The sequence below is a fragment of the Asterias amurensis genome, chromosome 2, assembly GCF_032118995.1.
Source record: "Asterias amurensis chromosome 2, ASM3211899v1".
Lineage (NCBI taxonomy): Eukaryota > Metazoa > Echinodermata > Asteroidea > Forcipulatida > Asteriidae > Asterias > Asterias amurensis.
In genome coordinates, this window is record NC_092649.1 from 6,365,005 (window position 1) to 6,884,749 (window position 519,745).

Here is a 519,745-nt window from a genome sequence, read left to right on the forward strand (position 1 = left end):
TTAAAGTCACCTGGAAGTGGTATTTTTTCAAAATAAAGCTTTTGTCACTAACATATGTTTTGATGAGTGGAATGTGAATAAACAGTTAACTAAGGTTTTAAAAAATCAGTTCTTATGTTATTTACAAATTTAAGAGTAGACCCCGACCCGAGAGGGCGCTGTTCGTGACGTCAATCGAGGCAGACTTTGCCTGTAATGCGTAGAGTAAATACAATTGCAAAGTACATGTACGGACCAAGTCGTGAGTTTGTACGTTAAAAAAAAAAAAAATGTTTTTTTTCCGGCAATGCCGACCAGGTGTATTGCTGCTGAATGCAGAAAAACACTTTTTGAAATGTACCAACTCACGACTTGGACGTACATGTACTTTGCACGTGTGTTTACTATACGCATTCAGGGGCGTCAATCCGTCTTGAAGTGTGGGGGGGGGGGACATAACATTTACGGCGTGGGGTTCGGGGCCCGCTTTAGGGCCCGGGATTTTTTTGCCCGTAGATGCTCTCTGGTGCAATCTAGTGAATCTGAGGGGTGATGTTCCCCCCTTTCAGATGTTGGAATTTGATGCCTATTTCAAGCTATGATGCACCTATTCTTGCTATCATGGTTATTGTACCTAAAAAGCAACTAAATTATAGCTTCGTTATATCAGTATTGTTTCTGCATTCTAATGCTCAGACGGCGTTTCATCCCTATCATCACCAGACCTAAGACACAAGTTTTATGGGGCAAATCTGTCGGAATGGAACAGAACATCTGTAAAATGTGAGCAGCAGTATAGAACCTTTTGGGTTGACAGCATCTTCAAGTGCGGACATATGAACCAAGTTTATGGGGAAAATCTGTCGAAGAGTGAGCACGCGGCATGGGTCCGGGCCCGCTCAAGGGCCCGAAAATTTTTTGCATTCTAGATGCTCTGTGGTGCAATCTAATAGGCCAATAAGAGGCATACAGAACGCAACAGAACATCTGTAAAATGTGAGCAGCAGTAGAAACTTTTGGGTTGACAGCATCTTCAAGTGCGGATCTATGATTCAAGTTTTAGGGGAAAATACTGTCAAAGAGTGAGCACGCGAGTGTAGAACCTTTACGGCATGGGTCCGGGCCCGCTGAAGGGCCCGGGAAAATTTTGCATTCTAGATGCTCTGTGGTGCAATCTTAGGCCAATAAGAGGCATACAGAATAAAACAGAACATCTGTAAAAATGTGAGCAGCAGTAGAAACTTTTGGGTTGACAGCATCTTCAAGTGCGGATTTATGATTCAATTTTTAGGGGAAAATACTGTCAAAGAGTGAACACGCGAGTGTAGAACCTTTACGGCATGGGTCCGGGCCCGCTCAAGGGCCCGGGAAAATTTTGCATTGTAGATGCTCTGTGGTGCAACTTTAGGCCAATAAGAGGCGTACAGAACGGAACAGAACATCTGTAAAAATGTGAGCAGCAGTAGAACCTTTTGGGTTGACAGCATCTTCAAGTGCGGCTCTATGAACCAAGTTTTTGGGGTAAATACTGTCAAATAGTGAGCACGTGAGTGTAGAACCTTTACGGCATGGGTCCGACAGAATTTTGTATTTTTAGATGCTCTGTGGTGCAATCTTTAGAGCATGCGTGTGAGAAGCCTTTACGGCTCGGGGTGCGGGCCCGATTAAGGGCCCGGGAAAATTTTGCATTTTAGATGCTCTGTGATGCAATTTAGGGCCAATTTAGAGAGGGGATATTGTGTCATCCTTTGCCCACAGAATTAATGCCCATAATATAGGGACACAGGGTTTCGTCTTACACAGTGCAAAACTTGGGCTTCATGATAAAGGTGGTCAAAAAGGTGGGGGACATTTGATATTGTGTCCCCCACCCTCCAAAAAGTGGGGGGGGGGGACATGTCCCCCTGCCACCCCCCCCCTGATTGACGCCCATGTACGCATTGCAGGCAAAGTCTGCCTCGATTGACGTCACAAAAGGGGTAGGCGGAGTCAGCCCCAAAACAACTTTATATAATATTTAAACATATAAATCGTGACAAACAATTACTAAAAAGATTGTTTTATTGTTCGTAAGCATATACTCTTATGTTTGAAAGAAAAACAATTATATTTCCAGGTGACTTTAAACTTATAGGGTTTGAAGATAATGATAGTGGAAAGCTTCCCTTCAAATATTACTTACTGAGGTGCTGTAGTTTTTGAGAAATGAGTAAAACAATGTCATGAAAATACGTTTGTTGAGAAGAAAAACAAGAAGAATCACAAACGATCTTCTATTCGTGTCGGTTAATTGTAAATCTGTTCTTTAAAATTAAGAACATTTTATAAGTTTAAAGATAATGAAAAACAGGCGTTCAATGGTGAATAAGAACAGCCCATAAGGTTTTTAGTCCTAAAGCTTTCATTTAAAAAAGAAGGTATACAGTAAACTCTTGAACTTATTTTGTGGAACTGGAAAACAAATTCGACAATGTTATTATTCAGACTCCAATATAAAGCGAGACCTTCTAAATGAGACAGAAGTAGGTTGAAGCGTGGAGGTAACGTCAAACTATTACTGTGAAATTTGTTTACCCTGCCTGGGGATTTTACAGACATATTTTAGTGACAAAGCCCTTTATATTAGAAAATAATACGCCGTGAGCCCCTAACAATAAAACAATTTTAGGCAATAGTTGGTGGGGGTCTGTAGGGGAAATCCAAATGCAGTGAAATTGACTAGGCATGTTTGTGTAGTGTCCTTGAGTTTTGCATTCATAAACACCTACCATTCTGGTTGGTCGAGAGTGCATCGTGAGGGGTTGTTTGAACGGCTGATATAACACCAGTAAAAAGTGTTGAAACATGGGCTTGACACGCGAGCTGCACCTGAGTCATTCCATGTCAGACCAACACACTTTTTTACCTCATGTCTTCCGATTTTGATAAAAAATAGGGTAAAATACCACCTTTTTGGTAAAAATATGTCATTACCTTGTCAATTTTTATCACATATATGCAAATTGGTATCAAAATGATGAGAATTGCATGCTCAAATCGATTCTTTTGTCAAAAATAAATTTTCTGAAATGTAGGTCACTGTAATCTTTAATATGTTATCGTGAAAATCACTTGATAGAGCATGTCATCCTCTATCAGAACCCACTAAGAAACAGTTGGGCTCTTCAAAATTTACAACTTTATGACTATTTTTGTACAAGTCACTGTGATCTTTAATATGTTATCGTGACCGTTGACCCAATTTTTAAAATAACGCATCATTCCAAAAATCAATGAAATGAAAATCAATTGATAGAGCATGTCATCCTCTATCAGAATCCACTAAGAAACAACTGGGCTATTCAAAATTTACTTGTACAAAAATAGTCATAAAGTTGTAAATTTTGAAGAGCCCAACTGTTTCTTAGTGGATTCTGATAGAGGAAGACATGCACCATCAAGAGATTTTTATTTCATTGATTTTTGGAATGATACATTATTTCAAAAACGGGGTCAAAGGTCACGATAACATATTAAAGATTACAGTGACCTTCATTTCAGAAAATTTATTTTTGACAAAAGAATTGATCTGAGCATGCAATTTTCATCATTTTGATACCAAATTTGCATATATGTGATGAGAATTGACATGGTTATGACATATTTTTACCAAAAAGGTGGTATTTTACCCTAAAAATGTCAGATTTTAGTGGTTTCTGCCCTGACCACACGGTAAGTCCGATCGGGCTAAAAATTGCTGTGCATTCATTGGTCATAAGGACCTACAAGCACAGTAATTTTTATCAAAATCGGAAGACATGAGGTAAAAAAGTGAGTTGGTCTGACATGGAATGACCCACCTGCGCTTATAAGACAGTTTCTTCTTTCCTATAGGCCTCTCTTAAAGGGACACGTTGCCTGGGATCGGTCGAGTTGGTCTTTGAAAAGAGTTTTTAACCGTTTGTTATAAAATGCATCTGGTTAGAAAGATGTTTCAAAAGTAGAATACAATGATCCACACACATTGCCTCGAAATTGCGTGGTTTTCCTTTTACTTTGCGAACTAACACGGTCGGCCATTTATGGGAGTCAAAAATTTGACTCCCATAAATGGCCGACCGTGTTTGTCAACGAGGTAAAAAGAAAACCACGCAATTTCGAGTGATACAGTCATTTGACCAGTTCGGGATCATTGACCAGTTCGGGATCACTTCAACTTTGCAATAACCAAATAATTATATCACTTCTCATTATTACCAATTTCTGTTGATAAATGTGAAGATTAACACCCATTAAACCAACAAACCCCAAAATAAGGTGCCAAATATCATCAGAAAATAAATTATGGCCGTTTTCCTGAAGGTTGTCTGCGAAATTTATAATTTTTTTGTTTAAAAATGTTGGTTGAAAAACACTGTTAAAACTTCTTACCTGTAGAATTGATATGCCGGGGCAAAAAATATTTATGTAAAGTGATAAGAATGTGTAAAAAGAGACATTCCTGTAAATACTGTGCAGTCATCTTGTTTTTTTGAGGTGACGAAGATCCCAAAATCTTCTTTGGGCGGGCAGCTTACCCTTGACCAGTTCGGGATCACTCAACATCTCATTGCGTCAAATTGTGCCGCACTAACTTACGAAGTCAGTAGGTATGGTAAAATCATACTACTGTAATAGAAAGTTTATTTAGTTGATTTTGAGAAACATTACTTCAACAAATTCTTGTAGATTTTTTATTTTGTGAGGAAATTAAACTTGGAGGGGTCAATATTGCTTTTTAGGTTCGCTTCACTTTTTCATTTGCCTTTGCTGTTGTTTTGTGGTTTTGTCGCCGGGTTTTTGCGCTGCTATTGAGGACACTTGCATGACATTCACTAAAGAAAGGAAGTCCAAGTCCATGCCAACACACCTCTGAAGTTTCGTGTCCTTGAGAGACAGTTTTATGAATGGGAGTATGGGTTTGCAATAAAGGGCACTCTACTGATTCAGAATAGATTCAACTGATCCTGAACTGGTCAAACAGGTGACGATACTTTTCTCAAAGCCTCTTCAAAAGAACTAATATTTTTTCGTCAGTGAATACTTGGTGAGTTTTATGACATGTTTAGGTAAACTGATAAACTTTTTTGTTTAAGATATCAAAGAGATTGCAACAAAAAACAATGTGAATTCAAAAAGTGATCCCGAACTGGTCAAACGACTGTACTTGTGTGGATCATTATATTCTACTTTTAAAATATCTTTCCAATCATATGGTTTTTATAACAAACGGTTACAAACGCTTTTCAAAGACCAACTCGACCGATCTAAGGCAACGTGTTCCTTTAATACTTATGCATGACGTCATAATTCTTACCCAAAATGAGGCTATGGGCGCACTTCCCCCATCCCTTGCAGTGTCTGCGCCCATCGCCTCGTTTTGAGTTAGCATTGTGACTTACCCCATGCATTAGCCCTATATAGGACTCTTTCTCTGTACACAGGAACAGAGTCCTATGTATTGAGGCCCGTTTCTGGGGCGGAAAAATTTCACAGCTTCATAACTTAAATCTTACCTGCAACAAGCCACTAATTTCAACAGATTCACATTCCATGACGGCATACATTTTTCTGCGGTGGGTTTTGGTCCTCATATTTTCCTCACAAATCCGTCATTCTCGTGAAATAATGCAGCTTCCAACGTTAAAAAATTCCCGTTTCGATCGTTTTCTCACAGTGTTGTCTGTTGTCGTGCGTACGCGTATACATTCGCGTGCAAGACGCATGATGCAAGCGTAGACGCATGAATTCTTGGTCACCGTATCTTGACTGCACACAGCGTTAACAACACAATTCAAAATGTGCGCGTCGCGCGTCTTGCGTACACACGGCAGACTGTGAGAGTACGGACAAAAATGGGAATTCCTTAACGTTGGGAGCTGCATTATTTCATGAAAATGACGGATTTGTGAAGAATATATGACGATCAAAACCCACCGCAGAAAAACATATGCTGCCATGGAATGTGAATCTGTTGAAATTGGTGCTTTCTTGCAGGTAAGATTTGAGTTATGAAGCTGTGAAAATTTTCCGCCCCAGAAATTTACCCTGATGTCCAGGACGTCAATGTAGTACAAAACGAAAGTTTAAGGCCGCCAGGGCTACCCATGCATAAACAAATTAATATTAAGAGAGGCGTATAGGTCGAGAGCAACGGCTGAAACAGTTGTTCCACATCACGCGATACGCGCGACGCGCACAGAATTCCCTTATAAGGAGTTGTTTACCCGGGGCCTTACCATTTCATAGCTGGAAGGGTGTTGTGTTCAAAGAAATCATTGAACAATTATAATTTTTGCATTTATTTTACCTTTTGACCAAAAAGTGTTGATGTTTTTTGACTGAAAAGGTATTTATGACTGGTATTCAAAGTGTGTTGAATCGTTTTTCAACTAGTGGTTTAAACCCGTCGAGGCCTGGTTCTTGATCATTTACCTCGACTTCGTCTCGGTAAAATTATCAAGTCCAGGCCTCGGCGCGGGTTTAAACCACTAGTTGAAAATCTCTTCTTCGCCACACATTGATTCCCTTATTTATACCAGATCATTCAAACCAATCTGTCTTCACGTTGATTCTTTGTTACCTCTCCCCCATGTCCCCGTAATATTCCCGTAGATTTGTCCTTAATTTTGAAGTAGAATAACAAAGGCCTAGTATTAAAGTTTTAATGCGGCTGTCACTCGCTTTTATAATACCTATATATTTATGTCAAAGGGACTTTCCGAAAAAAAAATCCCCGTCTGCCCGCAAACAAATTAAATTGATTGTTCCTTAGGTCTATGAAGGTTGGAAGTACATTCACTCCCTCAAACAAAATTAACAAAGCGTGGAACTTCCATTAAATCAGAATAAATAATAGGCACTGTGAGCTACATCATGTCCATCAACACAACATGGTTCAAGGAACATCGCCTTTCTCTGGCGTTGATCTTTTGTGCCTTTTGTGCCGTGTATGCGTTTCCATAGCGTTTCCATAGCGTTTCCATGGCGTTTCCACGCACTCTGCTGGTTTTCGGTGTGGGTTAGTTTGAGGTTGGGGTGGATTAGGCAGGTACACATTGGTGTTGGTGAAGTCGTTTTGTTGGAGGCTGTTCTGATGTCATGTTAGGACCCCAAGTATGACGGTTCACGCGCAGACGACTCAATTAGGGAAAAATAAGAAAGATGAAACTTGGAGGAATTATAGGGCTACTTGTATTACTTCTTCTTTATCGGACTTCAAACCGGTGCTTCAACTTTGTAAACACTTTTGAAAAAAACTTCACTCAAAAACAGTGCCTAATAACTCAACAACCCCTGCCTGCCCCAATTATAGCTTTCATTGCCATTTAAAAATGCGCACTGCGCTGCTTGACACACGTGAACATTGAAGAGAAATCTTAACTTTTTGGGTTTGTCATAAACCAAAATTAAAGAACAATTTACTAGAGTGGGACCCGAACCAACGACCTCCAGATTAACTAGCCAGAACTTTACCAACTGAGCTATCTAGCCCTAGTTTGCGGTCTCATAGGTTTGTTATTTTAAAGGAACATGTTGCCTTGGAACACGTTGCCTTGGATCGGTCGAGTTGGTCTTTGAAAAGCGTATTTAACCGTTTGTTATAGAATGCATATGATTAGAAAGATATTTTAAAAGTAGAACATAGTGATCCACACAAGTATCACTCGAAATTACGTGGTTTTCCTTTTACCTCGTCGACAAACACGCAATTTCGAGGCAAATGTGTGTGGATCATTGTATTCTATTTGTCAAACATATTTCTACCCATATATGCATTTCATAACAAACGGTTACAAACGCTTTTCAAAGACGCGTTCCTTTATAAGCATAATGCTGAGATACACCAAGTGAGAAGATGGTCTTTGACAAAATACCAAAGGTGTCCACCTTTAAGTAAAGTGCACGTATAGACCCTCTAAAATATATATAGATTTGTAATTTAAAAAGACATTACAAGGGGCACCAAGGCATCACCCAGGGTATGGAGGTGGTTGGCTTTGTTGCCTCTACGAAGTTAAAGTGCATGGCAGGCCTGTGTGCTTCATTTTTTTAAAGGCAACGAACACCAAGGCATTTTCTCTCTAGTAAAGGGCACTCAATGAGGAAATTGTAAATTTCTACCGGAGCATTTCAAGGGCACCATGGCAATGACCCAGGGGGCATGGAGGCAGTGAAGTATACGGCCTGAAGTTATATACAACAAGTATCGGACATAACAACCGAAAATTCCGAGTATACAGTGCTAACACACATCGGTGTGAGGGGACAAAAGTATTAATTTGTTATTGAATGTGGTCATTCTTGTTTTAAATTTAATGATTATAAATTGTTATATGTTTTTCAAATTGTTTTCAATAGGTGCGTGAGTATTATGGAAATAACCATGTTTATTTTGACTAGTTTGCGATAATGTCTCTATCATGTTTGTCAATAACTTCCGTCTATTTATAGTACCTGTCGTCATCACACCTTCATTAGAATATAAACATGAAAGTGAACCTAGTGGCCAATCAACGTGATGCTGCAGCAATTTCTATAGAGGGCACAGAACGGGGTTAACCAATCAACGTGATGCTGTCCCAGCCAGGCAGTTACGCCTGTCACGGTTTTGCTGAGGCAGGCAGATGGAGCCAATAGGCCTATATCAGCATATGCAAAATCTAACTGGTAATTCACTTGCTGCAATTCTACCGACCGAAGGGGTCTGGTTTTAGGTGGCGATCTTTGATATTGCAATTAGGCCCCTAGGCCTGACAGTCACGGTCCAAAATGTTTCTTTCCAGGATTCTGGTTGCCGTTTTTATAGCCGTACTCGTCTTTTCCTCTCCTGCGGGTAAGATTGCTTTTTGAAACTCTAAAACACTTGTTCGTGGCAAATCATTTGACGCATTAATTTATGTTTCATTCTCACTATTGATGTCGTAATGTACTTCTTATGCCAGGTAATCCGTTCTTTAACTCCACCAATAAACAATGTTTTATGATGCCTTGGAAACAAACGTTTTCAAGTTGTTTTGCAATCGTTTTAATTATTTTCATCATATAAAAATGTCTATATTTATTTATTAATTTATTTGTTTATTTATTTATTTATTTGCAATGAAACAATAATTCAAACCTCACGTAGGCCTGAAGATCACCCGTACAGAGAAAATGATGACTATAGAGCAAGCTAGTCGAAACATTGAGACTAATAATAAGAAATCCTCCGCGGCTGCGGTAGAAGCGAAGTTATTCGATACACTGAGCAAATGTTGTATAGTCCCATATTCGACCTTCCGCCCATACAGGTATAGGATAATAAAGCAGGACAGTTCTCTGACCATTTAATCTAATCCGTTCAAGTAGATGGTGTTTTTCCAGTAAAAGGTTATTTATAGAGATTTGGGCAAATTCTCATGCCTGATCTTAAACTTATCGAAATGTGTTAATGCTGCATGGCCTTTATAAATACGGCCCAGTATTTTGTGAAACTATACAGGTATTAGTAAAATGTCGGTTTTATTTATATCTCAATAAGAAGGGTCCCTCAAGCTTTGCTTTTACCTACTAGTTCGACCAATTACTACTAGCAATATTAAGGCATACTTTTATTTATAAGGATTTAAAGGAACACGTTGCCTTGGATCGGACGAGTTGGTCAAAACAAAAGCGTTTGTAACCGTTTTTTATAATGCATATGGTTGGAAAGATGTTTTTAAAGTAGAGTACAATGATCCACACAAGTTGCCTCGAAATTGCGTGGTTTTCCTTTTACTGTGCGAACTAACATGGTCGGCCATTTATGGGAGTCAAAATTTTGACCCCCATAAATGGCCGACGTGTTAGTCGACGAGGTAAAAGGAAAACCACGCAATTTCGAGACATGTTTGTATGGATCATTGTATTCTACTTTTACAACATCTTTCTACCCATATGCATTTTATAAAAAACGGTTACAAACGCTTTTCAAAGACCAACTCGACCGATCCAAGGCAACGTGTTACTTTAAGTAAAAGGCTAGTAAAAGCAAATGCTAGTTTTTATTTATTCGGCCCATTATCCCAGCATAGATATACAACATGGTGTTATACTGTAAACCAAATTATGTTTTAGATGTGGAAGGACAACCCGTGTAGTCAGGTTTCGGACAATAAAAGCCCGATCCACTTACAAGGCTCCGGTTCGGGATTGGAACCGGCGACACGGTCAAGAGGGGTGAGCCTCTAACCCTAATAGCGGCCATGTCGTTTTATACATACAGTGACAGTTAAAGAGTCATGAATAGGGCTGGATGAGCCTGAATGCCGCGATGCTTTTATTGTACATGAAATTTTAAACTTATCAATGCGTAGTTGTGTGTGTGTTGTTGGTGTTTGTTTGGGGTTTTGTTGGTGTTTTTTTTCTTTCTTTTTTTTAGTTTTCTCTAGATGTTTTTTTTTACTTTTGGTTGATTTGAAGTACTGAAATCAATTAAACTTTGCATAATAAGTCACTAATGATGTATTAGTAACCCTTTTTCAAATTTAGGTTGTTTTGAAACAAGGTTTGTTTTTTTCAAAGAGAGAAAATATTTTAATTTAAAGATAGATTTCCATGAACGAATTTTAAACGAAACGTTGAGACCAATTTTAAGAACTCATTCCGCGGTAGAACGACCCTTTAAGCTGAAGTATTAGTCCCTGCAAATGTCCTATAATATACCTTCCGTCCAGGTAGCAGCACAGTTCTTTTCAGAACTGAGAAGTCTCCCGAACAATCCGATAAATCGACTCCGTGGTAGTAGAGTATATAGAAATAATTTTTAAGTACAAACTCTACCTGGCAAGTAGATACACACATGGTGTTACTGCAAACCAAAAATGTGATTAAACTCAAATAATAGAATACTGAATTTGTTTAGGTATCTGAAAGCAAACCAATTATGCAAAAAGTCCTGTAGTGCCCAGTGTCTTTAAGGCAATGGACACTATTTGTATATTCACTCAAAATAGTTATTAGCATAAAACCTTACTTGGTAGTAACGAGTATTGGGGAGCTGCTGAGAGTATAAAACATTCCGAGAAACGGCCCCCTCTGAAGTAACGTAGTTTTCGAGAAAGAAGTAATTTTCCACGGATTTGATTTCGAGACCTCAGAAATAGATTTTGAGGTTTCGAAATCAAGCATCTGAAAGCACACAACTTCATGTGACAATGGTGGTTTTTTTTTCTTTCATTATAGACTGTGCAAGTCTCGCGCGCACCGGAGCGAGAAAACACGACAACTGAAGAACTTTATTTTTGTGTGAATCAAATCTTTGCTTTACTTTATTCTTAATGCCGAATCTGAACAACAAAAATACCCATTAGAGCTTGTTTAAATAAGTTTTAGCTTTTTAAACAAATACACAATTATCGGTTAAAGTCTATGTATAGACACAAGTAAAACTCTGGGACAAGGATGTTTGTTTGATTTTAAATGTTTTGAAACCCCTTTTGTAAATCTACGCCCGCGTCTGCCTATTCTTCAACACTGGTAGACGCGCTGATCTAGACGTAGCTGTAGCCGAAGTCGTCGTTTCGGACACGGCCTTAATCTACGCCCGAATGTGAAACTACTACAAGCTGGTTTATACGCGGACGCACGATGGTCGCAAGGGCGTTAGATAAACGCGTGACGCATTTTAAAAAGGAAGCCGACGCCCAAGCGACCAATGAAAAGGCTTTCCAACCCGCGCGGCCAAAACAAGCGTCTGCGTAAGTTTCTTGATCGGAGATGGGCACAAATTCTTAATTTTTTACAACTAACCTGACCTGAGGTCAAGTTTAAATATCGGTTTTTCTTCGTTATTATGTTGACTTTATTTTTACTTTTATGTATGTTGTTAATTAGTATTACATTTTTAACAACATATGTAATTTTTATGGTCATAAACTACATTAGACTAAAGTAATGGACGAAACAAAATCTCCCCAACGTAAAACTCCATAAGGTTGGGACCACAATGGTCCCGGAAGTTCAAATCTATTATCTCGCAACTTCGACGACCAATTGAGTTCAAATTTTCACATATTTGTTATTTTATGCATATGCACCAAGTGAGAAGCCTGCCTGGTCTTTGACAATTACCAATAGTGAACAGTGTCTTTAAAACTTGTCAATCTGAGAAACTGCATGAAGTTTTTCTCATTTGTGTAGGCCTAGCCTACCCCCGCATTCCATTACGGATTAATCTTCATGCCCTGCGTGGACATAACAACTCCAGATTTGTTGGCAATATCTCAAAAACGCTACCACCCTTCGAACTGAAATTTTCACAGATTAGTCTTGTTGTATATAACTATAACAGGTTTAAAACAAGCTATTTAAATAATTGTTGTATAAAATCGGCAACAAAGGTCGCCGTGGAGATTGAAAATCGAAATGTGTCAAAACTGAGGAGACTCTTGCAATGATTTGATAAACCTAATAGTAGTATATGTAAGGCGTATATGACCCCGTTTTTATAAGGTGGATCATGATCCACAAGTTGTGTGGATCATGGCTCGGGTGGGTCGTTGTATGTAGGATGCTTGATGGGGGTGTGTCGAAGACCCCCCCCCCTTTTTTCCCCTTCTTTTTACCAGCACAGACAGCAAGCGGGGATTCAAAGTGTAAGGAATCACAGTAAGACGATACGTTGTTGAACTTTGATATATTATTATTATTATTTTTTTTTTATTTTTTTTTTATTTATTACGACCATGTATGACTTTCACTATTTTCGACCCAAAGAACTAGCGTAAATAACACCCCTCGACCAAGAGTGTACGAGTCCAGTAGTTCTGTTGTCTGCTACGTTTTCAACGCGTTCGAACTTGCCCTTAGTTGTCGGACCGGCCAACAAAGACCCAAGCGGAAAACCCAATTATGTGTACGTACCATATTATGCTCTGTACGGACTAATTAAATTGCCGCGTACATCCTAGTCTTGGCCCAAGACGATGGTGCTTGATTCTGGATAGTGTACTACGCGCTTTGGCGATTCAACCGCGCGTAGTACACTATCCAGAATCAAGCACCATCGTCTTGGGCCAAGACTACGTATATCCTAGGTTTCTGAAAATGGTCATACCCCCCCCCCCCCCGTTTTATGTGAAGATTAAACGTTAAGTTAATAGAAATGGAGTAAAGTGTGACAATAGAATCTAATATTATCATAATCTGTAACCATTATTGCCCGTGGCCTTGTAGTCAATATATGACGTCAAAACTGATTGGTCTACCAGCCAAACGTGTCAGTTCTTGTTCCCCATACCGTGGAGCTATCTTTGTTTTCTATAACTCCATGCCCACATCATGTACCACCATCGCTCGGATAGGGTCTGTTTACCTTTGCCAAAATGGACTGCAGAGAAAACAAGTATACACAAAAAACAAACACAAAGGTTATCACTTTTTGGACCAAAAAACAACAACACATTTATTCGGTATATAACACTCCATTAACATCTGCTTATAACCGCCACAATACTTAAATTAATTGTACATGATGACCCCCCCCCCCCCCATTTATGACAAGAACTTTGAAATCTGTCGACTGAACTTCGTTCGCATGGAGGTGATTGATTGGACCCCAGCGACCCGCGACTGCCTATTTTGAAAACTTAAGGAAAGACATTAACAGTATATTTATTTTGTTATTTGTTTTAAATTTTGTTTATTAATTTATTTAGTTTAATATGTTTTTACTCATCATGTTTTGTTTTTTTTGTATGTGTGACGAGTTCACTTATTCAAGCCCTCATAGTATTTACAGTTGATAGAATATTATGCTTTAACAAACTTCCGTTGATAATACTGTTCTGTATTGTTATTCAAACAATACAATCTTGGGCGTGTAGGATTAAAACAAAAAAAACCTTTCATCATTTAAAGGAACACGTTGCCTTGGATCGGACGAGTTGGTCTTTGAAAAGCGTTTGTAACCGTTTGTCATAAAATGCATATAATTAGAAATATATTTTAAAAGTAGAATATAATGATCCACACAAGTGTCACTCGAAATTGCGTGGTTTTCCTTTCCCCTCGTCGACAAACACGGTCGGCCATTTATGGGAGTCAAGTTTTTGACTCTCATAAATGGCCGACCGTGTTAGTTCGCAAAGTAAAAGGAAAACCACGCAATTTCGAGGCAAATGTGTGTGGATCATTGTATTCTACTTTTAAAACATCTTTCTAACCGTGTGCATTTTATAACAAACGGTTACAAACGCTTTTAAGGCCCAACTCGACCGATCCAAGGCAACGTGTTCCTTTAAACATAATAAGTTTAGCATTCTTTATCGAAAAATTCAGTTTTTTCGTTGGACGTCTCCCGCTGTCCTCCTCTTCATTTTCATAAGCACTATCGTCTGTTGATAAATCACTATCGTCATCTTCCTTCTCCGACTCCTCTTCATCTTCTAAATCGTCATCATCCGTTGATTCGTCACTATCGTCTTAGCCTTGCTCAAGGCAGTCGAATTATTCACTCCGAAAACAGACCGCCACTGTATAAAAACCCACCCGTATTCACTCTGCGTTACATCGCACGACACGGTGCCCCCGTACACTATCCGCGTGCGGAGGCCGTCAGGCCGACAGCCTTGTAGGGTCTGTGTTGAAGCCACTGACCTCATTACTATAATAAGTGAAGAGTTCCCACGGTCAGCTCATTACCATAATGCCCGCGAAAGACGAGACATGTCTACATCATCACACACCACTACCACGGACGCTCAGCGAGCATGATAGGCGTGCGTGATTGGACGTCAAAATGAATAATTCATTTGCCTCACATCCTGTGTTGTCTGATAGGTCTGACGAACGATATACATATTCATGAGCTGCATACTAGCATATCCGAGAGCCCCCCCCCCCCCAATTTTTTCCACTAGTGGAATTTTTTCAATACAACACATTAAACCCGGAAGATACAGACCCGACAAAGCTGTCGGCCTTACGGCCTCCGCATGCGGTTAGTGGTACGAGTGCGATGACTTGTGTGAACAGTATTCGTACGATCTGACAGTGTTGTATACGGGTGGGTCATGCGGTGTGATCGCACGCACCACGAACAGGGTATACGGGTGGGTTTACAGCGGCGTCTTGAGCAAGGCTACTATCGTCTTCACATAATTCCTCCTCCTCCTCCTCCTCCTCCTCCTCAACTTCTTCGCTTTCATAAATGTTACCATCTGTTGATTCATCACTATCGTCTTCAAGAAACTCCTCCTCCTCATCTCCTTCATTTTCATGGCCATCATCATCTGTTAGTCCATCACTATCATCATTTTCACGGTCGTCCCCCTCCTCCATCACGTCTTCATTTTCAAAATCATCATCATCATCTAATGATTCATCACCATCGTCTTCATGAAGCTCCTCCCATTATACCCACTCCACGTCCTCGTCTTCAGAATCCTCCTCTTCTGTGGATTCGCCACTAGCATCTTCGTGGAGGTCTCCCTCCTCCTCCTCCTCCTCCTTATGATTTTGAAGGTGTTTCTTCAAATTGTTTGAAGTGGAAAACACCTTATCACAACTAGGACAAGCTTTCGATTGGCTTCCGATACTGGGGTGCTTGTGTGTCTGTCGGTGTCGTTTCATATTGTTGCTACGCGAAAAGCTCTTCCCACAAATCGGACACGAGACCTTTACCTGTACGGGTCTAAGCAAAGGGTTTAGACGCTTCGACTCCATGTTAATATCAGTGAGACGATCCAAGACGAATGATATAGTCTTCAAAGTGTACACCGACCACCAGAAAACTTTAAATAAGTCGAACCTGTATGGGTCTTACAACTTAAGATTATAAGGTAGCATTGGGCTCAGGTCGTTGTCAAGTTCGTTTGTCGATTGTTTCGATTGATTGACAACGACCTCACCCCATGTTACCTTTTAATCTAGGTTTGAAAGACCCATACAGGTTCGACTTATTTAAAGTTTTCTGGTGGTCGGTGTACACTTTGAAGACTATATCATTCGTCTTGGATCGTCTCACTGATATTAACATGGAGTCAAAGCGTCTAAACACTTTGCTTAGACCCGTACAGGTAAAGGTCTCGTGTCCGATTTGTGGGAAGAGCTTTTCGCGTAGCGACAATATGAAACGAGACCGACAGACACACAAGCACCCCAGTATCGGAAGCCAATCGAAAGCTTGTCCTAGTTGTGATAAGGTGTTTTCCACTTCAAACAATTTGAAGAAACACCTTCAAAATCATGAGGAGGAGGAGGAGGAGGAGGAGGAGGAGGGAGACCTCCTCGAAGATGCTAGTGGCGAATCCACAGAAGAGGATTATGAAGACAAGGACGTGGAGTGGGTATGGGAGGAGCTTCATGAAGACGATGGTGATGAATCATTAGATGATGATGATGATGATTTTGAAAATGAAGACGTGATGGAGGAGGGGGACGACCGTGAAGATGATGATAGTGATGGACTAACAGATGATGATGGCCATGAAAATGAAGGAGATGAGGAGGGGGAGGAGTTATTTGAAGACGATAGTGATGAATCAACAGATGATAACATTTATGAAAGCGAAGAGGAGGAGGAGGAGGAGGAGGAGGAATTATGGGAAGACGATAGCGACGAATCAACGGATGATGACGATTTAGAAGATGAAGAGGAGTCGGAAAAGGAAGATGACGATAGTGATTTATCAACAGACGATAGTGCTTATGAAAATGAAGAGGAGGACAGCGGGAGACGTCCAACGAAAATACTGAATTTTTGCGATAAAGAATGCTAAACTTATTATGTTTAAATGATGAAAGTTTTTTTTTTTTTTTAAATCCTACACGCCCAAGATTGTATTGTTTGAATAACAATACAGAACAGTATTATCAACGGAAGTTTGTTAAAGCATATATTCTATCAACTGTAAATACTATGAGGGCTTGAATAAGTGAACTCGTCACACATACAAAAAAAAACATGATGAGTAAAAACATATTAATTAACTAAATAAATAAAAAAATAAAAAATTAAAACAAATAACAAAATAAATATACTGTTAATGTCTTTCCTTAAGTTTTCAAAATAGGCAGGCGCGGGTCGCTTGGGTCCAATCAATCACCTCCATGCGAACGAAGTTCAGTCGACAGATTTCAAAGTTCTTGTCATAAATGGGGGGGGAGGTCATCATGTACAATTAATTTAAGTATTGTGGCGGTTATAAGCAGATGTTAATGGAGTGTTATATACCGAATAAATGTGTTGTTGTTTTTTGGTCCAAAAAGTGATAACCTTTGTGTTTGTTTTTGTGTATACTTGTTTTCTCTGCAGTCCCTTTTGGCAAAGGTAAACAGACCCTATCCGAGCGATGGTGGTACATGATGTGGGCATGGAGTTATAGAAAACAAAGATAGCTCCACGGTATGGGGAACAAGAACTGACACGTTTGGCTGGTAGACCAATCAGTTTTGACGTCATATATTGACTACAAGGCCACGGGCAATAATGGTTACAGATTATGATAATATTAGATTCTATTGTCACACTTTACTCCATTTCTATTAACTTAACGTTTAATCATCACATAAAACGGGGGGGGGGGGGTATGACCATTTTCAGAAACCTAGGATATACGCGGCAATTTAATTAGTCCGTACAGAGCATAATATGGTACGTACACATAATTGGGTTTTCCGCTCGGGTCTTTGTTGGCCGGTCCGACAACTGAGGGCAAGTTCGAACACGATGAAAACGTAGCAGACGACAACAGAACTACTGGACTCGTACACTCTTGGTCGAGGGGTGTTATTTACGCTAGTTCTTTGGGTCGAAAATAGTGAAATTACATGGTCGTAATAAAAATAAAAAAAATAATAATATATCAAAGGTCAACAACGTATCGTCTTTCTGTGATGTCTTACACTTTGACCTCCCCGCTTGCTGTCTGTGCTGGTAAAAAGAAGGGGGAAAAAAGGGGGGTCTTCGACACACCCCCATCAAGCATCCTACATACAACGACCCACCCGAGCCATGATCCACACAACTTGTGGATCATGATCCACCTTATAAAAACGGGGTCATATACGCCTTACATACTACTCCTAATCTACCTCTTAAGGGGGGGGGGTATGGCTACATCCGTCAATTTTGTTTCCCCGCGGGCCGTCCCCCTTTCTTAAGTCCCTCTTATTTTTAATAGTGTCCTTTTCCTCTTTCTTTTTTATCGTTCCTTTCTTCTTTATCGTTCCTTTCTTTTCCCATTTTCTTTTTCTATAAGAATTCGAATAGGCAATCAGCACAAAGTTGTTGTGAAAACGTCACATTTCACACCAATATGGGTAATAGTCTGGTGTGCACTTCATTCCCAGCAGAAAGTACACATGGGGGCACACATTTTTCTAGGGGGCACTTCAGAACCCAAGGGTGGATCGACCCATTTTTGGAGGGGATTGTTTGTTTCACGATCTGCCATTGGGGCCAATGTTGGCCAATGTGGAGGTATAAATTATTTTTGGCTGTAGGAGGTCCCCAGCGGTACGTTGTGAACTTGGCACGTCATGTTGTGGAGTCGAAACAAAATGGCCAACCGTGTTCGTTCTCAAAATAAAAGAAAACCGTGCAGTTTCGAGGCATGGCCTATTATTGTGTGGATCATTATGATCTACTTTAGAAAACATCTTAATTCCAACCATATAAGTTGTGCATTTTATAACAAACGGTTTCAAACGCTTTTCATAGACCAACACTCGCCCGATCCAATGCAACGTGGCTCTTGTGTTTTTAGTATAATAATTGACGCTCGGGTTGAGCATGGAGGACCTCCATGTGGGTTGAGATGATGGAGGTTTTCCTCACCCTCGATCTCAGTAGGTGTGTGGGTGTGTGTGTGTGTGTGTGAGAGTCAGTCGCCACGCGCACTGTGTCTGTTGCATGAACGGTGGACAAATAGCTAGGCAGCGCCTAACGACTTGTCATCAAGTCTACTACAGAGTGCGATCAAGTTGGGCCGGGTGCCATATCGATGATGTCGGTGTGGTAGACAGTTCCAGTCTCTGATTGTGACTGGTATGCTACACATTTCTGCTTGCAGAAAAATGTTGAGTAACATGTTTTGCTGTAATACAGCTCTATGAAATTGGGCCCTTGCGAAGAAAACAAAGACATTAATTGCCACAGCGCCCTCTTTTGAGCAAATTTCATACAAATGCCCTTCAACCAGTCAGCCACACTTTTGCCGAAGTGAGGTACCAACTTTAAGGAAATTTAAATTTAATATCTTGTATCAAATAATCCAGATCTTACGAAAAAATAATAATAATTCTTCCCAAATAATTAGATTACTACCAATTTTGAAGAAAAAAATCGCAGTAAAATCTGTAAAGCTCTTAGCCTCTTTCGTTATTACTAAGCCAACGGCTGTTCAGATGGTTAATGTTTTTGAGGCCAATGTTTGTTGCACCATGCACGAAGTGAGCATTTGACTTGTGCATACTCAAACAGCCGTTACATTTGTCAGTTGCTTCTCTTGTCACAGGCAGTACGTGCTGTATTAGCCCTGGCGGCCTTACACTTTCGTTTTGTACTACAGTGACGTCCTTAGACTTGACTCAAGTCCCAATCCCGTGCCATCCCCAGGAAACTACTGTTTTGAGATGCTCTGCATTCCCAAACCTGTTCCGCATGCGGGACAGGGACTTGACGATGTCGCAGTCGCCTGATATGTAAATGTATTCACTTATGAATATGTAACATTGTTACGTGATACGTTTTGACCAATCAAACGCACCCAAAATGAAGACTAGTTCATTTGTCATTTGTGGGTTAAGTACTTAGTTGATGATTGAAATAATTTTTTTTAATAACCAATTAATTATAAAAAAGAAAACACTAAATGTTCATTTGAATTTAAGTAACATGTTGTAACATACATTGGGGTCGTTTTTTTTCTTAAAATTTGAATTTTGGGAAGTGCAATAAAACGACTTATGACACCGACACCCCCTTGCCTGCTAATGAGTTTACCCGCCCCACGCGCGTGCCGCGTATAGACGCGTGCCTTACAACGTCTTCTACTGTGATGTCACAGAGTATAATGAATATTTTACCGGCGGGCAGCGCTTCCACACTCCCATTGGTTTTGTACATCTCCCCATTTGGGGAGATTTTCCTATAACAACGTGCAGAGTAAGAAACGACATCGTCAAGTCCCATTCTCGGGAACACATTTTGACGGCGAGCGCGCACTGTACTGTGTATGCTACGTGTTGTTATAGTAAGTTTGGGTATATGCTTAGGGACCTCTCACACGAGAATGGGACTTGAATCAAGTCTATGACGTCCTGGACATCAGGGTACATTTCTGGGGCGGAAAATTTTCACAGCTTCATAGCTCAGTCAAATCTTACCTGCAAGAAAGCACACATTTCAACAGGTTCACATTCCATGGCAGCATATGTTTTTCTGCGGTGGGTTTTGATCGTCATATATTCTTCACATTTCCGTCATTTTCATGAAATAATGCAGATGCCAACGTTAAGGAATTCCCATTTTTGTTCGTACTCTCACAGTCTGCCGTGTGTACGCAAGACGCACGACGCGCAAATTTTGAATTGTGTTGTTAACGCTGTGCAGTCAAGATACGGTGACCAAGAATTCATGCGTCTAAGCTTGCATCGTGCGTCTTGCACGCGAATGTGTACGCGTACGCACGACAACAGACAACACTGTGAGAAAACGATCGAAACGGGAATTTTTTAACGTTGGAAGCTGCATTATTTCACGAAAATGACGGATTTGTGAGGAAAATATGAGGACCAAAACCCACCGCAGAAAAATGTATGCCGCAATGGAATGTGAATCTGTTGAAATTAGTGGCTTGTTGCAGGTAAGATTTAAGTAATGAAGCTGTGAAATTTTTCCGCCCCAGAAACGGGCCTCAATAGTTAGGACTCTGTTCCTGTGTACAGAGAAAGAGTCCTTTATAGGGCTAGTGCTGTATATGCAGTGTGCAGTATTTTTTCCATAGAAAGTCATCATATCAAGGGACATGAGGGAAGAGGGGTATTTGTTGACAAATGCCTTTGTAATATCAGTTGTTTGTAAAGTTTAGAGAAGGAGATGGTTGAGACTCTGGCATAAGGTCCTAGGCTAATGGTTATTGGTAAGTAAGTGTAGGTGACAATTTCCTGGGGGTCCTTTTTATTACTATTAGGCTTTTTATAGATACTACAAAAAAATTACCAGTAATACTATTAAGTTATCACACAAGCGCGAGTGGAATATGGAAAAATATAGCGCTTCTGCGTCCCATATCCAACGGGACGCAGACGCGCTATATTTTTCCGTATTTCCACGAGCGCGCGTGTGATAACGTAATTATCTTCAAGCAAATTTTGCGCGTGACATAGAACACACGAGACGCATGGTAGTGATATAGCCGTGCAATATAGGTATTATCACCACTCCATTCTGCGAATGTGATTGGAGGATTAGCGCGTACTTGAAGATAATATAAGTTATCACACAAGCGCGAGTGGAATACGGAAAAATATAGCGCTTCTGCGTCCCATATCCAACGAGGCCGAAGGCCGAGGTGGATATGGGACGCAGACGCGCTATATTTTCCGTATTCCCACGAGCGCGCGTGTGATAACGTATTTATCTTCAAGCAAACTTGGCGCGTGACATAGAACACACAAGACGCATGGTAGTGATGTTAGCCGTGCAATATAGGTTTTTATCACCACTCCATTCTGCCAATCTGATTGGAGGATTAGCGCGTACTTGAAGATAAAGGCCTATACTATAGTATTACTAGATAGGCCTACCACCACTCAGACAAGCTATGCTTTTAATGATGAGGGCCATCTAGCCCCACTTGTGTGGCCAAGGCTAGCTGAATCCTAGCCTTGGCCACACAAGTGGGGCTACGATCCATCCACATGACCAGGATGACACGCTGCATGTAATTGTTTACCATATTTTTCTTTTACCTTGGTATTGATTGGCTTGCTATCCAACCATGTGATTGCTATTGTTATTGTATCCTCCTCTGCTTAGTCTTAGTCCTACCATTTTTCACGGTATTATGCCTTTTTCTTTGAATTGGGAAAAAAAAATAATGATGCAGTATCAAGTGATACCCTAATTATCTTCATTTGTTTATATTAAAGACAGTGGACACTATTGGTAATTGTCAAAGACCAGTTTTTTGTCACTTTGTGTATCTCAACATATGCATGACATAAACAAACCTGTGAAAATTTTAGCTCAATCGGTCGTCGAAGTTGCGAGATAATAATGAAAGAAAAAACATCCTTGTCACACGAAGTTGTGTGCATTTAGATGGTTGATTTCGAGACCTCAACTTCTAAACTTGACGTCTCGAAATCAAATTCGTGGAAAATTACATCTTTCTCGAACACTACGTCACTTCAGAGGGAGCCGTTTCTCACAATGTTTTATACTATTAACCTCTCCCCATTACTCGAAGTGAGGTTTTTATGCTGATAATGATTTTGAGTAATTACCAATATAGTGTCCACTGCCTTTAAGTATGCAAACATAAATTAAAACTTGATGAACATTGAAATTTTCACACCACACACCGATCTTCAATTACTTCAACTGGTCCCATTTGTTTTGAGTTTTTCCTGTTTTCAAGGAAAACGAGAAAGAGTGGTTTCCCGGTAAAGCCATACGTGGAAGAAATATCTGCAGTGACTGCAATTTGTTCTGTGAGACTCTGTGTATGACTCTATAGCCAGCAGTTGTCTTCATTTTGTTCATAATAAATGGTGAGAGGCCAGCTCTTTACGCACAAGCCAACCATGCCACCCAAAAGAACAGAAACAAAAGTGGCATGTCATTTTTGGCAGGTACATGTAGTAGTTTGAGGTCATTCCATGTCAAATCACCCAAAAAAAAGACATTTTTAAACCCTACCCTCTTCAAATTTGCTCAATTTTTTTTATGGGGTAATAATGGCTCAACAAGCTCAAATTTCAATTTTTAGCTCTATCCGATAAACGGTTTTCGTGCAACGGCATGCTCTTTCTCGTTGATTTCGGTCAAAATGCGCCTGACCTCTGACATTCAAACAACCATAAATCGGTAACCATTGGGTCAAATTTGTTGAAATTGGTATCTTTGGAAAGGAAATTGCATAAGCTTTCCAAATCTGCCATTACTTTTTTTTGTAGGAACATCTTTAGGTTTAGTAACCTTTGACCTTTACTTTGACCTTGGATTTGACCTTGTGGATCACGTGATCTGGAGATGAACTTCGGTGAAAATTTACTCCCATATGTTTTCTTCGAAATATAAAAAAATTAGAGATATAATATTTTTGGCTTGCCGTCAAGCTCCACTCAAAGTTGCCCTACTTGCCTATTCCTATTCAAAGTACATGTACATGTACATTAGATACATGTCCATACATATGTATATCATGATGTTGCTAAGGACCATAGCCTCACTTGATATACATACGTATGGACATGTATGTTATGTACATGTACTTTGCGTAGGAATAGGCAAGTAGGGCAACTTTGAATGGAGCTTGAAGGCAAGCCAAAAATATTATATCTCTAATTTTTTGATATTGTGGAGAAAACATGGGAGTAAATTTTCACCGAAGTTCATCTCCAGATCACGTGATCCACAAGGTCAAATCCAAGGTCAAAGTAGAGTCAAAAGGTTATCAAACCTAAACATGTTCTTACAAAAAAAGATTTGGAAAGCTTACACAATTTCCTTTCCAAAGACACCAATTTCAACCAATTTGACCCAAAGGTTACCGATTTGAATGTCAGAGGTCAGGCGCATTTTGAACGAAATCAACAAGAAAGAGCATGCCGTAGCGCGAAAACCGTTTATTGGATGGAGCTGAAATTTGAAATTTGAGCTTGTTGAGCCATTATTACCCTATAAAAAAATTTGAGCAAATTTGAAGAGGGTAGGGTTTAACCCATTGGGTGATTTGACACGGAATGACCCTTTAGAGCAGTTAGCTCATTATAACAAAAGTGTTTTTGTTGTTTATTCCAGAGGGTTGTCGACGACGTCGGCGGAGAACAGATGTACCACCACCAGCACCAGGTAATCAAAATTGGAACAGGATTACTACAAATGAGTATGACAAAAATGTGAATGACCCAAACATTCTTCCATCACTGACCCCAAAACAAGGCAGAAAGACTATAGAACAGTGCTCACCCTGGACTTTAAAGCACTCTAGATTTTATTGTCAAACCATGCTGATGATTTTAGAGCTTCCATCAGCTAGCTCTCTCTTTCTCAGTTAGTAATTAGATGGCACTAGATGTGCTGCCCTACTGCACTGCTCCCCTCTCTTTTTTAAAAACCAGTCACAAATTTCATAGTGCTGCCTGGCTGTATGTAATAAGTGTTGCATATTTTACAGGTAGCGGTAAACAAAAAAGTTAAGTAGCCAGTTTGTGGCACAGTTATTGTAGATTTGAACGGTTGCATCATTTATTTTGCTTGCAGTAAGCACCGAAAAGTTAGCATACCTTTTCAAGCATTATGTTCAAGTATGTCTAGCACTGTGAAGAAACCATAGGGGTTGTTGGACTAAAAAGTGCTTGGCTAGTGACATGATCATCTCGCATCAATCATATTTTACTGATTGCATGATCTACTTTATGAGCTGATCTTTGCAGTCTGTTGACTGCTGTTGGGCTACCTCTGTTAGTCCCTGCTCTGTCCATGTGTAATGTCCTGTTGAGAGGTAAATTTTTCTCTTGTCTTTAAGCAAGTCGCCAGACACACACGAAACCTGAAGGCCACTTCAAGGTGTGGACTAGCTCCTGCTAGATAATCCAATCCCAATCCCTGGCACCATAAAATCCTTATAATCCATACATTCACTTCTAATGTAGGATTTAATATAATGATTATGCACTCATGATTGTCATTATGGAGGTTTAGAGATCAGGGTATTCTATCATGATTGTACGTCGCAGATCCTCAATCTTCAAACTGAAACTGAAAATTACAGAAGCCAGTGATAACTTTTTTAATTTTCAGATTATCCACCGACATTCACAAATTGCAGCAATTATTATATCACTTCAACTCAGGCTTCGGGGCAAAGAGTCTTATATACGATACCTCCAGCAGCTGATGACAAATGCTGCTGGGTGGTCAGGTACGTGTACATGTATCAAAAACAAACATTGTATTTAAAATAATAGAAGTTAGGTCCTTAAAGGTAATTGAACAGGATTGGTAATTTAAAAAACCATCACTGTTTATTTTAGCCTTCAAGCTTGCTGATTATGAAATTATGTGTAAGGCATCTGTTTTCATTAGGTTTCAAGTTAACCGTCGGCCTGCTGTTTCAGAGTTTACTGTAAGAAGAAAATATGCCTAGACAAACTGCAATTCTTCAATTTTTTCTGTGAAAAATTTTCTTCTGAAATGGACACACGGTCTGTGTCTTTAAACCTTAAAACGCAACAGCTGATTTTGATTGTTCAACAACAGATAATGGTTTTTACTTTTTCCTCCTGACTTACTCAATGTTTAATGAAATAAGCCCAAGTCATAACTGGTTTGTAAAGTTTTTTGATAAACATTTTACTTCGAAGTAATGCGGTTTTGCAAAACAAAATAAGTTTTAGTGCCCCCAAAATTGAATATAAGAAGCGTCACTGCAGAAACTCTATTCAGATTGTGTATTCTTTAGGGATTATTCTTCCTGCTGCAATATATTCAATCCAGGTTTTCAGTGATATCTCAAAAATGCGACCACCTTTTGACCTGTTAGTTTTGTTGTAATTTTTACTTAGAATAGACTGTGCAAGTCTCGCGCACATTTGAACTTCCGGGACCATTGTGGTCCCAACCTTATGGAGTTTTACGTTGGGGAGATTTTGTTTCGTCCATTACTTTAGTTTAATATAGTTTATGACCATAAAAATGACATATGTTGTTAAAAATGTAATACTAATTAACAACATATATAAAAGTAAAAATAAAGTCAACATAATAACGAAGAAAAACCGATATTTTTAAACTTGACCTCAGGTCAGGTTATTTGTAAAAAATTAAGAATTTGTGCCCATCTCTGATCACGAAACTTACGCAGACGCTTGTTTTGGCCGCGCGGGGTGGAAAGCCTTTTCATTGGCCGCTTAGGCGTCGGCTTCCTCTTTAAACTGCGTCACGCGTTTATCTAACGCCCTTGCGGACCATCGTGCGTCCGCGTATAAACCAGCTTTCAGTAGTTTCACATTCGGGCGTAGATTTACAAATGGGGTTTCAAAACATTTAAGATCAAACAAACATCCTTGTCCCAGAGTTTTACTTTTGTCTATATATAGACTTTAACCGATAATTGTGTATTAGTTTAAAAAGCTAAAACTAATTTAAACAAGCTCTAATGGGTATTTTTTTGTTCAGATTTGGCATTAAGAAAAAATTAAAGCAAAGATTTGATTCATAAAAAAATTAAGTTCTTCAGTTGTCGTGTTTTCTCGCTCCGGTGCGCGCGAGACTTGCACAGTCTATTACAACGATCAAACGATTCCAAAAACCAAAGGTATACTTTGCCTTTAATGACGTTTTCCTTTTGCTTGTTCTTTTTTCTGTTTTGCTTTTGCTTGATTTTCAGATGTGCTGTTTAAATTATACCTCATACATATTCATGACGGAGAGTCGAGTTCTTACTGGTCCATTTAACATCATGTGCCAGGTGTTATCTTTGCCATTTACATTCAGCCCAGGTGTTATAGTCTACTTGTCATGTGCATTTACCATGTGCATGGCTGGGCAGCACGCCCGGGCGAATTAGTCTACTTGTCATGCCCTTTATGATCGTGGACCTGTTCCTCGGGTGTTGCACACAAGCAAGTCATCGCTCTAGTGACCTCCAACACATGAAAAACTTATCATGGTGCATTTTATTTCACAGATGTCATATTGTTCCGTTAACTGAATATGTATGAAGTATAGTAAAACAAATATTAGCAGTTTATTTCGGGTTAACAGTCGATATGATCCCCTAGGTATTAGAATTAGTTGACAAACTAGTTCCTGAGGTTTGTTCGGGAACTAGTTGGTCAACTTCCAATACCGCGGGGAGCTAATATCAACAATTCACCCACCCTCAAACCAGGTTATATTTGTATAACTTACAATTTGTTATAAAACTTTGTTGCTAACAGCCGGATATGGGGGTTACCCTCAGGAAGCTATTTCCCTGAAGGGAATAGTTCAGTGTCCTTTCAAGTGAGAGACACCATAGGACAAAAAGCCCACTGCAGCTTTACGATCACTGTGAAAGGTAAAAAAAAAGCTGGTTTGTAAATATGAACTCTTGTCTACTCAATTGGTTAAAAAGGTTTGAAGTTTTAAAATCTTTGATGGATGTCAGGCTCATCGCAACAAATATCAACGAGCATATTTTACTGAGAAGGGCAATTATTCAACTCAATTTAAAAATGGTTTGTGAAAACATGTATCGTAAATTAAAAACTGAATTGCACTGGCAAACTTCAAATAATTATGTTTTAAAGAAATACATCAAAAGAAATACAGAAATACATTTTGGAAAATCAGAAGGCACAAGTATATAACATACATCAAAAGTGAGCGCTGGCAGTCTGACAGCTGCTCGCACCTCTCTCTGATGTTATCTGCTTTTTTCCGAGTTTTCAATGCTCTCTATATTACATAAATTCTACCAGCTAAATTGTAATGTACGTGTAGCACTGGTACCACTGGACAAGTTCTTCGTCATATTTCACTTCATATTTTACTGTGATTGAATCGCCGATTTTTGATCAACATCAACCAGATCTACATGTAGCCTAGTAGCCATTACTACCCTCACCATATCTACATGTTACACATTGTTGAGTGCCTTTAAAGACCCGGCTACTTGACAATGAGGATAACACAATGGCTTACTATGTCCTGTGTGCTTCTGTTGGGATGTGCTCAACTCGACAATGAAGGATTTCCAAGAACCACTCAATGGATTAAACCCTTTTCAAGCAGACGCATTGTCTATTCTTTCTATATTGTCAATCTCCTTTAGGAGTTTTTACCAGAGGGCCTTACCATTTCATAGCTGGAGGGGTGTTTTGTTGAAAGAATTTATGAACAATTTTAATTTTTGCATTTTGTTTTTAACTTTTGGACCAAAAAGTGTTGATGTTTTTTGACCGAAAAGGTATTTATGAATGGGAATAAAAAATGTGCTTGGCCGGTATTAAACACTCTGTTTAAAACCAGTGCAGTCTGGATGCTGATAATTAACCTGGCCTCCGGCTCGGTATTAAACAGAGTGTTAAATACCGGCCAAGCACATGTTTATTCCCTTATTTAAAAGACTGACAATTTCAGATTTATCCCCTTTCCACAATCACCTCCGCTGTTGGTGGAAAGTCATTTGATTGTCATTCCCTCATTATTTGAACACGAATCATGCTTGCAGGAATCATGTTTTAATGGCTGCCCCACCTTTAAACATTTTGCCTCATATTTTGCATCCAGTCTTGTCTCACTCTTAGACATTATACATGTAGGTGAACAGTAAATAAATATAACATGGTTTGAGTGTGAACAGTCGAAATTTGCTCCCTTAGTTATTGGAAGGTGACAAACTAGTTCTCGAGGTGAAGCTTAGGGAACTAGTTTTTCAACTTCCAATACAGAGGGGGTCTAAGTATCGACTGTTCACCCAAAATAAACCATGTTACATGAAATTGTTGTTTTGAAAATACTCCATATATTCAGTTACTTTTTACCGGTACAATATTATTAGGGGCATGGGGGATCGGGAAATGACAATTGTGAAAAAAAAATGCAGCCAGAATAAGTTTTTACATGAACTTTTGTTGTTATTTCTACACTTAAACACAAAAGCGTACTAAAGATGAAGGAGCATGCATACAACACTCGGGGAACGATTCCAGGATTGTAAAGCGCATGACAATTACACCGTAGCCCAGGCTGCCCCCAGCCGATTGTTTAAGCCTAAACACAGCAAAATGCATATTTTGTAAGCTCCTTTGAACTTGAAGCTAACCTTTTTCTTAAACTTATAACTTTTTATTTTTTGTTAGTTTACCGCTGTCCTGCTGTTTCACACAGCCCTTATCGTTGGCATCGCTGTACCAACAACAACTTTATCGGCTCGTCGTGTCACTTTCACTGTTCCTTAGGATACAGTATCAGTGGATCATCGACCTCAATATGCTATGGTTATGGCTACTGGTCTCCCAAATTTCCAACATGCCAAGGTACCATTTAATAATAGTAAAGGTTTTCCAGGCCAATTTGAGCAAAAAATAATTTAATTTCATTTACACGCATTTAAATTCACTCATTTCCCCCAAATCCACTCAGACTAGGGTTTCTAATAGCTATGGATGCATTCAATTTCGTTGACATTTTTTTGTCGTTCTCTATTAGATTAGCTTCAGTCATTCTATTTCATTTATAGGCATTTAATACTGCAAATCTTAAGTTGGATTTTTACAACCTATCGCACCTAAGACTGCAATAGTTGGATTTTTACTACCTATTTACATTTGATGGAATGGAATGGTTTTTCTGTGCTCCTGCTGCTGGCTTTTATGAAAGGGAATGAATTTTGCAGCCAAGTGAAATTAAATGATCTAATATTTGACCAGTGAATGCTAAACTTATGAAATTGAATTACTCCATTTGGCTGTTGAGTGCTGATTAAACAATGAGCCAGGTGTTAAAATGAAAGGATTTTTGTTGAAATTGGTTTGGAAAACCTATAATAACTCGTTCTTTTGTAGCACATTTTACAATTATGTATCAATGTACTTTACATTAGTGTCCTAGTCATTGGGCTTGATCACAGATCATACTTAAGTTGTTTAAACTTTCCGAAACCTGTCTAAAAAGGTTGTTTGTTTCCTCCCACTTTTTTAGTGAAAACCTGTAGTCCAGCTCTCCAAAATATTCCCCATGGGGGAGTTACATGCACCAACTCTAACCACTACAACAGCATCTGCACGTACCAATGCAGCACCGGCTATGGATTTCCTTCTGGGTCAACTACATGGCGAGTATGTGGAGAGACTTGGTCTGGAACAACTCCAACATGTGTTGGTCAGTAACATTTCAAACTGTTGAACCATACCCTACTGTCGTTAACTGTGATTGAGAATGATCGATTAACTACTCCAGCCCTAGGTCCCCCTGTGTCATTGAAGTAGCTTCCCTGAGTCAGTCGATATGCCTCATTTCTCATTTGAGTAGCATACATTGTCTTGTTGGTGATTGGTTCGAGCCAGCCCTTACTATAACCCTGTGTTTGAATTGGCTGCTGTAGACAGACCCAACTAAATTACATCACAAAAGATGGCTGACAGCAGCGTTCACAAATTTGTTGTAAGAGGTACATAATAAACACCTTGTGTAAACAGTAGGCATCTGTCAGTTTCAAACCCAAAGTAATTGGCGCCTAATTATGAAATTAAATTGCCAGGTAAACACATTTTTTAGTAAACATTTTTGTTAATAACCGGTGAACATTGATCAATAAAATTTCTGCTGTCTACCTGAATCAAACCAGAATGTTCATGGTCGATTGTTTACAGCCTTTGTTAGGGCTCACTCTAACCCATGTAAATTCAGAGAAGCTAGTTCAATTAGTCAACATTGGTCTTAGCCAATGAGATGGGTATCATTATGAGTTTGTTACCACATATTTTTAAATGCCACTTATTGTATAGCTAAATTTTAAAGCAGATTATTTCAAAAGATTAAGTCCTACTGAGAGCCAGTGTGACACTGCTATTTTGTTTCAGATATCCAAGCACCAACTTTCAGCTTTTGCCCAGTCAGTTTCTCAAGAACGGCAGATGATGTACAGACCAGTGCAATCGTCGCTTGGTCAACACCTACAGCTACTGATAATGTCCCTGGTGGTCTAACGGTATCTCAGATTTTAGGGTCACCATCTGGGAGCCAACTGAGTCAAGGGCTCTATAGTATCAAATATCAAGCAACTGACGGACGGGGAAATGTTGGATATTGCAGCTTCACTGTCACTGTCATAGGTTTGTTTTCAAGTTTTTATTAGGTGTTCGGGCAACAGCCCGAACAACTCTTTGATTTTGTTCGTTTTTTTAGGTGTTCGGGCAATAGCCCGAACAACTCTTTGTTATTGTTCGGTTTTTTTTTTTTTTTTTAGTTTTTCTTCTTCCTCTCAGAGTCGATTGTCCGCAAGAAAAAGCATAGATGCGAAGCTTGCATTAAGTTGAAACTTTGCACACGGGTAGACAATAACCAGTAGATGATGCAAAAGTTGTTACGTCACGATGACGTCATCAGTTGACGAGATACACTAATTCAAAGTTTATTATTTCAAAAAATCATAACTTTTGATCTACATGAGGAATTCTTACAATCAATACAACATCGGAAAGGTCAATAAAAACTCCGTAAACGCCTCGCAGACATGACCCCTTATTGACCTCGTCTTCTGGTTCAAATCGAATTTATTGTATATTTTCTTCAAAAGTAAATTGGAGATTTATCTACGACCGTACTGCGTTGATAACACCGGTTCCCGTCCGCTCACTGATGTTAAGCAAAATCGGGCCCGGTCAGTACTTGGATGGGAGACCATTTGGCGACTAAATGTTTTATTATTATTATTATTTTTTTTTTCCTATAAATTGCTTCGTTTTTAGTCTGTTTTCAAGGCGTTTTCAACAAACATTTCTCTTCCGGTTAGTTAGTCTCTTCTCCAGTCGTCATTATGCATAAGCTCCTATGTCCTCAACCACAAAAGCTATTTTGACAATCTATACATCTTATAAAAGGGCTTTACGTACGTAGTCTGTTTTCAAGGCGTTTCAACAAAAAATTCCCTTCCGGTTAGTTAGTCTCTTCTCCAGTCGTCATTATTCATCAGTTCACATTTCCTTAACCACAAAAGCTATTTTGACAATCTATACATCATATGAAAGGGCCTCACGTACTTCACAAAAATGGGTATGTTGGTGACTTTCTCTTGTCCTTTTGACCTTTTTAAACCGGAAGTGCCTGTAAAATGCTTTGAAAGGGCATTATTTAAAGGCTTTTAGGTTGAAATGTACACTTTTTGATGCTTTACCATAAAATTATTACACATCGAGAAAACTGTTTGGTTTTGATTTCTTTGCAATTTGATGAGCTATTAACAACACTTTTTTAATTGCAAACACTGACCCAACAATAGCCGAACACCTAGTGTTTGTTTCTACAAACACTATATCTAGTTCTTCTTCTTCTTCTTCTATACATCATATGAAAGGGCTCTACGTACGTAGTCTGTTTTCAAGGCGTTTTCAACCAACATTTCCCTTCCGGTTAGTTAGTCTCTTCTCCAGTCGTCATTACTCATCAGTTCACATTTCCTCAACCACAAAAGCTATTTTGACAATCTATACATCATATAAAAGGGCTTTACATACGTAGTCTGTTTTCAAGGCGTTTTCAACAAACATTTCCCTTCTGGTTAGTTAGTCTCTTCTCCAGTCGCCATTATTCATCAGTTCACGTTTCCTCAAACACAAAAGCTATTCTGACAGTCTATACATCATATGAAGGGCCTCACGTATTCCACAAAAATGGGTATGTTGGTGACCTTCTCTTGACTTTTTGACCTTTTTAAACTGGAAGAGCCTGTAAAATGCTTTGAAAAGGCAGTATTTAAAGGCTTTTAGGTTGAAATGTACACTTTTTGATGCTTTTTCCATAAAATTATTACACATCGAGAAAACTGTTTGGTTTTGATTTCTTTGTAATTTGACGAGCTATTAACAATACTTGTTTCATTTATTCAAACACTGACCCAACAATAGCCGAACACCTAGTGTTTGTTTCTACAAACACTATATTTAGTTATAACTGTTTTGTTTTAATTGTATCTCAAAACGGTTATTAACTTGACAGCTGTCATTTTTTGAAAAATGTTTCTGAAATTGTAAAATGCTTCAGGATATTATTGTTGTTACTGTTTAAAGGAACACGTTGCCTTGGATCGGTCGAGTTGGTCTTTGAAAAGCGTTCTATAACCGTTTGTTATAAAATTGGTATGGTTAGAAAGATGTTGTAATAGTAGAATACAATGATCTACACAAATATGCCTCGAAGTTGCGTGGTTTTCGTGTTACCTCGTCGACAAACACGGTCGGCCACTTTATGGGGGTCAAAAACTTGACTCCCATAAATGGCCGACCGTGTTAGTCCGCGACGTAAAATGAAAACCATACAATGTTGAGTGCTACTTGTGTGGATCATTGTATTTTACTTTTACAACATCATTCTAACCATATGCATTTCATAACAAACGGTTTCAAACGCTTTTCATATAGACCAACTCGTCCGATCCAAGGCAACGTGTTCCTTTAAAGCCAGTGGACACTATTGGTAATTGTCAAAGACCAGTCTTCTCACTTGCTGTATCTCAACATATGCATAAAATAACAAACCTGTGAAAATTGAGCAAAAAAAAAAACCGAGAATCCTGAGCAAATATGTCCAGGGAGGTAGAATAATTCCAACAGGAATACACAATGCTCAGATTCAAGTTTTAGGGAATATAAACTTATATCCTTTGGTTCAAATTGACTCAGGCTAAACATTTAACCACTCGGAAAGCAAGGGGTCGCTTTCCAGTAACTGACTGTTCAAAAAGCCATTGAGGAAAAAACTAGACTGGAAAACGAGGGAGTAACAGTAAGAGTGTAAATCATTCAATAACCTTTAATTTGTAGTTATCCTCTTGTGATTATTTTGTTTTCTTACAGTGATAACTTGCGGTGGTTTAACTCATTCAGAAGGATTGTTGATCACATGCCCCAATAATCACATCAAGGGAGCATCATGCACATTTGTGTGTGCTTTAGGGTACCAGTTAGTTGGCATTGGTAACACCATAACGTGTCAGTCTGATCGTACATGGAGCCCATCCCAACCCTCTTGCCAAAGTAAGAAAGTCATTTTGATTTCAGGGTACAGCAAAAATATTATGTGTGTTTGTCTAAAGGCACTGGGCACATTTGGTAATTGTCAAAGACCAGTATTATCATTTGGTTTATCCAATCCCATTTATGCATAAATAAAACAAATCTGTGAAAATTTGGGCTCAATGGTTCAACAAACTTGCAAGAAAATATTGAAAGAAAAAAACACCCCTGTTGCACAAATTTGTATGGTTTCGAATGACTGATCTCAGATTCAAACAATTTATTGAGAAATTGCCTCTTTCTCACATTGTTTTGTACTATCGATAGCTCACCATTGCTCGTTACCAAGTAAGTTTTTATGCTAGTATATATTTTGAGTAATTACCAATAGTGTCCATCATGCCTTTAAGGGATGTGAATAACATTACTAAAGACTCAAAATTGAAATGTTCACAGATTTGACACATTACTTTTTCCTCCATGCTTATATAATGTAATGGTTATCCGGGTGTAAAACTTATCTTGAAATATTTTGCCTGATTTATGTGCTATTATTTTTCAAAAATGAGGAACACGATTAGTTTTCATCTGGCGAGGCCCAAAGCTGATGTTTGAAATTCATTTTGAAAACGGTGATTATTATTATTATTATTATTATTTATTCAGCTATTTCAACAATACATGACAATACAAAAAATACTTCCAGATGGGCTAGGAGAAACAAAAGCAAAATAATTACGGTGGTCCATAGACCTGCCTCCCCACATCTGGTTGTAATACAAGTAATAAAACGAGTAATAAAATATGTATAAAGCAATTCATGTAAAAGATAGGAAAGTTAACTATAAATAAAACATGTCTATGTACATCAAAATTTGGCAACTGAAACAAAAAATAATATAAAGCATGGACTATTTGAGATAGAACCAGTTTTAGGAGTGAAACATTTGAGAAACTTGCACAGTGTTAAAACAAACTAACAACAAACAAAAACAGAAAAATTCCTAAACACTTAAATAATGTAAGTAGAATGCAAATTAAATTTAAGTGACCAAATCTATAAAGAGAAAAGAAAAAATCCATCAAAAATAATATGTAAATAAATAATTTTATGAGTAAATAAACAAATAAATTAATAAATAGAAAAACACAAAAATAAGTAAACAAATAAATAAACAAACAAATAAATAAATAAAAATACATAAATATTTAACTCCTCAAAAGGAGTTTTATTTGTTTAAATTCAATAGAATATTATTATATTATTATACAGAGTACAGGATCGGTAATTATAAAATTTAAACACTTTGAAAGCTCACTGAGTATATAATTTTTACCAAATGTTTTTGTCGTAAGTGAGTGTAAAGTCAAGAATTTTAGCATTTGAAGACTTCAATTTGCATTGCTGCAATTGAAATAAGCCCCAAACGACTTAATATTGGTATTGATTTTTTTTTTTTTTTCCTCACCCACCTAGTTTTGACATGTCCAACCCTTGACCCGCCTACCAATGGTAACTTCCAAAATGGCGGCTCTTGTAGCAACACCTATGCCTCGTTGTGTTATTTTGAGTGTGATACCGGCTTTAGCATCACTGGTAGTTCCGCTAGACATTGTATGGTGCAGGGTGTGGATCAGAGTGATGCAACCTGGAGTGGAACTTCAACCGGATGCCAACGTAAGCATGCTATATAAAATGTTATCTTCCAGTGCTCGCTAATACACCAATCAGATGCTCGAACTGGAGGGTGGTATAATGTAACCTACTCCCAGTTTTTTTTATTGCACACTGCGTATTGTCAGTGTCAAAGCGTCACACTCCGAATACGGACAGTGCAAAAATTACACGCGCAAGTCCACGGAACACATAAAAATACAGTCCGTCTGCGTCCCATATCCAACTCGGCCTCGTTGGATATGGGACACAGAAGTGCTATAATTTATTTTTCCGTATTCCACGTGCCCTTGTGTGATAACTTAAAGTATATTCTAAAAGCAAATCCAGGTTGGTTGCTTACTTCCCCATGATCCTCATATTTTCTTGGAATAGGTTAACTTTTTGTCCCAGATGTAAGAAGTCAACCCTTGTTGAAACCAACTCCTTATGTTAAACTAATACTGGGTCACCTGTTTGTGTTTTAGCCTCTACCTGTCCGATACCCTCAAGCACTATGTTATACCCGGAGGAGTCCAACACCTGCCCTGCAGTGAACCCATTACCCTACAACAGCATATGTAGCTTCAATTGCCCTGAGGGCTACGCTATTCAAGGCGGATCATCTTCAACCTGTGGGGTTGAGAATCAGTGGGAGCAAACCTTACCCCAATGTCAAGGTGGGTCGAATATTATCAAATAAATCATAATAATTATTGCTTAGAGCGCTCATATCCGTCACTCAGAGGCTTCAACATTCTGTATTTTTTGCAAGGTACATGTATGTGGGACTCATAGAGCTATATATATTGACTAGAGTGCTAACTTGCTCTGCAGTTTGAAGCCACCCTGTGCGCAGACATGTTTGATGTGTTGCGTGAATTTTGGAATTTTAAGAGAACATACATTGTTGCGATTATTTTACATTTGGCGTGTGCGCTTACGTACGCAACTGTCCACTCGCGTAACTTTGACTTGATTGCCGTACTATAAAAAAAAGTAAATGCGCCTTTTAATCACGACGCACATGACGCTTGCAGTTTGTGTGCTGATCAGCAGATTGTGAGTTCACATTTACTGCATTTTTGCTTCGATGGCACATAAAAAAGAACAAACGCACTATCATGCAAATAGCTGTACAATTGCCGTACAAAATTTCAAGCTTTTGTATTGCTCTGTACATAAACATGGATGCGCCCACACGGCTTCAAAACCTTAGTGCGTGTATAACGGGGTGTTAGCGCTCTAGTCAGTATATATATAGCTCTATGGTGGAACTACGTTTCAAATATGAGACCCTCTTTTGTAGCTGTGGCACAATATGCGGACAGTCGAACCAGGAACACCGAGCCAAACCCCTTCTCTTTTTAGTGCGTGCATTACACAACACACGGGACCAACGGATTTACGTCCCATCTAAAGGGCATATGTAGCATCATAAAAAAGTGTCTTAAAGGTAACGTCCGTCGATATATCGAAAATACTCAAAAACTCGATATTTTTTTGACATCGAAATCGCCGATATCACTTTTATAATCATATCGTAATATCGGATTTTCGATATATCGAAAATAATTTCGATGTTTTGAAAATTTCGATGTTCCTAAATGATATCGAAAATACCAAAAGAGTGTCCGATTATTTAAAAGAAATCTGTGTTTGAGTATTAGAAAAGCCGTCGTCGTTATGTAGTTTCATCATTTTGAGTTGCCCTATTACATAAAATACGTTTTACAACCAAGTATGTCTGCTTGTTCTTTGTGTTTTCGCCATCAGCCGCCGGCCCGCCGCAGAAGTTCACGACCCCGCGGCGAGCGCTCGGTAAACCCTCAAAAGAAACCGCCGCTGCTGCCCCATAGGCTGTTTAAGATGCAACTTCCCATTGCGCATGTGATCAAAATCAATGCGTCTTCACCCCGCAAAAACTTCCCCGAATCAACAAGACAAAACAAAACAAGGAAGAAAACAATCTTACGTTATACAGTAAAATAATCTTTCTAACAATCCAAGGTATCGTAATGGCGTCATTTTGGTCAAATAAAGCCTACACGTTGTGTTGTTTTCGGTAAACAAGCTAACATTTCCGAGGAACTTTATGCTTCGTAGCACAGACCACGCTGTCGGCGGCTATTGCGTGCGTACCAGCGAAGACTATGCTTTTGTACGGTTTAAGCGTGCACACCAGCGTGTATGGTTATTGCAATTCGGGGGGAAAACCCGTTTGCCCAAGCATGCAAAGACACGTGCAGTCTTTGGTCAAGGCGGTAACGCGTGATGCACTGCGTTATTTCGACAATAGAGGGCGTTCTAGCATTCAATGTTTCTTGCCTTTGTTATAGAATGCAAAGTAAAAAGACTACGAGCCTTTATTGGAGACTATGTGACTGCATGCTGCGTGCGTTGTATATTGTGATCGCGGAGTGGCAGGTCTGTGTTTTGCGGGACTTTCTAGTGATTTTTTTTCGATGATTATCTCAACCATTTTCAACCGTAAAGGTAGTCCGGGCGCCCGTCGGACAACTTGATTGACACTTCTACATCAATGCATCGGCAACTGACACCTTAATGTCGGCGAGTCACGCAACTCACAAAGGCTCTGTGTCATTTTGAGACGGCCAATCATGGCCAATCACGAATCGAGAATTGTGGTGAGCGTTCACCAAATGGCCAAGCCAGCGGTAGCGGCGATCATACTTTGTTGTAAAACCAGAAATAATCGGGGCGGGACTACGCAATTTGAAATTGTTTGAACTACAAACAAGTTCGGGGGATCAGACAAAAACAGGTTGAAATGTAACCCTATTAAACTGTCAGTCTACGGTATATATCTTTCTACCTCCATGAGTATACCAAGTGCTGTTTTTAGGCTTCCATCTTGCGCGCGGGAAATACTCGATATATCGAGTATACTCGATATTAAATTTTCGATATATCGGTTATGGGAAAAAACCGACATCGACGGACGTTACTTAAAGGTACACAGGTGTTAGGTGTTACAGACTCGACTCCCATTCTGCTGATCAAAAACACGAGAGCTTGAGTCCAGTGCTCTTAAGCGCTAGGCTATGACACGCCAGAGGCCATGACACGCCACATAAAATGTGTTGATTGTCTATCGTTGTCATTGATGATGATTTCTTTAGTTGTGCTCATCATTATGCAATTGTTGCACACTATGACTGGGGTCCATGGCGTTTTGTACACTCGAGGGGGAAAATGGCACCCGAGGCGAACGTTTTGTACACTCGAGGGGGAAAATGGCACCCGAGGCGAAGCCGAGGGTGCCATTTCCCCTCGAGGGTGTACAAAACCCATGTACCCCAGTCCCAGCGTGCCACAATTGATTTGTTATACCTTTGTACAATTGTTATTCCTCTTCTCGAAGTTCTGTTGTTATCTTCAAACATTATTACGACGGACTATTCATTGTTTAGTTAGCAGACGAACAAGAAACAATGTCCTCGAACCGGCGGTTGTTTCGTACACAGCGCTGGTAACCGACCAACGCCGGGAACGATCAAGGTGATGTACACAAGTGTACATCACTTTTCATGTTACCCGGCACGTCGAGCCATGTAACATGCGTATTTGTTGCACGGCACGTAATTGGTTCTCGACCAATCAAACTTCACAGTTTGTTACCGAGGTATAACAATTATGTATGTTGTGTGCAAATGACTATAGATTTCAGGTCTAAAACAACTAGAGGTAACAGTACGGAACTGCCCTGCATGACGATCTGCCGATGAAATGGCTGCTGCTCTCGTGGCTCGGGCAGACAAACAATTTATTGAACTCATAATTTTGTTTTCATCATCTTCACTTTGGTTTCCTCATAAGCCTTAGGCCACAGTTAAGATATGTGTGTCTTTTTTCAGGTATTTTCATTCTGCAGAGTATTGTGCTGATCTTCAGGTTTTATTACAAGAAATTGTACTGATACTGATACTGATACTGATACTGATACTGATACTGAGACTGAGACTGAGACTGAGACTGAGACTGAGACTGAGACTGAGACTGAGACTGAGACTGAGACTGAGACTGAGACTGAGACTGAGACTGAGACTGAGACATGTAATGCGCACGTATCCACCCTGCTGGGTGTTCAAGGCGCAGTAAAACCAACAACAAACAAAACAAAACAAATAAAAACAGACACAACATAAATTAGTCCTTGAAAATCTGTGACATAAGATACGTTTTGAGAAGAGATTTGAATGTTGTGGTACAAAGACAGGTTCTAAGATTGAGTGGTAGAGAGTTCCAGATGCGTGGTGCAGCTGAAGAAAAAGACCTGTCTCCCCATGAGTGTTGAGACTTGGGTTCAATGAGAAGAAGCATGGAACTTGATCGAAGATTTCTTGATGGAGTGTAAACTTGAAGAAGTTCAGAAATATGAGGGGAGCCTTGCCAATTAAAGCAATAACGTACAGACAAATTTATTGGGATTCCCAGCAACGATTTTAATTGGATCCTGTCGGGATTTGGGCAGGATCCTGGTGGGAATGACCTAAACAGAGATCCCGGTAAAGAAACCATGATGGTGGGATTCCTGTGGCATAGATAACTGCTAAACTATGTAACAATGAAAACAAATTGTAAAACCTAGCAAAGGATAGACATTGTTCTTTGAAATGTGTGCTTTTCCTACAGCTGGCATGGATTGTTCCAGGTTAAACAATGCAATGCTAAAAAATTGATCAATGCTTTTACTTTAGACTCAAGCAGTTTCTTTGAAATCAGTTGATTTTTTATTGTTTTTGCAGAGATCACGTGTTACAACAGTGATTTGCCAGTCCCAAATAATGGTATGAAGAGCGGCTGTTCTGGAGATTATGAATTGTATGGTACCATGTGTACACTGTCTTGCAATCGTGGTTACTCTCCAACATCAGAAGTACAGAGAACGTGTCAGAGTAATGGGGTCAGCGGAGTCTGGTCGGGTGGAACCATTTCGTGCACAGGTGAGTTGCAATAGTTAGCCTTTCAACATCAAGACTCAGTCTTACTCAAAAACGATATTTTGAAGAAAAGTAAGTACCAAGATCAATTGTTTTGCTGTACATACGGATGAAAGTGTAAAAAGAGGCCGAGATAGGATTTGATTCACATTCATACATTGTCACATATCCACCCGCCAACAGAGGGCGGTGTTATTCAACATGGCTGATTAAACAGTTGTAACAGCTCAGAAGTCTCCTCGTTCCTCAATCCTTATTTAGGCCACATGCCAACATGGTGGCAGCGGTAAACTACTATACATGAAAATACATAGTAAAGACAGTACTTTTAGACACTTTCTGGCGAAATTCTCTGTCAGGAAATTGAAGTTTGACATCGTTTTTGTGCACCAAATCATACGGAGCCAACACAGCGTTTTGTGTACATCACTACACGTACACACACAGTCACAGACAACGTGCATCACCCGTTCAGTGGCGACCTCAACCCGATCCCGAGCTCCTGCTAACTTGGTAAGCCGTGCAATCTCCTTCATATTTTAACCACAGTGTCTCAACTAAAGTACCGCCATGTCAGAGAACGCAGGATTAAGCCCCAGAATGAACTGGGAAGATGCTGACCAAGCCAACTCAATACAGTTATTTCAGCAGCAGTGTGCCTTATATTTTTCTGTCAAAGATATACCTGTTGACAAGCAAGTTGATCACATTCTATTGTTCATGGGAGCCACAGGCATAAAGATCTACAACTCATGGAGCCTCACAGAGCCCGAGAAAAAAGACCCTACAGTTGTGTGGTCCAAATTCATGGCACAAATTCAGCCCAAAGAGAATTTTCGTGTGGCTAGGCTGTACCTACAGAAGTTTGCTCAACGTGATAGTGAAACAATAGATGATTTTCTCTCTCGACTCAAACTTCATGCCCAAAAGTGTGAGTTCAAGGATGATGCTGAGTTCCAGGACCGGTTCATAGCGGGTGTGAAGTACACTGAAGTCCAGAAAGATTTCCTCGGCAAGGACAAAACGCTTACAATACAGCAAACCCTTGACCTAGGACGAACACATGAAGCTTCGATCAACCACATGCGTCAGCTTGCCCAAGTCCAACCGACAGCACCACCTGATGCTGCAACAGTTGATGCCATCCGCTCCAAGCGAACATGCCGTAACTGTGGAGGCACACACCCCTTCCGCCCGAGAGACTGTTGCCCGGCATACAACTCAACTTGCCATAAGTGTGGCAAGAAGAACCACTGGCAAAACGTCTGCCGTTCCACTGGTTCCAATGATAGGCAGCCCAGAACACGTGATAGACCACCCTCTCGTCGTAAGCCCCGTACTCCCTCTAGAGGGCGCAAGAGGCCTAATCCAAAAGTACACTACATCTCTGAGCAAGATTACGAGAGTGAGTTTGAAGATGACTTTAATGAGATGGTCATAAGCCCAATCCTTGTCTCAAACATCAGTGCCATACACAATGCTGAGCAGCATGACAGCCCTGACACACGAGATGAGGTTTTCACTTTCATCGAGGTGAAACGTGACCGGAAAATGCTGGTGAAGCTCCGCGTCAAAGTCGATACAGGAGCCCAGGGCAACACAATACCCCTGAGAATGTACCGCCGCATGTTTCCAGACAGACTTGACTCTGGTGGATTTCCAAGTTCTGACTCTACATCCAACCATAAAGCCATACTGACTGCTTACAACAACACAAGAATAAAACAATATGGTTCTACTTCCCTTCCCTGCCGGTATGATGGAAGTGCCTGGGTGACAGCAGATTTCTTCGTCGTGGACTCTGACGGCCCAGCAATCCTTGGTTTGCCCACTTCTCGCAAACTGCAGCTTGTGACTCTGCACTGTGCAATAACGACACCACAGTGCCCCTCTATCAGCTGCACTCAGGATCTACAACGCCAATACCCTGACCAGTTTGACAGGATTGGTAACTTCCCTGGCAAATACCACATCGTCCTGGATGAAAATGCCCACCCTACAATCAGTGCTCCCCGCAAATGCCCCATAAAGATCAAAGATGAATTGAAGTCTGAGCTAGAGAACATGGAGCAACAAGGAGTGATCAGACGCGTCACTGAGCCGACTGATTGGGTAAGCAGTTTGACAGTCTCCAGACGAGAGAATGGGAAACTGCGTGTCTGCCTCGATCCGAAAGATCTTAACAACGCAATCAAAAGATGTCACCACAAAACTCCGACCATAGAAGAAATCACCCATAAGTTCTCAGGTGCCAAATTCTTCAGCAAGCTAGATGCCAAGAATGGCTACTGGTCGGTGAAACTGGATGACGAAAGCGCTCTACTCACAACATTCAACAGCCCCTTCGGTCGCTATTGCTACTTGAGACTACCCTTTGGCCTAGTGATGAGCCAAGACGTGTTCCAGCTACGCATGGACCAATTTCTCGAGAGCTGTCCTGGTGCAATTGGCATTGCAGATGACATTGTAGTTTTTGGCGCGACTGAGGCAGAACATGACAAAAATCTTCATCATCTGATGAAAGCCGCCAACCAGTACGGACTGATGTTCAATAGCTCAAAGTGTGCGATCAAGACCCCACAGATAAAGTTCTTTGGTATGATCTACGATAAGCATGGTGTACACCCCGACCCAGCGAAGGTTACAGCCATCAAACAGATCAATCCACCTCAGGATAAGACAGGACTCCAGGAATTCCTTGGCATGGTGACCTATCTCAGTCCCTTCATCCCGAACCTGTCCGACCATACATCTGACCTAAGGGCTCTCCTAAAGAAAGACATTGACTTCATCTGGTCTCCTTCACATCAGAGGGCTTTCGAGAAAGTCAAAGACCTCATCTGTGCTGAGACGATCCTCACTTACTTTGACCCCTCCAAAAAGACGACCATCCAAGTAGATGCCTCCATGAAAGGCCTGGGTGCAGCTCTAACCCAAGACGGCAAACCGGTCGCCTTTGCTCAAAATCCCTCAGTCCGGCAGAACAACGGTATGCCAACATAGAGCGTGAACTCCTTGCAGTTGTCTTTGGATGTGAACGTTTTCACACATACATATATGGCGATCATTTCACTGTAGAAAGTGACCACAAGCCCCTGGAGATGATTCAGCGCAAATCACTAAAAGCCGCTCCTCCGAGACTGCAGCGAATGCTTCTCCGTCTCCAACCCTACGATGTCACAGTAACCTACAGACCAGGGAATGAAATGCTCCTGCCTGATGGCTTATATCGTCTCCCTGTACCAGACGCCAATCACATAGACCTTGACCTGCATGTGACCTTTGTCCAGTTCACACAACCGCGCATTCGCTCTCTCCAACATGAAACAGCCTTGGATACCACCCTCATGACACTCAAAGATGTAATCATAAAAGGATGGCCAGAGCGACATCATGACGTCCCCAAAGCTCTCTATCAGTATTGGCCCTTTCGTGACGAGCTTGCAGGTGAAGATGGACTTATTGTTAAGGGTGAGTGCATTATCATCCCCGCTTCACAGCAACAACATGTCCTCCTCCAGCTCCATGAAGGCCACCAGGGTAGCGAAAAAACCAAGCTGAGAGCCAAAGAGTGTGTCTTTTGGGTAGGCATAACCAAAGACATCGACACACTTGTGAAAAACTGCCCAACTTGCCAGCGGTTCCAGACAGCACAACCACGAGAAACTCTTCTTCAACACACTGTCCCCACTCGCCCGTGGCAAGTTGTCGGTACTGACCTGTTCTTGTTCGAAGGTGATAATTTTCTCATCGTGGCTGACTACTACTCAAAGTTTCCATTCATCCGGAAGCTACCAGTGCCATGCACAAGCCAAGCAGTTGTAAACGCCACCAAACAAATCTTCGCCGAACAAGGTATCCCCGAGAGAGTTGTCAGTGACAATGCCAGACACTACGACTCAAAACAGTACAAAGATTTCTCCGTCTCATGGTGTTTTGACCATATCACTTCTTCACCCCACTACCCCAGATCCAATGGTTTCATCGAGCGCACAATCCAAACAGTCAAGAAAACCATACGAAAGGCTCGATCCAGTGACAGTGATGTAAATGGCACTCCTCTGTCTTCGAACGACCCCAGTTGACCATACTATTCCCAGCCCAGCTCAAATCCTCTACAACAGAAAACTCAGAGGCAACTTACCTGCGAAAATCCGCAACTCCCTCGCAGCTCGTGACAAGATCCAAGAGCGTTTGTATGAGCGTCAGAGTACCCAGAAACAATACCATGACAGACAAGCCAGAGATCTCCCTCCCCTACGGTCCGGTCAAACCATCTCCATTCTTGACCCCAACAGTGGCCGTTGGACACCAGCCACTGTAGCGGAGAAATGTCATGAACCGAGGTCATACATAGTCCGCACCCCCAATGGAAGTATCCTCCGTCGCAACCGCAGACACATTCGTGACTTGGAACCAGTCAAGAAGCGAGTGACCTTTGACATTGACCCTCAGACACCCTCACAGTCATCGCCCCAACCTCCAGTCACCACTCCCCCACGTGTCAACACACCAACCCCACCACCTCTCCATCAACCAACGGTTCAACATCCAGAGTACAAAACTCGCTCTGGAAGACTTGTGCGGAAACCTGAGAAACTCTCATTGTGAACATTGAACATTGAACACTCCATCATGATGCCACCCATGATATACTCAAACTTTTACTAAAAAAGATTTTCTTGCAAAAACTGATACTCAGTTTCTTACAAAAAATTCTTCTTTTTGACAAAACCAAAGTTTCTTTTATTTAAACCACACCAGACTCCTCTAGCAACCAAAGACCACAATGCTTCAAACTTTTGCGTTCATTCGCAGAAAACTTTTTATTTTATTTCTAAACCTCATGTGATAGACTGGAAAAAACCTCCAGTGGAATCCTAAAATACAGGATCATTAACCAACCATTTTTCTACGGATGAATGCAGTTGATTCATCATTAATTTGATCAAAGAGCACAAAAACCTGTGTTCAACATTATAATTTTGTTGTATTTAAAATCTGTGATTTTACACTGTTCTTGGATTCAAATTTTTTTTTAAAAGGGGGATGTCACATATCCACCCGCCAACAGAGGGCGGTGTTATTCAACATGGCTGATTAAACAGTTGTAACAGCTCAGAAGTCTCCTCGTTCCTCAATCCTTATTTAGGCCACATGCCAACATACATAGTAAGCCAGCAGCCAATTTCATGAAACGCCAGGATTAATCCTAGCTCATCCTAACTTAAGGTGGGTTCAATGTGGCCTATACGGAACCTAACTCGTCCTAAGTCCTAAGTTAAGAGGATTTTGGTGAAATCAACGGCAGGAATCATTGAAATGGAAAAAAACGCCCTCATTTTACCCAGAAATGATCTTATATAATAAACAAGAATTTTTGAGTTCGGCTGTTGTCATAGATAACATGCGTCAGATTATTCATTACTTTTTGTAGTTTGTGACTTAGTTCTTTATAAGGGTGCATGGCAATCTATGCTCAAAAAAGAGATGTGACTTTACAGTTTGAAAATCTTTAGCCTTCCAGAAGGCAAACACTACGTTTAGACATATGCAAAGGGCGCAGCGCACTTGTACGCATGACTCTCCTGTCGGCTGCTAGCATGCACAATAAAGGATGGCTGGTCGCGCAATAGTGCGTTCACACTTGTACCATCCTTGTGTGAACATTTTGAATGTCAAAAATGGAAGCGTGTGCAAGTGCGTTGCGCGTTGTGCAGTGGGTCCGATATACAGTACTTCAACGATTGGGCAAAAAAGTATGTGAAAGTGTTCTTTATTTCATTCATAGGCCTATTGGGTTTACCTTTAATATTTTTTATAATTTTCCAAGGCAAGGCTCATCGTGATTTGATTCAATTGTGTTCAATATGATGTAAACTTTTAACTGTCTTTTTGTTTTGTTATAGCTGTGGTTTGCCCGCCACTTTCCATGCCTGCCAATGGTATTGTTTCTCACTGTGTACGTAATGGACAAGATAGACTTACAACTGGAACCCAATTGTTTGACACAACATGTACTTTTGTGTGCAATGAAGGCTACACTATCTTTGGTACAGGGAGTCGCAATTGTCTTGTGTCAGGAATTTGGGATGGTAGTAGTGTACAATGCAATGGTAAGCTGAAATGAACAACTTGGAAGTGAAATTAGTTTTGCAACAAGTAAAATTAGTATCTGAAGAAACAAGGGGCCTTTCTCAAACCAGGGCTTGGGCTCTGGCTCCGCGTGCTGATATCCGTGCAATACGTGCTGCTCCAAAATGCAGGTTAAATGCAAGCTGCGTACACAGCACGCGGAGCCTAAGCCGGAGCCGGAGCCCAAGCCGTGGTTTGAGAAAGGCCCCAGGTGTGTTGTGTTACACTAACTACCTTAGGAAGAATAATCCCTTTTGGAATACACAATCTGAGAAGTCTTACCACTTTGAAGGATTGGGTACTTTAATCACAAAACACAATGTTGCAGATTTCTATTCTAATTACACAGTTTGAAGATAACAAAGCTTCCCTTAAATATTACTTCTTGAGGTGCTGTAGTTTTTGAGAAATGAGTGGAATATGTCACTATAATAATGTTTGTCTCAGTTTTAGCATGTAAAACGTATGTACCATTTATGGTATATTTTATCATAAAACGTATTGGTATATAATTACCATCACTGGTAAATACATTTTACACACTAAAACTGAGACAAAAATTACTCTTGTGACATAATTTTCTGCTATCACTATCTTCAAACAGTGTTAGTTCGATGAAAATCTGTGGACATTGTGTTATGTGTAACAAAAAGTACCCCAATTCCTAACGCTTTATTTATTCAAATTTTGGGGAAAGAAAAGTGATATATTTTTCTATATCAGCAATAGTTCAAAGTGAAATGTTTCTCAAAATGCATTATACAATCCAAATCTGCTATACTTTTTACCACTTCTTACCACGTGAGTTTTTATTGCTGTTAACTTTCAGAGTCATTACCAAATGTATACATACCTTTTAGGTAAAGACAAACTTTTTCTGTTAATTTCTCTTTAGATGAGACACCTCCCTTAGTGCAGTGCCCAGTGAACCAAGTCATCTTTGCTGGGATTGGTCAGATCATGGTGTCATTGTCATGGTCATGGGAACCTGTGACGGTAACTTTATTTAATTTTCCTTCATGATAGTCTGGGTTCAAGTGGAAGAAAATATCATTGTGTTTTAATTTGTTATTTGCATAGTCTTTACTTTATAAAATATTAATGAAAATCATAGCATATGTGACCAGGCACTTTAAGTGACTGCCCCCTCTTAAGTTAACTAATGGTTGACTTAGCAGCAGCCCACCTGCTGAGGGTCTTATTTCCCAGGGTATGGTCAGTGTGGTCAGCCCCAGCTCTACACCAGGTATAGTGTAGCTATTGTGCAACTTAGTCATTCCATTGCAAGTTATCATCGTGTGAACAAGTCCTTTTCCAAGAGTCTCAGAGCTATTCCAGTTTTCAGAGTTATTCCCATCCTTGTTATGTAAGTACCAAATCTTTCTTTGTTTCTTATCACTGCTAGACTACAATCCATAATTGTGTTTATAATTATTGCCATTTCTGAGGAGATTCACTGTATTTTAAGTGGGTTGGTTAAGTTTCCTTTGTCTATACAATTGTAGTTCTTTGCATTTGTTGTTACTTTTGTTTTAGTTTGGAAGCACTAATTAAGCCAGTGTTTTGCCCAAACTTGTCCTTTTTGGATTGTCTTTACTCTGGTTATATTTGAAACAGTTGAGGATAATGTTTCCTTGGATTAATTTACCTTGCTATATGGAGGAAGGAAAAGAGTTCTCTTACAAGTTTCCTTGAGAAATAGTTTGGTTTATTATAATTAACTTTACATTTCATTGAAGATGGAGTGTATAGTTATTTGTTGTTTTAGACTCTTCCATGTCCATACTTTTATTGTTCATGTCACAGAGAAGTTTAAAATAGTTGTATGGATTTCATTTCATTATTGGGTTTTCTTGTTATTTGATTTACCTAGTTCATTGCAAAGTTCTTGCTAGGATAACTTTGATTGAGTCACTTTTGATAATTGTTATTGTTCCTTATTTTGCTCATTTTGCCATTAAGGTTTTTCAGTCATGATTAAGTTATTGTTTCTTTTGTACATTAGATTTCTGTGTTTCTATTCCATGAAACTTCAGAGATTTACAGTTTCTTGTGTAAGGTTCTTGCATAGACCCCACATGAGATTCCTACTTGTTTATTGCAGAGATGTAGAGATTAAGTAATTGAGTACACCAGCTGTGGAATGTCTTAGGAACTTCCAAGGTTCATGGCTGTGTGTTTGGTTTATTGACAAAGGTTTAGCTACATCACACAACTCTGTGTTGTGTGTGTGAGGGCATGGTATAGCTAATTGCTATGTGATCGATGCACAGGTGGCTTACATCCAGAACCACTATCTAGATTGTTTATGTTACAGCCATGTTGCTAGCTCATTAGTATGTATTTGTCTTTCTGGACAGCAGTGTCTATTGTGTATAGCAGTGTTAAAACTTAGTGTTCTTTACTGGACTCTAGAGTTTTCGTGAATATTTAATAAGGTGGACTGAGGAACTATTTTATCTTTGGCTAAAGGGTATAATAATAAATGTGTTTCTCTATTGTAAAAGTTTATCCTCTTAAGCTTGAGACATTTGCTCTTTGCCATAGAATTTAATGTTTCAGGTTTACTTTGGTTATTTTGATTTAATGTTTGTATTTTCTACATTTCTATTGTATAATCTTATGTTTGCTTATAATCTTTTTCTTTTCTGTTCTTTTATAGACTTACGCATCAACCCTTTTTTGTTTTAATCTTTTGTGCTTGTGAATAAAATACTTGTATAAAGAACCAATCTTGTCGGGTCACACATAAATAACACTAGTGATAATATTAAAGTCATATATATCCACTACAGGTGCTCAAGGGAAGCAAAGGAAACAAGAAAACAAAAGTGAAAATAAACAAAAGAAAATCAATCAAGAAAGACAAAATGCACACAGAATAATCAACCTGCGCATGAATATATGCATAGACACATCATGGTGAATTGACCAATGGGAATTAGGCTCTCAATCATGAATATGTAAGAGGTAGTTTTATCCATCCAATGCCTTCATTTGCACTTTGTGTCTTTGTTGTGTGCATAAGTTGAGATTAGTTGAACACACTGGAAATGGTCAAGTCTATTAAGGTGCTCTTTCAATCTTTTTTCTAGGGGACTGACGCTGGTCAAACTATCTTTGCCAGCCTGCACACCTTCAACTCAGATCCTGTCAATGGGACAAGGCCTACTACATTGATTGAAGGCACACATTCATTGGTCTATGTAGCCACAGACAGTGCAGGCAATTCAGGGTTTTGCTCTATGCAAGTTGAGGCTAAAGGTTAGGCGTGTATTTTTTTCCACACAGACTACACCGGCTCTTCTTAGAGCCAACACTCCCACAAAAGAGATATACACATGGTTGTACCCCCACAAGTTCTTCAACGGCAATTAAAAACCGGCAGGGTTGTGGGCGTGTGATAAGGCCCTCGCTTCGGCCCGGGCCTTTATAGCATGGCCACAACCCTGCACAGTTTTACATGGCGGTTTAAGAACTACTCTTTTATTATATATAGAAAGGTTTGCGGTAACACCATATAATGACTATCTCTAATGAGTTGGGGTGGTTCTGAAAAGAACCGTTGGTTTCAACTCGACGTTTCGATCAGTATGCTCTGATCATCTTCTGGAGAAAGCTAGGCTCTGATGCACCACCCAAGACTCCAGAGCAGGTTACACCATGCATCACTGAGCTTCATTTCCCGCCTCTATTTCCCGCCATTGTGCATCACCAAGCTAATCCGCCTCAACAGTACTTTAGCAGCATGCAGCATCAGAATCCAGCTTTCTCCAGAAGACAATTAGAGCATACTGATCGAAACGTCGAGTTGAAACCAACGGTTCTTTTCAGAACCACCCCAACTCATTAGAGATAGTCATTACATAGTGTTACCGCAAACCTTTTTATATCGTATTTCCACCATGCAAAGTTTCAAATCCTTCTTACTCTTTTATTCCCATTCGTAAATGCTATTTTGGTTTAAAGGCATCAACAGTTTTTGGCATGTTCGAATAGTTTGTGTGCGTATTCCTCGCATCCATGCGCTAAGCCGCACAAATGCTATCCAAAAAACCCCAGTTATAAACAGATCCAGCTGGTCATTATCAACTATTTAAACCACTAGTTGAAATCCGATTCAACACACTTTGATTCCCATTCATAAATACCTTTTTGGTTAAAAGGCGTAATACTCTGTGTGTTTTCTGATTCCGTCCGTGCGCAAGCGCGTACAGTCTTGGTGCATATTCGCTGGTTTTCCTTTCACACACAGCGCAGCCAACTCACCGACAGCGCCTGCATCGCCCGTAACAAGAAACGTCTTGCATCAAGACTAGTGCGGAGTTTCACAATCAGTAATACAAACACTGGTTATTATCAACGGTTTAAACACCCCCACGTGACGTACTCTCCACCAGTAGGAATAGCGAAACTGTCTGAGGTATTTATGAATTAAGGTTTAAATGTTTCATTCAATACAGTGACCAGATGTTATGGTTTAAGTGCTCCAGAAAATGGCATGATTGATCTTGTGTCAGGAAATGGTTCTTGTATTGAGAGCGCTGTTTACGGCTCAAGGTGTGCGGTCAGTTGTGAGGCTGGCCACACTTTGTCAACAGAGGGCACTACATTGGTTAGACAGTGCGACCGTCTGAGTGAGCAGAGTACTGTGGGTTTTTGGACCCAGAATCCACCATCATGTAATGGTATGTTTAGAATTACAACAACTAAAACTTATTCATTCTTATTGTATATGCTATTTCAGAGGAGATTGGTTTAAAGGTCAACATTTATCGTTTAAGCTTCCAATTTCTCATGGGGAATATTTACAACAAATAAAGTAAAGTACAACCATTTTTTTTATGTTTGACGCTATTTTACTTTTTATGTTTTAAATACAACCCTTGGTGGCTGACAAAAAACTGTTCTTGTTTTTTGGTAGAAAAAATGAATTTCTATTCATTTGCTTAGTTTAAGTTAAATTATGCATTTTTGATCTTTTTATGAAGATCTCTTTTAGAGATCTTTTAGATTTGTAAGCTTTGCTTTTCTTCCTACAGTAAACTTATGCAGCTTTCCGAATATATCCAATGGCTACATTGCGGGTTGCAATGGTGATAGTGCTTCATATGAAGACTCCTGTGAGTTTCGTTGTGGCCAGGGTCAAAGGACACCTAGCGGTCAAACCTTCCGAGTCCGTCAGTGTCAAGCAGACACCTCTTGGAATGGGTCGGACTTTCAATGTACAGGTAAGCATTTGGAAATGATTGCTGTCATGTTATACACTTTGTAGGACTACATCAAGGAGTATTTTACCAGATTGTCTATCACACAAATTTACTAAAGAAGAGTCCAGCTAAGCAGAAACGGGTTTCTAGCCAAACACACAGAAATGTTCTGCCATTGGTTTTTTTGGCAGATGCATTTCATACGCAATAATTTCTGTTAAGTGCCACTATGAAATTGGGACTAGGTTGTCAGATTCAGGGTATAACTGCAGTAAGAACTCTTAGTAGAAGTTTTGACAGGGCTTTTCTTCCTGCAGCTGTGAAGATCTGGAACAGCCTACCATCATGCATCGGTTATCTCAGACATTACTACCCAGGGCATGCAGTCATTCAAATGTAGAGTAAACAAATACCTTTGTAATTATGATTGCAGTTGATAATAGTTGTTGTGTCTCTCAACACTTTACAGTGAGTGAGGCATAGTCCAATAACCATTATCTCCTTTCTTTTCTTCTTGCTTTTTATCATGGAATGGTCTGTTGAAACAAGCACTTATGTAGCTATCCCTATGGGATATTATGCTTGTTTTTTTAGGGGGCACTCCTTAATTTGTTTTTTTTTTAAGTCAGCTGTTCTGTCTTGTATGTAGGAGGTCATATGTGTCCAAGTCTCACCCAAAGTAGCCATAAAACTTGGTTTCCTGGGCCAACATAAAGCCTTCTCACTACTCTATTCCAGCTGGTGTTGCCCCTGGGAATAACGGCAAGCCTTTTCAAACTATGATTGCTTTAACTGCCCCATCAAATGGGCTACTCCGGGAATAGCCACCCCTGCTCAACAGGAATGGGGTTAAACCCCCTGGTATTTATGAAACAAAAAACCGGAACCCGAAGGAATAGGGTGTTTAAGTGCGTTGGGGTAATCAGGGGGTGAGAAAAGTCCTGGAGCCTCCCCTAGGCAGTATTCCATGGGGATAAAAGATACAGTGCGAAAATGGGTCCAGTATCATTGACTGGAGTCAGTGGTCAGTAATTGGATGGAAGTAGACCATGATTTGTTGTTTGTGTGAGAAATGATATTAATATCGACGTATTACTTTATCATGACAGTGACAGTGACATGTCCAGGTCCCTTCTCGATCACCCATGGATCCATAGAGCCAGCTACCTGCAGCCAGGCCTCGATGCTACCATACAACACTGAGTGTGTCTTCAGCTGTAATAATGGCTTCATTCAACAGGGTCCTTCAAGCAAGACATGCACAGATGATGGATCATGGGATAACCCTCAGACCACGCTGTGTATCGGTAAGACTCTCCACATCTTTTCTTTCTTGCCTCGTTGTCACCAATTGCATCAGTACTAACTAAACTGCATTCATAAATACCTAAGACAGTTTATCCATTCTGATTGATCGAGAGGGCATCACGAAGGGTTGTTTGAACGGATGAAACATGGGCGTGACACCTGTGCTTATAAGACAGTTTCTTCATTCCTATTGGTCGAAAGCAACAGCTGAAACAGTTGTGCAACATCTCGCAATACGCGCGTTTATACCATTAGTTGAAAACCTCTTCACCACACATTGATTCCCTTATTGGCTCCCAGTTATGTTTCGTACAGTTTACAAATTTTTGTTTGCTAACTTTTGAAGCTTAAACATGTCCATCTCCTGCTTATTTATCTGAACTTGTTCACCATTATTTCCAGGCTAGTTCTTTACATTGTTTTAAGTCTCTGTTTAAAACTACTAAGAACTGTTTAAAGCTGCTTATTTTTATTTAATCTGCTTATTCGTAATTGTACCTTTTCTCTTATTGTATATTTTATTGTTCTCTTTATGCGTGTTTTGTATATAGGCACTCTAAAACTATCTTTATAATTATTATAACTATTGTTTTTTAAAAACCTTTCTATCTATAACAATATCGCACAGCTATTTAAAAATAGTGTTGAACTTGTTGAAAGCAAAGCAACCAATCATTATTGATAGCTTGATGCACTTTATTTGGCAGCAAAAAGGAAGATGGTTTAGGTCTAAAATAACTGCCATTATGATTAGAGTGATTAATGTTGGTGTGCCAAAAGTTTCACACGTGGTGGATAAACATCAGTATGTATTCTTATTAAAATAAACAGCGCCACCAAATGACTGGTGGTGTCTCTTTCTGAGGATGACTAGTGAAACTTGCCGAAACGTAAATGAAAATTATGTGAGTATTTGGCTGTGTTTCTTAGAAAATTTATTGATTAAGTTGATATTTTACCAGCCTGATGAACTTCTTTCACGTTATTAATTATTATTGGGTTATTTTGTGGCATAGTTTTGCATTAGTTCAACTGATTTTTTGTTCATCTTTATCTGTGTTCATTACACTTAGTCAAACTGAATTGGAGTAGTTTTTGCTAATAATTCCTTTTCGATCACACTCTTGCAGACCAACAGAAACCCAGTTTTGAAGACAGTTGTCCGAAGTGGATCACAGTAACAAGTGCCTTTGGCTCAACATTTCAAGTGGTTGATTTTGATGTGCCGACTTCCACTGATAACTCTGGCAATGTTACTGTCCGAAGGTGAGTTGGTTTAAAAGCACAAGAGACTCTGTTTAAAGCCGTTGGACACTTTCAGTAAACAGTATTGTCCAAGGGCCCACACTTTGTGTATCACAACTTATAGATAAAATAACAAACCTCTATCAGTCATCTAAGTCAGGAGAAAATAACTGAAAAACCCACCCTTGTTTTCTGCACATTCCGCCGTATCATGACATGTCTTTAAAACAAATCCGTAATTCTCAATATCGAGAATTGATAATTGTTTTAATGTTTTCTCAAAAATTAAAGCATTTCATGGAATAATATTTCAAGAGAAGTCTCTTTCACCATTACCTCCTGTGAACCCTGTAAGTTATTTGTAAATCTGTGAACTTTTCTTTTTTTTCTGTTCGGAAAGTGTATAATGGCTTTAAAGGCACTGCTGTTGATTTCACCAAACTCTAACTTAGGACTTATCTTAGGACTTAGGACGAGTTCAGTTCTGTATCAGAAGACATTTAAGACGCATTGAACCCATCCTAAGTAAGGATGGGTTATACTTGTTCTAACTCGAGATAGGATTAGCTCAGCGTTTTGTGAAATTGGCTGCTGGACACATTTTGGCAAGTGTCAAAGACCAGTATTCTCACTTGGTGCATCCCAACATATGCATAAAATAACAAACCCTATCTTTACATGTAATGTGGGTTTGTCCTGTCAGCCTCTCACCAGCCCCTTCTATTTTTTTATCTCTTTTTATTCAAAGTGCTTTAGAAATGATCTGTTTATTGTAATTATTAAACTTGACTTACTGTATATTTCTGATGATTCCTGGCAGGCAAAGCGGACATATGGCACCAGGAAGTGTGTTCCCTGAAGGAAGAACAACTGTTACTTACATCGCTACAGACCCGACTGGTAACTCTCAACTCTGTGATGTCTTCATTACGGTTGAAGGTAAAGTTTTGTATTTCCTTTTTGTCACGGCTCTATGTTCAATTTTGTTTATATCATTATCAAAGATGGCCTTAAAATAAAACTGATAAACAAAACTTCAAACAAATACTTTCATGTCATTTTTTGAGTATTTTTGTTTTGTTAAGAGGCACTTTAGGCATGAAAGCTTTTGTTTAGCATCTAGAAGCACACAAATTTGTGCATCAAGGGTATTTGTTCTTTCATAATATTCTTTTGCAATCAATGACCAATTGAGTCCAAGCTTTCACAGATTTTTTATTTTAAGCATATTTTGGGATACACCATGGAGGTACACCAAGTAAGAAAACTGGTCTTTAACAATTTTCAAAGGTGTCCAGCGCATTTAAACAGATATTCATAAATACCTCAGACAGTTTCGCTATTCCTATTGGTGGAGAGCGCGTCACGCGGGTGTGTATAAACCTTTGTTTATGACCAGTAAAAAGTGTTGAAACATGGGCGTGACACGCGAGCTTGCACCTGTGCTTATAAGACAGTTTCTTCATTCCTATATTGGTCGAGCAATGGCCGGGACAGTTGTGCCACATCACGCGATACGCGTGACGTGCACGGAATTCCCTTACAAGGAGTTGTTTACCCGAGGGCGGCGGAGGGCCTTACCATTTCATAGCTGGAGGGGTGTTGTGTTGAAAGAAATCATTGAACAATTATAATTTTTGCATTTATTTTACTTTTTGACCAAAAGTTTTGATGTTTTTTGACCGAAAAGGTATTTATGAATGGGAATCAAAGTGTGTTGAATCGGTTTCCAACTAGTGGTTTAAACCCGCTGTGGCCTGGTTCTTGATAATTTACCTCAACTTCTTCTCGCTAAAATTATCAAGAACCAGGCCTCGTTGGGATTAAACCACTAGTTGAAAACCTCTTCACCACACATTGATTCCCTTACTTATGTAAAGACATATCACCCCAAAACTTGTTGAATTTTTTGTTTTTCACACTTTTCAGTTTATCGTTGTGGAAGACTAGAGGCCCCAGGATCAGGCAGTGTGTTATGCAACCATACAGCTCACATCGTTGGCACTCAGTGTGTGCTGGAATGTAACACTGGCTACACCATGGGTGGATCAGATATTAGAACATGTCAACTTAATGGTGACAACACTCCGTATTGGGATGGACAAAGTACAGTATGCACAAGTGAGTTGGGCATTCTGAATTCCTTTATAATTTGCTCATCAGCTCATGAAACAAGTTCAAGTGTGCACCATGCATGGTTAACTAAAGGTTGACTCTTTTGACTCAAACCCAGGCTGGTTGACTACTGTTGTGTTGTGGACCATTTGGAACCAGCCTCAGGACCAGGGGTGGATTTCAAAAAGAGTTAAGACTAGTCTTATCCCGAGTTAAGACAAGTTACTTGTTCTAACTTAGGACTATAGGGTCATTCCGTGTCAAATCATGCGCTTTTGGACCTGACTCTCACAGATTTAAATGAAATTCGGTGTGCTGATTGGACTCCTTGAGAAATGCCCAAATCCCAAATTGTATGAAATTCGGATCATTATTTTGGGAGATACGGCTTAACGAACTTTTGACTAATTAGCATGACCTGCTACGTTTGGACAATCATATCTCAAAAAGTAAAACACCTACCAAGATAATATTTACATCATTTTGAAGCTCTTGACATGGCCCACATTTGATAAAATAAAATTAAAACCTTTCCACGCACCACCGAAAAAATACGCAAAAATTTGACCTTTGACCTTGATTTGCGAAAATGAGTATTTTTCAAAACGCGTAATTTTTTTTTTAATGCAAGTTTAAAATGTAAGCAACAATATTCTGAAAAATTGTGATGGGCACTTTTACATTTTTTTTTTTATGATTTTTTGAACATTGGCTATCAAGGCCAAAACCATAAAAACGCATTGTACATACATGTACATATACAGTGTAATGTGTAGTAATGTGTACATGATACATGTACATTAGAAATTCAAAGATAATCATTCACATTTTGAGTTTCACATTTTGATGTATAGTACAAACACAAACTAAATGCTTTCCACTAGATCCGGCAAGGATGCACTGCTTCAGCCCAAGTTCAGCAAATTTTCAGCAAAACTTTCAGGAGGATGTTCCTTGAAAAGTTCAAACACTTCTTTCAGATACAATTAGATCAAAATGTTTCTAGAGATGTTTCTTCTCACCATCAACAGTAACCGATACAAAGTCTTTCATCCCTGGCATTTGTCTGCTGACGGACTCGAACAAGTAAAAGTCTCTCACAGTTTGCACCATTTTTAATGAAAGAGATTTTCCAGCCTTAAGATTTGGAATGGAAAGCATTCCCTGCTAATTCACCAGTTTCTTTGATTTTCTTGGCATGTAGTTTGATGCTCCAAATTCATCTGCTATTCTTTTGATACTCCAACTCACTGGTAAGACGCTCAAGACATGAACTTTTTCACTTTTCTTTTTCAAGGAATGAAACTTTTGTTTCAACTGAGTTATCATCTCACTTTCATCATCACCGAACTGTTTTCCCGCAGCAGTTTCAAGTTTCTGCTTTATTGTTGTCTCTATTCTCTTAACTTTGTTTTCCATGTAACTTCCATGAGCTTTCTTATTACTTATGATGGGAGATACACCAATAATTGTCATAGCCTCATTGATAATGTTAATGTCGGTATTTGGCTGCACAAAAACATCCTGATGTGCAGATGGCATTGATGGTCCCTGAACTTCTGGATCACTGCTAAAACTTTCAGTTGTTGAGAGTATTTTCTCAGGCGACAGTTCAGATATCTTCTTGTGACAGCCAGTGCATAAACTGTGTGCTCAAGTGAAATAAAGACTTGGATGCTCCAGTATAAACCTTTATGATACCTGCCTTAAGCCTGCTTCTTTTTTTTCTTGCTGTGTGATTTAAATGGGTCACAACACATTTTTCTCTATGACCATGACTTGACTTTTAAAGCACTAAATAAAGCTTTTAAAGCACTAAATGTGAATACTGTGTACACTGCACATTGTATAACATGTATACAGTATGTCGGATACACAGTGTCTCCTATATTAAATTAAGGGGATGAAATGAATTAGCTCATTAAGTCATGTCATGAAATAGACTTGTGAACTCCATACTATTACCAGGGTAACATGGTTTTTAATGTGCGTGTACACACTCCCACACAATACTCTGTACACTACATTGTGTATATTGTACAATGCGTTTTTATGGTTTTGGTCTTGATAGCCAATGTTCAAAAAATCATTAAAAAAAACTGTAAGAGTGCCTATCACAATTTTTCAGAATATTGTTGCTTACATCTTAAACTTGCATTTAAAAAAAAATTACGCATTTTGAAAAATACTCATTTTCGCAAATCAAGGTCAAAGGTCAAATTTTTGCGTATTTTTTCGGTGGTGCGTGGAAATTTTTTGATTTTATGTTATCAAATGTGGGCCATGTCAAGAGCTTCAAAATGATGTAAATATTATCTCGGTAGGTGTTTTACTTTTGGAGATATGATTGTCCAAACGTAGCAGGTCGTGCTAATTAGTCAAAAGTTCGTTAAGCCGTATCTCCCAAAATAATGATCCGAATTACATACAATTTGGGATTTGGGCATTTCTCAGGGAGTCCAATCAGCTAACCGAATTTCATTTAAATCCGTGAGGGTCAGGTCCAAAAGCGTGTTGAATTGACACGGAATGACCCTATAGCCATACATTTTTTACATCTCCTAGGACTAGCCCTAAAGTTAGGACTAGTCCTAACTCTTTGTGAAATCGACCCAAGGGTATTGTCCGTGGTCCGATAGCCTGTTCCATCCTAATATGTGTAAACTGCAGAGGGGAACCAGTGACTCTGTACATGTATAGTGAAAAGGCAGAAGGCAATGGATCAGTGCTGAATACTGTGGTACCGATGGTTGACTCTTCTAAACGAGTCACTTGAGTGAGTGCATCACTGCGCATGTATGTTGCTGGTCAGTAGGCGACTAAATGTGCCCACTTCAACTTGCTCTTGGTTGCACCGTTCTGAAGTTTTAAGAAGACCTCCCATCATCCTCCTTTGAAAAATCTTTACTTTGTATCAAATAGTTGGCGGAGAACAGATGCAAAACTTAGGTTGCAGTTTATCAACGTGTACATGCTTGCCTGCCACCAGGGAGTTTAGCCTAGATTGTTTGCTTAGTCCACCCTTTTTATAGTCTGCTTTAGCCCATTCACTTGTGCAATATTTTAAGTCGTTTTAATTTATCTACAAGTTTACTTTTATTTATTTATTTATTTCCTTTTATTGTTTATCCTTCCCTTATCTGCTATTTTTACTTATTTATTTTTTATTCTTATTAGATATTTATGATTTACTATTGGTTGTATAACTATCTCCTTTAGTATTGCTTTGTGTATCTTACTGTGTTAAATTTATATTAATTTTATTGTGTACCTCAGATGTGATTTGTTTGTTTCTTTTTGCACAGTTTCGTCCTGTCCATCACAATCCATTCCTGCCAACGCCTTTAAGTCTGGCTGTAGCAACTCTCCTGATGCTTTTGAGACTTACGGCACCGAGTGTTCCTTCTACTGCATGATAGGTTACCAGGAGGAAACCAGCGACGGTGGTCGATCACGCTGCCTGGAAGATGGCACATGGTCAGGAACAGATCTTGTGTGCACCGGTAATTTTAATATTTTTTTTAGAGACACTCATTTTAAGTATAATTGCACAGCCACAATCATAGGTACATCTTTTGTTAAAAAAAACAATTGACATAACTATATATGTGTATATTTTTGCAGATCTTGTTTTCAACAAACTCATCATCAATCACTGTTTGTTCCTTACAATGGGTGACTAAAGTCAACTGCACTCATACCCCTCTTCCTTACCATAGGTGACTTCTCGACTTACTGTGACTTAAGTCGATTCATTACCAGAATTTACTAGGGTCCTTTATAGACGATTCCAAAGCTATAAGTTGTATCCAGACCAAACCGGTTGACCAATTTTTCTTAGGACGTGTTCAGACATTTTGAGAACTAGTTTGGTGTGACCCAGCTTTAAGTAATGAACCAGTGTTTTGAGATAATTCACAACTTTCTGATTGTTGAATTCTGTTTTCAGAGACTCAGTGTCCGATTCTTAGTCCATCTTCAGGAGTGACTCTGATTCCCACGTCCTGCTTCAGTCAGGCAGTGTATGGAGATAATTGCCTCTTGTCATGCGTTAAGTCTGGGTTCAAGGTTGTGTCTCCTGGCTCTGACCATGTGACGTGTTTTGGCAATGGACAGTGGTCACAGAATATCTCAAGCGTCCAGTGTGTTGGTAAGTTATGCATCTCAGAAACAATTAAAAAAAAAAGAAAAACAGTACTTCTTATTTTAAGTTAAGTTAGGCCAGTGGTGTATACAAATATTTTCATTTGGAGGGGAGGGGGAGACATCATTTAAAGGCAGTGGACATCACTATTGGTAATTACTCAAAATAATTATTAGCATAAAACCTCTCTTGATTACGAGTAATGGGAAGAGGTTGACAGTAATTGTGAGAAACTGCTCCCTCTGAAATAATGTATTTTTCGAGAAAGAAGTAATTTTCTATGAATTTGATTTCGAGATCTCAGATTTAGAATTTGAGGTCTCGAAATCAAGCATCTGATGAAAGCACCCAACTTCAACCGACTCAGCCCCAAGTGCCCTGCTTGTGGAGTGGGTAACTATGGGGCTAGCCCCAGGTGCATGAATTCGCATCGCATTCGCAGTTGAAACAAGTTCACAGCACTTTATTGATTGTTCATCAGTGTAGGGAAACAACTTAAATAAACTTTGTCTTTAATCCCTGCGGCAACAGTATTTAAGTTCCGCTATGTGTTCATTTTATTGTTGGCAGATGACCAAGACCCTCAGTTTACAAATTGTCCTGCGCCACAGACTTTCTATGCCTTGAATGGCTCCTCCTCGGCTGAGGTGACCTGGTTCATCTCTGCTACGGACAACGATGACCTGCCTCCTACAATTACCTGTGACGCAGTGTCAGGGGACCAGTTTGTTATTGGTCTCCACTGGGTGGTGTGTACAGCACAAGATGCTGCTGGTAACACCGCAGGATGTAACTTCAACTTTGATGTCCAGCGTGAGTGCACTTTTTGATTAATTTTCAAATGAGCACAAAATAACTGGATGATAACAACTCATACTTTGCGCTTAATTTAAACACTTAATTATACCACTTCGCGCTCTCTTTTTATTGCAGTCAGTCATACAGCTGATGTAAATATTTACCCTGGCATTACATATTATTGTGTACCATGCTTCATTTTGTCTGTGCAAATTAGACAGATGGTACTGGAAATCATCCTTGTAATCTCCCTTTTTCGCGAGGTGATTGCGTAGTAACCCCCAATTCCAGACCTTTGCCCTTCTTTTATACAAATGTGGCATTCAATAATAGACAGGCTGCCTATATTGCCTATGCACAAGGTTTTGCAATTCATACTGTTCCAAAAGAGAACAACAAATCCAAGTGCTTATTATGAGAACCTTTGTTGCGTGAACTAAGTTAAAGACAGTGGACACTATTGGTAATTGTCAAGACCAGTCTTCTCACTTGGTGTATCTCAACATATGTGATGCGATCAAGCAAAATGAGTCGTTTGTCGACCCTTGTCTTTTTTTACTTTACTATACATCTGAAAAGTGCAAAAGCTATGCTTTACTTCTTTGAAAACTCTATGTTTATACAACCTTTTGTTCAAAAGTTGTGAAAGGAGAAACACCAAGAGTTATGAGTGACTGAAACAAAGAGTAAGGGGTTAAAAACCTTTTTTTTAGCGCACATTACATCCGACAGGCGCCTTGCGTATACACTTTGAATATTGCGCCAAACTTTGACGGCGTTCTAAGTAAAATATTCCGCCGAGTAAGCAATTATTTATTGTATAATCTGTTGTTGAGTATGAAAAGAAATAAGAAATCAGAATGTTTGTGTTTCTTGAATGTTCATTCAAGTAATAAACCACAATGGAAACTGACTTGTTCAATTTGAAATAAACTAACTTCATGAATTCAATTTTTTTTAACAAGGGGAGGAAAGTTTAGTGAAGGTTTTCTCAATCAATTTTGGGAAAATGAGCAGCCAATTTAATTTTCAGGCGTTCGAATTAAAGCTATTATGCCTCTCCGGTTTTTACTGCATTTCAAATTCAGAATTCGGTTAGTCAATTTCGTTTTGAGGCATTCAAATTCCTAGCACACTCATTCTTTTTATGACACACAATCATCATTCAATTTAGCAAAGCTGGTTCGACTAGAGATTTTGCTGATTTAATCATTTTCAATTTCGTAAAGAGGCAATCAATTTCGCTAAACGAGGGTTCAAATAAGTATACGACTAAAGAAATACGAATAAACAGATAAACTGTAAAAGGCAACTGTTTCTTCTTAATTTTTTTCGGGAGAGATTTAATGGTTAACTGAGCAAGACCTGATTCAAATGTGCTTGAATGTTGTTGTTTTTTGTAATGTTTTTTTTGTGTGTAAATTATCGCCAACCATTAATTTGTTGGCGTGCCAGACATCTTGGCATATTATGTTCAAGAGTGCCAAAATAATGAACAACCTGCCTATATTATTCGTAAGGAAGTTAACCAAGCGTTTTAAGAATGCAAAATTTCCAGAGTTAACTGCCCCAGAATGAAATTGAATGACTTAATGCACGCCTCACAAAAAATCCTGCGAATTTGAATGCAGCTGCAATGAATTGTTAAATTGAATGATTATTTTGTTAAATTGAATGACGTAAAAGTACATTTGACTAGTCTCAAAATGAAATCGAATGACCCTTTTCAGAAGCATTCGATTTCGTGCAAAATAGAAAAGAATGGTGGTTAAATTGGCTGCTCATTTTATGAAATTGACCGAGAAAACCTATACTAGGATCAGTAGATATCTAAAGTATTCTTCAGGTAATTTTTATAAATCTAGGGCTCTAAGATCAGACTTTTTTGGATTATTTACTTTAATATTTCTTTCTTCTGATTAAAAAAAAAAAACAGTCATCACACGTAGAAGCACCAATTACAGAATGTTGAATAGGAAACGTAGAAAAGTTCAGTTTAAAGATGTGGAAGGAAAGCCAACAAATGAGGAAACCCACCCAATCACTCGGGGACTAAAAACCCAATCCTCTTGAAAAGCACCAGAGTGTGGGTTCAAATCCGTTTTGTGACACTTTTGTCCCGGAGCAAGACACTAAACTACAATTGCTTTGCTCCACCCAGGGGTCCTGTGAGGGCAGAGATGGTTCTTGTGATCGATTTAGCTGAACAGTGCATATTTGTTGCACAGGCTGTATAATCCCCAGGGAGCTGAGATGGTTTAAGGCCCAGTGACCAGGGGTTATAATGTCGGAAGCAATGTGAGAAGCTCTCTGATGTGAAAACCGCTTTAATAATAAAAACTGGTTGTTATTATTATTATTATTTGGATGGTCCTCAATTTGAGAGACTGTGTCTCCTCCGATTTGGTTGATGTAGTTGAGGGCAGAGCTGATTCTTGTGATTGGTTTAGCTGAGTAGTGCATATAATTGTTGCACAGGCTGTATAATCCCCAGTGAGTTGAGATGGTTTAGGGAATGATTTAAGGCCCAGTGACCAGCCGTCGATTTCACGCAACGCTAGGATTGATCCTATCTCGAGTTAGGACGAGTAACTCATCCTAACTTAGGTTTAATCTTAAGGTCTGCATGCTACAGTGCAGGGTTGGGACTCGTCCTAAGACCTAAGATTAATCTTAAGTTAGGAAGAGTTTGGTGAAATCGACGGCTGGGGTAAAAATGTTGGAAGCGCTTTGAGACCCCCTTCAGATGGGAAAAGCGCTGTATAAAAACTGGTTATTATTATTATTAATATTATTATTGGTATTATTATTAATAGCCAAAATGATTACTGAAATTTTCTTACAGAGCGTAGATGTCCGTTTCTTTCCCCTCCACATTTTGGTGATTTTGTGGTGGATTGTAGCATCGTCCATGGCAGTGTGTGTCAGATCCATTGCCTTGATGGATATGTACTCCAAGGTTCGGATCAAGCTACTTGCGAATTCGACGGTTCAAATACCTACTGGCAAAGAGACGAAACACCAAGCTGTAACTGTAAGTCGCTAAAGACGTTGACTTTATGAAGTTGTCTGAAGTTGTGTGAAAGAGTTGGTCTGTGGGACAAGGTCCTTAAGACATTGGGCTTATAAAATTGTGTGAAAGAGTTGCCGCGTGGGACAAGACCTTGAAACATTGAGTTTATGAAGTTTTGTGAAAGAGTTGCCCATGGGACAAGGCCTTGAAAACATTGAGTTTATGAATTTTGTGAAAGAGTTGCCCGTGGGACAAGACCTTGAAAACATTGAGTTTATGAAGTTGTGTGAGAGAGTTGCCCGTGGGACAAGGCCTTGAAAACATTGAGTTTATGAAGTTGTGTGAAAGAGTTGCCCCGTGGGACAAGGCCTTGAAAACATTGAGTTTATGAAGTTGTGTGAGAGAGTTGCCCCGTGGGACAAGGCCTTGAAAACATTGAGTTTATGAAGTTGTGTGAGAGAGTTGCCCATGGGACAATACCTTGAATACATTGAGTTTATGAAGTTGTGTGAAAGAGTTGCCCTGTGGGACAGGGCCTTGAAAACATTGAGTTTATGAAGTTTTGTGAAAGAGTTGCCCGTGGGACAAGACCTTGAAAACATTGAGTTTATAAAGTTGTGTGAGAGAGTTGCCCGTGGGACAAGGCCTTGAAAACATTGAGTTTATGAAGTTGTGTGAAAGAGTTGCCCTGTGGGACAAGGCGTTGAAAACATTGAGTTTATGAAGTTGTGTGAAAGAGTTGCCCCGTGGGACAAGGCCTTGAAAACATTGAGTTTATGAAATGGTGTGAGAGAGTTGCCCCGTGGGACAAGACCTACAAAACATTGAGTTTATGAAGTTGTGTGAAAGAGTTGCTCTGTGGGACAAGGTCCTTAAGACATTTTGGCTCATAAAATTGTGTGAAAGAGTTGCCCCGTGGGACAAGACCTTGAAAACATTGAGATTATGAAGTTGTGTGAAAGAGTTGCCCCGTGGGACAAGGCCTTGAAAACATTGAGAATATGAAGTTGTGTGAGAGAATTGCCTCGTGGTGCAAGGCCTTGAAAACATTGAGTTTATGAAGTTGTGTGAGAGAGTTGCCCGTGGGACAAGACCTTGAAAACATTGAGTTTATGAAGTTTTGTGAAAGAGTTGCCCGTGGGACAAGACCTTGAAAACATTGAGTTTATGAAGTTGTGTGAGAGAGTTGCCTCGTGGGACAAGGCCTTGAAAACATTGAGTTTATGAAGTTTTGTGAAAGAGTTGCCACGTGGGACAAGGCCTTGAAAACATTGAGTTTATGAAGTTGTATGAAAGAGTTGCCCGTGGGACAAGACCTTGAAAACATTGAGTTTTTGAAGTTGTGTGAGAGAGTTGCCCGTGGGACAAGACCTTGAAAACATTGAGTTTATGAAGTTGTTGAAAGAGTTGCCCGTGGGACAAGGCCTTGAAAACATTGAGTTTATGAAGTTGTTTGAAAGAGTTGGCCCATGGGACAAGACCTTGAAAACATTGAGTTTATGAAGTTTTGTGAAAGAGTTGCCCCGTGGGACAAGGCCTTGAAAACATTGAGTTTATGAAGTTGTATGAAAGAGTTGCCCGTGGGACAAGACCTTGAAAACATTGAGTTTATGAAGTTGTGTGAGAGAGTTGCCCGTGGGACAAGACCTTGAAAACATTGAGTTTATGAAGTTGTTTGAAAGAGTTGCCCGTGGGACAAGGCTTTGAAAACATTGAGTTTTTGAAGTTGTGTGAAAGAGTTGCCCCATGGGACAAGGCCTTGAAAACATTAAGTTCATGAAGTTGTGTGAGAGAGTTGCCCCGTGGGACAAGGCCTTGAAAACATTGAGTTGATGGAGTTGTGTGAGAGAGTTTCCCCATGGGACAAGGCCTTGAAAACATTGAGTTTATGAACTTGTGTGAGAAAGTTGCCCCGTGGGACAAGGCCTTGAAAACATTGAGTTTATGAAGTTTTGTGAAAGAGTTGCCCCGTGGGACAAGGCCTTGAAAACATTGAGTTTATGAAGTTGTATGAAAGAGTTGCCCGTGGGACAAGACCTTGAAAACATTGAGTTTATGAAGTTTTGTGAAAGAGTTGCCCCGTGGGACAAGGCCTTGAAAACATTGAGTTTATGAAGTTGTATGAAAGAGTTGCCCGTGGGACAAGACCTTGAAAACATTGAGTTTATGAAGTTGTGTGAGAGAGTTGCCCGTGGGACAAGACCTTGAAAACATTGAGTTTATGAAGTTGTTTGAAAGAGTTGCCCGTGGGACAAGGCTTTGAAAACATTGAGTTTTTGAAGTTGTGTGAAAGAGTTGCCCCATGGGACAAGGCCTTGAAAACATTAAGTTTATGAAGTTGTGTGAGAGAGTTGCCCCGTGGGACAAGGCCTTGAAAACATTGAGTTGATGGAGTTGTGTGAGAGAGTTTCCCCATGGGACAAGGCCTTGAAAACATTGAGTTTATGAACTTGTGTGAGAAAGTTGCCCCGTGGGACAAGGCCTTGAAAACATTGAGTTTATATAGGTTGTGTGAAAGAGTTGCCCCGTGGGACAAGGCCTTGAAAACATTGAGTTTACGAAGTTGTGTGAGAGAGTTGCCCCGTGGGACAAGGCCTTGAAAACATTGAGTTTATGAAGTTGTGTGAGAGAGTTGCCCCGTGGGACAAGGCCTTGAAAACATTGAGTTTATGAAGTTGTGTGAAAGAGTTGCCCGTGGGACAATACCTTGAATACATTGAGTTTATGAAGTTGTGTGAAAGAGTTGCCGCGTGGGACAAGGCCTTGAAAACATTGAGTTGATGAAGTTGTGTGAGAGAGTTGCCCCAAGGGACAAGGCCTTGAAAACATTGAGTTTATGAAGTTGTGTGAAAGAGTTGCTCTGTGGGACAAGGTCCTTAAGACATTTTGGCTCATAAAATTGTGTGAAAGAGTTGCCCCGTGGGACAAGACCTTGAAAACATTGAAATTATGAAGTTGTGTGAAAGAGTTGCCCGTGGGACAAGGCCTTGAAAACATTGAGTTTATGAAGTTGTGTAAGAGAGTTGCCCGTGGGACAAGACCTTGAAAACATTGAGTTTACGAAGTTGTGTGAGAGAGTTGCCCGTGGGACAAGACCTTGAAAACATTGAGTTTACGAAGTTGTGTGAGAGAGTTGCCCCGTGGGACAAGGCCTTGAAAACATTGAGTTTATGAAGTTGTGTGAGAGAGTTGCCCGTGGGACAAGACCTTGAAAACATTGAGTTTATGAAGTTGTGTGAGAGAGTTGCCTCGTGGGACAAGGCCTTGAAAACATTGAGTTTACAAAGTTGCGTGAGAGAGTTGCCCCGTGGGACAAGGCCTTGAAAACATTGAGTTTATGAAGTTGTGTGAAAGAGTTGCCTGTGGGACAATACCTTGAAAACATTGAGTTTATGAAGTTGTGTGAAAGAGTTGCCCGTGGGACAAGGCCTTGAAAACATTGAGTTTATGAAGTTGTGTGAGAGAGTTGCCCCGTGGGACAAGGCCTTGAAAATATTGAGTTCATGAAGTTGTGTGAAAGAGTTGCTCTGTGGGACAAGGTCCTTAAGACATTTTGGCTCATAAAATTGTGTGAAAGAGTTGCCCGTGGGACAAGACCTTGAAAACATTGAGTTTATGAGGTTGTGTGAGAGAGTTGCCCGTGGGACAAGACCTTGAAAACATTGAGTTTACGAAGTTGTGTGAGAGAGTTGCCCGTGGGACAAGACCTTGAAAACATTGAGTTTACGAAGTTGTGTGAGAGAGTTGCCCGTGGGACAAGACCTTGAAAACATTGAGTTTACGAAGTTGTGTGAGAGAGTTGCCCCGTGGGACAAGGCCTTGAAAACATTGAGTTTATGAAGGTGCGTGAGAGAGTTGCCTGTGGGACAAGACCTTGAAAACATTGAGTTTATGAAGTTGTGTGAGAGAGTTGCCTCGTGGGACAAAGCCTTGAAAACATTGAGTTTATGAAGTTGTGTGAGAGAGTTGCCCGTGGGACAAGACCTTGAAAACATTGAGTTTACGAAGTTGTGTGAGAGAGTTGCCCCGTGGGACAAGGCCTTGAAAACATTGAGATTATGAAGTTGTGTGAGAGAGTTGCCTCGTGGGACAAGGCCTTGAAAACATTGAGTTGATGAAGTTGTATGAAAGAGTTGCCCGTGGGACAAGACCTTAAAAACATTGAGTTTATGAAGTTGTGTGAGAGAGTCACCCGTGGGACAAGACCTTGAAAACATTGAGTTTATGAAGTTGTGTGAGAGAGTTGCCCCATGGGACAAGGCCTTGAAAACATTGAGTTTATGAAGTTTTGTGAAAGAGTTGCCCGTGGGACAAGGCCTTGAAAACATTGAGTTTATGAGGTTTTGTGAAAGAGTTGCCCCGTGGGACAAGGCCTTGAAAACATTGAGTTAATAAAGTTGTCTGAGAGAGTTGCCCCGTGGGACAAGACCTTGAAAACATTGAGTTTATGAAGTTTTGTGAGAGAGTTGCCCGTGGGACAAGGCCTTGAAAACATTGAGTTTATGAAGTTGTTTGAAAGATTTGCCCCGAGGGACAAGGCCTTGAAAACATTGAGTTTATAAAGTTGTTTGAAAGAGTTGCCCCGTGGGACAAGGCCTTGAAAACATTGAGTTTATGAAGTTTTGTGAGAGAGTTGCCCGTGGGACAAGGCCTTGAAAACATTGAGTTTATGAAGTTGTTTGAAAGATTTGCCCCGAGGGACAAGGCCTTGAAAACATTGAGTTTATAAAGTTGTTTGAAAGAGTTGCCCCGTGGGACAAGACCTTGAAAACATTGAGTTTATGAAGTTGTGTGAGAGAGTTGCCTCGTGGGACAAAGCCTTGAAAACATTGAGTTTATGAAGTTGTGTGAGAGAGTTGCCCGTGGGACAAGACCTTGAAAACATTGAGTTTACGAAGTTGTGTGAGAGAGTTGCCCCGTGGGACAAGGCCTTGAAAACATTGAGATTATGAAGTTGTGTGAGAGAGTTGCCTCGTGGGACAAGGCCTTGAAAACATTGAGTTGATGAAGTTGTATGAAAGAGTTGCCCGTGGGACAAGACCTTAAAAACATTGAGTTTATGAAGTTGTGTGAGAGAGTCACCCGTGGGACAAGACCTTGAAAACATTGAGTTTATGAAGTTGTGTGAGAGAGTTGCCCCATGGGACAAGGCCTTGAAAACATTGAGTTTATGAAGTTTTGTGAAAGAGTTGCCCGTGGGACAAGGCCTTGAAAACATTGAGTTTATGAGGTTTTGTGAAAGAGTTGCCCCGTGGGACAAGGCCTTGAAAACATTGAGTTAATAAAGTTGTCTGAGAGAGTTGCCCCGTGGGACAAGGCCTTGAAAACATTGAGTTTATGAAGTTTTGTGAGAGAGTTGCCCGTGGGACAAGGCCTTGAAAACATTGAGTTTATGAAGTTGTTTGAAAGATTTGCCCCGAGGGACAAGGCCTTGAAAACATTGAGTTTATAAAGTTGTTTGAAAGAGTTGCCCCGTGGGACAAGGCCTTGAAAACATTGAGTTTATGAAGTTGTGTGAAAGAGTTGCTCTGTGGGACAAGGTCCTTAAGACATTTTGGCTCATAAAATTGTGTGAAAGAGTTGCCCTGTGGAACAAGACCTTGAAAACATTGAGATTATGAAGTTGTGTGAAAGAGTTGCCCGTGGGACAAGGCCTTGAAAACATTGAGTTTATGAAGTTGTGTGAGAGAGTTGCCCGTGGGACAAGACCTTGAAAACATTGAGTTTACGAAGTTGTGTGAGAGAGTTGCCCGTGGGACAAGACCTTGAAAACATTGAGTTTACGAAGTTGTGTGAGAGAGTTGCCCGTGGGACAAGGCCTTGAAAACATTGAGTTTATGAAGTTGTGTGAGAGAGTTGCCTGTGGGACAAGACCTTGAAAACATTGAGTTTATGAAGTTGTGTGAGAGAGTTGCCCGTGGGACAAGACCTTGAAAACATTGAGTTTATGAAGTTGTGTGAGAGAGTTGCCTCGTGGGACAAGGCCTTGAAAACATTGAGTTTACAAAGTTGCGTGAGAGAGTTGCCCCGTGGGACAAGGCCTTGAAAACATTGAGTTTATGAAGTTGTGTGAGAGAGTTGCCCCATGGGACAAGGCCTTGAAAACATTGAGTTTATGAAGTTGTGTGAAAGAGTTGCTCTGTGGGACAAGGTGCTTAAGACATTTTGGCTCATAAAATTGTGTGAAAGAGTTGCCCGTGGGACAAGACCTTGAAAACATTGAGTTTATGAGGTTGTGTGATAGAGTTGCCCGTGGGACAAGACCTTGAAAACATTGAGTTTACGAAGTTGTGTGAGAGAGTTGCCCGTGGGACAAGACCTTGAAAACATTGAGTTTACGAAGTTGTGTGAGAGAGTTGCCCGTGGGACAAGACCTTGAAAACATTGAGTTTACGAAGTTGTGTGAGAGAGTTGCCCTGTGGGACAAGGCCTTGAAAACATTGAGTTTATGAAGTTGCGTGAGAGAGTTGCCTGTGGGACAAGACCTTGAAAACATTGAGTTTATGAAGTTGTGTGAGAGAGTTGCCTCGTGGGACAAAGCCTTGAAAACATTGAGTTTACGAAGTTGTGTGAGAGAGTTGCCCCGTGGGACAAGGCCTTGAAAACATTGAGATTATGAAGTTGTGTGAGAGAGTTGCCTCGTGGGACAAGGCCTTGAAAACATTGAGTTGATGAAGTTGTATGAAAGAGTTGCCCGTGGGACAAGACCTTAAAAACATTGAGTTTATGAAGTTGTGTGAGAGAGTCACCCGTGGGACAAGACCTTGAAAACATTGAGTTTATGAAGTTGTGTGAGAGAGTTGCCCCATGGGACAAGGCCTTGAAAACATTGAGTTTATGAAGTTGTGTGAAAGAGTTGCCCGTGGGACAAGGCCTTGAAAACATTGAGTTTATGAGGTTTTTGTGAAAGAGTTGCCCCGTGGGACAAGGCCTTGAAAACATTGAGTTAATAAAGTTGTCTGAGAGAGTTGCCCCGTGGGACAAGACCTTGAAAACATTGAGTTTATGAAGTTTTGTGAGAGAGTTGCCCGTGGGACAAGGCCTTGAAAACATTGAGTTTATGAAGTTGTTTGAAAGAGTTGCCCCGAGGGACAAGGCCTTGAAAACATTGAGTTTATAAAGTTGTTTGAAAGAGTTGCCCCGTGGGACAAGGCCTTGAAAACATTGAGTTTATGAAGTTGTGTGAAAGAGTTGCTCTGTGGGACAAGGTCCTTAAGACATTTTGGCTCATAAAATTGTGTGAAAGAGTTGCCCTGTGGAACAAGACCTTGAAAACATTGAGATTATGAAGTTGTGTGAAAGAGTTGCCCGTGGGACAAGGCCTTGAAAACATTGAGTTTATGAAGTTGTGTGAGAGAGTTGCCCGTGGGACAAGACCTTGAAAACATTGAGTTTACGAAGTTGTGTGAGAGAGTTGCCCGTGGGACAAGACCTTGAAAACATTGAGTTTACGAAGTTGTGTGAGAGAGTTGCCCGTGGGACAAGGCCTTGAAAACATTGAGTTTATGAAGTTGTGTGAGAGAGTTGCCTGTGGGACAAGACCTTGAAAACATTGAGTTTATGAAGTTGTGTGAGAGAGTTGCCTCGTGGGACAAAGCCTTGAAAACATTGAGTTTATGAAGTTGTGTGAGAGAGTTGCCCGTGGGACAAGACCTTGAAAACATTGAGTTTACGAAGTTGTGTGAGAGAGTTGCCTCGTGGGACAAGACCTTGAAAACATTGAGTTTATGAAGTTGTGTGAGAGAGTTGCCCCGTGGGACAAGGCCTTGAAAACATTGAGTTTATGAAGTTGTGTGAGAGAGTTGCCCGTGGGACAAGACCTTGAAAACATTGAGTTTACGAAGTTGTGTGAGAGAGTTGCCCCGTGGGGCAAGGCCTTGAAAACATTGAGTTTATGAAGTTGTGTGAGAGAGTTGCCCGTGGGACAAGACCTTGAAAACATTGAGTTTATGAAGTTGTGTGAGAGAGTTGCCCCGTGGGACAAGGCCTTGAAAACATTGAGTTGATGAAGTTGCGTGAGAGAGTTGCCCCGTGGGACAAGGCCTTGAAAACATTGAGTTTATGAAGTTGTATGAAAGAGTTGCCCGTGGGACAAGGCCTTGAAAACATTGAGTTTACGAAGTTTTGTGAAAGAGTTGCCCGTGGGACAAGGCCTTGAAAACATTGAGTTTATGAAGTTGTATGAAAGAGTTGCCCGTGGGACAAGACCTTAAAAACATTGAGTTTATGAAGTTGTGTGAGAGAGTCACCCGTGGGACAAGACCTTGAAAACATTGAGTTTATGAAGTTGTGTGAGAGAGTTGCCCCATGGGACAAGGCCTTGAAAACATTGAGTTTATGAAGTTTTGTGAAAGAGTTGCCCGTGGGACAAGGCCTTGAAAACATTGAGTTTATGAGGTTTTGTGAAAGAGTTGCCCCGTGGGACAAGGCCTTGAAAACATTGAGTTAATAAAGTTGTCTGAGAGAGTTGCCCCGTGGGACAAGACCCTGAAAACATTGAGTTTATGAAGTTTTGTGAGAGAGTTGCCCGTGGGACAAGGCCTTGAAAACATTGAGTTTATGAAGTTGTTTGAAAGAGTTGCCCCGAGGGACAAGGCCTTGAAAACATTGAGTTTATAAAGTTGTTTGAAAGAGTTGCCCCGTGGGACAAGGCCTTGAAAACATTGAGTTTATGAAGTTGTGTGAAAGAGTTGCTCTGTGGGACAAGGTCCTTAAGACATTTTGGCTCATAAAATTGTGTGAAAGAGTTGCCCTGTGGGACAAGACCTTGAAAACATTGAGTTTATGAAGTTTTGTGAAAGAGTTGCCCGTGGGACAAGGCCTTGAAAACATTGAGTTTATGAGGTTTTGTGAAAGAGTTGCCCCGTGGGACAAGGCCTTGAAAACATTGAGTTAATAAAGTTGTCTGAGAGAGTTGCCCCGTGGGACAAGACCTTGAAAACATTGAGTTTATGAAGTTTTGTGAGAGAGTTGCCCGTGGGACAAGGCCTTGAAAACATTGAGTTTATGAAGTTGTTTGAAAGATTTGCCCCGAGGGACAAGGCCTTGAAAACATTGAGTTTATAAAGTTGTTTGAAAGAGTTGCCCCGTGGGACAAGGCCTTGAAAACATTGAGTTTATGAAGTTGTGTGAAAGAGTTGCTCTGTGGGACAAGGTCCTTAAGACATTTTGGCTCATAAAATTGTGTGAAAGAGTTGCCCTGTGGAACAAGACCTTGAAAACATTGAGATTATGAAGTTGTGTGAAAGAGTTGCCCGTGGGACAAGGCCTTGAAAACATTGAGTTTATGAAGTTGTGTGAGAGAGTTGCCCGTGGGACAAGACCTTGAAAACATTGAGTTTACGAAGTTGTGTGAGAGAGTTGCCCGTGGGACAAGACCTTGAAAACATTGAGTTTACGAAGTTGTGTGAGAGAGTTGCCCGTGGGACAAGGCCTTGAAAACATTGAGTTTATGAAGTTGTGTGAGAGAGTTGCCTGTGGGACAAGACCTTGAAAACATTGAGTTTATGAAGTTGTGTGAGAGAGTTGCCCGTGGGACAAGACCTTGAAAACATTGAGTTTATGAAGTTGTGTGAGAGAGTTGCCTCGTGGGACAAGGCCTTGAAAACATTGAGTTTACAAAGTTGCGTGAGAGAGTTGCCCCGTGGGACAAGGCCTTGAAAACATTGAGTTTATGAAGTTGTGTGAGAGAGTTGCCCCATGGGACAAGGCCTTGAAAACATTGAGTTGATGAAGTTGTGTGAAAGAGTTGCTCTGTGGGACAAGGTGCTTAAGACATTTTGGCTCATAAAAATGTGTGAAAGAGTTGCCCGTGGGACAAGACCTTGAAAACATTGAGTTTATGAGGTTGTGTGATAGAGTTGCCCGTGGGACAAGACCTTGAAAACATTGAGTTTACGAAGTTGTGTGAGAGAGTTGCCCGTGGGACAAGACCTTGAAAACATTGAGTTTACGAAGTTGTGTGAGAGAGTTGCCCGTGGGACAAGACCTTGAAAACATTGAGTTTACGAAGTTGTGTGAGAGAGTTGCCCTGTGGGACAAGGCCTTGAAAACATTGAGTTTATGAAGTTGCGTGAGAGAGTTGCCTGTGGGACAAGACCTTGAAAACATTGAGTTTATGAAGTTGTGTGAGAGAGTTGCCTCGTGGGACAAAGCCTTGAAAACATTGAGTTTACGAAGTTGTGTGAGAGAGTTGCCCCGTGGGACAAGGCCTTGAAAACATTGAGATTATGAAGTTGTGTGAGAGAGTTGCCTCGTGGGACAAGGCCTTGAAAACATTGAGTTGATGAAGTTGTATGAAAGAGTTGCCCGTGGGACAAGACCTTAAAAACATTGAGTTTATGAAGTTGTGTGAGAGAGTCACCCGTGGGACAAGACCTTGAAAACATTGAGTTTATGAAGTTGTGTGAGAGAGTTGCCCCATGGGACAAGGCCTTGAAAACATTGAGTTTATGAAGTTGTGTGAAAGAGTTGCCCGTGGGACAAGGCCTTGAAAACATTGAGTTTATGAGGTTTTTGTGAAAGAGTTGCCCCGTGGGACAAGGCCTTGAAAACATTGAGTTAATAAAGTTGTCTGAGAGAGTTGCCCCGTGGGACAAGACCTTGAAAACATTGAGTTTATGAAGTTTTGTGAGAGAGTTGCCGTGGGACAAGGCCTTGAAAACATTGAGTTTATGAAGTTGTTTGAAAGAGTTGCCCCGAGGGACAAGGCCTTGAAAACATTGAGTTTATAAAGTTGTTTGAAAGAGTTGCCCCGTGGGACAAGGCCTTGAAAACATTGAGTTTATGAAGTTGTGTGAAAGAGTTGCTCTGTGGGACAAGGTCCTTAAGACATTTTGGCTCATAAAATTGTGTGAAAGAGTTGCCCTGTGGAACAAGACCTTGAAAACATTGAGATTATGAAGTTGTGTGAAAGAGTTGCCCGTGGGACAAGGCCTTGAAAACATTGAGTTTATGAAGTTGTGTGAGAGAGTTGCCCGTGGGACAAGACCTTGAAAACATTGAGTTTACGAAGTTGTGTGAGAGAGTTGCCCGTGGGACAAGACCTTGAAAACATTGAGTTTACGAAGTTGTGTGAGAGAGTTGCCCGTGGGACAAGGCCTTGAAAACATTGAGTTTATGAAGTTGTGTGAGAGAGTTGCCTGTGGGACAAGACCTTGAAAACATTGAGTTTATGAAGTTGTGTGAGAGAGTTGCCTCGTGGGACAAAGCCTTGAAAACATTGAGTTTATGAAGTTGTGTGAGAGAGTTGCCCGTGGGACAAGACCTTGAAAACATTGAGTTTACGAAGTTGTGTGAGAGAGTTGCCCCGTGGGACAAGGCCTTGAAAACATTGAGATTATGAAGTTGTGTGAGAGAGTTGCCTCGTGGGACAAGGCCTTGAAAACATTGAGTTTATGAAGTTGTATGAAAGAGTAGCCCGTGGGACAAGACCTTGAAAACATTGAGTTTATGAAGTTGTGTGAGAGAGTTGCCTCGTGGGACAAGACCTTGAAAACATTGAGTTTATGAAGTTGTGTGAGAGAGTTGCCCCGTGGGACAAGGCCTTGAAAACATTGAGTTTATGAAGTTGTGTGAGAGAGTTGCCCGTGGGACAAGACCTTGAAAACATTGAGTTTACGAAGTTGTGTGAGAGAGTTGCCCCGTGGGACAAGGCCTTGAAAACATTGAGTTTATGAAGTTGTGTGAGAGAGTTGCCCGTGGGACAAGACCTTGAAAACATTGAGTTTATGAAGTTGTGTGAGAGAGTTGCCCCGTGGGACAAGGCCTTGAAAACATTGAGTTGATGAAGTTGCGTGAGAGAGTTGCCCCGTGGGACAAGGCCTTGAAAACATTGAGTTTATGAAGTTGTATGAAAGAGTTGCCCGTGGGACAAGGCCTTGAAAACATTGAGTTTACGAAGTTTTGTGAAAGAGTTGCCCGTGGGACAAGGCCTTGAAAACATTGAGTTTATGAAGTTGTATGAAAGAGTTGCCCGTGGGACAAGACCTTAAAAACATTGAGTTTATGAAGTTGTGTGAGAGAGTCACCCGTGGGACAAGACCTTGAAAACATTGAGTTTATGAAGTTGTGTGAGAGAGTTGCCCCATGGGACAAGGCCTTGAAAACATTGAGTTTATGAAGTTTTGTGAAAGAGTTGCCCGTGGGACAAGGCCTTGAAAACATTGAGTTTATGAGGTTTTGTGAAAGAGTTGCCCCGTGGGACAAGGCCTTGAAAACATTGAGTTAATAAAGTTGTCTGAGAGAGTTGCCCCGTGGGACAAGACCCTGAAAACATTGAGTTTATGAAGTTTTGTGAGAGAGTTGCCCGTGGGACAAGGCCTTGAAAACATTGAGTTTATGAAGTTGTTTGAAAGAGTTGCCCCGAGGGACAAGGCCTTGAAAACATTGAGTTTATAAAGTTGTTTGAAAGAGTTGCCCCGTGGGACAAGGCCTTGAAAACATTGAGTTCATGAAGTTGTGTGAAAGAGTTGCTCTGTGGGACAAGGTCCTTAAGACATTTTGGCTCATAAAATTGTGTGAAAGAGTTGCCCTGTGGGACAAGACCTTGAAAACATTGAGATTATGAAGTTGTGTGAAAGAGTTGCCCGTGGGACAAGGCCTTGAAAACATTGAGTTTATGAAGTTGTGTGAGAGAGTTGCCCGTGGGACAAGACCTTGAAAACATTGAGTTTACGAAGTTGTGTGAGAGAGTTGCCCGTGGGACAAGACCTTGAAAACATTGAGTTTACGAAGTTGTGTGAGAGAGTTGCCCGTGGGACAAGGCCTTGAAAACATTGAGTTTATGAAGTTGTGTGAGAGAGTTGCCTGTGGGACAAGACCTTGAAAACATTGAGTTTATGAAGTTGTGTGAGAGAGTTGCCTCGTGGGACAAAGCCTTGAAAACATTGAGTTTATGAAGTTGTGTGAGAGAGTTGCCCGTGGGACAAGACCTTGAAAACATTGAGTTTACGAAGTTGTGTGAGAGAGTTGCCCCGTGGGACAAGGCCTTGAAAACATTGAGATTATGAAGTTGTGTGAGAGAGTTGCCTCGTGGGACAAGGCCTTGAAAACATTGAGTTTATGAAGTTGTATGAAAGAGTTGCCCGTGGGACAAGACCTTGAAAACATTGAGTTTATGAAGTTGTGTGAGAGAGTTGCCTCGTGGGACAAAGCCTTGAAAACATTGAGTTTATGAAGTTGTGTGAGAGAGTTGCCCGTGGGACAAGACCTTGAAAACATTGAGTTTACGAAGTTGTGTGAGAGAGTTGCCCCGTGGGACAAGGCCTTGAAAACATTGAGATTATGAAGTTGTGTGAGAGAGTTGCCTCGTGGGACAAGGCCTTGAAAACATTGAGTTTATGAAGTTGTATGAAAGAGTTGCCCGTGGGACAAGACCTTGAAAACATTGAGTTTATGAAGTTGTGTGAGAGAGTTGCCTCGTGGGACAAGACCTTGAAAACATTGAGTTGATGAAGTTGTGTGAGAGAGTTGCCCCGTGGGACAAGGCCTTGAAAACATTGAGTTTATGAAGTTGTGTGAGAGAGTTGCCCGTGGGACAAGACCTTGAAAACATTGAGTTTACGAAGTTGTGTGAGAGAGTTGCCCCGTGGGACAAGGCCTTGAAAACATTGAGTTTATGAAGTTGTGTGAGAGAGTTGCCTGTGGGACAAGACCTTGAAAACATTGAGTTTATGAAGTTGTGTGAGAGAGTTGCCTCGTGGGACAAGGCCTTGAAAACATTGAGTTGATGAAGTTGCGTGAGAGAGTTGCCCCGTGGGACAAGGCCTTGAAAACATTGAGTTTATGAAGTTGTATGAAAGAGTTGCCCGTGGGACAAGGCCTTGAAAACATTGAGTTTACGAAGTTGTGTGAAAGAGTTGCCGGTGGGACAAGGCCTTGAAAACATTGAGTTTATGAAGTTGTATGAAAGAGTTGCCCGTGGGACAAGACCTTAAAAACATTGAGTTTATGAAGTTGTGTGAGAGAGTCACCCGTGGGACAAGACCTTGAAAACATTGAGTTTATGAAGTTGTGTGAGAGAGTTGCCCCATGGGACAAGGCCTTGAAAACATTGAGTTTATGAAGTTTTGTGAAAGAGTTGCCCGTGGGACAAGGCCTTGAAAACATTGAGTTTATGAGGTTTTGTGAAAGAGTTGCCCCGTGGGACAAGGCCTTGAAAACATTGAGTTAATAAAGTTGTCTGAGAGAGTTGCCCCGTGGGACAAGACCTTGAAAACATTGAGTTTATGAAGTTTTGTGAGAGAGTTGCCCGTGGGACAAGGCCTTGAAAACATTGAGTTTATGAAGTTGTTTGAAAGAGTTGCCCCGAGGGACAAGGCCTTGAAAACATTGAGTTTATAAAGTTGTTTGAAAGAGTTGCCCCGTGGGACAAGGCCTTGAAAACATTGAGTTTATGAAGTTGTGTGAAAGAGTTGCTCTGTGGGACAAGGTCCTTAAGACATTTTGGCTCATAAAATTGTGTGAAAGAGTTGCCCTGTGGGACAAGACCTTGAAAACATTGAGATTATGAAGTTGTGTGAAAGAGTTGCCCGTGGGACAAGGCCTTGAAAACATTGAGTTTATGAAGTTGTGTGAGAGAGTTGCCCGTGGGACAAGACCTTGAAAACATTGAGTTTACGAAGTTGTGTGAGAGAGTTGCCCGTGGGACAAGACCTTGAAAACATTGAGTTTACGAAGTTGTGTGAGAGAGTTGCCCGTGGGACAAGGGCTTGAAAACATTGAGTTTATGAAGTTGTGTGAGAGAGTTGCCTGTGGGACAAGACCTTGAAAACATTGAGTTTATGAAGTTGTGTGAGAGAGTTGCCTCGTGGGACAAAGCCTTGAAAACATTGAGTTTATGAAGTTGTGTGAGAGAGTTGCCCGTGGGACAAGACCTTGAAAACATTGAGTTTACGAAGTTGTGTGAGAGAGTTGCCCCGTGGGACAAGGCCTTGAAAACATTGAGATTATGAAGTTGTGTGAGAGAGTTGCCTCGTGGGACAAGGCCTTGAAAACATTGAGTTTATGAAGTTGTATGAAAGAGTTGCCCGTGGGACAAGACCTTGAAAACATTGAGTTTATGAAGTTGTGTGAGAGAGTTGCCTCGTGGGACAAGACCTTGAAAACATTGAGTTGATGAAGTTGTGTGAGAGAGTTGCCCCGTGGGACAAGGCCTTGAAAACATTGAGTTTATGAAGTTGTGTGAGAGAGTTGCCCGTGGGACAAGACCTTGAAAACATTGAGTTTACGAAGTTGTGTGAGAGAGTTGCCCCGTGGGACAAGGCCTTGAAAACATTGAGTTTATGAAGTTGTGTGAGAGAGTTGCCCGTGGGACAAGACCTTGAAAACATTGAGTTTATGAAGTTGTGTGAGAGAGTTGCCCCGTGGGACAAGGCCTTGAAAACATTGAGTTTATGAAGTTGCGTGAGAGAGTTGCCCCGTGGGACAAGGCCTTGAAAACATTGAGTTTATGAAGTTGTATGAAAGAGTTGCCCGTGGGACAAGGCCTTGAAAACATTGAGTTTACGAAGTTGTGTGAAAGAGTTGCCCGTGGGACAAGGCCTTGAAAACATTGAGTTTATGAAGTTGTATGAAAGAGTTGCCGCGTGGGACAAGGCCTTGAAAACATTGAGTTTACGAAGTTGTGTGAGAGAGTTGCCCCGTGGGACAAGTCCTTAAAAAAATTGAGTTTATGAAGTTGTGTGAAAGAGTTGCCCCGTGGGACAAAGCCTTGAAAACATTGAGTTTATGAAGTTGTGTGAGAGAGTTGCCCTGTGGCACCAGGCCTAAAGAATTTGGGTTTATAAAATTGTCAGGAAGAGTTACTGTGTGGGACTTTAGCTAGCTACAATCAAGGCCATATCTCGTTGGGCCCCCCTGCCCCCTTTTAATGTTGGTTCTGATTGCACGGTCTTCTGCATTCCAGTCAACATTGAGCACGGGGACAGGGGAGAGAATGAAGACATTGAGTTCATGAAGTTGTCTGAAAGAGTTGCACTGTAGGGCAAGGCCCTCAACACAGTGAGTTCCTAAAGCAGTTTCATTTCTATGACATTTTCAGTTGTCACATGTGATGCCTTGTCACTTCCGTCTGATGTTCAAGTCAATCCAGCATATTGTGCGTATAGCCGTCTGACGATCGGTTCCAGGTGTAGCTTCTCTTGCTTGAACGGTCTCAGCCTCTCTAACGATGTTTCATCGGTAGTTTGTGAGGACGACGGGACATGGAGTGCTGAGATGAGTGACTTGCCAACACACTGTGAAGGTAAATGTAGGCCATCATATCTGAATAGACGGCATCGACCGCTATCTTTGATGAATTGTGCTAGCTATCATTGGCTGAGAGTCGTGCATAGCGTGAACACGCTTGCACTTTTCCATTGCTTTACATCAAAGATGGCGGTCAGTGACACGTATTGCAATCCATCTACTGGTGGACCCGGATTCGACTAGGGCTAAATCATTGTCGTCAACATAACTGCTAGGGTCCCAAGTCCCATTTCTGCTTCGTGTTCCTTTGTTTTGCTGTCCTCTTATATAACATCGTTTCTGTTATAATTAAAGAAGTAATTTGTCTGTGTCTTGGTTGGTAATAGTTCTCTTTGCTTGGACCTTTTTGAAACCCAATAAACATAAATTGGTTTCGGGTTCGAGGTGGGATTTTAACCGGGGTCCACAGAGGTGAAAGATTGGGAAAGAAACAACTGAGTCAACCTGACACCCAAAAGGTCAGCCCCCCCCCCAAAAAAAAAAAAAAAAATCAGTGCAAAGAATCGATTTGTGACTTTTTCTTACTGGAGAGTGTAGGAGAGTGTAATAGCAGATTTCCATTCACCAACATAAAAGGCTGGTATAGTAGCTCAGTGGGAGAGCACTTGCACAGCCTTTGAGAGGGCACAGGTTCAAGTCTAGCATCAGCTAGTTTGTTTAGTATTATTTCCTTCCCATAAAAAGTTTTTGTTTTTCCTCATAGATGGTATTGCTCCTACCTTATCAGTCTGCCCGGGTCCCACTCAGGCTACTCTAGAAAATGAAAATACAGTGTCTGTGACTTTTGACGTCCCAACTGCAACTGACAACCTCCCATCTAGTGCCCTGACTCTGGTGACATACCCTGCTGATGTAACTTCCCCTTACCTGTTTAACGAAACAACAGATGTGACTTATACCTTCACTGACCAGGCTGGTAACTCCGCTACATGTGTTTTTAGAGTTAGTATATTCGGTAAGTAGAAATAAAAGTTATGATTATTTAGTTTTATATACATTTATGTTTGTTGAGGCATACATTTCTTACATTTCTTGTATGGACAAGTGGAAGGGACATTGAGAGGGGGAAAAGGAAGTCATAAATATTACATATTGTGCAATTATTATTTTATTTAGTATTGAAGCATTATGGTGCGACAAGGGTGTTTTTTCTTTCATTAATATCTCGCAATGACATTGGGCCCTGTGCACTATACTGTTCAGCCACTACTCAAAGTCAATGAGCAACTGTTACAAATGGAAGTACACTCTAGTTTTTTTTGTCCATCAATTTGATGTGGAAAAAAATATGACAGAAATCTCAAAATACTTCTTTGATTTCAGATGAGTTGAAACCGAGGATAGTTTTCTGCCCATCAGCTGGTTACGACATCACTGGCCCACAGCAGACTGAGGTCACATGGCAGACGCCAGTCTTTGAGGATTTAAGAGGGGATCATTTACAAATCACACAATCCCGGGGGACCGGGAACTCGGACAGGTTCTCTTGGGGGACGCATAATGTGGTGTATACAGCAAGTGATATCGACAACGGTCAGATCGCGGTCTGTGAATTCACCATTACTCTCAACCGTAAGTACATCCTCTCCCACAGTGCCTAACTTTGCCACTCATACATTCACTTTATAAACACTATTGCAAATAGATGAAAGAAATCACCATAAACGGAGACTGACTGAAGACAAAAGGTCATATTAATAATAAAAGTCAGTTTTTATACGGATTTTTCAAACTCGAAGGGGTTCTCAAAGCACTCCAACATCACTACCCTGTAACTGCGCCATTTAGACTTAAAACACCCCTTACAAATATATTCTGCCTTTTCATTGGTTTAGAGCACGTCACATGATATGTCTTAGTTTTACTAGACGGCAGCCGTGTGGTAGTGCATCGTTTGCTGTGTGATAGTCCGACGACCATCATACGGCATGCAGTACCCAGACGTCTTTTTTTACCCACCTCGAACCCAATCAGTTGTGCATCTGTGTATCTGAAACGCGCGTACGAACGTTACGTGTACGAAGATGATAAATAGTCTGGTGGAGTGTTATAAAACAAATATTGACTGCTTTAACTCGTGCTATGGTTGAAACTATGACTCCCTCTTTGATCCCTGGACCAGTCCATAAGAACGCTCCGGGGATCACCTCGGGAGTCGTAGTTTTAACCATAACAAGCAGTCAATATTTGTATAATTTGTCTTTTAAATTTAGGATTGCTCTTTTAGATAGTGATTAAGTTCACTTTTAGCTTTTGGGCAATCCCTACACAGCTGTTTGTTTTATACTTCATATTCCTCTTTTGGGGTATTTTTTTTTTTTCTCAGTCTTCTGTTTATTGTATTTTGTTGTTTTTAAAGACAGTGGACACTTTTGGTAATTGTCAAAAACCAGTCTTCTCACTTGGTGTATCTAAACAAACTGCGTAAAACAACAAACCTGTGAAAATTTGAGCTCAATTGGTCGTCGAAGTTGCGAGATATAAATGAAATAAAAAACACCCTTGTCACACGAAGTTGTGTGCTTTCAGATGCTGGATTTCGAGGTTTGAGGTCTCGAAAAAACTACGTCACTTCAGAGGGCAACAATGCAACATCTCGGCAGTTACGTGGCAAAATATAGGATGAAATGTAATTCAATTCCATGTTCAGCCAATCAAATGAAAAGGATGTATTATATTATTTATATTATTATTTGGTTTTATCCACATATACTGATGTGTGTTACCACTGTGTATACTCGATGCTTTAGTCCAAAACCCACAGGCATATTACCCGGGACTTATTTTGAACAAACTTTGCCATATTTTAAATGGTGTTTGAAGCTTTGCATGGTCTTCTCCTGAAGACGAGCAGAGTATACTGAAACGTCGAGACCAAACCGGCTCTTTTCAGAGCCACCACTCCCTCAAAAGAGTTTTTACCCATGGTTGTACCCGCAAGTTTACTATTAACATTTATATTATAGTTGCTCTTTTGCCATATTTTGTTTTGTTACCATCTGCTTTAACATTTTAATAAACAAATGTTTAACGTGAACAACATGTGTAATATATTTGTTGGAGATGTGTTTGTTGCCTCAGAATTAAAATTACCTGCGGCAAATGTTCCTGCCCTCCACAGATATCGTTTGAATGCAAAATAGGTTTTCAAAAGAAACCATTTCTTTTAAAAATTATCAAATACCTAGAGGATGTACAGATAGATTCTGTTTAAACTTTCAGAAAGGAAAGATCTATCCTTAAAGCCATTGGACACTTTCGGAACAGAAAAAAAAAAAATTCACAGATTTACAAATAACTTACAAAGTTTACAGAAGGTAATGGTGAAAGACTTTCTCTTGAAATATTTTTTCATGAAATGCTTTACTTTTTGAGAAAACATTAAAACAATTATCAATTCTCGATATCGAGAATAACGGATTTACAGAAAACACATGTCATGACATGGCGAAACGTGCGAAAACAAGGGTGGGTTTTCCCGTTATTTTCTCCCGACTCCGATGACCGATTGAGCTTAAATTTTCACATGTTTGTTATTTTATATCTTAGTTGTAAGTTGTGATACACGAAGTGTAGGCCTTTGGACAATACTGTTTACTGAAAGTGTCCAATGGCTTTAAATATTAATGTTCAGCGAAAAATATCAGAGCTTAAAAAAAAAAATTCTCCACATTATGTTGATATTTGCAGCCAGTTTAGGGGAGATGTTTTGTAATGAAATTCCCATCTGGACCCATTCAAGTAAACCAGTGGAAAATTGTGGGTAATATTTTTAGAAATTTTAATCAAAACTAAGCACCTCATCAATTGGGGACTTTCAGGACGCTTGGTGGCAGCAGACTTACTAGGTAAACCCATTGTTCTCTGAATCGCTGCTCAGAACTACGTAAACAATGGACATTTACCTGGTAAGTCTGCCGCCACCTACATTGTAGAGTTCCAAAGTCTCCTGTTGAAAAGGCTCTTACAATATACACTGTTATGTTTTCGGAGCTGTTGAAGATGGAAAATTAACGGTAGGTCTATACGTGGATTTGTGGTGTGGAGTTGCAAAAAGGGCTATAATGTCGAATGACCCAATGACTGCCTGTAAGGGTTTAGACTAAGAGCAAACGCCAAGTACATTTTGTTATGTATGATGATTTTTAATTTGATTGTACAATTTTCTTCTCTTCTTTGTGAAGCTGTGGAGTGTTCCTCACTGGATGTACCTGGGAATGGGACCTTGGCTTGTGATCTTTGGCAAAATGGTAAATTCTGCACAATGTTCTGTAATGCCAAATTTGACATACCTAGGCGTCAAAATGGCGAAGAAGTGAGAACACAATATGTTTGTGGTTTATCTGGGATGTGGACACCTAGCTCAAAAGTTCCAGATTGTTCAGGTAAAAATGTAATTGTGTAATACTTACTTATTGATATTTTTCTGTCTGTCTGTCTATATGTCTGTCTGTCTGTCTGTCTGTCTGTCTGTCTGTCTGTCTGTCTGTCTGTCTGTCTGTCTGTCTGTCTGTCTGTCTGTCTGTCTGTCTGTCTGTCTGTCTGTCTGTCTGTGTATATGTATGTCTGTCTGTCTGTCTGTCTGTCTGTCTGTCAGTCTGTCTGTCTGTCTGTCTGTTTGTCTGTCTGTCTGTCTGTCTGTCTGTCTGGCAGGCAGGCAGGCAGTTAGAGCACACAAGACGCAGGGTGTGATTTTGACACCCTGTGTCTTGTGTGTTCTAACCGCGCGCTAAGTTTGCTTGAAGAATATGTTTCCACAGGTGTGCTCATGGAATACTAAAAACACATATTCTCAGTTTTATCAGGACTAGCAGGAAGCCCGTGCTACGGGTCCCGTTAGAGTTCTGCGCTGTTCCACGAGGTTTAAAATAACGGATCAATCTGTGATGAAGAGGTTTTCAACTAGTAGTTTAATCCCAATGAGGCCTGGTTCTTGATAATTTTACCAAGACGAAGTCGAGGTAAATTATCAAGAACCAGGCCTCGGCGGGTTTAAACCACTAGTTGAAAACCGATTCAACATACTTTGATTCCCATTCATCAAAAAACATCAACACTTTTGGTCAAAAAGTAAAATAAATGCAAAAATTATAATTGTTAAATGATTTCTTTCAACACAACACCCCTCCAGCTATGAAATGGTAAGGCTCTCTGCCGGTCCTCGGGTAAACAACTCCTTCTATACTGTGCGCGTCGCGCGTAACGCGTGATGTGGCACAACTGTCCAGGCTGTTGCTCTCGACCAATAGGAATGAAGAAACTGTCCTATAAGCACAGGTGCAAGCTCGCGTGTCACGCCCATGTTTCAACACTTTTTACTGGTCATAAACAAAGGTTTATACACACCCACTTGATGCGCTCTCCACCAATAGGAATAGTGAAACTGTCTGAGGTATTTATCAATAAAAAATATTGTCCCCATGTGCGTGTTTTATATTATTCAGTTTGTCATTTACTCAGTGTAGTAGGCCTGGGCAAATAATTCAAATATCCGGTTAATGGTGAATAGTTTTTCCTAATCGTAACCCCAAATACCGTTTTTGACCTAACTGGATATCCGCAAAGGGCGCGGATAACTTTTAATAAATCGGATAGTCCTCTAATTACAAACAAGAAACCGAATTCCTATTATCTGCGATCGTCAGGGCGAAGACCGAATGGAATGTTTTGCCTGTATCCTTATGAAACTTCTCTGAAGACAGCATAAAACAGCACAAAATAAGTATTTAACTATTATCTGCGATCGTCGGGGCGACGACCGATAGGAATGTTTTGCCTGATTCCTTATGAAACTTCTATTGAGACAGCATAAAACAGCATAAAACAGCATTTCACCTTTGTAAAGAGTTAAAACAATGACATTTCCAACGTATTTTGTTGAAAGATTACAAAAGTTTTCCTTCTAAACGACAACGTTAAGTCAATCACGATATCAAAAGAAAAAGCAAATCGCCGTCTTTAAATTAGATCTGGGTATTTTTATGAATGAACCGAGTGACACTGTCTAAAACTAATATCAATCCGCCCATACGTCACACGTTCACAAGATCTCATTCACAAACGAACGACCACAAACGAACAGCACCCTCTAGTGGCTAAAAAACACGGGAAAAAAAGCACCCTCTAGCGGTCGTGGTGCTCACTATAGCACGTATGTACTGGGGGAAAATATTTGAATATCCGGTTAATTTCTAGGAGTTGGCCAGTGGTGGACTGAATACCAAATTTAACTATTCGCCCAGCACTACAGTGTAGCACCTTGGGTATTCCACAAGTATATATTATGTTAGTACTGAATTTGCCACTTAATAAAACAATCTTTTTATGATCATTTAAGTAAACTTGTAAATTCCTTAAATTCTGTAACAGTGCATTTTACATGAGGATTTGATGAAAGATAAGTGTCAAATCCTTTTTTAATATTTAGATAAACACAGAATCAGACAAATTATTGAAACAATCTAACATGGCTTTTAAATGATTGTAGCAGCATAGCCCTGGCGGCCTTACACTTTCGTTTTGTACTACAGTGACGTCCTGGACATCAGGGTACATTTCTGGGTCGGAAAATTTTTACAGCTTCATAACTCAAATCTTACCTGCAAGAAAGCACCAATTTCAACAGATTCACATTCTATGGCAGCATATATTTTTCTGCAGTGGGTTTTAATCGTCATATATTCTTCACAAATCCGTCGTTTTCATGAAATAATGCAGCTCCCAACGTTAAGGATTCCCATTTTTTTCCGTACTCTCACAGTCTGTCGTGTGTACGCAAGAGGCACGACGCGTAAATTTTGAATTGTGTTAACGCTGTGCAGTCAAGATACGGTGACCAAGAATTCATGCGTCTAAGCTTGCATCGTGCGTCTTGCACGCGAATGTATACGCGTACGCATGACAACAGACAACACTGTGAGAAAACGATCAAAACGGGAATTTTTTAACGCTGGAAGCTGCATTATTTCACGAAAATGACGGATTTGTGAGGAAAATATGAGGACCAAAACCCACCGCAGAAAAATGTATGCCGCCATGAAATGTGAATCTGGTGAAATTAGTGGCTTGTTTCAGGTAAGATTTAAGTTATGAAGCTGTGAAATTTTTCCGCCCTAGAATTGGGCCTCAATAGTTAGGACTCTGTTCCTGTGTACATCCAGAGAAAGAGTCCTATATAGGGCTAGTAGCAGCAGTACCCTATTTTTAGTTTGCTCTCCTGTCATTTGGTAGACTGAACTTTATTGAATCAATTGTTTTAAGAATTGCCAAATTAACAGTTTCTAATGTTCTTTGTTTTGTTTTTTTTGCATTCACCAGAGACAAAGAGATCCACGACAGGAAGATTACCCTCTGAGTTAATGTATTTTTCAGGCGATTGTTCAAATCAATCAACACAGGATAGCATAGCACAGGCTTTTATTGACCTCTTACGGAAAGCTAACTTTACTGAGTTATGTGTACCCATTGAAAAGTGCACTATAGATAACGTTGAAGTCACATGTGGTGAATCAAGCCGACGGAGGCGCAGTTACCAGGAAGATGGGTACCAACAACAGAGACGTCTTCAGCGGTCAGAGGCCAAGGGGTCAACGTTGAGGTCAATGGAGTTGCAACTCAGCAAGCCAGATGAACAAGCTCATAATAAGCAGCGCCGAGAAGCTCTTACCTCTAAAGTTTTCATCTATTTTGATGTCGGTATTAACATCCAGCATTCTGAAGGAGTGGACAGTTTTGATGCAACGATTGATGCCGAAGATAAGATGATAGTGATTGTAGACGGTTTGTCCACTAAGCTAGGCGACGGCACACTACCTCTTGTGGTACCTGAGGTAGAGATGCAATATGATGAGACTTCTTACGGCTACGCAGAGATTGACTGTGAACCAGGTTACATTGCAGACAATGACAACTATGTGTGCGGTGAGTATCAATCTTAGTTGCAAAGCAAAGTGTGATGTCACAATGCAAATCACTATGGAAATAATCACAAACTGTCTTAAGGTGAATCTAACTGTTTTGTAAAAGTGAGCCCTATATAGTCCCCTAGTTGAAGTCTCTACTTATAAAGATGCATCATTTACAATAACTTGGGCTCAATTTCATTACTCTGCTCAGTGCATTTTTTCTTCACTTACAGTCCCCTGTTAGTTGTGCTTTTCTAAAGGCTGTAAGCGTAAATTCTGTAGTAAGCAGTGCCATGAGCTCTGAACCGGACAAGAGAGGATACAGAAGGAGAATGATAAGCCTATGGCAAGATAAAGGAATGTTTGAGATTAGTGAGCAGCGTCTTGCAGACCAGATAAGTACTATCAAACGGAACCAGTGGTTAACCAATGTGGAAATTGAGGAGATGAGGAGGATAGTACAAGCTGAAAGTGATGGAACAGATATTGTTAACCACCAAATACCGGAGGAGGCGGCTGCTGCTAGCTCACAGAGTGGAGATGAGGTGAACCAGCCAGGGTTGCGAAATGGTCAGGATGATGATGGCATCGACGATGAGGAGGGCGTAGAGTTCACGGATGAGGAGGAGGTGCAGATTAAGGCTAAGCTTCAAGAGGTCATGGAAGCGGCGAAGGGGTCAAACGGGTGGAGTATTCCAGCTTTGCGCCGGGTCCCAAGGAAAAGGCTGACAGAAATGTCAGCCGTAGTAAAAGTCCTTGGGTCGGTAAGTACGGATATTCTATCGGAAACTAACCGTCTTATTTTTGCAGGGGCAGTTGTAGTAGGGGAAAAGTTAGGGGTAAAGGTGTCTCAACAAGGGAACAGTACACCATGGTGGAAACGTCGGCTGGAGGGTCAAATTAAAGATTTGCGAAGAGATCTCAGTAGAATAGAACAAATGAATAAGGGTTTATTGAATAGTTCAGACTTAAGGAATACAATTATGACAAAGTACAACGTCAAACGTAAGGGTGTGAGTGTTGTTATAGAGGAGATTAAGCAAAGGGTTAAGGCTAAGGCTGCAAAAGTGAAGAGGTATGACGACAGGGTTAGGCAATTTCACCAGAATAGATTATTTAACACCAATCAGCGTCAGTTGTTAAAGGAATTGGATGGGAAGGCTGACAGCACGCAAGCGGGCCCGAGACCAACAGAGGCAAAAACTTTCTTGGGTGGTATTTGGGACAAACCAGTAAAACACAACCGACAAGCGGAATGGCTAACAGATGTGAAAGATGAGTTGAGAGGGGTACAACAGCAAGAAGGGTTCCAGATTGACGTGGACAAGGTTAAGAGACAGATAAAGAAGGTGCCAAATTGGAAGCCCCGGGTCTGGACCATGTGCATGGGTACTGGTTGAAGAACTTCCGTAGTTTGCATGAGCGAATGGCCCTACAATTGCAAGACTGTCTAGTAGAGGGTAAGGTCCCATCTTGGATGACTGAGGCAAAAACAGTGCTGATCATGAAGGATGTCAAGAAAGGTAACATTGCCAGTAATTATAGACCAATCACGTGCTTACCTGTGATGCATAAACTCTTGACCAGTATGATTGCAGAAGATCTATATCGCCATATGGATGACCAGCAGTTGTTTCCGGAGGAGCAGATAGGCTGTAAGAAGCGGTCCAGAGGTACGAAGGATCAACTTATCATCGATAAGGCTGTACTGAAGGACTGCAGGAGCAAAAAGACTAATTTGGCAATGGCGTGGATCGACTACAAGAAGGCGTATGACATGGTATCGCACACATGGATAATGGAATGTCTGGATATGGTTGGAGTGGCTGATGCAGTAAAACGTCTTTTAGGTGAGAGCATGAAGACGTGGCTAACAAATCTGACAGCCAACGATGATAATCTGGGCAAGGTATGCATAAGAAGAGGTATTTTCCAAGGTGACTCTCTGTCTCCACTGCTGTTTGTTCTTGCACATGATGCCTCTGTTGATGATTCTAAGGAAGGTGAGTGCAGGTTATGTAATGAAGAAGGACGGATGTAAGATCAACCATCTGCTTTTTATGGACGATTTGAAGTTGTTTGCGAAGAATGAGGCCGAGATCGACTCTTTGGTGCAGACCGTCAGGATTTTCAGTGATGAAATCGGGATGAAGTTCGGTCTGGAGAAATGTGCTTCAATGACCATGAAGAGGGGGAAGAGGGTACATTCCGATGGCATTGCTCTGCCAGATGGTGCACAGTTGAGGGCTTTGGGTGAGGAGGAGAGTTATCGGTATCTTGGTGTACTTGAATCGGACCATGTCCTTCACAAGGAATCAAAAGTAAGGCTGAAGGCAGAATACATCAGGCGGGTAAAGATGAGGTACAGTGCGGGTATTGTCGAGTGGACTAAGGAAGATCTAGATGTCACTGACAGGAGAACAAGAAAACTAATGACCATGCATGGCATGCTACACCCGCGGTCAAATGTTAGTAGACTCTATCTTCCGAGGTCAGAGGGCGGAAGGGGTTGCTTAGCGTGGCGGACAGTGTTGGCATCGAGCGCAGAAGCTTGCATTGTCATGTCAGGAGGACCGAGGAGAGCTTGTTGAAAGTTGCACAAAGGTACACGAGGGCAGACGAAGTTGGGCCGAAGGAGTACAAAAGGGAAAGGAAGGAGGAAAGACATCAAGATTGGAGGACAATCCACTTCATGGCCGGTTCTTGAGGTGTACTGAGGAAGTGGCCAGCAGCAAGTCATGGAATTGGTTAAAGAGTGGAGAAATAAAGAAGGAAACAGAGGGCTTGATTACTGTGGCGCAAGACCAGTCTCTAAGGACAAATGTAATGAAGGCAAGGATAGAGAAAGCAAATGTCTCTCCTATGTGTAGAATGTGCAATAAAGCAGAGGAGACTGTATTTTATATTGTTAGCGAATGCAGTAAGATGGCCCAGACGGAGTGCAAAGGAAGACATGACAAGCTGGCCAAGGTGATTCACTGGGATCTGTGTAAGACGTACATGTATGGTGTCAAAGTGCTTGCGAAATGGTACGACCATGTTCCGGAGAAAGTTGTAGAGACCGACCAGGTCAAGATCCTATGGGACTTTACATTCAGACCGATCATGTTATACAACATAGGCGTCCGGATGTTGTACTACATGTATTAGATAAGACGAAGAAGATGTGTCATCTCATTGACATAGCTGTGCCAGGTGATATAAGGGTAGCTTCGAAGGAGATGGAAAAGATCGAGAAGTACCAGGACCTGGCCAGGGAACTTCGTAAGATTTGGCAGGTAAAGGTAAAAGTAGTCCCCGTGGTGGTTGGAGCACTTGGCACCATTCCCAAAGCACTGGGGAAACATCTAGATGAAATAGGGACAAATGTGAGGGTAGATCTGTTACAGAAGGCAGTGCTTTTGGGAACAGCGAGAACAGCGAGGATCCTGAGAAAGACCCTTGAGATCTAAGGCTACGGGACGTAGCCCGACTCGAGGAGTTACTGGCACAAAGGAAAATGAGATCTTTCTTTTTGCATGCTGTGATAAAATGACATAATTCAAAGCATTTATATGGCGCTATACAAAGAACAGAGCGTCTAACAAAGGAAGGGCAACAAGAGCACAAAATAAAAAATGGACCAAGGACAAGCCAAGAATATTAAACAAAAAGAGGAGAAGTTAGGATGGTTCTGGAAACAGAAGTTTCTTGAGGAGGCCTTTAATCACAGCCAAAGGCGCAGCTTCTCTCAGACGTGTTAATTGGTAGCATGTTCCACAAGCGCAGTGCAGCAACTCCGAAGGCTATGTCCTCGGCTTTCCTTTTGGATCTAGAAATGGAGAGCCGGGTCAAGTCTGATGAGGTGTGGAGTCGATAACTGTGTGCATCAGAAATAAAAAGTTGGTTTGATAGAATATCAACAATAAACAGCTTTCATTCATTCATTTTTAAAGCAACTTCTGTAACACTTTCAATTTGTTTCTCATTTTAAAGAAGTCTACTTTTAACTCTTGTTTTATGTTAAGCTGGTACACCGCAAAGACAAGTCTTATCCTAAAGGCTTTATTCCCATATTTATTCACATTGATTTTTCATCCTTGACAATATCTAGTTGCGTGTACCACTGGTTACATGTTCAACAACTTGACCAACGATTGCCAGTCCTGTCCCAGAGGGTGTTATCAGGATCAGCAGGCTCAGCTTTCATGCTTTGATTGCCCCCCTGGTACTACAACAGCCACTTCTGGAGCCAACAATAAGACATTGTGTAAAGGTGAAGAACTAACATTACTTCTTACTTAGGGTGAAAGGGAGTCATTAGGCAGAGGTTGTTTTGCGCCATGTATCACCTGCATTTGACCTGCTTTGGTCGCTATCTTTGAACTTAAATATCATAATAATAATAATAATAATAATAATAATAACAAATTCTTATATAGCGCATTTCACAACAAACCGTATCAATGCGCTTTACATTAGTGCCCTGGTCATTGGGCCAATAAACATCCCTTTTTAATCTTTCTCAGCTCCCATTAGGGAGTATACAGCCCCAAGCTGCCGTGGCGCTCTGAAATTTTCATTCACAATATCAACCTCTACCCTCGCAGGTACCCATTTATACCCCTGGGTGAAGAGATGCAATTATAGAAAAGTATCTTGCTCAAGGACACAAGTGTCACGACTGGGATTCGAACCCACACTCTGGTGAATTAGCACCAGAACTTGAATTCGGTGCTCTTAACCACTCGGCCGTGACACTCATAAGATCTAATATTTAACTCGTTTTCACCTTTAGCAGTGTCAGCTTGTCGGGACATAATGCACTGCTGTCGAAATTCATAATAGAAGTCAGAGCCTCTTTAACAGGAGTTTGACCCTAAATAATGGACGAAATTACTCAGGAAGACCAGATAAGCTGAGCGCGTTGAAGCGTTACACAAACGATCCTAGACTTGACAAATGCTGTCGAACTGGTTTAACCTGCAACAATTTGACAACTGTTCAGCAGTCCAATAAGCCATTTGCGTGTAAGATTTTCATATTGTCTGGTACAATGACGTGCTTGATCAATAGTTACCGCTTGAGCTTGAATTCCTCAGACTGTCGAGACAGTTGCTATGTCACATGATAAGAAGCAAGCTTTTGCTTAATAGTTACATAAAACAGTGAACACCCATACATGATTCTGAATGGATGTGTATGGCACAATGGTACCAGGGTTTGCTCATCTGGAGGTTGCTATAATATACAAAAGCTTGCCCTGTACCATGTGACATACTGTCTGTGTACATGTAGTCTAAGGAATTCAAATGTAAGCTGAACATTGTGACTAAAAAACTCATTGTACTAGACATTATTCAAATCTAACTCGCAAATAGCTTATTGTTCCTTTTTGAACCGTGCAGTTCATTCGGAGAGCGGTATACTAAAATAATCAATATCCTTTAGATGCTCGGAGAAATCTTAAGAATATCAGTGTAAATTTATTAAAAGAGAAGTTCTTGGGCAGATTGATCTATAGTTTCACAGTCATGAACAGAAACAAAATAATAATAATTCTTCAGAAATAGTTAATGGTCTTTGTGCAATTTCTTTGAACAGAGTCGTGCCCAGTTGGTCAGTACTCTGACACTGGTACCATCCCTTGCTTCAAATGTGCTTTCGGAGAATTCCAACCGGAGCCTGGCCAGACGTCATGTCTACCATGCCCAGATGGCACAACCTGTCAGGACTATGGTTCTCAGTCCATGGATCAGTGTCTAGGTAGGTACATGTATGTTGAAAGTCTGATCGATAGATCAGCCAGTCCACAGCCAGACATCATGTCTACCATGCCCTGATGATACAACCTGTTAGGACTATGGTTCTCAGTCCATGGATCAGTGTCTAGGTAGGTATGTTGTAAGTCTGATCGATAGATCAGCCAGTCCAGAGCCACGTCATGTCTACCATGCCCTGATGGCACAACCTGTCAGGGCTATGGTTCTCAGTCCATGGATCAGTGTCTAGGTAGGTATGTTGTAAAGTTTGATAGATAGATCAGCCAGTCCAGAGCCACGTCATGTCTACCATGCCCTGATGGCACAACCTGTCAGGGCTATGGTTCTCAGTCCATGGATCAGTGTCTAGGTAGGTATGTTGTAAAGTCAGGTAGATAGATCAGCCAGTCCAGAGCCACGTAATGTCTACCATGCCCTGATGATACAACCTGTCAGGACTATGGTTCTCAGTCCATGGATCAGTGTCTAGGTAGGTATGTTGTAAGTCTGATCGATAGATCAGCCAGTCCAGAGCCACGTCATGTCTACCATGCCCTGATGATACAACCTGTCAGGACTATGGTTCTCAGTCCATGGATCAGTGTCTAGGTAGGTATGTTGTAAAGTCAGATAGATAGATCAGCCAGTCCAGAGCCACGTCATGTCTACCATGCCCTGATGATACAACCTGTCAGGACTATGGTTCTCAGTCCATGGATCAGTGTCTAGGTAGGTATGTTGTAAAGTCTGATAGATAGATCAGCCAGTCCAGAGCCACGTCATGTCTACCATGCCCTGATGGCACAACCTGTCAGGGCTATGGTTCTCAGTCCATGGATCAGTGTCTAGGTAGGTATCTGATAGATAGATCAGCCAGTCCAGAGCCACGTCATGTCTACCATGCCCTGATGATACAACCTGTCATGACTATGGTTCTCAGTCCATGGATCAGTGTCTAGGTAGGTATGTTGTAAAGTCTGATAGATAGATCAGCCAGTCCAGAGCCACGTCATGTCTACCATGCCCTGATGGCACAACCTGTCAGGACTATATGGTTCTCAGTCCATGGATCAGTGTCTAGGTAGGTATGTTGTAAAGTCTGATAGATAGATCAGCCAGTCCAGAGCCACGTCATGTCTACCATGCCCTGATGGCACAACCTGTCAGGACTATATGGTTCTCAGTCCATGGATCAGTGTCTAGGTAGGTATGTTGTAAAGTCTGATAGATAGATCAGCCAGTCCAGAGCCACGTCATGTCTACCATGCCCTGATGGCACAACCTGTCAGGACTATGGTTCTCAGTCCATGGATCAGTGTCTAGGTAGGTATGTTGTAAAGTCTGATAGATAGATCAGCCAGTCCACAGCCACGTCATGTCTACCATGCCCTGATGGCACAACCTGTCAGGACTATGGTTCTTAGTCCATGGATCAGTGTCTAGGTAGGTATGTTGTAAAGTCTGATAGATAGATCAGCCAGTCCACAGCCAGACTTCATGTCTGCCATGCCCTGATGGAATGCTCCAGTATAAATTTACAATCTCATAGGGTACTGGTGCCCTTTACCAAGGAGAAAATGCCTTAGTGCCCTTCCCTTTCAACAACCGCAAGCATACAGGGCTGAAACAGGTTTAGTTATTTAACCTTACTTTAGTAATCATCTGCGTGTGTTTGTAGCTTGATTTATCAGGATGTGTTTTTGTTTTACAGAAATATGCAGCCCAGGCAGTGTGTCCGACACAGGCCTTTTTCCATGTACCCTGTGTGATCGTCGTAGCTACCAGCCTAACAGCCAGCAACGACACTGCTTACTGTGCCCAGGAAGCAACACAACAATCAATAATGGATCTACCAGCTTGGAGCAATGTGTTTGTAAGTACATGATAACATTTTATAGTTTGTGACATAATCTATACTTCACAATGTAGTGGTATTAAAGTCTGTAAAATTATGCTCGAAACAGTTATGGACAAATATTGGATTGATGGATATGAGTAAATTGCAGGTAGCTGATTATGCTAAGCAAAGTGTCATGTCACAGAGTTAGCTTGTCTCCTACTGGTACCAGAATGTTCAACAGCATCACCCCCATACTCTATAAACTACATGCATACACTGGCTACCTGTCAATCAGCGAATTCAATTCAAACTAGACATTAGGTGTTTGTGAACAAACACAAAGCTGTTCCGTGTTCTTTTGCTTGGATTATGTGCTAAAATGACCAAGGAGCCTATAACTGAAAAAAAAGTTTGAAATTGTTGAATAGTGTCTTGAGTTATGGTGCCACTTGCGGTTGACCCCAAAGTAGAGGTCGACATGGGGTCACGGTAACCTAAGGCTAATCTCCAATGCCCAAGGGGTCTAAAACTGAAAAAAAGTTTTAAAATCGGTTGAATAGTACTTGAGATGGTCCCACTTCCAGTTGACACGGAAGAAGAGGTCAAAATGAGGTCACGGTTTTTCCCAACAAATTTTAAGTCCTAAGGAGTCTATAACTGAAGAATTTTTTTTTAATCGGTTGTGTAACTCTTGAGATATGGTCCCACTTCCGGTTGACCCGGAAGTAGAGGTCAACTTGATGTCACAGTTTTTCAAAATTAATGTCCATGCCCCACGGAGTCTTCACTACAGTGTAAAAATTGGTCCTGCACTCCTTGAGATATGGTGTTGCAAGGATTTTCAGTCACTCGTCAATAGAGGGCGGTATATAAGATAAGTGGTCCCTAGTTGAATAATGTAAAAACTTGCATTTGACTCAGGATTGTTTAATTTGGTTGGTTTCTTGAGTTCATGCTAGTATCTTTAGAGTCCATTGCCATGTGACAAACTACTTAAGGATAAAATCCTTGTATTTGGTTGGTGGTTTGATGTTTGATCTTGTTCGAGTGGATTTTACTGAACTCGTAACCACCAAACTCTGCACCTACGATCACCATTTTCGGCTTAATGTGCATGCGCGGAATAAAATGTGCGAGCTTGGAAGCACACAAACAAAAGAAATCCCTGCTAAGCAGTGTATTTTGCTTGACGTAAGCGCAGAATTCACTGCTTCTGCTAAGCACTGAATCTTTGCTTCCAGAGCAGAGCACGCCATTGGGCCCATTTGCACAAGATTTTTCATAAGGTTTATTGCGATTCAGAACCGCAATGCATTTTGGGAAGGAATATGGGGCGGTTACTATGCAGTTTGTACGACTCGCGCTCGCAACGCCCTCTCTTGAATTTTTGCAATTCGCAATAAAACCTTAATAGGCAAGTTCCCATCATGATAGGCCTGGGTGACTAGTGAAATTTACAAACTCGACTAATCGCCCCTCAAACCCAACTTGGACGCTTGTCGCGATAAATTACGGATTCTCAAGACTTGTGCCGCAAAGTGTTGCAAGCGCACGTTATATTATATGTTGCGAATAGTAAGAAGCAACACAACCAGTGTTTCACTGGACAGGTAGTCGGGACAATTTTTGTAGTCAACGTTTGAGCACGATTGTAACAGAGTAGAGAAAAATAGTAGTCGCGACTCAAATAATAATTTGTAGTCGTAACTCAAATAATAATTTGTAGTCGCGACTTTAACACTAAAGCACACTAGTCGCCCCGGCCTACTTTTGCACGTAAGTAAACCACGGGTATTATCCTGAGATTGCAAATCAAATTTTTAAGTCACTGTTGTTTTCAGTTTTACAGGACTTGAGCACAATTAGTCAACTGTAGCTTTTTTTATTGCGAATTGTGACGCTCAAGAACACATTCCCTGCTAAGCTGTTAAATACACTTAGCGTAAGCACAATTCCATGATTACGCAAGCGCTGCGATTCTATCCTTTAAAAGCCATTGGCCCTGGACCAAACTACACTAAAGATTTTTACACACAAAAAGCAGCTAAACACAGCAAATACAAGTACAAGTTGTGAATCAAGGTATTCTGCTGATCTGCAATTTGTTTTAAAGCAAAATATTTTGCCTATTGATTATATAAGCAGCTCTATAACATTAAGCCACTATTCTGCTCAATTTATGCATTTTTATAAAGCAAAATGTTTTGCCTATTATAAGCAGCTTTATACAAATGACCCACTCAACCACAAGAGAAACGTCAGCATAATAAAATTGCTGCTTTTGTATTCCTGCCAAAGAGTTTTTGTATGTCATGGTATAATTTCCGAAAAGAAAGCGAAATACTTGAATTAGTTTAGACAAATGGTCCCCGGCGCAAACAAGGTGACTTCACCCGTAAATGATTCAAAATCCCTGGCGTTCTATTTTCGTCGTCGCCTGAACCGAAGCCGGTCAACTCGGTCCCAAACCAACTCGGTCCCAGTCATACGTTGACAGTTTTTTCACTAATTTCTCAAAAACTACAACACCACAGCAAGTAATATGTTAAGGGAAGCTTTCAACTATCATTATCTTCAAACTGTTTAAGTTTAGTGTAAACATGGAGGTAGAATGTGTGGACACGATGGTGTGTCGTCGTCGTCAAAAACCCCTATTCAATTGCGCACGTTCGTTAAACGAAAACCCTATGCCTTCGTGTACGTCCAGAACTCGGTTAGGAAACGAATAAAAAGAGAATTCGCTGTGGTCCAGAACGTAAGTAGAAAAACAACAAAAGGAGACTTGAGTAGACTTCTCTCAAGAAGTCACAACTCATGATAGGTACATACTGAATTGCATTTACCATAGAGAATGTTTAACAATAACATGGAAGCGACTGCATCCAGTTATATTCAAATGCGTATACTCATCTCAAGAAGTTACAACTCATGATAGGTACATACTGTATGGCATTTACACAGGTTATGTTGGGCTAACAATTGAGAAAAAGAAAAGGCAACACTATCAATATAAAGATAAGAATCTAACTTAAATATCACAAAAAGAAATATTTTTTTAGTTTTGGGGGATAAACAAAATTTAATGATGTATGGAGAATCGAACTCGCATCTATTAGATACGAATTCACGACTAATGACCATTACGCTACAAGGGCCGATAAATATCAATTTGTTTACATGTGTGTATATATCAACAGAGGGGATTATGATCCGGCGAAATAATTCTCGTCTCATGATTTTGGGAACATTGTCAGTAAATATGAACTGCCAACGCCTATAACTATTAGGTAGGGTTGAAATGTAGTATTATAGGCCTTTAGGGGTTTTTGACGACGACGTTGTCGTCGTCAAAAACCCATATCTAAATTACACACGTTTGTCTCGGACGTAAGCCACCTCAGAGTCTAAATGTGACATTTTTTCACTCATTTCTCAAAAACTACAACACCACAGCAAGTAATATTTTAAGAGAAGCTTTCAACTGTCATTATCTTTAAGTTTAGTGTAATTCTGTGGACACCATGGTATGTCGTCGTCGTAAAAAAAAAACCTATTCAATTACGCACGTTCGTTTGAACGAAATCCCTAAATCTTCGTACTTTGTCGCGTGCAAAGTATATGGGCCCGGAAGCCGGTTAGATTGCTATGGGTCCTGAACGATGGTAGGAAAACAGAATGAGTAGACTCCTCTCAAGAAGTCACAACTCATGATAGGTACATACTGCATGGCATTTGCCATAGAGAATGTTTAACAATAACATGGAAGTGACTGCATCCAGTTATATTCAAACACGTAGACTCATCTCAAGAAGTCACAACTCATGATAGGTACATACTGTATGGCATTTACCAAAGAGAATATTTAACAATAACATGGAAGCGACTGCATCCAGTTATATTCAAATGAAGATTACGTGGTTAATTAATTAAGATTTTCAATTTTTTTTACATTTAGAGTAAAGCTTATGTTCTAAGCTACAATTTGGTATAATAAACTCACTCTTTCATATTATAGTTTGGGAGATTAGGCTTAAAGAAAAAAAAGTGTACAAATGCAATGGGGTTTTGGCGAGAAACAAAGAATAATAATAATAATAATAAAAATAACTAGACATTAGGTGTTTGTGAACAAACACAAAGCTGTTCCGTGTTCTTTTGCTTGGATTATGTGATAAAATTACCAAGGAGTCTATAATTAAAAAAAGTTTGAAAATGTTGAATAGTGTCTTGAGTTATGGTGCCACTTCTGGTTAACCCGGAAGTAGATGTCGACATGGGTCACGGTAACCTAAGGCTACTCTCCAATGCCCAAGGAGTCAATGCCCAACTTGAGGTCACGGTTTTTCAAAGTTTATTTGTAACGCCTAAGGGGTCTAAAACTAAAGCAAGTTTGAAAATCAGTTGTATAGTACTTGAGATATGGTCCCACTTCCGGTTGACCCGGAAGTAGAGGTCAACTTTAGATCACGGTTTTTCAAAGTTTATTTATAACGCCTAAGGGGTCTAAAACTAAAGAAAGTTTGAAAATCAGTTGTATAGTACTTGAGATATGGTCCCACTTCTGGTTGACCTGGAAGTAGAGGTCAACTTGAGGTCACGGTTTTTCCAAATTAATCTCCAATCCCCAAGGAGTCTTTAACTACAAGCAGGGTAGGAATCGACCGAGTACTTCTTGAGATATGGTGCTACAAAGATTTCCCAATTAAATATGCAAATGAGGGTCACGTGGTTAATTAATTAAGAAATTTAACATTTTTTACATTTTAAGTAAAGCTTATATTCTAAGCTTCAATTTGGTATAATAAACTCACTCTTTCGTATTATAGTTTAAAGATTAGGCATAAAGAAAAAACGTGCACAAATGCAATGGGGTTTTGGCGAGATACAAAGAATAATAATAATAAACATAATAAAAATCTCGACAAAAAAAATAGCTGTTCCGACTGGATCGGAACAGCTAATAATTAGACATTAAGTGTTTGTGAACAAACACGAAGCTGTTCCGTGTTGTTTTGCTTGGATTATGTGCTTCATTGCCCAAGGAATCTATGACTGAAAAAAAACGTTTCAAAAAAGTTTTGTATAGCTCTTGATATAAGGTCACACTTCCCGGTTGACCCGTAAGTAAAGGTCAACATGGGCTCACAGCTACCAAAGACTAATCTGCAATGACCCGGAGGTAAAGGTCAACATGGGGTCAAAGTTGTTTCAAACTAATCTTGAATGCCCAAGGAGTCTATAACTGAAAAAAGTTTGATAATCGGTTGTGTAGTTGTTGAGATGGTCCCACTTCCGGTTGACCCGGAAGTAGAGGTCAACTTGGGGTCATGGTTTTTCATAGTTTATTTTTAATGCATAGGAGTCTTACACTGAAAAAAGTTGAAAATCTGTTGTATAGTACTTGAGATATGGTCCCACTTCCGGTTGACCAGGAAGTAGGGGTCAACTTGGGGTCACGGTGTTTCAAAGTTTATTTTAACGCCTAAGGGGGTCTAAAACTGAAAAAAAGGTTGAAAATCGGTTGTATAGTACTTGAGATATGGTCCCACTTCCGGTTGACCCGGAAGTAGAGGTCAACTTTAGATCACGGTTTTCAAAGTTTATTTTTAATGCCTAAGGGGTCTAAAACTAAAGAAAGTTTGAAAATCGGTTGTATAGTACTTGAGATATGGTCCCTTTTCCGGTTGACCCGGAAGTAGAGGTCAACTTGAGGTCACGGTTTTTCCAAATTAATCTCCAATCCCCAAGGTGTCTTTAACTACAAACACGGTAAGAATCGGCCCTGTACTTCTTGAGATATTGTGCTACAAAGATTTTCCAATTAAATATGCAAATGAGGGTCACGTGGTTAACTAATTAAGAATAAAAAAAAATACATTTTCAGTAAAGCTTATGTTCTAAGCTTCAATTTGGTATAATAAACGCACTCTTTCGCATAATGGTTTGGGAGATAAGGCTTAAACAAAAAACGTTTACAAACTAATGCTTTGATTTTCTTCCATTAAATATTTTTACTGGTCAATAGAGGGCGGTATGTAAGATGAGTGGTCTTACTATCAACATCTCTTTTTTTCTAGTCAAATGTTCAGTTTAAAAACAGGTTAAAAATCGGCCCGGTACTTCTTGAGATATGGTGTTACAAAGATTTCCCAATTAAATATGCAATCGAGGGTCACGTGGTTAATTAATCAAGAATTTAAAAACAAAATTACATGAGGAATTAAGCTTAGGTCCTAGTCTTTAATTTGATATATGATATAACTCTTTTCAAGTTATGGTTTAGGAGAATAGGCTGAAACAAAAAGCGTTTGTTTGCTATTGTTGTCTTCCATTAAATATTTGTTACTGTCACTAGAGGGCGGTATGTAATATGAGTGGTCTGTATACTAGAGGAGATGTTATTACTAGTCAAATGTTCAGTTGAAATGTTTATCTCAAAAAGTTCAATTAAAAAGTTTAATAAATGTAAATAAAACTAATATTTGACTCAGGATTGTTTGATTTGTTGGTTTCTTGAGTTTAATGCAGTAATTTAAAAGTCCAATGTCATGTCACAAAAAAACTACATTAAGGATAAAATCCTTGTATTTGGTCAGTGGTATGATGTTTGATTTAGCACGAGTGGATTTCGCTTAACTCTTAACGTCCACCAAACTCTGCGCTTACGATCACCATTTTCTGCTTACTGTGCAAGCACGGAATACAAAGTGCGAGCTTGGAAGCACACAAACAAAATAAATCCCTGCTTAGTAGTCTATTTCGCTTGACGTAAGCGCAGAAAACACTGCTTCTGCTTAGCACTGAATATTTGCTTCCAGAGCAGAGCATATTGGGCCCATTCGCACAGGATTTTTCAGTATGCAAGTTCCCATCATGATAGGCCTAGGTGACTAGTGAAATTTACTACTCGACTAGTCGGCCCTCAAACCCAACTACGACACTTGTCGAGATAAATTACGGATTCTCAAGATTTGTGCCGCAATGTGCTGCAAGCGCAACATTAATTATGTTGCGATTAGTAGTAAGCAACACAACTGTTTCACCAAACAGGTAGTCGGGACTAGTTTTGTAGTCAACGTGTGGGCATGATTATAATGGAGTAGAGAAAAACAGTAGTCGCGACTCAAATAATAGAGAGTTTTCGCAAGTGTACAGATAAACATACAGATACCAATACGTCGACACTTTGTGTGTTCAAGTGACGCGTATCCGCGACTATCGTATTTTGCATATACGTTCGTACAAGATACGGGAGCTTATACACGTCGTAGATAAATGGATACTGTTTTGCAGATTTTTAGTTGTATTTTTGTCCTCGATCAAATATATTTCCCACGGAATAGCTTTCACATCGTGCTTGATATAGATAGAATTTGTTTAGTCATTTGTAAGCAAAAAGATGAGAAAATGTAGTGTATAAAACACGGGGTCTCTAATCGGTCATACGTATGTCAGAAAAACACTCATGATGAATGCGAGCGCACTCAAGTGAAACATACCTATAGTTTGCGAAACAAAATTCAACACATGGCGGAACAGTTACGGTTATCATATCCGTATCTGTATCTGTATCCGCACGCTTGCGAAACCTCTCTAATAATTTGTAGTCGCGACTTTAACACTTAAGCACACTAGTCGCCCCGGCCTACTTTTGCACAACTAATTATAAAGCACGGTTGTCCTGTGAATGCAAATCAAATTTTTAAGTCACTGTTTTTGTAGTGACAGTTTCACAGGAATTGAGCACAATTAGTCAACTGTAGTAAATTTTTTGTTGCGAATTGTGACGCTCAAGAACACATTCCCCGCTAAGCTGTTAACTACGGTTAGCGTAAGCACAATTCCCTGATTACGTAAGCGCTGCGTTTCTTCCTTTAAAAAGTCATTGGCACAGGACCAGACCAAACTACATATAGCTTTTAAAACACAAAAAGCAGCTAAACACAGCAAATACCATTCCTCATTTTGTACAAGTCGTGAATCCAGGTATTCTGCTCAATTTCTGCATTTTTATAAAGCAAAATGTTTTGCCTATTTATTATAAGCAGCTCTATACAAATGACCCACTCAACCACAAGAGAAACGTCAGCATAATAAAATCGCTGCTTTTGTATTCCTGCCAAAGAGTTTTTGTATGTCATGGTATAATTTCCGAAAAGAAAGCGAAATACTTGAATTAGTTTATGCAAATGGTCCCCGGCGCAAACAAGGTGACTTCACCCGTAAATGATTCCAAATCCCAGGCGTTCTATTTTCGTCGTCCACGCTCGTTGCCTGAAACGAACCCGGTCAACTCGGTCCCAAACCATCTCGGTCCCAGTCTAGTCATACGTTGACAGTTTTTTCACTCATTTCTCAAAAACGAACACGGTCAACTCGGTCCCAAACCAACTCGGTCCCAGTCATACGTTGACAGTTTTTTTTCAACTATCATTATCTTCAAACTGTTAAAGTTTAGTGTAAATCTGTGGACACGATGGTGTGTCGTCGTCGTCAAAAACCCCTATTTAATTACGCACGTTCGTTTGAACGAAATCCCTAAACCTTCGTATTTTGTCACGTGCAAAGCATATGGGCCCGAAACTCGGTTAGATTGTTATGGGTCCTGAACAATGGTAGGAAAACAGAATGAGTAGACTTCCTCTCAAGAAGTCACAACTCATGATAGTTACATACTATATGGCATTTACCATAGAGAATGTTTAACAATAACATGGAAGTGACTGCATCCAGTTATAGTCAAACGCGTAGACTCATCTCAAGAAGTCACAACTCACGATAGGTACATACTGTTTGGTTACCAAAGAGAATATTTAACAATAACATGGAAGCGACTGCATCCAGTTATACTCAAATGAAGATTACATGGTTATTTAATTAAGATTTTTAATTTTGTTTACATTTAGAGTAAAGCTTATGTTTTAAGCTTCAATTTGGTACAATAAACTCACTCTTTCGTATTATGGTGTAGGGGCTTAGACTTAAAGAAAAAACGTGTACAAATGCAATGGGGTTTTGGCGAGAAACAAAGAATAATAATAATAATAATAATAATAAAAATAATAAAAATCTCGACGAAAACAATACCTGTTCCGACGATAGTTCGGAACAGCTAATAATAAAAATCTCGACGAAAACAATACCTGTTCCGACGGTAGGTCGGAACAGCTAAATAGTCCAAGGCAATTTCATTTCAAGGCACTACACGGTTCAGCTCCACCCTATCTACGAACAAAATCTCTTGACACCCGGTACAACTAGACCAGACTAGGCTTATAAGATCTATCAGCAATACGCTCCATGTTCCTCGAACTCGCCTGGCCAGTTACGGGACAGGGTCTTTTTCAACATGCTTGCTTTCCCAACATTTTGACAACACTTTAACTTAATCTTTAACCTCTTCCAGACCAGCACCTTTGATTATCTTTAGTAAAGTGCGCCTTATAAATGCTGTAGGGATAAGGGCCTATTATTATTAGTAGCAAAATGTTGATGCTGCTATGTTGATTCAGATACATACATGTAACTCATCTTAAGATGACTCTGATACTGACTTTTGATTTCATTTTTATAAAAATAGCATTCAGAGCTATAATGCATAATGTGGGGATCTTGACCTAAGAAGGCTGTTTCATGACTGTGGCTCGCTGTTGCCAGATGAAAAGGTTGTTTCTTCAATGATGTCTTGCTGCAAATTTACAGCTATAGCGATGGCCAAAGTCGCTTGATTCAAACATAGCCTTATAGGGAAGGTACACGTTTGGTAATTAACAAAGACCAGTCTTTTCACTTGATGTATCCCAACATAAGCATAAAACAACAAGCCTGTGAAAATCGGTCATCGAAGTTGCCAAAAAAATGGCAGAAAAAACACCCTTGTTGGACGAATTTGTGTGCTAGCCAGATAGCAATAAAAGACTTCTAGCTAGGAGTCTTCTATTATTTTATTGAGAAATTACATCTTTTTAAAATCTATGTTACTTCAGAGGGAGCCGCTTCTCACAATGTTTTATACTATCAATGCTTGTTACCAAGTCAGTTTTTAAGTTAATATTTGTTTTGAGTAACCATACCAAGCGTGTACCTTCCCTTTCATTATGTTATCTTCATATTGAATCCCACCATTCTACAGATATTGATGAGTGTAAGAGCTCTCCATGCAGTGATGAATCAACCTGTATTGACTTGATAGACGGCTTCAGGTGTGACTGTCAACCAGGCTATGAAGGAGACCGTTGTCAGTTTGATATTGATGAATGTTTACATCACAGATGTGCCAATAATGCAACCTGCGATAATCAAATCAATCACTACCAGTGTCTCTGTGTCACAGGATTTCAAGGTTAGTTCCTTATAATACATAAAAGTTTAATAATAATAATAACGATAACGATAACGAAAACGATAACGATAGCGATAACGATAACGATAACGATAACGATAGCGATAACGATAACGATAGCGATAACGATAATGATAGCGCTAGCGATAGCAACAGGGACAGCGATAGCGACAGTGTCACACCATGGGACTGTATTTCCCCTGGCTGACTATACAGTGGACCGCTTAACCGAGACGATGACACACAAAAATGATTCTTAGTGAAACATTGTCTGCATTAAACAAAAATTTACTTAATTTATTAACAACGAAAATATTAATCCCCTACAAAGCCAATGAAACCCTAGTCATACACAAAACAAATCAATGAGCTAGCTCTGTTCTTTGTTCCACAAACATTCTTCCTCCACTGAGGTGCACTTTTGTCCTCGCTACACCACAAATCCGTCACTAAAGCAAAGTCACTCTAAGACAATGCAATCTTAATTACCCGCCACCAATTGTCTCTCAATGCATGACTGTTCCATGCAGGCAAATGTTCAATCTCGTAGTTTTCTCCGATTATATCGGGGTGTTGTGTGTTTACTTGCCCGTCTCCTTTGAGTGACGATACTGCAGTCTTCCGTATAGACGGCTGGAGCTCTTTATAGCTTCTCCTCAGCAGTTCTACGTCCGCCTCATGAGTTGTTGGCCTTCGAGTTCTCATACATAGGTAGTTACAGCCAACTCAAACCGGTTGATATTTTGCTGGTTGAATTCGTTGGTCTCCTCTTCTCAGCCAAAACCCATTCAGGATTCTTTGGCAAGGGTCCACTCAGGACAGTTCTGACAAATCCACACAGGATTTGATGATAAAGTCCACACAGGACAAGCTCTGAGAAGTTTGTTTTCATCCACTCAGGATATTAAACTTCTGATGAATCCACACAGGATAAAGTCCACCCCGGACAGAGATGTTGCGAGCCTTGTGTCAGAACATTATTCATACAGACTGCTCTCATCCAAATTCAACTCAAGACTGGCTAGAAACTACTGCACAACCCACCAGAACAATACATAACAAAAGGAACCCATTCCCAAGGACAATACAAGTAAATACCAACATTCCTTAAAAGCCCCAGCCCAAATACTGCCCTCTCTGACATCCTGAAGCCCTAATTTAAATATAATTGGCGCCCTCTTGGGACCCTCTTGGCCTGCCTCCAAACTTTTGACAGCCTTAAAGGAGCTAAATTAAAGAGGCAACCTCGCACATATAAAACACAGCACAACATATAAGTTAAACATACTCTAAACTAATTAACTGGGCATTGCATAAAATAAACATGGCACTTGTGACAGACAGCGACATCAGCGACAGCGAGAGCGATAAACCGTATCAATGCACTTTACATTAGTCCCCTGGTCACAGGGCCAATAACATCCCTTTAGTCTTTCTCAGCTCCCATACAGCCCCGAGCTGCTGTGGCGCTCCGAAAGCTTTTTCATTCACAATATCAACCTCTACCCTTGCAGGTACCCATTTATACCCCTGGGTGAAGAGAAGCAACTATAGTTGAGTATCTTGCTCAAGGACACAAGTGTCATGACCGGGATTCAAACCCACACTCGGGTGACTTGGCATCAAAACTTGAGTTCGATGCTCTTAACCACTCGGCCGTGACACTCTACAGTAGATTGCAGCAAGCTAGTATTAATCTCACAACACCTTTATTAGGATTGCCTACGGCTAAAACAATATTGCATGTATATCTCAGTCTTGTAGTTAAGTGCTTGTTATACATGTAAGAACCAAGTACTGCCACAGACTAGGGTGCCTGTTACTCAAGAAAAAGCATGCATTACTTAGACATGAGTACTTTGAGTATTTATACAATTTTAAAAGTGGAAAAGTTTGAAAGTCTGATATCTAAGTACTGAGTCAAAGTCTAAGTACCGCAGCCACGATGCAGGGTTGTTTGCTAGCTACCCCAAGCTTAGAGGGATGGTTGAAGCAAACTAGTTTTCTAGTTTTCAGCCAATGATGGCTAAAGGATTTAAGCTCATTAACATAACTCCTGTTGACCAAATCAAATCCCTGCTCTCAAGACTCAGGACAAATGTAGACAAGGGCGCACCCTTGTATAGCAGAATCATTCTACTGACCACTTGCACGCACGTCACACGCAGAGACTGTGCCACGCTCACCATTTTGGTGGTCAATAGGTTTACTTGTAAATGCTGCGTCGCTTAAAATGCGCACTTCACTGAATAATGCAAAGTGACATTGAGCACCTGCATACTCATGTATGACGTCTGCGCTCACGTACGTACCTGACGTGAAAACTGGTAATTTCACGTAAGCTGAAAGCGTGAGATTTAAAGATGATTTTGCAGCTAAACCTCCCTAATTTATGCCATACTTCTGTGCTTTGTGTGCAGGTGAATTCTGTGATGAGAACATTGATGAGTGTGACTCTTCACCCTGTCTGAATGATGGTGTGTGTCTAGATCAGGTCAATGGGTACGACTGCCAATGTGCATCCAATTACACTGGTATCAACTGTGAAATCCCTAGGTAAGAATCACTGTCAAGTAATACTAGTGTGACGCGGGTTTTTATAGCCTTCTTTTTTGCCTGTTAATATTTTATTTTTCACCGCCATCAATCATTTCTAAAACGGAGAGGAATAAATGAACACGTTCATTTGTTGGATCCTCGTGAGTATCAAACATGTCTATCAGGGTGCATCGACTAGGTTGATATTGGAATTGAAGGCCTTCGGGCTGCAGTTTTTAGGTAAACTTTTTAATTACAGGCATATGTCCCTGGCTTTTGTTTGGTTCTGTATATGTCTGTACTTTGGATGTGTTTTTATGCCGAATAAATTATAATAATAATAATAAAAGCATTTGCAACCATTTGTTACATCGTGAATTAACACAGCACGCCATTTTGTGGAGTCATAATTTTGACTCCACAAAATGTCCGACTGTGTATCATCGTGGCGTAAAAGGAAAACCGTGCAATGTCGAAGCATGTATGTGTGGATCTTAATATAGTCTACTTTTTAGTTATCTATCTACCATATGCATTTCATAATAATCGGTTTCAAATGCTTTTCCAAGACCAACTCGCACGATCCATTAGGAAACGTTTCCCTTTTAAGGCAAGTGTTCTCACTTGGTGTATTCCATCATAATCATAACAAAATAAGCCTGTGAAAATTTGGGCTCAATTGGTCATCGAAGTTGGGAGAAAATGATTAAAGAAAAAACACCCTTGTTGGACTAGTCTTTAATATTTTAGTGAGAAATTACCTCTTTCTCAAAAGCTAGGTTACTTAAGAGGGAGTCGTTTCCCACAATGTTTTATACTGTCAACAGCTCTTCGATGCTTGTTACCAAGTCAGTTTTTAAAATTATATTTGGTTTGAGTAATTACCAAACGTGTACCTTCCCTTTAAGACTCACTGTCCAATTTGTTCAATTTTTGCCTGTGGCTTTATTCGCCAGGCCGTTCTTTCTCACATGCTTGACCGGTCTCTTAGAATGCTCTTCCACTGACTCTGAGACAAGTAGGCACTCTCTCCAGCTTCAAAACCAACCTGAAAACTCACTTGTTCAGTCATTAGCAGAGTTCTGTTTTCTACAGAAGTGTCTTTCTGACAGACATGGTCTATACAAATTTTCATTATTATTATTAATATTATTTTTTACAGCTGTATTCCAAATCCATGCGAGAACGGTGGTTACTGTCGAGCTGAAGGTGGTGATTATGTATGCCTTTGTGCTCCTGGATACAATGGTATTAACTGCTCCATTTCTATCAATGAATGTGACAGCAGCCCCTGTCAGAATGGAGGAACATGTCGTGATCTACTCAACGCCTTCAGCTGCGAATGCCCTGCTGGATTTAACGGAACCCGCTGTGAAATTGATGTGGACCTGTGTGCCAGTTCACCGTGTCACGAGACATCAACCTGTGTGGATCAAGTCTCAATATTCCGCTGTGTGTGTCCAGCAGATAGGGCCGGGGATCTTTGCTACAAGGTCAGGACGGCATGTGACGATGCCCCGTGTCAGAATAATGCCACTTGTGTCTCAAGTGAGCTTAATGAATATAACTGTGCATGTGTTGCAGGCTATTCTGGGCTGAACTGTGAGGTGGATTTCAATGAATGTGCATCAGCTCCTTGCTCTAATGGAGGAACGTGCATTGAACCTGAACTTAACTCATTCATGTGTGACTGTCTACCAGGCTTTCAAGGTAATTAGTTATTTTGCTGAGCCAAACAACAGTTGGATAATAATAACAATAATAAAAAATATATTTGTAACGCACCTTTTCCAAAGGATACAAAGCGCCAATTATTTTTACTGCAAGATTAGTGGGATGAAGATTTTGAAATTATGAGACCTAATCCTTAGCACACCATGTAATGGTTTACATGGTACTACGGCGCACACAGCAGCCACAGCCAGGTACACCAGGGAGAGCCCCTTCTCTTTTCGATAAGTGCATGCACTGGGCTCTTTTACATGCATTACACAACATATGGGACCAATAGAGTGTGGGTTCGAATCCCCAGCCGTGACACTTGTGTCCTAAAGCAAGACACATAACCATTGCTTCGTCCTTTGGATGGGACGTAAAGCCATTGGTCCCATGTGTTGTGTAAACGCATGTAAAAGAACCCAGTGCACTTACTGAAAAGTGAAGGGGTTTGCCCCGGTGTTCCTGGCTGGATTGGCAATATATTGCGCCACAGCACCTTGTAAACCATAACATGGTGCTCAAGGATTAGGTATTATATCTCAAAATTTGCCCACTCCTTGCAGTGATAATACCTGGAGCTTTGTATCATTTGGCAAAAGGCGTGTTATAAATCCGGTTATTATTATTATTAATTGTGACCCGACAAGATTGGTTCTTTATACAAGTATTTTATTCACAAGCACAAAAGAAAAAAAAAAGGGTTGATGCGTAAGTCTATAAAAGAACAGAAAAGAAAAAGATTATAAGCAAACATAAGATTATACAATAGAAATGTAGAAAATACAAACATTAAATCAAAATAACCAAAGTAAACCTGAAACATTAAATTCTATGGCAAAGAGAAAATGTCTCAAGCTTAAGAGGATAAACTTTTACAATAGAGAAACACATTTATTATTATACCCTTTAGCCAAAGATGAAATAGTTCCTCAGTCCACCTTATTAAATATTCACGAAAACTCTAGAGTCCAGTAAAGAACACTAAGTTTTATCATACACAATAGACAGGACTGTCCAAAAAGACAAATACATACTAATGAGCTAGCAACATGGCTGTAACATAAACAATCTAGATAGTGGTTCTGGATGTAAGCCACCTGTGCAGTGATCACATAGCAATTAACTATACCATGCCCTCATCACACACACAGCACAGTATTGATAACAGCATCAACACAGAGTTATGTGATGTAGCTAAACCTATGTCAATAAACCAAACACACAGCCATGAACCTTGGAAGTTCCTAGGACATTCCACAGCTGGTGTACTTAATTACTTAATCTCTACATCTCTGCAATAAACAAGTAGGAATCTCATGTGGGGTCTATGCTAGAACCTAACTTAAGAGGGGGCAGTCACTTAAAGTGCCTGGTCACATAATATTATTATTCTTCTTCTTTATCTACAGGAGACACCTGCACTGTTGACATTGATGAGTGTTCGTCCAATCCCTGTGGAGCCATGAATACATGTGAAGATGAAATCAATGGCTACTTCTGCCAATGTGAAGTGGGTTTAACCGGTGATCATTGTGAGGAGACCATTGACTACTGTGCGGAGCTTTCACTGTGTATGAATGGTGCAACGTGCAGTAATACCGGCACTGGGTACCAGTGTTCATGCATACCAGGATACATCGGTAAACATTCTTTTCATCATGTAACCAACTGTTTTGCTGTTAAATTTTGTGGTAGCAGATGAACTTAATTTTTAAAATGAAGTTTGCGACAGCCTTAACGTTTTTTTCCCCTGCAATATGGAATTAATTAAATAGATTCAAATTGTTACTTTATCCTTAAAAAGGGTTGCAAGCCTTGCTAAAAAAAATACATAGGGTTTTAGGGTCCCCTGGAGTCAACAAAGATAGAAAGTTCTTGTTTTTTTCTTTCACTCACTAAATGCATTTAATAGATTGGTTTTTACCCATACACATCGATGTGTTAGCACTGTATACTCAGTACATAATAATAATAATAATAATAATAATAATAGTAGGTATTTGTAATGCACCAAATTAATCTTTAATCAAGGCGCAGCCGAGACAATGTAAACACAACAATACATGTACATATCCAGTGAATGCTAAACAAACAATAATAATAACACCATGCATTTAAAAAAGGAAAAAACAATGGGAAGAAATCAAAGGAGGGAAACCACAACCAGACCTGCAGCATTGAGCCAAAGAAAGTCCTGCCAAAGCCAAGTTCAGACATATTACTTGAGTAGGATTCAAACCCAATAAATGCATTTATATTGAGTAGGATTCAAACCCAATAAATGCATTGATATAGAATAAATTGTTTACTTTGTGTTAGTATTTACCCCAGTTCTGTGAAAAAAATCACATCCATATTACTTGGGTGGGATTCAAACCCACAACCCTTGAAATTCTAGAGCAGTGTCATACCAACTAGACCACCAAGATTGCCAGGTGGCTAGAGGCAGTTCGAATCCTATGTTTAAGCAGCGGGTACTGCAAACGATAGATGTTAAATTTGCATTGGGGATAAAGAATATTCGTTGGTTTTTACCCATATACATGTACACCGATGTTCAGGTATATTACTGGGGTAGGATTCAAACCCAATAAATGCATTTATATAGAATAAATTGTTTACTTTGTGTTTTGCTCTGTCGAAGGATTGAATTGTGAGTTGGATATTGATGAGTGTATTTCAGTGCCATGTCAGCATAGTGGAGCTTGTATAGATCAAGTCAATGGTTACTTATGTGACTGTGTAGAAGGTTTCACTGGATCGCACTGTGATATGAACATGGATGACTGTTATCCAGGGTAAGTAGTCTTCACATAAAGTCCACACTAGCTGTTGTGGATAGATTAGTTGAATGTTTCATGTGTGTGGATGTTAAGATTCACTGGATGTGTGATGTGAATGTGGATGACTGTTTTCCAGGGTAGGCAGTCTTCACATGAAGTCCAAACTGGCTGTTGTGGATAGAGTAGTTGAAGTTTTCATGTGTGTGGATGTTAAGATTCACTGGATGTGAGATGTGAACATGGATGACTGTTATCCAGGGTAAGTAGTCTTCACATGAAGTCCACACACAGAACTCGATATCATTGGCTAGGAGTTGTGCGCAGCGCGTATATGTGTGCACTTTGCCATTGCTTATTACTAAATAAGGCAGTCGATAATGCTGTGTGCAATCAGAACTTTCAGTTTATTGGAGGAAAACCAATCATGCACTCTTTCTATTTCCAGTTTGTGTGAAAATAGTGGAACCTGCTTTGATGGTATTGCTTCATACACATGTGAATGCTCTGCTGGTTTCACTGGTACACACTGCGAGGAACCGATTGATTACTGCGATGGGAATCCATGCCAGAACGGAGGTGTGTGTATTAGTCAACACCTCGGCTACAGTTGCATGTGCCAAGAGGGTTATATCGGCCAGAACTGTGAAGAAAACTTTGACGAATGTTCATCATACCCTTGCATATACGCATCATCCTGCGAAGATGATGTCAACGCCTATGCCTGTATCTGTGATGTGGGTTATAACGGCGTCAACTGCGAGCATGAAATCAATGAATGCGACAGCAATCCATGTATGAATGATGGGAGATGTTGTGATTACATTAATCGGTTTGTGTGCCGGTGTCTAGAAGGGTTCACCGGTACACTCTGTGATGACAACATTGATGATTGTCTGGAAGAGCCTTGTTTTAATGGAGGAAGCTGTCTTGATGAGACTAACTCCTTCAGCTGTGTCTGCAGCGAAGGATTCACAGGTAATTTTGATAAATGTTCAAGGGTTATTTTCAAGACACCTTTCCCAGACACCTACCCTTGAATTACTCCTAGAACTATGAGTTTCGTTCAGCTATCGTCTCGGATAATAGCTGATCTAACCTTATAGCTCTAGGAGTATCCCTGAAGAATTATGAGGGTTGGTCTTGCTCAATGTTTTCAAAAACAAGTTTTAGATTTATTGTAATTTTACAAAAAGAACCAGACTTATTTTTCATCCAAAACACCACTTTGGTTAATTTATCTGAAAAGATGTAGACACAAGATGGCAGATTTCTTTTTGGAATCGGGTTATATAATTGATTTCTTTCCCTTGCTTGCTATACAAGTAAACAAATTATGTCAGGCAGGTCTGGCATTTTATCCTTCAGAAGGGCAAGGCCATTTTCATTTTGCATTGGAAAATCTTAAAGGCTATGGGAAACTTTTGAACGGGGCACCAAGGCCAGGACCCGGACAACAAGGGCCATATGGCCTCCGTGGCCACGCCAGGCCTTGCCAGATTCAGCTAAATACATGTACTAAAACTGAAAAACCAGTGAAGTGAGGTTATTGTTCTTTCGTGTTGTGTTAATAATAATAGTAATGAACGGCACTTATATAGCGCTTCACACAACAGCCCTGAAGCGCTTAACAAAAATTAATGAGTAAACCGGTAAGTTTTTAGCAGATGTTTGAAAATGTTCTCTTTTGGAGCGGTTCTGATGTTGTGTGGCAAGTTGTGAAAACCAATGGATGAAAACGTTCGTGGCACAATATTTTATCAAATTATATACCACAAGGGACATTTTTCTATAACATTGTTTGCAGGTGATTTGTGCGATGTCAACATTGATGAGTGTGAGTCTACTCCATGTATGAACGGTGCGGCATGCCAAGATGGTCTCAGTGCGTACGAGTGTGAATGCCTACCTGGATATAGCGGGGATGATTGTGACGTGAACATCAATGAATGTCTGCTAAACAATGCTGACTGTATGCACGGAGGCAGCTGTATCGACAAGGTAAAGACCAATCAGTTTTTAGTTATACTTCCTGTGACAGTGCTTTGATACTGCTTCATTGGGACGCAAAAGTGCACTCGTCGGATGCAGGCTTTCACAACTTGTGTCACGCTCATGTTTCATATATCATTGGTCAAGAAATGTCTTTGAGGCTTGTGAAACAAATACAAAACATATGATATAATAGTAAATACTAAAAGTTTTTAAAGTTATTGTATAACAAACATCAGCAAAGCAATGCGTAATGTCAGTCTCATGGCCTGTACCAGTGACAGCTCTAGAACCTTCTTCATTATGCTGGAGCACTAAATGGCATGCAGGCTTTCACAAGGTCATCCCTCTCACACTTTGTACAATTTTGCAAGCATCATTGGACAACGATGCACAAATTTAAAACAACAAAACAGAAGCCGAGCACTGCATTGTATGAAATAGTACCTATGGACCCAATCCACAACGTGCAAGACACACTCATCGGTCTGTCCCACACATTTTGGGAGTCAAAATGTGAAGGAAGGACTTTACTACAAAAATTGTGCAAAGGAGCATTCTGCATCATGCATTATGCCTACATATTGTATAGCCGGCTCAAAAAAGTTGCTCAGATTTGTGGTTTCCAAATTTTTTGCACAGAGCCTTTTTGTGGGTCTTTTAGAACTATTAATCACAGAACCAATTCCATGTTTTCAAGCAAACAGAATACAACCTTTTTGCCTAACGAAGATAGAACCTCGGTTTTAATCCTCTCTACGGACGCTGAATGTTGGACTACTGCCCATTTATCTCTCTTTGTTTTCTCCCACGGTTACTTCTTAGGTAGCTGACTTTGAATGTTCATGCCATGCTGGCTACAGAGGGCGCTTTTGTGACGAGGAAATCAACGAGTGCGATTCTGACCCTTGTGAGAATGGAGGCAGTTGTACAGATGAAGAAGCTAAGTTCTCTTGTGATTGCGCCATAGGTATGTCTTTAGAAAGTTTCAAAGTTTCTTGTTTAACCGTCTATAGTTTTCTCCAATGCCAATGAGACAGGAAGCGCAAAATAGTCTGCACCAGTTGTGGAGTTAAGAAAGTTAGTACTCATTATTGCTTGTGTCCACTGTGAAAAATACAGAGATAATGGTACAGCATGATCAGTTATTAATGTCTGTTGGTCCTAGGGTGGATTTCACAAAGAGTTAAGGATAGTCTTATCTGGAGTTTTACTCGTCCTTTCTTAGGACTATTCTGATAATTTTCAAGAACTCGTTGCTAGTTAGGATAAAAATTTGTGTAACTTTGAAATCAACCACTGGTTCTAAAGGTGTTCTATACATACATGTGTGTTGACTCTTTTTGATGTAATATCATCGATTACAAAAACGGTACTTGCCCAATCTAGGATTTGTTTTTGACTCTCAAATGTCAATGACATAACTACGTATATCATATTATCATACTTCAGAGATTTTAAGTTTTTTACCCCTGTCATCACGTGACACTCGTTCACTTGTGCTCTTCAGACTTGGTTATTGTTAAAAATTTGACTCCCATAAATGGCCAACCGTGTTAGTCGACAAGGTAAAAGGAAAACCACGCAATTTCAAGGCCTGTTTGTGTGGATCATTGTATTCTACTTTAACAACACCTTTCTACCCATATGCATTTTATAACAAACGGTTACAAACGCTTTTCAAAGACCAACTTGACCGCTTCAAGGCAACTATTAGTAAATCTGTAAAAAATAAATTCCAATTTCATTTATAGAGAGGTACATCATTGAAAATGATGCATTTGCAATAACTCTCAAATTTGGGAATTTTTTCAGGATTCACTGGTGCACGGTGTGAAATCGAGGTTGATTTGTGTGTTGAGGTACCATGCAGTAATGGAGCTACCTGCACATCAAGGCCTGGTGCCTTCAACTGTTCATGCCCTCCAGGCTTCAGGTAAAATAACTCATCAAGAACTTTAATGCCATCGGTTCACTTTAAGGCACATGGACACTTTTGGTAATTACTCAAGGCCTGGTACCTTCAGCTGTTCATGCCCTCCAGGCTTCAGGTAAAATAACTCACCAAGAACTTTAATACCATTGGCTCACTTAAAGGCACTGGACACTATTGGTAATTACTCAAGGCCTGGTGCATTCAGCTGTTCATGCCTTCCAGGCTTCAGGTAAAATAACTCACCAAGAACTTTAATACCATTGGCTCACTTAAAGGCACTGGACACTATTGGTAATTACTCAAGGCCTGATGCCTTCAGCTGTACATGCCTTCCAGGCTTCAGGTAAAATAACTCGTGAAGAACTTTAATACCATTGGCTCACTTAAAGGCACTCGACACTATTGGTAATTACTCAAAAAAAAACTGTGTGCATAAAACTAACCTGGTTACGAGAATGGAGAGCTGTTTATAGTTCCTCTGAAGGAACTTAGTTTTTGAGAAAGAAGTAATTTCTGACTCAGACTATAAAAGACTTATGCTGAAGCCTTTTTTTATACATCTGAATGCACAGAAATTTGTGTAACAACAGTGTTTTTCTTTCATTACTTTCTTGCAACTTTGAGGACCAATTGAGTAAAAATTTTAACAGATTTGTTTTTATGCATATGTTGAGATACACCAAGTTAGAATACTGGTCTTGATAATTACCAAAGGTGTCCAGTGCCTTTAAAGGGAATGGTTACCTTCGTTTTTTTTAACCGTTTGATTGTTTTAGTCTTTAAGGAATATATAGATATTTCTGTTAATACTAATTAAAGGTGGTTTCGTTTTTTGAGATAAATGGCTGAAAATGTGAAGCAATTATGTCCACCTAGGATATCGGGATACACAATCTAACTGTCAGTAACACTTCTCATCAGAGTCACATTGTTATGGGCAAAAATGATACAAGTGTATGTGAAAGGCAAGTCCAGAACAGGACATTTTAAAAAGTAAATGCTGGAAAAGAGAAACATGTTGAATCCAAAAGAGCTTTTGGTCATTTTTGGTGTAAAACGTGGTTTGCATCAGATTCATAACGGAACTATCATTAATTTTGTTTCCTGTAGGTTTCCAATAAAAGATGCAATCAAATGTTAATTAGATTTTTAACAATTATATATTTTGTTTATATAGGTTTTCTCGGTCAATTTTGGCAAATGAGCAGCCAATTTAACCATCAAGCTATTCTATTTCGCACGAAATCGAATGCTACTGAAAAGGGTCATTCGATTTCGTTTTATGATTAGTCAAATGTAATGTTGCGTCATTCAATTTAACAATTCATTGAAGCAGCATTCAAATTCGCAGACGCTTCTTGAGGCGTGTGTGTCACGAAAAAGAATGACGATACGCTAAATTGAACAGAGTGCTAAAGGAATTTGACTTACTGAAAACGAAATTGAATGACGGAATTCTGAATTTGAAACGCAGTAACAACTGGAGAGGCAAAACAGCTTTAATTCGAACGCATGAAAATGAAATTGACTGCTCATTTGCCGAGAAAACCTATATTGATATTTATTCCTAGTGGTGATTTATGTGACACTGATGTTAATGAGTGCGTGAGTCAACCATGTCTGAATCAAGCTACATGTGAAGATAGAATCAATGGATATCAGTGTGTCTGTCTGCCAGGCTATACCGGGGTTCATTGTGAAACAGGTTAGTTGAGAATTCAGTATTGAATTATATAGTATGTTTGCCAGGCTACCTATACCAGGGTTCATTGTGAGCAGTGTGTCTGTCTGATCATGGAGGAATGAAGAGAAGGAGCTCGAATGAAGGGACTTCAAAAGCTGAACCCGTGGTACCGCGGTCGTTTTAACGACACCTCGTAAACATCCACTTACCTTATAAATACAAACACTAGGAGACCTAGCGTCTGTGAGTTTGTGCGTGTGCACTTGGTTCTTCACTCAACTATGTTGTCATTTGTCGTATGGATATAATATAGAAAAAACTACTTTTTTGAGAACTGATAAAAAAAAATTGTACCCTTTCGCCCACCAAAACGGGAAAAAAATTGAATACAAACCCCCTCATATGCTTATACCCAAATTTTGATCCACTGCTAGTGACAGGAACGTTGCAAAAAATTTAAAAATAAGATATGATATTTACTTGAAAACACCACAAACGGTAAATAAAGATGTCAATCACAACTCACCTTCTACAACCTCTTAATCATTTCTACCATGTGCACATCCATGAAAGACAAAGCAAACACACTGCGCATGCGAAAACTGTGTATTTTTCGCAATTCTTGTCTCCAATGACTCATCTTTACAGCAGGCAACATGGTGCAGAGTGGTGGTACCACTCCCTCTGTACAAAGAGATCTAATCCCGCTCGTTAATCGGCCATCCTGCTGATCTTTCTATCTTTTCCCACTGGTCAGACAGGGGCATTGTCAGGGTTTTTTTTGGTTACTCTGCGGTTTTGTTGTTCAAACTCCTTCTCTTCCTTCCTGATACATACATGTGTTTTCCAGGGAAGTTTTTCTGGGTTTTTTTTTGTCTCCTTTTTAAAATGTTTTTTACTTTAGTAAAGCTGGGAATATACTATTTTTGTGTTAGGAACAGTTGAATAACGCATGGATTGTGAATCTTTGACCAGGACAGTTCATACGGAACAAATATAAATAAATTAGTATCAACTTTTTCTTGATAGAGTTATCAGCAGACTTTGACCTCAAGTTTTTCAACACATCAAAAGCTGACTTGGTACATGTCACCAACTTGACGTCATATGACCTAACCGATCTCTCAGCCTCATTATGGATGAGATCTGTCAGTTGCCATGGTGATTTCATCCTCTGGATGATATCAACCAATGGTAACCCAGTCCTCAAGGTGCATGATCCGAGTGACTTGAAATTAACCATCATGGGGTGAGTACCGAGTGATTCAAGATGGCGGAAGATGACCGCCATAAAATGTCATTCTGATGTTATAAACAGTAAAATATCTCTCATCAGATTTCTGCTCAGAAAAAGATGTTGAAAAATGGTGCGGTACTTTGGCTGCTGGAAATCTTAGATTCAACGGAAAGTCAGGGTATATTTGAGTTGTACAATAATAAGGGTAAATCTTTTAAAGTAAAATTTGAAGGTTTGTTTAGTGTATGTAAGTACAATAATTGTTTGTGGGTGGCAGGCTTTTTGATAAAATACCCTGTGTGACAAGAGGTGGTTCTTGGAAGTTCCTATAGTAAATAGTTTTGCTTAGTACAAACTTCTTAAAAATTGTCAGCACATTTTTTTAATTTTGGGCCTCTGGGGTGGATTTCACAAAGAAATAGGACTAGTCTTATCTCGAGTTTGGACCAGTTACTCGTCCTAACTTAGGACTATCCATGTAATTTGTATGTCACATCGATTTACAAAGAAAGTAATATAGTGACATACGCATCAAATGAACTCAAATAAATTGACAGGATGAACACAATTCTTCTTCTTGAAATAACCCAAATTCTTTAATAATAGAAGGGGAATTAATATTTACAGAAATTTACAGAAAATATAGTACAGTTTTTTTCTTAACCTTAAGGGGTGTTTTCTTACGCCCTTGTTGGCTGAGGAAACCAATGAATTAATTAAATCACTTAAAATATACAACTTTCTTCTAGGATACTTAAGGGTGCTTCTTGCAAGCCTTTGTTGAAAGAATAAACAATAACAAATCACAACTTTTCTTGTTCACGTTTAACTCAAAGGTACAAATTATTTACACTTTCTTGGATTAAACTCAAGGGTTCGTTCACTTGATTAAATAAGTAAATCAGAGCACATCTTTGGCTAGCTTGCAGTAAAACATTAATCTAAAATAAACCTGTGTTTTCGGTTGCCACGACTCTTGTCTCTTGGTTGCCTGCTCGGCGACTTCGACAGTCCGTCCTTCAGGTATACGGCCTCAGTTTTAGCCCCATGAAGTCGGTCGATGGCTGACAGAACTCTTTGTCACCAAGGGTTGTTGGGCGTCGTGCGTCTTATTTAAACCGGGGTTTGGTGGCCATCTACGGTAAAATAATTAACCCAAAAACGTCCAACTATCTTGCTAACGATACACAATTTTAAAGGCAATGCATCATCGTTAAATACTGAAAAAACTTTAAATTGATTCTACTTGCAACTTCAAAAAGAAAATAACCATTTGAAACTTCATTAAACATCTCTAAACGGAGAACTTCGTTTACTCGATAGGTTTGCTCTTTAACATATCAAATTCAACAATTGGGCATACTACACTTAGCTTTGCTTTGATAAAAATTACACAATAACCATTTTACTCATGATATTCACAGTGTAGACAGGGCACGGTTCCATGCTGTGGGCGCCGTTGGAAATTGGTCATTGAAGACTTTCCCAAAATTACATTCTGCCGTAGACTTTCGGTCTCACGAAACTCTTAGAACGGTGGAGGCTGCCCTGTAACCTGCGAGGGCTGAACCCACTCGCCGGGTGGTTACAGTCGACCCACTCTCACTCACTCTCTCAATCTCTCTACTTTTACAAGCGACCCTGCTCGGTCGGAGTCATCGTCGATACTACTCTACATTAACTATATCCCTGCCCACGAAACCTTCCCACGATTGCCCCACCTCCATTCCACATACCATGTTCATAATGTGCCCATTCACAAAACCCAAACCAAATATCATGACCAAATAAGGAAATCTCTAAACCTCAACCCCAGAACAATAAATGAACTTTTACTACGCGTGACACTATACAACTTAAAACGGACCATGGGCTGTTTGACCATCTATCCGCGAACTGAAAAGACTAAAGAATTCCGCGCGACAAAACTAAATACTTTACAAAGTTCCACAAAAATGGAAACACTTTGACATTGAATATCTCCTATTACTAGTCCTAAGTTAGGACATAGTCCTAACTCTTTGTGAAATCGACCCCTGGACATTTACGTTTGTGTATAGTTTATTTTGCCTTTAATCACAGAAGTGGTATTGGTATGGTAACAAGACTAACACAAAGTTGAATTTACAATCTTTCAAACATGGTGTATCCATAACTCTCTTGAGTTATTAAATTGGACTGTTCCATTGTTTTGAACAGCAATAGAACTGTTTTATAACATTAGAAAATTTGGTTCCTGGCAGCTCTGAAACCGTTATCGAGATGTCAACCATGTTATGTGATGGACGTTGGCACAGTGTGCTGGTAACCTGGCAAGGTACCAGTCAGGAATGGAAGGTATATATTGATCAGACTCTGGCGTCTGAGGGCGCTGTTAATGAAACAACGGTGACACTACAGCGTGGGTTGATGCTCACCATTGGACCTGATGGTAGTGAAGAAGGTATGTGATGAGGACTCATTTGGAATAAGTTGTTAGGGAACCAGATAGTTGAGTAACTTGTTTCCATGTACATGTAAGGGCTGGGGGCAATTTTTATCTTGCTTTTCAATTATCCATCTAAATGCACTGGACACTTTTTGGTAATTATCAAAGAACGGTCTTCTCATATGCATCAAAATACAAACCTGTGAAAATTTGAACTCAATTGGTTGTCAAAGTTGTGAGAGAATAATGGAAGAAACACCCTAGTCACGCAAGTTGTGTGCTTTCAGATGCCTTAATTAAAGGCAGTGGACACTATTGGTAATTACTCAAAATAATTATCAGCATAATACCTCACTTGGTTATGAGTATTGGGGAGAGGTTGGTAGTATAAAACCTTGTGAGAAAGGGCTCCCTCTGAAGTGGAGTAGTTTTCGAGAAAGAAGTAATTTTCCACGAATTTGATTTCGAGACCTCAAGTTTAGAATTTGAGGTCTCGAAATCAAGCGTCTGAAAGCACACAACTTTGTGTGACAAGGGTGTTTTTTTCTCTCATAGTTATCTCACAACTCCGACGACCAATCAAACTCAAATTTTCACAGGTTTGTTATTGTATGCATATGTTGAGATACAGCAAGTGAGAAGACTGGGCTTTGACGTTTACCAATAGTGTCCACTGTCTTTAAATTCAAGACCTCAGCTGAGGTCTCGAAATCTATTCAAATATTTTAGTGAAAAATTATTTCTTTCACAAAAAATATGTTCTCAGAGGGAGCTGTTTCTTACAATTTTTATAGTATCAACAGCTCTCCATTGCTTGTTACTAAGTAAGTTTTCATGGTAACAACTAATAGACTCTGCCGCGCCTTAAAACATTCTGAAAAGACTGTTTTATAGATTGTTCAGTTTTCACTGTTTTAGGTCAAAAATTCAATTTTCTCTAGCCAGTTAAATAATGGCATTGACTACATACAAATTCCAACAAAGAGGAAATTCTTCTTCTTTTTTTTTTACTTTTTCACCACTGATGTAAAGCACTCAGCACTTTCCCAGAGTACTGCGAAAAAAATCCACAAGCATTTGAGTGGAATTGAACCAACAACTTTTGTTATTGTATGAGTAGATGACACGTACCTCCAGACCACTGAGAATGCCTGTTAGCTAGAGGCAGTGTGAATCTTATGGATATACCACATCTATGAAAAATTGTGAAATGGAAAATTTTCACCGGTTTATATTTTTTGCAACTGCAGGTAGTTTGTGACAAACTATTCTTGTGCTCAGTCTCCAGATATTTAAAAGTGCTTTTAAAGAATGTTTAAGAAATTTCGCCAATTTCACCCTTGCTGCTGATGTCCCTTTCCCAGCTTTCACAAGTTGAGTTATGTGTTTTTTAAATTCTCACTGAACAGATTTTTACAGCTTTGAGCTGGACCTGAGTAGTGTCAACATATGGAGTATTGCATGGAATGAATCCCAGGTACCAGACATTGTATCATCGTGCAGAACGTCATTACCTGCTGATGTGTTTGCATGGAGTCAGTTGGCTATAACACCTAGTGATGCTGTTACACAAACACTGAGGGCGCCCTCCACATGCGATGGTAGGTTATCAAATTTTTTCGAAACCAAAGTTATAAAGTACTGTGTCTGGGCCCAATTTTATGGTATTGGTTACTGCAGAATTACCTTTATCGCGCCGTCACAACCCTGGCAGTTTTAAACAACAGTTTAAGAACTCTTCGCTACCCTTTTATTCCCTTATTGAAATAGAAAGAAATTAAGCCCAGAAGCCAAAGGTGTGGTTTCAAGAGGAACAATTTGACAATGCAATGTTTTTCCCGTCATTAATTTCACAGATATCGATGAGTGCTCCAGTGACCCTTGTACAGCTGGTCAATGTGAAGATCAACTATCGATGTTTACGTGTCACTGCCCTGAGGGGTTGGAGGGAGACAGATGCCAGAACATGACAGACTATTGTCTTGAGGATGTGTGCCTTAACAACGCTACCTGTCAGAGTGAGGCAGTGGGCTATCTGTGCGTTTGTCCTGTGGGTTTCAACGGCTCACAGTGCCAGATCCAAATCAGTAAGTCTCTGTAGTTAACTCGAACCCACACTCTGCTGATCAGAATTACCAAAGTTCTATGTGTGAGTGCGAAAATAATTTCCCTGATCATTCTTATTGTGGTAGAATCTCAATTTTGTAACAAGTGCTTACCGAAAGCAAAGCAACAGAGATCCCAACGACGTGGCCAAGCAGTTAAGTTCACCAGATTCAAGCTCTGGTGTTTCTGATTAGCAGAGTGTAGATTTGAGTCCCAGTCTTGAAGTTTGTGTTCTTTAGCAAGACACTTACTAACCATAATTGCTTGCATCCTTCAGATGTGATGACATTTTATAGGAATCTATACACTCTGCTGAGAGAAGGGGTTTGCCCTGAGTTTTTTTTGTTTTTGATTTTATGCAAGTCGCCCAAAACAAGGCTAAAAGCCACTCTAGAATAAGGGCTAGTATTCTACAAGGAAGAAAACATAGACATGCTGAAACGCAGTGGCTCTGTAAGTAGGAATTGATATTCCTCTTAAAAGATGGCAGATTATAGGAAGATCATAGGATGAAGGGAAACATGCACCAGGGTCCTACTGGCAAAGTTGGTAGCAGATTGTGCTGCATCACCTTGTAAAAACAGATTGTTATAAAAATTGTGACTGCTCTATGTTCTGACAACCCTGTTCCGATAACCCCCTCGTGACTTGCACACTAGAGAGGGTTCGGGTTGGGTAAGAGTAGGGTGGAGGTTAGGAAAATCCATCAGGGTTTTCGTAACATAGAGGTATCAGAACAAAGGTGTGTAACCCTATAAACTGGTGGTTTATTTCTTGGTAAATTGGTCTTGTAAGTCAAGCCTCTGTCCTACAACACGATATGGAAAAGGCCCTTTTTAAAGACACTGGACACATTGGTAATTGTCAAAGACCAGTTTCATGCTACTTTGCTATGCTCATACGCTCATACGTGTTAATGGACACGCCATAATAAAGGAATAAGGAGGCACTATGATTTGATTCAAATTATTTATTTACAGCATGGGATAATGGTGGGATCACAAACACCGAATAGTGTCTCTGACAGGTGTAGTCTTTGTTTGATATCCCATTTGACGTATCTGTTTTTAGCCTCAGTGGTCTTCCAGCGACCTTGTTGCATTATCAAAGCTTCAGGAACATGTTTGTTAGCTAGGTGGGAAGCCCCGCCTGATCTTAAGCTATGAAGGCCGTATACCTTTGGATCGGTTACGCCTATGCACCTAAGGGCCTCAAAAAACAACTCTCTGCACCTAGTGTAACTTAAGGGTCTATCGGCGCCAATTTTGTACGTTTTTGTACTGGACAAAAATATAACGGGGGTGAACAGATATTTGTCTTGACCCAGATTGATCCTGGCAGCCTCTAAAAATCGGCGTAAAATCGCAACTGGTGAGTAGGTGTCCAGTGTGTCGCAAAGAAAAGCAGTACTAATGTACCATCCCTGAAAATGTCGGTTTTTTATTTTAGGATAAAGATTGAAATACCCTTATTGTTTGGCAATTCAGATAAGTGGGTAGCCTTACCTGCCATGTCATTGTGACGAAAAAGGAGAGAATATTTGAGGGAGACATAGCAGGCAGATCTAAGATTTAAAAGCAAGGCATCAGGACCCGCGAAAAGGTCGACAATGGCTTTGACTTGGCTAAGGGAAATTGGCTGTTTTTGTGCGGGCAGATGATGTAGTTCCCGCCTTCCGCTGACTACCACATGTTGAATGATAGGTGCATCAAGCGGGTTACTTTTGACATTAACCAATGCATGAAACCATCTTAATGAAGCAGTAGTAGAAATCAAAGCACTACATGTATCAGAGTTTGAATGTGATTTTATATGTGACAAGTAAATTTCTAACACTTGTTCAAAAAAGGGGAGCACCAGAGGAATACCTTGCGATTCTAACCAGGACAAAAATTGACGACATGTATATGAAATAAGCCATAACCGTACCCTCGGATTTAGCAAAGATTACATCTAGCAGCATTATTTATTTCTGGGCTTGGAAATGGAGGGAGAAATCAAGCCAGAATGGGTGGTTGCGGACTATCTGTATGCACAATGAAACCATCATCCAAGTAAAGAGCTATTAAAACTCCACATGACCTCCAGTGGGTGACCAAAGGTTTCAGAACTTTGGTAAATATGTAAGGAGCGGATTTGAGCCCAAAAGGCAAAACTGTAAATTCAAAATGTCTGACTACCCCGTTAATAGACCAAGAAAATCCCAGATAACATTGGGTGGCAGGGGCAATGTCAAAATGATGGTAGCCCGATTTTAAATCGAATGTAACCATGAGAGCATTTTGTGACAGAAATTGAATACCCGATTTCCAGTCGTCCAACTTAAAGCGCGTTTTTGGTATGAATTTGTTGAGAACGCTCAGATCAAGAATAAGTCTATTTTTCTTGGAAGTTGAGCATGAGACAGATAAAGGGCTGTTCACGTAAGAAGGATGAGATTTTTCTGAAATACGGGAAGAAGCCAGTAAATCTAAAATGGCCTCGCACAAGGTCGACTTATTATTCCTGAAAAACATAGGAGGAGGTTCCTCTTCAAAAGAGATTACATAACCTCGATTATTGATAAAATTATTTCAGAGGAACCTATATCACGCCAGAATTGAACATGTTGTTTTAGTCTTCCTTTAACTGGTAAATTATCAGACTGTAAGGATGCCTTTTCAGGAAAACAATGTACCTTCAGAACGTCATCGAACTTATTGCAAATACTGTCTTTACTGTGCCTTTGGCAATGTTGAGGCGGTGCTGGTACTGGCGGTATCAAAATACCCTGTCGGGGCAATTCCCTGGTTGCCTGCTTGGGGCTATGCTCTCTTGAACTGGTAGGATGGGGCGTGCCATGATGGGAATGGAGGTCTCTGCCCGGTGAAAGGGACGGCTGGTGTGGGTCTTGCCTGATTTCGGTAACGTGAGTAGGTGTTGGAACCAAAGAGTAGGGGCAATTTCTGGACCAATGGCCAGACATTCCACAGGAGAAGCACAACTCAAAAGACGGCATGCCTGAAAAAAACACAATTTTGAAAAAAGAGAGAAAGAAAACGGCGACTGAAAATACAAAATAAAATGTTTTATCAAAATTAAACTCTTTGCCCGGGGATCGGGAGGGTGGAAGGCACTAAGTCAGGTTTAAAGTATTACTGGCAAAGATAGATAATACTCGGTGTGTTTGTAAAATCACCTGAATGGGGAAGCTGAGAAAGCGCTTCATTTATATAGGGGTATATGCTTGAATGAGTTAGATTATCAAACACAATGGGTGCATCTCTGACGCAAGGAAAGCATAAAATGCAAATTAGAAAGAATGCCTATGGCGCGCCAAACAGACAAAACTAAATTTTCATGCTACTTCGCTAAGCTCATACGCATGAAAAACAGTTCAGGAAAAAGGAGGCAAAAGGATTTGATTCAAATTATTTATTTACAGCATGGGATAATGGTGGGATCACAAACAGCTTTTGAAAATTGACAAAGTATAATATAATAGGTAGGGGTTTAACAAATCGCTTTACAATACCTCGAAAAAGATGGCGATCAGGATGACCAAATGTGGGCCTAGAACCACTCTGCTGGTGTTGCAGAGCCTCATTCCGTCGTCACTTGCAAGACTCTATATCTTTCAAAGCAGCTTCCTCTGCGACAAGAACCATTTTCTGCTGTTCAGCAGTCAATTTGTCGACGTTGGTTTTGTCTAGATGTGACACGGTACCCCAGCCGGCCTTGCTGGAGTCGGCTATGCGAACTTTCTGCTTTCTTTCGGCAATCAGGGTCGTCCCTTCTTGTACGGCTTGTAGGGCTGCTTCGATGTTGATATCGACGGTCAAGGCAGATTGGATTTTGCAAAGCACAATCTCGAGTTGTTCGCAGAATTCGTACTGGGCGATATTGCCTGGTCTTGACAGATCTTTGGCTTCAAGTTTGAGTTTGAGTTCTTTCAGCGCCGTAGAGTCATTAGGTGTTTTGTTTATAGTGCTAAACTTAGCGTCGAAATAGTCTTTAAGCTTGTCAAAAATTTCGGCGGTTTGTACGATGGTCGCTTGAAGTACACATGTCAGGTTTAAAGTATTACTGGCAAAGATAGATGATACTCGGTGTGTTTGTGAAATGACCTGAATGGAGAAGCTGAGAAAGCGCTTCATTTATATAGGGGTATGCTTGAATGAGTTAGATTATCAAACACAATGGTATGGGTGCATCTCTGACGCAAGGAAAGCATAAAATGTAAAATGCAAATTAGAAAGAAGGCCTATGGCGCGCCAAACAGACAAAACTAAATTCTTCTCACTTGGTGTATCTCAACAATATGCATTAAATAACAAAACTGTGAAAATTTGAGCTCAATTGGTTGTCGAAGTTGGGAGATAATAATGAAAGAACAAAAACACCCTTGTCACACGAAGTTGTGTGCTTTCAAATGCTTGATTTTGAGAGCTCAAATTCTAAATCTGAGGTCTCAAAATCAAATTCGTAGAAAATTTACTTCTTTCTCGAAAACTATGTCACTTCAGAGGGAGCCGTTTTTTGACAATGTTTTATATGATCAACCTCTCCCCATTACTCGATACCAAGTAAGGTTTTACGCTATTAAATACTTTGAGTAATTACCAATAGTTTCCATCACTGCCTTTAACTGAAGTGACTGATATTACTATAAAGCTGACTATAAACGATTTGATCACACTACCTAATGCTGGGATCGAACCAAGTTTCAAGTTTGTTTGTAGACAAAGAAGCCAAAGAGTAATTGTTAACAGTTCACAAAGGAAGATGACGTAGCTTTCAAATGTAGACATAAGAAATCAAACTACGATGAATATAGTTTATCAGCTATTTCAATTTTTCACTTTGATCTAATCAGTTGATGGCGGTTGGGGTCCTTGGACGCCGTATTCAAATTGCACCGAGCCTTGTGATGGTGGAACTCAAACCCGATCACGTGTCTGCGACAATCCCCTGCCTGAAAACGGAGGACAACCTTGCTCTGGGGAAGCCACCGAGGAGAAGGCTTGCAACACCGAAACATGTCCAGGTTGGTGATTGCCTTATACAGTGCTGGTTCTTTGGTTAGAAGCCCTACTTGTGCTTGCTGTACAAGTATTGCTTTAGTGATTCTCTAGCTTGATATTTTTCCAATTTTGTTAATGTTTTCTCACTTTCTTGTTTGAATATTGACTGTTTGCTGTAGTTCATATGTATTGTCTCTTTATAGTGCATCATATTGATGCAGTCACTTATGAAATATTTATCGGTTTTGACAAAGTTTACTCACTCTTTTGTGACCTGACCAATTGACCTACTTGTACCAAAGGTCACTAAAGAGACAAATCAATGAGTCACCTTCCTTGAAATTCAAACCTGCGTCCAACGAAATGTTGTAGTGCCCTCGGCCCCCTTACACATGGACAGCAAAAATTCAAGTCGAAGTGATGTCATCCACCTCCTTGATCTCTCAGGTCCTCTTCCCAAAGCTTCCTCATCACCCCCACACTGTGGACTCTGTCGTATGACTCCAAGGTTTTTTCATACACCCTACCATCTTCTATTTTATAACAGCTGATTATTTCAAAACCCATCTATTTCTACTTGCTTTTCCTCATTCTTTGTAATTTTTAAGTTTTTGTAAAGCGCATCAAGATTTCTTCCAGTTATGTTTTACGCTAACTAAGAATTCTATTATTATTATTATTGTTCATTCTCTTGGTTTGATGAACAGCCTGTAGTAAACTCCGTAGACCTTATAGGGGTACGACACACTGTATGGAGAAAGCTGACAAAGAAATTAACTGCACCATCTCCTGCAAGGATGGATATACCTTTGGTATGTCAACCTTGAGCTTCTACCATTGTGGTCCAAGCTCTAGCTATCGCTGGCCCCATCAAAATGAAGATAATCCACTTGCAAGATTACCACAGTGTGTTGGTAAGTGTATCCAGTATTACTCCTTTCCAAATCAAAGAGAGAATTTTAAGGGGTGCTGGCTTCTCCTTATGCTTTGCTAGCACATTGGGTCCTATGAATAAAAAGTAGTATTTATTGACAAGTACTAGCAAAAAGTAAAAGCATAAACTTCCAAGTAGAAGCATTCAGTAAAAGCATCTTCTGAATTATGATGAATAAACCTATTCTTTTACTGCAAAGTATGTAAAATACTTCTGATATACCATGGCTGAATGGCTCTCATCACTGAAATATTAAATAGACACATACACAGTGTTTCACAACAGAAACAATACACCTCAAACTGCTTTTAATCAAACTTGTTTATAGATGCTGAGGATAAAATAAAACTGTAAAAAAACATTGTGTATCATAACAGTAAGCTTTTTAAAAGATATAAAGAACTTTTTCAACTCAGAAATGAATGCCTCGATCATTAAGGCTTATTGTTCATAAAATCAGAAGAAGTAATTTTTTAAACAATTAAATGCATTTCAATAGAATGTTGTTCGTGTTATTATTAAAGTTTAAATTAAATAGCTATGCTCATACCCAGCTCTCATCTTCTCTATCCAGCACTGTCATGCTCCACTCCAAGTTACAAAAGCTTAACAAAAACGTTTTGATTCTGTTTATCCATGAGTCGCGTTCATCAAAATGTTGTCAGAATAAAAACCTCATGGCTGACTTGAAGATTTCTATGTTTCTGTTAAATCAAATGCTGCTTTGGCTGTGTGTGTGAGCGCGTACGTAGACGTGAATGGGAGTTGTAATACGAAGGAAACCTTTTGTTAAGAGCCATTCAGCCATGGTATATCGAAAGTATTTACTCCTAAGCATTAAGTGAATACTTTGCAGTAAAAGAATAGGTTTATTCATACGGAATTTAGAAGACGCTTTTACTGAATGCTTCTACTTGGTAGTTTATGCTTTTACTTTTTGCTAGTACTCGTCAGTAAATACTACTTTTTATTCATAGGACCCAGTGTTCTGAAACATGTTTTATTTCTCTTTCTTTAATCTCAAAATGTAAAAGAACCGTGCCCAGTTAATCAATTTTTCTATCTGTCTAAACTATGTTTAAACGTGCAGTATAAATATGGCCTAAGGAAATCTAGTCACAGTGGGCCCAAACAGAAGTTGCAACAGGTATCAGACAGGTTCTTAAATTTTTAAGGTTTTGGAATGCTTTCATGGACTTGTGTTTATGAAAGGGAAAAAAAGAGTTGTGACCTAGTCTTGAACATTTGTTAAAACCTGCAAAGGTCTCAGCCATTCTTAAACTGCTGTTTAAGACCTCATCACCTACTATCTTATTCCCTTTATGAAGCATGTTTAAGAAAAACAACCAAACAAACTATAATACATTTATTTTCTTGAGTGATTTATCACAAAATTTCACTGATACTTCAAAGGTTGACACAAAGCTCAGTATTTCCTGATACTTTAGAATGAGTCACCCCTCCCTAAGGAATGCCTTTAAACCTCATTCATTATTATTTGTATTTTTTCATTTTGCAGAGGCAAAACCTGTCGAAGCTTTCACTGCCATGATGTCATGCGATTTCAACAGCGTTTCCTGTAGCTCTGAAGCGGACATGGCGACCGTTAAGGAAAGTACACACTCATCTTTGAGTAAACAACCATCTCTGTCTTGTGTGAATGATAAAACGTGCACCGCTGAAGTGTCTGTAAGTAAATGATGTATATTGGACATTACTACTGTATACCTCAAACATATTCGACATGACTGATACTGATAGTCAAGTTCTTACTGGTCCATTCTTACTTATCATGTGCACAGTCGCCATTTTCCCTTGCTCCAAATCATGTTTCGGTAACTGAATATGTATGAAGTATAATAAAACAAGTATAACTTGGTTTATTAGGGTAACTATAGTCAATATTAGCTCCTCGAGGTATTGGAAGTTAGCTGGGGGTCAACTTCCAATACCTCGGGGAGCTAATATTGACTCAAACCATGTTATATTGTATGATATTTGCTGACTGGAAGCATATTCATTCCACATCTGACTATAGGCAGTGGACACCACTGGTAGTTGCTCAAAAATAGCTTGTAGCATAAAAGCCTACTTGGTAATTAAGCAATGGAGAGCTGTTGATTGTATAAAACATGTGAGAAATGGCTCCCTCTGAAGTACATGTAACGCCGGTTTCGAGAAAGAGTAATTCCTCGCTAAAATATTTCAATTGAATTCGAGACCTCAGCTGAGGTCTCGAATTCAAGCACAAGAAACCACCCAACTTGTGCGACAAGGGTGTTTTCCATTCTTTTCTTGCAACTTGAGTTCAATTTTTCACAGCTTTGTTATTTAATGCTTGTGTTGAGATACACCAAGTGAGACGACTGGTTTTTGACAATAAACCAACAGTGTCCAGTATCTTTAAATGTGAAATAAGTGCCTTTAAGTCCAGGCCTTTTCACGATTTGAAAATATCCGTGTTGAATTAAGGTCCAACTGGTGATTTTGACTGACCTTTGACACTCCAGCACTCCATTGGTGATGAAACCATGCTCTAGACTTATTAGACTTTGAAGTTCTGTAGAAAACGGGAGACTTTTGAGGCGCTGGCGGCAGCAGACATAATGATCCTTTTTCGCGGCTCTGAGCGTGCACACTCCGTCTTAAGTCTTCCATTACATGTGTAGCTGATTGCTTATTACGCTTCAGTCTGTGCGAACAGCAGAGCAAAATTTAAAAGTATCAAAATTTTATACAACCAATACCTAGTGGAACCTTGTAGCTTTCAAAACAGATTTGAGCCAGATAGTGTGAAAAAGCCTTATGTCAGGGTTAGCACAATGCCCCAGGTCAAAGTGTTCTGTCTCCTATTCAAAAAGGTTGCTTTCCCCTAGTTAATGTCCCCACTCTAGAGCAATGTTTCTTAGTGGGTTGTTAGCCAAGGTTTTTTAGTGAACTAAACAGTGCGCCTGAAAATAGACTAGACTTATATAACACAGTAATTGGTATCAGGAGTGTCCTCACTCCACACACTCCCAGGCCCTTTAAACGGACTCTGGGCTCCCACATACTTGTAGTCAGCTCAAAGCACTATCTGCATAAGATTTTCATTCAACCCAAATAATAATAATAATTATAGCAATTTGGGAGGCTAATCATCCTTACTCGCAGCTAAGAGCTAAATTGCGAAGGACTCGGCTTCAATGTGTTCGAGAAGCAGGCATGCAAGGGCGCGTTTTTGGCAGCCAACCACATTATGACAACAAAGCACAGCCAGAGATTGCAGGTGTTTGATTTTTCAATAATCGGATGGTCCGGAAAACCCTTGTGGCACAGCAGAGAACCAATGCTGCATTGGTTCTCTGCTGTGCCACAAAGGTTTTCTGGACCATAACGCACATTTCAACTCAACCATGGCCCTGGTGGAGTATCGAACCAGGATCATCTTGGTGAGAGGTGAGTGCTTTACGCACAAGCCAACCATGCCCCCGAAAAATCCTCCAAAATATCAAGAATCGCCACAAAATTTCTCAATCTTTTTCTCATCGATATCTCAGGTTGGGAACTGTAACCATGGCGGTCGAGGAGTCAGACAGGCAGTATCTGGTATCCAACTCACAGTGACTGTCTTCATTAACTTAACTGAGACAGGAAATGCAACTGGAAATGGAACAGGTTTGATAATACATACAGTAAAATCAAAGTAAAAGAATTCCAAATGGAATCTCGGTTGTAAATTATCTCGCCAGTTATCACAGTTCATCTAAAATGACCTGAACCGGCATCCTGATGTTTAAAAAAACAGCATCCTACCGGGTTTCTTTCCCGACTAGATTTCGGTGGGATCCTGGCGGGATTATGGTTTCATTTTATAGAATCAAATTCTAAAGAGCCAATCCTTGAGTCACCTTAAAGAAGGAAATTATGTGGGGGAAAAAATTGAAAAATCTACTCATTGTGATATCAAAATTATTGAGTTTTGATGTGAAAGCCTTGTTCATAGTTCATCCTAATTTTGGTAGCGAAGCGATGGAGCTTTAGTGCCAAATATTGTTAGTGTTCAAAATTGAAAACTCACTCATTCAACTACTAGATTCAATTTGATTTTGAAATATTCTAATAAAGAAGCTGTACAAGCTTATCCATTGCAATCATCAACCATAAACTTCTTTAGTAAAACAAAAGCCATGGGTATGGAATTTGATTGAAGCTGGGACAAATTGTCTATAGTCTGTTTCTGATGTTATTTAATAATGGCAATTTCCATATAATATGATTTTAAACTGTTTCCCTTAGAAATGTACACCTTGTCCCTTATCATGAGGATCATACCTGCATGTTAATAATAATAATAAAGCATTTTTAAAGCGCACTTAATCTACAACATTCAAAGGCGCTGGTCAAGAACAAGAAGACAAAATTCACACGATGTCTTTATAGGTTAATCTGAAGAGATGGGGTTAGAGAGAATGTTGGAATCGCAAGATGTCATCTGTGTCCTTGAGATGTTGAGGCAGAGAGTTCCAGGGGCGAGGTGAAATGTTACTAAAGGTCCTATCCCCATAGCTGGATAAACAGTTCAGATGTTCAAGAAGAGGAGATGGTTTTCCATAGCCACTATTGTATCTCTACTTACGTAGAGTGTAATGCCCTAGTGGTTAAGATCATCAAATTCAAATTATAGTGCAGTCACCGGAGTGTGGGTTCGAATCCTGGTCTTGACACTGGAGTAGGATACTTTACTATAATTGCTTCTCTTCACCCGGGGATATAAACGTGTACCTGAGAGGGTAGAGGTTGATATTGTACTTGAAAAGCCACAAGGACCTTACAGGCTGCTCAGGGCTGTATACTCACAAGGGAGCTGAGAAACATTAAAATAGGGATGTTATTGGCCCTATGACCAGGGCACCAATATAAAGCACTATATGTAATGTGAAATGCGCTATGAAAGAATTTATTATTATTATTATTAAGTACGATATGAGAGCTTTTAATCTGGTTAGCAGTTGTGTATTTTTATGGTTGGACTGCTGTCTTTTTTTATTATAGAAAATGGTGGGCAAGCTTTAGTTGAATCTGTAAGTGGTTTAGTCACTGTTGTCGAAGCTGGAGAGTTTGAACTGGAGATCGATGGAGAGGTCAAAAGTCCTGACCTCAGCTCCATTGTTACTGATGCCTTCAACACGTGCCCAGAGGGAACTGCTCAAACTGATGACGGATTCTGTGGTGAGTTTTTCTTGGCCCTTTTGGATCCCAGTGACCAGGGCCCAATTTCATTGAGCTGCTTAAGCAAACAATTTTCTTAAGCACAAAAATAGCTTGCTTATTTTACAGATGTTAACGGCAAAAATTTCATGCCATATACATTGCCTGTGACTAGTATTTAGCTGTTGTTTATTTAGCATAATAATTGGGTGGAGTCTTGGACGGTAATCTGATTTTACTAAGCAAGGATTTGTTCGCTTAAGCAAAACTGTGTGCCTGAGCAGCTCTATGAAATTGGGCCCCGTTTGTAGCCTCTAGCAGGGACCTAAGGTCAACTTAGGCATGGGAAGTTTTATGTCACATGGCTGTTTTCACTGTGACCGTTCACAAATTAGTGACGTCAAAATTCGTATTGCATTCGAAGGAAGTATCAACTGGGCTTTATAGTCATAACCGGCTCGGTCCCAGATTAAAGGAGAGACTACAAAGCTGTTATTTACTCTTACGTTTAGACTGCTTAAAGTGGTAAGTTTCTTTATCTTTAGACAGTTCAAAGTGGTACTTTGACATGTAAGCTCATGCAGTATTTTTTTACTGAACTTTTTCATTTGGTTTGTCCTCCAAACTAACATGGCTCTTTCCATCTTGATCTAGCCAGGCAATAAGAAAAATACTTCTTAAATTCAGCTTTACTTACTTTTGCTTTTCTTCGCAGTGAGATGCGGGGAGGGGACATTTCTTTTCCAGAGTTCGGAGAATGAATTTGATTGCCTGCCTTGCCCTGTTGGTACATATCAGGATCAGGAAGGGCAGTCTTCATGTACCAACTGCCCTCATGAGATGGTCACTTATGGCAAGGGGGCAAGTAACATCACTGAATGCTTTGGTGAGTGTCTTAAAGACAGTGGACACTATCGGTAATTGTCAAGGACTAGCCTTCACAGTTGGTGTATCTTAACATATGCATAAAATAACAAATCTGTGAAAATTTGAGATCAATCGGTCATCGAACTTGCGAGATAATAATGAAAGAAAAAACACCCTTGTCACACGAAGTTGTGTGCGTTTAGATGGTTGATTTCGAGACCTCAAGTTCTAAACCTGAGGTCTCGAAATCAAATTCGTGGAAAATTACTTCTTTCTCGAAAACCATGGCACTTCAGAGGGAGCCGTTTCTCACAATGTTTTATACCATCAACCTCTCCCCATTACTCGTCCCCCAGAAAGGTTTTATGCTAATAAATATTTTGAGTAATTACCAATAGTGTCCACTGCCTTTAAGAGTGATATCAACCATTGAACCAAAAGGGAAACTGACTGAGTAAATTTCAAATGATTTGGGGCAAAACAAAGACAAAATTACAAGAGCACAATTTGAACCAATTACCCACAGATTAACGAACTGACACTCTACCAACTGAGCTTTCATTGGCTTTTGAAGCATTTTGTTTGGGACTCTTGAAGATTTTTCTAGGAACAATTTTGTTGAATGCGTGGTATTTAATGTGTGGGGGTGTTTTGGTCGAGGGGATAATTATAAGAGCACCGAATTCAAGCTCTGGTATTTCTGTTCAGAGTTTGGGTTCAAGTCCAAGTTGTGACACATCTTTAATTGCTTTTCATCGAGAAGTAAATGGGTAGAGATGGTTCTTGTGATTAATTTAGCCGAGTAGTGCATATTTGTTGCAAACGATGTATACTCCCCAGAGAGCTGATGAGATGGTTTAAGGAATGATTTTAATGGCCAAGTGACCAGTGGTAATAATAGTAGAAACGCTTTGAGATGATCCTTGGGTGTGTATAGCGTGATATAAAAAGCAATAATCGTTATTAATTTTTCCTGTAGCTGTATGTGAGAAGGGTTCGTACCGTGTATGGAGCGATGTGATTGGAGATAACCGATGTGATTTCTGCCCTGAAAATACCTTCAGCAATGAAACTGGGATGGAGTACTGCATTGACTGCCCAGATGGAATGATTACTAACGGTACTGGAGCAGTCAGTTCAACAGATTGCTACGGTAAGAAAATATGATTCATACTAGATGGGGCTAGGGGATAGAAAGGGGGTGGGGGGGGAGCAGGGGAGACATCTTTTGGAAAAAAACATTCAGTAATGAAACTGGGATGGAGTACTGCATTGACTGCCCAGAATGAATGATTACTAACGGTACTGGAGCAGTCAGTTCAACAGACCGTAAGAAAATATGATTCACACAGTTTGGGGGTAGGGGGACTAGAAGGGGGGTAAGGGAGGGAGCAGGGAGTATACTGGGATGTGACAAAAATTCTGTAGTTTTGAACGAGTAGTTGAACGTAGTAGTTGAAAATGAGGATGTCTTCTGCAGGAAACTGATGGTCGTCTTCTATGCATCCTGGTCCAGCATCAGAGTCCTCCATGTGAGCTCAGTTGTTTCCTGTTGTGTTGGTTTCCGGTTACTTCCCTTATTTGTTATAAAAGTGCCCCTACTGAGTTTTATTTTGTTCTTTGTTTTTTGTCATCAGATCTTCCAACAAACACAACTACAACAATGACCACAACAGCACCGACCACCACAGAGCGATTGATAACAGCTCCTCCAGTAGCACACGGTTTTAACATCATTTTTGTGATCATAGGAATCGCCGGACTCTTTGCTCTTATCATCGCCAGCATACTGTTATGCCTCCTGTTGAAAAAGTAAGTATCTCTCTTTTAAAGGCAGTGGACACTATTGGTAATTACTCAAAATAATTTTTAGCATAAAACCTTACTTGGTAATGGGTAATGGGGAGAGGTTGATAGTATAAAACATTGTGAGATGCGGCTCCCTCTGAAGTGAGGTAGTTTTTGAGAAAGAAGAAATTTTTCACAAAATTGATTTCAAGACTTCAGAATTAGACTTTGAGGTCTCAGATTAAGCAAAACAATCTTGTATACACCGTCTGCGACTGGTGTCCTACTCAACTTTGTTTGGCAGAAATTTTGAAAGCAACTTTTTTATGAAATTCGGTCGTTGCCTTCATTTCCTGTTGGAACTATTTTTTGTCTCGTGAGAATGCAACAAAACAGTATTTGAAAAACGAAAACAGTATTTAAAGGAAATTTATCCACAAGGGTGCGCCAGCTTATTCAGCTTGAAGTAGCAACAATTTAAAGTGCGCTGAGCTTTTTTTAACCTGAGGGAGTTGTGTCAAAAATGTTGAACTTCGGTGATTTCCTTTTACTTAAATTTTGTGACAACTGGAGCTCTCTTTAAAAGTTTATTGTTTGTTTCTCAAGAATTGCATCAGAGCATATATTGGTATTTTTTTAACTGACACACAAATTTATAGCAACAAAAGGTGCATGAGTAACTTGCAGTACAGTTAACTCATTATACACTTTACTCTTGTTGGCTCTTAGCCACCCAATTGTTTGTAAACTCAACTTTGCGATATTTCCTCAGTTTTTTCTTCTGGATACCTTCCCTTATTCCTGTGCTTCTTTTTTTTTTAAATGGATATGTTTTTGTTTGTGCTTGTTTATGCCTCGGATGAAGATTTGGTTTTGGTGGAAAGCTATGGCCATATCTCCCTTTTACTCCTATTACAAATATTTATATTAAACATCTCTTATATCGTTGCGGTACCCGCTGCCAAAACATAGTATTCGAACTGCCTCTAGCTACAGCTCAATAGTCTAGTTGGTAAGACACTGCTCTAGAATTGCAAGGGTCGTTGGTTCAAATCCCACTCGAGTAACATGCCTGTGATATTTTTTTCACAGGACTCGCGGAAAGTACTGAGTATACAGTGCTAACACACATCGGTGTATGGGTAACAAAAAAAATAATAATATTTATATTGATATTATTTATTGAAGGTTAACTGTGAAAAATGAAGTTTCACAATCACCGGAACCAGATCGACTGTTAACTGCGTATGAGATGCAGCCAGGACCCAGCAATCCATATATTCTAGGTAAGCTAGAGCAACGAAAAACTAATCACTTTTACCCAACCTCTGCGCCCCCCCCCCCCCAAAAAAAAAAAAAAAAAGCCCCCAGATGTTTCAGATCATGTGCACAGGTCATTTTTCACTGAGAAAAAAAGTAACATCTTATAAATTATCCAATTAAAACATCTAACAAATCAGTCGTCTTAGAATACAATAAACTGAAACGTCTGATACATCAGGATACTGGAACATCTTAAAAACTGTCAACTGAAACATCTTAGAAATCACTCAACTAAAACTGGATTAGATTAGATTAGATAAGATAACTTTATTCTATCCAAAACTAGAAATTACAAGATGCCAACTCTCAAATTACATAAAATATAAAAAATATACATCGTTACACAAAACACAGAGAATTCCAGAACATACAACATCTATAGAAGCAGTCTGCTAAAAATCTTGTAAATCATCCAACCAAAAGATCTGAGAAATCACAAACATCTTAGAAATCACTAAATAAACTTCTTCTTGAAAGTGAGACATGACAGAATTGTATATATACATCTTCATTACAGATGAACGTGGGCAATCTCCTCCAAGTTGCTCTCCTCCTCCCTACGAAGCATTTGTCGTGGAGAAGCCAGAACTTCCACCAGAGTACAACACTGAACAATCATGGCTCACACCAACCCAGGCTCTTAGCAAGGAAAATCAACATATGGACACTTAAAGGCAGTGGACACTTTTGGTAATTGTCAAAGACTAGCCTTCACAGTTAGTATATCTCAACATATGCATAAAATAACTAACCTGTGAAAATTTAAACTCAATGGGTCATCTTAGTGGCGAAATAATAATGAAAGGAAAAAACACACTTGTCACACGAAGTTGTGTGATTTCAGATGCTTGATTTTGAGACCTCAAACTCTAAATCTGAGGTCTCGAAATCAGATTCAGGGAAAATTACTTCTTTCTCAAAAACTATGGCACTTCAGAGGGAGCCATTTCTCACAGTGTTGTATACCATCAACCTCTCCCCATTACTCACCACCAAGAAAAGTTTTATGCTAATAATAATTTTGATTCAAATTTTGGGGCAAAAAAAACGTTTTACAAAAACCACATTTTATTTAAAGTGAAATAATCCTCTCAATGCTTTTTACTATCGAAAGCTGCTGTAAGCTTCTATTGCCAATAATTTTAAAGACCTATTTGAGCGCCAGTCGTGATCTTTGCTGAGTTTCATTTTAAATGTTTGCAATCGATAAGGAAATCGAGTCATATGACTATAAAAAGATTTTAATTTTGTAAAAAAAAACAGTAATTTTGAATACCCCTATCCAGTGCTTTTCTAAAAGATTTGTGAAAAGCTCCGTTTTGTCATCACTCATGTTACATCATAGTTGGGAGCTCCAATTTGTATAGCCGCTTTGTTGCAGCGTGGAGGTATTGTAACAAAGCAAACTCCCAAGCATGACGTCAAAGCATTGTCATTTTGATGCATGCTGTCAACGGCAGAAGTGTTTTTAGTTTTTCAAAATACTAACGTTGGGGCCAGATTGTTTAATAGATAATTACGAAAAATTTGGAAGTGTACAAATACCAAAACTACATTTAAAGCCATTATACCCTTTCGGTACAGGAAAAAAAAAAAAAATTCACAGATTTACAAATAATTTACAGGGTTTACAGAAGGTAATGGTGAAAGATTTCTCTTGAAATATTGTTCCATGAAATGCTTTACTTTTTGAGAAAACATTAAAACAATATAAATTCTCGTTAGCGAGAATTACGGATTTATTTTAAACACATGTCATGACACGGCAAAACGCGCGGAAACAAGAATGTGTTTTCCCGTTATTTTCTCCCGACTCCGATGACCGATTGAACCTAAATTCTCACAGGTTTATTTTATATATTAGTTGTGGTACACGAAGTGTGGGACTTGGACAATACTGTTTACCGAAAGTGTATAATGGCTTTAAGTGGTAAACAAACTCGTTATAAACAGAATTAGATAGCATGGAGCTTGTTGTGTATTTCCTTTAAACAGCCAATAAAGGATGATCTCAAATATATAGATATTACAGTTTTCTAACAGCTGCAGTCCATCCAGGAAACTTAAAAAATATAACGAGTCTCTTACCTCACGTTAAAACATGGTAAAAATGGGTTTTCTCCAGAAAGCTCCAAGCCAAATTTCTGAAAAACGTGGGGTCATACAAACCTGCGCGTCAAAGGAAATATTGGGAAACAAAATCTGGAAGTTGAAGTTTGCGCTACCACCATGTGGTTATTCGCTAATTAGGTGAGGTGAGGTGGTTCTAAAGAGAACATGGGGCGTAATAACCTATTATTTTGATCAAATGACATTACCTGAAATCTTTAAGTTGTTTCTCAACTGAAAAAAATGTGAGACATAAGCAATGAGTATATTATTATAATGCTAGGTAGTTGTTTTTGTAGAGTACACGGCACTTTCAGCAGCAGCTTAAAAAATTCGAAAATAAATTAAAGAAAATTCAGTGCTTTGATGTTGCAAATTTTCTTATAAATTGGTAATGGATTGTTTCTATCCCTGCAAAACACAGCAACTGACTTTTTGTCAAACCATTTGAACTGCATGCATAGCAAAAGAAAACATTTTCAAAATTCAGTAATTTTTAAGTTTTGAATGTGTTATAGGTGTGAAAGTTATTTTCACAATTGTTTTTTTTTTGTCAGTGTAGGGGTGCTTTGTCAAGTTCATTTTAATACAAGTTTAATGGGGTTGGAACATTTCAGTCCTAGGATTTCTTGAGTTTTGTAAAAGTGTTATTTCTGTCCAAAGATTTCTCAGGACGTCATTAGTATGTATTACCTTATTGTCAAAGTTATTGGGTACATTTCTTGGTGTAGGGCTGCTTTGTCATGTTCTTTAGCAAGTCTAATGAGATACTAGTAATTCCGTCCAAATAATTTCAGGAAGTTTGGTTACGTGTTTTTAAATGTAAATACTTCAAAAAGTAAAATTATAATAACTGTTGCTTTTTGTTTTGTTGGGATGTTGTATTTTTCTTTGTTGTCATTACCATAAATTACCATATTATGACAATTATTTTGCATATTTGTTAGTGTATGTGTTCTTTGACAAGTTCTTTAACAGATTTGATGAAGTAGTTATAATTCCGTCCAAATAATACTCAGGATGTTTGGTAGTACATGTTAATATATTTTAACAAAGTAAGTCTGCAAATTTAAGAAAACAGATGTTTGTTGGTGGTTGGAAAGTGTGGTTTGTTTCATTACCATTCATACAACTCATATAATTATTGTAAGTGTAAAATTTGATATGTGTGTTACAAAAGTTATATAACAATGACGAAATAACTCTCGGTTATTGGCTCGGAGGTTCATCCAAAGGTTTCAACATTTTTCAGGTCATACTGAAGTATTTACAAATGCTAGTTTTTATCAATAAATGTGTGAAGCATGTATTATTGGCAAAAGGTATTGGGAAGAATTTTTTTTATGTAATAGCACAGTTTGAGCTTCAAGTGTGGTGTAAATATTTTTGTGGTAAAAGTATTTACTAAACATAACTGCAATTAATTTGGAGGTGTTCTGTTTAGCTTTATATTCACTTCAGATCTCACCCCCTTTGTACACCCAGAGTTGGTGTTATGGGTGATGGTTTTAGGGTTAGGGTTAAGATGTATGATTTGGGTTTAGGTCATGATTTAGAACGAAGATACACATTTTGGGAATTATTTCTGTTAAAATGAATTTGTTTCCGAGGGGCTAAGGGGGGAGGGGCTCACAGACTTGTTCCTTACCAGGGCTCACTTTATGGACCTGCTTATGCACAAAAAGGCACAGACCAATTATGCTTACCAATAAGTCTACCAGCTAAAACACCATTTCACATGTACCATTGATTGATGACTGGCCCTGCTCTTTTTGGCTTTATAGCTGCACACTGTTTGACAGAGCTATGAAACTGGCCCCAGGTATTTGAGCAAAACTCCTTATACCAGTACATGATTTGCCCATCATAAAAATGGTCTTCAGCAAACCACACCAATGTGACAAATTTAGTTTTTTTATGAATTGAACAACTTGTTCATGTAGTTACAGGAATTACACTTATCAGAAACAAACCACAAGAAAATGATGCATGTGATAAATACACTGCAAACTTCTTGAAACTAAATGGAAAAACAAAAGTAGAATATAATTTTGCATTTCAGCAGCTTAGGGAAGGTGAAGCTTGAATCACTTTATAATACTCGTTGTGTATTCAATTATATAATGCTCAGGCTTTTTGCGTGTAAAGGACTAATGGTAGGATTAAGGGACAGCTTGTTTTTTTTTTATTCTCCATTTTTTTTTATTGTGTTTGGCTGTTCTTCTTTTGTATTAGGCCTACTGTTCAATTTCAGTAACTTTTTCCCTTTTTACGGGCCTTCTGCCAAGTCTTGTCAGTTTTTGTATTAACTTCTCTTATATTTTGTATAAGGCGAGGATCTCGAATGATCAGCTGTGCTGGAAGGGTCACCCTCGTTAAATACTGTTGTAAAAAAAAAGATAAATAACTGGTCATCTCTTTGAAATTTATTTCATGTTTCAGTTTATTTCAGTGTCATTTACTTTATAGTTAGCAGTGCAATTAACTACTGAAAATTTACCCTTTCTCAAAATATAGTTTATATCCTGGGTCAAGTTTTATAAAAACTTATCAGTAGAGCCTCCTTTACATTTAAATAACACAACATTCCAACTTAAAAAATGTAAAAAAAATTGATAAAAATGCTGGACTTGCCCCCTTAACTTTTTGTCAAGGATCATTATTTCACTAAATTAAGCTTATATTTTTTGTCAAGTTACATGAAAAGGCATCAGTGAAGCCTACTGCATAATTAAAGAGCATAACAATTTACCCGAGTTTGATAAAAATGCTGGACTTGCCCCTTGTGATTGTTTAATTTTATACATTTTTGCCAAATAAGAATATTACCCCTTAATTTAGCTTATACCTTTGTTCAAGTTATATAAAAATGGCATCAGAAGAGCCTACTGCATTGCTAAAAAGAGCATAAAATTCAACTTGAAAGTTTACCCAAATTACTGGACTTAACCATAGTGGGGGGTTTTTCTTTTCAAATATTAAAACTTCCTTGATATAACCTACACTTAGCTTGGGTCAAGTTAAAATAAAAGGCACCAGGAAAGGCTATAGGATATATCTCGAGATTTTTTTCAATTTGTTTTTCAAATATAAATACTTACCTAAGTAAATATATTTACTTAAGTTTATATAATGGGTCAAGTTACACAAAAAGGCATCAGTAGAGCCTTAAAAGCATACACTTGCAACTTAATAAGACAACATTTACCTACTATTGATCTAAATGCTGAACTAAGCCCTTGTATTATCAAATTTCAATGTTCCCCTCGATATTGCTTTTGTGCTGGGTCAAACTAAATAAAAAGGCATCAGCCGAAGAGTCTACTATGTTCTTAAAAAGCATAAGATTCAGCATAAGATTCCAACTTGAAAATTTACCCAAATTTGATAAAATTAAGTACAGCCTACCACATCACGAGGACCATTAAACCCCAAAATTGGTAAGCATCAATTAGGAAATAAGTCCAGAAATGCCAACAGTTCTGCCTATTGCTAAAGGATTCGTCAAAGTTAAATAGACTGTTAAATAACTAATTGAACACTGGAATGCTCTTAATTGTTTAATGAAAACTGTAAAATACTTGATTTCATTAAGGTGATTTCAAAAAGGTAATTTCAGTCTTACTTTATAAAAAGTTACTTAAGCTATAATTAGTTAACATTAATACAAGACGGAATCACAGATAAGATTGCATTTGTGAGTGCTAATAGACAAAAGACCCATCTTCTAAAATGATGCTTTATTCAAGATGAGTTGTAAATAGTACTTTAGTGATTTGTATTGTGACAAGAAATCACATTTTGCTTAGCAAGATTTGTATTCTTTGTGAACCTGAGCCCTTTGTGCTGTGATGGTGGCCATGGTTTGTGTTCGCATTGCAACAGACTTGTGTTCGCATTGCAACAGACTTGTTTTCACATTGCAACAGACTTGTGTTCGCATTGCAACAGACTTGTGTTCGCATTGCAACAGACTTGTGTTCGCATATTCTGTCTATTGGCGCTCAAGTGTACACTTTGAAATGTCCCACACATTTTTTAGTTATACCTCATGATTAATGCAAGTTTACTTTGCTACATAAACTTGTGTAGCTTAGGACAATTCCAATTGGTGTAAAATCTTACAAATTGAACTAGACAACTTGAAATTCTATCTTGATAAACATCATTTTGTCCAGTTGTCTACCTTAATAAACTAAATTATTTTACAAAAAAACATTTCTTAGAAAATATAAATGGTTTTGAATTTAATCACAGACAAGCACTTATTTCTAAACACTGGGCCCCTTTGTTGACGTTTTTTTTTACATAGTGGTACAGCTTCAGTTATTGTACAACAATTAATTCTCCAGTTGCAAACTGTGACCAATGTTTTTTTTACATTTTCACTCATTTTCAGGCAAAGTATTTCATCAAGCAAAAATACTTCATAAATTGCGCTATACATTACACAACAGTGTCGTGGCCGAGCGGTTAAGAGCACCGAATTCAAACTCTGGTGTTTTCTGTTCAGCAGAGTGTGGGTTCGAATCCCCAGCCGTGACACTTGTGTCCTTAAGCAAGACACTTAACCATTGCTTCGTCCTTCGGATGGGACGTAAAGCCGTTGGTCCCATGTGTTGTGTAACGCATGTAAAAGAACCCAGTGCACTTATCGAAAAGAGAAGGGGTTCGCCCCGGTGTTCCTGGTTGTGGCTGCTTAATGCGCCGTAGCACCTTGTAAACCCTTATAAGGTGCTAAATAATTGGGTCTCAGAATTCATCACTGCAATAACCTATCTTTCTGAAAGTTTGTATATACTCAGCGCCTTGAGTACCTTGTTTGGTAGATACGTGCGCTATATAAGACTTCGATATTATTATTATTATGTTTCCGGGTTACCTCAGATTTTGATAAAAGCACATCTAAAGACAAAAGCTGTACCATCTTTGAAGTTCTATTCCTATAAACTACTGTGAATCCATCAAAGTCCAAAATGTATCGTACTTGAATGTAGTTAGTCTTATTCTGTATGATAAACCAACAGTGTTTGGCATTGGGCCAGGTGTGCCAATGTAAACTAGGACCCTAATTCATCTAGCTAGTAAGCACAAAAGCTTGCTTAGCAAAAGTATAGCAGCCAGAATACCATACAGTTACCATTGCAAAGACTGATACATCAGTCAATACTTATTTTTTATTACTTATTTTAAATGTTATTACCAAATTTATTGGCTTGGCAGAATTTTCTGTTTAAACTTCATGAAATTTGGTCCTTATGCGAGTACATTGTACATTGGTTGGAGGTTGATGGATTCAAGAGAAGCCTATTTAGTAAATTAATGTTAAACCAAGGCTGAGTTTGTGGCTGCAGATACGGCTGCGACATGATCATTCATGTGAACATGGGTTATATTTGTGTAAAGCATTTGAGGCTCGTTGCAACAGCCACAGCCTTGGCTGCAGTCACAAACTCAGCCTTACATAGTCTTAGTGTCTCTTCTCTTCAAGTGTTGGTATCCACGGTGCCGTCATGGTCCTGCTTGTTCTAGTCGTACGTGTGGGGAATCATCTAGACTTGACACAGTCTTTTGTCAGCTTGTGACAGTCCAAAAAGTTTTGTAGCCCCAACGTCTCTACGATCGCCACTTCAATGGTTGAACTTAGAGCAGAGTCTTCAAGTTACACTTGACACAGTCTTTCAGATGGTGGCACACCATCCAAACAGCATTCATTTGCCTCAACTTAGTGTTAGTTATAGCCTCAACTTCACTTGAACGGTCCAACATGTCAAAGAGTCATTTGGCTAGGCTCAACGCAGTCCTTGCACAGTCTAAAATGCGTTGGTTAACCTCCATATCCTATTTAACTACAACAGTTGAACGTGTTGTGTCAGAACAGAAAGTCATCTGGCTAGACTTGTTGTAGTCCTTCCTCAGCTGGTGGCACAGTCTAAAAGGCAGTGATGAGCCTCAAGGTTGGGTGTATGTCTTCTCCAAGGTCATTGTCTCAATCTGCGGTAGAAGTCAACATTTTCCATGTCAAATTTTTATAAAGTCTTTTAATACAATTTTTGATCACACTGACAAAAATGGAAAAATCTGAATGAATGTGCAAGAAAATTCTCCACCAGCTCTGATCAGTTCTTCAACTCATCCAACTTGACATAACACAGCATTCCGAGTTTGTTGTTGTGGTTTTCAAAATATTTTTCTCTGGAAATTCTTTACCATCTAGTTTTTCCACCATGAAGTGTTGTTACCAATTGTTTGTACTGTGTGTTTACTGCAGACTAGAGGATGGCTGATGTTTATTTAATTTCACACAGTGATAGGTGCTCATTCTGAAACTACTTTGCAAAATTTGTCAGATGAACCTTCTCTTCTTCAAAGAAATGTATTTGACTGATATTTTTCAAACTTACCAAGTGGTCTGTATCCTCCAATGATTCCCAATGAACCAAGTCTGGTTGTAGTCGCGATGGCACAAGAGAATGAAGCCTTCAGTCAAGGCGCTCCCTGCAACCCAGACGGTAAACACTGTATACTCTCTGTATGCCAAACTCAACAGCTCCAGCTCTAGCCACGGCACAAGAGAATGTAGTCTTCAGTCAAGGTGCTCGCATCACCCCAGATGCTCATCCAAACAGCTCAGTTGTAGCACCACTCTGCAAAACGCTCCTTAACTGCAGGAAATAGCATAGTTGGCCATACAAATTTGTCAATATCCATTTACACATTTTTGTGTAAAAGGGGAGCTGTTTCAAGAAGGGTTATACTTTCTGGAGATTGTTTGTGCAAACAAGCTTATAAGTTAACTGTTCCTAAGTTCCTTTTGACGATTGCTGATGCTTGCTGATATGATGTATATAATCTCAATTGATACCTTTTATTTTGATTGCTGGTTTCAACTGTCTTGACTACAGTAAAGTTTCCTTTGAGATATTAAATAAATAATTGTTTCCCTTTTCAACTCAACTCAATAAACATGCTTACACAACATGACGTATCAATATCAAAGTATTATATAGCGTACGTATCTTCCAAACAAGGTACTCAAGGCGTCGAGTATATACAAACTTTCAGAAAGATAGGTTATGGCAGTGATGGATTCTGAGACCCAATTAGTTAGCATCGTATAAGGGTTTTCAAGGTGCTATCAATCTAGGTTTGCTTGAAGCCTTAAAAAAAAATTAGTTTGATGAAGTTTTCCCTCCAGTTTATTGGATTGGTGGGTTTGTTGAAAACTAGTGGATGGTTATAAATGTTTTTACAAATTGATGGTTTCAAACGTTCCAAGGTGCTTCTGTAACTAAATCCTTACAAAATGTGTAGCAGAAGCCTTCCCCTGAAAGAATTAGAAGAACTTGTTTGAACTTACCAAGTGGTCTGTTGTGGACAGTAATGTAAGCATCTATATCGCTCCACCCAAGGATTCACATCCAACAGGTCTGGTTGTAGTTCACCATCGCACAAGAGAATGTAGCCTCCAGTCAAGGCGCTCCTGGCACTACAGTATGTACGTCCACTGATGCTCATCCCAACAGATCAGTTGTAGTCAACACTCTACAAAAGACTCCTCATCAACAAAAGGAAAATATTTAAAGTAGACCAAGGTCAATTTATCAACTATCTATTTAGACAGCACATTATAAAATTAATGAGGAGCTGACTTCTATTGCTACAAAAAGGGTTGCATTTGGAGGGCTTTTTTAATCAAACACAGTTACAAATTAACTGGTTCTGAAGTTGTTTTTCACTCAGTAGGTGGGTGTTTATCCATGTTTGCTGATGCAGATCTAATTACTTTTTATTGCTGATTTCAACAGTCTTCACTACTTTCTTTGAGAGACTTGAAGAGAAAAACTTCCATTCCTCCTCATTGAAAGTGCTCACACACCATGATGCAACAATCCAGGTTTGTTTTTCATACTTAGAAACAATTGTTTAATCAAGTTTTCCACCAGTTGGTTGTATGATGTGTTTGTTAAGAACTAGAGCATGGGAATGAATGATTTTCAAATTGATGATCTCAAGCCTTTAAAGGCAGTGGACACTATATAATTACTCAAAATAATTATTAGCATAAAACCTTACTAGGTAATGAGTAATGGGGAGAGGTTCATAGTATAAAACATTGGTAGAAACGGCTCCCTCTGAAGTGGAGTAGTTTTCGAGAAAGAAGTAATTTTCCACGAATTTGATTTCGAGACCTCAGATTTAAAACTTGAGGTCTCGAAATCAAGCATCTGAAAGCACACATCTCCGTGCGACAACGGTGTTTTTCTTTCATTATTATCACGCAACTTCACTGACCGATTGAGCTCAAATTTTCACAGGTTTGTTATTTTATGCATATGTTGAGATACACCAAGTGTGAAGACTGGTCTTTGACAATTACCAATAGTGTCCAGTGTCTTTAATGGTGCGTATTTCTGTGATTAAGTCCTTTGCCAAATTTGTGGACTCAGCCTTTCCCTCAAAGCAAACTTATAGAAGGAATTTTTCAAACTTACCAAAAATGGTCTGTTGTTGACTCTTTGCCTCTGTACCCACGGTTCACATCGCAACGTGTCTGCTTGTATTGTAGCCACGACACAAGAGAATGTAGCCTTCAGTCAAGGCGCTAGACTTGGTTCAAGACTCCCCCTGGATTTGCCACAAGTGGGCGCGCTATCACCCCGACGAGCTATCATTCACAAACCTAATAGCCGTTCTCGGGTCGATAGTGGTTCGTGTTTGATAGCGCTTCAGGGTAATAGCGCGCTCGCTTGTGGAAAATCCAGGAGAGTCATGAACCAAGACTATACGCCTCTTTTAATATTTATGCATGACGTCATAATTCTTACCCAAAATGAGGCTATGGGCGCACGATCCCCATCACTTGCAGTGGCTGCGCCCATCGCCTCGTTTTGGATTAGCATTGTGACGTACCTCATGCATAAATATTAAGAAAGGCGTGTCAAGGTGCTGCTCACGTCACCCTAGATGATATAAACTGTTTCCTCCACCGATGCTCATTCAAATAGCTCATGTTGTTGTCCCATACAAAGACTTCTCAGCTGAGGGAACAGAAAAGGTAGAACCAGAACCAATCTGTCACCATAATATAAGTTCATACAATTTGTGTAATAAATTGTGAGAATAGCTGAATCGCATTCCTTCAAGAGTTGCTGCAGTTTTTGGGGGTAGAACAATACACAATTTGGCGGGGTACGATATACCCAATTTGGGTACAGCAAGTTAGTTCATTCTCAAGTTGTGTTTACCTCATTGGTTTGCTGATTGTTCATGGATGTCAAATCTCAAATGATATTATAGTATTTCGACTGCTTGTTTTACAAAACTTTTGATTCTGTTTTTACATCTGCTGTGGAGAGATTTTTTTTGCCAGATTCCAAAACTTGTTTTTCTTCTTCAAATGTTTCCAGGATAAAATGATGTTAGGATTTGTTCATGATTCTCTTGAGTTATTGCCCCATTTTGAAGGTAATTTCTTTACCAGTAAGTTGTCAAATCTGATACATTACGTTACAGATATTGGGAAACAAAAACAGGGTGTTTGGGAAAATTAGGCACTGGACACCATTGGTAATTACTCAAAATAATTGTTGGTATTAAAACTTACTTGGTAACAAGCAATGGAAAGCTGTTGATAGTATAAAACATTGTGAGAAACGGCTCCCTCAAAACTAACATAGTTTTCGAGAAAGAAGTTATTTTCCACTAAAATATTTGAATTTGTTTCTGAGACCTCAAATTTAGATTTAGTTACCGAAATCAAGCATCTGAAGAGCACACAACTTCGGGTGCTAATGGAGTTTTTTCTTCCAGTTTTATCTCGCAACTTCGCCGAACAATTGAGTTCAAATTTTCACAGGTTTGTTATTTTGTGCATATGTTGAGATACACCAAGTGAGAAGACTGGTCTTTGACCACAAAGGTGTCTAGTGTCTTTAAGCTGTGTAGGGGATGATTATTTGCTGCTCAACCTCAACCTCATACTTAACCTGCTACTTAACCTTTGCTGCAAAAACCTGACCTCATTGACTCTGCTGACCTGGGTTCGTGAGTTCAACAGTGTCCACTCAGTTTCTCTGTTTGTTTGGATACTGTGGAAGACAAAACAATAAGATTTAAGCTGTGAGAGGTTGAAAAGAATGGCTAGAAACCGCCGGAAACGGTTGGTTAGAAGTAGTTGCGATAACGTAACCCTCCGCCCGACAGCCAGAGGGTTACGTTATCGCAACTAGGTTATACGCTGCACGTTTGTTGTCTTTTACACTTACCCATACTTAACCTTTTCACCTGTTAAACTTGACCTTTGCAGCGAACCCTGACCTCACTGTCCTCCGGTTCAATCACCATCAGGGACATTAGAGGGATAGTGATGGCTTAGTTCTTAGTTTTGTTTCAAGACATTATCTTTTGTTTGTAAAAGGACAATTGTTTTACTGTCCTTAAAATGTTGTGTCAATGCAAAAAAAAGAGATTGAACATCTTGAATCAAAACTAAGGACTACACCTGCCACACCTTATACTTAACCTGAGCCAGTACACCTGTTGAAAGAATAGAGAGTTAGTCTTATCTCTAGGCCATACTAATTACTCTAGGCCTTTCTGATCTACCATCATACAGACCTTATTGAAGTCTTGCCTCTTTGGGTGATTTGCTCCTTTCCCATCCTTTCTTCTAGTTGTATTCCCCATTTATTTATTTTTTTATTGTTTATTTTCGCAGCGCTCACAAAGTATTAAATATTTATTAAAGTATTTGAAATGATTTATAATGCAACATATTTGCGTTTAGGACTACAGCTGGTTTCTTAAAACTTGTATATCTTACAAGTTTTCCCTTATTTTTATTTGAACTTATTTGATCTAAATAAAAAGGATTGCAGCAATTTTGTGTATAATTGATTTTACTTGTGATTTTTTTAAAACCTTTTGTTGTTTAAGATTAGTGGGAAAAGTCTACATTCAGAATGGATTTAACGCTGATTTTTGAATCTTTAAATGTTAATTTAGCTGGTTTAAATTATACATTTAAATCTTCTAAAACAGACATCAAATCTTTTTACTTTACTGGAACTTTGTTCTGAATTTGAAGAGTTATTACAGCTATTTTGTTATTTATTTTACTATTTTTGAATTAACAAAACTTTTACGGTCTGATTGAATATTTACATTCAGAATTGATGTAATGCTGTCATTAGGCATAATGTAAATATTAATTTAGCTCATGGCCTAAATTATATATTTAGTACACCTTAATCAAACATTAACCATCAAATGAATGCTGATTAAACTTAAGAATTTTAATGTGTGTCAAGCGTTAGATTACTTTTTCAACACTTAGTTGCAGGTTTTGTGCTTTCATTTAAAGCGGTGCAAAATACAGAGTTACCCCCCCCCCATAAAAAAAAAAAAAAAAAAAAAGCTGGCAGGTATGTGTATTTAAAAATCATGACAATTATAGATATACATGACAACTGATGACTTGGAGTATCAACCCTGACAGAATTGTCCAGTAAGACCAGTCTCCTAATCAAACAGCATCACTGGCTTCGACCAATATGCAAATCAAGAAATGCCAAGAAACAAGAAACTGTGAAGTCACCTTGAAAGCTGCACATGCAAGGACAACATCAACAAGATCGTAGAGCATACTGGGGGACAGGGGGCGGTACGAGGGGTGGGACTCTGCAAGAGAACGGGTTAGATCTTCTCTTACACTTCGAAGTCTTCGTCTTGATCTTGATCTTGAAAGGTCAACTTGCGTTTTCCGACCTCCACTAATGAAATCCAAAAATTTAGGATTTTTTTCTCATTTGTTTGTTCTTTTTGTGAAAAGTCAAATATTTAACTTTATTTTTCTTGCAAGTTGCTCAAGTGCCTAAAAGGGGGAAGGGGTATATAGTCCAAAATGAAAATCTTGTATTTTTAATGATGATTAACTAGTTTTTAATCACATGTGGATGGTTTATGGAACAAAAAATGTGATCATGCCCCTACTGTAAAACTGTTTATAAATTCTAATTGTTTCATTTCTTCCAATGTTTTTTTGGGGGAGGTGTACGCTATTTTTTTTATTGTTTAGGGCCTACAGCAAGTTGGGTCTGTTTTAGACTTAATGAAACTCTACTTGGATTTGTTCTCTGCCTGTCTTCTACTATGCCTTCTGTTAGTATGGCAATTAAGGCCATAAAAGAGTCGCTTTATACATTTCTATAAACGAGGAGAATTACACTTGAGCAAACTTGACTAAAAAGTGGAGGTCGGATGTTGCCAAGTTTTCCTTACCTGAATCCGGCGATGACTCAGGCGATGACTCCAGCGCTGACTCCACTCTACGTCCACAAACCACATATCCATCGACATTCAGCCACTACTGGTCTCACAATTGTGCGGAGAACCTAATGGAGGGGCAGGTTAAATAAACATTTCAAAAATATTAATATTTATTCAAGTATTATTCCTCCATTCAAATTATTTCCCTCAAAATAACCCCCTTGACAAAAACAAATTCATGTCAATAGACAAAATAGTTAGTTTGAGGGAATAAGGCAATATTTTGAGGGAATACCATTTAGAGAAATAATTTTTCAAGGGCATGAATTCGTAAATAATATTTCGGATTGATTAGGCCTAACATAGTTTTTTTTTGGGGGGGGGGTTGGGGGGAGGGGAAACGCAAGAAAAATGTCACCACTTTTTCACTCACTTTTCATCAAAAAGGGGATTAAAATAATAATAATAATTTACTGATTTTGTGTTGAGCTCTCTCCAGGACCAGCCTGTTCGAGGGCGCATTCCATTAAAAATTGCATAAGAAAACTACATTAGGCCTACATACAAGTAGTACACAGTTCAAGAAAAGTAGGCCTACACCATTGAAAAAATATATGAAGCACAATAGAAATCGAAGCCTTACGGGCAAACAAAGGTCCATAAACATTATAAACCTGGAAAGAGCTGGGGAAAAAAACATGCATTGGTACAAGAAAGCATTTAACAAGTTCACAATCAAATAAAAACAAAAACAAAAAATCGACTCAATCAACAAAACTCACTGACAATAATCATGCACATTAATCAAGGCCTTCTTAAAAAGGAAAGTTTTAAGGTGTGATTTAAATACTTTTTATTACCCGCATTCTCATGAGAATGCAGTCATGAAAATGCTGTAAACAAATGAGATGGCAAGTTGTTCAATTGGTGAGGTGCTGCTGAATAAAAAACTTGATTTCCCAGGGTAGCCAGCATTTTAGCAAATTAAAATATCAAATTCTCTTTTTAAAAATGACCCATAATACGTTGGACTCCCTGGCGCTTTATGGGGCTTGCAGGGTAGGCCTATATACGGACATTTTTAAATAACTGTTAAAACAAAATAGTTTTATGTCGGAAATAAATAATTGTTTACTATTTAGTTTGTTTTTACCTATCCCTCTATGTACTCTTCAACTGTCGGCACCAAAGATGTTCCATCTACCTGCAACCCATCTCCGAAACAGTCCCATCAATGCCGCCTGAAGCTTGGCTGGACGACGCGTCGATTGCCGGGGGCTCAATGCTGGCTCTGGGTGGGTCTCGCCTCGTAGTTCCCGATCTTGGTCTACCGCGCTCGAAATACAACTACCTCGCTGAGTCATTGTCACCGTCCCAGCTGAAAGAAAATAATGAAACCCGTGAGTGATAGCCAACGCCCCAAGTCAAACACTAGTAAATTTACAAAACAATATTACATACAAATTGTATGTGGAGAAATAATTCTAGGTAAAAGCTTCCAAATTAACCTTACCTAAATAAGATGTCGGCGGTACCATAGAGCAAGACAACATTGGGCTTCGGACATGAAGTTTTACTCAATCTGCACTCTACGGTGACTCGGTGGCAATCTAGCCACGAAGTAGTCTTGGCCCAAGACGATGGTGCTTGATTCTGGATAGTGTACTACGCGCGGTTGAATCGCCAAAGCGCGCCCGCCACGGTATGATTTAGTTACGTGGACGGCTCGAAATCTAGACTACACTCTGCAAGCTACCATCGTCTTGGCAATCCTGCAGCGCTGTGTTAACTTTTTCATTGTTTTCTTCTACAGCTTTCTGTAGAACCAATCAGCGTGCGATCGTTGTAATAAATTAACATAATGTTTAGTTGACCCCGGGGTCATTCATGTTATGATTACACGGCATTGGCAGCTCCGTGTTTGTCGTGGAGGAAAAATCGTAAGAAAATAGGAAATATTCACGATTATGAATGTTAAAGATGAACAAGTGAGCCGAAGCTATATTGATCTGCTATCTAGATGGCAATTAATGAACGACTATGTCAAAATATACCAGCTAGTGCCCTCTCTGCGGACGGTCTGGTTTTGCGATAAACTCCGTCAGTTCTCGTGTGCTTCGTCTGCTGCATGCAGGCAGCAGTTGGACCATGGAGGTAGGATGTCCGGGTGTGAATAAACTATAGGGAACTCTGAACTAGAGCATGATACCACATACGACCAACGTTTGCAACTGAGCAAGTCATGGATCCCAAGTCATTATGTAACTGTCAGTGTCACAAAGTGGTGAGTGGAGAGAATCTGTTTATATTGATCGAATCTGTATAGAATTAGAAAACGTAAAGTCATACATTTGTAAGTAGTCATTGTTTGTCATGTTTGAATACTTCAAAACTTGTTGTTATTTATGTAGGTAGACCTCCTTCCTGCTAAATAGCAGTGCTATTTCATGATGCGAAGCACAATTTTCTTGTGTCTCACTTATGGAAGGGCAGCTCGTAAAAGTATTGCTTCACCAAAATACACTTCGCATTCGCATTCGAAGGAAGTATGAGCCTACTCCTTGGTTTTGTTTCGGTTTGGAACGAACATAGCCCAGCTTTATGTGAGATTGGATTTGTCTGACTTGAGTCACCAACACTTCAATGCACACAGATTCATATCCCTCGATTTGAAAATGGCTCATCTCATTGGCTGACTTTTTTTTTTTTAACTTGCATTTTTCTTCTGTGCACAAGCAATTAACACTTGTTTGCAATTGCTATAGTTGGGTTGATTGATGATCGTAAATCGTAACCCTCGCTGGTCAACGGTTTAATATTTATAATCAAAACAGATGTACATTTTACATTAAGTTTGATGCAGAAAAAGTTTAGCACAATAAGACCCAATATAATCACTGAACTTATTCTATGATTTGTATTTGTTTCATTCTTCTGATAGGGCACATTTCCAGGAAAGGCTTTTAGAGAACTGCTGCATGCCCACCTTGGAGTACTGATACTTTTTAGGCCTCGTCTTGTCAGATGAATGGGTAGTCGACTGCTCTGCAATTAAGGAATGGAGTTCTTGATTCAAGAGAGACAAATCTGTGACAGAATCAAGATTCAAGCGTATATAATTGTGGAAGAGATATTTTGCTGTTTTGCAGAGGAAGTCTCAAGAAGAGAAAAGGAAAAGATGGAACATCATATTAACTGTCGTATGTGAAGAACTGTACTCTACATTTTGCTGCAAAGTTCCACCACTGTATCACAATTTATTGTCGACATGTATCATACCATACCAATACAGAGATTGACTTTCAAGATGAGTTTACATAGCTTTTTCAACACTGTGGGAACTGTGTGCATACTCTTAGCAACCGATGCTTTTGGACTGGGGTTGATGTTTGTCATTATTTTGAACACCAAGATGAAAATGTACAACTAAGTGGAAGAGTTGGGCGAGATGAGCAACATGCTCTTTCAACTGCCATAAACTATCTAAGACACAGAGAATCAGATGAAAACTGCATTGCACCCCACAATGTAGAAGAGTGGTCGTAGGCTCAGCCGCTCATACAGGTACATAGTACAAACAGTATTGTGTATAACTGCTGTGATACCTGTGCACTTTAAATGCTGCTGTGGGAAAGCCTGTGATTGGCGATTAGTGGTACGCACTACGATTGATGTCGAAATCGCAACTAGTTATTGCTTAGTCGAGTTGCGACTGCCATTATTCACCTACTCAGTAAATCAAGCCACCACAACAACTAAAATAGTTGCTCCTATTCCTGCTTGCTGAAAAAATTGTGTCGCTCACAGTCACGACTTTTCATGGCAACATAATTTACCTATGAAACACAACCAGACATCAGTAAGCCTGGGCCACTTGTGTAAGTTACTACTCAACTAGTCACACCTCAAAAAGTCATGACTACGACACTAGTCATGACTTGTTTGCCGCAGGGGCAATATGGTAAATTTCGTGCTTAGAGGATTGAAGGATTGTCACTGGTGTCACTGACTGTGTTTCGTAAGTAAATTATGTTGCCATGAATAGTCGTGAGCGATACAATAGACAGTTCACCAAACAGGAAGTTGTTACTATTTTTGGAGTACACGATTATTCAATTAGGAATTAAAAAAAGTAGTCGCAACACGACTTGTGATTTTAATAATCTCGACTGTGCGACAAGTTTGACACTGTGTCGCACTAGTCGCCCAGCCCTAGACATAAAGTGACACAATCCTTAAATCCTTTCAGCGTGAGTTTTACTCTATTGCACCTGCAGCAAATAATACGTCGCAATGCATTTTGGGGCATGAAAAATGACTAGTGTGTTGAAGTTGCGACTATTTGAGGCACGAATAGTTGAGAAGCAAATTTCACTAGTCGCTCAGGCTTTAATTGTGGGGTATCGTTGTTATAGCCTGTTACAAACCTGATCATTTTAATAGCCACTGTTCTGTGAAGAATTTGTGTTTGGCAATAAAGAAATAATAATAATAATAATAATAATAATAATAAGACTTGTAATGAAGAAAGAAATCAATTTTATGAACAAGTAATTTGTGTTGGCCTTTATTTAGAAATAATTTGAATTAAACTGTATCAATTGTTTTAAGACACAATACATCATTGTTAATTATAACGTACTGACTATTAGGTATTCATGTGATTGTGACACAATTAGTAGCCCTAAAGTTTAATACATGTGCAAAGTCATATAAGTCGATGCCTCAGAACGACAATAAATTGTACTTGTACAGTGAATAGTGTTTGCTGTAGTAAAACTACTATATACGGTAGTATCATGGAGGTTTCTACCTCCATGTGAGTATAATCATGTAGGTACCTCCATGGTGTAATATATGCACTGAGGGTAGTTCGTCTGTCTGTGGTTCATGTGATCTGCCCACGACAAATCATTCGGGAAGTATAAAACCATAAAACAAACACGACACGTAACGAAGCATTTTGTTACTTAATTCCTCCTTAGTCAGTTTTCTCTCAGACATTCTGTAGTTAGCTATTCTTCAGAATAACGACAATAGTTATTAATTGGTTTTCTGGGAAAAGGGGATGTAGAATTTAAATCCCTGCATTGCGTTCGTTAAGTATGGCCATGGAGGAAGAATTCCTCCATGGTATGGCTAGGCAAACCATATTATAGTATCACTCGTTCGTCCCGTACGTCCGACCGTGGCCCGACTTCATTTCATGCTGCTGGGCGCTGCCATGTTGTTCACATGTTGAATATGCATTACACAACCTCGACAACGGCCTTATTAACATAATACGGCAACGCCCACAGTGCACGCAGCGCTGCATGATTGCCAAGACGATGGTAGCTTGCAGAGTGTAGTCTAGATTTCGAGCCGTCCACGTAACTAAATCATACCGTGGCGGGCGCGCTTTGGCGATTCAACCGCGCGTAGTACACTATCCAGAATCAAGCACCATCGTCTTGGGCCAAGACTAGCCACGAAGCTGCTCTTTAAGTCTCTGCAGTCAAAACTAGATATCTTCAAGGAGCTCGTAATAATGTACTGAAGGGTTCAACTGTGAATTTTGCTTGAAAAAGGGTGTTGCTGTTTTGACTGAGTAAATTCTCTGGACTGACAAAATGCACAAAGTTCACGTAGCTTGCTGGCAAATGGTGTTTTGACTGAGTAAATTCTCTGGACTGACAAAATGCACAAAGTTCACGTAGCTTGCTGGCAAAATGCACAAGTTTCGCATGTAGCTTCAATTTGTTGGCCAAGCCTTGAAAAGAATATCACATTCGGGTGATTCTCAAAAGTGCAACATGTGCTGAAATGATTTCTGAATGCACATGAATGCCATTAGTAAGTTTTATTTTATTTTTGCTGGTAAAGTTCATCCGAAAAGGCGAAGTCCAATTCCCACGTTGAGCTGAGAGGCGCCGGCCGCCATGCTGCTCCCCAGTCCAGTACGCGATAGACGAATGATACAGTTATTTTCAACAAGCAGTCTTCGAACAACGAGCGCAAAACTCATTATTTGCATAACACTGACGATCTTCAATGAGGTGACATTCCACAGCAAACCCCGGTCCAAAATGTCTAGCACAGGTGTTCGGTAACAAAAGGGCGGGAAGAATAAGATTGAGTGTTTATTCCCGGGAATGGAACCAAACGTTTTTTCCCTGAACATGGTATAGGGATGGGCCAATCCTATTTTAAAATTCAATTTTGGTTTATCTTATAAAAAAGACAGCGCCGTTGTATGGTTGGGGTTTAGGTCAGACTTGAAATGAAGTTTCAGGGGCCAACTGGTCGTATCTGTAGTGGGGGGGGGGGGGGATAACGGACAGATTCACTCCCAGGGCCCACTTCATAGATCTGCTTTTACACAAATCAATTATGATTGGCAAGTTTTTTTTAATGTTTTCTGATTTTTTGCTTATAGCAGCAGACTGTTAATGATCAATTATGCTTAAAGACACTGGACACTATTGGTAATTGTCAAATGCCAGTCTTCTCACTTGGTGTATCTCAACATTATGCATAACCAACCAACCTGTGAAATTTGAGCTCAATTGGTAGTCGAAGTTGCGAGATAATGAAAGAAAAACACCCTTGTCACACGAAGTTGTGTGCTTCAGATGCTCGATTTCGATACCTCAAAATCAAATTCGGAGGTCTCGAAATCAAATTCATCGAAAAGAGGGAGCCATTTCTTACAATGTTTTACTATAAACAGCTCTGCACTCGCCATTACTCGTTACCAAGTAAGGTTTTATGCTAATAATTATTTTGAGTGATTACCGATAGTGTCCATCACTGCCTTAAAGTCACCTGGAAATAGATTTTTTTTCTTTCAAACATAAGAGTATATGCTTACGAACAATAAAAGTAATTTTTAGTAATTGTTTGTCACGATTTATATGCAGCAGCAATACACCTGGTCGGCATTGCCGGGAAAAAAACAAAAAAATCTTTTTTTGAAACGTACAAACTCACGACTTGGTCCGAACATGTACTTTGCAATTGTGTTTACTCTACGCATTACAGGCAAAGTCTGCCTCGATTGACGTCACGAACAGCGCCCTCTCGGGTTGGGATCTACTCTTAAATTTGTAAATAAAATAAGAACTGATTTTTTTAAAACCTTAGTTAACTGTTTATTCACATTGCACTCATCAAAACCAGAGATGCCAAGTCCAGAGGCCAGCTATGCGTGAGATTTTTCAAAGCTCATCCCCCTGGAATTTTTTTTAATTTTTAGAAGGCCTTTTCGAAATCGCCGCCCAACTTTTTATTTTATTTTTTTAAATGAAATAAAAGAAATTGCAGATATTTAATTGTGGACAAAAAAGTGTTCCAAAATACATCAAAAACCTCTTCAGAATAATTAAAACTCACATGAGGCATAGGAGATGTTGCTAGTTAATGTTGAGGTACGATTGTGTCAGATTATTTCCAAAAAAAAATTAAAATAAATCGACTTAAAATGGCGTCCAAAATCCTCCGCTCATAGTCATACTTCTGCCTGTTGTGTATACGCAGTGGAGCGCATTGAATGAATTTGCTAAACGAATCGGGACAAACTTGTGCGCAATAAGCGTTTTGCGCTCTGTCGAATTTCAGCTGAACCTGCTGGGAGAGCAGAAACGTGCGCAATCTTAAAATTTGTGCTCTGTTTGTACGGCAGCTTAATAAGTGGATGATTCTGATAAATTGCGTGCAATCTGAAGATTGTGCAAGCTTTGTAGGTTGCGTTTTTTGTACACACGACGAGCACGATTTGGCAATGCAGTGTCGTTATTTTTTATTTTTGTCCCGGTCTGGCGTGAGACTTGGTAGGTCTGCAAAACACATACATTAGTGACAAAGGCTTTATTTTGAAAAAATACCACTTCCAGGTGACTTTAAACAGCTCTATGAAATTGGGTCTTTGAGCAGGTACAAAACTCCTTATACATGATTTTTCTCATCATAAAAGGGTCTTCAGCAGACCACACTAAGTAAACGTGACGATTTCAGTTTCAATCATCTTTTATTTCATTAATAAATGTTCAAAGTTACAGAACTTACAACCATCTGTAAGAAATAAAATGTGGAAAACATCCTTAAAATATTTGTTATTTTTATACTGGAAATTACTGGAAATTAAATGGAAAACCGAGAGCATTATTTCAGGGTCACCTTTTTCAAACATATTTCACATATCAGTTTATTTTACCTGGATTGTGTCATTTACTTTAAAGTTAGCTGCTCAATTTATCATTGAAAATTTATCCTAAAAAAAGAAAACAAATTCAGGCGAGGTAAAAAACCTTCTTATGGAATGACAAATTATGGATTGACATACTGAGTATTCAATTCTATTTTAAGCCATGCTTTCATGCTTCAAATAAATCTAAACATACATTTACAGACTCTTTTATGTACTATTAGAATAACAATATAATTTTGTTTTAAATAATGTGAGTCTGCAAAGACAATATATTATTAAACTTCAGATCAATTTCATATAAGCTACCTCACCTTTTAAAGGTAGTGACTGAAATTAACATTTGGCATATGTCAGATCCTACTTCTTTTTTTTTTTAATAAACATGGTCGACCATACAAATATAATAAGCCTCAAATGTGGTTTTACAGTCATATGAAGCTCTATGCGTATTTTTGGGGGGACGAGTATTGTGTATACTCGGTACTTTCTTCATTCCTCAGTGATTTCTGCGAAAAAAAATATTTTGCATGTTTCATACTTTTGGAAGTATTTTCAGCCAATTTGATATTAAATCAATTTCAAATGTGTACACATTTCTCGAATTATAGCTTATATCCTGGGTCAAGCATCAATAGAGCCTACTGCACCATTAAAAAGCATACAATTCAAACTGAAAAATTTACCTAAATTTAAAGCCTATACCTTTGGACAAGTTGAATTAAAAGGTATCAGTAGAGCCTACTGACTGCATCACTAAATAGCCTAAACATCCAAGAACTTAAAACATTACACAAATTTGATGAAAACGTTTTTACACCCCTTTTCTATTTAAATATCAATATTTCCCTAGGTTTAGCTTAAATCTTGGGTTGAGTTACACAAAAAGGCATCAGTATCGACTACTGCATCATTAAGAGAGTAAAATTCCAACTTGAAAGTTTACCCAAACTCGAGTAGAAAAATGCTGTAATTATTCATTGTTCATTTGTCAAATGTCAATAAATCAATACATCATTAAAGAGCACATACTTCAACTCAAAATTGACTAAAAATTGGTGGTATCAATTAGAAAAAAACAACCCAAAATGAGACAATTTGGCATTAACAGTTCAGCCTATCGCTAGAGGCTTCGTCAAAGTTAAATAGACTAATGGGTTACTATCAAAACACTGGAATTCTCTAAATTGTTAAATAATAACACTGCAAAATTCTTGATTTCATTCTTGTTAGTTTCAGTTATTTCAGTCGTTCTTAAAAAGTTATTGGAAGTATAATGAGTTGTTCACATTCAAACGAAAATATACAGCAAATTAATTTTAAGCTTTCGGCAGGTGCGCATCGGGCCCAATTTCATAGAGTTGCTTTAGCACCAAATATTGCTCAACAATTTTGTACTGAGTAAAACTAACAGGATATCAGTCACATATACATTTGACTTGTTTATTTCGGCTGGTAACTTTTCTCAAGCAAGCATAAATTCATTGCACTTTGCTAAACAAACATAATTTATATCCTTTAAAAATATACTAATTCTAAATACTAGATAGATTTGATGGAATGTTATATTGAAAACATTGTTAACATAAATTCAAAACTATTCTGACTTTAAGTGGCTTGTTTTGGCTAGGAAAATCACATCAGAAACAAGCAATTAAAATAGTTTTTAAAAAGAACATCTGATAAGTCTAAAACAAATATTAAATATAAAGACAATGGACACTATTGGTTAATGTCAAAGACCAGTCTTCTCACTTGGTGTATCTCAACATATGTATAAAATAACAAACCTGTGAAAATTAGAGCTCGATTGGTCATCGGAGTTGTGAGATAACTATGAGAGAAAAAACACCCTTTTCACACAAAGTTGTGTGTTTTCAGATGCTTGATTTCGAGACCTCAAATTCTAAACTTGAGGTCTCCAAAATCAAGTTCGTGGAAAATTACTTCTTGCTCGAAAACTATGTCACTTCAGAGGGAGCCGTTTCTCACAATGTTTTGTACTATCAACCTCTCCCCATTACTCATTACCAAGTGAGGTTTTTTGCTGATAACTATTTTGATTAATTACCAATAGTGTCAACTGCCTTTAAGTCAATGATGAACATTACGTGTCTGAGGCACTGTGTGAAGATCACAATGGTTGCTCTGTACGAGCAAGGATCACAGCGAGGGCGCTCTTTACACCTCACTTCGCCACTCAGGATCTTGTTGCTCAGCAACAGCACTTATTCCTAGACTTGCTCCCAGTCCATCTACAGCTGGCTTATCAACTACAAAAGAAAGACATGGATTATACCACTTGTGAAAGCATTGGGAGAGGGAAGGGAGGGGGAGGGGGAGGGGGAGGGGGTAATCTGAAAGCCATTTTGGTTTAAAGAAAGAGCTTCAACGACTCACCTAAAATGTTGCTTTTTCTACAGGCGCTTCCAAGTTTAAAGGAACACGTTGCCTTGGATCGGTCGAGTTGGTCTTTGAAAAGCGTTTGTAACCGTTTTTTATAAAATGCATATGGGTAGAAAGATGTTGTAAAAGTAGAATACAATGATCCACACAAACATGCCTCGAAATTGTGTGGTTTTCCTTTTACCTCGTCGACTAACACGTCGGCCATTTATGGGTGTCAAAATTTTGACTCCCATAAATGGCCGACCATGTTAGTTCGCACAGTAGAAGGAAAACCACGCAATTTCGAGGCAAACTTGTGTGGATCATTGTATTCTACTTTTAAAACATCTTTCCAACCATATGCATTTTATAAAAAACTGTTACAAACGCTTTTGTTTTGACCAACTCGTCCGATCCAAGGCAACGTGTTCCTTTAAATACAAACAGTTAAAACACATGATTTTTTCACTTTCGTACAAACTTCTGAACAGTAAAGTTTTTGTCTGAATACTTTTTCGAATTGGATAACTCAACACTCCAAAGTTTACAATATCAAGTGGTTGTCATTTGGGCCTGCAGTACCAAAATCAGACAGCTCCCTGAAGATGTTTTTGAAGGAATTTGGGACTCCATGTTAGGGTAGATTTTCTTACCTAATGAAGCAGTAATTTTGACTTGATCAAGCTTCTGTATACTATCCTCCAGTTCGTCCTCTTCCTCTTCAAAATTACATCCTATGTTAGATTTGTTCTCAATGCAATACTGAAGAAACCTACAAAAATGAAAATTACATTTTTTGTCAAAATATGATTTACTAAACATGTAAGCACTCTAAACACTAGGTGGTGGCTGCAGACTCACCAAGTAAGTTTCCATTGTTACCTAGTTTTCAAAACTATGCAAGTTTTCATCCCACTAATAAATATTAGTTTTGAATATGCATCACATATCCGAGAACCATGCATTTTACCCAATAAAGTCTCTATTGGCGGACTTTTGTTGACACTAGGTGGCAGCAGACTTACCAGGACACTTCTAAGTAAATGCGCAAGCTCAGAACTTTGTAAACAATAGACTTTTTCGCAAATACCATTGTGCAAGCGCAAACACCGTTGTGCAAGCCCAAACTGATGAATGGCTAGGTGCAGCTAGTGATTAAATTTGATAGTTAGCTAGACCAGCATGCACCTCATTCCACGTCTATTGTGTGCGTACCGAATATTTGCGATAAGGTCTATGGACATTTTACCAGGTATGTCTGCTGCCACCTAGCATTCCAAAGTTTCCCATTGTTATAGTTGCGTGTAATTGAAATTAGACAACTCACATGCTCCAGTTCTGATCCTTGTTCAGCATGTACGGGTTACCAACCAAAATCAACAATGCCTTGGCTCGTGTGACAGCAACATTCAATCTCTGTTGAGAGAACGCAGTTTAAGGTTTTTTTAAATGGTAGGTCGCTATTGTCTAGTTAATAACATTAATTATCACAAGATCAACATCTGTATATAATCTTGAAAAAAAATTATGACATTAAAAACAAAATATTATATACTTTTTTTTTTAAAGTTCTCTTCAAAAAGGCTGCAGGAAGAAACTATTAAAGATAATAGTAACTCGGGGAGATGAAAATAGGTATTGATATTCCTGTTAAAAACAGTCTAAAACAATCAGTACGTGGAATAAAGCTATTGGACTGCTCCTTTGTTCTACATCTCAGCAAAGCAAGAGTGTGTGTATGGGTGAGAACAATCAGAAAGCCCCATAGAAAATGAAACCTGGATCCCGCTGGAATCACGGTCGGGTGGAGTTCCCACCAGGAAAATTCTCAACAGGGATCCCAGGGGATTTTTTAAAACTTAGGTCTCATGTCTTAGGTCATTTTTTAAACTCTTGTTAAAACTGATCATAGGAAAAATTAAAAACATACCTTGGGATTCTTGACAAAGCCGAGATGAAAGTCAATGTCCATCTGGATGTACTCTGGTTTAGTACTGCGTACCGTGGAGACGATGATGACCAATCGCTCCTGACCTTGAAACTCCTCAACTGACCCCACTTTGATGTCACCATGGTGACGCTTCTTCAACACCTCCTTAATCTTTTGTACCTGTCACAAAATGATGACAAGTACAAAATTTTAAGGAACGAATGTATATGATAACTTCTTGAGGATTTGGATTAAGGTAACACATTTTTGGGATGAAAGGTAAAATCTTCACCATCCTCTTAAATCCAAAAAACTTTTTTTTAAACTAGCATAAAATTACCAATATGTTTTTACCCTTGCACCGATGCGTGTTAGCACTGCACTCAGTACTTTTCAGGATGGGAGTTTTGAACCCACAAACTTCTTGAGCAGTGTCTTACATCTAGACCACCGCGATTGCTTAATAGTAGAGGCAGTACAAATCCTATTTTTTTTCTCACAGAAATCGGGAAAGTACCGAGTATAAAATGCTAACACACATTGATGTTTTTAAGTACAACCAAAATTAATCATCTTTATCCCTGATACAAATTTGGCATAAATACATACCTGGCGACGGTATGGAGTGATGACCCCAATGTCAGACTCTTTGATTTTTCTTCCTCCTCTCTTGTCCAGAAGGTTCTCAACGTACTCCACGACAATCTCAATCTCCTTCTTGTTGAAGAAAGAAGGACTGTTACCCTCTCGCTCATCTATGCCTTCCGCACAATGGAAAATGATGGGGAATTTCTGAAGAACGTAAGAAAGAAAGATAAAAAACTCTAAAACTTAACCTGTAAGAAAAATGATTTAGAAAGATCTTCAAGGATGTAATCACAATTTCTGTTAAAAAAAGGATTAGCTGTTGCAAACTGCTTGCCAACCAAAAGAACCTATGGTATTAAGGCAATAAAATAGTGGACTGATCTTTTGACCCTTAGCAGCCTTTCTCTAATGCCAAATACAACTAACACAAGTATACCTGTTTATTTGAATTGAATTGAATTGAATTGAATGGTTTTTTCGTCAAGTATATTAAAATACATGAAATATAAAATTCTATTGTACAGCAACATAAAAAATATTAAAATGTAAAATGTTTGTTGTGTTGTCAAGAAAGCCTTTGAGAAATATTCTGCTGAAGACCTTTTCATTATTGATAAACACACCGCGCTGGTTAGCATGGGTATCCATTTTTTCATTTCATTTATTTATTTCACAGGTAAAAATTCAAGTACAGATAATAAGAACAGTAAGAAAACAAAAACATGTACATACAATCAGGAGAGAGAAAAAAAAAAGAAAAAAGTAGCACCCCTGAAGGATTTTTAAAAAAGTAAACTAAATTACTATCGAGTTAATCTCCTGATGCCACAATTTAAGAAGAGATAATAAAGGACATTACAGATGGACATTATTAAAACATGGCATACAGTATAAAAATATAGAAGTATACAAGCACTTAAAACGACTGTTAACAAAACATTTGATCAGTTGTGTATCAGATGTTGTGAACAACAATTGTAACATTTTCTGCAAATCTTTCAACTAAATAAAGTACCTCCAATGACTATATATGCTTTGTTTCTAATAACATTTACACTATTTTTTAATTTGTGTGTAACATATTGTTATGAACTGTAGCTATCTGATTTTGCTTTGCAATTATGGGTTTTTCCATAGTTTTCCTGGGGTTGGCAAAAACTGGGCTGCGACATTGCAAAAGAACGGTCTATATAGGTCACACTTTGCTTAGCAGTTTATAATTATAATTATAGTAGTAGCAGCAACAGCAGCAGCAGCAGCAGCAGCAGCAATACTAATAATTAAAACTTATAAAGCGGCATCTATCTAAGACTTAACTTATTCCGAGGCGCATAAAAACAAACACAAAACAGAGAGAGTAACAACAACAAAAAGAATAAAAATTACAGAGCTTAGAAAGAAATTAAAGTACGTTAAATAAAATTTGTAAAAAGTTGAATTACATAACAGGTTGGCAAAAATATATGGTATAAAAACAAACAGAAAGTCAATCATAAGAAATTTTGAATAGGTGGGTTTTTAACAACATTTTGAAAATGTCCAGGGATGTTGTAGCTCCGATATAAAGGAAGAGAGTTCCAGAGAGTGGGTGCGGATACAGAAAAAGCACGAACTCCGTTGGAAGTGTTTGTTAATTAGGTTTGTAGTTGAGACCAATTTTGTAACAGCATTGCCTACAACACATACTGATTTGTTAAGAAGTTCAACAGCCTCACCTTATTGGGCAATTTTTCCCAATAGCACAATGACTCTCGCTCCAGCTCATCAGCATGAACCTCAAGTTCATTATCATAGAACATCCTGTTGGGCAGTTTTAGGATGGCCGGGTGAGAGCGATAGTTACGCAAAAGCTTGGTCAAGACACGGTTGTCGTAGTGAGGCTCTTCTTCTTTGCGTTTGTATATTTCAGATCTGCACATGTGACGCTCCAAAAGTGACAGCTCTGCAGATAGATTTGGAAATAGATAAAGTTGCTAGAAATACTGCCAAAGAAATAACTCAATCAGGATTGAAAGTGTGCATGGTTGGGGGTATAATCTGGGCCCAATTTTATAGAGCTGCTAAGCACACAAATTTTCTTAGCATCAAATTTCTTCCTTGATAAAAACAGGATTACCAACCAAACTTCAACGTGATTTTCAGGATAAGCAAACAACAGCTGAATACCAGTAACAAGGAATATCCAACAAATTGAAATTTGGTTGGTAATCCAGTTTTTATCAAGGAAGAAATTTAATGCTTAGCAAATTTTTGTGCTTAGCAGCTCGATGAAATTGGGCCCAGATGAGGTTTGCAGTAGCATTATGTGAAATCTCTTTTGTGAATGTGAGGGAAGGAGAAATGGTACCCTAATCTAGCTCCTCAAATGAGATTGAAAGACAGCCACTGAATTAAATTGGTATATTGACACCATAAAAGTGTTTGTTAACTAAAGTCACCTGGATAGAACTGCAAAATGAACCAAGTGTTATAAAATAATGTGAAAGGTACTTCAGTTACCACTTCAGTTACCACAGGAAGAGAGTTCTAAGAACACTGTGATTTCATAAGGAAGCTTCAAACAATGAATATTAGTTATACTTATCATTTACTTAAATTTATTTTGATATAAATGCCTGTGAATAGTTTTAAATGATAAATACACCTTGTACAGTTTAAGTGAATAAGACAACTAAAGAATTCTGATTTTGGGATTTGTTTCTGTTTGAATTGAATATGGTTCTGACAATCTATCTCTTGCATTTTGTCTGTCTCACCTAGTCCATTCTTTATTGCTATCGGTGATCTGATGATGGGTCCGAGCTGCTTGGGGTCACCGGCTAGAACTATTTGACCTCCTTTGGTGTTCTCTGAATTCAGGAGATTTGACAGAGCTATGATGGCTTCTGGTTCCACAGCATGACCAGCCTCATCGATAAAGACATGAGTGAAATGATCTTTAGGGAAATCAGCTGATGCAAGTCTTTTTGGAGGAGGACAAAACAGCAGACATGTTTGTTAAAATGAAAAAAAAAGATTACTTTTATTTGGCGAAAGGCAAAACTTTTGTGAATTGAGTACAAATAATAAACAATTTAGAGTTGAACAAAGCAACATTTTACTGAAGCGAGATTTGAACCAGAAACCTCTGGGTTAACAAACCGGTGCTCTAACAACAGAACTATTTAGCCCTAACCTGTTTTGGTCAATATATTTTTTCAGGTGTGCCAGTCAGAAGCCACACTTATGTAAAATAGGCATCCATTTGACAATGTTTAAAAAAATAATGAACAACAAAACATGATTGTTGATGATGAGATGCCAGCACTTCCAAGTTACTAACCGTCCAGCAGTGCAGAGTGTTGTTGTTATCACACGCTTCTTCATGATGTCTTCCTTAGAAGAAAAGTAAGTCTCGTTTGTCAGCTTGTCATAGTTACAACATTCTTTGTCCTGCAGTCAATGTAACGAAAGGGTCCACATTAATTCTTTTTAAAATAAATAGTAGCTCCAATTCTTCTGCTTACAGACCTACTGCAATTTTTGTTCTCCAAATGGTAGATGACTTTGAGTTGGCTTGTTTGATGAAAAAGAATGCACAGATAAGTCTAATAAACTTGTGTGTTGGAATAACATTTTGCTTTCAACTATTCAATCTATTGTCATGGCCGAGCAATCTAGTGTACAAGCTCAAATTCTGGTGTTAGTGTCTGAGCAAAAAAGTTTTTAGACATTTTCAAAAAATTGCTGAAAACTAACTACTAATTCAAAATTCTTAAGATTGACTTTTCTTGTTATTTTTCTTTTTTCTTTCACTTGTTTTTGCCAATGCGTTTATATAAATCTGTTTTATTCAATGTGCTCTTATTTCTTCTAAGATACATAATATGTAATATTTTGGGGTAATTTTACTCTCTCTGTTTTATTTGTTTTTTATGCGCCGCGGAATAAGTTAAGTCTTAGATAGATGGCGTCTTACAAGTTTTGAAGGCAGTGGACACTATTGGTAATTACTCAAAATAAATATTAGCATAAAACCTTACTTGGTGATGAGTAATGGGGAGAAATGGCTCCCTCTGAAGTGCCATAGTTTTCGAAAACAAGGTAGTTTTTCACAAATTTGAATTGGAGACCTCAGATTTAGAATTTGAGGTCTCTAAATCAACCATCTAAACGCACACAACTTCGTGTGACAAGGTTTTTTTTCTTTAATTATTATCTCACGACTTCAACGACCAATTGAGCTCAACTTTCACAGGTTTGTTATTTTATGCATATGTTGAGATACACCAAGTGAGAAGACTGGTCTTTGACAATTATTACCAATAGTGTCCAGTGTCTTTAATTATTATTTTTAAATGTGGTTTTCAGTACCTCAAGCAAGATACTGTCTTTCTGACAGGACAACATGTGGTAGGTCCTGTGCTTGTAAAAGACTGCTAAGATAATGGGTTTGCCAAAATGTGCTGGCAAGGTTGCAGATTGGGCTGCATCACCCACATTCTGAGGAACTGAAAGGGTTTTAAAACCCTTTCGGTTCCAGGGTCGACCATATTTATGATATATTTTATGTATTTTGAAAGTGCCAATATCGTACATGTACAGTCTACTCAAAAAAAGCCACAAAAAACATGGGCACTGCAAGAATTTATATGAAATGAATATCAAAATATAACTAGAACAGCAAAGCTGCCATGGCGAGCTGCCATTCACCAGATAGAACCAATGACTGACAGAAAAAACAATCATTTGATCAACTGATGGTCAACGGGGTGGGGACGTTGACAAGTCTGAAGTTATGACATTTAAGATTTTCATTACTTTAGCTCGTTGAACTGGAACCAGTGATCTGTGAGTTTTATCTTTTCATAGTTCATACATGTAAGTAGCAATATTTGATTAACTGCTCTGCAGCTCGCCAAACATCAGACTATCACAGTCTTTCAATGTCATACCTTGAGAGTTTCATCCACTGTCCTCCAGTCTCTACTTGTTGCATTCATTCTGAGGAGGTTGTTCTTATCTATTGGTGTTCCACCGGTGAGCAGACGTTTTGCAATCAGATCAGTGGCACTGTTAGAAGGAGCACAGGCAAGGATGTGACACTCAGGCAAAGCATTGTAGACCTGCAAAGAAGATCAATCATATTAAGGACAGCAAGGTTAGGTAGGATTTCCCTTTTTAAAGCTCTCTTTATTTTCATCCCAAATAATTGTAAGTGGCTTGCCGCGATACTATATTTTTTGATAATAATTTTCCATTGAAAAAAATTGTTCCCAAAATGAAACCCTTGCTTGACAAAGGAAAGACATCAAAGGTCCTTACTTTAAACACCAGGATTTGCTGTTCTCTTGTGAGAAAATATATGAAGATGCGTTCACTGTGAATCACAAAACCTGGCAGCCGAAAGCCACAGCTGATAATCTGCCCTGGTATGCTGGAATCTTGGAACGGTCACACTAACCATCCATTGAGCTGAATACAATGATAGCAGCTTTTCCATTCTAGTGAGCCGAAATTTGTGTACAAAAACACAAAGGTCTGGAATCAGAAATCACACAGCAAACCACATTATTAAAAGGGACATAACAAGCATATATTCCACTTACTTCTGCCCCTCTTCATAAAGCATACATCACAGTCGCTGCTTGCCTGTGCAACTACACACTGGAATGTCTAGATAAATGTCAGCTTACTGCACAAAAATTGGACACTCGAAAATATTGTCAAGAGAGATTTGGCAGATATATTGCTATCTGACTTGAAGCGGTTAATTTAAACATACCTGTTTGATGGCTTCAACTATGGTGACAGTCTTGCCGGTGCCTGGTGGTCCAAAGACAAGATAAGGAGCAGGACGAGAGGAGCCTTTAACGATATGTTGGATAGCTCTCATCTGCTCGTTATTGCTTGCAAGCTTCCTGTCAAACAGCTGCCGCGCAAATTCACTGCAAGAATGAGCCAGAAAAGTACACTTAAATCAACACTTTCTCTCTGAACAGTCACAACAAAATGTAGCCTTTTCGCAAAAGGTTTAGAATGTAAAATTCTGAAATGATTTTTTGGGGTTGAACAAAGAATTGACTAGAACCACCAACCTCCGGATTAACATGCCGTCGCTCTCCAACTGAGCTATCTAGCCCTATATTGGGGGTGTACCTGTTTTGTCAATATCTTTGTTCGGTCTGTGAAGAAGTGGCCACTTTAAACAAGACTTTATTGAAACCACCAAACGAGCTTTTGTTTTACATAGAATGTACATCATAATTTGAGAAAGAGTACACTCATTCCCATCTTTAGTTTTCAACAAACACTCCATTTGTATATTTGGTTACTTTCAGGCAGCACCCAAACAAGAAAACAAGAAAAAAATAACAGAAATACAGAAGACAGGCCTGAGGATAACCCAAAATATAAATTGGATTTAAAAGGGATCAAAGCGGGAAAAAAACTACAGAGGCGCTACAAGTAGGACAACGACAATCACACAATTAACATTGTAAAAATTCAAAGCCGATAAACATAAACATAGAAATATTTTTATTTTTTGTCTACAGGACTTGGGAAAGTAAGAGCAGTGCTTGTCACATAACGCTGCAATAAGAGTAAAACTAGAGTAATATTATATTTTACTTCCATTACATTACCTTGTGTCTTCCTTCACTGTACACAGAGGCATTTTAGATCCTTGATCAGTAGACTTTGGGAAGAGAACTGGTTCCATGTGGTACTTGAATGCCTCCTCTACAGCAAAGTGCTGACGACGAAGTGGGAACCGGTTGAAGGTGAACTCAATGTCGTATTTTTGCCCAACAATGTGGTTATTCACAAACCTAAACATTAAAATCGGAAATCGGGTAAAGCAGGAGACATATTTTGTCAAAACACTTAACAAAATTAGAAGTGGGCTTGTGTGTGACAAAAGATGTTAAAAAATATAAATTTGAGTGTTCATGATCAACCTTGTATTTTATTAAACCATAAAAACTTAACTCAAAAGATATTAAAAAAACCAAAAAAACACATAGCAACAAGTAGTTTTACAGAAAATCATCAAACTCATTTTTCTAGCGAGTGGTTCTAGCTTGAGCGAGTGGTTTTGCATTCAGAACATCAAGATAAATTATTTATCACTGATAGTTGTACATCCATGGTATATGAAAAGATGTAGTATGTCTGCATCTCATATCCAACTTGGCCTTAGTTGGATGTCAGAAGTGTCAGATTCTTCATATTCCATCCATGCTTGTGTTATGACTAATAATATCTTACACTTTGTCAAAACCAAGAACCAGTTCTTCCAGTTCAACGCGATGGACGTATCCCTTATACTTCTTAGCATCCTCCTTATTGGATCGATCACGTGGATAACGAGCAAAAAGATGATCTCCCTTGAGCACAGAAGGACGATTCTCAGCAAGGCCTAGAACCTGCCGAGGAAGGTGTTTATTTTAATAATAATAATACTAACAACAATCATTTTTTTATACAGCACTTTTCACACCCGAAGGGCTTCTCAAAGCACTTCAAACATTATAACTCCTGGTCCCTGAGCCATTGATTAATTCCTTAAACCATCTCAGCTCCCTGGGGAGTACAGCCTGTGCAACAAATGTGCTACTAAGCCAAATCAACCACAATAACCATCTCTCGCCCTCACAGACCCTTTTACCCCATCTAGGATGGAGAGAAGAAATTCTAGTTGAGTGTCATGACCGGGACTGGAATCTACAGCAGAAGTACAAAAGGCTTCGTCACACAAAAATTTCCAAAATACTATAAAGTTAACAGTGCTGCTGAAACATTACAGTCTGCCACTTATTTCTTGTTTAATCTGCTTAGCATGATTTTCTGCATTACAATTTATAAAAGTGGATGCTACTGGGAAGGCTCTGCCTAAATTTCATACAAAACAAGGTCAACTTTATAAGTGATAACACTACAAGTTGTTCGGAAGAAAAAGGTTGTTCAGAAAATGACTTACCTTAAGTCGTAAGAATTTTCCGTCTTGTTTCATGAAGGCCCCCTCCAAGTCATATCTACGAATGTCCACTTCCATCTGCTTCTCCTCAATGTGAAGCAGATCTGACAGTTTCTCGACGTAGTTGTCCCATTTCAGCGGCATTTCGTAAGTATTCTGCCTATAAATATTTATCAAGTAATACGATAAAAAATGTAAATGGCCGACATTTCGACCCCAGTAGAGTCTTTCTCAAACACTAAATGACAGCACAAAACACATGATAATGTGGTAAAAAACCACATGGTAGTTGGCGTTTTAAATAATTTCTAAATGCTGTGAAATGTTTCAGTTGAAAGAGTGAAAGGCATTATAAAGGCACTATAATCCAGGTCACATGTTCAAGTCCTCTTCCAGTAAATTTTGCTCTGCTCCAATCGCAAACAAGTAGGCCTAAGATGTTTAAAATATTTTCATTATATTCACTTTCACTTTGAATTAGCACTTAATTTATTAGAGAACCATACTTTTTTATATTTTATATTCATATCCATTTTTTAAATTTATTTATCTATTTTTCTCTGATATTTTAAACAGGGAAACTCATCCACATACAAGTAATACCCAACAGAAGATAAAATAAAAATGTAAAAATTAACAGAACATTGGTCTAAAAGAAAGAATTAATAAAATATCAAACAAACTGGATATATGATCAAAAGTTGATTTAAAGTGTAATCATTCCAAACAAAATATGTCACTAAATAACAAAAAAGATGAACAGAAACTACAATAAGTAATACAATTGTTTATGTGAGCAAATGAAATTTGGCCGATGCCAGACCTGAACCCTGGACCTCTCAATCACCATAAGAGTGCTCTTCTATAGCTAAGCTAACCAACTCAATGTTGATTGGCGGTCCTACGTGCAAAGCCAACGTCTTTGCTCAAATAGTTTTGCTTTATTGTATGCAACAAGTACTTTTTTAAAAAGTCAACATGGCTTTATTTAGCAATGTCTTAGACTGGGATATAACCATAGCTTACTCTTTATCATCTTCTAGGTCATCAGGTCGGCCCATGTGGCGAAGTCGTGTTGGTATGGTGTATTGCTTCAACTCTCCCATCACTAACTTACTCTTGTTGGAGCTGACATTGTGAAAAGAAGAAGGGAAAAAAAATCAAAATGTCTTCTCGTTTTTCAAACTTTATGTTGGATGGTGTCAGACAGTGTGGCACTCTCTCATGATGCATGTGGAAGCAATTAATGTCAATGTGTTACCATTTATTTTTAGAAAACAAAATATTTATAATCTAGTCAAACTCTGCATTATACTTTGAACAAGTCGGTCATTAAATTAATCAAAATGAGTTCTATATGGCAAAGGACTCTAAATGGAATTTTGGTTACAGTTAAACCAGTTTTGAACAAGAAATTTACTGCTATTAGTAACCCAATAACAGCTTACCTTGGTGGACGTTCACCCTCCACAACTTCTCCCCATAACTCCCTCATTGTTTTTCTCTTGGGGCGTTCATAAGGTATGGTAGGAGGTAGATCTTTTGCTACCTCACTCACAACTTCAATCTTCAGAAAACGCAAAATCTGGAAAGCCTTTTGAAGAACAAACAGATTTCATGTAAACTTCACAGAACACTGACAATTGTATTTTTAAAATAAAAGGAAAACAGACAATAATTGGGGAATACTTGGGAGACATTTCTATTCCTTTCCCTCATTTGAATTCTGGATTTTTTAGATTAAAAACTAGAATTGAATATTACATTGTATAAGCTTCTATTCAATGAAGGAATACACAAAAGAATTGGTAAACAAAATCAGGCAGATTAAACAGGGAAAGAATTTGTGACCCGCTCTGTGAAAATGGTCACATATAGGCAATTTCAAGAATTGAGTTTTATGCATGGCTGGAAAGAACACATCAACAGCAGTAATTTGGTATGTGTCAAACACAAACATCTCATTGGACACACTGAACGGAGCTTTGGGGTGTATCGCGTTGCTGAGTTACTCCCGTTTGAAATTATAGCCACTACACCATTTTTTTTGAAAAAACGAATTACAAGTAAAATTATATTTTAAACTACCATTGTGTGCAAAAGGATACAAATTAGACGTAACTATGATCACAAAATTGTTGTATTCATAGCTTTATTGCCTAAAAGTAAGTGTTCTAAAGGTTAATCATGCAACTAAAGATCTTTTTTAGCTGTTCGGACCGTCCGTCGGAACAGGTATTGTTTTCGTCTAGATTTTTATTGTTTTTATTATTATTATTCTTTGTTTCTCCCCTTAATCCCATAGCGTTTGTACACATTTTTGCGGCAGCCTAATCTCCTAAACCATAATACGAAAGAATGAGTTTATTATACCAAATTGAAGCTTAGAACATAAGCTTAATTCTTATCGTAAAGAAAATTAAAATTGTTCATTAATAAGCCTTAATTAAGCTTATGAATATTTAATTAGCAAACCGGGTTAACACCATATCTCAAAAAGTAGACCGCAAATCCTGAAACTTTTTTCAGCTATACACTAGTCAGTTCCTGTTAATGTGATTTCCGACATAAAATTCTGGACGACGTCACCATGACGTCATGTATTGCACGTTTTGTGTCTGTGCACAAACACAATGGCTCTTGAAGTGTAAACAAACCCAGCTTTTGGAAACATAATCTATTCGATTAAAACTAAATTACATGTTGTACACTTCCCAAAACTGCTTTAGATTAAGATATATTTTATTGATGGTCATTTTAAAAGCATCACAACTTATAGTACACTGTATTTCCGGGGAAGTTTTTTCAAAGATCATGGGTACGGCGTAAAACTTGATTTGAATAGTCAAAGTTGAAAACTGTTAACTTGACCAAGTCCTTATCCCATTTTCGACCGGTGTTATTGCGTTTTTTTGTTCAATATACATAGATTTCTTACGGTCACCGACTAGCACAAGTCTAAACTTGTTCTCAAAATTTGACAAGCCTGAGCATGGTGCGTCGTGGACCGGGTTCATTTCAGGCGACGAGCGTGGACGACGAAAATAGACCGCCCGGGATTTGGAATTATTTACGGGTAAAGTCACCTTGTTCGCGCCGGGGACCATTTGCCTAAACTAATTCCAGTATTTCGCGTTGCGTTTGGAAATTAGACCATGACAAACAAAAACTCTTTGACAGGAATACAAAAGCAGAGATTTTATTATGCTGACGTTTCTCTGGTGGTTGAGTGGCTCAGTTTTATAGAGCTGCTTATAATAAACAAGCAAAACATTTTGCTTTACAAAATTGCAGAAATTGAGCAGAACACCTGGATTCACAACTTGAACATGAGGCATGGTTAAGCTGCTTTTTGTGTTTAAAAAGCTATTATGTAGTTTGGTCCTGGGCCAATGGCTTTTAAAGGAAAGAATCGCAGCACTTACGTAATCAGGGAACTGTGCTTACGCTAAGCGTATTTTACAGCTTAGCAGGGTATGTGTTCTTCACGTCACAATTCGCATCAACAAATTTGCTACAGTTGACTAATTGTGCTCAACTCCTGCGAAACTTTCACTGCGAAAACAGTGACTTAAAAATTTGATTTGCATTCGCAGGAAAAACCGTGCTTTACTTGTGACAAAAGTAGGCAGGGGCGACTAGTGTGCTTTAGTGTTAAAGTCGCGACTACAAATTATTATTTGAGTCGCGACTACTGTTTTTCTCTACTCCGTTATAATCGTGTCCACACATCGACTACAAAATTTGTCCCGACTACCTGTTTGGTGAACCAGTTGTGTTGCTTACTACTATTCGCAACATAATTTATATTGCCCTTGCGGCACATAGCGGCACAAATCTTGAGAATCTGTATTTTATCTCGACAAGTATTGTAGTTAGGTTTGAGGTGCGACTAGTCGAGTCATGATGGGAACTTGCTTAATGAAAAAGATTCAGTGCTCTGCAGAAGCATTGAATTCTGCGCTTACGTCAAGCGAAATAGACTGCTTATAGCAGGGATTTCTTTTATTTGTGTGCTTCCAAGCTCGCACATTATTTTCCAAGCTTGCACATCACAGTAAGCGGAAAATGGTGATCAGAAGTGCAGACTTTTGTGGTCATGAGAACCATGTAATTTTGCCCTGTAAGTAGGTTTGGTAAGGCCTACACTTCAAACATGTAAAGGGTCATTCCGTGTCAATTCAACACGCTTTTGGACCTTACCCTCACGGATTTAAATGAAATTCGGTGTGCTGATTGGACTCCCTGAGAAATACCCAAATCCCAAATTTTATGTAATTCGGATCATTATTTTGGGAGATACAGCTTAACGAACTTTTGACTAATTAGCAAGACCTGCTATGTTTGGACACTCATATCTCCAAAAGTAAAATACCTACAGAGATAATATTTACATCATTTTGAAGCTCTTGACATGGCCCACATTTGATAACATAAAATCAAAAAATTTCCATGCACAACCGAAAAATACGCAAAAATTTGACCTTTGACCTTGATTTGCGAAAATGCGTATTTTTCAAAATGCGTAATTCTTTTTTTAATGCAAGTTTAAGATGTAAGTAACAATATTTTGAAAAATTGTAATGGGCACTCTTACAGTTTTTTTGTTATGATTTTTTTAACATTGGCTATCAAGGCCAAAACCATAAAAACGCATTGTACAACATACACAATGTACATGTACAGTGTACAGAGTATTGTGTGGTAGTGTGTACACGCACATTAAAAACCATGTCACCCTGGTAATAATATGGAGTCCAAAAGTCTATTTCATGACATGACTTAATGAGCTAATTCATTTCATCCCCTTAATTTAATATAGGAAACACTGTGTATCCGACATACTGTATACATGTTATACAATGTACAGTGTAGTATTCACATTTAGTGCTTTAAAAGTCAATTCCCTGGAGGATGAAAATAGAGAAAAATGTTTTGTGACCCATTTAAATCACACAGCAAGGGAAAAAAGCAGGCTTAAGGCAGGTATCATATACATATACAAGTTGACCCCTACTTCCTGGTCAACCTAGTCTTGGTTCCAAGACCATTGGTGTTGCGCGGTCACACACAACCAACGTTCCGATTATGCACAGCAAAAACTGTACACGCTTGTAATGAACGAACGCTAGCGGGCGCTCTGTTTCTCTGATTTCCGGATCTCACCATGTCTGTGCTCACCAAGGTCTTGGATATTTGCAAATTGAAGGCGTGGCCAGACTATGTAAATGACTTTTAGTGTATGCAATATTCATATCACGTGACGACTTGAAGATGACTATTCAAACTAGATCGAGTCAAAGGTCAATATGACCTGCGCTCTATTTTTTAATAATCTTTGCCTCAAAGTGATTCCGTGGTCATATTAGGCCTATTAAAAGGAAAACAGTGAAATTTCAAGTATAGACTACTTATTCAGATTATGGATATGTGACGATTTGAAATCGTAAATAATGGTCAAAAATCGAACGTAAGATTAGCATTCAGAGAGTCCGTGTAACGGACGCTTGTATGGCCCCACGGCGTGGAGCAATCGGAACGTAAGCCTTGTGGAATATCACGTACCGCCCATGCCGTGTCTCGTGGGGGTTGGAGGTGTTAAATCCCAGGCGCTATGAACTCCCAACTTGCGGGTGTCGAATCCGTTGTTTCTTATGATAGCAACGTTCCAATATGCTCAATTTTGTTTCATGGCCCCCTAATTTCTTTTTGTTATGAGTTTTCAGGTAATGTTGATGATGTCAAAACGTCACATACCGCATTTTTGTTATATTGACAGTGTTATTGTGGGAGTAGCTTAAACAAATTATGAGAATTTTTTATAAAAGGTTGAAATAAAAATAATGATAAAACAAAATTCCCTCAAAGCATAATTTTGTCAAACAAAGTATTATTTTTCAATTCTGTGAATGAAGAGTTATTTTTGAGGTAATTATTAAATTGGGCAACTAGCGGAATTTATGACCCGACTATAGTCGCCTCAAATAACTGCGACTTCGATATTAGTCGCGAAACTAACTCCCTTTGCCCCAGATGCATCGTGACATATTGTTTGCCGAAGGGGCATCTGAAATGATTGAAAGATTGTGTCACTGACGTCTGCATGGTTGTGTTTTGTAAAAGGTTTTTGTGAATAGTCATGAGCGACAAAAGTGGTTATACCAAGCAGGAATTTGATCACGACTACTTTTATAGTACGTAGTCTTAGCCGCATGATTAACCAAGTTGAATAGCAGTAGTCGCCACTCAACAAGCAATCAAAATTCACAATTTCTCATGAGTTGTTCCAAAAGATATGGTTACGACTTCATTCGAAAAGATATTATATGGTTACGTTCCAAGCTACGCAGCTACTCGGCTACGTTTACGTTCCAAGATACGCTTAAGTCTACGTTCCTTCAAGTTACACTATAATATCAAAAGGTACGTTTTCAAGCCCGAGTCAAGCTACGCTTACGTTCCAAGATACACAGCTACGTTTACGTTCCAAGATGCTACGCTTATGTTCCAAGATATGCTTACGTTCCAAAAGATATGTCAACGTTCCAAGCTACGCAGCTACTCAGCTGCGCTTACATTCCTAGATCTGCTTATGTTCCTTCAAGTTACGCTATAGTATCAAAAGGTACGCTTTCAATCCCATGTGAGGTTACGCTTACGTTTCAAGATCGTAGCTACGTTTACGTTCCAAGATATGCTTACGCTCCAAAAGATATTGTTTTGTTCCAAGCTACGCAGCTACTCAGCTATACGCTTATACACTCCAAGATACGTTTAGGTTACGCTATAATATCAAAAGGTACGCTTTTAATCCTGAGTCAAACTATGCTTACGTTTCAAGATCTGCAGCTATGCTTACGTTTCAAAATACGTTCTCAAAAAGATGCTTTTGAATCCCTCAAGATTTCCTTCCCCCAAGATTAAACAACTTTCACTGTGAATAACACTACAGGGCCCACCAGTTATCTGTTTGGCAGAAAATACTGTACAATTTCTTTACTATCCAAAAATTTAGTTGGGCACTAGCCACAAGTCTACAACATTTCAAATTTAATTAAAAATTGGTTCAGTAACCAGTTTCTGCTAAGCAATACTATTTTGTGCTAAGCAAATTGTTGTGCCAAATACAGGCTTCATGAAATTGGGCCCTGTCACGTCGGGAGCATAACCCCACGATCGCATTTCAAACTGCATCATGGCAATGCAGAAGTCTGTATCTGGATATTAATAGAAAGGTTTGTGGTGTTACCGCAAACCTTAATTCTATATCGTATTTCCACCACGCATAGTTTCTAATCCTACTGATCTGGATATTATTATACTCCGATAAAAACGTAAACCCACACACAGGTACAGAGTATAGCAAAAGTCGTGCAACGCAATTACTGCATGCATTGTACACTGCATGCACAACACTGATTATTATTCATGAGCCAACCGCTACGCAGCCTCTGATTGGCTCCACCGGAAAGTCGGGGGAGATTTGCCGAAAAACAATAAAAAAGTTAAGACCCGTCGTTGCAAATATGCAAGACCATGGTGAGATCTAAATCAGAGAAACAGAGCGCCCGCTAGCGTTCGTTCATTACAAGCGTGTACAGTTTTTGCGGTGCATAGTGACCGCGCAACACTAATGGTCTTGGAACCAAGACTATGGTCAACCGGAAGTGGGACCATATCTCAAGAACTATACCACAGGTTATCAATTTTTGTTCAGTTATAGACTCCTTGGGCATTCAAGATTAGTTTGAAACAACTTTGACCTCATGTTGACCTTTACTTCCGGGTCAACCAGAAGTGAGCCCAAATCTAAAAAAGTACAAAGCTAATGTTCAAACTTCAGTTATAGACTCTAAGGCAATAAATATTAGCTTTGGAAAACTGTGACCCCAAGTTGACCTCTACTTCTGGGTCAACCGGAAGTGGGACTATATATCAAGATCTACACAACCGATTTTATAGACTCCTTGGCATTGCAGATTAATCTTTGGTAGCTGTGGGCCCATGTTGACCTTTACTTACAGGTCAACCGGGAAGTAAGACCTTATAACAAGAGCTACACAACTTTTTTGAAACCTTTTTTCAGTTATATATTCCTTGGGCAATGAAGCACATAATCCAAGCAAAACAACACGGAACTTAATGTCTAGTTTTTCATTTTTTTTTTTTACATTTTCTACATTAAACTGTCCATAACTTAATATTGCATTGGGCAACATGTGACTCATTTTCACACAGTGGGTCACATTTTTCACAGACTTGAAAGTCAATATTTCCATCCCTTCCCCTCATTTAACATCTGGATTTTTGAGATTAAAATCTAGAACTAGATAGTACATTAATAAGCTTCTGTATAATAATTTCAGTGTTTCAATGGGAAGGAGATAATAATGGGCGTTTATAAAGATGGTATACATCTTAAGATGCTCATTGCCCAGCGATACATAAGTAAAAGTTTGTGTAGTCATCATTAGATGGGTATTGTGAAAAGATACCTTGGTTTCCTCGGCAAGCTTAAAGGCCAAGAGAAGTGGGCTTTGGAGAACGGTGAGCGAATTTGTCTTGACGCTGACCCTCAAACTGAACTGCATTCCTTAAGTCAGAACGAAATACAGAAAAAAGTATAAGATGGATAAGAAAGGTTTCTGAAGGGTACAAATAAACTGATTTCGTATGTTCAATGTAATTTAGTTAGGTTCTATTTTGAAACCAGCAAAAACCAAATCCACAGACACCACAGATCAGTTGGGTTTGGTAGGGCAAATATACTGAAATGAAGGGTCATAGTTTGGAAGCACTGCAGCTGTTAAAAGTATAAACTAAAACAACAACAAAATAATTTAGAAACAAAATTAGAGTTACCATACTAAAAAAACATAATTTAATTTAAAACCATCAAAACATAGTGTTTATTATGGTCAGTAAAAAAGACTTTATACGAAACTTGGAAAAATTGCTGGGGCTGCAATTTCATCTTTTATCGATGAACAATAATCAAATTCTATTTTAAAATGTGACACAAACATCCCATAGACAAGTACCGGACTTGGTAGTTACTAAAACCAATATTGATCCATCATAGAGTTCATTATAACAACACATTGTAAACCATTATGCCAATAGAAAAAGTGTTCATATTCATTTCAAACAAATAGTTTACAAATACCTTATAGACAAAAATAAAAAGTGCTATACAAGACTACTGTGTATTCAAGTACCTGGCAGAAGAAATTCATCTTGTACATACTGGGTGACGGTGATGTCTGGCTGACGCTTCAACATGACCCAGGCTAAGAATTGTATCTTATCGGACACACTGAACAAAACAATAACAACAATATTTAGTAAGTGACTGCATTGTAATAACTGGAATAAATGAACCTCGTCAAAGCGACATTTTACACTAACATTCTACCTTTATGAATAGTGTAAGGGCATGGTTGATGATGATATGATCAGCTTTTTTTTTGGTTTCTTTATAGACCTTAGGCATTGACGTCATCCAGCCGCCATCTTTGAGGTCAAACGGTGACAAAACAATCGAAACGCACATAGATTGGCCAATGAACAACCTCCTTTTGACCTCAATGCGGGGGCGCCGTACTGAAATGACGTCATGTGCATAAGGTCTATTACTTCTTTGGGAATCATGAAGTTTCACAGTTTCTAAAAAAGGTTCAAAACAATTTTGTTTAACTTTATCTTTTTGATACTGAAGCAAAGCAACCTTTCATCATAATTCTAGGCCAGAAGAAACCCGCGTAGAGAAGGAGACAAACAAAATTGCTTCAGAGGTGGGAGGAAAACTCTATCAGCTAGGAAGTTATCCACATGCAAGGGTTAATGTCCAGGGTGGGATATTGAACCAAGGTCCAAAGAGGTGAAAAGGCAAGGCATGAAACTATCCAGCTAACCTAGTCGCCTGATCACCAGGTTTATTATTGTTAATCATGTATTTTATTTGAATAAAATAAAAAAAAATAAAAAAAGGTTGACACCATTCAAATTTACAAGGTTTTTACACAAGTGAGAAAACACAACTTTTTGTATAACATTTATAAATGTACAACCCATAAGGCACCTTCCAATACAAGCATAAAGCATTGAGGTAAATTCAGGCACGGCTAAAGGAGAACAAAAATTGACGGCTAAAAGAGAGAAAAAAATGGTAAGAGAAAGCAAAACAGGAATTTGTTCCAATATATTGGTATCAGAAATTACATGTTTTCATCTGTGTAGAATTTCTGGCAATTCAACCCTTCTGCCCAGCTTAACCAAAGAGTCCCCCATACGCCAATGGGTACAATTATTTACCTGTTATTTTGGACAGTAATGATGAATTCTTTTTTGCAGTTTCTTTCCATACTGAATCCTATAACACCATCCCCATTGTCGTGCTCGCAGGAAACTGTGATACCTTTACGACTCTCTATCAACTCAGGCCTATAAAGGAAGTTGAGTTGGGAAATGTCACACTGTGTAAACCCTGTTTTTACTATTTTTTAATATAAATTAAGTATATGGGTTTTGAGGCATTGTATGGTGAGGTGTCAATGTATATTTGGTTTTCCGTAACACGATATGTGTGTCTAGTTGCCTACTTTAATTAAGTTATTGGCAATCATCCTTGGCTAAGGGGCCAGCAGGTTTGTACTACTCATCACTTTATAATTTATATTGTAAACTTGCGGGATTCAGAATTATTTATATTATAATAATAGTCTGTGATCGACAGATCTCTATTGACTTCACATTCGGTAAGATAAAACCTCTTTTATTTCACATATATAAAGTGATTTTTGTTGTTCTATTTATTAAATAATAATTTCCCTGCTCTTTGTGATATATCGGGCACCTCACGAAGGCCCGAATAGTAACTGTTCATTTAGCACCTCCTTAAGGAGAGAGCCGAGGTCCAGTAGTTGGGATTATTATTAATTATCCACGTCACCATTTACTGTAGAAATTACTGCCAATTATTTGTTGTAAACTGTTGAGTGATTTGTGTGCATTTAAGGGCAAGTACTGCTCTTGGTTTATAGACGCAATAAATCCTCTCTTTTTAATGTTCCAGAATTTATATCTGTTTCCCTTGCCTATTATCCTCTGCCTTTAAATTAGGTTATATTTTCCTCAAACGAACGTCCCCACAGATTAACATTCAGCTGCTTGAATATTTATTTGTTTTAAGAAACTAGCGTTTTTTGGTCTTTACCAACTTTGACCAAAAGTTCTTGGTTTAAGATCGTTTTCCTTTCTAATTACATCCAAAGGAAGAATATGTTTTCGCCACAGTATCAAGGTTGAATATTAACCACATAGATTTTTTTTTTTTGAGATATCAATAGATTACAAGTACCTCTGCATCTTCATACACTTGTAGTACATCTGCTGAAGATGTTTTTTCCCTCGAAGATGTTCTTTCATACTTTCTTTAGACGTTCCGTACACATTGCAGTCTGCACAGAAGTACGGGTGCTGATGCCCACCGATACGAGGTGATGCAACTTTTGCGGAGTCTGCCTGTAGATCCAGACACAGTAGTTGCGCTGCACTAAACCGACTCTTGGCAAAGTCTGCAATGATCACTTGGTTATTCTGACCCGTCACCTTCACTTTGTTTTTCATCCTAAGCGTGTAGATGATACGACTAAAAGAACACCCTAAAGGAATAGAGGAAATACTCAGTAAACATTTGGTTAATGGCAATATCTCTGCTGTTGGCAAATACTACAATATTGAGCATAAAAACTTACTTAGTGAAAAAACACTGCAGGTGATAGTGTTAACTGTTATGAAGACGGAATCCCTTCAAAGAAACTGTTTTGGTAATATTTTAAACCCAAAACATTTTTTAAAATCTAAGAAATAACCCAACCATGAATAGGGTTGAAAATTGGTGTCCGTTTGTGAATGCTCAGGCCAGAGATGCAGTTGGCACCCTGTGCACCTCGCTAAGTGTTAATGGATTTAATTGATATTCTTGTGTCACTACCTCTGACAGTGTTTTGCTGTTTCCCAACAATCAAAACTTTCATATTAGCTTGTAATGTCTTTCGTTATAATTTTGGTTATAAATTACCAAAACATAGTCAAAAACACAAACTTTGACCCTGCCTTTAAAAAAAAAAACTTTATTTTTCAAAGAAGACAATCTTTAGTTTTTCTATAAACTCACCAAACAACCATTTCATATTTCTCTATCAAACACTGCCTCTATAAAATATACATATATTTTTTTATGTTAAAAGATTAGCTTGTTTTTAGTTTTTAGTGATATTATTTCTAAAACAAAGGGTCTCTCCTTGTAGTGTTTCTTATCTTTTAATAACTTTAAAATACTTCTTGGCACTCTACTCAGAGCTATACTGTTAGTGGCATTACTAAGCAAGTGCATTGTTAGGGGTGGCAGGTGGGGGCAAAAACAAATAATAATGAGAAATTGGGGCTTTATAAACAAACAGCTACAAATAATCAATGTTAGTTTATGTACTGTATGGGCAGCGCTGTAGCACGGTGGGCGGCGGTGGGCGGGCCCGCCCAGCACTGACAATTTCCTGCCCGGCACTTCAGCTGAAAAATAGACTGCCGCCCACCACAAGATTTCCCCCAAAATTAAAAAAAAATTAAAAGTTCTACTGATATTGATCACATTGCAAGACTAAAATGTCATGTTTTTTCGTGTTTTGTCATTTTAAATGCAGTTTGGAATTTGTTTGAGCCAGAATTACGAGCAATTAAAACCTCAAACGTGTTTTCCCATGTAACTTGCCTCTTGCCATCTTGTGAAGTTTTCTTTATGAATTGTGCCCTGAACTATAGTACAGTGTAGAAGGCGTACCGTCTATACAGGCTGACAGCAGTGCTGGTACAGTGCACATGTACACGATGTATGTATGTACATGTGGTGTACACCAGCGCGCGCTAGTGGTAGACCCTAGAGTGCACAACATGTACAAGTCTAGTCGTGAAGTTTTCGCGGGTATTTCACGCATTCCATGTACACACAAACAGTATCGCAAAACAACAGTACGAGGGGGCTGTGTAAAGTCTAGTGTACGAGTTCGCGTGTCCCGGATGTAGGCATGTAATGACGTTCGCTTTGTCCACACGTGTGACAGCGCGCTTGGTTTTTAACTTGAATGAGATCTGCGTAAGTTTTAAGATGGCCTCGCAACAGACGGTAAGCTGGACAACTTTTTTGGAAAACGGGAAAAGATTGGAAGATGATATAAAAGTATCTCTTGCAGCTTCAGTTAGTGCTGAGAATGAAACTGTACCTGAGACAATCAAGACAGTTACTCCACCTTCAAAGTTCAAGTTCAACTTCATCGCGGCGGGTTTACAACAAGCAAACAGCAGAACTATTTCAAAAACAGTCTGTTCACAACAAATGCATCACAATTATTTTGTATTAACACATTTTTGTAATAACAATTGTCATTATACTTAAAAATTGTGATTCTTGAATCTTACATAATGTGCATTTGGCACGATTGGAATGTTAATATTTAGCCCTAAAAACAATCCTTACAACAAAGTTCGTGTCGTGCGCACTGCTCGCAATTTCGGACCAAGTTTAAATTCAGCTGCGCCCACCACTAAAAATGTCCTAGCTACAACGCTGTGTATGGGCTAGGTATTTTATTAATTACAAAGCTGATGGTCTGGGTTAGGCTCGCAATGCCCACGCAACCGCAGCACTCAAATACAGGAAATACTGCATTATTCTGATCGCACTCCCTTTTCCTTCTATTGTGATCGCGGACGTTGTAAAGGTCAAAGGCTGATTTCAATAAAAGTATGTTGTTTATGTCATATGATTTTATACAGTTCTAATCGATACTCATGGACTACTTTTTTTTCCTTTTTTGATCTCATTACGGGTTGAGGCTGGAGGGGCGGTTGATCCCCCTGTCTTGCCCCCTCCTTTTGGAAATGCAGAGACTATTAATAAGGTTTATCTCCAAAGTTCACACACTCACCTCGACTTGCATCTGAATGGAGAGGTTTGTATTCATTCCTGTAAATCTCAGCCATCTCTGACTTGTTGGAGACGCCATGCTTTCCTGTGTCTTCAAGGAACTTCAAAAAGTCCTTGCCTACAGCCAAGATTTGAAGAGCTGTCTTCCTCGTCTTTGGCATGGTGAAAACGCACCAAGCAACCGTTCTGAAAACAAACTGAACATGTATTTTTCTCTTAGTTTGCTTTGCAATATTGACCAAAAACAGGTGATAACTTCAAAGTGTGTCCAGTTGATTTGATATGGAAATCGGTGTGCAATTCAAAACTCAAATTTCCTCTAAACTTTTTGTACACATAGTTACAATATTTATACCCCTTTTTCCTCTCAACAGGCCTTGACTATTGGTGTTTTTGCAGTTGCAGCTGAATAACTGTTGGTTGAACTTGCCATTGGTTGATCATCCATTGACCAAAACAGTTTGGTTACTAATGCGAAAAATGCACCCCATGAGTTGGAAAGGATCAAAGATACGATTATCACACCACATTTTTAATATCGTTAAGAATTGTGTAAGATATATTAGCATCTAAATCCTATTGGGAAATAAAACAGGGCATTCCTTCAAAGCCTGACTGAACAAAGGAAGGAATGCCTGAACCGTGTGTGAATGTTGGGAGTATATAGGTTTACACCGGTGTAACACCGACCCCAAGTGTTCTGCTTCATTCTAATCTTCTGGCCTAACCCATAAGGTGACTCCCTACACCACAGCTCTGCCCCATCCCAAGCACACTACGGCAGCAGGGGTCTAGTCTGCAAAATTCCGAAATGTACTCCGCGACGGCCGTAGACAATATTGACCAGACAAGTTCCTAGGCACTATATGAACTAGTTACTATAATGTAATCTGCCACAGCAAATACCCAAACTGAATTCATAAACACATAACCTATTTTGTATGCCTCTTTTTATATGATGCAAACAAACGAGTCGTGTTGTAAACAAACAGTTCAATAAAATTAAAAGATTTATAAGCACAACTTACCCCTGAGACGCAAGGCTAATATGTAGACTGAAGAAAATTGAGTTTCTTTTTACAACAGTATCTTTTTATGCATTGAGTTTATGTCTGCACCTGCTAGTGCTAGTTTGCACCTCAACCCAAGTGCGAGTATACTCCAGATGAGGTTTCTGCACAGTATAGGAAGAAGATAATGATGATGAGAAGCAGGACTCCCGGAAATTACTAATACGAACCCGTTCTGACGGCGTCCATGAACATTGTGTGAAATCCCGTTTCTCAGTCCGGGAAATCCCCGAATGAGAAATCTATCCTCGTGTGTGCGCATGTCTTTTGCAAAGTGACGTCATAGATAAGTAGGTTGGGATTTCCCATTACTAGCGCGAAGCAGCATTGGTGTACTGGCAGGGCTGGCAGGCGCCGTGGATCGAGCATGGCTCGAAGCGCCCACAATATTAGTGTACAGTACTTAGCTTCCCTGGGTCGACCCCGGTGTGTGGCAGGTTTTTTTCCCAGGACAAGTGTGTGCAGATAATTACCCACGTTCGTCCTGGTAAAAAAAAAACCGCCACGCACCGGTGTCGACCCAGGGGAGCTAAACGAACGCACCCACAGTCTCACCAAAATTTAGCTAACTTGCTTATGAATGAGTCTATTTGGTGCATCTCGTAGATTTCGTAAAGAAAAACATGCCGATACATTTCTTAAAGGGACACACCGGCTCACCGTTTACGCAATTTAGGGGTGTAGAATCATAAATAATGTTTTTATAGATGGTTGCTGTAAAAAAAAAATCATCAAAATGTCACGTATTTAGCGAAAAATGATTTTAAAAACCTAAAGCGGCCATATAACAAGCTTCAGTTACACGGACTCTTTGAATGTGATCTTACGTTAGAATTTTCACCATTATTTACATTTTGTAGCGATAATTTGAATACATGATCTTTTTCGTCAATTATTCGTAAATAATTTTGTAAAAAAAATATTTAAATTTGGTTAAGTAAGTTACTTTTAGACGGCTGAAAGTAAAACTAGCCCGGAAGGTCACGTGATTGTTTGTACCACTTTTTGGTTAGAACAATCACGCGACCTGCGTTTTTGTCTTAAAATGCTCAAAAACGGCTAAATTTGATGATTTTTTTTTAAGGACTGTTCTTCTTCATTCCTGGAAGACTCTTGAAGTCACATCTTAGTCTATTTTGTAGCCCAAATAGCCCAATTCGGCCGGTGTGTCCCTTTAAATACACTTCTTAAATGAGCATAGCCAGATTTTACGAATGGAGATAGTGGGCATTCCTAGCCCCACTTGTATGGCCAAGTCAGCTATCCTTGGCCACACAAGTGGGGCTAGGTGCATTCCAGGTTTTTGAAGCAAAATGAGAAGGGTGCGGCTTGATGTTCTAGCGGGATTGATCTGGGAAATATTTAAAGGAACTGTGCCTTTGATGATACAAGCCTGGAATTTGGAACATGTTATAAGTATGTCATGAGAAAGACATTTGGTCTTAGGACCATCACCAATTTGAATTAGGTAAAATTAGGTAGTTAGGTAAAATAAAAAGCAATTCAAGACTTTTCAAAATGGTGGGATTCAAAGCTTGTACCCACCATCAAAGGCAATGTCTCATCACATACCCAACCGTACTTGTCCTTAAATGGGGTGGAGCAGATGGATCGACTCCACCGTGTACAAAGCAATGGGGTGGAGCAAAGGAGCCTGCTCCACACTGCACAGCCCAAAGGAGTGGACCAGATGGATCAACTCCACCATGTACAAAGCAGTGGGGTGGAGCAAAGGAGCCTGCTCCACACTGCACAACCCAATGGAGTGGAGCAGATGGATCGACTCCACCGTGTACAAAGCAATGGGGTGGAGCAAAGGAGCCTGCTCCACACTGCACAACCCAATGGGTTGGAGCAGATGGATCAACTCCACCGTGTACAAAGCAATGGGGTGGAGCAAAGGAGCCTGCTCCACACTGCACAGCCCGATGGAGTGGAACTGATGGATCGACTCCACCTTGTGGCGGTGAGCTCCGTGCGGAACTCCGCAGTTTACAAAGCAATGGGGTGGAGCAAAGGAGCCTGCTCCGCACTGCACAACCCAATGGAGTGGAGCAGATAGATTGACTCCACCCTGCACAACACAATGTCGGTGAGCTCCGTGCGGAGCTCCGCAATGTACAAAGAAATGGGGTGGACCAAGGGAACCTGCTCCACACTGCACAAATCTATGGGGCGGCGCTACCGGACCAACTTGGCACTGCTCAACCATATGGGGTGGACAAAGGACCCAGCCCCCCACAGTACAAGCCAACAGAGAAGACCCAACGGCATTGGGTTGCCAGCGCACCAGCCATGTTTATCCACCGTTGGTGAGGAAGGCTGTGGAGGGGGTGGTGCTGTCGGCAGGCCAGGAAGAGTCGGCCCCTCCCTCAGGGGTTCGGCGGCCCGTGATGTTCCCGGATAAATTTGATGGCATCTCCTCTTGGTCCGACTACCTCATCCACTTCGAGAGTGTGGCGACCGTTAACCAGTGGGGGAAGGCCGAGAAGGCAATGTTTCAAGAGGAAACACAAGAGGCCCTAGCTGACATGGAACCGACAGCACATAAGGAATACTCCCGCATTATTGAGTTCTTCGAAAAACAATTTGGGGTCACGGCCCGGATACCGCTGTACCGGGTTCAACTGTCGAAGCGCCACAGGGGTTGCAATGATTCGTTAAGCAGCCTAGGGCAGTCTATTCGGCAATTGGTCTCCATGAGCTACCCGAAACTACCCGCCCAGGCTCGGGAGGAGATGGCCGTGGCGGCTTTTAGAAACGCACTGGGAAATAAACAGTTGCAATACCACGTGTTTTCGAGGGCGGCGACAACCTTGACAGAAGCCATCACCCTTGCTACGGAGATGGAGGCGTTCCTTGACTCCCAAGAGCTGAACAGGACAGGCAGACAGGGGGACGATCAGTAGAGCAGCCACTGCAGCAACAGGCAAGAGCTAACGGTGCAAACACAGGTCCCCCGCGTCGGGCATTCGATCGCTAGATGGTGGAATGTTTTGGGTGCCATGGTTTCGGCCATTTTCGACGAGGCTGTCCGCACAGGAAACAGGGATTCAATAATAACCAGCAGAATGAACAGAACGAGCCTAAATTGACCAAGCAATCAACTGGTGGAGGGCCCCAACACCAGGGCCAGAAGACGAAGGAGGCATCTGCGGAGGGCTACAAACAATGGTCGGCTCCTTGTGTGGTGGGTCGTAGTTTCGCTTGCAAACATTGTGGAAGGAAGTTTGGCCAGTCCAGCAATATGAGACGGCACCGGCGCACATCTTGTGAGGTACTTCACAAGGAGAAGCCTTTTCCCTGCACTCGCGGTTGTGGTCTCCACTTCTACAGGAAGTACATACGAGATTGTCACGTGCGAGGTTGTGAATACACCACAATATCCGTGGGTCGTGTCAGGATGATGGAGAAGGAGCTTGGAGTAGACGGCAGCCAGTCAACTTCCCAGGGGCTCGTAACAGCCCCCAGGCCCTCTGGTGGAGCAACATCAGTCACGACACCAACCAGGATCCATCGAAGAGGACCAGGCCCAACCAGGATCAAGTGAAGAGGACTACGCCCACTCAGCGGAACAGCTACAAACCCGCATGCGCCGTCTCTACGGAAGCGCTCAACTAGAGGCAATGAGTCCACCTGCACGGAGAAGCTCCCTACCCTAAATCGTTTTCTTGTTGATTGCCAGTTGTAAAGGAGGTGTCTCCCTGGCGGAGCCGGTCCCGGGTGTTTACTGCCTGCTTTGGGTCAAGCAGAGTCCTCGGAGGGAGCAGTGTAACATTTGTGCCAATCAGCCAGTAGAGGGCGCCAGCACGGCTCCGCGGTGGAGCTAGTTGCTGGTTGGCCCCCTGCTGGAAGATTGGGAAACCCGCTCGCGTGGAGATGTTTTCCTATGTCTAGGTCTGTGAATTTATGAAGATTGGACGTCTGGAATAAAACTGTCAGGAATTCAAGCAGAAATACTGGTTTTTAGTGTGTTTCATCGCTCCGTATTGTTGTAGTTATTGACACAAGATTTTTGTGTTACAATACACAAAACTCCCCCACCAGGAGAACATTTCATTGGTAGACCCATTATCAGCGGATGCACAAGCCCCACAGCAAAGATTTCTGAATTCGTGGACTATTTTGTCCTTCCGATAGTTACCTCGCAACCTACATATGTCCGTGACACAACAGACATATTGCGTAAACTTGAAGAAACATCATTTCCACAAGATGTACTTATTTCTAGCATTGATGTTGTCTCAATGTACACAAATGTCCGCCAAACAGAGGCAATTAATTGTGTATGCAGTGCGCTCGAACGAACAAACCATCAATATGCCATTAACAAACCACATTCCTCATACATCCGTTCTCTTCTGGAACTCATCATTGGGAGAAATTGTTTCCAATTCGGAAATAAATATTTCCTACAGAAAGTCGGTTGTGCCATGGGCTCTACAGCTAGCCCCGAAATATGTGACATAACCCTCCATGATCTCGAAAATCGAATCCTCCAAGCTGACAATATACTCACTTGGTGGCGCTATAGAGATGACATTCTCATAATCTATGGCGGTAACATTGAAGAATTCGAAAACCTGGTAAATACCATGAATCAAATGCACCCTACCCTCAAATTCACTTTTGAGGCCTCAAACTGTTCAGTGAACTATCTTGACTTAACTATATTCAAAGGTAACAGATTCCGTGAAACCGGTATACTAGACACAGGTCTATACCAAACCCACAGAAACATATCAATACCTTCATAAATCCTCATCCCACCCACCACATGTTTTTAACGCATTCATATACGGGGAAACCCTCCGCTTTGCAAGAAACACCAACAACATTGAGGATTTTCAAGAGAAAGTTGAGACCTTCACAAACAAACTAATAGCAAGAGGTTACACACATGATGAAATAAACACACAGATACAAAAAGTATCACATCATGAACGTGCTAACATGATTCACAAACCACTGGAAGTACACCAGCAAAACAATAAATCACCTCTCGTCTTCACGACAACATACAACCCCGCACTTTTCCACAAGGATATATCACGGGCAATCACTAAACATTGGCCTCTAATTCACAGCGATGAAACACTCACGGAAATTTTTCCGAACACACCCTTCATTGCTTTCAAAAAAGACAAAAACATACGGGAAAAGATCATCAGAGCCAAGTTGCCACCGGACACAACTGAGTCCGAAAGCGACATCGACGATCCCTCCCCCGCCAAAAAATTCTATAAAATTACAAGAAACACTTGAGGACTTGATTGCTTTACTTTGAATACTATCCAACAAACGGTACATGCCTTGGTTATCTATTCAAAAATACAAACATACCCACGGCTATGTCATAAACCCCACCATATTGGTTGCCTCATCCCCACATCTTTTTCAAGATGTAAACAAGAGATTACCCGATTCATTGAATCAACCTTACATGCAACTGACGAGGAAGCTTACATGACTTCCGAAAATTAGTTATTGCTACCCAAAGGATCTGCAAAAATATCCTAAATCTCGAAAACATTTTCGTTCACATACAGACCAGCATGTTTAAAATAACAACGGTGGAAATAGTACAGCACAGTTTACAATAATTGGAATCGTATTAATACAATACATATTTCATTTACCACAAGTCAACAGACACAACGTCACTGGATGGGAGAGCACCAACATTTATTATCCTTATCCTATCCTTTCCAATATTTACACCACACTTAAAGCTCAAACTGTGCTATTACATAAAAAAATTACTTCCCAATCCCTTCTGCCAATAATACATGCTTCACACATTTATTGATAAAAACTAGCATTTGTAAATACTTCAGTATGACCTGACAAATGTTGAAACCGTTGGATGAACCTCCGAGCCAATAACCGAGATTTATTTCGTCATTGTCATATAACTTTTGTAACAGACAATTTTGTTAAAATATATTAACACGCACTACCAAACATCCTGAGTATTATTTGGACGGAATTATAACTACTTCATCAAACCTGTTAAAGAGCTTGTCAAAGAACACCTACACTAACAAATATGCAAAATAATTGTCATAATATGGTAATTTATGGTAATGACAACAAAGAAAAATACAACATCCCAACAAACTAAAAAGCAACAGTCATTATAATTTTACTTTTTGAAGTATTTACATTTAAAAACACGTAACCAAACTTCCTGAAATTGTTTGGACGGAATTATCTCATTAGACTTGCTAAAGAACATGACAAAGCAGCCCTACACCAAGAAATGTACCCAATAACTTTGACAATAAGGTAATACATACTAATGACGTCCTGAGAAATCTTTGGACAGAAGTAACACTTTTACAAAACTCAAGAAATCTTAGGATTGAAATGTGCCAACCTCATTAAACTTGTATTAAAATGAACTTGACAAAGCACCCCTACACTGACAAATAAAAACAATTGTGAAAATAACTTTCACACCTATAACACATTCCAAACTACAAAATTAATGAATTTTGAAAATGTTTTCTTTTGCTATGCATGCAGTTCAAATGGTTTGACAAAAAGTCAGTTGCTGTCTTTTGCAGGGATAGAAACAATCCATTACCAATTTATAAGAAAATTTACAACATCAAAGCACTGAATTTTCTTTAATTTATTTTCGAAGTTTTTAAGCTGCTGCTGAAAATGCCTTATACTCTACAAAAACAACTACCTAGCATTATAATAATATACTCATTGCTTATGTCTCACACTTCTTTCGGTTGAGAAACTACTTGCAGACTTCAGGTAATGTCATTTGATCAAAATAATAGGTTATTACGCCCCATGTCCTCTTTAGAACCACCTCACCTCACCTAATTAGCGAATTACCATATGGTGGTAGCGCAAACTTCAACTTCCAGATTTTGTTTCCCAATATGCAAAATTTCAAATCCCACTGACCCTTCATTGGGCTGCAGTCATATGTGTCTGATCTTAAAGCCAGTGGACACTTTCGATAAACAGTATTTTCCAAGGCCCACACTTCGTGTATCACAACTTATATAAAATAACAAACCTGTGAGAATTTAGGTTCAATCGGTCATCGGAGTCGAGAGAAAATAACGGGAAACGCGCTTTGCCGTGTCATGACATGTGTTTAAAATAAATCCGTAATTCTCGCTAACGAGAGGTTATATTGTTTAATATTTTCTCAAAAAGTAAAGCATTTCATGGAACAATATTTCAAGAGAAGTCTTTCACCATTACCTTCTGTAAACCCTGTAAATTATTTGTAAATATGTGATTTTTTTTTTTTTTTTCCTGTACTAAAAGGGTATAATGGCTTTAAATGTAGTTTTGATATTTGTCCACTTCCAAATTTTTCGTAATTATCTATTGAACAATCTGCCCCCAACCTTAGTATTTTGAAAAACTAAAAACACTTCTGCCGTTGACAGCATGCATCAAAATGACGATGCTTTGACGTCATGCTTGGGAGTTTGTTTTGTAACAATACCTCCACACTGCAACAAAGTGGCTATACAAATTGCAGCTCCAAACTATGACGTAACATGAGAGATGACAAAACGGAGCTTTTCACAAATCTTTTAGAAAAGCACTGGATAGGGGTATTCAAAATTATTGTTTTTTTTTACAAAATTAAAATCTTTTTATAGTCATATGACTCGATTTCCTTATTGATTGAAACATCAAATGAAACTCAGCAAAGATCACGACTGGCGCTCAAATAGGTCGAGACCTCAGATTTAGAGTTTGAGGTCTCGAAATCAAGCATCTGAAAGCACACAAATTCGTGTGACGAGGGTGTTTTTTTCTTTTCATTATTATCTCGCCACTAAGATGACCCATTGAGCTCAAATTTTCACAGGTTAGTTATTTTATGCACATGTTGAGATACACTAACTGTGAAGGCGAGTCTTTGACAATTACCAAGAGTGTCCACTGTCTTTAAGTGTCCATATGTTGATCTTCCTTGCTAAAAGCCTGGGTTGGTGTGAGCCATGATTGTTCAGTGTTGTACTCTGGTGGAAGTTCTGGCTTCTCCACGACAAATGCTTCGTAGGGAGGAGGAGAGCAACTTTGAGGAGATTGTCCACGTTCATCTGTAATGAAGATGTATATATACAATTCTGTCATGTCTTACTTTCAAGAAGAAGTTTATGCAGTGATTTCTAAGATGTTTGTGATTTCTGAGATCTTTTGGTTGGATGATTTACAAGATTTTTAGCAGACTGCTTCTGTAGATGTTGTGTGTTTTGGAATTCACTGTGTTTTGTGCATATTTTTTATATTATATGTAATTAGAGAGTTGGCATCCTGTAATTTCTAGTTTTGGATAGAATAAAGTTATCTTATCTAATGTAATTTAATCCAGTTTTAGTTGAGTGAATTCTAAGATGTTTCAGTTGACTGTTTTTAAGATGTTCCAGTATCCTTATGTATCAGACGTTTCAGTTTGTTGTATTCTAAGACGACTGATTTGTTAGATGTTTTAATTGGATAATTAATAAGACGTTAATTTTTTTTCTCAGTGAAAAATGACCTGTGCACATGACCTGAAATATCTGTGTTTTTGTTTTTTTTTTGGTGGGGGGAGGGGGGGGGGTGGCGCAGAGGTTGGGTAAAAGTGATTAGTTTTTCGTTGCTCTAGCTTACCTCGAATATATGGATTGCTGGGTCCTGGCTGCATCTCATACGCAGTTAACAGTCGATCTGGTTCCGGTGATTGTGAAACTTCATTTTTCACAGTTAACCTTCAATAAATAATATCAATATAAATATTATGTTTTTTTTTTTTTTACCCATACACCGATGTGTGTTAGCACTGTATACTCAGTACTTTCCGCGAGCCCTGTGAAAAAAATTTCACAGGCATGTTACTCGAGTGGGATTTGAACCAACGACCCTTGCAATTCTAGAGCAGTGTCTTACCAACTAGACTATCGAGCTGTAGCTAGAGGCAGTTCAAACACTATGTTTTGGCAGTGGGTACCGCAACGATATAAGAGATGTTTAATATAAGTATTTGTATAAGGCCATAGCTTTCCACCAAAACCAAACCTTCATCCGAGGCATAAACAAGCACAAACAAAAACATATCCGTTTAAAGAAAAATAAGAAGCACAGGAATAAGGGAAGGTATCCAGAAGAAAAAAACGAGGAAATATCGCAAAGTTGAGGTTACAAACAATTGGGTGGCTAACAGCCAACAAGAGTAAAGTGTATAATGAGCTAACTGTACTGCAAGTTACTCATGCACCTTTTGTTGCTATAAATTTGTATGTCAGTTAAAAAAAACCACCAATATATGCTCTGATGCAATTCTTGAGAAACAAACAATAAACTTTTAAAGAGAGCTCCAGTTGTCACAAAATTTAAGTAAAAGGAAATCACCGAAGTTCAACATTTTTGACACAACTCCCTCAGGATAAAAAAAGCTCAGCGCACTTTAAATTGTTGCTACTTCAAGCTGAATAAGCTGGCTAACCCTTGCGGATAAATTTCCTTAAAATACTGTTTTCGTTTTTCAAATACTGTTCTGTTGCATTCTCACGAGACAACAAATAGTTCAACAGGAAATGAAGGCAACGAACGAATTTCATAAAAAAGTTGCTTTCAAAATTTCTGCCAAACAAAGTTGAGTAGGACACCAGTCGCTGACGGTGTATACAAGATTGTTTTGCTTAATCTGAGACCTCAAAGTCTAATTCTGAAGTCTTGAAATCAGTTTTGTGGAAAATTTCTTCTTTCTCGAAAACTACCTCACTTCAGAGGGAGCCGCATCTCACAATGTTTTATACTATCAACCTCTCCCCATTATCCGTGACCAAGTAAGGTTTTATGCTTATAATTATTTTGAGTAATTACCAATAGTGTCCACTGCCTGTAAAAGAGAGATACTTACTTTTTCAACAGGAGGCATAACAGTATGCTGGCAATAATAAGAGCAAAGAGTCCGGAGATTCCTATGATCACAAAGATGATGTTAAAACCGTGTGCTGCTGGAGGAGCTCTTGGTAATTGCTCTGTGGTGGTCGGTGCTGTTGTGGTCCTTGTTGTAGTTGTGTTTGTTGGAAGATCTGATGACCAAATAAACAAAGACAAAAATAAAACTCAGGAGAGGCACTTTTATAACAAATAAGTTAATTTTCTTTTCGTTATTGCACGACAGGTGCAGCACGCTCGTTAGAGCGTGCCATGATTACGTAAGGTTTCCTTTCACATTCTCCCTTAAAACGGGGCGTTTTCAGCTTAGCAATCACTCTCGGTAGAGCAACTTACCTCGCTACACACTCAATCGTCCGTTCTCTATGCTCTAATCTTATAATACCGTACACAACAAATTAGAAGATGAATCCTGAGGCTTCGAATGAAGACATACTTTTGGCAATACAAACCTTGTCAAGCAGTATAGACACCAAAGTGGAGTCTGCAATCAAGAAACAACGGACATCAGCTGAAATTGAGTATGAATTTAAGAGCATCGGAAACAAAGACCAGTTTCGACATACTGAAAAACTCAATGCTCTGGTAGAATCGGCCATTGCATCAATAAAAGTTGGAGACCTTAACTCCGGATTGGGTCTACTTAGTTCAGTTATAGAGCTGAATAAACAACGCCAGAAGCTTATCAAGGTTGCAGATAGATCTACACAAGGCTGGGCAACCGTTAAAGAATACATCACGGACGAGTTGGCAGATGACTCCGGAGACGAAAAAAGACTGAAAAAGGCCGAAAAGTCTGCTGCATCCAAAAAGGCCGAGCTCAAGAAATCTAAGGTGAAGCCCACTCGTCCTTCCCAGTTCAGCCATGGAGCCCCATCTCGTGCTCCTTATTCTTTTCGTCCTTTCGCCCCCAGTCATTTCAGCAGCCCATACCGACCAGAGAGTCGCACCTGCTTCCAGTGCGGCATTACTGGACACGTCCGGACCAGTTGCCCTTCCCTACGTGCACTACGACAACCACGAAGACTGCAAACTCCAGCCACCGGACTCTCAGACACATCCGGCCATTAGAAACTGGGAATCGGCTGAAGGCGATTTACCCGGTCACATGCCCACAGGCGTAAAAGGTAAACTTAAACCTTGTATTTCATTCTGGAGAAATGTTCTCAAAGCAAGCCCCTTTGTATTAGATGTTATAGAAACAGGTTATAAGATTCCGTTTTATTTAGAACCACCACCCATTGTTTTGAAAAACAATAAGTCCAGCCTAAACCACGCCCAGTTTGTTGAGACCGCCATTTCCGAATTGATCACAAAAAGATGCATTGTAGAATTAGACTCGCCGCCATATTGCTGTAACCCTTTAACCGTTGCAGAAGGTAAAAAGCTGCGCTTGGTTTTAGATTTGCGGCATCCGAACCATTTCATTTGGAAATCAAAGTTCAAGTACGAAGACCTCGCCCATATCGCTCCAGCACTTGACAGTAACCAGGTGTATTTTTCTTTCGACCTTGAATCTGGATATCACCACGTAGAAATATTTCCGCCACATCAAAATACTTGGGTTTTTCCTGGCATCATTGCGATAACCATGTTAGATATTACATGTTTACTGCCCTTCCATTTGGATTAAGCAGCGCATGCCACCTTTTTACTAAGCTAACAAGGCCGCTAGTGTATTTTTGGCGCTCTCAGGGTATTATTTCTTTCATGTACATTGACGACGGTCTTATAATTTCATCAGACCATGCTTCAGCGCAAAGTAGCAAAAATATAGTGCGAAATACCATCAACAATAGCGGCTTTGTTCCTAGTAAAACAAAATGCATATGGGAACCCACCGAAGAAATACAATACTTGGGTCTCATCATTGATTCCAGGAATTTGCTGTTTCGCATACCACAGAAGAAACTGTACAAACTTCTGTCAACGATCTCTGCAATTTTTACGGCACACAAAGCCAACAATTGCGTACCAGTTAAACAGCTGGCATGTTTCACGGGTCAAGTGATCTCGATGTCCCTAGCATTGGGCCCCATTGCTAGATTAATGACTCGTGACTCATATAGATCAATCGAATCAAGTGATTCCTGGAATCAATCGATAAAGTTACGCAACGACACTGTAGCTGAACTCGAATTCTGGGCCCAAAACATCGTTTCTCTTAACGGCTTTTCCATCAGACTCAGGCTTGTCCCATCTATGACCATTTATTCAGATGCCAGTGATGTAGGTTACGGCGGATATGTTGAAAACCAACCAAATCTCAAGATTCAAGGAAACTGGTCACAATCAGAAAAACGTAAAAGCTCAACTTGGCGCGAACTAGCAGCGGTCCTTAACTTACTCTTAGAACTTCAACACGTGGTTTCCCACAAAACTATCAAATGGTGTACTGACAATTCAAACGTGCCAAAGATAATCACGCGTGGTAGTGTCAAACCCGATCTACATAACATTGCATTGTCAATATATACTTTGTCTAAGAAACACGATTTCATCCTAATTCCTGAGTGGTTACCTAGAAATGAGAACAAACTCGCTGATAAGATAAGCAAATCTAAAGATTTTGATGATTGGGCAATTGATTCTGTGTCATTCAATCTCATAGACAATCTTTGGGGACCCCACTCAATAGATCGCTTTGCCTCACCTCACAACGCAAAACTCCCCAGGTTCAACGCTTGATTTTGGTGCAAAGCGGTATGCGGCGTAGATGCCTTTTGCCAAAGCTGGACATCTGAAAACAACTATTTCTGTCCCCCCGTGTCCCTTATTATACAAGTCATTAAACGCATTGTTGCGGTCAAAGCAACAGGCACTCTAGTAATCCCAAAATGGACAACATCAGCATTTTGGCCCTTCGTCTGCCCAGACGGCATACACCTAGACTATTCAATTGTAGATTGGAAAGTATTGCAAACGTCATTCAGCCCTTCATCATTGGGTAAGAGCACAGTTTTCCGAAATAATCCCAATTTTTTCATGCTTAGCTTTGAGATACGATTTTTCACAATCGTTCAGATCTTCGAACATGGGGTTTTGTCTTTCTCCTCTCGGCATCTGCCCTGAATGTGCCGTTCACGCATAAAAAACTTATATTTTCTTATAAACAGTCGGTCAAAAATTGTTGACGAAGCGACGATTGCGTATGATTGAAAGATATGATTGTATATAACAATGCAGTTGATTGCAATTGGGCTAATTGTAGCCGATGCCGATTTGTGTGCATCACCGTAATGGATGGTTTTTTATAACCAGTATGGGAATCACCTTCGATTTTTCCTCAGATGATATTATTGCATGCATGCCTTTTTGCTTTACCCTTTCTTTGGCGTTCTCTAAATACTATGCGAGGCGAGCAGCTCCGCCATTACAATGTTCACCAAAACATTACGTTTGTGTTGTTTTTCTTTGTCTATTCTTTAACTTTACATGAGGTAAATTTAGAAAAGAAAATAATTTTCTAACGTAAGAATGGATTAAGAAAGTTAATTTTCTTTTCGTTATTGCACGACAGGTGCAGCACGCTCGTTAGAGCGTGCCATGATTACGTAAGGTTTCCTTTCACATTCTCCCTTAAAACGGGGCGTTTTCAGCTTAGCAATCACTCTCGGTAGAGCAACTTACCTCGCTTCCCACCGCAACCCGCCCTATCAAAAAAAAAAAAAAAAAAAAAATGCTCGGAGAAAGGATAGCGCGACCTACGTCCAACATCCTGGTCGCGTCCACGGTTCCTCCACAAGTTGGGGGTTTTACGTGGCCACTGAGCGCTGATAACTCAGCCTGGTGTTGGACGCCGAGCTTTTGTTGCACGTTTTTCAGTAGCAACACCAAATTAAGTGCATATTACACGCACTTGCTTCTATATATTCTGAAACGACAGATAATTTTCCTTATCTCCGAATTTTTGCAGACCGGCTAATTTAGCCATGAATTAGCAAATATTGCATATACATATATATAGCTTTTAGGCTATGGTACGGAGCACAACTTTTGCTGCTCTCTTTTTACTTTGTCTGTTTCAGATAGATGGTTGGCACTCTCTCATTCAGCAACTGACCCGGAACTAAAGCAACTTGCCCTTGGAGCCCTACCAAAACTATTAATGTCATCAAGAGCACACTCAACAACGATAAAATACAGCAATAGTTGGAAACGATGGGAATCATGGGCTTCATCCAAGACCGGCGTCAAATCATTTCCCGTCAACCCAACAGATTTCGCCCTATATTTGTCTTCATTTTATTCATCCGGTCATAAAACGGCAGCAGATTCTGCAGCAGCTGCTGTTGCCTGGGCACATAGCTTGGCTGGATTACCGTCACCTACAAACGATCCATTGGTCAAAACAACCATACAAGGCTACAAGAGACTCACAGCCTCTACCCCAAATCGGAAGGAACCGGTAACACCTGAAATCATGGCAAAACTTTATAATGCTCACGGTCAACCTAGTGCAGCATTAGGCGATTTACGCATCCTATTCGTATGCTTTGTCTGTTACGCAGGTTTCCTTCGTTTCAACGACATCAGTAATGTAAGACGAACGGACTGTAGTATACTCAGTGACAGTCTCGTCATACATTTATGCAAGTCAAAAACTGATCAATACCGCCAGGGCAATAATATAACAATTGCAAGAACATTTCAGCCAACCTGTCCAGTTGTAATCACAGAACGATATTTCCAAGCAATGGGCGATCCTGACACTTCTCCTCTACCGGTACTTCGCAGAATGACACGTTCCAAAACCGGTCTCGTTCCTACTACTCATGGGTTAAGCTACACCAGAACCAGAGAGATTGTACTAGAAGCCCTCCGACCATTCGTTCCAGATATTCACAAGTTCGGACTCCATAGCCTGAGGTCAGGCGGTGCATCCGCAGCTTCAAAGGCCCTACTCCCATCTCACTTAATATCCATGCACGGAAGATGGAAAACCGAAAAGGCCAGAAATGCATACATAAAAACTGATCCGCAAACACGTTTGCTCCCCTCATCTGTACTTGGAATTTGAAATTGAATTTAATGAGATTATGTGAATAATTGGCTAGTTAAGCCGACGAGAATAATGATGAAATTTAAATTAAATGAGTTGAATTAAGTATGTGAATGTCATGAATAAATACTATGCGAGGCGAGCAGCTCCGCCATTACAATGTTCACCAAAACATTACGTTTGTGTTGTTTTTCTTTGTCTATTCTTTAACTTTACATGAGGTAAATTTAGAAAAGAAAATAATTTTCTAACGTAAGAATGGAGTAAGAAAGGGAAGTAACCGGAAACCAACACAACAGGAAACAACTGAGCTCACACCGAGGACTCTGATGCTGGACCAGGATGCGTAGAAGACCACCATCAGTTTCAAGACCACCATCAGTTTCCTGAGAAGGTGTCGGCAGAAGACATCCTCATTTTCAACTACTACGTTCAACTACTCGTTCAAAACTACAGAATTTTTGTCACATCCCAGTCTCATTACTGAATGTATTTCAGAAAGGTTACTCCCTGCTCCCTCCCTTACCCCACTTCTAGTCCCCTACCCCCAAACTGTGTGAATCATATTTCTTACGGTAGCAATCTGTTGAACTGACTGCTCCAGTACCGTTAGTAATCATTCCATCTGGGCAGTCAATGCAGTACTCCATCCCAGTTTCATTGCTGAAGGTGTTTTCAGGGCAGAAATCACATCGGTTATCTCCAATCACATCGCTCCATACACGGTACGAACCCTTCTCACATACAGCTACAGGAAAAATTAAAAACGATTATTGCTTTTTATATCACGCTATACACACCCAAAGATCATCTCAAAGCGTTTCTACTATTATTACCACTGGTCACTTGGCCATTAAAATCATTCCTTAAACCATCTCAGCTCTCTGGGGAGTATACATCGTGTGCAACAAATATGCACTACTCGGCTAAATTAATCACGAGAACCATCTCTACCCATTTACTTCTCGGTGAGAAGCAATTAAAGATGTGTCACAACTTGGACTTGAACCCAAACTCTGAACAGAAATACCAGAGCTTGAATTCGGTGCTCTTATAATTATCCCCTCGACCAAAACACCCCCACACAATAAATACCACGCATTCAACAAAATTGTTCCTAGAAAAATCTTCATACCCAAACAAAATTTCTAAATGCTTCAAAAGCAAATGAAAGCTCAGTTGGTAGAGTGTCAGTTCGTTAATCTGTGGGTAATTGGTTCAAATTGTGCTCTTGTAATTTTGTCTTTGTTTTTGCCCCAAATCATTTGAAATTTACTCAGTCAGTTTCCCTTTTGGTTCAATGGTTGATATCACTCTTAAAGGCAGTGGACACTATTGGTAATTACTCAAAATATTTATTAGCATAAAACCTTTCTTGGGGACGAGTAACGGGGAGAGGTTGATGGTATAAAACATTGTGAGAAACGGCTCCCTCTGAAGTGCCATGGTTTTCGAGAAAGAAGTAATTTTCCACGAATTTGATTTCGAGACCTCAGGGTTAGAACTTGAGGTCTTGAAATCAACCATCTAAATGCATACAACTTCGTGTGACAAGGGTGTTTTTTTCTTTCATTATTATCTCGTAAGTTCGATGACCGATTGATCTCAAATTTTCACAGATTTGTTATTTTATGCATATGTTAAGATACACCAACTGTGAAGGCTAGTCCTTGACAATTACCGATAGTGTCCACTGTCTTTAAGACACTCACCAAAGCATTCAGTGATGTTACTTGCCCCCTTGCCATAAGTGACCATCTCATGAGGGCAGTTGGTACATGAAGACTGCCCTTCCTGATCCTGATATGTACCAACAGGGCAAGGCAGGCAATCAAATTCATTCTCCGAACTCTGGAAAAGAAATGTCCCCTCCCCACATCTCACTGCGAAGAAAAGCAAAAGTAAGTAAAGCTGAATTTAAGAAGTATTTTTCTTATTGCATGGCTAGATCAAGATGGAAAGAGCCATGTCAGTTTGGTGGACAAACCAAATGAAAAAGTTCAGTAAAAAAATACTGCATGAGCTTTCATGTCAAAGTACCACTTTGAACTGTATAACGATAAAGAAACTTACCACTTTAAGCAGTCTAAACGTAAGAGTAAATAACAGCTTTGTAGTCTCTCCTTTAATCTGGGACCGAGCGGGTTATGGCAATTCCAACTTTTAGAAAGCACACAAATAAAACAGGCTAGACTATAAAGCCCACTTGATACTTCCTTCGAATGCAATACAAATTTTGACGTCACAAATTTGTGAACGGTCACAGTGAAAACAGCCATGTGACATAAAACTTCCCATGCTTAAGTTGACCTTAGGTCCCTGCTAGAGGCTACAAACAGGGCCCAATTTCATAGAGCTGCTCAAGCACAAAGTTTTGCTTAAGCGAACAAATCCTTGCTTAGTAAAATCAGATTACCGTCCAAGACTCCACTCAATTATTATGCTAAATAAACAACAGCTAAATACTAGTCACAGGCAATGTGTATGGCATGAAATTTTTGCCGTTAACATGTGTTAAATAAGCAAGCTATTTTCGTGCTTAAGCAAATTATTTGCTTAAGCAGCTCTATGAAATTGGCCCCTGGTCACTGGGATCCAAAAGGGCTAAGAAAAACTCACCACAGAATCCATCATCAGTTTGAGCAGTTCCCTCTGGGCACGTGTTGAAGGCATCAGTAACAATGGAGCTGAGGTCAGGACTTTTGACCTCTCCGTCGATCACCAGTTCAAACTCTCCAGCTTCGACGACAGTGACTAAACCACTTACAGATTCAACTAAAGCTTGCCCACCATTTTCTATAATAAAAAAAAGACAGCAGTCCAACCATAAAAATACACCACTGTTAACCAGATTAAAAGCTCTCATAGCGTACTTAATAATAATAATAAATTCTTTCATAGCGCATTTCACATTACATATAATGCTTTATATTGGTGCCCTGGTCATAGGTCCAATAACATCCCTTTTTTAATGTTTCTCAGCTCCCTTGTGAGTATACAGCCCTGAGCAGCCTGTAAGGCCCTTGTGGCTTTTCAAGTACAATATCAACCTCGACCCTCCCAGGTACCCGTTTATATCCCCAGGTGAAGAGAAGCAGTATAGTAAAGTATCCTACTCCAGTGTCAAGACCAGGATTCGAACCCACACTCCGGTGACTGCACTATAACTTGAATTTGATGATCTTAACCACTCAGGCATTACACTCAACGTAAGTAGAGATACAATAGTGGCTATGGAAAACCATCTACTCTTCTTGAACATCTGACCCGTTTATCCAGCTATGGGGATGGACCTTTAGTAACATTTCACCCCGCCCCTGGAACTCTCTGCCTCAACATCTCAAGGACACAGATGACATCTTGCGATTCCAACATTCTCTCTAACCCCATCTCTTCAGATTAGCCTTTAAAGACATCGCGTAAATTTTGTCTTCTTGTTCTTGACCAGCGCCTTTGAATGTTGTAGATTAAGTGCGCTTTAAAAATGCTTTTTTATTATTATTATTAACATGCTGGTATGATCCTCATGATAAGGGACAAGGTGTACATTTCTAAGGGTTTCTAAGGGAAACAGGTCAAAATCATATTATATGGAAATTGCCATTATTAAATAACATCAGAAACAGACTATAGACAATTTGTCCCAGCTTCAATCAAATTCCATACCCATGGCTTTTGTTTTACTAAAGAAGCTTATGGTTGATGATTGCAATGGATAAGCTTGTACAGCTTCTTTATTAGAATATTTCAAAATCAAATTGAATCTAGTAGTTGAATGAGTGAGTTTTCAATTTTGAACACTAACAATATTTGGCACTAAAGCTCCATCGCTTCGCTACCAAAATTAGGATGAACTATGAACAAGGCTTTCACATCAAAACTCAATAAATTTGATATCACAATGAGTAGATTTTTCGATTTTTTCCCCCACATAATTTCCTTCTTTAAGGTGACTCAAGGATTGGCTCTTTAGAATTTGATTCTATAAAATGAAACCATAATCCCGCCAGGATCCCACCGAAATCTAGTCGGGAAAGAAACCCGGTAGGATGCTGTTTTTTTAAACATCAGGATGCCGGTTCAGGTCATTTTAGATGAACTGTGATAACTGGCGAGATAATTTACAACCGAGATTCCATTTGGAATTCTTTTACTTTGATTTTACTGTATGTATTATCAAACCTGTTCCATTTCCAGTTGCATTTCCTGTCTCAGTTAAGTTAATGAAGACAGTCACTGTGAGTTGGATACCAGATACTGCCTGTCTGACTCCTCGACCGCCATGGTTACAGTTCCCAACCTGAGATATCGATGAGAAAAAGATTGAGAAATTTTGTGGCGATTCTTGATATTTTGGAGGATCTTTCGGGGGCATGGTTGGCTTGTGCGTAAAGCACTCACCTCTCACCAAGATGATCCTGGTTCGATACTCCACCAGGGCCATGGTTGAGTTGAAATGTGCGTTATGGTCCAGAAAACCTTTGTGGCACAGCAGAGAACCAATGCAGCATTGGTTCTCTGCTGTGCCACAAGGGTTTTCCGGACCATCCGATTATTGAAAAATCAAACACCTGCAATCTCTGGCTGTGCTTTGTTGTCATAATGTGGTTGGCTGCCAAAAACGCGCCCTTGCATGCCTGCTTCTCGAACACATTGAAGCCGAGTCCTTCGCAATTTAGCTCTTAGCTGCGAGTAAGGATGATTAGCCTCCCAAATTGCTATAATTATTATTATTATTTGGGTTGAATGAAAATCTTATGCAGATAGTGCTTTGAGCTGACTACAAGTATGTGGGAGCCCAGAGTCCGTTTAAAGGGCCTGGGAGTGTGTGGAGTGAGGACACTCCTGATACCAATTACTGTGTTATATAAGTCTAGTCTATTTTCAGGCGCACTGTTTAGTTCACTAAAAAACCTTGGCTAACAACCCACTAAGAAACATTGCTCTAGAGTGGGGACATTAACTAGGGGAAAGCAACCTTTTTGAATAGGAGATGGAACACTTCGACCTGGGGCATTGTGCTAACCCTGACATAAGGCTTTTTCACACTATCTGGCTCAAATCTGTTTTGAAAGCTACAAGGTTCCACTAGGTATTGGTTGTATAAAATTTTGATACTTTTAAATTTTGCTCTGCTGTTCGCACAGACTGAAGCGTAATAAGCAATCAGCTACACATGTAATGGAAGACTTAAGACGGAGTGTGCACGCTCAGAGCCGCGAAAAAGGATCATTATGTCTGCTGCCGCCAGCGCCTCAAAAGTCTCCTGTTTTCTACAGAACTTCAAAGCCTAATAAGTCTAGAGCATGGTTTCATCACCAATGGAGTGCTGGAGTGTCAAAGGTCAGTCAAAATCACCAGTTGGACCTTAATTCAACACGGATATTTTCAAATCGTGAAAAGGCCTGGACTTAAAGGCACTTATTTCACATTTAAAGATACTGGACACTGATGGTTTATTGTCAAAAACCAGTCGTCTCACTTGGTGTATCTCAACACAAGCATTAAATAACAAAGCTGTGAAAAATTGAACTCAAGTTGCAAGAAAAGAATGGAAAACACCCTTGTCGCGCACAAGTTGGGTGGTTTCTTGTGCTTGAATTCGAGACCTCAGCTGAGGTCTCGAATTCAATTGAAATATTTTAGCGAGGAATTACTCTTTCTCGAAACGGGCGTTACATGTACTTCAGAGGGAGCCATTTCTCACATGTTTTATACAATCAACAGCTCTCCATTGCTTAATTACCAAGTAGGCTTTTATGCTACAAGCTATTTTTGAGCAACTACCAGTGGTGTCCACTGCCTATAGTCAGATGTGGAATGAATATGCTTCCAGTCAGCAAATATCATACAATATAACATGGTTTGAGTCAATATTAGCTCCCCGAGGTATTGGAAGTTGACCCCCAGCTAACTTCCAATACCTCGAGGAGCTAATATTGACTATAGTTACCCTAATAAACCAAGTTATACTTGTTTTATTATACTTCATACATATTCAGTTACCGAAACATAATTTGGAGCAAGGGAAAATGGCGACTGTGCACATGATAAGTAAGAATGGACCAGTAAGAACTTGACTATCAGTATCAGTCATGTCGAATATGTTTGAGGTATACAGTAGTAATGTCCAATATACATCATTTACTTACAGACACTTCAGCGGTGCACGTTTTATCATTCACACAAGACAGAGATGGTTGTTTACTCAAAGATGAGTGTGTACTTTCCTTAACGGTCGCCATGTCCGCTTCAGAGCTACAGGAAACGCTGTTGAAATCGCATGACATCATGGCAGTGAAAGCTTCGACAGGTTTTGCCTCTGCAAAATGAAAAAATACAAATAATAATGAATGAGGTTTAAAGGCATTCCTTAGGGAGGGGTGACTCATTCTAAAGTATCAGGAAATACTGAGCTTTGTGTCAACCTTTGAAGTATCAGTGAAATTTTGTGATAAATCACTCAAGAAAATAAATGTATTATAGTTTGTTTGGTTGTTTTTCTTAAACATGCTTCATAAAGGGAATAAGATAGTAGGTGATGAGGTCTTAAACAGCAGTTTAAGAATGGCTGAGACCTTTGCAGGTTTTAACAAATGTTCAAGACTAGGTCACAACTCTTTTTTTCCCTTTCATAAACACAAGTCCATGAAAGCATTCCAAAACCTTAAAAATTTAAGAACCTGTCTGATACCTGTTGCAACTTCTGATCGGGCCCACTGTGACTAGATTTCCTTAGGCCATATTTATACTGCACGTTTAAACATAGTTTAGACAGATAGAAAAATTGATTAACTGGGCACGGTTCTTTTACATTTTGAGATTAAAGAAAGAGAAATAAAACATGTTTCAGAACACTGGGTCCTATGAATAAAAAGTAGTATTTACTGACGAGTACTAGCAAAAAGTAAAAGCATAAACTACCAAGTAGAAGCATTCAGTAAAAGCATCTTCTAAATTCCGTATGAATAAACATATTCTTTTACTGCAAAGTATTCACTTAATGCTTTGGAGTAAATACTTTCGATATACCATGGCTGAATGGCTCTTAACAAAAGGTTTCCTTTGTATTACAACTCCCATTCACGTCTACGTACGCGCTCACACACACAGCCAAAGCAGCATTTGATTTAACAGAAACATAGAAATCTTCAAGTCAGCCATGAGGTTTTTATTCTAACAACATTTTGATGAATGCGACTCATGGATAAACAGAATCAAAACGTTTTTGTTAAGATTTTGTAACTTGGAGTGGAGCATGACAGTGCTGGATAGAGAAGATGAGAGCTGGGTATGAGCATAGCTATTTAATTTAAACTTTAATAATAACACGAACAACATTCTATTGAAATGCATTTAATTGTTTAAAAAATTACTTCTTCTGATTTTATGAACAATAAGCCTTAATGATCGAGGCATTCATTTCTGAGTTGAAAAAGTTCTTTATATCTTTTAAAAAGCTTACTGTTATGATACACAATGTTTTTTTACAGTTTTATTTTATCCTCAGCTTCTATAAACAAGTTTGATTAAAAGCAGTTTGAGGTGTATTGTTTCTGTTGTGAAACACTGTGTATGTGTCTATTTAATATTTCAGTGATGAGAGCCATTCAGCCATGGTATATCAGAAGTATTTTACATACTTTGCAGTAAAAGAATAGGTTTATTCATCATAATTCAGAAGATGCTTTTACTGAATGCTTCTACTTGGAAGTTTATGCTTTTACTTTTTGCTAGTACTTGTCAATAAATACTACTTTTTATTCATAGGACCCAATGTGCTAGCAAAGCGTAAGGAGAAGCCAGCACCCCTTAAAATTCTCTCTTTGATTTGGAAAGGAGTAATACTGGATACACTTACCAACACACTGTGGTAATCTTGCAAGTGGATTATCTTCATTTTGATGGGGCCAGCGATAGCTAGAGCTTGGACCACAATGGTAGAAGCTCAAGGTTGACATACCAAAGGTATATCCATCCTTGCAGGAGATGGTGCAGTTTATTTCTTTGTCAGCTTTCTCCATACAGTCTGTCTTACCCTTATAAGGTCTACGGAGTTCACTACAGGCTGTTCATCAAACCAAGAGAATGAACAATAATAATAATAATAGAATTCTTAGATAGCGTAAAACATAACTGGAAGAAATCTTGATGCGCTTTACAAAAACTTAAAAATTACAAAGAATGAGGAAAAGCAAGTAGAAATAGATGGGTTTTGAAATAATCAGCTGTTATAAAAAAGAAGATGGTAGGGTGTATGAAAAAACCTTGGAGTCATACGACAGAGTCCACAGTGTGGGGGTGATGAGGAAGCTTTGGGAAGAGGACCTGAGAGATCAAGGAGGTGGATGACATCACTTCGACTTGAATTTTTGCTGTCCATGTGTAAGGGGGCCGAGGGCACTACAACATTTCGTTGGACGCAGGTTTGAATTTCAAGGAAGGTGACTCATTGATTTGTCTCTTTAGTGACCTTTGGTACAAGTAGGTCAATAGGTCAAGAGTGAGTAAACTTTGTCAAAACCGATAAATATTTCATAAGTGACTGCATCAATATGATGCACTATAAAGAGACAATACATATGAACTACAGCAAACAGTCAATATTCAAACAAGAAAGTGAGAAAACATTAACAAAATTGGAAAAATATCAAGCTAGAGAATCACTAAAGCAATACTTGTACAGCAAGCACAAGTAGGGCTTCTAACCGAAGAACCAGCACTGTATAAGGCAATCACCAACCTGGACATGTGTCGGTGTTGCAAGCCTTCTCCTCGGTGGCTTCCCCAGAGCAAGGTTGTCCTCCGTTTTCAGGCAGGGGATTGTCGCAGACACGTGATCTGGTTTGAGTTCCACCATCACAAGGCTCGGTGCAATTTGAATACGGCGTCCAAGGACCCCAACCGCCATCAACTGATTAGATCAAAGTGGAAAATTGAAATAGCTGATAAACTATATTCATCGTAGTTTGATTTCTTATGTCTACATTTGAAAGCTACGTCATCTTCCTTTGTGAACTGTTAACAATTACTCTTTGGCTTCTTTGTCTACAAACAAACTTGAAACTTGGTTCGATCCCAGCATTAGGTAGTGTGATCAAATCGTTTATAGTCAGCTTTATAGTAATATCAGTCACTTCAGTTAAAGGCAGTGATGGAAACTATTGGTAATTACTCAAAGTATTTAATAGTGTGACGGGCAGAAAAACGTGTGTAAAACGTATTTTTTATGCTTCTTTGTTGACTTAATATATTCATTTATTCACACTTTAAACTCCGGTTCAAGCGCCCCCAGCGGTGGCTTTATTTTCAAATTTATCAATTCGGGTCATTCTATACTTTGATGTCGGGAGAATAACAACTGTCAACTTCTTGTTCTTCTCCGACAGGTAATGATCTTTTCTCTTTATTTATTTCACATTTCTTCTTTATCATAAATTGCATTTTACCTTCATACAATACCTTGCATTTATACTTGTTTTATACATTTTGCTTAGATTTATAGCCACTTTTTAATGTTGTTTTGGCAAGATTCAGAATTGAGATTCGGCAATCAGGAGTTCCGCCCTTTTTCAGAACTTAGTTTCATTAACCTTTCTTTATTTATTATACATGAGTTTGAGTAATTAGAAAGAGATATTTGAGCTCTTGATGAGTAATATTTCTTTAGGTATATTTGCACAGTTTGCAAGGTTTATTTAATTGAATATTTGGGCTTTTCCAAGATGGCGGACGCCATAAAGGTTTTGGCGGGAACCTGCCAGAGGAAATACTGTTTTGTATTAATTATTTCTTTAATGTTGCCATCCAACTACAATCGCTATTTGATGGCCTTAGTTAGTAATCGCTTAGACATTAATGTATATTTTCTAGCAATGTGTCTTTTTCTAATTGTTTAATTCCGGGGCTGAGAGAAACCCGCCCCGTTTGTGGATTTATAGTTGCCTTATTCTTTGAATAACTCGTAGGCATAAGCACTGTATATATTAACGTTTATTTTATTGCCATGTTGTTGTTTCTCATTTAATATTATTGGATTCTATACTTTGATGTCGGGAGAATAACAACTGTCAACTTCTTGTTCTTCTCCGACAGATTACGAATAAAGCCCAGAGCCAGAGAACTAAGATATGTTTCCACTTTAAAATCTTTCATTTAAACCGGTCACAAAATGGTGGAGAATCCGGTTCTGTGGAAAACATTTTCTTGAACAACTCTGCAAGCTAAACCATTCACCTGTTTGACACTCCTGAAGACTACGACTCTACCATATATCCTGGCTCTGGACGACACAGACTCTACCGTAAAATACTGGCTCTTGACGGCACCGAAACCAGACACACCAACACACCCGGGGATACACCAATAGCCCGGAACTACACCGATAGCCTAGGGCTACCAATCGCCGGCCCGGGGATACACCAATAGCCCGGGGCTACACCAATCGCCCGGCGATACACCAATAGCCCGGGCTACACCAATCGACAGCGATACACCGATCGCCCGGTGATACACCGACCGGTGGGACACCGCACTTAACTGAATTCTACCATGGGTCAACATGATCACGGATCGCCACCGAACTCAAGTTAACGCTACCGGAAAGTGCAGCAACTTCCAAGAACAATGACAACGCAACTACAGTTCCCTCACAAGAACTTTATCATTGAAAAATAGTCAACTATAGCTCCTTCACGCGAACTTAATCGACGAACAATGGTTGACTCGGGTCACACCTGAACAATTACAGAGAACGCCTCAAGACAGTAGCTATATCGACTTGAAATTCGGAAATCGTCAAGTATCAACGAACAATGGTTGACTCGGGTCACACCTGAACAATTACAGAGAACACCTCAAAACAGTAGCTATCTCCAGTGGAAATCGGAAGTCGTCAAGACCGCAATCCAAAGTAAGCATTGAAGTAAAACACAAAACAAATTCCAGTAGCTCTTTCGAATTCTTTGCATTGCAAGTACATAATACTAGTAACATGTACTACTGCTATTAACATCTGCAAGAATTTTTTGAGTTACGTAATAGTTTGTTTACAAAACAAGTGCACTTACCTTTTCATTCTAAGGTGATCAATCCATTATTGATTATAGTTGTGTATTTTTGCTTCAAAGTGTGGTTTCGAAATTCCTAGTTGTACATTACTTTTGGAAGCAACACCCGCTTTTTATACAACATTCCTAGCTGGTGCTATTTACTCGTTTAGCCTGTTGTAAATTGTTTAGTGGATTTGTGCTAAATCTCTTTGCATTTTATTAGTGCTGAGTTCATTACAGAGTGTGTAGAGCAAATTTACCTTTTATGCTGAGTTGCGTGTAAGCTAAATTGAGTATTTTTTGAGTCAGTGTTTTATAGACACAAGGTTATTCTATTTTGATTGCTCACACTGATTTTAGAGTGAAGCCAGCAACCATTATGATGGTAGGGAGAGTGTAAATATTGTTTTTTTATTTAAATTGCCTTTACGATTTTTTTGATCTTGATATTAATTGATTAGGATCGAGGCAGTTTTGTACAAAGATTTGCTTGATATATTTACTGATATTTGTGTACAGTGACTTCAGTTACTGTGTACTCTGAAACTTGAGAAATTAACCTGTTTTCAGAATTAAGTTTGATATTTTCAGACCATCCAATTTCTAGCATGGCAAACTCAAATAATGACGAATATCCTATGCTATCACCTACAACATTCCGAGGTGACCACCCTCCTCATCTAACTCCACAACGTCCTCCACCATCTCCTACACAAAGAAGACCACGACGTCATCCAACCTCACTACCGGAAGAGTTCTTAGATGACCTGGTTCAACTTCGGAGACGAGTGAGCCAAAACTTCAACTTCACCATGCAGCAGCAACCACAGCAACAGCAGCAAGAACAAGTCAGAACCAGCCCTAAACCTGCCACTACTGCGTCACTACCACGACGTAGCTCTCCTTCATACACGGAACAACTGAGACAGCATGAACGACCAATCAGCCCCTTCCATAGATCTCCGTCAGAACACAGAAACCCTCTCACCACCAGGACAACAACACCAAGACGAAGTCCTACCTCCTTCATGGGTGTGCCCCCAACATCCCACAGAGTTGGCCAATCTTCTTCTCAACTAACTTCTCAACATCTCCAACTGATGCCGTCTCACCAAGTGAAGCACATACCGACTTTTACTGGCCAAGAAAAGACACTCTCCATCGATGACTGGGTACGAGACGCAAGCTATCTGATCGACACCACAGCAATACCAGTTCATCTTCAATTTTCTACAATTGTTAGATATCTGGGAGGCTCAGCCAGGAAGCTCATTCTCAATCTACCATTGGAACTCCAGACTCCAAAAGACGCTTTTGCAGAGTTAAAAGCACAGTTCAGTGACATACTTTCTGGAGGAGACCCTCTTGCAGAATTTTATGAGAGAACACGACGCCAGAACGAGTCCCCTAGCATTTATGCAGTAGAACTGGAAGCTACCCTCAGAACAACTGAAGAACGCATGAACAGGTCAATTTCTCCTTCAGACAGAAACAGAATGTTGACTCAACAATTCATGCGTGGTGTCACGGATGACAGAGTAACACAAAGACTAGCGCCCATGAAGCCTCGTGAAATGACCTTCCGCGACCTCCAAGCTGAACTTCGACTCATTGAGAGAGAAAACCGAATGGACGCCGCTCTCCATCCTAGACTGACGAAGCAACAGACGTCTCAACCACCAAAGCCTCAACTACAATCAAGTCAGCCACCCTCTTCTTCAGAACAGAAGGCATCGCTTCTACGTCCTGAACAACAAGTTGAATCCTGTAAAAGACCAGAGTATGATCCCCTACTTATGCAAGATGTCATAATGCAGATGCAACACCTTACCCAAGAGGTTGACAACATCTCCAGGCGACGAAGAGCACCACAACCCAACCTCAACCATACAGCAAAGAACGGAGTCTACATCTGTTACAATTGTGGTAAAGAAGGTCACATAGCAAGGGGATGCCGCAGTGAGCCTTTAAACTACCAAGGCCCACGGTCACAGGGCAAACCGTCAGAGGCCAACAGATAAACCGCCCTTCTCCTTCAGTATCTTCTTCATTGTCTCCTTCATTATCCCATTCAATTTCTCCTTCGGTATCTCCTTCATACAACATCCACTCCACAGAACATCAAAAGCTGATCGGTCCTCACAACGAAGAGATAATTGATATTCTGGGTAAGAAATGCAGAGCTTTGATCGACTCCGGTTCCCAAATTACATCCGTCACCAAAGACTTATGGCTATCACATCCATCACTCAAAGACCTGCAACTTACCTCGGCTGATGTCCGGATAGAAGGCGCCAGTGGATCTGCAGTACCCTATCTTGGCGTCATTCCTATCACTATAGAGGTCATGGGTTTTGTCTACAGGGATGTACCAGCCTTCGTTGTCCCCACAGATCCCTACAGAGCTGAAGTACCTGTTCTCATTGGAACAAACGTCATCAGGGCATCTAAGAATCACCAGCAACAAGTAAGAGGCAAACGTTTCATGGAACTGGTTGAAAGGGAAAGCACAGCCTGGCATACAGCTTACATCAACACAACTACTTCAAACAACTTCAACCACAGTGGCAAGATGGGTTATGCCAAGTACACCGGTAGCCACCGTCGTTGTATCCCAGCTGGTGAAGAGGTCGACATAATTTGCCAATCCCCGCCCAACCCATCTGGCAATTCTTATACTGCTATCGTTGAAGGAATTCAGAACAGTCACATCTCATGCTTGAGAATTGGTAGCATTGTGACAGACATCGGCCCCGACCGTCGAGTTCCGGTAAAGGTGTGCAATATAACAAAGAAACCTATCACGATCAGGAGAAACTGCAAGCTGGCACAAGTGTCTTACGTCATAAAGGTAGAAAACCCTCAACAAGCTCTCCTTCAAACTCCCACTGAAGAAACACACAACACTCAAGATCACACTATTGGCAGGGTGAATTCAATCACTGAACAACTTGAACAGGTTATCCCAGCACTCGACCTTTCCAACTCTGTCTTAGAAGATGACATACAACTGAGCAAACTGACAAGTCTTCTTCAGAAACACAATGACATCTTCAGTAAAAGCTCACTGGACTTTGGCCATACAACAACAGTGAAACACTGCATTCCCTTGATCGACGACAAGCCAGTTAGACTTCCTCACCGACGGATTCCACCTAACCAGTATCAGGCAGTTAGGGAACATCTAAAGGGCATGGAAGATGCTGATGTCATACGGAAGAGCTGCAGTCCTTATGCTTCACCCTTGGTCATTGCTCATAAGAAGGACGGTTCGTTAAGAATCTGCATCGACTATCGTCAACTGAACAACAAAACTACAAGAGATGCCTACCCACTACCACGCATAGAAGAAGCTCTAGACGCTCTTGGCAAAGCTACTCTATTCACAACTCTAGACTTGACTTCGGGATACTGGCAAGTGGAAATGGATGAGAAAGACAAACCGAAGACTGCATTCACCACTCCAATGGGGTTATACGAATGTAACCGGATGCCTTTCGGCCTACAGAACGCCCCTGCCACTTTCCAGCGCCTTATGACGATGTGTCTAAGCGAGCTAAACTACTCCACCTGCCTACTGTACCTCGATGACATTATTGTATTTTCTTCTTCGTTTGACCAACACATTGAACGCCTAGATGAAGTATTTTCTTGTCTCCGTCAGCATGGGTTGAAGCTCAAACCGCAGAAATGCAATCTCCTTCAGAAAGAAGTTAAATACTTGGGCCACATTGTATCATCCGAAGGTATCGCCACTGACCAAGAAAAGATATCACAGGTTCGAGACTGGGCTACCCCAACAAACCGCAAGGAGCTACAAAGATTCCTGGGGTTCACGGGCTACTATCGACGCTACGTTAAAGACTACGCAAAGATAGTGGCACCACTCTACAAACTGACCGCAGGAAATCCCAAACAGCGAAAGAACAAAATACCACACCTCAAAACACCTCCTTACATATGGACTGATGAGGCACAAGCAGCATTCAATCTCCTCAAGGAACTCATGGTCTCATCTCCAATTCTAGGCTATGCGGACTACAGCAAGCCCTTTCTCCTCCAGACAGATGCCTCTGGCGTGGGCTTAGGTGCTGTTCTCAGTCAAATCCAAGACGGACAGGAAAAGGTAATAGCCTACGTCAGTAGAGGATTGAATCAAGCTGAATCGTGTTACCCGGCCCATAAACTGGAGTTTCTTGCGCTAAAATGGGCAGTGACAGATAAACTCCGAGACTATCTTCTTGGCAGTACTTTTACAGTCTTCACTGACAACAACCCCCTACTGTATGTTACCACCTCAGCAAAACTAGATGCAACCGGCCAGCGTTGGGTAGCAGCTCTGTCACAATTCTCCTTCACAGTGAAATACAAGCCAGGGAAGAACAACGCTGTAGCCGATGCACTATCCAGAAAGCAATACCTGAATTGAAACAACCTGTCTCCTTCAATACACAACCTCCTGTCATGACAACACCAGTCTCCATCAATACAGAATCCTTTGAGATTACTCCTGATGTTGTCCAGGCAATCTGCAATGGTCATCCACCTACAGGCTACCCATTCATAGAACCACCGGTAGCACAGTGTGGTGTGACAACTAGACATCAGGCCAAGCTACTCAAACCTGAAAAACCTCTAGCCGAAAATGACGAGCTACCAAGGCTATCGACCAAACAAGTTGCTCTCTCCCAACGAGATGATCAAGATATATCAAGAGTGATATGGTTCCTTGAACAGAAGCACAGACCAGACTTTGCTCAGCGAAGTAGAGAGACCCCCGAATGCCTCATCTACATCAGGCAGTGGAACAAACTGGTGCTAAGAAACGACATACTGTACAGAACTCGCGAAGCAACCGACGGGACGGTCTCCTACCAACTTGTACTACCCAAATGTTACAGGACAACAGCAATGTCGGGTCTCCATGATGATATCGGCCACATGGGATATGACAGGACACTAGACATGATCCGCAGCCGATTCTTCTGGCCCCGCATGGCACAAGATGTAAAAGAATGGTGCGTCAAGTGCAAGCGTTGCTGCCTCAGAAAAACCTCTCCATCAAAAGTAAGAGCACCACTAGTCTCCATCTCTACAACTGAACCTCTAGAGCTCGTCTGCATAGACTACCTGAAACTGGAACGCAGCAAAGGCGGTTTTGAAAATGTTCTCGTAATAACTGACCATTTCACAAAATACGCTCAAGCTTTTCCCACGCACGATCAGAAAGCAGAAACCGTAGCTAAGGTCATCTGGGAGAAATTCATCCAACATTACGGTTTCCCAACACGGATACACTCAGACCAAGGACGCAACTTTGAGAGTCAGCTCATACAGGAACTCTGCAAAGTCTCGGGGATAAAGAAAAGTAGGACAACTCCATACCACCCCCAAGGAAACGGTCAGACTGAGAGATTCAACCACACCCTTTTAAATATGTTGGGAACACTTGAGGACAACCAGAAGAAAGATTGGAAGAACTATGTAGGTGTGATGGCACATGCATACAATGCCACCCGTCATGACACAACAGGCTATGCACCATTCTATCTGATGTTTGGACGCCATCCGAATCTTCCAATTGATCTGATGTTTGGGTTGGATACGAGACACACAGACGATCAACCAGACTACGATGACTACGTCGAGAAAATGAAAGAACGACTGATTTTCTCCTATGACGTGGCAAGCAAGTCATCTAAACAAGCCAAAAAGAAACAAAAACGCATGTACGACAGGAAAACAAAAGCGTCACCCCTTCAACCAGGAGACAGAGTTCTTGTCCAGGTGAAACATTTCGAGGGCACCCACAAAATAGCCGACAGATGGGAATCAAGTCCCTACACCGTTATCACCAAATATGACAACACACCAGTGTATAAAGTAGTATCTCTCTCCGACGGCAAAGAACGAACCATACATCGAAATCTTCTCACACCATGTATGTTCCTTCCCGTGGACCAAGAAACTGATGAAGAAACTACAGAAGACAACAACACATCAAACAAAACCACCGAAGAGCCCAAAACCATTGCAACTTGCAATCTCCATCAGAAATCTCACTCTTCTTCAGACATCTACTCTGCAAAGGTAGAGAAGGGAAGGCAGTTGTGGGAGCGGTGGAAAAGCCCGAAGATGGCGATGGCTAGAAAACGGATGGGTCTGAATTATTAACCATGTTTTCTTGTCTTCCCTCTCCCCTCTATGATCAAATTACTGTGCATTACTCTTGCTTTGCTTATCAGGTTTAAGTTAACCAAACAATTAGATTTGATGCTTTAATTTAAAGCGTCAATGTTGATGTCCAAAAGCATCACATTTATCTTGTGGTTTTGGTTTTCAGAAAACTTAAATTAAGCAAAGTAATTTGTAAATATCTTTCATTTGTATAAATAATGGATTGTCAGGTAGAATTTTGACATCCATGTAAATATTTGTGTGTTTTAAATTTTGTTTTCCTGCACTAAGTTTTGCTGCCAGTTGTATTAGAAAAAACGCATGTCGAGGACGACATTTTTTAGTAAGGGGAATAATGTGACGGGCAGAAAAACGTGTGTAAAACGTATTTTTTATGCTTCTTTGTTGACTTAATATATTCATTTATTCACACTTTAAACTCCGGTTCAAGCGCCCCCAGCGGTGGCTTTATTTTCAAATTTATCAATTCGGGTCATTCTATACTTTGATGTCGGGAGAATAACAACTGTCAACTTCTTGTTCTTCTCCGACAGGTAATGATCTTTTCTCTTTATTTATTTCACATTTCCCCTTTATCATAAATTGCATTTTACCTTCATACAATACCTTGCATTTATACTTGTTTTATACATTTTGCTTAGATTTATAGCCACTTTTTAATGTTGTTTTGGCAAGATTCAGAATTGAGATTCGGCAATCAGGAGTTCCGCCCTTTTTCAGAACTTAGTTTCATTAACCTTTATTTATTATACATGAGTTTGAGTAATTAGAAAGAGATATTTGAGCTCTTGATGAGTAATATTTCTTTAGGTATATTTGCACAGTTTGCAAGGTTTATTTAATTGAATATTTGGGCTTTTCCAAGATGGCGGACGCCATAAAGGTTTTGGCGGGAACCTGCCAGAGGAAATACTGTTTTGTATTAATTATTTCTTTAATGTTGCCATCCAACTACAATCGCTATTTGATGGCCTTAGTTAGTAATCGCTTAGACATTAATGTATATTTTCTAGCAATGTGTCTTTTTCTAATTGTTTAATTCCGGGGCTGAGAGAAACCCGCCCCGTTTGTGGATTTATAGTTGCCTTATTCTTTGAATAACTCGTAGGCATAAGCACTGTATATATTAACGTTTATTTTATTGCCATGTTGTTGTTTCTCATTTAATATTATTGGATTCTATACTTTGATGTCGGGAGAATAACAACTGTCAACTTCTTGTTCTTCTCCGACAGATTACGAATAAAGCCCAGAGGCCAGAGAACTAAGATATGTTTCCACTTTAAAATCTTTCATTTAAACCGGTCACAATAGCGTAAAACCTTACTTGGTAACGAGTAATGGGGAGAGGTTGATCATATAAAACATTGTCAAAAAACGGCTCCCTCTGAAGTGACATAGTTTTCGAGAAAGAAGTAAATTTTCTACGAATTTGATTTTGAGACCTCAGATTTAGAATTTGAGCTCTCAAAATCAAGCATTTGAAAGCACACAACTTCGTGTGACAAGGGTGTTTTTTTTCTTTCATTATTATCTCCCAACTTCGACAACCAATTGAGCTCAAATTTTCACAGGTTTGTTATTTAATGCATATTGTTGAGATACACCAAGTGAGAAGAATTTAGTTTTGTCTGTTTGGCGCGCCATAGGCCTTCTTTCTAATTTGCATTTTATGCTTTCCTTGCGTCAGAGATGCACCCACACCATTGTGTTTGATAATCTAACTCATTCAAGCATACCCCTATATAAATGAAGCGCTTTCTCAGCTTCTCCATTCAGGTCATTTCACAAACACACCGAGTATCATCTATCTTTGCCAGTAATACTTTAAACCTGACATGTGTACTTCAAGCGACCATCGTACAAACCGCCGAAATTTTTGACAAGTTTAAAGACTATTTCGACGCTAAGTTTAGCGCTATAAACAAAACACCTAATGACTCTACGGCGCTGAAAGAACTCAAACTCAAACTTGAAGCCAAAGATCTGTCAAGACCAGGCAATATCGCCCAGTACGAATTCTGTGAACAACTCGAGATTGTGCTTTGCAAAATCCAATCTGCCTTGACCGTCGATATCAACATCGAAGCAGCCCTACAAGCCGTACAAGAAGGGACGACCCTGATTGCCGAAAGAAAGCAGAAAGTTCGCATAGCCGACTCCAGCAAGGCCGGCTGGGGTACCGTGTCACATCTAGACAAAACCAACGTCGACAAATTGACTGCTGAACAGCAGAAAATGGTTCTTGTCGCAGAGGAAGCTGCTTTGACAGATATAGAGTCTTGCAAGCGACGACGGAATGAGGCTCTGCAACACCAGCAGAGTGGTTCTAGGCCCACATTTGGTCATCCTGATCGCCATCTTTTTCGAGGTATTGTAAAGCGATTTGTTAAACCCCTACCTATTATATTATACTTTGTCAATTTTCAAAAGCTGTTTGTGATCCCACCATTATCCAATGCTGTAAATAAATAATTTGAATCAAATCCTTTTGCCTCCTTTTTCCTGAACTGTTTTTCATGCGTATGAGCTTAGCGAGGTAGCATGAAAATTTAGTTTTGTCTGTTTGGCGCGCCATAGGCATTCTTTCTAATTTGCATTTTATGCTTTCCTTGCGTCAGAGATGCACCCATTGTGTTTGATAATCTAACTCATTCAAGCATACCCCTATATGAATGAAGCGCTTTCTCAGCTTCCCCATTCAGGTGATTTTACAAACACACCGAGTATTATCTATCTTTGCCAGTAATACTTTAAACCTGACTTAGTGCCTTCCACCCTCCCGATCCCCGGGCAAAGAGTTTAATTTTGATAAAACATTTTATTTCGTATTTTCAGTCGCCGTTTTCTTTCTCTCTTTTTTCAAAATTGTGTTTTTTTCAGGCATGCCGTCTTTTGAGTTGTGCTTCTCCTGTGGAATGTCTGGCCATTGGTCCAGAAATTGCCCCTACTCTTTGGTTCCAGCACCTACTCACGTTACCGAAATCAGGCAAGACCCACACCAGCCGTCCCTTTCACCGGGCAGAGACCTCCATTCCCATCATGGCACGCCCCATCCTACCAGTTCAAGAGAGCATAGCCCCAAGCAGGCAACCAGGGAATTGCCCCGACAGGGTATTTTGATACCGCCAGTACCAGCACCGCCTCAACATTGCCAAAGGCACAGTAAAGACAGTATTTGCAATAAGTTCGATGACGTTCTGAAGGTACATTGTTTTCCTGAAAAGGCATCCTTACAGTCTGATAATTTACCAGTTAAAGGAAGACTAAAACAACATGTTCAATTCTGGCGTGAGGTTCCTCTGAAATGATTTTATCAATAATCGAGGTTATGTAATCTCTTTTGAAGAGGAACCCCCTCCTATGTTTTTCAGGAATAATAAGTCGACCTTGTGCGAGGCCATTTTAGATTTACTGGCTTCTTCCCGTATTTCAGAAAAATCTCATCCTCCTTACGTAAACAGCCCTTTATCTGTCTCATGCTCAACTTCCAAGGAAAATAGACTTATTCTTGATCTCAGCGTTCTCAACAAATTCATACCAAAAACGCACTTTAAGTTGGACGACTGGAAATCGGGTATTCAATTTCTGTCACAAAATGCTCTCATGGTTACATTCGATTTAAAATCGGGCTACCATCATTTTGACATTGCCCCTGCCTCCTAATGTTATCTGGGATTTTCTTGGTCTATTAACGGGGTAGTCAGACATTTTGAGTTTACAGTTTTGCCTTTTGGGCTCAAATCCGCTCCTTACATATTTACCAAAGTTCTGAAACCTTTGGTCACCCACTGGAGGTCATGTGGAGTTTTAATAGCTCTTTACTTGGATGATGGTTTCATTGTGCATACAGATAGTCCGCAACCACCCATTCTGGCTTGATTTCTCCCTCCATTTCCAAGCCCAGAAATAAATAATGCTGCTAGATGTAATCTTTACTAAATCCGAGGGTACGGTTATGGCTTATTTCATATACATGTCGTCAATTTTTGTCCTGGTTAGAATCGCAAGGTATTCCTCTGGTGCTCCCCTTTTCTGAACAAGTGTTAGCAATTTACTTGTCACATATAAAATCACATTCAAACTCTGATACATGTAGCGCTTTGATTTCTACTACTGCTTCGTTAAGATGGTTTCATGCATTGGTTAATGTCAAAAGTAACCCGCTTGATGCACCTATCATTCAACATGTGGTAGTCAGCGGAAGGCGGGAACTACATCATCTGCCCGCACAAAAACAGCCAATTTCCCTTAGCCAAGTCAAAGCCATTGTCGACCTTTTCGCGGGTCCTGATGCCTTGCTTTTAGATCTTAGATCTGCCTGCTATGTCTCCCTCAAATATTCTCTCCTTTTTCGTCACAATGAGATGGCAGGTAAGGCTACCCACTTACCTGAATTGCCAAACAATAAGGGTATTTCAATCTTTATCCTAAAATAAAAAACCGACATTTTCAGGGATGGTACATTAGTACTGCTTTTCTTTGCGACACACTGGACACCTACTCACCAGTTGCGATTTTACGCCGATTTTTAGAGGCTGCCAGGATCAATCTGGGTCAAGACAAATATCTGTTCACCCCCGTTATATTTTTGTCCAGTACAAAAACGTACAAAATTGGCGCCGATAGACCCTTAAGTTACACTATAGGTGCAGAGAGTTGTTTTTTGAAGCCATTAGGCGCATAGGCGTAACCGATCCAAAGGTATACGGCCTTCATAGCTTAAGATCAGGCGGGGCTTCCCACCTAGCTAACAAACATGTTCCTGAAGCTTTGATAATGCAACAAGGTCGCTGGAAGACCACTGAGGCTAAAAACAGATACGTCAAATGGGATATCAAACAAAGACTACACCTGTCAGAGACACTTTTCAAAGAGTAGGCTTACTGTATAATAATTGGCGTTGTAGAATAATTTGTATTAGAAATTTCTATTGATACTCAACATTACGAAACGGTCGGGTGACCCGTCCAGTATAATAAGAGAGTTTTTTCTATTATAAGAGAGTTGATACGTACTTATTATTTGAATTTATTGGAATTATGCATTAATAATTTAAGGAGCAGACGATCCGAAACGACTGAGTGGCTAGTAGATTTGAGTTTTAAATATTGTTATGTTAAGATAATTTTCGGACTCGTTGAAACTGTGCATATGTATTTTGGCTGTGTATAATGATTTGCATCAGAATTTTCCTATGAAACAGCCAGGTGGCTCGTCCAGAGATTTGAGATATGAGATTTGTGTTCTATTTAAGGAGAGTTTGACATGTACATAATTTTGAATCTATACAAAATTTTTGTTCTAATTATAAGAGAGTTGATGTACTTAATTCAAATTTATTGAGATTCTGCATCTGCAAGGAATGATTCTGCAAGGAATGATCAGAAACGACTAAGTTGAATAAGATTAATTGAAATTGTGCACGAACGAGCTAGATGATACAATTAATGATCCGACATGGTCAGATGACCAGTTTAGTGTGTTAAAAAAAAAAAAATGTTGATGTTAAAAAAGGGAAATTAAGACTCGGTGTTTGTGATCCCACCATTATCCCATGCTGTAAATAAATAATTTGAATCAAATCATATTGCCTCCTTATTCCTTTATTTTGGTGTGTCCATTAACACGTATGAGCGTATGAGCATAGCAAAGTAGCATGAAACTGGTCTTTGACAATTACCAACAGTGTCCAGTGTCTTTAAAAAGGGCCTTTTCCATATCGTGTTGTAGGACAGAGGCTTGACTTACAAGACCAATTTACCAAGAAATAAACCACCAGTTTATAGGGTTACACACCTTTGTTCTGATACCTCTATGTTACGAAAACCCTGATGGATTTTCCTAACCTCCATCCTACTCTTACCCAACCCGAACCCTCTCTAGTGTGCAAGTCACGAGGGGGTTATCGGAACAGGGTTGTCAGAACATAGAGCAGTCACAATTTTTATAACAATCTGTTTTTACAAGGTGATGCAGCACAATCTGCTACCAACTTTGCCAGTAGGACCCTGGTGCATGTTTCCCTTCATCCTATGATCTTCCTATAATCTGCCATCTTTTAAGAGGAATATCAATTCCTACTTACAGAGCCACTGCGTTTCAGCATGTCTATGTTTTCTTCCTTGTAGAATACTAGCCCTTATTCTAGAGTGGCTTTTAGCCTTGTTTTGGGCGACTTGCATGAAATCAAAAACAAAAAAAACTCAGGGCAAACCCCTTCTCTCAGCAGAGTGCATTGATTCCTATAAAATGTCATCACATCTGAAGGATGCAAGCAATTATGGTTAGTAAGTGTCTTGCTAAAGAACACAAACTTCAAGACTGGGACTCAAATCTACACTCTGCTAATCAGAAACACCAGAGCTTGAATCTGGTGAACTTAACAGCTCGGCCACGCCGCTGGGATCTCTGTTGCTTTGCTTTCAGTAAGCACTTGTTACAAAATTGAGATTCTACCACAATAAGAATGATCAGGGAAATTATTTTCACACTCACACATAGAACTTTGGTAATTCTGATCAGCAGAGTGTGGGTTCGAGTTAACTACAAAGACTTACTGATTTGGATCTGGCACTGTGAGCCGTTGAAACCCACAGGACAAACGCACAGATAGCCCACTGCCTCACTCTGACAGGTAGCGTTGTTAAGGCACACATCCTCAAGACAATAGTCCGTCATGTTCTGGCATCTGTCTCCCTCCAACCCCTCAGGGCAGTGACACGTAAACATCGATAGTTGATCTTCACATTGACCAACTGTACAAGGGTCACTGGAGCACTCATCGATATCTGTGAAATTAATGACAGGAAAAACATTGCATTGTCAAATTGTTCCTCTTGAAACCGCACCTTTGGCTTCTGGGCTTAATTTCTTTCTATTTCAATAAGGGAATAAAAGGGTAGCGAAGAGTTCTTAAACTGTTGTTTAAAACTGCCAGGGTTGTGACGGCGCGATAAAGGTAATTCTGCAGTAACCAATACCATAAAATTGGGCCCAGACACAGTACTTTATAACTTTGGTTTCGAAAAAATTTGAAAACCTACCATCGCATGTGGAGGGCGCCCTCAGTGTTTGTGTAACAGCATCACTAGGTGTTATAGCCAACTGACTCCATGCAAACACATCAGCAGGTAATGACGGTCTGCACGATGATACAATGTCTGGTACCTGGGATTCATTCCATGCAATACTCCATATGTTGACACTACTCAGGTCCAGCTCAAAGCTGTAAAAATCTGTTCAGTGAGAATTTAAAAAACACATAACTCAACTTGTGAAAGCTGGGAAAGGGACATCAGCAGCAAGGGTGAAATTGGCGAAATTTCTTAAACACTCTTTGAAAACACTTTTAAATATCTGGAGACTGAGCACAAGAATAGTTTGTCACAAACTACCTGCAGTTGCAAAAAATATAAACCAGTGAAAATTTTCCATTTCACAATTTTTCATAGATGTGGTATACCCATAAGATTCACACTGCCTGAAGCTAACAGGCATTCTCAGTGGTCTGGAGGTACGTGTCATCTACTCTACAATAACAAAAGTTGTTGGTTCAATTCCACTCGAGTAATGTATGCTTGTGGATTTTTTTCGCAGTACTCTGGGAAAGTGCTGAGTGCTTTACATCAGTGGTGAAAAAGTAAAAAAAAAAGAAGAAGAATTTCCTCTTTGTTGGAATTTGTATGTTGTCAATGCCATTATTTAACTGGCTAGAGAAAATTGAATTTTTGACCTAAAACAGTGAAAACTGAACAATCTATAAAACAGTCTTTTCAGAATGTTTTTAGGCACGGCAGAGTCTATTAGTTGTTACCATGAAAACTTACTTAGTAACAAGCAATGGAGAGCTGTTGATACTATAAACATTGTAAGAAACAGCTCCCTCTGAGAACATATTTTTTGTGAAAGAAATAATTTTTCACTAAAATATTTGCAAAAAATAGTTAATGGCCTGACGTTTCGACCCTAGCAGAGTCTTTCTCGAAGGCTAAATGACAACACAACAAACATGAACAGGTAACTAAGTGAAACAAAAGCAGTGAAGTGGAAATACATGAATGGGGTTAGAAAGCATGCAAGAAGAAGCAGGGGGTAAACAATGAATAGGGGGACAAGAAAGGGGGGGAAGGGACTGGCTTGACCACAAGCAAGAAGATGGAAACACAAAGGACAACATCAAGGGTGGTGAGGTTGGGTAAAAAGTAATTAATTAATGCATACAATAACAAACCTGTGAAAATTTGAGTTTGATTGGTCAACGGAGTTGCGAGATAACTATGAGAGAAAAAAACACCCTTGTCACACAAAGTTGTGTGCTTTCAGACGCTTGATTTCAAGACCTCAAATTCTAAACTTGAGGTCTCGAAATCAAATTCGTGGAAAATTACTTCTTTCTCGAAAACTACTCCACTTCAGAGGGAGCCCTTTCTCACAATGTCTTATACTACCAACCTCTCCCCAATACTTGTAACCAAGTGAGGTTTTATGCTGATAATTATTTTGAGTAATTACCAATAGTGTCCACTGCCTTTAATTAAGGCATCTGAAAGCACACAACTTGCGTGACTAGGGTGTTTCTTCCATTATTCTTTCACAACTTTGACAACCAATCGAGTTCTAATAATTATCTATTTGACCATAGAGTAAGGACAGTCTGTCCTTACTCTATGATTTGACATACTGTCTGCTTGTATTTGTAATTGTTTATTGGCCAAATAAAGAATAAGAATAAGAATAAGTTCAAATTTTCACAGGTTTGTATTTTGATGCATATGAGAAGACCGTTCTTTGATAATTACCAAAAAGTGTCCAGTGCATTTAGATGGATAATTGAAAAGCAAGATAAAAATTGCCCCCAGCCCTTACATGGAAACAAGTTACTCAACTATCTGGTTCCATAACAACTTATTCCAAATGAGTCCTCATCACATACCTTCTTCACTACCATCAGGTCCAATGGTGAGCATCAACCCACGCTGTAGTGTCACCGTTGTTTCATTAACAGCGCCCTCAGACGCCAGAATCTGATCAATATATACCTTCCATTCCTGACTGGTACCTTGCCAGGTTAACAGCACACTGTGCCAACGTCCATCACATAACATGGTTGACATCTCGATAACGGTTTCAGAGCTGCCAGGAATCAAATTTTCTAATGTTATAAAACAGTTCTATTGCTGTTCAAAACAATGGAACAGTCCAATTTAATAACTCAAGAGAGTTATGGATACACCATGTTTGAAAGATTGTAAATTCAACTTTGTGTTAGTTTTGTTACCATAGCAATACCACTTCTGTGATTAAAGGCAAAATAAACTATACACAAACGTAAATGTCCAGGGGTCGATTTCACAAAGAGTTAGGACTATGTCCTAACTTAGGACTAGTAATAGGAGATATTCAATGTCAAAGTGTTTCCATTTTTGTGGAACTTTGTAAAGTATTTAGTTTTGTCGCGCGGAATTCTTTAGTCTTTTCAGTTCGCGGATAGATGGTCAAGCAGCCCATGGTCCGTTTTAAGTTGTATAGTGTCACGCGTAGTAAAAGTTCGTTTATTGTTCTGGGGTTGAGGTTTAGAGATTTCCTTATTTGGTCATGATATTTGGTTTGGGTTTTGTATATGGGCACATTATGAACATGGTATGTGGAATGGAGGTGGGGCAATCGTGGGAAGGTTTCGTGGGCAGGGATATAGTTAATGTAGAGTAGTATCGACGATGACTCCGACCGAGCAGGGTCGCTTGTAAAAGTAGAGAGATTGAGAGAGTGAGTGAGATTGGGTCGACTGTAACCACCCGGCGAGTGGGTTCAGCCCTCGCAGGTTACAGGGCAGCCTCCACCGTTCTAAGAGTTCCGTGAGACCGAAAGTCTACGGCAGAATGTAATTTTGGGAAAGTCTTCAATGACCAATTTCCAACGGCGCCCACAGCATGGAACCGTGCCCTGTCTACACTGTGAATATCATGAGTAAAATGGTTATTGTGTAATTTTTATCAAAGCAAAGCTAAGTGCAGTATGCCCAATTGTTGAATTTGATATGTTAAAGAGCAAACCTATCGAGTAGACGAAGTTCTCCGTTGAGAGATGTTTAATGAAGTTTCAAATGGTTATTTTCTTTTTGAAGTTGCAAGTAGAATCAATTGAAAGGTTTTTCAGTATTTAACGATGATGCATTGCCTTTAAAATTGTGTATCGTTAGCAAGATAGTTGGACGTTTTTGGGTTAATTATTTTACCGTAGATGGCCACCAAACCCCGGTTTAAATAAGACGCACGACGCCCAACAACCCTTGGTGACGAAGAGTTCTGTCAGCCATCGACCGACTTCATGGGGCTAAAACTGAGGCCGTATACCTGAAGGACGGACTGTCGAAGTCGCCGAGCAGGCAACCAAGAGACAAGAGTCGTGGCAACCGAAAACACAGGTTTATTTTAGATTAATGTTTTACTGCAAGCTAGCCAAAGATGTGCTCTGATTTATTTATTTAATCAAGTGAACGAACCCTTGAGTTTAATCCAAGAAAGTGTAAATAATTTGTACCTTTGAGTTAAACGTGAACAAGAAAAGTTGTGATTTGTTATTGTTTATTCTTTCAACAAAGGCTTGCAAGAAGCACCCTTAAGTATCCTAGAAGAAAGTTGTATATTTTAAGTGATTTAATTAATTCATTGGTTTCCTCAGCCAACAAGGGCGTAAGAAAACACCCCTTAAGGTTAAGAAAAAAACTATACTATATTTTCTGTAAATTGCTGTAAATATTAATTCCCCTTCTATTATTAAAGAATTTGGGTTATTTCAAGAAGACGAATTGTGTTCATCCTGTCAATTTATTTGAGTTCATTTGATGCGTATGTCACTATATTACTTTCTTTGTAAATCGATGTGACATACAAATTACATGGATAGTCCTAAGTTAGGACGAGTAACTGGTCCAAACTCGAGATAAGACTAGTCCTATTTCTTTGTGAAATCCACCCCAGAGGCCCAAAATAAAAAAAATGTGCTGACAATTTTTAAGAAGTTTGTACTAAGCAAAACTATTTACTATAGGAACTTCCAAGAACCACCTCTTGTCACACAGGGTATTTTATCGAAAAGCCTGCCACCCACAAACTATTATTGTACTTACATTACACTAAACAAAGCTTCAAATTTTACTTTAAAAGATTTACCCTTATTATTGTACAACTCCAATATCCCCTGACTTTCCATTGAATCTAAGATTTCCAGCAGCCAAAGTACCGCAACATTTTTCAACATCTCTTTCTGAGCAGAAATCTGATGAGAGATATTTTACTGTCTATAACATCAGAATGACATCTTATGGCGGTCATCTTCCGCCATCTTGAATCACTCGGTACTCACCCCATGATGGTTAATTTCAAGTCACTCGGATCATGCACCTTGATGACTGGGTTACCATTGGTTGATATCGTCCAGAGGATGAAATCGCCATGGCAACTGACAGATCTCATCCATAATGAGGCTGAGAGATCGGATAGGTCATATGACGTCAAGTTGGTGACATGTACCAAGTCAGCTTTTGATGTGTTGAAAAACTTGAGGTCAAAGTCTGCTGATAACTCTATCAAGAAAAAGTTGATACTAATTTATTTATATTTGTTCCAGGTGAACTGTCCTGGTCAAAGATTCACAATCCATGCGTTTTTCAACTGATTCATAACACAAAAATATTATATTTCCAGCTTTACTAAAGTAAACACATTTTAAAAAGGAGACAAAAAAAACCAGAAAAACTTGCCTGGAAAACACATGTATATATATCAAAATAACTCCTTGGTCTGTCAGACCATGGAGGAAGGAAGAGAAGGAGTTTGAACAACGAGACAACCGCAGAGTAACCAAAGAAAACCCTGACAATGCCCCTGTCTGACCAGTGGGAAAAGATAGGGAGACCAGCAGGATGGCCGATTAACGTGCGGGATTAGATCTCTTTGTACAGAGGGAGTGGTACCACCACTCTGCACCATGTTGCCTGCTGTAAAGATGAGTCATTGGAGACAAGAATTGCGAAAATACACAGTTTTCGCATGCGCAGTGTTTTCTTTGTCTTTCATCGATGCGCACATGGTAGAAATGATTACGAGGTTGTAGAAGGTGAGTTGTGATTGACTTCTTCATTTACCGTTTGTGGTGTTTTCAAGGAAATATATCATATTTTTACTTTTGCAACGTTCCTGTCACTAGAGGTGGATCAAAGTTTGGGTATAAGCATATGAGGGTGGTTTGTATTCAATTTTGTTTTTCGTTTTGGTGGGCGAAAGGGTACAATTTTTTTTATCAGGTCTCAAAAAAGTAGTTTTTTCTTTATTATATCCATACGACAAACGACACCATAGTTGAGTGAAGAACCAAGTGCACACGCACAAACTCACAGACGCTAGGTCTCCTAGTGTTTGTATTTATAAGGTAAGTGGATGTTTACGAGGTGTCGTTAAAACGACCGCGGTACCACGGGTTCAGCTTTTGAAGTCCCTTCATTCGAGCTCCTTCTCTTCATTCCTCCATGATCAGACAGACACACTGCTCACAATGAACCCTGGTACAGGTAGCCTGGCAAACATACTAAATAATTCAATACTGAATTCTCAACTTACCTGTTTCACAATGAACCCCGGTATAGCCTGGCAGACAGACGCACTGATATCCATTGATTCTATCTTCACATGTAGCTTGATATAGACATGGTTGACTCACGCACTCATTAACATCAGTGTCACATAAATCACCACTAGGAATAAATATCAATATAGGTTTTCTCGGCAAATGAGCAGCCAATTTCATTTTCATGCGCTCGAATTAAAGCTGTTTTGCCTCTCCAGTTGTTACTGCGTTTCAAATTCAGAATTCCGTCATTCAATTTCGTTTTCAGTAAGTCAAATTCCTTTAGCACTCTGTTCAATTTAGCGTATCGTCATTCTTTTTCGTGACACACACGCCTCAAGAAGCGTCTACGAATTTGAATGCTGCTTTAATGAATTGTTAAATTGAATGACGCAACATTACATTTGACTGATCATAAAAAGAAATCGAATGACCCTTTTCAGTACCATTCGATTTCGCGTGAAATAGAATAGCTTGGTGGTTAAATTGGCTGCTCATTTGCCGAAATTGACCGAGAAAACCTATATAAACAAAATATATAATTGTAAAAAATCTAATTAACATTTGATTGCATCTTTTATTGGAAACCTACAGGAAACAAAATTAATGATAGTTCCGTTATGAATCTGATGCAAACCACTTTACCTTTTTTAGAATAACGTTTTACACCAAAACTGACCAAAAGCTCTTTTGGATTCAACATGTTTCTCTTTTCGAGCATTTACTTTTTAAAATGTCCTGTTCTGGACTTGCCTTTCACATACACTTGTATCATTTTTTGCCCATAACAATGTGAATCTGATGAGAAGTGTTACTGACAGTTAGATTGTGTATCCCGATATCCTGGGTGGACATAATTGCTTCACATTTTCAGCGATATATCTCCAAAAACGAAATCACCTTTAGTTAGTATTAATGGATATATCTATATTCCTAAAAGACTAAAACAATCAAACGGTTAATAAACCCAAAGGTAAACATTCCCTTTAAAGGCACTGGACACCTTTGGTAATTATCAAGACCAGTATTCTAACTTGGTGTATCTCAACATATGCATACAAACAAATCTGTTAAAATTTTTACTCAATTGGTCCTCAAAGTTGCAAGAAAATAAAGAAAGAAAAACACCGTTGTTACACAAATTTCTGTGCATTCAGATGTATAAAAAAAGGCTTCAGTTGAGGTTTCTTATAATCTGAGTCAGAAATTACTTCTTTAGGAACTATCTACAGCTCTCCATTCTCATAATCAGGTTAGTTTCCATTCACACAGTGTTTTTGAGTAATTACCAATAATAATAATAATAATAATAATAACAATAATAGTAATAACAATAATAATAAACCGTACTTATAAAGCACATTACACACAGAGTCCCAATGCGCTGTACAAAGTCAAAAGAGAAAAATAAACAAAATTAAATATCCTTTAACAAGTGAGATTTGAGAAGGCGTTGCCATGGATACAGCTATATGTCAGAAGGAGGGTTTGTACACAATCCGTTGTCTAACCGGAAGCCAGTGTAAATTGGTGAAATATGGTCATAGGTTTTGGATCGTGTGACCAGTGCCTTTAAGTGAGCCAATGGTATTAAAGTTCTTGATGAGTTATTTTACCTGAAGCCTGGAGGGCATGAACAGCTGAATGCACCAGGCCTTGAGTAATTACCAATAGTGTCCAGTGCCTTTAAGTGAGCCAATGGTATTTAAGTTCTTGATGAGTTATTTTACCTGAAGCCTGGAGGGCATGAACAGCTGAATGCACCAGGCCTTGAGTAATTACCAATAGTGTCCAATGTCTTTAAGTGAGCCAATGGTATTTAAGTTCTTGATGAGTTATTTTAACCGAAGCCTGGAGGGCATGAACAGCTGAAGGCACCAGGCCTTGAGTAATTACCAATAGTGTCCAGTGTCTTTAAGTGAGTCAATGGTAATTAAATTCTTTGCGAGTTATTTTACCTAAAGCCTGGAGGGCATGAACAGCTGAAGGCACCAGGCGTTGAGTAATTACCAATATGGGCCAGTGCCTTTAAGTGAGCCAATGGTATTAAAGTTCTTGATGAGTTATTTTACCTGAAGCCTGGAGGGCATGAACAGCTGAAGGCACCAGGCCTTGAGTAATTACCAATAGTGTCCAGTGCCTTTAAGTGAGCCAATGGTATTAAAGTTCTCGATGAGTTATTTTACCTGAAGCCTGGAGGGCATGAACAGCTGAATGCACCAGGCCTTGAGTAATAACCAATAGTATCCAATGTCTTTAAGTGAACCAATGGTATTAAAGTTCTTGGTAAGTTATTTTACCTGAAGCCTGGAGGGCATGAACAGCTGAAGGCACCAGGCCTTGAGTAATTACCAATAGTGTCCAGTGCCTTTAAGTGAGCCAATGGTGTTAAAGTTCTTGGTGAGTTACTTCACCTGAAGCCTGGAGGGCATGAACAGCTGAAGGCACCAGGCCTTGAGTAATTTCCAATAGTGTCCAATGTCTTTAAGTGAGCGAATGGTATTTAAGTTCTTGATGAGTAATTTTACCTGAAGCCTGGAGGGCATGTACAGCTGAAGGCACCAGGCCTTGAGTAATTACCAATAGTGTCCAGTGCCTTTAAGTGAACCGATGGTATTAAAGTTCTTGGTGAGTTATTTTACCTGAAGCCTGGAGGGCATGAACAGCTGAATGCACCAGGCCTTGAGTAATTACCAATAGTGTCCAGTGCCTTTCAGTGAGCCAATGGGTATGTTCAGACAGCGTACTAACTTAGACCCCAACCGGTCTAACTTTTACGAGCAGCGGGGGGTGGTCGTAAAAATAAAAACCCATTGCGTTCAGACAGCACAGAGTTAAACCCGATCCGGTTTATCTTCGGTTTTAAGAGGTCAAAGTAGACGCGACCCCGTTGCTCTAACATCCGGTTTTATTCATCAGATTCACGCACCGAGTATGCCGAGATACTGAGTGCCCCATGCCCTGGATGATCTGACAGGGCATAATTATTGGATACAAATGGCTCAATCGAACGCGGTAACAGTTTTACCGTTGGGAGGATATGGGCACTTAAAACAAACATGAACAGGACTCAAAATTATTTTTTTAAACGAACAAAATATTGATACAAACCGCCGAGAAAACTCACCAAAATATTGTCCATATTCCATGAAACAGAACACGTTTCATTTTTGTGTTTTGTTTTATACCACTGTTTCCGATTTAATAAATACTTTTAGTTTGTACTTCAATCGATTGGAAGTTGCGATCTCTCAAAAGCTGGTGCCGCGATTTTTATTCCGATTCGTTCATAAACACAACTACACACGTGCAAGTTTAAATACATGTACTTTGCAGTATTTTCCTTTAAGTGAGCCAATGGTATTTAAGTTCTTGGTGAGTTATTTTACCTGAAGCCTGGAGGGCATGAACAGCTGAAGGCACCAGGCCTTGATGTGCAGGTAGCTCCATTACTGCATGGTACCTCAACACACAAATCAACCTCGATTTCACACCGTGCACCAGTGAATCCTGAAAAATTCCCAAATTTGAGAGTTATTTCAAATGCATCATTTTCAATGATGTACCTCTCTATAAATGAAATTGGAATTAATTTTTAACAGATTCACTAATAGTTGCCTTGAAGCGGTCGAGTTGGTCTTTGAAAAGCGTTTGTGACCGTTTGTTATAAAATGCATATGGGTAGAAAGGTGTTGTAAAAGTAGAATACAACGATCCACACAAACATGCCTTGAAATTGAGTGGTTTTCCTTTTACCTTGTCGACTAACACGGTTGGCCATTTATGGGAGTCAAATTTTTAACAAAAACCAAGTCTGGAGAGCACAAGTGAACGAGTCATTTGATGACAGGAGTAAAAAACTTAAAATCTCTGAAGTCTGATAATATGACATACGTAGTTATGTCATTGACATTTGAGAGTCAAAAACAAATCCTAGATTAGGCAAGAACCGTTTTTGTAATCTATGATATTACATCAAAAAGAGTCAATACACCAATGTATAGAACACCTTTAGAACCAGTGGTTGATTTCACAAAGTTACACAAATTTGTATCCTAACTAGCAACAAGTTATTAAAAAACATAAGGATAGTCTTATGATAGGACGAGTAAAACTCCAGATAAGACTATTCTTAACTCTTTGTGAAATCCACCCTAGGACCAACATACATGTATAACTGATCATGCTGTACCATTATCTCTGTCTTGTCCACAGTGGACACAAGCAATAATGAGTACTAACTTTCTTTCCTCCACAATGGGTGCAGACTATTTTGCGCTTCCTGTCTCATTGGCATTGGAGAAAACTATAGATGGTTAAACAAGAAACTTTGAAACTTTCTAAAGACATACCTTTGGCGCAATCACAAGAGAACTTAGCTTCTTCATCTGAACAACTGCCTCCATTCTCACAAGGGTCAGAATCGCACTCGTTGATTTCCTCATCACAAAGGCGCCCTCTGTAGCCAGCATGGCATGAACATTCAAAGTCAGCTACCTAAAAAGTAACCATGGGAGATAACGAAGAGAGATAAATGGGCAGTAGTCCAACATTCAGCGTCCATGGAGAGGATTAAAACCGAGGTTCTATCTTCGTTAGGCAAAAAGGTTGTATTCTGTTTGCTTGAAAACATGGAATTGGTTATGTGATTAATAGTTCTAAAAGACCCATAAAAAGGCTCTGTGCAAAAAATTTGGAAATGTTCCTAGGTACTATGTCATACAATGCAGTGCTCGGCTTCTGTTTTGTTGTTTTAAATTTGTGCATCTTTGTCCAGTGATGCTTGCAAAATTGTACAAAGTGTGAGAGGGATGACCTTGTGAAAGCCTGCATGCCATTTAGTGCTCCAGCATAATGAAGAAGGTTCTAGAGCTGTCACTGGTACAGGCCATGAGACTGACATTACGCATTGCTTTGCTGATGTTTTTTATACAATGGTTTTTAAAACCTTTTATTATTTACTATTATATCATTACTATGTTTTGTATTTGTTACACAAGCCTCAAAGACATTTTTTGACCAATGATATATGAAACATGAGCATGACACAAGTTGTTAAAGCCTGCATCCCACGAGTGCACTTTTGCGTCCCAAGTAGTATCAAAAACACTGTCACAGAACCTTGTCAATACAGCTGCCTCCATGCTGACAGGCAGCACTGTTTAGCAGACATTGTGCATTGCTTTACTGGTGATTTTTGTGACATTTGATTGATTGACTGATTGATAGAATGATTGGTTTTTACCTTGTCGATACAGCTGCCTCCGTGCATACAGTCAGCATTGTTTAGCAGACATTCATTGATGTTCACGTCACAATCATCCCCGCTATATCCAGGTAGGCATTCACACTCGTACGCACTGAGACCATCTTGGCATGCCGCACCGTTCATACATGGAGTAGACTCACACTCATCAATGTTGACATCGCACAAATCACCTGCAAACAATGTTATAGAAAATTGTCCCTTGTGGTATATAATTTGATAAAATATTGTGCCAGGAACGTTTTCATCCATTGGTTTTCACAACTTGCCGCACAACATCAGAACCGCTCCAAACGAGAACATTTTCAAACATCTGCTGAAAACTTACAGGTTTATTCATTAATTTTTTTTAAAGCGCTTCGGGACTGTTGTGTGAAGCGCTATATAAGTGCCGTTTATTATTTTTTATTATTAACACAACACGAAAGAACAATAACCTCACTTCACTGGTTTTTCAGTTTTAGTAGTATGTATGTTCGCTGCATCTGCCATGGCCTCTGTTGCCCGTGGTCCTGGCCTTGGTGCCCGTTTCAAAAGTGTCCCATGGCCTTGCCCTTCTGAAGGATAAAATGCCAGACCTGCCTGACATAATTTGTTTACTTGTATAGCAAGCATCTTGTGTCTACATCTTTTCAGATAAATTAACCAAAATGGTGTTTTGGATGGAAAATAAGTCTGGTTCTTTTTGTAAAATTACAATAAATCTAAAACTTGTTTTTGAAAACATTGAGCAAGACCAACCCTCATAATTCTTCAAGGATACTCCTAGAGCTATAAGGTTAGATCAGCTATTATCCGAGACGATAGCTGAACGAAACTCATAGTTCTAGGAGTAATTCAAGGGTAGGTGTCTGGGAAAGGTGTCTTAAAAATAACCCTTGAACATTTATTAAAATTACCTGTGAATCCTTCGCTGCAGACACAGCTGAAGGAGTTAGTCTCATCAAGACAGCTTCCTCCATTAAAACAAGGCTCTTCCAGACAATCATCAATGTTGTCGTCACAGAGTGTACCGGTGAACCCTTCCAGACACCGGCACACAAACCGATTAATATAATTCCAACATCTCCCATCATTCATACATGGATTGCTGTCGCATTCATCGATTTCATGCTCGCAGTTGACGCCGTCATAACCCGCATCACAGATACAGGCATAGGCGTTGACATCATCTTCGCAGGATGATGCGTATATGCAAGGGTATGATGAACATTCGTCAAAGTTTTCTTCACAGTTCTGGCCGATATAACCTTCTAGGCACATGCAACTGTAGCCGAGATGTTGACTCATACACACACCTCCGTTCTGGCATGGATTCCCATCGCAGTAATCAATCGGTTCCTCGCAGTGTGTACCAGTGAAACCAGCAGAGCATTCACATGTGTATGAAGCAATACCATCAAAGCAGGTTCCACTATTCTCACACAAACTGAAAATAGAAAGAGAGCATTATTTGTAATTAAAAAAAAAAAAAATTCCTGAATAAACCACATTGGTTTTCCTCCAGTAAACTGAAAGTTCCTCCCAATAGATCGATTGCACACACCATTATCGACTGCCTTATTTAGTGATTAACACTGGCAAAGTGCACACGTATACGCGCTGCGCACAACTTTTAGCCAATGATATCGAGTTCTGTGCTAGTCTATTGACTTCTGTGCTAGTAAAGCGATTTTATTTTAATTTTTTGGATTGTCCATTTCTCAACCAGAATTAGTAAATTAAATAAGAGAATAAAAGGGAAGCGATGAGTTCTTAAACTGCCGTTTAAAACTGGCATCTACACATATCCGAAAACAACCGGTTCTAAACTGCTCTATCTGGTCATTATCAACCGCTCAAACACCCACCTGTGATGCGCTCTATGTCTGAGGTATTTATGAATGAAAAATAAATGTCTATATATCAAACAGTCATCCACATTCACATCACACATCAGTGAATCTTAACATCCACACACATGAAACATTTTTAAATTAAAACTAATCTATCCACACCAGCCAGTGTGGACTTTGTGAAGACTGCCTACCCTGGATAACAGTCATCCACATTCACATCTCACATCCAGTGAATCTTCCCAGCAGGCACAAGTTGGTCATAGTAACGTTAAACCGACGTCACATCCCGACGTCGGATGACGGTCGGCTCATGGTTCTATGTGAAAGTTTGTAGGACGTCTGTTACCGACCATTACCGACGTCTATTACCGACCATGATACAACGTAATTTTTCCGACCACAAACCGACGTCGACAGACGGTCAATAAATAAACGTCATTTAGACGTCGGCAAATTTCCCAAAATATGACGTCAAATCCCGACGTCGGATGATGGTCGGTTCATGGTTCTATGTGAAAGTTTGTAGGACGTCTATTATCGACCATGATACAACGTAATTTTTCCGACCACAAACCGACGTCGGCATATTGTCAATTAATGACATCGTTTAGACGTCATTGGAATACCCCAAACCTGACGTTACATTATCTACGTTTATTATTTATTAGTTAATTGATTTTTAATTATTAACATTATCAATTAATACAATGCATACTTACATTCAATCTGCTTGATCTCCCTTCGTTGACCTCTAGTCACCGCACCTATTATACTATTCAATGGTACTGCATGTGTATATATACCGATCGGTTTCAAGAATTTTGCATTCATGGGTGTTATAGATTGTAATTAAAACTTTGTAGTTTTAATTAATATTTTGGAAATAAGCTGTCAAATTTAGTTCACACATTTAAGTTATTACAAAATCTATTGATATTTAACACATGCAAACAAAACATGTGTTTGTAGTATCTAATTACCGCTTAATTTGTTGTATAATTGTTGCAGTATGTAACCACATCTAAGTCTGACCTCAAAATTTGCATAATATGCAAATGATGTCGTGACGGTAAATTGCCGTCACTAGCTAACCATAATATGACGAAATACTGATGTACATATTATGACGTCATAATAACGTCACAGGTTGACCAAAATATAATGACGCTACTAATTGGTTATGATACAAACAATAATATGACGTTTGTTTATGGTCGGCTTATGGTAATAAAGTTATGGTTACAAAGGGACATACAAAAAACGTCTATGCAACGTCTGCTCAATGACGTTACTATCTGGTTAAAATACAAACATTAATGCGACGTCTTATTATGGTCAGACTGTTGTAATAAAACGATGGTTAGACTATGACAATAAAACTACGTCTAAGCAACGTCTGATCAATGATGTTACTATTAAGTTATAAATCTACCTAAAATGTAACGTTCATTTTCGGTTACATTTTAGTTATAATAGTCATGACCATCTTACGACGTCCATACGACGTTATTAATTTACGTTTGATTCTTGTCGCCAATCTGACGTTGTATTTTAGTCACTTTTTGGTAATCTGACGTCGCGACTCAAAATCAACCATAATATGACGTCAGAAAGATGTCGTGTGCCTGCTGGGTTAACATCCACACACATGAAACATTCAACTAATCTATCCACACCAGCCAGTGTGGACTTTGTGAAGACTGCCTACCCTGGAAAATAGTCATCCACATTCACATCTCACATCCAGTGAATCTGAACATCCACACACATGAAAACTTCAATTAACCTATCCTCACCAGCTAGTGTGGACTTCATGTGAAGACTACTTACCTTGGATAACAGTCATCCAAATTCACATCTCACATCCAGTGAATCTGAACATCCACACACATGAAAACTTCAACTAATCTATCCACACCAGCTAGTGTGGACTTCATGTGAAGACTACTTACCCTGGATAACAGTCATCCACATTCACATCTCACATCCAGTGAATCTGTACATCCACACACATGAAAACTTCAACTAATCTATCCACAACAGCTAGTGTGGACTTCATGTGAAGACTACTTACCCTGGATAACAGTCATCCACATTCAAATCTCACATCCACTGAATATTAAAATCCACACACACATGAAAACTTCAACTAATCTATCCACAACAGCCAGTGTGGACTTCATGTGAAGACTACTTACCCTGGATAACAGTCATCCATGTTCATATCACACATCCAGTGAATCGTAAAATCCACACACATGAAACATTCAACTAATCTATCCACAACAGCCAGTGTGGACTTCATGAGAAGACTACTTACCCTGGATAACAGTCATCCACATTCACATCTCACATCCAGTGAATCTTAACATCCACACACATGAAACATTCAACTAATCTATCCACACCAGCCAGTGTAGACTTTGTGAAGACTGCCTACCCTGGATAACAGTCATCCACATTCACATCTCACATCCAGTGAATCTTAACATCCACACACATGAAACATTCAACTAATCTATCCACAACAGCCAGTGTGGACTTCATGTAACAACTACTTTACCTGGATAACAGTCATCCACACCTCACATCCAGTGAATCTAAACATCCACACACATGAAAACTTCAACTAATCTATCCACAACAGCCAGTGTGGACTTTGTGAAGACTGCCTACCCTGGATAACAGTCATCCACATTCACATCCAGTGAATCTTAACATCCACACACATGAAACATTTAACTAATCTATCCACACCAGCCGGTGTGGACTTTACGAAGACTGCCTACCCTGGATAACAGTCATCCACATTCACATCTCACATCCAGTGAATCTTAACATCCACACACATGAAACACTTAACTAGTCTATCCACAACAGCCAGTGTGGACTTTGTGAAGACTGCCTACCCTGGATAACAGTCATCCACACCCACATCTCACATCCAGTGAATCTTAACATCCACACACATGAAACATTCAACTAATCTATCCACACCAGCCAGTGTGGACTTTACGAAGACTGCCTACCCTGGATAACAGTCATACACATTCACATCTCACATCCAGTGAATCTTAACATCCACACACATGAAAACTTCAACTAGTCTATCCACACCAGACAGTGTGGACTTCATGTAACGACTACTTACCCTGGATAACAGTCATCCACATTCACATCCAGTGAATCTTAACATCCACACACATGAAACATTCAACTAATCTATCCACACCAGCCAGTGTGGACTTTGTGAAGACTGCCTACCCTGGATAACAGTCATCCACATTCACATCTCACATCCAGTGAATCTTAACATCCACACACATGAAACATTCAACTAATCTATCCACACCAGCCAGTGTGGACTTCATGTAACGACTACTTACCCTGGATAACAGTCATCCACATTCACATCCAGTGAATCTTAACATCCACACACATGAAACATTCAACTAATCTATCCACACCAGCCAGTGTGGACTTTGTGAAGACTGCCTACCCTGGATAACAGTCATCCACATTCACATCTCACATCCAGTGAATCTTAACATCCACACACACGAAACACTTAACTAGTCTATTCACAACAGCCAGTGTGGACTTTGTGAAGACTGCCTACCCTGGATAACAGTCATCCACATTCACATCTCACATCCAGTGAATCTTAACATCCACACACATGAAACATTCAACAAATCTATCCACAACAGCCAGTGTGGACTTCATGTTACGACTACTTACCCTGGATAACAGTCATCCATGTTCATATCACAGTGCGATCCAGTGAAACCTTCTACACAGTCACATAAGTAACCATTGACTTGATCTATACAAGCTCCACTATGCTGCTGACATGGCATTGAAATACACTCATCAATATCCAACTCACAATTCAATCCTTCGACAGAGCAAAACACAAAGTAAACAATTTATTCTATATAAATGCATTTATTGGGTTTGAATCCTACCCGAGTAATATGCCTGAACTAGGGTAAGTACTGAGTATACAGTGCTAACAGACATCGGTGTACATGTAATGGGTAAAAACCAATGAATATTCTTTATCCCAAATGCAAATTTAACATCTATTGTTTGCAGTACCCGCTGCTAAAACATAGGATTCGAACTGCCTCTAGCCACCAGGCAATCTTGGTGGTCTAGTTGGTATGACACTGCTCTAGAATTGCAAGGGTCGTGGATTTGAATCCCACCCGAGTAATATGGATGTGATTTTTTTCACAGAACTGGGGTAATTATAAACACTAAGTAAACAATTTATTCTATATAAATGCATTTATTGGGTTTGAATCCTACCCGAGTAATATGCCTGAACTAGGGTAAGTACTGAGTATACAGTGCTAACAGACATCAGCGTATATGGGTAAAACCCAATGAATAATTCTTTATCCCTGATGCAAATTTAACATCTATTAAATGCATTTAGTGAGTGAAAGAAAAAAACAAGAACTTTCTATCTTTGTTGACTCCAGGGGACCCTAAAACCCTATGTATTTTTTTAAGCAAAGTTTGCAACCCTGTCAAGGATAAAGTAACAATATGAATCTTTTCCAGCATCTTCTCTGTCCCTGAAGCCACCAAATAAAACATCTTGGGATACAATAATTGATGAGTTATTTAATTAATTCCGTATTTCAGGAAACAAAACTTTAGGCTGTGGCAAACTTAATTAAAAAAATTAAATTAGTCTGCTTCCACCAAATTTAACAGCAAAACAGTTGGTTACATGATGAAAAGAGTGTTTACCAATGTATCCTGGTATGCATGAACACTGGTACCCAGTGCCGGTATTACTGCACGTTGCACCATTCATACACAGTGAAAGCTCCGCACAGTAGTCAATGGTCTCCTCACAATGATCACCGGTTAAACCCACTTCACATTGGCAGAAGTAGCCATTGATTTCATCTTCACATGTATTCATGGCTCCACAGGGATTGGACGAACACTCATCAATGTCAACAGTGCAGGTGTCTCCTGTACATGTAGATACAGAAGAAGAATAATAATAATAACTGTATTTATAACGCGCCTTTTGCCAAAGGATACAAAGCTCCAGGTATTATTACTGCAAGGAGTGGGCACATTTTGAGATCTAAGACCTAATCCTTAAGCACCATGTAATGGTTTCACGGTGCTGTGGCGCAATATGCTGCCAATCCAGCCAGGAACACCCGGGCGAACACCTTCTCTTTTCGATAAGTGCACTAGGTTCTTTTACATGCCTTTACACAACACATGAGACCAAGGGCTTTACGTCCCATCCGAAGGACGAAGCAATGGTTATGTGTCTTGCTTAAGGACACAAGTGTCACGGCTGGGGATTCGAACCCACACTCTGCTGATCAGAAAAACTAGAGTTTGATTTCGGTGCTCTTAACCGCTCGGCCACGACACACCCAAAATAATAACAACAGTCAGTTTTCATAAAGCGCTTTGAACACCCAAGGGCGTCTCAAAGCGCTTCCAACATTATTACCCCTGGTCACTAGGCCATTTAATTCATTCCTCAAACCATCTCAGCTCCATGGGGAGTATATATATACAGCTTGCTGCCCGATATGTAGCACACTTAGCTAAACCAACCACAAGAACCATCTCTGCCCTCCCGGCTCTTACATTGTAGGTACCCATTTACTCCTGGGTTGAGAGAAGCAAATTTAGTTAAGTGTCATGCTCAGGGACACAAGTGTCACGACCGGGAACATTCTGCGTAACAGAAACACCAGAGCTAGAGTTTGATGCTCTAAACCGCTCGGCCACGACACGCAACTCTTGAGTTTTTAATGAGTAGCCAGTGGGACCAGCCAGCTTGTCATCGCTAGTCCACCCAGTGTTTTCTCAAGTCCATATTTCTTAATATACGGGATTGGAGGGGTGAGGTAATATATTTTGTGTATATCTACTTGCCGGGTAGATTATGGTCTTTTGAGAACTTGTCCTGCCTTATATTCTCCTCCAGAGTAGATTTTCGGAATTTTTGAGACTTCTTAGTTCTGAAAAGAACTTTCCTGCTTAGTACTTAAAAGTACATTTACTACCTAGGTGGAAGGTAGAAAATCGGCTGGGACTGCTACTTAAGCTTCAGTGGATCGTTGTTAACTACCGCAAAGTGAGTTCTAAACTATTCGACTAGCTTGTTCTAGTCCTCGTCAGGAGACTGACAAAAACATCACATTAACCATGAACATTGTCTTAAACAGACCAATCCAATAACCTATAGGTCCTAGTTCATCAAACTTACAAGCACAAAACTATTTTGCCTAGCAGAATAATTGGTAACCAATCAACATGACAACATGCAACTTGTGCCTGACTGTTCAGCAAAATAAAATAACTGTGACCCGACAAGATTGGTTCTTTATACAAGTATTTTATTCACAAGCACAAAAGATTAAAACAAAAAAGGGTTGATGCGTAAGTCTATAAAAGAACAGAAAAGAAAAAGATTATAAGCAAACGTAAGATTATACAATAGAAATGTAGAAAATACAAACATTAAATCAAAATAACCAAAGTAAACCTGAAACATTCAATTCTATGGCAAAGAGAAAATGTCTCAAGCTTAAGAGGATAACTTTTACAATAGAGAAACACATTTATTATTATACCCTTTAGCCAAAGATAAAATAGTTCTTCAGTCCACCTTATTAAATATTCACAAAAACTCTAGAGTCCAGTAAAGAACACTAAGTTTTAACACTGCTATACACAATAGACACAGCTGTCCAGAAAGACAAATACATACTAATGAGCTAGCAACATGGCTGTAACATAAACAATCTAGATAGTGGTTCTGGATGTAAGCCACCTGTGCAGTGATCACATAGCAATTAGCTATACCATGCCCTCACACACAGCACAGAGTTGTGTGATGTAGCTAAACCTATGTCAATAAACCAAACACACAGCCATGAACCTTGGAAGTTCCTAAGACATTCCACAGCTGGTGTACTTAATTACTTAATCTCTACATCTCTGCAATAAACAAGTAGGAATCTCATGTGGGGTCTATGCAAGAACCTTACACAAGAAACTGTAAATCTCTGAAGTTTCATGGAATAGAAACACAGAAATCTAACGTACAAAAGAAACAATAACTTAATCATAACTGAAAGACCTTAATGGCAAAATGAGCAAAATAAGGAATAATAACAATTATCAAAAGTGACTCAATCAAAGTTATCCTAGCAAGAACTTTGCAATGAACTAGGTAAATCAATTAACAAGAAACCCAATAATAAAATGAAATCCATATAACTAATTTAAACTTCTCTGTGACATGAACAATAAAAGTATGGACATGGAAGAGTCTAAAACCACAAATAACTATACACTCCATCTTCAATGAAATGTAAAGTTAATTAAATAAACCAAACTATTTCTCAAGGAAACTTGTAAGAGAACTCTTTTCCTTCCTCCATATAGCAAGGTAAATTAATCCAAGGAAACATTATCCTCAACTGTTTCAAATATAAACAGAGTAAAGACAATCAAAAAAGGACAAGTTTGGGCACAACACTGGCTTAATTAGTGCTTCCAAACTAAAACAAAAGTAACAACAAATGCAAAGAACTACAATTGTATAGACAAAGGAAACTTAACCAAACCACTTAAAATACAGTGAATCTCCTTAGAAATGGCAATAATTATAAACACAAATATTGATTGTAGTCTAGCAGTAATAAGAAACAAAGAAAGATTTGGTACTTACATAACAAGGATGGGAATAACTCTGAAACTGGAATAGCTCTGAGACTCTTGGAAAATGACTTGTTCACACGATGATAACTTGCAATGGAATGACTTAGTTGCACAATAGCTACACTATACCTGGGGTAGAGCTGGGGCTGACCACACTGACCATACCCTGGGAAATAAGACCCTCAGCAGGTGGGCTACTGCTAAGTCAACCATTAGTTAACTTAAGAGGGGGCAGTCACTTAAAGCGCCTGGTCACAATCTCCTCTGCTAACCTATTGGGTTCCACACCAATATTTAACAGTAAAATGACAAAAAAACGCAAAACATTAGTCTTGAAACTCAACAACAACCTTTTAAAAACTGAGTTTATATAAAACTACCATTTTGCGGTACAACGCCAATTTGTGCATTTTTGTGCATAAATGGAAAGCAAAAACAAAGTCCAAAAGAAAAAATGTTTCACAAAGAAACTTTTAAACAAATTTGGATACTACTCCTGATCAATGGATTCCATTCACAAGGAGTGCCGAATAATGCAAAACCAGAAACTAATAAAATACATAGCAAAACTACAGTCCCTAAGATGAAGAGTTCTAATAGCCGTCTTCATAGCTCTGACGTCTGGAGTGGAGTAGTAAGAGTAACCGCCTGTTGTAGAAAACCATCGATCCATCCCTCTAAACGATCGCTCAGAAGAGTAGAGTTTGCTGATATACATGAAGTAGACTTAAGTCGATGACTGGTGGTCCTGGGAAGGTTGAAAGGATTGGAGTGTTTACCGGCTCCTTGGCGAGTGGATTGCCTCAACGGCTTGCTCACAGGTTCGTCTGGAGTCGAAGTAGACTGTTGAGTGTCATCTGCGGTGTTAACGATGGGATCGACGTTAGATACTACTGGATCGACGTTGGATACGACTGGATCGACGTTGGATACGACTGGATCGACGGAGACTGCTACCATAGCAGGCTCCGCTGCTATGTGCGTACTCTCAGGATGAATATCAGCCTTTGACGTCTTAGGTTCCGAAGGAGAATCGAAGGAGACTGCATCCACTGCAGGCTCCGCTGCTATGTCCGTTCCTTGGGGCTGAATGTTTAACACAGGCGAAGATGAACTAAGTATGGGGTTTGGGGGTTGGGACACAGCGTAGGGTATCTTCATTACAAGAGTGGACCCGTCCAAGCTGGTCGTGTTGTCGTCCTGGTCTTCGGTTTCAGGCATCGCTGAATTGACAACTGATGACATGGGGGTCGCTTCCTCTTGTTGGTCTTCCTCGCTGGGGACAACTTCTTTAGTGTTAAGAATCTCCGTCCTTGTAACGCGCTTCAGTGGCCCAGTGCCGTCAGCCAGTTGAATTTCATAAACATCCTGCTGAGGTTGAGAAACAACAACATAGGGGGTTGCCTTCCAGTGGTCAGCGATCTTGTTCCTTCCAAGGGGGTGACTTCGAAGAAGAACTCTTGTCCCGATGGGTATTCCCCTGTCGTTAACCCTGACGTCATTACGTTTAGACCTACTCTTTGCCTTCTGTTGCATCTTTCCTCTGGCCAATGCAGCAGCATCTTTCAACTTCTGTTGGTGTTGTTTCACCCACGCGTCTAGATCTGGTGGTGAAGTGGTCACCGTCTCTGCTAAGCCAAACATCAGATCAATCGGTAGGGTTGGCTCTCGGCCCATGTATACAAAGAATGGTGACAAACCCGTGGATGAATGTGGCGTACAGTTATACATGAAAACCAGCTCTTGCAGGTGCTCAGGCCACCGCTTCTTCTGCTCTGAGGGTAGGGTACGAAGGAGATTATGGAGAGTCCTGTTGAAACGTTCGCACTGCCCATTTCCTTGCGGGTGGTAGGCAGTGGTCCGGCTTTTGGTAATCCCATACACAGAGCAAAGGTCTCTCACCAGCGCCGACTCAAAAGTTCCTCCCTTGGTCGCTGTGAATTCTCCTTGGTACACCATACTTTTGAAACCATTCCTTGGCAAGTACCTTCGCGACGGTTGATGCCTTCTGGTCCCGGCAAGGTACTGCGATGGAGAATTTGCTGAAAACATCAGTCATGACCAGAACGTTTTCTTTGCCATCTGAAGATTTCTCCATCAGAGTGAAGTCGATCGCAAGGACGTCAAGGGGATGTTCAGCAAGAAGGGTTCCCATGGTGGGTCTGATGTTTGGAACTGGTGCCTTTGCAACAGTACATCGCTCACACTTCTTACACCACCTCTCTATGTCTGCAGCAATGCCTGGCCAGTAGAACCTCTGTCTTACCAATGCAAGGGTGCGCTCCTGTCCCTGGTGTCCAGCTTGGTTGTGAAGAGCCGTTAGTGCCACTGGCTGTAGCTTGGTGGGCAGAATTAACTGAGTACGATCACCTTCCAACGGATCTTGGGAATGAAGATAGAAAACACCATCCTTCTCTCGGATTCTATCCCATTTCCGTATGAGATTTCTCGTGGCTGTCGTCTCTCGTCTCAGTTGGGTCAAGTCGGGTTTGGCTCCATGCTTCCAGAACACCAAAAGTCTGAAGATCACTGGGTCCTCACTCTGCAGTCTGGCCAATTCTTCAGGAGTGTACCCTGGGAGGGTAGTCGTTGCTGGGGTAGCCTCTACAGCAATGGCTGAGCGGACTCTTACTCGGTTTACCTTGGGTGCTGCGTCAGAAATCTCCTGTAGTGATGTAGAGTGGGTTACCTCTGGCAGGGTCTCTTCGGCATGAGCTGTCTGGCGGCTTAGAGCATCAGCGTTCGCGTTGGACCTGCCAGAACGATACTTGATGTTGAAGTTAAATTGGGCAAGCGGCTCACCCATCTCATCTCCGCTGCAGCAAGCTTGGCCGATTTAAGATATGACAAAGGGTTGTTGTCCGTATAAACCGTAAACTCTCCTCCCAGAAGATAGTCTCGAAACTTCTCCGTTATGGCCCATTTCAGACCAAGCAACTCAAGCTTCATCGAACTGTAGTTTGACATATTCCTCTCGGGTGGACGGAGACTTCTACTGGCATAGCAGAGAACCACCTTGCCGTGCTTCTGCTCTTGGGACAAGACAGCTCCCAAACCATCAAAGGAGGCATCAGTCTCGACGATGAAAGGCAGGCTGAAATCAGGATAACCCAGGATAGGAGGGGACGTCAGTCGCGCTTTCAGCTCCTCGAAGGCCTTGGTGCAGTCTACGTTCCACCGTTGTTGAAAATCCTGCTGTTGACTTGACGAAGGACGTCTCCAGGCAGCTCCCTTCTTACACCCATGTTTAGTGAGAAGTGCATGGAGAGGTGCTGCAATTTGACTAAACCGTTTCACAAACTTCCGGTAGTAGCCAGCAATTCCGAGGAAGGCTCGCAGTTGCTTCTCTGTTTGGGGTTGCTTCCATCCACCAATGGCTGCGGTCTTGGCAGGGTCAGTAGCGATACCTTTCGCAGAGACAACATGGCCCAAATACTTGCACTCCTTTCGGAAAAAGTAGCACTTCTTGGGTTTCAGCTTCAGGCCATGCTGTCTAAGTCGTTTGAACACTACCTCCAGTCTCGCTAGGTGTTCTTGGAATGAGCTGGAAAACACCAGGATGTCATCGAGATATAGAAGAAGACTCCCATAATTTAGATCTCCGAGCACAACCTCCATTAGCCTCTGGAAAGTCGCTGGGCTGTTACTGAGTCCGAATGGCATGCGAGCATATTCGTAGAGACCACCGGTGCCTGCACGGAAGGCTGTCTTTGGGATGTCCTCTTCGGCAACAGCTACCTGGTGGTACCCCTGCACGAGATCTAATGAGGAGAACATTCTCGCACCACCTAGGGAATCCAGGGCCTCGTCGATTCTTGGGATGGGATACGCATCCTTCCTGGTCTGCTCGTTTAGTGCCCGATAGTCCACGCAGAGGCGTATGCTACCATCCTTCTTGCGTACGATGACAATAGGTGCAGCGTATGGACTGGTAGAGGGTCTAATAATCTTCTGGTCAAGCAATTGTTGTAGATGAGCCTTGACATCTGCCATCTGGTGTGGGGGTACTCTTCTGTGGGGCACACGGACAGGTTGGTCAGTGGTCACGGGGATCTTGTGGGTAACGGTTGTAGTGAACCCCAGGTCATCTGCTCCTTGGGAGAAAACATCTTTGTATCTACCCAAGAGTTCCATCAGCTTCCACTGTTCGTCACTGTTTAGTTCTGTATCTTCAAGGTCGATTTCAAAGGGCAGGTGTTCTTGCATCGGTGGCTCCGTTGTGGAAAGACGATTGGACTCTACTTCTCTCACATCTAGATGGATACCGTTGCTTGTCGCCGGGGTCGCATCAGTACTGGATTTAAGCACCCGAATGGGGGAAACGATGCCAATCCTGCTCCTAGGCTGCAGCCACATATCCTCTTCGCCTAGGTTCACCATCTTTGCTGACACGGATCCGTTGATGGGGATAGAACAAGTGTCTATGACTGCCACATTTCTTGGGAGGTTGCCATGGTTTCCCTGTACGGCCTGGATCAGAACCGCCGGGTTATGTCGAAGTTGCCTCGTCGTACAAGTTACCACCATGCTGCTACGGGCTGGAATGCAGATCGGCTTTCTCCCCTTTAACCTTGCAAATTCTAGCTTGGGTGACTGTTGTTCGCCTAGCTCAAATGCTAGTAGCGCCTCGGCCAAACAGTGGTTTACGTTCCCCTGCGCTGTCTTTAGGTAGTTCCTCCCGTGCTTCTTCTCCAGTGCTGCCCTCACCTCACTTATCACGTTGCAGCCAAGAAGACCAGTAGGTGGGTCCATCTTTCCAGACTCCTTCGATATGAGTACACCGACACCACCAAGTTTGACTCCGCAGACGTCCATGTCGAGCTCGGTGTATCCGACATACGGCAGTTCCGTTCCATTGGCAGCATGGACTCGCAACCAGTTCGAAACATCCTGAACTCTGGGCGGCTGGGGTGTCAACTGCATAAAAGTAGTCTCTGGTAGAATGGTGACTTCACTTCCTGTATCGATGATGAACCGGACCTGCCGACCCATCACCTCAACAATCACTTCCGGGCTCTTCGTCACCGCTCTACCAAAGACTTCCTCTCTGCTCCAATTCGCTGAGCCAGCTCTCTCCCCCTCCAGCGCCTGGCTCTTTACTGTGGAGGGTAGGCGTTTGGGGAATCTCTTGGTTGGGGCGGGTTGAAGGGCGTGGCCTCAGTCCAGGTATGGTGGGAAGTGTGGGTTGCTGCAGGGGGTGTTCCTCTCGGGTCTCTTCTGGGTCTGCGACAAAATCTGGCGATGTGGCCTACTTCGCCACAGTTATAGCAGGTCCGCGGGCCTCTGTTGACTGCCATGGGGTTGGGGGTCTTCTGGTGGGACAGGAGTAGTGACACCTGTCCGCAAAGCTGGCTCAAGGCATCCTGAGTGGCCTTCAGCTGAGTTGCCTGATGGTCCAGCTGCTTCTGGAGGCTGCTGTCTACCTCGTCCGTCTTCGCCCTAGTTGCGCGGGCCTCTGCAACAGGTGGTGGTGGGGTGCTCTCCCACGACAGAACAGTGTTCCGGAGGTCGGCAAATTCTATGTCCTCCTTCTCTTGCGTGTACCGCCTCACCTCACGCCGTAGAGACGCATCTGCCAGCCCTGATGAAAATCTCTCTATCAAGATGGCGTTTTTGTTCTCCAGTAGGGGGCTGTCCTCTGAAGTGGCGGTCTCCACCTTACGGAGTAACTTCAGGAGATTGAGGGAGAATTCTTGGATGCTCTCCCCGCCACGCTGACGTCTGCCGTAGAACTCCTCCCAGCGTGTGGACGGCGTCTCGTGGCATGCATATGTCAGCATAATGTGCTCTATGATGCGTGTGGGGGTACTTCTCACCAAAGGGGGGCAGAGACGTACCTCAGCTCGGGCACTGCCGGCGAGATGATCCAGGACTATCTGGGCGCCCTCTTCATCAGACATGTCCTTTGTCAAACGGAGCATGTCTTCCGCCCACTCACGGACTTCCGGATCTCTGTCGCTTGTTGGCTTTCCGGACAGCTTCGTTCCTCGGTCCCGTGGCATGACAACAATCTTGGGTGTCACGGCCTTCGCTAACTTCAGCTCCTCCAGCGTCGCTGTCAACATCTTCACTTGATCTTGCAGCGTCTCCATCCTTGTTGCGTCACACCACCAACCCTTTTTTTGTGCTTGCTTACTTGTATCCTGTCTACGACGCCTGTGACCCGACAAGATTGGTTCTTTATACAAGTATTTTATTCACAAGCACAAAAGATTAAAACAAAAAAGGGTTGATGCGTAAGTCTATAAAAGAACAGAAAAGAAAAAGATTATAAGCAAACGTAAGATTATACAATAGAAATGTAGAAAATACAAACATTAAATCAAAATAACCAAAGTAAACCTGAAACATTCAATTCTATGGCAAAGAGAAAATGTCTCAAGCTTAAGAGGATAACTTTTACAATAGAGAAACACATTTATTATTATACCCTTTAGCCAAAGATAAAATAGTTCCTCAGTCCACCTTATTAAATATTCACAAAAACTCTAGAGTCCAGTAAAGAACACTAAGTTTTAACACTGCTATACACAATAGACACAGCTGTCCAGAAAGACAAATACATACTAATGAGCTAGCAACATGGCTGTAACATAAACAATCTAGATAGTGGTTCTGGATGTAAGCCACCTGTGCACTGATCACATAGCAATTAGCTATACCATGCCCTCACACACAGCACAGAGTTGTGTGATGTAGCTAAACCTATGTCAATAAACCAAACACACAGCCATGAACCTTGGAAGTTCCTAAGACATTCCACAGCTGGTGTACTTAATTACTTAATCTCTACATCTCTGCAATAAACAAGTAGGAATCTCATGTGGGGTCTATGCAAGAACCTTACACAAGAAACTGTAAATCTCTGAAGTTTCATGGAATAGAAACACAGAAATCTAATGTGCAAAAGAAACAATAACTTAATCATAACTGAAAGACCTTAATGGCAAAATGAGCAAAATAAGGAATAATAACAATTATCAAAAGTGACTCAATCAAAGTTATCCTAGCAAGAACTTTGCAATGAGCTAGGTAAATCAATTAACAAGAAACCCAATAATAAAATGAAATCCATATAACTAATTTAAACTTCTCTGTGACATGAACAATAAAAGTATGGACATGGAAGAGTCTAAAACCACAAATAACTATACACTCCATCTTCAATGAAATGTAAAGTTAATTATAATAAACCAAACTATTTCTCAAGGAAACTTGTAAGAGAACTCTTTTCCTTCCTCCATATAGCAAGGTAAATTAATCCAAGGAAACATTATCCTCAACTGTTTCAAATATAAACAGAGTAAAGACAATCAAAAAAGGACAAGTTTGGGCACAACACTGGCTTAATTAGTGCTTCCAAACTAAAACAAAAGTAACAACAAATGCAAAGAACTACAATTGTATAGACAAAGGAAACTTAACCAAACCACTTAAAATACAGTGAATCTCCTTAGAAATGGCAATAATTATAAACACAAATATTGATTGTAGTCTAGCAGTAATAAGAAACAAAGAAAGATTTGGTACTTACATAACAAGGATGGGAATAACTCTGAAACTGGAATAGCTCTGAGACTCTTGGAAAATGACTTGTTCACACGATGATAACTTGCAATGGAATGACTTAGTTGCACAATAGCTACACTATACCTGGGGTAGAGCTGGGGCTGACCACACTGACCATACCCTGGGAAATAAGACCCTCAGCAGGTGGGCTACTGCTAAGTCAACCATTAGTTAACTTAAGAGGGGGCAGTCACTTAAAGCGCCTGGTCACATAACTAATTACCTTGAAAGCCTGGTAGACAGTCACACATGAATGAGTTAAGTTCAGGTTCACTGCACGTTCCTCCATTAGAGCAAGGAGCTGATGCACATTCATTGAAATCCACCTCACAGTTCAGCCCGGAATAGCCTGCAACACATGTACAGTTATATTCATTAAGCTCACTTGAGACACAAGTGGCATTATTCTGACACGGGGCATCGTCACATGCCGTCCTGACCTTGTAGCAAAGATCCCCGACCCTATTTGCTGGACACACACAGCGGAATATTGAGACTTGATCCACACAGGTTGATGCCTCATGACACGGTGAACTGGCACACAGGTCCACGTCAATTTCACAGCGGGTTCCGTTAAATCCAGCAGGGCATTCGCAGCTGAAGGCGTTGAGTAGATCACGACATGTTCCTCCATTCTGACAGGGGCTGCTGTCACATTCATTGATAGAAATGGAGCAGTTAATACCATTGTATCCAGGAGCACAAAGGCATACATAATCACCACCTTCAGCTCGACAGTACCCACCGTTCTCGCATGGGTTTGGAATACAGCTGTAAAAAATAATATTAATAATAATGAAAATTTGTATAGACCATGTCTGGCAGAAAGACACTTCTGTAGAAAACAGAACTCTGCTAATGACTGAACAAGTGAGTTTTCAGGTTGGTTTTGAAGCTGGAGAGAGTGCCTACTTGTCTCAGAGTCAGTGGAAGAGCATTCCAAGAGACCGATCAAGCATGTGAGAAAGAACGGCCTGGCGAATAAAGCCACAGGCAAAAATTGAACGAATTGGACAGTGAGTCTTAAAGGGAAGGTACACGTTTGGTAATTACTAAAACCAAATATAATTTTAAAAACTGACTTGGTAACAAGCATTGGAGAGCTGTTGATAGTATACAAATCTTGAGTGGCTCAGAGTGAAATGGGAGGAATATTATCGCTAGGTAAAGTTTGGACTGTTCCATTTCACGCGGCAAAGCCGAGTGAAATCGGAACAGTCCAAATTTTACCGAGCAATAATATTCCTTCGATTCCACGAATTAAAGCCACTCAATATCTGTTTTATATAACTGACATTATAGATCCTTGTCATTTGATGTTTTTTAAAAGTATAACATTTGAAAAATCACACAAATTACTGACAACCAAAAATCATATAGCGCCCTGTAGCGGCAACAATGCACAACCTTTTGCACAGGTGCTCTGTTGTTTTAGCAGCGGCGTGGCTCCGCTGTACTGCTCAAAAACATTGGGAACAAGAATTACCCTAACTGTTGAATGGGAAATGCTATTCCCCGTGGGCGAATAGGTCTTTTTGATCGCTGGTGTGGATGGACTAATAGTGAATGTCACGTGAAGTAAGTTCCACCAATCAAATAACAAGGATCTGTATGTCAGTTATATAATATAAAACATTGTGGGAAACGACTCCTTCTGAAGTAACCTAGCTTTTGAGACAGAGGTAATTTCTCAATAAAATAATAAAAGACTAGTCCAACAAGGGTGTGATTTCTTTAATCATTATGACTCCACAAAATGGCTTGCTGTGTTAATTCACGATGTAACAAATGGTTGCAAACGCTTTTATAATTATTATTATTATAATTTATTCGGCATAAAAACACATACAAAGTAAAGACATATAAGAACAAAACAAAAGCCAGAGACATATGCCTGTAACTAAAAAAGTTTACCTAAAAACTGTAGTCCGAAGGCCTTCAATTCCAATATCAACCTGGTTGATGCACCCTTCAAGACATGTTTGATACTCACGAGGATCCAACAAACGAACGTGTTTATTTATTCCTCTCCGTTTTAGAAATGATTGATGGCGGTGAAAAATAAAATATTAACAGGCAAAAAAGAAGGCTATAAAAACCCGCGTCACACTAGTATTACTTGACAGTGATTCTTACCTAGAGATTTCACAGTTGATACCAGTGTAATTGAATGTACATTGGCAGCAGTACCCATTGACCTGATCTAGACACACACCATCATTCAGACAGGGTGAAGAGCCACACTCATCAATGTTCTCATCAATGTTCTCATCACAGAATTCACCTGCACACAAAGCACAGAAGTATGGCATAAATTAGGGAGGTTTAGCTGCACAGTCTGTGTAACCATGAATGTGACTTTCAGAAAGTTGTATCTTTAAATCTCACGCTTTTAGCTTACGTGAAATTACCAGTTTTTTACGTCAGGAACGAACGTGAGCGCAGACGTCATACATGAGTATGCAGAGGCCAAAACCTCCAAACTATTGACCCAATTCACTTGACTCATCATCAGAATAATCTTGGATGCGCCGTTTTGGTGGTCAATGTCACTTTGCATTATTCAGTGAAGTGCGCATTTTAAGCGACGCAGCATTTACAAGTAAACCTATTGACCACCAAAATGGTGAGCCTGGCACAGTCCCAGTGGTCAGTGCAAGTGGTCAGTTGAATGATTCTGCTATAAAAGGGTGCGCCCTTGTCTACATTTGTCCTGAGGCTTGAGAGCAGGGATTTGATTTGGTCAACAGGAGTTATGTTTAATCCTTTAGCCATCATTGGCTGAAAAATAGAAAACTAGTTTGCTTCAACCATCCCCTGCAAGCTTGGGGTAGCTAGCAAACAACCCTGCATCGTGGCTGCGGGAGTCCAAGTACTACACTGTTGACTCAGTACTTACATGTCAGACTTTTAAACTTTCAAACTTTTCAACTTTTAAAATTGTATAAATACTCAAAGTACTCATGTCTAAGTAATGCATGCTTTTTCTTGAGTAACAGGCACCCTAGTCTGTGGCAGTACTTGGTTCTTATAACAAGCACTTAACTACAAGACTGAGATATACATGCAATATTGTTTTAGCCATGAGCAATCCTAATAAAGGTGTTGTGAGATTAAACCTAGCTTGCTGCAATCTACTGTAGAGTGTCACGGCCGAGTGGTTAAGAGCATCAAATTCAAGTTTTGATGCCAAGTCACCCGAGTGTGGGTTTGAATCCCGGTCATGACACTTGTGTCCTTGAGCAAGATACTCAACTATAGTTGCTTCTCTTCACCCAGGGGTATAAATGGGTACCTGCGAGGGTAGAGGTTGATATTGTGAATGAAAAAGCTTTCGGAGCGCAACGGCAGCTCCGGGCTGTATGGGAGCTGAGAAAGATTAATAGGATGTTATTGGCCCTATGACCAGGGGACTTGTAGTAACTTCAATTACTGACTTAACTCACTGGATTAGGTTAACGAAACCATGTGTACATGACTTTAATAAACAACAAGATGGATGCCAACACAACTACAAAACACCTTTTCTACAACCAGTCAATAGAGGGCGCTAACACAATAATCAACTACAGGTTATCACAACTCCTCCTCCTTTAGATAATACTTAACACAACAACTTTAAGGAAACAACAACTTGAACACTAGAACATTAAATCCAAGAGAATTAGTTTCAGAACCAACATCCATGGGTCTGTAGGAAAACATACATTAACCTATTGGCTGGTTCCATTGTTACATGAGGAACTATTATTAATCAACAACTGTTTCCATGGTAACAAAAGAAGAACTGTGTTTTTTAGAGTCACAGATCCAGTGGAAATCCATAGAGTTCAGGTTTGGTGCGAACGCGTGTGGATCTGCGAAGTTTAATGTCTGGTTCTGTGTTCTGTGAGCCTGTCTGCTCTGCTGGCATTGGACTTGGCTCTTCCACTGATGGTGTACTGTCAATCTGTACAAGTGGTTGTTCACCAACCATTTCCTCCCTCTCCGATGAAGGAATGGGCCAATTTGGCTCCAAACTGGGTGTGGTTGACACATCTCGGAAACGCATTTGATCAACATGGCGTCTCCACACACGACCATCCTCAAGTAGGACTGTGTACATAAGATGGCCACACAATGATACTACACGCCCTGCCATCCATCTAGGGCCAGGCGCATAATTATGCACATAAACGGTGTCGTTCACATTAAACGAGCGAGGTTTTGCGTGTTTATCATGATGTTCCTTCTGTGCACATTGCTTGTTGGTTACTCGACGTCGAAGATCCGGACGGACCAAATCAAGTCTTGTCTGCGGTCGACGATTCATCAACAATTGAGCTGGGGAAATTCCTGTCGTGGCGTGTGGCGTGGTGCGATATGTGAACAAGAATCGTGACAACTTTGTCTCAACAGTACCCTCATTCATACGTCTCATCGCGGCCTTAAAAGACTGAACTGCACGCTCAGCCAACCCGTTGGATGATGGGTGGAATGGCGCGGACCGGACATGTTTAATGCCATTCCTTCTCAAGAATTCCTGAAACTCTGCACTGGTGAAATTACTGCCATTATCGGAAACAATAATATCTGGCAATCCATGTGTCGCGAAGGTCTGACGCAGCTTCTCTACTGTAGCCAGTGACGTTGCACTATGCATAGCATGTATATCTAGCCATTTGCTATGTGCATCAACAATTATGAGAAACATTCGTCCCATAAACGGACCTGCATAATCCACGTGAAGGCGTGACCATGGACGCTGGGGCCACTCCCATGGGTGCAGTGGTGCAACTGGTGGCGATTGACGTGAGGTTTGGCATGGCGAACACTGTTTGACTTTACTCTCAATGTCTTTGTCCATGCAGGGCCACCATACATAACTGCGACCCAACGATTTCATGCGTGACACTCCAGGGTGCGATTCATGTAACTCCTCCACAAGACGCTGGCGACCCTGTGGGGGGATGACAACACGTGACCCCCACATTATGCAGCCGTCTTGGATGCTTAATTCTGTTTTACGACAGATGTATGGCTGCAATGCTGAATTTGCACATTCTGCTGGCCAACCATTCATCACAAATGATCGCACCTGTGACAGTACCGGGTCTCGGCCTGTCCAAAGGCGAATTTTCTCTGGGCTGACTGGTGTTGACTCCATGTGATCCATGACCATGACATAATCCGCTGGAACTGGTACATGCGAAGGTGTATGGGGTAATGGTAATCTGCTCAGTGCATCGGCATTACCATTTAATGACCCTGGTTTGTAGACCAACTGGTAATCATAAGCGGAAAGTGTAAGTGCCCACCGCTGAATTCTGGATGATGCCATGGGGGGTATCATTCGCCCTTCACCTAATAAACCGAGCAACGGCTTATGATCAGTAGATATCTCAAACTTCCTACCGTACACATACTGATGGAACTTTTTTACTCCAAAGACCATTGCTAATCCTTCCTTGTCTAGTTGCGAATAATTACGCTCTGGTGGAGACAGGGAACGTGATGCGTACGCAATTGGATGTTCTGTTCCATCGGACATTCGGTTGGCCAGCACTGCGCCCACACCATATGGACTAGCATCACATGATAGCACTAACTCCTTCTCTGGGTTGTAATGCACCAGAACTTGAGCTGAAACTAACAATTCCTTAGATTCACGGAAGGCTTTATCCTGGGCTGTGTCCCATGACCAGCGGGTGTCCTTCCTCAACAAACAGTGCAAAGGGGCTATGAGCGACGACAAGTTGGGCAAAAACTTTGCGTAGTAGTTGAGAATACCCAGGTAGGATTTTAACTCAGTTACATTACGGGGGACTGGCGCATCCTTTATCGCTTGCACCTTCTCCGTTGTGGGATGCAAGCCTGTTGCATTTATGCGATGTCCGAGGTAAACTACCTCTGGTGCGAAGAACTTACATTTCTCCTGTTTCAGTCGGAGGCCTGCACTTTGTAGTCTGGTAAGTACTCGATCAAGATTAGCAATGTGCTCTGATTCAGATTTACCTGTAACAAGGATATCATCGAGAAATGCCACTGCTTGGGGAATGTCAGCTAACAAACTTTCAATGGTCCGTTGGAAAATGGCGGGTGCAGCTGAAATTCCAAAAGGCATTCTCATATACTGGAACAGTCCACGGTGAGTGTTAATTGTCGCAAGCTCACGCGATGGTTCATCGAGCACAAGTTGCAAGTAAGCATGACTGAGATCGAGCTTGCTAAATGTCTGACCACCAGACATTGCAGCGAACAATTCCTCCACTCGAGGAAGGGGGTATGAGTCAACATTAGCAGCCTGATTTACTGTGGCCTTGTAATCTCCACAGATTCTGATTTGCCCATTTTCTTTAATCACTGGAACAATGGGTGCTGCCCAACGCGAGAATGTTACTGGTTCAATGACACCACTCTTTTGGAGTCTATCGAGTTCATCTTCCACTTGTTTTTTCATGGAGAAGGGCACGGTTCTCGCCTTACAGAACTTGGGCTTTGCATCTGTTTTGATATTTATTTTTACAGGTTGTCCTTTTAGTTTACCCAAGTCATCCCGAAATAACTCTTCATAATGATTCATAATCTCAGCAGTCGAATCAGTGTGCCTGACATGGTGAATTTCTTGCCACGCTAACTTAAGATGGCGCAGCCAATCTCGTCCGAGAAGATTTGGTCCTTGACCCGACACAATGAGAAGTGAGAGTTGAGTCTTCTGATCGTTGTGTTCTACTGTGACTGAACACGTACCAACCACAGGTATTTTCTGGCCTGTATAAGTTCGTAACTCGACGTGTTCCCCGGTACGAAGTGAAGGTTTCTTGTGCTTAAATATGGAATCATAAGTGGTCTCACTCATGATGGAGACAGAAGCACCAGTGTCAATTTCCATTGAGACCTTACATTTGTTTATCAGTACATTTGCGATAAGCGGTGGCTCTTTGTTTTGTGCCGAGGTTTTATACATTGTATAGTTAGCTTCTGCATTCACAGGGTTTTCGAAGTCAGGTTCCATGCAGTACGCTTTATCCTTGTGGACTTTTGACTCTACTGGGGTGGAAGACGATTTACCACCCCGACAAACTTTGGCTAGATGTCCCTGTTTTCCACAGTTATGACAAATATACGAACGTACTCTGCAATCATTTGCAGAGTGATCCGTGCGTCCACATCGATAACATTTAGTGAAGTGTGTACCTTGTTTGTGGGGCTGTGCTTGTTGTGGATATGGCCTTGTTTGGTTAGGCCCCCTGGCGCTGGTACTACTAGCAACTTTATTGGCTTGCTGCAGGGGTCCAGCGGCCACTGGTACGGGCAAAGACTCGAGGTTTCTTTGAAGGTCTTTGGCATTCTTCATGGCTAGCTCCATGGCTTGTGAAATTTCCCACGCTTTCTTGAATTTAAGGGAGGGCTCTGATAACAGCCTTCGTTGCACTCGCTCATCCTTTAAGCCACATACTAAGCGATCACGCAACATATCCTCTAGTGTAGACCCATACTCACAGTGTCGTGCGAGACGGCGTAATTCAGCAACAAATTCTGCAGTTGTCTCTCCTTGTTGCTGAATGCGTGTGTTAAACTTATATCGCTGAACGATTACCGAGGGTAGTGGGTTGAAATGATCCTTAGCAATCGATATTAGTTCATCAAAAGTCTTTTCTCCTGGTTTTGCTGGTGCTACAAGGCTTGATATCAACTTATATGTGTCAGCACCACAAACACTTAACAAAATAGCTCTCTGCTTACCAGCATCCTCTACATCGTTTGCTTCAAAAAACTGCTTCAATCGTTCCACATACAGAGGCCATGCTTCACTGTCCTTTTCATCTTGAAATTCACCGATATTCCCAAAGGTATTCATACTGAGATTTCTTCTGGATGTTCTCCCTGTTTAGCAGGATCCCATCCTCGTCGCCAAAATGTAGTAACTTCAATTACTGACTTAACTCACTGGATTAGGTTAACGAAACCATGTGTACATGACTTTAATAAACAACAAGATGGATGCCAACACAACTACAAAACACCTTTTCTACAACCAGTCAATAGAGGGCGCTAACACAATAATCAACTACAGGTTATCACAGGACTAATGTAAAGCGCATTGATACGGTTTATTGTGAAATGCGCTATATGAGAATTTGTTATTATTATTATTATTATCTAACATTTCTTTACTAAGGAACTAACCTTGAAATCCTGTGACACAGAGACACTGGTAGTGATTGATTTGATTATCGCAGGTTGCATTATTGGCACATCTGTGATGTAAACATTCATCAATATCAAACTGACAACGGTCTCCTTCATAGCCTGGTTGACAGTCACACCTGAAGCCGTATATCAAGTCAATACAGGTTGATTCATCACTGCATGGAGAGCTCTTACACTCATCAATATCTGTAGAATGGTGGGATTCAATATGAAGATAACATAATGAAAGGGAAGGTACACGCTTGGTATAGTTACTCAAAACACATATTAACTTAAAAACTGACTTGGTAACAAGCATTGACAGTATAAAACATTGTGAGAAGCGGCTCCCTCTGAAGTAACATAGATTTTAAAAAAGATGTAATTTCTCAATAAAATAATAGAAGACTTCTAGTTTGAAGTATTTTATTGCTATCTGGCTAGCACACAAATTCGTCCAACAAGGGTGTTTTTTCTGTCATCATTTTTTCGCAACTTCGATGACCGATTTTCACAAGCTTGTTGTTTTAAGCTTATGTTGGGATACATCAAGTGAGAAGACTGGTCTTTGTTAATTACCAAACGTGTACCTTCCCTATAAGGCTATGTTTGAATCAAGCGACTTTGGCCATCGCTATAGCTGTAAATTTGCAGCAAGACAACATTGAAGAAACAACCTTTTCATCTGGCAACAGCGAGCCACAGTCATGAAACAGCCTTCTTAGGTCAAGATCCCCACATTATGCATTATAGCTCTGAATGCTATTTTATAAAAATGAAATCAAAAGTCAGTTTCAGAGTCATCTTAACATGAGTTACATGTTTGTATCTGAATCAACATAGCAGCATCAACATTTTGCTACTAATAATAATAGGCCCTTATCCCTATACAGCATTTATAAGGCGCACTTTACTAAAGATAATCAAAGGTGCAGGGGCCGACTTCACAAAGCAATACAATTCATCGCAAGACAAATTTTCAGTATCACCATAGTGATTTGTATTGTGACATCACACTTTAATAAGCAACTGCGATTGATTTGCAGTTACGATCAATTTTAGATCTTTGTGAAATCGGCCCCTGGTCTGGAAGAGGTTAAAGATTAAGTTAAAGTGTTGTCAAAATGTTGGGAAAGCAAGCATGTTGGAAAAGCTGTCCCGTAACTGGCCAGGCGAGTTCGAGGAACATGGAGCGTATTGCTGATAGATCTTAGGCCTAGTATGGTCTAGTTGTACCGGGTGTCAAGAGATTTTGTTCGTAGATAGGGTGGAGCTGAACCGTGTAGTGCCTTCAAATGAAATTGCCTTGGACTATTTTGAATTGAATTCGCTGATTGACAGGTAGCCAGTAGTTTAAAGAGTATGGGGGTGAATGCTGTTGAACATTCTGGTACCAGTTAGGAGACAAGCTAACTCTGTGACATGACACTTTGCTTAGCATAATCAGTTACATGCAATGTACTCATATCAATCAATCCAATATTTGGCCATGACTGTTTCGAGCATAATTTTACAGACTTTAATTAATACCACTACATTGTGAAGTATAGATAACGTCACAAACTATAAAATGTTATCATGTACTTACAAACACATTGCTCCAAGCTGGTAGATCCATTATTGATTGTTGTGTTGCTTCCTGGGCACAGTAAGCAGTGTCGTTGCTGGCTGTTAGGCTGGTAGCTACGACGATCACACAGGGTACATGGAAAAAAGCCTGTGTCAGACACACTGCCTGGGCTGCATATTTCTGTAAAACAAAAACACATCCTGATAAATCAAGCTACAAACACACGCAGATTATTACTCAAGTAAGGTTAAATAACTCAACCTGTTTCAGCCCTGTATGCTTGGTTGTTGAAAGGGAAGGGCACCAAGGCAGTTTCTCCTTGGTAAAGGGCACCAGTACCCTATGAGATTGTAAATTATACTACTGGAGCTTTCCATCAGGGCATGGTAGACATGACGTGTGGCTGTGGACTGGCTGATCTATCTATCAGACTTTACAACATACCTACCTAGACACTGATCCATGGACTGAGAACCATAGTCCTGACAGGTTGTGCCATCAGGGCATGGTAGACATGACGTGGCTCTGGACTGGCTGATCTATCGATCAGACTTACAACATACCTACCTAGACACTGATCCATGGACTAAGAACCATAGTCCTGACAGTTTGTGTCATCAGGGCATGGTAGACATGATGTCTGGCTGTGGACTGGCTGATCTATCGATCAGACTTACAACATACATGTACATGTGCCTACCTAGACACTGATCCATGGACTGAGAACCATAGTCCTGACAGGTTGTGCCATCTGGGCATGGTAGACATGACGTCTGGCCAGGCTCCGGTTGGAATTCTCCGAAAGCACATTTGAAGCAAGGGATGGTACCAGTGTCAGAGTACTGACCAACTGGGCACGACTCTGTTCAAAGAAATTGCACAAAGACCATTAACTATTTCTGAAGAATTATTATTTTGTTTCTGTTCATGACTGTGAAACTATAGATCAATCTGCCCAAAAACTTCTCTTTTAATAAATTTACACTGATATTCTTAAGATTTCTCCGAGCATCTGAAGGATATTGATTATTTTAGAATACCGCTCTCCGAATGAACTGCACAGTTCAAAAAGGAACAATAAGCTATTTGCGAGTTAGATTTGAATAATGTCTAGTACAATGACTTTTTTAGTCACAATGTTCAGCTTACATTTGAATTCCTTAGACTACATGTACACAGACAGTATGTCACATGGTACAGGGCAAGCTTTTGTTTATTATAGCAACCTCAAGATGAGCAAACCCTGGTACCATTGTGCCCCATACACATCCATTCCGAATCCTGTATGGGTGTTCACTGTTTTATGTAACTAAGCAAAAGCTTGCTTCTTATCATGTGACATAGCAACTGTCTCGACAGTCTGAGGAACTCAAGTTCAAGCGGTAACTATTGATCAAGCACATCATTGTACCAGACAATATGAAAATCTTTCACGCAAATGGCTTATTGGACTGCTGAACAGTTGTCAAATTGTTGCAGGTTAAACCAGTTCGACAGCATTTGTCAAGTGGTAGGATCGTTTGTATAACGCTTCAAGGCGCTCAGCTTATCTGGTCTTCCTGAGTAAGAACATTACCGTCCATTATTTAGGGTCAAACTCCTGTTAAAGAGGCTCTGACTTCCATTATGAATTTCGACAGCAGTGCATTATGTCCTGACAAGCTGACACTGCTAAAGGTGAAACCGAGTTAAATATTAGATCTTATGATTTAAGTTCAGAGATAGCGACCAAAGCAGGTCAAATGCAGGTGATACATGGCGCCAAACAACCTTTGCCTAATGACTCCCTTTCACCCTAAGTAAGAAGGTCACCTTTACACAATGTCTCAGTGTTGGCTCCAGAAGTGGCTGTTGTAGTACCAGGGGGGTAATCAAAGCATTAGATCTTATGATTTAAGTTCAAAGATAGCGACCAAAGCAGGTCAAATGCAGGTGATACATGGCGCCAAACAACCTTTGCCTAATGACTCCCTATCACCCTAAGTAAGAAGTAATGTTAGTTCTTCACCTTTACACAATGTCAGATTGTTGGCTCCAGAAGTGGCTGTTGTAGTACCAGGGGGGCAATCAAAGCATGAAAGCTGAGCCTGCTGATCCTGATAACACCCTCTGGGACAGGACTGACATTCGTTGGTGAAGTTGTTGAACATGTAACCAGTGGTACACGCAACTAGATATTGTCAAGGATGAAAAATCAATGTGAATAAAAATGGGAAAAAGCCTTGAGGATAAGACTAGTCTTTGCGGTGTACCAGCTTAACATAAAACAAGAGTTAAAAGTAGACTTCTTTAAAATGAGAAACAAATTGAAAGTGTCACAGAAGTTGCTTTAAAAAGAATGAATGAAAGCTGTTTATTGTTGATATTCTATTAAACAAACTTTTTATTTCTTATGCACACAGTTATCGACTCCACACCTCATCAGACTTGACCCGGCTCTCCATTTCTAGATCCAAAAGGAAAGCCGAGGACATAGCCTTTGGAGTTGCTGCACTGCGCTTGTGGAACATGCTACCAATTAACACGTCTGAGAGAAGCTGCGCCTTTGGCTGTGATTAAAGGCCTCCTCAAGAAACTTCTGTTTCCAGAACCATCATAACTTCTCCTCTTTTTGTTTAATATTCTTGGCTTGTCCTTAGTCCATTTTTTATTTTGTGCTCTTGTTGCCCTCCCTTTGTTAGACGCTCTGTTCTTTGTATAGCACCATATAAATGCTTTGAATTATCGTCGTCGTCGTCGCAGTCTACCGCTACCGCTACCGCTACCGCTACCGCTACCGCTACCGCTGCTACTGCTACTACTACTATACATGTATGTGGTTTGCGGTAACACCATGTGTATATCTAATTGCCGCGGAGTAGATAATCGGGGGTTCGGGAGACTTCTCAGTTCTGAAAAGAACTGTCCTGCTTTTAACTATTACCAGGGCGGATGGTTTACAAAATAGACTTGGACTACTACTTAGCTTATATGATCGTAATTAACTGTACTGCCCCGGAGTCAGTTCTGAATTGGTCTCAACGTTTCGACTAGCTTGCTCTGGAGACTGAAGAAGTAAGAGAATAGTGGGCTTATTAACTTCTCTTACCTAACAAACTCTACCTGGCAAGTAGATACACACATGGTGTTACCGCAAACCACATATACATTGATACCTCACCATGCAATGCCTCAAATCCTTTATTATTATGATTACTATTATTTATCAGAGCCCATGGCACTGCTTACTACAGAATTTACGATTACAGCCTTTAGAAAAGCACAACTTACTAGGCACTGTCAGTGAAGAAAAAATGCACTGAGCAGAGTAATGAACTTGAGCCCAGGTTATTGTAAATGATGCATCTTTATAAGTAGAGACTTCAACTAGGGGACTATATATAGGGCTCACTTTTACAAAACAGTTAGATTCATCTTAAGACAGTTTGTGATTATTTCCATAGTGATTTGCTTTGTGACATCACACTTTGCTTCGCAACTAAGATTGATACTCACCGCACACATAGTTGTCATTGTCTGCAATGTAACCTGGTTCACAGTCAATCTCTGCGAAGCCGTAAGTAGAGGCATCATATTGCATCTCTACCTCAGGTACCACAAGTGTGCCGTTACCTAGCTTAGTGGACAAACCGTCTACAACCACTATCATCTTATCTTCGGCATCAATCGTTGCATTAAAACTGTCCACTCCTTCAGAGTCCTGGATGTTAATACCGACATCAAAATAGATGAAAACTTCAGAGGTAAGAGCTTGTCGGCGCTGCCTATTATGAGCTTGTTCATTTCGCTTGCTGAGTTGCAACTCCATTGACCTCAACGTTGACCCCTTCGCCTCTGAACGCTGCAGACGTCTCTGTTGTTGATACCCATCTTCCTGGTAACTGCGCCTCCGTCGTCTTGATGCACCACATGTGACTTCCACGTTACCTATAGTGCACTGATCAGTGGGATCACATGAATCGCTCAAGGAGGATTGCAGTAAGAGGTTAATAAAAGCCTGTGCTATGCTATCCTGTGTTGATTGACTTGAACAATCGCCTGAAAAATACATTACCTCAGAGGGTAATCTTCCTGTCGTGGATCTCTTTGTCTCTGGTGAATGCAAAGAAACCAAAAAAAAAAACATTAGAAACTGTTTATTTGGCAATTCTTAAAACAATTGATTCAATAAAGTTCAGTCTACCAAATGACAGGAGAGCAAACTAAAAATAGGGTACTGCTGCTACTAGCCCTATATAGGACTCCTCTGTACACAGAACAGAGTCCTAACTATTGAGGCCTGTTTCTGGGGCGGACAAATTTCACAGCTTCATAATTTAAATCTTACCTGCAACAAGCCACTAATTTCAACAGATTCACATTTCATGGCGGCATACATTTTTCTGCGGTGGGTTTTGGTCCTCATATTTTCCTCACAAATCCGTCATTTTCGTGAAATAATGCAGCTTCCAACGTCAAAAAATTCCCGTTTCGATCGTTTTCTCACAGTGTTGTCTGTTGTCCAGCGTACGCGTATACATTCGCGTGCAAGACGCACGAGGCAAACTTAGACGCATGAATTCTTGGTCACCGCGTATCTTGACTGCACAGCGTTAACAACACAATTCAAAATTTGCGCGTTGTACCACTTGCGTACACACGGCAGACTAAGAGAGTACGAACAAAAAAGGGAATTCCTTATTGTTGGGAGCTGCATTATTTCATGAAAATGACGGATTTGTAAAGAATATATGAAGATCGATTAAAACCCACCGCAGAAAAATATATGCTGCCATAGAATGTGAATCTGTTGAAATTGGTGCGCAGGTAAGATTTGAGTTATGAAGCTGTAAAAATTTTGCGCCCCAGAAATGTACCCTGATGTCCAGGACGCCACTGTAGTACAAAACGAAAGTGTAAGGCTGCCAGGGCTATGCTGCTACAATCATTTAGAAGCATGTTAGATTGTTTCAATAATTTGTCTGATTCTGTCTTTATCTAAATATTAAAAAAGGATTTGACACTTATCTTTCATCAAATCCTCATGTAAAATGCATCGTTACAGAATTCAAGGGATTTACAGGTTTACTTAAATGATCATAAAAAGATTGTTTTACTTAGTGGCAAATTCAGTACTAACATAATATAATACTTGTGGAATACCCAAGGTGCTACACTGTAGTGGATGGCGAATAGTTAAATTTGGTATTCAGTTAACCATTGGCCAACTATTAGAAATTAACCGGATATTCAAATATTTCCCCCCCTCAGTACATACGTGCTATAGTGAGCACCACGACCGCTAGAGGGTGCTTTTTTCCCGTGTTTTTTTAGCCACTAGAGGGTGCTGTTCGTTTGTGGTCTTTCGTTTGTGAATGAGATCTTGTGAACGTGTGACGTATAAGCGGATTGATATTAGTTTTAGACAGTGTCACTCGGTTCATTCATAAAAATAGCCAGATCTAATTTAAAGATGGCGATTTGCTTTTTCTTTTGATATCGTGATTGACTGTACTGTTGTCGTTTAGAAGGAAAAATGTTGTAATCTTTTAACAAAAAACGTCGGAAATGTCATTGTTTTAACTCTTTAAGAAGGTGAACATAGGTAAATACTTATTTTATGCTGTTTTATGCTGTCTTTTAGAAGTTTCATCGGTCGTCGCCCCGACGATCGCGGATAATAGGAATCCGGTTTCTTGTTTGTAATTAGAGGACTATCCGATTTATTAAAAGGTATCCGCGCCCCTTGCGGATATCCAATTAGGTCAAACTATTAGGAAAAACTATTCGCCATTAACCGGATATTTGAATTATTTGCCTAGGCCTACTACACTGAGTAAATGACAAACTGAACAAAACACGCCTTAAAAGTTAACACATGGTGACAATATTTTTTATTGATAAATACCTCAGACAGTTTCGCTATTCCTATTGGTGGAGAGTGCAACACGTGGGTGTGTAAAAACCTTTGTTTATGACCAGTAAAAAGTGTTGAAACATGGGCGTGACACGCGAGCTTGCACCTGTGCTTATAAGACAGTTTCTTCATTCCTATTGGTCGAGAGCAGCGGCCGGGACAGTTGTGCCACATCACGTGATATGTGCGACACGCACAGTATAGAAGGAGTTGTTTACCTGAGGGCCGGCAGAGAGCATTACCATTTCATAGCTGGAGGGGTGTTGTGTTGAAAGAAATCATTTAACAATTATAATTTTTGCATTTATTTTACTTTTTGACCAAAAGTGTTGATGTTTTTTGACCGGAAAGGTACTTATGAATGGGAATCAGTTTTCATCTAGTGGTTTAAACCCGCCGAGGCCTGGTTCTTGATAATTTACCTTGACTTCGTCTTGGTAAAAATATCAAGAACCAGGCCTCGTTGGGATTAAACTACTACCGGTAGTTGAAAACCTCTTCACCACACATTGATTCCCTTATTTTAAACCTCGCGGAACAGCGCAGAACTCTAGCGGACCCGTAGCACGGGCTTCCTGCTAGTTCTGATAAAACTGAGAATAGGTTTTTTCCGTATTCCATGAGCACACCTGTGGAAACATATTCTTCAAGCAAACTTAGCGCGCGATTAGAACACACAAGACACAGGGTGTCACAATCACACCCTGCGTCTTGTGTGCTCTAACTGCCTGTCTGCCTGTCTGCCGGACAGACAGACAGACAGACGAACAGACAGACAGACAGACAGACAGACAGACAGACATACATACATATAGACAGACAGACAGAAAAATAACAATAAGTATTACACAATTAAATTTTTACCTGAACAATCTGGAACTTCTGAACTAGGTGTCCACATCCAAGATGTACCACAAACATATTGTTTTTCTACCTTCACCCCACGACGAACGTAAGGTATGTCAAAGTTGGCATTACAGAACATTGTGCAGAATTTACCGTATTGCCAAAGATCACAAGCCAAGGCCCCATTCTGAGGTGCATCCAGTGAGGAACACTCCACAGCTTCACAAAGAAGAGAAGAAAGTTGTACAATCAAATTAAAAATCATCAGTAGTAGTTGGCAGACGTCTGTCGTGGACGACAATGTCAAGTTTAGATGCATCCATCAATGACATCTTCCTCTCCTCATCTTGTTGTCAATTTGTTGGTGGTCGTGTCTCATCCCATCATACAGCATACCTCCAGCTGGAGCGGAGGCTAGCCAACTGAGGCCATGACCTGGTGGGGATGTTGAAGTCTACCAAATCTCTCTTCAAGACATCTTTGAATACATGTAACAAAATGTTCTTGGCGTTTGCTCTTAGTCTAAACCCTTACAGGCAGTCATTGGGTCATTCGGCATTATAGCCCTTTTTGCAACTCCACACCACAAATCCACATATAGACCTACTGTTAATTTTCCATCTTCAACAGCTCCGAAAACATAACAGTGTATGTTGTAAGAGCCTTTTCAACAGGAGACTTTGGAACTCTACAATGTAGGTGGCGGCAGACTTACCAGGTAAATGTCCATTGTTTTTGTAGTTCTGAGCAGCGATTCAGAGAACAATGGGTTTACCTAAGTAAGTCTGCTGCCACCAAGCGTCCTGAAAGTCCCCAATTGATGAGGTGCTTAATTTTTATTAAAATGTCTAAAAATGTTACCCACAATTTTCCACTGGTTTACTTGAATGGATCCAGATGGGAATTTCATTACAAAACATCTCCCCTAAACTGGCTGCAAATATCAACATAATGTGGAGAATTTTTCTATTTGAAGCTCTGATATTTTTCGCTGAACATTAATATTTAAAGCCATTGGACACTTTCGGTAAACAGTATTGTCCAAAGGCCCACACTTCGTGTATCACAATTTACAACTAAGATATAAAATAACAAACCTGTGAAAATTTAAGCTCAATCGGTCATCGGAGTCGGGAGAAAATAACGGGAAAACCCACCCTTGTTTTCGCATGTTTCGTCGTGTCATGACATGTGCTTTCTGTAAATCCGTTATTCTCAATATCGAGAATTGACAATTGTTTTAATGTTTCCTCAAAAAGTAAAGCATTTCATGAAAAAATATTTCAAGAGAAAGTCTTTCACCATTACCTTCTGTAAACCTTGTAAGTTTTTTGAAAATCTGTGAATTTTGTTTTTTTCTGTTCCGAAAGTGTCCAGAGGCTTTACGGATAGATCTTTCTTTTCTGAAAGTTTAAACAGAATCCATCTGTACATCCTCTAGGTATTCGATAATTTTAAAGGAAATGGTTTCTTCTGAAAACCTATTTTGCATTCAAACGATATCTGTGGAGGGCAGGAACATTTGCCGCAGGTAATTTTAATTCAGAGGCAACAAACACATCTCCAACATATATATTACACATGTTGTTCACGTTAAACATATGTTGTTTATTAAAATGTTAAAGCAGATGGTAACGAAACAAAATATGGCAAAAGAGCAACTATAAATATAAATATTAATAGTAAACTTGCGGGTACAACCATGGGTAAAAACTCTTTTGAGGGAGTGGTGGCTCTGAAAAGAGCCGGTTTGGTCTCGACATTTCGAACAGTATACTCTGCTCGATTCTCCTGAAGACGAGCAGAGTGTACTGTTCGAAACGTCAAGACCAAACCGGCTCTTTTCAGAGCCACCACTCCTTTAAAAGAGTTCTTTACCCATGGTTGTACCCGCAAGTTTACTATTAATATTTATATTTATAGTTGCTCTTATTCTCCACACCATGCAAAGCTTCAAACACCATTTAAAATATGGCAAAGTTTGTTCAAAATAAGTCCCGGGTAATATGCCAGTGGATTTTGGACTAAAACATCGAGTATACACAGTGGTAACACACATCAGTATATGTGGATAAAACCAAAACCAACTAATAATATAAATAATATAATACATCCTTTTCATTTGATTGGTTTAATATGGAATTGAATTACATTTCATCCTATATTTTGCCACGTAACTGCTGAGATGTTGCATTGTTGCCCTCTGAAGTGACATAGTTTTTCGAGACCTGAAACTTAGAATTTGAGGTCTTGAAATCAAGCATCTGAAAGCACACAACTTCTTGTGACAAGGGTGTTTTTTATTTCATTTATATCTTGCAACTTCGACGACCAATTGAGCTCAAATTTTCACAGGTTTGTTGTTTTACGCAGTTTGTTTAGATACACCAAGTGAGACGACTGGTTTTTGACAATTACCGAAAGTGTCCACTGTCTTTAAAAACAACAAAATACAATAAACAGAAGACTGAGAAGAAAAAAAAAAATACCCCAAAAGAGGAACATGAAGTATAAAACAAACAGCTGTGTAGGGATTGCCCAAAAGCTAAAAGTGAACTTAATCACTATCTAAAAGAACAATCCTAAATTTAAAAGACAAGTTATACAAATATTGACTGCTTCTAGTGCTATGGTTAAAACTACAACTCCCGAGGTGATCCCAGGAGCGTTCTATTTTCCCTCGGCTGGACTAGTCCAGGGATCACAGAGGGAGTCATAGTTTCAACCATAGCACGAGTTAAAGCAGTCAATATTTGTTTTATAACACTCCACCATGTGCCGTATGATGGTCGTCGGACTAACACACGGCAAACATTGCACTACCACACGGCCGCCGTAGTAAAACTAAGACATATCATGTGACGCCCTCTAAACCAATGAAAAGGCAGAATATATCTGTAAGGGGTGCTACAAGTCTAAAAGGTGCAGTTACAGGGTAGTGATGTTGGAGTGCTTTGAGAACCCCTTCGAGTTTGAAAAATTAATATAAAAACTGACTTTTATTATTAATATGACCTTTTGTCTTCAGTCAGTCTCCGTTTATGGTGATTTCTTTCATCTATTTGCATTAGTGTTTATAAAGTGAATGTATGAGTGGCAAAGTTAGGCACTGTGGGAGAGGATGTACTTACGGTTGAGAGTAATGGTGAATTCACAGACCGCCGTCTGACCGTTGTCGATATCACTTGCTGTATACACCACATTATGCGTCCCCCAAGAGAACCTGTCCGAGTTTCCGGTCCCCCGGGATTGTGTGATTTGTAAATGATCCCCTCTTAAATCCTCAAAGACTGGCGTCTGCCATGTGACCTCAGTCTGCTCTGGGCCAGTGATGTCGTAACCAGCTGATGGGCAGAAAACTATCCTCGGTTCCAACTCATCTGAAATCAAAGAAGTATTTTTGAGATTTCTGTCATATTTTTTTCAACATCAAATTGATGGACAAAAAAATCTAGAGTGTACTTCCATTTGTAACAGTTGCTCATTGACTTTAAGTAGTGGCTGAACAGTATAGTGCACAGGGCCCAATGTCATTGAGCTGTTAATCTTGCTTAGTAACATCAGATTACCGGCCAAGACTCCATTCAATTGTTATGCTAAGTAAACAACAGATACCAGTCACAAGCAATGTATAATTATGGCATGACATTTTCACCAATAACATGTGAAAAATAAGCCAGCTATTTTCGTGCTTAAGCAAACTTTTGGCTTAAGCATGCAGCTCTATGAAATTGGCCCCTGGATTCAAATTTCAAGGCACTCAGAGAAGGAGGTTAACAGATACTGACGGTGCATCATTAAACAAAACTACAGGTTTGGACACAATGTGGACTATTTATTTCCCCCTGATCAGTCACTGCTTCAATTCTTCCAAGACAATTTGAAGGCTCTAGGAGGTTTTCAAATATGTTGCCTCCAATCTAAAATAAATTTAAGCCAACTGCTACTGGTAAAAAAATGTACATTTTAAGTTATTTTTCTTTATTTATTCATTTAAAGGCACTAGATACTTTTGGTAATTACTCAAAATAATTGGAGACAAGTAACGGAGAGCTGTTATAGTATAGAACATTGTGCGAAACAGCTCCCTCTGAAGTAACATAGTTTTTGAGAAAATAGTAATTTTCCACGAATTTGATTTTTGAGATCTCCGAATTAGATTTTGAGGTTCCGAAATCAAGCATTTGAAAGCACACAACTTCGTGTGACAAGGGTGTTTTTTTCTTTTATTATTATCTTGCAACTGAGAGCTGTTATAGTATAGAACATTGTGCGAAACAGCTCACTCTGAAGTAACATAGTTTTTGAGAAAATAGTAATTTTCCACGAATTTGATTTTTGAGATCTCCGAATTAGATTTTGAGGTTCCGAAATCAAGCATTTGAAAGCACACAACTTCGTGTGACAAGGGTGTTTTTTTCTTTTATTATCTTGCAACTTCGACGACCAATTGAGCTCAAATTTTCACAGGCTTGTTATTTTATGCATATGTTGAGATAAACCAAGTGAGAAGACTGGTTTTTGGCAATTACCAAAGGTGTCCAGTGTATTTAAGGAAACATTACCACCTGATAAATATACACAGACACAAGGATTTGTTGTTGTAGTGAACTCTGCCAAGAGTTAATTTATTCCGTACTCTGAATTCCGTGGTAAAACGCCAATTCATAATAATAGAAGGGATTTCCCTTTATTTAATTTCATCCAGTGATATCCACTCATAAAGAAGTATACCAGTTCCCATTATAAATACACTTTGCGGCCATTTCGCAAAGGGTCCCAATTCCTCACTTTGCGAACGGTAAATTTCCAATCCGCAAAGGTTCCCACTTCTCGGCGATTTGCCAAAGAAGGTACCAGACCAATTACAATTATTATAATTATAAATGCACTCATTGACTGGAGAAAACTCGGGGTCAATGAGGTTCCCACTTCCAGCGAGTTGCCAAGAAGGTACCAAATTAATCTACTTCTTTATATACAATCACATCATTTTATTATCACCATATTTATCCATATCAATTCACATAAATTAATTTACCACTTCCTCACAGGCTACAATGCCTATTAGCTTCTTGTTTATAGGAACAACCTAAACTTACCGCTTTAAGTGTAAGTTGTAAGATTATCAGTCAACTCAATCTGTATCGCGTATTCCGTAATACCCTGACCCTTCCATTAACCCCAGGGAGGGAGGGAGGGAGGGAATTTTGCGAAACTATACAATCTATCTTAACTCCTCGGTGGCAGAATATTCAATGACGGTTCCCAGAAAGACAAGCACCCTTTCCCCGAAATGCATTGCTTTGGTTGGTTGAAAAGAACAGTGGAACCACGTCTGAATGCGCCCTGACAATCCCAATCGCTTATAGCCCCGACTGTGCAACCTGACTATAATTATGCATACTTCCCGGTGTTAAATCGGTTTACTGCGTTACGCATTAAACCCTATTAAAGGGACACTTAGAAACCAAATAAAGTCATAACCATAGTCATTTGACTTATCTCTTAATCACGAATTAGCTTTAAAGGCAGTGAACTCTATTGGTAATTACTCAAAATAATTATCAGCAAACCTCACTTGGTAACTATTAATGGGGAGAGGTTGATAGTATAAAACATTTTCAGAAATGGCTCCCTCTGAAGTAACATAGTTTTTGAGAAAGAAGTAAATTTCCACAAATTTGATTTCAAAACCTCAAGTTTAGAATTGAGGTCTTGAAATCAAGCATCAGAAAGCACATAACTTTGTGTGACAAGGTAAATTTTTCTTTCATAGTTATCTCGCAACTCCGGCGACCAATCGAGCTAAAATTTCCACAGGTTTGTTATTTAAAGACAGTGGACACTATTGGTAATTGACAAAAACTAGTCTCCACAGTTGGTGTATCTCAATTTATGCATAGAATAATAAACCTGTGACAAGTTGCGAGATATTAATGAAAGAAAAAACACCCTTGTTGCACCATAATGCTTCAATACTAAATAAAATAATAATTACACAATATGTAATATTTATGACTTCCTTTTCCCCCTTGCAATGTCCCTTCCACTTGCCATACACGAAATGTATGCCTCAACAAATATAAATATATATAAAACTAAATAATCATAACTTTTATTTCTACTTACCGAATATACTAACTCTAAAAACACATGTAGCGGAGTTACCAGCCTGGTCAGTGAAGGTATAAGTCACATTTGTTGTTTCGTTAAACAGGTAAGGGGAAGTTACATCAGCAGGGTATGTCACCAGAGTCAGGGCACTAGATGGGAGGTTGTCGGTTGCAGTTGGGACGTCAAAAGTCACAGACACTGTATTTTCATTTGCTAGAGTAGCCTGAGTGGGACCCGGGCAGACTGACAAGGTAGGAGCAATACCATCTATGAGGAAAAACAAAAACTTTTTATGGGAAGGAAATCAAACTAAACAAACTAGCTGATGCTAGACTTGAACCTGTGCCCTCTCAAAGGCTGTGCAAGTGCTCTCCCACTGAGCTACTATACCAGCCTTTTATGTTGGTGAATGGAGATCTGCTATTACACTCTCCTACACTCTCCAGTTTTTTTTGTTTTTTTTTTTGGGGGGGCCGACTTTTTGGGTGTCAGGTTGACTCAGTTGTTTCTTTCCCTATCTTTCACCTTTGTGGACCCCGGTTCAAACCCCACCTCGAAACCGAAACCAATTTATGTTGATTGGGTTTCAAAAAAGGGAACTATTACCAACCAAGACACAGACAAATTACTTCTTTAATTATAACAGAAACGATGTTATATAAGAGGACAGCAAAACAAAGGAACACAAAGCAGAAATGGGACTTGGGACCCTAGCAGTTATGTTGATGACAATGACTTAGCCCTAGTCGTATCCGGGTCCACCAGTAGATGGATTGCAATACGTGTCACTGACCGCCATCTTTGATGTAAAGCAATGGAAAAGTGCATGCGTGTTCGCGCTACGCACGACTCTCAGCCAATGATAGCTAGCACAATTCATCAAAGATAGCGGCCGATGCCGTCTATTCAGATATGATGGCCTACATTTACCTTCACAGTGTGTTGGCAAGTCACTCATCTCAGCACTCCATGTCCCGTCATCCTCACAAACCACCGATGAAACATTGTTAGAGAGGCTGAGACCGTTCAAGCAAGAGAAGCTACACCTGGAACCGATCGTCAGACGGCTATACGCACAATATGCTGGATTGACTTGAACATCAGACGGAAGTGACAAGGCATCACATGTGACAACTGAAAATGTCATAGAAATGAAACTGCTTTAGGAACTCACTGTGTTTAGGGCCTTGCCCTACAGTGCAACTCTTTCAGACAACTTCATGAACTCAATGTCTTCATTTTCTCCCCTGTCCCCGCGCTCAATGTTGACTGGAATGCAGAAGACCATGCAATCAGAACCAACATTGAAAGGGGACAGGGGGGCCCACTGAGATATGGCCTTGATTGTAGCTAGCTAAAGTCCCACAGAGTAACTCTTCCAGACAATTTTATAAACCCAAATTCTTTAGGCCTTGTGTGCCACAGGGCAACTCTTTCACACAACTTTATAAACCCAATTTTTTCAAGGCCTTGTCCCACGGGCAACTCTTTCACACAACTTCATATACTCAATGTTTTCAAGGCCTTGTCCCACGGGGCAACTCTCTCACACAACTTCATAAACTCAATGTATTCAAGGTCTTGTCCCACGGGCAACTCTCTCACACAAATTCATAAACTCAATGTTTTCAAGGCTTTGTCCCATGGGGCAACTCTTTCACACAACTTCATAAACTCAATGTTTTCAAGTCCTTGTCCCACGGGGCAACTCTCTCACACAACTTCATAAACTCAATGTTTTCAAGGCCTTGTCCCAAGGGGTAACTCTCTCACACAGCTTCATAAACCCAATGTTTTCAAGGCTTTGTCCCATGGGGCAACTCTTTCACACAACTTCATAAACTAAATGTTTTCAAGGCCTTGTCCCACGGGGCAACTCTTTCCCACAACTTCATAAACTCAATGTTTTCAAGGTCTTGCCCCACGGGGCAACTCTTATACACAATTTTATAAGCCCAATGTCTTAAGGACCTTGTCCCACAGAGCAACTCTTTCACACAACTTCAGACAACTTCATAAACTCAAAGTCTTTAGCGACTTACAGTTACAGCTTGGTGTTTCGTCTCTTTGCCAGTAGGTATTTGAACCGTCGCATTCGCAAGTAGCTTGATCCGAACCTTGGAGTACAGAAAATTTCAGTAATCATTTTGGCTATTAATAATAATACCAATAATAATATTAATAATAATAATAACCAGTTTTTATACAGCGCTTTTCCCATCTGAAGGGGGTCTCAAAGTGCTTCCAACATTTTTACCCCAGCCGTCGATTTCACCAAACTCTTTCTAACTTAAGATTAATCTTAGGTCTTAGGACGAGTCCCAACCCTGCAATTTAACATGCAGACCTTAAGATGAAACCTAAGTTTGGACGAGTTACTCGTCCTAACTCGAGATAGGATCAATCCTAGCGTTGCGTGAAATCGACGGCTGGTCACTGGGCCTTAAATCATTCCCTAAACCGTCTCAACTCACTGGGGATTATACAGCCTGTGCAACAATTATATGCACTACTCAGCTAAACCAATCACAAGAATCAGCTCTGCCCTCAACTACATCAACCAAATCGGAGAGACACAGTCTCTCAAATTGAGGACCATCCAAATAATAATAATAATAACCAGTTTTTATTAAGCGGTTTTCGAATCAAAGAGCTTCTCACAGTGCTTCTGACATTATTACCCCTCGTCACTGGGCCTTAAACCATCTCAGCTCCCTGGGGATTATACAGCCTGCGCAATAAATATGCACTATTCAGCTAAATCGATCACAAGAACCATCTCTGCCCTCACAAGACCCCTGGGTGGAGCAAAGCAATTGTAGTTTAGTGTCTTGCTCCGGGACAAAAGTGTCACAAAACGGATTTGAACCCACACTCTGGTGCTTTTCAAGAGGATTGGGTTTGGCTTTCCTTCCACATCTTTAAACTGAACGTTTCTACGTTTCCTATTCAACATTCTGTAATTGGTGCTTCTACGTGTGATGACTGTTTTTTTTTTAATCAGAAGAAAGAAATATTAAAGTAAATAATAAAAAAAAGTCTGATCTTAGAGCCCTAGATTTATAAAAAATTTCCTAGTTTAGGTTTTCATAAAATGAGCAGCCAATTTAACCACCATTCTTTTCTATTTCGCACAAAATCAAATGCTTCTGAAAAGGGTCATTCGATTTCATTTTGAGACTAGTCAAAAGTACTTTTACGTCATTCAACCTAACAAAATAATCATTCAATTTAACAATTCATCGAAGCTGCATTCAAATTCGAAGGATTTTTGTGAGGAATGCGTTAATTCAATTTCATTTTGGGGCAGTCAATTCTGGAATTTGTGCATTCTTAAAAACGCTTGGTTAACTTCCTTACAAATGTTAAAGGCAGGTTGTTCATTATTTTGGCACTCTCGAACATAATATGCCAAGATGTCTGGCACGCCAACAGATTAATGATTGGCGATAATTTACACACAAAAAACATTACAAAAAAACAACAACATTCAAGCACATTTGAATCAGGTCTTGCTCAGTTAACCATTAAATCTCTTCCGAAAAAAATAAAGAAGAAACAGTTGCCTTTTACAGTTTATCTGTTTGTTCGTATTTCTTTAAGTCGTTTATTATTTGAATCCTTGTTTAGCGAAATTGATTGCCTCTTTATGAAATTGAAAATGATTAAATCAGCAAAACCTCTAGTCGAACCAGCTTTGCTAAATTGAATGATGATTGTGTGTCATAAGTGTGCTAGGAATTTGAATGCCTCAAAACGAAATTAACTGACCGAATTCTGAATTAAATTCGGAGAGGCAAAATAGCTTTAATTCGAACACCTGAAAATTAAATTGGCTGCTCATTTTCCGGAATTGATCAATTGATCAAGAAAACATAATTAAACTTTCCTCCCCTTGTTTAAAAAAAATTGAATTCATAAAGACAGTTTATTTCAAATTGGACAAGTCAGTTTCCCTTGTGGTTTATTACTTGAATGAACATTCAAGAAACACAAACATTCTGATTTCTTATTTTACTTCGAACGCCGTCGAAGTTTGGCGCAATATTCAAAGTGTATATGCAAGGCGCCTGTCGGATGTAATGTGCGCTAAAAAAAATGGTTTTTAACCCTTTTCTCTTTGTTTCAGTCACTCATAACTCTTGGTGTTTCTCCTTTCACAACTTTTAAACAAAAGGTTGTATAAACATAGAGTTTTCAAAGAAGTAAAGCATAGCTTTTGCACTTTTCAGATGTATAGTAAAGTAGAAAAAGACAAGGGTCGACAAACGACTCATTTTGCTTGATCGCATCACATATGTTGAGATACACCAAGTGAGAAGACTGGTCTTTGACAATTACCAATAGTGTCCACTGTCTTTAACTTAGTTCACGCAACAAAGGTTCTCATAATAAGCACTTAGATTTGTTGTTCTCTTTTGAAATAGTATGAATCGCAAAACCTTGTGCATAGTCAATATAGGCAGCCTGTCTATTATTGAATGCCACATTTGTATAAAAGAAGGACAAAGGTCTGGAATTGGGGGTTACTACGTAATCACCTTGCGAAAAAGGGAGATTACAAGCATGATTTCCAGTACCATCTGTCTAATTTGTACAGACAAAATGAAGCATACATGTAGTATAGAAGTGCATGCCTGAGCATGGTACACAATAATATGTAATGCCAGGGTAAATATTTACATCAGCCGAATGACTGACTGCAATAAAAAGAGAGCGCAAAGTGGTATAATTAAGTGTTTAAAATAAGCGCAAAGTATGAGTTGTTATCATCCAGTTATTTTGTGCTCATTTGAAAATTAATCAAAAAGTGCACTCACGCTGGACATCAAAGTTGAAGCTACATCCTGCGGTGTTACCAGCAGCATCTTGTGCTGTACACACCACCCAGTGGAGACCAATAACAAACTGGTCCCCTGACACTGCGTCACAGGTTATTGTAGGAGGAAGGTCATCGTTGTCCGTAGCAGAGATGGACCAGGTCACCTCAGCCGAGGAGGAGCCATTCAAGGCATAGAAAGTCTGTTGCGCAGGACAATTTGTAAACTGAGGGTCTTGGTCATCTGCCAACAATAAAATGAGCACATAGCGGAACTTAAATACTGTTGCCGCAGGGATTAAAGACAAAGTTTATTTAAATTTCTGCCCTACACTGACGAGAAATCAATAAAGTGCTGTAAACTTGTTTCAACTGCAAATGCGATGCAATTCATGCACCTGGGGCTAGCCCCATAGTTACCCACTCCACGAGCAGGGCACTAAGGGCTGAGTCGGTTGAAGTTGGGTGCTTTCATCAGATGCTTGATTTCGAGACCTCAAATTCTAAATCTGAGATCTCGAAATCAAATTCATAGAAAATTACTTCTTTCTCGAAAACTACATTACTTCAGAGGGAGCAGTTTCTCACAATTACTATCAACCTCTCCCCATTACTCGTAATCAAGAGAGGTTTTATGCTAATAATTATTTTGAGTAATTACCAATAGTGTCCACTGCCTTTAAATGATGTCTCCCCCTCCCCTCCAAATGAAAATATTTGTATACACCACTGGCCTAACTTAACTTAAAATAAGAAGTACTGTTTTCCTTTTTTTAAAATTGTTTCTGAGATGCATAACTTACCAAAACACTGGACGCTTGAGATATTCTGTGACCACTGTCCATTGGCAAAACACGTCAGGTGGTCAGAGCCAGTAGACACAACCTTGAACCCAGACTTAACGCATGACAAGAGGCAATTATCTCCATACACTGCCTGACTGAAGCAGGACGTGGGAATCAGAGTCACTCCTGAAGATGGACTTAGAATCGGACACTGACTCTCTGAAAACAGAATTCAACAATCAGAAAGTTGTGAATTATCTCAAAACACTGGTTCATTACACCAAACTAGTTCTCAAAATGTCTGAACACGTTCTAAGAAAAATTGGTCAACCGGTTTGGTCTGGATACAACTTATAGCTTTGGAATCGTCTATAAAGGACCTTAGTAAATTCTGGTAATGAATCGACTTAAGTCACGGTAAGTCGAGAAGTCACCTATGGTAAGGAAGAGGGGTATGAGTGCAGTTAACTTTAGTCACCCATTGTAAGGAACAAGCAGTGATTGGTAAAGAGCTTGTTGAAAACAAGATCTGCAAAAATATACACATATATAGTTAAGACAATTGTCTTTTTTAACAAAAGTCGTACCTATGATTGTGGCTGTGCAGTTATACTTAAAATGAATGTCTCTAAAAAAGATTAAAATTACCGGTGCACACAAGATCTGTTCCTGACCATGTGCCATCTTCCAGGCAGCGTGATCGGCCACCGTCGCTGGTTTCTTCCTGGTAACCTATCATGCAGTAGAAGGAACACTCGGTGCCGTAAGTCTCAAAAGCATCAGGAGAGTTGCTACAGCCAGACTTAAAGGCGTTGGCAGGAATGGCTTGTGATGAACAGGACGAAACTGTGCAAAAAGAAACAAACAAACCAAAAAGCATTATTTTTATTATTATTATCTTATTTGCCATAACAGTACAAAACAAAATACATTGACAATATACCCCGAGATGGGCAAGGGACAACAAAAGCAAATACATACTGTGATCCGTAGATCTGTTGCCCCACATCTGGGGTACACAATAAAATTAATATAGATTTAACATAGTAAGATACACAAAGCAATACTAAAAGCAGATAATTATACAACCAATAGTAAATCATAAATATCTAATAAGAATAAAAAATAAATAAGTAAAAATAGCAGATAAGGGAAGGATAAACAATAGACTGTGCAAGTCTCGCACGTAGCGAAAACGAGAACTTAATTCGAAAAAAAGTATATTTTTGTACAAAACCAAATTGTATTGAAATTGTTATTTGTTAAAAAATTCTTAAAGATTATTATTTTTAACGTACTTTTTGTATAATTATTATTTTAGTTCGTGTACATAATAATTGTTTTGTTTAAATTAACGTAAAAATTATACATTTATCGGGACGAGGATCGCTGTTCGACATCGACCTGGATGGTTTTTCTAATAAACCCCGTTTGTGAATCACGTCCAAATGGTGCGATTATCATATAGGTTCAGCGATAATGGGAGCGTCAATTGGGTAATATTCTTAATTGTTTAGAGTAAACCGGACACTGGAGGTCAACTTTTTTTCTTTAGTTTTCTTCCTTAATTTGTTGAATTGATTTTACTTTTCTGTTTTTAATCATTCCCTTATTTTTACATTCCCAAGAACATATTCACTTTTTAGAGTCATAACTTATGTTAAACTAAAATTATTGACAGAACAAAATCTCCCCAACGTAAAACTCCATTAGGTTGGGACCACAATGGTCCCGGAAGTTCAATTTCTCACGAGACTTGCACAGTTTATAAAAGGAAATAAATAAATAAATAAAAGTAAACTTGTAGATAAATTAAAACGACTTAAAATATTGCACAAGTGAATGGGCTAATGCAGACTATAAAAAGGGTGGACTAAACAAACAATCTAGGCTAAACTCCCTGGTGGCAGGCAAGCATGTACACGTTGATAAACTGCAACCAAAGTTTTGCATCTGTTCTCCGCCAACTATTTGAAACAAAGTAAAGATTTTTCAAAGGAGGATGATGGGAGGTCTTCTTAAAACTTCAGAACGGTGCAACCAAGAGCAAGTTGAAGTGGGCACATTTAGTCGCCTACTGACCAGCAACATACATGCGCAGTGATGCACTCACTCAAGTGACTCGTTTAGAAGAGTCAACCATCGGTACCACAGTATTCAGCACTGATCCATTGCCTTCTGCCTTTTCACTATACAAGCTCCTCATCACTACGTTTAAAGCAATCCATAGAACATGCCCTAGCTACCTGTCTGACCTCATCATCCCTTATGTACCAGCCCGTCCACTCCGTTCATCATCACAACATCTTCTCACCATACCACCCGTTCGAACTAAATCCTTCGGTTCAAGGACTTTCTCTAGTGCCGCCCCCCAACTTTGGAACTCTCTTCCTGGCTACATCCGCTCTCCACAGAGCATGGAACAATTCAAAACTCTGCTCAAATCCCATTTGTTTTCTATTGCCTTCTGTTCAGTTTAATCCTTTCGTTTGCATTTTGTTAGCGTATTTTTTGTTATTGGTTGCTTTATTGTTTGCCTTTTGTTTTTTGTTAAGCGCATTGGTATTTCTTTCAGTTATGAAATGCGCTATATAAGAATTAGCTATTATTATTATTATTATTATTATTATACATGTACAGAGTCACTGGTTCCCCTCTGCAGTTTACACATATTAGCATGGAACAGGCTATCGGACCACGGACAATACCCTTGGGTCGATTTCACAAAGAGTTAGAACTAGTCCTCACATCTACTGAGGTCCGGTTGATCATCAATAAATCTCCCACTAAGTCTTGCGACCTTGATCCATTGCCTACCCATCTGCTTAAGAAATGTTTGCCAGTTATGGTTCCAGCCATCACCAACATAATAAATTCCAGCTTTCAAAGTGGACAATTCCCCAATACTCTGAAGCACGCTAATGTCCGACCTGTGTTGAAGAAGAATGGCTTGGACATCAACTCATTGCAAAACTATCGACCGGTATCAAATCTCCCTTTCCTCTCCAAGGTTATGGAGAGGGCTGCATTCTCCAGGCTCACAGAGCATCTGTCTGATAACAACATACTAGATAGTCACCAGTCTGCATATAGGAGCAATCACAGTGTTGAAACCCTTCTTGTGAGTTTGACAGACCATATACTACGGCAGATGGACAACGGTAACCTGACGGCTCTGGTTTTGCTTGATGTTTCCTCGGCTTTTGATACAGTCTGTCACACAACTTTGATCGAGCGCCTTCAAACCTTTGGAGTAACTTCTAATGCCATTCGGTGGTTCGCGTCTTACCTTAGTAATCGCTCTCAGTCTGTGTCCATTGATGGAGTCAAATCAGAGCCAACACATCTGACACATGGAGTCCCTCAAGGCTCTGTGTGTGGACCGTTGCTGTTTTCTGTATATACACAACCCCTTGGAGAGCTCATCTGCAAGCACAACGTTCAGTACCACTTTTACGCTGATGACATCCAGCTTTTTATTTCCTTTCCTCCGTCAGATGTGAATCTTCTTTCTGTTCTCAGACGTTTAGAGGAATGCCTAGCTGAAATTAAAGTTTGGATGTCACGCAACAATCTTAAACTCAATGGGCTCAAGACGGAGTTCATGTTGTTAGGCTCGAAGGGGATGCTCAACAAGGTCACTGAGCCAGTCTTCACAACTGACGAAGCAAACCACAGTCCGAAACACAAATGCAGGAATCTTGGAGTAGTCTTCGACTCTACTATGACGTTCAACAACAACATATCACATATCGCTAAATCTGTCAGGTACCAGCTTCGCAACCTCTCCCACATTCGAAAGTTCCTCTCCCGCAAAGCTACAGAGCAGGTTGTGCATTCTCTTATAACATCACGACTTGACTTCTGCAATGCCATTCTCAGCAATATGCCAGAGCATCAGATCAAGCGTCTCCAACGACTCCAAAATTCGGCCGCTCGACTTGTCACCCTTACTAAAAGATCAACACACATCACTCCAATCCTCAAAGCCCTGCACTGGCTCCCGGTTCAAAAGCGCATCCACTTCAAAATTCTCCTTCTTGTGTATCAGTCTCTCCAGGGCACAGCACCAACATACATCCAGAACCTGCTACATCTTCATGCTCCACCCAGGCACCTCAGATCATCGTCCACCAAACTTCTAAACATTCCACGAACACGCCATTCATGGGGAGCCCGCTCTTTCTCACACTCTGGCCCATCACTATGGAACGAACTCCCCCCTAAACTCCGACAACTCACTACATATTCCAGCTTCAAAACCCATTTGAAAACTTATTTGTGTGCTTGACTATATTCTTCGCTATCTGGCTTCGGCATCTCTCCTGCGCCAGGAGTGTCTTTTAGACAGACATGGCGCATTATAAATTGCCACTATTATTATTATTATAAAAAAAATGTATGGCTATAGTCCTAAGTTAGGACAAGTAACTTGTCCTAACTCGGGATAAGACTAGTCTTAACTCTTAGTGAAATCCACCCCTGGTCCTGAGGCTGGTTCCAAATGGTCCACAACACAACAGTAGTCAACCAGTCTGGGTTTGAGTCAAAATAGTTAACCTTTAGTTAACCATGCATGGTGCACACTCGAACTTGTTTCAAGAGCTGATGAGCAAACTATAAAGGAATTCAGGATGCCCAACTCACTTGTGCATACTGTATTTTGTCCATCCCAGTACGGAGTGTTGTCACCATTAAGTTGACATGTTCTAATATCTGATCCACCCATGGTGTAGCCAGTGTTACATTCCAGCACGCACTGAGTGCCAACGATGTGAGCTGTATGGTTGCATAACACACTGCCTGATCCTGGGGCCTCTAGTCTTCCACAACGATAAACTGAAAAAGTGTGAAAAAAAGTTTTGGGGTGATATGTCTTTACATAAGTAAGGGAATCAATGTGTGGTGAAGAGGTTTTCAACTAGTGGTTTAATCTCAACGAGGCCTGGTTCTTGATAATTTTACCGAGAAGAAGTCGAGGTAAATTATCAAGAACCAGGCCTCAGCGGGTTTAAACCACTCCGCCTCCCTAGGGTAAACAACTCCTTGTAAGGGAATTCTGTGCTCGTCACACGTATCGCGTGATGTGGCACAACTGTCCCGGCCATTGCTCGACCAATAGGAATGAAGAAACTGTCTTATAAGCACAGGTGCAAGCTCGCGTGTCACGCCCATGTTTCAACACTTTTTACTGGTCATAAACAAAGGTTTATACACACCCGCGTGACGCGCTCTCCACCAATAGCAATAGCGAAACTGTCTGAGGTATTTATGAATATCTGTTTAAATGCGCTGGACACCTTTGAAAATTGTTAAAGACCCGTTTTCTCACTTGGTGTACCTCCATGGTGTATCCCAAAATATGCTTAAAATAAAAAAATCTGTGAAAGTGTGGACTTAATTGGTCATTGAAGTTGCAAAAGAATTTTATAAAAGAACAAACACCCTTGATGCACAAATTTGTGTGCTTCTAGATGCCAAACAAAAGCTTTCATGCCTAAAGTACCTCTTAACAAAACAAAAACACTCAAAAATTGACATGAAAGTATTTGTTTGAAGTTTTGTTTATCAGTTTTATTTTAAGGCCATCTTTGATAATGATATAAACAAAATTGACCACAATGAACATAGAGCCGTGACAAAAAGGAAATACAAAACTTTACCTTCAACCGTAATGAAGACATCACAGAGTTGAGAGTTACCAGTCGGGTCTGTAGCGATGTAAGTAACAGTTGTTCTTCCTTCAGGGAACACACTTCCTGGTGCCGTATGTCCGCTTTGCCTGCCAGGAATCATCAGAAATTTACAGTAAGTCAAAATTGACAGATCATTTCTAAAGCACTTTGAATAAAAAGAGATAAAAAATAGAAGGGGCTGGTGAGAGGCTGACAGGAGAAACCCACATTACATGTAAAGATAGGGTTTGTTATGCATATGTTGGGATGCACCAAGTGAGAATACTGGTCTTTGACACTTACCAAAATGTGTCCAGCAGCCAATTTCACAAAACGCTGAGCTAATCCTATCTCGAGTTAGAACGAGTATAACCCTTCCTTACTTAGGATGGGTTCAATGCGTCTTAAATGTCTTCTGATACAGAACTGAACTCGTCCTAAGTCCTAAGATAAGTCCTAAGTTAGATAGAGTTTGGTGAAATCAACAGCAGTGCCTTTAAAACCATTATACACTTTCCGAACAGAAAAAAAAAAAAAAGTTCACAGATTTACAAAAAACTTACAGGGTTCACAGAAGGTAATGGTGAACGAGACTTCTCTTGAAATATTATTCCATGAAATGCTTTAATTTTTGAGAAAACATTAAAACAATTATCAATTCTCGATATTGAGAATTACGGATTTGTTTTAAAGACATGTCATGACACGGCGGAATGTGCAGAAAACAAGGGTGGGTTTTTGAGTTATTTTCTCCTGACTTAGATGACCGATAGAGGTTTGTTATTTTATCTATAAGTTGTGATACACAAAGTGTGGGCCCTTGGACAATACTGTTTACTGAAAGTGTCCAACGGCTTTAAACAGAGTCTCTAGTGCTTTTAAACCAACTCACCTTCTGACAGTAACATTGCCAGAGTAATCAGTGGCAGTCGGCACATCAAAATCAACCACTTGAAATGTTGAGCCAAAGGCACTTGTTACTGTGATCCACTTCGGACAACTGTCTTCAAAACTGGGTTTCTGTTGGTCTGCAAGAGTGTGATCGAAAAGGAGTTATTAGCAAAAACTACTCCAAATTCAGTTTGACTAAGTGTAATGAACACAGATAAAGATGAACAAACAATCAGTTGAACTAATGCAAAACTATGCCACAAAATAACCCAATAATAATTAATAACGTGAAAGAAGTTCATCAGGCTGGTAAAATATCAACTTAATCAATAAATTTTCTAAGAAACACAGCCAAATACTCACATAATTTTCATTTACGTTTCGGCAAGTTTCACTAGTCATCCTCAGAAAGAGACACCACCAGTCATTTGGTGGCGCTGTTTATTTTAATAAGAATACATACTGATGTTTATCCACCACGTTTGAAACTTTTGGCACACCAACATTAATCACTCTAATCATAATGGCAGTTATTTTAGACCTAAAACCATCTTCCTTTTTGCTGCCAAATAAAGTGCATCAAGCTATCAATAATGATTGGTTGCTTTGCTTTCAACAAGTTCAACACTATTTTTAAATAGTTGTGCGACATTGTTATAGATAGAAAGGTTTTTAAGAAACAATAGTTATAATAATTATAAAGGTAGTTTTAGAGTGCCTATATACAAAACACGCATAAAGAGAACAATAAAATATACAATAAGAGAAAAGGTACAATTACGAATAAGCAGATTAAATAAAAATAAGCAGCTTTAAACAGTTCTTAGTAGTTTTAAACAGAGACTTAAAACAGTGTAAAGAACTAGCCTGGAAATAATGGCGAACAAGTTCAGATAAATAAGCAGGAGATGGACATGTTTAAGCTTCAAAAGTTAGCAAACAAAAATTTGTAAACTGTACAAAACATAAGTGGGAGCCAATAAGGGAATCAATGTGTCGTGAAGAGGTTTTCAACTAATGGTATAAACCTGCGACAAGGCCTGGACTTGATCATTTTACCGAGACAAAGTCAAGGTAAATTATCGAGAACAAGGCCTCGGCGGGTTTAAACCATAGTTAAAAACCGAGTCAACACACTTTGATTCCCATTCAGAAATATCTTTTCGGTCAAAAAACATCAACACTTTTTGGTCAAAAGGTAAAACAAATGCAAAAATTATATTTGTTCAATGATTTCTTTCAACACAACACCCCTCCAGCTATGAAATGGTAAGGCCCTCGGGTAAACAACTCCTTATAAGGGAATGCGTCGCGCGTATTGCGTGATGTTGCACAACTTTTTCAGCCGTTGCTTTCGACCAATAGGAATGAAGAAACTGTCTTATAAGCACAGGTGTCACGCCCATGTTTCAACACTTTTTACTGGTGTTATATATCATCCATTCAAACAACCCCTCGTGATGCCCTCTCGATCAATCAGAATGGATAAACTGTCTTAGGTATTTATGAATGCAGTTTTGTTAGTACTGATGCAATTGGTGAGAACGAGGCAAGAAAGAAAAGATGTGGAGAGTCTTACCAATACACAGAGTGGTCTGAGGGTTATCCCATGATCCATCATCTGTGCATGTCTTGCTTGAAGGACCCTGTTGAATGAAGCCATTATTACAGCTGAAGAGACACTCAGTGTTGTATGGTAGCATCGAGGCCTGGCTGCAGGTAGCTGGCTCTATGGATCCATGGGTGATCGAGAAGGGACCTGGACATGTCACTGTCACTATCATGATAAAGTAATACGTCGATATTAATATCATTTCTCACACAAACAACAAATCATGGTCTACTTCCATCCAATTACTTACCACTGACTCCAGTCAATGATACTGGACCCATTTTCGCACTGTATCTTTCATCCCCATGGAATACTGCCTAGGGGAGGCTCCAGGACTTTTCTCACCCCCTGGTTACCCCAACGCACTTAAATACCCTATTCCTTCGGGTTCCGGTTTATTGTTTCATGAATACCAGGGGGTCAACCCCATTCCTGTTGAGCAGGGGTGGCTATTCCCGGAGTAGCCCATTTGATGGGGCAGTTAAAGCAATCATAGTTTGAAAAGGCTTGCCGTTATTCCCAGGGGCAACACCAGGGAATAGAGTAGTGAGAAGGCTTTATGTTGGCCCAGGAAACCAAGTTCTATGGCTACTTTGGGTGAGACTTGGACACATATGACCTCCTACATACAAGACACAACAGCTGACTTAAAAAAAAATAAATAAATAAGGAGTGCCCCTAAAAAAACAAGCATACATGTAATATCCCATAGGGATAGCTACATAAGTGCTTGTTTCAACAGACCATTCCATGATAAAAAGCAAGAAGAAAAAAAAGGAGATAATGGTTATTGGACTATGCCTCACTCACTATAAAGTGTTGAGAGACACAACAACTATTATCAACTGCAATCATAATTACTTAAAGCCATTATACACTTTCAGTAAACAGTATTGTCCAAGTCCCACACTTCGTGTATCACAACTTATATTTAAAATAACAATCCTGTGGAAATTTAGGCTCAATCGGACATCGGAGTCGGGAGAAAATAACAGGAAAAACCCACTCCTGTTTTCGCGCGTTTCGCCGTGTCATGACATGTGTTTATAACAAATCCGTAATTCTCGTTAACGAGAATTTATATTGTTTTACCATTTTCTCAAAAAGTAAAGCATTTCATGGACTAATATTTCAACAGAAGTCTTTCACCATTACCTTCTGTAAACCCTGTAAATTATTTGTAAATCTGTGAACTTTTTTTTTTTTTTCTGTACCGAAAGAGTCCAATGGCTTTAAGGTATACGTTTACTCTACATTTGAATGACTGCATGCCCTGGGGTAGTAATGTCTGAGATAACCGATGCATGATGGTAGGCTGTTCCAGATCTTCACAGCTGCAGGAAGAAAAGCCATGTCAAAACTTCTAATAAGAGTTCTTACTGCAGTCATACCCTGAATCTGACAACCTAGTCCCAATTTCATAGTGGCACTTAACAGAAATTAGATATTGACAAAGATATTGACAAAATAGGGACACCGCCAATATAGGGCTAGATAGCTCCGTTGGTAGAGCGCCGGCACGTTAATCCGGAGGTCTTTGGTTCAAATCCCACTCTAATCAATTCTTTGTTCAACCCAAAAAACATTTACAAATTTACCCAGTCAGTTTCCCTTGTGGTTTATATTGATATCTGAAACAAAAAGTCGCATCCCCTTAAGGTGATCCCCTAGCTGCCGCTTCCCAGGTTGTATCGTAATTTGGGTGTGATCCCTGGCTACACGGCAGTTAACGGTTGTATGGCTTCTGACTGGCACCCCCGAACAAAGATATTGACAAAATAGGGACACCGCCAATATAGGGCTAGATAGCTCAGTTGGTAGAGCGCCAGCACGTTAATCCGGAGGTCGTTGGTTCGAATCCCACTCTAGTCAATTCTTTGTTCAACCCAAAAAAGAAATTATTGCGTATGAAATGCATCTGCCAAAAAAACCAATGGCAGAACATTTCTGTGTGTTTGGCTAGAAACCCGTTTCTGCTTAGCTGGACTCTTCTTTAGTAAATTTGTGTGTTTAGACAATCTGGTAAAACACTCCTTGATGTAGTCCTACAAAGTGTATAACATGACAGCAATCATTTCCAAATGCTTACCTGTACATTGAAAGTCCTTCCCACTCCAAGAGGTGTCTGCTTGACACTGACGGACTCGGAAGGTTTGACCGCTAGGTGTCCTTTGACCCTGGTCACAACGAAACTCACAGGAGTCTTCATATGAAGCACTATCACCATTGCAACCCACAATGTAGCCATTGGTAATATTCGGAAAGCTGCATAAGTTTACTGTAGGAAGAAAAGCAAAGCTTACAAATCTAAAAGATCTCTAAAAGAGATCTTCATAAAAAGATCAAAAATGCATAATTTAACTTAAACTAAGCAAATGAATAGAAATTCATTTTTTCTACCACAAAACAAGAACAGTTTTTTGTCAGCCACCAAGGGTTGTATTTAAAACATAAAAAGTAAAATAGCGTCAAACATAAAAAAAATGGTTGTACTTTACTTTATTTGTTGTAAATATTCCCCATGAGAAATTGGAAGCTTAAACGATAAATGTTGACCTTTAAACCAATCTCCTCTGAAATAGCACATACAATAAGAATGAATAAGTTTTAGTTGTTGTTATTCTAAACATACCATTACATGATGGTGGATTCTGGGTCCAAAAACCCACAGTACTCTGCTCACTCAGACGGTCGCACTGTCTAACCAATGTAGTGCCCTCTGTTGACAAAGTGTGGCCAGCCTCACAACTGACCGCACACCTTGAGCCGTAAACAGCGCTCTCAATACAGGAACCATTTCCTGACACAAGATCAATCATGCCATTTTCTGGGGCACTTAAACCATAACATCTGGTCACTGTATTGAATGAAACATTTAAACCTTAATTCATAAATACCTCAGACAGTTTTGCTATTCCTACTGGTGGAGAGCGCGTCACATGGGGGTGTTTAAACCGTTGATAATAACCAGTGTTTGTATTACCGATTGTGAAACTCCGCACTAGTCTTGATGCAAGACGTTTCTTGTTACAGGCGATGCAGGCGCTGTCGGTGAGTTGGCCGCGCTGTGTGTGAAAGGAAAACCAGCGAATATGCACCAAGACTGTACGCGCATGCGCACGGACGGAATCAGAAAACACACAGAGTATTACGCCTTTTAACCAAAAAGGTAGTTATGAATGGGAATCAAAGTGTGTTGAATCGGATTTCAACTAGTGGTTTAAATAGTTGATAATGACCAGCTGGATCTGTTTATAACTGGGGTTTTTTGGATAGCATTTGTGCGGCTTAGCGCATGGATGCGAGGAATACGCACACAAACTATTCGAACATGCCAAAAACTGTTGATGCCTATAAACCAAAATAGCATTTACGAATGGGAATAAAAGAGTAAGAAGGATTTGAAACTTTGCATGGTGGAAATACGATATAGAAAGGTTTGCGGTAACACCATGTAATGACTATCTCTAATGAGTTGGGGTGGTTCTGAAAAGAACCGTTGGTTTCAACTCGACGTTTCAATCAGTATGCTCTAATCGTCTTCTGGAGAAAGCTGGATTCTGATGCTGCATGCTGCTAAAGTACTGTGGAGGCGGATTAGCTTGGTGATGCACAAAGGCGGGAAATAGAGGCGGGAAATGAAGCTCGGTGATGCATGGTGTAACCTGCTCTGGAGTCTTGGGTGGTGCATCAGAGCCTAGCTTTCTCCAGAAGATGGTCAGAGCATACTGATCGAAACCAAGTTGAAACCAACGGTTCTTTTCAGAACCACCCCAACTCATTAAAGATAGTCATTACATGGTGTTAGCGCAAACCTTTCTATATATAATAAAAGAGTAGTTCTTTAACCGCCATGTAAAACTGTGCAGGGTTGTGGTCATGCTATAAAGGCCCGAGCCGAAGCAAGGGCCTTATCACACGCCCACAACCCTGCCGGTTTTTAATTGCCGTTGAAGAACTTGTGGGGGTACAACCATGTGTACATGTATATCTCTTTTGTGGGAGTGTTGGCTCTAAGAAGAGCCGGTGTAGTCTGTGTGAAAAAAAATACAAAGCTATACTAATTGACGCCTAACCTTTAGCCTCAACTTGCATAGAGCAAAACCCTGAATTGCCTGCACTGTCTGTGGCTACATAGACCAATGAATGTGTGCCTTCAATCAATGTAGTAGGCCTTGTCCCATTGACAGGATCTGAGTTGAAGGTGTGCAGGCTGGCAAAGATAGTTTGACCAGCGTCAGTCCCCTAGAAAAAAGATTGAAAGAGCACCTTAATAGACTTGACCATTTCCAGTGTGTTCAACTAATCTCAACTTATGCACACAACAAAGACACAAAGTGCAAATGAAGGCATTGAATGGATAAAACTACCTCATACATATTCATGATTGAGAGCCTAATTCCCATTGGTCAATTCACCATGATGTGTCTATGCAAATATTCATGCGCAGGTTGATTATTCTGTGTGCATTTTGTCTTTCTTGATTGATTTTCTTTTGTTTATTTTCACTTTTGTTTTCTTGTTTACTTTGCTTCCCTTGAGCACCTGTAGTGGATATATAAGACTTTAATATTATCACTGGTGTTATTTATGCTATGATTTTCATTAATATTTTATAAAGTAAAGACTATGCAAATAACAAATTTAAACACACTGATATTTTCTTCCACTTGAACCCAGACTATCATGAAGGAAAATTAAATAAAGTTACCGTCACAGGTTCCCATGACCATGACAATGACACCATGATCTGACCAGTCCCAGCAAAGATGACTTGGTTCACTGGGCACTGCACTAAGGGAGGTGTCTCATCTAAAGAGAAATTAACAGAAAAAGTTTGTTGTTACCTAAAAGGTATGTATACGTTTGGTAATGACTCTGAAAATTAACAGCAATAAAAACTCACGTGGTAAGAATTGGTAAGAAGTATAGCAGATTTGGATTGTATAATGCATTTTGAGGAACATTTCACTTTGAACTATTGCTTATATAGAAAAAGATATCACTTTTCATTCCCCAAAATTTGAATAAATAAAGCATTAGGAATTGGGGTACTTTTTGTTACACATAACACAATGTCCACAGATTTTCATCAAACTAACACTGTTTGAAGATAGTGATAGCAGAAAATTATGTCACAAGAGTAATTTTTGTCTCAGTTTCAGTGTGTAAAATGTATTTACCAGTGATGGTAATTATATACCAATACGTTTTATGATAATATACCATAAATGGTACATACGTTTTACATGCTAAAACTGAGACAAACATTATTTTTGTGACTTATTCCACTCATTTCTCAAAAACTACAGCACCTCAAGAAGTAATATTTAAGGGAAGCTTTGTTATCTTCAAACTGTGTAATTAGAATAGAAATCTGTGAACATTGTGTTTTGTGATTAAAGTACCCAAATCCTTCAAAGTGGTAAGACTTCTCAGATTGTGTATTCCTAAAGGGATTATTCTTCCTACGGTAGTTAGTGTAACACAACACACCTGGGGCCTTTCTCAAACCACGGCTTGGGCTCCGGCTTAGGCTCCGCGTGCTGTGTACGCAGCTTGCATTTAACCTGCATTTTGGAGCAGCGCGTATTGCACGGATATCAGCACGCGGAGCCTGAGCCAGAGCCCAAGCCGTGGTTTGAGAAAGGCCCCTTGTTTCTTCAGATACTAATTTTACTCGTTGCAAAACTAATTTCACTTCCAAGTTGTTCATTTCAGCTTACCATTGCATTGTACACTACTACCATCCCAAATTCCTGACACAAGACAATTGCGACTCCCTGTACCAAAGATAGTGTAGCCTTCATTGCAAACAAAAGTACATGTTGTGTCAAACAATTGGGTTCCAGTTGTAAGTCTATCTTGTCCATTACGTACACAGTAAGAAACAATACCATTGGCAGGCATGGAAAGTGGTGGGCAAACCACAGCTATAACAAAACAAAAAGACAGTTAAAAGTTTACATCATATTGAACACAATTTGAATCAAATCACGTTGAGCCTTGCCTTGGAAAATTATAAAAAATATTAAAGGTAAACCCAATAGGCCTATAAATGAAATAAAGAACACTTTCACATACTTTTTTGCCCAATCGTTGAAGTACTGTATATCGGACCCACTGCACAACGTGCAACGCACTTGCACACGCTTCCATTTTTGAGGTTCAAAATGTTCACACAAGGATGGTACAAGTGTGAACGCACTATTGCGCGACCAGCCATCCTTTATTGTGCATGCTAGCAGCCGACAGGAGAGTCATGCGTACAAGTGCGCTGCGCGCTTTGCATATGTGTAAACTAAGTAGTGTTTGCCTTCTGGAAGGCTAAAGATTTTCAAACTGTAAAGTCACATCTCTTTATTGAGCATAGTTTGCCATGCACCCTTATAAAGAACAAAGTCGCAAACTACAAAAAGTAATGAATAATCTGACCCATGTTATCTATGACAACAGCCTAACTCAAAAATTCTTGTTTATTATATAAGATCATTTCTGGGTAAAATGAGGGCGTTTTTTTCCATTTCAATGATTCCTGCCGATGATTTCACCAAAATCTTCTTAACTTAGGATTTAGGACGAGTTAGGTTCCGTATAGGACACATTGAACCCACCCTAAGTTAGGATGAGCTAGGATTAATCCTAGCATTTCATGAGATCGGCTTCTGGCTTACTATGTATGGATGTGAATCAAATCCTATCTCGGCCTCTTTTTACACTTTCATCCGTATGTGCAGCAAAACACTTGATCTTGGTACTTACTTTTCTTCAAAATATCATTTTTGAGTAAGACTGAATCTTGATGTTGAAAGGCTAACTATTGCAACTCACCTGTGCACGAAATGGTTCCACCCGACCAGACTCCGCTGACCCCATTACTCTGACAAGTTCTCTGTACTTCTGATGTTGGAGAGTAACCACGATTGCAAGACAGTGTACACGTGGTACCATACGATTCATAATTTCCAGAACAGCCGCTCTTCGTGCCATTATTTGGGACTGGCAAATCACTGTTGTAACACGTGATCTCTGCAAAAAAAAAAAAAATCAACTGATTTAAAAGAAACTGCTTGAGTCTACAGTAAAAGCATTGATCAATTTTTTAGCATTGCATTGTTTAACCTGGAACAATCCATGCCAGCTGTAGGAAAAGCGCACATTTCACAGAACAATGTCTATCCTTTGCTAGGTTTTACAATTTGTTTTCATTGTTACATAGTTTAGCAGTTATCTATCCCACTGGAATCCCACCATCATGGTTTCTTTACCGGGATCTCTGTTTAGGTCATTCCCACCAGGATCCTGCCCAAATCCCGACAGGATACAATTAAAATCGTGCTGGGAATCCCAATAAATTTGTTTGTACGGTATTGCTTATATTGGCAAGGCTCCCCTCTATATTTCTGAACTTCAAGTTTACACTCCATCAAGAAATCTTCGATCAAGTTCCATGCTTCTTCTCATTGAACCCAAGTCTCAACACTCATGGGGAGACAGGTCTTTTTCTTCAGCTGTGCCACACATCTGGAACTCTCTACCACTCAATCTTAGAACTTGTCTTTGTACCACAACATTCAAATCTCTTCTCAAAACGAATCTTATGTCAGAGATTTTCAAGGACTAATTTATGTTGTGTCTGTTTTTATTTGTTGGTTTTACTGCACCTTGAACACCCAGCAGGGTGGATACGTGCGCATTACAAGTCTTGTCTTGTCAAGTCTTGTCATTGTCGTCGTCGTCGTCGTCGTCGTCGTCGTCGTCGTCATCGTCGTCATCGTCGTCGTCGTTGTTATTGTTATTATTATTATTATTATTATTATTATTATTATTATTATTATTATTATTATTATTTTATTATTCTCAGAGCCATTTTTGTAGACAAATGATCCTCACAGCCATTTTTCTTCTTTCTAACATGTGGAATTTCTTTCTTGTAATAAAACCTGAAGATCAGCACAATACTCTGCAGAATGAAAATACCTGAAAAAAGACACACATATCTTAACTGTACACCCTCAAAGGGAAATGTCCCCCTCGGCTTCGCTTCGGGTGCCAAATATACAGAATGTTGAAGCCTCTGAGTGACGGATATGAGCGCTCTAAGCAATAATTATTATGATTTATTTGATAATATTTGACCCACCTTGACATTGGGGTAGGGTTTGCTCCCACTGATTCTCAACCCCACAGGTTGAAGATGATCCGCCTTGAATAGCGTACCCTTCAGGGCAATTGAAGCTACATATGCTGTTGTAGGGTAATGGGTTCACTGCAGGGCAGGTGTTGGACTCCTCCGGGTATAACATAGTGCTTGAGGGTATCGGACAGGTAGAGGCTAAAACACAAACAGGTGACCCCAGTATTAGTTTAACATAAGGAGTTGGTTTCAACAAGGGTTGAGTTCTTAACATCTGGGACAAAAAGTTAACCTATTCCAAGAAAATATGAGGATCATGGGGAAGTAATGAGCAATCAACCTGGATTTGCTTTTAGAATATATTGTAAGTTATCACACAAGGGCACGTGGAATACAGAAAAATATAGCACTTCTGTGTCCCATATCCAACGAGGTCGAGTTGGATATGGGACGCAGACGGGCTATATTTTTATGTGTTCCGTGGGCTTGCGTGTGTAATTTTTGCACTGTCCGTATTCGGAGTGTGACGCAGTGTGCAATAAAAAAAAACTGGGAGTAGGTTATATTATACCACCCTCCAGTTCGAGCATCTGATTGGTGTATTAGCGCGCACTGGAAGATAACATTTTATATAGCATGCTTACGTTGGCATCCGGTTGAAGTTCCACTCCAGGTTGCATCACTCTGATCCACACCCTGCACCATACAATGTCTAGCGGAACTACCAGTGATGCTAAAGCCGGTATCACACTCAAAATAACACCACGAGGCATAGGTGTTGCTACAAGAGCCGCCATTTTGGAAGTCACCATTGGTAGGCGGGTCAAGGGTTGGACAAGTCAAAACTAGGTGGGTGAAAGAAGAAAAAAAAATCAATACCAATATTTAGTCGTTTGGGGCTTATTTCAATTGCAGCAATGCAAATTGAAGTCATCAAAAGCTAAAATTCTTGACTTTACACTCACTTACGACAAAAACATTTGGTAAAAATTATATACTCAGTGGGCTTTAAAAGTGTTTAAATTTTGTAATTACCCATCCAGTACTCTGTATAATAATATAATAATGTTTTATTGAATTTAAACAAAGAAAACTATAAGCGCAATCTGTCACTAAGGGACACAATGAATTCCCATCAACGTTTTCAAAATGAATTTCAAAAAACAGCTTTGGGCCTCGCCAGATGAAAACTTATTGTGTTCCTCGTTTTTGAAACATTATAGCTTCAAAATCAGGCAAAATATTTCAAGATAAGTTTTACACCCGGATAACCATTACATTATATAAGCATGGAGGAAAAAGTAATGTGTCAAATCTGTGAACATTTCAATTTTTAGTCTTTAGTAATGTTGGACACGTTTGGTAGTTACTCAAAGTATAAACTAGCATAAAAACTTACTTGGTAATGAGCAATGATGAGCTATCGATAGTACAAAACAATGTGAAAAAGAGGCAATTTCTCATAAAATTGTTTGAATCTGAGATCAGTCATTTGAAACCATATAAATTTGTGCAAAAGGGGTATTTTTTCCTTTCAATGTTTTTTTGCGACTTTTTTAAACCATTGAGCCCAAATTTTCACAATTATTTTATTTATGCATAAACGGAATTGGATAAACCAAATGATAATAATGGTCTTTGACAATTACCAAATGTGCCCAAGGGTGGATTTCACAAAGGTAGTCCTAACTTAGGACTAGTCCTAGGCAATGCTAAGAGATAGGACCAGTCCTAAGTTAGGATGAGTTTACTGGTCCTTACTTAGGACCAGTCCTATCTCTTAGCATTGCCTAGGACTAGTCCTAAGTTAGGATGAGTTACTGATCCTAACTTAGGACCAGTCCTATCTCTTAGCATTGCCTAGGACTAGTCCTAAGTTAGAATGAGTTTACTGGTCCTTACTTAGGACCAGTCCTATCTCTTAGCATTGCCTAGGACTGGTCCTAAGTTAGGACTACCTTTGTGAAATCCACACCAGTGACTTTAAACAAACACACACATAATATTTTTTCTGTACCCTGAAATCAAAATGATTTTCTTACTTTGGCAATGGGGTTGAGATGGGCTCCATGTACCATCAGACTGACACGTTATGGTGTTACCCACGCCAACTAACTCGTACCCTAAAGCACACGCAAATGTGCATGATGCTCCCTTGATGTGATCATTGGGGCATGTGATCAACATTCCTTCTGAATGAGTTAAACCACTGCAAGTAATCACTGAAAGAAAACAAAATAATCACAAGAGGATAACTAATAATTAAAGGTTATTGAATGCTTTATACTCCAATTTTTACTCCCTCGTTTTCCAGTCTAGTTTTTTTCCTCAGTTTTTTTCCTCTTTTTGAACAGTCAGTTATTGGAAAGCGACCCCTTGCTTTCCGAGTTGTTAAATGTTTAGCCTGAGTCAATTTAAACTAAAGGATATAAGTTTTTAAAACACACCTCTTGCTCTTTCTGTATTCTGGTTGGGATGAACTAATATAGGCTAGTGATCGCGTGCGCATTTTGAGGGAATAGTACCAGAGCAGGCACTAGTCTTTGCAAATAGTGAACGTGGTAACAGCGCCATCTCTTGACTTGAACGGTGAAAAAACTACAAAATTCCATTTTCTGTTCTTATTTGACATTATAAGACAGAGTTGTGTTATAAAACACATATTGACTGGCATAATTTGGTTACCAGTGTACGTCTAATATTATACACATATTGACTGTCAACGAGGTAACTAGTAGACATCTATTCCCCTCGGGCCTGTTAGTGACCAGAGGGGCCTATTAAATAGGTCACTCTTCTTGTCACTCAAAGTCCCTCGTGGGAACAGACGTCTACTAGTTACCTCGTTGCGTCAATATGTGTATAATATTCCCTAAAGATTGAATCTGAGCAGATTGTGTATTCCTGTTGGAATTATTCTTCATCCCTGGACATATATGCTCAGGATGTTCGGCGATATCTCACAAACCTACCTTTTGAAATGAAATTGTCACATGTAGTTTTTCATTGTACAAATCTATATTTGTATAGGATGAAATCAAATATTTCCAACAATCAAATGTATACATGCTTGTCCTTAAGCAGTCCTTGGCAATAGATGAAATATGTAAATTGCCCATAGCGCATGCGCACTAAGTTTTGGTTGGCAAAATGAGGGAACATCGCGCTGTTTTGTACACTGGTAATGGCTGCGTGATGCAGACGCCTTTGCGTGTCTGCTTAGTGCACAACTCTATGGCTTTTGCCAACCAACAGGGTCTGTATGCATGCGTGAGTGTAATTAGCATATTTCATGGGAAGGGTCCATTGGACTAAAGTGTTACTAAGATGTGGGTTAGAATCCCAGCTGAGGTGCTCAAGTTGGCAATGAACCAATTTGCAGTCTTGTATTCTGAGAACTACGACAGTGATAATAGTGGCCAACTTATAAAAAATTGACAACGTGAGGTCCTTAAAGGCAGTGTACACTATTGGTAATTACTCAAAATAATTATTTGCATAAAACCTTACTTGGTGACGAGTAATGGGAAGAGGTTGGTAGTATAAAACATTGTGAGAAACGGCTCCCTCTGAAGTGGAGTAGTTTTCGAGAAAGAAGTAATTTTTCACCAATTTGATTTTGAGACCTCAAGTTTAGAATCGGAAAGCACTTGTGGGATAAGAGTGTTTTGTTCTTTCATAGTTATCTCCGACGACCAATCAAGCTCAAATTTTCACAGGTTTGTTATTTCATGCATATGTTGAGATACAGCAAGTGAGAAGACTGGTCTTTGACAATTACTAATAGTGTCCACTGGCTTTGAACAGTGTCAACAATAATATCCTGAAGCATTTTACAATTTCAGGAACATTTTTCAAAAAATGACAGCTGTCAATTTAATAACCTTTTGAGATCGGTTAAAACAAAACAGTTATAATAAAAACTTGAAAACAAACCTATAACAGTGACAGTGAAGCTGCAATATCCAACATTTCCCCGTCCGTCAGTTGCTTGATATTTGATACTAAAGAGCCCTTGACTCAGTTGGCTCCCAGATGGTGACCCTAAAATCTGAGATACCGTTAGACCACCAGGGACATTATCAGTAGCTGTAGGTGTTGACCAAGAGACGATTGCACTGGTCTGTACATCATCTGCCGTTCTTGAGAAACTGACTGGGCAAAAGCTGAAAGTTGGTGCTTGGATATCTGAAACAAAATAGCAGTATTACTGCTGACTTTCAGTAAGATTCGATCTTTTGAAATAATCTGCTTTTAAAATAAGCTATACACTTAGTGACATTAAAATATGTATAATTAAAACTCATAACGGTGTGCATTTTATTGGCTGAAGATGGATGTGAAGTCACTGACCAGTTAAAAATGATTTGTTCAGTGACTTCACCAAATATTATGTTTGATTAGCTTCTCCGTCTACAAATGGTTGCAGTGAGCCACAAACATTTTGGTTTGATTCGTGTGAGCAGCAGAAATGTTAATGATCAATCTGCACCGGTTATCAAATTTCTGACCAAAAATGTTTCAACAAATTGTGTTTACCAGGCAAGTTATTTTCATAATTAGGCAACAATTACTTTTGGTTTGAAGCTGACAGACACGTACTGTTTACAAAGCTGTTAAATGTACTGCTTAACAAATTTTTGAACGCAGCTATCAGCCATCTTTTGTGACGTTACTTAGCCAGGTCAGTCTACAGCAGCTACTTCAAATAAAGGGTTGTTGACCCATTCCACTTGATGCCATGGTCAGACAAATCTTGATTGCGCCATACTGGTGGGCAATTTCACTGTGCGTTTTTATATATAACTCTAAGCTGTGCATTATGCAGTGAAGTGCGCATTTGAGGCGATGCAGCGTTAATACACGTAAACCTAACTGCACACCAACATGGTGAGCGTGGCATCAGTCACCGCGTGTGACCCGCGTGCAAGGGGTCAATAGTGGAGGCTGGCTTGAACCAGCCACCAATAAGATATTGTTTGCTACTCAGATGACACATGAGACATGTCAGCTGACTTAGGGAGGCTGAATTCTCCAATGACAAGGGGGAGAGTTCTGACTCAGGAAAGCTACTAAAATGACACAGTAGTACAGGCTGGAAGAGTTTTAAAACCAGTCATTCAAAATCACAGTTAATGACAATTAGGGAGGTGCATATAGTTTGAAATAATACTGACCAACACATGTTGGAGTTGTTCCAGACCAAGCCTCTCCACACACTCGCGATGTAGTTGACCCAGAAGGGAATCCATAGCCGATGCTGCATTTGTACGTGCAGATGCTGTTGTAGTGGTTAGAGTGGGTGCATGTAACTCCCCCATTGGGAATATTTTGGAGAGCTGGACTACAGGTTTTCACTAAAAAAGTCGCAAACAACCACAGCCTTTTTTAACAGGTTTCGGAAAGTTTAAACAACTTTTAAAGTATGATCTGTGAAGTACATGGATACATATTGTAAAACGCGCTACGTAAGAACGAGTTATTAGCCTATAGGTTTTCACAACCAATTTCAACAAAAATCCTTTCATTTTAACACCTGGCTCATTGTTTAATCAGCACTCCGGTCAAAAGAAGTAATTCAAGTTTAGCATTCATTGGTCAAGTATTAGATCATTCAATTCCACTTGGCCGCAAAATTCCTTAACTTTCATAAAAGCCAGCACCAGGGGCTCTGATAAACCATTCCATTTCATCAAATATATAGGTAGTAAAAACCCAAATTAAGAATAGCAGTCTTAAAGCCATGAGACACTTTTGGTAAACAGTATTGTCCGAGACACACCTTTTGTGTATCACAACTTGTATATAAAATAACAAACCTGTGAAAATTTAGGCTCAATCGGTCATCGGAGTCGGGAGAAAATAACAAGAAAACCCACCCTTGTTTTCCCACATTTCGCCGATTCATGACATGTGTTTAAAATAAATTCGTAATTCTCGCTATCGAGAATTAATGTTGTTTTAATGTTTTCTCAAAAAGTAAAGCATTTCATGGAATAATATTTCAAGAAAAGTCTTCACCAGTACCTTCTAGCAATGGATGCATTCAATTTACTTGTCATGTTTTTGTCGTTTACCCTGTAAATTAGTTGTAAATCTGTGAACTTTTATTTTTTTTCTGTACCGCAGGTGTGTAAATGAAATAGAATGACTAAAGCGAATCCAATAGCAAACGACAAAAACATGACAAGTAAATTGAATGCATCCATTGCTAGAAACCCTAGTTTGTGTGCATTATGGGAAATGAGTGAACTCGAATACATGTGAATAAAATTAAATTGGCCAGGAAAATCTTGACTAACATTAAGTGGTACCTTGGCATGTTGGAAATTTGGAAGACCAGTAGCCATAACCATAGCATTTTGAGGTTGTTGATCCACTAATAATGTATCCTGGGTAACAGTTAAAGGTACACTCCGAGCCAATTAGATTGTTGTTGGTACAGGAGTGCCACTGATAAGGACTGGGTGGAACAGCAGAACAGCGGTAAACTAGCAAAACAAAAGGTATAAGTTTAAGAAAAAGGTTATCTTCAAGTTCAAAGTAGCTTACAAAATCTGTAGTTGCTGTGTCAAGGCTTCAACAATCCTATGTTTTGTTTTTCAAGTGTAAATGACCCAGCTTTCAAATTCCTTTGCAGTGTTTTTTGACACTCAATAACTTCTGCTAACTTATACACGTATCTAAGAGCAGTTCTTGTGTCACACACATTTTTACAGGCAACTTTGAGGCATCACACTGTACAACTAAAAGGAACAGTTTGGTGGCATCAGAACCATTTCGCTAAGAGTATCTTATACCTTAGAGTAGGGTTTTGTGACCGAGCGGATAAGAGCACCGAACTCAAGCTCAGGTGTTTCTGTTCAGCAGAGTGTGGGTTCGAATCCTGGTCATGACACTTGTATCCCTGAGAAAGACACTTTACTACAATTGCTTCTCTCCACCCAAGTGTAGATGGGTACCTGTGAGGGCAGAGATGGTTCTTGTGATTGATTTAGCTTATAGTGCGCTGCATATTTGGCAGCACATGCTGTATACTCCCCAGGGAATGAAATGGCCCAATGATCAGGGTTTATAGTGTTGTTGGAAGCACTTTGAGACGTGGTGTATAAAGTGCTATATAAAAAGAGAACATTATTATTATTTTTATCTTTTATGGCCAATGAAAAAAAGTTCAACTTAAAAGTTGATGTATTTTTTCCTTGTGAGTGAATGCTCCTTTAGTGAGTTTGTCAATCTTGCCCTTTGAGCACTATACAACTCTGTTCACCTACGTATATTGTCTAAGAGTGAGACAAGACTTAAGTCAAGGCAAACTAACAAACTCTACAGGCCCGTAGCAAGGTGTTGTTCTAAGGTTGGGAGGCCATTAAAACCCGATTCCTGCAAGCAGGATCCACGTACAACTGTTGAAGGGATGACAATTAAATGATGATTTATCAACTGCGGCAGTAATTGGCGATGGGGATAATTGGTCGGCCAAGACAAATTTGCTTATTGACATTTCTACTTGTTGGTATGGAACTTCTACCCAGTGTTATATGTGAGAGAGTAGGATGGCCATGGCCAGACGGGGCCAGTCCCAGTTACGATGAGCAAGACATCCGTCACAGATTGACAAAACTTCCCACCCTTTTAACCAAGAATGTTATTTTATTCTGCCTTTGACAAAACAAGAGTTTATATGATTTGAGGCATTGCATGGTGAGGTATATTTGGTTTGCGATACCACCATGTGTGTATCTACTTGACAGGTAGAGTCTGTTCTTAGAGAACTATCTTGCTTTATTCAACTACAGCGGAGTAGATTTATCGAATTGTTCGAGAGACTTCTCAGTTCTGAAAAGAACTGTGCTGCTTGTTAACTATTACCTGGGCGGACGGTACAGAAATAGGCTGGGACTACTACATTAGGTTATAGGATTGTAGTTAACTGTGCACTACCGCGGAGTCAGTTCTTGAATTGGTCTCATTTTTCAACTAGTGCTTTAAACCCGCCAAGGCCTGGTTCTTGCTAATTTACCTCGACTCCCTCTCGGTAAAATTATCAAGAACCAGGCCTAGTTGGGATTAAACCACTAGTTGAAAACCTCTTCACCACACATTGATTGCCTTATTTACAAACCCCCTTACCTTTTATAGTGACGAGAAAGTTGCAGTAGGCTCTCTGTCCTTTGGTGTCTCTAACTGCATAGTAAACTCGACTACTCCCTTCAGGGAAATAGCTTCCTGAGGGTAACCCTGATGTGCGCCTGTTGCCAACAAAGTTTTGAAACGAATTTGTCACATTTGAAAATAATAACAGAAAAAGAATTGAGCAAAAGCTCGTTCACGGGCAAAGTATACTTTTGGTTTTGGAATCGATTCATTGTTTTATCCTATGTAAATGTAGATGTATACTTTAAAACTAAAAATAAATTTAACTTCAAAAAAGGTGGTCGCGTTTTTTTAATATATATCGCCGAAAAATCAGGAGCGAATATATCCAAGCAGGAAGAATAATCCCTTAGGAATAAAAAATCTGAGTAGCATTAATGTGGTGATGACAAAAACCTATCTTTTCACATAACCACATTCCTACTAAGTGAAATGTTTCTCAAACTTCTTTGTACTTCTTTTCAAAGGGAAATATTTTACAGAAAATAATGTTCAAGTATAAACAATGAGCCATTTTATCCATACCAATCATGTGAAATTACCTTTAGAAGGATTGCATACATTTTGGGTAGTGGAACTGTATGTTTTATTCCCTTATATAGTTGTAGATATATGGTAAAACTACCCTGTGGAAATTTCAATTTGAAAGGTGGTAGTATTTTTAAGAAGTTGCTGAAAATCTGGGGCCTTTCTCAAACCACGGCTTGGGCTCCGGCTCAGGCTTAGGCTCCGCGTGCTGTGTACACAGCTTGCATTTAACCTGCATTTTGGAGCAGAGCGTATTGCAGGGATATCAGCACGTGGAGCCTGAGCCGGAGCCCAAGCCGTGGTTTGAGAAAGGCCCCAAGTTGTCCATGCAGGCAGAGTAATCTTGGAAAACACTATCTGAGAAGCATTACCACAGTAACACTTCTCAGATTCAAGTATTGGGGTAAAAAAGTGATAGCTTTTTCCCTAAACCAGTGTGCAATACTACATTAAACTTATCCAAAGCTTCTGTGTTCTACTTACCAAGTAAGTTTTCATTGCAAGAAAGTTCCAGAGTAACTACCATTACGTTTACAGACCCTTTAAGGACATAACATTTTTTTCTTTGAACCTAATTTTTGTGGTCATACATGTACACATACCAGACAACCCAGTCGCGTCTGTCATCAGTTGCTGTTGGTGTCGAATAATAGACTCGACGCCCCCGAACATCAGTTGTAGTGTAATAATAACCGCGGCAACTTGTGAATCTTGGTGGATTATCTGAAAATGAATAAAAGTTTTAAATTACTGGCTTCTGTAATTTTCAGTTTTGGTTTGAAAAGATTGAGGAACTGCGACAGACATTCTTGATAGAATATTGTGATCTCTAAACCTCCATAATGACAATCCTAAGTGCATAACCATTATATTAAATCCTACATTATAAGTGAATGTATGGATTATAAGGATTTAATGGTGCCAGGAATTGGGATTGGATTATCTAGCAGGAGCTAGTCCACACCTTGAAGTGGCCTTCAGGCCTTGTGTGTCTGGCGACTTGCTAAAAAACAAGAGAAAAATTTACCTCTCAACAGGACATTACACATGGACAGAGCAGGGACTAACAGAGGTAGTCCAACAGCAGTCAACAGACTGCAAAGATCAGCTCATAAAGCAGATCATGCAATCAGTAAAATATGATTGATGCGAGATGATCATGTCACTAGCCAAGCACTTTTTAGTCCAACAACCCCTATGGTTTCTTCACAGTGCTAGACATACTTGAACATAATGCTTGAAAAGTTATGCTAACTTTTCGGTGCTTACTGCAAACAAAATAAATGATGCAACCGTTCAAATCTACAATAACTGTGCCACAAACTGGCTACCTAACTTTTTTGTTTACCGGTACCTGTAAAATATGCAACACTTATTACATACAGCCAGGCAGCACCGTGAAATTGGCAACTGGTTTTTAAAAAAGAGAGGAGAGCAGTGCAGTAGGGCAGCATATCTAGTGCCATCTAATTACTAACTGAGAAAGAGAGAGCTAGCTGATGGAAGCTCTAAAACCATCAGCGTGGTTTGACAATAAAAGTCCAAGGGAGCACTGTTCTATAGTCTTTCTGCCTTGTTTTGGGGTCAGTGATGATGAAAGAATGTTCGGGTCATTCACATTTTTGTCATACCCATTTGTAGTAATCCTGTTAAATTTTGATTACCTGGTGGTGGTACATCAGTTTTCCGCCGACGTCGTCGACAACCCTCTGGAATAAACAACAAAAACACTTTTGTTATAATGAGCTAACTGCTCTAAACTACTACTACTACATACCTGCCACAAAATGACATGTCACTTTTTTTTCTGTTCTTTTGGATGGCATGGTTGGCTTGTGCGTAAAGAGCTGGCCTCTCACCATTTATTATGAATAAAATGAATAAGACAAAATCTGCTGGCTATAGAGTCATACACAGAGTCTCACAGAACAATTGCAGTCACTGCAGATATTTCTTCAACGTATGGCTTCACCGGGAAACCACTCTTTCTCGTAATTGAAGATCGGTGTGTGGTGTGAAAGTTTCAATGTTCATCAAGTTTTAATTTATATTTGCATACTTAAAGGCAGTGGACACTATTGGTAAATTCATTATCAGCATAAAAACCTCATTTGGTAACGAGTAATGGGGAGAGGTTAGTATAAAACATTGTGAGAAACGGATCCCTCTGAAGTGACATAGTTTTTGAGAAAGATGTAATTTTACACGAACTTGATTTTGAGACCTCAAGTTTATAATAATAATAATAGTAAAAATTTATATAGCGCCATATCCATCGAAAACAATGCTCCATGGCGCTAATACAGAGAAACATTAAAAATTTAGATAATCAGCAAAAACAACAAGATATAAAAATAAGTTCAAAATCAAGCGAACAATGACAAGCAATTAAAGAAATTAACAATAATCAATGGAAAAGTATAAAATATACAATAGTATGCACAATTTAAAACTGCAAAGAGATTGTACAAACAGACCAGCAGTTTAAAAGTTGAGGTCTCGAAATCAACCATCTAAACGAACACAACTTCGTCTGACCAGGATGTTTTTTCTTTCATTATTATCTCGCAACTTCGACAGTCGATTGAGCTCAAAATTTCACAGGTTTGTTATTTCATGCATATGTTGTGATACACAAAGTGAAAAGACTGGTCTTTGACAATTACCAATAGTGTCCACTGTCTTTAATATAAACAAATGAAGATTATTAGGGTATTGCTTGATACTGCATCATTATTTTTTTCCCAACTCAAAGAAAAAGGCATAATACCGTGAAAACTGGTAGGACTAAGACTAAGCAGAGGAGGATACAATAACAATAGCAATCACGTATAAAGGTTGGATAGCAAGCCAATACCAAGGTAAGAGAAAAATATGGCAAACAATTACATGCAGCATGTCATCCTGGTCATGTGGATGGATCGTAGCCCCACTTGTGTGGCCAAGGCTAGGATTCAGCTAGCCTTGGCCACACAAGTGGGGCTAGATGGATCGAGGCCCTCATTAAAAGCATAGCTTGTCTGAGTGGTGGTAAGCCTATACTCCTAGAAATATTTCGGTTTCGCCCGGCTATCGTCTCCCGTTACGGGAGACGATAGCCGGACGAAACCCAAATAGTTCTAGGAGTAGGCCTATCTTATATCTAGTATAATAGACTAGTATCTATAAAAAAAAACTAATAAATAGGCACAGTGTCAAGCTAGCACCGGATTCAGCACCGGATTCAGTGTCGCCCTTATTTTGGTTGTAACAGCCAGTCGGCTATTTTATGTTTTTAAAAAGGTTTTCAGATACAGTTTTAGGCCTGTTTGCTTCCTTGTTATACCGTCTTCACTTCAGGCCAAAACTGTATCTGAAACCTTTTTAAAAACATACAATAGCCGACTGGCTGTTACAACCAAAATAGGGTCGACACTGAATCCGGTGCTGAATCCGGTGCTACCTTGACGCTGCGATAAAAACTTAAAAAGGACCCCCAGAAAATTGTCACCTACACTTACCAATAACCATTATCCTAGGTTCTTATGCCAGAGTCTCAACCACCTCCTTCTCTAAACTTTACAAACAACAACTGATATTACAAAGGCATTTGCCAACAAGTATCCCCTCTTCCCTCATGTCCTTTGATATGATGACTTTCTATGGAAAAAATACTGCATACTGCATACTGCATATACAGCACGTATACTGCCTGTGACATGTGACAAGAGAAACAACTGACAAATGTAACGGCTGTTTAGTATGCACAAGTCAAATGCTCACTTAGTGCATGGTGCAACAAACATTGGCCTCAAAAACATTTACCATCTGAACAGCCGTTGGCTTAGAAATAACGAAAGAGGGTAAGAGCTTTACAGATTTTACTGCGATTTTTTTTCTTCAAAAACTGGTAGTAATCTAATTATTTGGGAAGAATTATTATTATTTTTTCGTAAGATCTGGATTATTTGCTATAAGATATATGCTATATTTAAATTTCCTTAAAGTTGGTATCTCACGTCACCTCGGCAAAAGTGTGGCCGACTGGTTGTTGTAGGGCATTTGTAGGAAACTAGCGGGATGCCGCGCTTTCCGCGGCACCCCGCTAGATGAGGAGGATTCTAATATACAAATGTTGTAAAAGGTAATGTGGGGGCAAAGAAGGTATTCTTACAGGTAATAATAATTCAGTTACACTTGGCAAAATGTACATCCTGAGTCCCGCCCAAACTGCTTTCATTATAAATTAGTTACGAACTTTGTAGCCTTGCTCATATGGGGCGCCGTCTGTCAATTAATTGTTTGGCACTTTTAAGGCATGTTTTTACCATGGTTTATAGCAATTAGATGTAAACCATAGAAAGTGTTGCCAAATCCTTTTTATGGTTTACATACCAGCAGTATTTTTTGGGTGTAAGTTTATGGTTTACAAACCATGAACATGCAACAAACATTTGTAAATCATGGTTCATAAACCATGGAAACTTTACGCATCTTTAAAACATGGTTTATAAACCAGAAAAATTAAGCATCAAATTCATGGTTTACAAATCATGGTTTATAAACCATGAAAATTGGGTCATCTTAAAAACATGGTTTATAAACCATAAAAATTGAAGCATGAAAATCATGGTTTATAAACCATAAAAATAGGAGCACGAAAATCATGGTTTAAAAATTATGGTTTATAAACCATAAAAATTGAGGCATTTAAAAAACATGGTTTATAAACCATGAAAATTGAAACATGAAAATCATGGTTTACAAATCATGGTTTATAAACCATGAAAATCGTAGCATGAAAAACGTGGTTTACAAATCATGGTTTATACACCATGAAAGTTGAGGCATCTTGAAAACATGGTTTATAAACCATGAAAATTGAAACGTGAATTTCATGGTTTATAAACCATGAAATCGGAGGCATTGTAAAAACATGGTATGTAAACCATGAAAACTGAAGCATCAAATTCATGGTTTATAAACCATGAAAATTGAGGCATCAAATATGGTTTACAAATCATGGTTTATAAACCATAAAAATATGTGCACTCACAAATCATGGTTTACAAACCATAAAAAAACGCTAAACAATAAATTGACAAACTGCACGTAAACGTGCCGTTTGTCAATTAATTCAACCTCCTTCCCATTGAGCGATAGTCGCGCAATCGCCCGCCGTGTACATGTCTCGCCCTGTACATGGGGGGTGTGTGTACGGTTGCCCACTGCTGACTGTTGCATAAGGCTCGTGAATAACGCCAGAGACCGGGCTCCAAAAATATTGTATAACATGCGTGTAGTTTGACCTCTGACCTCTGTCATTTCCAGTATAGATATGCAGTCAAATTCCTTTGCGGACTTGAGAGCAGTGACTATTTGGGCATCTATGCACGTCACTGCACGTGCATTGTATCCAATGGGAATCACTAGATCTAGCGGCAGCGACGGATAAAGACAGGGGCCCAGTCTAGATTGCAGCAAGAATGATCAGCAAGAATGCTTGGGGTAGGAGGTTGAACGCAATTAACCCACGTTCAGTTTTTATGGTTTATAAACCATGATTTGTGCACATTTTTTATGGTTTATAAACCATGATTTGTGGGTGCACATTTTTTTATGGTTTATAAACCATGATTTGTAAACTATATTGTTGCCTCAATTTTCATGGTTTATAAACCATGAATTTGGTGCTTCAGTTTTCATGGCTTACAAACCATGTTTTTACAATGCCTCCGATTTCATGGTTTATAAACCATGAGTTCCAATTTTCAATTTTCATGGTTTATAAACCATGTTTTCAAGATGCCTCAACTTTCATGGTTTATAAACCATGATTTTCATGTTTCAATTTTCATGGTTTATAAACCATGTTTTTTAAATGCCTCAATTTTTATGGTTTATAAACCATAATTTTTAAACCATGATTTTCGTGCTTCAATTTTTCTGGTTTATAAACCATGTTTTTAAGATGACCCAATTTTCATGGTTTATAAACCATGATTTGTAAACCATGAATTTGATGCTTAATTTTTCTGGTTTATAAACCATGTTTTAAAGATGCGTAAAGTTTCCATGGTTTATGAACCATGATTTACAAATGTTTGTTGCATGTTCATGGTTTGTAAACCATAAACTTACACACATCAAATACTACTGGTATGTAAACCATAAAAAGGATTTGGCAACACTTTCTATGGTTTACATCTAATTGCTATAAACCATGGTAAAAACATGCCTTAAAAGTGCCAAACAATTAATTGACAGACGGCGCCCCATATGCTCAAGGCAGTCGCATTATTCGCTCCGAAAAGACGCCGCTGTAAACCCACCGTATACCCTGTTCGTGGTGCGTGCGATCACACTGCATGACCCACCCGTATACACACTGTCAGATCGTAGGAATACTGGGGTGGATTTCACAAAGGTAGTCCTAACTTAGGACTAGTCCTAGGCAATGCTAAGAGATAGGACCAGTCCTAAGTTAGGATGAGTTTACTGGTCCTAACTTAGGACCAGTCCTATCTCTTAGCATTGCCTAGGACTAGTCCTAAGTTAGGACTACCTTTGTGAAATTCACCCCTGTTCACACAAGTCATCGCACTCGTACCACTAACCGCATGCGGCATGCGGATAGTGTACGGGGGCACCGTGTCGTGCGATGTTTACACAGAGTGAATACGGGTGGGTTTTTATACAGCGGCGGTCTTTTTTCGGAGTGAATCATTCGACTGCCTTAAGCAAGGCTACGAACTTTGTGAAACATTTGCCTTGTTATTTTGAGGGTCTGTACGTCCAGTTTGGTTAATTTATATGAAGATGGGCCAATCGGACAATGTATAACACGCTGAATTTGGAATCGGCAGTGGTATTTGGTTCCCTTAGCAACAAATCCATAGTCACCGATAGCCACGGATTTGAGTGGTCTAAGTCTGGTATCCCCCCTCATCAATTATCACCCCTCATCAAATCAAACTAAAAAGGCTTGTATGAAAGTGGTACCCTCTTTTAAAACAAACTCATAATCACAGCCACTAATAGCCGCGGAGTTTATCTGACTGAAAAGGAAGCTTCGAAGAAGTTCTGGTATACAGCAGATAAAAAAAAACGCGCCAGTTGGTATGGACTTTAACGACAAAGTCAATTTCTGCAAAACTGTATTGAAAATAAATATATCTAATGATTGGTTGCTATAACTGTTGAATGATTTTTGCTTTGTTTCCAATGACGTGTACACGATTTTAGAATCTAAGGCCCCATTCATCGTTATTTATTGAGCGTACGTCCAACGACGCATACAAAGTTGTCTGAGCACCAAATAAAGCGAGTTTTCGGAACATGCTGTGCAACATCTTATCTACTGTTTTTACCACCGCTTTTGAGAGTAACAGCGTCGGCCTCATTAATTTTTAGTTTATTCTCATATCAATTAATTCTCATGTAAACTTTCTGGTCAACATCCGCCGGGGCGCGCGCCCTGCGTGACGAAGTCCCCTGATAAAACATCCAATTTTATATGTTATCATAATGATTTGTGGAACCCTATACAAACTAAAATAATAGAAACGGTAATTTTATTGGTCTTTAATATCTACTCCTACATTCTCTCACTTAATTCACTTTCATAAAACATTTGCCTAGTTATTTTGAGGGTTTGTATGCCAGCTACCCCTATCCTCTCACTAATTCACTTTCAGAAAACATTTGCCTCGTTGTTTTAAGGGTTTGTATGCCAGTTTGGTTAATTTTGTATGGAGAAATTCGTAAAAAGTACCCGGTTCAGCTGCACATGAGGGCTCTTTCGATAACAAAACCTGACGGCCGATTGCTTAATACAAAACGGATTTGGCAAAATCTACATCCTGAGTCCGGACCAAACTGCGTTCTAACAATTTTGTTGCTTCAGAACTTTTAATGGAATGTTCGTTTACAGCTTCAAAACAGCCGTTGATGTTTCACAAAGTTCGTAACTGAGAAAGCATACTATTCTTAAACGGTGATTTCATGTACTCTTTTGTAGGTTTAACTGGCAAAACCTGTACAATGTATATGAAAAGAATCAGTAATGTATTTACTTTCTTTTTGAAAATGTTTCAACTTTTGCGTGTATACGTTCTGTGTGTGGGGGATGACATATGGACTGTACGACTAATGGTGCAGAGTTAAATGGAACAAATAAAGTTTCACAACAATGGGTTGATGTTTGATGCGTTTAAAAAAAGCTGGAAAGTTGGGTAGGCCTACATGAGTGACTTAATTGTAATAAACACATATGTAACAGATGCATGTATTAAAGCCTAATGTTTTTAATTTAACACGCGAAATTAAACCCCCCCTCTACAAAATGGTATAAACACAATGCCATTTACCCCTCTGCGAAACATCGATGAGTCACTCTGAAATGTTAATGGGAGTCCAAGGTTGCCACCCACTTCAAACCTAAAGAGGTGGCTCTGTGTGTAGCCTACAGCTCCCCCCTTAGACCAACAGGTGGCCCATATCAAAACCAGACAACCACAGAGGTGACTCTGTGTGCAGCCTACGGCTCCCCCTTCGACCAACAGGTAGCCCATATCAAAACCAGACAACCACACATGTTAGGAGATATCGCTTGTGACTACAGCCAATCAGACAACTCGTAAGAGGGAGTTCGGTTCAGGGTTTTGTAGACTTGCAACCCGACGTCTGTAAAGACACAACCGTGTTGGATTCCACAAGGATGCCACGTCACTGGACCTTCTAATGTTCAATCCAAGATGGCGCGGGTTACGCTTTTAATAGTATAGATTTGCTCAAAAGAGGGCGCTGTTGAAATTAATGTTATTTCTTCGCAAGGGCCCAATTTCATAGAGCTGTATTACAGCAAAACACGTTACTCAACATTTTTCTGCAAGCAGAAATGTGTGGCATACCAGTCACAATCAGAGACTGGAACTGTCTACCACATCATCGGTATGGCACCCGGCCCAACTTGATCGCACTCTGTAGTAGACTTGATACAAGTCGTTAGGCGCTGCCTATTTGTCCATCCACCGTTCATGCAACAGACACAGTGCGCGTGGCCGACTGACTCACACACACACACACACACACCTACTGAGATCGAGGGTGAGGAAAACCTCCATCATCTCACCCACATGGAGGTCCACCACGCTCAACCTGAGCGTCAATTATTATACTAAAAACACAAAAGCCACGTTGCATTGGATCGTGCAAGTGTTGGTCTATGAAAAGCGTTTGAAACCGTTTGTTATAAAATGCACAACTTATGTTGGTTGGAATTAATATGTTTTCTAAAGTAGGTCATAATCCACACAATAATAGGCCATGCCACTAAACTGCACGGTTTTCTTTTATTATGAGAACGAACACGGTTGGCCATTTTGTGTCGACTCCTGAGAGACATTTCACGATTCCACCATGGAGGTATGTTCTACCTCCATGAGTCCACTAAACACCTGGTGAGCACGTGAACTGTCGCTGCCGCCGCCGTGTGGTGAGGCAAAAGTCACCCACGGCCGACGGCCGCCATGTAGGCAAAACACGCTCCCATATCACACTCTTATCAAAATCAAAAGCTAACATTTTCAAAGTCCATTACATCAACACACAGCGATGCACTTTCACCAACATGATTGTGAAAGAAAAAAAAAAACGAAAAAAAAATAAATAAACGTGCGGACGTAAAGTTTCCGGGACAAAAACAATCTCCGATGCCAATTTTTCAAGGGTTCGGAACCGGTTTTGGTCATAGTAGCTAGCATAACTACTAATTGTTTCAACTAAATTCCGACTAAATAGGCCGGTGCCGAGTTTGTTTGGTGCCGAGTTTGTTGGACCAAACAGGCCGGTGCCGAGTTTGTTTGGTGCCGACATTCTTGGTGCCGAGTGGGTGCCGAGTTTGTAAGGTGCTGAGTTTGCGAGGTGCCGAGTTTGCTGGTGCCGAGTTTGCAAGGTGCCGAAGTGTCCAGTACCCCACTGGGATGGGGACCTACAGCAAACAAATGTTTTTATACCTCCACATTGGCCAATATTGGCCCCAATGGCAGATCGTGAAACAAACAATCTCCTCCTACAAATGGGTCGATCCACCCTTGGCACGGTGGCATCAGAGTCCAGCATTCTCCACAAGACGATCCAAGAGCATACTGATCGAAACGTCGAGTTAACCCAACGGTTCTTTTCAGAACCACCCCAACTCATTTAGAGATTGTTATTACATGGTGTTACCGCAAACTCTTCTATATCTTATCTCAACCATTCAAAGTTTCAAATCCTACTCACCCTTGGGTTCTGAAATGCCCCCTAGAAAAATGTGTGCCCCCCATGTATACTTTACTACTGTGAATAAATTGCAAACCAAACTAATTACCCAAGTTGGTGTGAAATGTGACGTTTTCACAACGACCTTTGTGCTGATTGCCTATTCGAATTCTGAGATTCACATTAAAAAAGAAAATAGGAAAAGAAAGGAACGATAAAGAAGAAAGGAACGATAAAAAGCAAAGAGGAAAAGGACACTATTAAAAATAAGAGGGACTTAAGAAAGGGGGATGGCCCGCGGGGAAACAAAATTGACGGGTGTAGCCTTAAAATACCCCCCCCCCTTTAGAGGTAGATAGGTTTATCAAATCATTGCAAGAGTCTCCTCACTTTTGACACATTTCGATTTTCAATCTCCGCGGGCGACATTTGTTGCCGATTTTATTCAACAGTTATTTAAATAGCTTGTTTTAAACCTGTTATAGTTATACATGTATACAACAAGACTAATCTGTGAAAATTTCAGTTCGAAGGGTGGTAGCGTTTTTGAGATATTGCCAACAAATCTGGAGTTGTTATGTCCACGCAGGGCAGGAAGATTAGTTCGTAGTATTGGAATACGGGGGGGGGGGGGCAGGCCTACACAAACGAGAAAAACTTCATGCAGTTTCTCAGATTGACAGGTTTTAAAGACACTGTTCACTAATATATTATTTGAGTTTAATAACATTTTTGGTCTGCGGTAACACCATGTGTGTATGTACTTGCCAGGTAGAGCTTGTACTTTAAAAACAATTCTTTCTATATACTCTACTACCACGGAGTCGAGAACTGTGCTGCTGTCTGGACGGAAGGCAGGAAATTTGCTGGACTAATACTTCAGCTTAAAGTGTCGTTATTACTACCGCGGAATGAGTTCTTAAAATTGGTCTCAACGTTTCGTTTGAAACTCTTTCATGGAAATCATTCTTTAAATTAAAATATTTTCTCTCTTTGAAAAAAAAACCTAAAACAACCTAAAAGGGTTACCAATACATCATTGGTGACTTATTATGCAAGATTTAATTGATTTCAGTACTTCAAATCAACCAAAAGTAATAAAAACCCTCTAGAGAAAACTAAAAACCAACAAAAAACGCAACAAAACCCCAAACAAACACCAACAACACACTAAAAACTACGCATTGATAAGTTTAAAATTGCATGTACAATAAAAGCATCGCGGCATTCAGGCTCATTCAGCCCTATTCATGACTCTTTAACTGTCACTATGTATAAAATGACATGGCCGCTATATAGGGCTAGAGGCTCACCCCTCGCGACGGTGTCGCCGGTTCCAGTCCCGAACTGGAGCCTTGTAAGTGGATCGGGCTTTTATAGTCCGAAACCTGACTACACGGGTTGTCCTTCCACATCTAAAACATAGTTTGGTTTACAGTATAACACCATGTTGTATATCTATACTTGCAGGGATAATGGGCCGAATAAATAAAAACTAGCATTTGCTTTTACTAGCCTTTTACTTAAATCCTTATAAATAAAAGTAAGCCTTAATATTGCTAGTAATTGGTCGAACTAGTAGGTAAAAGCAATGCTTGAGGGACCTTCTTAAAATATTGAGATATAAATAAATCCGACATTTTACTATTACCTGTACAGTTTCACAAAATACTGGGCCGTATTTTTAAAGGCCATGCAGCATTAACAAATTTCGATACGTTTAAGACCAGGCATGAGAATTTGCCAAAATCTCTATCGATAACCTTTTACTGGAAAAACACCATCTACTTGAACGGATTAGATTAAATGGTCAGAGCTGTCCTGCTTTATTACCCTATACCTGTATGGGGGGAAGGTCGAATATGGGACTATACAACATTTGCTCAGTGTATCGAATAACTTCGCTTCTTCCGCAGCCGCGGAGGATTTCTTATTATTAGTGTCAATGTGCTCTACAGTCATCATTTTCTCTGTACGGGTGATCTTGAGGTCTACGTGAGGTTTGAATTATTGTTTCACTTCAAATAAATAAATAAACAAATAAATAAATAAATATAGACATTTTTTATGATGGAAATAATGAAAACGATTGCAAAACAACTTGAAAACGTTTGTTTCCACGACGTCACAAAACATTGTTTATTGGTGGAGTTAAAGAACGGATTACATGGCATAAGAAGTACATTACGACATCAATAGTGAGAATGAAACATAAATTAATGCGTCAAACGATTTGCCACGAACAAGTGTTTTAGAAGTTCAAAAAGCAATCTTACCCGCAGGAGAGGAAAAGACGAGTACGGCTATAAAAACGACAACCAAAATCCTGGAAAGAAACATTTTGGACCGTGACTGTCAGGCCTAGGGGCCTAATTGCAATATCAAAGATCGCCACCTAAAACCAGACCCCTTCGGTCGGTAGAATTGCAGCAAGTGAATTACCAGTTAGATTTTGCATATGCTGATATAGGCCTATTGGCTCCATCTGCCTGCCTCAGCAGAACCGTGACAGGCGTAACTGCCTGGCTGGGGCAACATCACGTTGATTGGTTAACCCCGTTATTTCCCCTCTATAGAAGTTGCTGCAGCATCACGTTGATTGGCTACTAGGTTCACTTTCATGTTTATATTCTAATGAAGGGGTGATGACGAAAGGTACTATAAATAGACGGAAGTTATTGACAATCATGATAGAGACATTATCGCAAACTAGTTAAAATAAACATGGTTATTTCCATAATACTCACGCACCTATTGAAAACAATTTGAAAAACATATAATAAATTATAACCATTAAATTCAAACCAAGAATGACCACATTCAATAACAAATTAAAAAATTTTTCCCATACACCGATGTGTGTTAGCACTGTATACTCCAGGCCGTATACTTCACTGCCTCCATGCCCCTGGGTCATTGTCTTGGTGCCCTTGGAATGCTCCGGTAGAATTTTACAATTTCCCCATTGAGTGCCCTTTACTAGAGAGAAAATGCCTTGGTGTCCACTGCCTTTAAAAAAATGAAGCACACATGCCTGCTATGCACTTTAACTTCATAGAGGCAACAAATGCAATCACCTCCATACCCTGGGTGATGCCTTGGTGCCCCTTGTAATGTCTTTTTAAATTACAAATCTATATATATTTTAGAGGGTCTATACGCGCACTTTACTTAAAAGTGGACACCTTTGGTATTTTGTCAAATACCATCTTCTCACTTGGTGTATCTCAGCATTATGCTTAAAATAACAAACCTATATGAGACCGCGAGCATGGGGCTAGATAGCATAGGGCTAGAGTTCTTCTGGAGGTCGTTGGTTCGGGTCCCGCTCTAGTCAATTGTTCTTTAATTTGGTTCATGACAAACCCAAAAAGTTAAGATTTCTCTTCAATGTTCCAGTGTGTCAAGCAGCGCAGTGCGCATTTTTAAACGGCAATGAAAGCTACAATGGGGCAGGCAGAGATTTTTGAGTTATTAGGCACTGTTTGTGAGTGAAGTGTTTTTCAAAAGGTATACAAAGTTGAAGCATCGGTTTGAAGTCCAATAAAGAAGAAAGTGTACAAGTGGCCCTATAATTCCTCCAAGTTTCATCTTTCTTCTTTTCCCCTAATTGAGTCGTCTGCGCTGAGTGAACCGTCATACTTTGGGTCCTAACATGACATCAGAACAGCCTCCAACAAAACGACTTCACCAACACCAATTTGTACCTGCCTAACCCACCCCAACCTCAAACTAACCCCACTACGAAAACCAGCGGACTGGAAACGCCATGGAAACGCTATGGAAACGCTATGGAAACGCATACACGGCACAAAAGGCACAAAAGATCAACGCCAGAGAAAGGCGATGTTCCTTGAACCATGTTGTGTTGATGGACATGATGTAGCTCACATTGCCTATTATTTATTCTGATTTAATGAAAGTGTACGTGTTTCACGCTTTGTTAATTTTTTTTTGGAGGGAGTGAATGTACTTCCAACCTAGACTTAATATAAGGAACGATCAATTTAAGTTGTTTGCGGGCAGACGGGGATTTTTTTTTCGGGAAGTCCCTTTGACATAAATATATAGGTATTAATAATTGTAAAAGCGAGTTAGAGCCGCCTTAAAACTTTAATACTAGGCCTTTGTTATTCTACTTCAAAGGACAAATCTACGGGAATATTACGGGGACATGGGGGAGAGGTAACAAAGAATCAACGTAAAGACAGAGCAGTTTTCGTCAACTGGCAAACTTTTGGACCACATCCAAAAGTTCCTACGGGTCGGGGGAAGGCAGCGCTTTGATTTACGCTATATGCACCGGCGCAACATATGACTCTCAGATAATTAAATTCGTTCAAGGAACATTACATAATTGGTTTTGCTAACAAAACAGTTGCTGACATCATACTAAATCCACCATACTACATAAACTGACAAACCTGTAGAAGTTTTAGATCAATCGGTCATCTGGGTATATAAGAAGAAAATAGTGACAAACCGATTAGGCCTACACATTTTGCATAAAAGAAAAATAATTAAAACGCCCACTGAGCGATAAACTCCAAACAGGAAATTAGTTTTATTTATCCTCATCAAATAGTATGACGTTTCAAGGGATGTGTTCATACCAGTATTATTATCATTAGACAGTGTAAGTTTATGTAAATCTGTGAAGTTAGACGACTTTTTTTCTAACCAATTCTGCAAACAGTGTTTTTCCTTTATCACTATTATGCCTAGCGTCCATTTCAGACAAAAAATATAACATTCTTCATTAACAAAATAATAAATAAATAAAAATTTGGTGGGAAAGGAGGCATTACTGAACGAACACTGGATAACAAGGTAATTATTGTGCTTCCCGCTAGCAGCAGTTTTAAAGTACGAAACATCATTTCCCCCATTATTTTTTAATAAAACAAACCCAGCATGTGAAAGTTCCACCAAATTTAGTGGTTACTTGGAGAAGCATCGAAATAAGGATTTGGATATGCATTTCGGCGTGGACACCAACAACCATTAATTGGTAAATTGTCAAATACCGGTCCTCACCTCGTGGTTTATTTCAACACATGCATATACGTGGTGTATTTCAACACATGCATATGACCAGGGATATTCGAATTGAAGGCCTTCGGGTTGATAACTTTTTGGTAAACTTTTTTAATTCCAGGCATATTATGTCCCTGGTTTTTGTTTTGTTTTGATTATGTTTGTATTTTGTATGTGTTTTTATGCCGAATAAATAATAATAATAATAATAACAAACCTTTAAAAATGTGAACTCTGGTCGTCGACATTGCGAGAGAATAATGGAAGAAAAACGAGCTCTCGAATTCAATTCAAATAATTATTAAGGGAGCCGTTTATCACAATATTTTATACCATCAACAGCTTTCCATTGCTCGTTACCAAGTAAGGTTTTATGCTTATAACTATTTTTTAGTAATTACAAAATGAGGCCTTCACATAATAGTTTCTCCACTGTATGTGACACCAGTGATGAACAAATCCATTTTGACTATTGAGACTGCTATCGTTCCTCATGAAAGTAATGATTCCCAAATAACAACCAATGATTTGCAATTATCGGGAAGTTAATTTAGTTTAATTCTAAAAGTGAGGCAAACTTTCAAATATTCAAACTACGTTTCGAGTTTACTGTGCAACCTTACGCAATCGCAACAAAGATTGGTTTGAATGATCTTGTATAAATAAGGGAATCAATGTGTGGTGAAGAAGAGGTTTTCAACTAGTGGTTTAAACCCGCGCCGAGGCCTGGACTTGATAATTTTACCGAGACGAAGTCGAGGTAAATTATCAAGAACCAGGCCTCGGCGGGTTTAAACCACTAGTTGAAAAACGATTCAACACACTTGAGTCCAATTCATAAATACCTTTTCGGTCTAAAAACATCAACACTTTTTGGTCAAAAGGTAAATTAAATGCAAAAATTATAATTGTTTAATTATTTCTTTGAACACAAAAAGAAAACAACATTTGTTCAGACCCTATAGTTTGTAACACTGGTTCACCTCAGGGCTGTGTCGTTTCACCCATATTGTTTATCATTTACACAAATGAATGTACATCCAACCTCAGTTCAGTGAAAATTTTCAAATATGCCGATGACACAGTTATTCTTGGACTCATAAACAACCAGCAGGAGGGGGAATATAGGAAAGCGATACAGAACTTTAGCCAGTGGTGTAATGATAACTATCTCATTCTGAATCCTCAAAAAACAAAAGAGATTGTGTTTGATTTCAGGCATATTAAGAGAGGTGAACCTTCAGCAAATAGTATTAGCCTCATTGGACAGGATATTGACATTGTGCAAAACTACAAATACCTGGGTACAATAATCGACAATCAATTGAATTGGAGTAACCATTGCTCAGCGCTCATCACAAAGGGCTGTCGGTTAATGTATTTTTTGCGTAAATTGATATATTTTCATGTAGACAAGGAAATTATGATTCTGTTTTACTCATCTGTTATTGAAAGTGCTATTACTCATGATTGTGTGGTTTGGTACAATGGAGCAAGACAATAAGATACTGGTAAAATGAAGCGGGTTGTGACACAAGCATCAAAAATCCTAGGGATAGACATCGATCTTGATGAAACTTGCAAAGATAAGGTTCAATCTAAAGCAGAGGCAGTTGTATGTAACACCAACCATCCATTAAACAAATTCTTCATCAAACTTAGAAGTGGTAGGAGATGGCAGTCACTTAGGTGCAAAACAAACAGGTACCTCAACTCCTTCATCCCATACTCCGTCCGTCTCCTCAACCGTGTTTAACTACTTTGTTAACTTTCTGCTTAGATGTAGTTTTCAGTATAATTAAATTGTGGTTTATTAGTAATGTAGTTTTCTGATTAATTAATATTTCCAGTAGTTTATATATGATTGTGTGTTATTTATTTTTCTTTCTGTATTGCATGTATTCAAACAGAGTTTCCTACATGGTGGGACAAATAAAAATTGAATTGAACTGAATTGAACACCCTTCCAGCTATTATATGAAATGGTAAGGCCCCGGGTAATTAACTCCTTATAAGGGAATTCTGTGCGCATCGCGCGTATCGCGTGATGTGGAACAACTGTTTCAGCCGTTGCTCTCGACCAAAGAGAGGTTTCGCGTGACGTCACAATCGTCAGTTTTTGACACCCGCCGCCATGTTGAGTACTATTATCAGCTGGCCTGTATTTAACGTAACGCATAAACCAGGGCATAAACGGTGCAAAAAACCAAACCAAAGCAGTTCATGTGCTCAGTTAAATCACGGTTAAATGTAAATCGTAAGCCAGGAGACCGTGAATATGTTTTTTCGCCAACCATCAATTACTTGGCACAAAGCAGGGCCTAGCAAAGGCTGTAAAACAATCTGAACCTGTTGAAACAGCCGCGGAGGACGACAAGGCATGGCTTAAATTAAAACGATAAAAAAAATCGGAATGGGTTTTGGAGATCTCGACGACAAAGAAGAAGTTGCCTAAACACAGGACAAACAGATCGTCCGTGCACGTGTCAACAGATAAAAAAAAAACAATATCAATTTGAGGGAAACATTTGTAATTAAACAATTTTCTTAGACAACCGAGCCCTCTGGTTTCTGACATTTTAAAATTATATTAAAATTAGCAATATCTTAAAGCATGGAGGTAGGATCAGTAGAAACAAAGCTTAGCACGCAGCTGCCCTAATGTAATTTGCTTGTTTTTGGATATGTAGACACACAGGTGCAAGAGCAGCCAAGATAACATTGACTAACATTATTTTGAGATGACACTTGACTTTTGAACTTCCATTCCAGTCCCAAATATTGTTTTTGTTCAAGACACTGGAATGTTGGTAATTGTCAAAGACCAATTCTTACTTTGTGGTGTATCTCAACACATTTTTATGCAGAAAATAACAAACCTGTGAAAAGTTGCGCTCAATATTGGTCGTCGAAGTTGCGAGATAGCAATAAAGAAACAAAATACACGATGTCGTGTGCTTTCAGATGCTTGATTTCGAGTACTCAAATTGTAAATCTGAGTTCAAATTACTTCTCGAAAATTACGTTACTTCAGAGGGAGTCGTTTCTCACAATGTTTTATACGAACATGCAGCTCCCCATTACTCGTTACCAAGTAAGGTTCAAGTTATGCTAACAATTATTTTGAGTAATTACCATTAGTGTCCACTGCCTTAATCGTTGTTCTCTCTCTAATTTAACTCTCTTAAATTTAATCTTGACTTGCTTAAGACATCTTTGCTTTCTTCAATCTTTTCTTTTAGTTTTTAAATGTGTATTATGAACAACATGAATATTTTTGTTGTATTGTGAACAAAGCATCTCAAAATAAATCAAATATATGCCAATGCATTTTGTCAACGTGAATCGCCCCCTTCAGATAGTTGAATCTAAATTCTAAATTATACCAGAGTGCCTATGAAGGCCAGTAAAGTACCGCACCACCATTGCCGAAATGTTGCTAAATGTAGCGTAAAACTGCAAAGTTTGTTTACTTTCACGAGCAAATTTTCCTCGATGTGCACCTTTACCTCCGTCACCCATCCAATTTGATAGTATAGTGCATCAATGGATCTAAATGCGCTCAGAGTAACGGTATTTAATAATATCTGGCTAAGACACTGATGAGAAAAGTTCAATGTTTGGAGACCAGTCGGCAGGGTTGAATTCATATGGATCTCACAGTATCTCACAGTATCGACCGGCGTTGACTTGCATTATCCGGAGTTAATATTATGTGCTTGATGTAATTTCTTTGTCTCACCAAATAAAATACTGAAAGAAAACCTTCACCAAATATTTTGTCTATCGGAAAAAAAAACTTTCTCGGTTCAAACGTGCGTCTGCTGTTGCGAGCAGACGACGCGTTACCAGCAGAAATAGTGCTCAACCTCTCCATACGCCTTTCTTAATATTTATGCATGAGGTACGTCACAATGCTAACTCAAAACGAGGCGATGGGCGCAGCCACTGCAAGGGATGGGGGAAGTGCGCCCATAGCCTCATTTTGGATATGGGAATTATGACGTCATGCATAAGTATTAAGAGAGGCCTATTAGAAATGAAGAAACTGTCTTAAAACCGCAGGTGCAGCTCGCGTGTCAAGCCCATGTTTCAACACTTTTTACTGGTGTCATAATTATTATCATCCGTTCAGACAACCCCTCACGATGCACTCTCGACCAACCAGAATGGATACTGTCCTAGGTATTTATGAATACAAAACTCAAGGACACTACACAAACATGCCTAGTCAATTTCACTGCATGTGGATTTCCCCCACAGACCCCCACCAACTATTGCCTAAATATGTTTTATTGTTTGGGGCTCACGGCGTATTATTTTCTAATATAAAGGGCTTTGTCACATATTATGTCTGTATTAAAATCCCCGGGCAGGGTAAACAAATTTCACAATAATAGTTTGACGTTTCCGTCAACCATGGCTACTCCACGCTTCAACCTACTTCTGTCTCATTTAAAAGGTCTCGCTTTATATTGGAGTCTGAATAATAACACGGTCGAATTTGTTTTCCAGTTCCACAAAGTAAGTTCGAGAGTTTACTGTATACCCTCTTTTTTAAATGAAACCTTTAGGACTAAAAACCTTACAGGCTGTTCTTATTCACCATTGAACGCCTGTTTTTCATTATCTTTAAACTTATAAAATGTTCTTAATTTTAAAAGGGTTTGGGTACTTTTGTTCCAAACAAAACACAATATCCACAGATTTACAATTAAAGGAACACGTTGCCTTGGATCGGACGAGTTGGTCTATAAAAAGCGTTTGAAACCGTTTGTTATGAAATGCATATGGTTAGAAAGATGTTTACAAAGTAGAATATAATTATCCACACAAGTATCACCCTGACTCAAAATTGCACGGTTTTCATCATTCTACGTCGCGAACTAACACGGTCGGCCATTTATGGGAGTCAAAAATTGACTCCCATAAATGGCCAATCGTGTTACTGGACGAGGTAAAAAGAAAACCAAGCAATTTCGAGGGATATTTGTGTAGATCATTGTGTTCTACTTTTACAACATCTTTCTAACCATACCGATTTTATAAAAAAAAACTGTTACAGGACGCTTTTCAAGGACCAACTCGACCGATCCAAGGCAACGTGTTCCTTTAACCGAAACGAATAAAAGATAACAATAGAAAGCTTCTTATTGCCGAGGTGCGTAGTTTTTAAGAAATGAGTAAAACAGTGTCTTAAAAGACAACACTATTTTAACATGTACAACGTCTTGCGCGACTCCTTTGAAAACATCGTTTGTGATTCTTCTTGTTTTTCTTCTCAAAAACTTGATGACTATCGAAGCTGAAACTTACCTTCATTCCCCAGTAAGTAAGGATTCATGTCAGGGTCATTCCAAAAACTTGATCTACAAAAGGTATCAAAACCCTTTAAAGAGTCTATGTAACTTTTATAGGACAAAAAACACAATGCCCACAGATTTGCACTAAACTTACACAGTTTGAATGATAGTAGAAAGCTTCCCTGAAAATATTACGAGCTGAGGTGCTGGAGTTTTTTGGGAAATGAGTAAAACATTGTCATGAAAATCATTTACAAATGTATTTTCATGACATTGTTTTACTCATTTCTCAAAAACTACAGCACCTCAGTAAGTAATATTTGAAGGGAAGCTTTCCACTATCATTATCTACAAACCCTAGAAGTTTAATGTAAATCTATGGACATTGTGAAAAGGTACCCAAATCCTTTAAATCTGAACCTCAGAAGAAGGTATTGGTGTCCATACATTTTTTCAGATTTCTTGCTTTAATAATTAGAAATGAATTATTTCTCTTTGAAATGCATGACAACCAATTAAAGTCATTGGACACTGTCGGTAAACAGTGTTGTCCAAAGGCCCACACTTCGTGTATCACAACTTATATATAAAATAACAAACCTGTGAATATTTAGGCTCAATTAGTCATCGGAGTCGGGAGAAAATAACGGGAAAACCCATTCTTGTTTCCGCACGTTTCGCCGACCGTGTCATCGTGACATGTGTTTAAAATAAATCCGTAATTCTCGACAATGAGAGTTGATAATTGTTTAAATGTTTTCTCAAAAAGTAAAGCATTTCATGGAATAATATTTCAAGAGAAGTCTTTCACCATGACCTTCTGTAAACCCTGTAAGTTATTTGTAAATCTGTGAACTTTTTGTTTCTGTTCCGAAAGTGTATAATGGCTTTAAAGGCCGGTTTATAGTCGGTCGCGCGATGGTCGCGCGACGGAAATCTTGCGCGCAATCCTAAGACTGAGGCCTAAAAAAACGTGTCTTTTTATGATCGCGCGTCTAGATTTCCGACGCCCGGCCATCGCGCGACCGACTATAACTCGGCCTTTAAGTAACAATAACACAACGGCTCATAGTTTTTCGTTTTTACATGTTGTTAAAGGCATGGACACCTTTGGTCATTGTCAAAGTCCAGTATTCTCACTTGATGTATCTCAAAATATGCATAAAATAACAAACCTGTGAAAATTTAAACTCAATTGGTCTTCGAAGTTGCGAGAGATTAGGCCTTATGGAAGAGAAAATACCCATTTCGTGCAAAGATGTGTGCTTTCAGATGCTTAGTTTCGGGACCTCAAAGTCTAATTCTGAGGTCTCGAGATAAAATTCATATATATCAGTGGAAAATTACCTCTTTAAAAACTAACGGTTACTTCAGAGGGAGCAGTTTCTTACAAGGCTTACAAAGTTTAAGTAGGCTTATTTGTCTGAGGTGATTTTTATTTCCCAAAACAATATGTACAATTTACACAGGATTTAATCAGAATTACAATTAATTGGAGCAAAGTGACGGAAGAAGGAACAACAAATCTCCCCTACCTTTAACTAATCACTATGCAGCACTTAAATATAGCTCAGAATCTAATCCAAGCAACATCCATGTATATGTACATAAATAAGGGAATCAATGTGTGGTGAAGAGGTTTTCAACTAGTGGTTTAACCCCAATGGAGGCCTGGTTCTTGATAATTTTACCAAGACGAAGACTAGGTAAATGATAAAGAACCAGGCCTCGGCGGGTTTAAACTACTAGTTGAAAACCGATCAACACACTTTGATTCCCATTCATAAATACCTTTACGGTCAAAAACATCATCACTTTTTGGTCAAAAAGTAAAATAAATGCAAAAATTATAATTGTTAAATGATTTCTTTCAACAACACCCCTCCAGCTATGAAATGGTAAAGCCCTCCGCCGCCCTCGCGTAAACAACTCCTTATAAAGGAATGCTGTGCGCGTATCGCGTGATGTGGCACAACTGTTTCAGCCGTTGCTCTCGACCAATAGGAATGAAGAAACTGTCTTATAAGAACAGGTGCCAGCTCGCGTGTCACGCCCATGAATAACACTTTTTACCGGTCATAAACAAAGGTTTATACACACCCATGTGATGCGCTCACCACCAATAGGAATAGCGAAACTGTCTGAGGTATTTATGAATGCTGTATTGTTGACCGCATGAATTAAATTCAAGCGATTCAAAATAAGTAAACTGTTCTTTCATTACTACTCACAAGAGATATTCCCATGGTGTTATCGCAAAGCTTACAAGCTGTTTTGTTCATTGTTACTGTTATGTTTTGCCTGTTGAAAGGACCCTAAATTGGGAAAAATATATGACAAAATACATGTAAGACCATGTTGTAAACCGTTGTCATTAATCATGAAACCTATCAATAAACCAACCATAAACGGTGGTTTAGTAGTTAAAGGGTTTATGTACTTTTTGTAGAACGAAAAAACACAATGTCTACAGATTTACACTAAACTTACAGTTGGAAGATAATGATAGTATAAAGCTTCCCTGAAAATACTTGTTGCTGAGGAGCTGTAGTTTGTGGGAAATGAGTAAAACAATGTCATGAAAATAATTTTCGTCTAACTGATCATGAGACGAAAATTATTTTAGCTTTTAAAAACGTATTTTCATGACATTGTTTTACTTATATCTCAAAAACTACAGCACCTCAGCAACTAAAGTCTTAAGGGAAGCTTTGTATTAAGTTTAATGTTAAGAGCGTGATTTTGATGTCAATATCCACAAAACCAAAGGGCTTGTCCAGTCTTGAGTTTACTGGCCCTACGCTTAAAGCACTGGCCTCAGGCCTACAGTCCAGTGTCAGTTTGGAGCTTTGTTGCAGATGATGTAAGCGTATGCCCCTAAAAAAAAAAAAAAAATATTCAGATGTAAAGACGGAAAGTTGTGGAGTTCTAAACTTCTTCTGTGGAGTTCTAAACTTCTCAACATAAACTCCTCCAGGTGGGGCTGGTAACCACGGGTAACCAGCTTAGCAACCACTGCAGAAACAAAGACAATTAATAGGACACTTTGTCAGGAATATTGTGAGTATTAATATACCTTTTTATGTTTGTTGTAGTGTCATTTAGCCTTCAAGAAAGTTTCTGCTAGGGTTGAAATGTCAGGCAGTTAACTATTTTTTATGGCTTACTTCTTTCGCAGCAAATGAAACGAGCAGCGGTGCTATACGATGAAATAGTGAAATAACCAACAGTGAATTGCCATGCAAATACTTTGTCCTGGGACTGGTAAGAAGTTTACAGTCAGCAAGATTTCAGACTGCTACTTATTACATCCTGTTGTTGATAGTTAACAATGCCGGAACCGACTTTACAAAGAGCAAAGATTGATCTTAACCCTTCCCATCCAAAGCCCTAATGTAGCTGACCCCATGAAATCACTAATTAGTTTATAACTAATTAATTTTGTGTGTATAGTCTATGCTCATATCAACACAAACAAACGAGAACATTTTTATTTGTCTTAGACACTTCGTTTGTCAGCCTGCCCAGCTGTGTGAATACTCGACCAAAGTGGGTTTGTTTGCAAATCCCTAGGGGTCATGTTCTGTAAAAAGAAAGAAAGGAAGAAGCTAGCCTCTCAAGATCTACAAAATATCGTCAACAAAAATAGTTTCAAGTAGATGTCATGAAATGTTTTCCTTTTGACTGTTTGCAGCAGCTACCTATTCTTTTAATTGATTTTGGGTTGAACAAAGAATATTTACAAGAGCAGAATTTGAACCAACGACCTCAGGATTTGAGGCATTGCATGGTGAGGTATCAATATATTATATTTGGTTGTGTATCTACTTGCCAGGTAGAGTTTGTTCTTAGAGAACTGTCTTTCTTTATTCTACTACCGAGGAGTAGACTGTTCGGGTGTTCGGGAGACTTCTCAGTTCTGAAAAGAACTGTCCTGAAAAAGAACAGTCTCCTGACGAAGACTAGAGCAAGCTAGTCGAAACGTTGAGACCAATTTAAGAACTGATTCCAGTACAGTTTATTACGATCCTATACGCTAAAGTAGTAGTCCCAGCCTATTTTCTATACAATCCGCCCGGGTAGTACATGTAGTTAAAAAGCAGGACAGTTCTTTTCAGAACTGAGAAGTCTCCCGAACACCCGAACAATCTACTCCGCATTAGTAGAATCATTCTACCTCCATGGTAGAATAAAGAAACAAACTCTACCTGGCAAGTAGATACACACATGGTGTTAGCGCAAACCAAATATAAATTGACCTCAGGATTAACGCGTCAACGCTCTACCAAATGATCTTTGGGAGTATCTTTGTTTGATTAATATCTTTGTTTGAGGTGCCAGTCAGAAGCCATTCAACCGTTAACTACCATGTAACCAGGGATCACACCAAAGTTTACAATACAACATGGAAAGCAACAGCCAGGGGATCACAAGGGGATACACCTTTTTACTTCATATTTTAAGTAATAAACCACAGAAATGATATTTGGTCCATAGAACAAAAGTAGGACGATTTTATCTAGTCAAGGGCTGACCTACAAGTACACATGGTGTAGACTTCAATAGGCATTTCAGGCTAATCAATCAGATTAGCAGATATATTTAATAATTCAAAATAAATATCATTCCCAATACACAATAAACATGGTTAATCGGGTTAATCGGAAACATAATAAAAGAAAGTCACTCGCACGAACCCATAGAAAAGCCAATCGCTTTTCCGCCATTGCTCAACCCTGTCCCAACAGAGACAACATGATCTGTTATCAGATTTGGCTAATCAAAGCGAACTTATTCACAACGAACCTTTCCAGTGTTGAACTTTCTATAGATCAGAAAATCGCACTAGGTAAATGTTTGAACTTCGTTCCTACCCCGGCCAAACCCACACGCCGTTCTCTTTTGATAGATGTAAACACTTTCAGTCGAAGAATGAGAGTAAAATACCTAAATGCACAATAAGACTTCCCGAACACAACCCTTCAAAACACCATATATCCACCCGGTCTCCCAAATCAACCTTTAATGTCAAACTTGAAGATTATTTGGAAGCCACAAAATTCGAACTTGCTCATATTCGTTTGAAACAACAAACAAACAATATGACCAAGAAACACAGATCAGCTCTCATACAGTTGAAAAACAACAACCAAATCGTGATCAAACCATACGACAAAGGCAGAGGAATTTGCATTATGAACACTCCTGACTATCTAGCCGTAGGCTTCCGCCATCTTAGTTCTCAGCATTATCAACAGCTAAAACAAGATATTACACAAGACACGAGTCAACTAGTTCATAATGCCCTTACGAAAATGGCCAACCAAAACATAATCAACCGCAAAACATATGAGTACCTCGACCCCCTCAAACAGAACGTGGTGTGCCCGCAATGTACTTTCTACCAAAAATACTGTAACATTCGTGCCAATCAGCCAGTAGAGGGCGCCAGCACGGCTCCGCGGTGGAGCTAGTTGCTGGTTGGCCCCCTGCTGGAAGATTTGGAAACCCGCTCGCGTGGAGATGTTTTCCTATGTCTAGATCTGTGAATTTATAAAGATTGGACGTCTGGAATAAAACGGTCAGGAATTCAAGCAGAAATACTGGTTTTTAGTGTGTTTCATTGCTCCGTATTGTTGTAGTTATTGACACAGGATTTTTGTGTTACATTGGTGGCGGCGGCGGGACAACAAGAGCAAAGGAAATCCTCGTGGTTGTGAAATCCTCGTGGTTGGGACAGCATGGCGTCGGACTCGCCATACGCCAAGGTCAAGCCGGACCAGACTAAATTACTGAGTGAGACATGTTTTTTTATAACAGTAGAAAAAGAACTATTTTTAGGGCTACAGAAGGCCAATGCTAGGAAAGACAGAAGTTATAATAACCAGAGGGGTCAGCCAGGGATTCTAGGGGGCAGAACTGGTGCGTCTGCTTGGGGTCATGTGGGTTCGGAAAGGTTGGGGTGGCACCGTACGGAGCCGTTCCGGCTGTCTCCGCAGCCTACCGACACGAGGGCAGAAGAGTTGGCGCAGCACACACGGAGCTGTTCCGGCTGTCTCAGCAGCCTATGGACACAAATGTGGAAGGGTTGGGGCAGCTCCACACGGAGCTGTTCCGGCCGTCTCCGCAACTTACTGACGCGAGGGCAGGAGTGTTGGGGCGTAACCGCACGGAGCCGTTCCGACTCTCCTCACAGAGCATCAATGATCCTGAGGATGCCATGGTTGAGCCAGTTGTCCAGGTTATCCAACGCGACCATGTTCCAGCTGGGCTGCTCCGCACTGTATTATTATTATTGTTATTGGTTTATTAAAAATCAAACGTAGCAGCCAAAAGGCTGAATTGTGCAACCCTATGGAGTGGAGCAGATGGATCGACTCCAACCCGCACTACACAATGGCGGTGAGCTCCGTGCGGAGCTCCGCAGTGTACAGAGCAATGGGGTGGAGCGAAGGAGCCTGCTCCGCACTGCACAACCCTATGGAGTGGAGCAGATGGATCGACTCCACGCTGCACAACCCTATGGAGTGGAGCTCGGCTGTACAAAGCAGTAGGGTGGAGCATAGGAACCTGCTCCGCACTGCACAACCCTATGGGTTGGAGTAGATGGATCGACTCCACCCTGCACAACACAATGGCGGTGAGCTCCGTGCGGAGCTCCGCAGTGTACAGAGCAATGGGGTGGAGGGTAGGAGCCTGCTCCGCACTGCACAACCCTATGGAGTGGAGCAGATGGATCGACTCCACGCTGCACAACCCTATGGAGTGGAGCTCGGCTGTACAAAGTAGTAGGGTGGAGCATAGGAACCTGCTCCGCACTGCACAACCCTATGGGGTGGAGCAGATGGATCGACTCCGCACTGCACAACCCTACGGAGTGGATCTCCGCACTGTACAAAGCAATAGGGTGGAGCAAGGGAACCTGCTCCGCACTGTACAACCCGATGGAGTGGAGCAGATGGATCGACTCCACCCTGTACAAAGCAATGGGGTGGAGCAAAGGAGTCTGCTCCACACTGCACAACCCAATGGGGTGGAGCAGATGGATCGACTCCACCGTGTACAAAGCAATGGGGTGGAGCAAAGGAGCCTGCTACACACTGCACAACCCAATGGGGTGGAGCAGATGGATCGACTCCACCGTGTACAAAGCAATGGGGTGGAGCAAGGGAGCCTGCTCCACACTGCACAACCCAATGTGGTGGAGCAGATGGATCGACTCCACCGTGTACAAAGCAATGGGGTGGAGCAAAGGACCCTGCTCCACACTACAAAGCCCAATGGAGTGGAGCAGATGGATCAACTCCACCGTGTACAAAGCAGTGGGGTGGAGCAAAGGAGCCTGCTCCACACTGCACAGCCCAAAGGAGTGGAGCAGATGGATCGACTCCACCAACTGTTGAACCAAATAGTCTAGAAAAACGCTTAAAGTGTCATTTCCGACTATCTTGGGGGTGCCAATTCATTTGGTAATACTTGCAAGACAACCAAAACTTTAGGTTTTGCATAAAGGTCAAGGTCAAGGTCAAAAGTTACCCCCAAAAAAGGCAAATTTCGAATGTTTACAACATGTTTAGGCATACCCATTTATTTGTCATGTTAAAGGTGTCATTTCCAACTAAATTAGGGATGCCAAATCATTTGGTAATGCACGGGAGATCTCAAATCTCAAAGATATGCATTTAGGTCAAAGTCAAGGTCAAACAAGGTAAACAAAAGGGGTGTTTGTTTTGTACACGCTTATGCTTGAGAAAATTTGTCAACTACAGATGGCACAAAGATGTGCTTACCGGTAATCAACTCTGTGGCATTGGGTCCAGCAGACTAGAATGGCTATTTCATATACGACCTAAAACCTAGTTCACTACCACTATAGTTATTAACATCAAATTAGCACTGTCCATCTTATGTTTATCCTAATGGTAACTTTCAACATCTAACAGTCTCCAGAACAAGAACACAGTGCAGTGCACTTGAGTGCAGCTTTGACACATCAGCTGCAACATCCAGTGCATCCTTTTTTGCAGCGACCATAGATCAATTCATGGCACGATTTTGATTCATCAAAAACAGTGGTCCAAATAGGCTACCACCAACTTCTATGGATTGTCCAGCCCCAGTCAGATGGCTCTGGCATCTTTGGGTCATTTGCCAGTGCCTGGTTCCGACAGTTGGCCTGGTAACAAGTTTGTTTGATGTGCGGCTTGAGTGCTGCCCATGGGTTGGGGAATGTTCTCCAGGGTTCTAGACTTCTGTATGAGGAGCTGTTTTCTGGCATCATTCACTTCCATGCTCTCACTGGTTAGGTTGTACATCAGCAAATTGCTGTAGCAATGACATAGATCCTTCACTGACCTCACTTGGCATGCATAGTTCACTGAAAGCATCATTCACCTATGGGAAAGACTTCCAAGTTTCCCAGGCAGTCTTCTTTTCTCTGCCTTCGAATGAAGTCACAGTGGCACACCCAGTGAACGCATGGAAGACTGGGAGAGTGAGACACTGTGTCGGATTCATTGTGGCAACCATTTCATGAACAGAAAGCTTGATCCGACACCAAAAGGCAATCCCCAGCTCATCAGGAGTTGTATCAACGGTACGCAATACCTTTTTACAACCTGTTTTGCACAGCTTCGGCCACACGCAGAAGTAAACGACACTCAGTCTCCTCTTGTGAGTATGGGGTAAGGCGGGCCAAGGGTTACTTAGCAGAAAAGCAGAGTTCTCCACTTCCTACTGGTCGTGTGACAGGAAAGCAAACAATTCGGTTTTGTTCTCATTGACTCTAAGGAAGGCCTTCCGATTTTTGGAAGCACAGTAGCAGGATTCACCCTTTCCTTGTGCCTTTTCCCCTCTTCTGTCTTGTTGAGGCTGTTGGGCTATTGTGTAAGTATACATCCCAGACAAGGTGGATACGAATGCTTTTCTCGAGTTGAGCAAAGATGTGTGGGCGAACACTCTTTCTCTGTACCGTCAAGAGTTATTGCTTCGGCCCCCACAGATGCACAACTGTTTTCAAGCAGATCAGATTTCAGGCAGCGAAGTAGATGTGCTTAAACTCCAATCCACATTTTACCTCAAGTTGATAGAGCTGGCGGGCGGCCTGGTTTTCATAAGAGAAGAAATTGTCTGTGTCTGTCCCGTGTCTGACACGAAATGTACAGCCTCGGAAAGAGACCACAGTTACTCTTAAGTGTTGCGAGCTGTTCCTTCTGTTTTGACATAACCTTGGCCGATGGCCTACTGAAAAGTGTCACTTTGTTCTGAAGAAGTGTTTGTGTGACTGTGTTCTATAAATGGACTGCCCATCTCTTTGAGTACTGTCAAAGGTGCCTTCGAAACATCCCTCAGGGTTGCTGCTTACACTCCAGGTTGCTGGTCATGGTGATGGTGTTCAGTTTTAGCCACACCATTATTTTGCTTTGTGACCTGTTTTTCAAATTCTGTAGTGATCCTGGTAAATTTCTGTCCCTGCTACCATCCAGGTCCAAAAGCCCCGCCAGAACCTTTCACCATTGCATTGTTCTGCTCATGGCACTGGTCAATTGCTGTAGCAGTCGCTATTGCTATTGCTATTTCAGAATTTGTTGCTGGTTTTGTGCATCACAGACAAGAATTCTGCTTGGACATCTGGAAGTTTTTGCAGCGAGAGTCGTTATGTCACGGAGGTGTACGCAGCCATCTAGAGTAGTGTGTGTGGTCTAGGGCAAACATCCAGGGCATAATCTGTGTCAGAGATTCTACGTACAGCTTGAAGTTACCTTCATGAAGAGACCTGATGTACCGCAGCAGAAGAAGCTCTAATGACAGGCTCTTGATCCAATAGTCAAAGTGGACACAATCCTTTGCTCGCCGTGTGCACCACTCCTCAAGAGGCGGACTGTCTGGCTTAATGGCATCATCACCATTGTCAGCTTGGAGGAGTGTAAAAAGGCTTGCAGCTTTGACCTGATGTGCATGGCTGGTCTTGGTGACATGGCTGGCACATATGAAAGAATTGGCTGTTCCGGAACATGCAGTGTCAGCCATACTAGGGCTTTTGTCGAGCCACTATCTTCAAATCAGTCTCCCAGCAACTTCAATGTGGCCGTCTCGCTGTGCAAACGACCCAACATGATTACGAAACAATCATCTGCTCTGAGTGAGTGTCTGGCCAGCTAAGTTCACTGAACTTGTTTTGCACGAGCATACAGGGGTTGGTCAGCGACAAGGACAGAATTGGACGTTAGTTCAAGTTCTGAACTGCTGCCTTAACAATGTTCATGGAGTGCCGTTTCATTGCCCTGGAGTGTACATTGTAAAGAAACAGAGGCAGCAGTGCCTTGATTGCGGTGGGATGACAGTGCCCTTTGTGTCAGCATGGTAGGCAGACTACGATATCCAGCCATCCATGGTAGACTCTTCAACAGACGTCTTGACTTTGCTGAGCCACGCATACTCATCTTCTGTAGCAGATGCAGCTGCCAAGAGGTTGGAAGGCCTCACGGAACTTTGTACACACAGCGCACTCAAGAACTTTGTCTCGAGGGCAGCTGGTGGCACAATGGGCTGATGGCATAGATGGTACTGACTTGGTGGAAGAGCCACCCTGACTAACCACTGGTACACTATGTTCAGTTCCACCCTGTGTGTGTGATGGATGTTGCATAAGTGAGATGCCAATGTCGTAGAAGGAATCTTTTGCAGTTGCAGGCAGAGCTTGGATTGTGGTCGATGTAGTCCACAGCCCCTGTTGTAAACAGTCCAAGACGCAACTTTGGCAGGCACACTACATTTCCCACCCTAAGACCGCTGGCAGACACCATCTGCAATGTCTGATTAGTGTTGCAACAGCCGGTCATATAGGAGACATATACTCCCAGATTGAGGCGTGTCAACCAGCCCTCTACTTTGGGTTGCTGCATGGACCTTGAGGGATAAATAGATTGGGGGTGGAGTTTCTCAGCCGCATCTATGATGTGCTGAACTTGACGTTCCGTGCATGCTTCGCGCGTATAGTGCCCACTGACCATGCTATGCATATGGTGAGTTACAAGAAAAAGAATGGTCAGTTGCTAATTAGTGGAATGAACTTACTGAAATATTGAGGGACTATGCAGGGGAACCACCCCAATATACATTTTAGAATATAGGGGAGAACACAAGACAAATTAACGGCTAAACATGTTGTAAACATGCGAAATTTGCCTTTTTGGGGTAAATTTTGACCTTTACATTGACCTTTCTGCAAAACCTAAAGTTTTGGTGATCTTGCAAGTATTACTAAATGAATTGGCACCCCCAATATAGTTGGAAATAACTTTTTAAGCGTTTTTCTAGACTATTTGGTTCAAAAGTTAAGTGTGTTTTTACATTAGACCATGCGGATTGGCGGCCATTTTGAATTTTGACCTCTCAAGGTCATCAGAGGTCAAATCTGACTTCCCTCCACATCAAAATATGTTTCTTATGGTCCAACCTAACTATGCTAGAAGTTTCATGCTTTTCTCAAAAAGTGCACAATCTTCATAAGACATTCCACAGTTTTGGCTCACATAGTTTATCAAACTGGGGAGGGGGTAATTAAAATAAACGATTAATTACAATAACTTAAAAGGTTTATTTCAATAAAAGTTTATTTTTATTGATATCATTAAAGAATCTCTGCAAAGATATAATTTTAGGCAGACTTGGATACTTTTCCCCTCCGCGAGTTTTATGTACAAAAACAATAATATTATGTACACTGTACACAGGATTTAAGGAGAATCATCAGAAATTAAAATCAATTTTTGTTGTTTGTATATTATTTAAAAAAGAAAATAATAACCAGCACCAATCATCGCTGCTGTGTACATCCCCATGAGCAGTTCCTACACCTTGGTCAAAGCAAGATTTATCAGCGCTTAGCAGATATTTGTGTTTACATGTTTTATAGTTTATGAAATGGTGATGTGGGGCATGGAAATTAACTGAGCATTAAAAATGTTGGTTTAACAGAAAGGCCAAGTTACCGGTACCAGCCAAAACAGTACATCTTGTATACTTTTTGTGAATGGTTCTTGTTGATTTTTCCCGAAGCAGTTATTTCAATATTAAAGAAAGTGATAACATATAAACTTAGGGTTACCGCCAACATAGAGCTAAGATCGCTCAGTTGGTACAGCGTCGTCTTGTTAAACCGGAGGTAACTGGTGCAAATCCTGCACTAGTCAATTCAAAACTCACAATAAGAAGCTATGATTTAAAATGGTACTCTGCATTTCAGTGGGAATTTATGCTTAAGGCCACATAAAAACAGCTTAAAAGTTAAGATTTTACACAGAAAGCTTCAACCAGCCAAAGTGAGTAACAGATTTGAGTGGGAGTCACAATAAATTGCTTGGTCATGAAAATCTGGAATAAAGACAAATTGCAGGCCAAAACATCACCAAAGAATAAAACCCATAGAGCTCAACTGGATTGAAATTCAATCGTTCACTTTTGACCAATCAAGTCATTGCACCGGACATTCATCAATAAAAACTCACAAATGGCTCATTGCGCACACATCTTGAAATATTTACTTGCACTTGACCAATTGTTTTGATGGAAAAGGGCTCTGCATTATATGACAGTATAGGAAGTAAACAATATAGATAAAATTTATTCACTGGACGATAGATACCGCTCCCTTAAGTATTAAATGGTATAGGGAAACATTGAAGGCAACCAACTTACGGAAACCAACAATAGGGAGGATGTTTAAAGGCCAGGGCATAAGTTTATAGAGCCATTGGAAATACTGCCAAACAAATATCTGCTTAGCAAATATAAGCCAGAAACCAGTCAAAAATTGTTGTATTTCTAGTAAGCACAATGATTTTTTTGCTTGGCTAATGCGTGTGCTTAATACAGCAGTATAAAATTTGGCCCAGTGAATTTTGTTGTAAGGGCAAGCAACATTTCCTTAGTAATGGGCACCTTTACTGGTTACCTGTGTTCGACATCTCTTTGTTACATCAAACTTAGTTTATTTTCTTTAAACCTAACACCATCCCTAAACCTAGTGAATAAATCTCACATAGTTGTCGGAACAGAGGGGGCGACAGAATATAGAGCAGTAACCCCTATTAAGAGAGAACCGTACATTTTTATTTGAACATTTCAAGGGGATCCATGGCAGTGACAAAGAGCTTTAAGGCAATTTCCTTTGCGAAGTATAGACCTTTATCATGGAGCAACAATTAATATTAAACCCTACCTCAACAAATCCAAATTTTCTTGAAAATATACAATTACCAATGACGTGATTTTCTTTTAAACTGACCAAAAATACAACTGTTCTGAAACCAAAGAAATTCATTGATTGGTGCAACAAATCTCTTACACAATTGTGCGCAGGAAGCTCTTTCAAAGACGACTCCATTTCACTTTAAATGTACCAAATTTATACAAAATCTACAGCTGTACACAACAAAGACATCATTTACAAAATGACTGAAAACTTTAACAATTTTCTCTAATGCGTCAGAGACTTTCCCCCTGCTGTTAATAAATTAGGGCGACCCAAAAAGGTCTTCTATATTTACAGTATTTTGGAAAAGGTTTTGGAAACTGCCTGCGTTGTGTGAACCCAACAAGAATGTGAATTGTAGTTTGATGGAAGCTTAACAGTAATTCAAACACTCAAATGGAACTAAAAACACATTTTGAAAAGTAAACGCAATCAGTTTCAATAAAACGAAAAGCCCTTTAGACTGTGTTCTGTACCCCATCCCTCCAATGGCAGTGTAGACTTTTGATAAATACGAGTTTATACTTTTGTTCTATTGCAGGAAGACGTTTTTAAAAATGTGAAGTAATTTTTGTAATTGTTCAATTGTTTACTGGGCTACTCGTATTTCTAATACAGCCAATCATCTTGGTCGTTGAGGTTACTAGACCCATGTCTGAAATTCAGGCTGGGGCTGTTGCTAAACGTCAGAAATGTAGCCATCAGGGGCCCTACCCTCAATCCCCAATGAAAACATCCAGATACATGTAGTGCCCCAACAAAACAAAACATGGTACCCTCTTTACTTGAACCCCCCCCAATGTTCGCCCCAAACAAAACTAACCACTCTTGGTATTGAGCTACAAGAAGAACAATTATTTAATGCAACAAGATAAAAAGCACACAAGTATTGATGCAAAACTGAATGCAAGGGTCTAAATGCTTGGACTGTTCACGCTCAGCCCTGTAATAAACAAATAACTCATACTTTCATATAAACTTTTGAACATTTCAAATAAATCACACCTTCAGCTGTTGCGTCATATTAAATTATCCATTTGTGGTTTAATCTTTAAATTCCATTTCAAAATTCCTGAAACATCCTATCACTAGTGTACACTGCCATTTGGTTTGGAGTACATTCCACATGCTCAAGAGTATAGGGCCTTATCTACTGGTGAAATGGAAAACACGGAATTGACAAATTAAAAAATATATCCAAAAACACAGAGTGACACAAATAACTTCACAGAGATAGGGGTGACAGGTCAATCTTTCAGACATCGTGGTCACATGATAAATCTGCCTCCCTTCTTCAGTTTGAGAATCTTACTGAGTCTCTGCTTGGCCGTCGCCATTCCCTTCTTTGGTTTCTTCACTGTGGCAGAAAAGAAGAAGAAAAAACCCCACACATAAATAAATAAAATAAAAAATTCTATGGGGTAGAAAGAACATTATTGTTTGTACCCTTACACCGTTGATATTAAGCAGAAGTCGATCTTTATCAATGATTCAAACATTAAACAACATCTATACATTCATTGCGGTGCCCGCTCCAAACACAAAGGATTCAAATTGCCTCTAGCCGTCGGGCTTGCTCGGTGGTCTAGTGGTAAGACATCTTGGGTGCATTCCACTCCGCGCAAACGTAGCGCAACTGTTCCCACAAGTGTTGTTTATGTTTGGAACGAGCAATGCCAGCCAGTATGGCGGCGCCCTGAAACGAAGATGGAGACACTTGTTCCACTGGAAATTGTTGGCGAACGTGTGCATAACGTTGGCAACATTTGGGCGAGTGGAACACACCCCTAATCGAGCAATGCAAAGGTTGTGGGTTCGAAACTCACCTGATGGATTTGGAACTCAGGAAAGTACTGACAACCCATCGGTGTAAGGGTAAAATCAAATTACAAGAAAAGCTGTGACAACCACCAAGTACTCACATCCTTTTGAAGGGTCTGCCATCTTTGGGGTATTGCTTAATACTGAGGTTGGAGCACTCTGTGTTAGATCCAGGAGATCATTCTCTGATTTCATATGTAGTGGACCCAGCGATTGTGACAGCACGCTGGTAGATGGTTCGTCATCGTCCTCAAACTCATACGGGTCGGGTGACTTCGGTTGAGGGGCTAGAGGTTTCCGCCTGATGTATTGTCTCTTTGGTCTCGGCTATTGGGGGATTAGGGATAAATGACATGAACAGTTAACACATCTTATAGTCACAAATTTTTGTGACTCAAGTTAGTACAATTAAACATGCACTTTAAGTAAAGAAAAAATTATCAGAACCAAAAAGCAGTTTGGAAGACAGGGAAAATCTGAGGGGGGAGGGGGGCGGATAGCTGTTAATAAAAATTACCCTGAAAATGTTCTGATTAAAGTTTGTACAGTCGACTCCCGTTATTACGAGCTCGCATGTTACGAAGTCCCGGTTGATACAAGGTTTTTTGCCGGTCCCGAACGGCCCCATGCGTGTTTCAATGCATTAAAATACTGATTATACGAGCACGGTAGTAGCGAGAACACGGTTATAACGAGGTAATTTGGGAGACCCATTACGAGCAAAACACTGTTTAAAACCCTTCTATAACGAGAACAATTCAAAAACCAACAAAGGAAATACCTGTACAGCTGGTAAAGTCGATATTTGTGGCTTTTAAGACATACAATAGAGGTGTTAAGTGGACGCTACCGCTAGCAACACTAATCCGAAATCGGGAGTCACGAGTCAGCAAGCAAGGTTAATTCCAAACTCCGGACAATGATGGGATTAGGAGGTTTGCATGGTTCAAAACATTGGAGAAATCTTAAGAAAAGATACTGATCCACTGAGTTTATAAGCGCATTATAAATTTTCAGAAGAAAAAAAACACCCGCAACTTACAATCAAAACTAGTTGCGTGATCAATATTATTGAATGCAAAAGCAAGATTTTACCTGGTATCCCACATTAGCAATGAACCATCTAACATGACACCGTGTTTACCAATGAAAATCAAGATTCTGCGACGAGTGTATTGCACATGCACACACATGCACAGAACAGCATGATCTTCCCTGGTATCTCGCGCTAGCAATGATTCTTCTATTATTACACTAGTGGTTACCAATGAAAATTCAGGTTTTATTTTATTGACTGAAAATTTTCACAGCGTGTGCAATATGCATGCAGCAGTAAGATTTCCCTGGTATCTCGCACCAGCAATGAACCATCCAGGGTTAAACAGGTGGTTACCAATGAACACCAGGACTCTATTTAATGCATTGGAAATAAACTGCCGGCGACCAAAGTTTTGTAAGAGAAAATTCCCAAGACATGAACGCAAGTTAAAATCTTTTTATCAATTTTGTAAAATGTAAATTGATTTTAAAATTAAATTTAAAACTAAACCAACTAAGTTAAAACAGTTTTATAATCCCCGCGTTGTTCTTGTCTGTGCAGAACATCGCACATACTACACTCTATGCCATGCATCTGTGTACACATGTGCGGCAATTATGTCATGTACATGTATATGCAAGTACACGTGTTGTGTTCATGCACAATGATGACGTATGTTTCTATATCTAGCGCGCTGCGTTTAAGACGAGATCCGGATAATACGAGGAAAATGGGCCAGTCCGGCGGACCTCGTTATAACGGGAGTCGACTGTATTATCTTTATAAGCTTTATTACAATCAAATTCACAAATTATACAATTATTTCTTACAAAGAATACCTGAACACTACTGAACTTATGCCCTCTAAAAGTGTGTATGGTTGGCTTGAACGAACCAACCAACCCTTAAAGCGGCTACCTTAATTTTCAAATGAAGGGAAAAGACATGAACAGTTCCACACAAATTTACTGTAAAAAAGGATTTTAAAATGATCCTCACCTTAACCATTACTTAAACTTAAAACCAAATGTGTGTTTATCATTTTTAAATACTAATTTTGATGCATGTTAACAACATTGCTGCATTGCACATGTCTGAGAGACCAAAAGAAGTAAAAAATTAAGCATATTTAAATAATCTCAATCTTTAAAACCATGGATATCCAATGGAAGATCCTTTTAAAAAATGAAAACATCCTTGCCCTCTCAAAGATGAAATTCTAGATCTGAATAGTACTTTAAAATTCACAAATCTGACCTCGTACCTAGCCAAATATTTGGAGGTCAGTTAGGTGAAATATATTCTTTTTATGGCCTTCATGAGTATCATCTCTACTTCTACAACCTACCTTTGTGGCAAGTCTTGCAGCTGCATCAGCGAGGCCTGTCTCGATGTTAGGTCTCTTGGCATTATCCCTTGACGGTACCCGGGCACGGGGTGTCAGGCTACACACCTTAGCCTTAGGGTTCCAAGGGGCGTCTTTGGGTAACTTCTTGGGGTTCTTACTGCGTGACTTGAAGAGCGGACCATCTCCATCATCATCAAGGGAGGGATAAACTAAAATGTTTAGGAGAAACGGAAAGAGGGTTTAACAATCTAGAAGCTGGGGTTGGGGAATCCAAACCCACTTGAGATCTCTGTGATTTTTTCCCCACAGGAATAAGAAAGCACTGAGTAATCATTGCTTATCCCATGTTGGGGTAAAAGAAATACTTACACAGAACGGTATATACTCCAAAAAATAATGAACACAAAAACTTACTTGGCGAAAACAACTTGCAGCTGTTGATAGTTTAAACTGTTTTGAGAAAGGATTTCCTTTGAAGTGATATGGTTAGGATAATTGTTCCCATAAACATTGAATCCGAGAATGAATTGTTTCTCAGATTTCTGTGGGCTGGTGTCTGTTCGCAAAAGATGCTGCCTGAGATGTGGCTTGTACTCGATGTCACCTCAAATCTAAACTTCCAGTTCAAATTGACTAAAAATCAGACCTAGCATCATTATTAAGTTTACCTCCAGAAGTTCTTTCAAACCACAGCACCCACCCCTATTACGTTGCTCCAATCATTCAAGCAAAGTCTTGAGTTTAGGTTATGATGGATATTAGGGTGAAGATTGAAAACACTTACTATATTTGGCATCTTGGAAGCAGTTAGGTAGATCCTCCTCAGCCTCAGCCGAGGAGTTCTCTCTTTTCCTCTTACTCCCCGGCTGAACGAACGGCGACGATGAAGACTGTCTATTAAGGGCAAGATTGGAAGTTGGCATGGAGATGGACAACATACCCTGGATTGCATCCTGGGTACCTGGAGAAGCTGGCTGATGCCTGGGAGCAGATTTAGGAGTGGAGAAAAAAACAAAAAACAAATAAGTTAATGGTGAAAAGGAGAACTCCACCCCAATATTTCTCAACTATGCATCTTAACAGATTCTAATATTCAATAGATTGCATCCAATACTCATTATAAATTGCCATGCTCCATGCACCATTTCTAAAAATGATGAGTTTGTATGGAATATAAAATTAAAAAAATATTTACAAAATTTTGTGATTTTAAAGACAGGTGTCAGTTTGTGAAAACAATGAGGATATGTCTGGTTTTGAGTGATAAATGCACTGTGCCAGCCTGCAATATGATAAGGTTCTTTGCACAGTTGTGTCATCATACAAAACCTGTGCAGCTGAATGGTTTGAAGTAGTTTGGAAACTCACTCACTGGAAGACGGTACTAAAAGTGAAAGGGTTGAAGTCTAATTATATTATTGATAAGGGCTCATCTTTAAAGGAACACGTTGCCTTGGATCGGTCGAGTTGGTCTTTGAAAAGCATTTTTTTTATAAAATGCATACGATTAGAAAGATATTTTAAAAGTAGAATATAATGATCCACACAAGTATCACTCGAAACTGCAATATTTCCTTTTACCTTGTCGACAAACACGGTCAGCCATTTATGGGAGTCAAAATTGTTGACTCCCATGAATGGCCAACAGTGTTGGTTCGCAAAGTAAAAGAAAAACCACGGAATTTCGAGGCAAATTTGTGTGGACCATTGTATTCCACTTTTAAAACATCTTTCTAACCGTATGCATTTTATAACAAACGGTTACAAACGCTTGTCAAAGACCAATCCGACCGATCCAAGGCAACGTGTTCCTTTAATACTACTCGAGGTTGCCCTGTGAGCTACTAAGAACTGTGCAACCAACATGTACTTCTTCCTTTTCAGTTTTTACAATCATGTATTTTGTTTTTGAGTGTGTGAATGTAAAATCATTTGACCATTAAACTGGTTGTGATCACTACCATTTATTTATCAGAAAGATACATTTATGACAACACAAGTCAAATATCGTGGCTACTTCCTGTGGCAAAGCACAATCTACATGCCCGGTGGGCGACTTCACAAAAAACATTGATTGTTCTTACTTGAGTTCTGCTTCGATATCAGCCAGACTGATTGTAGGCAGTGGTCTTGACTGATCCCATTGGCTGGCCTGTAACAGGGCATCCATGTTGTTGAAGGGTGATGATTGCTAATAGGGTGTGAATCAGATTAAAGAATGTAGAGAAAATGAAAGAAAAAAACACCCTTGTCACCAAAGTTGTGTGCTTTCAGGTGCTTGATTTTGAGACCTCAAATTCTAACCCTGAGGTTTCAAAATCCAAAACGTTGAAAATTACTTCTTTCTCAAAAACTACATTACTTCAGAGGGAGCCGTTTCTCACAATGGGTTATAAAATCAACAGCTCCTCATTACTGGCAATACCAAGTAAGGTTTTACGCTAATAATTATTTTAAGTAATTACCAATAGTGAGCAGTGCCTTTAAGAATGATTCTTTTGTAGGTATGGAGTAAAGATTCTAAATAAGAAGATGAATTGGTACATACTCTTGGGCTTCTATCAGATGGAAGAACATCTCCAGAGTCAGAGTCTGAATCGGAACTAGAACCCACCCCCTTGGCACGCTGTGATGTGTTCTGGGTAGAGCTGTCCTGTGATGAGGAGGACCCAATGGGTAGAACAGGCTTGCCGTTGACTGAAAGAAAGAAGGGGGGAATATATTTGAAGTGAATGGAGTTGAAAGAGTAAATTAATCCTCATCATCTAGGATGCAACAAAAACACCACACAACCAAACTTTGTGGTGTGTTGTGGCAGAGCGGTTCAATGCATTGGACTCACACGTTTGTGGTTAAGGCGTCGGGGTGTGGGTTTGACTCCCAGTCATGAATATTGTGTCCTTGGGCAAGACACGTTAACTATAATTGCTTCTCTTAAATGGGTACCTGTGAGGGCAGAGATGGTTCTTGTGATTGATTTAGCTGTGCTACATACTTGGCAGCACTCGCTGTATTAGGGAGGGAAATAAATGGCCCAGTGACTAGGGGTAATAATGTTGAAGCACAATGAGCGCAACTGAGTGACAGATTCTAACGATATCCTTTCAACATTCTTACTCTCAAAATATGGTTTAAAAGTGTCACAAACTATCATTTAGTATTAAAAATACTTTCTGTGTAATTACAACTGTATTCAAGCCTGCAGTAATCATCAGCAATAACCTCCGTAAATGTATTCTGGAGGGTTTGGGACCACCAAGAATAACAGCAGTCAATACTTACATGATAGTTTAAGTTTCAATGGAGCTTTAGACGTCAGCATCTCTCTACTCCTCAGCAGACCTTGTGGCATCATCTTGTCCCTGATTGACGTCGCATCATCGTCATCCACGATGATGTCTTCTCCCTCGCTGATATCTTGGCTCGATGAATGTCTCAGGCTGCTGTTCCCAGCTTTGAAGAGAGGCTGGAAACCATCCCGCTGGCTACCATCATGGAGCGGTGACCCTCCTCTACTGTTAGGTTAAAAGAGTATATTAGTTTCTGTACTTTTGTTGTTGATAAAAAACTCCAAACTGCATATGACATGACACACTCATATAGCCCCCTCAATGTTAAGTGTGTATTATTTGGTACATTTGCCCCCTTTAAGGCACTAGAGACTATAGCGTAAAACCTTACTTGGTAACAAGCAATGGAGAGCTGTTGATAGTATAAAACATTGTGAGAAAAGGCTCCCTCTGGAGTAATGTTGTTTTTGAAAAAGGTAACTTTCTCACTCAAATAATACTATACTTCAGCTGAAGCCTTTCAGTATGCATCTGAAAAGCACACAAAGCAATGCAACAAGTTGTTTTTTTCTTTCATTATTCTCTTGCAAATGCGCTGACCAATTGAGCCCACATTTTTACAGTTTTTTATATATTTGGATATGTTGGGATACACCAATGAGGATACTGGTCTTTGCTAATAACCGAACGTGTCCAGTGCCTTTTATCACATTATTTTTCAGATTTTCAAACGGCGAAACAATCGGAAATCAGACAATAGAAGGAAGAATATCATTCCTGTAAATGGAAGCAGCCGTCACACATCGAACCTTACCTGATGATCTTTCCGTTAGACAAGACGATTTTCAACCTCTTGGAAATACTCTTACTCTTCTCGTCTTCACTCTCTGTTCCCGATGTATCCCCAAGACTCTTCTTGGGAAAAACCATCTTCAGAGACGGCTTGTGATTACTGGATTCTGCACTGTAGGGTTGCTGTCAACAGATAATAACAATAGGAATAATGATCAAATAGTTGGTAAGACACTGCTCTACAATTGCAAAGTCGTGGGTTCGAATCCCACCCGAGTAATATGCTTGTGATTTTTTTTTCACAGAGCTCGAGAAAATACAGTGCTGACACACATTGGTGTACATACATGGATAAAACCAAAATTAAGGATAAATAATGACACCACATATATTGTTCGCTTTTCACTGTAAACATGTTCAATAATGCATTTAAAAAAATACATGAACCACTAATGTTCGCACCATAATAAGTAATAACACTAGCTTTTTTTTTTACAATGATAATGTTTCAAAGTAACTTTAAAAGCTGTGAAAATCTTCGGGCAAGAAACACACACAAAATCATTATAAAGTTTTAAAAAATAAAAGTTACCATGCTCACATTTTTCAGGAGAGGATGTGAGATAAGTGCAGGTAACCTCTGACCCGCCTTTCCTTGGTTCCTGTCTGAGTCTGCCTCTGTCGACCCAGACCCTGACTTGGACGAGGAACCAGATGCACCTTTTTTCTTCTTCTTGGTCTTCTTGGACTTTCCATTATTCTCCTTTTGAAGAGCTGTTCGGCTCGATGTACTTCCTTTCCTCTTTTTGTCCTTGTCCTTTGTGGACTTTGAGAGGCTGGATTTCTTGTCGGATGAGACCTTCTTGGATTTGAGATCTTTGCCCTTCTTGTCTTTCTTGTTCTTCTTGTGTTTGCCTTTATTTTTAAGCTTCACTGTGGGTGGTTTCTGCAGGTACAAACAAGAGAAAGAAATAATTAAGTTATGCTCTTTATTTGATCAAGACAGTTGTTGAAAAGTGCCAAAATGCAAGACATATGGCTGTTTGAGAGACACTCTGTTGGGTAGAAACTTGACGCTGTTATTGCATGAAGATTCTTCACGATCTCCACCTGGGTCAGGTATTTTACAAAGATATAGATTCGTCTTCTCGGAGTTCAATCTTCCTAACTTGAGATGGGACCTAAGAATGATCTCTTGTAGGTTCAATATTACGGTTGGGACTCACCCTAGATCCTACCATCCTTCCGAAGTAAGTGAGAGTTTTGTGAAATCGACCCCTGATTTGCCAACGCAGCGCCAACAGAGTTGCCGAAATTTGCACACCCATCAAGGAGAAAAAGCAAAATTAACATTCAACATAATAGGGAAAAGGTTTCCATAAAAGAGATTTTCATATTTCTTCATCAGAAAATGAAAAGATCGGTTGATTTTGAGCGACTTTTTGCAGAATCAAGGAGAGACCCACCTTTGTGCCAGGACTAAGGAGTACCTTGTTTGATAATTCAGAGATACGGAACATTTTAGATTTTCACAATGAGTCAAAAAGACGTGAATGGAACTTTGTACAAAATGCATCTTTGACAAGACAGTATCTCCCTACAACACCAGCTGGTGTGACTGGAATTTCAAGGAGTTCAATGAAGCTAACTCAATTCCCTAAGCCTTGGTCTTTGTACCTCTTACAAGTCTTTGTGAAGAGAACATTCTAGACCTTAAATTGGTCGGTGTCTTACCTCAAGGATTTTGATTTCTTTGTTGAGATCCTTAAGGAGCTGTGAGTGCTGTATGCTCTCAGGTATCTCCTGCTGGTGAACCTTCAAGTTCTGAAAGACAGATTGTTGTAAAAGATTTTGATGAGTCTGGTTGTAATGGAGAACAAAATTGTGTCAAGAATTTTGATTTCACTGAGAGCAATGTCTACTCAAACTTCATCCACTGGTTGTCAGGGACCCTGAATTGCACTCAGTCAGTTATTCTTTAAAAGGTTAGTAATTTGACGTGGCTTTTACATACATTCTGCAAAGACTAAGGTCTTCTCATAATGATAGAATCTGTCATAAATACGGTACCTGAACAAAAAATAACTGTCCACCATGTCAATCGTATTGTCACAAACAAATCAGTGGAAAAGTTGACAATGTACACTATGCAGACTTAACATTTACCATCTACACTGGATGAGTTACAAATAAAAACAAAAATAATAAATAAACACATATTTTTCACATAGTTTGTTTAAAACAACTCCAGAGGGGAGAATTGAGGGGTCACCGAAATGAAGGGTTCTGTACATAAAATAAAATAAAATAAAGAGGTTTCTTCACTTTCTTATAAAAACATCACAAGTGAATAAGACAACCACCAGACACCAATTACTTTTTTGAGTGAGCTGGCAAGGTGAAATACAAGGGTCAATTTTATAACCGTTATTGTACACATGTGAAGTGTGACAGACATGTACGACAGATACACAAGTGATACAATACTTTCAATCACACAAGTGTAAGTGGAATATGGGGGAAAAAAACGCTTCTGCATTCAATGTCCAACGAGGTTGTGTATGGGACACAGTTGGCACAATTTAAATCAACACATATAGTGCTTGTGATGGTTCATGCAGGGCAGTGCATAGACCAATATGACTTGGTAAAGTGCTATGAGAAAAAAAGGTGGTGAAAAACACCACAAGGCATTGAGTTTTACCTCCACAATAAATACTTGGAGTAAACATTCACCATGATAATCCCTTTAAACACCCTCATCAATAATGTGCACAAGTTTATTTCACTTCTTCAAATGAAACTGTATTTTTCTATTTATCGAAATGATAGAAGTAGATGCTTTCATCAAAGTAAAGGAAAACTTTGTAAACAAAGTAAAGGCTCAAATAGTCTCTTTGCAAAGGTTGCAATTAATGAGATCAATTATTGCAAAACATGCCGGTGTCTGAGCACCACGCTTATCTCTCAGCCAATGACAGGTCTTACTTTGACTGCAGAGAGTGCGCTGTTTGAGCTTGTGACATCATAGGGTTTGTGCTTGAGGCAGTGTTGTGGTGATTTGACAAATACAGGCCTGATATTTCAAGGAAATATTGCAGGCAGATGCCCCTGGTCATTGCCTTTGTGCCCCTTGAAATGTTACGTACAAATGTTTTTAAAAGCCCCTCAATAGAAGTGCCCTTTACTAACAGGAAAAACCACCTTGCCCTTAAAGATTTAAGCATATGACCTGTAATAATACACCTCATCTGGGCATTTATGCCAGCATGAAGTAGTAATTCTAATGAGGAAAACAAACTGAATTTCTATGGAAAATAAAATCATGAATCCAATCAAAATCTGACCCGTACGAAACTGACATCAATACCACATGCTCCACAAAACCGTTAACAGTTTTTCTCAACTCAGTGCACACTTTACAAGAATAGATGTCAACAAATTAACTTCTTTGAAATCTTAAACGTTAGACCAAAACTTTCACCATAGGAAAACCAATGCATGCATTCACAAGATATACTTGACGATGATTTGTGATAAGAATAATTCTAAAGACAACAGAGTTAATTATTTAATACTCATCATGCACACACCAATATATGCCACTTCTTGTTTCAATAGACCCCCTACATATATCGCCATCGCTCCTGTCAAACAATGGAAAGGTGTACGCGCTACGCACAACCCTAAGCTTCCTCTGACCTTAACGAGGGCGCTGTTTGATATTGTGGCATCATATGCAAGGGGTCTATAATTCCAAGGCACTTACTGGTAAGTCACCCTTATATCTCTGTTGCTATGGAATCCAACAAAGACAGAGAAAGACAAATGTGTTACTGTTAGTCTTTTGTAGAAATTGAAAAGAATCGTCCCTCCATACAACCTAATATCCCTATCAATAAAAGAAGCAAGTTCTCTCATCAGTGTTTTAATTTTGTGTATATTGTTTAATAACTGTGATCTCTGTTTCAATCAGTGATGTATGCGCATAAGGAGACATGGGGCTTTTGCCAAACATCAGCATAGGTTCCGTCTCTGGCCCCAGGCTCCGTTTGGTGCTGGAAACACTATACAGATTTCACAGTCAACAACATTTATGTCAAAGCACAAGCCGGAGCCGGATCCCAAACCAAGGTTTGAAAAAGGCACAATGACTCGATTTTAGCAATATTGTTTGTGTCAATATCGCCATAGTGACTTAAAATATGACTTAACACTTTTGTTCAGCAAGTAAGATCAAGCAATAAACCACAAGTTGGAATGCTACAGATTCTACTTGGATTAGCTCTTCAGTCTAGTAAACATTTTTAAAGAAATCCCTTCTCCGGTCTTGACAACATCTGGGCCCTGTTTCATGGCTCTGCCTACAGCACCCTGTAAAGCACATACTTCTCTGAGCCGAGACAGGACTTCATGGTGACTCGTTAAAGTTTAGTGATATTCAACCAAACAAAAGGAGGTTTTTAGGATTTGAGGCATTGCATGGTGAGGTGTCAACATGCATTTGGTTTGCGATAACACCATATGTGTATCTACTGGCCAGGTAGAGTTTGTCCTAGAGAACTGTCTTTCGTTATTCTACTACCGCGGAGTAGATATATTTAAAAGGAGGTTTCTTTCCCTTTTTTTTATACCATAAGATGTTTTTATATAGGACTTTTGTAAATGGTTAACAGAAAAGGTAGCTCAAAATTTCACATTCTATCAAAATGTTGTTATCTTGAAAAAATGAGGTTGATGCACAAGAAGCAATAAGGTTGCTAGTGATCATCAGCATATCTCTAGTTAATGTGCACAATAAATCCCAAGTCAGCCTAAAGGCATGTCACACCAGGCAATTTACAGGCAACTAATTCCAGGCAATCTTCAAGAAAGACAAAAAACATTCCCATGTTTTGTTATATTTTCTCTGGGATAGCTCAAAACTGTAAGAAAAACATTTCATGTGCTACCCAAATGTTCCTTCTTTTGCATGCAGTGTTAGAGTGCAGTTGGTTGCCTCCAAGTTGCCTGTAAACAAGGGCCTAAAGCCTGGTTCATACTTCCTGCGAATGAGAACGCGATACTATTTTCGACATCACGAATTCGCAAAGACTAATTCGCATCAGTTGACTTGTGCTCAACTCCTTTCGAAATATTCGTTGCACAAACAGCCTTGTGATGTCAAAATTCACATCGCTTTCACATTCGCAGGAAATATGAACCAGGCATTGTAAAATTTAAAAAGTTTTGCTCAAGGAAAAAATGTAAGTGCAAAAAGAGGAGCTGGGGGTCAAAAGGGTTAATTGTTAATGTTCTTCATCTTTTGAGTGACAATATTTAAGATTTGAGAAACAATGTTTGTACCTCTCTCTTCCTTGTCCAGTTCTTGAGAGCTTCACTGAGTGCTTTAGCTCCTAGTATAAGATATGGTGCAGGCTTCTTAGAGTCCTCATTGTAGTCTGAGAGAAAACACAAAGAAAAACAAACTTAGCACATCTTGTACAATAGAAACTCCCAATCAGACAAAAGATTACTGTACCTTGTTTCAAATCTTTCAAAAAAGAGAAAAAAAGCAAAAGGATAAGAAACAATTGGTCAGAGAATAAACCGGGAGGGGTGGGAGATGAGTTGTGACTTTGCATGGGGTCAATATCACACTGGGAAGTTTTCCTGGGAAATTTGGTTGACTTTTTCACACTTTAATTGCAAACCCTGAATAAATGCCTTTTGATAGTATCATTTTCTTGGGGATTAGCTACCTGCTTGGGAGTAGGGTTAAGCAAGATAATCTAAGCTTTGCACAATAGTTATTCATTTGCTTTGAGTGAAATGAACGCAGGGATGGGGTTGAGTTAAAATTCCTCAGGAATCCTGAAGTTTGCCTTCCCTTGAATTGATTCAGTATTATCTTTCAAAAACTTGCTGAACCTAACTGACTGTGAAACATACAACCTAAACATGCCAGACTTCAATTTTCCATACCTCTGAAAATTTCAAAAAGATGTTTTGCAGCAAACCACATCGTCGTCTCAAACCAAGGAAACTGAAATCTAGACGGTGTTTGTAACCTTCTCTCTAGGTTGTAGATCCTATACAATCAACAACAACAAAACAACAATTTAAAGTCGCTGTTTTACTTATTGTAAACAAGGAGGGAGTAACACTTGGTTATGTTACTTATAAAAGATTTGTGGTTCATTTGGCAACTTTGCCCAGAAAGGTATTTGGCTCTCAGTCATTGTGATCTGCGCAACATGGTTGTGATGATATGATGTAATTGTTCTAACTATAACTGCAATAGAGTATTGGGGTCAGTTTAGGCCTTGTTTCAAAATGGAAGATTTAAAAAAATAAAAATAAATTCTCTGGAATTAATATTTAAAAAATTCAGTTAAATGGTATCCTGTAATTATGTAAGCAGAGTACTTACTGAATTTGTAACGGAATATTAAAACTATGTAGAAAATTGCCACCAAATACAAGAGAGTCCACCGGCGTTAAAACTGCATGAATCCAACCTGAGTAAAAGAGGAAACGAAAAGGTACAATTTAATTCTTGAGTAAAACTTTAAGTTTTAAGTATCAGAAATATCACTTTTATACAATATAACCCACTGTGGTAGCCTGTTATAACAATGCTAGCCAGTTATATTGTGTGGTGAATGCATCTACACAGTATATAGTCAAGTTACAGTCTGACCAATATTTTGAATGTAGTATGATATTAAGCTTGGGCGGCTCCTTCGGTTACCCGGTTCCAAATTGAAAACCGGACGGGCGGTTCCACTCTTCTGTGGAACCGGGTACCCGCTTTTGTCGGTTCCGATTTTAAAAGACCGAGTCTCAATTATAAAAGGCTCTGTGGAGCCGATCCTGCCACGAACCGGCTCTAGAAATTGAGGCTTGATGTTGAAAGTGGTGACCGCAGATACAGTGTGCAAAGGCTTCAAGCCGACATGAGTATCAACTATCACATGTGGCTGCATACACAGTGCACACACATAGGCATCTTCTACAACCACCACATGTATGCATGTACATGTCATGCATATACATGTACATGTATAGACAGCACGTTGTGATTGGCTGCCGATATATCCATATTCATAAAAGCTTGCCCCATGCACAAAACACACAGTACTGTATGCATGTACAGGCATGTACAGGCATGTACACTTGTATGTACAGAGCGACACACTGCATGCACTACGGATGTACTGCACTACGGACGTACTGTACTACGGACGTACTGCCGGCTAAATCAAAGACTTGTTTAAATGCAGGGAGAATAGGTGCTCGGTGGCATGATGTCTGATTGACTTGGGGTGGGTATTCTGGTATTTTCCTTAAAAATAGATCGGCTCCAAGTGTGTGTGTGTGAGCTCGGGACCGACTTCTGATTAACTTGGTTATTTTCAGTTAAAATAGATCGGCTCAATTGTGTGTGTGTGAGCTCGGGACGGGCGGCTTATGTTTTATATTGAATTGGAACCGGGTATGTCTCAGAACCGAGCTTTTTTCGGAACCGGAACCGAGCCCCAAATTTCTGGAACCGCCCAAGCTTATATGATATCATGTGGTGAATGCATCCATAAAGTACACAATCGACCCTCCTACTGTCTGACCATTCAATGTCATACACTGCATCTATTCAGTACAAACAAGTATATAGTTTGATTTGTGCACTGATGTTCCATCATAAAAAAAAAACATGCATTTGAATGGTCTTGAATGGTCAATCGCCTATAAAAAGTTATACTACGAGTAGGGTAGTTAAGCCACCAAAAAATTTCCCACATGAGGAAGCAAGAATAAGAATTGAGCTTTACAAAATCCCATTCCGACGTAAGTTCTATCCAAAAAATTATCCCATCGATAACATACACAAAGTATTACTTCAAAAGCAAGCCCCATTAAGTCTGGCTTTGGTAGTGACAAAGGTGAGCTGTGAGGCAATGGGTAGATAATGTTCTTTTGAGAATTTGTCTTGCTATATATCCTACTGCCGCGGAGCAGATTTTTTAGAATCCTTCTCTACTACCACGGAGTAAGTTTTCAGAGTTCGGGGGACTTCTCTACTACCACGGGGTAAGTTTTCAGAGTTTTGGGGGACCTGCTTATTAACTACCTAGGCAGGAGGTAGGAAATCTGCCCGGACTGCTACTTAGCAGGAGACCTTAACACTGAGTACTAGATTTACCTGTAGGAATGAGAAGTGTATGGCCTTGTTTGACAATACACTTATAGCAACAGTCCACCCTGTCCCCAAGGAAGACTTCACTCTGGCGTGGAGACGAGTTCCACTCTTCGTATTTCTTCAGATTCTCCGGTGTCGGTTTGATCATGAAGAACACTTTCTCTCCCTACCACAAAAAAAAACATGAAAGATAAAATAATAAAATGCTAACAGAAGCTGAACTGTGCCATAAGTCATACATTGTTTGAAGCTAGTGCTGGGCGAATAGTGAAATTTTGATATTCGGATACCGCTGGCCAACTATCCGAAATTAACCAGATATTCGAATAGTTTTTTTGCGCCGCTAGAGGGCGCTATTTTTAAAAAAAATATATTTTTTTGCCGCTAGAGGGCGTTGTTCGTTTGTGAATGAGATCTTATGGGCAGATTGATATTAGTTTTAGACAGTGTCACTCAGTTCATTCATAAAAATAACCGGATCTAATTTAAAGATGGCGATTTGCTTTTTCTTTTGATTGTGATTGACTCTACGTGAAGGAAAACTTTCGTAATCTTTGAACAAATTACGTCAGAAATGTCATTGTTTTAACTCTTCACATAGGTGAGCATAGGTAAATACTTAATTTATGCTGTTTTATGCTGTCTTAATAGAAGTTTCATAAGGATTCAGACAAAACATTCCTATCAGTTTTGTCGCCCGACGTCCGCGGATATTCGGATATTAAAGAATATCCGGTTACTTGGTTGTAATTACAGGACTATCCGGTTTATAAATAGGTATTCGCGCCCATTGCGGATATCCGTTTAAAAAAAAAAGGCATTCGCGGTTACGGATAGGAAAACCTATTCGCCATTAACCGGATATTCGAATAATTCGGCCAGGCCTATTTGAAGCTGTGTCCTTTTTTCCTTTAACCATTATACTAAGATTCTTCTTCACTTTAACAAACAACCAAGGTCATCTTGTAACTCAACACAAACTGATGGTTAATGAATATGGTGCCTGATCCCTGTAAAGCACAATCAGTTAATACTTGTGCAGTCATCAGTCCAACAGAATCAAACAAAACATGCAGTTGAATTTTGAAGGGTTGAGAATTAAGGGTAGACACTTGAAGGTTGGGAGTGTTTAAGGTGTCTTTTTAACAGATAAAATATTGTAACTTCATTTTTTCTCATTCAATCTTTTTGTACTTTTCTCTAGTAGGTACACAGCAACTTTTTCGACAGCTCTTCAGAAATCTAGAATAACTAATCCTTCAATTCTTTTCACTCCTAACATCTGTCCTTTCAACATGATCCACATAGTTTTATTAGAAACACTGTGCCACCTGCAAAATGAAATCATGTGGTAAATGGATCTTAAAGCCCAGTTCATACTACCTGTAAATGCGAATGGGACGTGAGGCGAATTTGAACGTCACAAAATCGCAACAAATAATTTGCATCAGTTGACTTGTGCTCAATTCTTGCGAAACATTCGCTACGAAAACAGCCATATGACATCAAAATTCGCTTTGCATTCGCATGAAGAATGAACCACGCTTTAGACTAGTGGTTCTGTGCACAGCTGTGCCAACCTATAAAAACCTGTGAGGTTGAATGATTTCAAAGGGTCCTTCAACTCAATGGAAATGTCACTATGGAGCCTTAACTCACTAGTAGCTCGTTCTTGGTCTGAGGGGTAGACAGATAACAAGCTATGTCTGTGTCCTCAAGAGTGATGCTGGTGTAGAGAACACAACAGAGGTGTCTGCCTGCATATGGAACAGAGAAGATTGGATTCGTCTAAGGATGCCCCACCTGTGGGCAACATAACTAATTTACTTACCCTTAACACGTGGTACCAGACCGACGTTCCCCCAAAGTCAGCATGGAAGTCTGTGTAGCTGTCCTTGACGCCCATCAAGCAATACTTGGATACCTCTGGCTTCCCATAATGGCAATCCTCAGGGAGCTGTTCAGGCCAGATGTTGTCCACCCAGCTGATGTTTCGGACTATCGACGGAGCTTGCACCAGATTGGAGAGTCTGAGAGAATGGAGGGGACATAAATAATTAGGATTTTAACCTTTTACTCTGTATGTACAAAGGAGCAAAGGCGCTAAGAAACAGGCTGATTATGGCCCTTTTCAAAACCCCGGTTTCGGCTTTGGATTCAGCTTGAGCGCATATGCCCAAAGTATTTGTGCAATTGTCAAAACAACCGGCAAGGCCAAACTAATAATAATAGATAAACAATAAGACTTGTAATGCGCACATATCCACCCTGCTGGGTGTTCAAGGCGCAGTAACACCACAAACAAAACAAAAACAAAACACAACACAAAGAAAAACAGACACAACAAAATTAGTCATTGTTAGTCATTGAGTCGAATCCACAGCCAAATCCAGACGTTTCGAAAAGGGCTTATGTCCCTTTAAGATTTAAGCCAAAGTAAATAAATAAGCTGTATAAGAAAGCACAAATTAAAACTGAAGGTAGAGTCCATACCATGCCTCAAAAAAATCATAAAAATGGTCATGTCAACAGCTCTGCCAACATACATTATGTACACAACCCTGGCAGCTGAATGGTTTCAGGTGATTTTCAACTCACAAGCAAGTGTTATATGGAGAGAAGCTCACCATGCAATGCCTCAATATGAGAGTATCTTAGAAAAGATGTTTTCTTTCTCCCACTGTTATAATTGTTTCTTGACAACAATGACAAGGTAGATGAAGATGTTTTCTCTCTCCAACTGTTATAGTTGTTTCTTGACGACAATGACAAGATAGATGAATTTACTTACACTTTTTTGATATTACTTTTTATTTCATAGCAACAAAGAACATACAAATACAACAAATCACAGAAAAGGCATCAAACAAAATCAAACAAAAAAGCCTAGAGGGCAACAAACAAGAAAACCTACGACAGGAGACAAACAAAGAGACCAAGGACTAGACAATAGGGCCTACCAACTATAAATCTAAAATTGTACTTACTTGGTACCAGAGAACTCTAAGCTGATAACATTAAGGACTTTATCCCTATTGGGACTGTTGTAGTATTCTACCCACTGTCTCATTGGCATCTTGCACTCATTCTGACGAGGGACGTCTATTGCATCAATATCTTTCATTGAACCTGTCAAGATAACATACACAAATAAGTTTCTGCAGGACTCCAAAAGCAACACAGTACTTAAAAAAAATAATAAGCATCAAGATCAAACAGAACCTTTAGTTAGAACTCTAACTAATTAGAGAAAGTAACACATCACTTTGTATAAAAATGACACACAAATTATGAAGAGGAATGTGAACAGAATATTGTGTTAATACATCAATTACACAAGTGAGTTATGAGAGATTTCTTAAAGGCTGCTTGTGAGGTTTGGATGTCAGATATTCTTCATAAATCTTTCATTTTCATGCAATAATTCAGCTTTATTTAATACCTCAAATTAATTCTTAGTTAAGAATGAAAAGTTATGGTATATTTTCTGGATGATGTTTTGTCTTTGTACCCATACATGTACATGTTTTCTATGCAAGTCAGTGTTGTGATAGTCTGTTGGTGTGTTTGTTTGTTTGTTCATTTTTTTGTCTGTCTGTAGGTACGGGAACAAAAGCCTTGCTTCACCCTATGCCTAGATGTTGTCCTTTTTGTGATTATTTACTTGCGTGGAAACTTTTATTGTCTTTACTACGTCTGTGGTTTGCCATTATTTGTTCATTATCATGTATATTAACTTTAATGATGTACAAAAACATCACTTTATGGCAACATTGAAATAAATGTATTGAAATCAAATACACAAATATGGATTTTTAAACAACAACTTACCGACGTATTTTTCCACATCGGCCACTGTGAATGAATGTGGAGGTACATGCAACCCAAGGCCCTCCTTGCTCTCAACCAGTATAGGTTGCATGAAACCATGTTTCTCAAAGTAAGATTCTGTCAGTTCAGAGCCGTGTAATCTTAGGAGGATGTCGTCTCCCTCAGAGAACGTCCGGTTCTTAAGACCCTTGATGAAGATGAGTGTGCCAGACTGAACGGCCTGAAAGGCAAAGGGAACAAAATTAACTCTAAAATAGGCCGAGGGGAGTGGGATGGGATGCAGAGGTGATGGTTTTTGTTCATATTTAATAGTATAGATATTTAGGCCGAGGGGAGTGGGATGGGGATGCAGAGGTGCTGGTTTATGTTCATATTTAATAGATATTAACTGGTGTTTTATGATTATTTTGTTTCTATTGTTATTTTATTTCTCTCCACAAGTTCAATAAAACCACAAATAAAAGATATGGAGAAGGCAAGACTGTGAAGGAAAATGTAAATTTTGTTATGGGTTCGTATCCCACCCATGTGATTTGCCTGGTTTTTTTTGGACAGAGCTCGGGGAAAGTACCAAGTATACAGTGCATAATACACATCTGTCTAACGGTGAAAAAAAATTAACTATATTAAGTCATATTGAGAGCCCAAAAGGTCTTTGGTGTCCTTAACCATAAATTTGGAACCTTGTTCTTTTCTTCAATATGCTGAGGAAAAGGTCTAAAACTGGGGTCTAAATTTCATGGGGTATCATTGTTGAAATAATGACATGTCTAGCCTACCCCTTTTAAGTATTTTAAGAGTGGAGAGAACACAAGTTTGAATTTGGATACGAGTCTGAAATTTCTCTTCCCTGTTCCTAACAAATCTGTAAACAACTTGTACAGCCCGTTTTTTAATTTTGATTACCCCTGGATATATATTCCAGACCCTGTGAATAATTTCTAAATCCCAGTAATGTTTCTAAAGATTGAAGAGTAGAAAATGCACGAGTGTAAAATAGAAAGTTTCTTTTACAAATTATAATTATTTTGTGTTGTTTTCATTCAGATACACTTTAACAAGCCTGCGAGTCTATCACATGTTGAACAAACTTTTGGTTGGTTTTAGACCCGTCTCGGAAAAATATACAACTATTGGGAAAAAAACTGCCACTGGGATGGTAGACGGTGGGACACTTTATTGTGTTTCCTGTCTGATACATGTTTTTATCGTACCTTACTGTGGTTGCTTTCCTCTGTGTAATCATGCCGGTGCCAATTACGCCTCTTTTTTACTAGAATAAAACAAACAAAGAACATGTTAATAATAGTTTAACATAGACTGCACTATGAACTGACTCATAACATAAAATCAAAGCCTGTAACTTCATTGCATTGGTGCCTGTTCATGCCTGAAGATTGTTCCAATAGAAATGCTGATGTTCTTCTTGAGGTGCCCTAAGTTACTAATAAAAAACTTGCCTTGCTCTCACATGAATTAAGTACCAGGCCTAAAAAAAATTAATTGTAATTAAAATTTGTAAGGCGCTATTCCATCACTTGAGATCATAGCGCACTAGAGAGAAATTAACTTGGAAAAAGGTAAGTTTAAGGACTTTACGAAAAGCAAATAGAGTATTAGATTCCCTAATGGCAGTTGGGAGATTGTTCCAAATCATGGGCCCAGCCACACTGAAAACCTTCCGACCTAGAACTTTGTTTGCTCTGATGGGAACATTCAAGCGAGTGATGTCAAGTGTGGACCGAAGAAATCATGGAAGAGTGTATCGTGACAGTAGAGTGGTAATATAATGAGGTGTAAAACGAGAAGAGCAATCTTAAAATCTCACAAGTCACTTCGTACCTTCTCACGATACACTTCCTACTTCGAACATTAAATTATTGAGGAATACACATTTTAATGAAGGTACGAAGTGACTCGGCTGAAGGTACGAAGTGACTCAGCTGATGGTCACTTCGTACCCCGCCCACGGTACCAAGTAACCAATTTGGTTACGGTACGAAGTGTCCCGAAGGTACGAGGTGTCCAGGGTACGAAGTGCAAAGGTACGAAGTCTGACATCCATATAATCTTGGATTGCAGCCAGAAATCCAACATATTTTGTTCTGGGTGAGAAGCCCCCCCCCCCCCCCCCCCCCCCCTAGGCAGACAAAATACACTTACAAATGAGAGGTCCTTGTTTGTCTTCACAGTTAGGGCAATGATATTCCTCTATGTCAGCGGACTGGTCTTCTCTGACTCCAACACAACTAAAAATAAAAATTTTGTGATCACATGTCAAAAACATCCCTGGTTTATAAAGTTTACTTTGCAAAACAGGTGTGATTTATGCTTGTAAAATAAATACATATGCAGGAATGATCCAAGCAACCACCAAAAAAAATGCCAAAATCTTAATTGCAAATATTAAATTAAACTTATTTTCATAAAAACTAAAAAAGAAATTTAAACAGAACAGATATCCCCCACAGATTTGCTATCACCCTCTCAAACTGTGATGTGGTAAGTTTTTGTCCTTTTCTTCAAAATATTTTCTCGTTATCATGACATCCTAAAAATAAAATTCCTATCTATCATGTCTATGCTATGCAATTGGTTATGGGTCAACTCGGTCCCAAGTCAACTCGGTCCCAGTCAACTCGGTCCCAAGTCAACTCGGTCCCAAGTCAACTCGGTCCCAAATCAACTCGGTCCCAAGTCAACTCGGTCCCAAGTCATCTCGGTCCCAAGTCAACTCGGTCCTTATGGTTAATCGATGGGAAGTGGAAACAAACAACATGAAATGGGGTGCCGTGTGCACCAATCTTCGGTAGTGTTATTCGATGCCTTCAATAGCGTCCCATTTGTTAAGTTATTCAACAATGTTTGTTTCACTTTTTAAACTTAGGAATTTAAGTATATTAATAAAAAAATTATCAACATTTGTTGTGGGTGTAGTTTTTTGTTTTCAATAGTCTGGTTTTGCTTGTGTTTTAATGATTTCCTTTATGTGATTTTAAAATGTTTCATACAATTACCTTTTTATATTGTAAAATTATATTTTTATCGTTGGCAGGGGTCTGGTTTTATACATCTTTTGATGACAGTTTTTATATACTTTTGTTTTAACCTTGACCATTGACAGCCCCTGTACAACTTGTAACTACTGTGTTTGTCTAAAGATTTAAAATAAAATTGTCTTTGCAAAAACAGTTCACTTTCTGATTATTACAAAATGATAAAATAATCTACACTTTCAACACAAATATCCTTGCCGAAGCCACCCCCATCGATAAACCATAGGGACCGAGTTGACTTGGGACCGAGATGACTTGGGACCGAGTTGACTTGGGACCGAGTTGACTTGGGACCGAGTTGACTTGGGACCGAGTTGACCGGTACCCATTCAATTCATCACCTGTATTCCGGACTATTTTCATGTGGACAAATTCCTAAAGACATTGGGGGGGGGGGGGGGGGGGGGGGGGCTCTACATGAGCTTATCTATAGCTGTCTGCCACAGTAAACAGAACCAATGTCTCCTCCCCTGTTTGTGTGTCCATGATTCAAGCATGGAGCTATGGAAGTAAGTTCAATTAACTTCTATTATCAAACTAGCGTACTTCAAAATGGAATTTCAAATGCAATAAACAACCAATTTGAAAGTCATGTCTCTTTTAAATTAATGGTTCGAATGACCTAATATTTGTCCCACATCCTGGTAAAACTTCTCACCTTCCATGGAACCAATCCTGACATGTGTCACATTCTATCATAAACCGTGCGGCGTCGTAAGGTTGTCTACAAATGCAATACACGGGAGCTCGAATTGTTGACGCCATTTTGCTGAAAGAAGATCACAGTGCATGCTGGGATGTTATGTGAGGTCGACGTCCTCACACATACGGTGGCCCCTGTAGAACATCAAAAAGCCTGCAAATGAATCAGAATTGTAAAGAGTAAATTAATGAAAAATCCATTAAAATCTCGTAAATTGTGGTGCTACTTCTCCAATTTTTTTTTCCATGCTCATCTGTAGGTATTTTCAGCCTCCAGCGAACTCTATGGCGGGACAAAATTTTGTCAACACTTTTTTTGGGAGAACTTGAATATTTACCAATAGAGGGCACACTTTATTGTTTTGTCTTGCAGTTTTGCACGTGTTATTCAAATACCACAGTATATGTACATGTATATCCATAGAGCAAGCCTTGCTCTATGGTATGTATATCCATGTGCATCGGCAGGATAATATAAGCAAAACTAACTAAGACTCGAAACTTAAAGGAACACGTTGCCTTGGATCGGACGAGTTGGTCAAAACAAAAGCGTTTGTAACCGTTTTTTATATAATGCATATGGTTGGAAAGATGTTTTAAAAGTAGAATACAATGATCCACACAAGTTTGCCTCGAAATTGCGTGGTTTTCCTTCTACTGTGCGAACTAAGACGGTCGGCCATTTATGGGAGTCAAAATTTGACCCCCATAAATGGCCGACGTGTTAGTCGACAAGGTAAAGGGAAAACCACGCAATTTCGAGGCATGTTTGTGTGGATCATTATATTCTACTTTTACAACATCTTTCCAGCCATATGCATTTTATAAAAAACGGTTACAAACGCTTTCCAAAGACCAACTCGACCGATCCAAGGCAATGTGTTCCTTTAAATGTCGGGATTACCAGAATATGATGACAAAAATTAATTCCACTGGGGTTAAACTTCTGAAAGTGATCTATAATGCAATGTAAACACCATACAATTATAATTATAGACCCAATGTATCCCTTGATTATAAATAACTACACAAATTACCTTGTACATTCAAGGTTTCCACTTATCAATAGTTGATAAAAAATCAGAGTGTAATCCTTTCATAAAATATAAGATGTTGGTTTTCTTCCAGTAGACTGTGTACGAATTGTGCTTGGAGGGAGATTAAGTCCAAGCTCTGTGACATGGCTGTGTGAACATTTATGATGATGTCCTACATGATCATACTGCGAGTCCAGCGCCAACAGTTAACAAATTCCAATTCTAGTTTAAAAATAAGACAAGTGACAACCAAATAGTTTCATCCCAGACAGTGTATAACTTTCGCTACCTACCTGTAAACAAAGTGTAATGCAATGCATGTATGTATTTCCTCTTGCCCTAGCGGCCTTACACTTTCGTATTATACTGTGTACAGAGAAAGAGTCCTATATTTCCTCATACTTTCTGGGTCAAAAAACCACCTTTGTTGGTGTAGGTTTTGGTCCAATGCTTGAAAACAATATTTTTGTGCGCAACGCAAATAAACCATAGTTTTCACTGTGGACCAAACGTGTTTGTTAGTGCGTCACAGCAAAAGTTCAACCATAGGTCGTCTTGTCTGAACTGAAAGGTACGAAACCGCCTACAAAATAACATTTACTTGTTATCAGTTTGCCCTAAAATGGAACCAGCTTGTATGAAAATGACCCTGTTGGTCTTCCTAGCCGTGTTTGCTATGATAGCAAGATCCCAAACTCAGCATAGCACTGGGCCCTACACAACGAGCGAGACTGGGCGATGTGTGTGCCAGCCACACATCACAGTCAATCCGCCAGTTTGCAGGCAATCCGTTCCCGGCTACAACTGTACGACCGTCCAGGAAATACTTCGTACAGTATCAATAAATCAAGATGAGTTGCAGGTCACATGTGACCATGTCTCAGCAAATCAGGAGACTGTCTCCTCCGAGCTGAACGATACTAAACGTATAGTCGAGGAAATGCAGTACACAGTCTCAGCGGTCTCCATGGAGGTACAGGATTTAAGACGACAGCTAGAAGATCTTCAAGTATCTGTTTCTACCTAAATTCCTTCATGTTAGACGTAAGTTTATTGTTTTAACAGACATTGTAATAAAGGCTATAGACAAGTCAATAACAAAATACTGAACGATTGTTCACGAAGCCGAAGACAACTTTGTTGGTAAGATTTTATTGGACACCGTCTTGACCTTGAAGAAGTAGCTTAAATTTGTCCAAAAGCACGTTGAGACTCGATTATCACTCACTATAAGCATACTCGTAAGTTTTATTTGCACTGGATTGGGGCAAATCGATTATAACAATTTTATGTCCTTACAGTTGGTGAAATAAAAAACTGATTTGTTTGTTTTTGCATGACGTTTACATAATATACAGTTGCCCCTCCAAAGGATTGTTCCGAGATTCTTGCGAGGGGTGAATTGATCAGTGGCGTGTACCTGGTTCAACCTCTAGACTCCGGTGAAGCTTTCCGGGTATACTGTGATATGGAAACAGACGGTGGTGGATGGACGGTAAGTTTACGGATTATAGTTAATGAGATAGTACTCATCTCTAAGAATATATTTTGAAATAAGAAGTTTGATCAAGTCAAAGAAGACCAGACTATTAAAACCTCCACGTTCCTTTGATAGGTTTTCCAGCGGCGTCAGGACGGCAGTGTAGATTTCTATTTGGACTTTGCCAACTACAGCCGGGGCTTTGGGAATCTAGAGGGAGAGTTTTGGCTCGGTAACGACATCTTGCACCGTCTGACTGCCCATGGCGAGTACGAACTCCGCGTAGATCTCGCAGCCTTCAACGGCGATACCGGCTTTGCCGTGTATGACTCGTTCACCATCGCCGATGTGAGCGACAACTACACGCTTACAGTGGGAAGTTACTCGGGAACCGCAGGTAAGATGCTATAAGTGGATGCTTCGTAGTAATACAGGCAATGTTGCAGGGTAATCTGTGTCCATCGCTGTGTCCGATTGTATTTGGTAGGTGTCAATGAAAGACAGAAAAGCAACATCGTGATTCAAACAGCTGAATGAGAATTCACCTCTTTCACAAAAACTATACGTTCCTTCTGCAGAGAGAGTCGTTTCTCACATTGTTCACATCTCTATACATACATTGCTAGTTCAAGTAAGTTTCTAATAATCATTTTCAGTAATAACCAATAGTCTATGGAGTGCCTTTAAAAGTGAATGAGGAATTGTCTATGTTTTTTCAACTCCAGACAGAAAAAAAAGGGGTAGAATTTGGCATCCCTTGCAGCCAAAACTAAATGAAAAGGAGCAATTTCAAACTTGTTTCATTGACTCGTAAAACCACAATTTGGAGGGGAAACTAATAACAAAAAAAGTAATAACTATAAAAGATAGCAATTTTTTAACTATATTATGAAACTGTAACTTAATAAAGAAAGCAAAATGCAGTTTAAAATGAACCTGATTGTGAAACATTTACTTCACTTCTCCCAATATCCCAGTTCCATTAATTGATAAATTTGTTTCTAATCACACCTTATTGGCCTAAGTTATGTTCGAAACAAACTAATGTTTAAAGTTACCTCCTGTCAATATCGCCTTTTACACGTGTGGCTATACTATCTTTCAGGAGACTCGCTATCATACCACAATAACCAGGCCTTTACGACCAAAGACCGAGACAACGATGCCTTGAGTAGTAGAAACTGTGCCGAGGAACGCCACGGAGCCTGGTGGTACAAGGGCTGCAACCACTGCAATTTGAACGGGATATACTTCAATGTGGCCGCTGCGAACTCACAGGGACTTACGTGGTTAATAGGCTTTTTGGCCCCCCGCTCACTCAAAACAACTGAGATGAAAATTAGAAGTAAAGTTTAGTCCTTAATTATAAGGTGGATACCATTATAAAAAAAGTACGCAGTTCGACATCTTCTTATAAATCACCTGATCACTTCATCTTATTAAGTTTCTAGTATTTTTTTGAACATATGTACTTCGAAACCTTAAAATGTAAACATGCATACAACAATTTAATGTGAACCAACTTTTAATGCATGGATAAAAATAATGAGACATGTATATAAAAAACGTGATATCGAGTAGTTGCTCAAAGTAGCTAAGAAGGAATGCCATTTTACACCCGGTACAACCAGTATACTTAGTATGTAAGACTTCCAAGCACAAACGCATCGCTTATAAAACTCTCAAGATACACTTCTAAATAGCCCGTTCTAAATCCGACTCGTATAATGATAGTGGATGCTTTATCTTTATAAGTGTTTTTATAAGCAATGCGGTGGCTCGTGGAATCGAATACAAGATTTTATTTTGTTAATTTTGTTATTGTATTTCTTTATTGTATTTGTTCACATTGCATTGAGATATATTATACGGACATTAAAAAAGACTTAATACGGTTTCATACTAAATTGACGCCTTTTTAGGGGCAGTGGACACTATTGATAATTACTCAAAATAATTATTAGCATAAAACCTTACTTGGTAACCAAACGAGTAATGGGGAGAAGTTGATAGTGTGGCGAAACAGTCGCATAGGGGCGCAATTGTTGACCTAGTTCCTGGGGCCAATTTCATAGAGCTGCTTAAGCAAAAAAATTGCTTAAGCACGAAAATAGATCGCTTATTTTTCACATGTTACTGGCAAAAATGTAGTGCCATATAAATTGCTTGTGACTGGTATTTAGCTGTTGTTTACTTAGCATAACAATTGAGTTAAGTCTTGGCCGGTAATCTGATTTTACTAAGCAAGGATTTTTTTGCCTAAGCAAAATTTTGTGCTTAAGCAGCTCTATGAAATTGGGGGGGGGGGGGTTGGGGGTGGGGGGGTGGGGGTGGGGTGGAGGGAATCGTGAGGGATTCAAAAGCGTCCTTGTGAGAATGTATTTTGAAATGTAAGCGTAGCTGCAAATCTTGAAACGTAAGCCTAGCTTGAAAGCGTAATTTTGATTTTAGCGTAACAAACCTAAATGATGTACTCCATATCCATACAATCCATATAGTATATGGATTGTATGGATATGGAGTAGCTGCGTAGCTTGGAACGTAACCATATATTTTGGAACGTAAGCATATCTTGGAACGTAAGCATAGTTGGGTATCTTGGAACATAAACGAAGCTGCGTATGGATCGTAAGCATAGCTGAGAAGCTGTGTAGCTTAGAACGTAATCTTATCTCTTGGAACGTAAGCATATCTTGGAACGTAAGCGTAGCTGAGTATCTTGGAACGTAAACGTAGCTGCGTATGGAACATAAGCGTAACTTGACTCAGGATTGAAAGCGTACCTTTTGTATATAGCGTAACTTGAGAAGGAACGTAAACAAAACTTGGAATGTAAGCGTAGCTTGGAACGTCATATTTTGGAAGGTATAAGCGTAGCTGGATATCTTGGAACGTAAACGTAGCTGCATATGGAACGTAAGCGTAGCTTGACTCGGCTTGAAAAATGTACCTTTTTATATTATAGCGTAACTTGAAGGAACCTAAGCGTAGCTGAGTAGCTGCGTAGCTTGGAACGTAACCAAATAATACCTCAACAATCTCAAAAATAACACTTCATTCCCAGAATTAAAAAATATTTTTTTGACAAAATTATGCTTTGAGGGAATTTTTTATCATGTTTTTTTCAACCTTTTATACAAAATTATTTTTCACCTGTTCTTTTTTCGATCGGGGGCTCCGGTTTTTTTAATCCTTTTTTTCTTCTTCATAAAACATTTTTTAAGCTACTCACACAATAACACTGTCAATATAACAAAATGCGGTATTCCTACGTTTTTTTACTGTTTCCTGAAAACTCCTAGCAAAAGGAAATTAGGAGCCATGAAACAAAACAGAGTATAATATTGGAACGTTGCGATCATAAGAAATAACGGATTTGACACGAGGTGTACCGACTGACAAACCCACTATGACAAACATGTACTCTGATGTCTGGCTCCCAACCCCTCCCAAGCTCACGGCGAGACCCGCAAGCTGCGAGTTCATAGCGCCCGGGATTACACCTCCAGCCCCCCACGAGACACGGCAAGTGCGGTACGTGATATGCCCCGAGGCTTACGTTCCGATTGCTCCACGCTGTGGGGCCATATAACAAGCTTCCGTTACACGGACTCTTTGAATGCGAATCTTACGTTAGATTTTTCACCATTATTTACATTTTGTAGCGATAATTTGAATACATGATCTTTTTCGTCAATTACTCGTTAATAATTTTGTAAAAAAAAAGATTTAAATTTGGTTTGGTAAGTTACTTTTAGACGGCTGGAAGTAAAACTAGGCCGGAAGGTCACGTGATTGTACCACTTTTTGGTTAGAACAATCACGCGACCTTCGTTTTTGTTTTAAAATGCTCAAAATCGGCCAAATTTTATGATTTTTTTTAGGACTGTTCTTCTTCATTCCTGGAAACCCGTTGAATACATTTCTTAGTCTATTTTGTAGCCCAAATAGCCCAATTCGGCCGGTGTGTCCCTTTAATCGACAAGAGAGAATAAGGAAACAGAATAAACCATTGTCAGTAAATTAAGGAGACATTGCTTCACACCAGTTATTTTTTTATTATTGTGTCAGTTATTTTTATTTATTAGCTGCAGCGAAGACTTTAGACCGCTCGAGTCAACGTTACATTGGTGGCAGCTGCGAGATTTTAGCCCACTGGTAGGACACATTAGAAGTTTAACTGGAAGAAATAAGAACCGGTAGTGGTTTATACCGAGCCGGGAGGGAGAGCAACGGAGACGCAGAATTACCAAGAAACCGGTGGTGGGTATACCTAGCCGGGGGGGGGAATCTACGGGACGGGGAGTCACCAAGAAACTGGTAGTGGTTTATACCGAGCCCGAAGGGAAATCTATGGGGGACGGAGAGTCGCCAAAACCGGCAGTGGTGTATACCGAGCCCGGAGAGAAAGCAACGGAGACGGGGAGTCACCAAAAAACCGGCAGTGGTGTATACCGAGCCGGTCGGGAAAGACGGGGACTAAAGAGTCTCTAAAAATTGCCAGTGGTGTAAACCGAGGCACTTGAGATAACCAAAGACGCCCGTCGAGCCGCCCGGATACAGACGTCGTAGAGCCGCCCAGAGACACTACAGCCGCCTGGAGACAGGCGTAGAGCCGCCCGGAGACGCAAACAGAACCGCCCGGAGAAACCAGAGATTTGAAATAGTTTTTGTTTAATGTTTCATTAAACACATTTCTACAATTGAAAGGGCAAATTCATTCGGGGTTGCTCCAAGATACTCCACCTTGAAGTTGAACTGTATCATGCCTTGGAGAGGGAGTATGAATGGATTTCCACCGAGAATGAAGTGTTGTCACAGAGTTTAAGGCACAATTTAAGGCAGTTCAAAGACATGTCTCCAAGACAAACAATAAATGAGCCCAACGTACGTGCAAATAGGGATGCAAATACTGGCAAGGACGTAGCGTCTACCCCTGCTATAGACCACGATCCAGCCCAAAGTGTAAATGATGCTGTGGAACTGACTAACTAGACGAGGGGAAAATGAAGGTCCATCAAGTCAGCACATGGAGGGAAAGCCCCAACTAAAGGACTTCTCAGGCAGTCAACCCCAGACATGGGACGCAGACGGAATGCGCCGGGAGTTGGGGCCAGAACGACACATTGCGGATAGTTCAAGGGCCCTCCCTGTGTCGAATGAACAGCTGAAGGAGAGTAGCCCCACACAAAGAGCTCATGGGGTTGGATATGGACCATCTGATGATGATAATAAAGCAGTGTCGCCCTTGGCAGATGAACCCAGACATTTCGGTCAGATGATAAGACGCTTACGACAAAGGTTGGACAGGGACTGGGCAGGCTGATCCAGTGGACTGTTTGTCAGGCAAGACAAGGGGAAATCATGACTCCAAACAAGCCAACGGCTCCTTTAAAAGTGACCAAGCATGTGGACAAGGGGATGATGAAGGCAACACAACCGGATTGTCTCCTCCAATGGCAGTGGTTCCAATGGATGGGACCCACAAGGATCCGGAAGTGGAAAAGCAGAGCCACCACAACGAGTCATTAGTGTGGGTGGCTGACAAACAGAAGAACAACAAAGAGCTTCAGCTGAAACGGCCAAAGGGTATACGAAGAGTCCTATCATCAAGCCCGACCCCTATGACGGGAAGATACAGTGGGAACCCTACCTGAAGCACTTTGAGATGTGTGCCACTAGAAATGGTTGGGATGGCCGAGACAACGATCAGTTCCTAACTTTACTTTTTGACGGGGTCAGCGACATGGATAGTCGGAAAGCCAAAGGAAAGGACTACGGGCAACTAATCAATGCCTTAGAATGTCGCTTGGATCCTTCAGGCGGGAAGGACTTGAACAGGGCCAGATTGAGAAATCATCGACAGCAGAAGCCATCAGAGAGACTTGATGAGTCGGCAGAGGAGATAAGAAAACTGATATACCAAGTCTACCCTGACTTGCCAGAGAAGAGTCGTGGCCGAATGGGTCATGAGCAGTAGATGATGTACACATGAGGGCCAAGGAACATGCACCGGGGAAAAGACGGGCATATTGCATTATTGATTTACAAGTTGGAAATGTTGCTGCTGTAGACGGATTGCAAATGGATGTATGCGTAAAATAGAGCACTGACCCGGATGCAAGCATGAAAATGCCGATGCCATGTCGAGAATGCCTTGCTTGTGCGTGTAAACGTTCCCCAGATAACTGGGAGAGGCAATCAATGCCAAACACTACGAGCGAGACGAACGACTATCGAAGTGTGCTGCACCGGGGTGTTGTGGTTTCATTTTGAAGTTAGGTGCTGCTGGGATTAGACTTGCAGAAACAGTCGGAATTCCTCCCTGGACCAAGAAGGATGCTGCGGGAAGTCTTGAGCACGGTGGTATGACGGTTTCTAGTAGGTTGGTTGAGCCTGCTAACACGTTGGTTAGAAAGAGCCATGTCATGGTTGCGCCACCAGTAGTTAGCACCAGATCTGATGAACTACCTCCACGCTTCAGGAATATAAGGGATGATCCAGTAGGACAACAGCAGCCACATTTAACACAATAATTGTATGCAATTGGCCCCGAACTTAAAGTGTGGGAGGACTCTACGTTCAAGTATGGACCAATGTGGCCGATGCCAGGTTCGGGAGCGAAGCCGTTCTCATGTTAGAGGGCCGAAGAAGCTTCTTGTAGGTATACGAAGCATGATTTAGACAGACACTGGTAGCATGTCCACAAGAACCAGTCCTCGTCACTCAACAAGACAGGTGAAGTGCCGAGAGCACCTGGTAGAGACATTGACGTTCTGAGCCTCCCCCGAACAGTCCATACAACAGCTTCCATTTTCCGGTCCGAGACCCATTATTGCAGCAACTGACCGTGCCCCTTTCCCCCGTGAGACTCCCCTGCAACTACTGTCCCTGCCTCACAACCCTGTGGGACCTCGTACATCAACGATAGCACATACCAGTCCTCCAATTGTCAGACGAGTCCTAGTGATGGAGCCGGATGAGCGGATGACTGATGATCGCCAGCCTTCTTATCGATACGGACAATCAAGGAACTTCTGGATTGGAATCAAGGAACCGCCGTGTCGCGTTTAGTTAAAGTGTAGCTATAAATAGACCTAACTGTTCCATTTTTCTAAGTGTTATCTTTTATAAAGAAAAGTTTTAAAGTTGTTGTTTGAAAACTTGTTGTTTAAAAGATTATTTTAAAGAGAAACGATCAGGGAAGAAACCTGAAATCCAGTGCATTTTGTTTTGTGTTAAAAAACAGTTTTAAAACTTTCTATTTGTTTTTTGTTTAACTAATACTGTTTTTGAAAAGCAAAGAGCCTCGCTAATTTAGTGCATGTGTTTTGTCTAAAGTTTAGAGTTTTTGCCAAAGTTTTGAGGAGAAAAACAAACATTTTATTCAAATTTTGGTAGTAAAGTTGAGCTAAGGTAGTTTTTCAATGATTTGAGGACACATCACCTTCTTCTGAGGTGGGGGTAATGTGGCGAAACAGTCGCATAGGGGCGCAATTGTCGACCTAGTTCCAGAGTTCTTACCAGCGGTGCATGGCACATGAACGGTGTGTGCACGACGCGTGATCCCCGCGTGTGGGGATAATGGACAGCATGTGCTGACCACAGGCCGTAACAGTGGGAATTTTTAGGCTGCGAAGTTGATAGAAGTGATTTGGCGGGCTGTGGTGAGGAAGGAGCATTTCCAGAGAACAGGTCAGACAGGGCGTGATTTAAGACTTGTGTTAATAAAATGAGAGGTGGACCGAATCATTAAAAGGAATTGAATCAACAAGAGAGTATAAGGAATCAGTATAACCCATTGTCAGTAAAGGAGACATTGCTTCACACCAGTTATTTTCTTTATTGTGTCAGTTATTTTTATTCTTTCTTTCAAAGTTATCTCGCAACTTCGACGACCAATTGAGCTCAAACTTCCACAGGTATGTTATTTTATGCATGTTAGATACTCCAAGTGAAAAGACATGGTTGTGACAATTACCAATAGTGTCCAGTGTCTTGAACCACAACTGTCTCATTTCCTAATTATTTGTTCTGTTTGGGTTGTCCCCCTACAAATGCTTTATAACAAGAAAATGGCGGTATTGTAGAAATTCGATTATTCTTTTAGGCATAAAAAAAAAAATGATGTTGACGTAACGGGCCCCCAAAAAAAGTATACCCCAAAATGTATAAAACATTTTTAGAAAAACGTAACTGTAGCCTCCACCAACGTAATAAAGTTATCGTGCTGAGCAACCTGTCCCCCCCCCCCCCCCCCCCATTTGATTTACAAATGTTTGAGCCTGAATATATTTGTGTTTACTTTTCAAGCAGATGTTCCGTAAGGTATTTATAAGTTGTATAAATGTTGATACAAAACATGTTTAAAAAACAAAGTTACGCAGTCTCCACTTGTGTCATAAAAGTAATCACACGCCGTAAGTTGGTCTAAGTCCACTTAGACCGGTTCGGGTTCAACTTTTGTGCGTGTGAACGCAAATAAAGTTAGACCGAATCGGGTTTAAACCCCAAAACTTAAACCGTCCAGCGAGGCGGTCTCTGTCCTTACTCTATGGTCTAAGTCTAACCCGGTTCGGGTTTATCTTTTAACACTGTGTGTGGACAGAATGACATCCGGTTTTAACTCACAACGGACGACCCATTGTGTGGTTCAATGCACACGCCCGGGACCCGGAGTGCTTGCATACGATTTCTGTTGCCTCTGATGCTGAAAAGCACCGAGTATTTATATTACTTTCTTGCCGCTTACCGAGTTGGCGAAACCCTCTCGATCGGTGTATGCAGTTTAACACAGGCCAAGCTTTTTTTGTTGAGTGTCCTACAATAAATTGAAACTGTTTTCCATGCGTATACTACGAGCGCAGCGAAGACGCATGTTTTGTAATGCTTCTCACATGTACAGCGCTGCCAGCCCATAGTTATCACTCTCTGATATCCCATAGTTACCATCACCGATCCCGTGGATGTGCCTTTCTATTGCCGTCACCGTTACCAGCGTGCTGTACTTTCAATCTAGGAGAATGAACTGCAGTGGGCGCGAGGCTGTGTGTAGGGGAAATTCCCTACGCCAGCAATATCACCACGTTGTTGGGAAGTTGGGAAAATACTGCAAAGTACATGTATTTACGTAACTTGCACGTGTGTAGTTGTGTTTATGAACGAATCGGACTAAAAATCGCGGCACCAGCTTTTGAGAGATAATTATTACCATAAAACCTTTCTTGGTGACGAGTAATGGGGAGAGGTTGGAGGTTGTGGGCACCCTCTGAAGTGCCATAGTTTTCGATAAAGAAGTAATTTTCCACGAATTTGATTTTGCGACCTCAGATTTAGAACTTGAGTTCTCAAAATCAACCACTTTAAATGCACACAACTTCGTGTGTAAAGGGCACCACCCTACTGGATCTTGTTTTCGAGAAACTTCCAGTGGCAACAGATGAACCGGACAAAGCAAAATTATGACATACGACCCGAGAGACATCACCCTCAACGGCATTCCCATAGAAAAAGTACAGGAGTTTGTGCTCCTAGGAAGCAATGTTCCATCTGTGGAAGAAGACGTGAAGAGGCGCATTAGGCTTGCAGCCTGGTCTTTTGGTCGTCTGAAAAACACCATCTGGTCAAACCATGACATCTCAAGATCAAATCGCTCATCCTCCCAATAGCAACATTCGGTTCAGAATCCTGGACTCTAAAAAAGGGCCACCAAACAAAAACTGGAAGTCTTTGAGATGAGATGCCTCCGCTCCATACTAGGTGTCTCATTAAGAGACACAATGAGAAATCGAGAAATACGCAGGCAACTTAACATGAACACAACAATAACAGCTGTAGTGACCAGACGTTGCCTGAACTGGTTTGGCCATGTCGTCAGAATGCCAGCCTATAGGCTACCCAACCTGGTCTACTACAATGACTTCAACACTCCACGCCAACAAGGACGCCCACCATTGCGCTGGAAGGTGCAAATCCAGGAAGACACCAACATGCCACTTCATGAGGCAGAACATTTAGCTAAAAGTAGACATGAATGGGGACGGTTATCAAAGGAGGCCAAGGGACACCCAGTCCTACGCAGCTAAGTAAGTAAGTATTATCTCGCAAGTTCGATGACCGATTGAGCTCAAATTTTCACATGTTTGTTATTTTATGCATACACCAACTGTGAAGGCTAGTCTTTGATAATTACCAATAGTGTCCACTGCCTTTAAGAGGCCCGTTCTTTACTTCAGGCTATATGAATTGAGCCCACGCCAGAGCCAAAGCTGTGGTTTAAGACGTCACGTTGACATCATGGCTGATGTGTTCAGTTTGTTTCAACTTACAATGTCATTTCCCTATTTTCCAAAAAGTGCCTGTTTTTTGGCAAGTGACAATTACAAATAAACATGCAATGATAATGGCAGTGTACAAGAGCTCAAATTTAAAATATAACTTTTCAGAATAACATTGTTGCAGTTAGTTTGACAGCGACTTCTGACAAAGAAAATGTATATTCTTGTCACCTTCAACACCAGAAACAATTTTTATTATAAAGCCGCTTTGCTGAAGCATAACAGTTGCTTTCTCTCGACCCCACGATGCCCCAAGGCCCTCACTTCCATCGTAGCTGAGCGACACCGGTAAGCAGTTCATTAAGCTGAATGAATACAGACTTGGAGCACCAGGTAAGTTTATGTTCTCACTGATACTAGAGTGGCAATTTGGCTCTAATACGGACATGATGCCGTCATCTGATAACACTCGGTTTAACTCCTTGAGACCTAGACTAGCTCGTGGCTGATCATGGATACCAGACCGACTGAAAATGTACTGGAACTTTCCTGTCCAGTCTGCCGGCAGGGCTGCACCGTCACAGCATACCATCTGGACATTGGTCAGATTTGACTTGCTTATTGCCTCTTGGCCTGTACAGATCGCAGAATCAGCAAAGTCAAAGGCGATGAATTGTGAGTTAGGGAAGTGTTTAGCCATCGTGATGGCTGCTGCTCCTTCACCACACGCAACATCCAAGACACATATTCCATGCTCTGAAAAAATTACAAATATTTGGGGGGGTTAAATGTACACATCCAACTAGACTTAAAACAAATTGAATATATTAAGAAATTACTATATTTGCTTTAAAATAATTATTGCCTTTCTTTATATATATATTTGTTTTAAAACTAGCTCATGTACAATGGTATTCAAATCAAACTTCCCCCTGAAATTGGGCTGTGAAATTTGGGCACTCCAAGCTAATCTAAAAGCGCCCTCTTTAACTCGGGGAAAGTTTGAAGTTTGCATGAAGTTTGAAACTTGCAAAAGAAGCTATTGAGCGCTCAACACCTTGCATACAAATTGGGGCTTGAACTGCAAATTTTTTCTCAACTTTTAAAGCTTTTAAACATTTTGGATGGGAAGGGATCTATGGATAAAAAAGAGTGGCAACTTGGTCTTAAACTTGCAGGGTCCTGGCTGAGCGATATGGCACAGTCCTTTATCGCACGGCCATGACCCTGCAATGTTTTAACTGGTCATTTAAGACTTTAAATACTTTGGATGGGAAGGTATCTATGGATAGGAACAAAAGAGTGGCGACTTGGTCTTAAACTTGCAGGGTCCTGGCTGAGCGATATGGCTCAGTCCTTTATCGCACGGCCATGACCCTGCAGTGTTTTAACTGGTCATTTAAGACCACACCGTTGCTCTGCTCTTCACTAACAGCAGGATAGTCTCATGACCTTACCCATTTTCTTTTGTAGCCCAGGAACATTTGGAATGAAGGAGTTGACCAGAAAGTGATTGAACCAAACTGAGTTCTTGCCGTTGATGTAATGGTTACTGTGACTGTATGTTCCTGGAGAAACACCTTAGGATGTAAAACAGATTCAAACTTTAGTTAGAGAAATCAAACCCACTTTCTTTAATATAATAGCATAGCTTAGAATTGGCAGCTTTAACAGAGACTGCATGCTATGTTTAATGCCTAGTGTCTACTATTGTTAAGTTAAAGGAACACAATTGCCTTGAATCGGACGAGTTGGTCTATAAAAAGCGTTTGTAACCGTTTTTTTTAATAAAAAGCATATGGTTGAAGAGAGGTTTCTAAAAGTAGAATACAATGATCCACAGAAATTTGCCTCGAAATTGCGTGGTTTTCCTTTTACTGTGCGAACCAACAGGGTCGGCCGTTTATGGAAAATTGACTCCCATAAAAAGGTAAAAGGTAAACCGTACAATTTCGAGGCATATTTGTGTAGATCATTGTATTCTACTTTTACAACATCTTTCTACCCATATGCATTTTATAACAAACACTTACAAACACTTTTCAAAGACCAACTCGACCAATCCAAGGCATCGTATTCCTTCAACAAATAATTTTCATCAATTTGTAAAACCAAATGGTATACCAACAATACATAGGGTATACATAAAAACAACATACCAAAAACATTTAAACTGTTTGTGAAGAATAGTGAAAGCATAACTGTACATAGCTAAAATTCTTGGATGTTTGGCCAAAGAATACGGTGTTTGTTGTCTTTACTCTTTTGGATTCTTCATCTAATTTATGATAGCAGTAGTGCCCCTTAAAATTACCAATTAGAAAGTTAAATTTCCCCCATAGAGGTGGTTTTGGGCAGTGGCTGCTGAATGCACCGCAGCACCTTTTTAAGGTGCTACAACGGGTGGGATCGATTAGCTTCCCCGGGTCGACCCCGGTGTGCTCATCCAAGTTGCGTATTTTATTTCTTCTCTAGGATGAACTTGGGCACTGATAATACCTCACGGTCGTCCTGGAAAAGTCGCCTATTTTTTTTTTTCAGGACGAACGTGTGCAGATATTTACCCACGTTCCACCCCAAGTGACCCTATCCAACAAGCGGGTCACTTGGGGCTCGCCCGAGGTGCTCTGACGTCACCACAAGAGAGAGGTCACGTGATGGTGCGTATTTTTTTGTCCAGGTGGAACGTGGGTAAATATCTCCACACATTCATCCTGAAAAAAAATAGGTGACTTTTACCAGGACGAACGTGAGGTATTATCAGTGCCCGCGTTCGTACTAGAAGAAATAAAATACGCCACTTGGATGAGCACACCGGGTCGACCCAGGGAAGCTAAGCGAACGCACCCCTTTTTATTTCTCATAATAAAATAATAAAACAAAAGTACAAAAAGTAAAAACTTGTCTTCAGATGTTTCTCTTTGTTCAAGCGCCATGAGTACCTTATTGTTAGATATGTGCACTAAATAAGACTGAAATGCCCCAGTGTAAAGCTACATTTCCCCCAGTATAGGTACTCTTTTTACCAAGGAACAAATGTCTCTCCCTTATACAAGAACTACATGAATAGGCACCTTATTATTTATTGCATACCCTTACACCGATGTGTATTAAGCACTGTATACTCAGTACTTTTCCTAATTCTGTGAAAAAAAAAATCACGACCAAATTACTCGGGTGGGATTTGAACCAAGGACCTTTGTCAATCTAGAGCAAATGTCTACTAACTAACTACCAGGCAGTCTCTGTGGTCTGGTTGGTAAATTTAACATTAAATAAGCACCTTGTTGTCCATCCAGCTTGAAGCAGTCAACCACACTCCTGTATCCCTCACACAGCATAGGGATGCACAGTGTTTGCATAGCCAGCCTACTCAACTTGCCTCCCCTCTGTAGGACAGGGACATGGTGCTCCGATACCCAGAACTTCTCTTCAGATGTATCCATACTTACAATTCCCGATGATGCCATGGCTCCGAGCCATTCTCGTACATACCTGCCAAATGATCATCAAACACTAATGGAGTTCACAATGAAGTATTTGGTCCCAATATGGTGTCTGAACGGACTTGGGGTGAACAATTAAGCACACTGTAAAAGCAAATTTGCCAAGCTCATTAAATTGCTGGTTATACTCTCCTGCTCAGTTTTTAGCCCATATGATATTTACTTATCTAGCAATGATTACATTTTTAGATGTTAAATTTGCATCGGGGATAAAGAATATTAATTTTTGGTTTTTACCCATACTCCGATGTGTGTTAGCACTGTATATCACATGCCTGTGATATTTTTTCACTGAAAGTACTGAGTATACAGTGCTAACACACATCGGTGTATGGGTAAAAACCAAAATTTTAATAGTCTTTATCCCCGATGCAAATTTAATATCTATTATATCGCTGCGGTACCCGCTGCCGAAACATAGGATTCGAACTGCCTCTAGCTGCCGGGCAACCTCGGTAGTCTAGTTGGTAAGACACTGCTCTAGAATTGCAAGGGTCATGGGTTTGAATCCCAGCCGAGTAACATGCCTGTGATATTTTTTCACAGGACTCGGGAAAGTACTGAGTATACAGTGCTAACACACATCGGTGTTTGGGTAAAAACCAAAAATTAAGATTACATTTTTGTTTTACTATCACTTTATTTATGAAGGCGAGCAGAGTACACCGCTCAAATCATCAAGACAACGATTAAAGCTCTTTTCAGACTAACTCTTCCCAAAAGAGATACATAGTTGTACACAAAAGTTTACTAGTAATAGTCAGGGACGGGATTAGCCTGATGATGTGAACACTCCAAAAACATGTCTTGTGGGCCTCGGTTCGTCTACACCAAGAGCCTCCCAGATGCTACAATTTAATTTACAGACTCTCTGTGCATCACCAGAAATACAAAACTACAGATTTTTACACAGTGTGGACATTATTCTTTCTCCTCTTGGTGACTGTTTCTAACTCTGTCAATAAAACTTGAAGACTCAAGGGGATTTTTAAGAAAATGGTAAAATCTGGAAAACCCTGAGAAATCACATGCCTGAGTAGTTACTTCCTAATCAGCAGATATGAGGCGAAAGTGTTTTTGTTTTTTTAAGTTTAGGATTAACGTGTACCTCTCTTTAAAGTTGCCAGCATCTGCAATCTCCTGACACGTCTTAGGCTGAGCGAGAGCAATCATGACATCAAATAGTCCAGTGTCCATCCCGAGAGCGATGGCCAGACAGACATAAGCACCACATGACTTGGCCTCGATGAGAGAGGCAAGCTCTTTTGCTTCTTCACCCTGGTCATCCAGACTCACATCTTGAGTTTTGTTAGATTTTTCCTCCTCAGTGCCTGTTGGTTCCGCCTGATGAGAAAGCAAAGAATCCAAAGATAAGGGACTCTGTAAACTTAAACAGTTTTTATTTCTGTGCAAATAAACAAACCTTTTTTTTTTCAATATCTGTTGTACATTAATACTCTGTTATATTTTATGGCGTGTTGTGGCCCAGTGATTGAGAGCACCAGACTCAAGTTCTGGTGTTTCTAATCAGCACAATGTTAGTTCGAGTCTCAGTCTTGACACTTGTTTCCACAAGCAAGACACTTTAAAGCATTATTGCTTCATCCTTTGGATGGGATTCTAAGGCGTAAGTCCTTTGTGTTGTTTAATGCACATAGAAGAACTCAGTTACACTACTTGCTAACAGAAGTGGTTTGCCCCGGTGTTCCTAGCAGTGGCTGCTGATGGCTGCATCTCCTTTTTTTAACCCTTATTCCATTCAATTCAATTCAATTCAATTCAATTTATAAGGTGCTACATAATTTGGTCTCATTATTCAAAACAGAAAAGAAATGAGAAACTGTCTTAAAACGTTACTGTTCGTTCAAACATCTTCAGTACACCGCATTGGTAGATAGATTAGCTTTACAAGACTATAATATTCTGGGGGGATATTTTACAACAAAAAATTAAAATCAATAAATAAAAATTAACAGCAAACAATCCTTTACTTACCTCCTTTTTCTGGCAATATATATGCATCATGCCATCACCCTCGACATCAGTAACCGATTTAACCACAAACCCACTATCCTGTACCATCGAGGTTGCGACCTCTATCCCAAAGGCTGCTCCAAGTCCCTCACTCCCTTCACAGTTTAGTGACAAGGGTAAGCAATTCATCAAGCTGAATGCATACAGTGCTGAAGCACCATCAGTGTTGATATTATCTGCAATATTGGAGTGGCACTTTGGTTCTAACATTGACGCAGCGCCATCCTTGGCTAAGACTCGGTGGAGCTCCTTCAAACCAAGGCTAGCTCGTGGCTGATCATGGATACCAGACCGACTGAAGATGTACTGGAACTTCCCTGTCCAGTCTGCCGGCAGGGCCGCACCGTCACAGCATACCATCTGGACATTGGTCAGATTCTCTTGGCTTGCTCTACCCTGCGCTGTACGTATTGCAGAATCATCAAAGTCAAAGGCGATGAATTGAGAGTTAGGGAAGTGTTTGGCCATACTGATGGCTGCCGCTCCTTCACCACATGCAACATCCAAGACACATATTCCTTGCTCTAAGAAAAAAACAAAAGTATGGACGAAAAGCAATTGTAGATAATAATTCTTACAAAGATATTTAAGCGAAAATCAGAAAAACTGGAGTAACTTGGGTTGCATTTGTTTTAAGAGACATTGCACAGTAAAAGCAACAACAAAGCAAAAACTAACTACAGATAGTTCCTGATAAACACTTTCTTTCTGGGCAAGTTGGGGTGGGGCTTTGATTTGTTTAGGCAGCTATGTTGTTTACTAACTATTACAGTAGAAACATTGTCAATTGCTGTACCAAGTTTCTTGACCAGTCCAGGAACACTTGAAATGAGGCTTCCAACAAGGAAGTGGTTGAACCATATGGAGTTCCGTCCATTAATGTATTCATTAAACTGGCTGTATTTAGCAAGAGAAACACCTGAAAACCAAAAAAGAAAAATCATTACATGTCACAATTTCAACCTTGTTTACTTATTATAAATAGGTCAAGACTCCGACAATTTGGATGACAGATACTTGCTTAGAGTCTCCATACAGTCAGTGCAACATTCATAAAACGGGACTGTATTTGCGAGCACAGCAGTCTCGCGTCAGTCTTGCCAGAGAGGTGTTTCGCTATCACTGCGCTATCACTGCGACAGACATTTAACAGCTTGTTCACAAATTTTCAGAAACACTGAAAATGACTTTATAAACAATAGAGACAAAAAATAGAAGAAAAAACAGAAACCTCTGGATCACCAAAGGTTCTCAGTCTCAAGTTTTTCTGTTAAGAAGTAAATATACAAAGTTGTCTTACTACTTTATAAGTTTACCATGATTTGAAGGCTGCACTCAAAAAGAATTAAAAGAAATGTACATGGCGCTATGGAGGGTAGTTGAGCTCAGTCTAGCGGACTGGACTACAGTTAAGCCCTCGCTTCACCATGTGAAAAAAGTATTTAAAAAAATGCAAAAATTATAATTGTTAAATGATTTCTTTCAACTCCTTCTAAGGGAATGCTGTGCACGCCGCGCATATCGCGTGATGTGGCACAAAACCCACTGTATTGCGTAGGAAACAAACCTTTGGGCCCGCTGAGCTTAAAGCACTCAATCAGATAATAGAATGCCGTACACAACATCGGCACACCAAGCGTTTCTGCAACTGCCTTATGCAGTTTACTTCCAGTCTGAAAGACACACTTGTGATGATTGGGAATCCAGTATTTCTCTGCAGAGACATCCATAGAGACAATCTTTCCTGATACCATTGCTCCTAGCCATTCTTTGACATACCTGACCACCAAGCAAAGAAACAAAGAAAAAGAAAGTAATTGAATTGTGACGACTCCATCCACTACATTTGCACACACTATCTCATAGGAAACTGACTACGTCAATTTTATTTGAACTTGGGTGAACTCTCCACGCCTTGGTGTCCCCTTGAAAAGTGCAAGTACAAAAAATGTACATTTTGGTACCCTCCATGCCTCACCAAACACAAACTAAACGTGTATAAAGGACTAAATACTCAGTAGTTTCCCCGAGTTCTGCGAACAGGCAAATCACTCCGGTGGGATTTAAACCCACAACCTTTGCATTAATCTTAATGCTAGAGCAATGCCTTACCACTAGACCACCGAGCTAGCCACGGTTGCTAGAGGCAGTTCGAATCCTCACCAGCATGTGTTTATCTCGCCCCTACCAAAAGCAAAGTAGTAGTAGGCTGCCATAGCAGCTGCTTTGATCTCTTAATAAAAGGTAAGGTTCAAAAATGTTCCTTAGGAACATCAAAGAATTGGTTTTGCCAGCAAATAAGTTGCTGGCAGTGTAAGCCTTTATGTAATCCACCATATACATAAACTGACAAACCTGTAGAAGTTTGAGATCGATCGGCCTTCTGGATCACAAGAAAATAGTGGAAAACACATTACAAATTTTGCATTGCATCGATACCAAAACAAAAATGAACAATGAAATTAGAATATTTATTTCTCATCCACAGACAGAAATATTTCAAGGGATGTTTTCTTTTATCATCATCATTAGACCGTGTTAGTTTACTGTAAATCTGTGGTCCTCACGATTTTTGTTTATTACCAATTCTGTAATGTTCCTTTAAAAAGTCAGACTCGCTCTTCTACCTCTCTTTGTACTTGCCAGCGTCTGCAATCTCCTGACAAGTCTTGGGTTGATGGAAAGAAATCATGACATCAAATAGTCCAGTGTCCTTCCCGACTGCGATAGCCAAGCTTAGCAGACCGTCCGATACTTTGGCACCAACCAATGATGAGAAACCTAATGCTGTTTCCTCTGCCATCACGTTAGGAAAGTTTGCCGTAATTTCTGTAGTCTGTTGTGAAAGAGTGTTTTGTTTTAATGAAAAGTCACCAACACAACTGCTTAGGCCCCCTGGGGTGAATGCTACAAGAAAACGAAAAACAAGAAAAAGTGAAAGTATTTGTTCACATTCCTCGTAAACTGGGATAGATTGCATAGGTCGTTCCGCTAGTCCTCGAACGTTCGGGGAGACAATAGTGGAACGAACCTCCTAGTTCTATTTGATCCTCTATTTGTGTAAACTGAGTAGATTGAACCATCATGGAGGAATTATTCCTCCATGATTGAACCCAACCATGGAGGTTATTCCTCCATGACCCAACCAATGCAGTAAAGAGTGGCACATATTCATAAAAGTGAGCTGTAGCTTCAAGCGTCAGCACCAAAGACGCAAAGTAAACCAAAGTAAGTAACTTACTTACTTTGGTTTACTTTGATGCTGAGGCTTGAAGCTACAGCTTATGTGCCCCTCTTTACTGCATTAGGTTCACGTTACTCACCTTGTTTCAGGATCAAGTGGAAAACACAACACGTTTCTTTTTGGAGACCCCTCCCCCCACAACCACGACGTGTAGAGCAAAACCAAGAGTGGGGAAGGGCGCCACCAAGCAGTAGATATGTCAAACAAAACGAAGCAGACGACGTTTTGTAAGGAAGGCACTAAATACTAAACTCCACAGCGGTTCGGCCCATCGGAGAATACCCGAGCGAGAATGACCTTATCACGTCATTTTGCATATGCTTGCATCTTTTAGACATAAAAATAATATTAACAATCAGGTCCTAGTGGTTAGTCCACTCTTGTGTAACAACTCCCCAAACCTGCTGCTACAAATTTACTTGAATAAAGAGGTCTGAAGCAGTGCTTGCATCTTTTAAACATGAAAATATAAACAACCAGGTCCCAGTGGTTAGTCCACTCTTATGTAACAACTCCCCAAACCTGCTGCTACAAATGTACTTAAATAAAGAGGTCTGAAGCAGTGATTGCATCTTTTAAACATGAAAATATAAACAACCAGGTCCCAGTGGTTAGTCCACTCTTATGTAACAACTCCCCAAACCTGCTGCTACAAATGTACTTGAATAAAGAGGTCTGAATCAGTAGCTTGCATCTTTTAGACATGAAATCATTAACAACCAGGTCCTAGTGGTTAGTCCACTTTAAGTAACAACTCCCCAAACCTGCTGCGTGGGGTTTGTCGCGAACCGTGCCGGAATGTTCCGAGAGCACACGAAAAGTTCCGAACCCCAATTAGCTAGTGGAATCAATCTTAGTATTTATTCTTAATATTGTCAAAACAACCATCTGAGAATCTCTGCATCTGATGGGAAAGAATACCCTTTTCCTTTTTATAGAGAATAATAAATAAGACCGAAAAAAATAATAATAATAATGTTACGACAAAAATGTATCTGAAAGGAAGGGGTTTAATTTTGTTTGGCAAACTGACGTTTCCAGTTGCCAAGTTTCAAGTTTGTTTATTCATAAAACAGGAGCTTTTTGATAAAGTAAATTTATAACACACACATGAGCGCACATGTCGAATGAACAGGCACACATAAAACTATTAATGTCAAACAAAACAAAGATTATGACTTCAGACATTCTTTTTTAATACAGCTCTTTTGTAAGTACTTATGTTTTAATAAGTAAAATTGACACAATGCATTTAATGCAAGATTTTTTTTAAAGAAAAGTCATATTACAAAAAGCACAGTGTATTTTGTTGTTGTTTGTCCATTAAGTAATTTTTGCTGTAAATTAATTCTGTATGTATTGTTTACATTATTTCCGCAAAGAATAATGTTATTCGCAAGAATGTGGCATTATCATCAGAGCTACCAATATTTACATCTTACAATCAGGAAGTTAGTTAGAGATTTTTTCATATCAATTAGGGAAATAATAATTTAGAATTACATTCATCATAATTGGGGTAAAAGTTTCCACAATCAGAGAGATTTTCAAACCCAATTATCAGAACATGGATATTGTTTTTACTTTCAGGAAACTTTCTGCAGAATTAGGGAGAGTTGTCAGTTCTGATTTAGGCCTCGAAGTGCCTAAACCTAAAAATAAAGACTTTTTAAAACGTTTTATAGAGTTCATGGGTTCTTTCTAAAACATGAACAAACTTAAAACGAATATTAATACATTGTGGAAAGTGCCTACAGGACGTTCTGCTTTCTCCTTTTTGGAGATTTGGTGACTAGCACAAAGGAAACAGGGAAAGCTTGTGTCCGCCTGCTGTACAAGTTTAAGTGCACACATTGACTTTATGAGTACTTATTGCTGCAACAAAGTACATAATTAAGAGTCAAATAACTTTTGTTTGTATGTAAAGCCCATCCTCTCAAACAGGGAAAAAAAAAACATTAAAAAAAACACCCAAACTCCCCCAAACCATTTTCAAGATGATTTCAAACAGTCCCTTTCCACCAAATTGAGCATTCACTCACCAGACACCATCAAAACCAAAATGGCTCACCATTAAAACCAAAAAGGGCCAATTTTTACAGAAAAAGCTTGTGCATGTGACCCATGGGTTTTTATATCATGCTGAGTTATAAACAGGATAGCTAGTGATAAAACCTTGTGTTCATTTGAAAGATTTTTCAAACACACCACAGTTAAAGAAACTCAGTTAAAACAAGGCTATTTTGAATTTTGAGCTAAAAAACATAACAACAAAAACATCCTTAGCGTACCCGCCCACTTCCTTTTTAAGAGACTGCCTCATTTTTGTTACATTTTTAATTTTCTCAGACGATAACAATTAATTTTGAAAAATAGCACGGCCGGTTTTGAAAAAGAAACAAAATAAGCCCTCCTCCTTCTTTTCAAAAAGGCAGGAGTTACAAATTTTGTTTTGTTTATTGGCCTCAGAAGTTTCAAGATATTATACAAGCCCTGATCCATTTTATTTTCTCTTCTCAACGGTAACCCAGATTTCCTCTTCAGGGGACGTCACAAGACCGTAACGTGGCACAACCACTTGCCCCTCTACAAGATTGAACTTCAAGGTCCGACACAGGACAGCCAGAAAGATGGTCATCTGGGCATAAGCAAAATGCTGTCCTGGGCAACTGCGCTTCCCGGCAAAACCAAACGGCTGGAATCCTGTCTCTTGACGTTGGGTGATGTTATCCTCGCTGAAACGTTCAGGATCAAACCTTGGAAGAGAAAACACGAAAAGCTTGAGAAATCAGAAGCCAATTTCAGTCTAATAATAATAATAGTAATAATAATAGTAATAACAGGTATTTAGAAAGGCTCCCCATAGAAAACTATAATCACAGCGCTAACAAAAGTTTAAAATGCACAATAAACAACAAAATCTTATCGGAAAAGCTACATAAACTAAAAGGATTCAACTCTACCAGGCAAGCTAAGCAGTATAATGACAAGACATTTGCTCTAGAACGGTCAAGATCTTGGGTTTGAATCCCACCTGAGTAAATGTCTGTGGATTTGCTTCTGCGTCGGACAGGGGAAGTCACTGAGTATTCAGTGTATGGGTAAAACACAGTTCTTTATCACTGTTGCAAATTGTTAAAACATCTTTTAAATGTCAGTTACTACTACACAAGTCTTGCTTTAAAGACAGTGGATACTATTGGTAATTGTCAAAGACCAGTCATCTCACTTGGTGTATCTAAAAAATATGCACAAAATAGCAAACCTGTGAAAATTTGAGCTCAATTGGTCGTCGAAGTTGCGAGATATGAATGAAATAAAAAACACCCTTGTCACACTAAGTTGTGTGCATTAAGATGCTTGATTTTGAGACCCCAAGTTCTAAATTTGAGGGCTCTAAATCAAATTTGTGGAAAAGTACTTCTTTCTCAAGAACTATGGTACCTCTGAGGGAGCCGTTTCTCACAACGTTTTATACCATCAACCTCTCCCCATGATTCGTCAGCAAGAAAGGCTTTTTGCTAATAATTATTTTGAGTAATAACCAGTAGTGTGCACTTCCTTTAAAGGAAAACAGGTTACCAACCAAAAAGGCAAAACAATGTGCACTGCTTTTTTTGTTGACCATCTATATTTCCTTCTGAAGCACTTTAATCATTAGAGCCCAAATCAAAGTGATCCATCCAGAGCTAACTTTGAAGTGCGTTTCATAGGACTAAAAAACATTGGAAGATATTTTACTTACTTTTGGGGCTCTGGCCAAATCTCTGGATCCTCCAGCACTACTCCAAGAGCATGGTAAACTGAAGTCTAGAAAACGATATTTTGAAATGTTAAATATCTACGAACATATATTGTATGATTTAAACACAGACAGACAGTATTAGTAATTTGTATTCTATGAACTATAAAACCTGGGGTTTAGTAAGTTCACAAGTCTGGTTTAAAACATGGATAAGTTATGTTAACCACTGCTTCATATAGGATTCAAACTGCCTCTAGCTACCGGGCAATCACGGTGGTCTAGTTGGCAAGACATTTGCTGCACAATTCAAAAGGTTGTGGTTTGAATACGACCAAGTAATAAGCCTTTGATCTGTTTCACAGAACTCTGAAAGTACTGAGTATACAGTGCTAACACACATCAGTGTAAAACCAAAATATATATTCTTTATCCCCGATGCAAGTTTACCATCTATTTATTCAGTTTTGTTGGGAAAAAAAATAAACTGAGAAGAGAAGGATTTGAACCAGCAACCTCTGGATTAAAACAGAAGGAGTTTGTTCTTACCCCTGCTGGGATGATGTGACCCCCTAGCTCAGTGTCACTATCCTGAAAACGAGCAGCATAAGGGGTCAATATTGACAGGCGTAGACTCTCGTTGATCACATGATGCAGATATCTGTTGAATACAGATTGAATCTCAATCAACAAACTGACCAATAGTACAATTGAGGAAGTTTTCAGAGCTGGTACACAAAAACAAGTTGCTAATTTAGACAAACCGCCATATATTTCAGATTGCTCAGACTGGTGGCCGGCAACATTCATGCTGAGCTTAACAGCATTATAATGTAAAGTCCTAGTGGTCAGCTACATTGCACAGTGTAATCAGTGTAGCCTCACATTAAATTCCTCAGGTTTTTCTACCTCCTTTCCAAAAGAGAATACTACAAAAAGTTCCTGCTAGTGCCATCTTTAAGGCAACTTGGATGTTTGCTTTGGGCCGCATCATAGCATTCTAATTTTTCTTTGAAGCCAAGTCAAATGGTATCAACCAATTGAAACAAGAAAATGACACAATCATGTACTACTGTTGGGTGACTCACAGTGGGTACACAATGTAAACAATCCTAGCAAGCAACGCCCAGTGTAGTGAGGAAAAGACAGAAGCACTAGGAAGCAGCCATGTTTGTCCACACTCACTGTAATTGGATTTTTTGTTTTGTTTTTACATTATACATCCATGATGTTAATAATAATAATAACAATGTTAAACATTTCTAGTGCGCAACGTCTGTCAATGGTGACGCACTCCTAGCGCAGAAAAAACAAGAACTCTGCTATAACACAATGACACAAGACAACCAAAAGTTTGAAGGCTATTATTTCTGAAACAGATATGTTTTGATAGATTTACAATGACCTGCACACAGCAATTATATATAACGCATTGGTATGTGTTGAAAAATTCACCATCATATCCCATAAAGAAGGGAGAAAAATCTTCACTCACTTGAGTTGATCCAACTGGGACTGCTCCACTTGACCCTTGACCTTCGTGACCTCCTGGTGTAGTTTCTCTTGACAATCCTGGTGAGTAGCCAGGAAATATATCGTCCAAGCCATCACTATCAACAAATAATATGCCACAAGAAATTATCAAATCAATCTCAAAAATCCTCACACTTTAGTCGTGTCAGTCGAGAAGCATTGTATCTCTTCTAACCTTTGAGAAAGACTCGAGGGTCGAAACACCAAACCATTAAGTATTTTTTTGTATCTCGACTTGGCAACAATGTTGAGTCTCGTGCGAAAGAAACTCGGTGTCAAAATGCTGAATCAAGAGTCCCTATGATTGTGTTGTGTGACCAAGGGAGGTTAATTTGGCCAGATACAATATCTCTGCGCTTGGCCTTTCAAGGGTAGTTTTTGAAATAACACATTCTGGTAGAGCTGCCAATATTTGCATCCGACAATCAGGGAGATTTTGTACAATTAGGGAGATACTTAGGATTTAAGGCATTGCATGGTGAGGTACCAATATATATTTGGTTTGCGGTCACACCATGTGTGTGTATCTAGTTGCCAGTTAGAGTTTGTTCCTAGAGAACTGTCTTTAGGACAGTAATTAGGGAGATACTTAGGATTTGAGGCATTGCATGGTGAGGTATCAATAAATATTTGGTTTGCGGTAACACCATGTGTGTGTATCTAGTTGCCAGTTAGAGTTTGTTCCTACTGTCTTTAGGACAGTGATTACGGAGATATTTAAATCACATTCAACATAATGGACCTTAACCCTTTACAGATCTTCCATTTCTGTTCAGTCATCACCATATGCCCAGAAATTGTTAATCTTGTTGATTTTTCACACCGCTATTTTAAGGTAAAATGTCATGAAAAATAATAAGAAAGCCTGAATGTCTGTACAGCTTTTGTGATGTCATAGCTTTTATATTGTTGGTGTGTCATACAATCTGTAAATTCATCAGTAATTATGTTAACTTTATTTTTGTACACGTAACACAACCCACACAATTCTTATGTTCTTCAGTCTTGAACATGCTTCAACAGTTATATACAGCTTAGGGTTTGTCTAAATTTGTGGTAGGCTCTGACAACAGTTGGATTGCCTTATCATTATTATTATTATCATCTTGTATTGAAGTATAGGACATCCTTAGCAACACCCATATGTTCCTCAGTTGTGAACATGCCTCAAACAGCATCTACCTCCAGGAGGCTTAGGCTCTGGCTGAATTAACGGCTTTGGACACGGCTATAGCTGGATCGCAGAATCATCATGCATTGACGTATAGTATATCCTTAGCAACACCGATAGCAACAGTTTTAGCCGTAGCCACCAATTCAGTTCGTACAAAACTGTGTGCCTGTGGAATAAGGAGTTTGAACTCCAGTGGTGAATGCACAAATCTCCACGGGAACAGTACTCACAATTTCCAGATGTGTGAAATGCACCCATCATGTAGCTGAGACAATCATCTAGTACCTGCTCTTCTGGTAGCTCATTCTCCAGGAGAACGTCGATAAACAATGTGGACCCAACTACAGGCTTTGCTTTACGCTTCTTCATAATGGCTCTTATACTATCGTGCATGAAACCTAAAGCTGTTGGTCAAAGACAATCAACACATTGTTATTAAGCTTTGATGTTAAAGACAGTGGACACTATTGGTAATTATCAAAGACTAGTCTTCACACTTGGTGTATCTCAACATATGCATAGTATAACAAACCTGTGAAAATTTGAGCTCGAAGTTGCGAGATAATAATGAAAGAAAAAACACCCTTGTCACACGAAGTTGTTTGCGTTCAGATGCTTGATTTCATGACCTCAAGTTCTAAACTTGAGGTCTTGAAATCAAATTCGTGGAAAATTACTTCTCTCTCGAAAACTATGTCACTTCAGAGGGAGCCGTTTCTCACAATATTTTATACCATCAACCTCTCTCCATTACTCGTTACAAATTAAGGTTTTATGATGACAATTATTTTGAGTAATTGCCAATAGTGTCCATGCAGATAAAGACAGGGGACCAGTCACTTAAGAATGAGGCCCGGCTTTATCCATGCAGATAAAAACAGGGGACCAGTCACTTCAGAGAAGACCAATCATAATCGCAGAAATTGAAAGCTTACGTCACTGCAAGTTTATCCACTGATACCATCGGTCCTGTAAGACCAGTGCCTGTCTTTATCCTTGCAGATAAAGAGGGGGGGGACCGGTCGACCAACTCACCTTCCTTGAACTTCTTGTCCCTGTCGCTCCCATCCTCTGCAGGGCATTGAGTTAGACTAGTTTCCATTTCAGACCAACACTAAAATAAATCAAGTAAACACATCCATAGGGGGCTCAATCTTCCCATTCACATCCGTGCCTCATCTACACTGGACTCATTTAAAACTGCTCTAAAAACACACTTATTTAAATCCATCTAGTCTATTCAGTTTCTGCTATTTCACCCCACTTTTAATTGTAATTTTTTGTTATCTTACACTTCCTGTTCAGCGCTTAGAAACCTTGTATTAAGCGCTATTTAAAATGCATGTTATTATTATTATCATTTTCAATATTTATGTTCAATGAAGTATGTTTGGTTTGCAGTAACACCATGTGTGTATCTACTTGCCAGGTAGTTTATTTTCTTTTGGGAACTTGTCTTGTCTTTTGATGTAACGATAAAGAAAGGGCAAAACCAAAATACATCCATAATCTTCCATCTGCATTCTTCTTAAGATGAGCAGAGTCTACGGTTTGAACATCAAGACTGCAACAGCTCTTTTTCAGAGTCAAAACTCCCACAAAAGAGAGTTATACATGTACATGGTTAAGCCCACAAGTTTACTATTTATAGTTACTTCCCATCCACCACATGACTATCATTTTGCAGGTTGGCAAAGTTTATTTATCATTCAAAACCACAGTGGTTGAAACTGAATGGCCAGACAGTCGGAGTGTTACGTTACAGAAACCACAATGAACTATTAAAGTTCAATGAAAATCATGTGATAAGTTACAGAGTAGTAAGTGGTCAATGCCTAACAACCATTTGAAGAATGTATTCACTGTAAACTCACAATTTCAAATGAGTGTCGAAACTTGAGAATGTTGCCTTCATCTTTGAAGTAATCTCCAAAGAATATCCGGGTGAGTGCCTTGATGACGAGAGCATGGCAGTATTGCATCAATGGGAGGTGTTCGTCCTTTGGTAAACCCAGAAGTTTCTTCTCAAGCTCACAAGCCAACTGAAACATCCAGATAATATATCTCAGCTGTTGCCAATCTTAACCATTTTAAATCCGAGTCAAGCACAGGAGCTAGAGTCAATTCTCTCCAAAAGGTCTGAAACTAGGATCCAGATCTTAGGAGGTATAGAAAGGCATTCCCCCTTTTGATCATCCTTGGAGTTAAAGGGTGTATGAAACAGCCAGTGGAGCGCCATGGCAGCTCAGGGCTGTTTACTTCCCAGGGAGATGGGAAAGATTAAAGGGATGTTATTGGGCCAATGACCAGGGCCTTAATGTTTAGCGCATTGATACATTTTGGGCGGCGCGCTATATAAGAACTAGTTATTTTTAAAATTATTATTATAAAAGATTCCAAGGAGCTTTTAGGAAAAGTATCGTCAGCACTAGAGAAGTGGATCAAAGAGGAAGATTATAAATCAGAGAAAATTACTGCATTTTTTGTATTACCAGGCAGACTTTACAAAGTCTGAAATATCTTAAAGGCAGTGGACACTATTGGTAGTTACTCAAAATAATTGTTAGCATAAAAACTTACTTTGTAACAAGCAATGGAGAGCTGTTGCTAGTATAAAACATTGTGAAAAACGGCTCCCTCTGAAGTAATGTAGTTTTCCAGAAAGAAGTAATTTTCCAAGAATTTGATTTCGAGCCCTCAGATTTAAAATTTGAGGTCTCGAAATCAAGCATCTGAAAGCAAACAACTTCGTGTAACAAGGGTGTTTTTTCTTCCATTATTATCTTGCAACTTTGACGACCAATTGAGTCCAAATTTTCACAGGTTTGTTATTTTGTGCATATTTTGAGATACACCAAGTGAGAAGACTGGTCTTGGACAATTACCAATAGTGTCCAGTGCCTTTAACCCTGCAGGCATAGGATAAGACAACAAACTTAATAGGGGATGGCCACACTACTGACAATAAAATATTACCTCGTTGAATGTACCACAGTAGTTTCTGAGGTTTGCTTGTGTGAAGGGCGGGTCATACATGATGCGTCTCCTCCGTCCATCGGCCTTATTAGCATAATGGATAGAACTTCGGCCAATCAGAGGCTTAAACAAGGCAAACAGTTCCGCTGAAAGAAAGAAATAATGTATTCTCAACATAATTGAAAGTTGTATACACACAATGTTTTTTAAATAAGAGATTTATTTTAGGGTTGAGGTGAGATGTTTGTATTCAATCAAACAACACCTTCGTCCACCGACTTTGTCCAGAATTAAGTGTACTGGCCCTATGTAAAAAAAACGGCACCTTTTGCACACAAATACTACAGATAAAAGCAGTTGTCATTCAATGCTCATGGTGGCAGCCCCACTGACAACAAAATCATGACGAGCCGGGAAAAAAAACACCAAAAAATTCTCGAATTTTCTTCCCACCCCGGCGTTGAAAAAGGCGCCTCTTGCACACGAACACGAATACTAACAAAACTGGCATTGGGACTGCTCATCATCATTCGGCATAGACTGGGGTCTGAGGCCCCTTCGTCCTCAGGTTGTAATGGGGGCGCACTCCTGGAGTTGCCGCATTGTTGGTATTGGGACTGCTGTCCATTGTTAGTTTTGAGGTCTGGTACTCTGAGGCCAAAATGGTTGAACATTTGTGAGATAATTGTACTTACGTGGTCGATCAAATACTCCCATGTGCTCTTTGAATAGCTCTGGTGAAGCAATACTAACAGTGAACTTTGTACCAAACCAGAAGGATGCTATGGTCCCATAAGTCTCATGCAAGTTCGCAAGAAACTCATGCATGCTTCCTGCGGCACCAATATCTGGGAAGTTACCTTCTCTGTACAATAAATATACAATAATAATAAACACAATTTTTAAAGTACTTTATCTGCAGGAACCTCGACCAACTCATTCTTTTACAACAGACATACAGAACTATTTTGAATGATGAGACCCATATGGTACTTTGGAAGGTTGACGAGGTGCTGCTGCACAATCTACAACTGAGCACGCCAGTTCCACCAGGGTGAGCCTCGTCTCTTTTCTGGGTTTTGAAAGTGCCATCTGTAACACATTTTTTATGTTTGTTTGTAGCTGCTGGGCACGTGTGAAAAACAGTGTTTAACTGAGAGGTCTCCCCAGGATAAAGAGGAAATCAATAAATAAACACACAGGATCTTCAGCTCGATTTCTCATCATCATTTGGTGATTGTTTTGTGACAGTGGTGTACCTCCCCTCTCATTGTGTCTTCATTGTGTTCTGGGAATCTTGAGAATGTTTGGGGGCATTTCAGTACAAGAGAGAAAGAGTTTGTTATGGGTATACATGTAGGAACATTTGGGGAGCTCCCTCTGTCACTTTTAGGACATGGAAAAACAAATGGGCCAGTTTTCAGAATCTAAGCCCAAACGATTTAAATCCGCTTAGAGCAAGGTTGGTGGAGCAGAATGCACTACCTTCCCATTTTTTAAGAAGCAATTATGGTTATTCGTGCATTGCTCAAGAGCTCAGGTGTCATGACCGGGATTCGAACCCACACTCTGCTACTGACTATTACCAGAGCTTGGGCCTTATGAACAAGACCGCTCAGCCATGACACACCACGTTCTACAACTACTGTGCTAGATTTAACAGTGGGCAAGATTTGCAGAAAGATATTTTTCTCTCTGGAGGAGAACAACTCCATCATCCTTACCTTGGATCCGTTGGATCCATTCCAGGGATAGTGCTGGTCTTAGTTGAGCCCTGCAATAAACAAAAAAGACATAAAATAACACAATTCACTCTGCATAAAACACCACGCTATCTTGAACAAAACAGAAAATGAGACAAAAACAGCCAATTCACAGAACAGTTCAATCACCGACAATTGATCCATGAGAGAATTATTTGAAACAAAAGTGGCCAAATGAAAAAAATGCATCCCATGTTGGTGCTGCACGGGCAGCTTGGGACCTCGCTCGAAATGGGCCACTCAAATTACAAGTTTCCTGTAGTTCTTGTTGTATTAATTTAGATTTATCACTTGAACATTTTCTTCCAGCCAAATTCACTGTCCAGCTGTTTTCTCCTTTTCATACAACTGTATCTCTAAGATCATACATCCTCAAACCAAGCATCCATATGTAAAAATTAAACGCTTTACATTTCTTAAATTTAAAGTCACCTGGAAGTGGTATTTTTTCAAAATAAAGCTTTTATCACTAATATATGTGTTTTGATGAGTGGAATGTGAATGAACAGTTAACTAAGGTTTAAAAAAATCAGTTCTTATGTTATTTACAAATTTAAGAGTAGACCCCGACCCGAGAGGGCGCTGTTCGTGACGTCAATCGAGGCAGACTTTGCCTGTAATGCGTAGAGTAAACACAATTGCAAAGTACATGACGGACCAAGTCGTGAGTTTGTACGAATCAAAAAATTTTGTTTTTGTTTTTTTCCGGCAATGCCGACCAGGTGTATTGCTGCTGAATGCAGAAACACTTTTTGAAATGTACCAACTCACGACTTGGACGTACATGTACTTTGCACGTGTGTTTACTATGCACTGCAGGCAAAGTCTGCCTCGATTGACGTCACAAAAGGGGTAGGCGGAGTCAGCCCCCCAAATAACTTTATATATTTTTTAAACATATAAATCGTGACAAACAATTACTAAAAAAATTGTTTTATTGTTCGTAAGCATATACTCTTATGTTTGAAAGAAAACAATTTCTATTTCCAGGTGACTTTAGGTGAATATTGGGCAACAGAATTTGACGTTTTGGACAAACCCAGGATGCCCTATAAACTTACAGGGTAAAAGTAGATGACTGCTGCTATCAACACGACTACAAACGTCACAGCAAAGATTGCAAAGGCCAGCATCCTGGAGATGTTGTGTCAATTCTTGTGTGCTACGCTGTTGAAAAAAAGTAAAGCAAAGAGTTAACACTGGCTGGTAGAGTATCTGTTTTAATTTCCCTTTGTGGAGCACCACACAGTGTCATTGTGAAGGGATTGACTGTCAGTGTCATTGTGAAAGATTGACTGTCAGTGTCATTGTGAAAGATTGACTATCAGTGTATTTGTGAAGGATTTACTGTCAGCAGTGTCATTGTGAAAGACTAGCTGACAGTGTCATTGTGAAAGATTGCCTGTTAGCAGTGTCATTGTGAAGGATTGACTGTCAGTGTCATTGTGAAAGATTGACTGTCAGTGTCATTGTGAAGGGATTGACTGTCAGTGTCATTGTGAAAGATTGACTGTCAGTGTCATTGTGAAAGATTGACTATCAGTGTCATTGTGAAGGATTTACTGTCAGCAGTGTCATTGTGAAAGACTAGCTGACAGTGTCATTGTGAAGGATTTACTGTCAATGTCAGTGTGAAAGATTGACTGTCAGCAGTGTCACTGTGAAAGATTAACTGACAGTCATTGTAAAGGATTGACTGTCAGTGTCATTGTGAAGGATTTACTGTCAGCAGTGTCAAGTTGTGAAATATTAACTGTCAGTGTCATTGTGAAAAATTAACTGTCAGAGTCATTGTGAAGGATTGACTGTCAGTGTCATTGTGAAAGATCGACTGTCAGCAGTGTCACTGTGAAAAATTAACTGTCAATGTCATTGTGAAGGATATACTGTCAGTGTCATTATGAAAGATTGACTGTCAGCAGTGTCAAGTTGTGAAATATTAACTGTCAGTGTCATTGTGAAAGATTGACTGTTAGTGTCATTGTGAAGGATTGACTGTCAGAGTCATTGTGAAGGATTGACTGTCAGCAGTGTCACTGTAAAAAAATAACTGTCAGAGTCATTGTGAAGGATAGACTGTCAGTGTCATTGTGAAGGATTGACTGTCAGTGTCATTGTGAAAGATTGACTTTTAGTGTCATTGTGAAGGGTTGACTGTCAGCAGTGTCAAGTTGTGAAATATTAACTGTCAGTGTCATGGTGAAAAAATAACTGTCAGAGTCATTGTGAAGGATTGACTGTCAGTGTCATTATGAAAGATTGACTGTCAGCAGTGTCAAGTTGTGAAATATTAACTGTCAGTGTCATTGTGAAAGATTGACTGTCAGTGTAATTGTGAAGGATTTACTGTCAGCAGTGTCATTGTGAAAGATTAACTGACAGTGTCATTGTGAAAGATTGCCTGTTAGCAGTGTCATTGTGAAGGATGTCTGTCAGTGTCGTTGACTCATTGTGGATGATCTTGTCTGTCATAGTGTCATTGTGAAGGATTGACTGTCAGTGTCATTGTGAAGGAATTCCTCTGCGTCTGAATCAGCAAGTCAGGCGCGTCTCAACCAGCCAACAAGGCATCAATCTCACACCACTGCACTCTGCATTTTAGCAGGTGACCATTTACCACATACTTTTGTACACAGGAGGCAAGGACAGCAAGGAAGTCGCCATACCAAAAACCAAGATGACTGTGTCCCGAGCCAAATGAGATTGCACACTCTTATTCCAATCCTAAATGGTGCACTTCAAATCCAAAGAAGTTTGTGTACGGCTTTTATAGCACAGATTATATAGACCCGAAGATTTTCTCCTGCCACCACTTTTCACAAATTTTTACCAAAATTAATATAATAATAATAATAATAATAATAATAATAATAATAATAATAGCGAAGTCTTATATAGCGCACGTATCTACCAACCAAGGTACTCAAGGCGCTGAGTATATACAAACTTTCAGAAAGATAGGTTATTGCAGTGATGAATTCTGAGACCCAATTATTTAGCACCTTATAAGGGTTTACAAGGTGCTACGGCGCATTAAGCAGCCACAACTAGAAACACCAGGGCGAACCCCTTCTCTTTTCGATAAGTGCACTGGGTTCTTTTACATGCGTTACACAACACATGGGGCCAACGGCTTTACGTCCCATCCGAAGGACGAAGCAATGGTTAAGTGTCTTGCTCAAGGACACAGTGTCACGGCTGGGGATTCGAACCCACACTCTGCTGATCAGAAACACCAGTGTTTGAATTCGGTGCTTTTAACCGCTCGGCCACGACACTTCCACTTCTCATTGTACTCAGCTCAAATTATATCATTTCATAAACAATAGAAAGGTGGTGGCAGGATACAGAAACTTTTCCAAAGTGTAACCCTTCATCCACATCACAGTCGTAGTTGATTTTTCCTAGTTAATTGTAATCCTCTTTAAAGGGCCAGTCACACTGCAGCGATAACGAAAACGATAACAATCACCACGCAAAGAGAATGCATTCTATTGGACGAGTTGCTTCGCGCAGAATACGCGCCCGCTTAATCCACCAATCAAGGGCGTGATTTGTTGACCGGGCCTTTACCCTTGATGACCTTGGTCATAGTCCATGCATGAGCCAGGTCAGGTTGATGGGCTAACAAACCTCAACTTCCCGTCCCTGGAGAATTGAGGGTTTCGACCATTGCAACCTTTTCCCTAGACCAAGTACTAACACTACATTACAGAGCCCCCGTTCTTGGGTCTAGACTAGACCCAGTAACTGGGGCGTACTCCTTCTTTTGAAATTTTGACATTCTACTTCTATTTTTCTAGCGACCGAGAATGTCAAAATTTCGAAAAAAGGAGTACGCCCCAGTTACTTGGTCTAGCTCTAGACTTTACTTCTGTACCTATATCATCATCAATCAATCAATAATCATGATTGAAATTCTTTATAATAAAAAACAAAATCAAAATATTGTTTGAAAAATTTAACCCGTGAAATAAAATTTAAATTGTCCATGCATCTTTGCATGAATGATTTCCCATGTCACCAGGAATGAACACCAGACACTGGCTTTGCTGCCACTGACACTGCATGTGCCAGTCGTGTCAATGCTTTTAAACTAATTATTGTTTTTAATGCATAATCTTAAGACACTCCCAAAACTTACATTATGCTCCAAGCCACACCACACTCCGACCTCGGCAATAATGTCAACAATTTTTTTTTCTAACCCACGTACCCAGACACAAGAGCGCCACCAAGCGGTTGTTTACATACAGCATGCTAAAAATAAAACGATGTTTTTGCAGGAGTGGCGGTAGAGAATCTACAAAACAATACAAAAAATGGTGTCGCCCAGATCTTCTCTGTGACTTTGTTGAGCTTAACAATGTTCTTTTCAGAGGTATTGTGTACTGTCTTGAGCCGCATGGGTTTAAATTGTAAACGCTAGACACAACACAGGCAACCTTTTGTATGGGTTGACCATTGTATGTCTATAAATTATAAGACTCTAATGACTTTTTTAAAATTGTTGAATCTTCACCCCCACCGATCCTGACACTGCACCACAGCACACGAATAGGATTTTACTTGTTCTTCCTACTCCTGACCTGAGTCCTCGCCCTAAACTAAAGGCTAAAGTTCTGGCTACAAAGTGAAGTTTGGTCGTCTGCTCGGTAATCCCTGACAAGGAATTCGATTTGTACTTTGACCCAAGCCAAAGCAGTTGAATCAGCCATTTCTCTCAATCTACATACACTAACAGGAAAAGTGAGTGAAGATTTATTCGTTTTTTTTTATAACATAATAAACAACTCATCTGTACTGTAGTGTAAACTAAAGTAAAGAAAATGGGAAAGACTTCCACAATAAACTTAGAGTAGTACCAGTAGTATGTTTTTAAAAGATTATTTTAGCCTTATAGTCATAGAAACAGTACCTGGGGTGCTGTACTCTTTTTAAATTAAACAAAAATATGTTGACATCATCCGTGTGCACGAACCATGTACAGCGCCCAAGTTACTGAATAAAGAACCATCCATGATCCAGTGCGTGGTGGGGTGCTGTACATGTAGGTCTACTCCTTAAATATTTGTTTTAAATCTCGGTTAGTGACTGGGTCTACGGCTATTTACACCTGTATAAAATAGTTAAAATGCAAGAGCATTGTTGATGTTAGTGTCCACTACTGGAAGCACCGCCCACCATTCCTCATATGGATGCTGAACAGGCTTTGATGAGAACCCACTGAGATGTAGATGTAGATAAGGGAATCAATGTGTGGTGAAGAGGTTTACAACTAGTGGTTTAATCCCAAGGAGGCCTGGTTCTTGATAATTTTACCGAGACAAAGTCGAGGTAAATTATCAAGAACCAGGCCTCGGCGGGTTTAAACCACTAGTCGAAAACTGATTCAACACACTTTGATTCCCATTCATAAATACCTTTTCGGTCAAAAACATCATCACTTTTTGGTCAAATAGTAAAATAAATGCCAAAATTATAATTGTTAAATGATTTCTTTCAACTCAACACCCCTCCAGCTATGAAATGGTAAAGCCCTCCGCTGCCTTCGGGTAAACAATTCCTTATAAGGAATGTTGTGGGCATCGCGCGTATCGCATGATGTGGCACAACTGTTTCAGCCGTTGCTCTCGACCAATAGGAATGAAGAAACTGTCTTAAAAGAACAGGTGCAAGGTCACATGTCACGCCCATGAATTAACACTTTTTTACTGGTCATAAACAAAAGTTTATACACACCCATGTGTGCGCTCTCAACCAATAGGAATAGCGAAACTGTCTAAGGTATTTATGAATGTAGATTAGCACATAGAATTTCAGTTGAATTGCCTGCCATATAATCCAGTCGTACTCTTATGGCTCACTAGATTTGTGAGAAAGATGTGATTAATGTATTATTCTTCTTCTTATAAATTTCTTCTTTTTTTACTCAAGATCGTTAGAAAACTTAAAATGAATTATTGTGTGTGTTGTATTTCTAGTTGCTTTGGAGCTATGTGTACCCTGTGTAACTGAAGGGAGAAAGACTTGCAATGGCTAACGGATTTGATCCCAATGGGGGTGACCCCTGCTCAGTCTTCTTCAACGGATTCGCTCACGACGTCAAACCATCTGATGTCAGGTAAAATAGAATCACCTCCATGGTAGGATGAAGAGAGAATGGAAAACTTTATGTATCCTGCCACCACTTTTCACTCATTTTCACTAAAAGGAAATCAGAAGTTAATTTATTTCATAATGAACTAAAAAGTGGTGGCAGGGTTCGTACATTTTTCTGAGAGATTTCTGATGGCATGGCTGAATCATCAGAGTGTGGGTATGAATCCTGGTCCATGACACTATTGATAACTGCCTTTCATAATTGCTTCTCTTTACCCAGATGCCCTGGTGTATAAATTGGAACCTGAATTAGCCGCTTAGCACTGATTTAAGCATCTTGTGGTTGTATGCTCCCCAGGGAGTTGAAAAAGTTTGAGAACTACTCTAGTCAATTTGTTTGCCTGATGAACAGTGACATAGGCCTACATATTTTACTGCTACTATAATACACATACAGGCCTGGAATTAAGTGGAGGTCATAAAGGCATGTCATGGCTGAGAGGTTAAGAGCACCGGATTCAACTCTGGTGTTTGATCAGCAGAGTGTGGGTTCGAATACCCAGCCATGACACTTGCTACGTAAAATTAGAGAGGTAGTGCTTTCTGCTCTACCAGCCAGGCTTCAGATTGATGACGCCCAAGCCAACATCCGTATGGACTGTAAAGGGGGTAACGCTGTTTCAGCCCTAGGAGTAGGTGGCAACGGCCTCTGGAATAAAATAATTGTAGCCCACACCTTGAAGTGGCCTTCAGGCCCTGTGTGTCTGGCGACTTGCATAAAAAATAAATATATAAAAAATGGCATCCATTTCTCTGGTCTTGGCATCTGCCCCCCTTCAAAAGTTTCATATAGACTTTTAAGATTTTCCAATGGAACTTAGTGCCTTCTGCATTCTAGAAATGGCTTTGCGCTCTCAAAGATGAAATTCATGGCATGTTATTATTTGAGCTTTCACGTTAAAAGTGACCATACAATTTGATCTGCAATTCTTGTAAATTGTTCTTCTAATATTGTCTGATTCCTTAACATTGTTATCATATAAGTTTCCCAAGTAATTTGGAAAGGACTCTATTGTACTACCAAGGCTACTGGTCATTTGTAAATTAACATGTACTGTGGCAGGCGCATAATTAGCTAGCAACCCTCGGGTAATTTCATGACACTATTGTTCTATAGTATGGCTTTCTACCATAATTGCTTCTCTTAAACCAGGTGTATAAACTTTACTTAAAACCCAATATGTTTATAAACATTGGTATAAAACCTATTCTAAATGGCTCCACGGCATAATCTGTAGTTTCTTCATGATTACTTATGTTTTGTCTACAGTGCGTATTTCCACGAGAAGGGTTACCCTAACCGAATCCTCTACCAACGTATTCAACTACAGCAGTTTCGGTTATATTTGGCACTGAAGTTTGAAAACCCTGAATCTGCGAAGGAAGTCTGTGAAAAGTGAGTTACCAATTTTGATATTCGTACACGTGTGTACATGAGAAATAGTTTGTCGAACACTATGTCGGATAACGTCTATTATCTACCAAACTTGCCCCCCTCTCAAAGTCATCCCTAACAATATTGCATCTCGACACAGCCGCCCCCTACAAAGTCGCCCCCTGTAAAAGGTTTTAGCAATTTCTGGAAGCCATCTCTCAAAGTGACGGTGTACAAAGTTAATTCAGATTCACGCACAAATTTGTTGGTGGCCTATTGTTTTGACATTAGCAGAGTCTGTTTCAAAGCCTTTGAGAATGGTTTGAATTGCCTGGCTGCCAACAAGCTTAATGCATTTGTACCAGGTCCTTTTTGGTTGGTAAGCAGTTTGCAACAGCGAATTCTATTGTCTACATGTATTTTAGAGACTTGCAAATTTTTCTGTATTATATGTACAATGTAAGTTTTAAATAGTTTTAAAGTAAAATCTAGTTAATTTAATTTTTTTTTTATATGCTCCCTCAAAAATCAAGTCAGGAAACAGCGTTATGATGTTTATATGTGTTTATTTCCATTTTTCCCAGAGATTGAATAAACTTTAATATGAAATGGAATGGCATGAATGAAAAACAAAGTAATAGAGTAAAACCATGGAGGTCTACCTCTTGGTTAAAATCAAAGGGAAGTAAGGAAATTAAGCAAAAAAAACCCCAAAACATAAATTTTCAAGCATATAAAAACACATCAGTAACCGAGTGAGCATTACCTTATTAAAGTGAACAATCCAATTAAATAAATAACTTGATTAAAAATATTGATTGAAAGTATTAAATCAAGTGAAAAAAAACCAAGTAATTGAAGTAAAGAGCAATAGGCTGTTGCCGTGTTATTACTTTGGTAGCTGTTGTGTTTGACAATTGCCACAAAAGGAGGGTCATACTAAATCTACACAGCAAAGCAGATTACCACAAAGTGTATACACTGTTAAAACTCATTGCACAACACCAGATACTCAAAAGGGAATTTCCCTATTTGTAGTTTGTGTCATGCGTGTACCCTCTCTAGATGGATGGATGGGGTGATTGTTGGTTGGCTCCTTCAAACTATACCAGCAACTGACTCCGTCCTTACTATATTTATAACTCTGTAGTGTGTACGTCACATGATGTGCGCGCATCTGCTGTACGCGCATCTGCTGTACACACAAGGTTTAAGCTACTTCCAACTAAGCTCCAAAGCTTGCATTCATTGTTCGACAAGTTTGACCCCCAAGAATCACTCATTTCAAATTTGTCAATTAGCTATTTCTTTATCACAAAAACTGATGGTTCTGAAAAGACATTGAGACTCTGCAAAACATAAGTGGAAGGCAAAGTCCAAAAACTAATTTTGGCATTTTTAAATTCTCAAAGAAATTCCTCCAGATGGTAATCGTTTGAGTCAGTTTGTGTGAAGTGGAGCTATTATTACAATTGCGAAATGGATTAAAAATACATGAGTAATAAAATTTAACCTGAAATGTAGTGTGATTTGTAAAAAGGGAGGTGGTTTGAGGAGGGAGCCATGGTTGTCACCGCCATATGTTTCTCAGTCAGTATTTTGAGCTTTAGTCTGTAAGTGTACCATAAAACAAGGAGAATCAGCCAACCAGTCAATTTGCAAACTAAAAAAGCACACACGTACAGAAAAGTTTGTTGATTTGACGTAGATCAGTGGGGTTGGTTGGGTGCTGGGTGAAAAAAAATACATGTTCTGATTGTTACATTTTTGTATTGTTAAAACAAAACTGTCACAGAATACGCCACATAGGCTTGGAATGCAGGGGGAAGATAAACACGATAACTGAAGTCACTTCAGTAACAGGAACTGGACACTATTGGTAATTACTCAAAATAATTGTTTAGCATAAAAACTTACTTGGTAACAAGCAATGGAGAGCTGTTAATAGTATAAAACATTGTGAGAAACAGCTCCCTCTGAAATAACGTTGTTTTCGAGAAAGAAGTAATTTTCCATTAAATTATTTGAATTTGATTTCGAGACCTCAGAATTAGATTTTGAGGTCCCGAAATCAAGCATCTGAAAGCACACAACTTCGTGTGACAAGGGTGTTTTTTCTTCCATTATTATCTCGCAACCTCGACGACCAATTGAGCTCAAATTTTCTGGTCTTTGACAATTACCAAGGTGTCCAGTGTCTTTAAAAGCTCTCATTCATTTAGAAACTGGTTAAAACAATATCAGCTCAAACAGGCCGACAAATTGTATCACTAATTAATTGAAAGACCAATGGTCAAGTTATTTATTTTGTAAATTTTTTAAATGTTCACTGCTGCGTCTTAGCATTTTGTTTTGTATCTTTCTTTTTGTTAGTTATTTTGTCAAATTTTCTCCATATTAAAGATACTATGTCAGATTTTTTGCCTCAAACATTAAAAAATTGATTTTTTTCTTAGTGAATGGTAATTCAAAGAGTATCACCCGCTCTAACGAAAACAAGTTTAACTTTTACTTTTAATGGTTGGGAACCATGACAAAAATTTAAAACGTTTCTTATAAAACACATAAGAATTTGTCATGTGATATATTGTCGGGATCCCGACAAAAACTAATTTTGAGCACTTTATTTCACTGCTACTAATAATTGGCGCACTTTTTCAAGCAATGGCTAAAATGAAAGCTTGTAACTTTCTCGACCCCCATCCAAATACCTGAATTTTAAAACAAAGTTTTTGGGTGAAATCGGCCAAAAATCTGACATAGCATCTTTAAGTGCTTGTAAAATTGTCTCAATTTTGCATTCGTTTTTTTTTTAAACAAAGCAATAACAGTTATACAAGAATAGCAATTAAGACTAAACAGCATTCATAAAATACTATTAATTTCAGCTTGAAATAGATGGTCAAGTCCTTTTTAGTTTTAACCATAATTGGGATCAGTATCGAGGATTGAGTATGTACCGTATGGAAAACTTGACAAAAATGGTGATAGATTTATAAAATATTAACCGCTCCAGGAAACGACACTGCATAGTTGGTTTTCCTAAAAATAACACTGGACAATATAAAATAACATTGTACCATTTATGTCCATTGTGTAAAATTGACTGATTAATTGTGGTCTCCATGCACTGAGACATGCATTGTTCGTGTGTTCATGTAAATGGTTTCCCTTGTAATAGCAGAGCAAATGTCTACCCGAAATGTATCAATTGCTACTAAAAAAAAATCACCATTTGCTGCTTCAATACCATTACTAGTATTGAGCATTCAGTGTGCACAAAATGAGTTTAAAGCCACTGGACCCTTTCGGTACAGAAAAAAGAAAAAAAAAAAAGTTCACAGATTTACAAATAACTTACAGGGTTTACAGAAGGTAGTGGTGAAAGACTTCCCTTGAAATATTACTCCATGAAATGCTTTACTTTTTGAGAAAACAGTAAAACAATATAAATTCTCGTTAGCAAGAATTACGGATTTATTTTAAACACATGTCATGACACGGCGAAACGCGCGGGTACACGGGTGGGTTTTCCCGTTATTTTCTCCAGACTCCGATGACCGATTGAGCCTAAATTTTCACAGGTTTGTTATTTGATATAGAAGTTGTGATACACGAAGTGTGGGCCTTGGACAATAGTGTTTACCGAAAGGGTCCAATGGCTTTAAAGGCAGTGAACACTATTGGTACTTACTGAAAATAATTGTTAGCATAAAACCTTACTTGGTAACGAGTAATGGGGAGAGGTTGATAGTATAAAACAGAGAAACGGCTCCCTCTGAAGTGATGTAGTTTTCGAGAAAGAAGTAATTTTTCAAGAATTTGATTTGGAGACCTTAAATTTAGAAATTGGGTTCTCAAAATCAAGCATCTAAAAGCACACAACTTTGTCTGACAAGGGGGTTTCTTCTTTCATTATTATCTCGCAACTTCAACAACCAATGTAGCTCAAATTTTCACAGGGGTGTTATTTTATGCATATGTTGAGATACACCAAGTGAGAAAACTGGTCTTTTACAATAACCAATAGTGTCCAGTGTCTTTAAAATGCTATTCGCTAAATATTTTCCTGGCAAAACTGCTGGCTGAAATCATTGCCTGTGTGTGGTTTTTTTTATTATATGATTGGCAACGTTTGGCCTTACATACATCCACTGCCTGCCTAGAAACAAACACAAGACTTTTCAGAGTGTGCAGTGATGCATGAAGGTCTAAACACATACTAAATAGGCTCTCCCCACGGAAACTGTTTCAAAGGGGGGGGGTGTAGGAGGAGGAGGGAGGCAGGAATAGCCCTCCAATGAGCAAAGCCAACGTGTCTTTGACACTGCCTGCTTGATTTACTCATCTTGTGATCTCACACGCATGATTTTCTCAGTGGATGTGTGGAGCAACTGGGAGGTAACGTTGCCATAAATTTTGATCAAGACAAACTCTGTACTGTACCTTGCTGTAAGACAGCGTATGGTGTGTGATGGCTCTGAAGATAATTGATAGTAAAAACAATGGTGAGTTAACGGCAGTATGACATAGTCATGCTAGTAGATGATGCATGAAATAAATGAATTCATCATAATGTACTGGACTTTGTATAACTATATGCGATGTCAATTGATGTATTTGACGTGAAGTGGAACAAATTTGAAATTCTTTTAATCAAGGGGAATTTATTGTAGATCTAAACTTGCTGACTGATTATTCTATAACTATGTTATTTTTTATTGGAAAATGGTGATTATAACAACGAGATGCATTGTATTGGTGTTCTATTCTGAATCATAAATTATGTATACATGGATATATTATAAGGATTAGGTCCTCCTAATTTCTTATTCCTCCATGGTGGAACTACACAGTGTATGCTGGAATATGTGTGTACATGTGTACATGTGTACGTGCACATGAGTGAGGTTCTCTCAATCCTCTCACAGAGACACATTTTAAAAACTCAAGATGTTTTTTCAAGGGGGGTTGAAGGTTTTAGGATGATCGGGGCAGTGAAGAGTATTGAGCCAGTCCCCATCCTTTGAAAATGTTCTGTATTGATTCTGTATTGTTACTAGTCATACAAGTACATGGCATCCTCCTAATTCTATTGAGGTTTAGTAGTTAGTAAATGATCCTATACTGGATACCACTCATATAGACAGACATGAACCATCTGTCTAGAGGAGACCATAATTATTGAAGTAGATTCAAAACTATGTAGCCTAAGTGTTATTAAAGGGATGCTGCAGTGAGTTAAAATAAAAAAGTTAATTTTGCTGTCATTTATTTCTGATATGTATTGAACATCAAGAAAATGTGTTTTGTTTATTCCCGACATATCTGACTTGTGTAGTTAGCGAATAAGTCGTGCCCCCCGTTTTGTGGATTGTTCCCGCCCCCGTACCATCAACGTCACGTCGGGAATTCAAACATATCGTCGGCAAAAAGAGTCTGGTCCCTAACTACACGCGCCTAGGTACCAGGCCACACAGTGCACATGTCTCTATAGCACACAGCTAGGGGGCCCGACGGCTCGGGTTACCGACATGACGTCACGTTTATGCAAATGAAGGCTCCCTTTTAGGGGCGGGGCGAGTTCCCCTAATCTCTTGAAAACCATTTTTAAAATACTTGCGCATTTAATAAAAAATAGAAAAAAATATTTCAGGTTTAAAAAGTCATGTTTAATCGTTTAAATGAATAAAACAAACACTGCAGCCACCCTTTAAATAATATTTAATATAATTAGAACTCAACTGAAATTAGACAGACCAGGGTTCTCATCAGCACCAAAACGACAATTCATTACCAACTACAGTACATTAGAAGCAGGGTTAGAAATATTGCAAGTAACCATTCTTCCTGAATACAAAGCACACATAATGTAAGTCAGGAATAATAGAATGCATGATAATATCAGAGTGCATTGGCCGGGTGGTTTAGAGCAAAGAATTTAAGTTCTGGTGCTGATTCACCGGAGTGTGGGTTCGAATCCCGGTCATGACACTTGTGTCCTTGGGCAAGATACTTTACTATAATTACTTGTCTTCACCCAGGGGTATAAATGGGTACCTGCGAGGGTAGAGGTTGATATTGTGTATGAAGAGCCACAAGCGCCTTACAGGCAGCTCAGTGCTGTACACTCCCTAGCTATAGGGTTGAGAAACATTACAGGAATGTTATTGGCCCTATGACCAGGGCACTAATGTAAAGCGCAATGATACGGTTATTGTGAGATGTGCTATATAGAATTTGTTATTATTACTATTGTTATTATACATAGATACAGTGTCCAGCATTGTTGAGTTTATTTTAATTTTACAAAGTCACTGTTTTTATAAACAAAGGTGACATGGTCTAGAAACCATGACTAAGGTAATAATACTGTATGTAGTGTTTGATGGACATGTATTAATATTTTTTTAATTTAATAATAATCATAATAGACAATTCTTATATGGCGCATATCACCGTGAGGACAAGAAGTGAGAAAAAGAAAGACAAGAAAAAAGGAGAAAATCAGGGTTTTTTTTTAAAGTCTTTCAAACATTGAAAAATTTGCTGAAAGTCTAGAAATGATTGACAAAATTGATCGAACAGATGTGCTTTAACCCATAATTAAGCCTCACATATATGGCTTTGAAATTTGTTCAATAACAAACATAAATTATTAATGACTTGATGTTTAAAGCCTAGCAGAGTCTATTTATTTAAAATATCTTTTGAGTTTTGTTTAAATTTTATTAAATGCAAAAGATCTGAAATACAAGATTTGTTGAGATTTGGCGGGTAGGCTGATCTGCTGTTATTGGTGAGATACTGACCTTACATTACAATGCAAATTTATTCAACATTATTAAATACAGATACACATTCCACTATTTGAAAGTATTTATTGTGCGCTACCAAATTTTACATTGTGCATACACATTATACAATTTAAAAAACATGGCTGGTATAATTTAAGAAAGCTGACTTTAGCGCAATGTTTAGCGTTATGTTTATATCTAAAATGAGACACATTGGAGCATGTAGGCAGGGCAAAATGTACCTCCTGACTGTGCAGTCCCATAGTCTGAGATTAGCAGGGCATTCATACAGAAGCACCAAAGAACCTGTCTCTCAGCTCATCAACTGGTCACCGAAACATGGAAGGAGAAACAGGGGAAGACAAAGGCTCAGCTATACCGATGTAGTTGCTACGGACATCGGGGTGCTTCCAGCTGATCTTCCCAACCTAATGAGAGATAGACAGGGATGGGCGAGCCTCAACATAATTCCGACCTCGGTCGACTAGAGAGAGAGAGAGAGTGCAGTCCCAAACCTGGCATAAATTATGCCCCTCTCAATATTACAAGTTCAGACCAAGATTCCCCTAATATTGCTTTGTGTCTTTGTCTCTTTGTCTGAATTCCATTTTATTATTTCATGGGGCTTGACATGTCAAATCACTGAGGTACAGTCAAATTAATTGACATTTCTTTATAAGTGCTGGATGCAGTAAGGTTTTCTGCTTGACCTTGTTTTCTATGTAGCTTGAGTGTTGTAGAGTGCAATCATTTTTTACTACCTTGGGCTACCTGCTGAGGCAGACCTACAAATAGACTGTGAAGGTTGTTTTGATTTGATGAATGTAGAACCTCTCATGTGTTGGTGGAGCGTTTCAACTGCAAAACAGCAGTTCACTACACTGCAGCCGAGTGTGCTGACAATTCATAACGAGATAATAGAATTAGCTGTTGCAAACTGCTTACTAATCAAAAGGACCTCTGGTATGTATAAATGTAAAAAAATAGTTGATGGCGTGACGTTGTGTTTTCATCTTGAATGATAACAAATATTTTGCATTATTTATTTATTCTCTCCCTTTTATTTACATTTTTCTTCAGGTTTAACAAAAAGATAATTTTTGGCTACAAGATTTTGCTCTCTTTCTTCAAGAAGACCTTTTTGAGGCGGAACAACTCGTCATGTAAGTATATCAAAGCAACTTTTCTTTTATACTAGACATAGACCTACTAATGGTGGAATTAAACAAACAAAATACAGACAACAATTGACAACTGGATTTGTTATAGAATTCGGTTATGTTTGTGATGATTATACAATCTCTCTTTGAGTTGTGGTTCTGAAAAGAACATGCAGTGTGACTTGGGAGGTTTGGTACTGGCATGAGTTGACATTTAGCTTTAACATTGGAACTAGTCAACTGCATTTTAATTTTCCCCTCTCACTGTAATATTTTGTAAATTTGCCTGTATTTAGGTGAATGTTTTATTTGAGTGTGTACATTTCTGTCCTTTTAATCTGTGTAACGTTGTCTTTAACAAATAACTGTAAATTTCTGTATGTATATTTATAATGCGCACAATAAAATTCTTAATTCTTAATTCTAATAATTAACAACCCTGGTACTTTGTCTTTACGATCGGTGACCAAGGGTCTTTTCCAAACCGATAATTACCCCTGTGGCTTATACCATTGTTGAGCTGTTCATATTTATTAGTTGATTAACTCTCTAGATACACGTAGCAGCTCAGCAATGAAAGGGTCTCCTCTCCCATGCCTTTCCATACTAATTAATTCAACCCTACTGTACTGTTGGGCAGTAATCAGACCAAGGTCAGACCAGACTATTCAATATCATTCATTGTGGTTTTGAATGCAGATTATAAATGTTCCATCCCTTTGGATGGAACAAATTTCTGTATGTGCATGTTTATGATGCGAACAAGACAACTCTTAATTGGTAATTCTTAATTAACAACCCAACAGCCCTACTACTTTGTCTTTACGATCGGTGACCAAGGGTCTTTTCAAAACCAATAATGACCCCTGTGGCTTATACCATTGTAGCCTACAATTGTAGGTTGAGTGTGTTTTGCAATACACTAAAAAGAACACAGTTAAAGTTATTGCTAGAGAGATCACAAGTTTGCCCCAGGTTTGTTTGCCCCAAAATTTTCACAAATTTGTTATAAAACAATAAAAATTGGCACTTTGAGATACAACGCTACACTGTAAATCAAAAGTGGTATTTATTTTTATTATTATTATTATTATTATTATTATTATTATTATTATTATTATTATTATTATTATTATTATTATTATTATTATTATTATTATTATTATTATTATTATTATTATTATTATTATTATTATTATTATTATTATTATTATTATTATTATTATTATTATTATTATTATTATTATTATTATTATTATTATTATTATTATTATTATTATTATTATTATTATTATTATTATTATTATTATTATTATTATTATTATTATTATTATTATTATTATTATTATTATTATTATTATTATTATTATTATTATTATTATTATTATTATTATTATTATTATTATTATTATTATTATTATTATTATTATTATTATTATTATTATTATTATTATTATTATTATTATTATTATTATTATTATTATTATTATTATTATTATTATTATTATTATTATTATTATTATTATTATTATTATTATTATTATTATTATTATTATTATTATTATTATTATTATTATTATTATTATTATTATTATTATTATTATTATTATTATTATTATTATTATTATTATTATTATTATTATTATTATTATTATTATTATTATTATTATTATTATTATTATTATTATTATTATTATTATTATTATTATTATTATTATTATTATTATTATTATTATTATTATTATTATTATTATTATTATTATTATTATTATTATTATTATTATTATTATTATTATTATTATTATTAAAATCTTATTTAGTGGAGATGTAGTAGAAGTTATGGTAGCTTGGGCATGTTGATGTGTATAAAACAAGGATCTCTGAACAACAAAGAGAGGAATATGCAAAATTTAAGATAAGATTGCCAATCCTATCAAATTTTCTAATGAGGTCTCCCAAGCAATAACAAAATAATTGGCTTTTATAAAACAATTAATCATTCTATATTATAGCAAAACCAAATACAGGTTGATCCATAGATATGTTACGCCACACTCGGGGTATGCATAAATAATAAATAAAGATAATTGAACACAAAGTAATAAAAACCAATGAATTATAAAACAGAATAATATTTTTTAAACAATGGCTAAAATAAATTGCGCTGCTTGCATTTTTCTTTTACAAAACATAGTTCTTTGTTGGGCCTGTCAGCGAAGCATACATTAATGCATTAATTTTGATGGCTTTCTGAGTGGATGGAGTCGGTCTGGCGTCATGCATCGCTGCAAAGTGAGAGCGGACAATAGGCGGGTTGACACTGGGCTCCTTACTTGACATTCAGTCCCATGTAGCTTATGCTTGATAATACTTGAGAGCTTAGTTGAATTGACTGATGATTTATGTGTTTATTATAAATGTTTGTTTGTTTGTTTTAAAGATCCCTTTATGCAGGATCGACTTCGGAAGATGCGAGCTCAGGCTGCCAGGAGGCCATTCTGCTTCAAGAAAAGGGTAAATTAATAAATTAATCAATTAACATTTCTTGAAATTATATTGGTGTTGCCCACAGTGGCTGACCATCGGCTAATTCTTTATACACTTAAAGAAAGTGGACACTATTAGTAATTACTCAAATAAATATTAGCATAAAACTTTACTTGGTAACGAGTAATGGGGAGAGGTTTATAATTTTCCACAAATTTCAGAATTAGATTTTGAGGTTTTGAAATCAAGCAGCTGAAAGCACACAACTTCGTGTGACAAGGACAACCAATTGAGCTCAAATTTTCACAGGTTTGTTATTTTATGCATATGTTGGGATACGCCAAGTGGACTGGAGACTGGTCAGTGACAATTACCAATAGTGTCCAGTGTCTTAGAGTCATAGATTGGTAAGCACTCCAAAGATTAATGACAATGAAAACTTTGTGAGACGTACTGCATCTGTTACATAGTATCAAAAAGCGCAATACCCAGAGTTAAAACAGCGTAAAAACAGGGTTTGATATGGTCGATGCCGCATACATAACACACTCTTGTTGGTATGGATCGACCAAGCAGAATTGAGATTCAATTTGGGGTGTTTTTTTTGCAGAACTTTGGGATTTCAGTTTTTCTAGCAAATAGTCAGAAGTACACAACATCCCGCCTTTCAGCAGCAACTAAAAACATAGATGTCTACTCGTGCATTCTCTACCAAAGGACTATTTGTGTTGTCTGGACACTCTCTTTTGTCTGACATGAAACTGCGCCATCAGTTTGAAATGTTGTAAACTACTGGGTTTTTTTTAAAGTTCGCCGAACCACCCTATCATCTGGTTTCAACAACTTGCTGCAATCCTTCTCCCAATGTTTTCCTAAGCAGAATAATTTCCTCTATCTTATTAACAATAACACTTCCTTTGGCCCATTGTCAAGATTATGTTAATTGCAATCAATGAGAAGCCCAACACATGTACAGTGAAGGTAATAAAACAGTGAAAGTAAGATATATTTTATGAGTGTCATACACAAGCCACCACTGAGCAACAAGATGTTTAGAAAATTGTAAACAGCAAAATCACTGGATCATGATATGGGCCCAATTTCATGGAGCTATTTATGCACAAACAGTAGCTAAGCACAACAAAATTATGCTTACTAGAAAAAGATTACCAGTCAAAATAGCATTCCTAATGTGACATCTGTAACTGGTACTCTGCTCATTGTTACTCACTGACTCCGTCGACCCAAGTTACTTGAGACAAGCAAGATGATACACACGCCACACTTCACGATCCCTCTTGCAGCCAGCTTGGTCATCCGTAGTCTCCAACCATGTATCTTTCATTTCTGCTTAGCAGTATTTCATGGGTAAACAAGTAATAACACTTGATGTGAATTAGACAGTACACTATGTTGAATTGACCCTATATATATTTCTTGCTCAACAGTTCTACAGCCACCTCTCCCCAGCCCGGAACTTCAGGTCTCGATCAAGACGACGAAGTCGCTCCTCCTCAAGCAACTCGGACAGAAGCATCAGTCCGAAGAGAAAGGTAGACGAGCAGAAACTATGAAAGATTACCTGTTGCCCTAATAGTGTAAAAGTGATTTTAGTTCATTAGTTTGATTCCTGCCCTATCCCTGATCCCAATATTCGTGAGCAGATGTTGGAATCCCACCGAGTCTAGATCAAGGTTATAGCCAGGATTTTCTATAAAGGGTGTTAAAATTTGCTGTAAATTTAGAAAACTGTTGGTCCAAATTGTTCACTTACAATACATTTACATTCAATGATAGATAAAACAGGCTGTCCGAATTTAAAACAGTCACCCCTATGCCTATAACAAAAACAGTTACTGTTATGTCAAGGATTTTAGTGCATGTTTGTAATGAGCTTATTTTTGATTTCGGCAATCAAATTATGCAGCAGTGATTTTGGAGGTTCTTCAAAAAATGTTGCCTCAAATTTAACAGTTTTGTAAACTGAAACGGATTTAATATTATGTTCTGGTAGGAACTTCATAATCAGTGATCTTTCAGGTGGAATTATTTTTCTGGTGGAATGGTACTGGTATGAACTGTGAGATGTCAGATTAAAAACTAATTTATAATGCATCAAATGTATCACAATATTTCCTGTACTTTTTTTGGTTGTCATGATAACAAAATTGAGAATGACATTCAGATTTGAAAGTCAACAAGCAGGAAATCAACTTTTAAAGCCAATACCCAAATAATCATCGTCAGACTTTTAAACAAGTGTGCAATGAAGATTGTTCTATCAACTGTGGGCTTTATTTTAAATTGCCACCATCAGACCAAAAGGTTTAAGGATTCCACTCTGCCTAGTGCAATTTGGCTTTTTATTAGCAGATGGTCAAGATAACGTGTTTTTTTTATTTTTGTTGTACTTGCTACAGGATGTTGTTGATCACTCTGTTATATTTGTATATTTCTGTAAATTTGTAATTTTTTATTCTTGTTGCCTATTGCTGTTATGCCTTTACTTGTATGTATTCCCCTTATGCACAGGGAGGATAATTCTTTTAAATTTTATCATGACAATAAATATTTTAATCATTTGTAAATTTATCTGTATCCAACTGTCTCAATGGCGAACACAATAACTTATTTTTGTTTCTTGTTTGTTTCATTTGCTACAGCGAAGAACAAGAAGCAGAGAGAAAGTCAGCAGTAAACGAAGAGTGAGTTTTAGTCGCTCGCAGATTACGGTATATTGATTTTAGATTATCTCTCATTGGCTGAGAATAGTTCATCTACATGGTCACTGCTCTTCACATGATCACGATGCTTCTGCGAGTGTAAACCGAGACGACCAGGAATGGGTTTGAATAAATCACAGGTCCAGAGTTTAAATCTGTCAGGAAGTACTGTAAGATAAAAGAACATGTACAAATAAAGACATTATGTTGGGCCTGGTTTCCTGTTTTTGGTAAAGTCACTGCCAGTGCAAGTAAACATACCTCATTTAAAGGGGCACCAAGGCCAAGATCTGAGAACCGCTGGAAATATTCTCTTATTACTGACACCATGTGTGTGTCTACCTGCTGGGTAGATTATGTTACTTTTGAGAACTTGTAGTATATTCTACCACCGTGGAGTAGATTTTTCGGGAGACTTCTCAACTACCACAGAGTAGATTTTTGGAATGCGGGAGACTTCTTGGTTCTGAAAAGAACTGTCCTGCTTTTTAACTACTACCTGGGCGGAAGGTAGGAAATCGGCAGTGACTACTTATTTCGCTTAGTTGATCGAGGGGACTTTATGAAATTTACTACTGCGGAGTGAGTTCTTAACTGACAAGCTTGCTTCAGTCATGCAAATCATAATACCATCAAAGCTCATTGTCAGATCATACTTTGGTCAACGATGTAATCCAGTTACGACTAAATTCAAGCTTTCTAAATACCCCCCCCCCCAACCACAACAGATAAATTTAAACTCATGTGAATTAAATAATGACAGCAAATCTCCTCTGTTTGTGCAATTCATAATGAGCTGATTTCATTATTTTTGCCTCAACATGTTTTTAAGTGCGCACACATTCTATAAGTCTGTCCCTAAACATCTTAAAGAGTGCCTATAAGTTCAACTAGTTCTGTGTTCATTTTACCAATGAAAAGAGTCCTTATGATTTAGTTTGGAAAAATATTACAAGTTTCTTACCTCCTATTAAAATGGTGTTAAATGGCAATTTATTTTAAATACCCTTTCAGTGGAAAATATTTCCAAACATCCAATGATGTTGTCACATATTGTCAATAGAACACTCTCCCTAAGTCAAGGATGTTAACACTATTCACATTTTCCAGAAACTCCTCAAATGTTTTCTTTTCCAACAAGCAAAAGTCATAGCCTACTTTCACCCTATTTATTTATCAACTTATTATTTGTTTCATTTGTTTGAGTTTCATTTGTAGAGTGTCATGGCCACGTGGTTAAGAGCATCAAATTCAATTTCTGGTGCTGATTCACCGGAGTGTGGGTTCGAATCCCGGTCATGACACTTGTGTCCTTGAGCAAGATACTTTACTATAATTGCTTCTCTTCACCCAGGGGTATAAATGGGTACCTGCGAGGGTAGAGGTTGATATTGTGTATGAAAAAGCCACAAGTGCCTTAACAGGCAGCTCAGGGCTGAATACACCCAAGGGAGCTGAGAAACATGACAGGGATGTTATTGGCCCTATGACCAGGGCACTAATGTAAAGCGCATTGATACGGTTATTGTGAAATGCACTATATAATTTGTTATTATTATTTGGGTTTTTTTTGTCACTAGGACCGTTCCCATTCACGTTCTCGATCATCCAGATCCTCAAGGTCTTCGTCAAGATCTCGGACGCCCAACAGATTCTCTCTCAGCCCAAGCAGTTCTAAAAGATCAAACTCAAGTGTCGACCGCTTCAGCGATAAAACAAGTTATTCAAACAAAAGAAAAGTACAATCTAAAGTATCCATTGTGGACTCCAAAAAGTACAGTAAGAAAAGATCCAGGTCTATGTCTGAAACTGAGAATTCCCCTACGAAAGGGAAACTAGTGTCCCCATCACCTCATAAGGAACGATTCTTGAGCAATTTTTCTCCTGTGTCCTGTACAAGTGACGATGACGCCATGTTAGCAGCAAGTACGTCGCCTAAACCAGCACTTGGTCTAAGGACAATGACAGCTAAGCATGCCACGGTGTCTATTCACCCTGAGCTGAAGGTGCAGACGGATCTAAGCAGTCACACTACCAATTTATTCTCCCCTAAGTCTAGTTCTCATAGTAAGAGGGAAGATTGGGATGCCTCTGAAGGTGACTCGACACCCCTGGAAGGAACCCCTTCACCAAGGGGCCCAGGACTAGGACCATTATCCCAGCTGTCCCCTAAACCGAGCTACAGCGTCTATGGTAAAGTGGGTACCTTCAAGGAAATTAAAACAATGGACCGCCCCTGGCAACTTAAACCCCTCACTATAAGAGATGAGGGTTCAACAAGCCAGGTCCCAACTCAGGTCGAAATGCAATCCTTCACTATTTCCGTAGCAAACACAAATGCCCCGTTTGACGGCAGCAACAACGCGCAGGCGGGAAACCGCATTGTCGTCCAGAACAATCGGACAGAGACGCCTTATAGTGTCCCTGCAAGTTGTGGGGCCGTGGGCAACGGACAACAACAAACCCTGACATCACCAACGAGACCACAATCTCATCCTAGTAGCCATGATGGGGGCTGGTCACCAAGTACTGGTCAACGGATACAGAGTCCAACTGCATCATCAACTATAAAAGTTAACGGCTTGAAGAAGCAAGGGCAGCCTGACTTCAACCAAGACAGGCTGGAGAGGCTGAAGACAAAGAAGGAGGAGATAATCAAGGTAAGTCTTGCACTCAAACTTAGTCGTACCTCGATTTGAGCCCTAATCTCCCATTGAAGATATCAATATACCCTGATTAGGGAACATGTGAGTTTCGCAACAGTAGTTTTCCATTTAATGTATTCCCTGTGGGTATGTGACAACAGTGGTTTTCCATTTAATGTATATCCTGTTGGTATGTGACGACAGTGGTTTTCCATTTATTCCCATGGGTATGTGACAACAGTTGTTTTCCATTTTATTCCCAGTGGGTATGTGACAACAGTTGTTTTCCATTTTATTCCCTGTGGGTATGTGACAACAGTTGTTTTCCATTTTATTCCCTGTGGGTATGTGACAACAGTTGTTTTCCATTTTATTCCTTGTGGGTATGTGACAACAGTGGTTTTCCATTTTTTTCCCTGTGGGTATGTGACAACAGTAGTTTTCCATTTGATGTATTCCCTGTGGGTATGTGACAACAGTGGTTTTCCATTTAATGTATATCCTGTTGGTATGTGACGACAGTGGTTTTCCATTTTATTCCCATGGGTATGTGACAACAGTTGTTTGTCCATTTTATTCCCTGTGGGTATGTGACAACAGTTGTTTTCCATTTTATTCCCTGTGGGTATGTGACAACAGTTGTTTTCCATTTTATTCCCTGTGGGTATGTGATAACAGTGGTTTTCTATTTAACGTATTCCCTGTGGGTATGTGACAACAGTGGTTTTCCATTTTATTCCCTGTGGGTATGTGATAACAGTGGTTTTCCATTTAATGTATTCTCTGTGGGTATGTGACAACAGTGGTTTTCCATTTTTAATGTATTCTCTGTGGGTATGTGACGATAGTGGTTTTCCATTTTTAATGTATTCTCTGTGGGTATGTGACGATAGTGGTTTTCCATTTGGTGCTTGACAATGCATTGTGTACCCCATCCCCTCCTATTGTGTCTTCATTGTTTTCTTGGAATCTCAGGGAATTCTTTACAGGATATTAATTTAATCCCTTTTTTTGGGGGGGGGGGGTTTACTTCTGTGCAAGAGGAAAATAGTGTGTAAAAATTAAGGGCACAATTGTCGGGTACACCATCTGCCACATATCTAAATACTTTTGATTTTGATGTAATAATTGCACGTAGAATGAAGAACAGTGTTTGGTTGATTCAATGGTGTGTGATATGAACTGTGTGCTGTCTAGAGCAGACGTCTTATCCACATATTCCTACTTATTTCCAAGGACCAAGTTTCTAATGCTTGCTTAATACAACATTCTGTTATTCCGACCCAAATGTGCATCCCTCAAGGGGTACCTAAACTCAGCCACCACTAGTAGTCCAGCTTTCTCCTGAAGACGACATAGTAACTGTTTTAAACGTCAAGACCATACTGGCTCTTTTCAGAGCCAACACTCCCACAAAAGGGATTTGCACATGGTTGTACCCACAAGTTTACTATTTATTTAATGTATCTTCATATTCTGTTCTTCGGTCAAGAATATTCTGACCTTCTTTGGATTTTCATTTGATACATACCTTAAATATTAGTTGCACTTTCTTAGTTTCTTGATTTGATTATTTTGTGTATGTAGGCATACAAGCAAGACTGTGACACGTTTGCCACTGTAGTCAGAATGTTGATCAGGTAAGCAAATTATTCTACATTTTGAGGTCTGTTACAAACACGTTTTTTTATATTTTCAAAATTCAAAGAAAATCTGTGATTGGTAGTTGGAAACCAAATTGGTGAGTTTGAATCTGCGAGCTTATTGATTGTAATGTTTAAATACCAATGCAAATGTTTATTTTATTTAAACCAAACCAAAATGATGCCACATAGAGACATATGTTTCAATAGACTATGCAAATGCAAGTCTTGCGTGAATCATCAATGAGTAAGCAACTCGATTATATTTCTCTATTCAATCAATTTTGTTTCAGGTAGTGTATATTTATCCTCACTCGGTGTATCCAAACAGAGGCAAAACCCCAAAATGTGAACGTTTGGGCCCAATTGGTCATGATGCTTTTTATAGACTCATTAGGAATGTGCATTAAAACTTCAGTAAGATGTTCATTTTCACCAATTCCAATATATGGTAGCCTTGCTCAAGGCAGTCGCATTATTCGCTCTGAAAAGACGCAGCTGTAAACCCACCCGCCGTATACCCTGAGCATGGTGTGTGCGATCACACCGAATGACCCACCCGTATACACACTGTCACATCGCACGAATACTGTTCACACAAGCCATCGCACTCGTACACCACTAACCGCATGCGGAGGCCGTCAGGCCGACAGCCTTGTCGGGTCTGTATCTTCCCGTTTTAATGTGTTGTATTGAAAAAATTCCAATAGTGGACGAAATTGGGGGGGCTCTAGGATATGCTAGTATGCAGCTCATGAATATTTACATCGTTCGTCAGACCTATCAGACAACACAGGATGTGAGGCAAATGAATTATTCATTTTGACGTCCAATCACGCACTTCCCTTATCACGACCTTTGGACCCTATCATGCGTCCGTGGTGGTGGTGTGTGAGGTAAACATGTCTCGTCTTTCGCGGGCATTATGGTAATGAGCTGACCGTGGGAACTCTTCGCTTATTATAGTAATGAGGTCAGTGGCTTCAACACAGATCCTACAAGGCTATCGGCCTGACGGCCTCCGCATGCGGATAGTGTACGGGGGCATCGTGTCGTGCGATGTTACGCACAGTGAATACGGGTGGGTTTTTACACAGCGGCGGTCTTTTTTCGGAGTGAATAATTCGACTGCCTTGAGCAAGGCTAAATATATGGATGAAAACTGGAGAACAAACTCACTAGTGAATTCATCAGACCTGCAACTCATCACAGCTGGTTTTCTCCTTTTACTGTTAAAGACAACTACAGAGGACGTGATGAGCTGGTTGTAATTATGTTGTATATTGAAATTGGTATAATTAACATATTTACTGAAAAAAAAAAAAACCCTCGTTGTAAAGAATTGTGTGCTTTTAGATGCCTTAGAAAGGCTTCAAGTCTGAAGTCTTTCTCAGATTCAAGTTTGTTGGTGAAAAATGACCCGTCACATTTCTTCCATCTTCTCGTTCACAGGAAAGATACCGGACTGGAACAACGTCTGCAACAAGCTCTCAGAGAAAACCTGACGGAGATCGGTCAACGTTGCGTACAAGAACTACAGGATGTTGTGGATCAAATGAAAGACTAGAGAAGATGTTTCTACAAGACGTTTATGTTGTTGCAGCCATTCATTCGCTGTATCAGGAGTGGTACTCGTATCTCATTAGATCAAGACTAATTCTCACTGATAAAGGGGCAAATATTTGTGGCAGTAGAAGCTGCCATTGTAGTACTAGTGCAAATGGTCAATATACAAATCCAAAACCTTGTTTTCATCCAAAATCTTCCGAAGTAAAACTAGCCGGGACATAAAGCTGTAGGTCCTGTGTGTTGTGTAATGAATGTACAAGAACCCAGTACACTTATCATTATTAAGAGAAGGGGTTTGGCTGCACAATATCACCTTGTCACAAGGGGCTACATTGGATGCAAATAAATGGGTCTTATAAAATCAAGCATAGCTTTATATACCTGTTAAGCAAAATCATGAACGCTTAGAAAAACAATCTTCTATTGTTATAGAAGGTTCTAGTACTACAGTCTTCAGTCTAACCGAATCAAACAAATCATGCTGTTGCAGTTGATCGGTGTGGAGTGTTTTGAGATCATTCTCTCTGAAATTCAAGTGTGAACTGTGTTATAGCAAAAGTTGATAAAATTATGAACAAAAACATCTTCATAAAACTTTTTTTCTCAGTGGATCTGTTTGAATTTTCTGTATACAAGTCATAACCAGGCTTTGGGATTTATTTGTAAATATTTGATGTCTTATTGCCCATAGGACACTATTGGTCATTGTCAAAGACCAGTCTTCTCACTTGGTGTATCTCAACATATGCATAAAATAGCAAACCTGTGAAAATTTGAGCTCAATCGGTTATCGAAGTTGCAAGATATAAATGAAAGAAAAAAAACACCCTGGTCACACAAAGTTGTGAGCTTTCAGATGCTTGATTTCGAGACCTCAAATTCTAAACTTGAGGTCTTGAAATCAAATTCGTGGAAAATTACTTCTTTCTCGAAAACTCTGTCACTTCAGGGGGAGCTGTTTCTCACAATCTTTTATACTATCAACCTCTCTCCCTATTACTCGTAATCAAGAAAGGTTTTATGATAATAATTATTTTGAGTGATTACCAATTGTGTCAACTGCCTTTAATGTTTTTGTCACTCTGTGGGAGTGTAAAGTTTTGTGTGTTGGTATTAGGGATATAGTTTCTGAGGTCAATGTTCAATCTTTTGGTAAAACCAAGATTAGTCAGTCTTAAAAGTAGAGTCTAGATATACCATTTTGATATAAACAATGAGAACTTTGTAAGGTGCCCATGTAAATTATTCAAGGTTTCTAACAATACTGAAATTTGACTTGATATTTTATTTTTGTAACGGTGTTTAAACAAATGTATATAATAAAGAAGAAAAAAGATTGATTGAGAAAAACACTGAACAATTTGAAATTTGAAAAACTACTAAACAAAACATACTTGCTGCATTGTTTGTGTGAAGTAGTTAGCATTGTGATTTAAATGTTTAGATTAAATAAATGTAAATTCTGACATTTGTGTAGGTAGTGAGAATATAATCATCACTAATGAAGTTGTTCTTTGGAGTGTATTTCAACTTTGCCTGAAGAGTGGACCTTTTTATCCGCTTTAGGGACCATTCAAAATAATCAATGTTTACAATTTTTCTCACAAAATTGTGAAAGGAAATAACTAAAAATAAAAATTCATTTTTAAATCGAAATTATAGCGCTAAAATCAAGTATCCCAAATGAAAAGCTTTGTTCCTCTTTTTGATTTTTTAAAAGAACTGCTCGCTCTTGTCCAGTATGAGCATTGACAGTTTTGCTAAGAGAATTTGATATTTGTATATATATGTATAGATTTTGTACATTCATGTTTTCTTTGAGTCCTAAATGATTTTAAACACATAATTTTATTGCCAATGTTCTATTATGATTGTATTTCTGGGGGAAAATCCCCCTAAAATAAATGAACATTTACTCTCTGTAAATCAAAATTATAGTAACAAATGATTTTAGTGTTCACTGATGTTTTGGCGCCTTGGTTGGGGTTTGAACAAAAAGAAAATTAAGCGCTGATGGTGCTAGATGGGTTTGCTGCTGGTTAATTGCTAAAACATTAAATACGCATGAGTCTGCACTGATGTATTGTAACATCAAAAGAGTTGCTTGCTGAAACGGCGTCCATTGCACATGTTTTATTTCAGCCCGAGTCCCCCATCTATTGCCTTCGGCACTCTACAATGGTTGTTTCAAACCCACAATAACATAATTATAATAATTTGGGGGGCTAATCATCCTTACTCGCAACTAAGAGCTGAATTGCGAACGACGCGGCTAAACGTGTTCGAGAAGCTGGCATTTAAGTGTTTTGGGTTTTTTTGGTCTGGAAAACCCTCATGGCACAGCAGAGAATCAACGCACAACTCAACTCACATATGGCCCGGGCTGGGAATCGAACCGAGGTCACCTTGGTGAGAGGCGAGCGCTTTACGAACAAGCCAACCATGCCACCCCACAATTGTCCACTCTCAAGAGCAGATGTCTGAACTAGACCCTAGGCATAGAGTGTCATATGGTTCAATATTGCTAGCAGCCAAAAGGCGCCTTGTTCGGCCTGCAGCTCGACCAAGTTGTACCTGCGTCTTTCGCTGCGAGCAAGGATGATAAGACTCCAAATGAACTATTATATACAAAGTCACCATACATCCCTTCTGTTTTGCTATTTTGCAGATACTGTATTCATGATATATGTGTTTTAGAAAATCATGTTTGAACTTGGACTATTTTTGCAAACTATTGTTTAGGAGATTACCAACTATTTTTTCTTTTAAAGTCTACTACCAAAATAAATGTTTAATTCTTCAGTTATACTTCTTTTTGATGTAGGCAGTGTGGTGAAAGTCTTTGAGAACTGCCATGAGAAAGCTTCAAGTTCATAATTGCATTTATTCAAATTGAGCATAGGAGAGTGCTCTTTTAATCATTGTAGAATGATTTCTTGGCAATAACTTTACTTCCATTTAAATTGTAACTCCAGAGCCAAAAACTCAATAAGTGCAGTTTCATTTGCACCATAATTTTGTCTTCTAACTTTTGTTAAGAAATAAAGTTAAACTATTTTGTAGTGGTTACTTGTGGAGCATACAGTACTTTATATTACGGTGTTAAGGTGTTCTGGGCTAAAAACTAGCCTTGTTTTTAGTTGTTTACTAATATTGGAATATCAAGTTTGCAACAACCCACTGTTACCTTTATTCTCTTGCAGGCAAGGGCATCATTTTATAAGATTTTTGTTTCTGTTTAGGCCCTATGGGCACAACAGGAAATTTTTGTGGCAGCAGACTAACCAGGCAAATTCATTGCTCTTAGAAATGTGTTTATGCCCAGAACTACGCAAGCAATGACAAACTACATAGGGTCGATTTCAAAAAGCTGTTTAGCGTAAAATACAGCTTGACAAAATGTCTTTGCTAAGCAAAAATTGAGTGAGGCACCAGCCACAACAATGCAATTCTTATGTAATTTTGGCTGGTAACCTGTCTCTGTTAAGCAATACTTTTCTGTGCTAAGCAAATGAAGTTGGGCACTCTATAGTGTCCCAAACAAAGTCCATGTCATAGAGCTGCTTTAGCAACACATTTTCATTTACATAAACAGCTTACCAACCAAAATACCATGTAATGTATATCAGGTGTGACAGGTTACCTGCAAATTTCTTCTTATCAATCAATTAAAGTATTGATTTTAAACATTTCCAATACTTAAAGGGACACACCGGCCGAATTGGGCTATTTGGGCTACAAAATAGACTAAGATATGACTTCAACGGTCTTCCAGGAATGAAGAAGAACAGTCCTTAAAAAAAATCATCAAATTTAGCCGTTTTTGAGCATTTGAAGACAAAAACGCAGGTCGCGTGATTGTTCTAACCAAAAAGTGGTACAAACAATCACGTGACCTTCCGGGCTAGTTTTACTTTCGCCCGTCTAAAAGTAACTTACTTAACCAAATTTAAATCTTTTTTTTACAAAATTATTTACGAATAATTGACGAAAAAGATCATGTATTCAAATTATCGCTACAAAATGTAAATAATGGTGAAAAATCTAACGTAAGATTCACATTCAAAGAGTCCGTGTAACGGAAGCTTGTTATATGGCCGCTTTGGTTTTTTAAAATCATTTTTCGCTAAATACGTGATATTTTGATGATTTTTTTTACAGCAACCATCTATAAAACATTATTTATGATTCTACACCCCTAAATTGCGTAAACGGTGAGCCGGTGTGTCCCTTTAAAAGAGTTACCATTGAATACGCTGGCATTTAGATGTTAGTAAGAACTGTAAAATTATGTTTGTTTGAATTGGAAGGAAAGTACAAAATAAAGAATAACGACTAAAGTAAAACTATTAAAGTGTTGTTAATTTCAGGTTAATTTAGGGATAGAGGTCAACAAATTAAATCAGTTCTAGCTGTAGTTCTAACCCCGTTAAACAAACTAAATGGAGAAAGGACGGCCAAAAACATACATGGTGATCAAAACCGGTATTCTATGTTGGCGCCGACTTTAAACAAATTCGAGTGAGGGACTATAGTCGACTGCTGTCGACCATTTGATGATTTTGACTGGTACCCAGAATGTATTGCATGCATAAGTAACCATCGAACTTTGACTAGTGGTTGACAAATGGCCGCTGCTCAGACTTGCTCAACGCTTTATGAGTAAATTTTTCTAATCTACAACTTGAACAGCATCTTTCTTTTAACTGCACAGGGCAAAAACCTGCACAGCGGTGTACCATAATCCTTTAATTCAAGCACAGTAATAAACTGCCTATTAACACCGTGTACCACCATCGCAAGTCTCTACTGTCTGCCCTACTCGCTACTTTGAGAGTCTAATCGCACATACATATTTGGTCACCGTAAAAATGCACACTACAGCAACAAACAGGTACATGGACTCCAAAATGGTGCAATCAAGATTATTGTGAAACTTAAACTTGCCTCCAAGCAGGTAACTAAATAAAAGGCCTTAAATTTTGTTCTTGAAGGGGCGAAGTAATTTTCCTCTGGCACTTCTTTTGGGAAACTTTGTGTTTTTAATTGGAACTTTGCAAAGGGCACCATAGCATAAGCACAGTTGCTGTGGATGAAGTAGGCACTTTTTTGGAGGCCTGAAATAAATAGCTGGACTGATGCATACCTTGTCACTAGGTGTGATTGAAGCAAAGGGCAGAGGATATAGAAACATTCAGCAAGATGGGCAGAATGAAGACTGAAGCTGTTTAAATGACACAATAAAACACTTTGACAAATACAACAACCATGTTACAATCAACATCTGTTTTATTGCCACATTCTTTGAATAGAAATGTACTTCTATCAAGTCATCTCAACCAATCAGTTTAAAATAGTTTGGACAAGATCAAGTAGATTTGAGAAATGATTCATGAGTCAAATGGAATATAGAAGTAACACCAGGGCCCATTTTCATAAAGCTGCTTCTGCATGAAATATTGCTTTAAAATTTTATACTAAGCAGAAATAAGCAGGATACCAGACACAAATTGTACACATGTCATGGTATTTTGGCTGGTAACCATGTTCTGGTAAGCATAATTTTGTTGTGCTTGGCTGCTTTTTTGTGCTTAAGCAGCTTTATGAAATTGGGCCTAAGAGTGAATGTTTGTTCCGGGAAGTTAAAGAGACAAAACAAATGACATGATGGCTTGATGGGAACAGGGGGGAAAAAAAAGGATTGCATGATTTGTTGTGAACGTTTCCAATTCTGTTTGTAAACATTTTATTTCCTAATTCGCCAGGCTCTTATGCTTCTTCTTTTTCTTCTTCTTTGGAGTTTCTTCCGAAGTTTTCTCCACTTCGATGTCTTCTCTCTGTAGAAACAAAAAAGTAAAGTAATAATTAAATAGGAGGGTTCATCAAGAGCTTTTGTATGAGCAGTTGTACATAAACTCCTGTAGTTTTCAAGAACTTCAAACTGCAATAAGTTAAATTTGCATTGGGGATAAAGATGATTAATTTTGGTTTTACCCATATACACCGATTTGTGTTAGCTCTGTATACTCGGTACTTACCCAGAGTTCTGTGAACAAAATCACAGGCATTTTACTCAGGTTGGATTCGAACCCAAGACCCTTGCAATGTCATACCAACTAGACCACCAGGATTGCCTGGATTGGCAGCTAATACTGTTCGAAAAATAAAACAACCATTGAGAAGAAAAAAAAGAGCTGATGTTTTTTTTTTACCATAGAATGAGAACTACATGTAGGCTGTGTGTGTTTAAATATCTTTGTGCACAGCCCTAATTGTGGGTACTTCGCAATAGTAGGCACATCAGTGTATATAGGTAAAACCAAAGTTAATAATGTAAAACATCCCAAGAAGAAAAACAGACCTTCTGGTGTTTCCTCTTCTTGCTTCTTCTTTGTTTCTTCTTTCCGTCCGTCACTTCATCATCCTCATCGTCCCTTTCCTCTTCTCCACCTCCAGAGGGCAGCCTCTCCTCCCCTTTATCACCACTGTGTCTACCGTTTAAGTCTTCATCAGTTGGGCTTGACGTCTCTTCTTGCGACTTCTTGTGCTTGTGAGACTTTTTCTTCTTGGTCTTCTGGATACTGCTGTCAGTCCTATCTAATGATTTCTTGGTTCTCAGGTCACATTTATTAGGGTCCTCTGTAAGGGTGGGAGAAATATTTTGGGGGCGTGAATTAGAAAAGGATACAAACAGTTGAAACTTAAATATCAAACTTCTCTGAACTTTTCAGGCGTGTATCCAGTCGCTTTTATTCATGAAGAAAAGAAGGATTACAGAAAGTATCAGAAAGGGAAGACCTTTACAGTTTAGTTACGCTCTTAACGTAATTTAACCCCTTCTACTGTCTGACCATTTAATATAATCCACCAAGGTTTTGAATCATAGATAAACTATATATGTTAACATTATACTCAGACACAATTTGCTACAGACACCATTACTGAGATATCGGTCACAGCTTAAAGCTGGGTTTATTGCCAGTCAAAAAGATTGTCATTAAACATATTATTTGGCAAGGAGCCGGATGCCAAACACAGATGTTTAGTTACGCTCTTAATGTAATTTTAACCCTTCTACTGTCTGACCATTTAATATAATCCACCAAGGTTTTGAATCATAGATAAAATATATATGTTAACATTACAGTTAACCCTTCTACTGTTTGACCAGTGATCATTCAAAAAGCAGTTTACAGCTCTCCTTGAATTTTCCAATACATGTATAAACACATCATAAAATACAGCACCATAAACAAACAAACAAACCATTGAATACAGCATGAACTAAAAAAGAATACTACACAATAAGGTTGAACAGTCATGAGGATATACAAGGTAAGCTCAGTTGGTAGAGACCTGGTACGATAATCCAGTGATTGTGGCTCAAATCCCGCTCTAGTCAATCTTTATTTGTTCAAGCTCAAAACATGTAAGAGGTTCCTAACATTGTTATCATGGCTGATGCTTTGGTTGTCTGCACATTTATGACATTTTACCATTTCCAAGAAACACCCAGTTTTGGCTTTTTAAAATATATTCTTTTTATGAGGTATTGCTCAACTCACAAGGTAGAACAGCCATTTGAATATGACAGCTACAGTTAGCTGATTTTGGCCTATTTACCAAGACCAGATCAAAAGACATGGGGCACGTTGCCACCCACTCCTTGGGCTGAGACAATGTTACACCCTTCACAGTCCATAAGGATCTTCCCAACTCTGGCTTTTACCAGATGGGTGCTTTAGTGGCTGTGGGACAAACTTTATCTACTATTGACAGCAAAGTAACTTTTTTTATGGCTCTGCTTACTGCAGAATTCTGCGCTTACAGCCCATAGAATGAAATGCTTCTACAGAACACTATTTGCACTCGTGCAAACTATTACGGTAAGCACACCATGAAAATGGGTCCCGATATTTTGTACATTTACAGCAAAACTTGACACAAACATTTCAGCTGATTTCCTGACACATAATCACATGTGAATATACATCATTATGAATAATACCGGTACACACCCCATCCAAAAGGCTTGAACCTCTGCTTGAGTCCTGGTGGCAGTTCATTGGATCTCTTAGGAGGAGAGGGAGGAAGTAGGACTAGTGGAATGGCCACTGTTTCCATGACAGCAAGGCTACCTGTGAAGGCTGGAGCTGTGAAGGGTTTGAATAAATCATTTTAAAGACACTTGACACTATTGGTAATTGTCAAAGACCAGTCTTCTCACTTAATGTATATCAACATATGCTACAAACCTGTGAAAATTTGAACTAAATTGGTCGTCAAAGTTGCAAGATAATAAAAAACACCCTTGACACACAAAGTTGTGTGCTTTCAGACGCTTGATTTATAAAGACCTCAACATCTAATTATGAGGTCTCGAAATCAAATTCGTGAAAAATTACTACTTTCCTGAAAACTAAGTCACTTCAGAGGGAGCCGTTTCTCACAATGTTTTATACTGTCACCTCTCCCCATTACTCGTTACCACAAGTAAGGTTTTATGCTAATAATTATTTTGAGTAATTACCAATACGCCTCTCTTAATATTTATGCATGGTGATGTCATAATTCTTACAAAAAATGAGCCTATGGGCGCTCGTCCCCCATCACTTGCAGTGGCTGCGCCCATCGCCTCGTGTTGGATTTGCATTGTGAGGTACCTCATTCATAAATATCAAGAAAGGCGTATAGTGTCCAGTGCCTATAAATTAGACGAAATAATGGAGAAATTGTACTGCTTTCAAAATAATAATATTGGGTTCTTCTTACATCAGGCATGATATTTGATCCTTGGGAAAAAAGGTAGAAAAATGTTTATCAAGCACAACTGCTGACCTACATGTACACACAATATTGGCTCTGCCGGTAATGTACTTTTCAGGCCTTATTAATAACAATTGTTCTGATTTTTTTTAAGGGAATAAGAAATCAGAAACAGACTTAAGTAGGAAGAATTATAGTATGCTTGGTATATACGCTTTACCACAGCCCAGGGCCATACAATAAAAATAAAGAGAAATACATAAAGCACAAAAAGTTGCACAACAAAGTACTAATTATTATTTGTTTTGCTACAGGAGGATAAACAAAGCTTCATTTTGAACTGTGAGAAAATTTTATAGGAAGGCCAAGTCACACTGCAGCGATAAGAAGAACGATAACGATCACGGCATTGTATTGGTTGAACTGCTCCACGCAGAATACGCACACGCTCATTCAACCAATAGAATGTGTTCCCTTTGCGGCGTGATCGTTATCGTTCTCGTTAACGCTGCAGTGGGACCGGGCCTTAATGCTGGGTTTCTACTGGCTGTGAATGCAAAGGCGATGCAAATCTTAAAAAACACAAATTCACAATGAATAATTCGTATCAGTTGGAATGAGCTCATCTTCTGCGAAACATTTGCTGCTAAAACAGCTCACAGTGACGCCAAAATTTATAACGCATTCGCAGGAAGTATGAACCTGGGTTTATGGTTTACAAGGTGCTGTTTTCAGCAGCCACTGCCTGAAACACAACATGCACTACACAGTAACAACCAATTCTGGACTATGTCTTTAAAACCACTTACCTGGAACTAGCTTAGCCTTTTCACCTCTTTGGGAAGGCAGAAGAAGGTGTGGCAATCTCTGTGGGAAAACATTAGGTATTTTTCAAATAATATCTGTATTTTCAATTCACAAATTTCATGTCACATTTTTAAAAATTTTCAATTCATTTAAGTTTATTATTCAATTAAAAACATACACGACAGTAGTTAAAAGATTCAAATTGACAAGTTTACATATTTTTAACAATAACTATAAAAAAGATATAACCTTAAAGTGATTAAACTTGAATACATCATCATTCGTAATGATGATGTTCATGAAATCATAGAGAGATACAACCATATAGGAACAAGACAAATAAGTGAAGTGGAGAAATATCCCCTTGTGGGCATGGGCTTGAGTTTGGATGCCATATAAGACAGATGGAGCATGGCTTCGGTCTAGAAATCACACCACGGTCCACAGAAATGAAAGGCAAGGAAGAAGCCACTGAGCAAACCAAATACAAAGGCAAGTTATTTAAGGTTTCTTAAGACCAGGGGCTCAATTTCATAGAGCTGCTTAAGCACAAAAATAAGCTAAGCACAACAAAAATTGTGCTAACTAAATTATGATTTCCAAAATACCATGTCACTGGTACAATTTTTGACCATTATCCTGCTCAATTTTGCTAAGCAGAAAATTTTTAAGCAGCTTTTTCTCCTTAGGGAGCTCCATGGTATTGGGCCCATGACCCCGCTACCTAAGAATTATGCACTTATGGCCCATAGAATACTATTCCTTAAAGTCACGTGGAAATTAAAAAAAATTTCTTTCAAACATAAGAGTATATGCTTATGAACAATAAAACAATTTTTTGAGTAATTGTTTGTCACGATTTATATGTTTAAAAAATATATACAGTTGTTTGGGGGGCTGACTCCGCCTACCCCTTTTGTGACGTCAATCGAGGCAGACTTTGCCTGCAATGCGTATAGTAAACACACGTGCAAAGTACATGTACGTCCAAGTCGTGAGTTGGTACATTTCAAAAAGTGTTTTTCTGCATTCAGCAGCAATACACCTGGTCGGCATTGCCGGAAAAAAACAAATGTTTTCTTTTTTGAATCGTCAAACTCACGACTTGGTCCGTACATGTACTTTGCAATTGTGTTTACTCTACGCATTACAGGCAAAGTCTGCCTCGATTGACGTCACGAACAGCGCCCTCTCGGGTCGGGGTCTACTCTTAAATTTGTAAATAACATAAGAACTGATTTTTTAAAACCTTAGTTAACTGTTTATTCACATTCCACTCATCAAAACACATATATTAGTGACAAAAGCTTTATTTTGAAAAAATATCACTTCCAGGTGACTTTAAAGGGAACATCCGTGCAGAATTCTGCAGTTAACAGAGTCATGAAAAATACACATTCTCAAAGAGATTAAAACTGAACATTTGCATCTATTCTAATAGATTTAATGACATTTATGATAAGCAGATGTCACTCTTGAGCACTCACCATATCCAAGGCTTTGTTCTTAGAAGCATGAAGTTCATATGAAACCTCAGAGTCATCATCCTCTTTCAAAAACTGTCTGCCACTCAGCGAAACATTTACGCCATTGAGCCTGTTAGCATCAAACTGGGAGGAAAAGGAAACATTAATCCTCAAAATAATACCAAAATATGTGTTTTTTTATATAGTGCTTTATCACATCCAATTGGTATCTCAAACGCTCAGTATTTGGGTTTTTTGTTAGGCGTGCAGGGCTATGTTATGCAACCTATTACTTTTCATAGCACCATGTAGTGGTTTACAAGGTGCTATGCAGTCATTGAAACCAAAAACACCAAGGTGGACCCCTCCTCATTACGATAAGCACACTCTTGGGTTCCATCCGAAGGATAAAGCAACAATGGTTTAGTGTCTTCAGAGGACACAAGTGTCACTACCGAGATTCAAACTCATACACTTAAAAGAAAACAAGACGGCCCTACACTTCATAAAAGCAACAGATGAGACTAATTTGATGCCCCTGGAGTCATTGCCGCGTTGCTCTTTGAAATGTTCCAGTATAAACTACATTTCCCTCATAGAGGTAACCTCTACGAAGAAAAAACTGCACTCCCCCAGAGAAAAGGGAAAGTAGGATTGGACAAATACAACGCAAGGACAAATATAGTAAGTCTGCGCCGGATATATATGATGCAACTCGACCTTAAGCCTTGGAGCCTATTAATATGAGATGCAGGCGTGCTGTTTTTTATCCATATTCCACTCGTGCATGTGAGGTACACAGACTCCATACTGCTTGGAGTCAAACAAGATGGCTGAAGACCTAGCTCTGGCAGCCTTACACTTTCGTATTATACTACAGTGATGTCCTGGATATCAGGGTCCATTTCTGGAAGCGGAAGCTTCATAACTCAAATCTTACCTGCAAAAAAACACTAATTTTCAACAGATTCACATCCCTTGGCAGCATATATTTTTCTGCATTCTTCACAAATCCGTCATTTTCATGAAATTATGCAGCTCCCAACATTAAGAAATTCAAATTTTTGTTTGTATTCTCACAGTCTGCGGTGTTTACGCAAATCTTGCGTTGCGGTTGCCTGTTAATGCAGTGCAGTCAAGATAAACGGTGACCAAGAATTCTTGCGACTTGTAAGCGAATGTAAACGCGTACGCACGGCAACAGACAACACTGGACGATCAAAACAGGAATTTTTTAACGTTGGGAGCTGCATTATTTCACGAAAATGACGGATTTGTGAGGAACATATGGGGACCAAAACCCATCGCAGAAAAATGTATGCCGCCATGGAATGTGAATCTGTTGAAATTAGTGGCTTGTTGCAGGTATGATTTGCAGGTATGATATGAAGCTTTGAAATTGTTCCGCCCCAGAAACGGGCCTTAATAGATAGGACTCTGTATCTGTGTACAGAGGAAGAGTCCTGCATTATATAGGGCTAGCTGAAGAACCTTTACTTACATCATGTGGTGTCTTAATAAGCCAGAATTCAGATCCTTGAATGTCATCGAGGTAGATCTGTTCATCCTCTGCAGAGATCTCAACTCGCTGGAAACCTGGGGGACACTCAAAGCTGTAAATGAGAAAACAACAATCATTTGTGACTCAATTTGTCAGGAACTTGGCAACTGATTGTAACATATTGTTGGGTTAGCCATACTAGAATGGGTGTTTCTCGTACAAATGGGTTTCTGAGCTGCTTATGAAATTACTGCCAAGTAAAAACTAACAGGAAAACAGCGAAAAAATTTACATATGAAATGGCATTTTAGCTGGTAACCTATTTCTGGTAAGCACAAGCATTTTTTGCCCGGCTAATTTTTTGTCCTTGATCAATTTCATGGAGCTGCTTGTATATGGTGGATTTACAAAAAGTACTTACACTGCCAGCAACTGGGCCAATTTCATAGAGCCGCTTAAGCAAACAATTTGCTTAAGCATGAAAATAGCTCGCTTATTTTACACCTGTAACTGGCCAAAACCTCATGCCATATACATTGCTTGTGACTGGTACATGTATTTAGCTGTTGATTACATAGCACAACAATTGAGTGGAGTCTTGGCCAGTAACCTGATTTTACTGAGCAAGGATTTTTGCTTAACCAAAATATTGTGCTTAAAGCCATTGGACCCTTTCGGTTCAGAAAAAAAATAAAAGTTCACAGATTTACAAATAACTTACAGGGTTTACAGAAGGCAATGGTGAAAGACTTCTCTTGAAATATTATTCCATGAAATGCTTTACTTTTTGAGAAAACAGCAAAACAATATAAATTCTCGTTAACGAGAATTACAGATTTATTTTAAACACATGTCACGCGTGGAAACAAGAGTGTGTTTTTCCGTTGTTTTCTCCCGACTCTGATGACCGATTGAGCCTAAATTTTCACAGGTTTGTTATTTGATATAGAAGTTGTGGTACACAAAGTGTGGGCCTTGGACAACAGTTTACCGAAAAGGTCCGATGGCTTTAAGCAGCTCTATGAAATTTGGCCCCATTTTGTAAGCAAACACAAATTCTGTAGTGCTCTTTTAAAGATATTGGACAGTATTGGTGATTGTCAAAGACTAGTCTTCTAACTTGGTGTATCTCAACGTATGCATAAACAGCAAACCTGTAAAAATTTGAGCTAAATTGGACGTCGAAGTTGTGAGACAATAATTATGAAAGAATGAATTACCCCTGTCACACGAGTTGTGTGCTTTCAGATCCTTGATTTCGAGACAATCTAATTCTGAGGTCTCGAAACCAAATTTGTGGAAAAGTACATCTTTCTCGAAAGCTACGTTACTTCAGAGGGAGCTGGTCCTCAACATGTTTTACACTATCAAAAGCTCTCCATAACTCGTTACCAAGTAAGGTTTTGTGCTTATCATTTTTGAGTAATCGATTACCAATAGTGTCCACTGCCTATAAGCAAATGTATGAAAATGGGCCCTGATGGGTGTGGGATTGCCATGGAGAAACAAATGTTTCCAATATAAACTATTATGATGGTTTTATTAGTTACCTTTTGGTTGTGACTTCATTGTTGGCACTGTTGTCGTTTTTATTTCTACTGTCTTGCATAGAGTCCGAGTCTGAATCTGACAGATCATGACCCGTGACAGTCTCTGCCGACTTGGATGGACCTCCCTTCACTTTCATCCTCTCTGCTCGACTTGAAAATACAATTTTATAGAGCTGCTTAAGTAGACAATACTGGGTACAAAAATTCTGCTTAGCAAAAATATACAGGATACCGGACACAGATAGTGGGCCCTGGTGGGTTAGGGTGAAGCAAATGATTTCCATATTAATGATTATCGTCATTGATTTTCTGATGCAACCAAGACTCAGTTCACAAGTTAACGCCAGAGGTGTTTATCCCTCATCATGTTTGGTGAAGTAGGGTATCATGGCCGAGCAGATTATGGCACTGAACTGTTCAGCAGTGGGTTCCAATCCCGTTCGCGACACTTGTGTCCATGAGCAAGACACTTCACTATAATTGCTTCTCTCCACCCAGGGGTAAATGTGTACCTAGGAGGGCAGAGATGGTTCTTGTGATTGATTAAGCCGAGTTGTGTATATTAATGTTGCATAGGCATACTCCCCTTGTTTAAGATATTAATAAGGCCCAGTGACCAGGAGTATTAATGTTGCAAGAGCTTTGAGACGCCCTTCGTGTGTGAAAAGTGCTATATAAAAACTGGTTATTATTATTATTTGGAAAGTTCTAAATTTGAGAGGCTGTATCTCCACCGATTTGGTCGATGAAGTGGGTTTGGAAGTGTTACAGTGAAGTAAATGTTTGCAATATTGATTGATTGATTGATGTATTGATTGATCTATGCAGGTCACCTGACACGCACTAGGACTGGAGGCCACTTCACGGTGTGGGCTACAATCCCGCTGCCGTGTACTCCTGGAGCTGAAACAGGGTTACTCCCTTTACAGTCCATACAGTTGTAGGCTTGGGTATCATCCAGCAGAAGATGGTAGAGCAGAAAGTTTTGGCTCTCTTGCTTAAAAATACATAAAGTTCTTGTTTTATTAGTTACCTGTTGGTTGTGTCATCTTTGCAACTGCGCCCCCCAGAGTCTGAATCTGAAGAAAAATCATCCTGGACAGTCTCTGCTGATTTGAAGGAAACTTCCTTCACTTTCATCGTCTCTGCTCGATTTGCCTTTTGACACACAAGATAAAATGAAGTCATGTGAGTTACGAGAAATATTGCAAATCAATCATTCTCAGTTTTATGAATTGACCGTACCCAAATAGCTACCCCACCTCACATCCCATATGTGGGAAAGCATATTAAAAGATGAGTGTTGTCACTTTCAAGGTAGCTCCAATAACACAACATGCACAAAGAACTGAGTCAAGTCTAGAGTGTTTGCCACAGAGATGAATAATAATTTAATTCCTTGTCGGTCCGACTATTTGGTTACCTCCCGTCAACTCGCTTGTGCCATCAACTTGCCGTCAACTCAACCACTACATACATAGCAGGTATGGATTAGTCTTGACTCAAGATGTCAGCAATCATTAACACAAAGCGCAACACACAGTTGGACTATGCAGTATGGATCATCGACATCTTGGGCTAAGACTATTCCAAATGGAGGAAAGCGCCCTTTGTTTTCTATGTTGTACAGTGAAAGCCCTGTGAAAATGCAAGATGGTGGAACCAAGCGAGTTGACGGCGAGTAGTGGGACCCTTCCTTGCACTGTTGCAGGATCAATATTAAATATCCTCTACATTTTAGTAAACCTTAATTTATCTACCAATACTGTAATTGTGTGATAGGGACATGGGCTGGGTCCCTGACTTTATTCGTAAGGATAAAGACAGGTACTTGCTATTCAGATAAATTGATTTCAATGGATACAATGATATCACATCGATTTGTACACATGAATGCTGAGATGTTCATTAACCTCTATCCTACAAAAGAGTAAAGTTAGACCTCATTTTAAGTCTGCAATAGTCTCTTCAAAAAAGATGCACAAGCTTTGGCAAACACCCAGAGGAGATGTACAAAAATGATAGCTGGCCTTTTAAGGACAAACCATACAGTCAGAGATTGCAGGTTTTGGGTATACCAACACTGTCCTACAGGAGGAGGAGAGCAGGAGATATGATACAGGTTTTTTCGTATGCTATCACCCAGGCATTGAACATTGACACCACACAATTCTTTGAACTTCAATCAGTATCGAAAACCAGGGGTCATCGCTTCAAGATATTCAAGAGCAAGTCACGTCTTAGAGTAAGAAATTAGTTTTTCTCCCAGCGTGTAGTGTGTGTTTGCTGAGCCGTATCTTCCTTTCTTTACTTTCCCCACCTGTGGGCTTTGATAATGGCGCACTTATTTCCTTTCAAGACGTGGTCATGCTTGAGAAATTATGCAGAATAAAAGGTAATGCATGCCATAGTCGCATCCTCTTTCGATTCTAGGAAGCTCAGTACGGGATGCTGACCGGTGCAAACCTCGGGGATGTGATGCTCACTTCTTCTACCGTGGGGGTTTGACGGCGCTACTGACTGGAGTTCTTTGGGCGTGGTACTGAGGGTCTTGGACTACCCTAACTGTGATACCATACTACCTAAGGCTACCTACCGCTGGTGAGCGCCGGACCCCCATTCCCGAGCACTCCTGGGTCGTTTGAGCACGAAAACTTGTTTTTCATTTAAGTATTCTAATTTCATTGATATTCAACCGAACTCCTACTTTATTATACTGATTCAGTTCATTTATGAATTATGCCTCGATTTATGCTATTAACTTCATTTTGTCATCACCCTTTGTAAGCTTTGATTTTGTATATAAATTACTTAATTAACTGTTATCATACACAGAATGTTTCAACCGTTGCCTTTGTCAGTTGCTGGTTTTCCCCTTTCTTTAATTGTTTTGGTAATTCCATTGTTTTATAAGCCTGCCGTGCGTATTGACTTATGGGGATCAACCTTGTGAGTTCGTCGTACGTTACAGTAGTAAATGACTGGAACAGCTTACCCTGTCAGTAGCTTTGTTAGAGGTAGCGCGATATTGACATTTCCTCTTCTGGTCGCACAACAAAACAACAAAAATTCAAATTTATGTTGCTACGACCTAACAAACTGTCTAAGGTTCAAATTACTCCTGTACTGTAGGTCAATAAAACTGTCTTCTTACATATTCCTTTTGAAAAAGTGCAAAAGTTTACCTCATTTTTTCACACATCAAAAAGATTCAGGGCATGGTCACTGTCCTATCTCCACGAGCGCAACTGTTTTTGCACCTTTTTTAATAAATAAATTGGGTCACTGTTTTCAATTAATACCGCCCTCTCTTGACTTCTAATTGAAAAAATACCGCCATCTATTGACAGAGAGAGGTTATGATATATTTTTTACCATTTTGGGAGTTTTTTAAAACTAATTTTCTTTTCTCAAAAATGTACCGGTATACATTCAGCGACGGTCGGGTATTCTGTCAAACCTATTATCAGTAAAGTCCTTGTCCATTTTTTAGTAAGAAAAATTGGGTTTTATTCCAGAGCGAGGTCATGCATGGAATTTACGAAGGTTATAACTAAGTAAAATCTCATTTTTGAATGTTTAAGTGCGCGTTTAGGGATAGGGCGGCAATCTTAGGGAATAGCAGTGTGGGGGTCTTAATCATTTTACCTTAGTCGGCAACCAACAGAGAAGAGCCTGCGTGTTTGTTGTTTTTGGAAGGCATAACTCATTAACGAATGCGCCTATACAAGCCTATATGACAGTGGCGTTTCCATCAGTTCAGTCTAGCGCCCAGATATTGTTAGTTTATAGCATTCCATGTTTTTTGCCGTTTGCCATTTTGTGATTACTCACTGATGAGATATCCCGATTTGACTGTTTTACTATTACACAGTCAGTACAAACTCATACATTTAGTTTGTTAGATGGCTCTCCTTTCTCCTCTTTTGAACAATGGACAAATTGTAAATAGAAGGAGTCACGCCAGTTAAGTCTAGCGCCCTCTTGAGGTCGCTCTTGGTTCACACCATGTTATGACTTCTCTGTATTACATGTAGTTATCGATTATTCCTGACCTGTTGGCAGAACTAAAAGCTGTAGTTTCTCATGAAAACGAGTTCTATTTTGATTGTGTATGTTTATACATCCAACTCATGAACTGCTATAGTTGCGATAACGTATTCCCTCCTCCCGACGGCCGCCAGGCTGGAGGGTTACGAGACAGGTTCGAGCAAAAACGGTTAATCTGGTCCAACACGTACAATTTTGACAGCTACATGTAGTCACCAGATTTTCCCCATTTTTACTACTTTCAAAAATCATGACAGAAATTCTGAGGGTACAAACTTAATCTGCAATGTCTAATGCAGCCTGCCATAATACTCAAAACACCATTTAGGAAATATTTCAAAGAAAAATGGACAAAAACTTACCAGAACCCGGAGCAAATTCCCAGGTTCATATTTTGAACGTGTCACATTGCTTTGCAAACGCATTATTTTGTTGTTGGGCTAAACAATTCTATTAAAGGGGTGTTACAATGTTGCAGTGCGTGTGCGCGCTGTCCGTTTGCATTGCACGCTGTTCACTCATAATGGCGCGCACGCACTGCAGCACTTCAACATTGATGCGTTTGTAAAGCGATGCGACAGGTTCAAAATATGAACCTGGGAATTCGCTCCGGGATCTGGTAAGTTTTTGTCCATTTTCCTTCGAAATATTTCCTAAATGGTGTTTTGAGTATTATGGCAGGCTGCATTAGACATTGCGGATTAAGTTTGTACCCTCAGAATTCATCTGTCGTATCCCACTCTACACAACCGCTGGTGGGACATGTGCGTTCATGGGGGCCGCCATCTTGCCTTTATTTAGGCTTCGATTTAATTAAACTTCACAAAAGTAACCAAACTTATTGATATTATTATACCACTTCTTAAAACCCCCACTCCAGTTTAACTCAATAGGCAACTAAATAACCTTATGATTTACAATTCTCCTTAATTTTATGGCATAATACGTTATAAAAAGAGTGAAAAAGGTACCTGTGATCATAGAGTAAGGACAGCTCCCAGCAACGTGAGGCGAGGAGAACGCTGTTAAAGATGCTAACACGAGGGGGCGCTGTAACCAATCGCTACAAAAGGAAGTACAGTACAACTCTCCAACAACTGCTTAAACCATCTATCAGCACACGTGTAGCTCGTGAGGATCAATTGTGGCATCAGCGATAAACAGCCAATACTCACCTCCCTTGCGCCGCTTGTCCTACGTTAATTCATGGTTAATTTAAACTTGAATGAAGATTCAGATTTGTTTGCCTTTTTTCTTTTGTTTAAAGGCAGTGGACACTATTGGGAATATCATAAAACCTATCTTGATTATGAGTGATGAGGATGGGGAGAGGTTGATAGTATAAAACATTAGGAGAAACAGCTCCTTCGGGAGTGACGTATTTTTCGAGAAAGAAGTAATTTTCCACGAATTGGATTTCGAGACCTCAAGTTTAGAATTTGAGGTCTTGAAATCAAGCATCAGAAAGCACACAACTTTGTGTGACAAGTGTTTTGTTTATTAATTATCTCGCAACTTCGACGACCGATTGAGCTCATAATATTAACATTTTTTTATGCATATTGTGTATGGTTGTGTATTTTCCAATTGGTTGTGTAGTTTCCCATTGACTTGTGTATGGTTGTGTAGTTTCCCATTGACTTGTGTATGGTTGTGTAGTTTCCCATTGACTTGTGTACGGTTGTGTAGTTTCCCATTGACTTGTGTATGGTTGTGTAGTTTCCAATTGACTTGTGTATGGTTGCGTAGTTTCTCATTGACTTGTGTATGGTTGTGTAGTTTCCAATTGACATGTATATGGTTGTGTAGTTTCCCATTGAATTGTGTATGGTCGTGTAGTTTCCCATTGACTTGTGTATGGTTGTGTAGTTTCCCATTGACTTGTGTATGGTTGTGTAGTTTCCCATTGACTTGTGTACATGGTTGTGTGAGTTTCCATTGACTTGTGTTTGGTTGTGTAGTTTCCCATTGACTTGTGTATGGTTGTGTAGTTTCCCATTGACTTGTGTATGGTTGTGTAGTTTCCCATTGACTTGTGTATGGTTGTGTAGTTTCCCATTGACTTGTGTATGGTTGTGTAGTTTCCCATTGACTTGTGTATGGTTGTGTAGTTTCCAATTGACTTGTGTATGGTTGTGTAGTTTCCCATTGACTTGTGTATGGTTGTTTAGTTTCCAATTGACTTGTGTATGGTTGTGTAGTTTCCCATGGACTTGTGTATGTTGTGTAGTTTCCCATGGACTTGTGTATGGTTGTGTACTTTCCCATTGACTTGTGTATGGTTGTGTACTTTCCCATTGGCTTGTGTATGGTTGTGTAGTTTCCCTTTGACTTGTGTATGGTTGTGTAGTTTCCCATTGACTTGTGTATGGTTGTGTAGTTTTCCATTGACTTGTGTATGGTTGTGTAGTTTCCCATTGACTTGTGTATTGGTTGGGTAAGTTCCCATTGACTTGTGTATGGTTGTGTAGTTTCCCGTTGACTTGTGTATAGTTGTGTAGTTTCCAATTGACTTGTGTATGGTTGTGTAGTTTCCCATTGACTTGTGTATGGTTGTGTAGTTTCCCGTTGACTTGTGTATGGTTGTGTAGTTTCCAATTGACTTGTGTATGGTTGTGTAGTTTCCCATGGACTTGTGTATGGTTGTGTAGTTTCCCATTGACTTGTGTATGGTTGTGTAGTTTCCAATTGACTTGTGTATGGTTGTGTAGTTTCCCGTTGACTTGTGTATGGTTGTGTAGTTTCCCATTGACTTGTGTACATGGTTGTGTGAGTTTCCATTGAATTGTGTTTGGTTGTGTAGTTTCCCATTGACTTGTGTATGGTTGTGTAGTTTCCCATTGACTTGTGTATGGTTGTGTAGTTTCCCATTGACTTGTGTATGGTTGTGTAGTTTCCCATTGACTTGTGTATGGCTGTGTAGTTTCCCATTGACTTGTGTATGGTTGTGTAGTCTTCCATTGACTTGTGTATGGTTGTGTAGTTTCCCATTGACTTGTGTATGGTTGTGTAGTTTCCAATTGACTTGTGTATGGTTGTGTAGTTTCCCATTGACTTGTGTTTGGATGTGTAGTTTCCAATTGACTTGTGTATGGTTGTGTAGTTTCCCATTGACTTGTTTATGGTTGTGTAGTTTCCCATTGACATGTTTATGGTTGTGTAGTTTCCCATTGACTTGTGTATGGTTGTGTAGTTTCGCATTGACTTGTGTATGGTTGTGTAGTTTCCCATTGACCTGTGTATGGTTGTGTAGTTTCGCATTGACTTGTGTATGGTTGTGTACTTTCCCATTGACTTGTGTATGGTTGTGTAGTTTCCAATTGACTTGTGTATGGTTGTGTACTTTCCCATTGACTTGTGTATGGCTGTGTAGTTTCCAATTGACTTGTGTATGGTTGTGTACTTTCCCATTGACTTGTGTATGGTTGTGTAGTTTCCCATTGACTTGTGTATGGTTGTGTAGTTTCCCATTGACTTTTGTATGGCTGTGTAGTTTCCCATTGACTTGTGTATGCTTGTGTAGTTTCCCATTGGCTTGTGTATGGTTGTGTAGTTTCCCATTGACTTGTGTGTGGTTGTGTAGTTTCCCATTGACTTGTGTATGGTTGTGTAGTTTCCCATTGACTTGTGTATGGTTGTGTAGTTTCCCATTGACTTGTGTATGGTTGTGTAGTTTCCCATTGACTTGTGTATGGTTGTGTAGTTTCCCATTGACTTGTGTATGGTTGTTTAGTTTCCAATTGACTTGTGTATGGTTGTGTAGTTTCCCATTGACTTGTGTATGGTTGTGTAGTTTCCCATTGACTTGTGTATTGGTTGGGTTAGTTCCCATTGACTTGTGTATGGTTGTGTAGTTTCCCGTTGACTTGTGTATGGTTGTGTAGTTTCCAATTGACTTGTGTATGGTTGTGTAGTTTCCCATGGACTTGTGTTTGGTTGTGTAGTTTCCCATTGACTTGTGTATTTGTTGGGTAAGTTCCCATTGACTTGTGTATGGTTGTGTAGTTTCCCGTTGACTTGTGTATGGTTGTGTAGTTTCCAATTGACTTGTGTATGGTTGTGTAGTTTCCCATGGACTTGTGTATGGTTGTGTAGTTTCCCATTGACTTGTGTATGGTTGTGTAGTTTCCAATTGACTTGTGTATGGTTGTGTAGTTTCCCATTGACTTGTGTATGGTTGTGTAGTTTCCCATTGACTTGTGTATGGTTGTGTAGTTTTCCATTGACTTGTGTATGGTTGTGTAGTCTTCCATTGACTTGTGTATGGTTGTGTAGTTTCCCATTGACTTGTGTATGGTTGTGTACTTTCCCATTGACTTGTGTATGGTTGTGTAGTTTCCCATTGACTTGTGTATGGTTTTGTAGTTTCCCATTGACTTGTGTATGGTTGTGTAGTTTCCAATTGACTTGTGTATGGTTGTGTACTTTCCCATTGACTTGTGTATGGTTGTGTAGTTTCCAATTGACTTGTGTATGGTTGTGTAGTTTCCCATTGACTTGTGTATGGTTGTGTAGTTTCCCATTGACTTGTGTATGGTTGTGTAGTTTCCCATTGACTTGTGTATGGTTGTGTAGTTTACCATTGACTTGTGTATGGTTGTGTAGTTTCCAATTGACTTGTGTATGGTTGTGTAGTTTCCCATTGACTTGTGTATGGTTGTGTAGTTTCCCATTGACTTGTGTATGGTTGTGTAGTTTCCCATTGACTTGTGTATGGTTGTGTAGTTTCCCATTGACTTGTGTATTGGTTGGGTTAGTTCCCATTGACTTGTGTATGGTTGTGTAGTTTCCCGTTGACTTGTGTATGGTTGTGTAGTTTCCAATTGACTTGTGTATGGTTGTGTAGTTTCCCATGGACTTGTGTATGGTTGTGTAGTTTCCCATTGACTTGTGTATGGTTGTGTAGTTTCCCATTGACTTGTGTATGGTTGTGTAGTTTCCCATTGACTTGTGTATGGTTGTGTAGTTTCCCATTGGCTTGTGTATGGTTGTGTAGTTTCCCATTGACTTGTGTGTGGTTGTGTAGTTTCCCATTGACTGGTGTATGGTTGTGTAGTTTCCCATTGACTTGTGTATGGTTGTGTAGTTTCCCATTGACTTGTGTATGGTTGTGTAGTTTCCCATTGACTTGTGTATGGTTGTGTAGTTTCCCATTGGCTTGTGTATGGTTGTGTAGTTTCCCATTGACTTGTGTGTGGTTGTGTAGTTTCCCATTGACTTGTGTATGGTTGTGTAGTTTCCCATTGACTTGTGTATGGTTGTGTAGTTTCCCATTGACTTGTGTATGGTTGTGTAGTTTCCCATTGACTTGTGTATGGTTGTGTAGTTTCCCATTGGCTTGTGTATGGTTGTGTAGTTTCCCATTGACTTGTGTATGGTTGTTTAGTTTCCAATTGACTTGTGTATGGTTGTGTAGTTTCCCATGGACTTGTGTATGTTGTGTAGTTTCCCGTGGACTTGTGTATGGTTGTGTACTTTCCCATTGACTTGTGTATGGTTGTGTACTTTCCCATTGGCTTGTGTATGGTTGTGTAGTTTCCCTTTGACTTGTGTATGGTTGTGTAGTTTCCCATTGACTTGTGTATGGTTGTGTAGTTTTCCATTGACTTGTGTATGGTTGTGTAGTTTCCCATTGACTTGTGTATTGGTTGGGTAAGTTCCCATTGACTTGTGTATGGTTGTGTAGTTTCCCGTTGACTTGTGTATGGTTGTGTAGTTTCCAATTGACTTGTGTATGGTTGTGTAGTTTCCCATGGACTTGTGTTTGGTTGTGTAGTTTCCCATTGACTTGTGTATTTGTTGTGTAAGTTCCCATTGACTTGTGTATGGTTGTGTAGTTTCCCGTTGACTTGTGTATGGTTGTGTAGTTTCCAATTGACTTGTGTATGGTTGTGTAGTTTCCCATGGACTTGTGTATGGTTGTGTAGTTTCCCATTGACTTGTGTATGGTTGTGTAGTTTCCAATTGACTTGTGTATGGTTGTGTAGTTTCCCGTTGACTTGTGTATGGTTGTGTAGTTTCCCATTGACTTGTGTACATGGTTGTGTGAGTTTCCATTGACTTGTGTTTGGTTGTGTAGTTTCCCATTGACTTGTGTATGGTTGTGTAGTTTCCCATTGACTTGTGTATGGTTGTGTAGTTTCCCATTGACTTGTGTATGGTTGTGTAGTTTCCCATTGACTTGTGTATGGTTGTGTAGTTTCCCATTGACTTGTGTATGGTTGTGTAGTCTTCCATTGACTTGTGTATGGTTGTGTAGTTTCCCATTGACTTGTGTATGGTTGTGTAGTTTCCAATTGACTTGTGTATGGTTGTGTAGTTTCTTATTGACTTGTGTTTGGATGTGTAGTTTCCAATTGACTTGTGTATGGTTGTGTAGTTTACCATTGACTTGTTTATGGTTGTGTAGTTTCCCATTGACATGTATATGGTTGTGTAGTTTCCCATTGACTTGTGTATGGTTGTGTAGTTTCGCATTGACTTGTGTATGGTTGTGTAGTTTCCCATTGACTTGTGTATGGTTGTGTAGTTTCGCATTGACTTGTGTATGGTTGTGTACTTTCCCATTGACTTGTGTATGGTTGTGTAGTTTCCAATTGACTTGTGTATGGTTGTGTAGTTTCCAATTGACTTGTGTATGGTTGTGTAGTTTCCCATTGACTTGTGTATGGTTGTGTACTTTCCCATTGACTTGTGTATGGTTGTGTAGTTTCCCATTGTCTTCTGTTTGGTTGTGTAGTTTCCCATTGGCTTGTGTATGGTTGTGTAGTTTCCAATTGACTTGTGTATGGTTGTGTAGTTTCCAATTGACTTGTGTATGGTTGTGTAGTTTCCCATTGACTTGTGTATAGTTGTGTAGTTTCCCATTGACTTGTGTATGGTTGTGTAGTTTCCCATTGACTTGTGTATGGTTGTGTAGTTTCCCATTGACTTGTGTATGGTTGTGTAGTTTCCAATTGACTTGTGTATGGTTGTGTAGTTTCCAATTGACTTGTGTATGGTTGTGTAGTTTCCCGTTGACTTGTGTATGGTTGTGTAGTTTCCAATTGACTTGTGTATGGTTGTGAAGTTTCCCATTGACTTGTGTATGGTTGTGTAGTTTCCAATTGACTTGTGTATGGTTGTGTAGTTTCCCATTGACTTGTGTATGGTTGTGTAGTTTCCCATTGACTTGTGTATGGTTGTGTAGTTTCCCATTGACTTGTGTATGGTTGTGTAGTTTCCCATTGACTTGTGTATGGTTGTGTAGTTTCCAATTGACTTGTGTATGGTTGTGTAGTTTCCCATTGACTTGTGTATGGTTGTGTACTTTCCCATTGACTTGTGTATGGTTGTGTAGTTTCCCATTGTCTTGTGTTTGGTTGTGTAGTTTCCCATTGGCTTGTGTATGGTTGTGTAGTTTCCAATTGACTTGTGTATGGTTGTGTAGTTTCCCATTGACTTGTGTATGGTTGTGTACTTTCCCATTGACTTGTGTATGGTTGTGTAGTTTCCCATTGTCTTGTGTTTGGTTGTGTAGTTTCCCATTGGCTTGTGTATGGTTGTGCAGTTTCCCATTGACTTGTGTATGGTTGTGCAGTTTCCCATTGACATACGTATGGTTGTGCAGTTTCCCATTGACTTGTGTATGGTTGTGCAGTTTCCCATTGACTTGTGTATGGTTGTGTAGTTTCCCATTGACTTGTGTATGGTTGTGTAGTTTCCAATTGACTTGTGTATGGTTGTGTAGTTTCCCATTGACATACGTATGGTTGTGCAGTTTCCCATTAACTTGTGTATGGTTGTGTAGTTTCCTATTGACTTGTGTATGGTTGTGTACTTTCCCATTGACTTGTGTATGGTTGTGTACTTTCCCATTGACTTGTGTATGGTTGTGTACTTTCCCATTGACTTGTGTATGGTTGTGTAGTTTCCCATTGACTTGTGTATGGTTGTGTAGTTTCCAATTGACTTGTGTATGGTTGTGTATAGTTTCCCATTGACTTGTGTATGGTTGTGTAGTTTCCCATTGACTTGTGTATGGTTGTGTAGTTTCCCATTGACTTGTGTATGGTTGTGTAGTTTCCCATTGACTTGTGTATGGTTGTGTAGTTTCCCATTGACTTGTGTATGGTTGTGTAGTTTCCCATTGACTTGTGTATGCTTGTGTAGTTTCCCATTGGCTTGTGTATGGTTGTGTAGTTTCCCATTGACTTGTGTATGGTTGTGTAGTTTCCCATTGACTTGTGTATGGTTGTGTAGTTTCCCATTGACTTGTGTATGGTTGTGTAGTTTCCCATTGACTTGTGTATGGTTGTGTAGTTTCCCATTGACTTGTGTATGGTTGTGTAGTTTCCCATTGATTTGTGTATGGTTGTGTAGTTTCCCATTGACTTGTGTATGGTTGTGTAGTTTCCCATTGACTTGTGTATGGTTGTGTAATTTCCCATTGACTTGTGTATGGTTGTGTAGTTTCCCATTGACTTGTGTATGGTTGTGTAGTTTCCAATTGACTTGTGTATGGTTGTGTACTTTCCCATTGACTTGTGTATGGTTGTGTAGTTTCCAATTGACTTGTGTATGGTTGCGTACTTTCCCATTGACTTGTGTATGGTTGTGTACTTTCCCATTGACTTGTGTATGGTTGTGTAGTTTCCCAGTGACTTGTGTATGGTTGTTTAGTTTACCATTGACTTGTGTATGGTTGTGTAGTTTCCAATTGACTTGTGTATGGTTGTGTAGTTTCCCATTGACTTGTGTATGGTTGTGTAGTTTCCAATTGACATGTACATGGTTGTGTAGTTTCCCATTGACTTGTGTATGGTTGTGTAGTTTCCCATTGACTTGTGTATGGTTGTGTAGTTTCCCATTGACTTGTGTATGGTTGTGTAGTTTCCCATTGACTTGTGTATTGGTTGGGTTAGTTCCCATTGACTTGTGTATGGTTGTGTAGTTTCCCATTGACTTGTGTATGGTTGTGTAGTTTCCCATTGACTTGTGTGTGGTTGTGTAGTTTCCCATTGACTTGTGTATGGTTGTGTAGTTTCCCATTGACTTGTGTATGGTTGTGTAGTTTCCCATTGACTTGTGTATGGTTGTGTAGTTTCCCATTGACTTGTGTATGGTTGTGTAGTTTCCCATTGACTTGTGTATGGTTGTGTAGTTTCCCATTGACTTGTGTATGGTTGTGTAGTTTCCCATTGGCTTGTGTATGGTTGTGTAGTTTCCAATTGACTTGTGTGTGGTTGTGTAGTTTCCATAGAGCTATATATATTGACTAGAGCCCTAACACCCCATTATGCACTAAGATTTTGAAGCCGTGTGGGCGCATCCATGTTTATGTACAAACCAATACAAAAGCTTGAAATTTTATACAGCAATTGTACGGCTATTTGCATGACAGTGCGTTTGTTCTTTTTTATGTGTCATCGAACCAAAAAATGCAGCAAATGTGAACGCACAATCTGCTGATGAGCGTACAAACTGCGAGCGTCATGTGCGTCATATTCAAAAGACGCGTTTACTTTTTTAGTACGTCAATCAAGTCGAAATTACGGTTTTTCGAAGCACGGACGAGCGCGAACAGCAGTCGCGTATGTAAAGCACACAGGCCTAATGTGTTCTCTTAAAATTAAAATCGTTCCGTAGTCACATAACACATCAAACATGTCTGCGCCCAGGTTGGCTTCAAAACGCAGAGCATGTTAGCACTCTAGTCAATATATATAGCTCTATGGTAGTTTCCCATTGACTTGTGTAGGGTTGTGTAGTTTCCCATTGACTTGTGTATGGTTGTGTAGTTTCCCATTGACTTGTGTATGGTTGTGTAGTCTCCCATTGACTTGTTTATGGTTGTGTAGTTTCCCATTGACTTGTGTATGGTTGTGTAGTTTCCAATTGACTTGTGTATGGTTATGTAGTTTCCCATTGACTTGTGTATGGTTGTGTAGTTTCCAATTGACTTGTGTATGGTTGTGTAGTTTCCCATTGACTTGTTTATGGTTGTGTAGTTTCCCATTGACATGTATATGGTTGTGTAGTTTCCCATTGACTTGTGTATGGTTGTGTAGTTTCCCATTGACTTGTGTATGGTTGTGTAGTTTCCCATTGACTTGTGTATGGTTGTGTAGTTTCCCATTGACTTGTGTATGGTTGTGTACTTTCCCATTGACTTGTGTATGGTTGTGTAGTTTCCAATTGACTTGTGTATGGTTGTGTACTTTCCCGTTGACTTGTGTATGGTTGTGTAGTTTCCAATGACTTGTGTATGGTTGTGTAGTTCCCAATTGACTTGTGTATGGTTGTGTAGTTTCCCATTGACTTGTGTATGGTTGTGTAGTTTCCCATTGGCTTGTGTATGGTTGTGTAGTTTATCATTGACTTGTGTATGGTTGTGTAGTTTCCCATTGACTTGTGTATGGTTGTGTAGTTTCCCATTGACTTGTGTATGGTTGTGTAGTTTACCATTGACTTGTGTATGGTTGTGTAGTTTCCCATTGACTTGTTTATGGTTGTGTAGTTTCCCATTGACATGTATATGGTTGTGTAGTTTCCCATTGACTTGTGTATGGTTGTGTAGTTTCCCATTGACTTGTGTATGGTTGTGTAGTTTCCCATTGACTTGTGTATGGTTGTGTAGTTTCCCATTGACTTGTGTATGGTTGTGTACTTTCCCATTGACTTGTGTATGGTTGTGTAGTTTCCAATTGACTTGTGTATGGTTGTGTACTTTCCCGTTGACTTGTGTATGGTTGTGTAGTTTCCAATGACTTGTGTATGGTTGTGTAGTTCCCAATTGACTTGTGTATGGTTGTGTAGTTTCCCATTGACTTGTGTATGGTTGTGTAGTTTCCCATTGGCTTGTGTATGGTTGTGTAGTTTATCATTGACTTGTGTATGGTTGTGTAGTTTCCCATTGACTTGTGTATGGTTGTGTAGTTTCCCATTGACTTGTGTATGGTTGTGTAGTTTACCATTGACTTGTGTATGGTTGTGTAGTTTCCAATTGACTTGTGTATGGTTGTGTAGTTTCCCATTGACTTGTGTATGGTTGTGTAGTTTCCAATTAACATGTACATGGTTGTGTAGTTTCCCTTTGACTTGTGTATGGTTGTGTAGTTTCCCATTGACTTGTGTATGGTTGTGTAGTTTCCCATTGACTTGTGTATGGTTGTGTAGTTTCCCATTGACTTGTGTATGGTTGGGTAAGTTCCCATTGACTTGTGTATGGTTGTGTAGTTTCCCGTTGACTTGTGTATGGTTGTGTAGTTTTCAATTGACTTGTGTATGGTTGTGTAGTTTCCCATTGACTTGTGTATGGTTGTGTAGTTTCCAATTGACTTGTGTATGGTTGTGTAGTTTCCCATGGACTTGTGTATGGTTGTGTAGTTTCCCATTGACTTGTGTATGGTTGTGTAGTTTCCCATTGGCTTGTGTATGGTTGTGTAGTTTCCCATTGGCTTGTGTATGGTTGTGTAGTTTCCCATTGACTTGTGTATGGTTGTGTAGTTTCCCATTGACTTGTGTGTGGTTGTGTAGTTTCCAATTGACTTGTGTATGGTTGTGTAGTTTCCCATTGACTTGTGTATGGTTGTGTAGTTTCCCATTAGCTTGTGTATGGTTGTGTAGTTTCCAATTGACTTGTGTATGGTTGTGTAGTTTCCATAGAGCTATATATATTGACTAGAGCGCTAACACCCCATTATACATGCACTAAGGTTTTGAAGCCGTGTGGGCGCACCATGTTTAATAATAATAATAATAAGACTTGTAATGCGCACATATCCACCCTGCTGGGTGTTCAAGGCGCAGTAAAAACCAAAAACAAAACAAAACACAACACAAAGAAAAACAGACACAACAAAATTAGTCATTGAAAACCTGTGACATAAGATAAGTTTTGAAAAGAGACTTGAATTTTGCGGTACAAACACAAGATCGAAGATTAAGTGGTAGAGAGTTCCAGATGCGTGGCGCGGCTGAAGAAAAAGACCGGTCACCCCATGAGTGTCGAGACTTGGGTTCAATGAGGAGAAGCATGGAACTTGATCGAAGATTCCTTGATGGAGTGTAAACTTGAAGCAGTTCAGAAATATAGTGGGGAGCCTTGCCATGTAGAGCTTTGTGGACAATGAGCATCAGCTTGAAGATGATTCGTTGAGAGATAGGGAGCCAGTGTATTTGTTTCAGAATGGGGGTGATAGAACAGGATTTTCTAGACAGTGTCACAATGCGGGCAGCAGTATTTTGGAGCCGTTGAAGTCGGGAAATCTGGTTGTTAGGAAGACTGTAGAGAAGAGCATTGCCGTTGTCAAGACGAGAAGTAACAAATGCGTGAATGACCTTTTCAGTGGCACTTTTGTCCAAGTACTTGCGAATCTTACCTATATTCCTGATGTGATATGATGATAAACGAACAATATTGTTGATGTGTGGCTGAAGTGTCATCGATGAATCAAAAATAACCCCCAAGTTCCGAGCTTTCAGCGAGGGAGCTATCCGAGCATCACCGATGGAGATGTATGGCACTGAAACCTTGGTTAACTGTTGACGTGACCCAAATAAAAGGAACTCTGTCTTATCATAATTTAACTTCAGGAAGTTTTGTTGTGTCCAACGCCGAATCTCTTGGATGCATTTCTCAAGTCTTGCAATAGATGCATTGGCGTTTTCTTGAGAAGATTTAAACGTGATGTATAGCTGAGTGTCGTCTGCGTACACATGGTAATTCAGATTAAATTTGAGGATGATGTCACGAATCGGTAAAGTGTACAGCGTAAACCACTGCGGGCCGAGTACTGACCCCTGTGGCACAGAGTAGTTCAAAACAATGTTTATGTACAAACCAATACAAAAGCTTGAAATTTTGTACAGCAATTGTACGGCTATTTGCATGACAGTGCGTTTGTTCTTTTTTATGTGTCATCGAACCAAAAAATGCAGCAAATCAATCAATCAATCAATCAAACGTAATTTGTATAGCGCCTAAATCAAAAGTTTGCTCAAAGGCGCTGAGGCACAGAAGAAATAACAAGTCATTGATGATAGGCCTCCTGAAACAAGTGGGCTTTCAGAAGTGCCTTGAATGTGTTGAGTGATGTCGTGGCCCTGATGTGATTGGGAAGTTTATTCCAGAGTTTGGGTCCATATACCGAGAAGGCTCTATCGGCAAAAGTGATGTGACTTGTTCTTGGAACTACAAAGTATGGTGAACAGGAGCTGTTTGACCGAAGGAGTCTCCGTTCAGCACCAACTTGCAGAATGTCTATGATGTAATGAGGGGCTTGTTGATGTAAGGCCTTGAACATGAGAACGATGACCTTGAAGTCGATCCTTTGTTGGATGGGGAGCCAGTGAAGTGTGATGAGTTCCGGGGTGATAGAGTCGAACTTGCGTTTCTTTGTGATGAGTCTGGCAGCTGTTCGTTGCACGTTATTTAGCCTCCTTTTGAGTTTTTGGCTGATTCCAATCAGAAGACTGTTGCAGTAGTCGAGTCTTGAAGTGACCAAAGTGTGCACTGCAAGCTTGGTTGCGTCAACAGTCAGTAGTCTGCGGGCCCTGCCGATGTTAGTGAGGTAGAAGTTGGCAGTCTTGATGATGCTTGAAACTTGCGCGGACATAGTCATTGCAGGGTCAAACATGACTCCAAGATTTCTGACTGGCTTGGTTTCGACTAAGACATCAACTCCTGCAACTTTAACTGATTGAAGATGAAACTTGGCGAGTTGTGCTCTGAAACCGATCGCTATTACCTCGGTCTTGTCAGCGTTGAGTTTGAGAAAATTAGTTGACATCCAGGCCTGTACCTCAGTTATGCAGTCTTCGACTTTTGATACATTTTGAAGGACTTCAGAAGACTTGACAGGGCAGATAGATGTGTAAATCTGAGTGTCGTCTGCGTACATGTGTAGTTCCAAGCCATGTTTACGAATGATCTGTCCGAGAGGAAGAGTATATATCAGAAACAGCAGGGGGCCAAGGACTGAACCTTGTGGAACACCAGACAGCAGCTCACGAGGTTGCGAGAAATGGTTGTTGATATGGAGACGTTGCGTTCGTCCAGACAGGTATGATGCGAACCACTTCAATGGAATATCCTGCACTCCCAGCAGTTCTTCCATCCGAGCTAGTAACACTTTGTGGTCGATCGTGTCAAAAGCGGCACTGAGGTCAAGCAGAACTAAAATGGTGATACCTTGCTTTTCCATGGTCCACATGATGTCGTTATGAACCCGAAGGAGTGCTGTTTCGGTGCTGTGAAAGCGCTTGTATGCAGACTGCATGGGCTCATGAAGATGGTGATCACTCATGTAGTTGGTCAGCTGTCTAGCGACAACTCGTTCAAGTACTTTGGATATGAAGGTCAGGTTGCTGACAGGGCGGTAATTCTTTAGAGTATTGGCATCCAAACTTGGTTTCTTCAGCAACGGTGTGATAACTGCAGATTTAAGACAAGATGGAACTACACCTGATTTGAGGGATGCGTTCACAATACTACTGATGGTAGGTAGAAGAGTGACCAGAAACTGCTTAACCAGCCAAGACGGTATTAGGTCTAGAACACAAGATGGGCTAGGTGACTTTGAAATAATTTCGCCTACTTCTTCGTCGCAAGTTGTTGTGAAGGAATCCAAGGACGAGCCTAATCTGGATCGTGGAACTGCAACAGATGTGGCAGAAGAGAGGCCGTCTCTGATAGACTGAATTTTGTCACTGAAGAATGATGAGAATCGTTCTGCCAATTCCTCAGGACAGACATGATCTGGGAGCTTAGATGGCTTCTTCTTATGAAGGATGTCATTGATGATGCCAAATAGCTGCTTAGAATCATTACCACAGTTGATTATCTTGTCATTGAAGAAGCTACATTTGGATTTGTATAGTAGCTGGTTGTAGTTATTCTTGACTGCCTTGTAACGACAGAGGTCATCGTTAGATCGAGTAAGTAGCCATTTTCTTTCAGCTTTTCTGCGATTACGTTTAGCCAGATGCAGAGAATCAGAGTACCAGGGTTGCTTGGGACGTAATGGCACTGACCTAGTGGATGCAGGTGCATATTTGTCCAACAGGTTGGTGAGAACAGTGTTGTACTGCTCTACAGCGTCACAAACATTAGAGGCAGGAGACGACATGAGCTCTGAGGTAAGAATATCATCCTGGAAGGACTGTAGATTAAGAGATCGGAACTTCCTGGATGTAATGGTCTTCATAACTGGTAGTGGCTTAGCAATATCAAGATAGCAAGCAATGAGTCTATGGTCGGAGATTTGATCCAGGACATGGATGTTCTTGACTAAAGAGTCGGAATCTCGGTATATCACAACGTCGAGCGTATGTCCACGACTATGGGTAGGGCCAACAACAGATTGCACAAAACCAGAAGATTCTGTAAGGTCGTTGAAGCGTTGTGTGTTGTGGTCATGGTGGTCATCCAAATGGAGGTTTAGGTCACCAACGATAACCAAATCCCCTTTAGCAACAGTGAAATCTTGCATGACTTCTGAAAATTCTTCAAAGAACATTGCCGTAGTGAGTTGATTTTTGACAGAAGGTGGAGGTCTGTAGACTACCACAAGTGTGAAACACTTAGATCCTGAGGAGAACACAATTTCACAGTGCTCAAAACTCTTGATAGTCCGATCACTTGGGCTGCTTTGATTCGGTGATGTGGACACGACTTTAATGCCTTTTTTATAAAGTACAGCAATCCCTCCATGCGGGTCGCCGCCTCCACGTGGGACATTAAAGAGATCATAACCTTCGGGTGTCAGTGATTTGATGTAAAATTCATCACTTTCATCATCAGCAAGCCAGGTCTCGGTGAGGGCAAAGATGTCGACGTCATGTTCAACTACAATGTCCGAAATAATTCCATGGGTGGATTTGCTCTTAACCGACTGACAGTTCAGTGAAAACAGGGAAAGACCGTTGCAGTATTGGTTGGCTCGTGTTTGTAGTTTTGTTTTATGTTTCAGTCCAGCTTTCTTTCCTCTCCTTGTGGGCTTAACACTCAGTAAGCCTAGAGATCTTGCAGTTTGAAATGCATCATAGGGTAGTGGATGTCGGTGCCTTTGTTGTTTCACAGTGTCATTGATAAGTAAGAGTGCTTCTCTTGTATAGGTCCGTGCTTGAGTGGGTTGCTTAAGAAACTCCATGAAGAGGTGGTTGGATGACAATTGAAGTACACACAATAGGACAATGGTGGTCACTGCCCAACTGTAGACCATGGGCATGGTAAAATGGCTGTATCAGTGTTTACTGTATGAAGTAGTGCAGAAGATAGAATGCAAAACGAAAATCCAAAAGATAAGAGTGATGTCCAATCCAGATTCACATCAGGAGTTAACCAAAAGAATCACTGATGATTAACAATCAACATGATGACAAATTTATTCAATTGAAGTGCCTGGTGCTTGTAAAAATGTGAAGTTTTGCAGAGGACAGTTGAGAGTGCAGCCTCACAGCGCAACTAGATTACCTTTTCGAATGCAAATGTGAACGCACAATCTGCTGATGAGCGTACAAACTGCGAGCGTCATGTGCGTCATATTCAAAAGACGCGTTTACTTTTTTAGTACGTCAATCAAGTCGAAATTATGGTTTTTCGTAGCGCGGACGAAAGCGAACGGGCAGTCACGTATATAAAGCACACAGGCCGAATGTGTTCTCTTAAAATTAAACTCGTTCCGTAGTCACACAACACATCAAACATGTCTGCGCCCAGGTTGGCTTCAAAACACTGAGCAAGTTAGCACTCTAGTCAATATATATAGCTCTATGGTAGTTTCCCATTGACTTGTGTATGGTTGTGTAGTTTCCCATTGACTTGTGTACGGTTGTGTAGTTTCCAATTGACTTGTGTATGGTTGTGTAGTTTCCAATTGACTTGTCTATGGTTGTGTAGTTTCCCGTTGACTGGTGTATGGTTGTGTAGTTTCCAATTGACTTGTGTATGGTTGTGAAGTTTCCCATTGACTTGTGTATGGTTGTGTAGTTTCCAATTGACTTGTGTATGGTTGTGTAGTTTCCCATTGACTTGTGTATGGTTGTGTAGTTTCCCATTGACTTGTGTATGGTTGTGTAGTTTCCCATTGACTTGTGTATGGTTGTGTAGTTTCCCATTGACTTGTGTATGGTTGTGTAGTTTCCAATTGACTTGTGTATGGTTGTGTAGTTTCCCATTGACTTGTGTATGGTTGTGTACTTTCCCATTGACTTGTGTATGGTTGTGTAGTTTCCCATTGTCTTCTGTTTGGTTGTGTAGTTTCCCATTGGCTTGTGTATGGTTGTGTAGTTTCCAATTGACTTGTGTATGGTTGTGTAGTTTCCAATTGACTTGTGTATGGTTGTGTAGTTTCCCATTGACTTGTGTATGGTTGTGTAGTTTCCCATTGACTTGTGTATGGTTGTGTAGTTTCCCATTGACTTGTGTATGGTTGTGTAGTTTCCCATTGACTTGTGTATGGTTGTGTAGTTTCCAATTGACTTGTGTATGGTTGTGTAGTTTCCAATTGACTTGTGTATGGTTGTGTAGTTTCCCGTTGACTTGTGTATGGTTGTGTAGTTTCCAATTGACTTGTGTATGGTTGTGAAGTTTCCCATTGACTTGTGTATGGTTGTGTAGTTTCCAATTGACTTGTGTATGGTTGTGTAGTTTCCCATTGACTTGTGTATGGTTGTGTAGTTTCCCATTGACTTGTGTATGGTTGTGTAGTTTCCCATTGACTTGTGTATGGTTGTGTAGTTTCCCATTGACTTGTGTATGGTTGTGTAGTTTCCAATTGACTTGTGTATGGTTGTGTAGTTTCCCATTGACTTGTGTATGGTTGTGTACTTTCCCATTGACTTGTGTATGGTTGTGTAGTTTCCCATTGTCTTGTGTTTGGTTGTGTAGTTTCCCATTGGCTTGTGTATGGTTGTGTAGTTTCCAATTGACTTGTGTATGGTTGTGTAGTTTCCCATTGACTTGTGTATGGTTGTGTACTTTCCCATTGACTTGTGTATGGTTGTGTAGTTTCCCATTGTCTTGTGTTTGGTTGTGTAGTTTCCCATTGGCTTGTGTATGGTTGTGCAGTTTCCCATTGACTTGTGTATGGTTGTGCAGTTTCCCATTGACATACGTATGGTTGTGCAGTTTCCCATTGACTTGTGTATGGTTGTGCAGTTTCCCATTGACTTGTGTATGGTTGTGTAGTTTCCCATTGACTTGTGTATGGTTGTGTAGTTTCCAATTGACTTGTGTATGGTTGTGTAGTTTCCCATTGACATACGTATGGTTGTGCAGTTTCCCATTAACTTGTGTATGGTTGTGTAGTTTCCTATTGACTTGTGTATGGTTGTGTACTTTCCCATTGACTTGTGTATGGTTGTGTAGTTTCCCATTGACTTGTGTATGGTTGTGTACTTTCCCATTGACTTGTGTATGGTTGTGTAGTTTCCCATTGACTTGTGTATGGTTGTGTAGTTTCCAATTGACTTGTGTATGGTTGTGTATAGTTTCCCATTGACTTGTGTATGGTTGTGTAGTTTCCCATTGACTTGTGTATGGTTGTGTAGTTTCCCATTGACTTGTGTATGGTTGTGTAGTTTCCCATTGACTTGTGTATGGTTGTGTAGTTTCCCATTGACTTGTGTATGGTTGTGTAGTTTCCCATTGACTTGTGTATGGTTGTGTAGTTTCCAACTGACTTGTGTATGGTTGTGTAGTTTCCAATTGACTTGTGTATGGTTGTGTACTTTCCCATTGACTTGTGTATGGTTGTGTAGTTTCCAATTGACTTGTGTATGGTTGTGTAGTTTCCAATTGACTTGTGTATGGTTGTGTAGTTTCCCGTTGACTTGTGTATGGTTGTGTAGTTTCCAATTGACTTGTGTATGGTTGTGAAGTTTCCCATTGACTTGTGTATGGTTGTGTAGTTTCCCATTGACTTGTGTATGGTTGTGTAGTTTCCCATTGACTTGTGTATGGTTGTGTAGTTTCCCATTGACTTGTGTATGGTTGTGTAGTTTCCAATTGACTTGTGTATGGTTGTGTAGTTTCCCATTGACTTGTGTATGGTTGTGTACTTTCCCATTGACTTGTGTATGGTTGTGTAGTTTCCCATTGTCTTGTGTTTGGTTGTGTAGTTTCCCATTGGCTTGTGTATGGTTGTGTAGTTTCCAATTGACTTGTGTATGGTTGTGTAGTTTCCCATTGACTTGTGTATGGTTGTGTACTTTCCCATTGACTTGTGTATGGTTGTGTAGTTTCCCATTGTCTTGTGTTTGGTTGTGTAGTTTCCCATTGGCTTGTGTATGGTTGTGCAGTTTCCCATTGACTTGTGTATGGTTGTGCAGTTTCCCATTGACATACGTATGGTTGTGCAGTTTCCCATTGACTTGTGTATGGTTGTGCAGTTTCCCATTGACTTGTGTATGGTTGTGTAGTTTCCCATTGACTTGTGTATGGTTGTGTAGTTTCCCATTGACTTGTGTATGGTTGTGTAGTTTCCCATTGACTTGTGTATGGTTGTTTAGTTTCCCATTGACATACGTATGGTTGTGCAGTTTCCCATTAACTTGTGTATGGTTGTGTAGTTTCCCATTGACTTGTGTATGGTTGTGTACTTTCCCATTGACTTGTGTATGGTTGTGTACTTTCCCATTGACTTGTGTATGGTTGTGTACTTTCCCATTGACTTGTGTATGGTTGTGTAGTTTCCCATTGACTTGTGTATGGTTGTGTAGTTTCCAATTGACTTGTGTATGGTTGTGTATAGTTTCCCATTGACTTGTGTATGGTTGTGTAGTTTCCCATTGACTTGTGTATGGTTGTGTAGTTTCCCATTGACTTGTGTATGGTTGTGTAGTTTCCCATTGACTTGTGTATGGTTGTGTAGTTTCCCATTGACTTGTGTATGGTTGTGTAGTTTCCCATTGACTTGTGTATGGTTGTGTAGTTTCCAATTGACTTGTGTATGGTTGTGTAGTTTCCCATTGACTTGTGTATGGTTGTGTAGTCATTAACCATCAACATATTCTGTGTACCTCATGTTAGTTTTAATTATTCTGGCACACTTTTTTGTCCACAATTAAATTTCTTTTTTTTCCGTAAACAAAAAAAATATAAAAAAAATAATAAAAGTTGGGCGGCGATTTCCAAAGGCCTTCTAAAACTGGCCTTTTTTTTGGGGGGGGGGGTGTTTTTACTTTCATTATTCTATTCGACGGCTAATTGAGTTCAAATTTTCACAGGTTTGTTTATGCATTGGTTGAGATACACACCTGAGAAGGAGGTCTTTGACAACTACCAATAGTGGCAAGTGTCGTTAAAGCCATGCATGTAAACAAGAATGGTGAAAAACGGGTCCACTTTGTCAATAGACCCGACTGCAAGATAAAGATGCCAATCACAGATGATACATATATGGGTCTTATTTCAGACTTCCTTGGCCTCGGACTGTCTGGTCTTGTATAACAAATTCTTATATACCTATAATAGTAAAGGAACATTGTAATGCGCCATTGCATGTTTGTTACAGGTGCCAATGTCGCCCCTAGCGAAGTCGCCCCCAGAAAACAACTATGGATTCTTTATGTAATGGCTTAATTATTGTAGGCCCCCTATTGGAAATAATATAAAGTAAAGTCTGCTTGAGGAAAAACGTAATCAATAATAATAAACTCCGTGCACACAGTTCAAATTTTTGGTCAATGGTTTTATGTAATATTAACGTTACTCAATTTACCAAAGAAAACACTTCATTTTTTTTTTAAACAAATAATATTAATAGGCTAAATAGCAATTACTGAATTACAGATGTAACTTTTTTTTTAAATCATAAAATTAACTGTTTCTACAGTGGATATACTTGATGGAAAGCTTAATAATCAGTTTCTAAGTGCAAAATTAAAATAACAATGAGAATGATTTTTGGACATTATCTCAGAAATTAATAATAATCACCCTTTTTCTAAAGCATAATTTAGGTGAACTAAAGTGAAACAAAATGTTAGAAAATGAAATTTCCTGTGGAGTTTGTGTAGGAAAATTTCTACTGTTTTATAGGGGAATTTTACTTGTATCTTAATATCATACCTCTTTTTAAAATATAATGATAGGCTTAACATATTTTTATGGTTCTTAATTTTATGAAATATTTCTCATGTATCGCTTAACTCGGCTTCACCTGGGGTTCAAGTCCCCCCCCCCCCCCCTCGGATGTACATGAACCCTGTCACAGCGTGCCACAATTGTAAATGGACCCAATTCAAAGGTCAGGCTCGGTACACAAAATCAAAACATGTCTTTGTAAAAGTTCATCACATCTCAATTTTCAACAATAATAATATTTATTAAAACCTTTAAGAAACACATTGCTTTTATATTTGGCTCATTAGACTGTGAAGTGTTTGTGGACATGAATCTGGTTGGGAAACATCTTTTAAAATTATCATTCACACTATTTGCCTCATCAAAACTGCAAAGTTTTCCATTTTCTTTGTGAACAAAAATGTCTGCTAACTTGAGGAGTCCAGAATTTGCTTCAACAAAATGGCACACTGTGTTAGTTCATGAGGGTATAACAAGAAAACCAAACAATTTTCAGGTATATTTATGTGTGGGTAATTTTTTTTTCAAAAAATGAAAAATTTTTCCAACCATGTAGGCCTATTCTTTTCATAGCAAGAACTTCCTAAAGCACAAAATACCAAACCCAAATGCAACATGTCCCTTTAAGCATGGTGAGGTAATTCAACAATAAAAAGTCAGGCTCAGTACTTATTATCAAACCTTGTTGAAAATTTGTCACATCTCAAATTTCAACAATTTTGATCACTTTGTCATCAAAACCTTCTCCAAGAGAAACATTGCTTTTAGATTTGACGCTTGTGACTATGAAAGCATTTGTTACAGTACAAGGGCAATATCCATACCATGGGAACAAATGGAAAGGGAAAGTTTGCATAGTAGTAACAAAATTAAGTATGTTGTCATGTATTTTTGTCTGTGTACATTCAGAAGCACATGAGGATTGTGGTTAACAAAAAAAGATGCCTGTCTTACAAAGTTATCCCTTTAGTCCATTAGTGTGGAATTGATGCCCACCTGTATGATATGAATCTGGGCCCAATTTAATAAAGCCTAAAAGCAAAACAACTGGCTCAGCACAGAAAAGTATTGCTTAACAGAAACAGGTTTCCACCCAAAATAACATAGCAAATAAATTTGTCATGAAGTGTTTTCTGCCTAACAGCTTTATAAAATAGGGCCCTGGTTGGAAACATGTTTTGGAAGTAGTGTATAATTATCGACACTAAAAGGTGCCTTCAAACTGTGTGGTTTTCCTTATACTTTGTGTTTTGTGGAGTCAAAAATTCCATTTACTTGTTGAACTTAAATAGTCCGCCATTTTTAGGAGTCCATAATTTGCTTCAACCAAAATGACAGACTGTGTTACTTCAAGAGAGTATAGAAAGAAAACCAAACTAGACATGATTGCATTTGTGCACAAATGCAGAGCTGTTTCGTTAATAAAATTTTCAAATTGTCCCTCTTAATTTGAAATTCTCTTTGCATCAAAGCAGTTATGACAGTCCAGCCTATTTAAAAAAATAATTTGGATTATACCAAGTTCAGATAGCAATTTATGACTTAAAGGTGCAAAAACTTAAAAAATCATAAAAAAATTTGTGATGGCGTCATCATGACGTCGTTTCACGACTCACAAGAACTTGTCAATATCCAACAACCTACCAAGTTTCAACATAATCGCATAATTACTTCGGGAGTTATATTAGTTCAAAAAGTGCACCTTTAAGGCCGCGTCACGTGACCCCCAATGACGTCATTGATCTGAAACTTCACACATATGATGGCTGCCTGACAGTTAACGTGTGTGTAAAATTTGAAGTGATTACAAAAAACTTCACCACACACATCTTCAAAAAGTCCATTTTGACGAGTTTTCAACCTGCCGCTAGAGGGCGCCGTTGCATTTTGTGACGTCATTGGTATTTTTTTTGAACTGCCCACCCTTGCCACGCACTAACATCGTTAAAAGCAACTTCATATCTTTTTCCAATTTTGAATTAGAGGGCCACTTCCGGTTTCGACCGGAAGTAGAGGTCATGTGAGGTCACGCACACGAAACAAAATGAAGACCTTATTTATTCCTCCCCAATCCCGCAAACAGAAACCTACGGTCTCTTGTGGCTGATTTGTTATAAATTTTCAAACGTTTAAAATACAACACCTTTAAGATGACGTCACGTGACTTCTGATTATGTCATAATGACATCCTTGTTTCGCAATGATCATTGCACCAATACCTTTCATCCCTGAAAATTTCATTGCAATTGCTCTTTGGGAACATTGCAAATCAGCACTTATATGAAATTTTTCTGAAGATGACAAATAAAAAAAAAAATAATAATAATAATAATAATAAAAAAAAAAACTTTAACAAAAACAAGAGCTGTTTCGCTGCGCTTCGCTACGAAACAACTAACAATTTCCAGGTACATGTTTATCGGTGTGGATCATTATTTTATATTTTAAAACATATTTTCAACCACATCCATTTCACAGCAAGCACTTTCTAAAGCCCAAAACAGTAACACCCACCTTGAAAGTGACGTGTCCCCTTTAGGCATGTGGGATAATTATCAATAAAACAGACCCTGTACTTTTTATCAAACCTTGTGTGAAAAGTCATCACATCTAAAATTCCAACAATTTCAATCACATGGTCATAAAACCTTCTTCAAGAGACACATTGCTTTTAGATTTGTGTGTAATTATCAACACTAAGGTGCCTCAAAACTGTGTGATTTTCCTTTTACTTTGTGTTTTGTGGAGTCAAAAATTCCATAATACTTACTGTGAACTAAAATAGTCTGCCATTTTGAGGAGTCACGAATTTGCTTCAACAAAAACGGCAGGTTGTGTTATAGTTCAGGAGGGTACATTTTTGTGGATAATTATTTTCTAATTTTAAACCATAAATTATTTCCAACGTCATCCATTTCATAGCAAGCACTTTCTAAAGCTCAAAACACCCAACCCGAAAGCGACGTGCCCCTTTAGACATTAGGCAACATGAAACTATCAGACTCAGTACTTGTACTTGTCAAAACCTTGTTGTTGTTTTCGAGTCTCAAGCTTCAATAATTGCAATCACAATCAATGATTTCATTTATTTCATCAACATTTTTTAGAAACACATACATTGCTTTTGGGCGTTTTGGGCTATGAAAGAGTTTGTTTTGACATGAACCAGGTTGGACAGAAAAGCATTTAAAAGTAGTGGATAATTAAACTAATGTACTTTAAAACTGTGAGGTTTTCCAAATACTTTGTGGATTATGATGGTCAGCCATTTTGGGGAGTCAAACTACTGCTTCAACAAAATGGCAGATCATGTTAGTTCAAGACGGCGAAGGAATACCAAACAATTTCCAGGTGTATTTGTGCGAATCATTATTTTCTAAATTTAAAACATCTTTGGATGACAGTCATTTAAGAGCGGCATTTAGTGTGGTGACATGGGCATTCAGTGATTCATGTAGATGTTCATCCATGACTGCACAGAGATTTCTGGCTTTCGTTGAGTGGTTTCACATCACCAACCGTGATGGAAATGACTGGAAGTGGTTGTGAAAATCTTGATGTAAAATGAAGAACCAATGCTTTGCAGCATTTAGCATCATCTTGTTTGCATTGGCTCTTTGGTGAATGTCCTTGATGCATGCAGAGTTTCATAAGTACAGTGTTGCGGTCTGGCATAAACATGTGTCCGTGGTCGCCTCATGCTCACATTGTAATGGGGACGCATTCCTGGAGGCACCCTCCTCATCATCAGTTCTCTTTCAATTGCTCCCAATGTGGAGAAGATGTTATCAAAGTACTGCAAGATAATACAAACATCAAAGACAAACAAATAACTAGTAGAAATAATAATAACTGGTTACCTCACCTCTGTAGGTAATCGAGACATTCCACCCCCTCAGCTTTATTATGGAAAGATAATGAACTTGTGTTAAAAATAGGTATGAGTTCACTCTTTATTGTAAAACCTTGGCCAAGGCTAAGAATGATAATCTAATATTAGTAATCTACCATTCGGACAACCTCTCATTGAGCCAAATACAGTGATGGCAACCTGCTCGATCATTTGTAAATTAAGGACAAAAGGTCTGGAATCCGGAATTACACAATATCCCCCAGAAAAAGGGAGATTTAAAGCATGAATTCCAGTACCCTCCATATATTTTTATGAGGGATTTAAAGCATAGCACGGTATAGGTGCTTGCCTAGCCTGTGCAGGCAGCACAATAGATTTCCCGGTTCAAAGAGTATGGTCAATTGACCATAAAAAAATGGATACTCTGAGTTGTTCCGGGCGTTTGTAAAGTGGCCACCATAAGCTAGTTTGAATAAGATTTGACTTTGTATACATCCTCAGACATGGTTAAAATAACGAGAATGTATGGAAAAAATTGCACAGCTTTCGCATGGGGCACTTTCGTAATACTTGCAGGATCTACATGCAGATTTGACATTGTTGTTCCGATGCAACAAACTTTGATCAAAGGTTTTATATAAACACCATCAAAATACCTTCCCTATAGACGATGTGACCTCTGACGTCACACGAAAACCATAACATGATTCGCGCGCATACCGCCGGGCAAAACCTTTGTGTTTTGGCAGCCAGCTAGAAAGTGTACGCAATCTTACTATGACTACGCAACTCAGTGCCCGGCGAAACATGACGTATATAGTGTTTTGTCAACAGGGGGCGGTTTGAATGTAAACATAGGTCACATCGTCTATAGCATCTGCACTCAGGCCTGGAATAACATGCATGCTACGGAGACCATCGGTCTCCGCCATTGCCCCATTTCTTGGCCTTGGTGCCCTTTAAAAGTTTCACATCGAAGTGCCCTTTGCAAAATGCAAATGGCCTTGCCCTTTCAACATGAAGTTCCAGGCCTGCTCATGAGTCTGTCTACACTGCTGCCCCTTTCAATGTTCGATTTATCTTTTACATAAGGATTTGTTGTTAATAATTCTGAGCAGTATTACCAGAGCATCCCTTGTCGCTAGGCAACATCTGAGCAGAACACAAACAACTGAAGAGGTTTTCCATCATCTCGTTTTCTTATGTGCTTGTCTTGTCATGTCTCTTTAAGACCTGTAAAGAAAACAATTTTGGGTTGAAAAACAAAATTGACTAGAGTGGGACTCGAACTAACCCCCTCCAGATTAAAGTGTAGACATTTCTACCAATTGTGTCATATGATTCCTGGCTACACGACAGTTTAAAACAATGTATGTACAAATAAGGGACACCTACATATGTCTAGATAGCTCAGTTGGTATAGAGTGCTGTCACATTAATGGAACACATTGCCTTGGATCGGACGAGTTGGTCTATAAAAAGTGTTTGTAACCGTTTGTTATAAAATGCATATTGTTGGAAAGATGTTTTAAAAGTAGAATACAATGATCCACACATATTTGCATCGAAATTGCATGTTTTCCTTTCACTTTGCGAACTAACACGGTCGGCCATTTATGGGAGTCCAAAATTTGACTCCCATAAATGGCCGACCGTGTTTGTTGACGAGGTATAAGGAAAACTACGCAATTTCGAGACAAATATGTGTGGATCATTGTATTCTACTTTTAAAATATCTTTCTAATCAATGCATTTTTATAACAAACGGTTACAACTCTTCTAAAAAACCAGCTCGACCGATCCAAGGCAACGTGCTCCTTTAATCTATTTATTAAAAACATTTATGTTTTAAGTACATGAGTGTCAAATTGCCTGTGTTTTGATGCAAAACATTTCAAATGAATCATGCTTTTATATGATGACCTAAAACTGTATGCAATTAGCAGTCCGCAAGATCGAAAAACATTGAGAGGGGACCAGTAGCTCTATCTTGATGCATCTTTTTACAGTACGCTCTGTATAGTCTTCACCATAAGATGGATCAATCACAGGATTAACTTAAATATGTAATATAGGATATTTCAAAGTTACACTTCAAGGGGTGCGACGTTAACCATTGGCTGATCCAACCAAAAAAGTTATTGGTTACAACCGCCAAAACGCACCGCTGGGGTTATGATCACACAAGGCATTCTGGTAAAGAAAAATCTGCACAGTGAAATCATTCAATTGGTGACAATGAAATACTCTGAATATATTCATGCATACCTATAGACATTAATGGTTGGCACACACCATAAAGTTGGGCACTAGGCAGTTGCAGAAACTTGGCCATAACATGCCACAACAAAATCATTAAAATGAAAACTGTTCTAATTTTTTGTTCTAAAATACAGGAGTTCAGTAAAACCTTTTTGTTAGCAGTACTGGGCCCAATTTCATGGCTCTGCTTGCTGCAGAATTCTGTGCTTACGATTCCCTGCTTACGAGCAAGCGCCGAGTTTCTGTGCTAGCCTTGCAAATGTAGAATGCCTAATAACAGGGAGTACGCACGCGCAGAAGCCAAAATTCACCGCTAACCTGTGAAATACGCTTGTCGTAAGCACAGAATTCCCTGCTTCCGTAACCTTAATTCTGTGCTTACGGTAAGCAGAGCCATAAAATTGGGCCCTGTCGTTAGGTAATTTATTTAAAGATAGAATAACAACAAACTTGACTGCAACTTACCATGTGTGTATGGCAGGATGATGGCAAATATTATTTCACTACAGTAAAGCTTCTATGGCACTTTATGAACTCGAGTCTCTTCAGCAGCCATTTCAGGGGAGGCCTTGCTGGTGAACTGCCTCCCCACACATCTTCCCGCACATCTCAGAGTGTCATCTTCTCACGGATTCCTACAAGTGACAAAAAAAAATATTGGGATTGAGCAAAGAAAAAAATGCCCAGTCTGTGTACCTTGAGGTTTATTATTTGATAAGTAAAATAAATAAAGAGTACAACACATGATAAAACAACTTATTGACCCAAACCACATGATATCAATAATATTTGTAGTAATAACTAGTTCTTATATAGAGCACATTTCACAATAACCGTCTCAATGTGTTTTACATTATTGCATTGGTCATTTGGCCATAACATTCTTTTAATCTGTCTCAGCTCCCTTGGGGGTATACAACCTGGGCAACCCTATGCTCTAAGGGCTTTTCATACACAGTATCAACCTCTACCCTAGCTGGTACCCACTTATAGTGTCCCGACCGGAATTCGAATACACACTTCGATGACCTAACCACCAGAACTTAAATTTGATGATCAGGAAAATCTTTGATGCACCATTTTGGGAGTATTATACAATGAATTTACCCATGATTGTGCAGTTAGTGCACATATTAGGTGAAACTCAATCCATTAACAGATTTTTAAATGCCTACCATAAAATTCATATGCAATTTTACTCCCAAAATGACGAATGCTGCAATCAGCAGCCTTAAATGACAATGATGCAGTGGGTCAAATACTCATTTTATTGCAGGGACTTGGAAGTTAAGCTATACCGTGTGCTCCATTAGTTGCTGGAATTTATTCACAAATCCGACTGACGGAACTTACAAGGTAAAGCAGAATAAAAAAACATCATTATACCAATATAAATAGTTACCTAAACCCTGCAATGAATCTTTTCAAAACCTTAAATACCACAAAGAAAAACACAGTAAAAGCCTAAACAAAGTAAACAACAATTTTCTAATCACACTGGATACTATTGGTGACTACTCAATATAATTGTGAACATAAAAACTTACTAACTTGGTAATTAGCAATGGAAAGTTGTTGATGGTATAAAACATTGTGAGAAATGGCTCCCTCTGAAGTAACGTAGTTTTCAAGAAAGAAGTAATTTTCCACTGAAATATTTGAATTCAGACCTCAGAATAAAAGGTCCCAAAATCAAGCATCTGAAAGCACACAACTTCGTGTGACAAGGGTGTTTTTCTTCCATTATTATCTGGCAACTTCGACCACCAATTGAGTTAAAATTTTCACAGGTTTGTTATTTTGTGCATATGTTGAGATACACCAAGTGAGAAGACTGGTCTTTGACAATTACCAAAGGTGTCCAGTGTCTTTAAACTAAACAAAAGAAAACAAAAAACTACAGTGACAAAGACAAGTTATAGCTTGAAATCAAAAGGCTTTAACTACATAAACCCACTACTCAAACCCTTTGTTGTAACCAACAATGTTAGAATAACATCAACATACACTAAAATTAAATTACAGCAAAAAGTTAAACGAAAACAACATCAAGCCCAAAAATCAAGCCCAAAAAGAACTATGTCCTGCCATACAGATAATATTCGGAACCCCTGAATGTTGCATGAGATATGCAAAATGTCTCAAACTTGTCACATCATCGACTTGACCAAAACCGCCAGAGTACAAGAGAAAGAAAGTTGCTGTGGTTGATGGCACAACCAAAGAGATAGACGTTTCTGTGGTTGTCAGCGCAACCAAATTTAAAGAGATAAAAATTTATGTGGTTTTCAGCGCAAACAAAGAGAACAAAATGTCTTTGTTTGACAGAGCAACAATAGAGTGAGACGTTTCTGTGGTTGACAGGGCAACCAAAGGGATAAAAATTTCTGTGGTTGACTGGGCAACCAAAGAGTGAGACATTTCTGTGGTTGACAGGGCAACCAAAGGGATAGAAATTTCTGTGGTTGACAGGGCAACCTAAGAGTGAGACATTTCTGTGGTTGACGGCACAACTAAAGAGATAGAAATTTCTGAGGTTGATGGCGCAACCAAAGAGAAAGATGTTTCTGTGGTTGACGGCGCAACAAAAGAGTCATACATTTCTGTGGTTGAGGGCGCAACCAAAGAGCGAGACATTTCTGTGGTTGTTAGCGCAACCAAAGAGCGAGACATTTTTGTGGTTGTTAGCGCAACCAAAGAGCGAGACATTTCTGTGGTTGTTAGCGCAACCAAAGAGCGAGACATTTCTGTGGTTGTGGGGCAACCAAAAAAGGAGACATTTCTGTGGTTGTGGGGCAACCAAAGTGCGAGACATTTCTATGGTTGACAGCTCAACAAAAGAGAGAAGTTTCTGTGGTTGACATGGCAACCAAAGAGTGATACATTTATGTGGCTAACGGCACAACTTAAGATATAGAAACTTCTGAGGTTGACTACGCAACCAAAGAGAAAGGCAATTTCTGTGGATGACAGGGCAACCGAAGAATAAGACATTTCTGCGGTTGATTGGCACAACCATTTTAGTGGTTGACAAGGCAACCAAATAGTGAGACATTTCTGTGGTTGACAGGGCCACCAAAGAGCGATACATTTCTGTGGCTGACGGCACAACTTAAGAGATACAAGTTTCTGTGGTTGACTGCACAACCAAAGTGTAAGACATTTCTGTGGTTGACAGGGCAACCAAAGAATAAGACATTTCTGCGGTTGATTGGCACAACCATTTTAGTGGTTGACAAGGCAACCAAATAGTGAGGCATTTCTGTGGTTGACAGGGCCACCAAAGAGCGATACATTTCTGTGGTTGACAGGCCAACCAAAGAATAAGACATTTCTGTGGTTGACGGCGACAACCAAAGAGTGAGACATTTGTATGGTTGATAGGGCAACCAAAGAGCGATACATTTCTCTGGTTGATGACGTAACCAAAGAGTGAGATATTTCTGTGGTTGACAGGGCAACCAAAGAGCGATACATTTCTGTGGTTGTTAGCGCAACCAAAGAGATAGACATTTCTGTGGTTGACCGGGCAACCAAGGAGTGAGACATTTCTGTGATTGACAAGGCAACCAAACCAAAAAGCGAGACAATTCAGTGGATTACAGGGCAACCAATGAGCGAGACATTTCTGTGGTTGACGCAACCAAAGAGATAGAAGTTTCTGTGGTTGACATGACAACCAAAGAGCAATACATTTCTGTGGTTGATGCCACAACTTAAGAGTTCTGTTTGACAGAGCAAAAATAGAGTGAGACGTTTCTGTAATTGACAGGGCAACCAAAGGGATACAAATTTCTGTGATTGACAGCCCAACAAAAGAGTGACACACATGTCTGTGGTTGACAGCTCAACAAAAGAGAGAAGTTTCTGTGGTTGACATGGCAACCAAAGAGTGATACATTTATGTGGCTAACGGCACAACTTAAGATATAGAAACTTCTGAGGTTGACTACGCAACCAAAGAGAAAGGCAATTTCTGTGGATGACAGGGCAACCGAAGAATAAGACATTTCTGCGGTTGATTGGCACAACCATTTTAGTGGTTGACAAGGCAACCAAATAGTGAGACATTTCTGTGGTTGACAGGGCCACCAAAGAGCGATACATTTCTGTGGCTGACGGCACAACTTAAGAGATACAAGTTTCTGTGGTTGACTGCACAACCAAAGTGTAAGACATTTCTGTGGTTGACAGGGCAACCAAAGAATAAGACATTTCTGCGGTTGATTGGCACAACCATTTTAGTGGTTGACAAGGCAACCAAATAGTGAGGCATTTCTGTGGTTGACAGGGCCACCAAAGAGCGATACATTTCTGTGGTTGACAGGCCAACCAAAGAATAAGACATTTCTGTGGTTGACGGCGACAACCAAAGAGTGAGACATTTGTATGGTTGATAGGGCAACCAAAGAGCGATACATTTCTCTGGTTGATGACGTAACCAAAGAGTGAGATATTTCTGTGGTTGACAGGGCAACCAAAGAGCGATACATTTCTGTGGTTGTTAGCGCAACCAAAGAGATAGACATTTCTGTGGTTGACCGGGCAACCAAGGAGTGAGACATTTCTGTGATTGACAAGGCAACCAAACCAAAAAGCGAGACAATTCAGTGGATTACAGGGCAACCAATGAGCGAGACATTTCTGTGGTTGACGCAACCAAAGAGATAGAAGTTTCTGTGGTTGACATGACAACCAAAGAGCAATACATTTCTGTGGTTGACGCCACAACTTAAGAGTTCTGTTTGACAGAGCAAAAATAGAGTGAGACGTTTCTGTAATTGACAGGGCAACCAAAGGGATACAAATTTCTGTGATTGACAGCCCAACAAAAGAGTGACACACATGTCTGTGGTTGACAGGGCAACGAAAGAGCGATACATTTCTGTGGTTGTAAGGGCAACCAAAGAATGAGACATTTCTGTGGTTGACAGCGACAACCAATGAGTGAGACATTTCTGTGGTGGACAATGACAATCAATGAGTGAGACATTTCTGTGGTTGACGATGACAACCAAAAAGTGAGACATTTCTTTGGTTGACGGCGCAGCCAAAGATATAGAACTTCTGTGGTTGACGGCGTGGTGCAACCAAAGTAATTAGAAGTTTCTGTGGTTGATGGGCCAACCAAAAGTATGTCAATTTTTGTGGTTGGCAACCAAAGATATATAAATTTATTTTGTTGACAGTGCAACCAAAGAGTGACATATTTCTGTGGTTGACAGCACAGCCAAAGAAAGAGATATTTATGTTGTTGACGGCGCAACCAAAGAGTGAGACATTTCTTTACCCTTGTGTGAGTGGTTCTTAACACTAGATTAGGCGTGGGATATTAGCAGGTTGCTTTAGATAATGAATCTGTCAGAAGCCCGTATTTGTTGAGAGAAATGGACTATACATATGGAAATGTATGCATTTGGGGCTCTGTAATGACCCAGCTACTTTTAGGAGACTTATGGAAACGGTCATGAGAAGGTTGCAGTGGGAAATCCTGCTGACCTATGTAGAGGACTTAAATGTCTTAGGTAACACAGTTTAAGAAATGAAAGAGAGACTGAAAGTGGTGTAGATTGTTGACTTGTTGAGGAGTGAGGCTTGTGTGTTCTGTCATGGAGGGATCAGCTTGTTGGCGTTGTTTGGTGATCAGGCATGCTTCTTTCGTGGGTATGTTGGTGAAGAGAGAGACTACATAAAAACTTACAACAATGTCCAATTGACTGAGGTGAATGCCCTTAATGATGTTGACGAACTGACTTCGGTTGGTGATGTGATGCTTTGTGAGGCAGCTTGAGACTGATGGAGAGATTGGAGCTGGTTGGTGATCTTGTGTTCAATGGCCTGGACAACACTTCATCAGTTCCTACAACACCTGAACAACTAACATCCACTATCAAAGCTACCCTAACCCTAACCCTAACCCTAATCCTAATGCTAAACATAAACCTAACGAAGTCCGAATCCAGATCCTTCAAACCATCAAGAATTCTTAGCTACCAAAACCTAACCCACGCAAGCAATAAAATGCCGCCATCTGAGCTATACCTAAAGACCAATCCATCCACAAGTCAGCCAACAAGGATAACGCCACTGTGGTCATGTCCACCTCTGACTACAAACAACAAGGTGACTGAGATTCTCTCAACCGACACTTAAAGACAACTACCAAAAAACCCTATCCAGGCCATCGAGCACAAGATCACCAACCAGCTCCTATCTCTCCATTAGTCTCAAGCTGCCTCACAAAGCATCACATCACAAACCGAAGTCATTTCGTCACCATCTACCTCAGTCAATCGGACATTGTTGTAAGTTTTGATGTACACGTTGTCTTTCTTCACCAACATACCCCGAAACAAGCATGCCTCATCACAAAACAACGCCTACAAGTTGATCACCTCATGACAGTTGTTCTCATTACTTGTGAATCTTCATCAAGCTATCCCATGGAGGGACCACTCACATGAGCAAACCGCTGAGGCTGCCATTGATATACTCAACTCTCAGAGTGACTCAGTAGAAAAAGCTCATGAGGACAGACATTTATCACAAGAGAATAGGCTAGAGTGTTAGATAAAGGAAGAGAGTAGTATTAGCCAGAGAGTAGGGAACCAGATGATTCCATAGTGGCTCGAAAAACTATCACCGTAGGTTCAATTTCCACTGTGGAACATGAGGCAATTAAAAATAAGGCAAATGAGGCTAGTGAGCCAAAGCAAGGTTTGTCTTTGCATTTACTAGACTTGTTTACAAGAAGTACAGACAATGTACAAAACGAGTAAGCTGTTCCAGTCAGGACGTGTTTAGTAGAGTTCGAAGACCTGGGGGTCAAGATATAGGTAGGACGGATGTTATGAAACACCACATAACCACTGGAGATGCAAGGCCAGTAAAACAGAGACCAAGATGGGACTCTGACTGCCTTATGAGAGATACAAAGATAGGTTGTTGGCATAAAGAAAAGAGGTGCGATAGAACCCTCGTATAGCCTGTGGGCTGCCAATGTTGTACAAAGGCGTTTCTGTATAGACTACAGAAGGTAGACCTGTCCCCAAGAGTTTAAAGGATTCTTGGCCTTGCGTCCTATGACAAAAAGTTCATACAGGATTTTGCAGAGAAAGTTAATCTTTTGCATGCCCTGACAGAGAAGTCAAGACTGTTGTAGTGGAGTGAGTTATACCATGGAGCTATAGCTTCATGGTTATACCAGGGTGCATTTGACAACCCCGCAAACAGTGTAGCCAGGAACAACTGGTTGAGTAGAGAGGGCAGTAAAAACATAACGTCCGCATTTTAGAAAAGAGACACAAGAGGAAAAGTTGATGGTTATGGCAAAGAAAAACAAAACAAGAAAACCCAAGTAGATGATGAGACTCAGTTAGGTTTTTTTATGTCAAAAAGGAGGGCAAGAACTGACAGAGTATAAATTTTCTTTCAGTGTTGGCCTACAATGTGCGGGATTCAATGTGCCACTACCCAGCTAACGTGCAAACGTTGGATGCATAAACATGTTATCTTTCGATTTACATTAACACTTTCCAGTTAAAAAAGTTCAATTGTAAGCTGAGCAAACTGCCAATTTACCAGATAGATTATGTTTGACAAAAAACACGAAATTAGATATGATTAAGCAGTGTAGCAGTTGAGTCACCTATGTCAAATCGGAGTCCGAGTCATGAGTCACAAGTCACTTGGGTCGAGTCCAAGTCCCGAGTCACTTGTTTGAGTCTTGAGTCCGAGTAACGAATCATTTGGGTCAAGTCCGAGTCAGAGTCACGAGTCACTTGTTTAAATAGTTAAATAGTTCTACTTCAACCGGTTCACCTATACTGGAGCACTTGATTGCAAACCAAATGTCGAAAAATAAGAATAGGAAATTACAAAGTAAAACACATATAATTTAAATAAAGTTCTGTACTGCAATTTAAATTTCATGACCAAGTGCCATGACCAGATTCGAACCCACATTCCGATGATTAACCACCAGAACTTGAATTCAATACTCTTGACCATGACACCCTTCCTTTAATTTTAAATGAAATTAAACTATATCGATGAAAGTGTAGATTATTTTAGTGAATCTACACTCAACTGTCAATTCGTTAAAGACTAAAGTGAATAGTTCAACTTGAAAATAGCCATCTTCCCAAATTAAAAGATAACATGATCATTGTCCATTAAAACACAGCTGAAAACACGTTATCTTCCAATACTGGTATACCGAAAAACTTTCCATTTAAAATAGTTTAATTGGAAACTGAACAAACTGGCACTATACTCAATAATGTTTGATTAAGTACACATAATAAGATAAAAACAAGGAAACATACATTTACAATGTACTGTACACTGTAATCTTGGAATATCTCATTTGAGTAAAAAATTATTTCATAATGAATGAAATAGTGGTGGTAAGGTACGGACATTATCCTATCTATATTTTAAAACTCCCTTAATTAAACAGAATTAGGCCTTAAGAGTGACAAGCTTAACAGAGTAAACTGTGCCAACACAGAACCACAAACAAAAACATTAAAGGCACTGGACATTATTGGTAATTACTCAAAATAGTTGGTAGCATAAAAACTGACTTGTTTTCCCTGTTGATAGTGTAAAGAAACATGGTTGAAATGGCTCCATTAATTTCTTGCACTTTCGATGACCAATTAAGCCCAAATTTTTATTTACTGGTTATTATTTTATGCATATTTTGGGATACACGAAGTGAGAATATTGGTCTTTCACAATTAGATTACCAAACGTGTCCAGTGCCTTACAATTCATTAGGCCTAAACAAAAAATCTCAAATCAATCTATATTTTGTATGAGCCTGTACAAGTTTGCTCAGTCTGTTCCTTTTAATAACAACTAGTTTCTAATGTTAGGCGCAAGTTTACAATAACCGTATCAGTGCGCTTTGCCCACGTCATTGGGCCAATAACGTTCCTTTAATCTTTCTTGGCTCTCTATGGACAGACCTGAGCTGCAGCATAGTGCTAGTGGCTTTTCAACCCCTACCCTCAAAGGTACCCATTATACCCCAGAGTGACCATGACCAGATTCGAACCCACATTGCGATGACTAACCACCAGAACTTGAATTCGACGCTCTTAACCACGACACCCTTCTTTAATTTTAAATGAAATAAACTATATTGATGAAAGTGTAGATTATTTTTGTGAATCTACACTCAACTGTCAATTCGTTTCAAACTAAAGTGAATAGTTCAACTTCATAAATAGCTGTCTTCACAAATTAAAAGATAACATGATCATTGTCCAACAAAACACAGATGAAAACATGTTATCTTTTGATATACCAAAACACTTTCCATTTAAAATAGTTTAATTGTATACTAAAAGTAAACTGGCATTGTACTCAATAATGTTTGACAAAGTACACAAAATTTGATAAAAATAAGGAAACATTTACACCGTACACTGTAATCTTGGAATAATTTCCATAACCTGCCACCACTTTTTCACCTATTTTTACCACAAGGAGTTTCTCATTTGAGTAAATTCAATCTAAAATATTTCATAACGAATGAAAAAGTGGTGGTTGGATATGGACATTATCCTCTATACTTTAAACCTCCCTTATTAAACGAAATTACAGAGTGACAAATTAAACAAAACAGAGTTTAAACTGAAGCAATAAACAGAACTACAAACAAGAACCTTAAAGGCACTGGACACTATTGGTAATTACTCAAAACAATTGTTAGCATAAAAACTGACTTGTTAATGAGCAATGGATAACTGTTGATAGTAAAAAAACACTGTGGGGAATGGCTCCATTATTTTCGTATGTATCTTTGATGACCAATTGAGCCCAAAGTTTCACTGATTGTTATTTTAAGCATACATGTATTTTGGGATACACCAAGTGAGAATAACAATTAGGCCGGAAACATTGAAAAAATCGTCACACTATACTATAACGACATAATCTGTAAACAATCTATAATCAATAGCAAGATGAATTTACTTTAGAATCACAGCGGTAACGATAATGTGAGATGATGGCCGTCTTTTGATGAAGATGCCAGTTCTCCCGAGTTGAAAGAGATGGAACATGTATTTGAATGTGCTACAGACTCTGTAGAATGGCTTTGCTGATGGCCTCTCTTGGTCCGCATGTTGTTCTCTTAGAAGATCGTACACCAAATGAATGCTGACCAGTAGATTAGCATATGAATATGTTTGCATATCAGTAATCTTATGAATGTACACTTATTATTGAGAAAACAATTTAACTGAAACATAATCAATGACAAAAGTTTAAGTCAGAGAATAGTCTCTTAATGTAAATAATCACCTTCAGCTCATATACTATCCGCGAAACTACACTTTCTCGCCCATTCTCCTTTAGCTCAGGGAAACGGTACTAAATCTTTGGGAATTTATATTGAATTTAATGCGGCAGAAACATATTGACAATACACATGTAACAGCTATTTGTATAATGAACCTTCAAAAGTATTTTCTTCCAAGAAGCATATTACTAACCAGTACAACTCCTTTATTTAACCATAGTTACTCAGTTGGACTTATAGTCCATATACCCCTGAATGTAACAATCTGCTAACTTCCATGAAACACGCAGTTCCAGTAATCTCTAAAATTGGCTATTTTAAAGCAATTGGACACTTTCGGTAAACAGTATTGTCCAAGGCCCACACTTAGTGTATCACAACTTAAATATAAAATCACAAACCTGTGAAAATTTAGGCTCAATCAGTCATCAGAGTCGGGAGAAAATAACGCGACAACCCACCCTTGTTTCGCCATGTCATGACAAGTGTTTAAAATAACTCTGTAAATCTCGATATCGATAATTGGTATATTGTTTTAATGATTTCTCAAAAAGTAAAGCATTTAATTTTTTCCCTTTTCTTCCTAAATTGTCAAATGGCCTTATCTGGGCCTCATTGAAAACTTAAAAATGTTCAAATCTACTGACATTTATCTTAATTTACAAAAATGTGTAAGGATATTGTTTTACATGTCTGTTTCAAACTTGTTCTACGCACTAACCTCAAACATCATTCCCACTAAACCAGCAGTACTACTACAATCTTTATACAAGTCCACAAATGGTACTGTCCACTGTGGCATTTTTTGTTGGAATAGTCTGGACAAAATATAACCTATACATGTAAGAGGGTTGAGGAAGACAACAGAAAGAGTAATGTAGAACACCAGGCCAGTACCCATACCGCAGTGTGGGGATACGCCTTTCCCGCCAGCAGGAGATATGTGTGTATATACTCTAACTGACATCAATGAAGTGTCGACCATTCCGGGGTCCAGGCGCCTCCTAATATACACACTAAACAAAAGCTAAAACTAAACTGGCATGGTGTTCCTTGAAATGAGAGAAGGGGGAGTAGAAGAGGAAATAGAAAAGGAGCGCAGTGAACCTATTCAATACAACATATTGTGCTTCCATTTGGGACTTTTATGGCTCTCCAGATTTTTGTAATATTAAATCAATAAAATTAATAATAAAACTTTTATAGCGCGCATTTCACAATACCTATCTCAATGTGCTTGCATTGATTTAACGTCCCCCAAAGATGAATTTAGTTTGGTTCATGGGACATGAACTTTTGAATTCTGAAAGTTGAACTCCCCGTTTTGGCCAGAAGTAAAGGTCACATGGGATCATACTTCAGACAAGATAACATACACGTATTTATATTCATCAAGTGTTTTGATATGCAATTACCTTGTAAGCTTATTATAAGTTATTTAAAGGTTCTCATCAAGAAATTGTTTATGTCAATATTAAGAAAATTAACTAATTAGTTTAAAATAATTATTACATGCAACTATTATTTCATGACATTAGCTTTACAGTTGGTACAAACATTCATCAGGTCGGGCATGCTCGGCTTTCTTTGACATGTTTCTTCTATCTTTCTCTGTTGTTTTTCAAACCTGCATCCAGTATCCTCCATGACTTGGTCAAAAAAGGTCTTCTTTGGGCATCTTTGTCTGCTGGGGATGAGTTTTCAAAGTAGAATATCTCCAGCTTTCAAAGTAGAATATCTCCAGCGAGTTATTCAACAGTTAGTCAATAGACCATATTTGTGGTTTACAATTTCCTTGGGATTGGCACTGGAGAATTTGTCTGAGTAGTCTGCACAGTGTCCTTGGGATTGGCACTAGAGAATTTGCATAAGCACAATGTCCTTAGGATTGGCACTGCAGACATTGTCAAAGTAGTGTGCACAAAGTCCTTGGGATTGGCACCAGAGAATTTGTCAGAGCAGTGTGCACACAGTGTCCTTGGGATTGGCACTGGAGAATTTGTCTGAGTAGTCTGCACACAATGTCCTTGGGATTGGCACTGGAGAATTTGTCAGAGACGTATGCACAATATCCTTTGTGATTGGCACTGGAGAATTTGCGTAGGCACAGTGTCCTTCGGATTGGCACTGGAGAATTTGCGCAAGTACAATGTCCTTGGGATTGGCACTGGAGAATTTGCGTAGCACAATGTCCTTGGGATTGGCACTGAAGAATTTGTCAGAGACGTATGCACAATGTCCTTTATGATTGGCACTAGAGAATTTGCGTAAGCACAGTGTCCTTGGGATTGGCACTGGAGAGTTTGCAGGAGTAGTATACAGTGTATCCTTGGGATTGGCACTGGAGGATCTGTCAGAGTAGTATGTACAATGTCCTTGGGATTGGCACTGCAGAATTTGTCAGAATAGTTTGCACAATGTCCTTGGAATTGGTACTGCAGAATTTGTCAGAGTAGTATGCACAATGTCCTTGGAATTGGCACTGCAGAATTTGTCAGAGTAGTATGCTCTTACAACCTTGCAACATCAATGACCCGCCTGTCCACACAAGGGATGGCACAACTCTCCAGGCGAATCAAACTTCAAACACCTTGAAAACGACATGCACATATGCAGACAACCAATGTAGTACGAAAACAGAGAAGACAGAGACATTTGCAGTAGAGCAATAGCAAAAGCTGCCACATTGCGCTGCACCGAACACTAGGCTTGAGACCGGAACTGGTATGTGATCTTTCATTTAATATCTGGAATGGGGTTTCTTTGGTAGGTATCTGTAAGTGTCAGATGGTGTCTAAGTGAAGGTTAGTGTCTGTCAGGGTCGGTTGTAGGCCTAGTCGTTTGTGTCGGTAAGTGTGGTCATGAGTGAGGGGTTAGGGTTACATTAAAGGTTAGGGTGATAGAACTCCCGGGTAGAACTAGGGTTAGGGTTAGGATGAGGGTTAGAGTTGTGTTAGGGACAGACACCTACAAGAAACCCCATTCCGGATATTGAATGCAAGATCACATAGCAGCTCCATTTGTTTCAAGCCATTAGCACACCAATTTAGCGTTATTTTATTTTGCATTCTAGAACTCTCTGAATCCCCTGCCCTCGTTTCCTCAGACAACCCAAGATACACAATCTTGATGCTCCCCTCCACGACATAGTGGTGTCCGGGGGTTCACCAACCTACAACATGGCCAGACATCTCACCAAGATCCTCCACCCAATGGGCCTCACACAGCACCATATCACCAACACAAGTTCAACATGCATGTCGGTTTTGTCAAGAAAACACTCAATCACCAGTTCCTCCAACACCTGAACAACCAGCATGCACTCATCAAATTGACCATGGAACTTAAGGAGAACAGTACCATCATCTTCCATGATGTTTAAGTCACCAGCAATGCAGATAGCACCCTCGCCCACACTGTACACTGGAAGCGCGCACGCAATTAGCATTATCCACACAGGTCTTTATTCCATTATCTACTCTTGGAGTCCACCATCCAGAACAATTTGGTCCACTGTAAGCCCGTAGCAGTTAACTAGGTATATGGGTACCCGAAAACAGTCGTTCAGTTCCAGTTCCATTTTATCGATTCCATGCCGGAAACATCCAGCGAGCAGCAGCTCCCACAGCTCCCACATTTAGTTAGATATTCAGAGATGAAAATTATTCAGTTACGTCGTTAGTGACGTCACGTAATGTACTTTTAAAGATCATCACTTAGACTGTGTACGCATCCAGAGTAGGATATGTTCCTCCTCATGTAAATGCCATTCATTTCTATTTCTTGCAGTTCTGGTTCATGTTGCTCCTGCATGATGTCATCTCTCCGTGATGATCTTCTTCTCTGTCTACATGTACCTCTTTTCCCTTTCCCTGTCCTTGGTTGCCAATCCATGATTCTTGTTGTCCATATAATATTGTCAGTTCTAAGGGTAAAGTGTCCATCCCATCTCCATATAGGCTTTTTCATATATTCCTCTGTTCTCTCTTGTTTCTGTGCATTTAATCCTGTCTCATATTAAGAAATGTAGCACTCGTCTCTCCATTGCTTTTGTTGGTGTGCAGAGTGTATGTTCTATCAGTTTTGTTGTTGTCTGTCCATGTTTCTGCTCCATACGTTATTGTTGATAGCCCACACTGATCCTATTATTGTTCTCCTCAATACCATATACCATGTAGGTATATTCCTATCACAAAATATTCCTCTGTGTCGTCCAAAGGAGCTCCATCCTGTCTTAATCCTGGTTGATGCTTCATCTTTTGTGATGTATTTCAGTTTTACTGTTTGGTACAGTATTTATATTCATTGACCCTGGCGATCTCTTGGTCCTCCAGTCCACCATTATTGAGTCATCTGTATTGAAGTTGGTCATGAACTTTTCCTTGCGCATCTTCAAATCATTGTCTTTACTTTTGCTGTTTATCTAATAACATTTCTCCATCGATAATGTACCCCTTCCTTCTCATCCAGTAAAGTGTTCTTGAAAACCTCTTCCAACACCATGTTGAATATTTTGGGTGATTTTTTGTCCCCATGTCTTGGTCAATTAAAATCCTACATTATGTTCAACAATACATTAAATAAAAGTTTAATAAAAAATAAAAACATAACACATAAACCACACAATGGATTTGTACAATCTATAAATCTTCACATGGGCTTTGCATACTTTTAAACAAAAGCTACACAGTGTGACCCCATTTGACCCGTACTTCCAGTTAAGCGCAGGCGTTAGAGCCAATGTCAGTTTTAAACTATTATCTATTTCGAGAAAAGCGCTGTGGCTAGCTGTTCGGCTCCATTGATCAACAGGTTCAAAGAAAGATTGACAGAAAGAAAGATAGATAGATAGATCAACAGATTAAAGGTTAAGTTTTCACAACACTACAGCTGAATTGTAACTACATTGTATGACACATTTATTTAAAGTTACTAGATACATAAATCACAAGCAAAAATGGGAAGCAGATGGATATCTAATTAATATGTAGAAGAATCAGACATACACCAAGCCTACATCCCTATGGAGTTTAAAAGTGGTTAACCCTGTTTCAGCCCTAGGAGTAGGTGGCAAGGCCTCTGAAAAAGAAAATTGTAGCTCACACCTTGAAGTGGCCTTTTTAATTTATTACCAATCATGACAACAAATTAAACTACTATGATTTGAGTGACGGCTCAAGTACCAATGAAAAACAAATTTTCAAACAGACATTTTGTTGTTGTGTGATATCGGTTCCAACTCATAAGAAATACAATTTGTAGAAGGCATTTCATGAGATTGGTGGTTTAAGGGCCACTGAGAGAAATGACATGTTGTTTTGGGTTTCTCTATTTTTTCCCTACTTTACTTAAAGGCACTGAACACGTTTGGTATTTGTCAAAGACCAGTATCTCACTTGGTGTATTCAAACATGCACAAAGTAACAATTCTATGGAACTATTGGCGCAAAACATTTCTAAACAATTCTTCCTTTTTTAGTTTTTTTTAGAAGAGTAACAGATGACAAAAACAAGACTCAGGCAAAATTTACCTAATTTTCAAGTAAGTTTACCAAGTAGGTTTTTATGCCAACAATTACTTTGAGTAATTACCAGTACTGTCCAGTGCCTTAAATAAAATATTTTAAATGGTAATATAATGTAGAAATTAACCTTTAAAAAATCAACATATTAATATAGGTATTAACAACACGGGTGAAGCCTGGGCAACTAGTGACATTTACTTTTTGACTAGTCGCACCACAAACAGTCGCCAATTCGAACTACATGAAGTTGCAAGTGATTTTTAATTCCCAAGATGCAATGCAGCATTTGTTTCCCGCAGGCACCATATACTAAAATTCCTGCTGAAAGGATTGATAGATTGTGTCACTGATGTCAGTGATGTTCAAGGCAGCATGATTAACCTAGTAGTTGAATAGTGGTTGTCCTGACTGGTCTAAGCAATCAATAGTGTCGACCCTAGTCACACAAGTCGCCCAGGCTTAAACAGGAGTAGGCACACTTCATAAAAATGTGATTTGTTTCCTGCAATCACACTATATGATAGATAAAATAAAATTTAAACTATGTGAAACTTAAACTGAAATTAAAATAGCGAACAGCAATAGAGACGCAATGCAAGATCAAAGTTGAAACAGATTGTGCTAATTGAATGAATGTTAAATATTCCCTTCATAGTACTGCAAATATTGCAAGATGATCAGACATTGAACTATAAAGAATGCTACCATTTTTGCCAGAGATGTGAATACTGTTTTATAAAGTACGTAGACTCCTACTCAAAATTTTGAAACAAACTCAAAGAATCATACACGCTGTATAAAGCATTTAAAGTTACTTGACATGTTTGGTAACCGACAAAGACCAGTATTCTCACTTGGTGTATCCTAATGCATACATCAAAAAACAAACCTGTGAAAACTAGGACTCAATTGGTCATCGAAACACCCTTGTTCCATTGGGCCGGAAAAATAAAAACTAGCAATTACTTATCAAGTTAAAGGTTCAGCATTAGCAAGAAGACTGAAAAGTAAAAGATCAGGCATGAACATTTTACTCGCTGGATTACCTTTCACTTATAGACATATAAATAAAAACGTCATTTTACTAACATACTGTAGCAATTACTTGTATTTTTACAAGCTACTGCATGAGGAGCTTGAGATTTTACTTAAACAACAGTGTTGCATATATATGGCTCTGTATCGCAACAATATTAAAGGGTTATTTTTCCCTTGGTCTAATGATCCAACGATAAATGTTACTTATAAATTTGTTGTGTACTTTAATTTCTCTAAAAGAACCAATCTCTGGAGCGCTGGCGTGGAGAGGCTGGCTGTTTCCTCATAGCCACTGCCGCCATCAAAAACTTGACTAAGTGGAAACTGCCCCGCCTGCATTTCAGTTAATCGCTATTGATCAGCGAGTCCATGCCTCTATTGTTATACTCCTGAATATCCCGCTATTGTGCTTTTCTCTGACCATTTACTAATCCGTTCAAGTAAATGGTGTTTTTCCAGTAAAAGGTTATTTATAGAGATTTGAACAAATTCTCATGCCTGATCTTAAACTTAACGACATTTTGTTAATGCTGGCCTTTATACGGCCAAGTATCTTGTGAAACTATCAGGTAATACTAAAATGTCGGTTTTAGTTACATCTCAATAAGAAGAGTCCCTCAAGCAATACTTTTACCTACTAGTTCGACCAATTACTAGCAATATTAAGGCTTACTTTTATTTATAAGGATTTCAGTAAAAGACTAGTAAAAGCAAATGCTAGTTTTTATTTATCTGGCCCATTGTGTGTGCTTTCAGATGCATAATCACCTCTTTCTAAACAAACTATATGTTACTTCAGGGGTAGCCGTTTCTCAAAATGTTTCATACCATGGAGTATCAACAGCTCTCTATTGCTGGTTACCAAGTAGGTCTTTTTATGCTAAAAATTATTTTGCGTAATTACCAATATTGTCGAGTGCCTCTATACACCCTTTGATAAAACTCTCTTTATATTTCAGGAAAATTACAGAGGGACCATGGTCCAATACACGGCTGTCTCACAAGCAAACGACTTAATAATTTGCCTTATAACCAGTTCATCACACTACACAAATACAATATGTAAAAGTTATGTTTAAAGCAACATTACATTATCGGCTTTTGCTAACAAAACAGTTGCTGGCACTCCTGGCCTTGTAAGCACTTTATGTAAGCCACCATTTACAATGTACATAAACAAACCTGTATGGGCTAAAGACCGTACAGCCACCTGGGTCACGATATGATTTCAGACAGAAACATTTAAAGGGACATTTTCTACTGTCAGTGTCAATCATCAATAGACCTAGTAAGTTTGATGTAAATCTGTGATCTTAGACAAGTTTTGTTCATACCAGTTATGTAATGTTCCTCAACAACAAGATGATAAAAGTTACTTTTGACTATTAACATTTACGGTAACAGGACCAGATAGCTGTCAGTGTAAAATTTCAAAAAATTACACCGTGAATAGTCTCCATGTACCAGCCAGTAATTTCAAAATTAACTTCTAAACTTTAAAAATGGTTTCCCCAAACATAAATTTTGGCTGCCAGGGATTTGTGGCCGTAAAATTACTGAAAATATGCATGCATGGGCAATCTTCGGAATCTACACTTATTATTGAGAAATCAAATTTATTTAATTTATTTCATATACAATTACCAGGAGGTAAACAATATGCAAAGCATTTTTATGAGACCCATACAAATTGCAATAAAGACTGTATTATAGTTCTGAGCACTGCAGTGACAACTGTTGCTTTGGTAAAATTTAGTAATGATCGATGTAAAACAACCATTCCTATTTTAAAAGATGTTAAATTTGCATCAAGGATATAAGATTGATACTTTTGGCTTAACCCTTACACCAATGTGTGTTAACACTGTTTACTCAGTACTTTCCTGAGTCCTGTGAAAAGTCAAAATGAATGCCCTATTTGTATAGGTTACAAATAACTCATATCATGTTTTTAGAATAAACAATGCAATTACTACCGATAAAATAGTATCAGAAATCATTGAGGTATTTAAGTGTGTGCAAGGAAGACCATAATGAAGCCTACTAGAAACTTGTATATCATAAAACTAGTCCCTCATTCAGAAGCTTGATGAAAATACGCAGGTAGTGAGAAAATAGACGACTTGTTGAATAGTGCAGCTTGTGGGGTCTGTCATGGAGGGATTAACTTGTAGGCATTATTTGACGATGAGACATGTTTCTTTCTTAGGTATGTTGGTGAAGAGAGAGACTTTGTCAAAACTCTCAAGAATGTCAGTTTGACCAAGGTGAATGTCATTTATGATGTTGACGAACTGGCTTAAATTGGTGATGTGGTCTGTTTGAGGCCAAGTAGTGGTTGGAGAATCTTTGTGAGATGTCTGGCCTTGTAGATTGTTGAAACCCTGGGCGCCACGATGGGATGGAGGGGAATATCGGGATTGTGAATCTTGGGTTGACCAAAGAAACGAGGGCAGGGGGATGCAGAAGTCTCGAGATGGCCTGGGTGTGCTGATGGCTTGAGACGAGACTGATGGAGAGACCGGAGCTTGTTGCTTATCTTGTGTTCGATGGCCAGAATGGAGTTTCTTGGTAAATGTATGTAAGTGTTGGTCGACGGAATCGCAGTCTCCTTGAGGTTATAAGTCAGATGTGGACTCGACCACAAACCCTAACCAAACACCTAACCTTAACTCAACCATCACTCTGCCCTAAACCTAACTCAAGTCCATATCCAAATCCTGCTAATCCTCAAGAACACCAACCTACCAAGACTATTCAAAAGCAAGCAGTAGAATGCTGCCATCTAAGCCCTACCTAAAGACCAATCCATCCACTTCATGTCAGCCGACACACCACTGTGGACATATCTACCACTAAGTATGACCACAAGGTGACTAAAATTCTGTCGACTGACACTTACAGACGCCTACCAAAAAAAAACCATCTTGGCCATTGAATGCAAGATCAGCAACAAGCTCTGATCTCTCCATCAGTTTCTAAGGCCATCAGCTCACCCAGATACTGCCATCAAAAGACCTCTGCATCCACCTGCCCTTGTTTCTTCGGTCAACCCAAGTTCACAATCCCGATGTTCCCCTTCGTCCCATCATGGCGCCCAGGGTTTCAACAACCTACAAGGCCAACATCTCACCAAGATTCTCCACCCAGAACTTGGCCTCAAACAGAACCACATCACCAATTTAAGCCAGTATTGTTGAGCTTCTAGTAAATGGAGTTTATTGATCAATAGTGTTTTTCAAAATTTAAACTATCACTTCAAAGTAAAATTTTAATTTGTTGATTTGATACTACTTTTTTCAAATTTGTATGCATTTTTCACCTAATGATCTGGAGATCATCATCATGTAAAAAAGCCTTTAGCGACCTTATAGTTCTGAGCAGCACATAAGAAAGTGTATAAATGACTAATTGTTTATGGAGTGTACGAGCTGAGGGCAAGTACTTTCGTAGTGAAATGATTCTACAATTCAGAGTCTATTCTCCGACTAAATCATTTTCCACAAAAGCCAATGTATGAAGTAAATTAAATTATTCGGATATATCAATAATAAGTGTAGATTTCAAAAGACCTCAATGATTTTTTGATACTATTTGATATGTAGTATTGCATGGTCCATTCGAAAAACATAATGTGGATATACATAAACAATAAAAATAGGCCATTCATCTTGAGTGGACTTATATTTACAAGTTGATGCTGCACGAGTTCTGCAGAGGCATTTACAAAATTTAACCCTGATTGTCATAACATTGGGATTTGTAATTTCACATCAATCATTACTAGAATTTACTGAAGCAAATTACAGTTAGCACTGTGATTGTTTACTAAAGAGTATAGATTTACAGAATTAATGTTTTATTGATACAATTGGATCCATTTCTGGATTTGATCTGCACTGACCTGATTCCAATCTTCTTCTTGCAAGCTTGATGTGAAGATCCGACCTTGAGTCTTGAAACATCTTGAATGCATCTTCTGCAAATAAAGTATAAGAACTTCCGTTAAAAGGGCAAGATGTGATTCATATCATTTTCTGTAATGAACAAGAGAGCCAGAAGGCCCTATAGATATATATACCACAATAACAGATGTTGCAATGAAGTTTAACAATGCACATGGTCACGAGTAAGAATGGGAGTTCAAACAATTCGTACTTGACGACTCCACAGGTCATATCAACTTGTCTGACGGCTGTATGGTACGCACGATCTCCAACTGTAAGACAAGTCAATTTTTTTAAACAGACTAGGCATGCTGAGCGATATCAATAATGTGCATAATCTAGTATTGGTGCAATACTCAACTATCACGAAACTCCCTCTATTGGCTCCGCGCCACAGAGATCACCGATCACCACTCAGAACGCCCTCTATGAGTGGAATAATCCCAACCCGAATAATTGATGACCAGCTGAGCCGGGATGGAGTTGGACTTAACTATTCTGTGTTTGAACGACATGCACGTAAAAAACAAAATGGAAAAAGCCCATTCGTGAATGAAAGACCTTATGCAAGATTTGTATACGAGACTCAATAAACACCAGATGTGAGATGGCAGATATATACAACCATTGGGCAGACGATGTTTTTGCTAGAGATACACCAAGACTAACGGCACATTCGAGTGAATGTGCTCTTCAGGCCAATGTGCCCGCTACGGTAAGTGACACAAATGGGGGCAAGGATATCCGCATAAAAACGATGTTTCTATTCAAAAAAAGATTTCACCCCCTGGCATGGAGTAGATAGACATAGGGCCAAGGAAGAAGCAGTTTCTTATTATTTATGAAGATCATCACCAACATCTCATCTTCCTATACTGTGCAGACACCTGCTCTGGATTATACTCACACATTGGTTGAGGTGGAAACTAGCAGGTGCAGAAGATACGCATATCATGCAAGTAAAAGCATCTAAGCATTTTGTGTGGGGGGATGGATATTTAACTGACGGTCCTTGTAGTTGGAAATCCAAGCCCGCATTATTTAAAATTGTTGAAATGTCTCCTTTGGTGTTAATATTTTGTGAAAAGAAAATTGAAATTGACATTTTCCATTTCAACGTCGTGCACTAACTTCCGTGTAAACACTTTCTTGCACTGATCACTGGTGGCCTACTATTTGCAGCCAAATCGCCTTCAACTTGCGTCAACCAAACACTTAAGCAGATAATAGTCAGCGAGCAATTTACACAAAGCGCAGAACTATGCTATACCGAGCATTGACGTCTTGTGCCAAGACTCCCAGGACAAATGAGGCCACTTTTTACCATAAATTAGCGCATGCTAACCGTACCGGGAAAAGAAAATATACGCGCGCAGGAAAGCGCCCCCTGTTGTCTGCACATATGTACAGGAAGTCCTGTGAAAAACCAAGATGGTGGCAGACGGCTTTGCTGCTAAAAAATGTTTTTCTTTTCACAAAAAAAACAACTTAATTTTGTGAACTCGTTGAGAATATAGTGAGGGACACTATGAATATATGAACGGAATTTCAGCTTCTCAAATCAGGTAAAAAATGAAGAAAATTTGAGTAAAATTTGTGTTTGCATTGTAAAGAACCTTTATACCCAAGACGTCAGTGCAGTGGCACTGACTGACGTCCTACCAGGGCTACACCACAGTGAGTGGCACACAGTGAACAGAATCGGATTATTCATGAGTTTGTTTTGGGCACGGAGTCAGAATGAAATTAAGGGGATTTTGTACATATATTTTTAGTGCAAAATAACCAAAGATTACCATGCACGAATTACCAGCGGTTTTACGGAAATGCATTTCAACAGGAAGAAATTAAAACAAAATTTGTTTACCTTTTCTTGGTGAAATTAAGAACTACGTCATCGAGTCAAATCCTCTTAGTAGTAATGGCGCTGCTCAACTCGCGCATGCGCACTGCTAAATCCTAGCGAGCGGCGCAGTGTGGTGGCGGGTGTCGCCGCTTTTGTTATTTTTATCCAATGGCATCGCCCTATTTCTAGCCTTGCTCAAGGCAGTCGAATTATCACTCCGAAAAAAGACCGCCGCTGTATAAAAACCCACCCGTATTCACTGTGCGTAAAACCCACCCGTATTCACTGTGCGTAACATCGCACGACACGATGCCCCCGTACACTATCCGCATGCGGAGGCCGTCAGGCCGACAGCCTTGTAGGATCTGTGTTGAAGCCACTGACCTCATTACTATAATAAGCGAAGAGTTCCCACGGTCAGCTCATTACCATAATGCCTGCGAAAGACGAGACATGTTTACCTCACACACCACCACCACGGACGCATGATAGGGTCCAAAGGTCGTGATAAGGGAAGTGCGTGATTGGACGTCAAAATGAATAATTCATTTGCCTCACATCCTGTGTTGTCTGATAGGTCTGACGAACGATATACATATTCATGAGCTGCATACTAGCATATCCTCGAGCCCCCCCAATTTCGTCCACTATTGGAATTTTTTCAATACAACACATTAAAACGGGAAGATACAGATCCGACAAGGCTGTCGGCCTGACGGCCTCCGCATGCGGTTAGTGGTGTACGAGTGCGATGACTTGTGTGAACAGTATTCGTGCGATGTGACAGTGTGTATACGGGTGGGTCATTCGGTGTGATCGCACACACCATGCACAGAGTATACGGCGGGTGGGTTTACAGCTGCGTCTGTTCGGAGCGAATAATGCGACTGCCTTGAGCAAGGCTACCCTATTTCGGAAAAATGAATATTGATCACAAAGTAGTCTTTTAACCAGTGGTTTATTTAGGTTTGTTGACTTTCCTTGGATATTATTTTTTTAAATCCTGGAAAAGATTTCAACTTTTTCATTACAGTCTGTGGTTTCCAAAAATAAACCAAAATTTCCGATAATCACGTCACGTATGTATTTATTTTTTTATGTTTTTATTTTTTATTTTGTAAATAGTAGATCAAGTTTCGGTAAAAAGTCTTCGTCAGCTATATCGTACATTCATAGAGCAAGGACCGGGCCCCAACTTCATGGCTCTGCTTACCTCCGAATTCTGCGTTTACGATCACCGATTCCCCGCTTACTTATCAAGCGCCGAACTTCTGCGCTAGCCTTGTAAGCATAGAATGCCTATTTAGTAACGTGGAGTACGCACGCGTAGAAGCCAAAATTCGCCGCTAACCCGTGAAATTGCCGTAAGCACGGTTAATAAATTGAGTTGTTATATTAATCTTATTCTGTTACCATAGCGTGGTAAATCCTGAAGAAGAAAACCGTTGATTTCTTCCACACAAAAAACGCCCCGTTAAGAAAAGAAAAGTATAAGCAGCTGAGCTAGCGGCGGGCGGCGCTTAATAACCCCATGGAGCAATAAACTAACCCAAACAAATACTTAATAAACGTTGGACATGTCTTTTACAAATATAATAGGCTAAATAGCAATCAATGAATTAAACATTTGAGTCAAGTGAGACATATTCACTGATTCAGGGAGGAACAAATAATGAATCCACAATAAACAGTGACGGCTGAAGTATTTTCTGTGGACGACTTTTCTAGGGGGCGAGATGACCAGCCTCTGGTTGAAGAAAGTTCGCCGACCGAGCTACTACATACACAAACTATGGTGGCCCCGAAGGGACATCGCATAACGCAAACGTGTGCGCACACGTATGCAATGTCGTGAAACAAATCGCGAATATATGCGCACACGTATACAATATCGTGAAACAATTCGCGAATATGTGCGCACACGTATGCAATGTCGTGAAACAATTCGCGAATATGTGCGCACACGTATGCAATGTCGTGAAACAAATCGCGAATGTGTGCGCACACGTATGCAATCTCGTGAACCAAATCGTGAATATGTGCGCACACGTATGCAATTTCGTGAACCAAATCGTGAATATGTGCGCACACGTATGCAATTTCGTGAACCAAATCGTGAATATGTGCGCACACGAGTGCGATTTGTTTTGCAATGTCGTGAATTTTATTGCATACCATGTTGCATACCATTAGGATGATGTCATAGTTGTGGATAATTTGTTACCGATCTAGGGAGTACTGTGGCGCTACAGCAGGCTCCCTCTGTAAAGCATGTGTATACCCAGGAACTTGGCACCAGGCCAAGGACGACCACACGCCTCGCTTGCCTCAAAACAAAGACTACTGCTGTAATGACTACCGCTTATCTCACTGTTGGAAAGAAACCCCCCAGATCATTAGACATTTTATTCAAAGGTATGCAACATGGTATGCAATAAAATGCACGACATCGCAAATAATATTCGCAGACGTGTGCGCACATATTCGCGAATTGTTTCACGACATTACATACGTGTGCGCACATATTTGCGAATTGTTTCACGACATTGCATACGTGTGCGCAAATATTCGTGAATTGTTTCACGACATTGCATTCGTGTGCGCACATATTTGCGAATTGTTTCACGACATTGCATACGTATGCGCACACGTTTGCGATATGCGATGTCCCTTCAGGTCCACCATAACAAACCGACCGTGAGAGCGAGTGCGATATACCGCCCGCTATCGGCTGTTGCCCAGTATCTGTATCAAAGTATTTTTCATTGGCCGGAACACTAAAATCTTTGTTATGTGGCCAATCAAAAAGCTTCTTTGTAATTTGCATCAGTTTGTAGTCGGTACTTTACTTGCTAGTGCAAATAGTTTAATAAAGCTATGACTTTTGGAGATGGGTACCGCACAAGTTGACAGCAGACGATGCCATCACCACAGAAACGCTGTGCTTTTTAGTTTTAAAGATATTTTCAAATGCAAAGATTTATAATGGCGCAATGCTTAGTTAGGTGGAAACATTTTGCAAAGCAAAGTGCTAGATATGGATTTGGTCCACATGGTGGTCTACTTCTTAAAAGATCGTCTTTGGCCAGCCTGGTGGAATATGATGATGACATTGACAATTTATTCAGATTGAGCAGGGGAGTAAGAAGATCGCTAACCACCGTGACCTCTGAAATCCAGGCTGGATTCCGTGTAAGTTAGTTGGGCATGACCATGAGGGTGGGCAGGTTGGGCTAGCTGTTGTGCGATGTACGGGATGTGGTTGGGGCTGTCTGTGGGTGGGTGGGGGACGTTGCAAAATCCATGGTATTAATATAAATTAATACTTTAATTCCTTATTGTTATTTATGGCACTCACAATCACATAAAAAAAAAAATACAATCATACAAAAGTTTACAAAACAGGATAGACACACACAATAGACATTATATTAAATATTTTATTATTTGTTTACATTTTCTCTCCAATGAATGAAATTTGAGGTCAGAGTAAATGTTGTTATTGTGTGCAGGCTGGGCCTTTTCTTGTCACACTCCATGACTGCCACAACTGGAAACAGGTGATAAACATGATAAACGTGCAGACCCCCTCATGGGGTCCTACTCTAGTACTTGCCGTCAACTCGCCGTCAACTCACTTGTGACGTCAACTCGCTGCCGCAACTCACTTTTTTTTAAACGGCTCCCTCTAAGTGACATAGTTTTTGAGAAAGGTAATTTCTCACTCAAATATTTAAAGACTTTGGGCCTGAAGCCTTTTATTAGGCATCTGAAAGCACACAAATTGTTTTTCTCCTGTCATTATTCTCATGCAAATTCAATGACCATCTGAACTGAGTCAAAATTTCACAGAGTTTTTGTTTTATGCACTTTGTTGGAATACGTGAGATACTGGTCTCTGAATTGGGGTGTCGTGGCCGAGCGGATAAGAGCACCGAATTCAAGCTCTGATGCTTCTGTTCAGCAGAGTGTGGGTTCGAATCCCGGTCGTGACACTTGTGTCTCTGAGCAAGACACTTAACTATAATTGCTTCTCTCCACCCAGGGGTAAATGGGTACCTGTGAGGGCAGAGATGGTTCTTGTGATTGATTTAGCCGAGTAGCGCATATTAATGTTGCACAGGCTGCATACTCCCTACCAGGGAGCTGAGATGGTTTAAGGAGTGAATTAAGGCCCAGTGACCAGGGGTAATAATGTGAAGCGCTTTGGGACGCCCTCCGGGTGTGAAAAGCGCTATATAAAAACGGGTTATTATTATTATTATATATTAATACTAAAGGTGTCCACTGCCTTTAAAGGAGGGTTAAGTCACAGGTATCGTACTAACAGAATCTACCGATCGTGGATCGAGAACAACTGATTGCATTGATCAACCGTTTGTGCCCAGTGTGTATAATTTAAATATTAACAAATAATTGTTGTTGTTGACAGGAGAAGAGTAACATCATCTTAATGGGGAGTCCAGGCTGTGGAAAGACCACCGTGGGTAGAATTCTGGCTCGTAAACTTGGCTGGCCTGTGGTCGACTTTGACAATGACTATTTAGAGAGACACTGGAATATGACTGTGGCTCAAAAGGTAGGGAAACATTAAAAGCGCCACTAAAGGAAAAGTTTCCGTATGGCGCCACCACTTTTTCATTCGATATGAAATAATATAGTATCTAATTTACCTCAATGAGATATCCCTTTTTGTAAAAATGAGTGAAAAGGTGGTGGCACCATACGGAAAGTTATCCCCACTTAACACTGTTTATGACAATCTGGAAACTGTGCCACACCCCCACACTGCACTAGCTCGGCTAGACAAACTTGTAACTATTGAAGAAAATTGGTATTGAAATTATTTATAATTTGATTGGTAAACCAAGACTTCTCTTTGAAATTTTCTTTTCAAATTTATACTTTTGAATTTCTGTACCTCTGTGGAGTGGACTGTGACCAACAAAAAAGACGACTGCACTCATTGTGTAGTGATGCAAGTAGTAGGTTGTAAAGCCTCTTTATTTTTATGAATGTGTGCTAAATGACTTAAGCATTTGGGTAAAAAATGTAAGACTGATTTTGGAAAAAGTTGTAAGGTTTGTTCTGAGACACAATGGAGTAAACAAATCATCTGACATGGATGAATTATCACTCTGGCAGTTTGTTAATCTCAGTCTGTACTGCAATTTATATCAAGTTGGCCCATGTTGGTAACATGGGCAGCAAGGTGAGTTTTGAGGTCTGCGGCTCTACATGCTCTAGAATATAGAAGCTGTCATGGGCTCAACTCCAACCTACTCTCTGATGGTCCCAGACTGTCAGGATGAATGGTTACACGCATCGCAATGACCTATGTGCTTCTTGGGATTTCCCCAGTAGGTTTCAGAGAGCACTGAGGAGATACAAACACTGCTTTATCATAACAAAAACATTTCTGTACTAAATAGAAACATTTTGTTTTTCATCCTTGAAGCTAACTGAAGTTGGTCCTGATAACTTTGTGGCTGCTGAAGGAGAAGCCTTGTTGAATTTAGACCTAAGCAGCAGCATCCTCTCCCTAAGTGGATCGGTTCCCATGCACAGACAGTCACTGCAACATGCTGCCCAAACGGGGCTCGTCGTTTTCCTGGATGTTGATGAACACGACATTGCAGAACGTCTGAATCGGATGAAGGTTGACCGCATTGTCGGACAATTACCAGGAGCCTCGATGCTAGACCTGCTCAGATTCAGACAACAGTTCTATGAGGGGGTCTACGATGTTAGAATCATCTGTGAGAGGTTTGAAGACCCTGAGAATGTTACAGAGAAAGTCCTACTCGCTTACGAGGACTACCGGAAAAGCTATCGATACATTTCTACCCGGAACCAACGTGATGAATCATCACCTTCTCAGGAACCTGATTTCAAAGACGTGGTCTTGCAAGGTCTAGCTGGGGATGGAGGGCTGTACGTTCCAGACAGGGCATTTCCATGTTTAAACGTTAGACAGTGGGAAAGGATTCTCAGATGCACCTATCAGGAGAGAGCCCAGCGGATTCTTGAACGATGGATTCATCCTACGGACATTCATCCAACATCTCTTGCTGATGCCGTCCATCAGGCATATTCGTCAGAGACATTTGAGAGTGAGAGTATCGTTCCAGTTTTTCATCTTCAAGACAATCAATACGTCATGGAGGTATTTCACGGACCGACAGCTTCTTTTAAGGATTCAGCTCTTCAGATAATGCCACAGTTCTTCACACAAGCTGTATTGAGAAAAGAAGAAACAGAAAGGTAAAGTTAAAATGTATTTAGAAAGAAAAAATGTTTAAGAACAATTCCTGTAAAAAAAAATTGTCTTGTCTCAGAAAATAACATTTATTTGTGGGTTGCATTTTTTATTCAACGCCCTTTCAATCATAACGGATATGAAATTGAAACTGACGATCTTATAGCACTGATCTGATGATTTCAATATTCAAACATCATCTTAAAGGGACACGTTGCCTTGGATCGAGCAAGCTGGTCTAGAAAAGGCGTTTGAAACTGTTCAAAATGCATATTATGGTTAGAAATATGTTTTAAAAATAGCATAACCATCCATACAAATATGCCTGGAAAGTGCATGGTTTTCCATATACCGGTACGTCAGGGCCAACACGGTACGCCAATTTGTGGAGTCAAGTTGTTGACTCCATAAAATGGTGGACCGTGTTATTTCACAAAGTATAAGGAAAATCACGCAGTTTCAAGGCATGATTGTGTGGATCATTATATTCTCCTTTCAAACGTCTTTCTAACCATATGCAGTTTATTACAAACAATTTCAAACACTTTTCATAGACCATCTCAACCGATCCAAGGCAATGTGTCCCTTTAAGACTCGTCTCTTCAACCTCTCATTTATTGCTTTGTAATGTATTTTAGATATCTAATTCTTGTGGCAACATCCGGTGATACTGGTAGTGCAGTGCTTGATGGATTCAGCAAGTTTGCCGGTAAGATGGCCACAAAATTTGGTGGACACTTATTCTCAAACGTTTGGGGTTCATTGGTACACACTAATAAGTATCCGAAGGAAATATTGACCATGTCCCGTGTTATTGCTAAACTTCACCTAGTCCCAACTAAAACGTTTGGGGGCCCATCGATTTCCGTGTCAGAATACAGCGTGTAGTCAACAGGCACGCTGACTGCAAGAACAGACCCCACTATTACCCTTCACATAACCCAACCTCATAATATTTAACCCTCGACGGAATTTCTTCAAATTTTTAGAATGTATTAATGACGAATGTAGCTTAATAAATAGTCTGTTTTCAGCTTTTTCCTATGTATAGTTGTCAACTTATTCAAAGTTAAAGTCATCTCAAACGTTTGGGGCTCATCGACTTCCAAGTACCGCCAATACAGCGTATAGTGAATACTGTAACATTCGTGCGTGCCAATCAGCCAGTAGACTTGATGACAAGTCGTTAGGCGCTGCCTATTTGTCTGCCTTTCATGCAACAGTCACAGTGCGATGTTACACATATCAGCCAGTAGAGGGCGCCAGCACGGCTCCGCGGTGCAAGAACAGATCCCCACTATTATACCCTTCACAAAACCCGTCCTCATAGTATTTAAACCTCGGTATAATTTCTTCAAATGTTCAGAATCTATTAATGAAGAATGTAGCTTAATAAATAATATTTTTTCATATTTTTCCTATGTACAGTTGTCAACTTATTCAAAGTTAAAGTCATCTCAAACGTTTGGGGCTCATCGATTTCCCAGTACCGCCAATACAGCGTATAGTTAACAGGCACGCTAACTGCATAAAACACCCCACTATTATACCCTTCACCGAACACATCCTCAGAGTAATTAAACCCCGGTAGAATTTCTTCAAATTTTTAGAATCTTTTATTGAGGAATGAAGCTTAATAAATAATATTTTTTCATATTTTTCCTATGTATAGTTGTCAACTTATTCAAAGTTAAAGTCATCTCAAACGTTTGGGGCTCATCGATTTCCCAGTACCGCCAATACAGCGTATAGTTAACAGGCACGCTAACTGCATAAAAACACCCCACTATTTTACCCTTCACCGAACACATCCTCATAAAACTTAAACCTCGATGGAATTTCTTCAAATTTGGAGAATCTATCAATGAAGAATGTAGCTTAATAAATAATATTTTTTCATATTTTTCCTATGTATAGTTGTCAACTAATTCAAAGTTAAAGTCATCTCAAACGTTTGGGGCTCATCGATTTCCTAGTACCGCCAATACAGCGTATAGTCAACAGGCACGCTGACTGCATGAAAAGACCCCACTATTATACCCTTCGTAGAATCCGTCCTCAAAGTATTTAAACCTCAATAGAATTTCTTCAAAGTTTTAGAATCTATTAATGAAGAATGAAGCTTAATAAATATTATTTTTTCATATTTTTCCTATGTATAATTGTCAACTTATTCAAAGTTAAAGTCATCTCAAACGTTTGGGGCTCATCGATTTCCCAGTACTGCCTATACAGCGTATAGTCAACAGGCACGCTGACTGCATGAAAAGACCCCGCTATTATACCCTTCACAGAATCCGTCCTCAAAGTATTTAAACCTCGACGGAATTTCTTCAAATTTTTAGGATCTACTCATGAAGAATGTAGCTTTATAAATAATATTTTTTTATATTTTTCCTATTTATAATTGCTAACTTATTCAAAGTTAAAGTCATCTCAAACGTTTGGGGCTCATCGATTTCCCAGTACCGCCAATACAGCGTATAGTTAACAGGCACGCTAACTGCATAAAAACACCCCACTATTATACCCTTCACCGAACACATCCTCAGAGTAATTAAACCCCGGTAGAATTTCTTCAAATTTTTAGAATCTTTTATTGAGGAATGAAGCTTAATAAATAATATTTTTTCATATTTTTCCTATGTATAGTTGTCAACTTATTCAAAGTTAAAGTCATCTCAAACGTTTGGGGCTCATCGATTTCCCAGTACCGCCAATACAGCGTATAGTTAACAGGCACGCTGACTGCATAAAAACACCCCACTATTTTACCCTTCACCGAACACATCCTCATAAAACTTAAACCTCGATGGAATTTCTTCAAATTTTTAGAATCTATCAATGAAGAATGTAGCTTAATAAATAATATTTTTTCATATTTTTCCTATGTATAGTTGTCAACTAATTCAAAGTTAAAGTCATCTCAAACGTTTGGGGCTCATCGATTTCCTAGTACCGCCAATACAGCGTATAGTTAACAGGCACGCTGACTGCATGAAAAGACCGCACTAATATACCCTTCACAGAACCCGTCCTCATAGTATTTAAACCTCGGCAGAATTTTTTTAAATTTCTAGGATCTATTAATGAAGAATGTAGCTTAATAATTAATATTTTTTCATATTTTTCCTATGTATAGTTGTCAACTTATTCAAAGTTAAAGTCATCTCAAACGTTTGGGGCTCATCGATTTCCCAGTACCGCCAATACAGCGTATAGTTAACAGGCACGCTAACTGCATAAAAACACCCCACTATTATACCCTTCACCGAACACATCCTCAGAGTAATTAAACCCCGGTAGAATTTCTTCAAATTTTTAGAATCTTTTATTGAGGAATGAAGCTTAATAAATAATATTTTTTCATATTTTTCCTATGTATAGTTGTCAACTTATTCAAAGTTAAAGTCATCTCAAACGTTTGGGGCTCATCGATTTCCCAGTACCGCCAATACAGCGTATAGTTAACAGGCACGCTAACTGCATAAAAACACCCCACTATTTTACCCTTCACCGAACACATCCTCATAAAACTTAAACCTCGATGGAATTTCTTCAAATTTTTAGAATCTATCAATGAAGAATGTAGCTTAATAAATAATATTTTTTCATATTTTTCCTATGTATAGTTGTCAACTAATTCAAAGTTAAAGTCATCTCAAACGTTTGGGGCTCATCGATTTCCTAGTACCGCCAATACAGCGTATAGTTAACAGGCACGCTGACTGCATGAAAAGACCGCACTAATATACCCTTCACAGAACCCGTCCTCATAGTATTTAAACCTCGGCAGAATTTTTTTAAATTTCTAGGATCTATTAATGAAGAATGTAGCTTAATAATTAATATTTTTTCATATTTTTCCTATGTATAGTTGTCAACTTATTCAAAGTTAAAGTCATCTCAAACGTTTGGGGCTCATCGATTTCCCAGTACCGCCAATACAGCGTATAGTTAACAGGCACGCTAACTGCATAAAAACACCCCACTATTATACCCTTCACCGAACACATCCTCAGAGTAATTAAACCCCGGTAGAATTTCTTCAAATTTTTAGAATCTTTTATTGAGGAATGAAGCTTAATAAATAATATTTTTTCATATTTTTCCTATGTATAGTTGTCAACTTATTCAAAGTTAAAGTCATCTCAAACGTTTGGGGCTCATCGATTTCCTAGTACCGCCAATACAGCGTATAGTCAACAGGCACGCTGACTGCATGAAAAGACCCCACTATTATACCCTTCGTAGAATCCGTCCTCAAAGTATTTAAACCTCAATAGAATTTCTTCAAAGTTTTAGAATCTATTAATGAAGAATGAAGCTTAATAAATATTATTTTTTCATATTTTTCCTATGTATAATTGTCAACTTATTCAAAGTTAAAGTCATCTCAAACGTTTGGGGCTCATCGATTTCCCAGTACTGCCTATACAGCGTATAGTCAACAGGCACGCTGACTGCATGAAAAGACCCCGCTATTATACCCTTCACAGAATCCGTCCTCATAGTATTTAAACCTCGGTAGAATTTCTTCAAAGTTTTAGGATCTGTTAATGAAGAATGTAGCTTAATAAATATTATTTTTTCATATTTTTCCTAAGTATAATTGTCAACTTATTCAAAGTTAAAGTCATCTCAAACGTTTGGGGCTCATCGATTTCCAAGTACCGCAAAACAGCGTATAGTCAACAGGCACGCTGACTGCATTTCTGGTCAGAGACGTCAAGACTGCAACCTTGTGAAAAAGATGCTTTATGGCTTCTAAAACCAAGACGTCTGTCAAGTACTGGTATCTGTAAGGAAAATGGAGAATCCTGTAATGTTGCAACTTCGTAAGCTTGCATTTTAAAATTATCAATATTTGACGGTCCACACCGCCTTCGTGGAGGACGTATGACTAGCGGACACTATAGCTATTTTAACGAAATGTTTTAGCACCATATGAAAACAAATCTTGAAAGCGTCCCATTATTTTTTGTTTACCTGTAAACATTAGGTAAAATATAGGATTCGTATTTATATAAAAACCTTATAATGTTGTATTAGTCTTAAGCCTAATTTTTAAGAAGTTCATTTCAATACAAGCCCCTCAAAGAAATAGTTGTTTCCAAAAATGTTGTGGAAGTCTGGAAATTTTTCATAAAATATAATAGAAACAAAATAAAAAACAATAATAATGTGAACGCTTTTTTCAATATTTTATTAATCATTTTTTTTTTTCAATGTATACATTGAATCATACAAAGTAAGAACGCTGCATTATTAGTTAATCCTCCTCTCTTTTTCATTTTGTTGGCCCACAAAAGACTGTTCAAGCGTTGACACTTTGTTTTCATCCATCAGAATAATGATGTGCTTTTAAGATATCGAATCGACTGTATAAGTGTCATGCTTGTGCTTACTGCGGCCGATGACGATATTTCAACTTTTGAAGACGGCTGGTCAAAGTTTTCGGAAAGTTGAAGCTCTTAGGTGACACGAGTGAAAATAGCCCCCTGTGTACACGGAAATCGATGAGCCCCAAATGAAAAAAATTATATACTAAGCTACATTCCTCAACAATAGATTCTAAAAATTTGAAGAAATTCCGTCGAGGTTTAAATACTATGAGGATAGGTTCTGTGAAGGGTATAATAGTGGGATCTGTTATTACAGTCAGCGTGCTTGTTGACTATACGCTGTGTTGGCGGTACTTGGAAATCGATGAGCCCCAAACGTTTGAGATGACTTTAACTTTGAATAAGTTGACAACTATACATAGGAAAAATATGAAAAAATATTAATTATTAAGCTACATTCTTCATTAATAGATTCTAAAAATTTGAAGAAATTCCGTCGAGGTTTAACTACTATGAGGACGGGTTCTGTGAAGGGTATATTAGTGCGGTCTTTTCATGCAGTTAGCGTGCCTGTTGACTATACGCTGTATTGGCGGTACTGGAAATCGATGAGCCCCAAACGTTTGAGATGACTTTAACTTTGAATTAGTTGACAACTATACATAGGAAAAATATGAAAAAATATTAATTATTAAGCTACATTCTTCATTAATAGATTCTAAAACTTTGAAGAAATTCTACCGGGGTTTAAATACGTTGGGGACGGGTTCTGTGAAGGGTATATTAGTGGGGTCTTTTCATGCAGTCAGCGTGCCTGTTAACTATACGCTGTATTGGCGGTACTTGGAAATCGATGAGCCCCAAACGTTTGAGATGACTTTAACTTTGAATTAGTTGACAACTATACATAGGAAAAATATGAAAAAATATTAATTATTAAGCTACATTCTTCATTAATAGATTCTAAAAATTTGAAGAAATTCCGTCGAGGTTTAACTACTATGAGGACGGGTTCTGTGAAGGGTATATTAGTGCGGTCTTTTCATGCAGTTAGCGTGCCTGTTGACTATACGCTGTATTGGCGGTACTGGAAATCGATGAGCCCCAAACGTTTGAGATGACTTTAACTTTGAATAAGTTGACAATTATACATAGGAAAATATGAAAAAATATTAATTATTAAGCTACATTCTTCATTAATAGATTCTAAAAATTTGAAGAAATTCCGTCGAGGTTTAATTACTATGAGGACGGGTTCTGTGAAGGGTATATTAGTGGGGTCTTTTCATGCAGTCAGCGTGCCTGTTAACTATACGCTGTATTGGCGGTACTTGGAAATCGATGAGCCCCAAACGTTTGAGATGACTTTAACTTTGAATTAGTTGACAACTATACATAGGAAAAATATGAAAAAATATTAATTATTAAGCTACATTCTTCATTAATAGATTCTAAAAATTTGAAGAAATTCCGTCGAGGTTTAACTACTATGAGGACGGGTTCTGTGAAGGGTATATTAGTGCGGTCTTTTCATGCAGTTAGCGTGCCTGTTGACTATACGCTGTATTGGCGGTACTGGAAATCGATGAGCCCCAAACGTTTGAGATGACTTTAACTTTGAATTAGTTGACAACTATACATAGGAAAAATATGAAAAAATATTAATTATTAAGCTACATTCTTCATTAATAGATTCTAAAACTTTGAAGAAATTCTACCGGGGTTTAAATACGTTGGGGACGGGTTCTGTGAAGGGTATATTAGTGGGGTCTTTTCATGCAGTCAGCGTGCCTGTTAACTATACGCTGTATTGGCGGTACTTGGAAATCGATGAGCCCCAAACGTTTGAGATGACTTTAACTTTGAATTAGTTGACAACTATACATAGGAAAAATATGAAAAAATATTAATTATTAAGCTACATTCTTCATTAATAGATTCTAAAAATTTGAAGAAATTCCGTCGAGGTTTAACTACTATGAGGACGGGTTCTGTGAAGGGTATATTAGTGCGGTCTTTTCATGCAGTTAGCGTGCCTGTTGACTATACGCTGTATTGGCGGTACTGGAAATCGATGAGCCCCAAACGTTTGAGATGACTTTAACTTTGAATAAGTTGACAATTATACATAGGAAAAATATGAAAAAATATTAATTATTAAGCTACATTCTTCATTAATAGATTCTAAAAATTTGAAGAAATTCCGTCGAGGTTTAATTACTATGAGGACGGGTTCTGTGAAGGGTATATTAGTGGGGTCTTTTCATGCAGTCAGCGTGCCTGTTAACTATACGCTGTATTGGCGGTACTTGGAAATCGATGAGCCCCAAACGTTTGAGATGACTTTAACTTTGAATTAGTTGACAACTATACATAGGAAAAATATGAAAAAATATTAATTATTAAGCTACATTCTTCATTAATAGATTCTAAAAATTTGAAGAAATTCCGTCGAGGTTTAACTACTATGAGGACGGGTTCTGTGAAGGGTATATTAGTGGGGTGTTTATATGCACTTAGCGTGCGTGTTCATTATACGCTGTGTTGTGTACACGGCCAATCGTGGGAAGTGTAAGGACTGTTGCTGCCAGTTTAGTGTAGCCTTATTACTTCGGATACTAATAGTGTGTACCAATGAACCCCAAACGTTTGAGAATAAGTGTCCACCACAAAATTTTAACACACAGGCCTCCTTGGGAGTCATATCACATAAAGTAGGGTTTGGAGATTTAATTGGTCATACATGTACACTCTCTTGGTATATTGTTTGCTTTAGTATTTTATTGTAAGTTAACAAAAAAATTATTCCTCCGTTTTTTGGGGCTTGTGCTGTATGATAATGTATGAAAAAAATAAAATAAACAAATAAATAGACCTTATCACAAATACTTGGTACCCGTGCTGTAGGCATTGAATGAGGTGCATGCTGGTCTAGCTAGCTCTTAAGTTTGATCCCTAGCTAGACCAGCGTACACCTCAATCAACAGATAGCGCTTGCACAATGGGTGTAATTTTGCATGAAGGTCTATATTAATTTTTGGTTTTTACCCATATACACCGATGTGTGTAGCACTGTATACTCAGTACTTTCCCCGAGTCATGAGAAAGAAATCACAGGCATTTTACTCGGGTGGGATTCAACCAAAGACCTTTGCAATTCTAGAGCAGTGTCATACCAACTAGAATGCCTGTGATTTTTTTCACATGACTCGGGAAAGTACTGGGTATACAGTGCTAACACACATCGGTGTATATGGGTAAAAACCAAAAATTAATATTCTTTATCCCCGATGCAAATTTAACATCTATTAAAATAAAGGTCTATGTTGAGGCGTGTCAAAGAAAAGTTCAAAATCCAGACAAACATTCCCAATTATGTGGTGCCCGGTTCATACTTCCTGCGAATGCGAATGCGATACGAATGTTGACGTCACAAATTCGCAACGTAAAATTCGCAGCAGTTCAACTTTGCTGAACTCACTTGCGAATATCGCTGCGAAAGGAGGGTTGTGACGTCAAATTCATGCCAAGCTCGCTTCGCATTCGCATTTGCAGGAAGTATGAACCGGGCTTTAGGCAGTTAGTTTAAACTCTCACTTACTGGTGATGGGTGGGATGAGGACATAGTAGGATCTCTACGAGAGGGCGTTCTCAACGAAGCAGTTCATTCACACAAAATGTTCATACAAACTCCTTGTCGAGATTTCTAAAGTTGGTTCTTTCCTTTGTCTTCCTGTAATTAATAGCAATATTGTGTATATTATGCGCTTTTTTAAGCCAATGAGCACTCTGGAAGCAACCCTTTTATTCCCCTGCCCATTGGGCCCTTAGCATTCCTGAAAGCATCTAACTTCAAAGACTTTTGTGACTTGTATTGTCTTTGGTCTTGTCAATTAATGAGTAACGCCTGGGTTCTGCGAATGTGAATGGAATTTTGGTGACGCATTAATCGGTACCCACTCCCAGGCAATTGTGCTGCAGGAACATTTATTTCACACAAAACATTTCCAGGAAGTATGAACCTGGCTTAATGTGGATAACACAACTGATGTTATATTTTTGACTTGTTAACGATATCTTGCTTTGTTTTATTATTGGTTAAGGTTCAAGTGGTAGTATGGTAATGGTCTTGTACCCAGAGGATGGTATCAGTGAAGTACAGAAGTCACTCATGACGGCAGCCACTGGGACCAATGTACATGTTGTAGGTAGGTTGATTGAGAGATCGACTAATTTTACACAAACAGACCTTGTGCAACAACACATACATGTTTGTTTCACACACTCGGCATTACAGCTTGCAAACTCATGTTTTGGTGGTCATTTAAATGACTCAACAATACAAACAATTTAATTTCAATCATTTAAATTTGTGTTTAAAGGCAGTGGACACTATTGGTAATTGTCAAAGACTAGCCTTCACAGTTGGTGTATCTCAACATATGCATAAAATAACTAACCTGTGAAAATTTGAGCTCAAACGGTCATCAAAATTGCGAGATAATAATGAAAGAAAAAATCACACTTGTCACACGAAGTTGTGTGCGTTTAGATGGTTGATTGCGGGACCTCAAGTTCTAAACTTGAGGTCTCGAAATCAAATTCGTGGAAAATTGCTTCTTTCTCGAAAACTACTCCACTTCAGAGGGAGCCGTTTCTCACATTTTTTTATACCATCAACTTCTCCCCATTACTCGTCACCAAGATAGGTTTTATGCTAATAATTATTTTTAGTAATCACCAATAGTGTCCACTGCCTTTAAAGTGTTTATCAGTTATGATTTTAATTAATTTTTTAGTCAATGATGTAGCAGTTTGTAGTATTTTTGACCATGTTATTGAACCAAACTTATGTGACGCAAATTAAGTAAAGAGAACTTTTACTTTTATTTCCATAGTTGCCATAACTATTATTTATTAGACCTTATAACAAATTCTTGGTATGCGCGCGCGATCAAGTTTGATCGCTAGCTAGACCAGCATCCCCCTGATTCGGCACTAAGCGCTAGCGCAATGGGTATTTGCGAAAGGTCTACGCAAGAAAATTTGCTGTTAAAAGCGCCCTCGTGCAGTCAAAAACATGGTCTTTTGATAAGAAACAAGATTGAATCACCGCATAAAGCAAATTCAACTCTCAACAGGTGTGGAGAGTGATTTTGATTTCTGCCAGACTGCTATCAAAGGAATCTTCAATGATGTCGCCCTCAATGACAATCTACTAGCCAGTCATGGAGTTCGTTTAAGCGCAGCCAATTCAATCAACTGGGGGCGCTTAGTGCCCCAAGTGGTGCACCATGCATCTGCGTATCTGGACCTAGCGCAACGAGGAGTGATATCGATTGGTGAGGAGTGCGATATCTGTATACCTACTGGGAACTTTGGGAATATACTAGCTGCCATTTATGCCAAGGTGAGATGAAAAACAAAGGATAATCTAAGGTCATACTTTGTGCTTAAAGACACTGGACACTATTGGTTATTGTCAAAGACTAGTCTTTCGGTGTATCTCGACATCTGCACAAAATAACAAACCTGTGAAAATTTGAGCTCAATTGGTCGTTGATGTTGCGAGATAACTATGAAAGAAAAAACACCCTTGTCACACGAAGTTGTTTGCTTTCAGATACTTGATTAATCAAATTCGTGGAAAATTACTTCTGTCTCGAAAACTACGTCACTTCAGAGAGAGCCGTTTCTCACAATGTTTTATACTATCAACCTCTCCCCATTACTCATTACCAAGTAAGATTTTATGCTAATAATTATTTTTAGTAATTTCCAATAATGTCCACTGCCTTTAATCCTGTTTGTGTCATAGCTATTCACATTTTTTTTATTATGATAAATAAAAAATTAAAAACTGCTGTATGCGCACACTCCTGGCTCTCGGCTACATCTGGATCCAAGACTAGCAATCAGTTGTGTTTAACTTTTCAAAACCACTCGTCGTTCGAAGGCATTTCCTATGAAAGTGGGAGGACCTCGACACTTTGCATGTGTGGAATGCAAAGTCCAAAAACAATTCATTTCATGCATAAATCCTCAACAAACCAAACTAGCTCAGTGCATTTCATACTCACTTCTGAAAAGTCTGTAGGAATTGCGACTCCAATGTTTACCAGAAGTTCTGTTAAACATTGGAGTAAGTTTTAGTGTGACTTACAGTGGAAGCGTGTCATGCAGATTACTAGCTGGCTGCTTTATCTCGCTCGACTCAAGTAACTTGGGTCGACCGATTGAATGTACATAAGGATGTTGGATTCCCAGAGTATGAATAATGATTAGCACTAAACAAAAAATGCATAGTGAGGATCCAGACTATATAAACACATTTTCGTTTTTGCTCATTTTTCAAAAATTTATATTCTCAAAACTATTATTTGTCAAGGTAGTAAATGAAGGAATTCAATGACAAAAGAGTAACAATGTAAATGTATGCATCTCTTGTTTTATTAGTCCATGGGAATTCCTTTCCGCAAGTTCATCTGTGCATCAAATGAAAACAATGTCTTGACTGAGTTTATCCAGACAGGTTGCTATGACCTTCGACACCGTCATTTGCATGTTACCATGGCACCTGCCATTGATATCCTCAAGTCCTCCAATCTAGAAAGGCAAGTTGTAAAGGGTTATATTAAATTGGGAAATTGTTATTCAATAGTAGCACTGAGCACATGGTCACACAGTATGGATGTTATTTTTAGTTACATGTATCATAATTGTTGGTAATACTAATCATAGTTGCTTTTTACATAGCGCTCAGTGATACTCAAGGCCCTTTCAACATTCAGTATTTTCCAATACCAATTCCTTTACAAAGCACCATGTAATGGCTTACAAAGTGCTGTGGCCCATATGCAGTCAATCAAACCAGGAACATCGGGGCGAACCCCTTCTCTTTTCACTAAGTGCAATGGGTTCATTTACATGCGTTACACAACACGGGACTAACGGCTTAACCTCCCATCGGAAGGACGAAGCATCCTGTCTTGCTTAAGGACACAAGTGCCATGACTGGGACTCGAACCCACACTCTGCTGAACAAAAACACCAGGGCTTGAGTCCGGTGCTCTTATCCGCTCCGCCACGACAAGCCACTACAACTTGTCATGTAAAACTCTTTTTTTCCCCTTGTTTTGGATACAGGTTTTTGTATCTTGTTACTGATGGTGATGGTGCAGAGGTGAATCAATGCTTTGAGCAGCTGGGGAAACAGAATTACTTTAAAGTTTCTCCTCGGGTACGTATCAAAGACCACTACAAGCTCAATTTGACAATAAACATATTATAAATGCAGCTCTTGTTCAGGTGACACAGACAACAAAATGCTTATATTATTATAATATTTATCGCGATGCAAATTTAACATCTATTATATATCGTTATTGTACCCGCTGCCAATAGGATTAGAACTGCAAGGGTCGTGGGTTCGAATCCAATTGAGTAATATGCCTGTGATATTTTGTCAAAGTACTGAGTAAACAGTGCAATCACACATCAGTGTATGGGTAAAAATGCTGAGCCATACATTCTCTGTTTTACATCAATGTTGAGACTTCTTTTGTTCTTTCCTTTATCTATATAATTTGGACACTCAATTCCTTGTAAACACCAATCTCTTTAGAATTCCCCATATAGAGACCATTTGGTCCTAGGTTTCAACTACACAAAGATAGTCACAACTTTGGACTTGTCCAAGTTAGGTTGAGGAACTTGCCCCAACTCACCCAGTCTCAATAAGGCAGCAAATACATGCCCAGTTTGATTTGTGTGTGTATATTTTTTCTAATTTCAAAAGGGAGATTAAAAATTAAAAAATTGTTTTGGTTCGACGTAATTTAGAGACAGGCCTCTGGGAATAAAAAATGCCAGTCTGTCTTGCATAGAAATGAGGGCTTCCAATGATATCCCTGAAGCAAAATGTAGTATGACTTACACAGAATCTGCTGTGGAGACAAATATATGTCAATTGGTTTTTTTTCTTCTTTTTAATCTAATTGTCCCGACAGATTCTAGAGCGAATCCAAGATGAGTTTGGTCTTGTCGCAGATTGCTGCAAAGAAGAAGAATACTCGGCCACCATCAAGAAGACTTTCACACAAACAGGTATGCCAGCCATTATCAGAATCAGATTTCCTCAAAGAAATAAGGTGGCTAGCACCAAACAGAAAGATTGATCAGGTTCCTTGTTTGTTTTGTTTTTGAAAAACTGTAGCCTTTGTTTTTTCCCACACGAGTCAGAATCAGTTTTATTACATTCTTATGTAGGGTAAAGCCAAAATAATATTCCTTATCCTTGATGCAATTTGTACACTAATTAATGTGTGGTTCCTGTAGCTAAAAGACCCTCCAAGCCTTGTGTGCCTTTGAAGTGGGCCTCATTAAGTGTCTGGTTTTGTTTCCCTCACATATTCAAGCGATGTACACAGGATTTAAAAGTTTCCCAAATGTTTGACATGATGAAAGACTTGCAGAGGTTTTTACAGGATTGGAACTGGCAAATTATTACTGGACCAGTCTGTTGTCTTGTGGTTAAGACATCTGAGTTGTCTCTGCTTACTGCAGAATTCTGTGCTAACAACGCCCAGTTAAACATGTTAATTCTATGGGCCAAAAGAGCTGAATTCTGCGGGAAGCAGTAAAAATTTAGACTGGCCCTAGAATCTTGGGTAAACATACCACCTGACTAGTCGGTGCAGTTTATGGGGTATAGGAGTTTGTGAAGCACAGAGTATAAAGTGCTTGTCCCACATCTGTGTAGGAGTAGAACCATGTCAGATTATCATGAAATGTCTGAAGTGTCATATTTAGTACTCTTAAATCAATCCGTCCAACACTGTAGTATCTAACCTAATTAGTTTTGTGCATACCCCCCCCCCCAATATTGAACTCTGACCTTGAAATGCTCCATGGCACCCACAACAATTGCCTTGGTGCCCTGTGCTTTTGCTGTGGTGCCCCGTGTAAGGTTCAATGTTCAAATGTATATTTTCCTCAAAGAGGTGGCCCTTACCACAGAAATATTGCTGTGCCCCTTGAAGAACAAAGTTCAAGGCCTGTGAACTCGTCGATCTGAAAGGACATTTTTATCTTCCTAATCAGGGTATCTGATGGACCCCCACACAGCAGTAGCCAAGACAGTTGCCAACCGCCTCAGACCTCGAGATCGTCCACTCATCCTCTGCTCCACAGCTCACTACGGCAAATTCCCCAGCGACGTCTTGAAATCCCTCGGACACCAAACCTCTTCTTCAGATCACCCACTGAAGAGTATAGCGGACCTTGAGAAGTTAAACCCTCAGCCGGGAATGCATAGACAATTAAAACAGTCGTTGACGAGATCCAGGCAGCATCACACGGTGCTTGGTGCATCCAGTGAGGAGATCGTTGATGAAATACAAGACTTTCTCTCTAGGGCTTCTCATCCTTCTTCATCTCTGAATTCTTGAGGGCTTGACTAGTAGCATCATTGTTTCTTGAGACCAAGATTTGTAGAGCTTGACTAGGTTTACCTTTCTTGAGACCGAGGGTGGTGAGGGCATCTCTTGGGAAGATAATTGAATAAGGCATCTGCATTAAGTGCAGTCCAAAGACCGTTTTGGTTTCCATTTTTCAGTGCAGACAATCTCATAGCATTTAAAACATAATAAAAATTTGTGAGAGATCGCTTAACATCACAAGGACGGACGACCACTTTAAGGTGAGGGCTACACCTAACTGATTTGGGATATTGACCCACTCTTCCTGGGGCTGATACAAGTCTAAGCAAGTAGCATTTAATCCGTGCTAGATATATACACACCGGAAGGCCTTGAATTGCACAGGTGGCATCTGTTGTCCTGGGCCCAATTTCATAGAGCTGCTAAGCACGAAAATTTGCTTAGCATGAAATATCTTTTTTGATAAAAACAGGATTACCAACCAAATTTCCATCTGTTGCATATTGCTTGTTACTGGTATTCAGATGTTGTTAGCTTATCCTGAAGATCACGTAGAAATTTGGTTGGTAATCCTGTTTTTATCAAAGAAGAAATTTTATGCTTAGCAAATTTTTGTGCTTAGCAGCTCTATGAAATTGGGCCCTGGTCTTGCCTTGGTGCCCCTTCAAAAGTTTCCCATAGACATTCAAGATTTTCAAGCTTGTGTGCCCTTTGCAACATGAAACTGGCCTTGTCCTCTCAAAGCTGAGATTCAAAGCCTGCACCAACTACCAACTAATGACAGTAATATCAGTGCAAATTGTACATCCCGGTGCCTAAGGACATGGCATACTTACCATTCAAGAGGAAAGAGAGTGAATTGACAGATTCTTTGATAAGGGCGTATTTAAAGGCAGTGGACACTATTGGTAATTACTCAAAATAATTATTAGCATATAACCTTACTTGGTAAAGAGGAATGGGGAGAGGTTGGTAGTATAAAACATTGTGAGAAACGGCTCCCTATGAAGTGTTGTAGTTTTCGAGACAGAAGTAATTTTTCATGAATTTGATTTCAGGACCTCAAGTTTAGAATTTGAGGTCTCGAAATCAAGCATATGAAAGCACACAACTTCGCGTGACAAGGACGTTTTTTTTTTCCATTATTATCTCGCAATTTCGACAACCGATTGAGCTCAAATTTTCACAGGTTGGTTATTTTATGCATATGTTGAGGTACACCAAGTGAGAAGACTACCAATAGTGTCCACTGTATTTAAGGGCTGACTATGGCGTAACATGGTCAAGGGTATATTTATTTGTATATATATATTTTTTTAAACAGAAGGAATACCTTTTTATGAAACATAAATATATCATTTATAAAAGCAGGTGCTCTTAGAGTCGGGTGAAACGCTTGGATTTTTGTTTGTTTATGAAATACTTTTATGGTTAATAATGTAGGGGAGAACATTTTGTTTATGCTTGATAATGTTTGAAAGAATGCTTCCTACTGAATTCAAATTGCTAAATATTTAATTTTCCCTTCAAAATGTGTGAACTACAACACCATTGTATTATTGAAGTAGGTCTAAAAGAAAAGAAAAAAAAGGTTTGTGAAAAAGGGGGACAAAACATGTACAATAACTGATTTATATCAAAACTGCTGCAGACTTGAATAAAACAAACTACACTCTACAGGTACAATGTAATGTACATTAATTAAAAAAACCTATTATGAATATAACCATAAATCTTTCAGTGTCAAGATCGTGCACGTAGGATCTGCAAAAGTGTCATCAATTGCAAACGTACGACCCACTCAATATTGACTTTGGGATGTACCAAGGCAACACAAATCAGCAACAAGCATTTTGTTTTGTGAGAAATATTGTTTTAAATTTTGTAAACAAATTTTTTGGTGTTGGCATTTAAAGGGACACGTTGCCTTGGATCGGTCGAGTTGGTCTTGAAAAGCGTTTGTTATAAAATGCATATGGGTGGAAAGATGTTGTAAAAGTAGAATACAGTGATCCACACAAACATGCCTTGAAATTGCGTGGTTTTCCTTTTACCTCGTCGACTAACACGGTCGGCTATTTATGAGGGTCAAGTTTTTGACTCCCATAAATGGCCGACCGTGTTAGTTCGCACAGTAAAATGAAAACCATGCAATTTCGAAGCAAATTTGTGTGGATCATTATATTCTACTTTTAAAACATATTTCCAACCATATGCATTTTATTAAAAAAAGGGTACGAACGTTTTTTTATAGACCAACTCGTCCGATCCAAGGCAACGTGTTCCTTTAAGGTTCAAATTACCACCCTAAACAGGCACTGAAAGAGTTAAAATAAGTTGAACAATTAGTACTCAATAAAAAATACATATCATGTGAATTAACTGTGTCCCCTTTAAAAAATATTTACATTAAACACAGGTATGATTAAGTGTTAAAATGATATATTCATTCATCTGCTGCATGTATAATGACTGACTCATTGAGTA

At 39.5% G+C, this 519,745-nt stretch overlaps 10 protein-coding genes, 4 long non-coding RNA genes and 3 pseudogenes across 19 annotated transcripts; 7 read left to right on the forward strand and 10 right to left on the reverse strand.

The window, feature by feature from the left end:
• Nucleotides 1–8,697: 8,697 nt before the first annotated feature.
• Nucleotides 8,698–140,779, forward strand: LOC139954346 (uncharacterized). Of its 2 annotated transcripts, none has more exons than XM_071954102.1 (56): nt 8,698–8,833; nt 23,993–24,043; nt 24,995–25,115; nt 27,136–27,254; nt 29,041–29,217; nt 29,882–30,061; nt 30,763–31,014; nt 33,754–33,933; nt 35,390–35,590; nt 36,055–36,246; nt 40,336–40,533; nt 46,440–46,646; nt 47,561–47,661; nt 49,761–49,929; nt 51,129–51,353; nt 51,708–51,896; nt 52,985–53,182; nt 54,314–54,449; nt 55,249–55,367; nt 56,358–56,549; nt 59,849–60,046; nt 60,493–60,693; nt 61,258–61,500; nt 64,331–64,519; nt 80,541–80,744; nt 81,453–81,704; nt 82,073–82,321; nt 84,934–85,134; nt 88,067–88,669; nt 92,747–92,908; nt 94,237–94,398; nt 96,106–96,267; nt 106,367–106,576; nt 108,997–109,132; nt 110,277–110,824; nt 112,243–112,473; nt 113,478–113,631; nt 114,062–114,591; nt 115,421–115,614; nt 116,431–116,575; nt 117,421–117,541; nt 119,113–119,246; nt 120,255–120,474; nt 122,706–122,905; nt 124,300–124,491; nt 124,747–124,977; nt 129,852–130,022; nt 130,707–130,913; nt 132,453–132,622; nt 134,473–134,590; nt 135,968–136,144; nt 136,839–137,009; nt 137,970–138,143; nt 138,628–138,802; nt 139,967–140,064; nt 140,619–140,779. In XM_071954102.1, the coding sequence occupies exons 1-56, from the start codon at nt 8,770–8,772 to the stop codon at nt 140,771–140,773; spliced, it is 10,959 nt and encodes a 3,652-aa protein (XP_071810203.1). In that variant the 5' UTR covers nt 8,698–8,769; the 3' UTR covers nt 140,774–140,779. The 2 variants fall into 2 exon arrangements, with proteins under 2 accessions (XP_071810203.1, XP_071810204.1); XM_071954103.1 differs by lacking the exon at nt 8,698–8,833 and adding an exon at nt 20,954–21,104.
• On the reverse strand, nt 127,711–129,043 carry LOC139954357 (uncharacterized; annotated as a pseudogene).
• A 7,290-nt stretch (nt 140,780–148,069) lies between the features above and the next one.
• Nucleotides 148,070–150,857, reverse strand: LOC139954360 (uncharacterized). The gene is made up of 4 exons (XR_011788098.1): nt 150,706–150,857; nt 149,571–149,768; nt 148,615–148,875; nt 148,070–148,204 (listed from the first exon to the last, which is right to left on the reverse strand). It is a non-coding gene; the product is annotated as an uncharacterized lncRNA (long non-coding RNA).
• A 178-nt stretch (nt 150,858–151,035) lies between these two features.
• Nucleotides 151,036–156,102, reverse strand: LOC139933973 (uncharacterized). The gene is made up of 4 exons (XR_011785665.1): nt 155,994–156,102; nt 155,634–155,858; nt 154,493–154,605; nt 151,036–152,301 (listed from the first exon to the last, which is right to left on the reverse strand). It is a non-coding gene; the product is annotated as an uncharacterized lncRNA (long non-coding RNA).
• A 4-nt stretch (nt 156,103–156,106) lies between these two features.
• On the forward strand, nt 156,107–158,693 carry LOC139933972 (uncharacterized). Its single transcript, XR_011785664.1, has 2 exons — nt 156,107–156,764; nt 157,422–158,693. It is a non-coding gene; the product is annotated as an uncharacterized lncRNA (long non-coding RNA).
• Nucleotides 158,694–162,457: 3,764 nt separating this feature from the next.
• LOC139954441 (putative helicase MOV-10) lies at nt 162,458–190,756 on the reverse strand. Its single transcript, XM_071954241.1, has 21 exons — nt 190,544–190,756; nt 189,517–189,712; nt 186,891–187,194; nt 185,846–185,974; nt 184,750–184,847; nt 184,027–184,124; nt 176,980–177,125; nt 176,558–176,659; nt 175,535–175,691; nt 174,823–174,980; nt 174,198–174,383; nt 173,336–173,498; nt 172,506–172,676; nt 170,894–171,003; nt 170,328–170,533; nt 169,287–169,513; nt 167,593–167,775; nt 166,984–167,163; nt 166,381–166,469; nt 165,707–165,825; nt 162,458–164,938 (listed from the first exon to the last, which is right to left on the reverse strand). Exons 2-21 carry the CDS (start codon nt 189,674–189,676, stop codon nt 164,847–164,849), a joined length of 3,078 nt encoding a protein of 1,025 aa, XP_071810342.1. The 5' UTR covers nt 189,677–189,712; nt 190,544–190,756; the 3' UTR covers nt 162,458–164,846.
• A 4,836-nt stretch (nt 190,757–195,592) lies between these two features.
• On the reverse strand, nt 195,593–323,650 carry LOC139934018 (uncharacterized). 2 transcript variants are annotated; one of them, XM_071928289.1, is made up of 56 exons: nt 323,515–323,650; nt 312,661–312,705; nt 311,599–311,719; nt 310,445–310,563; nt 308,626–308,802; nt 307,489–307,668; nt 306,248–306,499; nt 304,354–304,533; nt 302,956–303,156; nt 302,318–302,509; nt 301,006–301,203; nt 299,901–300,107; nt 298,886–298,986; nt 298,251–298,419; nt 296,807–297,031; nt 296,264–296,452; nt 294,142–294,339; nt 292,564–292,699; nt 291,660–291,778; nt 290,644–290,835; nt 286,645–286,842; nt 286,015–286,215; nt 285,213–285,455; nt 282,435–282,509; nt 281,323–281,526; nt 280,408–280,659; nt 277,407–277,655; nt 274,294–274,494; nt 271,029–271,625; nt 269,542–269,703; nt 268,234–268,395; nt 267,552–267,713; nt 265,961–266,170; nt 259,928–260,075; nt 258,015–258,562; nt 247,265–247,495; nt 246,242–246,398; nt 241,562–242,091; nt 240,642–240,835; nt 239,749–239,893; nt 238,786–238,906; nt 235,390–235,523; nt 234,137–234,356; nt 231,705–231,904; nt 229,816–230,007; nt 229,330–229,560; nt 214,264–214,434; nt 213,382–213,588; nt 211,673–211,842; nt 209,703–209,820; nt 208,140–208,316; nt 207,233–207,403; nt 206,095–206,268; nt 200,478–200,652; nt 199,229–199,326; nt 195,593–198,675 (listed from the first exon to the last, which is right to left on the reverse strand). In XM_071928289.1, the coding sequence occupies exons 1-56, from the start codon at nt 323,576–323,578 to the stop codon at nt 198,521–198,523; spliced, it is 10,848 nt and encodes a 3,615-aa protein (XP_071784390.1). In that variant the 5' UTR covers nt 323,579–323,650; the 3' UTR covers nt 195,593–198,520. The 2 variants fall into 2 exon arrangements, with proteins under 2 accessions (XP_071784390.1, XP_071784391.1); XM_071928290.1 differs by lacking the exon at nt 323,515–323,650 and adding an exon at nt 314,497–314,604.
• Nucleotides 200,720–205,752, forward strand: LOC139933989 (integrase/recombinase xerD homolog). The gene is made up of 2 exons (XM_071928243.1): nt 200,720–201,645; nt 204,547–205,752. The coding sequence occupies exons 1-2, from the start codon at nt 201,384–201,386 to the stop codon at nt 205,536–205,538; spliced, it is 1,254 nt and encodes a 417-aa protein (XP_071784344.1). The 5' UTR covers nt 200,720–201,383; the 3' UTR covers nt 205,539–205,752.
• On the forward strand, nt 224,519–225,938 carry LOC139934072 (uncharacterized; annotated as a pseudogene).
• Nucleotides 323,651–343,193: 19,543 nt separating the features above from the next.
• Nucleotides 343,194–369,032, reverse strand: LOC139952443 (histone lysine demethylase PHF8-like). Its single transcript, XM_071951581.1, has 20 exons — nt 368,848–369,032; nt 367,297–367,382; nt 366,348–366,406; nt 365,134–365,353; nt 364,290–364,431; nt 363,134–363,332; nt 361,306–361,468; nt 359,536–359,623; nt 359,088–359,194; nt 358,470–358,564; nt 354,858–354,947; nt 353,725–354,069; nt 353,146–353,306; nt 352,324–352,556; nt 351,590–351,738; nt 351,126–351,232; nt 349,826–350,022; nt 349,042–349,250; nt 346,756–346,981; nt 343,194–346,190 (listed from the first exon to the last, which is right to left on the reverse strand). The coding sequence occupies exons 1-20, from the start codon at nt 368,952–368,954 to the stop codon at nt 346,102–346,104; spliced, it is 3,072 nt and encodes a 1,023-aa protein (XP_071807682.1). The 5' UTR covers nt 368,955–369,032; the 3' UTR covers nt 343,194–346,101.
• Nucleotides 369,033–370,550: 1,518 nt separating this feature from the next.
• Nucleotides 370,551–372,764, forward strand: LOC139952455 (fibrinogen-like protein A; annotated as a pseudogene).
• A 6,934-nt stretch (nt 372,765–379,698) lies between these two features.
• Nucleotides 379,699–390,619, reverse strand: LOC139952464 (uncharacterized). Its single transcript, XM_071951603.1, has 9 exons — nt 390,549–390,619; nt 389,853–390,132; nt 388,793–389,004; nt 388,022–388,144; nt 387,187–387,749; nt 386,300–386,535; nt 384,969–385,180; nt 383,143–383,265; nt 379,699–382,441 (listed from the first exon to the last, which is right to left on the reverse strand). Exons 2-9 carry the CDS (start codon nt 390,026–390,028, stop codon nt 381,870–381,872), a joined length of 2,217 nt encoding a protein of 738 aa, XP_071807704.1. The 5' UTR covers nt 390,029–390,132; nt 390,549–390,619; the 3' UTR covers nt 379,699–381,869.
• A 911-nt stretch (nt 390,620–391,530) lies between these two features.
• LOC139950313 (cytochrome P450 20A1-like) lies at nt 391,531–405,932 on the reverse strand. Its single transcript, XM_071948927.1, has 12 exons — nt 405,802–405,932; nt 402,719–402,824; nt 401,619–401,668; nt 400,590–400,759; nt 399,895–400,040; nt 398,793–398,960; nt 397,954–398,032; nt 397,149–397,322; nt 395,707–395,821; nt 394,761–394,872; nt 394,215–394,279; nt 391,531–393,225 (listed from the first exon to the last, which is right to left on the reverse strand). The coding sequence occupies exons 2-12, from the start codon at nt 402,788–402,790 to the stop codon at nt 392,973–392,975; spliced, it is 1,404 nt and encodes a 467-aa protein (XP_071805028.1). The 5' UTR covers nt 402,791–402,824; nt 405,802–405,932; the 3' UTR covers nt 391,531–392,972.
• Nucleotides 405,933–405,941: 9 nt separating this feature from the next.
• On the forward strand, nt 405,942–429,879 carry LOC139950324 (uncharacterized). 3 transcript variants are annotated; one of them, XM_071948940.1, is made up of 10 exons: nt 405,942–406,406; nt 407,642–407,781; nt 409,090–409,215; nt 417,072–417,154; nt 419,592–419,665; nt 421,087–421,191; nt 422,302–422,370; nt 423,942–425,021; nt 426,594–426,646; nt 428,102–429,879. In XM_071948940.1, the coding sequence occupies exons 2-10, from the start codon at nt 407,693–407,695 to the stop codon at nt 428,214–428,216; spliced, it is 1,794 nt and encodes a 597-aa protein (XP_071805041.1). In that variant the 5' UTR covers nt 405,942–406,406; nt 407,642–407,692; the 3' UTR covers nt 428,217–429,879. The 3 variants fall into 3 exon arrangements, with proteins under 3 accessions (XP_071805041.1, XP_071805047.1, XP_071805056.1); XM_071948946.1 differs by having other exon boundaries at nt 422,302–422,343; XM_071948955.1 differs by lacking the exons at nt 405,942–406,406; nt 407,642–407,781; nt 409,090–409,215 and adding an exon at nt 413,512–413,702.
• Nucleotides 429,880–430,029: 150 nt separating this feature from the next.
• Nucleotides 430,030–461,720, reverse strand: LOC139950343 (uncharacterized). 2 transcript variants are annotated; one of them, XM_071948966.1, is made up of 9 exons: nt 461,717–461,720; nt 443,342–443,470; nt 442,309–442,458; nt 440,759–440,870; nt 439,279–439,401; nt 437,794–437,851; nt 436,237–436,371; nt 434,580–434,857; nt 430,030–434,055 (listed from the first exon to the last, which is right to left on the reverse strand). In XM_071948966.1, exons 2-9 carry the CDS (start codon nt 443,446–443,448, stop codon nt 433,972–433,974), a joined length of 1,047 nt encoding a protein of 348 aa, XP_071805067.1. In that variant the 5' UTR covers nt 443,449–443,470; nt 461,717–461,720; the 3' UTR covers nt 430,030–433,971. The 2 variants fall into 2 exon arrangements, with proteins under 2 accessions (XP_071805067.1, XP_071805074.1); XM_071948973.1 differs by lacking the exon at nt 461,717–461,720 and adding an exon at nt 447,330–447,361 and having other exon boundaries at nt 443,342–443,466.
• Nucleotides 461,721–470,082: 8,362 nt separating this feature from the next.
• LOC139933822 (uncharacterized) lies at nt 470,083–494,401 on the reverse strand. The gene is made up of 4 exons (XR_011785626.1): nt 494,326–494,401; nt 474,009–474,178; nt 472,406–472,514; nt 470,083–471,224 (listed from the first exon to the last, which is right to left on the reverse strand). It is a non-coding gene; the product is annotated as an uncharacterized lncRNA (long non-coding RNA).
• A 4,731-nt stretch (nt 494,402–499,132) lies between these two features.
• LOC139952061 (threonine synthase-like 1) lies at nt 499,133–519,191 on the forward strand. Its single transcript, XM_071951003.1, has 10 exons — nt 499,133–499,406; nt 500,647–500,793; nt 501,673–502,478; nt 503,112–503,182; nt 511,922–512,026; nt 512,960–513,228; nt 514,275–514,432; nt 514,965–515,058; nt 515,828–515,924; nt 516,921–519,191. The coding sequence occupies exons 1-10, from the start codon at nt 499,185–499,187 to the stop codon at nt 517,265–517,267; spliced, it is 2,316 nt and encodes a 771-aa protein (XP_071807104.1). The 5' UTR covers nt 499,133–499,184; the 3' UTR covers nt 517,268–519,191.
• Nucleotides 519,192–519,745: the final 554 nt, after the last annotated feature.

Excerpts from the sequence above, each read along its gene's own strand:
- LOC139954346 (XM_071954102.1), top strand. The coding sequence starts at position 8,770 with ATGTTTCTTTCCAGGATTCTGGTTGCCGTTTTTATAGCCGTACTCGTC. Across the intron at positions 61,501-64,330 it reads CTTCAACTTTGATGTCCAGC|AGCGTAGATGTCCGTTTCTT; the intron begins GTGAGTGCACTT and ends ATTTTCTTACAG. Across the intron at positions 138,803-139,966 it reads TTATGCCTCCTGTTGAAAAA|GTTAACTGTGAAAAATGAAG; the intron begins GTAAGTATCTCT and ends TATTTATTGAAG.
- LOC139954441 (XM_071954241.1), bottom strand. The coding sequence starts at position 189,676 with ATGCCAAAGACGAGGAAGACAGCTCTTCAAATCTTGGCTGTAGGCAAG. Across the intron at positions 170,534-170,893 it reads ACACTCTGCACTGCTGGACG|ACTTGCATCAGCTGATTTCC; the intron begins GTTAGTAACTTG and ends TCCTCCAAAAAG. Across the intron at positions 166,470-166,983 it reads GCTTTGTCAAGAATCCCAAG|AGATTGAATGTTGCTGTCAC; the intron begins GTATGTTTTTAA and ends TTCTCTCAACAG.
- LOC139933989 (XM_071928243.1), top strand. The coding sequence starts at position 201,384 with ATGGAGCCCCATCTCGTGCTCCTTATTCTTTTCGTCCTTTCGCCCCCA. Across the intron at positions 201,646-204,546 it reads CATGCCCACAGGCGTAAAAG|ATAGATGGTTGGCACTCTCT; the intron begins GTAAACTTAAAC and ends TGTCTGTTTCAG.
- LOC139934018 (XM_071928289.1), bottom strand. The coding sequence starts at position 323,578 with ATGTTTCTTTCCAGGATTTTGGTTGTCGTTTTTATAGCCGTACTCGTC. Across the intron at positions 300,108-301,005 it reads TGGAACCATTTCGTGCACAG|CTGTGGTTTGCCCACCACTT; the intron begins GTGAGTTGCAAT and ends GTTTTGTTATAG. Across the intron at positions 267,714-268,233 it reads GTCCATGGATCAGTGTCTAG|AAATATGCAGCCCAGGCAGT; the intron begins GTAGGCACATGT and ends TTTGTTTTACAG.
- LOC139952443 (XM_071951581.1), bottom strand. The coding sequence starts at position 368,954 with ATGGCGTCAACAATTCGAGCTCCCGTGTATTGCATTTGTAGACAACCT. Across the intron at positions 365,354-366,347 it reads AGGAAAGCAACCACAGTAAG|GCCGTTCAGTCTGGCACACT; the intron begins GTACGATAAAAA and ends TTTGCCTTTCAG. Across the intron at positions 351,739-352,323 it reads ATTGAAACTTAAACTATCAT|TCAACGGCAAGCCTGTTCTA; the intron begins GTAAGTATTGAC and ends TCTTTCTTTCAG.
- LOC139952464 (XM_071951603.1), bottom strand. The coding sequence starts at position 390,028 with ATGGCAGAGGAAACAGCATTAGGTTTCTCATCATTGGTTGGTGCCAAA. Across the intron at positions 389,005-389,852 it reads GCTGGCAAGTACAAAGAGAG|GTATGTCAAAGAATGGCTAG; the intron begins GTAGAAGAGCGA and ends CTTGGTGGTCAG. Across the intron at positions 385,181-386,299 it reads GCTGGCAACTTTAAAGAGAG|GTATGTACGAGAATGGCTCG; the intron begins GTACACGTTAAT and ends ATCATTTGGCAG.
- LOC139950313 (XM_071948927.1), bottom strand. The coding sequence starts at position 402,790 with ATGCTGGCCTTTGCAATCTTTGCTGTGACGTTTGTAGTCGTGTTGATA. Across the intron at positions 401,669-402,718 it reads CAGTCATCTACTTTTACCCT|GGCTCAACTAAGACCAGCAC; the intron begins GTAAGTTTATAG and ends TGTTTATTGCAG. Across the intron at positions 400,041-400,589 it reads GGGAGTATTTGATCGACCAC|CGGAACTGTTTGCCTTGTTT; the intron begins GTAAGTACAATT and ends TCTTTCTTTCAG.
- LOC139950324 (XM_071948940.1), top strand. The coding sequence starts at position 407,693 with ATGGCTAACGGATTTGATCCCAATGGGGGTGACCCCTGCTCAGTCTTC. Across the intron at positions 407,782-409,089 it reads GTCAAACCATCTGATGTCAG|TGCGTATTTCCACGAGAAGG; the intron begins GTAAAATAGAAT and ends TTTTGTCTACAG. Across the intron at positions 422,371-423,941 it reads TTAGTCGCTCGCAGATTACG|GACCGTTCCCATTCACGTTC; the intron begins GTATATTGATTT and ends TTTTGTCACTAG.
- LOC139950343 (XM_071948966.1), bottom strand. The coding sequence starts at position 443,448 with ATGAAAGTGAAGGAAGTTTCCTTCAAATCAGCAGAGACTGTCCAGGAT. Across the intron at positions 440,871-442,308 it reads AATGAAGTCACAACCAAAAG|CTTTGAGTGTCCCCCAGGTT; the intron begins GTAACTAATAAA and ends TCTCATTTACAG. Across the intron at positions 436,372-437,793 it reads AAAGGCTAAGCTAGTTCCAG|CTCCAGCCTTCACAGGTAGC; the intron begins GTAAGTGGTTTT and ends AACCCTTCACAG.
- LOC139952061 (XM_071951003.1), top strand. The coding sequence starts at position 499,185 with ATGCAAAGATTTATAATGGCGCAATGCTTAGTTAGGTGGAAACATTTT. Across the intron at positions 502,479-503,111 it reads AGAAAAGAAGAAACAGAAAG|ATATCTAATTCTTGTGGCAA; the intron begins GTAAAGTTAAAA and ends AATGTATTTTAG. Across the intron at positions 512,027-512,959 it reads GACCAATGTACATGTTGTAG|GTGTGGAGAGTGATTTTGAT; the intron begins GTAGGTTGATTG and ends AACTCTCAACAG.